The sequence below is a fragment of the Peromyscus leucopus genome, chromosome 19 (assembly GCF_004664715.2).
Source record: "Peromyscus leucopus breed LL Stock chromosome 19, UCI_PerLeu_2.1, whole genome shotgun sequence".
Taxonomy (NCBI): domain Eukaryota; kingdom Metazoa; phylum Chordata; class Mammalia; order Rodentia; family Cricetidae; genus Peromyscus; species Peromyscus leucopus.
This window is the reverse complement of record NC_051079.1, coordinates 32,995,981-33,509,147: the sequence shown is the minus strand read 5'-3', so window position 1 is coordinate 33,509,147 and position 513,167 is coordinate 32,995,981. Positions and strand designations below refer to the sequence as shown.

The following is a 513,167-nucleotide window of genomic DNA, read 5'->3' as shown; positions in this document are numbered from 1 at the left end:
TTAGTAAAGTGTGTGAGAGAACTATCTGGGTGGAGACCGGTTAATCTGCACCCGATAAGACTTGCATGAGAAAAGTGGTGGCTCATTTGTGAGTGTTTCAGTAGGGTCTTAGCATGATAGCCTAAGTGTGTGTTTGTGGCTAATAATTGCTTTCTGAGCTAGGTTATATAAAGGTACTAGATGCGAGCGATTTGGCGATTAATATCTGCTGCATGATGCAAGGATGTGGCATCGGCGAAGACCAGCGAGGTAGGATTGCTGGGACTCATACGCGCTCGCTGGAGACAACTTTGGTAAAAGTCTATAGATATGGTAAGTAGTCATCTAGATAATGATCTGAAAGTTTGCTCTCTCCTTGCTCTTTATTTCTCAGTGCTGTACCTTTCCGCATACTTATGATTTAGTGACTCTGCATGACTGCTAGCGTTACGTTGCCTAAAAAAAATCGTGTCCTTTCCTGTTTCTAAGCGTCACACACTCGCAAGTTTCCCCTCCTCTATCCTATCGCATTTTTATTCTGTAATCAATTGGCGAGTCTTTCATTTCCTCACTTAAGTGCACAGTTTCAATTTCTAATCTTTTCCATGAAGTATCCCCTAAACAAAGTTTGAAAATCGTACTGATTCCTGATCTTTCGTCCTACTCTCAAGTTTCTAGCCTATCTGATCTCTAGTATTTAGCTGACAATATCACCTGCATAACATACATGATTCATCTTCGCATATCAACTTATTCTGTGGAGTACTACTCTATAGACTAGAGCAACCATAAACACTTGATTGAGATTTCATCTTATCCCAATTCACTGAGGCCAGTTGCTAAGGAGTAGTTGTTGCATTGCCTGACTGCGCAAGCAATGATCGCAGCGAGAGAGTTAAACATCAGCTCAACGAGCGAGATTATGTATGGCACGATTAAAGTGACCCATATGCGTTATTAATTAACCCTATGGCTTTCTTACTTTAGTCACTGTAATTCAGATGGGCAATATCCTGCGGAGTATCTTACCCATGTCACTATGCGTTTAGCCAGCTCGTAATTTTCTCAAAAGCAAGTCTAGCTGATTGCTCAGAGAAGTGTAGATTGACGATCGATGGGAGAACAGCAAGAAAATTTGCACCTATTAGTTTTCTTATTGCTTGGAATTGGAGGCTTCCCGAGGTTGACGTAATTTTGTCATGGATCAGTAGTTTGAGTTATGCTACGAGTAGGAGCCTGTAGTTGTAGTATGTTGATAGAGTTTGTCAGTTCACTCAGCCGTTACTCAGATAATTTTGGCTACATTGCAACATTGCTGATTTGAAACGTGTTAGCTATGCATCTAGCTTCATTAGAGAATAGCTATCCGGACTCGTATATGTGCACTAAAATGGGTATAATATATGATTGTAATACGGAGAATCGGACATCCATGATTATTAAGGCTTGAGAAGTAGCAGAGGGGTACTGCATTTTGGAAACGTGAAAAACGTCCAAGTGAGAGTTGGGTGTGACAGTCCAAGTGTGAGAAGCTTGAGAGGTCCAAGCATCAGCTGTTATCTGACCCATATCTGGTAGCTACCCATGCAACAAGAGGACACAAGTGCATCATTGGCCTTGTTATTTTGACAGGGAAGATAACAGAGATAGTGTAAGAGTAGTTGGATATAGATTGGGAACTTACCACATAAGGCAAAAGGTTGGGGAGATTTGGTGCTTCGAGGTTTTGAGCCGGAGGAGAGAAGAAGAGAGAGAATCACATAGATGAAATCTCCGCTTAATTCCACTTTCTGTTCTATTATACACCTCAGCTCGTTTGAGAATGGAGCGTGCTCTCCACACGTACGGCACGACCAATACTGCAGTATTACAAATCAGTGTGAGTGATGTATACCATGCTACTTGCGTCCTCCTTTGCAAAATTTGCAGCAGACATGGCCCAGAACTCAATATGTGGTTATAAGAAGAGCAAATAGTATAATAGAACAAGATCAGTGGCAACCCCATGAGTTGAGAGTCACAGCATAATTACACTATCATTAGTGAGACATGTCGAGATCGCCATTTTAGCGGGAGGAATTGTACAACTCCAGAAATCGAATTCAGGTGTTATCTTTAGGAATGAATCATTAGTGCCTGAGGGTGGACCGCCCTTTTAATATATTGTTTAGTTTCGCGTTGGTATCAGGCTGTTACAATAGCCTCAAATATTGTGATCTTCTGTAATTGTTGCAGATAGCTCGAATTGGCATTCCAAATTATTGGAAAACTCATAAATTAAGGAAGCACCTAGCCACGAATCCTCACAAACTATGCATAAGCCTCATTCTTCGCTCAACTATCTGAAAACTACTCTCTCGTCACTTCTGGTCAACTTGAGAAGGCTATACTAAGTTCACCGATGCATGGTATCTCTCTGACGACTATGTGCTATTGTTGTGCAGATTTGTGAGGTGGATTCCTGCATACTTATGTGAGAAGATGAAGTCCTTACTTGAAGACGGGCAAGATGAGGAGATACTAGCATTCGGGAAGCTATGGTATTATTACGAGTGGAAGATGAAGTCATCGCAGATAAGGAAACCATTAAACTAGAGAATACCCTAGATCTGCCAATTCTTCTCTTTAAAGATCCAGTCGTTCCTCACCGTCCATGCCGAACCCAGAACCACCGCACGCTCAGGAGAGCTATCCTATGGTAACCCACCACGTCGCCATTCAACACACACACAATATGGGGAGTTGTGGAACACCCAGAAAGCTGTATCACAGCCATTGAACCTTTAGGAGGGCTCGTGGACACCGTACCGCAACTGAGAGGTTCTAATTAGTCTTGTCACTTCCCTGTCTCCTTCCATTGTCCCTCAGAGAACGGCTAATAGACCTTCGCGGAGAGACGAGCGTGGGAGAGGACTATAAGGAATAAGCAGTGCTGTTACTTAGCCCAACTGGATTGTCGCGCTTAGTGAATAGTCGTAGATGAGTCTAGATCCTCAAGACTCAGGCATCCGTCAATGTAAAGCACAAGAATGGCATGATAGCCATCTAATGAGACATAGTAGAGTAAATTCTGAAGATGGCAGGATTCTTGATCTCTCACAGCCCTAATAATTGCCAGGGCCAAGCCATAGGAGTAATATGGGGATTGCGCAAGTATTTATTGTATGTGTACGTAAACTTTGCATAGCAGGTGTCTCCTGAGTGTAGACTGAGTTACAGTGGAAATCATTGACTCTTCCGCTGTCATACCGCGGGAGAAGCCCATATCTCGACGATATGTGCCATCTGTAATACCACCAATCCACTCCCCTACAGTACGCCCAGTCAGCATTAAGGCAGGTGGTATTGTTAGAGTGGTTGTCACAGACCTCGAGAGCAAATAGAGTGGTGCGAGCAGAGAGAAGAAGTATCTGGCGTGCTTCGAGATAAAAAAAAAAAAAAAACAAAGAGAAAGAGTCTTTCTCTTGCTCATCAGCCATACTCCTGTGCGAAAGGAACACTTGACTTAATGAGCTGTGGTGAGTACTGAGATGCTATGACTCAACACTGAGGACTAGTGATCCTTATCCCGCCTGTGGACATAAGCTGACCTGGTGGAAAATAAGAAAGACAAACACAAGAGCGGAGAAAATCGTCCACTATCTCATATTTGATCTGCTCTCCCTCTATACTCCAAGAAGAAATTACTGACCAATGCGTCCATGAATACCTTCTGCATCGTTCTGATGCTCCATTTAGGAATGCCCAACTTATGTTACAAACATGTATCTTTTTACTATTCCCTGAGTGATTTACTCGTCAGCCATATATCTAGCGCTTATGACCTATTTTGCTCAAGCTTGAACTACCCTCTCTGTTGTTCATGTACTAGTGCATCCATCCTCAGTTGAGCATGGCTCAGTGGCTCCAGTAACCTCTTCGATATGTGCAAGACATAAGTATGACCTTGGATAATCTTTTGAAGTCCTACCACAACACTCCAATATTGAAGCGGTGGATGTGGCAAAAAGAATCGCGTAGATAAGAACATGATTTAATATTAATATCTAACATTCTGGATTGTATCTTCTTCATGAGTGGTGAGCTCAGGGAAAGCGTATAGAGACCACTACACAGAAGCCTTGCCCTGGCAAGAGCTTGAGTCACATGGCCCCCACTATTTACTGTAGGTTCACAGTGGTCGACATGGAGATATTGCAGAACCTGAGAAGTAAGTAAATACTAGGCTGCAAAGAATATGCAAGATCGAGCGCAGTGCCCAATGACCTAGACTACCCAAAAAGCGTCTCACAACCTAAGGTGGTGTCTAGTTCCTTCCTCCTCGAACCGTTTCAACATGTATAAGTATATCGCAAACTACTTTCTAGATCTACACACAGCAACCCACACAACAACAACAATCACACAAGTGAACAACACAAACACTACAATAAAAATATACTCACAGATATACAGTATACTTTCACTCGGCACACCACAAATTACCTCAACCAAAAGCCAATTAAACAATAACTGTATCTCACTGGAAATGGTATTTATTTACTTCCCTTCTCTAAACCTAATATATAATATTCTCTCTACTTTTCATACCTCTAACCTATATGTATATATATTCTCATTCATATTTCCTCTTTCCCATTACTTTCTCACTTCACTATTTAAATATAGATAAGCCTAGTCTTGGAATTAGTATAAATTTCATTTTCCTTAGCCAGCACCATATTTCTGCTGTCTGCGAACCACATAGAGAAGTGCACTTGTCTTCTCCTGCAGTTAACACTGGCATGCTGTCAATCATTGTAGTTGTTGCTATTGTCAGCTTTTTTACTGAACATAATAAACCCAGGGAAGAACAGTTCATAGGGAGAGCTCATGTAAATGAGAAAGCCAATGCCCAATGGTAAGAAACCCACTCACCTACTTAAAAAAAAATCCTTGCAGTACCCCAGAGGTCCTGACAATTGGTATGTATTTAAGCTAGATATTCAATTCTCAGACTTCTGCATGTATTTGGAAGAATTTACTTAAGTCATGTTTTTCAAAAAAATCATTAAATTTGCAACTCAGTGCCTCCCCCTCAAGCCAGATTGGAAAAAATGACTATTTACATTGGATACACTCCCGATTTCATCTGGGAAACTCCAATGCTTTGGAGTTAAGAATTTCAGAGCCATAAGGAACTTCAGAAATCATTTTAATTCAAACTTCTTAATTTACTGATCTTCCAAAGCCCAGATTACTCAGGGGACTTCTCCACAGTCACACAGCTGTTTGGTGGCAGGGCTGGCACCATCACCAATGGAATTTGACTGCTAATCTTTAGATCTATTTTTATTACAAAAGACATTTTAGTAGACTTAGGTTAAATGAAACTGAAAATATCAATTAGAATAGCAGTTATCGGATTACTAGTTTACTGACAGGAATATATTTGCTAAATTTTAAAATATTTAGATAAAATTCCAAGTGTTTAGATCAGAGATGGGCTTTAAGGGGTCCCTTGTAATGTAATATTATACTGTGTCTATTCCTCTCTGAGAAGGATACAGTTTTCATCCATTACTCAAGTTATTGGACCAGAAAAGACTGAAAATCAAAACTTGCAGCTTTCTTATGATTGGTTGGAAATAAAATCCAGAATCCACTGATTCAATGTTGGCTGATGCCTACTCACTGCCAGGAACTTTGTTAGAGGCTGTGGATACTGAGAGAAATGATTCAGCGTCCTTATAGGAGGGCTCTCCCATTTTCTGTCTGGGAAGGTTGGATATATTATGTAGCCAGTAGTTGATAAAGCAATAGGTTACATTATCTGATTTTCACTTCAGATTTTTGTTGGTCTAAAATCACTGTGTGATTCTATCATGACTGGGATAGAAACTGGAACCACTGTAGAACACACCTAGTTCTAGTCTTTAAGCCATAGGGACATACCTGGCATCATTTAGAAAGATCTCATCTCAAGTCTGCAAAAACTCAGCTGTGACTCCTACATAAGGGGCCATGTCTTACCCAGTTCTGGATGGTCACATCTGACAGAATATCACCAAGACGTGTATGTCTAAATCATTGTTCTATGGATTCTTTTGCCCCCCCCCCAATAATGTAGTTTAATCTGCCAAATACATCAGTTGAATTTGTGGAGCCTGTCTTGTCTGGGTGATGCACAGTAACCAGAGGTTTCCTGAAATGGTCAACAGGTAGGGGTAAAATAGGGTTAAAAATGGACAATGGCCCTGACCAAGTAGATTGGAAAGGGTAGAGCAGATCAAAGAGGAGATGCCTCTATTGGACAGAACTGGCCAGGCACAAACCTTGGACCCTTAGGGACACAAGCTCCTTGATAGCCCAGAAGAGTGAGTGCCCAGTCAACTCCCACAGCAGCTACCCTGCTAACACTAGCCCAGCCTGACCCCCAACATGCAATCTACTGGGTAAATGAAATCTCCTTGCCCCACTTCCAAGGCACCCCACTTCAACCAGAGTTCCAAATTCTAAAATCAGCAAAAACATTCAAATGGTTATGTACAGAATGCTGTCCTACATCTTTCTGTCTCAAAGATAACAGATTTCCTCCACAGCCTCCCCGCAATACCCCTGAACAATTTCTGTGCCAAGATGAAGAAGAGGGGTCCCAGACCAGTAGGGGCTCCTGGCCATGAGGGGCTTTTGCAGTGGTGTAAGGGTACAGGGTGGGCAAGACACTGAGGACTCCAGACTGCATGGCCCAGTTTCTAACATCTCCTCCCACAGGCCAGCTTACCTAGTCAGGGAAAACAACTGCGTTTGTTCTCCTGACAAAGTTGCGTCATCTTTGGCTGTCCTCTTCTTTCTTGCTGCCTCCTTCAGCATGGACGCTAGCCAATCAAGGCCAGCCTTGGCCTGCTCTGTCTTCCCAGCCGAATGCATGTTCATGTAGTACTCGTTTGCTTTCTTCTCATTCTCTCCTCTCCCTTGGCCCATCCAGGCCCAGTGGCGTAACCCTGGTTGTCTGTGCCACCCGACTGGGGTTCTCAGTACCAACGAGAATCCCCAAACCCTTTTGCCTTTGCTGGTAGTCATCATCATCTTCATCTTCACTTTTGGGGTCACCTGAAGTTCCATCTCCACCTTCTTATTGTTTGCCTGCTCCTCCTCCTCCTCCTCCTCCTCCTCCTCCTCCTCCTCCTCCTCCTCCTCCTCCTCCTCCTCCTCCTCCTCCTCCTCCTTCTTTGAGCCTGCCCCTGGACATCAGTCTCCTCAGGATTTGTATACTGCCTCACCTGGCCTTTGTGGTCTTTCTGTCTACCTCCTCTAGGCATCTCTGTTCCACCTTCCACCAGGCCTTGAACTCACAGATTCTATCTTAAGGTCTCCCATAAAAATCTGTTGACTTTTCCTTACAGACAATTGACTACTTTCTCTCTGGATGGACTACAGCAGATAATGACTTGAATATTTCACCAGAAGGGCTATTCAGTGAGCAAAAGAAAACTGCACATTTCATTTGTAACTATACCAAGAATAGCATTTTAAAAATCATATCTACAGTGCCAGGAGCTGTCAACTTGTTTGGGTGGCAAAGTATCCAAAATTGCTACTTTTAAGAAAGTAACAAAAATAACATCAAAACCTAAATACTTACAAAGCTCTTTACTGTTGCTAAGAAAAAAAACTACAATGAAGGAATAGGAGGATAGAAAATACAGGTTTCATAACCAGAGTTCACGAAATTGTAAGACATTTTCTCGGAAAAGTAACATCTTTCTTTGTCATTAAGGATAGAAAGTGTGTAGTATAGAAAGTCAAATCTCTTCCTAGCTTTTAGTGGAAGTACCTTCTCCAAGAGACTGTTAGACTTATAATGATGGGATTGTTAATTTTGAACAGAAACATCTTACTTGGAGATGCATCAGGCAAGATTTAAAGGAAAAAAAAAATCTTTGGATTGCTTAGCTCCATAGTATCTTAGGAAATCTCGATATGTTGGCCATTCTTGTGGTTTGGGGGTTTTGCACATGGGTAGGACTATTGATTGCTTTTCTCCCTGGGCAGCTTAAATAGCACCTTCACGTTCTAAGAGACAAAGCTGCAAAGTCAGTTCCAGCTCAATCCCTCCTTGTCCTGTGAAATGCGTAGAGCCTTCAGCAATAGGGTCTTAAGGTCAAGTTCTGGAGGTAGCCAAGAGCAACAGCAATAGCCCAGATTATTCTGGAAGTTTAACTCCTGGCAAATGACTAGAAATGAGCTTTCTCCTGCTTGAAATTGGGGTTTTTGTTAGATCGTCTATGTTTCTTATGAAATTTTCACCCCAAGTTGGTTTACTTCCCCAAGTTAGTTTACTTAAAAAATACCACGTGTGTGTGTGTGTGTGTGTGTGTGTGTGTGTGTGTGTGTGTGTATGTGTGTGTGTTATCCCCCACCTCTCTCTCTCACACACACACACACATACATATACATACATATATATCATATAAGGCATTCTTTAAGCAAACATAAAATGTTTTCTTGTGGCTTTTTCAAGCATCCTTAGTGATATTTATCCCTCCTTTCTTCCTCTCCCTCCTTACAGTTCAGCCTCCGCCTTCCCAGCTACCCAGCTAGCCCCCCCTTTCCCATCTCCCCCTTCATAGCATCTCTATCCTACTGTGTCCCTCTCTGGAGCTCATGCCCCATGGTCCCTTTTACTTTCCTTTTCCTGTGGCTACTCTAGGCCATATACTTACAGTTAAGGATTTAGAACTCGGATCCACAAATAAGAGAGAACATGTGGTATTTGTCTGAGTCTGGGCTAGCCAGACTGAGTATAATATTTTCTAGCTCTATTCATTCACCTGCAAGTTTTAAGATTTTCATTTTTTCTTACAGCTAAATATAATAAAAGAAAAGTGTGTATATATGCTCGAGTTTTGTCATCATTTATCAGCTGAAGGACATTTAGGTTGCTCCCGTTTCCCAAGTATTGTGGATGGAGCAGTGATGAACACATCTGAGCAAGCATCAGTGGAACTGGCCTTGAGTCCTTTGGGCACATGCTGGGGATTGCTATAGTGGGGTTGGGGGGTAGATACACTTTTAGCTTTTGTGGGTTTCTCCATACAGATTTCCAGAGTGGTTGCACCTGTTTGCAGTCCACCAACAGTGAATGAGGGATTCCCTTTTTCCACATCCTTGTTGTCAGTTGCTCTTGATTGTAACCATTCTGACTGGAGCAATATGAAATCACAAAGTAGTTTTCATTTGCACTTCCTCTATTGCTAAGGATGTTGAACATGGTAGCTTTTGTTTCCCCTTTTCTCCCTCTACCTTTCCACACCTTCATTCTTCAATCTTTGATTCTAATACCTTTCTAAGAACCATCTGCCCCTCCTTTTAGACTTGCTTCTTGTTTCTCTCCTTACTTTTGGACGCACAGCAGACCATTCACAGGTTTATATTAGGAAGATGAAGGGGGCTATTCTGGTATTGTGTTGCTATCTTCTTCACCTTGAGTGTTACATGGAGCACATTGGCCTTTGGCTACAACAAATGAATGATGACCATTTGTACTGTCTGATGTACTGCCTGAGGTTCTGATAGTACAGAGATCTGTGAAAAGCCTCATCTTAGAGTTAGAAAGACAGGAGTCATATTAGGCCATTGTCAATTGCCATGGGGTATCCCTGGATATGCTTATTCATCTTTGTCCTATTACCCATCATTTATCCAGTACGTCTTCCCTTTGCCAGCACCCTGGTCCAGTGTGCTCACAGAAATTTATAAGAATGACTTTGGGGAGAGCTATCAACATGGTTGAGTGGAAGAACCTGTTATAAATATAATGGGTTTGTCAACACTGTTGTAAAGGGAAGAACAGAGTGTGGGGGAGACCAGCAAATAGAGTAACACACCCTTCCTGGGTGGGCTGTGATGTGCTTTGAATTGGTAGTGATTTTTTTCCCCTAGCTTATGAAAGGTGCAGATGTAATTACCAGGAAGGGAATGCAGCTCCTGTTCAAGAGGCATAAATTCATATGCCTTTAGGGGCAGACGAGTCATTTAAATATGCAAAATGGAGGGTGTAGGTGGAATATTAAAAGGGCCTGTGGCAAATTGGAGAGAATGTGCCCGTTTAAAGCCACTCAAGCTCAAAATAATTTCCTAAAAGCTCTTCTGTCCAAATAAACAAAAATCTGCATGTAGAGTATGTTTTTACTTTCAACCTGTGATAGTGAGCATCCTAAACAGTGCATCTGAAGATCAGAAGCAGTCATAGATGGAATAGTCAGGGTGAAGGTATGAGGCAGCTGTCCCTAACGGTGGAAACGCTGGTAGAAAGGATTAAGGATTTTTGTGATTACATGTTGATGGGCCTTCTGAATTGGTAGAAGTAGTTTGAAGCTTATCTTGAGTTCTTCACTTAGGTGGAGTGACACAATAAAGTTTTTGTTGTTGTTGTTGTTGGGTAATTTATCCCCTTTGGAAAGTCAGAGTAGGTGTGATTCCAAGAGTTGGAGACACACAATGTACAAGTCCATGTGAGTTCAATGAAGTCTAAACCCAAGGTATCAATAAGAAAAGAGCATGACAAAAACAAAGTGTAGCAGGATCTTAAAAGTTCTTATTAATAAAATCAAACCTGAGCCAGGTATTGGGGTGAACACTGAAAGATCAGAGAAACAGAACAAGCCACAGCTAACCTCACCTGGCCAGTTCCTCAGGTGGTCCTGTTTCCTCAGACTGGAAGCCTCTGAGTCCTCATATCTGAATGGCTCTCAGCTGAACTGTTCTGCTCAAAACCTAAAAGCTTAACCAGCCAAATGCTTCTAGTTTCTGGTCCTCACGCCTTATATACCTTTCTGCTTTCTACCACCACTCCCTGGGATTAAAGGCTCGCTTTCTGGGATTAAAGGTGTCAGTCACCATGCTTGGCTGTATCCTTGAACAGATGGATTTCTGCCTCTGGAATGCTAGGATTAAAGGCGTGTGCTACCACTGCCTATCCTAAGTATTTAGTGGCTTTTCTGCTCTCTGACCCCAGATAGGTTTATTAGGGTACACAATATTTTGGGGAACACAATACCACCACAACAAAGGCTTTCTGATGTGGAATAAAACCATGTCACTGGAATTATTTCAGAGGATTATAGAAGAAATGTTTAATACCAGATGATGTTGACTGTGTCTGAGATTGGTATTGGAGAGCCTACTGATCCCTCCCCTCTCCTATTACCACAGCCTCAGAGTCAGCAGTATGGAGGAGCAAGCATGTGACCGAATGCTTCCTAAGCTGGTTTCTCTTTTACAGAAGACAAGTTCTGATTCAGAGTGAACTCGGCCATTTCCTCTTGGCTTTTACATCCACAGGGACCATATATGCTGTAAGCATATATTTTTATTCAAAGAGAAAAGAAAAACTAAAAAGAGAAGATACTTACATAGGTATAAATATTACTCAATATTAAAAACAAAACAAAACCAAAACTCCACTAATACATCTTACAACTAGCCAGAATCCGTTACATTGCTACCATGGCAACCCTCAAAGGACATGTTCACAACCGCCCCCCCCAACTCCCTCCCAAACCCATATACCTGACAGTCATCCTCCTTAGTGAGGCTGTCTCTCTTACACTCCACCCACCAAGTGTAGATCCAAAGCAAAGAGGCAGAAAATAACATCTTCTACCAATCTGCTTGTCATTTAGAAAAAGCTCACTGTATAAATGTCATGGAAACAAGCTGTTCTTACAGAAAGAAGAGAGGAAAGCCCTTGCCTCACTTGCTTCCCTTTCAATTTTAATCTTCCTAATCAAAGGGTAACGCAAAGCAAATGTTAAGTGTTTGAAAGCAAATATCTGTGAAGATTGGCCATGGTGTGGTTCAGCTGCATTCAACTAGCTAGTAGGTTCCAAGCAGCAGGATCAAGCTCTCCAGTGAAGACAATGGCCATCCAAGACATTACCCAGAGAATGGAATAACCCAAAGCTCTGGATAACAAGGCAGTGAGGATTTTTCTTTTAATCAGGACTGTGAATCCTTAATAAAGTACTGCTTTAAAGGCTACCACATTTCTGTCTAACACACATTCAAAGGCACATAATGTAGAGTTCAACATGATACTATTGATAAAACTGAGCAATACCCCGATGAAGCCCTGATCTCTGTTACAAATAAGAGGTCTATGTGTTCTTGGCTGAAGAACGTAGGGTGTTGTCAGAGAGTTCCATGGAAGCAATCTGAAAGCCAGAGATGCGAAGGCTTGTAGAGAAAGTGGCCTTTGAACTGAGCCCCAGAGAAGAAGCCATATTCTCACAACAGAATGAGAAGGGGAAGGGAGAGGCATTCCAGAGAATGAACTAAACTGTAACAGAGCTGGTGGTCAGCCACTGTAAACACTAGTAGAGTAGGAGGTCAGCCACTGAGGTAGAGTGGAAGAGAATGGCAGGCAGGAAATGAATCCAATGTTTAGACTACAAGAGGAAGAATGCATCAAGTATGCTGCTCCAGGGCAGCTGGCTGAGTGGTAGTAGAATATCCATCCCCTAAAGCATAGGGCATTGGGGTGGACAGCTCCCTCTGGGACAAAAACCTTTACAATTGTGTGCGGGTTTCTGGCAGGCAATTTGCAGCATGCATGGAAGGACAGTCTAGAATGATGGCTATGCAGTTCTAACAGGTGAACCTGATGCACCATGCAGGTAATTTCTAGCTAGTGCAGTCTCTGCCATGCAAATCAGGCCATCCAAATAAAAGTAATCCTGGTCACTCAAAGCACAGACTCTTGGGTCTTAGGCATTACACTTCTGTGGTATCAGATTCCATCATTCCAAGGCTACCAGTTTAGGAATTTAGGCACCACACTTATGAGAATTCCCCAGTGGGGAACCAACTCCATTTTCTGATCTCTTATTAATGGCCTTCTCTTATCATAAATGAAAGCAAGAATATTATGATATCCGTGAAAGGCAAATACCCATTTTGCAAATTCATGGAAATCTCTAAATAACATCAGCACTTCCCCCTTTGGTCTAAATAGACATTGAGATATCCCAGTAGTATATTTCACTAGCCAATATCTGTACTTCACAGGCTGTTGACTTGCTGGAGGATGTGAGTTAACAGGGAAGGGAAATCATGTAGCATGTATGCTTGGGTTGGCCTAGACAAATGTGCCTATCACAGAGGTTAGATGGGCCATGAAGAAACTAAATTACAGAGAGTAACTACAGAGCCTTTGGAAGAAAAACTTCCAGAAAGTGAGAAGTTATGCAAGATTAGTTCAACTCATCATAGCTGGTCTTAGGTCAGAGAAGTGTGAAGGATCAGAGACCACGGAGCTCTATCTGTAGAATGGAGGTAATTGCCAAAAGTTATGGCTTAATTACAACTCAAAAAAAAAATCCTACTAAGTGACTCCAGAGAGTCGGGCAGCATATAGTTTCTCACTTCCTATTTACTTCAAAAGAGCTAGATCCTGTGGTCAGGAGATCTTTTATAAAATTGCCGGAATTCTGTCTATCTAGCCCGAAGCCAGGAAGAGACTCGTGCATGAATGTGTAAGTCTTTGAAGGCTGAGAAAAGATTGCTGAAAGGGCATAGTTTAGGGCCAGGAGCTGTCCAGTGGAAGTGCTGTAAAACTAGAGAATGTGTGTCTATTACTTGGATATGCAAATTGATAAAGTACAACATTTTCAGCCATGTAAGGAATTTATGACAGATCTGCACATAGCTTGTCAGTCTCAATGTGTTCTGTGGCACACTTGTTCTGATGAGGCTGGGGCCTGGGCAGAATACGTTGTGATGCAAAGACACTGAACTAGGCAGAACAGAAAGATAATGTTGCAGCAGGCTAGGGAACGCATAAAGGTCTGAGCTGGGCAAATCAGAGGCTGCTGGAAAAGGAGACAATAGGAATGCTTTGACTAAGGGCACATGTAACAAAGGCAAAGACTGGTGCTTATTTGGTTGGTTATTGTTTGTAAGAGAAAAAGCAAAACTGACTAAATTTTCAATTATGAAAACTTAATATGCAAGAAACCACAGTCAGGCTTTAGAGTCAGTTGGATTTGATCCCGTGTGAGCCAATTATCAGGGAAGGGCTTTGAATGTAATTCGTCTTACTGGATGCATCTTCTAATTTGAAAAAAGAAGAGAACAATGTCTATATTTTAGGATTAGTTCTGGGAGGAAGAGATGCATTCTGTTCAACATAGTTCAAGATCCTTGAGAAGCATCAAATGCATGGTGGAGAAAATTAAAAATATTTCAAATAATAAAAACTACATTCTTTTGTGATACATGATGGTAGCCACTTAGAGAATAAAATTATGTAGTGCTTCCTGGACTGTGGCAGAATTAGTGAAATTTGAGTATGGACTCATATTTTATCTGTAATTCAATACCAGCATTGAATTACTTCTCATCTTAATGTTGTCTAAAAAGACATAAATAAAAGCCAGACATATGCGCTATACATTCATGGCTCTTTCAAATATAGGGTTAGGGCAAATTTATAAATTAAATATAATTTAAAGCTGTAAAATCAGGAAATTTGATTTATAAATGTGAAAGAAACATTCTAAATGATGGCAATATGATTATCAACAACATTAGATTTGGTAGTAAAATATTTTGTCTACATATTTGTGCCTATATTTATTCTTTCACTTTGGGCAAACTAACACATAGATGTCAATTGAGTTATATTCAAACCTTCATTATTCGTAATATTAAGAACCCCAACTAGTTGACTGACTCAGGGAAATAAACTCACACTAGGACGTGCTCTGCCAATGACAATAAATTGAATACTGTGTGTTATTTGTTTTTCTTGTTCCTGTAACAAAAATACCTGACAAAGCAGCTTTAAGGAGAGGAGGTTTGTTTTATTTTTGCTTAGAGTTTCAGATTGCCACAGTAGAGAAGATGATGCTGAACAATTTCTCCTCTGGTGGGAGGAATGTGAACTAGTGGTTTATTTACTTGGTGGCAGCCAGAATACCATGATAGACTGGTACAGGCTGAACTGTAACCTTCAAAGGCTGGTCCACTTCCACTATCCAGGCTCTACTTCCTCTCTAGGATCCACAGCTTTCAAAATGATGCCCCAAGCTGGGGACTGAGCTGTCAAAGCATGAGTGTCTGAGAGACATTTCAGATTATACAGTTACATTCCAACCCTACAGGCCTCCAATGCCCATAGTCTTCTCAGAATGCAAAATGCACTTAGCCCAGGTTTGAGAGTGCTCATAGTCTTTTGCATATTGAGTTTTCTTTATTTATGAGAATGTCATGGATATAATGAAGCATGTTCATAAACATTACCCGTTTCCCTCCCCCCACAACTCTTCAGTCCTAATGTTGTCCAAAAATCCAAACTGTCTTCTGAGATTCAAGGCAACTTCTTCTGTGCGAACCTCTATAACATAAAAAGAGAGCTACATGTTTCTGTATGCTATAGAACAGAATAAATAAACCCCTTCCATTCCAAAGGGAATAATGGGAGGGTAACAAGGAAAATGTGGACCAAAGTAAGACCGAAACCTGGTAAGACAAACGTTAAATCCTGTGTCTTTGTCCAGCATTTCAGAAACATCGTGACATGGTCTGTGTTCTAATGGACTTTGTCTTCCCTGCTTCTGAATGAAAAAAGAAATAAAAAAGGAAAAGAACATGGCTGCTCCTAGATGTGGTGGAGGAGGAAGTTTATTATCGATAAAAAGGAGAGCATAGCCAGAAACAAGGACATCTGTGAGAGTCAGGAGTGGACATGGCCAGACTGAGCTGGGCCATGTGGGGAGAGGGGAAGGGAAAGGCAGAGGGGAGAGAGGGGAGCCTGTGAGAAGGCCCAAAGGAGAGTAGATGAAAGGATCAGGAAATCAAAATGGTTGGGTTATACGGGGAAGAGCCTCTGGGGGAAGGGTGGGGTATGCTAGCCACACCCTGTAACAAACAGTGACCGAGGGATGCTGGGAGAACTTGGCGTTTTGATATGTATGTTAAGTAGGCACCTCAGCCTCTTGTCCCAGGGTTTGAGACTTAGCACCTCTATGGTGTGGCCTTTGTGGTACAGCTAGTCTCTCTTATGTGGTCTCCACAGGGTATCTTTGGCTTTCCTCAGAATTCATGCCGTGCCCCCTGGTGTTTCGAACATCTCCACCTTAGTTAGAGCTTCACCTGCACAACTTGCTGCTGTCATTCCGGTTGGGGTTTTTGTGTGGAATCCCACCCATCTCTACAGTGGCCTCCCAGGCTTTCCTCTGGAATCTGGGTTCAGGCTTCCATGACGCTGTCATTCTTGTGTTCTGCCTGCCTACAAAACATTTCATGTTCCTCTCACCATTTACCACATGGATGATACCACGCTTTGCTGCCAGTGTGAGATGTAGCCAGGACCACTTGGACCATGACCATGGAAGATCGAGTGCCTGGGCAACTAAACTTAGAAAAAGCAGTTCATTGTGTGGAGTTCTTTTCCATTGGAATATCTGGGACCATTTTCCTTGTTTAGGTTCCCTGCCTCCCCTCCCCAGCCCCTCACTCTTCTATCAGATAAAGTCTTTCAAAGGAGTTTGTATTTTCATATGCTGGGGCTTTTACAGGGAGGGTTCTCACTAGCAGGAAGCTTTCCTACTGTCTCGATGAAAATTCTGGTTTCTCTTTATTGACATGAATCTCTTTAATTATTACCTCTGCTTTGTCTACACTGTTGTGACTTTAAACGCACTCACATGCCATTCCATGCCAAACTGTGCATTTTTTTTCATTTTATTGTACTTATCGGTCTTCTTTTCTCTCTCCCTCTATCACTCCCTCACTCTACCCATTCCTTTGTCTCCACCTCTAAAGAGCTTTGAGAATAACATAGCCTGACAGTTATTCTTTCGTGGAGTTTCCAAATCCAATAAGTAAGTCAATCGTTTTGAATTCAGTCTCCTTTATATTTTGAGGACAGAAGCAAAATATAGCCAGATTCATTGCTAAAATGTAATGCGAATGGCCTCATGAGCACATTCTTTCCTGTTTGTGTTTGTTTGTGTCCTGGTCATCTAAACTTCCAACAGAATGCTCTTTCTAAGCCCTGCTTACAGAGTGTTTAGAAACGTCTCCAGCTCACATTCCAGCCTCTTCTACAATTCCTCCCACAAAACAGTCCATAGGCCCCAAACCTCGTGATCAGATCGTTCACACTAAACGTTTCAGGAATCAGTACCAATTTTCAGCATTAGCTGCTTTTGTCTGGTTACAACCACTGTACCCAAGATCCAAGAAAGCAAGATTTACATCTGCATGTGTTTCAGGGAGGTTTCAATTTGCAAAGCAGGGAAGGCAAAGGAGACTGTCTCCATCCTTAGAGTAGGAGCACAAGGCTGTGGCTTAGTGTTGTGGTAGCAGAGAGGAACAGAGAACCTGATTGGAGCAAAGCTTAGGTTGTGCCGTTCATAGACCCTCCCCCCAGCAACCCACTTCTACCAGCCAGGTTCCACTTCCTAAAGGCTCCCTAGTCTTTAAAATAGTGCTCCAGTCTGGGGGGCCAAGCATTGAAAACATGAGACTATGGAATATATTTTAGATTCAAACCATGACAAACTACTTTCAACATACTAAAACATAATGGATAGTTACAAAACTATTTTGTTCATTGAAGAGAAGGTTAAAATTGAAATGACTTTTAAATTTGTCTTTATAGTTCACCCAATCATGAGAAAGAATAAAATTCTTAATTGGTAATGTAGTATAATTACTAATTAATATATAGGAACAATAAAATTTGAAAAATTCTGCATTCAACAGAAGTAAATTATTTATATCTGATTATAAAAAATTGCTACCCTGCTTGTACTTTGGCTGGCCACATGACAGATAAATTCTACTTCTCTGTTCTAACTACTGCAAACCTTCTTTTATATATTTGCTAAGATGTTTGGACTTTTTGACAAGCACATAATTGCAAACTTAAATGCAAATGTGGTCCCTAAAATCATTTCACAGTTCTCATTTTAGGATTATTCTCCAGAAAATCTTATGTGATGAGTAGAAATTTCAGTCTACACAGCTATAATTTTGGTTAATTTGAGGTTCCACAATGTCTTAGTTTACTTTCTGTTGCTATAACATAACTCATAAAACTGGCAAAATTATAAAGAAAAGAGGTTTCTTCTGGCTGACAGTTCTTGAGGCAGTTGAAGATTGGGAGGCCATACTGGAATAGGGCCTTATACTATATTCCTATGGCAGAATAGTAGAACAAGTAGATCTCCTACAGAATGACAAACCATGAGGCGCTCACTTGCTTTATGAGCCTCTGGTCTTGTGAGAAAGTCATTGGCTCATCCTCATAACCATCTTAACTCCTGAAGTCTCCATTGCCTTTCAACACTAGTATGTTGGGAATAAAATACATTTCGGATGGGCAAACCATATTTAAACTATAGCACTGAGGATTTAACCAGAGTCCTGTTTTAGTTCAGAGACCCGTATATGTCTTGGATATTGTTTCTTGGGGTAATCATCCAGACTAGACCCTGTTGATGAGATGCCTCATTTTTAACTGTTGCTTTCCTGGGGTTCTCTGCATCCTAAGTTACAGCCTTAAGACCCTAGGCTTCCCAGCTCCCAGTAGTCTGTCAGTGTCTCTGTCACAGAGGAGATGTTGAGCTGCCTCTACATTAATCTGGCTTCAGAAGCTTTGCTTGGGTCTGGCACATAGATCATTGTGCTACTCCATTGCCAAAGCCTGGTGTGAAGAACACTGTGAGAGTGTGTCAGGCTATATCCTCAGACATAACATGCAAACATTTTGTCTGTTCCTAAAGTATGACAGATGTGACAAATCCTTAAAACTTGCCACTCCTCTGAAATCTTCTTAGGAATTGGGGACACAAATCCTTTTCTTCCCTCTCCACATGTCTCATGGGTTCCATCTTTTCCCTGAGTCTTACCACAAGAAGCAAGTCTCATTCTTAAGGGAATATAAATATCTAATGTTTTTTTTTTTTTTTAAATTTCTATCTAATTTTTCTCCCACAGATCTTATAAGGGGCTTTTTAAAAATCAGTTTAAGTAAATTGTAATAAGGAAAGGCATAAACATATTCTCATGTTTTTCTTTTTTGAATGTGTCAGGTGGTGACTATATTTCTTTTCAGCTCCAGACTCAACCATCTGAGTGGTAGGAAAAGGATGCTCTCTTAGGAGATATTGGCCAGAGACACTCCCAGAGGCCCCTAAACAATTCTTATCACTTTTCTTGGTTGCCCACCAAGGAATAATAAGACACTATTGCCGAAGACACAGGATACCTTGGGTAGAAGATACAGAGAAATCAAACTGGAACCGAGCAGGAAGCCTTTTCCCTGCTAGCCAGTTTTCATAGTGGCAGAAAATGTACTATGGATTTCCAGGAGAGAAAGGCACCAGTGGTATTACCCAGTTGTAAGCTATATGAACTACAATACCAACCTGTCAGGTAAGGCATCCTCACTGCAACAGTGGCATGAATGTTATGGAGACAACCGTGAACTTTCTGATTGGTTCTGAGCCCATAATCCACAAAGGCAAGTTTATGCCTGGCACTGTAAATTCAAATCAAAACTCAGGGCTGGGGAGAACTTAGGCTTCAGAGGGGAATTTACTACTGTTGTGTAGTGATATTATTTAGTAGCAAGTTGCCTTCTAAATACTTAGGCCTCTAGTCACAGACAAATGTGACTCTCAGTCATAATCACAGAAACTTTTCTGCACAATGAAGGGCAGCGAGTGCATATGTTAATGACTACTCAAGGAACTAAGAATAAGTGATAGTTGAGTGTCAGCCTGAAATAGTTTTATTTGAATAGTTTTTAAGTAATAAAATTGGGTAATAAGAAATAATTAAATAAACTTGTAGAGAGTATGGTAGTGGATATCTATAATCCCATAATGAAACATGAGGACCATGTCTAGCCTGCGCTAATAGTAAGGTCCTGTACCAAGAAACTAAGTGGCTATTCCCCACTTTCTCTTCTATCAGGTTCAGTATAACTGGATTTGTGTTGAGGTCTTTGATGCACTTGGACTTGAGTTTTGTTAATGGTGATAGATATGGATCTATTTGCATTCTTCTGCATGTGGATACCTAGTTATCCCAGCACCATTTGTTGAAGATGCTTTCTTTTCTCCATTGTATAATTTTGGCTTCTTTGTAAAAAAATCAAATGACCGTAGCTATGTGGATTTATGTCTGGTCTTCCATTTGATTCCATTGATCAATGTGTCTGTTTTAATGCAAATATCGTGATGTTTTTATTACTATAGCTCTTTAGTAGATCTTGAGATCAAGGATGGAAATACTTCTGGAAATTCTTTTATTGTATAGAACTGTTTTAGCGATCCTTTTTGTTTGTTTGTTTGTTTTTCCATGTGAAGTTGAGCATTGTTCTTTCAAGGTCTGTAAGGAATTATGTTGAAATTTTGAATGTATTGGCATAGGAAACAATTCCTTGAATAGAATCCCAGTAGCACAGTTACTAAGATTGACAATTAATAAATGGGACATCATGAAACTGAAAATCTTCTGTAAGGCAAAGGACACTGTCAATAGGACAAAACAGCAGCCTAAAGAATGGTAGCTAACCCCACATGTGACAGAGGGCTGACCTCTAAAATCTATAAAGAACTCAAGAAACTAGACATCAACAAAACAAATATCCAATTGAAAAGTGGGTACTGACCTAAACAGGGAGTTCTCAATAGAAGAATCTCAAATGGCAGAGAAACTCTTAATGAAATGTTCATCATTCTTAGCCATCAGGGAAATGCAAATCAAAACAACTCTGAGATTCCATCTTACACCTGTCATAATCATTAAGATCAGAAACACAAATGACAACTTATACTAGAAAGGATGTGGAGCAAGTGGAACATTCATTCCTTCATTGCTGGTGGGAGTGCCAACTTGGTCAGCCACTTTGGAAATCAGTGTGGTAGTTTCTCTGAAAACTGGGAATCAATCTACCACAAGACTCAGCTATACCACTCTTGAGCATATACCCAAAGGATTCTCAATCATACCACAAGGACACTTGCTCAACTATGTTCATAACAACTGTATTTGTAATAGCCAGAACCAGGAAACAACCTAAATGTCCCTCAGCTGAAGAATGGGTAAAGAAAATGGTACATTTACACAAAGGAGTATTAATCAACTGTTAAAAGAAATGACATCAGGAAATTTGAGTGCAAATGGATGGAACTAGAAAAAAAATCATCCCGAATGAGGTAATCCAGACTGAGAAAGACAAACATGGTACGTACTCACTCATAAGTGGATACTAGATGTAAAGTAAAGGATAACCATGCTACAGTCCACAGACCCAAAGAGGCTAGGTGACAAGGAGGACCCAAAGTCGATGCGTAGATCTCCTAGCAAAAAGGAAATAGAGGAGAACTCCTGGTTGGACTGGGGTCAGGTTGCCATGGGAACTTGAGAAAGTAGGTTGCGCAGAGGGGTAGAGTGCTGAGAGAGATGACTGGAAGGGGGCTCTTCAGAGTCCAGTAGAAGTCTGACATGGAAAACTCCCATGAGTCAACGAGGACGGCCCCAGCTAAGACTCCTGGCAGCAGTGGATGCATAGCCTGAACTGGCCATCCCATGATCAGACTGGTGACTGTCATCATCAGAGAGCTTTCCCCCAGTGACTGATAGAGGCAGATTCAGAGAGGATCAGGGCCAAACATTGGGCCAAACTCTGGGAGTCCTGCTGAGGAGAAGGAGGGGGGATTGTAAGAGTAGGGGGGGTGCTGTTAGGTACACTGCAGGAAACTCCACAGAAATGGCTAGCCTGCGGGCGGTGGTGGCGAAAGCCTTTAATCCCAGCACTCGGGAGGCAGAGCCAGGCGGATCTCTGTGAGTTCGAGGCCAGCCTGGGCTACCAAGTGAGCTCCAGGAAAGGCACAAAGCTACGTAGAGAAACCCTGTCTTGAAAAACCAAAAAAAAAAACCTTTAGAAGAAATGGCTAGCTTGGCTCATAGGAACTCACAGAGTCTGAACCAACAACCAGCCAGCCTGAATGGGACTCACCCAGGCCCTCTGCATCTATATGACAGTTGTGTTGCTTGGTCTATTTATGGGACTCCTGGCAATGGGAGCAGGTGCTGTCTCTGGAGCTTTGGCTGGCTCTTGGGAACCTGTTCCCCATGCTGGATTGCCTTGCCTAGCCCGAATACGGTGTGTGTGTGTGTGTGTGTGTGTGTGTGTGTGTGTTTGGTCTTAAGGCAGCTTGATATACCATACTTTGCTGATGCCCATGGAAGGCCTGCCCCTTTCTGAGTGAATAAGGAGGAGGGCTGAATTAAGGGAGGGGTACAGGGGAAGGGGGGAGGAAGTGTGAGGAGACAAGGGAGGGGAAGAGAGGAGAGGCTGCAGCCAGGATTAAAAAAAAGAAACTAGGAGGAAAGTATTAAATAATCTTATCTTGTTCATAAGCTTATATATATTTTAGGGCATGCAGAGTGGGAGTTCTCAGGAAACCGAATGCATTTATGGGAAAGGAAGTTATTCCCTATATTAAATATACTTTAGAAATAGATACTGAAAGCATCCTCATCTGTACAATAGAAATGTACTTATGCTACTGAAAGGATTAGATAAAACTTGTCTCTGACATAGTTAAAAAGAGCTGGGTCATGGAGAGAGACACAAAGGCCTTCCTAGGCTTGTGAAGTGCTGCTGGAGGCAGGTGAGCAGCAGTAGAAAAGTTCCTCTGTCCATCTTTCTGACTGGCTGCAGCTTGTGGCTACTGCCCCTTTGTGTTCAGGTTTGAACTGGACCAAAAATGTGAGCAGGCTTCTAACACATCTTCAGTCCTTCAGAATGGTTGGGTCATATCTCTGCTGCACACACTGTCATCTGGGGGGCATACACTTTGGGGCAGAAGAATGTATTATTGGAGAAAGGGCATTTTATGGGGGAGTACAAGTGGTCTTTAAAAGTCACCTGGGAAACGTGTGAAACTGTAATGGGTACTCAGTATTTCTGGGTAACGCTGACTTGACATCTTCAATAGCCGCACTAGACGGCATCCTTCACCAGTATATGCATTTGTTTTCTGCCTAGCCTAACAAACTGATAAAGACCATGACAAGAGGGTCCTCCAGCAGTGATGACAGTGGCGTGGAGAGCTGTCTACTGCACAGTCCTTGTTGCTGGATACTCCAGTCAATCCCCTCCCCATAGGACTTTGTCAGACAACCAGATGAATATTTTTTTTCTTAGTGGAATGACATGACAATTCAGATGGAACACAGGAGTGACAACAGTGTGTTGTTATATGCTGGGAGAAGCTGGAGCCCAAGACCCACAAGCATAGATTTGGAAGAGGAATTGAACCCTTTAGTCCTTCTCTCTTAGGTGACTTCTCCATCACTGCCCCATCTTCCACATTTCAGGCTCATACTTATGAACAGAATGGAGTCACAGAATTTGAGACACAAAGCATCCTAGTAGTATTCTGGTTCACATTATCAATAGTGAGAGGATGTTAAATGGATGCACCAATCCAGAGTCTAGAAATTTGCTTCAAAAATGAAGTAGACAGGTAAGCAGAGGGGGTGGGATTTATAATCTGCACTCCAAAGTGTTAGGAGCTACAAGAAGAAGGGCAGATAATGAGGATATTTAATGCTTGTGGCCTTATCCCAAATACAGTAATAAAAATAACTCCCACCATTGAGAGATCAAGACCAGGCTCTATAGAGCTCCACAGATATGTGTCTTCTGCTATCCATTCTATGGATGGGTAGGGGTTTAGAACTAAAGGATGAACATCATTCAAGTGCACTAGGAGGAAGCAGAGGTAAATCATGAATCCCAGTTAGAGTCTATTTTACCATGTCAGTTCTGAAGACTGGACAAAGTTTAAATAAAACAAAGAAAAGAAGGTTCCTATCAACTCTAACCAATAGCTTCTTTTTCAGTCCCCATGCACTGTTTATAAACATAATGGCTTAATTATTACAGGCACTTTGCTGAAGAGCCTCTTGGAAAACAGCTATAAAGAGGGGAGAAAATACAGGGAAAGGCACCTAAGATTTCCAAGTTGAATACCACTTATGCATCTGACCCACCTTCACTTCCTTTTTTTCTAGTGACTAGCATAGATACTGTGTGCATAAGGAAACAGGAGAACTTACTGAGGAGGACAGTGCCTGTAATTTAAAAAGATACACATACCCTGGCTATAGAGACAGGGGCAGAGTGTGGCCAGCCAAACAACCAACAGAATCAATTCTCACTGGGCATTCTGAAGGGCACATTGCAGACACAAGGATTCTTCCAATATTCAAAACTGTTTGAAAGAAGATTTGATAATGCTACATAAAGAGAAATTAAGGAAGCGTGATCATGACAGGTCTATCTTTAGAGTGGATGGATCTCTCCTCTTTTAAATTGTGATTGTTTTGCATTAAAAGAAAAGAGAGGAGAGATGTGTCTGTCAGTCTTCATACAGTTGTACAAAGGAATAGCAAAGGTGAGATTAATTTAAAGCCCTAAAGACTACCCTATGCAGAGGGGCTATGGCAAGGAGGAAGAAAATGAACATAATGCAACCTAAATTTATTCTTTCTCTCCTCTCTTCCTCAATAAAAGGAGCACTATATTATTTTTCCCTGTTCTCTTAGATTGCCAACTGATCAGTAAAGTGCTAATTAAACTTAATTATGTCGACTCTGATTTTAGTCACAACAGAGGTAGAAAACACAAGAATTAACTACATCAATTACAAGAATATATCCTCTTTTCAAAAATGTTCTCTTTTCTTTTCCATGTTTGTACCAAATATTTGCTATAGTCTTGCATGTGACCCAAAATATATAAAAAGACAGTATAGTTGCATCTACAAATGAGAAATCTTGATGAGGCAGGAGGTTGAGATTTGCTTAACTCAGCAGTATGCATCCATAAGCAGTTTAATATCATCTGTCCTTTGATATCAAAGGTTTTCCAGGTATTGGCATTGTCCAACATCTGTGTAAAATATATATGGCTTGGTTTTGGCTACTCTGGGTAGTTAGTAGATAAGCAGGTCTCCTGCAATCTCAAGCACCTGTACTTGGTCTTGGGCAATGGTTTATTTTTTGAAGTTATAGAGATTAGATGTGGAAGGTTTTTCTCTGAAACTATGCAAAGCAGACAAATATATCACTGCAGTTTTTTTTTTTCCAAAGAAGAAAATAATAATGCTCGCAGCTTGCATCACTGTACGTTTGACAGCAGAGGACAGGATGTGCAATCAGGAGGAGAGGGTGAGCTCCCAAACACTTTCCCGAACTAAATATTGTCCAGGATCAGACTAACGTAAGCAGGTTGTCTTTGGAGTGTCCAAAAGAGGCTGTAACTTGTCACAATGCATTGGCTCTCTCACTACATTTTTCCCCCTTGGGTTTGGGGAACAACATTAAGCGAGGCACTTCTATGTGGTCTGCTCAATCTGCTCATTCCAAACCTAGCTTCTGCTTATGGTGACTTTGCCCCGGCTTTGAACCCTTAACTTCCCAGTTCCTGTTCTCGCAAACTGCTTACAGCTCCTCTTGAAACAGTGTGGAAATCTATGAAATTTACTGTATGTCATTTACTTGTACCTCATGTGTTAGTGGAGTCCAAGAAAGGACCATATGTTAGGTGAGGTGTTGAGTTTGGCTCATATATATTTATTATTGTGATGGCAATCTACAAATTGATACATAGGTGGCTAGACATGTATACAGCAAACATCTAAGAGTATATAGCCTGGGGCTTTCATGGTAAATGAACTAGGAAATCACTAGTTTAGAGCTGAAATTCTGCAATATGAGTTCACAGTGATGTCCCTTGATATTTCCTTTGTGTATATTTGCTTATAAGATGGGAATAAAATAATTATTGAAAGTGTCTCTTCCCCTTGTTCGCATATGTCCTGATAAAACTGTCCAAGTTTCCACATCACTTGGAAGCAAAGTACACTAAAATATGCTGTGAAATGAAAACAGGGTAGGGCCAAATGGTTGTGATATTAATATTTCAGGAAGGAAAATCTTCTCAAATCAGGCGTAGAACACTTTAGTCTTTTCATTTCAGGATACATTTTGGAAATCAAAATTATCAACGTGGATCAGATAATAGTCAGTCACTTTCCCCTGAAAACAGTGTAAGAGGTAAAGTTATAGAAATGGGAAGAGACCAAACAAGTATGTGCAGAAATTAACTTTTTTATTATATATCATATAATGTAGTAGTAAAGTTTGTTTGAAGTGCATGAATAAAAAGTTAGTGAAATTACAGGAGGAACAATCTATATAGCAATAATTGGTGCATTCCCTGTGCATCTGAAAGAAAAAAAAAGAGTTTTCACTCATATTTTGGCCTAAAACTTAGTGTTCAGGTTCCCAAGATTCTGACATCAGAACCCGGATAACGCTGATTAGAACCATAGGGGCTTTACAATAAAAGCTAAAATATTGACCATATGATGGCAAAAAGTCTTATTTTGTGGTTAACTTATTCTCTTCTAGCTACTCTCTGATGAAGTTGGTGGCGCTGTGGAGGAGGACCTTCTCCTCCTGGACGAGGACCGGGAGCGCTCAGCATTATAGGTGACATGCTTGTCGTAGTTCTCCATCTGAGCCTCAATGAAGTCCCTCTGCTGCTGTCGGATGGTCTGGCTGATGAGCCCAGGGAGGGCATGAATGCTACCAATCAAAGTCTCTAATTTTGTTTCCAGGGTGACGATCCTTTTCTCAAAGTCTTCACTCCTTTCATTTAAGTCGGAAATCATGTCATACATGATATTCTGGGTCTGGAAAAGAAGATTGAGAAGACAGAAACAGAGAAGTAAGAGGCTTCATCACTCTTGCCTCAGAAGAAAACTGTCAACTCTTCCAGCTTCAACACTAGCCTCTTGCTGGTGACAGGTGTGTCCTCTAACTGAACAATTTAGGTTGCAAAGCAAGTTCCATGTATTCTTAATACAAAGGTGTAAATGAAGGATGACAGGAATTAGCTAGTTATGATTTAGAAAGTATGGTGTAGTTATTGCTTGTTAAATGCCCAATGATTTTAGGTGGCATAAACTTAGATAAAAATGTTTCATTTTATTATTTATGTGGTAATGATTCTTATACAAGTTAGCATATCAAATTCATTTCAACATGTGACATTACAACACGGCCAATTTTTATAATAATGGTAAGATTTAAAGAACAAAAAGATAACAGATGATAGTGAAATGTAAAAACATGATGGGAGAGTAGGAATAAAGTTTAGGATCAATTGATTTGAGCAGATAACTTAGTAATTTAAAGAAATCTATACTCACACATCTTTTGTTGTCTATGTTCCAAACCTCAGACCTCTTTTCATTGAATCCAACAAAAAGTTTCACAGATACAATGTCAAATAATATAAATCCTCAATAAGATTAATAGTTGTGGGGGATATTAAATTACAAGTCCATGGCTAGGACTAAAGCTCAGTGGCCAAGCACTTGCCTGACAAGCACAAAGCTCTGGGTGTGTCCTCAGTACACCACACAAGTAAACATTTACAGGTTGCCTTATTGGAATGGTGTACTTAGAGCTACATGGCCTGAAGTAGGAATGTGAAACGCTGTCTTGTACAGAACACTGAATTGATCAGAGGGAGTCACGAGTCTAGGTCTTAGTTATAGTTCCTGAAGTAGTTAAGAAACTTGCAGAACTGCAGGGCTGAGCAGCTCAGAGCTAGAGACAGAAGAGAGTGGCCAAGAGGGAAGGATAGAGATGCTATACTGAGCCTAGGACCACCTTTCCCAAGTCCAAGACTCCTTGTGTCACATCCTCCTCCTACTCCATTTCTTCCTGTATCTTTTCCAGCTTCACTGATGCTTAAAGATGATAAATGAACTGACTGAGAGAGTCATTCAGAATACAGGCATTTTGTTCTGGTTGAGCCATGGACACAGAGAGCACTAACTTCACTTTTACTACATTCTTGGGAAAAGTGAACAACATCCATTCATTCGAAAATACTGAACTCTTACGGCATGTATCATCCTGTGGTCAGAGTAAGTATGGCACTGCATAAATAGCTCAAATATATTTTACCTTGTATATACCTTTTGTGTAGTGCTGGAGAGTAAGCACATGAGCTCATGTGTGCTAGGTGGGGCAGATTTCAGTTTCCTGCTGTATTCTTAAAGTATACTCCTTTCCTCCATTCTAACTTAAAGGGGCCAGCTTTATTTTTTAATGTCCAATATTTTAAAGCATTTAACCTAGGAATGATGCAACACATAAATATTATTTCACTACCAAATATTATTTCACTACCTCAAGTGAAATCCACATTAGTGGAGGGTGTCTTTGTCCTGCATGCTTGTATGTATACTGCCCAGCTTCTGTGAATGATGTCTGCTTCCCTGAAGTGAGTCACTGAATACTTACCTTGAATATATATATCTAGTATGTGTTACTGATAATGCATACATTGAATATAATTTGGAAGTATTATTTAATAAGGCTAGGCCAAATGTCTAATTTTCACAGATTACACTTCAAGATTTGGCAAAAACATAATATGATTTGTCAAATATAAAACAGGATGTATGTGTTGCCTCTGCCAAAGCAATTGTGCTAAAAGGCAGAACACATACATACTTCTATTCTAGAGTCTCCTTTGGAACTAGTTGAACAGGATGTGATGTCTGTACAGCTGATAAATATTCATATTTTCAGAGTGGCTTTTACTTATGGAGGAACAATTAAAAAAGCAGATAAATCTTTTGGATATGACAAAGAACTAGAAAACTATGAACGTACTTGGTTAATAAAATGGAGAAAACCATAAAAAGTGAGTACACTTTCTTTTGAAACATAAATTTCATTTTAGAATATAATTTCTGAGATTAAAGAATAAGAAGAAGAATGATGAGTTCTACTTATCCCTGAGCCTCATAGTCACATCCAAGATGTATGTAGTTCTGTTCTTCCACAGATGAGGTATCATTTCATATTCCACTAAGAGGTCTTATGGTATTTCCAGTGCACTGTCCCCATGGAGTCTTTTAGCATTGGGGTTGGATAATGTACATGGGAAAAGAGCATATGAACTCAATACGAGGTTTAGAAAAAGAAGGCTTCTAAATTGGACCATCATTTTGGGGTGGTGTGGTAGCTGTGTTAAGTTTGTGGCAGCTTCTGAAGTGCTGCCCATCACGGTGCAGTGGTTAATTTCAATGGCTACAACCTTGAGGGCTGAGCCCCTCTGAATTACCTTGGCCAGATCCACTAGGGTATTCGCTTGATCATTTAGTTTCCTCTGTTCCATCTTCACACTTCTTAATCTAAAAGACAGAATCTGAAATCAGAAAGGCCCTCTTGTCTCTCTGGCCAGGTCACTGCTTTCAAAGGGCATGCACAAAATCCACAAGAGCAAATAACTGCATGGATAATGCCTTCAGTATTTGGGGGGTAAAGTCCACACTGGTTATGTGTCTGGTACAATGAGAAGCATGCTTCCCCAACACCGCAAAAAAGAAAGGAGAGCAAGAGATGAGATGTCCTCAGGACAACCATGTACCAGGTAAGTTGAATTCAGGAAGACTCATAAGGATTTAACCATATGAGAAAAAGCCAAAACATTCCTTAAAGCTCCAGTATCATGACAAATAGACATAGGAAGAAATATGCAAAGCAACTAGAATTTCATCATGTTGGAGCAATGAACACCTTCCTATGCCTACGTGACTAGATACAGGTATTAACCCTGTTTAGTCTGAAATGAATTGGGTTAGGTATTTGAACCTGATGAAAACACAGTGATAAGTGAGATTCTTGTTAACAAAAACCACTTTTATTCAACCAGCAGCAAGATAACTCAAAACATATAATTTTCTTACTCTATTTTGCTTGATTTTACCTTAAACTGACATTGAATTTGAATAGAGGCCAGACCACATCTTTGGGAGAATCTCTTTTAGTTTTAAATGTAGTTTTTTGAAAAAATATATCTAGTAGGTAGAATATCTATTTTTAAGATTAATTTTAGTTACTTTAAAATATCCTTGTATGTATTTGACGGTCACAAGGCCACTCTTAAAAAGTCATTTTTCTAAATAAAAACTCTTACTGTTTTCTTTTTAAACTTATTTATTGTAGAACCCCGGTAGATATTCCATGATTCTTATGTCCAGGAAATTAAGACTTTACAAGAGAAAGCTAGGTTACTGTTCTGTAAGCCAGACATTCAAAGCCTGACTAAAAAAGAAGAAAAAAGAAAAAAAAAAAAGAAAGAAATCAATAACTCTGAGCTATTTTGTGACGAAAGAAAAAAAATCCATGCTAATCTCACTTGGGCTTGATAATGAATCATTTACTGAGTATGGTTTCAATGAGTAAAAAGAGTATTTTATACTTTTTAATTTAAATAGTATATAACTACATAAGAGACATAAAAAATTCACAGGGCAAGATTTTACTGCCAGGGAGATTTTCCTAATGTCTTTACAGCACTTAGTGATTTCATCTTGCACCTAGGAGAGCCAGCATGTAGCTGGGTCTGCTCCACAGTGAAGATACAGCTTCTACCAGCTAGAGTCTAAATGGCGTCCACCTATACTACAGTCTCAAATCATCTAAAATGGTTCAGACTTATCAATTCATTGCTGCGTATTCATTAGAAACTCAGAACCAAGTTAAATGGCTCACGAAAGCTTATAACTCTTCAATTCTACCTTTGAAAACTCAATGGAAATCAAGCAAAAAGCACCTTGGCCGTCTATGGATCAGTGACGGGAAGTCTAGTAGGGAAAGCCGCAATGTTAGCTGGGGACTCAACTCTCACTGACCCAAAATTGACTTTGCTTCTTCAAGCATGGAATGAAGTGTTATATTAGGACTCTCCTGGAGTGCTGGAGGTATCATAAATGACTTTAAGTGACACCCAAATAAGACCTTAATACTAAAACATGCAGAAAGACAGCTTTTCCCTTTAACCACCATGAATGTCTGGATTATTGCAAGAAAAAAAGTGCCAGGCAGGTCCTATCTTATCTCTACCTCCTGACACCTGATTATAATATTTTTCCCCCACAGGAGATGGGTAGGATCTTGGCTCAGAGCTTTCTGGCCTATGGCTATAACTCAATACCAGGATTAAAATCACCAGATGATGGCACCTTTACTTTCTACTGTGAATGATGCCTTTTACGATGGGAACTTATGTCAAGTTTTCTTATAAAGTTTAATAATGCCTAAAGTTTGGGGCTCTGGACCTGATACCTCCAGCAATTTGTGAGCAACGAGAGAGTCTTGAACTTAGAAAACAGGAGGAGGGGAGAATGGTGGTTGTTAGGTAAAGTGGAAACTTTTTTCAAAAACACTGGAGTCCGGTGTCCTTCAGCTGGATTTCCAAGCTATGACTGACAGTAGAATTTTGCCCATGGTATTTATTACTAATCTAGAAAGCTAGATTGATTTATTAGTGATCTGACCCTGATTGGAACCCCATTAGCTCTTGGGACTTAAATGAGCTTGTCTTGCCCTCTGATCTGCCTGTGGGATGGGACTGCCTTCTGAGACTATCTGCGATGTTAGAAGAGCAGACATTGAAACCTTGCTCAAGCTGCAGCTGCCAGAATAAAAGGTAACATGCACATGGATAGTACACTTTTTTTCCCACAAAAGATTAAGAAACAGATGTTGATTTCTTCCTTGTGAACTTCACTTATCACAGGAAAATATCATGATTTTGGATCACATTTCCATAGCAGCAATCAGACTACCAAAATTCACAAATAAAGGATCTGCTGGGTGCATGCAGCCAGTAGAAAATTCTGCAAATGTTGAAAGGAACAGCTCACACAACTTACTTCCGAGCTCTATTTTCATTTTGTTGAAATAAAAAGACAAAACAAAAGAAAAGAAACTGTAAAGTATTCCGGAACAAAATAACATAATGTGGTGTTCAGTTGTGCACAGGGGGGCTCGATTCATCAGCTGGAAGACCCTGCAGGATCTTGACATTGATTGGCACTATTCAGTTCATCACCATCCTTTGTTGCTACTACACTCTGCCTACCTGAAAGCACTTGGCTTCCTCTTACACCAGAATTCAGAATGAAGAAGGTGCATAAAAGTCATGTTGGCCTCTTCATACTTGGTGTTCAGGGAAATAATAGGAAACACTTTGGCTTAGAATGACAGATATAATGGTTCTTTTGAAGGGAAAGCATATCTTTTCCATATCGGGGCTATTCAGAATCCCCTCTAATATAAATTATGCACATTAGCTTTCTTGGCTCTAGACAAGTTCGTGTTGATTGATGGCTCCATGGTTGAGACAGAAGAATGAAAAAGTTAAAGCTGCTATCAGAAAAAGGGTTGAAAGTTAGAGAGAGAGAATACTGCATGGCATTGAGCGACAATTCATAAAGACAAACGCGTTACCGAAAAGAGGGCACTGACCTAGAGAGTTTAGACTCATCAGAGGCTAGAGAGGTCGCTTGTTGGGAAAGAGGCCATAAAGTATGGAAAAGAGTAAGAGCTGAGCTAGAGGGGGCTGGTAGAAGAGGACAGAGCTGTTACAATTGCTCTCAGGGAGAATCAGAGAGTAGCAAAAGCCAGACAAGTTCCAGCCAATGACTTGTGAGTCTTTGTCCAACTAGGTCTACTTCCTGCAGCGCGGGCGGATGATGCTGTGCACCCCGGAGCAGTGGACAGTGAAGACCTGGCCCTGAGGAATCGAGCCCTGTGTGCTGTCTGTCATGACATCACTCTACAACTCCCCACAGAAGTTCACATGACAAGTGATTATGCACCAGTAGAAAAATCTAGCCAAACCCAGCCCTTGTAACCACGCTTATTCTGCTGCCATTGTTCATAAATGTTAAGTATTCTCCACAGCAGGGAACTCAGCAAACCCCAAACTAACTTTTAAAACAATTCTGAATATAATTGAATTGCGTCAAACTCATCTGCTTTAGATGCACACATTGCATTAAAAAGGGCAAGGAAAGGATGATAATGGGAAAAGTCTGATGGAAGCAGAAGAAGAATAAGGGGGACTTCTGGCACACGATCCAGAGCAGCCAGTGCAGAACTCCACAGAAGTTCCTCCCATGTGCCCTTCCAATCAGGCTGACATGCCCCGTAGGGCAAATTTGCCACTTACTTTTGGCCAGTTCATAAAATCAGCTTCCTTGTATAGAGAATTTTTTTAAAATAATGTTTTGTTACAAAAGAAACTTACGGTAATGCTAAAAGATTTTGCAATGAATAAATACCAGAATACTATCTCATATTAGTATGGATGTACTTATAACTCAAAGTACTTGACAAAACAGACTAAATAATAATCACCATACCCACAAAGTTACAGGACTGCATTACAGAAATCTATTGGTGCATGCTTTGGATTTTTTACTCAAGAGGCAAATCAAATATGACTGTATTTTCACTGATAGGCACACAAAATGAAGCATGATCACAACACATGTACATACTTACTCCTACTTCATCTTGCATACCCTTTACCTTTGGATGTGTCTTCTCATACCCAGAAGGGGAAGCTTTCTATCATACTCAAACAAAATAGACTACCAAAAACATTAACAGTACAAAAATGATCTGTCCATAGTTTGCCGTGATTGTTCATATTAATGTCGGGGTTACTGTGTTGACAGCTTAAGAAGGCAGACTTTTTCTAATGGGCTCTTTCCAAGTGAATCCTCTGAGAAAATGGCTGTCTAGATGGGCTTAGGGAACACAGGAAGAGTCCAGATATTTCTTGGGGCCTCACTCTCTAGTGCGGAGAATGAAAGGAATGCTGCCACCTGGGCTGGTGTTCCTGGGTTGACTCTGGGTCCCAAAAGTAACTGAACTTCAAGAAGCAGGCTTCTGCTTTGTGAGCCAGCTCTAACATAATTCTCCTCTTTGTTTTCCCCTGACTTTAAAAAGAATAATTTAAAAATTCTAGTCCTGTCATTTCCTTACAGGCTGGAGGGCAGTTGTGTATCTATCTAGTCAAGTCACAGAGGTAGAGGAGAAATACCATCCCCTTCTAAAGAAAGTACATGGGGGGCAATAAGGAGCACGAGTGAATAGCTGTGAGCAATAATGATAAACAATTCTACCACATGTGCAAAGATATCTCTATTTTAATTCCAGAGTTACTTGGGTTTTATTTGCACTAACAGAGGTCTCAATCCCATAGAAGTATGCACATGAGCATCATTATAGGCACACTATAGACTTACCAGGATACCTTAATATCCCAACCAAGCAGGGCAGAGGCTGAACCAGTGAAAAGTCAGAAAATGAAAGTCTATGGATTCCTCGTAGAAGGTTAGTGGTACCATGTTGCTTATGAATTAACTAAATATGTAAATAAAAATCCCAGACTCACAGCTTTCTTGTCTGTTGTACTGGTTGGGTCTGAGAAGGCCAATCATGTGGCACAGGCAAAGACCTAATATTTACCCACATTTCCATTGTTATCCTGGTATGTCTCACAAGGAAAACCACTTTCCTGAGCCACAAATGTGGCCACGAAGAAAGGGCTTTAAGAGCAAGTCTGTCTGGTGTCACAGTGGATACCCACATGTGAAGAAAATGTCAGCCTGGAAAGGTCTGTTTCTCAGTCATCACTGAATCTTATGAGGTACAGACAGTTAACTTAAAAGATAAGTAATTATATAACAAAGACATGCATCAACAGCTTATGTCAGTTAAATAAAAGTAACTTAAGAGAAAATTGAACTATGCCAACTCTATAATGATCACACAGCATATAGATAACCCCAAACTTTTTGATTAAGAAGTCACTGAATATTGCAGAATTAAGACAATTAAATATACTATGTTATATAAAGATATTTGCTAGCATGTAAAAATCCAGATGGATCATATAATGTCCCTCCCCACTTCTCCCAAGATTCTACCGTGGATTCAAGCTGAACATTTCAGGTCAAACTATAAAAATAAATGCATTAATTAAATATAATTCTAACAGAAATTATGGCCCCCAAAGACAAAGGTATTTTGATTATAGCACACATGCTTTCCAGCCATAAAAGGAACTAAGCCTTTCTCTGGGGTCCATTATTAGAATCTGAGATGTCTCCTGGGAGCAAACATGGCAGTGCCTTTTTCTTTTCCTCCCTCACCAAGGGAGGACCAGCGAGCACAAGAATCAAAAGCCAAGGCTAAGAAGAAAGAAGACAGAAACGAAAACAGGTACTTACTGATGAATAGCTTGCAAGAATTTCCGCTGATGCTTTCTTACTTTTGCGTGGTCGATCTTTTTCACTAGCTTTGTGTTTTTGTAGATTAACCACGTTTCCCTGAGTACATTGGCGGCTGCGTTTTTCACCTGTTTAGAAAACACAAGAAAAGCCGTCACTACACTCTAAAGCAAATTCCCCCACACTCATTCACAGTTGTGTTTTTCATCTCAAGAACCACAGTGAACTGGAGCTTTAGAAACTGCTACTCAAAAGACTATTTTCCTAGTATATCTTCGTTCATGCAAGAATTTAGGTCTGCCTGGGAACACAAGTGAAATATTAGGGAGCTACTACTGACCTCTTTCTGTATTACACTCTCCTTGCTCTAACAGGAAACTGCGTTTTTATTCAACACCTCATTTAAAGAAAATTCAGAGATGCTGAATTTTCCACTTATATGGCAACTCCTCTCCCCATCTTCTCTATTTCCCCAGAGAAGGGCAAAATGGCAAATACCAAGGTTAACTTTGTCTCTTGCAAGCTCACCCAGTCCCTCTGGCTGTGCCGTGCAGCCAGGGCATATTTCCGTGTGTGAGTTCACCCCATGCACACCAGCTCCCAGAATGACTGGTGTATTTGCTTGTTAACACACTTTCACTTGTAGGGATGTTATCAGGATTTCATGGGAAATTAAACAGGTTGCATTTCAAACAGATGGACAGATATAAAAGATGCAGTAACTGTACCTGATGAAGGCCGGTCATCTTATCTAATCACTTGCTTTCTGATTAAAATCTCCAGAGGCCTTAGGAACTGATGTCTAATTAAAATTCCCAGAGGCCCTGGGAACTGATAGAGACCAAGGCAGGGTATATCTCCTCTGCCTGGCTCTATGATGGGACCTGGAAAGACAGAGCTTCTCCAGTTAATTGACTAATTACTTATCCGAAGAAGTTTTCCCATTTCATACCCTGGAGTGAAAAAAGCCACAGCTGGTTGGGCACAGGGTAGAGGAAGACAACTCAGAATAGGCGCTGATGGAGAAAGAGTAGCATTTGAGCTGTAACTGAGAAATGGGTCTTGAGCCCTTGAGTCTAGAGTAACCAAGTCAGGTCCAGGGCCTGGTGAGCCTGTTGGCATTTTAGTTTCTCTAACATGAGTATGCTAGAGATGACGATGACTAAAGTCCTGTCATCTCATGTTTACAATAAGTAGACTATAACTCTGGTGGTAAGTTTATAGTTATAGCTTTCTACTTTTGCAAAGAAATGTCACCTTTCAGAATTGAACCCTTTTCTTCCTGAGGGAAACTGTACTGTTAAAACCAATTTTAAGAAAATGACTGGTTTCTTGCAGAAGAAGTGGTTTTGTGGGTGACCCTGCTGTTACGTACTTCCTCTGAACAGCTGTTACACTTTCCTAGGATGCTTCCTCAAACCAGTAGTTTTGAAAACAACAGGAAGAGATGGAGAGTATGGCAATGAGTCCAAGCGATACCCACCCACCTCGCCTCTCTCCAGGGAAGCTAAAAACACTGGAAGCCAAATCTCGGGTCTTTTCAAAGGCAAAGAAACTGGTGCAGTGTGAAAGATGGAGGTTTGAGCAGTCTGCTTGCTCAGAGCATGGTGTGGGAAGAGACTGGCTAGCAGTCCTCCAGCAGTCTGTGCTGGGGATCATTCTTATGAGAACAGGCGCTCCCAACCCTCTAAGTGGCTGTGGAAATCTGGACAACTGATGAGCAGCCCTGGTATATGACCTTCTGGCTTTACCTGTACAGGTGACAATAGAGGAAGTGGTGGTCAGACTAATTATGAAAGGTTAATTCGGGGGACATGTCTCCAGCTGGGCCATGATCCTAGCATTAAACAGAGCAACTGATTTGTATAGAGTTCTGCCCACAAAGTGAAAACCTCAAATTTCTTTTAAATTCTACAGACTTTTGAAAAGGGGGGCTTCTTGTTTCGTGGATGCATTTTAAATCATTACTTCCTTTTGGGATTGTAGTGGGGCAGGGAATCTCGAAATTCAGGGTAGAGCAGGTCGGTGATGCCCTGGAAGCCTTAGGCTCAGGATCTGTGTTCCCTAAGCAGTCATTGCAGCTGACAGGCTTAAATGAAATGAAACCCAGACATTCCCTTTAAAAAAAAATTCGAAACATGTGAATTGATTTTAAAATGCCTTCTCTCTCATTCCCTAGTGAAGTCTTTAAAACATATTACCGCTTTAACTGTTACTTTTCAGCATGAAAGCTACAAAACAATACGTGCCAGAATTAAACCACAGAACAAAAATCCAAATTCTGCCAGTGACTGAGTGAGATGTTTCCACGTGTGGGTCTTCTTGTCCTTGTTAGGGCTGAGAGAAACGGGACAGTAAGCAGACAGATTAGAAAGAACCTGGGGGAACTGGACCAAACTGATGCACAAACATCCTAGAACCCAGAGAACAGCCAGCGTGCATATTCCATGTCATCTAGGTAAGCAGCAAGCTGACTTGGGCAAAGCTCGTGTTAAACATGTCCATGGTGTTAAGTGGGCATCATGGGATACACAATTTGTACATAGACATGTGTACTCATCAACACACACACACACACACACACACACACACACACACACACACACACACACACAGAGGAAAGATCCTTGTAATTAAGAAGACTATCGAGATCTAGAGAACAACTCTAAACTATTTCCAAGAGGAAATCCAGCAGTTCTAGAGCTAACTAAGAGGCCCGGGAACATAGTTTGATGGAACAATGTTTGTCTAGCATCTAAGAGGTTCCATGCTAGATCCCTAGGACTGAAACTGTAGAAAATAGCAAAATAAGGGAAGGGAGGAGAATGATCTCCAGGACACATGTCTCCTCCCTACTGACTGCCCTGTGCCTCGTGCCAGCATATGCTGAACTAAAGGAAAATAGAAACGTTTTCTCTGTCCGACTCATTTCCGTATTTAATTGAAATCCTTCACTGGAAATTCTTTTGAAAGGCACGCTAATAATCAAGTATTTGGTAATTGCTCAAACCAAGGCTATAGGAGAGATGACAGTGGCGATAACACCAGTCCAGATGCCTTTGTTTGACTCCCCAAGGTGTCAAGGCTACCTGGTATCACATTGCTGCTCAAAGATAATTAGAAATAAAATATAACTAGTAAGATAAAATATTAAGTATGGTACTGAATTTATTATTTTTCTACAGTACTAGGCATCAAAAATAACTGGTGCCGGGGCTTTGAAAATCAGTAAAATGCTTACAGCAGATGAATGCGTAAATGAAACCTTGTATAAACTGATCTGATATAAAGAAGCTTTTAACAGTTTGTCATTACTAACAAGGGATTATTACTTATACTTTTCCTTGATTTCGGTAACTTTGAGTCTTCATTTTCAACTTTGATTTCATTTTTCTTCTTGTCTTTGTCTATGTGATGTACATATGACTGTGGCAGGCAGATGCCAACACTGGGAGTCTTCCTCAGTCTCTTCTCCATCTTGTGATATGAGACAGGGTCTCTCACTGAACCTGGAACTTGTGAGTAGCCTGCAGGCGCCTATGATTCTCCTGCCTCTGCCTCCTCAGCCCAAGAATTACAGGCACACAATGTGTGCCCAGATTTTTGCACAGGCCTGGGGGAAACAATCTAAGGTCCTCATGCTTACAATAATAAGTAAGCTTATTATTTACCAACTGAGGGGGTCTTCCTAGAAGCTTTTGTAAAAAGTTCATAAAGCAGTGGGTTTCCTTATATCATCTACATGCACACATGACCACACTTTACTTTCATTCACTCCCCTCCTGAAGGAAGTTCATGTGAAATGCAACCAGTGAGTCTTCTGCTGAGGTGAGGGTGGGTTGCCTGACTTCAGTCCTCACTCCCAGTTTTCACAACAGAAATCCATGATTTAGGGGGATGGTATGACTCCTTTCATGTTTTAATCCAATGAGCTGGGTAGCCCATGGAAAAGCTGTGTTTTGTAACTGTCTGTAGACTCTGTTAATGGAGATGTAGAAGACGAGGTGAGGCAACTGTGTGAATGTGTTATGATAGATCTTACTACAGGTTTGGAAACACCCTCAGTTCATGTTAACGTGTATTATTATTCTCCGTTGTACATTCACATAGCAAGTGTTAAAAATTAAAAATTCTGAGCAGGCAGCACGCTACAGCTGACCCTGTTGGAGTGTGTGTGTGTGTGGGTGCAGGTGAGCTGAGCCTGTGTACGTGAGAGCAGGAGAGCTGCCCCTGGCCCTTCCCTTATATGCCGTGGGACGGCAAGGGTAAGGGAAATATGCCCTGCGCCCCCTGACCCTTGTCACCTGCAGCAGGTGGGAGAGCAGACCTTAGGGCCATGAGAATGGTAGAGCTGGTCCTACCCCTCACCAAATGCAGCAATCAAGAGAGTTGGCCCTGCACCTCACCTGGATAAAACAGTAGAGCTGGCCCTGGTGGTGTGAGCTCTGGTGAGCTGGACCTGCTCTCACAAGAGCAGGAGAACTGCCCCACTCACTGCTGTCTGCTACATTGGGTAAGCTAGCTGGGGTAGTGCTGGAGAGCTTGCCTGGGTGGTGAAAACGAGGAAAAGCTGGCAGGCTGACCAACCTAGCTACCACACAGGCCCAGAATGAGGACTATAAGGTAGCTCATCTCAACACCGACCTCATCTGTGAACTGCTATAGCATGTGAAGGGGTTGGGCCTGCAGATCCCAAGCTACAGGCTCTCTATTGACACAAGGCAACAATAGGATATTCAAGAGGCGCTCCAGTGAGGACCCGGTATGGAGGGTGTAGCAGAAGTCAGTGACCTTGAACCAGGACAAAGACTCATTGCAATGAACAGTTACATGTAAAGATGTATGGACTAAACGGTAAACTGTGTGACTCACTGGGCCACACTACAGCTTCCATGTCAAGATGTTTTAGGTTTGTTTTTTGTTTGTTTGTTTTTACTTTTAAATTTTGCTTTGAGGGGGAGGTTGCAAGAGTGAAGGGATGGGGAGATAAATGAGATTGGGATGCATGATGTGAAATCCAGGAAGAATCAATAAAAAGTTAAAAAAAAAATTCTGAGCCAGGTGTGGTAGCTCATGCCTTTAAATCCTAGAACCTAGGAGGCAGAGGCAGGTGGATCTCTGTGAGTTTGAGGCCATCCTCATCTCCAGGACAGCTAGGGCTGTCTCAAAAAAAAAAAAAAAAAAAAAAAAAAAGATGGAGAGAGAGAAGGAAAAAATAAAATTCTGGTAGAATTCTCATAATTGCTTGTTTTACAAGTTTCTTTACAATACCAAGGCATTCTGGGGAACAAACTCTTTAGATTTCCTCTTGGTTTAGTCCTGAATCAGTAGTAATAGTAATCTAAGATGCAGAATGGCAAATAGTTTGACCCTGTAAGATGGACTATAGACTACAAATCTATTAAATAGCTGGGCCTGTCTTGTGTGTGTATGGTACATGCACATGTGGACACATATATAGAAGCCAGAGCAGGACATCTGTTATTTTTCTGTCTCACTCTGCACCTTTTAACCTGAAGACCCTACCGGAAGCTCACATGGCTGGCTAGAAGGCTCACTCTGGGGGTCCACCTTACCTGCTACCAATGTTGGGGTTTCAGGCACTCACAGACAAACTAGACTTTTTATTTGGTCACTGGGGATCCCAACTCAGGTCTTCATGCTTCCACAGCAAGGGCTCTCGGCCACTGAGCCATTACCCCAGTTTGCACCTGACTTTCTGTCACAGAACATCTTTAATCTGGGCACATATACCTCTAGGATAATTTTTAATTCTAAAAGAGCAAGTAAATTTTCCTAGAATGAACACTCTTGAAACTGGGACACAATGAATAGTGTGTTTTATTTGGTTAATATAGTCATACAGAGAAATGATTTTTTAGTAAAATCATTCCCCTTGATATTGGCACACGGTGAATACTTCCTCATCACTGTTGTTTGTCTCAATAAGACACATACTGGAAATCTTAAAAAATCTACATGTATTCCTGCGAGAATATTCTTTCAACACTCAAATTGATTTTTCTTTAGAGTCATGTTCAGATTTCAGAATGTTTATGACCATATCCCCTGCTAACCACTCGGGGAAAAATTCTCTCTTCTGGAGTGTGTGAGGGAATACTTGTATTTCTCTCTCAACACTTATAGTGCTCTTGAGTTTGGACTAAGATGAGTTTGTCCTTATTCACTCTTAGTTTCCCTCAGACATCGTTGAGGAGTTTGAAATTCTTACTTAAAATTTTAGATGGATTCCACTTAGAAATTCCATAAACAACCAACTTAAGAATGTTCCAAGAAAATGATAGTCATTAAGCTGATGACTTTGCATAACATCTTGAATAGATGAATATTGGAGGGCTGTGTTCACATACTGTTGTGCCACGTATCTGATTGAGGTAAGCATCCATTGCAAAGTAGTTCCACTTCTAAGAAATAGTAGTGAGATAACATTATTAAAGCCAATGGGTATCTTGTTGAATGTGACTTTTGAAACTTGGACAGCCTTTTAGTAAGGAAGTGTCTGAGAAGCCAACAAGACTCCCTCTGCAACATCATCTCCACTGTAGTGCTTATTTAATTCCTGAGCAAAGCATAATACTTAGGATAAAATAGCATGGGTTACAAACAACTTTATGGAAATCCTCCTTTAATATGGTAAAGCTTGTGACCCTAATACAAGCTCTGCCAAAACAGAACTGTATTTGCCAACCCTAGGAGATACACAGAGGAGCATGCTACAACTCCTGGATTGCATCCTACTAACAATACATGGAAATGCATTTCCATTTCTAGATCTCTGAAAAGAAATATAGCCCGAGGTACCCATCTAGCTCCTCAATCTTTTCTCCAATCTTCACTCAAGTTTTGAGAATGGAAATGGGAATTGAAAAAAAAAAAAAGAGGAAACTTGGGAGAAATAAAAGCCATTGGGGCAGAGGGGTGAGGAGATGGCTCAGTGGATAAAGGCACTTCCTGTGCAAGCCTGGCAAACTGAGTTTGAACTCAGGAGCCTATATAAAGTTGAGAGAAGAGAACTGACTCTACAGTGTTGTTCTCTGACTTCCACATACCTCCACAGACACACCATAGCACAGGCAGTACCCTCTATAATAATACATAAAAATATAACTCAAAGGGAATTTGGAAGTAGCAAAGTCAGGCTAAAAATAGCATATGCAATTGAGGGGCTTTGATCCCCTAGTAGACTCCTGAAGTACTGTTAGCTCTAGGGTCTGAAGTATGAGCAAGGCTACAGAAATTCATGTTCCCCCTTTATAATTAAGTCTATATAAATATGAATTTGTAATAAAGTGACTGCTATATTGGAGATACTAATCAAGGTTGCCTATTATCTTTAGACACAGGGTCCCACTAAGGTGGCCTGGCTGCCCCAGGCTGATCTTTTCCCTTTGAGACAATTTGAGACTGCAAGTATGCTTAGCTAAAAAGATCACTTTTGTACTTAGAACTAAATCAAGACTAAGGTAAATACTGAATGTTGGAACCTTGTCTGAAAAATTCTATTGATTCTTTTGTGGGCAGATTCACCAAATGACAATGCATTTCATTATCTCAACAACAGCTTGATGGAATTCTACTTTGGGAAGGGAAGACTGCTACACAATGGTACAAGATCCTTTTTAGGTATTTTTGACTTTGGTATTTTGATGTTTCAAGTGACTATTGAAAAAGCTAAAAGCATAGTCTAATAAAAATATTTTTCTTCTTTTCTAGCTTTCAACCTTGATGCTATGACGGTGAGCAGGCTGTCGAAGCTCTCTGTGTCATGGTTTCCTAACTGTATCAACTAGCCGTAACAAGGCTTCCCTCATGAGCTTGCTGAGGATGAAGGAAGTTCACACCTGGACATAGCCAAGGTGGGTGTTCTTTCAACACTGATTATTGCCTTGTTTACTTCTAATAATTGGTAGGTGATCTTCCATCTGGCTGCTATGTCATTTTTAATACATATGTGAGTCATAGAAAGGACATTTTATGTTTGTAACACCCATGTTTAGAACACAGACACACAGAAGCTCAGCACTATTTCCTCCAACCATCTTACCATAAAATTCCTATCTCCCACAGACAGTGTGTTCTTTTCTACCCAACCTAATACTGGTTACTGTGCTATAATGCTGAATATACTTACTTGTCTAGATTTTTGGGTCTACGTTTATGTAAATACAAAGATTATACAACAATTCCTAATTGAGCTGGTTAGGTAGTCCAGCTGCAAAACGGAAGGCATGGAACCAGTTCCAGGAGTGTTGCTATCTTCAATCTATGGCATCTCTGCTTCTGAAGTTTTAGTGAAAAACACATTTCCTGTCGTGCAAATAAGACAGTGATGTCCTCTTGCAGGATGGGAGGGTGTCTACTTACTCTTTTGGTCAGCTGAGTATCCATCATGAAATTGTGCACATGCTTTTCTGCTTTGGTAAGTTCTAGCTTTCTTGCCACTACGGCTACCACCAGGGCTGTGCAACCTGCACCCTAAAAGCAAAAAAAGAGGAGTACCCCAAGAATTAATTCATACTTTTTAATCCCAGTCACATTAGAGATTGTTTTATATCAAATGCATTTATTTTCCCAAGCTAAAACAAATGATACTTTCAGTATCTTCCATAAGCAACACACCACAGAGAGAAGTATGTGGTTAACGATCGTAAGTAATGTTCCTTTAAGGTGTAAAATCCCAGTTTACCTATTTTTAACACTAAAGCATAATAATGAATAAAACAAGATTTTACCACAAGGAATAAATAGCTAAAAACCAACTTCCTGAATTTTCAGACATAAATTTTCTTTAAAAACAGGAAATCTGTTATATACCTATAATTATATAAGCATATTAAACAAATTAACATAAGTCCATGGACTAGAAATGAAGATTGAAAAAAAAAAAACTAACAGTTCAGAATCTTTTCTGAGATGAGACCAGCAGGCTTTCAGGCAAGAGGGTGGCTACACAAGGAGACTGAGTGAGAGCAGCAGACTGCCATGGATGGAGACTCTGGCATCAGAGTGACAAGGTCACAAAAGACAGCAGTGATGCGAGCCTGGACCACACAGGACAAGATGTGCAGAAAGCCAGGAGATGCCTTCATTTGGAAAAGCGATGATGTTGCCTTTCAAATTGTAGACCATTTGGCTTATCTTGGACAAAACAGTGTAGGTGACACTGTGTGGTACCTCAAGAATTCTAGGCTTCTCTTTCTATGGTCAAGGTGCCTTCCACCTGAGTTGTGAACAGTGGGAGTGACATCTTCGCTGAAACAGATCAGGACCACATGCAAGGTTCCATGCTGCAGCTGTCTCATGGGCCTGAGACCCAGCCAACCTCCTTGTAAGGTAAGGCGTCATGGCAGTGGTCGTGAAGGGAGGCCATAACTCCTGACATGACCTCAGTCTGGAGAGGCAACAGAGCAATACGATGCCTACGCCAATCTCAATACACAAGTAATAAGGAGAAAAGGGCAAGGCACATTAAGGAATCCATGCAAGAGGCACATACACAGTAGGCTGACACAACACTGGTGGATCTTCCTGTACACTTGAACCTCAACTAGCTTCTAGTAACATTTCCTTGTTGTCGCCAAATGGTAGAGGGCTCCTAGGACAGACAGTTGAAGCCAGTCTCAAATTTGCACAAGGTAGTATACTTTTCCTCATTACCAACAGGCTTAAAAATCCCACATTAAAATGACAACTGGGTGAGTTCAAAATGTGCCAGTCATCATCTTAAATAGACAATACTGAAGAATAATGGTTATGTAACTTACTGCCCGCCATTGAGTTAAACACACACACACACACACACACACACACACACACACACACACACACACACACACACCTCACAGAGTTTTAAGAAAGCTTATAGTTTTATGTTGGGCCACATTCACAGCTAAAATTTATTTGAAAAAAACATTTAAAGATAGAACACAATGTTTAAAAGGCAAGTTACATAATGACTTCACTTTTATTTCTAAATGGACCACATTAGGAAAGAAAAATAAATAAATAAAAATAAACTGGAAAGAAGTCCATGTGTGAGAAGAGGTTATCTCAGGATATTTGGAGTTTCAGTGACTGGTTTTGCTTTTTTTTTTTTTCTACCATCATTCATAGGTCCCATCTGTGCAGCATCTAAACTTTCCATCAAGTCAGATCTCACACCATTCTCCAGAGTCTAGCACTGTGGGTCTCCCTGGCCCTCCTCATCCAGGCCTTCTCGCCAATCTACCAGATCAAGCCATGGTCTCAGATCCAGTGCCCTGGCCTCATCTTGCCTCCCATGCCTTTACCAGAAGCATTCTCTAGACTTCTTCCAGGACCCTCTCTACCTTTACCCCAAACCACAGACCCTACCCATGCCACATCCAACCTTTCCACCCAGTCAGATTCATCTTTACACCTATACCTAGGCTTGGATGAGAATGTACATCATGTACACTAGCCCAGTCCCCTCTGTCTATCTGATGGGATTCAACACTTGGCATTTCCAATCTCTAGGTCCCAATTTATTCACAAGTCCTCTCTGTGTCCCAACAACATATTAATATCATCCTTAAAACTAAAATATAACTCCACATGCCTAGATCTCTGTGTAAAACTACAAAATATGAAAGATCAAGCCAGTATCTTCTCTTTCAAACCTACTAGGTTGTCATGACAATTGCCTAGATGAACCCCAGGACACAGAATTTAAAAGAACAATCATAAACTTTCTCAAATAACCCAAGAAGTTTAAAGATAGTACAAAGAAACAAATCAATGAAATTAAGGAGAATAAACTAAATGCCTGAATGATGCCCAAGAAAACACAAACATAAGGGTGATGAGAATGATGAGGACAATCCAGGACCTGAGGACAGAATCCAATAAGGAGATAGAAACATTGAAGAGGACTCAACATGAAATGAAGATGGAACTGAAAACTCAATAACTAAATTAGAAAACTCAAAGGAAGTCTTATAAGTAGAGTGAACTAAGCAGAAGATAGACTATTAGGACTTGAAGATCAAATAGAGGATGTGGTCCAAATAAGCAAAGAATATAAAAAACTTAATAAAACACAGGAAAGGAACATACAGGATATGTAAGATACCATGACCAAAAAAAAAAAAAAAATCTTAGAATTATAGGCAGAGATGACAGATAAGAACCCCAAGTCAAAGACATAGACCAGCTCTTCAATAATATCTACACACCTAACCAAATTAAGGAAACACACGTTAATGTAGATACAAGAAGCACACAGAACACCAAATAGAAAAGACCAGAAAAGATAATCCCCATGGCACATCAAAGTTAAAACACTAAGTATAAGGAACAAAGAGTATGTTGATATCTGCAAGAGAAACAAAACAAAAAACAGAAGCCACATAAAGCAAAGCCCATCAGAATAACAGTTGATCTCTCAGCTGAAAATCTGAAGAGGCTGGGATAATGTATTCCAAGTCCTAAAAGACTATAAACCTACGACAACCACCCTAGACCAATAAAACCACCAAAATTATCTGCCATAATTGGAGGAGAGAAGAAAACTAAGATATAAATAGCCTAAAAATCTTTATATTCAACAAATCAAACCTAAAGAAAATACAAGAAGCAATATTTTGGGCTGAATAGAGGAATTATATAGTAGAAAGACAGTGGAAGAAGTATGAGGCCATAATTATGAAAACACGAAGTACCACTAAGAATACAAACAATAATACCAGAAATCAACAGCACAAAGACCACAAGTAACACACATTCAATACATCTTAATATCAATCGCCTCAACTCTCTATCAAAAGATACAAGCCCATTGAAGGGATCAAGGAACAAAATCCATCGATTTATTGTCTACAAGACACACATCTTGGCTTTAAAGAGAGGCACCTCCTTAGAGTAAAAGGATGGACAACAGTACTCCAATCAAATGGAACCATGAATCAGGTAGGTGTTGCTATCCTAATAGCTGACAAAACACTTCAAACAAAAACTAATCAGAAGAGATATAGAGGGACACTTCATTCTAACCAAGTGTCGAGTTAACCAAGAAAACATTACTATCTTAAACATAGATACACCAAACTTTGGTGCACCCTTTTCATTAGAAAAATGTATCACTGGATTTAAAGACACAGATTAATATCAACCCATTAACAGTAGGCAATTTCAATACCCACTTTATCCAACAGACAGGGAAACATCAGAACTAACTGACAGCATACATCAATACATCAACTCAACAATCAACCAGGTGAAAAGGAAGTCTATAGAAGGTGAGGAGATCCATGGGGGCTTCCTAGTGAGACCTTACTCAAGGTCAGAGAATCTGAGCTTGCTTTACCCAGCAGGGCTGCATAAAGGGATGATTTTGGCTATGGACATGTTTACCAGATGTTTGGAAGGGTCTACACTTGGCTGTACAGTGTGCTTTGATCTTGCAAGAGGGAGGTCTTTTGTCTCTCCCCTTGGCATATTATAAAAAGCCTTTTTGAATAAAGCTCTGGGCATGGCTTGGTACTGACCCAGGGCCCTCCTGAAGCTATCTTGTGTCTCTGTCTTTCTCTGTGTCATCTAGGTCTATCTTTCTACCTAATATTTCCTCTTTCCTTTCTCCTCTACACAAGAACCCTTTGATAGGTGGGGGCAAGTCAGAGCTGGTCTCCCACAGACTCTTACAAGAATGGGAAAGAATCTTTGCTAGCTAGAAATATGACAGAGGATTAATATCCAGAGTATATAAAGAACTTAAAAAACATAATAATAATAATAATAATAATAATAATAATAATAATAATACTCACTCAAAAAATGGTCTCAGGGCCTGAACAGAGAGTTCTCAAATGCAGAAAAAAATGGCTAAAATTGTAAATAAAAGCATCTTGGGAATTAGGAAAATGCAAGTCAAAACAACTTTGAGATTTTATCTTACCAAAAGTCAGAATGGTAAAAATCAACACATAAGTGACAACAACTGCTGGAGGGAAGTTGTGGAAGGCAACTCTCGTTCACTGTTGTTGGGATTCTAAACTTGTGCAGCCATTCTAGAAGTCAGTGTGGAGAATTCTCAAAAAAACAAAAAATAAGTCTACCATATGACCCAGCTATACCACTCCTTGGCATCTGCCCAAAGGATTCAACCTCCTACTCTGCACTCAGCCATGTTCACTGCTGCTCTATTCACAATAGCCAGGAAATGGAAACAGTCTAAATGTCCTTCAACCAATGACTGGATTATGAAAATACTGTATACACACACAACTGAATACTAGTCAGCTGTAAAGAAAAATGAAACCATCAACCTTGCAGGTGTATGGATGGATGGAACTAGAAAGATCCTATTTCATGTGGTAACTCAGATTCAGAAAGAAAAGCATCACATAGTCTCTCTCTCTCACTGGAAGCTCCTACTTAGTCTTTAGATGAGAGTACATATCTGTAATAACAGTGGAAAACAGAGAAAACTGAGTCTGCGCTGGCTAGTTTTATGTCAACTGGACACAAGCTAAAGTCACCTGAGAGGAGGAACCTCAAGAAAATGTCTCCATAAGCTCTAGTGAGGTTTGTAAGGCATTTTCTTAGTTAGTGATTGATGGGATAGCTCAGCCCATGATGGATGGTGCCAATCCTGGACTGGTGGTCCTGCGTTCTATAAGAAAGCAGATTGAGCAAGCCAGTAAGCAAACCACAACACCAGGCATGAGAAGCCCTCTTTTGAGTTGTTGGTTAGGTTGTCCATGAGACTTCCAAAATTTGTGGTATAGAGGCCCCTCCATGGCCTCTGCATCAGTTCCTGTCTCCAGGTTCCTGTCCTGTTTGAGTTTCTGTCTTGACTTTTTTCATTGATGAACAGTGGTATGGACATACAAGCCAAACAAACCCTTTCCCTCCCCAAGTTGCTTTGGTCATGGTGCTTCATCACAGCAACACAAACCCTACCTAAGACAGGGACCATTGCTGAGATAGGTGAGTGGGGAATCAAGGGAAAGGGGAATAAACTCGGTATAAGCAATCTGATTGGCAAACTGAGAAACAACAGGAGGCTCTAAGAGGGGGTTCTAATTAGGGAGGGAGAATGAAGATAAATACAGAGGGTAAAATAACAGGAAGGATGTCTGAAAAAGTCATAAGGGACCATGCTGTTAACTACCTAAAAAACAAAACAAATACAGTTTAAATGAAAATTTCTCATTTATCTATCTATCTATCTATCTATCTATCTATCTATCTATCTATCTATCTATCTATCTATCCACCCACCCATCCATCCATCCATCCATCTACCTACCTACCTACCTATTTATGTATCTATCTATGTATCTGTGTATTCATCCATCCATCCATCCATCCATCCATCCATCCATCCATCCATCCATCCATCCATCCATCCAAAGACCATCTATCAGAAATCACAACACTGGACATGAAAAGTCCTCTTTTGAGTTGTTAGTCAGGGCTGTTCAAGAGACTCCCAAAATATTACAGGCTATTTTTACTGCCCTTGGTGGCCTCTAGGGGTGGAAGTTAAGTCCTTGTTGCTGAAGAAACCAGAGGCCCCTGAGCTGGAACTCATCTCAATGTCTCTTCCCTGAGGACCAGTTTTCATGGTATCAGAAGCATGCACGTTTCCAAAGGAGGTAAGCAACCAACAGTCCTACCAGCTATGACACATATGAACTACAACAATGACCAGCATGGCATAATAACCTGAAGGTATGGTAGTGGCAATACCTTGGCAGTAACCCACAGCTCTCTAATTGGACTTAAAACACACTATACAAAAGGGAAATTGTGCATGTTTTCCCTAACTAGAAACTTAACCAACTACATAGGACTAGTAAAATTATGGATCTTAGAGGAGAACCTATAACTTTCTTTTAACTAAATAAGCATGTTCTTAACAGCAATCTAAACATTTGTTCTTATACCCACAGATAAGTGTATCCTCACCCCCCATCAAGGAAACTCCTCTTTGCAACAGATGAAGATCACTACAGTAAACCACAACCTATCAAAATACAGAGCTGTGGGGTTCAGTCCTAATGGACATATCTTCAAAACAACTCATGCATCTAAGCCAAAGGACATTATGGAAGAAGGGGCAGAAAGACAATAAGAGACAGAGGATCAAGGAGTTTGATATGAGACTGTATCTCCTGGTTCTGTCAGGAGCTACATCCATAAAGTATACAAACATGACCATCCAAACTTGAGCTGAATGAGGATATAACAAGAGGCATGCCAAAGTGGATATGGGAAAGGCAAGGCCTCAACCCTACAGAAAAAAATAGAGTCTGAGCAGGTTATATTTAGGAATATACACATATATACATATATGCATATAACAACAATTAATGAAAAAAGAGGCCATGAATTTAAAAGAGAGAAGGGGGGTATTTGGGAGGTTTCGGAGGAAGAAAAGGAAACAGAAATGATATATTATAATCTAAAAAATGAAAGAAAAAAGAAATCAGCAGCTTGTATGAACAATATACATTCTGCATAAATAATCAAACATTTAAAAAGTGAAATAAATTTGTGCTTTAAGAAAATACCAGTCTTACAATTAGATAGTTATAAAAGTCTTAGTAAATTCAATTTACAGATATTTTGTTATAAGTTTACAGAATGTTTTCATTTTTATTTGAATTAATAAGTATGACTTAGAAGTGAGTTGTGGAACCAAAGAATGAATGGGAGTGGGGGTGGGGCTCCCTGAAAATGAGCTATTGCAAGAAAAAGAGGAGGAAAATGAAATATAAGTCTGCTTATTCACCTTGTTATAGTCCAATAATTACAATCACAGAGATATGGCCCTGATGAGCAGATACTCTTTACATCAATTTACATTGTGTTTGATAATCCTCTTTTACCTAGTCATGTGAAGAAAGTGGCATCACCAGAAAGGGAGGGCTATAATCACAGAAAGACTCGGACATTATATAGTTAGTCCTCGGCTTTTAAGATCCATTGAAATCTGAGTTAAGTTACAATTCAGTTGTGGACCTTGATTAACTTTGATTCTATTTCATCCCCTTAACCCCACACCATGATATCTATGTCAGTATCACATGCAATCATTTCTGCATAATACATACATTATATTTCAAAATGAATGTCAATTCACTTCATCTTATTAGGTAAACTCTTAAAATATGAAGGCTCATCTATTGAGCACTATGGATAAGTATCAAATAAATCACGACTGTTTTTTTTTTAAATAACTGGTTTAACTGGATTTTTGTTTTGTTTTGTTTTTTGAGATAGGGTTTCTTTGTGTAGCCCTGACTGTCCTTGAACTAGCTCTGTGGACCAGGCCAGCCTTGAACTCACAGAAATCCACCTGGGTGCCACCACCACCCAGCTGATTTTTTTTATAATGCATATGCCATATGTTTGCTTCAAACTTCACTGAGGTCCTCAGCAAAAACAGTACACACTCTTAACCATTGAGCCTTGACTCCAGCCCAATTACTGGTGTAACTATGAAATCAATAGTTCTCAGCCTTGATCAGGAAGTAGATTCACTTAGAGATTTTTGTAAGAACCACACCATTGAGACATAGCATCTGCAATCTACTCAATCCTGCAGAGTATGATTCCCTGACAGTCTGTGCTTTAGATGAAGGAGGCTACGAACAAAATATAGCAAACTGCACTTAACCTTAAAAAGAATGAAAGCTCTTTAAGATATTTCACCTGTGAAGATATTAGAAACACAAAAGTCTGAGGTGTGATGGATGCCACAATACATTGTGCTCCGTGAAGGCAATTAAAGTGGTTTTAGCACTAGATCCTGATGAAAGAACGGTACAGACTCAGGGAAGGAACATCTGCACCTTTGCTGTTGGCTTTTAAACTTTAGCCACAAAGTCTAAACAACTCCATCTGACAATGATAGGCTGACGACTCTCTAGCCACCTGCCCCCACCTCTGCCCAGGCTAGTACTTGCTAGACCAACATAGGCACCTGCTGCTGATTTGCTCCCTCTTGTTCCTCGCTGGGGGCAGTCAGGGTTCTTTAATAAGCTGAGAACGTGAAAACTGAGGGGCTCCAAACTGCTACAGCCAGCCATGAGAGGGCAGTTGGCACAAGACAATGAAATTTTTTTCTCCCTGGGCAGGTGGCTACTGCTGAGATCCTTCTGGAAAGAAATCAAAATCCTAATAGGAGTGGAAAATCACTGGCATCAAGAGCCTTGGGAAGCAATTTTTCCTTGTGCTTATTCTGGGCTTTACTCTTCCTGTTGATGGCCCATTTCTTGATGAGTGCTCTCTCACTCACGGAAGACTGTGCTTTACAATGAGCACCTTGGGAACAAAGGAGAGAAGCAAGCGAATCCAATAATTTGTGTAATCTTTCAACTGTTACCTACACTTCTCATTCCATTATCCTAACTGTATGCTTGCAAACTGCACGCAAAGAGGCACTTAGAAACCCATTTGTTGAAGTCAAGTATGATGGTCATACCAGGAATCCTGGCACTTGGGGAGGCAGGAAGAACAGGAGTTCAAGGTCATCCTCAGCTACATAGTGAGTTGGAGGTAAAATAAATAAAATCAGAAATAAAGGAGGAAAAAAGGAAACTTTCTAGTTGAATACAAAGCTATTTCTCCTTATGTTTCAGGTTGTTTAATAAATAAAAGGCGGTGGGCACGCCTTAATCACATCGGAGGCAAGACAGGCGATCTTTCTGAGTTCGAGCAAGCCATGGTTCTACCATTAAGCTTCACAGAGAAACCCTGTCTCGAAAAACCAAAAAAAAAAAAAAAAAAAAATTAGGGAAATTATAAGCTTGAGACCCATCTAGGTTCTTAATATAAGAGGATTTAATATATATATCAAATTGTGTGTGTGTGTGTGTAGAATTATGTTTCAAAAAACTTTGATTGTTTAAATTTTGGAGTTATGCAAAACTGAACTGTTCCTGTCAGAAAGTTTTTGGAGTTGGGGGAGAACTCCGGCAGCAGGTGAGTGGCGGTAGTAACTGAGGGAATGGCACATTGCTCCTGTCTCCCCAGTGTCTATTTCAGGGCGATTCCGTTTCATAACGTAAGAATGGAAGTGTGGTTTGTACATTTCCTCCAGTGCCTTGTCACCACCACAACCCATGTCGAAACAGTTGGGACTAACATATGTTCCTCTCTGGAATGAAGATCCCTGCATGCCTTTAATACGATGAGTCATGGTCTTTTCACCAAAGTTAGGGAATAAATCTTGGCTTCTTTTCTCCCATTTTCATTTCTGTTTTTAATGAAAGAAAAAAAAAAACCCAAAGCAAATCACTAACTTGCCTTTCGGTCACCTAAAAACTAACCCGAAGACCGTGTGTTTCTGAACCCATGTATTAAAAATAAGGTGTAAGTTTTCCTTTCTTACATAATTTATCATCTTTTCATCTAACAAAGTAAATGCTAAATGGGGCAGAGTCAACTTGTGTAAGAAAAAGCAAGACATGAGAAGCAGTACTAATGATCCTAACCAGGAGCCAGATAAAACTGAACTGGGAGCTAGCATAAGTTCTAATTCATCCCCAACACATGGAGGGTGCTCACTGGTGACAGATGAGAGTGATAGATTCCATGCTCTGTCCTCAATTAGACCACAGAAGTAGCAGCTGTTCTGACATCTAGGATGCAAGAGAAGTTGAAGATGCCTACCTCCCCAAGACCATTCCTCAATTAATGCTCAAAAAATTCAACAGCATGACATTTTCATTTCAGGTCACCTAGTGATGATGGATCCTGTAAGCACTTCCAAGAACCATCTTGAAACACTACTTTGGGATGAAATTTTCTTAACTTACAGACACAGCCATAAAAAATGAAGCTCCTTTGATAGAGCACTGCAGAAAGATTTTAAATTATTGCTTATAAAAAGTCATCTCCCCAAAACCCAACTTAATAATGGGTCATTATTTTTATTTAACTTTTTATTAAGGATTTTTTAAATTCATTTTACATACTAATCACAGATCCCCTACTCCTCCCTCCTACCCCCTCTCCCGCCAAATCCACCCCCATTCCCTCCTCAAACAAGGCAAGGTCTCCCATGGGGAGTCCGCAGAGCCTGGTACATTCAGTAGAGGCAGGTCTAAGATGCTGTATGCTGGACTAGGCCCTCTGCATTATTTTTATTTTTAATTCCAAAATCCCTACTGCTATGGTGAATGGCCTGATAAAACCACTAATGGTCAAAGTATTTCAGGCTCAAATTATCCTTGTGTGGTTTGTATAATAGTTCATTAGAGTGCAAACAGCGTTTTAATAGCCAATTTAGAGCATTCAATGATAATCAAGATTTACCAAAAATATACTTCTTAAATGTCATGTTTAACCTAGAAATGAGTAGAACCACTCAAAGGTTAACTTATTTTATGTGTCTGAGTGTTCTGTTTGCATGTATGTTGGTGTACCATGTGCATGCCTGGTGCCTGTAGAGGTCAGAAGAAGTTATCAGATGCTCTGGAACTGGAGTTACAGATGGTTCTAAGGCACCATGTGAGTGCTGGGCATTGAACCCAACTCTTCTGTAAGAACATGGAGGTATCTTTTTAGCCCTTTCCTTTCCTTTTCATGTATCAGTTCTTCAGGAAGAATCTGGTAAACACATACTTGACATTGTCACCTGCCTTTGTATTTCTGAGGTGGACTGATTCAATCGTTAAACATAAATACATTTTACTGCCCTTGCCTGACACAAAGAATAATGCTCTCGTAATAAATATGTAAAACAATCAATTTTGGCAAATAAAAATCTCCAAATCACTCAGGTTTAATATTACAACCCATTAGAGTGTTACAAGACTTCCTCGGGTCATGAAAATAATTCCCTCCATCAAAAATGTCCTTCTCCTGATTTTCTTCAAATCAAGTTGGCATTGCCACCGGAGGTCAGATGCCCATTTCAAGTGTCCTCCGAAGGAAGGGTGTGTGCATGGGTGTGTGGGTTGGGAGGGCAGTGTTTTAGGCTGAGATAAAGCCCACAGGACTGGGAACCCATCTCTGTAATTTGCTAGGTCAACTCATGCTTGTAATCTTGGGCTGGAAAGAAGGAAGCAGTGCATCAAAGTGGCCATCAACACTGAGTCACTCTGCATTTAAAGCTCCTTATTGGAAAGAGTGCCAGGGTGAGCTCAGACACTTACAGAGTTAAGCGTGTGTCTGAAAACTAAAAGGTTGTAGGGTTAGAAAACTGAGATGGTGTTATGTGTTGGCAGGTCACAACAACTCCTTAGCTGGAAGAAATCAGCTGCTGCATTCCTTGTAAAAAAAATTCCTGTGATTTATCTGTGAGGTAATAATTCTAGGAAGAACTAGACTTCTGATTAGGGAATTGAGCAGGAATTTAGTTTTCCTATTGAAAAAGCCCAGAATTCTCCTTTTCTATATGCATAAAATGCACTGCTGCATGAATTTAAACATACACTATTGTTAATGGGCATTATGTGATTGTATTCAATGTGACCTGAAGCTAATTCATTGTTCTAGTTCAGAATGCCTTTGAACTGAGTTCAGAGGGTGCTCACCCAACTGACACCCAAGACAGCCAATCAATTTGATGCTCATGGAATTACCATCTAGTGTTCTGGAATTACTATTCAGTGTACCAGTGGAATTACTATCTAGTTCTCATGGAATTACTATCTAGTGTTCTCGTGGAATATACTATCTAGTTCTCATGGAATTACTATTTAGTGTTCTTGTGGAATATACTATCTAGTGCTCTGGAGTAAACGGCAAAATGGTACAGAGGCTCTTTTCTGGACTGACATTTCTTTTTGCTTCCCAAATAGTTTAAAAATATCAATTAGTGTGATCTTTTCAAATTGTTATGAACTGGGAAATCTTTGCATGGAATTGCTAGTGAGAAAGAAGAAATTCAAGTCACCTAGAGACCTTACTGTGTTTTTTTTTTTTTTTTTCTGTAGTCTAGGATTCAATAGATCTTTATTAAAGAACCACTTACAGCCCACACCTTTGAAAGGACAGATATTACCCTATATTTAAAGGCAATTATGCCTCAGAATTCATCCATCCATTGTCTAAAGGGCCAAATGGCAAAGAAGTATCATATTACAGAAGTAGGGAAGTAAAAGTTAATACAGAATGACCTATCTGGTAACAGTGAAAAGATACCCTTATCAACATGGTTCTTTTTGAAACAATCATATATTCATGAGTAAAAGAAAATACATAGCTTTCAAGGTGTGTTACATTCACCTGTATAGACAGAAACTGGGAGGAAGAATAAGTGCTAAGCAAAATGGTCAATTCTGTCGTAAAACTGGAGATAGAAACTAGCTAACAAAAACTTGAGGCACTAAAACCTGACCATGTATTTGCCTACCACCTTCAATGGAAAGTAGGAAACTAGTTAGAAATCATTCTATTGTTTATGAAAACATCCCAAACAGGAAATCTTCAGTTCCTCAGTGTTTCCTCAAATGGAGGAAGAGTAGAGAAATTATTCTTCTAAAGGGGAGAATCTGTAATTATAACCTTAATGTTTTTGTCTTTTAAAAAAAAGTGGTATAGCCGGGCGGTGGTGGCGCACGCCTTTAATCCCAGCACTTGGGAGGCAGAGGCAGGCGGATCTCTGTGAGTTCGAGGCCAGCCTGGGCTACCAAGTGAGTTCCAGGAAAGGCGCAAAGCTACATAGAGAAACCCTGTCTTGAAAAACCAAAAAAAAAAAAAAAAAAAAAAAAAAAAAAAAAAAAAGTGGTATGACTTCTGTTAAGCTATTTTATGCTTTAAACATAATATCTAGGGGGTGCTGAGAGGAAGAGAGAGGACATACACACAGAGAAAGATAGATAGATAGATAGATATAGAGATAGATATAGAGAGACAGATATAGAGATAGATACAGAGAGAGAGAGAGAGAGAGAGAGAGAGAGAGAGAGAATATGAATGTACTACAATGTGAATCAAACCGCAGACCTTCAGCATGTCAAGCAAGTACACTGTGACTGAGATAGAGTCCCCAATCCCAATGTTTAATTTCTTCCTGAAATCTAGCAGTATCCAAGCTCTCCCTATTTTAGGAATTCCATAATCACCTGTGTCTAATATTGTAAACTCAGCTGGATATTATAGGCAAGGCTCTGTGTCGTCAATTCACAATAAGCAATTCAGGTAAGGATAGGCTAATTTTTGATAATGCTATTTGATTTTCTATTAGAAATTTTATAGAAAATAATCTCTCCTCGTGGTTGAATAATATTATTTCTGCTCAGAGTAGTACAGAATAAGCTTAGTCTAATGTCCTTGACTCTAAAAATATATGACCCACAGCACAAATTCAGCTTTTTGAAAATTTCTAAATTATACCCTAATTTTGAGTTTTGACTAATATAAGGACTGAGGATGATGACATGCTCTAATTTATCAGTGCCAGTTAGCTTTGGGAAGAAAACGAGCAGGACTTTGGCAAGTCTTTGTAGGTGTTAGCATGTAGATCAACTCTACTTCAAAATGAAAACAAACTACATGAAGGTATAAATTCTATCAAAATGTCATAAGCGCAAGGGTAGGGAAACTGAGAGATAAAAAAGAACAAAAGGCATAGTACTCCAGAGGTAATATTCAAGATGATGCACAGATCACCCTGTGCTCTCCTTAGAGGATTGTAAATTGTATTTCTTAGTCACACTTTATTAAAGGCCAGAGCTGAGAAGGGGAGACAGGCAGACAGGAGATGCTCATGGGAAATCCGTCAACCCATATTTTACTTAAATATGTGCTATAAATAAATGTCCAAGGAATAGGAGAATAAACACTGAAATAGGAAGTCATTTTGGGCTAAGTCCGTGAGTTTTATTATACTTCCCCTAATGAAAAGAAAGCAAAGGCAAACAAAATTTGTCAAACATACTTCATCTTGAAGAAACTAGCCTTTCATAAAGTTACTTTCTTTTACAAATCTATAATCTCATTCAGACATTCTCCACATTACATCTAGTTTGCCTCCAAATATTGCTCTAAGTCCCTAAGGAGTTGATACAGGCTATAATCCACTCCTTAGACACTTACTCCGGAAGACTGCCCAGTAGCTTCACACTATAGAAATTTGCCTGTCCCCAAGGGAGAGTCACTACATTGTGCCAAAGCGCTTATAAGAAGGCTACTCAAAGATATGTGGATTTCTCTATGTATGTAAGTAAACACTCTTTAATCAGATCAATTAAACAGTTTGTTCTTATATGGGAGAGACAACGGATTCCCTGAGTTTAGGAATGGGCTGTTGTTATGCTGTGAGACTGCAGAGGAAGAATGAAGCCATGTGCATTTCATTACACAGGCCCTTCTTTCATCTACACAGATTAAAAGATGCTTAGACCTTCTTCTCCAAAACCAAGATCAATAGTGGAACCTAATCAAGGAAGCAGCTGAAGGAGGCAAACATGAGATTCTGTGCTGCCAGAGAAGACCTCGCAGGGGCCGCTCAGGAGACATTAGGGACAGAGCAATACTAAGAGAAGACAGATGCATCTCAAGGTGCCTGTGCCCAGGAAAGGTTAAAGTCAAATTTGTGTCTGCTACAAAGGTATATGCACCCCAAAGTCACGCCTCTTTTAATAACAAAATGGGTACCTCGCGCCAAAAAAGGAACACCAAGCAAGTTGTTTTTGAGAGGCATGGGGGAAAGATTGTAGTTATCAGTTCTGTCTTTATAAATAGCATCATTCATGTCCCTTGTGGGCTTGTTATGGGGCCTTCCAAAAATACAACTTTATATATTTTATTTCCCAAAGTTTTATGCTATATAATAAAATGCTATTATTTGAGGGAAATGGGAGATATTCTAGAATCAAACATTTAATGAGCCATACCAAGTATAATGAAAAAATTTGAAGTTCACTAAATTCACAAAACTGTGTTTTTATTTCACAAGGAATAATGTTAAATTACATCCCTAAATTATAATTCTCATAATTTGGGATTGATAGTCATCCTGATAGTGCTGTTGTTTTTAAAATTGGCATGGGAAGTTTCTTTATCTCTGTTCAGTTTTACCAAGGGCAGAAGCACGTCTCCATTCTCCTGATGCTCAGGTTCCCAGTCCTTTCAGCTAATTAAAGTCCATGGAGCCATCTTCCTAGGCAAATGCTTCAGGTGACTCCATTCTGGTAGACAGTACTCAAGGGACTTAAATAGGCCACCTGGTATTCTCTCCTGCTACCAGTGCATGGACAGTGTAGAGACGTTGAGTTGGTGTTCTCCCCTTTAGGGTACATGTCTGAGTTCTTAAGCCCCATGAACTCTCTGCTACCTTACTGGTTTTAAGTGGCCACCACACAATCTTCCACAAGGGATGTTGCATTGCTAAGAACAAACTGGCATCCAACTGCAGTCCCTGACTTGAGCTATTACCCCATATACTGGGTATAGGACTTTTCCTGCCACAATATATGTACAATAGGCTCAAGGGCAGAGCACAGTGACCACATTCAAAGGTTCATGGTCACTCTTACTTCACCTTAATCTGCAATCAAATATCAAGGCTGGGCAGCCAGTTCTTTCATGATCTGCCTACCTCTCCTGCCCCCATGAGTGCTTTTATTTAAAGCTTACTTAACCTTTCTTCTGGTCTCTGCTGGTCCTTTGGCTGGAGAAGCACTCTAGCCTAAGCTACCTTACTTAACGATGGAAGTGCCTTTCCAGTTTTTATATAATAGTGTGAATGGAGCGCAGCAGTTCAGGCTACACCACAGTGTAAGAGGGGCAAATAACGTGCCTGAGTTTGTTAGGCCTGCTGGGAAAAGATCCATCACTTACCATTACAGCAAACCTTCCTCCAGCGTCCTGCAATCCCTGGCTTCCTGTCTCCAACTCAGGAATGTCCATGTCCCCCCTTTACACCTGTCTACTTACCTTGTTCTAATAAACTACATTCTTTAACTTGTGGCTTTCAAACAGAATGCACCCCATTCCTGGCCATCTACCCAGAAGTCTCATTTCATCTTAAAAGTCAATTCTCCATAGGTTATTTCTCTGATACGGCCCTATTCTTATTCTCCAGTTTCCTAAACATTTACTTCTTTCTATATGTACTCAGGTGTAATTACCAATCATTTCCAAAACATAGGGTTTCTGCTGGAGGCCCCCAGGGGCAGCTTGTGTCTAGTTTTGCTGTATTCCCTGTACAGTTTCCAGACCTATGCCTTTCACCCAACCAACATTCACTAACAAAATAAATAACATTATATAATTGCTGTGAGATGGTCTTTCTGTGTGCTGGGAGGGAATATGTGTTGCTACCAGTGATTAATAAAGAAGCTGCTATGGCCTAAGACAAGGCAGAACAGGCCAGGCAGGTAATCCAAGCAGAGAGACAAGGAGAAGAAGGCAGAGTCAGAGGAGACGCTGAGTGCTGCCAGGGCTGGGGTTGGGGAATGGCAAGATGTAATGGAACACAGGTAACAACACGAAGCCACGTGGCAAAACATCGATTAATAGAAATGGGCTGAATTAAGTTGTAAGAGCTATTTAATGATAAGCCTGAGCCATAGATCAAACAGTTTATAATTAATATAAGCCTCTGTGTGTTTGTTTGGGACCGAATGTTGGCAGGACTAGACGCGACTAGACAGGACTGAGCGGGACAGAAACTTCCATTACATATGATGCAATAGAGGTCTTTAAGCTCCCAACATATTTCAAAACTGTTTTTTTTATGAGCAAATGAGTAACTCACAATCGTTTACACATACGGGACTGAGTGGTTTCTGTTTCTTCTAAAGCACAAATGATAGTGATGGAAGGGGAAAGACACTTACCATGATTCCAGTAAGCAAGCAGACTCCTTTCCCACAGTATGTGTTAGGTACCATGTCACCATAACCAATGGAGAGAAAAGTTATTGATATCAACCACATTGCTCCAAGGAAGTTGCTAGTAACATCCTGTTGATCATGGTACCTGAAAAACAGCAAACAAGGCCAATGTTTTATAATTAATCTCTAGGACAGGAGCTAAGGACAATTCAGTTAATTGGATGGCTTCACTGTATCTTCAATAAACTCTTACGTTCAGATGTGCTGAGATATTACAAATATAAATAATGTCAAGAAGTTGCCTCAACTTAAAAAGAGGATACCTCCAAAGAATCATTTACAGTAGGAAAACCAACATTCTCACTGCTGCAAGGTGGCATACATTTACCTTTGTGGACAGTCTCAGCACCTTGGGATTCCTAGCTGATGTGCCCAACTTTTGTGACAATGTGCCCTGTCCTGATCTCCTGCTCCCTGTGTAGTAAGAAGAGTCCTGCTGTGTCCTGTCCTGGGACTATGTTTACTGCCTTTGTTCTCATTGTCCTTCTCCATCAATTCAGGTTGAAGCATGTACACACCGTCCAGCACACATGCATATGGTAATCAGGCCTCCTTGATCATCAACCTCGGAAAAACATGCTGTGATTCATGTCTCTGTCGCTACTAGGCTGAGTAGCCCTCTTTGGTCTCTACAGCACTCAAACCTGAATGGTAGTCACCAACAGAGTTCTTTGCTTTGTACCCACCTCCCACTAAGAACCACCTGTCCTTCTTTCTCTTGGACACTAGTTGTGAGTCCTTTACTCTCCTCATTTCTTGCTGTGCCTTCTAATAAATAAAGAGAAGCCAAGGTCCTGTTTTTTTGCTACTTGTACTGAACTAAGAAGTGACAGGCTGCTGTGATCAGAAACCCAGCATAAGGAGGAGTGAGGACAACTACTGTATTGATTAAAAAAAAAAAGGGGGGGGATAAGGTAGTCACTTTGACTGAGCCATGCCCAAGGAGTAACCACTTTGTTCTAGCTATAGATGCTCATTCCCAAGATGTCCCAGGAAGTTAAAAGAGAGTCCAGGGGGTATTTCTAGCATTCCGAGGAGACCATTGGGTACATTTCCACTGATTCTCTTTGTGGTATAGTGTATACAGGAGGTATAAGAATATGGTTAGTATTGGGTTTAGCTATAACATGATCTAACCAGTTTCCATAGTCTTCTCTGTTTCAAAACATAATTAAGTCAGCTTTGGTTTATACCCCATTCATGATATCAGGGTACACTACTGCGTAGTTCCTGCCATGATTGCTTAGGGGCATGTATTACTGCACCCCTGGTGTGGGCTACACAGGAGGGATGAGAGGAGAAGCCCATTTCCTATTCAAATTTTATTTGTGAAATGAAACTTCTCCTTGACAAAGCATGATTTACTCAAGAGCACATATCTATAATCTCCCAAAGTCCATGTATAAAAACATTGTATTTATTTTGTTCTCAGTAGAGTCTCAGCAACCCACTCCCCATTTAACATGTAGTATTTTACAATTTAGATGATTACTCACTGAAATTACTTAACTCTCCTTACATTGACAGTTGTGCCCTAGACAGTTTCACTTTCTAGTCTCAGACACATGCTGAGTGAGTCTTCATTTTGAATGGCTTCCATACCACCACTGTAAGTAGCAGAAGACTGATCAGTTAGGCACATGGTTTTTCTTCCTTTGGCAGAACAACTGGCTGCAAAGAAGAGTTTGAGATTTGCTACTACAACTTGGGGTCTCTGGGAATGCCTTTCTCACTACTGCCTATGAGGAAAACTCAACTTCCATGTATCTGCTCTTCTTTTAGCACTTTTTATTCGGGTTTTCGAATTTGTGGAGTGGAAACCCGAAGCGCTCACTGGAAATGTCCAGCTCACTCTTCCTCAGTGTGTCAACCTTTGATCGATCATAAAGCATCTTAAATGTATAACAAATCTCCCCTTTCTTCATCCCTGTGTCAGATGCTGTGATTGACACGACTGCATTGTTAGTGGGTATTTGTAAATGCTATGCTCCTTATACTGTGTCGGAGACCATGAACCTATAGTGAAAAGCCTAATTGGAAGCAAGTATGTTTCTAGAAGTTGGGATTTTTTTAGCTTGGGATTTCATAAATTATTCTTTTTGATTATGAAATAAAACTGTCTGAAAACAGCTCAGAATTCAAAAAAAAATTCTCATACTAATGTTTATGTTACATTTATACAGGCTCAGTTGTGAATAGTCAAAGTGAGGTAATTAAGGACCAAATTAGACACTATTAGAATAATCACCTGATTTCTTTCCTAGCAACTCAAACCCAAATATTATATGAGACTCATCAACACAGTGACACTATCGCTTAGAACATCCCTAGGTTTTGGATCAATGCCAGAGTCACATTGCTGTGAATGATTAATGCATATAATTTAAGACTAAAAAGGTATGTAAACTGTTCTTATAGTAATTCACGTCACAGACTAGTCAGATAACTCATCTTTTTCACAAGAAAAACTGTCTGAGAAAGGCATGAGGAAACTGCTCACATTGTAGATGCAATCTCTGATCAATGGGAGTGCTAATTTAATAAAAGGTACACCAAGTAATAGTAACACTGGTGGGAGAAATGCCCCATCATGTCAAGCTTTTAAGGATATCAGGGGTTCCAGCAAAAGACACTTGCCCTGCTTTCTACACACCCGGCAATGCTGGCTTTGTAGAATTCTATAGCTTTACCACCTTAAAAGAGATCCCGCTTTTTAGTTTCTATGCCTTATTCATCTCTTCATTGACTGCCTACTGTGCCGAGCACTGTTTAACAGATATGACAGCTTGATGTTAGTCTGAGGATTTGTTCAAGTTCACAGGGGTTACCTTCACGAAGGGGGAGGCTGGCCCTGACCAGCACTCCGACTGCCTTTCAGCACTACATGGCCAAGGCTAGCACTTAATGCTTTCTCTTTCATCATTCTTCTTCTCCAAACTATGCACGGGTCAGTATGGTTCTTCCATTTGTCCTCTTCCTCCCAGCTTCCTAACAGCATTCAGCAAATACTCATATGGGTCACAAGATATGTAATATATAATGTGCTCATCTACCCTGCCTTTAGGATCAAAGTAATAAAGTTTTGAAGGCTAATACTGGGCCTTAGTCAATTCTACACTGCTGGCCAGTTCTGGGAAAAGCACAGAGGGGGACTGGTGCTCATTGACTTATGGGGCCATGTCAAATTTGATCTCAGTCTGGGTTTCCCTGGGCCATGTGCTAGGCTCTCATAGTCACTCACAGATTCAACAGAGAGGAATGATTCTTGCTCATTAGTCAACATAAGTTGTGTTTGTCATGTCATATCCCAAGGTCAACGCACAACTTATTTTGACAGCAGCAAAAATGATTCCACTGTGGATGTTAACAGCTGACAAACTATTTTCATCAGTGCTTCTCTATTAAGCATTTAATTAATATTAGAAGTGACAAAAATATTTCAATTCTGGTCTCAAATTTCAGAGCTTGGTTCTATAATGAAAAGCATTGCAGAGATGAAATGCATGTGATCAATATACCATCATTTCTCTCCTAAAACCACTTCTTTCCTGAAATAACATCGTAACTATGGCAACACAATTAAAAAGATGTAAACTTAGAGCAACCAAAGGAAAGTAAAGGAGGCACCAGAGAGGAGGAAGAAACTTTTTATGAATGAAAATGTGTCCTGTTTTAAACCGCAATGGAGCAATAGGTTATTACATTTTTTACTTGATCATAAAACAAACTTTTAAAAATCTGAAAAAAAGATGGAATAATGGGTAACAAGATATTGTCTATCCATCAAAAACAGACAAAGATTCTGGAGAGAGGGTGAAAAACTAAAGTGAACTACAGACTTGTCCTATTTTAATGTCCAAAGAGAATCTACAGAATAATCCCAGGGAAGGAGAAGAGGCAGAGCTCCGAGGCCTCTCTGAATGGAAGGGACAGTTAGACTCTAAGGAGGCTAAGGTATTAAAGGGCCAAAAACCAAAGAAGGGATATCCAGAGGGAGAGAGTCAAGAGCTCTGCAGAAACCTCCTTGATTCTCCCAGCCAGTGGTACAGTATCTTCATGGAAAACTATTTGATGCGGGGAAGGGAAGCCCTGTAATGACAGTGATGGAGAGCCATCAATCAAAGACAGACCGCAGGAAATGACAGGCTATTAAGTGGAGATAAAACTGTTAATTTAGACATGATAGACTTAAGCTTATGGGCATGCTACATTCCACAAAATTCCACTGTAACAAACTAAAGAATAACCCAATCAAAAAAAAAAAAAAAACCACAAAGAAATAAAAGACTGATTCCAAAGAGGGTAGAAATAGAGGGTGGGGAATAGGCAACAGATGAGATAAATCAAGCACACAGAGCTCTAAAGCCCATTTATCCAAGTAGATCCTCAATCACATTAAATATAAAGGGCCCAGCGATCTCCAGTTACACAGATATCAACCACGCAAGGAACGGGTAAGTTACAAAACTGATAACAGAAAGCCTGATAAGGGTTGATGGATCTACAGGTACCTGCTCTCCTTGTTCCTTCCCAACAACTAACAGGAGTGAGAAAGCTCATTCTTTAGGTGCAGATTGGAGAATCAGGGACTCAGGGTCCAGAGAGGGGCAGAAGAAATGCTTAGAGCTGGGAAAGATTGGGACTTCAGGTTTTTAAACGAATCGGTACCATCCATCTCTACCCCCTTCTCTCCCTATCCCTGACTCTAGTATGACAACTTGCTAATAGAAAGAAAGGAAGTTTTTAAAACTGAAAAATGAAATGGCTTCAAAGAAGAGATAATACATTCACACTAAGAAATTGAGGACTCCTTAATACAACATCAGCTTTCACCCTTTGCCAAGTCTTGTTCGATAAATATCCTTTCTCCTAAAACAGAGCTTCCAACTGTCTTCCAAATCCCTCTCTCCAATATAAATGAGTAACAGTTGGCACCCATTTTCTACTTTCTGAAGAAGTGCATATAAAATAGAGGAGATAGAGAAGAGGGGGACCACAGAAGGACCTTGAGACACTGAAGACAAAGGTGAGTGCCTTAGTTTTGTCAGCTACATCACAGATGACTCTAAGGGAATACTGTAGTGATACAATTCAGATTACAATATAATCACAGCCATACCATAATTCCAATGCAAACTGAAATAAATTGCCTAGAAAATAGAACACAAAGAGGGAAAACATACAAGAAACAAAACCAAAACCAAAAACCTTCTCAGGAGTGGAGATTTAGCATTCAGCAAAACCGCCTTTCCAATATAAGGTGTGAAGATGAGAAACTAGAAGCATTTGGCTGGTTAAGCATTTGACTGGTTAAGCGTTCAGGCTTTTAAGCAGCAGTTCAGCTGAGAGCCACTGGATGAGGACACAGAAGCTTCCAGTCTGAGGAAATAGGACCAGCTGAGGAATTGGCAAGGTGAGATAGCTGTGGCTTGTTCTGTCTCTCGGACCTTCCAGTATTCACCCCAATAACTGGCCTCGGGTTTGATTTTATTAATAAGAACTTTTAAGATTCATGCTACACCTATAACAAAGAGACTGGAGGGATGAAATAAAAATGCCCTATTATTTCTTCAACAGGAAAACTGGAAAGCAGACATTTTTCTAAAGGAAACATTTTAAGAGAATCTATAAACATAAACATAAACATAATAATAATAATAATAATAAACTAAGCCAAGGGATATCACTGTGAAATGCAAATAATAAGCAAAGGAAAAGATATGAAAGCTAAAAAAAAAAAATAGATCCAAACTTAACTATGTGTTGGAAAGGGCAATCTATATTTTTTGGTTTTGCAGTGGGAGAGATAGGGCATCCAGGAGGACAAGGAACTGAACAGGTATTTCTCAGGCCCACTCTGCTTGGCTTGCACACTGAGCAGACACAGAACCTATATACAGTTCTCTGTGTAGTGCTAACCTGGAATGGAGGTGACACCCTCAGGGGATGAGAGATGTCTATGACTCCATAAAGTTCCACAGTGAGCCGTGAGACTACCAGACAGCCCATTCGGTATAGATTAACTGGTGGCAAACCTGAATGTCAGTAAGTCTGATAGTCCATGTTTCCACTTGCAAATTCAGAGATACGAGAGAAACATACACAATGCTTCGATCACACACATGCAACTATGTGCAGGTAGTTTCTATTTACAGGAAAATCAGACCAAATGTATGACTCCACTAATCCAGACGTATAAGAATGGGAAGCAATCCAAGGAAGGAAGATATCTGTTCAGAGAAGAGAAGAGCTGAGAGCCAATGGTTCAGACAGGAAAGGGAACATGAATCATTTACTTTCCATCGCTCTGCGTCAGGGATACTCACCAGTTGTTGCATTAGAGTCTCCTGGGAACCATTAAGAAAATACTGTCCACTGCCCCTCTACTAATTAAACCCAACTCTCTAGAGGTGGCGCTATGACATAGGGAGGGATTGTCTTTTAAGTTTCCCAGGTGATTTTAGCGAGTTACATTGTTGCAAAGACGTTACATTTTTTTCTTTTCTTTTCTTCTTCAATGGGATTCCCATTCAATCAGATATTGAATATTTCTACGTACAAAGGCACTTTTAGAGGCACAGAGAACGCACAGAAACTGTGTTCACAAAACATGATTGTGGGTAGTAAGGGAATAGGAAATCTACAATAGATAGTGCAAAGACATACTGAGGGAAAATATATAGAAGAGATGGAAAGAAACAACAGGGTTGTGTAACACTGTAACGCGGATGCCGAGAATCAGTTTTAAATCAGGATTAAAACATAAACTCCAGCCAACGTAAAAATTTTACTGAAAACCTGATGGTGCTCTCAAGTATAAATGCTGTCATGATATGCAACAGGAAACAACTCTAGAAACAGTTCTCAGAAAGTTATTTCTGAGCAGAGACTGAACTGCCCTAACCCACGACTTTCTCAGGTCCTTCCTCTTATACCTCCTTTCTGAGCATCACTGTGTCCAAAACATAAGGTCTTAGGACCCTGAGGATCCCAGAGATATAAAGCAGCAAGAGCGGCAGAAAGACACAGTGCAAGGCTACTTAACTTTTGGCCCAGACCAGTACAAGTTTTCCAAAATTATGGAATTCTTTATTGATCTAAAGTGAGTTTTTATTACCTCAATTTTATTTTGTTCCTTTGTCTTTATACATTTGGAATTTTTTCCTCTTTTGATTTAGGGAAAATCTCTTTCTCTCTCTCTCTCTCTCTCTCTCTCTCTCTCTCTCTCTCTCTCTCATATATATATATATATATATATATATATATATATATATGTGTGTGTGTGTGTGTGTGTGTGTGTGTGTGTGTGTGTGTGTGTGTGTGTCTGTCTGTCTGTCTGTCTGTATTTCTCTGCCTCTCCAAAATCCATGAATCCATGATTTCTTCCCACCTTAGCCTATAGGAGTTTCATTCATACTTTGGATATAGAAGATTCAGTTTTGGGTAGACACCATCAGTGGATATGTTCTGAGCAAATAAGCTGAACCGAGCTTAAAATAAAGCTCAACGTTCCCAAAGGGAAGGAGAGGAATGGCAGAACATACACAGGTTTTCAAGACTGAATAGGACCCTTATGCTTCCCTGAAAAGATGACAAATACGTTTCATGGACTGAGTCTAGTATTCATTTATGATGGAAGAAGTGACATCAGCAATGTCTAGTGTCAATAAGTTAACAGTCTTAGATCTGATCTCTCTCTCTCTCTCTCTCTCTCTCTCTCTCTCTCTCTCACACACACACACACATACACACACAATTATAGCTATTTGACTATGTCAAAAAGCTTCAGGCACAAGATTGACAATACATTAACATCCTGTTAACAGAGAGAAGGCCTTCTCCTTCAGGTTTTCTATGCTTGAGATGGCTAGGGAAATCTGAACAGCTCTTGGAGAGAAGTTACCTCCCAGGTCATGGGAATGGGACTAATTTTAAATAAAACAAATTCTGATATTCTCCAATATATATTCTAGAATATTATTTAAATATTAAATGTATATTACAATTAAGTCAATAATGTATGTTCATATTTAAAATGGCTTTATTTCTAAGTAAATAAAATAAAAAAACCAGAAAGAGAAAAATTTACATGCACACACTCAACAGGTCATTCCAAGGTCAAGTGGGAACAGTTTGTAGGGTAGGTATGTCCCATGAATAGAGAATACTCCTGACCTTGACCTGGGACCAACCAAAACCAAAGGGACAAACAACAAACAAAAATCAAGAATCCCTAGGATATATTGAGGAACTAGCTGGGCTTCTAGTAAAGACATCAGAAAAATTTGTAGTAAGCTTCATATCAATAGACCTGAAGAGCCAAGTGTGGTAGCACAGGCCTGTAATCCCAGAGGAAGATAGAAGCCAAAGGACCATCTTCCAGGTCAGTAAAGAATTCCTAGTTTCTTGAGACCTTATCTCAAGAAACAACACACTGCCGGAGGGTGGGGTGTGGGATGCCACATGCTTTTAATCCCAGCACTCAGGAGGCAGAGGCAGGTGGATCTCTGTGAGTTCGAGGCTAGCCTGGGCAACAGAGTGAGTTCCAGGAAAGGCACAAAAAACAAACAAAACAAACAAAAAAGAAATAACACACAACAACAACAAAATATACCAGCACATCAGTGAAACAGGATAGTCTGGAATTTGGCACAAAGGCCTGTTTGGGACTGCACTCTCAGGACTCATGGGACTAGCAAATGCCAGAAGGACCTTTTAATTATGACAGGCTGACATTTCCCATCCAAGGTTTTCACTATTTCTGTTTCTTCCCTGATTTCCTAGCTGGACTTATTTTAACTCTCTGAGGCAGACCTCATTGATGTAACTGTGAGGTCCTCCAGGGTAAGTGAACTCTAGTATCGACACAGCAATGTTTGGCCAGGCTGAAAACTCCCCTTACCAGAAGTCAAGTTTACTAGAACACATAGCATAGTTCACATTTGTCATGGGCATAGTCCACACTTGCCATGTGGCAGCCTTTGTGCCTGGCAGAGAAGGTGCGTCTGTATTGTTTGGGGTGGGTACTAATTCTGGGAATTCCTACCAGGATATTCCAAAGGGTGACAGCAAGCTGGCAGTTTGCTCTACTTCTCAGAAGCCAAGGGTAGCCACTAGGTGGCAGTACCACATCAGTTTATTCTCACCTTCACTCTGGCATTTGCCTGGCTGGTGCTGGTGCCATGAAGCAATGTGATGTGTAGAAATGCCCTCTCCTGATGCCCCATTCCATCTCTATGACAAAGGAGTAAAACTCCTCTCCTGGACACTCTAAAAACAGGTGTCATCCACCATCGGAATCAGGGTAGAGGAAAGGGGACCTGGCCTCTCCACTCCTATACCAAGCAGCCCAGGGAGCTACCCAGAATCTGGGAGGCCTTTGAATGTGTGTTGGGGCAGGGGTGGGGTGGAATGAGATTTTCTGTCTGGATGCTGATTCATTATACCCCTGTCAAAGATAGATCTAGGGTTACAGCACTGCTCCACAATTCAGCCAGCGTGGATTCTCTAGATCAAAGATCAGACCCTAATAGCCCATCTATAAAAAGATAAAAATCCCCCTGGCTGTTTCAGACCAGGCCATGTTGGATACAAATCAGCATTTGAAGATGGAAAAGGCATCTGAGATAGGGCAAGGGAATTCATTGCATGCGAAGTACTGCCCAACTCTTAGCTGTGTCTGAACCAAGGCAAAGGAGTCTTGGTCTCTGAGCCTCACTTTCCCTCAGATGCAAGACTCTGACCTTTTGCCTCATCAAGTATTCCTGAGCATCAAGATGAAGACATGAAGTCCACATAGATGCTGTGTTCTATAGTGGCCAAGGCCTTTTTGAGAATGGGAAAGTAAACACAAAGACAAGACATCCCTTCCTGCAGCTACCCTCTCGGTCCCATAGTTGCCTCCATGGCTAATGCTACACTTCTATCTTCGTGTCAGTAGGGAGCAGGGGTCCCTTGTTCTGTCTGTATGGACAGTGAACCCTTGAGAAAGCTTTGACGGAGCTTCTGTCTAGGGCTCCCGGTCAACTGAAAAGAATGTACCATGATGACCCAACGCCACTTCCTCGGCAGGCCCACAGCTATGGGAGGCAGTCACCATGACACACTACTAAATTTTTTAATTTTCAAAATCCATCAAATAAAAACTACAATGTAGAACATACGATGATAAGATGCTCCGGCCTGCCTCCAGCCCTGCGCAGGTCTGAGCTGTGCTCCTAGCGAAGTAGAACATTCCTGAGCACTGTAGCTTTATTCCTTGGTGACAGAGTCAGAAAAACGAGGCACCAAACCCGAGTAGAGCAAGTTCTCAGGACACGCAGCTGAAGGGGACTCCAGCGAAGCTGATGAAAAGGACCACACATATTCTTAGGTCATTTTCAAGGTTTACCAGTTACATTTTCCCATTTTGACTCTAAGAACTAACTTCAGAATACCTACTAGCGTTGCAGCTTGGGCAGTTAAAACACAGCTTTGAACAGTTTTAGGGATTTGGAATGGTCATCAAAAAAAAAAAATGCTTCCTGGAGCTTCTCACCAGCAAGCAACAGGCAGACAGTGTATACCTGCTGAGTGAACCACACACCCATCTCACCGAGATCACTGGCAAGAGTCTCAGCCATCACTGCAGCCAGTAACCCCAAATGGATATTTAAATTCATTTTCACTTTACCCGGGTGAAATAAAGTTTTCCATAGAGAGCCATGAATTCGACTTGTCAGGTTGGTGAGAGAAAGCTTCCTACCCAGGAAATTCAGGACTCAATGCCAAGTGGTACAGCAAAAGAAGCTTCTGCCCCTCGTCTTGCAGGTGAGAGAGGGTAGCAAGGAGCAGTATTCCAAAAGTCAAGAAAACAAATGGATGTGATGGTTGGTCCTCAGTTGTATAATGCTTGCTGGATATCCTTCAATAGAAGCCTTTACTGATGTTTGCTCCCATTAAACTACACCGCACATGTGTGAATCTGCCAGCCACATGATGTTTCCTATTAAAATGAAAAGCTCGGGGTGATGACAACCCCTTGGCCAAGTGCAGCAGCTGGATCTAACTGCCGACTGCTTTCTGTGGTGATGGTGAAGGATTAGGTATATAGGCAAAAACCAAAGGGATCAACATCAATATTCCACCAAATCAGGCTAGGAGTCACTATGTGCACAGCTTGGTAACCACAGGGATAATTGACAGCCTTGAAATAAGTATCTGTGTGTGTTCTACATAGACATTCTCCAGGCAGCTCATAGAAAATACCTGACCTAGAAACATAAAAACTAGACTAAGTAAGAACTGCAGCACAGTTGCCCAGAAGGAGTCTTCACAAAATGAATGAAAAAGTTCCATACTGGGGTAGAGCTGGCCAATAGGGATTTTTCATTTCATTTTGATGAACTGTAAAATGAATTCAAAGAGCTGTATGGGATTACTCACTGCCCTGTTGGAGTAAGAGGATGAGGAGTTGAGTTGTGGCATGAGAGGCATGGACCATGAGCTATGACAACGCAGTAACCACAATCCATCCCCAAGAGTCCCTGAACCTCTTTTCTCTGCTAGAGGGAAATGGGAGTAAGAAAGATGACATAACCCAGATCCTCAGACGCATCAGCTACAGGGACATGAGACACAGTATGCGATGCTTCCCTCTCATCCAGTTGCTTACTTTTGGGATATGCTTCCTGCGTAAAGGAAATAAGTCAACCACTGAAAGAATTCACGAATTTTGACTGAGTGTTGCATATTGATTCATTCAGATGTGTGTCGATTCCCTTAGTACTTTAGTTGATACAGCAGGTGCTGGGGCAGAGAAGAAGCCAAGAATCCTCACTGACCAGTTCTGATGTCCACGAACTGTGAGGGATTGTCTTAGGTGCTACAGGAAGGCAATCAGCCCCCTTTCCTTTCCCCATCCTTCCTGCCATTTCCACCCTCTGGGATACAGCCAGTGTGTAAGGTGGGGTGCACAGAGGGATGGCTGTGGGTAGGGCCCCACTTTTCAGATCCTCTTAAATGCTAGAGTCTTCCCATTTTCAGGTATCCACACTCTGCTCATCTGACATTTTACTTAAAAAATAAAAATAAAACAAAAGCAGAAACAAGGTCTCCATTCATGTATTTATAATTTTCTATATTGCTCAATCATATGTATGTTGACAGAAAATGATACAAAAGCCAAAGAACAAGTATAGTGATGATCCCTTCATTATTTTTCATGTTCAATATATGTCAAAACTATTTCCGATACATGTTTCCATGGTGCAACACTCAACGTTTAAAGTAACGAACCAGGATGCAGCCCATTTCCTTTCCTTGTGTTTGATTTAAAAACATGTTCACTCTTTTAAGTCATGTATGTTTGTAATAATAATGTTAATAATCATAATGTTTGTTTGTAACATTTCCATACATTCTCTTGCTGATGTAAAGGCAGCTGAAGGCTTCATAAAAGTGCTGACTTCAAACAATGAAAAAAGATGTCAGAAATAACTGCCATATTTTTTTCTTAAATGGAAATAAAGTACATTATATGGAATTTTTGGGTTTTGGCTATTAAATGCTTGTTTGATTCACAGTATACTTATACGTAATTAATATACAGGCTGATTATTTTGAAATTATTAGACAAATATTTTTAATATATTGTTCAGGACATATCTCACACAATTTCTCTTTCTTGCTCTATGTGTATACGTATACACACAACATGTATACATATACATAGAGATATATGGAATTCAGAATTTTAATCTCCCATCATATATAATGTGTGAAGCATCTGAACTTAGCTTTCTGAGCACAAAGGACACTTTGGCCTTGACGTAGGGCTTCAAACAGAATCCAGCCTAGATGATGAAGACACACACTGCCTAAGTCACTGGGTAATGGCTCAATGTAATGGGTGGTACAAAGAGAACAATTAGTTCAGGAGGCTCTTGAGGATGGCTCAGAAGAGAGGTAGACTTTCTGAAGTTGTGTCTGCTTTCCTGACTCATTAGATGAGACATGAAGCACTGGAGACACAGTGTTCTAGTGTAGACACCAGAACAGGCAGGTCCACCCAGGGCTGTGCTGAGGCTTCAGGTAGGAACAGTGGCCAGATGTCTGTAGGTGCTGTCTCTCCTAAGTACCCCGGCACAGCACTCAGCTGGCTTCCCTTCATATCTTCCCATCTGTTCAGCTTGTGTCTCCAAATACCAAGCTGCCCCAAGATGGAGTTGTCTTTACCTGTGCATCATCCTTGAAATCAAGGAGCCATATGTTCCGACACATACACCTTCAAATGCTCCCAAATTGAGCCATTGTTCTTGGCATGGCTCCTGCTTGCCTCTTCCGTTTTAGTTCCTTGCATCCTGGGCTCCAGCTGAAGGACTTTCCATTCATGGGACACATGCTGCCCTCATTCCTAAGGGCACTCATGTGCTGTCCCTTTCTCTTACACCTTAACCCTTCCTTAGCTGAGCTTCTTTTCCTTCATATTCTACCTCCAAAGTCACTTCTTCTCAGCACTGTCAGCCCACCCCCTCCTGCTAAGAGTGGCCTGTAGACTGTCTGCCGTCAAGCCGCGTGGTACACAGAACCAGCCCCACGGCCTTTACGCCATCCCTCATCTAAAGGGTTGTCACTGTGTCTTGTGTTGTTCAAAGCCCTGTGCCCCGTGTTAGAAAGAATGAATGCTAACTGACATGACAGATGTTTAACACAGACTTATGATGAGTGAGGCAGTCCCCGTATCCATTTTCTTTTTCTAGAGATGAGATGACTGAGGCTGGAGCATAGAGCAGACATTTTAGTACTATACCAACAAGTCTCTCCTTTTCTTGGGGTCTCTGTATACTGTTCTCTCCCCTGTTGCCTGAACAGTCTTTCTAAGACAGCAGTTCTCAACATGTGGGTTGTGACCCCTTTGGGGTTGTCCAACGACCCTTTCATGGGGGTCACCGAAAGCCACCAGAAAATACAGATATTTGTATTACGATTCAGAACAGTAGCAAAATTACAGTTAGGAAGTAGTATCAATGAAAATAATTTTATGGCTAGGGGTCATCACAACAACTGTATTAAAGGTCGCAGCATAAGGAAAGTTGAGAACCACTGTTCTAAAACATGAGCTGAACTGTGTTACTTTGTCTGCTCACCTTGGGTGGGTCTATACTGCCTAGAAAGTAAGTTACTTCCATTAAAATAGTATCTAAGGCCACTAATAATTTGGTTCGAACTCACCTTTCTCAGCATTTCCCCAGTCATCAGCCACATGGCCAAGTCTGTCACTTTTGCTCCTTTGCTTCTAACTGTCCTTAGCTGACATTTCGATCTTCAATGCTCTTCCCATCTGAGAAGCATTCCCCATTCCCTTAGGCAGGAGTCCAGATGTGCTGCAGAGGCCTTGCGCTCAATTATAGCTTCCCTTTTTTATTGGACCACCTGCCTCTTCCACTAACCATTGAGCACCCATAAGGGGTGTCTCTTCAACCCCACTGATGGACTCAGTACTCAGTTCCCAGTAGAAGCCCAATACATTTTGCATAGTGGATTAGGAAGAGTCAAAATCCTATAAGCTTAATAAGTAAAGAGGTCTCAATTTGGAAATTAACTGCTTTAAATAGGAACATAGAAGCAGAATAAATCAAACATAACAGCTGTATTTCTGCTATGCAGCCAAATGGAGACTTATAACTTAGATTATTCTTGCCAACACACTCATCTGTAGCTTCCTGTTTTCCGTTGTCATTCGTCATGGAGAAATTAACAAATTTGAAGGAAACCTCTATTTTATATTAATTTCATTGCAATTAATTCTAACTCCATGGAACTAGTTGGAAACTATTATTAATGCATCTCCCCCATATAAAAGAACATGTCCCTCAGTCGTGACGAAATCTTTCAAGCACCTGTGGTCCTAGTACATCGTATTTTTATATTCTTCAGTTGGATTTTGACTGCAGAAGAAAATGTTCCTTATATAATGCTAATACAGCAGCATTTGATGACTCTAAAGGTATTGATGCATTATGACAATGAAAATCATGGGGCAAATGCTAGAAACAGCCTATAGAGAACTCTACACTGTAACAGAAGACAAACTATACAGGTGACACTTGTTATAAATAGGGATATTCTTAAAATCTAAAGGTCCTATTCATTACAGTGTCTGCAACACCAAGGGTCTCACAGGGCTGTTCAGAAAGTGAAGGCATTGTAGATATATACTTGCCTGATTTTTAATGGTGATTAACAAAAATAACCAATTTTAAACAAAACCAGAACTACCCGTAAAATGATGTTATAACTCAAAGAGACAAACTAGAGCAAACAAAAATCTCACACAACTAAAAATAAAATAAAAAAAAAATCCTTACTAGTACGTTGTCACTTTCCGTTTAGGGACAGATAGGAAATTAGGGTACACTAGGAAAGAAATCTCACATGCTTTCTCTCAGAAATTTTTTTTTCTTTCTGAATAGCCACTGTCCATTTCCTTATAATTAAGATTGATAAGTGGACATCAGAAGCTATCTAGTTCCATTTTATTTAATAACTAGGAAACTGAGACTTAGACATGTGAGCCAATTTCCTCAGAATGCGGGCTTATGGTCAGCCAAGGAGAGTTTGCACTCTGGCCGGCCTCTTCATGCTCCCATACGAGGTGAGGCTTTGTTTGCCATGTCAGTAAACCCAAGGCTCACAGACTGGCATCCAGGATTCAATACTGGCCACCCATGGATCTGTTTTATAGGCCTTCGCAGATTATTTCTACTATAAAAAATTTAAAGCTTCTAAAATCAGTGCCCTTCATTAAACTGCTTTCCTGAGAGCCCTTAAGGGCAGAAAAATAATTTTAGTAAAATCCATTTATTCATAGAAAATTAAATATTTTATGCAATGGATAATTTGAGATCCTTGTGTTCTTTTTCTTTTTTAACTCTTCCTTCTGATTTGGACTCAGGAAGCAAGATATTTCTTATGTAACCTTCATGAAGCAGCTCCTGATGATTCTGAAGTTCTTTCTTCATGAGAACAATGAACATTATGTGGCCAGATGCCGAAAATAACCTATAAGACTTCCACTGAAGCAGAAAAATTTTAAATCAACTGTTAGTGCTGTGTTAAATATCCCCATATTCTCAGCATTTGGGTAATCAACCATCCCCCTACCCAAAACGTCCTGCCCCCAATCCCTGGCATCTGAACTCCAAGGCAGAGCCAGATTTTTCCTTATCACTTTTCCCTCACTGCTCCACACCTGAACAGAATCCCTGACTATGTGTCCCCCTCATCCTTCCCCATGTGGTATTCTTAGTCCTGGTCAGGAAGAAATAAGTCATGTTGTCACAGATTCCCCACTCCCTTCTTGTCATATGTCTCTCTACTATCATTACTGTTCTAACTGGTACATATCTCTCATCTTTTGCTCTAGATTAGAAGTACCAAAGTCAGGTCTATAGTGTGGGGCTTCCACAGTTTGCCATTCTTAAGCCTTGGCAAGATGTGTCAGGCAAGCCGCTGAGAACAGCAGGTCATGGAGATGTACTAGATGAGGGCAGAGAGGAGACATGATCTGAGCACAGAAGCATGAGAATGTCTAATACTGAGGAAACTGAGTCCCCACCTGGTGAATGGATTTTCCACTGTTCAGCTGACAGGTAAACTCATGATAATTCAGTCCAAAATATCCGGTAACCATCTGTTCCAAAACATATTTTTTCCTGCCTATATTTTTTCTCTACAATTCAATATGTAAATGTTCCCTGTCTTAACTTGTGTGATCATAACAGAAGCTACTCTTCTTTTTTCTCCTACTGACATTGCCTGTACACACACACACACACACACACACACACACACACACACAGAGAGAGAGAGAGAGAGACAGAGACAGAGACAGAGAGACAGAGAGAGACAGAGACACAGAGACGCAGATACACATGGATACCTACACGCAGACTGAGTTACACAGAGAAAGAGACACACACAGAGATACACACAGAGTCACACACAGAGAGACAGATACACACACAGAGGGACAGAGAGAGAGATACACAGACACAAAGAGACTCACATGAAGAGATAGATACACAGTTAGTCAGACAGAGAGCAGACACCCACACTCATACACCCACATAGAGAGAGGCAGAAACACACAAAAACAGACACATATTTAGACAGACATATAGACATGACAGATACACACATTTACACATACACACAGAGACAGACAGATGCACAACACACACACACACACACACACACACACACACACACACACACACACACACACAGCACTCTTTGGCTGTAACACTGATGCCCTAGAGGGACACAGGCACCTACCTGAATGGCTCTGGATTATTTTCTAGTGAAGTCACTTTCTTACCGTTTTGTTTATCCCACAGCCAGGTTGTCACTAACTGCTGTTACCCTCATGCCAGCAGCTTCCTTCCCTTTGTAATTCGCAGCTATTTGAGAAATAGGACTCTGAGCTGCTCTACAATAGTGTCTAATGAAAGGCAGAAGGCACTCACTGAGACCGCCAATTATTTTTTTCTATGAATAAGGCAGATCAGCTTTAAGCACTAGTATTTCTGGCTATTCATTCACTGTCTTGATTCTTGCTTAGCTGAATTCTGGATGAACAAGCCGCTGGATAAAAGACGACTGGGTGTGAATTGAGGTGACACAAGGCCAGCTGCTTCTTTTATGAAGCCCTTGTTTTAGATATGTTCTTATATTGGTAACCTGTTACAGGGAGACACCTGTGTGTTCTCTGGGGCAACAAATCTGTGACTGCCTGCTGAGTTAAAAAAAAAAAAAAAACCAAAACAGAGCAGTGAAAACAGAATGATGTCACCACAAGAATGATTCCCCCTTTTTTTCTACATTAATACACAGTTTGAAAGGATAGGAGCTTTGTGTTGTCGCTGAGTTTTCCCAGAAACTAATGGGTATTATAGAGAGTAGGGAAAGGTAACAGGATTTTGTTGTTGTTGTTTAAATTTAATTTCTTCTGGCAGTTTCTTTTTTTCTCTCTAGCTTCTCTGTCTCCTGTCTGAGAACATAAAACACACACTGATACTAATGATATGAAATCTACTGAGACACATTTCATGGGATCTCATATGGTCAGCTTCCTTGAAAGTCTGTGCATTCTAGAGAAAAAAAATCTGCATTCTGCAACTTCTGATTACTGGGTTTGATATATGCATAGATGATGTTATTAAATTATCTATAATCTCGATCATTTTTATCTGCATGTTCCTTAAAATTAGAAATTCTATGCAACTCCAGTTATGAGGGTAAACATGTCCATTTTTGCTTGAATTTGTTCATTGTTTTCTTGTATGAGATCTTAGATTACACAAATTCATATACAAACAAATTTTGTCTGTTTATATCCTGGTAAGTTGCATTTTATATAATATAATTAACTTTTGGATTCTTAATAAAGTATTTGTTTTAAAAGGCTATTTGAAGTGATATTAATACAGTGAATCCATCACTTTTGGTTAATATTTACTTGTCTTATATTTTCCCAATATTTAATTTTCCACCAACTCAGGTTTGTGTGTGGGTGTGTATATGATATAGCTCTTGTAAATTTTCTATAGGTAGAACTTCAAAGATTAGTAGCATCATTCATTTGGATATCTAATTCCTGTGGGTTTTCATCTAACTTCTTTGAAAATTCTTATGGCTCTCTGGGTTTCATGTTCTGTGCTCTATTTGCTTGGGCATTAAACATCTAGTTTTCAATCAAATCTGTATTAGCTATCCTGAGTTTAAGACCTTTCACTTAAATTCTGATAGCTCTTTGTGATGGCTAACATTGATTGCCAACTTGATAGGCTCCAAAAGCATGCAGGAGTCAAACTTCTAGATTCTGCTTACTGAGGTAGGAAAACCCACCCATGGCTGGGATCCTGAAGTGAGTAAACACAAGAAAGTGTGTTGGGGGGGGGGCCTCCCTGCTTCCTGACAGTGGCTGCAATGTGACTGGCTGTCGCATGCCTTTCCCACAGCTCTGCCTTTCCTGCTGGGGTGGACTGTACCCCCAAGCTGTGAGTGAAACTAGCTTCTTTCATCAAGCTGCTTTTTCCAGGGATGTTGTCAAGGCAGAAAGAGAAGTCAGCAGCACGCTTCCTCCACCTTTGAACAATGCATGGTCCTTTAGAAGACCACAATCTACCCACATTGCACCTGTCCTGTTCTACAACACATTAGTTTATGTCTTTGACCCACTGACGTATTCATTCCTTCTGCTATCACAGTTTTGTCCACATCTCTTTATACGCCCCACACGGCTCCTTTGCCCTCACCATTTCCACGGACACCGCAGGTGTAAGAGCTCTCCCTGAGTTTTCATCTTCCTCTCTGAAGGAAGTTCTTACAAGGCCCGTTAGTGAGGGCTTGCTTCCTGTATAAATACTGTCACTTTTTCATTACCTAGTATTGTTGTTGGCTATTTTTTACTCTTTTGACCCTTTACTCTTTGGGGGGCCTGCCACCCAGCTGCCAAATAAATCACACATGGAGGGCCACTCTTATTTATAAATACCCGGCCTTAGCTTGGCTTGTTTCTAGCCAGCTTTTCTTAACTTTATCCCATCTATCTTTTGTCTGTGGACTTTTACCTTTCTTTATTTCTGTATCCCTTTCTTTACTTCGTACTCTGTGGCTTGCTGCGTAGCCAGGTGGCTGGCCCTGGAGTCCTCCTATTTCTCTTGCTCCTAGATCTTCTCCTCCCAGATTTCGCCACTTATTTATTATCTCTGTCTGCCAGCCCACCAATTCTTTCTCCTGCCTCACTATTGGCCCTGCAGCTCTTTAATAGACCATCCTGTGTTTTAGACAGGCAAGTAACACAGTTTCACAAAATTAAACAAATATAACATAAAAGAATGCAACACATCTTTGCATCATTAAACAAATGCTCCACAGCGTAAACAAATCTTAAAATAACATTCTACAACACAGTATCTTTAATTTGCTCTTGTTTTAAAATGAAACACGCAGGCATAGAATTCTAAGAGGCTATTACTGCCCTGGCTTTGTAAGATTTGCTACTGCACTGCGCTACTGCCTTTGGCATTGGTGTTTTCCTTTGAGTTTAAACTATTGAGATGCCCACCTAGATTAAAATAGATTTTTTTTTAACCCTGCTTGGGATTTAATGGACTTGCAGAATTAGATTTACAGCTCATTAATTTAAAAAGAAATCTCAAATCCCTGAGAGAGGCTAATTATCCCTGTCCAAACAGTCATTAGCTGCCTATAGTTCTTTTTCTAGGGGACTCACAACATTTTCCCCCTTCCACCTTGACATGTCCATGGACATTGCTCCAGTCTTGTTTATGCTGCCACTTCTATCAGAGACTGTTTAACAGCAGACTTCCTGGTGTTCCAGCTTTATAGTCTTTCCTCCCACTCTCTCACAATGTTCCCTTGAGCAACAGATGCAGATGTGATGGGTATGTGTTCATTGAGCGTGGGATTCCCATGATCTGTTGTCGGCACTGTATCCAGTTGTGGCTTTCTGTGATGGTTACCATTTGCTGTAATGAGAGGCCTGTCCAATGCAGAGTGGTCAGTTGTGAAACCACATACAAACAACTAACAAAACAGACTCAGCAGGTGGCTCTGTGTGTGTGTGTGTGTGTGTGTGTGTGTGTGTGTGTGTGTGCATACACATAAATGCATGAAGGTAACAATAATAACCAAAGAAAAAAGGTATCTGGGAGGGACTAGAAAGGGAAAAGTGATATAATTCTATTTCAATTAAAATAAATAAAATAAATTAAAATAAAAAAGAAGAAATCTTTAAGCCATATCCCATTTTTTCCTTCTGGAAATTATCTCATTTTATGTGTGTGGTTTTTTACTTTCCATCTCTTCTCAGAGATGTGTTCAGAGAAAAAGGAATATGTAACATTCAGCAAATATTTCTTTAGCTTCACCTTCCAGTTCATTGCTCTGAGATTCATCTCTGGTTCTTTTAATTTCTCTGCAGACTTTTTCAGCAGAAATCATCTTTACGCTTCTCATCTGATCTTTTTCCGATCAGTGACCACATAGAGCCCCCTCCCATTTAAATATGTGAAGTGTCAAGCCTGGTACTGAAACTCTTTGGTTATTTTTCCTACATTGTTCAACAGTGACTCGAATGTGTGTACTTTGGGGATTTTAGATGGCTGGAGGGGAAGAGAAGCTTATGTTTTATGTGGAGAAAGGGTCCCACTGGACTCCATCAAAGCATCCCTCCAGAAGGGTTTATGTTTGTTTCTGCCACAACATTTAAATGATGATTTCTAAATGTGGGGATGGGTAAATCCAAAAGCATATTGGAGGAGGCCTCCAGTTATATATCTCCAAGGTAGCCCACTCTCTACCCCTCCAGCCCCACCAAGTGCATGCTTTATTAAGACTGGGAGGGAGTATGTTTTTGTTTGATTCTCTTTTGTTGTAGTACATTTAACATTTGCCCTTTTTTTTTTTATTAAATTTCTAAAGATATACCCCTTTAAGTGTTTCCCAACTACAGTAAAGTTCCCTTAGGCCATAGTGAAATTAATTCAGTACCCTGGTGTTGCATAATATTTCTTTAAACGGTGTGAAGATGTGTCACTGTGACTGGTTTAATAAAGAGCTGGATGGCCAATAGTTAGACAGGAAGAAGTTAGGTGGGACTTCTGGGGATATCGAGGACTCAGGGAAGCAGTGCAGGGTTGCCAGGAGGAAGCAGCACGAGCAGTCTGGAGAGATGAGGTGATGAGCCATGCAACAGAACATAGATTAAAATAAATGGGTTAATTTAAGTTATAAGAACTGGTGGGACAAGCCTAGGCTAAGGCCAAACTTTCATAATTAATAAGAAGTCTCCATGTTACTTTTGTGAGCTGGCAGCCCAAAGAAAAATACGACCATACCCTGGCTATGCATGAAGATCATCCAGGGAATGGTGATGGTTTTTTTTTTTTTTTTATTTCTTTTCTTCTTTCTTTTCTCTTTCTTTCTTACCTCCTTTCCTCCCTCAACCTTTCACTCTTTCTTTTTCAGAAATAGCGTTTTCTCTGTAACTCAGGCTAACTGGAACTCTCTATTGTAGCTCAGGCTAGCTTGAACTGAAACTTCTCTTGTTACAGCCACACAAGTGTTGGAATTACAGGCACAAACCACTGCACTCAGCTGGGAAGCTTTTAAAGTCCTGATTACAGGACTACAACCCCAAACCAATTAAACTCCACCTCACTGGATTAGGATTTGGGCAAACATATTCTTCCAATCTGCTGGTGGCCTGATAAGTGGTAAGATTGAGAACCACCATCATAAGTGCATTTGCAACAAAATGCATCACAGCTCAACAGCACACAGAGTAGGGCAGCATGGATCTATAGTGGGAACTGAAAAATCTGCTCTTTAGAGGTTGGTATGACTATATGTCATGTTCCAATACAGATCACATTCTTTCTGTTATTTCTTTGAAAAAGTGGCACTAAAAGTATAAAGCCTCTAGGTTTTGAAAATTAGAAGTGGATATCAGGACAGCTCAGCAGAAGCTTGGGAGATGGTCAATGCCAATATTCCTACTGTCAGAGAAACATGCTTTTTTTTATTATTATTATTAAAGATACTTTGTAACTCAGGCCATTCGGATATCAAGCCTATTGTATTGCTGAATATCCAATCCTGGGTTTCTTAATATACTTCTGTCTTCTCTGAATATTATTGCAAAACATGCATTATAATGTCTAAGTTACCTTTATATCCACAATGTGTAGGGATTATACTCTGTTGACATAAACATGTTCTACAATGGCATCAGGAGATAGACCAAATGCATCCTTATCAACAAACCCAGGCTGTTAAATGCTTCTGTAGAAAGAGAACTTCAGCATCAGAGCTTTGCAGTTCCGCGCCCCCCCCCCCCATTTCATGGGCAACAAGAGTTTCCGGATGGAGAAATAAGAAAATGCACATGGGACGAAAGACAAAGAACTAAGACTTCCTTTTTGATCAAGTGCTAAGGTAAGATGGCTAGCAGTCTAGTGTGCTAGGCTAGGGGTACATCTGACACATGGTGATGTTGCCATTCCTCCCAGTAAATGGCAACAGAAGAAGGAGTCCTGAAAAAATATGTCTGTAATAGTTGGTGTAGTTGGTAAGGGCAAACTAGTCCCTAAGAATACTGGGGCATTTCCCCAGTGTTCTAAATAAATATTTTTAAGTGGGGAACAAGATTAGGGATTGTAACTGTTAATCCCTTTCCATGTCCTGTCCCCAACACATCAAAAGATGAAACCGAAATATGTTTTTCTGTTCCTGCCATGTCCCATCCCTGGAACTCTACACTTTCTCCTATCTTAATCCTCTCTTAATGCCACTGACTGAGCCAAAATTCCACCCAGACACATGGAATGACAGGTAGTGAGCCACACAGCAGAACATCTAACCCAGGCTGGTACGAACCGTCTCCTGGAAGCTCTCACCCTCTCTTGGTGTTGTGACTGTAGCTCTCTTATAGTGTAGACTGTAAATACAGTCTGTGTGTTCTACTGGAATCGATATATCACACCAGACCACAGCACTCAAATCTGCCAGAACACTGGCAGTCTGTTTTCTCTCTCCAAGGACATAAACAGCTACTCAGTTGCTTCAGTAAGACTAAGGAGATAAAGGTGAGAGGAAATACATGAACAGATTGGCTGAAGGAACAGGCTCAGAGCTTTTTTTTTTGTTTTTGTTTTTTCTTTTTTTGGTATAACTGGTCAAAACACTTAAATATCTTATTTTGCTCCTGGTCCTTCAGCATTGATAAGCTGCAAGAGAAATGTAACTGGAGAAAAGGAACAGTCACCAAGATGGAAATAAACCTAGGAGAGCCAAAGTTTCACAGACCCCACAGAAAGTCTAACACCGTCCAGTGTCAGTCACACCAACACACACCTGGTGGCTCCTCGATGCCCCCTCCCTCAGACTCATGACCAGTGCTCCTTCCCAGTGCCATGAAAGTCTCTCACCCCAAAGACACCCACAGAATTGCTAGTTCTTCAATGGCCTAGCTTCCATCTTCCATCTCCCTCTATTCTTCCTTTCTTAGTTCCCCTCTTTTTCCCTTACAACATTGTTCTCAATTCCTAGACGACCATTCTACAGTTTCAGGAAGGAAATCCATTTAAGTTTCGGAGCCAAAGTCACTGTGTTTTCAGTGCTTGTTTGATAAGTCTTATACACTCTTTATACACCCAATTTGATTGTTTTTGTATTTATTTTTCTCCTTGATGGCTTTCACTGGATAACAGATTTGTACTTAAACCTTTTTTTATTCTTATAATGTATTCATGCATGTTCTCTCTCTCTCTCTCTCTCTCTCTCTCTCTCTCTCTCTCTCTCTCTCTCTCTCTCCAGAGAAGTTTTAAAAAATCCAAATAACCAAACAACAAAATCCAAATATGGGTTGTCATATACACCACTACTGGTACATGACTATCAATAGGTAAATAGCACTAAGTAAACTACACATCCAATACTCCAGTATGGCTAACTATAACTCAAAGATTCAATATCACACCCTGCTAGTACTGAGTGGATTGGACATTGAAGATTGACCATCACTGAAGATGGTTGGACATTACAGATTATAGCATCTGCAGATTTGGGGAAAATGGAAGAAACCAAAATGTACTAGTCATTGTTCAGTTTCTTCCATGCTTACACGCCTTCATTTAGCAAAACAAAAAACCTAGGCCATGTTTTCCATTACCTGTTGATATTAGATACAATCCAAAAGATGGGGAAACACAGATTCATCCTAATAGAGACAAACCCTCAGGCCCATGTGCACTGAGGTGGAGTTTCAAATTAAGTAGCATAGGCCAAGTCAAGCCTTGCAATGCAGACTTCTTGAAGTTGATTTTTCTAAGGCCATAGCTATTTAAGGACATTACATACAAGTAAAGCCAAGACCGTCCAACTCAGAGAATTCTGTTTTCGTAATTTATAGTTGTTTAATGGTTCTATAAGAGGAAAGAAGAGAATCATTGAATATTTATTATTATACTATTTGCATATAAAAGAGTCCCAAATAGCACCAGTAAGACCATCTCAAAGGTGTTGAGAAAATCCTTACATCTACTATTCCAATGAAGTAACTAAAAGCCAAGAAATATTACAAAAGCCACCGTGCACAATGAACAGCATCATAACTACTTTGGTACTAAAGCCCAGAGCTGGCAAAGCCTGTTCTTAAGATCAGCATCTCAGTTTCAGTGGGAGAATGATGAGCTGCAGGGTAGCATTTCATATTTCAACTCTAATGAGATGACCTTGCCTGTTCCGTGAGAGGATAAAGTGTGAGATACAGCTTTGCAGAGCAAGGGCCAAAGGATGAAAACAAGCTTGCTGCACTGCTGACCAGCTCCAGGTTTCCAGAGCTAAGAACCCATGACAGTGGAAATCAGGGATTAGCCAGATCTGAGGGGGACCTTACACAGAGCTTAGCCACAACAAAGTCCAATGCTCTTGGCTTGCCACACTGATGCATCTGCCACACTGACAACAACCCCCCCAAAAAGGTCATTTCCCATGTAGAAAGAATGCTTAAATTTCACCATATTTAAATTAAGAATCCTCAAAATGATTGTGTGAACTACCTGAACATTTAAATAAGCTTTTACTCCTCAAAATGTGGAAGACAAAGATTAAACGAGAATCTAAAAAGTATAATTAAATTACAAGCATCTAAAATAACATGGATTTGGGGAGATAATTTTTAAGGTAAGAAATTCTGTTATACTTATACCAGTATCTTTGATCAAACCAGATTTTCTTATTTCAAAAATAAAGCTCTCTAGAGTTATATACACACCACTCGGTAGAGTACTATGTTGGAATTCAAAACTGAGCCTCTGGATCATGAGATTCTGCTACACAGTGTAATGAGTTCAGAAGTCATCACATGCAATCTCTCAGCAAGGAACAAATAAAGGATGTAAAACTGAAAATCAACAAGGACAAACCATGACCATAAAATGAGAGACAAACACATACTGAGAGGCACATGTGGCCTCAAGTGACTCCTACCCAGAAACCATCTCTAAAGTCAGTTTTAGGTACCAGCCCCCTTAGCCAAGCACGGACTGTACTTAATGAATTGTACTAATGGAAAGAGGAAGGAAAATCACCACCTCTAGCCCCCTCAATCTCACTTAAAAGGAGGCAGGGAAGACTGAGCGGCACTTCTGAAAATCATAGTCCAGGGACCAATCACAGAGCCAGAGAACACTTCTCTGCTTCACCAAATCAATAGGATTCCCACATAATGCCAAAGATCAAATTGAGAAGGGGAAACAAAGAAAAACACCCCAAACAAAAATCGATAGCCCAGAAAAATTCTTCTTCAGAGGTACAGGAAAAGAAAGAGATAGAGAAATACACATTGTAACAACACTAATCAAAAGAAGGACTAATTTCTGACATAGGAGACCTGAGAGCAAGGAGAGGAAAGCATCAGCTATCAAAGGAGGCATTGCATACTGATGAAAGGGTCAATAGTAGAACAAGGGGAACTGCAGTTGATGAAAAGGTCCATGTTCCATTAAAGGCATGAGGCCGTTAATGTGGAGAGGTTCACAAGAGAATGTCAAAATATGGGATGTGAAAACCAATGTCATTGCAAGGAAAAATGGACAAAGGCACCATACATTTGGAGACTCCATATACCTTTATTAATGGACAGGCCCAATGGGCCAAGAGTTGGTGAGGACATAGTTGAACTGAATAGTACCATCGATCAATGGCCTCTAATGGACTTTTATAGAATATTTTGTACTATGGGAGCAGCATAGACTTTTTTCTCAAACCCACACAGAGCATTCATCAGGAGAGACTACTTTTGGGGGGCTTTAAACACTCCTTAAGGCATTTAAGTATGGATATCAGACAATCTATCCTTTGGGGTTGCACTGGAATGAAAGCACAAGTCAAGACAGCCAGATGGTGCAACTTCTTGCTGATTAAACAACTTCAAAAAAAAAAAAAAAAAAAAACAAGCCTCAGAATAATTCTCGAGAGACACATGAAAATATTTCTGATAAATGAATATGTAAAAAGTTTATTGAAATGTGAAAAAAAAACCACTAAAAGCAGGGTTCAGAGGAAAAATTTTTAGGCCTGAATGTATATATTAGAACAGCAGAAAGTTCTAAAATCAGCTCTCAATGCTTCTGCTTTAGGAAACTATACAAAAGAGGCATAAGAGAAATTGAACATAACCAGAACAGAAGAAGCAACTTTAGAAATTAGAAATGAAATTGGAGAAAAACTAACAAAAGCTAATAGAGAAAGTCAAGAAAGCCCAAACTTAAACTTGGGCTGTTGAAAGGATCAGTTAAAAATTGATAAATCTCATACCAGGAAAATTAAACAAAAAGAGAGAAGAAAAAAGTCAGAAATACCAGAAGTAGAAAAAAAGCAATTAACCCACCAATATTAAAAAGTCTAATAAAGGAAAATTATAAACAACACTTTTACCACACATTTGATAAACTTGACGAATAGACCATTTTTCCAGAAACCACACACACACAAAACGATATTCCTAATGGGCCTACATCTAATGAATGGAATCCAGGGAGTCGCTGAAGGCCTTTTTGAACATTAAGTGTCATATTCAGATGAATACGCTGATGAGTCTCCCTAAGCTTAATGAATAAAGTCCAGGGATTCTCTGTAATGTCTTCTAGATAGTAGTCGGATCACCCTAACACCCGGAGCAAAAGACATTAAAAGGCAGTAAAACTATGGATGATATGTTTCATGAATATGGTTTCTAATCTCCCCTCAAAAGTGATATGAAGTGGGGGATGGGTAAAATGGAGAGAGGGCTTTAATTGGAAAGAGGTCAGTACAGAAAGAGGGAAAGAAGAGGGAAACGTAACACAAAGGATGTTTTTAAAAGCCTCAAGGAAATACATTATTTTATATTTACCTAAAATTGCATATAATACACACCTATACGTACATAGCGCGCGCGCGCGCGCGCACACACACACACACACACACACACACACACACACACACACACACACTGCTCCCCACAAGAGCCACAGATCATCTCACAGAAACCTCAGCTCAGTTGTGAAAAACGACCTTTTAAACTGTTGGTCTGGGGAGCCCACAAGACTAGCAAACAATGTAGCAATGTAGGCTATTGCTGTCATCTCTGGTTTCCTCCCAGAGGTTGAAGGTAAGACTTTATTGCTGAACATACCATTCACTTCAGACGCAGGTAGGTCCCAGAGGATCAGAGCTGGATCTCGACTCAAAGCCTTCTCCCCGAGGAAGTTGGCAAATCAGGGAAGCAATCAATAGCTATGAAGCTTAACAATCCCAACAGTGACCAGCCCTGAAAGATATTGCTCAACGTGCAACAGTGGTACCCATGTGTCGGTGGAAACCAATTCTAGTTGTACTTAAGGCCTGATCAGAAGGAGGGAAACCTTGTCTATCTGGTAGCCAATTACCATGGGCTAATGAGGTCATGAATCTTAAAGGAGAACCTGCTGCCACCACTTTGTAAAATCAGCATCATTCCTAACTGCTTCCTGAATACTCTTAGGCACAGATAAAGGCAGCTCTCAATTCTTGACAAAGAAGCTTCTCTTTGCAGCAGAGGGAGACCATTACAGAAAACCACAACTGGTCAACATGCAGGAAATAACTGATGGTGAGGTTTCTAGACCTGGTGGACCCAGCTGAGACACAACTCCTGCACCCGAGGCTCAGGAAAGATCGTGGAAGAGGGGGTGGAGAGATTTTAAGAGCTAAAGCATTGAGGAACCTGCTCTTTGGTTGGCTTTCCTAGAAATGACAGGGACACCACACTCCTGACATCGTAGTAATAGACTAAACAAGACCTGTACAGTGACCACACCAACAGCAATGTCAGCATGGAGAGTGTCAGAGGTACCCACCCATAGACAAAGAACTACAAACACCCAAGGAATGCTGGGAGACAGAGAATATTTTTCCCTAGGGATGAGCTCCCCAGTTGGCTATACAATGCCAAATGGTCAGCCCTGAAGTCATGTCAATACCAGCCACACTAGAAGGCATCAGCAGGTTGCACTTGTACATGTATTCATTTGTATATGTAATAAAAATAAATAACAAGAGGCCATGAATTTGAGAGGGACTAAGCGGGTCGGGGAGGGGAAGCTGGTAAGGAAGGGTTGAGGAGAAAGCAGCCAGTAGGAGTTGGGGAAGGAAGGAAAGGCAGTTATGTAATTATGTTTTAATTTAAATAAAATACTGGCAAGCTCAATTTAATGATGTATAAGTGGAATTTTTATCTATGCCTAAATTAAATTTATTTTCAGTATACAAAGTCAGTTTAATACTTGAAATCAATTATTGTAACTACTATTTTGCTAAGATTTGCCTAGTGTTTTTATCTTTAAAGCATTTATTACAGCTCCATATATTTTTAGAATGTATAATTGCATCATTCTAATAGTAACATCCTCACACAACCAAGAGTATGAAGGAGAAAGCCACAGTTTCCTAAGATTTATTTTGTATTATTGATATTGAACACAGATGAAGAGCTATCACCTTTTCATTGAATAAATAAGGCCCATAGAAAGAGAACCACAAGTGTAGAATAACCTTTGAAAGAAATGAGGAGTGTGATTTCACTGCCAAATTGAGACAGTGATTGCCCAAGAGTTTCCATTTATTGTATTGTTTTTATCTTTTCATTTAAAAATATTAATTTATTTTATGTGTATGGGTGTTTTGACTGCATGTGTGTCTATGCACCATAGGTATGCCTGGAGTTACAGGTGTTTGTGAGTTTCTACTTCAGTGCTGGGAATCAAACCCAGGTCCTCTGGAAGAGCAACCAGGGCTTTTAACCCTTGAACTATTTATTCAGATCAATCTTTTCATCTTTTAAAGTATCTCTGATCAATATGCATATTGCTCTTATCTAAAGGCAGATGCTCATAATGTGTTTCAATTTCATAAGAGATGGAGACACACAAGGAATTTGAAATAGCACCTTGACAGTAATGCTTGTAATTTATCTCTTCATGGATAAACAGCCAAATCATCTGTGATGGATTGACTCTGCTGTGATGTCAGGCTAAGAAGGCCAAAAGGTATCATTAAAATATTAAACAGAATAAGCCTTAGTGTCTAAAGGTCTATTCCTCATTTAATTCATCCAAGGCCTTGTTAATGAGCATTCCATATCAAATTTCAAAGATTTTCCAAGGAAGAAATTACTTTAACTCCTGAAGACCCCATTTACTGAAAGCTGCAAGAAAACGTCCCAGGAGAAATCAACACATAGACAGGCAGGGAATATCTTCTATCCTTTATCACTAACTGGAGCAAAACTTTCAGGGTGTAGCTGTTATAAACCCCAAATAACATGAACATAACTCAGAGTTGGATACAAGAACCGGAAGCAAGAAAAGAAATATTTGAGAGCCACTGGGACTTCCACTATCATGGGAACCCATCATGGTCAGTCCACAGAGTAATCCTGACACGGTCAACCTGCTCTCCTTCCCCCCGGCCTCATTTGATTCACATCTCTTCTCTTTTGCTTTTTCCTTCCTTGCAGTGTAGACACTTCCATTATACACACCTGTCTAATGTTTTTGGTCAATGATAATTAAAAATATTTGAAAGAGGGGCTGAAAGGATAGATCAGAGGTTAAGAGCAGTGACTGCTCTACCAAAGGACCAGGGTAACTCCATTTGTACCTCCAGTTCCAGGGGACCTGACACCCTTCTTTGGTCTCCTTTGGGTACTATACACAAATGGCTATACCCAAACACAGAAAATAGAAGATCAAAAATTTTTGAGAGAAATGGTCAGATTCTCAACATACTTGTTAAGGAGACAAGAGAGGACCTGGTGAGCTAGAGGTCAAGAAAATTCTGGGCTGTTTGATTTTAGAAGGAGAAAAGGTGTAAGATGAGGAGGGAATGAAACATGTGTGTAGTGGAGGCATAGGGGTGACTTCATGCACTGGCAGGTGGTAGGCTACCAGCACATCCCCACTGCTTGTTATAGAATAAGAATTATGTAGACATTTCTTGTCATATAATGTGCATGTCTCCTAGTCTTGAAATGGGAGGCTTTCCACTCCTTGGAATCTTCTTATACTTTGTCCCAGGGACAAAGGTATTTGATTCAATTAGAGAATCTGCCTTATGAACCAAGTGAGAGAATGGAGATGTCAAAATTAGAACCCCACTGAGCATGCCATGCTATGAGCGGAGATTCTCTCCCCCACCCATATAACTGCTCTGTACACAAATCAGAGGAGCTCTTTGTGGGTCCCTGTCTTTTTACAGCAGTTACAACTACAGCTTTGAAAATTCAGCATTGAACTTGGGTCACAGATGAGCAGCAATGCTCCACATAATCATATGCAGTATGGATCTTAAAAGCTCAGAATGAGCTGGAAAACCAGATGGGAAGCCTAAAACCACAGGTAAGACAAAGTGACACCTCTCTCTCTCTCTCTCTCTCTCTCTCTCTCTCTCTCTCTCTCTCTCTCTCTCTTTCTCTTTCTTTCCTTTTCCTTTCATTTTTTCTTTCTTTCTTTTCCTTCCTTCCTTCCTTCCTTCCTTCCTTCCTTCCTTCCTTCCTTCCTTCCTTCCTTCCTTCCTTTCTTTCTTTTCTCCCTTGGAGACAGGGTTTCTCTGTATAGTTCTGGCTGTCCTGGAACTCACTTTGTAGACCAGGCTGGCCTCGAACTCAAAGATCAGCCTCTTGGCTCCTGAATACTGGGATTAAAAATATGTGCCACCACACCAGTAGATAATACTATATTTCTAACTGATACATATACTCCAAAATAAAGGGGGGAGGTGCGGAACCTAATTGTAGTGCCAATATTAACTATGGACCCAAGCCAATAACACAACCAGAAAAAAATACAGACCATTATCTCTGCATCATGAAGACATGCATCCAGAGCACCCACAAAATACTGGAGACCCAATAAACAACATATAAAGAGAACCATGCCATGTGGCCAAATGGGACATCTACCAGGCATCCAAATTTGATTTTATGTCTGAAAAACAGGATCATTTCAACAGACACAGGAAATTACTTGACAAACTCCAATGCCAACACCCTTCATGATAAAGTACACAACAAACTATGAATATAAGGGTATGTACATACCCTGAAAAAGGCCTACAATGAAACCTCTTGGCATTCATTGCATGCTGAATGGGTGGAATGCATTCCTCCTAAGGTCCAAAGCAAGACAAGGGTGTTCATATTTGCCACTTCCAAGCAACACTGCATTTTACTATAGAAACTTGTCAAACAAACAAAAACGTCATCATAATAGAAAAGAAGAGGTTAATGTCTTTATTCTCAAACATGATTTTGTACATAAAGCAATCCTAATGTATCTGCTAAAATTTAGAATAAGTTCTGTACAGTGGCAGGATGCAAGACCAATATGAAGTATCAGCTGTACGATTGTGCTGAACATTCTGAAGATAAAATTAAGAAAACAGCTCCGTTTAAAATACCATCATCATTTTCTTTTACCAGCTGCTCTAGGGTTTTCATTACCAGGTTGAGGAGGAGCGGTAACAGCGGCCATTCTTGTTACCCTCCAGATCTTAAAGAAAAGTGCTCAGCCTTGCCCTTTCAGTGTGATGTTGGCTGTGTGTATGTGTTAACTCTAGCATTCACTCTATGGCAATGAGTTCCTTCTATTCCAAGTAAGTTCAAAGTTTTTTTCATGACAGAATATTGTATAGAATGATCAGCTACATCACCTGATCCTACATCATCTGATCCATCTACTCTACTTCTTGGTACACATCTAAAGGGGGAAAAGTCTACACATTAAAGAGACACCTGCGCAGCAAAGTTTACTGCTGCAGTACTCCTAATTACTAAGATGCCCATTGATGGATGCAAATGTAGGGAAAACAAGGTCTATTTGTAGCAAAACTGGTGGAAGAGATGGCATCATGTTAATTAATATAGATTGGACACGAAAGGTAAGTGTAACATGTCCTCACTCATTTGTTGTCTCTGTCAAAAGAATACTTGCATGTACAATATGGATGATGGCAGGCTAGCAAACACAGGGAAGGAAATGGAAGATGGGGAGCTGTATAATGAATAAAAAATAGAGTCAGCCAGAAGTAGTAAATTCTGGTGTTCTAATGCACAGTGTAACTGACTCTACCTTATAATAACATTATTTCTAAGACAGCCTGGGCTACATAGAAAAAAATAACAATAAGAGGTAGCTTGGTGGCAGATCACTTGCCTAACATAAGCAAGATCCAAGCTTTGATCCTTAGCAGTAGACAAGAGTATACAATGGAGTACTATTCAGGTATAAAAAAAAATTGATATTTTCAGGTAAATAGACGAAAACTAGAAAATATTACACTAAGTGAAGTAACCAGGACACAGAAAGATGAATGCTGCATGTTCTCTGTCATCTGTGGTTCCTGGCTCTGAATTTTCAGATGTGAATACATTACCTGGAGTAACCAGAGAATCCAGAAAAGTATAAAGGAACTATGGGAGAGAGAGCACTAGGGAGGAGAATAGCAGGATAGAGGTGATATGAAGGGCAGTGGAAAAAATGCAGGGGCGTGTTTAACTGGGAAGGAGGTCAGTACAAATGAAGAAAGAAGGAGAGGGGAAAAACACTATGGATGTTGGAAAGAGCAATAAGGAATAATCCTGTTTTTTTTTATTTACCTAAAGTCACACATAATATATATAAATAAATATAATATATGTGTATACAAATGAAGTTATGCTACTTGGGCTGACAATTGCCCCCCCCCCTGCCCAAATCCACAGACTAACAAAATCCCCAGCACCAGGTGTGAGAAACCATCTTTAACACTGTTGGTCAGGGTGGTTGTCCAAGAGACTCCAAAACAATATAGGCTATTGCTGTTGGCTTTGGTGGCCTCCCTTTGGTGAAGGTAAGGCCTTATTGTTGTAGATGTCACTTACTTCAGACACATGACCTGAAGGATTCCAGCTGGATCTGACCCTGTCATAGTATCAGACGATAATGTACAAGCCAACAAGGGAAGAAAGTGACCGATGATAGTTCTACCTATGAACCACAACAATGACCAGTATGTAAGATATACCTAAGGTTGCAATAGTTGGACTCATATCTTATAGCAACCAACAGCTATCGAATTGGCCTTAAATTCCCCTCAACAGGATGAGAATCATATCTGGTAAGTGTGGTACTGGAAAGTTACCCAACTTTTTCCAGGGAGTGGGTCATGGATCTCAGAGGAAATCATTCTACTGCCACATTACTAAACCAACGTAATTCCTAACTGCATTGTAAATAGTACCCTTACATTCACAGATAAGTGTATTTCTCACTGCATTGTAGAAACTCCTCTTTGTATCAGACCCTTAGAGAAAACCATGAGTCAAAATGCAGAGAGTAAGGGATTATGGGGTGCCCAGACACATCTACAACACAACTCCTGCACCTAAGGCTCAGGGACATTATGGAGGAGGGGACAGAGATTCCAAGAGCAGAGGACCAGGAAATCTGCTGTGAGATTGTATTAGAGAAAGACAGGAAAGCCTCACTCTTCACCTCAACAATATGGCTCCCTAAATAAGACCTCAAGAAGCACACCACCCAGACATGCTAACATGGGAGGGAGAAATCTCTTGGAGCTCTTCACCTAAACAAGAAACTACAAGCAACTAAGGAATGCTGAATTAGTCATTCCAAGAATGAGCCCCCTAATGAGTTATCCAATTCCAAATGGTGGGCCCCAAAGTCAAATACATACAAACAACACTAAACAGATTCAGCAGGTTGTTTTTATATATTTATGCATTTATACACATATTTAACATTTAAAATTAAAGAAAAAGAGGCTATGAATTTTAAAGGGAGTGAGAAGAGCACATGGAAGGGGTTGGAGGCAGAAAAGGGAAGGTGGAAATGGTATAATCATATTTTACTTTAGAACAATAAAAAGTGTATTAAAAATAAAATGCTAAATATTTTATAGATAGATAAAAGATCAGATCAAAGGCTCTAAACATAAAGCAGCAACAGCAGATAGCAATATAGCATTGTTAATTTTCCTCATTAGATCAGTATACAGTACATAGGTATAATAAAATATCACACTGCATGTTATAAATATGAACAACTACATGCTAATAAAAAGTTTAAATGCTTAATGTGGCAGGAATGCCAACAACACTGATTTATTTGATCATTACATATTGTAAATATGTATAAATTACCACATTGTACCCCACAAGTGTGCAAACTTAAGATACAAACAAAAAAGATCATAATAAATGTTTGAATAGGTTCATATACTAACCTTGATGTGCATAGTATATACAAAGTATATATGTACTGAAAAATCACATAGGGTACTGTAAATATGCACAGTTTCATGTGCCAACTATAAAAATAATATTTTCAGAGGGGCTGGAGAGATGGCTCAGAGGTTAAGAGCACTGACTGCTCTTCCACAGGTCCTGAGTTCAATTCCCAGGAACCACATGGTGGCTCACAACTATCTGTAATGAGATCTAGTACCTTCTTCTGGCCTGCAGTCATACATGCTGTATACATAGTAAATAAATAAATCTTTAAAAAAAAGAAAAAAATATTATGAGAGTCAGGTTATTGTGAGTAAATTGAAGAAGCTTAAACTATATACTTTGAAAACGACCAAAATGCTATTTAGAAAAATAAGGAAAATATTAAATGAAAAGATACACAATGCCTACTAATCAGTACCTTCAACTTTGTTAAAACAGAAATGCTACCCAAATGTCTTACAGATTTAATGCACCCCTAAAACATCCAGCTGCTCTTTGTAGAAGCAAACAAGTTAATCCTAAAGTTCATGGGAAATTGCTCAGTGCTGCCAACACACAGGCAGCACTCAGGGTAGCCAAAACAATCGTGACAAAATGAACAAGGCTGTGGACTGAAGTATTGCAATGTCAAAACTCGGTGTGAAGCAACAGAGAACGGGAGACAGCGGTGTGGCAGCGGCAGAAAGGCAACAGGGCAGGACTGGCCGGAGAGCTCAGCGGACTAATGTCCAGCAATGATGTGAAAGCAGCCCGTGGAGTGAGGAGCTGCTATAAAATAGTGCTTTGATAGTTCTCTGGCTGCTGGTGAAAGAATGAATTTGAATGCTTATTTCACGTTGTATATGAAAATTAACTCAATGTGGATGAAAGACCTAAAGTGAAGAACTAAAATATGAATTTTACAAAAAGCACAGGGATGATGGTGCATGAGACTGAATTTTGTGATGAATTTTTAGATCTGGCATCAACAGGACCAGCAACAGAAGAACAAATATATAAATTGGATTTCATAAAATTGAAATGCCCATTGGTCAAAGTACACTATGAAGAACAAGACGATGTAGAGGAAGGAAGAAAATATCTACGGATCAATCTGATTAGAGACATACGTCTAGAATATGTGATGCATTCTACATCACTACCAGGGACATAAACACTAGTGGGTGCCATTATTCTCTAGGAAGATACAAATAAAATCACAGTGAGATGCCACTTCATACCAAGTAGAATGTAAAGACAAAGAATTTGGTCACATTCAGAACAGCAAGCTGGGGAGAGACTGGAATATTAACACTGTGTGCAGCAATGGGATAGTACTTCGGAATGCTCCATCAACACAACACTATAACATAACAATTCTACTTCTGAAGGTATATACTCAAAAGACTGAAAGCATAGGTCTACACAAAAATATGTGCTTGCCTGATTATGACAGTAATATTCACAATAGCCATGAAGTGGAAACGACTTACATACTACAGACAAGGGGCTGAACAAAGTGTGGTACCCACACAGGAAGTACTAAAGCATGATATTGTATAGGTCAACCTTGAAATATCATTTCATAAATACGAAGACTGGGAAGACTTCCAGAGTCAGAAATAAGGTTAGTAGTTGATTGTGAGGAGGAAGGAGGAGATTAATGAGTGACAGGCAATGGATATGGAGTGATGCAAGTACTCTAATAAAACTGCCTGTAATGAGCGTTGCACACATCTGCATTTCTGTGACTTTACTGAAAAGCGTTGGATGGATGAACCAAATGGTATGTCAGTTATCTATCAGTCAGGCTATTCTAGCAAAGAACATGAATGGACTAAATGCATGGATCTAAATGGGGATTGGTCATCAGTAGGATCCAGTGTGTGAGACAGTGGGTACAGAATTTAGTCATACGGACGTGGAAGGCATTGTGAGCAAGTTTAAAAGCTGGAAAACTACACAAGAAGTAGGAGAGGTAGATGCATGAAGGTGGACTCTAGAGTGACAGGTTCCACTGGAGAAGAGGCCTTCAGAGTCCTGGGCTGAGCAACTAGGAGAAAGGGTCTGGCTAACGGGTCTGAACTGGGTGATCCTCTGTTCAGCAGGCTCTGTACCCTGTGCCCTACCGCAATGAAAAACTGAGTCAGTATTTCAGATTTCCTGAGGACAAAATCAGACTAAGTGTTCCAGCATCACCAAGACCTGTAACACAGTAGACGTAACACACAACATCAGACTTCTGTAGTGCTGTTTATAATGTTAAGTTTAGAAATCATTGATTATTTATAAAACTGTGATTTCAGGCTAAGATATTTTAATTAGTATAACTAATGTAAGCGTCTGAGACATTTGGCTTGTTTGTATTGTAAATGCTTCTTGTTGGGCCTTTGGAACACTTAAGAAAGGAAAGTGAATCCCTGAAGTATAACAGAACCTAACTATTGAAGGAAATTTAGTTCAGCAAGTCTGCAAATGAGACTATGTAAAATCTGAGTCTGGTAAGCCTGAGTTAACCAGCCATTAGTAAACAGATCGCAGTGCTACTTGCTTTCATTTTACTGTATTTATGAAGAATATATTGAGATTTATAGGTTCTACTTAACTTATTAAGGGAAAGTAGATTTTTAAATACTTAATGCTATATAACTTTATTGACATTCACAATTGAAATATACTCTTATATTCATGAAAAATGCCCCACTCAGACTTTCCTGAAAAAAAATCTTTACATAACTCTTTTAAATGACAAATTGATGCTTTTAAGTACAGAAAGCAAGACCAGAAGAATCTGTTTTGTTTACTGACTAAAGACTTTGAAGTATCTAAGTGCCAGGCAAACACACTAGTGGTGGAGATATGGCAGTAACTAGAAGACACCAAGTCCCTGCCCCATAGGCTTGCATACTGGTGGGGCATCCACAGTCATACATGTGCATTGTGTATTCGGCAGTTTTTCTAAGCCTATGTCTTTATATCACACATAGACATGAAGCGAAAAATAGCGATAGGACTTTGGGCACAGATCTGTAAGCCAGGGCAGCTGGGTTCAATTTCCACCCCCCGCATATAACAACTGTGTTATTTCTGTGAGTGACCTGGCTTTAGGTTTCGGGATTTTCATTTGTAAGATGAGGGTAATAACAGAGGTCTACAACGGAGTTACCACAAAGTGAAGACGATTAATAGCCGTAAAGCAATCAGAATAATGCCTAATACACAGAGAACATGACAGCTATTTTGGTATAGAAAATGTCAGATAATAATAAGTGCTATGAGGGACAATATAATATGTCAGGAGGTCCGGGAGTGGTACATGGAGGGAAAGAAGGAAGAATTTAAATGGTGTTCTCAGGACCTGTCTTCCTGATCCAAGAGCCAGGAGTCAGGAAGGATGGCCAGGACATAACTGAAGCCGGCATTGCAAGCAGAGGGAAATGCAAGGTCCTGAGGCTGGGACAGGCTTGACGATTGTGAGGAAAAAGGAGGGAGAATTACGGCCTTCGGCTTCATTCAAAGATGAATAGGAAGTAAGAGATGGTTTTGATTAGAAAAGCAACATGATTTTATTTATAATCTTTAAAGATATCTGGCCATTGAGTGGCTCAAGCATGACCATGAGAAGTCCAGACAGACAGCAATTACAGAACCATTTTTATGTCCCTTTCCCCTTGTGAATGAGAAACAGCGGCAACTTGGAGAAGAAAGGCAGCCAAGAGTAGTGGGATGGACTCAGTACAATTCTGTAGGAAGACCCAATGGAGGGTGTGCAGGAGGGAAAAGCTGAGAGCCCCATAAGCACGTTATATTTCCTCCAGCCCAGATCTGATGTTGGATACAGAGGTAAGTGTGGATAGACAGATTTAACCAAGGCTGGAGTTCTTTCATGTGGCTCTGATGGAGAGAAGGGGCCGAGAATGTGCATAGAGGAGGAATTATCACCACAGAGCATGGAAGCTGAGCGGGGAGGTCAATAGTCTGGAATGCCTCACTGGGGGAGACATAATTTTAAAAATAGTGTTTAGAATCTGGACACCTTGAGCTGGAGACTTCAGAGTCATGGGTCCAGTAACATCCATGTCGCCTGGGAGCCCACAGGAAATGCAGAGTCTTGGGCTCCATACTGGCTCTGAGCAGAAGCACCCCAGGAAACCTCACACCCAAAGCATGGTGAAGGTCTAGGTTTGGTCCAGAGTACTGGAGCCTCAGGCAGAACAGCAGGGAGCGCAAGGACCCGGAGGCCAGAGGGTAGCATGCTGTCTATGTGGGCACCGAAACCATCTGAAGTGATGACTGAGGGATGAGGAGATGCGTGGGAAACATCCAAGGTATGAGGCAGGTCCCTTGGGAGGCAAGCAGAGAATTAAAGCAGGGTACTTCTGTATACATTGCCAAAGGGCTGGGGTCTTTTAAGGCGAATGGCAAGAACACAACGGGTCTAGAAGCAGAACTTGCAGTCAGGAGGTAGGTGAGGTGTCTGAGTGAAGAAGAGCCACCCTCTGAGAAAGCGTCTGGAAAAGCAGCGTCCTCAGGGGAGGCCAGTGTGGGTTACAGAGTGTAATGCTAACACACCACCTGACCCACAGCTGCCAAGGACCCAAACACACTAGAAGGAGCAGGTTTTGTTTCTTACAGTCCTCTTCACAACTCAAATGTGCTTTGCAAATACTAGAACCTCTAGGCAGGAAATGCTTTGAAAGCATCCAGTTTGTTTAAATCACTTTCTCATACACATGAGTGATGCATCTATACAATTTAAAACACTCACAAGTTATTCAATGACAACAAATGCTTTGTATAAGGTCTTTAAAATATTTTTATTTAGGCAGGGTGGTGGTGCCTCCACATGCCTTTAATCCCGGGATGTGGGAGGCAGAGGTAGGCAGATCTTTGTGAGTTCAAGGTCAGCCTGGTCTACAGAGTGAGTTCCAGATTAGCCAAGGGTACACAGAGAAACCCTATCTGGAAAAACCTTGTTGCCATGAGTTCAGCAGCTTAGAGAGTTTAGATAAACTTTCATCTATCATGTTAAAAGTATCAAATTACTGAAAGCTAGGTGTGGTGGAGTGTTCTTGTAATCTCCACACTCAGAGAGCAGAAGGGAGAAAGTAGACCAGCTTGAGCTGTTACAGTGAGACCCTGTCTCAACAAAACATAACAACCAAAGAAAAAAATAATAACTGAGTCTTGAGAATGTCCATACAGAGCAGGTGTGATTACATAGCTACTTTACAGATAAGTTAACAGAGGCACAAAGAAGTCTGGCTAAGGTCTACAGAATCCCAAACAGGTGGGGAACATTTTCTGGATTCCAAGCTAGGCCATCACTCTGCAGTGCAACCAACGCTGTCTACCACTAACTGCTGTCTTCAACCCAATATTTAAAAGATACCTAAGAACAAATAGCAAACAAACACCCACCCTCCATCACTCAGAGACTCAGAGGGGTAAGAAACCTTAGGCAGCTTGGGTTGGCTCCAGAGGTACACAGACGTCAACCTCACGGTAGACAGAAGGAATCTGTCCTATATTTTTAAAAAGCCTTCAAGAAGCCCATGTCCTAACTATCCATCACAACTGCTTCTACCGTCAGCTGATTCCACCTGACAGGATTCCCTCCCTCACCGCCAAAAGCTTTGCTCCTGCAATCAATCCCCTGTTCCTTTTGCAGTGAGTCTTGTGAAGGCTGCCCTGCTGGGATCTGAAATTTGAAATCCATCCTGTTCCTGGACATGCCCCCTGTCTCTGTTTTCTTTCATGTTCTAGATGGTTCCTGTCCTGAATGAATCATCACATTCATTAGAATAAGTCTAAAAGGGACCAGCTTTAGTTTGTCTCCTAATCCCTTCTTGTCGTGGAAGATTAGTGGTATCAAAGGGTGTGTGGACGCAGCATCCTTAGCGGCAGGAACAGAAAATGCCCTTGTGGCGAGTCCTTGTGAACAAGTACCAAGGAGCTGTGCTGTTCATGGGTCTGGGTCTCAGTCTCAGGAAAGAGACTCCAGAAGTTCTGGCTAAGTGTGTATGAATGGCCTAAAATGACCACCAGGACTTACAGTTCACTTCTTCCTATGCCATTAGCTGGCTACCACATGAACATGTACAGTAATTACATTAACCCAGTAAGAACTCAGCAGCCCCTACACTGGGCCATTATTACATGTCTCATGGGCTGAGAACTGGCGTTTACCAAAAGAAAGCAATGGGGCTTGTGATCCACTCACATGGATTTGGCTTGTGCTTCTGTCATAGGCCAAAAGTATGTGCAAGGGCTTTAAATTTACATTTACAGTGCAGTACTCATTATAAACCTTGGAATTGCTGCAATTTTTTTTAAAGGTCCAGCCTGACTACTATAGACATAAGTAAACTGAATCTGACACATTCACCATCACAGGACACAGCTGCATGACACAGCCTGCTTTAAAATGCTGTTAATAGACCCCTCACTACTTCACCAGTACACTCCTCAACGTTTGATTAAAATTGATGAACACAGTATATGCTTCTGAGTCCCTAGAGTCTCCCTAGCTGGCCGTGAACAGAGTCTTCTAGCACATTAACAGAGAGGTAAGGTCTTTGAGGTCATTCAAGCTCTGGTCTGAGGCACAGCCTCTCAACCTAACTGCCAAGTAACTGAAGTGAGGGTTACCTTTACCCCCTCCCCCCCCCAGCTTCTAGCTCCGAAACTGATGTACTAGGATAATCTGCACATATCAGTCTTTGCTAAATTTTCATCCCCAAAGGAACATTTTTATCCATGTTTCCAATGACGCTATACTTCAGTGCCACAGATGCTATGGATCTCATGTCATCATCCATGTCTATATTTCACACATAAACTATAAACTTCGCCTACTGCTCCCTATGGGTCCATGTTTGTCCATTTGCATGTGACTCTGCCCCTCCCTGCTAAGGAGGCAGGAGATAATGACTTCCATTTTTAGGAGAAAGGGAGCATCAGGCACAGTAAGGCTGGTTTTTTGTTTGTTTGTTTGTTTGTTTTGTTTTTTTTTTTTTAAAGGAGCTGACTCATGTGTAGTTCATACACGTGCTAAATGTCCCTCTAGGCTCCACTTATGAGGACTTAGTCCCCACCAGCATTATTCAGAGATGGTGGGAACTTTGTCCAGGACCTAGTGAGAAGTGTTAAGTTATGAGGACTGTGCCCTTGAAGGTGACATTGGGACCCAGATCATTTTCTTCCTCTGTCTCTTTCTGCTTCCTTGCTGCCACGAGTTTAGCAGTTTCCTCCACGGTACCACTGCCCTCCAGAAACCAGGCCAACTGACTAGGGCCCGAAACCTCCAACCTGAGCCAAAAGAAACCCTTTGTCATTCACATCGTTAACCTGGATATTCTGCTACAGTAAAGGAAAGACGGATAAAACTCATTAGAACGATTACATTATTATATTATTATAATGCTGAACCATGCTATGTATGACTCAACTGTGCAAAACAGTGCACAGGGATCAACACAACATAACCACAGCACTAAGTTTTCTTCTTCTTAGAGCTTCTAAGTCATCATGGAACCACAAAGGCAAAAGAAATCTGAGCTAAGGACTGGCCTCCTTAGTCACTTCCCTCATTCACCAAGTTAGTAAGCCAGAGACTTTATGAGGTAGGTGGGTGGCTAGGTAGACAAGCAGATATACAGATGGCAGACAGACAGACAGGCATTTTGTACCTCATTTCTTAGGAAAAGGAAAGAGGCTCTTAGGAACCGCAAGCAGAATCTCCAGCTAAATACATCATAAAAAAATTGTATCATTTTTTAACTTATGAAACTGTAATGAAGAAAAAGCAAAATAAGCTTTAGCTTAGGAATGTTCAAGATTCAAAATCTTTTATGTGATACATTAATTTATTATTATGAGTGCTTTTATCTTGAGACAAGGTCTCACATTGTTTCCCAGACCTGTAATAGAACTTATTATTTAACCTAAGATTCTCCTGCCTCAGTTTCCCAAGTACTGGGCTTATATGTGTAAATCAATATACCCAACTCATTTGAATTATTTTTGTAAAAAGTGAGTATTTAGCATTGTCTATGAAACAAGCAATATATTTATTTACATTTCTTCTTATTTTTTATCTTCAGTGAAATTTTGGAATCACAGAGCCTATAGAGATGAAAGCTCAAGCAGGTAGATTCACTCCACAAACACAGCTGAAGAGGGCGTTACTTCTCTTTTCTACGTGTGAGTCCACGTTCCTTTATATTCTGTGACTTGATAATATCAAAACATTTGTTTTCCAGATATTTGTAGGGAAGAGAAACATCACTTTATAGACTTAATCTAGGTGGAGTCAATGCACAGAAGACCTGCTGTCAAAGAGTCTTGTCTCCCTCCTTAGGTGAAATGTATCAAAGCTGTGCCTCTAGAAGCTAATGGAAGTGGCCACTTGAGGATGATGAGGGAGGAGGTAGTCTGGACAGGACTGAAGCAAGTGCACTTGCTAGAGATAAAATAGAAGCGTCTCATGGAGTCACCAATGGCGTGTAAGCCTCAGGGGTAGAGAAGAGCAACAGGTGCTCAGAGCCTGTGACGGGTCACTCAGCGTTACTCCTCTATCAGCTTTCTCAAGGTCATATGGAGCAGAGCAACCCTGAAGTGGAGAAAGTCTCACCACTGCTGCCCCAAGTTCAGGTGTTCCTCCAAACATTTCTCAACAATGAATGTGTTACTGCTAGTTTTTCTTCTCAGATAACATGATCTGTGTTGCTAGCTGAGGCTCTCTCTACTGAAAAATCACACTCTGAGCAGGCAGGTATAAGGGTCATTGACTTGTGGGGAGGATGGCATGAAGAGAAGTCATCAACACATGCTCTTTTGTGTCTATCCCCCTTGTCTGTGGCAGTCATCTCTTTGGAGGGACATGGCAATCTCTTGCATATTAGGTCAAATCAAAAGGCAGAGGGCTTGCACATGTGCATTTACACAGAACAAGTTATGGGAGGTTTAATATTTGCTGAAGTCACAGTAAGTTTCCTTGTCACATAAAAGCATTAAAAAATAAACACCAATATAATCAATGTTCTAAAAAAATGATAGAATTAGTACAAACACTATCAAGGGAGTGTTTGGGGATGCGCTTTTTGGGGGGAAACCCAGACTTCTGTTTGCCACAACTCAGCCGTAGGTTAGCTTAATCTCTAACAACCATCAATTCTTCACGTGGGAGGCGGACACAGCTTTGCCCCAGCACTAACTCTGTGGATGCCTTCTGCATGGTCTCTTTTGAGTCTGGCTGCCCTGCCTCACTGTTTGTTCTTTGAAAATACTTTATTTCAAAGTTTCTAATCAAACATCTTCTTCTCTACAAAGTCTTGTAAGTTTTAAAATTATAATTAAATGAGCTTGGTGTTAGTGCATCTAGGTGCATGCATACTTCTCACTTACAATTTACTAAACTTACCCTCTTCCATTTAAATTCCTAGAGAGCAAAGAATATGCTACTCTTACACATCCCCAACATCACTCAGGAGTTTTCTATCTCATTTCCTGTCTTGGACTTGTGTAGAGGATCAATTCACATCCCCAATCCCACTGTGTGACTACCTTTAGAAACAGGTCTTAATGTAAGTCAAGACAACCCTAAATTGAGTGGAAGACAGTATGAAACTCTTCTTGATAGCCTTTTTCAGCCAACTTAGTAAAGGTATTATTTGGTTTGTACCTTTTTAATGGATAGAACACAGATATAGATCTATATTTCAATTTAATTAGATGTGACACTGCGATTAAGAAAGGACCTTAAAATTAGCAAACAGCATTAGCCACTGACTCTCATCTGCCTACTGTTGACTGATCACTGGCGTTGCTCCATGTGTTATAGTTGAGGACAGGCACAGAGGTGACAGAAGGGCCATCATCCCTGCACTCAAGCAGCTGAACTAGGATTAGTTAAACTGTAGTCCATTGTGACTTAGGAAATTGAGGAAACCAAAAAACAATGTAATTGGTTGTTTCAGAAGCTTCTGCATGGACAAGACAGTCATTGAATACCAGCCTCACACCAGCTCATGTGCTGAGTCCTGGAGACTTACATTCTCCTCTGTTCTTGATTTGTTTGCACACAGTAGGATTCATGCCTTTTAGCTTTTAAGATAGTGTCTGGACAACCAATAACAGCCACAACGTTCATAAAATCTTTGGACCCAAAGAATGACACAAGTGTCAATCATTTTTCTAGTAAAATACCAACTAGTATTAAGAAACTCTACTTTTTGAGACATTCACATGCCCTGGGCCAGTCACCTATGAGTTTATAGCAATGTTCTGTACACATAAAACAGCCTATGACTGCTCTCAGTGCAAATACCAGGAGATAACATGGTAAGGATTACCAATAGATGTTTAAAGGATGACATCCAATAAAGTTTGGACCTTTTCTTCATCTTGAATGCTTAGCTATTTACAGTCCTCAGCATTGTATGTGCATAGTCTCTTTTATTTTATAACGATGAGTAAGGGCCTTTGCCTCTTTAGGGCTCTATAACAATTTAACGGTGATTTCTAAACAACAGGCATGGATTTCTCACTCGGCTGGGAAGTCCCTGTTCAAAGTAGCAAGCAGATTCAGTTAGAATGAGCTGCTTTTGGCTTCACGGAAAAATGTCTTCTCTGTATCTTCACAAGGGCCAAAGGGAATGAGACAATTTCTTAAGTGTCTTTTTCAATGGTGCTAATCCTGTCAAAGAGAGTTTTTTCCTTCATGACCTAATCACCTCCAAAAGGCTCCATCTCCTAAAACATCACATTGGTGGTTGGTGGGTAGATGTCAGCAAATGGGTTTTAGGGACATACATGCTGTTATCTAACTTGTAGCAGTTGGGCATGTCACCACAAGCCCATTGATTTGTACACACCTGCCTTTGCAGTCCAAATTCTCCTCTAGATGGAGTCTCTTTCTCTCTAGAAGACTTGTATACACTTTCCTTGTGATTAAATGATCCAAGCTTTTGTCAAATATCAGTGAGTAATACTGATAATAAAAAGCTGGATAATATAGTGGTGGTTCAAAACTGTTTCCTTAAATAAAAGACCCCATTAAATTTAATTAATTTTTATTTGACTCAAAGTAGGCAAACTATAGACACATTCTATTTAAATGTAACTTAGTTATCTTTATATGATTTGACCCATTTTATTTAGTTTTTAGTGCTTTTTATGTGTATGCGTGTCTGCTGCATATACAAGCACCATATGCATGCAGTACCTGCACAGGTCAAAAGAGGGAGTCGAATCCCTTGAGACTGGAGTTATAGAGGGTTGTAAGGGATCCTGTGGGTGCTGAGAACCAAACTCAATTCTTCTGTAAGAGCAGCCAGTGCTCTTAACCATAGAGCCATCTCTCTAGCCCTTAAATGTTATTTATTTTAAGAACACTTAAGACATGCATTGGTGTGTTTTGGGGTTTATTTATTTTTATTTTTTTACATATTTATTCAAATATGGTACTGCATTCATGTTATACCTCAGAATTCCAGCAAAGATGATTCATTAATAACTGATCTCTCCTTGTCTCTTTTTTGTCTCTGTCTGTCTGTCTGTCTGTCTGTCTCTCTCTCTCTCTCTCTCTCTGTGTGTGTGTGTGTGTGTGTGTGTGTGTGTGTGTGTGTGTGTATGTATGTGTGTGCTTAGATCAAGGATATCCAAGGCTATTTACAGAACAGATTGACAATTAGTTAAGACAACTTCAGCCTATACTGGAAAAGCACAGAAATCTACAACATTTGAAATATCAAGAATTTTGAGAAAGAAGCACAGATGCAATTCCTCACCACATCCTGATCTATCTGAGTATGAAAGATGTGTCCATCAAAAATGAAGAAGAAGAAGAAGAAGAAGAAGAAGAAAAGAAGAAGAAGAAGAAGAAGAAGAAGAAGAAGAAAGGGAGACATTAGTCTTCCATAGCTTGAAAACTGCCAAGAAACAATGGTCTATAGGCAGGATCAGTTCAAATATACCGAACACATTCCTCTCTGGGGGATAACACGGAATGAAGAAGGAAGAGAATGGAACTGAAACGTGACTGTAAAATGAAGTTCTTATCAGTCAAGCTCGACATTAAAGTCCTGCATCTCTCATAAAACCTTTTGTGTGAGCACTTTCTTAATGCAAACATGCCATGATAACCATGGCACCGTCCCAGATGACTGAGATCGCTGTCAAACCACAGGCCTTCTTCCTTCCTGTTCCCAGGAATAAGTATGTTTGTGAAGAAGGTGGTAATGCTTAAGAAGCACAGCAAATAAACTTCACAAGAGGTTCCTACAGAGTCTTTTTAAATTTACAATAAAAAATAATTAAAATTTAGTTATATAATTTCCCCTTTACTCTTCCCTCACTACAACCTCTCCCCTAAGTACCCTAGTTACAAGCCCTCCCTTTTCCTCAACTCCCTCTCACATTAATGACTTATTTCTTTGATTTTTTTAATTATTACACATGTACACACCAGAGAGAGAGAGAGAGAAGAGAGAGAGAGAGAGAGAGATCTCCTGTTGAATCTGCTTGATGTATCTTGAGTATATATGATGTCAGGTTTTCCAATACAAAATTCACAGCCCTGCAGAGATTTTTGCAACAAAACCTAATGGGGACCATTGCAACCTCTTGCTAGTCAGTTTTGTCTATATTGAGAATCGTAGGCTTCACTTGGTAGATGAAAACTTGCAGTTGGAAGCCATATGGCAAAGGTGACTGTGTATTACAACTCCCTGTTATTTAATAACAACAACAACAAAAAAAAATGTTCCCCTTATCACTGCCTGAAGAACAGGTACAGAACGAGGTCTTCACACATGTGGAGGGGAGTCCACATGTCACTCAGAGTGACCATGCAAGACCAGGTGACTTTCCTAGTTAAAGTCATGCTCCAAATTTTCAATGACTGGAAGCATCATTTCCAAGACCTAGTCCTCACATTGTCCAGATTTTAGATTTCTCAACAATTCAGCAATTGTTATGAAAAGCCAAGGTCAGTGGAGTTACAACCTAGGAGGCTAGATTCCCCATGAGATCAGAGCAACTGTTTCATAGCAGGCTGTATTTTCTTCAGGGCTGGGGGTAGGGAGGAGGAGACAGAAGATGTAGATCTACCGAGCAAGAACAAGAAATGAATGAAGTGGGCACTAATCTCTTTTATGGTTTAGGAAACTGATTAACATCAGTATAAGCTACCCTATCTATCACTGTACTAATGTCAGTGTTTGACAATCACCAAACATTTATATTTAGCCCTAGAGATAATATTGTTGGCAGGGAAGGCTCTTACTTGATTTAAGATGCAGGAAAATAATAAGCCACCACCTAATCCCCGCCCCCCAAAGATATATAATACCACACTCTGCTTGCAACAAAATATAAACAGAAGAGGCCTCTACAGTTCAGGGGTCCATGAACTTGCACCATTATAGGCTGGCAAAGAAATATTCTAGATTTTGCAGACTCCATATGGTCTCTGCTACACATTCTTTTCTCCCTTCAATTTAAGCATGCAAAAACTATTCTTAGCCTGCGCACTTTTCAGAAGCAAATAGTAGCTGAGATCTGGCCCATGGGCTACATAGTTAGTCTTCCCCTCAATTAGCTAGCTCAACATACTGGAAATAAAACTTTCATTTCCTTGGTCTCTGCTATTTTTCCCTCAAAGTAAGAAATTACCCATAAGAAACAAATTAAGACAAAAACCAAACCTGATAAAAATCTCTTTTTAAAAGTAAAACCAGACTGAGAACTGTGTGTAAAAATTTCTATCTTTCAAAGCTCCCTGGACTTCTTAATGTGGTTAAAGATATTCTTGGATGAGGAAGTTACAGTTGGTAGTTTAAACCTCATGGTGGATTCTTTCCTCTAGAGAGGGTGGTGGGAATTCGAAAGCATTCCTTTTTAGGAGAGTAGACAAGTTCTTCTTATACTATATAGCCTAGGCTGGCCTTGAACTCTATATGTAGCCTAGCTTGGCCTCCTGTCTCAGCCTCCAGAGCACTGGAGTTATAGGCACAAGCCCCCCTACAACCAGCCTGAGATTCTCAGTTCTGTGGATATCAGGAGCAGAACTTCCCCTGTGTGTTCCTAACAAGATCGATCTCAGATTGCCTGTTACTGCTGCTGTACTCAGAGTTACACACACAGGAGGGGGGGGGGCGAGTACAGAGGACAACAGGGCAGTCATCTACAACAGGCAGCTCTAAAAAAATGAAAGAGAACTCTGACTCAGGGTCACTCACAGCCATCTGGGTATTTCTCTTTGCTTTGGGGCTCTGTCACTAAAGCCTCCTTAGAACAGGATCCCCTCTGTCTTCCCTCTGTAATTCAGCAATGACTCCAGCTGTACTGAGCTGAGAGCCCTTGAAGCAACAGCCAAGATAAAAGACAGGGGAACTCTGTCTGAAGTCTGTGTGCTCCAGCAGACGAAATAGAAATTCTTCGGACTGAACACAGGGCAGGACTTCAAACGGAGCTGTACCATGCCTGCCACATTGCTGTGAGGCCCCTCACTGACCAGCACAGAGGGAGGCTTCATATTCTCAAAACCAATGTGTCTGCAATCTTCACATATTCAACAACTGCTGTTTCCACCACTGCTTCACAGATGTTCGAAATTAGCACAGAACTCTTCATTAAGCCACATTAACGTACTAAATCAAGAAACTAATTACTTGCAAAGGAACCATTTTCTAGAAGATGATACCACTTTAACATATGCCTTTAACATAGATTCTCATTAGTGATTCTCGTCATAAGAACACTACAGAGTGTAATTTTGATACATTAAGTCCTTCCATCTAATAGACATGATTGGTACACATCTGTGCAGAAGCATTTGCCTACAGATCTTCACTGGAATACACTAGTTAGTCTTATTCTTGACCTGGTAGAGGACATGTACTTCTGTACATGATGAAGTCTGTTAAAGAGCTCCACGGGGGATCAAGATGGTACCAGGTAGGGTGTTTTCTTTTTGTTTGTTTGTTTTTTTCACCAAGGCGATTGATGGAGCTACAGCTTTTTACCTCTATCTGCCCAAGGTGAAAGACACAATTGGCACTCAAAAAACACCACCAAACTGAACTAATAGGACCTCTAGAAAGGTATTTTCTATGACATTTATTTACTGGGTGCAGGGTGCACACCCTGATGTATGTGTGGGAATCAGAGGACAACTTGTGTGTGGTGGTTATCTCCTTCCACTATGTAGCTCCTAAGGATAGAACTCTTGGTAGTAAGTACCATTATCACTAAGCCATCTCATGGGCCCCAGATGAAAGTTTTGAATACATACTGCTGGCTAGTGACTACAGTAATCTTCCTTGCTCTACAGACCACATGGGACATTTCCAACATGGCATCTTCATTCTCTTCCCTATCCAATCATCAGTTACCACATGCCTACCAAATACTTGCCCCATCAAAATAAACCAATGACCTCAGTAGGACTGTGAGATGAGGGATCTGGATGATACTAAAGTAGTGGGTAAGACGAGTAATAGAACCTGTCACAGGATATTACAAAAATGAGCGTCTTTAGAAGGGAATAGGAAACAGCAATGTGAATTCTCACTTCACGGAAACCTCTGAATTTTCTATAATTCATTTGTTTAATAGAGTCTCATTTTGTGGCTGAACAGCATGATATTGCTCTGTATAGCACATTTCTTTACCCTTTATCCACAGAAAAACATCATTTTATTCTATGCTGTATCTAGTGTGAACTGTGCAGGTGATAAGTCAGATACAATAGACAAATACCTCATGTTCTCTCTCCTACATGGAAGCTAAAAACACCAACCTGAATAGAGAATGGCAATTACCAAAGACTTAGCGGGGTTTAGGTAACCAGGGTGTGGGGAAATTGAACAAAATACAGAAAGAAGTACAAAAGTTGTGGTGTTTCATGACACAATAGGGTCACGATAATTCATAGTTATTTACTGCATACTTAATACCTAGGAGAGAGAACATGAGCACTCCATGCTCAAAGTAGTGATAAAGAGATGTAAACATTCATTAGCTTGATTGACAAGTACATATTATATAACTGTGCTGAAAATGCCACACTGAATCTCATAAATGTGTAATTATTCTATTAATCAAACTTTAGAAAAAATATTTATACAGAGAAATATAAATGCCTCAAATTGTTCTTTATGTTATATACATGTGCTATACATGTGCCCCATAATTGTGTATAATTAAAAAAATAACAATGAGAATACAGTAGGCATATAAGTATAACAACAGTAGTAAACATTGTCTACTCTCAGAAATACAGCATGTTAGAAATTCTAAGGACAGTGTCAGTATTGCTTTGTTTAAACACTACTCTGTTGAGGTAACAGTATCCTAACTGGATTCTATAGATAGGTAGCACAGCTTTGTTCAAACACAGAATGCTTATAACGACTAGTAAGTGTGACCACATGGATTATTGGAAACCAATTTTTAAAACTTTTTGAGATTATAAAATAATTACAACATTTACCCCCTTCTGTTTCCTCTCTACAGCCCCTTCCATGTACCCCCTTGATCTCATTAAAGAAAGTAGGTCATCAAATTTAACTTTTACCATGATCACTGACAGAAAAGATACTTTCTGCTAAACACAATGGCTCTGATACTTAGGCCTTGCTTTGTGACTTTCATATTAACATACTGTGACTGCTACATGACTTTTCAAATGAGGTTCTAAAGGTGTTATATAGACACCAAAAAGTCTGCAAAATTGCATCTTAAATTGCATCTTTTTTAGCCAGGCGGTGGTGGCACACACCTTTAATCCCAGCACTCGGGAGGCAGAGCCAGGCAGATCTCTGTGAGTTCAAGGCCAGCCTGTGCTACCAAGTGAGTTCCAGGAAAGGCGAAAAGCTACACAGAGAAACCCTGTCTCGAAAAACCAAAAAAAAAAAAAAAAAAATGCATCTTTTTGCTAGTTTATCAAGTATAATTTAGAAAACCAAAACAGCACATTTTGTTGAATGCACAAAGTTTTCAAAAGACAACTTCCAGAGAAGAGTCCCGAAAGCACAGGTACCAGGCAGCAATCACCCAAGCATCTTCCATCTATGCCAACATGGAATCGGTACTACCACATGTTCAAAGCATATGGTGCATCTCTCTGTATTATACTATGCTGATCTGTTGCTGATGCTCCAACTAGCCAAACAGTAGCCCACAGCTAGAGCATACCCCTTTTAAAGTCCTAAGCATAGGCTGTCAGAAACTCAGCAAGGCACACAATGAGGAGGAGGAGGAGGAGGAGCATAACTATTCACGATGTCTAGCTAGCTACATCTTGGAAGCACATTAGACATCTGGCCATTGGTCATGAAAGCAGAAGACAAATCAAAATGAATTATTGCTTCAAATGGAAAAGAAAACAATAACATTAAGTATCCGCCAAGGAAGACAAGTCAGGAGTGTTTTCCACCCTAAGTGATGGTGTGACATATTCTGGCTTCACGTCCCATAGCTGTCAACATCATCAATTCAATGGGAAGATCCTTAGTGGCACTGAAAGGAAATCTCCTCTGTTCCTTCCTCTCTTTTATAACATTAGAAAATATGGTTTCTAGAAAGACTTTAGAACAGGGAAAGGACAGCCTGGAGGAAAGAGAATTCAATAAGAGAGTGGGTGTCTTCAAGGAGTCCATCTGTGGGTGATAGACCTCTGAGTTTCTTTTCCTGTATTGTCTTAGAAGTGGAGGCAAGACTGATTCAGAAGAAGGTAATCTGCATGGCTTTGACATACTTACAAAGAAATGAGAAGAGAAGTTTAAAAATAAACCACAAAAACATGTATAAACCATGTTTCTGATAATTAACTAATAAGTAAACTCCATAAAGAACTCTTAAATTATACTAAAACAAAGGAACCTATTTAAAATCCAGTGAGAAAAATGAATAGCTATTTTCTCAAAGACTTACAAAGAGCTAATGTTCACTAAAGGGTATTCAAAATCACTACTCACTAGAGGGCTGCAAATTATATACATAATATCAAGCTACTTTTTACTTTTTAGGATGGCTATAATATTGTGTAAGTAAATGTATATAATTTATATATGTACTTTTCTTTATATACATATATTTATGTATGTGTGCTCATATACATGGCTGCCAATGCTATTTATCTATATCCAATATACAAATTAATATGAAAATATAACTATTTACACATAAAATATTGCCATTCATATGTATGTGCTAATGACTAACAATATTGTTAGGTATATCATGAATCTAGACTCCTCATACATTCTCATATATTGTTCACTGCTGCAGGAATATAAAATGATACACATTCAGATATATTTGCTGGGGTCAGAATGCATGTTTACATAGAGACTTTTGTACAAAAATTCACAGAACCCTACCCATAATACCCATACCAGGAAACCATCTAAATGTGCATCAGGTGATCAACAGTCGGATAAAATGTTCTTATAATAGAACACTGTTCACCAATAAAAAGGAGCAACTGTCAGACACACTGTAACAGAGATAAATATCATGTTTAGGCAAAGTAAAAGAAGCCAAATGCAAGAAATGATATGTCATATTTAGTGGATACCCACAGTCCATGGGTACTCAATGTCTCTTACATAAAATGTCATAGTATTTGCATAGCATCTATAGCAATCTGTAGGTTTTAAATTATCTCTAGGTTACTCTTAACATGTAGTACAACACAAATATATATATATATATATATATATATATATATAGTTATGTTATATTGATAAAGAAAAATAATGGGAAAAATTGTACCAACTTGATGCTGATACAGGTTTTATAAACGTTTGTGGCCCCTGGTGTGTTGAGAAACCTATAAATACAGGGTTTTCAACTATATTATCTGATCTGAATGCTTCAGAAAGGCAAATCTGTCTTCATAGGCTGTATTGTGGTGTGGCTGCACCAGGCCACAGCACTAAATCATCCAAATTGGTAGATTTTATTACACATAAATTATGCTTCATTAAAATTGTTTTTAAAATGAGTGCTGTGTAATACTCATTTTTATATACTTTAGCCAAAAATTATGCTGAAACTCTTGATAATTAAGTTCTATTTTTTTTTATTATTATTCTGTACTTTTCACTAAGCATTGAATAATAGCAGATCAAAGTAACTTTGATTTCAGCATCACACTAAATTTCCATATCTCATTACTGGGCTTTGTCCAGCGTTCTTGGGAATTTGGCAGCAATCAGAGTATTTATTATCCATGGGGGTTTTTGACACAGGGACCAAGAAGAGTTGCAACTGTCAGGGTGCAGAAGTTCAAGGACTGTGGCCTTCCTGGGATCCAAGAGGCATTCATGAACTAGATGTTGTCCTGCCAGGCTAGCAACTAGTAGAGAAGTAGATCGTGCCTCTCTTTATTTGAAAAGAGCTAAGCAGACTTCCTGACACCCAGTAGGTGCTTTATTACCTAACAGCAGCTATGGAATAGAACACAAAGGCCTCATTCTCTATCTCTTAACAGTGAATAACTTCATTAATGGATTAAGGTTATAAAAGTTGACTGTTAGCAATATGAGGCAGATTTGTCTAAACTTGGAGCATGCCCAAATGTGTAAATTTTATTGCATGGGAAGCAACTTTGTCTTAAAATTTTCCTCCTCTATTTTAATACAAGTTTACAGTAATACAGCATCAAATATCAAAGAATAAGATGCTCTGGTATGTGTATAGCTCTAAAATAGACACCACTTGGCATGGTCAAGGGCCTGGGTTTGATGCCTAGAACTTAAAAATAACAATAACAACAACAAGAAACCAAAACAGAAATAGAATACAAAAAAATCTATGGACAAATAATAAACACTGTTTACCCCCAATCCAACCTGGGGTCTAAGAAAGGTATTAAGTTTCATAAAAAACAAAGTGGTCCAGTGAAACTGAACTGCATGAGTTCCCTGACCAAACCTTCATGTATATACCTTGCACACACATTCTACTTGGATAGAACTTCAGGGATTTCCCAAATCTGGGAAGAAGACAGAGCTCATACTTCATAAGATCTGGACTTGAGCATGGATGTGATAGTGATAAGCTTGCTATGAACTATTATGTCAGGTGTCCACTGAGGTTGGATGCCTACGCTGTTCAACTTTGAGTTGTGGTGGCTTTAAGAACCTCTGAGACATTTTTCAACCCTTATTCTTGAGACGAGAACATCAAAGCTCCCTGCTCCAAATATTATTCTTGCTTGTTACCTTGAAGATAAACTCCTTCCCCCCAAATACATCTATATAGGGATGAGGAGAAAATGGAGCTTGAGGCCATGCTTTTCTTTTTAAAGACTTTAACGACCATTCTATTTGGGAAAATAACACTAGGCACTGAGGCTTTGCAAGTCACCAATGCATGCTGACAGCTTCTAAAGTGCAGACTTTTCTAACTCGAAGGGCCATTTTAAAGCTGTGACTCATTCATAAGTGTGAAAATGCTATAAGTGTATTGTATGAATCAGACCCTGGAAGTAAACAAAGTATTACATTACCATCAACCACATATTACAAATTCATTGATGAAAGGCTTGGTGTTGACTTAGCAACAGCTGGAAGTTGGAGAGGTGAAAAATAATATAATTATCCAGTACTCTGTAACAAACCTAAGTGCCAGAGCATATTTGCCTAGTATCAGAAGGCATAGTTAATGACACTTTTAAAATATATTAAAGAAATTCCATCAGAAGTGCCATGTTTCAAATTTAAGCAAAAGAGATAGAAACCAGGAAACCCTAAAGGCCAGGGCTTTAAAGACAGCAGTCCTCTGGGTGAGTCTCCTGAAAATATAAAATCTTGGCTGATGAATTGGGAAAATGAGCCAGCATGGTAAAATGTAGATCTCCATTATAGTCCCCTGCATATAATCCTATATTAAGAATAAAAACCATAATAGAACAGGTGAGACATCCATATTCCATTTATCCTTCCTCTTCCAAAAGTTGGAATATGTCACATGAGAGTGGAAAGTAAAAGTTCAAACTCGTTTGGAAAAAGCGAAGTGAAGACTACAATCCAAGCCATGTATACACACCAAATGCAGTTATCTCATGTTGAAACCTGTTGCTGAATATTTGTTTAACTATGCAAACACGTGCTGCATTTGTTTAATTACGTAAAGATATATTGCATTTGTTTACGTTGCAGGACATTTGTTTAACTATGTAAAGATGTGTTGCTGTTTTACCTTCCCTGCCTAAGACACCTGATTGGTCTAATAAAATGCTGAATGGCCAATAGCAAAGGAGGAGGTATAGACAGAACTTTCAGGCAGGGAGAGTAAGTAGGAGGAGGAATTTAGGCTCAAGGAAGAAAGAAAAGGAGATGGCAGGGAAATGTCAGGGGCCAGCTAGACAGATGCAGAGGAAAAGGGAAAGTAGAACATGCAGAAAGAAAGCAAGGTGAAAAAGCCCCAAGGCAAAATGTAAATGAATGGAAACACATTAAAAAGTTAAAAGAGCTAGGGAGACAAGCCTAAGTTAAGGCCGAGCATTCATAATTAATATTCAGTCTCCATGTCTTTATTTGGGAGCTGGTTGGCGACCCAAGGAAAATTCCAACTACAAATGGAACCTACCATTAGCATCATTTTAAATAATGCTCTCCAAAGGGTAAACAATGAATGATCTTGAATATACAGACTAAGGCAGTCAGGAAAGGGGATCAGTGTAACGCTGAACTGATGCACTAGATGCTATTAACAATTAACTTTTGGGGTTCTCATGAATAAGAGTATAAATGGACATGATTCAGAGCCCAAAACCAATAGACAGTGGAATCCCATATATCATCTATAAGTTAGGGATAAAAGGATGAAAGACTATCTAATTACAAAACACAATGCTCTTTTTCTTCAGGACATCCTACTGGTGTGTGTCCCTGGACCAGAGGTATTCTATTTGATAGGAGATTCCCTCAACAACGCATTCAATACACTGATGTCAGAAGACAGCTATTTGCATAAAACTTACACTGTGTGTCATTTTACTATGGAGTATTATTTGCCTGTAATATTCCACCAGACAATATATAAGAATAAAGTTTCAGGCATATTTGAGAAATCATCTCTGTGATTAAAAACAAAACTTTTGAAAATATATTGTAAATGACTATTAGTGAAACTATCACACACAGAGTAGAATATAAATATGTACTCGATTGGGGTAATATTAGAACATACTTATTAACATAATAAGCATATTGAAGTGGAAGTCTCTGGTTCTCATATTATCTTTGATCATTAGAAAAATAAATGCCATGTTAATTTTTATCTGTTAGGTTTTAGTGCTGGAACTTAGTCAACCAGTTTACAATGCTGGTCACAGTTCCAGAAGAAATTCACACCCAAGTTGACTTTTTGCTTCTTTAACTCTCCCACTTTCAAAATGAAACCATTTCAAAGTGATTTTCCAAAATATCTCCCTCTCAACTAACGTATATGAGTTTATTTATTTAAATGTGTTTATAGAAAAGACAATGAATAAATCAGAGTATGGGGTTATTTGGCCATTGATATCCTAACTACATGGCCCTTTCCCCAGCAACAGAAACACTCCTGACTCCTCTGATTTATGACAGTAGCACAGTGTGACTTTTACTTGGAAACACTGGCACCAGAATCCCTAGCTCCATGTGCTCAGTATTTATTTGTCTTTGAGTATGTCTTCCCTTCAAGATTATTAAAGTTCCATCAAAAGAAGAAAAGAATATATTGAACACAGAAATATTTCACTTGACTCTTAAACTGCAGAAGGTTGTAATACCTCCCAGTCTCTAAAACATCAGTATTAATGAACTAACATACACCAAGAACGTGTCTCAGAAGATGCAGACAAGCCAGTATCACTTTCCCTCTTGGAATTCCTCATGCATATTTACACGCTAGTTGTTCTTCAGACCTTGATGGCGATGACAACAGCAATAAAAGCAAGGCAATGACAAGGGGGTCTCCCCAGTGTGACACAGCACCAGCCCCCGTACGGAGCTTGTCAAGTTACGATAAACTCTCAGGAACAGCATCTCTTGACACACGCTAACCTGGCCATGAAGGAGGCTATTTCTACAAAACTAAAGAAATCTGAGGAGGTGCAGACGGGGACTGGGTACTCCCCAAAGTCCAGGGACTTAAGCTTGGGTGTTCCAGTTTCTTCTGCTTCTCAAGTTCCCCTGAAGTTTCTCCCAACGTATCCTGATGAAATGTCCAGGTCTGAGCCATTTTGAATGTCAGATCATTTGCCAGGATGATGTCACACTTCTTGGCTTGCATCAGTAAAGATGTTCACTTGAACACAAAACTATACCCGAACCAGAGTGTGGTGATTACTCTCATTTAGCTGAAGGTAGAGGTTGACTAACCAATGAGGCAAACGAAATAATACTAGAGTTCTGACTTCTCTGCTTTTTACTTATCATTCACCCAAATAAATGAGTCAATAAATACCAGCATATATATGTATAGACATACATATACAAAGTATAAAGATATAAATTTTATAATTATAAATCACGTATTATATATACATACTATCTATACAATACACACATCCATAGTATATACATAGTACAATATATACATATACATTTACATTCACATACAAATAAATATTGAACACACAATACACCAGGAATGAAAAATAGATGCCTCCTATAGTTGCCTTCCCCATCAATAAAGAAGAACACTTACAAGAAACTGCTAGAAACTCTGTGCTTGGTAGGAGGACAGGGATCGACACAACTTTTCCAGAAAGCTGTCTGACTCTCTTCATCTTAAAATATTCTTAGAATTATTTTTAAAAGGGTTGTCTTAGTTTTAATTATGCTTCCATGTGTTTGTCTGTATGTGGATGAGTGCAGGTACCTGAAGAGGCCAAAAGAAGGCATCAGATGCTCCAGAGCTTGAGCTACAGTTGGTTGTGAGCCCCGTGACGTGGCTGCAGGAAACCAAACTTGGGTCTCCTGCAACAGCAATATACAGTACACTTAACAGCCACGGGCACATCTCCAGCCTCTAAATGTTCTTAAAATTCTTATAACTAATTAAAAGGAGAATTTCTATGTGGTGGTATTTTATTTGTGCTGAAATGTAATTTTATTTGCATGTTAATAAATACAGTTTGCCTGGAGATCAGAGGTCACATAATGAGCCATAAACAGTAGTCAGGCGGTGGTAGCCCACGCCCTTAATCTGATCACATGGCAGGCAGACTCTCTGTGTGGTCAAGGCCACAGCCAAGTGTGGTGACATGCACCTTTAATCCCAGTACCAACCATAGAGACCTGGAGGTCTGTATAGGCAGGCAATGATGAGAAAGTGATGTGGCTGGGCTTAGGCAGAACAGGAAGGTAATAAAAGCAGTTTAGGCTGGAAGAAGCTCTTTCTGGGGAAGCGACAGTGAGGTGGTAAGCTAAGGCTAACTGTGGCTATTAGCTATTTCTCTGATCTCTTCGGCTATTACCCCTGTGTTTGGCTCTGTGCTTCTTGTTTAATAAGACTGTTTAGAAATTGGTCTACATTTCTATTTGATACAAAATATCTTCCTTTAATGTAGACAGGATACTTAGATGGGCCAAAGATAAGACAGTGTGGTTCACTTAGACCAAAAGAATAAGGGAGTTCTGCTTCTGTGAAGCAGTATATACTTAGAGATGCAAAGGGAAATGGATGGGAAGGAGGGAAAGCAGAAAAAATGGAGGAAGTTAGAGAGGGAAGGAGTGAAGAAAGGAGGAAGGAAAGGACAAAGGAAGAAGGGGAAGAGAGAGACAGAGGCAAGCCAGCATCAAGGAGAAAAAGGCCGGCTTGTGCAGTAATATTTAAGATGGAAACTTTGTGAAGTAATTTCTGTATCTTTGCAGATTTTAAATTTTATTTTTTGAGCCATAGTGTAATTGTATAATTTTACTTTTCCCTTTCCTCCCTCCAAACTTGTCCATTCACCCCATCTTGCTCTCGTTCAAAATAGTGGCCTTTTCTTTCATTAATTGTTATCACATACATATATGTATATGTATACACATAAATATTCTTAAATACAGCCTGCTCGGTCTGTATAATACTACTTGTATGTGTTTTCCTAGAGATGGCCAGTGGTATTAGATAACCAATTGGTGTGATCTTCCCAGAGAAGGCTATTTCTCTGGCTCTCAGCATTCCTTAGTTGCCTATAGTTCCTTGTGTAGGGTTGAGGCCTCAGGGTTTTTCCCTGTGCACATCAGAATGTCTATTGTCCTTGTTCAGCTCTAATTTTGGAGAGCCGTGCTGGTGGATATTTTTTGGCTGTAGCTTATGACATTTGTAGGACACACAATCTTGGAGGAAGACCTACAACAGCCACTTTACTGAACCAGAATAATCCCTAACTACATTCTAAATGTTTGTCCTTATACCCACAGATGAATGTAGGCATCACCGTCATCAAGGAAACTTCCCTTTCCAACAGAGAGACCATTACAGAAAACCACAACCAATCAAGATGCAGAGTAGTGGAGCCCAGTCCCAACAGATACATATCTTTGCATCTAAAAGTCACAATCTGGAGATTTTCCAAAGCAAAATGGGAAATTTGCTGAAAAGAAAATTCAGCTGTGGAAACTCTATCAAAGTGTTGGGTAATGATTTTATGTCTTTTCACATTTGTGTAATTATAAAATGTTAAGCTAAATAATAACTACTGAAACCATTTAGCTTGCAAATGAAGAAATATGAGCAAGGAGCAGTAAGTAATGTGCCTAGCCTGGGGTCACCCACCCTCCAAATTGCAAGCTGTGACTCATTCTTGCGGTTGCAATCCTGAGCCTGGCATTTGTCTCCTTTCCCACAAAAACCAAAGATCTGTTGATTCGCTTCTGTTCCTCCTGCCTGTAGACTCCTTTTCATGGTGCAAGGGACACTTTCTCTTTCCCTTGCCTGTTGATGAAGAGAGGAATGGTTGTCATCTCACAGTTCAAGCTCAACAAAAACACATATCCTTTGGGCTGCTCTGCTGTCAGTGGGCACATCTTGCCCCAGAATTTCTATACTTAGGGTAAAGATGATGATATGAGCCATTTAAAAAAAAAAAGAAAACGCATGGCAGGTGAGCAATTTTGAGGTGACTTAAATTAGTCTTTGGAAACAATCATAGTAGAGACCACCCAAATTCATGCAAATATTAGTAAGGATGCTTTTACCCACCATAGTCACACTGCTAGGCAGAAATACTGGTTTAATCCTTAGAATCTGAATAGGTATGTGTACTAAGTTTTTAATAGTCATTCTTCAACTTGGTAGGTGCATCTGTTGCAGAAAATATCATAAGCCCACAAATACCATGATTGCTAGGTGACAAGCATTACCTTAAGCAGTTTACCTTTCTTTAAAAAGAGCATTTTGGGAACTAGAGAAGTGAGCTTTGTAGTAGAATGCTTGTTTAACTAATGCTGGTTTTGATTCCCAATATAGCAAAAATTAACCAAAAACAAAGGGAACACTTTAATCCCTCAAACGCTATACCTATACTCAGGTAGAGAAGTTCCAGAAAGATTTAGATGCATGATTTTAAAGCCTCGCCACAGACAAATTTGTAGAAAAGCAGATGAACTCACCCAGCATGCATGCTCCTTGTGGCTCCTTCTTTTAACCCTCTAAGAATGACTATAGATAACTTTAAGCAAATAAGAAAAAAAAAGTATAAATCCATAAAGATGAAATGAGTGAGTGGCAGGCAACACAGAAGTAAATATATCAGAAAGCTGATCTCATACTGACTCAAGAAAGCAGAACTCTAGATCAGAGTTTAAACAATAGCAGCTCTCAGGACACTGGGGAGCTGCCCCCATATGACTCCAGCATGGTCCACACTGGCCCACTGCAGGTAGGAACATGGCCAAGCTTTAAATGGAGAGATAGCCAAAGGCTACACAGAGACAGATACATAACCCTGTCTTCTGCTCTGGGAATGAGAGCTGCTCTTAGCCAGGCCTGTAGGAGTCTGGACTTCGGTAGTCAGGAGAGAGCAGAGCAGGGTTGTGAACTGGCTGAGTGAGTGGTTTCGAACACACCCTGACTAGAACGCCCCTGCTTTCACAGGAATTCCCACAAAGAAACCATCCATACTCTGGCTCCAATGATGAGCTCATGGGGTGGTCAGATTTTCAGAGGATATATGAAATGTGCCAGTCCCTCCTGTCAGCCAAATCTCCCCCCAGTGAAGGCCACAGTTGGCCAGTTCTAGACAGAAACCTAAAGCTTCCAACTGACTCTTTCACATGAGCTCCTCAGTATGAGCATGCAGCCAAGGACACCCAAGCATTTCAGGAAAGCTTCTAAAACAGCAGCCAAAAAAAGAAAATAATGTATCTTTGGGGACACAATCCAAATACAAAGAGAAAAGAATTCTACAAGCACCCTCAACATTGTCAGATAAATACAACCCTATACAACAGCACAAGAGAAGTGGGAGGCTATCAGACACAAATGAGCACACGGGGTCAAAAGGTGACACTGGAATTTAATGAATAGCAGGGAGGATGTTAATTCCAAAAGCAAAATCATGTTTACGTGTTTGTTTGCTTGCACCATAATGAGGATTGAATCCAGAGCCCAGCTCTGCTAGGCCAAGGCTCTACCATTGAGGTATGCCCCTAATCCCTAACAGAAAGCTTAAAAATAAAACCAAAGTTGTCTTCCAACATGGAAAGCATAGCATAGAGAGAAAATTAGACAAAATTAAAAAACTAACATATGGAGACCGGTATCCACACAACAAAATCCAGGAGCTTTAAGAAATCAGTTTCCTTTCTCAGCGTTGAAGAACAAGAATCCCGATGCTGAATGGTGATGTTCTTACAGCTTAGTGGCTATACATGAATCTATTGATATTTTAATAGGTTCTGTCTGCAGCCCCACAGTCCCATAGGGAACACCCCGCTGACCACTCAAGCCATGGCCAGGAGGTCCTTTGGGTCCAGTGGCCGGACTATGCCATGGCTGCTACTCGTAGCTTAATCTAAGTCTCTATCGTTCTATTTATCCACAAAGACTCAGAAGTCAGATTTGTGGTGGAAAACCTGTTAGGTCAGAGAAGCCGAGAAGCAATCAGCTGCCCTTGATTTTTGGCTGGAGACCCAGCAAGAGATGTCTCCTCACTTGTCCCAAAACCAAAAGGAAACGCCAGTCTCAAGCCCCCACCCTTTCCTCCCAGTGTGTCTTCTCTATCCAAATTACTGGCTTCTCTATGGCCAGTTCCAGTCAGTGAGTCGCTAGCTCCGCTCCCTGATTCAAGGTAAACTTTATTTAACAGTCTCAGACTGTCACAGTGCAACCAAATTCTCACAACAGAATGGGCCAAGAAAGTTCCCAGTATCATAGACTGAAACAGATTCATAACCTCGTACAGTTTAGAATGCCAATCCTGGAGGCTTTCAGAAAGGGGAAAAAAAAAGATTAAAATGAGAATGGAATCAGACTGAGGGACTCTGAACACAAAGGGAAATGAAATCCTTCACTCTTCTGAAGAATGACTTTCCAATCTGGAATATTTGTATCTAGCCACACTGTTCATTAACATCATCTGGGAATACAGACTGCCATGTTGTCAAGGTCATTCTCTCACATACTGCATTTTCTTAGAAATGATCACAAAATGTGATCACCCACAGTAAATAAATAAAAGCATAAGTAAAAAATAAGAGGTACTACACACACACATACACATAGACAGACAGACAGACAGACAGACAGACAGACACACACACACACACACACACACACACACACAGGAAAACCAAACAACAAAACCTCTCCAACATGATACAGCAAGAGAAAAAGGTTCTAAAAGCCACTGTTTCAAGGGGAAAATGTAGGAAAGCTCAATATATTTTAAGAGAAAGAAGGAGGCTTACAGAATGAGGTAAGGCTTAGAGATGATTCCATTGTAAGAAAAACAAAACTGAGCCAGAAGCCAAAAAAAAAAAAAAAATCTAAGCAAACAAACAAACAAACAAAAAACCAAAACAACAAAGGAAAGGAAAGGAAGTACTATTTATTCCAGAGAAAATAAAAAGAAAATCTATGAAGAGGAGGGAAGAGTTCTACAATGAGATTTACCCTGTCACAATATGGATGGTGAAGTTGTGAAATTTTGTTTCTATACAAGGGTAAGGTTTCTATACAAGAGTAAGGAACATTCCTATCTCTCATATGCTAATTTCACCTTGAATTTCCTACCAGAGTCCTATAACCATACTCACCACCCATTAAGTGGCTTTTTCTATAGGCCATTCATAAATGTATTTTGCTTAGTAAACAATGAAGTGAATATTGTTGATGATATAATTGATTGGTTCAGACTCTGGGAGCAGCCTCTGAATACAGACAGTGTGTGTGCACTCCTAAAACACCAGTGACTTGCAGACAAGAAACACATACTGTCTCTTTTTGTTCTTGAATGTTCAATGGAAACCAGCTTGTGCATCCATCAAGTCTCTAACAGGTAATCATGCACACAGTAGTACAAATTGGCACTATGGTTAACAAATAACTTTACTACTTTAGCAGGTCCCCTAAAGTTCAAACATGTTGTATCAAGACTTCCTGTTTCAATAATTATAAATACTTAAACCAGAAGTATCTCAGCAACGTTAACATTTCCCACACCGAGCCACAACAAAAAGTCCTGGACTCTGACTTTTGATAGACTACAAATATAACTCTCTGTTGAGAGCTGATCAAATCAGAAAGCAAAATATACAATGATCAATGCATTAGCTCTGTACAGGAACCTTCTGGAAAGCTTTGTTATTCTTATTTAAAAGACAGTAAAACATTTCAAAACTCAGGCACATCATGTTCTTTCTCTCACTTCTGAAGATACTACATGGCAAATTATTTTCTCAGGAAAAGAAACAAACTTACCTTTCACAAGCTCGGACAGTCCATGCGGCAATTATCCATAATGAGATACTAAAAACCAAGAGCACAGTTCCTGGGCAGATAGTCATTAAAGTCTTCATAACAAAACGCGTATTGAAGTTTATCTTATTAAGTGCCCCAATGCTTCTAGAGGAGGCATCGGTGAAAAGTTTGCTGTGTAAAAGCATGACTCTGGCAATCAGATAGAGTCTTAAGAACATTGGTATAGATAAAATAATATCCACATCAGCGGTGGTTGTGGAGGGGGCATAGGAGAAGGCAAGCCGGGCCGTCCATGTGAACGTGTAATTCCCAGGTATGGGATGAATAGCACACACCAGTATTTCCAAGCAGATGAAGAAAATACGCTCATAAGTCATGGCTATTCTCCAGTCATCTGCTCCATTGTCCACCATGAATAACTGAAAAAATAAAGTAGAAAAGCAGCTTCAGTATGGCATGAATGCTCCACAAGTGTTAGTGCAGAACTTAAAAAGACAACAGGTGATGCTTAGCAGCGGGGCAAGCTAAAGCTGACAGCTTGGACATTCTGCAAAACTTAGGACGAACCGCTTGCTGCAGAGGGACTCAGAGTATTTGGGAGTCCAGGTTACTGGATAATCATAAACTACATTTGCTTTGCAACAGATTGCTCTCCATTTGAAGAGACGGTGTTCCAACCCATGCATGATGCTATTTAGGGTGCCTCTGTAGTCACTTCAACCCTAGAATGCAGCGACACATAAGCAATCTTATGAGAAATCTTATTCTTGGCCTCAGGAAAAAAAAATCACAAGAAACCACAGATAAACGTGGCAGAAACATTTATTCCAGTTCCCTCACTATTGTTTTATATATTTTTTTAATTCTTCTTTAATAAAGACTACCTTTTCTTATGTTTATCTTCTCTTATACCACAATTAAGAAAAGAATACCTTGCTTCCCTGGCTGTTTATAAACAAGGACACCAGACCCTGGCTGTCCATGAGTACCCAAAAGCATTTGGAAATGTGTGTTCATTTTTCTGGCTGTCATGACTTGTGGGAGCTCCTGGCATTTGAGTCCAGGAATCCATGGGTGCCAATCCTGCTGTATGGTTGCAGACTAGGAAGACTCCTCTGCCCTGATGCCAACAGTGTTCCCCACCAAGAAAGGTGTCCTTCTCTTCCTTCTGCTAAGTAGTCAACTGAAGTAGGAGTAAAAGCAACCAACCAAAGGGAGCATATTTGCCTTCTCAGTGCGTGAGCTGCTGAGGGGGTGGGGGAAGATTCCACATGGCTTCGTCCTATGTCCTCTGTGTCCTCTTCTCCTCCATGGACATCCGGTAGGTCCCTGTTCTTGCTTAGCTATTCTGTATGTGGTCCTTCTCTCCTACAACCCAAACTGTTCCTTGCTTTGCTGTTACTTCACAAAAACACAGTATTGGAGGGGGAAAAAATGCTGCTTCTTTGTGATACTGGATTCAAGGAGATAGAAATCCATTAGATGTTTTTTTTTTTAATCAAAAATATGTCAGTATTTAGAGGGTCTACTTACTTTCTTTACCAACTTGCTTCTGAGTGACAGGCAGAGTGTAAAACTGAAACCTACCTCCAAAGGGGCTGAGAATCACACAACTCCAAAGGCTCTTTAAGAGACTTTAAAAAGGCCCTGTTTCTTCTCTGCACGCACTCTCACCCCCACACCCCTGTATTCTTGCCTCCTAGCTGTTCTCTCAAGCTCCATGTGTCTAATACAATGCCATACCCAACACCATTTTCCCTGGGACCCACATGCCTTCCCTCTTAGGGAAATATGCAAATAAGTTTGCATCATTCCAACTCACCCAAAAGAATACAAGGCACGAAAGAGAAGCAGGGCCAGCCGCAGGGCCAGCCGTCTATACTGGGTGGGGTTGGTTTTCCTCAGAGCTCCTTTAATTCCAGGGGGACCTCCCTGCCATCAGCCCCTCAGCCACCAGTGAGGCTGACTGAAGACAGCTTCATTACAGAAGACAGTCCTTACTCTTAACTTTCAAGTTCTTGTAAAGTAACTTGCAGACAAGCCAGTGGCCACCACAAATAAAGCTGGGTCCAGGACTGAGGCCTGCCCTCCCCAGGAAAACTACATGCATATGAGAGATCTGGCTATGAAACTGAACCCAAGAGGTCAGTGAAGGTAGCAGGTCAGACTTCTTCCAGAAGCTCAGAGAAATAAAGGCTTTCTGATTGGGCTGCAGGCCTAAGCCATAAAACAAACAAATGAAAAGTAAGTAACACAGGTACATTTCACTCTAGGAAACTTTATTTATTTATTTATTTACTTACTTACTTATTATTTATTTTGTGCCATGCCAAAAGCATAATAAAGTGAGCAAAACAAAAACAAACAACAAACTATGAGGTGGGGGGATGTTTGCATCTCTATCACAAAAGACTCTCTGAATATAGATGTTCCTTTAGAAATCAGAAATACAATAGAAAAATAAAGGCACAAATATAGGAATGGAAATAAAAGAAAAATGATTAAAAAACCCATTTTAAAGTAAATATGCCTAACCTTAATTGTAAAAGAAAAATCAAATAACTTTTTTTTTTTAAACTTAGATTCAAAAAAGTAGCCTGGTTAACTGGTAACACAGGCCTGTGTAACCATAGCTACTAAGGAGGCAGAAGCTTGAGTCAAAGCCAGCCTGAGTAACTCAGGGAGACCCTGTTTCAAATAATAATAAGAAGAAGAATGCCTGGGGATAGAGCTGAGTGGGAGAAGAGCACTTCTTTGGCATTCACAAGACCCTAGGTTTGATCCTCAGTGCCAGAAAGAAAAACAAAAGGTTGTAGACGTTTTTGTAACAGGCTGTACTTTTTAAGAGGGGAAGAAACAGCATTTGACAGTACTTGCAGGCATTGCAAATGAAGGCAACTGTGAATCCTGCCAGCTCCTGAGGAGGCCAGTTCATGAGGCCAGATCCTCCTTGGCCAAGCAATCCCATCTCTTTACATCAGCGCATCCTGCATGTGTGTTCAACGGCAAACACATGGCCATGTGTTTCAGCACTGCTTTTATATTTGCAAAAGGCTGGGATAATGTGAATAACTTAATACAGAAGTGGGTTAAAGAAATTCTGGACGTCCCCCAAACAGAATAATAAGTCCGGGGGAAAAAAGATCAAGAAAATTTATTTAAAACTATTAAATGGAATGATATTAAGTACTAACAATTTTTTTTTGGAACAATGTATCTGCTAGCATTTACACAGGTTTTTTTTTTTTGAATGGGGAAACACATATTTGTATTTCATGTCTATAATATTCTTCTGATAAAAGACTAGAAGTTAACACTAAGAACCATATAAGGAGGTAAACTAAGGTCCTGAGAACTGGAAAGAACAGAATGACAGATAATAAAATAAACTTAAATACTTTTAATTTGGGGAGCATGTGAACAATATTAATGATTAATAAAAATTAAGGAAAAATCATTTAAAACAAGAAAAAGGAAGATGAGAATGAAGAAGGCCATTAGACATTCAAATACTTTCTACCCGTCTCCATGTTCAATTCTAGAAAGTAATGGCTGCTGTTATGAGCGATGATATACAGAATCAAACACAGAAATTCAATTTATAGCTAAAATAACCTTACCAAGCAAAACCTTGAATGATTACATTTTATAACTATTGCCAACAGCATGAATAAAATAATAATAATATTTGTTAACGTTTAAACAAGTATTCAATGAGGTCCCTTCATGCAGGGAGATTTGGGCTCATCTTGTTTCCTGAATTCCAGCCTGAAACATGGGCCATGTTAGAGTTTATCCAAGCCCTTCTCACAGCTGGGAAGGATAAAAGAAGACCCATCTTCTGCTATGAGCAGTGGTGAGCCAAAAACACTCACATACTCCTTATTTCTGTCCCTCCCCACTACAGACATAGCCACTTCCATAGATGTCTTTGCAGTATGTACTACATTTTGTCTCTCCTACACTCCAAACATGATGCAATTAGTGTCTCCAGTCCTAAGCACAAGGTTGATAGAGGCCACAAAAGCATGCCTTTGGTTTAAAAAAGAAAAGAAAAAAGAACAAACCAGCTATGGCACCTTCCTTCTCTCTTTCAGGTGGGCCCTAGATCTTCAGCACCCATCTTGTGAGCCAAATCTCAAGATTCTGAGAGAACCACACCAATGACAGCCTGGACATTTGAGGCCACAGAGCCAGCGCCCACCATCAACCAGATTTTCTGTCATTTACGCAGCTGAAAACTAAGACCACATTTAACTTAGTATATTTTAAACTTCCGTGTAAACAGCTGTAAAAGGAAAAAGGCTATTTATTAAAAGAAATACTTTATGGAGGAAACAGTCAAGAATCAGTCAAAAGGAATGCATTTCAGATACCGAAATGTAAAATGTGAAAGCTGCTGAGTGTGGTGGAGCTGTTTGTGGGTGGATGGCTCCTGTTCATGACTTTCAAGTGTCAACCAACTGCTCTGAAATCTCTTCGTGTGAGTCATAGGAAACACGATTTGCAGTGCCAGAGAAGCTTGTACTTAATACATGCTGGACCACTTACTAGCTGAATGGTTTGGAGCAACATATTTAAGCTCTCTAAACTTAAACCTGCTCATTTGTAATATGAAATAAAAATAATGTCAACCTTACTTGGCTATGATGAGGCAACACCCACTCTGTCGAGGCTAATAAAAGTCAAACCACGAACCTACAAATAAGGTTAGTATTCCACGGACCCTCGAGAGAACTGGCTGTATGAACTAAATGAGAACTTGTGTTCTTCAAGTGGAAAATTTAACCATGGAGGAGAAGAGAAGTTGACTAGAAAACAGAGCAAACTCAGCCTTGAGAGGAAGTCCACCAGCTTCCCCTTGTGCCTGCTTCTGAAGGAATTCTCATCAACTGCTGAAACACGAGCTTCTGAGTGTCCTCCTCGCATCTAATCAAGTGCTTCAGCCACAGATAAAAGCTTAGGATCATCTACTTGATCCAGGGGTAATTGAGATTAACATGGTTTTGGAACCTGCTGACCTTCAGACCTACTGTAATTAAAATCAAATCTTGACCCCTTCCATGGGGCTTCTGGCGACTGTGCCCACTTTTGGGCACTGATGCATTGGGCACCCATAATTACACTCACCTTGCAGCAGCTCATGCCAGTTTATACATGTACAAAGAACTTGTGAGCTCTTCCCAAAAGATGAGATGCTCAAATTCCCTGCTGTTTTCTCTCAATAGAATGGAGACCACAGAAAACACTAGAGTCTGTGGCCTATGCATTCATGCTCCAGAATCTGAAGCCAGGCAGAGCTCAGTCTGAGTGTGACTGACCACCAATCCTCAACTCAATGACACTAGAGAATGACTCAACTTCTTCATCTTCAATTTTTTTTTTTTTTTTTTTTTTTTTTTTTTTTTTTTTTTTTTTTTTTTTTTTTTATCTTCAATTTTATGATGTTGGAAGGGAACAAGGAATCAATTGATGGGGAATAAACTATAAGCAAGGCTAAAAAGTGCAAAGCCACAATTAAATGTGAGAAAATTCATTTCATTCTAAAAGTTTAATGTATAATAATAAAAGGCTGTATGTTTCCATTTGAAGCATTCATAACTGCTACATAGCTAAAATATAATATCATCACCTTTGTTATTTTAAGCACTTAAAAGCTAGCTAAAAGGCAGTTGATAATTATTAGTACATTTGCCCTTTAAGAGCTTAATTAAAGGACAAGCAATTGAAAGGATTTGTCATGGTCACCCCATGAGTAAGTGAAAAGCCCAAAGCTAAAGTTCAGGTTCTCTAACATGCACATAATTTGACAGGAGCATCAGGAAACTCTGAAAAGGTGGAAGAAATCAAATATTTATAAAGCAAATGAATGTTTACCCCCTAATTTACATTATGATTTCTGCAATGTCACATATAACTCCCTGATGCTCTTGGAAAACCTCCTACTCTCTGGCAGAAACAAATATTGAAATAGACTTCCACATTATGGCCTGTGCCCTGTGGGAACAGAAACAGAGCACATCCTAATTCAGCCTTTCTCCAAGTTACAGCTTCTTCATCTGCAAAACTCTTTGTCTCTAACTTCAGTTGTACAGAACTTCATATTCTACACAATGTTTGAGATGGAATTTGAAAGATCTCACCTAGATAATATTGCTGTATGTTAGATAACTATGGATTCATGTCAAGTGGACAACTATTTAGACAGTGTTATATTTTTCCCCCACTTTAAGAGAAAGCTAAGGCTCAAAGGTTAAGGAACTAGTTAGGGTAATATGGATGAAGTACAGAGATGGACAAGAACCCAAATGATCTCTCTACAGAACCTATCTCTACAGTAAGGAGACTGCCGTTTGTCACAACTTAGTAGTTATAAAACAAATTTATAAAGAACAAGATGTAGGCAGCAATGGTACCAATTAACTTACATGTGTTTGCCCAGTTTGGTAGGGAATGCAACAACTGACTGGAGAAAGAGTTATTACTACATGTAAGTAAATCAGTTGTGTCAAGAAGTATTGACAGACAGACAGACAGACAGACACACACACACACACACACACACACACACACACACACACACACACATCCCACAGATCTCTGAAGCACCAGGCTTAAAACAATTAATGAAAGGCCACACGATTTAACACTCTTTAGTCTCCTAAGAACATCACTGTGTCCCAATGCAGTACAGCCTCATGTTCCAAACAGTGCTGACCTCAGTAAGACAATGAAACTTAGGTGAATGTTTCTGTGAAGTCAGTGATGTGTAGACCTATAATAACTGTGTCTAAATTTTAGAAATTTTTTTATCCATATTGTTAAAATACAAATGAGTATGAAATAATTAAATATGATCTTCAAACTATTCAAAGAAAACACTGTCTAGGCTCTCCTTCAGGAGGCCTTGTGGAACTATTTCCACAGAGATAAAATATTCTTCCCACTTAGGAGGCTAATAACAATTACACAGATTCAGGAAGCTCATGAAACTTGTTGGGCTCTGGCACCCCAAATGTTCCAAAATTCACAAGTGCCCCACCTCCAAGGCTACAAAAGGATATCTGGGGAGAAGAGACTCTTCCATGGACTTGATTGCAAGGGGTATAGGGAGATTCAAGACTTCAAATTTCATGAGCTGTCATTCATAATGTGGTGGATTTTTCCAGAGATGTAGTGGCCTTTAAGTGAGTCATGATCTTGAAAGTAACCCCAATAAACTCACTGGTTCACCAAGCTAGGTTTTGGTGGAACCGTTTCTTTGGTTTGCCAACAGTAGTCTATCTGGGTTGGGTAAAAGTTTATTGGCATCTCCCCAGGAAATTCATATAATGAGGATGTGTGAAAAATATTCTCACATAGACTGAGAAAGAGTGTTAAACAACATGCTGTAGTAAGATAGCAACAGAAATCAGAAGGAAGGGTTGTTGAGTAAGAAAATATGCTAGTAGACAAATACAAACTATAAATAATTATAATCACCAACAATCTGAAGTAATTTGGATGAGACTGAAAAGCAAGATATAAATAGGATACTGGACACTGATAATACAGATGGGAGAGGAAATGGAGACCAGAAGGTACCGTGGAGGTGTGTCGTCTTGATACAACGACAAGGACTCTGATGTATCTTAAACATTATTATCTATAAATAGTTGCTAAAAAGTAAGAATGATCACTAAAATGGAAGATATAAATTATGTAACCTCTAGACTATTACAGAGGGAAATGAATTTTGAAAGTCCTCCTGATACCCACAAGAACAAGAATAAACAGAAAAAAAAATTCAAAAAAAGTCTGAAATAGATACAAATATAACAGTACCATACAAAGCCAAATGAACTAAACTATAGCACCAACTTGCAGCTTGAAAGCAAATTCAGGGGCACATTTTAAATCTCTGGGACGAGCCCTGCATTAGCATGAAGAAAAGTGGCCAGATTATAGTGTTTACAGATACTGTCTCATGCAGAGAGCGTATAGAACATGCCATGGAACAACACACACAAATTCTTAATAACCATTGCGACTGCCGGCAGATGGTGGGTAACCAGACTTGGAATAAAATGGAAGGCTCTTTTAGTGTTGGTTGTAATCTTCTTCTTCTTTTTTGATAAATAAAACCTAAGAGGAGAAGAAGTGAAAAAAAACAAAACAAAACAAAACAAAAAAACACCCTCTACTGCCATGATGCAAAAAGCTCAAAGGCTAGAAGAGAGAAAACTTGCCAACTGTCAGGGAGTCCGGGCTCAGAGTCCCCTGCACAGTGGCTGGGCTTTTCTTCCCGTCTTTTTCATGTGCAACAAAAGGCACTGTTGGGGCTGAAGCCAGTGAAGAAGCTGTGGGGAAAGGAAGCCACCAGAATGGCTCTCAAGCCCAAGAGTTTGGGTTTGGGGAAACACATTCCAGAAGTGTCTGCTACAAGGAACAAAAGTCCAAGGGCAAGCCTAGTGACATTGCTGTAGCTCTTTTAAGTTTTCCTATGCTAAGCCCTCGAAATCAGAATACAGCCTTATGAAACATGTCGATCCCACTTCAGTAAGAGTTAAGGTTAAGTATAAATACACTCAACTGTAGCTGCTGTTTAATTTTCCAATCTTCCTAACCAAAAATATTCTATTTAGATTCCTGATGACCACAATGCTTGTTATACTAATACTTCCATGGTTAAGAAGAAAGGACAAAACAGACATTAAGTGGCAATTCTGTCAAAATTCAAAATGCTTGTAATTAAGCCCTAGCAACTGGGACCATCTCTGAGTACTCATGTGTTAGGACCAATCAAGACTAATATTTTTATTATGTTTTTCCAGTTTTTATACTTTGGATTCAAAATGAGCAAGAAATTCTTTTTAGTGTTCCATTCAAGAAGAAACAATCTGGGCTGGGGAGATGTTTCAGCTCTCAAGAGCAGTGGGTGCTCTTGCAGAGGACCAGGCTTTGGTCCCCAGCATCCACATTGTAGCTCCCAGCCATCTGTAACTCCAACTCCAGGGTATCTGCTGCCCTCTCTGGCCTCCACAGGTACCAGTCATACACGTGGTACACGGACATACATGTAGTCCAAACACCCATACACATAGAATCAGAAGAACAAAGTATGCAAAGTCACAGAAAGCTTGCCAGGATGATACTTGAGCTGTACATAATGACACAGAATAGTAATATACTTCAAATTCAAGGTAATGCTTGCACAAAAGGACAAAAATCTCAATGAATGTCATGGCTCAGTCTCTCCAAACACATAAAGGAGGCTCTAATAACATACAGCTGTACATGCTGTCAATAAACAATCTGGGCAAAGGAATGGGAGGCAGGAAATCACAAAGAACTGCATAGTACACAGAAAGGAAGTTGGGCCCACCATTTAGTTGAAGTCAGGTATGAAAGAAAAATCCATGGGCACTTTTGATCAGAATAACACATTTAACGTTATTATGGAGATTATTAGAGATTGTGTTTTTCCAAACTACCACTCACTTAACTAATATGGGAAGGTGGCTATAATAGATGAGAATGCAGAGGAAAAAGCAGTCACACATGAACAAGGGAGTTCAGATGGACGTCTAAGAGAGGAGTGCCATTGTGGCATGGGCTTCGATTCATCCAGATCTTATTTCGGTCATCAGCATTCTTTCCTGCCCTCTACTTCACTTTCATGGGTAATTGAGTATTGGCTCCCATCCCACCACTGTGGTCATCCCTGGAGACCGATGAAAAACACTAAACAAGACATATCTTATGGAACAATTAATTATAGATAAAGATTACTACAGTCTCCTTGAATCAACTGTGGTGAACTTTGAGTAACAATAAAATACCATTCGAAGGAAAGGATCTCCTTTATCTATATTAAAGTAAACCAAATGTTTGGACACCAGATTTTTAAAAAGCGGTAACTTTTTGGTTGTAACTGAAGTGGAAAAAATGGTACAGCTTTTTTCACACATTCCAGATAAAATTATATGGAGCCATTCCCTTAAAAATACAATCTCTGAAGTTTACAGATCTGAAGATATGAATCTGAGTCCCAGTTTTGCTACTCACTAGCTCAGTAAGAACTGAAATGAAGTCATGTGTATAATGTACTTGGCACAGGGCTGGTCCACAGAAAGTATATGAGTTATTCTCATACATATTACTAGACTTTCCCAAAGAACGGTCACAAAGCCTGGAGGTAACAAGTCCAGGATGATTTTCTGCATTCATCATGTTAGTAATTTTCTGTCCCTATGAGCTTTAGCCACAAAGGGTTAAGTGGCCCATATTCTTCTAGCATCTTTCCTCATCTGACATTTCAATCTCAGATCATCCCTATTGTCACACAGTCAAATTTTCAACACAGTTCCCCAAAGAATATTCACTTCCTTTCATCATTATCTTTGCCATCACATAAAAGACACGGAAGACTCTCAGAATACTACATAAAAGAGAAATCAGTAATAAAATGAAGGATCTGATGCCAAGATGGAGTCAGCGGCAACTTTCAAACAATGCCAGGATTGAGCAGAGCTAGGGAAACAAAGGATGGGCTCTATACTGAAGCTGAAGCCAGTTACGAAGTACATCCCAAACTATGAGAACAGCTGTCTGGACCCATCAGTGTTAGCACACTGTTGCGGGCTAATCAAGAACTTGGACCATGAACAGAGGTAACCCTGCCATCCTACCAAACCCAAACACTACTCAGCAAGCAAGGTCTTGTGCTGTCAGAAGGATGTGAATAACAGATGCAGACTGATTCCTTTCCCGCCTCCCAGTAGTTTAGTTCCATAAAAACACTGGATGGTCAGAATGACATGGTAGGGTCAACTTACAGGTCAAAGGGAATGCTTTAATCCCAGCCCTTGGGAGGCAGAGACAGGTGGATCTCTGAGTTCGAGGCCAGTCTGGTCTACAAAGCAAGTTCCAGGACAGCCAGGGCTACATAGAGAAACCCTGTCTTGAAAAACAAACAACAAAAAGGTGTGCAAAAGCCCTAGAAAAGGTAAAACAGATCACAGAGATTAATGCAGAGTACTAAGAACTCAGTTATTCAGAACCAGTAGCACCCATACACACTGCTCAGGGAAGAGGAAAAATAAAGTGTGTGAAATAACAGGACAAGACTTCAAAAGAAGGAGGTATCTGGTTAATGGGTGCTGAAAACGTCCACAGAGCACTTTGTAAAGACACAGACGCCCAATAGGACAGCCACATTAGGAGACATCATAGTCATCTAATTGGATAACATAAAAAAGGAGGCCCCAGGAGATGTCTCCATTTCCTGTTTCATGATCAGAACTACCAGAGCCTCAGCTCCCAAGGCCTGCTGAATGAAATAAACCACAGCACGTGGATAGATCCATTTCCACAGTTCCTTAAAACAAGTTGAACAAAATCTCTCTTTTTTTTTTTTCATATAGCTACAAAGAGCAGAAACACATAGCTATGATTTCAACCAATGACAGCTGACTCGAATCCTATTCATCTTAATCATTTAAATTCAAACTAAATACAAGTGGTTTATAAAGCTAAATTTCCTTAATGATCCCAAACATTATGACAGAAGAACACAAAAGCACAGAAAGAGCTTTTCGCTAAGGAAAGGCACATTTATTAAACTCCTCTTAGCACATTGGACTGCCATACCACCTCCTCGGAGATGGCTTGGTTCACACACATCCTCAACCAACCTTTGACGAATGGCAGAAAAGGAGCAAGGGTGGCTGGCTGCCTCTACTTCACAGATGAAGCCATAGGGACCATTTACATAGCTACCATTCACTGACATGGAGGGAAGATGGATGAAGCCATTTCATGGAAGCTGACTATACAGCACAGCCAGGGGAATGCCCATCAAGTTCACATGTGACACTTGTCCTCATAGGGCTGACAGCTGAGGGAGACAGAGTCTGACAGTTCCCATGGTAATAAGGACCTCCATTCGCTGAGCCTGGAGGTCACTGTTGTACCTCATATTTTTCATCACTCTTTCACCTTGTTACTCCCAGACACATCTGTCCTACAATCCAAACAGGGGCTCACAGCACCTCATCAACAGACACTTAGGAGAAACATGATTATGACTGTAATGGTTAATTATGGTAAAGGTAAAGAACGGTTTGTGTGACTGCTGTGTCCAGCACTAGACTTGTCTTAGGGTTTCCAATGCCGTGATGAAACACCGTGACACAAACAACCTGAGGAAGAAAAGGTTTATTTCACCCACACTTCCATATAACAGTGAGGGCAGGAACTCAAACAAGACAGGAACCTGGAGGCAGGAGCTGATGCAGAGGTCATGGAGGGGTGCTCCTTACAGGCTTGTTCCTATGACTTGCTCAGCCTGGTTCCTTATAGAATCCAGGACCACCTGGAACAAAGGTAGCCATACCCACAATGAGCTGGCCCTGTCATATCACTAATTAGGAAAATGTCTTACAGGCTTGCCACAACCCAATCTTACTGAGGCATTTACTGAATTGAAGTTCCCTCCTCTCTGATGATTCTAGCTTGTGCAAATCTACATAAAAACTAGCCAGGACTGGACTAAAAGCAACTTAATTTCTAAGTAGCTTTGGGGGCTAGGTCATATGTACTCCAGGATTATAGGTGAGAAACTGAAGCTGTGAGATGCTAATAGGTTTCCACAAATTGCTGGAGCAATGTTAGAGAAATGTGAGTTTGGATCATCTTTTATTTCACCTTGGGATTGCTTATCCCTGCATTAGGTGTTTGTCTGTCTGTCTGATTTTGGAGAGCAGCTAAATAATCAGGATGGTTAAGTTAGGCAGAAATGACTTCCTGAAAGATGTGATTCCCTATAATTTTTCAAGGATCAGCAGGATTTGAGGAAACAAAGGAAGAAAGGTGTTCTAGACTCCAAGGGCCTGAAACAGTATAAAGTCCTTTGAACCCCAAGCAGGTGCTGGAGAAGTAGTGGATTTGGTCGAGAAAAACAGGGATGGAGATGTTAATGGGTGTGCAGTGGCCAGGTCAGGCCAGGTCTGGAAAGGAAGGTCTGTGCTACACCGTGATGATGCTACAGTGAAACAATAAAGTCAGGGAGGCACTGTCAATTGTTACATCAGATCTGGGGAGGACCTTCCTGCAGCAGCAGGGAGGGTGGACCACCAGCAGGAAACATGGCAACGAAGGAGACTACAACACCAGAGAACCGAGGAGGAGGGCAGCAGCCAGGATGAACTCCCTTAAAGCTTTATACAGGCACTCCTTTGAGATGGGGCCAGACCGTGCTATTTATGTACAATTTTATTTTATTGTTTTTTAGAAAACACAGCAACTGTATTATCTGTACTTCCCTGGATACTGGTTTTTAAAAATACTTTGTATTGACAGTTCCATACACTTAGATAATGAACAATGTTTGTTTTCGCCCCTCGTCCTGCTGGAACTTTTGCACAAGCCCCCTCTCAATTTCACGTCTTGTTTTTGTGTGTGACCCACTGAGTCTAATTAGACTTTCTGGATGAGCGTGGGTGGGATGTAGCAAGGGCAACTGTCACTACACAACTAAAGAAGACAACACCCTTCCCCCCGACAGTCTTAAATTGTCAGTGGTCCCCCAAGGACCCCCCCTACACATGATGAAATGTTGAGGGGCCCAATCTTGTGCGTGTCTTGTGCAGACAACCACAGCTGCAGGGAGTTCATGAGTGGCCATGGCTATGTCATATTCAGAAGGCATCTCCGTGCTGCACTTGTCCCCATCCTCCGAGCCTCAGATCCTTTCCAGCCCCTCTTCCACAATGTTCCCTGAGCCTTAGAGGGACAGTGCCTAGTTAGCACCAACCCCTCAACATAGTCTCTGCACTTTGGCTCTGTTGTTACTTAAGATGAGGCTAAAAGAAAAAGTTTAAACAAAAATACTAAGCTACTATAAAATGCTATATGGATACTAAAGTATATAGTAAAATTTGGCATCTAATATAGAATGCCATATTTCTATATATCATATCTAACGCATTACATATCATATATAAACTATTGTACATATTATAAGTCATAATATATACTGAGTATTGGGATACAGGTAACTGAACAGCATATAATATAAATAGTACAAATATAAAATTTCTGTTGGATATAAATGCAGCAGAGGCTGTAGGAGAACCTGAGAGGTCAGAGTCTGATAACTGGAATGAATGTGCTGCACCTGTGTCCAGATCCCAGCCACAATGGCAAGGACAGTGCAGAGGAAGCAGCCACAGGACCCAGGGGTGTTACAGAGGGGACAGAGAAGATCCAGTGGGACAGGACAAAAAGCAAACTCTTCCCCGAGGCCCTAGGTAGTGAGTGTGGTGTCCTTCTCCAAGAGCAAATGTCAAAGGCTGCAAGGAAGCCTAGGGGAGAGACTAGCTTGGCTGGGACATGGAAAATGACCCCCTCCCCAAGGATTACCTGGGGGAGAAACTAGCTAGGCTGAGACATGGGAAATACCCCCTGAGGACTTTCAAGTGGAGAGACTAGCTTGGTGTGGACATGGGAAATACCCCCTGAGGACTTCCAATGAAGACTAGCTGGTGTGGAATGGAAATACCCCCTGAGGACTTCCAAGCAGAGAGACTAGCTTGGAGAGACTAGCTTGGCTGGGACATGGGAAATACCCCCTGAGGACATCCAAGGGGAGTGCCCAGCAGTCCACTGAGAGTGGAAGAGATTATTTCTGTGAAATATGCCTTTAATCAGTAGGAACAAAAGTCAGCAAGCAAACTAATAAAGTACGTGCTGGCAGATACACTGACCATAAGAAATTAAATAAAACACTCTTTACTACTTTCCACTTTATGATTAGAAACAGTCAGCTAAAAGAGGATCTAAATATGAGCCCATGAGTTTCCCTTCCCAAATGAGGCCAGCTACACCAACAGTGGCATGAACATTTTACCTAGCCACAGACACCAGGTTTGCCATGATTGACTTACACAATATCACAGATGGGATAAGACTAGAAATCCCAAGTTTCCAGAAGCTTCTTCGCACAGCCATTGCATCCCTACTTGGTGATATCAATTTGGTTCACGTGGCATCTCACCTCATGTCCAGAAAACATGAGAACTCAGGACATAGCAGAGCCCTTATCCTCAGAGATTTCCATTTCCCAGGTTGGGTATTCTTCAACCTCAACACACCATACCTTAGTATCAAAGACCTGAGCCAAAAGAACAACACAGCTTGGTGCAGAAGCCATTTGGCTCATTTCTCCTTGCTTTTGTTGACTGTTCCATTCTTTAACCTAGAGGTCAGTCAACTATTTCCTGTGAAGGCCTAGAGAGGAAGGATTTTTCTATTTTGCTTACCATATGGTTTCTGTTGCAATTATTAGATGCAGCTATCAAAACAAAAATGCAGGAATATCCCATTTCCCTTAAATGTGCAGGGCCATGTACACAATGAGACTTTAGTTTTTAAAACAGGTAGGCCAGATTTATTGGAGTGAAAGGACTATAGTTTGGTAACCTCCACACTGATTAATCAATATTTGCTCTCTTTGTCCCATATCCTTGCCTAACAGAACTTGGTTCATCTCCCTTGAATTGTATCCCATTATTGACCTCTGGTAGACTCCTCCAGAACTTGAGACTTTAGACTCTGCTTTAAAATGGAGAAGAGGCAAGATGAGAATCTCCTGAGCATGACAACATGCTGGGTACATGTCAATTCTTAACAAGCACAGTGTCACTAACTGTCTTATATAGTCCAATGAGGGACACAATTGTTTCCATTCCACGGATGAAGAAAACGAGTCTGAGGGTGACAAAACTTTCTTCTGATAACACAAGAGTGAACCCAAATCTCTGGGGACCCAGAGCAGGAGTCCTCACTCTGCTGCGTTCCTGAAGCACATGTGGCTGGCAACATGGAAGGTATATACTGGAATACTGGATCTTTCCTCCTACACAGCCCTCTAGGAGTTTCTACTCAGTGTTGCTCCTCACACCCTCCTAGATAGTAACAGGCCCAGAGAGTTGTTCTCTATCACTTCCAAACATTGGGTCTCACAAAAATTTTTTTTTTAACATTCAACATAAATGCAAGTACAAATGACAGATGCATGCCACCCTGATTGGAACATACTATGTTTGTGCCTTCTTTTCCACCCTGTAAGGATGGTAGCACACTCAAGAGTATTGGAGGCCACAGACCATCATCGTGTATCCTCAACAAGTCCCTGAAGGACCAGCAGCAGATGGGGAATCCGGACGTGGCTGGAAGTCTCAAAACACAACATGTGTTTCCCCAGAATATTCCCAAATGAAAACAAGCGGAGAGGCTGAAAGCAAGTGTGGCACGTGGATGGGCTGTGGAGAACCCGTGAGGCAGGGCTGCTCCTCAAATGACTCCTTAGGCAAACAGTCCGAAGATGACCGAAGATGATTTTCAAAGTGTGTGTGTGTGTGTGTGTGTGTGTGTGTGTGTGTGTGTGTGAGAGAGAGAGAGAGAGACAGAGACAGAGACAGAGACAGAGACAGAGACAGAGCACTAACTAGGGATTGATCCTAAAGCCTCACAATGTTAGGAAAGTATTCTACCACTGAACTGTACCCCTACTTTTTTTTTTTAACTTCTTATTTTAAGACATCTTAATTAAATTGTCAGGGCTGGCCTTGAACTCACTTGTAAGCCTGCAGGCTCAGAACTTCTGTCGTTCCCGCCTAGCCTCCTGAGTAAGGGATTACAGGTTTGTGCCACTCGACTCCACATGAAAGCTGCCGCTCCCTCTTTAATCGTTTTGGTAATGACGACTAGTTTTGTAGTACCCCATTGTTCTTAAGAAAATGGAGGAAAGTCACCAACTGCTTAGATTCCATTGGGAAAGGACAGACCATCATTCACACCAACAGAAAAGTGGGGCGGATTAGGACAAATCCATAGAAGCTTGCATTCAGCCTGGAATGCAGCCAGAGTGTATCCTCCATAGGTCTCTGGTCCCACCTTAGCAGCCTCTGGTCCTATTACTTACCATGCTGTTGAACTTTGTTTCTATAGCACAACAGATCACAGCTTGGGGCCTAAAGAGGAGCTTACTCTCTCCATTCACACACAGCATCTTGCTGTGGCCATCTGGGTTCCTACCATTGTACAGGGAAGGCTGCTTTCTGCAGAGCTCAGGCTAGCCCACTGGCTACTACTCAGTGTGGTCCTTGCAGGTGGTTCTAATATGGGTTCCAGGGACTAAGTCCAAAACGCAGGCCCTCCTCCCTTCTGTGTATACAACAGCAACAAGACACACTCAACAGATGAAATACTCATAAAAAGCTGTACTGACGAAATCTGCGTGCCCCATATCAGACTAAGTGAGACAGTGAACAGGACAGCCAGTGTGCTGGATCCTGTGTTTTCTGATGTTAGGAATACTCAAGGGACATATCCTAAGATGAGAGGCACAATGTGGTCAGAACTCAACAGCCGAAAAGAATAATCATTGTCCAAAGGGATAAAAGAGACTGTAAAACAGATATCCTGAAGGAAAAAAGGAAATGAATAAAGAAGAGGAAGGCTTTTAAAATGAGATAAATCCACAGGAATACGTGAATATCAAATCAGAGAATAATAGAAAGCTTTCATTCATGAATCTAATATTGTTGGTGCTTTTTCTTTTTCAAAAAATAAGCATATCAGAGATTTCTTTCTATCACTACTGCTTAAATCTTAGTAGTGTGCTCAAATACATATTCATTAAATACCTCCTTTGATATTGCTGAGAATAGTTAAGCACTTGACTAAAATACTAATGAGAAAAAATAATTCAAAATATTTTCACAGCATTAATAATCACAGTGTTACCAACAGGTGTAAGCTGTCAGCTCAAGTTTAAAGCAATAACATGCAGAAGATATGTGTATGAATATATGTATGTGTGCATATATGTATGTGTATATGTGAGTACATATGTATGCATGGGTATATATGCATTTTTCAGATGTTTTAACTCAAAAGACAACAATTTTTGCTCTGTAATATGAGAAATTGATCCAAGTATGGGATTCTTTTTCTATATGAAAAGTTACCTGTTGCAAACTTTTAAGTTATTGCAAAGCAATAATTCTAGTGTTAAAATCGTAAAGCTAGTTCCACATAGATTAAATTTTCCACTATGAGCTTTGCTTGAGTAGATATCTAGCAGTGCCAGATACTGAAAAGCGTTAAGATAACTATCACAAATCCCATGTCCATCAGTTTTATATGCATACAATCTCAAAAATAATAGGCTCTTGTAGCTTGCTTTCCTGTGGCTGTGATAAACACTGTAATCAAAAGCAACTAGGGGATGAAAGGCTTTATTTCAGCTTATACTTCCAGGTAACAGTCCATCACTGAGGGAAGTCAGGGCAGGAACTCAAGATGACAGAGCAATGCTCTTTACTGGCTTGTTCCCTGGCTCATGGTCAGTGAGCTTTCTCATACAGTCCTGTTTAGGAATAGCACTGCCCACAGTGGGCTGGGTCCTCCTATATCATTAGCAATCAAGAAAATGAGCCTCAGACATGGCCACAAACAAACCTGATTTAGGCAATTCTTCAACTGAAGTGCCCTCTCACCAAGTACGTCAAGTTGACCATTAAAAACTAACCAGCACATAGGCTAATAATTACAATAATTATTTTTCAGTGATTTCAATATTCTGTGACTACAAAACATAAATCCAATGCTTGGTCAAAAGTCCCCCTAACTAAAAAATCAATAACTTAAAATTTAGTATTCATGTAATATTTAACTTTCATAGCAATAGATAGAAATTTAATAAAATCATTGTTTTTCAAGGTTAAACCCATAATAAGCACACTTTCTTATAAGAGTTCTATATCCTTTTGACAAAACTAATTTGCAAATATTTATTAGGCATTGGGACATGAATGCCTCCTGACAGATGATGAATACCTGAGTAACTAAACAAAGCCCTCTGTCCATGTCCAAGTAGACAAATTATTTAGAAAGAATCTCATTTGGGCACAAGACAGCCATTACAGATGAACACATAATTAGGTCAAAATAATCAGAATATTCAAGAAGGCAAAGGAGAAGCTTCTGGTGCACAAATTGAACTGTGAGGACTTGTCTACATGTTGAAGTCCAAATTTCTCAAAGTTTAAGCTCCAATGTGTCCCGTGAATTAAAAATCAAAGTCCAAGACTAAACCAACAAAAATGCATTGCTCAAAACCCGAGTCCAGCATAAGAAACACTCAGTTGATTACTGTTTGAAGCGAATCCTGCTCCCTGGTTAAAAGTAAACCAACCGTTGAAGAGGGGACATTTTGAGGCATCATAGGTCATGTTTCACACACACACACAATCTCCCAATTCTTTCAGACCACTGGACTCCATGCACTCTTGTTACAGGTGGAGACACACTGTATAAAACTCCCACTAGACGTCAAGTCAGTACAGGAACGGGGGTGGACGGGGCACCACTCAATTTAAATAACCTGTGGACCCACAGCGATTCCAGACCCAGGTACTACCAATTGCTGAAGTTTACATGTTTGCCTCAGACTGTTTTCCACCTCTCTCCTTCCAGCAGGGGTTTAATGCCAGAATTTTCCATTATCCAAATTATTCCCTATGCTTACTTTTCAGCGTGCCTGCTTAACTCTTTTAAGTCACTAGGGTCCTAATTAGTGGTGAGGAAGATGGAGCCGGCTGTGAGGCCTGAAGGAGTTAACTCAGTGCAGAGAGAGCTCCAGGTGGAGGCCAAGCCAGAGGTGGGTCAGAACTGTTAGCCCCACTTGTTTATAGACAGGATACCCCAACCTCCAAAGGCCGGCTTGCTTTCTTCCTCAGAGGATTTCCCCCGCAGTCAGAATCTGCCTGAAATCCACTGAAACAGTTGAAGTCCTTATAATGTTCCTCACAGCCCCGTGGGGCAGGAACGCCATCATCCCCATTTCACAGACAAGGAAGCTCAACCCCAGAGAAATTCAGCAACTTGTCCAAGGTCACACAGCTAATTAGTGATAGAACCTGGAGGGAATCCAGACTGACTGGCTCCAGAGGCAGGACACAAAGCCAGGAGACTATGTCGCAAAAACAGTAAACAACCCAAAAGAGAGTCAGATGGTTCTGTTCAGCAGGCAGGTTTAATAAGAAAAATTTCAGAAATTATAGATTTTGGGGGGAGGGCTGGACTTATCTTCAAATAATGCTTTCACGTGATTTCTATGTAAACTTTAATTATTAAACAGGGATGTTTTTCTCCTAAACTGTCAAGTAATACTAAAAGCCAAGACTATGGAGGAATAAACAGTAGTTTCTAAGCTACAGAGAAGCAGTTCTCCCAGATTTACACAGCACAATACTCAAAAACTTTGCTGGTACTCTGGGCCTGGACACAGAACATGCCAAGCTGATGACTGAGGAAGTCATTTGTAAGTACTTCCAGCAATAAAAGGGGTGACAGAAAGTTTGGAGAGGCCAATTTTACAAACCATAACTGTTCGAAACGGCATGCTTTAACTGGATAACTGCTCTCTTGACAGGTGATCCTTGGGAGATCACCAGAGAAACCCTGAGTCAGTTTATCTTCAAGGGATTGGGAAAAACTTATTTTTTAAAAACGTGGTTTTTTTTGTTTTTGTTTTTTTTTAAGGATCCAAAAAGTAAGGTAAAGATTCCATTGATCACAGCCATGTGATGGGGAGAAACACAGCTATGGAGCGCACGTGCTGGCATAGAAATAGCAAGAAAAACAACACTTCAAAAGAACTTCTTTTATAGAGCTGCATGGCAGACACACACCCATCTACTCCATATGAGCCCAGTCTAACAGGAAAAGCCATTACCTCTGGGGTGGTGGTATTTGTAGCCCATTTTATATTTTCCTATGCTTTACAATTTTCCAACATGAGTAGTTATTAATTTTCTAGCCCCGGAGGGAAAAAAAAGGCAAAATTTTTTTAAGAGAAAAGGCATTAGATCATGAAACATATGCTAATGCTTAAAATTAGAAGCAAATCACCCCTGTGTCCTTGGATATTGTTAATAGGCTGGGCAGCCGTGACACTGCAGTTCACCTAAAATCCGTGGCTTTTCAGCAAGAGAACAGACAGATCCTCGCGATACTACTGTAGCAGAAGTAGAGACGTCGGCGTTGGTTAACAGTCAAAACACCCAGAGCTGTTGTTACCTAAAAGGCCGAACAAAACGTCACTGATGGCTAAGCATGTGGTTAAACAACAAAATGGGGCCTAATTCTAGGCCTTGGCTCTCTTCTGCTGTGGGCATGGTTTCTAAAGGCACACACTTAAAACTTTCTGTCAGCCCAAAACTAGGAAAAAGGAGGTACATGTATCAGGGGCAGGCATAGAATCTCACTAAGAACCACGGATCAGGACCCATTGCTTGCAACAGAACACAGCCCCAGTGTGGACACCGTAGCCAAGCAAACACCACACACAAGCCTTTCCAAACCTGAAGAAATGCGTGCCCCATGAACACCAGAATTCTGACTCAAACAATACTGACAAGCGGAGACATTGCCATGAAATCAACACGCTACTTAACAGCATCTGAAAATATAAAGCCAATCATTTCATCCAATAAATGATCTTCTAAGTGTCACTTGGCGACAGTTTCTGGGAAGCATGGCCATTTGAGACCAGTGATGGCTGATATAATGTGGTGCTTTTTTTTTGGTCATCCTGACTGGATCCATTGGGTCATTTCTGACCTCATTTACAGAAGAAATTCACCAAAATGGTGTGCATCCAGAAGAATGGGAATAGGGGCATTCAAAGCCTGATGAGGAATATTCGGAGAACAAAGCCAGGACTGGTTAACTGTGAGGACATTTAAAGGGACCCGAGCAATGTGTAAATGTGAAAGAATCAATTTATCCTACTACACTGGAAATTACAGTTCGCAGTACTTCAACTGCAAGGCAAGGTCAGCCATGACCTTCAACTTGCCAAATCTAAAAAGCTCTTCTGCTCTCCAATTAACGGACCTGAGCAATTCAATGTGCTGCAAAGTGCTTTTCTTCTAACACCCCCATCTCGCCCTCTTCCACCTCAAAGGCAGTGCCTTCTCTCTCTCTCCTTTTTCTAGTCCCTCCTTTACTCAACCTCCAGATGTCAGAAACGATCTGATCGCCTTGCAGCCTTCTCATTTCACTGTTCTTGCTCAGTGATTTCATCAATTCCTGTGAGCTTAAATAGTCTATGTTGATGATGCCTAAATTTAATTCCCAGTACAGATCTTTCTTCCAAACTTCAGATTCATATATATATATGAATAAAATCATATATATAAAATCATATATATAAAATCAGTATAGTTTCATCTATATTACATATCCTTCAACGTGAATCTTTTTTTTTTTCTTCCAGTACTGGGGTATGAACTCAAGGTTCTGTGGATGCCAGGCAAACAAACACTCTATTGCTGAGCTACATTACTGGTACAATCTTGTATTTTCGACACAGGGTATTGCTGCGTTACCCAGGCTGGGCTCTAACTCTGCATGTCATACAGGCAGGACTCAAACTTGTGGTCCTCCTGCCTCAGTACCTGAGGTCCCACAAGTGCGCCACGAGGTCTAGCAAATCTTCCTTTTTCCACACCATGAACTGGACTGCTCTAGATAGAGTTCCAGGAGTGATCTCTACATGCAGACCTGCCCTGGCCTCAGATCCATGAATCTGAGTCTATTCTTTCAGTACAGTTCTGGAATGATCTCACATCTCATCTCTACTACCATTGCCCAAGGCCAGTGAACATCATTTCCCTCTAGGGCATAGCTTGCCAAGACTGCTATGCAGTCTCCAGGTCAGTGTGATTCCCTTAGTGTAAAGTAAAATAACCCTTCTGGAACATTACGTTAGAACATGAGTCGTCTCTAGTTTAAACACTTCAATGACATGAGAATTGTACTGAAAACTTTTCCCACGGCCTTGTGAGGGTTCCACAGTAGGTCCCTGTATATTCTCAAACCTTGTTTGGTACCTTTCCCTTGCAACTTGGGCTACATTGATTTGCTTAGTACAGTAAACTCCACCTAGTTACTAGGACTTTGCATGGGCTGCTACCACAGACTCTGTTGATACTGGCTACTTAACTTTTCCTCTATGTCTAGTTTAAATACCACTTCCTTGGAGAATCCCACTCATCCTTCTGTCAGTACATAGCATCTTTGGTCCCCAGTTTTCCATCTCGGTCCTTTATATCCTCACCATGGTATTTGCTGGACTTCCAAGGACTTATTTTCTTTTTTCTATTTTCTCCCTTCCTCACTAGATCTTAGGTCCGGAAAATGAACCTTTCCATATTATTTACCATTGTATTTGGAAAGCTCCAAGTTTTATTACTGTTGTTTTAAGTTTTTTGTTGTTGTTGTTTGCTTTTATATTTTGAGGCAGGAGTTTTCTATGTATCCCTATCTGGTAACATCACTATCTGGTCCAGGCTGGTCTTGAATTTACCAGTAATGTTCTCGCCTGTGTACCCTGAGTGCTGGGGTAACAGATGTGTACCACCATGCTTGACAGGAAAACTTCAAAACATTGATCATGGACTGAATAAAATCGGACTTCACTTTACCATTAAGAAAATCCTCCGGAACCTCTTCCATATTTTTAAAACTGTTGCTTAATGATGGAATAGACAACCTTCCAGGAAGTGTGCTCACACAGGAACTGGCTAAATACTTTTATCAAGATGACATAAAGGACATTCTCATGCTGGGTACAATGCTGGACTAAAATGCTACTAAGGTCAGTCCCTTCTTGTTTTATCAACAGAATTCTTAAGGAAGTTTGGGTTGAGAAATATTTTTAAAGTAATGAATAACATATTATTCCCCGACAAGAAGAAATCCTTGCTAAAAGCATCCATATAAAGCACATTCCAACCAAACGTGATTTCGCTGGCATTAAATCAATGCAGGCCTCCTTAGTCTGCTCTGACAAGTGTGGTCTGGGACAACGGCAGCCTACAGTGTCCCTTCCTTCGAGCTCCACACAAAGTGGCTCCGAAAAGGGACAGATGGTCAGGCCCAGCCACTAGTGGTAAACCTGAAGCTGTTCTCTCCATTCATTTGTGATGCTGCTCTGTAAACACACCGGGATCACATTATTTAGTGTCACACCCATTAATAATGCAGAGATCTTTACACAGGCGGGCAGGTGGAGAAAACTCGTCCTGAGTGATTTTGTTACTGCAGTATACACCTAGTCAAAAGGATTCAGAGTGTCATTGCTGCGGACAGGGAGGCTGGGGGCAATTTAGAATCCGCCACTGAGCTGCTCATCACATGACAGAGCAAGGCGGCTTCCAGCCCAGCAACCGTGGAGCCAAATAGTCATCCTGTAGCTACATCTTCCATCTACTTTACAGATACAACAGAACCTAAGGCCAATCTAAGATAATTTCTAACTTTTTAGTCCTCTTCACGTTCCCTAACCTCATTCAAAAAATTTTAAAGTCAAACGATACAAATTTTCAAAGTACTCATCTCTGACCACATCTTTACACTGATTATACAGTTTCAAGGATACTAGGCAATATACTGCCTAGTGGATATGTCAAAGTAGTTGCAAATAAGCCTGTGAGGTCCTAAATATTTTTACCTATAGGTATTTTGTTCAAGAAGATAATAAACTTTTTAGTCCTTGAAAAGAAAAAAAAAACTAATAAAAGTCTCTCTTATAACATACAGGATTCAGCTTGTTGTGGAAGAATAATAACAACATTCAAGAAATCAGGGACAGAGGCACTGGTCTGTCTAAAGGGTTTTTTGGTGCCAAGGCTCAAACATGGGGTCTTGTCAATGCTGGGCACTGAGCTACACCTCTGGTCCTATCATTGAGTCAGCAATATTACTGCTAGAATAGATCATTCTCATGCATACACATATATATTAAATATGCAATATATAAGAACAATATAGATAAGTTATTATAATAAATCATTAGAACATATTACATACTATATACATAGTATATACTAATATATATGTATATATGTTGGAAAAAATTAGAAAACTCCAAATTATTCATCAGCACTCATCACAGGGCTGACAAAGCAATCCACAACACATCATAAAATAGGATATGATCCAGCTATTCAAGGAAAGAATGAGCCAGGTCACTAGGGACTGATGGGAAACACCTCCAAAGTGCATTAAGGAATAAAAGCAAGCTGTATATGTATATAGCTACTTCTAAATATTTGATTTTGAAATTCCAAAGGGATGCGAAAGACACTTAAAAGTGGTTGCCTCTGAGAAACAGACTAAGTGTCCAAAGAATGTAACTTTTTTGGCTTTTTCTAAAGTCTTCTGCTACTCATATTTGTTACTTTGTAAAAACAACAAGGACTACATGGGGTATTTTCTTCATGGTCTAGGAGGATCTGCATGCTCCCTGTAGAAGTGGGAAAGCCAATGTCTCTCCTCCTTTACAGGGAGAACACCAGGCCTATCAGCTAGTGAGAAGGCAAGCCTCCCCTCCCCAGAACCCTCCCCCCACTGCCCAGGAGACAGGCAGGTCACTAAGACCCCACCCTCAGCAAGCCCTCCTCCTCTGTGGGGCCGTGGTTCACAAGTAAAGAGAGATCTTAATTTCAATTTTTCCAGCTATAGAACTAGATAATTCATCTCTGAAAACCGAGATTGAAAGAGATGCAGAGAAATTCCATTATAAATGATCCAAAGAAAACTAAATGTTTCCCGAGTGCTACTTATCATGTAATTATATTACCAAAGGAAAAATCCTTTCCAATTTAAAGTACAGGGCCTGCCAGTCTTCTGAATTCCGTAAGAACCAGAAAGACCATGTAGCACTCCAAGGGGCTTCCTTTCTCACTTTACAATCTTGTTTTGGCAAATCTAAAAAATTCTAAACAACTCATTTTTATAATAAAGTTGATGCCATGAGAAAAAATGGTAGGGAGATAAAGTTGAAAAGAGTAAATGAACTCTGTATTTGAACTTTCTTACAGACTTTCATTTATATTTATTCTGTCAAAAAAAAAAAATCTCCAGCCCTACTGCAGGGTGAGGACAAAGAAATGGTTCCAGAAATCACGCCTCTGCTCTTAACCTTGAGGCACGAGGAAGCAGAAAGTTGTTCATTTGGTATCACAACAAGTTTCCAATTGAATAAATCACAACCCTTACAGTCATTTGGACTTGTCAAAAGATGGTGATTGCATAAGCATGTATTAAGGTTTGTTTATTTATATATTCACTTTATTCCTGCATTTCTTTTTCCTCTCTGGATTTGCTGATTGATGCAGAACGCAAAGCCAAATAGGCATCTGAAAAAGTCTAGTATCTCCTGAGCTAGAGACCTTCCCCCATTCTGTTGGATTCTATATAATCATTGCTGACAAATTTTTTTAAAAAGAAAATGAGGGTAATTTCATTTTTGGTTGTGAGGAGTGAAAGTAATTAGTGAAATGAACTATATAGGTAGCCTATGCATTGAGCTGTCTGTGGTACTGAAAAAATGACCCCAAAGCTGAATTGTACTGTGCTGTGTTCTTCTGATCTAAAGCCTCCCCATCACACTATTTTAATCCAAACACTTCTACCCATGAGTCACCTGAACCATTTTATGTTGCCACATCGTGTATAAACATTTTATCAAAGGTCACACTGAGTCTTGCTTTCCAAGGTTCTCCGTTGAAAATGTCAGGGCCTCCCCAGGCTTGATTAAGGGATTCTCATGGACAGAACGTCAGGACATCAGCTAAACCACTTTTCCTGAATACAGTGGAAAAACACATTAAGCACCAGAAACTCACCCTGGCTAGCTGTCACTATCTAATCACCATACTGATGTGCCAAAAGTAAAAAAATAAAACTGTCATTTTTTTTATGACATCTTACATTCAAGGGCATGCCCCGAATGGCAGCACACCCCCTCTATTTGCCTGCTGCCTTACCTCAGAGATAAATCAATATATTTGGTATTCTTTATAATAAACCTTGAAGTGTTCATTAGCCTAAAAAACTATACAAAAGAAATACACTTCCCATGGTGATACAAAAAAAAAAAAAAATATTAAAAGAAGGATACAACTACTAATTTTTTCATGATGATCATATAATATAATCACATACACTCAGTTTCTTTGAGCTTCAGGGCAAAGTATTATGTTCTTTGGATAAATGAGAAGCTTCCTCCTCTTTCTGGTTCTTCTTGACTTCTAGCTCAGAGTTTCCACATATATTCATTACTTTCCATGTTGTTAAAAAAAAAAAAAAACTTTAAGAACTTTTAAAAACATTTTACTTTTAAATTATGTGTCTGTGTCTGGGTATGTGCACATGAGTGTTAGTGCCAGAGGAGACCCGAGGCAGTGGATTCCCCTGGAGCTGAAGTTACGGGCAGTTGGATACCATCAGATGTGGGTGCTGGGCACCCAACTCAGTTGTCTGCAAGAGCAGTATGTGCTCTTACCTGCTGAGCCAGCTCTCTGGCCCACTTTATTCAATTTTGAGGAAGCATTGTATCTAAGAATAGTGGAAGAGAAAACCCTCTTGATAAAATAATGAGCTTTTCTAAAAGCTGTATCCAACATAACTTGGTATTATTACCTAAGCCTCTACTGTGTAGTAATCATAGTAAACATGGCAGGTTTAACAGCAGCACATAGATCATAAGTAAGCCCAACTTTAAATCTAGCATTTTGTGATGTTTGTGTCATGAATGGTAAATAAGCTTACTGCCTGTATTCTCCAGAGGGCCAATCTTTGTCCCAGCTTTCATCCCTTATGCTGTACTATCTATTCAACACAACTGAAACACACACATTAGTAAAGGAGGGCAATGCATCAAGCATAATATAATCTGTTAAAATATTTTATATTTATTTGTGTCTGTACATTTCTAGAGCTCTTACACTGTATCAAAATTCTAGGACACATAATTAATCTCAGGCAGATTCCCCTTATAATGGAGTTATGTAAAAAAACAAAAACAAAAACAAAAAACTCTATATATAATTCTTTAGACATTCATGTTTTTTAGAAGATCCTCTGTTCTTCAGGATAACACAAGCAGCTCCCCACCCACACCCCATGAACGTTTGTTTATTTAGCTGTGTGATTTCAGGTGGAAGAGCCCACACTAGGAAAGCTTAAGATTTATAAAAGCCATAATTGGCAAGGTCTCTCGTGCCAGCATGGGTTAAACAAAACCACTCTGTCCTCCATGCAAAGCATTCTAAGCCATTTAGTTCTTAAAAACCTAGAAGAAAACCTCAAAGTAGCATTTTAAGCTCAACCCCGTTCATACATCAAATATGTGTGTTTAGAAGGGAAACAGATCAATTCCTCTCCTTGTTTCAGGACTCTTGGCTAGCAGCAGCAAGGCTCAGCAGGAAGAATGCTAGAGGAAGCAGAGAGGCAACACCTGTTTTCAAGTTGGGCCTCTTACCTCCTGATCTATCGAGGCTACTCATTTCCTCTTGACTGTCCCTATCTGTAAACTAAGTCAATAATCCTTTGTTATTTTCCACTCTTCAAGTAAAAATGACTTTTTTCTGTGAGGTTGAGGCCAGCCTGGTCTACAGAGGGAGATCGAGGACAGGCACCAAAACAACACAGAGAAACCCTGTCTTGAAAAAAACCAAGGGAAAAAAAAAAAAGACTCGGGCTTAAAGCACCATGGAAGACATTTGGAAGAATCTCAAAATCCCACCATTGTGAAGACTGCACTGAAGACGATTCTACATACTGTCCTAACATTGAATTTCAGGCCCACATGCCTTAGTATATTGTTACTCACTCCAAATACTCCGTTTTTACCCTCATTCTCTAAACTCATCCCTTCAAAAAACACACTTGTCAAAGTTTTAACAAACAAGGAAGCAAAATGAAGTCATTTTCTTCCCTCCTCTCTTGGAGTTAGATTTCTCTTTATTCTGTCTGGACAGTCATTGAGATTGAATTCTTCAGCCCAGCATGGTGGCATACCTTTGTTCCCAGAACTACTGAGGTAGGGAGGTAGAAATAGTTGGATCTCTGTGAGTTCGAGGCCATCCTGTCTACAAAGTGAGTTCCAAGACAGCTAGGGCTACACGGAGAAACCCTGTCTACACAGAAAAAAATCCAAACCCAAACCAAACCAAACAAAGAGATTGATTTTGTCTATCCTTACTGTGTATTGAGTAATTACTAATTTGAAAATAATTTAAATTGACATTAAACTACCTGACAAATGCATACAATATTTTAATGTTCAAAGGGAGCCTAAATATGTAGGTTTCCTAGTCCTACCAATGACCAAGGATGGTTCAAAAATATTCTTATAAATTCCAAGCTTGAAAATATCAATCTGATTTTTGAATTCTCTAGTTACTTAAGGCCCCAAACTTTAATATGTGTTTGTGTGTTAACTATGGGCTAGAGAAAAACAACTGAGACTTTTTTTTTTTTTGAGTGGGTTCTATCAACAGCAGTCAGCTTGAACAGAGAGTAAAGCAAATATTTTCTTGTTGTAAGAGCTCATGAGGGCAGGGGTCTTAACCTTTAAGTGACATTTAAAATACAATGATTGCAGCTAATGATCAACTAAATTAGTTAGTTATATGCACTTTGTGAACTAAATACGCTGCTGTAAAGTGAGTTAGAGAAAAGGGATGGTGTTAGGCTAGTGATACCGTGAACTTATTTTCTTCTATTATAATTATAGGCAATACTGATATCCAAGGCCTCCCCTGGTGACTTACTCATTTAGAAAAGGTGTGTCAATGAAGAACACATATTGCCACACAGGTTCAGGACAGTGTGGATCTCTCCTTTAAAAACATGTGACTGGTGGAAGGGGATCGACCCAAAGAAGTTGGGGAAAATCTTAAGACGCTACCAAACGCGTCTGCGTGTTTATATGCTGTGTTGGTGTTTTGTATTTTTAACTTTCTGAGAGAGCAGGTCCTCCTGACATAACACTGCGTGTGTCTCCTCTAACCTCAAGCAAGGACATAGAGGCTGGCTTGGAAAAGGTCCCTGCTGCCCTGCTTTCCTTTCCCCTACACTGTCTGCAAGGCTTTGGGTCATTCAAAAAAAAAAAAAAAAAAAAAAAAAAAGTAGCCGGGAGTCTGTGTTACCTGTATTTCCCTGGCGTGATACACGATGATCAGACCAAGCAGGATGATCGTGGAGAGACTGATAAGGCATTTCAGAGCTAAGGAATACAGCGACGCCTGCAACACAGATGGAACACTTTAAGAGAGAAGCACTTTCAACCACCTTCCAGGCCATGAGAGTCAGTTCCGAGCACGTGGACCTGAACTCATGGTAGGGGACGCGGGTGCGGGGAGAGGGGGTAGGGGGCAATCTGTCTTGGCTCTGGGATGTACATTATTTGGCCTCAAAGCCAAGGGAGAGGAGCCAGGAGCAAGGAAAAACTCCGAGCTTGGCGGCAGGGTCTGCACCATCAAGGACTAAAACGAGGCACCTGGCTCGCTAAAGGCTAGAGAAGTTCCTCCGGAGTTTAAGCACTTCAGGTTTGCAGGTGCCTCCGAAACTTGAGCTCCAGAAGAGGAACACGCACGCTTTCTCTACCGACTCCAGGAGCCACATATTAACACGCCTGGATGCGGTGGACACTCGTAACCCTGAGAACTTTCCTCTCCTGCTTGCTCAGCTGACTATGGGGTGTGCGTCCTAGCTGCTTCTGCTGCTCCGGTAGGCACTCTGATGGTCCTGAGGACACTTGCGACCCCGCAGGCAAAAGGTTCCCGCCGGCGCCTATCCCAACCACTTGGCTCCCGCTCCGGGAGGGTACTTAGGGGCTGAAGCCCATACCTTGTCGTAGGCGCCCCACGACAGCTCGGTCTCGATGACCATGACCACGATGCCGAACATGCCGAAGATGAGCGCGTAGTCGCTGAGCCGCTTGCGCTTCTCAAACAGGGCGCGCCGGTGGCCCAGCTTGTAGCCGATGTTCTGGTTCTTCTTTTTGCTGGACTTGGTGCCGCTGCTGCTGCCATGCCCGCTGCCTCCGCCGCCGCCGCCGCCTCCGGTGCTGCCTCCGCCGCCGGTTCCGTAGAGCGCCAGGTTGTTGGAATTGTTGTGCTCCGGCTTAGACACCACGATCTCCGGGGCTGAGGAAGAGGCGGCGGCGGCAGCAGACGGGGAGGACGCGCCACCACCTCCTCCTACGACGGACGCGGGGGGCTGCAGGGGCTGAGCCTCGGAGTCCATCTCGTGCAGGTTCCGGCGGGACGAGCTCAAGTTGCTGAGCGGACGCATGACGCCCCCGTTGTACCTGCAGCTGCTCATGGCTATTTCGGTGAAGGGGTTGCTCTCGCGGCGCGCCTGGGGTTGGTGATGCTGGTGGTGCGCCGGGTGCGGGTGGTGGTGGTGGTGCGAGAGCGGGGGCCCGGAGCCCAGGCTGCCCAAGCTGCCTGTGGGGCTGGCGGCGGGCTGCAGGCTGTGGCACTGGTGGTACTGGGAGGCGGACGCGGGCTGCTGCGCGTACTGCTGCCGGAGCGCACTGGCATGGCTGGACGGCGTCAGCTCGCTCACATTGAGCTGGCTGCCCCGGCGCGACGAGCAGCAGCAGCAGCACGAAGAGCCCGACAGCGGCGAGGAGGTGCGGGTCCGGAAGGCGCCGCCGGGCGAGGAGGTGCGGAGCAGCAGGGACAGGTTATCCCCCGCCCCCGCCCCCGCCGCTGGGGCACCGGAGGAGGCGCAGCTGTTGCACCGGAGGCATGGGCTGCTGCCACCGCTGCCCGGCTGCTGGTGTGCGAGGTGCGGGTGGTGGTGAGGGTGCGGGAGGGGCGCGAAGGGCGCGCACGGCTTGTCCTGGCTCTGTTGCTGCTGCTGGCAATGCAGGTGTGAGGAGCGCGGCGGTGGCGGCGGCTGCTCTGGGAAGAAGCCGCGCTGGAACTGCAATGGGGTTTCCATGTCAGGGCTGTTAAAGCTGCAGGGAGACCAGGCGGTGGTGCACCCTGCGCAATGCGTTATGGTCGGGAGCGGGGACTCCTGCTGCTGGTGCGAGGAAGGGCCCATGCCGGCTCCGGTAGAATCCAGGCGGCGAGTCCGATTGGTTGGGCGCACCAAAACAATGGGCATGACATCACCTGCGGGGACCAAGACTGAGTTTGCGGCGCGCGCGGCTTAGGGGAGCATGTGTGTGAGAGAGGTTGGGAGGGGAACCTGCAGAATGAATATCCCGGGGGCGCAGGCCCGCTCCGGCCCGGGTGAGGACACTCGAGGGCAGGGGTTCCACCTGCGGATCGCGCGCATCCCGGACCATGGTTGGGAAGACTGAGCTTCCCCCACGCCTAGCGGCGGGCTGCAGAGGTGGGAGCGAGAGCGGTGCCTCTGGCTCTACTGTCAGGGCCCCCTGACTGGTGCGGGACACGCTAGCCCGAATGACCTGCCTGGGGCACTGCAGCCCTGGTCATGGGGCAGGCGCCAGCACGGTGCGAAACCCGAGCCACTCTCCCGCCCTCTCGCCTTGTAGGGCCGCAAGACAGCACCTGCCCGCCCCACTCCCCCTCCCCCGATCATCCTGCCGAGAGTGGGCTGCAGGCTGCCGGCCAAGGAACTGCGGGGGCAAGGCTTTGGGTAGTGGGGAAAGAAGTTTGGCGACTGCCTATGAGAATGTATCAGCGTTGGAAGCAAGCCAGCGCCGGATACTCGGCTTGGCCTCTGAGGGATCATATCCGACCCCTTGCAGGGATCTGTCCCTGCCGCCTAGCTCCCCGAGTCCCAGAATTGGGACTGGCAGCGCGGTCGCTCTTAGAGGAGAGCGTTGCGGCGCGGGTAGGGTTAACCTCGCGACGCCCGGGCAGGGGGAGGAGGGGGCGGGGCCGGAGGAGGGGATCCCCGGCGTCCGGGGAGGAGCCCGCTCGGGTTTCCCGGGTCCCCCTGGCGGGGGCGGAGGGCTTTCCCCACTAGCGCCCGCTCACATTTGCGCGTTCTCCGGAACATGAGGGGCTGGCGCCCCTGGCCGCCGGGTCCGGGGCTGGGGCGCTCAGGCGGTCCAGCAGCCTGAGTGGGTAGGGCCGAGGGCTACCTTGGTGGTGCAGACGAGCCTTGTTCCAGGGTCTGGGGGCAGCTCAGCCACCGCAGACCGCCAGCTTCTCCGGTTTCCCTCTTCCTCCAGACCTGCAGTACAGACACAAAGCAAAGGCGGGTCACTAATGCGCAGACGCCAAGCATCTTCCTTGTCATGGCCAGACTGCAGCGGCTGGGCGAGGGGCTTGGTGAAGGTTGACTGATGCCGGTAGCCATCTGACTGCCATGACCGTGGTGGTGATTCGACTGAATAATCGCTGCCCTCGGACAGAGCGTTTCACTCGACTTAGATACATTGATTAATTATACTCTAATAAACCAGTCGAACTGCACTTTGAATTTTGCCATGGTGTGTCCTTATTGAGCTATACACAAACAAAACGGTAGGAGGTTTTTTGAGGGCTCTTGATTAATATTCCATCATTAAGTCTAACATTTGTATTTCTTTGTGAATTGAAATTCCTATCTTCCTAAAGGAAAAAAAAAAAGATGAAATTGGCCAGTTAAATGTTTCAATTTAAAATTGTGATTTCAATAGTTTTTGTGATGGAGATTGCTAGCAGATTAGACCAACACATTAAAGCGAAAGCGGATCGCTCTCATTAGGTAATTGGAATTCTCAGCTGGATCCAATTTCTTGACATTCTACTCAGCAGCTGCCCTAAAGTTGCTTACCTGGTATCTGCTTGAAAGTGTGCGTGTTTGTGCTCAGTGCCATTGAGTGAATAATTTATTTCTGGATATTCTTTGCAAGTGTGTTAAGCAATTGAAAATATTCGTGCACACAAGCAAATAGATTAAGAAGAAAAAAGAAAAGGAAAAAGGAGAGAATTGCCGTTAGAGCCATAGTCCTTGACAGGAGATAATGAATACTCGGGGCTTGAATTTCTAAATGATCTTGGTTAAAAATTGTATGTTAGTGGCTAAAAATCAAAGGCATTATTCTTATTATCTATTGTGATTTTTTTATTTATATCTCAAGTGTGGGAAACAAATAGTGTTTAAAATGAAGAAATTTGTTGATCTTTTGAAGGCATCTGATAGTGCACAAATGCACACATGAGGCACATTACTACAGAAAATCATTCCAGTGAAAAAAGGGCGTGGTTGTGCATGCCTGAGACCCTACACTTGGGAGACAGAGGTAAGAGGGAAAAGAGTTCAAAGCCACCCTCACACAGTGGGTCCGAAGCCAGCCGGGGCTATAGGAGGTTACTGTCTTAAAAAACAAAGGACCCAGTACAGTGACGCATACAGAAATACATGGACTTTAAAATGAAAGCTTCCAAATTATTCACCCTTAAGTCTGGAAAAAATTTAACTCAAGCATAAAATCTATTAGTGTACCCAATATCTATTAGTGTACTTCGCAGCAAATTGTACAGGCTTCTTTTTCATTGCTCCTCGTAGATGACTGAGTGAAATGTTTGACTCATCTTTATCTCTAAATACTTCAAAGAAGTATATCAACAATTAATATGCTCATCACCTGCTCATAAATTTAGAAAAGATTTTAGAGATGTCTCCCCAAATATCACAATAGCTGCTTCTCATTTTAAATTATATATAAGGTTCTAGACTTACAAAAATGTAAGGAAAACAAAAGCTGCATCCCCTTGTGTTAAGCTTCAGCTGACTTTCTCAAATACCACAGTCAATGCTTCTCACGGGCTTCAGAAACAAAAGGGTGAACAATATTGAACCTTGTGCTCACACACACACACACACACACACACACACACTTCTTTCTCTCTGTGTGTATGAGTGTATACTTTGGGTTACTGAGACATGGGTCCTCACTTTTTTCAAAGAAGACGTACAAATGAAAGGAAATGGGATCTCAGGAACACCAAAACTCAGATTGACCTAAGTTCAGCATGGCCAACATAAGAGCTTATAAAATAATAACGTGAAAGTCACTATGACTAGAGAGATGGAGATCAGGCCAATGAGACACTCACTGTCCTTCCATTGGAGTAAGCTGAGCACAGCTAACACCTTGCTAACACATGCTGTGCCTGAGGCAGACTGGAAGCTCTTTCATGGTGAAAACCACGGGCTTAAAAGGCAGCCATTGTTTCATCTTTAGTCTGAAAGATGCTCGGGCACTACTGACAAATGCCATTACGTCATGACAGGTGCCAGATTAAGACATTCTTGTTATCAGTGTTGCTCTGGTAGATGATTTTCATAAGTTCACATGCAGATGTTTAAATTATAGTGACTCTGACTTTGTGGGAATGTGTTCCTATGTAGCAGTGGTTCTCAACCTGTGGGTCTCGACCTCCAAAGACCATTGGAAAACAGATATTTACATTAGGACTCATAGCAGTAGCGAAATAACAGTTATGAAGCAGAAACAAAAATAATTGTATGGTTGGTGGTCTTTCCAACATCTATTAAAGAGCTGCAGTATTAGGAAGGTTGAGAACCACTGCTACATAGGATTATAGGAGTAAACACAGCAAAGTGAAGCAATTAAAGCAAAAAGACAGTGCTTTTCATGTGGATGGTGTTTTGCACTTACACCTTCGAGTAAGTGGGAAAGGGAGATGATACTTCAAGCAATGATCTGTGGTTTCCATTGAGAAGCTTTCACACTTAGATTTCTCCCCCTTTCTTCCATTAAGACAAGCAAGTGCTGGAATTCCCCTAGATTAACACCAGAGGTCACAGTCACCCACAAAATGCACTTGCAATCTCATCAGTTAAACAGCATCTCCATTTTAGCATCCTTTCTTTTCCTTTTTTGGTTATAGTTCTTTTTTCTTAAGCCTTCTAAGAGTGGTTTTCCCATATTTGTTATATGTCAAGCTTGTGGACAGGCACACATCTAACATAACCAGCCCCTAAACACACAGTCATAGAATGGGTTTCCTGAGCCACAGATGCCTAGTTTTAAAAGTTTCAAGTAGGTTTTATGCCACTGTCTTATTTTATTCAAATCCCTGTTATGTTCCTTTTTTATTATTTTCTTCTGCATAGGAATTGTCTGTACTTTCTGCTTCGTTGTCCCTTAAAAGGCAGGACTCTCTTGACCTGGGGTTTGTTTCCAAAATGCAGTCAGAACAAAAGAATCTGTTTCCTACATTGCATGGTCAAGCAACTAGACCATTTTGAGAATGGGTTTTTGTTTTGTTTGCCTGGCTGAGTCAATCCTTTGATAGTACTGAACCTAACGGCTGTGATGAGATCCAGCCTCTCTGAGCTTATTTTCCTTAGCAATAGATCAAGGGGAATCAAGACAGCATCAGTTATTTTCTTAGTATAGTTGCAAGTTTCCTGAAAGACAACAATTCGAAGGTCCACCAAACAACATTATTTTAAATCATATATTCCCTAGTATCACAATTAATACATTATATTTGAGGCAAACATTAAAAAACATATGTATTTTGATGCATGTATACATACCTGCATCATGATGATAAAGTATTAAACCTGTATTAACCTATTTTTCCAAAGGCTAATAAATCATGTTGAGCCCCAGTCCTTAATTTAATTAACTTTTCTATTGATTTTTTTTATTCTCTTCATTGTCTTCTTCTGTTTCTCAACTTATTAACCTATCTACAAAAGTCCCAGAAATGCTAGCAAGACACAAAAGGTAAAATCATATTAATCTTGCTAGCACAATTTAACTCTGGTTAAATATTAAATGGATGAAAAGGCTGAACTTATTGAATAATAGTGGTTTTTAAGTCTGCGGATTTCATAAACACATATCCCTTTGCTATTAGAAGTGGAGAAAGGGGGGAGGGAGGGGGAGAGAGGTGGGTCACTGTTTGAAGCCCAGTGGATTGTGCAAAACTGTTTCTTATGTATTGTTTTATTTGTATCTTGCAAAAAGCCCAGGCAGAAAGCAGAGAAGGTTTTCTTGTTATCTCCATCTTGCAGGTAAGGAGAACACGGGAGATAGTGCCTGCCCTACCTTAGGTGACACTGGTGAGCGGCAAGGACAAGCCAGATCTCTGGACAGTCTTTTGGGTCTGTGTGGTGTGTCATTTGCACATCCTAGGGACCTTGCTCCACAGCAGAATCACACACGGGTTGCATCCGCTTACCCAAGAGTAGATAGTGGTGCCTCTGAGTGTTTTCTCCCTGACTTCTATTTCCTGTGATCTTTCTCCTCTCATTGGCTTCATTGGATCAACAGGATAATTTGAGAGAATTTAATATAAGTGTGGAGGAAATGGAAGTACTTTGTGCCTGCTGGTCCAAGATGCCCAATTAAAAATACATAGAGAGATACAGGAATAGAAGTGTGCTTTCCTTTTTTAAACAAACAACAACATGATTCTGAGATGTTCAGCTATACCCCATATTCTTTCACTGACTTTGCTACCAGCCAGGGCATTCCTTATTTGGGGCTACATCCAGCAAAAAGTAAATGATCAGCGAGACTATTTGCTGGAACTACTGAGGGCTATTTTGCCTGGTCTTCCACAGCTGCGGAGGAAAGAGCTCTTGGTCTTGCAACTCAGAGGACTTTTCCCATTGTCATTCTTGGACTCACCCTGTTTCATCCTTGCTTTGCTTCATGGCAGATTGGTGAAAATCAGAGAAAGGAGTCAGACTTTACATGACAGAGAGGCCCGTGTATCTCCCAGATGGGGTAGAGAGCCAGCAAAAGTGGAATCAAATATCATAATTTTAAAATAGCCCTAAATACTGAAGACACATTAAGTCTCCATCATTTTTTTTCTTGATCACAGCCCTGCTAATTAAGTAACCCTGTGCTATTCACTAATCCTGGATATGTCTGTTTTCTCTTTTCTTATTTCCCTGTCATGCTTCAAGCTTATACAAATACTCAGCTCCTCTTTCTTTATAATTTTCTCCCTTTCTGGAATTATTCACAAAACTCCATCCTTTAGTAATTGTTAGCACAAGGGAGAGTTGATGCCGCTCCAATGCTATGGTTAAAAAGGGAATGAACCATGGTTTGCGATGCTGAATTCAGTGTAATGATGTCACCAGGAGGAGAGTTCTGATGCTAACTAACACTTGTTCACGTCCAGACTCATTCGTCATCTGCAGAGCCAGATTTTTCTTTTAAAATGTTTTTTTATTTAATGCTGCTGCTGCTGTTTTATGGATGTAAAGGTGTGAATAAAAGAAAGAAATAAAAAGGGAAGGATGTGGTAGTTTGAATGTGATTGGCCCCCATAATCTCATAGGGAATGGCTTTGTTAGGAGGTTTGGCCTTGCTGGAGAAAGTGTGTCACTGTGGGGGCGGGCTTTGATATAGCCCAGGGAGTCAGTTGATTTCCCATTGTCTGCAAGATGTAGCATCTCAAGATGTAGCAACAAGTTTGCCTGAGTGCCACCACACTCCGGGTCGTGATGATAATGGACTGAATCTCTGAAACTGTAGGCAAACCACCCCAATTAAGTGTTTTCTTTATAAGAGTTGCCATGCTCGTGGTGTCTCTTCACCGCAGTAAAACCCTAAGACAGAAAAGACATGACCACTCCTAGGTACAGTAGCCCTCTAACCAATCTGACCTAGACAAATGTTCATTAAGGCACTTCTCCAGTGATTTGATATTAGGTCACACTGAGAAAACTACCCATCACACTTATGCAATAATAATCTTATATGTGAAAGAATTAAACAAATGAAAATAAAGAATTAAACAAATGAAAGGCAAAAGTGGTTACAGAGAACTTTGAAAGATACAACTATAAGCCGTCTTTTGGAGATACACGTTATAGAAATACAAGTAGGTTAAAGGTTCAAAGATAAGCTGTGTGACAATAAGATAAACAAAGCGGCTTTAGACTATTAATCCAAATGAAATTTCCATATTTTATATGTCTGCCAATTGTACAATGAAGTGTCCAGTTATTTAACAATGCCAAATTCACATGGGTGTAACGACAGATTCTAATAACATGAGGCAAGACTGACGTGACTGAAAAGACAACCAAATAATCCAACAGTGATAGGTATTTTGTTGTAGCAATGAGATATGTAACTAAGAGGAAGTCTTCAGGCCTCTAGGGCTGGAGTTACAGATGGTTGTGAGCCACCTGATCTGGGTCGTGGGAACAGAACTCAGGTCCTCTGGAAGAGCATCATGTACTCTTCCTGCTGAGCCATTTTTACAGTGCATGGTATTGAAATTATTGCTCTAGATTCAACTGGAGAGATAAGCATCCTCATTGTTGCTCTACCTTGACCCCTTCACTCCTCTACCCACTTCCTACCTTCAGAATATACTATGAGGTCCTAAGCTGACTCTGCAAAGATGACGTGTATTGTTTTGTTTGGATCACATAATGTTCATTTACAATAAGAGCTGTTTTTAATTTATTTCTATATGCACAGTTTTGATTCAATGTTTATCAGAGATGAAAAACATGGTATCTTGGCCACTAAATACACCTAAGAATTCTGTTAGATGGTACTCTATTATAAATAACCTCAATTTCCAGAATTTGACTAAACACTAAGAATAAACTAGAGCTCTTAGGAGTGTCAATTCATGTCAAGAAATCTGTGGTGGTTACTCATAAGCGAGCCTTGGCTTTCAGTAGTCCTAATTGATTTTCTGACTCGCTGCATATCAAAAGTGTAAAATAAAGCCAAGAAGATACACTTACTGAGTCTGGTAAAATAAATTAACAACAGGGATGTAATTGCTTAAGAAACTAACTGTAAACAATAATGCACATTACAATTTGTAGAACATCAGACTTCACAACACAATTGGAGTCTTTTATGCATTATTAAGCCCAAGCACCGCCACTGAACTCATGACTAAACTAATCTGTGTGTCAATGGCAATCCTTGGTGACCAAGAAAACCTTAAAATAGTGAGGTGAGGTTTGCCTATAATCCTACACTAGGGAATGGGTAAGGCAGGTGGATTCCTGTGACTCTTGGCCAGCAGAGACTACACTATGAAACCCTGTTCAGAAAGTCTCACTAACAAGGCTACCTATACATGAACTAAACAAAAAAAAAAAAAACAACAGACACGCTAATGTGGACCAGGGAAGCCTTTATTCTACCCAAAGTACTATGGACAACAAATGCTGAGAGCAGGAGAAAGTCTTTCCCAGAGAAGAGTACACCAACTGATTATCCAATGCCAAACAGTCAGCCTGGACAACAAACCTAAGCATCATTACACAGACTGAGCAGGTTGTGCTTCTGTGTTGTAAGAATATCTAAGTGTCAACAATTAATGAAAAAACAGCCCGTGAATTTGAAAAGAAGCAAAACGGAGTATATGGGAAGGCTTGGGAGGAGAAAAGGGAAGGAGGAAGTGATGCAATTATAATAAAAAAAGGAAACAAAACAAAAATTCAAAACAAAAAGAAAACCTCAAGATATATATATGCATACACACACACACTTTAAGAATTACCTTCACAATTTTAAAACCATAAATCCTGGGGTCATAGCCTTTATCACATCATTTTGATTTGCTATGAACCATTCTAAATTTCCCAGACTTTTTGGAAATTGTATTTGTTGAGGCTTTACTGTGGAGAATGATACTTAAGGGTCACGTGTACTGGTGAACTAAAATCTTTTTGGAAGAATCTGTCCTTTAAATTTCCAAACAACCCTCATGCCAGCCCCTGCGGGCACCTATGGCACACAGTGGTGAAGAGCGTAGATGAGCTCTGTGGTCCTTAGCATCCCCTCTTCCAGTGGAAGCTCGACTTGCTTTTCATGCTTCTTGCGGCACTGGGCCTAAGGTGGCACTTTCACATGATGTATGATCAAATGATTAAAAGCGCTGGTAAAATATAATTCTGGCCATATCATTTGAATGAACTATTATAAAACCTTTTTGGGTTCTTCTTCAATCTTCATTTTAATCAACAGTAGGTTCACATCATTATCAGCTAAAATTGAAAAGATTAAAAGTTCTTTAAACTTTCTTAATTTGGCTGTAAAACTAAAGCTAAGGATAGCAAACAGTAAACCATTACCATTATTATATTTTCACATAAATTGTTCTCATTAATGATACATTTTACAGAAATCATTAAAATTGTTTTCTATGGCATTTTATTTTTATAATTGTAGATGTTTTCTTTGCTAATAGGTCCAAGATGATGAGTTCATTTCCTGGGTTCTTTGATTGTGGAGTGAATAACTTTCTGAATCACAATAGTCTTTACATAAGCTGCAGTCATCTCAAGCCAGGAGTTGGTGGCAGTCTAGTTGTGATACACTAAGCAAGGTATCTGGTACTGAAAGTTTTAAATTACAGTTCCATTTCCAGGGTTCATCTCAATTCTCATTTTATGAGAACTTCTCACACCCTCTATTCCATCCTTTCTGATAGCCCCACCTTACCTTTCAGAACTGAGTGTAAGACACACATCCATCTTTCTATAGGAATTTAGCATCTATGTAAGTTTCCTCTTTGAAAGAATGCCTATCAACTTCTACATTAATCTGGATAAGTAGTTCTCAACCTCTGGGTCATGACACCTCAAACCATTGTGAAACATAGATATTTACACTGTGATTCATAACAGTAGCAAAAGTAAAGTTATGCAGCAGAAACAAAAATGATTTTATGGTTGAAGGTTACCACAACATGAGGAACTGTATTAAAGGTTCACAGCATTCAGAAGGTTGAGAATCAGTGGTTTGGATTATAGTTCATTTCCTAGAGATCAACTTTATTATATTACTATACATCAGTGTTGTTCTTTATTGTAAACATTTCCTTATGGTTAGTGAGCTGATATTTAGAGTAGAAAAATAGAGTCAACACAAGTCTCTATTGATGGTGAATGGATAAAGGAAATGTAGTATAGGCACACACACACACACACAAACACACACACACACACACACATCTGAAACTGGAAGACATGCTAAGTGAAATAAGCCTAACATAGGAAAAAGTACATCACTATTTACCTAATATGAGAAATCTTTAAAAGTCAAAGTCATAAAAATCAAAGAATAGAATCATGAGTATGAGGAACTAAGGTGTCAGAAAATGGGATGGTGTTGGTCAAAGAATCATTTATCCAGGATGAATAATTCCTGGGTGTCTAGTGTACAGCAAGGTGACTATAGTTAATACTAAAGTATTTACTCTTGAAACTTGCCAAAAGTGGATCTTTAATCTATTCCCCCCCTTCTCTCTCTCTCTCTCTCACACACACACACAAACACACATACACACACACACACACACACACACACACACTCAAATTGTAATTCTGATATAATAGATTTGCAAATTAGGTTGGCTAACTATTTCATATTTTATACATATATTAAATTGTATATACTTTAAATGAGTTTTCTTTCTAGAAATATATTTTTTCTATTTTTATTTGATCATTTTTATTGGAAAATAGTTGTTGCTTAAGAAACCAAATTAACCATGGGTATAGCACACTATATATATGGAAATTTTCTGATCACAGTGATTTGGTACATAAATGACCATACATGATGAAATATATTTTTAATTACTTCATTTATATTATATGTAGGGGTGTTTTATCTGCATATGTGGCTATATACCACATGTGTGCGGTGCCCATGGAGGCAAGAAAAGGACATCAAAGGACCTGGGACTAGATATACAGACTGTTGTGAGCCAGCATGTGGGTGCTGGGAATCAAACCTGAGTTCTCTAGAGGAGCCACCAATGTTCTTAACTTCTAAGCCATTTCTCTATATTATCTTTTACACAAATATAATGTTATTTTCTGGTCAAGTCACTGGTAGAGGCAGTTTAAATGGGACACAATTAAACAATGACAATCTGTTCAACTTTTGGTACATGACCTATTTGAATTTTTTCATAGTTGAAAGTGTTGAGAAATGGAATCGAGGCACTTTTTACAAAACCATGTTGACTTCCATTTTGTTTAATAGTATTATTTTTCATTGTGTAATGGAAATAATGTGGACTTTGGAATAGATAGTCCTGAATTTCAAAACCTGACTTGAGTCATTTATTGAGAGGCAAGATCTGTGAGATGCTATCCTGATTGCTGATTTCCCTCTTTGTTCACACATTCAATAGTAATATGGAACTTTGTATTTCAAACTCAGTCTTACCTATCAGACAGGTAATACATTGGATTGTGTGGGTTAGAGATACAGGCATGAGGGTTGTTGGTAACTCAGACATGTAGGAACAGGTGTTCTAAAAGGAATAAAATTCTTTTATTTTGAAAACAGCCTAGACTAGTGGAGGATTTTATAATTTGGAAGTGATTTGGGGACCAATAAGACATTAACACCTCTCAGATCCACCTGGCTATTGCCGAAGAAGCGTGTGTGTCCAATATTGACAGGTCCCCATATTTTAAAGAGGACAATGTTTTAGGAACTGAAACTTCATTATATGGCAAGGGTAGGAATGTTAGAAATCACCAGAAATGAAGCCTTAAACAGAGGACTGGGTTTTCTTAGTAGATAGGCCTCTCTCTTCACAAACACTGTACTGGATTATAGCAAGCCTTCAGTGAGAGTTGATTGGATGATGATGAGAAACAATACTTATTATTATTATTATTATTATTATTATTATTATTATTGAACATTTATAATGGTATCTTTTGTTAGGTCTGACAGAGTAGAAGAAATCACAGTGGAGGTGACTGTCTATTACTGGACCACGAATCTTAGGCACATAGCAACAGCAGAGACAGCCACGGAAACTGACCACAAAAGGCCCAAAGATCTTCACTATCCTTAAAACAAACAGGACTCTCCCTTATCTCCTGGAAATCATATTTTCTTCTTTCTAGAATTTCTCCCTTGGTTTTCTGGAACACTTCAGTTACTTCCTTCAGTTACTGCTAAGGAAAGTTGTGCTGAGAATCATGGGATTTCTATCCCCATAGTTCATGGGCTCCCCATCTTCAACTGTAAGGGACAGAGAGTTTGGGTTGCAACAGTCATCAGCAGAAACTAGAAATAAAGAAATGTCAGCTCCCATTCCCGCAGAGAAATTCCAAATTTGGGAATACTGGTGGATTCCCAAAGCTGCACCAGAACACTTTTCTTTGGCCATCTCATCAGTTATTTCCTCTCCTACAGGCTGATTCTCAGACCTAACCCTCACCCCCAAAGGCAGATACAGAATAGTAGAAAAAGCTACAAAGGAAAAACATTATTTAAATCCAGTTCCATCCATTTGCACAGAAAACTATTTAAACTTTCTTATCACATATGGAAGGCAAAGACAGCATCAACCTCTCTGGAATAGCATATGAACGACCACTTTTGGTACATACTAATGGTTACTAAAAGACCCGTTAGAACACAAGCTAGACATGAAATAAAAGATTCAAATTCTTTTATATGTGCATCAAGAATAATGTTTTTTCTTGTCCCTCAATGTGTGTGAATATGTAGGAGAGATCAATGGCAGCTTGGATCTATCTTATCATCTCTCCTTGTGTTTATTACTAATTCACAAAAGTCTGTTTAGTTTAAGCAGTTTTCAGTATTAGGATTAAGCTAGAAATAGCATTTGAATAATTTGTGCTCACTTACCAAATTGTCTCTGAAAAATAAAAAGGAAAGCATAACTTAAAATGTAGATGGGAAAGTGCAATCTTGGCTTAATGGACCTTAAAAAAAAGAAGACTCATAAAAGGTCCTGTGAAAGGTTCTCAAAGTGCATAGTTGGTTAATTTTGTTCAAGGAAATGACTTTAAAACTTTTGAGAGAAAATGAAAACATAGCCAGCTTCTGTAGCCAGAAAAGTCAACACATTTAATCTTTTATTCCCAGTGATTGGCTTCATCAAAGGCACAATTCAGAGACTTACACTTAATTTTTCTCTCTAATGAGTAAAGCCAAACTAAAGGCTAAAAGAAAAGGAAAAAAATCCCTTTACTATATAAACATACTTGTCTCAGAAAGAGAAGTCTAGATTGGCTGAAATTAAAATTCAACACAAAAGTGGTCTTTTTCCCAAGCTTGGATGAAAGTACTTTTGACTGTGGTCATTCACCAATTGCAGCTTTAAACTATTACAAGTCAGCTAGCAGCTAGACTTTTGGCTACATGTTTTAACTTTGTGAATTTGTTCAAAGGAGCCTTTGACTCTGTTCTAGAGCATTTCAAGTGAGAAACTTCTCCAGATTAATTCAGGAGAAGGTTAATTGTGTGTTCTTGATGCTTAAGTGGCTCATGCCCAGTTTTTCATGACCTGTTTTTATAAGTAGCTGCAAGTCACTTCATTATTGCAAGTAAATGTTCTGTAACTTCACTGGGTACTTTTCATATCATCACTTGAGTGTCTTCTGGATACCTCACATACTGCCCCTTAGAGTTGAGCCATCTTCTGAATTTTCTCTCTGTTTATGACCCCTGTTCACCTCTGGCATGGCACTCTTTCTCAACTATCATATCCTACACTCCAGTAAGTCCTGTAAATATCATTTCCAATGTTTCTCTTGAATCTCCATTCTGTTTTTCCTCTATCCCACCAACACCTTCTTATTCGATTCTTACTTTGACTCTTGCCTTTTCCTCAATGCATTCCCTTTGCAGAATGCAAGGCACTTATAAAAGCCATATTAAAAAAAATCACATCACATCACTCTGGGACTTAAAGTTTCCCATGGCTTCTTCTCCTAAAATAAATCTCCAAATTTCTACCTCCCGAGTCTAGGCCCTAGCCTCTTCATATAGCTCTCTAACACATACTCTGTAACCCTTCAATACAGTAATGTCTTAAAAACTCCAATTTTGTCTTAGTATTATAATCATTCATCGGGTGGTTTCCTTTTTGTGGAAAACATTTTCTCACATTCTTCAAATGGTTTTCTGCTTTCTCCCATGTACAGCGTGTAACTTTTTTAAGAACGCACTGTTAGAGGTCTGGTTAAAGCATCTCTCCAATTGCTCCATTAAGGTCTTCTGTACCACTGTCCCCTACTTTTTTGTTGTTGTTTGTTTGTTTTGAGTGTGTGTTTGGTGGTTTTCATGATAAAAAAAAAAAAAGAGCAATCACTTTCTGTGCTTCCTTGTTCTTTTCTCCCTATCTCTAGGATGTAGAATTCATGAATATTGGTATAGTGTCTCATCAATCCCGACTATTTAGACATAATAGATGTACAAAAACTTCAGAGTGAATGATTAAGCAGCTAGAGCTAATAGGTAATATTACAGCAAGATGGCTTATTGGGCATTCTTCATCTCCAGGGAATTATAGCTGGCATTCAAGTACATTATTCAATTCCTTTACAACTCAAAATTCATAACAAGGCTATTTAAATAACCAAGATATTTGGACATTTCTGCTTTCCTGAATAGATCACATATACCTGCTTGTGTTTATAATGATTCTCTACATTCTTCTTAAACCTATCTGAGGCTAAATGTACCTAGTTCCAGATTTTCTCTGTATGTTGAATGACTATTTCTTATATAAATATTCCTCAAAAAATCATTAAATGCTTTGAACAATATGGTAAAGAACTGTTTTTGTACATGTATTTCATCATCTTTCAGCCTTACCAATATCAATTAATTACAATTACAAATAATTGTCATTAGGGGATCAACTTTCATTTATTTCATCATTTAGTTTTTAAGAGAATAACTTGACAATAACATTAGGAATATGACCTGAATCAGGATAAACATTCAATTAGGTTTATTTCCTCAATTCTGAAAATGTTTTCTTTTCCTAATTTCACATGACTCTGGTTCATCAACCAACATCCATTTCTTGGAGTCCTTTCCCTTCTTCATTCTTATGGCCTCATGTTACCCTGGTAACAATCCACATTTCTACTCATTCTATTTTTTGCCTCCTTCTTTTCACCTCCAACTTGGGCAACATTTAATGCTCTGACATCTCTGATCATTTTTTTCCATGAATTCTTTGCTGTGGATAAAGCCTTTATTGAAAACTTTTGAAGACCACTCCCATATCTCTTTAGCTTTATCAGCACTAGGACCCCCCTGTTTGCTGTTTATGAAAGGGAGTGTTACCACCATGTTGCCCAGATTGGCCTTAAGCTCCTGTTCAACCTCACTAGTTCTTAAGACTATAGTGCCTGCATCAACACACCTAGATGTATTCTTGAGATTGTTGAGTCCAACAATGGCTTATAGAGTATGCACAATCTAGTGAATGTCATTCATTGATTCTTGGAACTGGAGGCCTAGCCAGACAGAAAGATAAGGAAAAAACTAAGAATTTCATAATTTAGAAGGTATTCGAGAGAGTTGTGAGACAACTAGCTGTCTTCACGTAAAAAAAAAAACCCAATTCCTTCATAAAGAAAAGAGGACTGTTAAATGGCCTTTAATTGTCCTCAAAACCAAAGACAAGCAGAGCCCAAGCTGGTAGTGAAGGCTGTTTCTTGCAGCCTTGGCATGAAGGCCCATTGATGGGAACAGATTAGAGTCTGGGGGGAATCAGACTCAGCTGAAGGGAAGGGACTGAGTCCACAGTAATGACACTGAACTGTAGAGAGTAAGAATTTGTCCACTGGTCCTGAGTGGAGTCTACAGGGAAACACATGAGTTTTAGTTCATCAAATTTTCACTGTATTCAAATATCATTGTTTAATAATAAAATTCACATCTTTGTCACTGGTTAAACTGTCTCATACTAGCTATGTATTTTTTTTTAACCTCTGAGAACATGTAGATTATAAAGATAAAATAAATCAAATGTACTGTATTAACACTTTACTTCAAAGTTCATAATGATGTCTCTACTTTTTTAAAGCTTATATGTGAGGAAAATTAGGATTGTTAAAAAATCCAATAGCTTAACATGCAGTTAAAGTTAAAAATATAATAGAGTTTTTATTTTAGGTTGAAACTTGTGACAACACATAGATAGCTAATAGTGGTGTGGATCACATTGCATATAGTGGATAAAAGTTGTCTAGCATCTCCAGTTAAAACCTGTTTACTTGGACAACGTAAGTAGTTTGCTATTGTATATGTGGGGTGTACTTGCACAAAAACTGTAATAACTAGTACTGTTTCATAAACTTTTAAGAGAATGAAAATTAGATTGTCAGTGTTACAGACTTCCAATACTAAATCAAAGATTCTAAATCGTGTTTGAGCAATAACTTTTAAGTAGCCCTTCTGTATAATAATGCTGTGTTACTGCCTTCTTTATATGTATAGGTATATCTTAAACATTTAAATTCTCTAAATATTGCTAGGCATTAGATGTTTGTAAATCTGTATACAATTTCTTAATTTTCAAAATAGTTTTACTCATGTTGGTTACATTGTTGTAAAGCCTCACAGCAAACTAGAGTTTGTTACTTGATAAGTGTGTTTTTGTAAAGTCTTATGACTAAACGATCTGCTAAGATTCTAGAGAAGTCCGGCTTCTGACAAAGGAACCTCAACAGCAGCCATGAGGTGTTAGGACATTACCCACAGGGCATGCACAATGCACTTTGGGTGTACCTGTCCTAAGAGCCCCCTGTGCTTTATCTTAGTTGCTTACACTTGAGCCTAAATGGCTTTTAGCACTCACCCACTGACATCTGTCACTTATCCCACAACGAGGGATCAGATCAAACCCAACAGAATCTTTCCCTAGCATCATGGAACAATGGAAAAGGACCTACCAGATGGTGAATCAATCGCTATTATCTTTAAAGAATATTTATTGTTCAGAGACGGAGGGGGGAAAGTTGTCACAACTGAAGCAAAGTCCTGTTGAGCACTGTAGTGCTTGCCTGTAATCCTAGCACTTAGGAAGCTGAACCAGGAGGATCATAAGTTTGACACTAGTTTAGGTTTCATGACGAGATCCTGTCTCAAACTGACAGGGTGAAGTTACTTGTGCTAGCCTTTCCACAAGTAACTAAAAATGCCAATAGGTTGTGAAAAATTGTTCTTACACATACCTGTGTTGCACTAATTAAGTGTGTTATTCTAGCTTTGGTTCCTACTTACACTCTGTTCACTATATCGTTACAGACATCCACTTATTCCACTTCAAGACTGAGGTATTAAAACAGCAAGTGGAGAATTATAACTGGCCTGGCAGAAATGAAAATACTCTAAAGAGACACTTGTTTCAATATTCTGATATTCAGATTGAGAAATACAACAGACCCCAAAGAAATGGGAATTTCCCCAGGAATCTCATGCTGGGCAAAGGAAAAGACCAATTCTGAGAAAGAGATTTCACACAGTTCAGACAACTTGTCAGAGCACATTATAGGAATGAGACTAAAGCCCAGATAATAATGGGACAATAGTAGGTGGGACCAAACCTTGACCAGGACCACTTAGATATATTTCAACTTAACCTCACTTCAAAACCCTAAAGATGGACTTGGGAGGGGGAGGTCACTGGCTCTCTTTGTCCCTCTTTTCAATATGGCCACATTAAATAAATCTCCATTTCTACTTTCCATTAAACAAAGAAGGAAATGATAAAATGATAATTAACCTATCACAGGTTGTAAGAAGACTAAATCAGAGGTAGTATATTATTTTCTAATTAAGGTGTCAAGTTGTAAGAACTTTAAATATGGCGAGAGATTTGGAAGTGGAAAGAAAAGAATCCATGTCATATTTAAGGAAAAGTTGAGTTCCTTACTGACAACCTGTCTACAAGACAGGAAGAATGACATCAATTAGGAATCTAAGCTGTTCACCTTAATAACTGTTATTAATATTAGGGTCTTTTTAAAAAATGGGAAGGAGAATGAGCCTTTGGAGAAAGCTCCTGTGCTTAGTAGTTCGTTCTGTAGAGTTGATGCAATTATATGTTGGGTCCTGAATGTACATGCATGACTTTTTTGTGCATGAAGAATCTTTATGTAGAAACAAATAACTTCTTGAATTTAAAGTTAATAAATTAGAGTATAAATTTTAAAATGTACTTTTCCCTAAACCCTTAAACGTAAAAGCATTTTGTATTCATAAATTTGAAAAATTACAAGAAATGTCAACAGTTGTTTGCAAAGGAATCTTTAGTTTTTCATAAACAGCAATTTTTTAAATAAATGTCATTACAGAAATAAAGAAATATATCCATTGATAACTGTGATTACAACATCGCCTGCATGGAAAATATTAGAAGCCAGCACCTATGACATCAAGCCCCCTTTCATATCCAAAGCAAGTCAAACAGACTTTGCTTATGCAAAACAGACTGCCCAGAAAAGCAAAGAGTGTCTGTGTTTGTCATTTCTATAAGAAACATCATTTTAAAAAGGAAATATTGGTTGATGATCACCTTCAACAGAAACAAAACCTGGCAGAATGAAGTACAAAGCATAAGCTCAACACAAACAAGCAAATGGATAAAGAGACCTCATCTATGCTCATCTCAATCTTTATCCACTTTGAGCTTTTTCAGTTCTTTCATTCTTATCTTCTTTCAGTGGCAGGTTTGCCAGATTTTCTTCCCAGGCTTCATCTTATTCCTCATCCCCCATTCTTCCCATCTTTCCTTTCCCCTCTCCATGCTCAGTTTAAAACAAACAGCAGCTACTCATTAAGGTGCCCTTTATATTCTTAGTCATATCAACATTACTTCTTTCAGATTATAAACCTTAGAAAACATGAATCACCATATTTTGCCAAATAAAAATGACTTTTATGGATACAAAAGCATCCACAAAGGTTAACCAGACCTGACTTCCTTTGGGTAAGATGAGGTGTTATGTAAGTGCAGCCTGGAGGAATGGAATTTCCCCAAGGAGGAATTAGATGAACTTACTGATGAGAATATTCTATCCCATTTTATATTTTGGGTAAATACTCAGGAAAATAGAAAACCTGAATATTCTGAGGGAAATATATAAAAGAATGGGTGTATGGAACCTGTGCATGTTTAACTCAATGTACCAAGACCATTAAAGCTAGCATTCCCTGCCAATGTAGGTTTCTCGGATGGTGTCCTCAGCACCCTACATTCATAGCAGGTCTGTGAGGAACAACTTAGGCAACTGCGGTGCAAAGGACTGTGGTGATCTAGAGGATTCTGAATTGTGAGGTGGCTGGGCAGGTCCCTAAGAGTCCAACAGGGTTTTGACTTTCTCAGATGCTTCAGTGAAAACCCAGAACGAACTGCGTACTCTCTATCACGCTAGTTAAGCGATTTTATAACCGATTGCCAGCTGTGCCTGCCAAATAACCTGTGATGATTAAATTTCTTGGCAGATTGAACCTAGAATAACCTAGGAGACCAGCCTCTGGGCATGAGGGATTATCTAGATTATGATAACTAAGGTGAACAGTAAGTACTCCATGGTTTGGGGTTATGGGCTAAATAAAAACAAGAAATGGAGCTGAGCTCCAGAATTGAGTCTGTATTTCCTGACTGTGGATGCTGTAGTGACCAGTGGTCTCAAGCCACCGTCATCATGACAGATTGTACCCCGGAACTGTGAGCCAAAGTTCACCTTCCTTCCTCAAGTGGCTTTGCCGGTTATTTGATGAGAGAAATGAGACAAGTGACCAAGATAACATCACCCCACACCTTTCCCTGTCAATCTTATGAACAAGCATTTCCAGAGTCTTCCTTAGTCTTTCTTTCTCTTGGCCTGTGTGCCTTGTAGGGTTTGGGCATAGTGGAAGAGACTTCTCTTCTGTCCAACAAATGGCTACCTCTTTATGCTACCCATGAGGTTAGACAGAGACAAATCAATATTCTACATGGCCATTCTTTCCCCATCACATTCTCAGTCTTTTCTGCTCAGTCCTACTCCTGATTATAAACATTGAGGATAGAGAGTGCTTTGTCCATTTAATCTACCTGGGATGTAAAGTTAAATTTTAGAATTCAGAGAATAAATAAATGAAATGAATCAGCAAAATCTTCTTTTCTTTTGTACTCCCCTAGTAGCTCAGACTTACCTCTTTCCTTGTGGAACTTTCTGCTTTTACTTTTCATGTCGTTGTTGTTTTCACTTACATTAAACAACCTCATCACAGTTTTAGCAACTTCAAGGGCAACATAAACTTAGTTCTTTTACAACCTCAGCGAGTTTTACAGTTGAGCAGTTGCTCAAATATATATATGTATGAATGTATGTATATATGTATGTATAGATGTGTGTGTGTGTGTGTGTGTGTGTGTGTGTGTGTGTGTGTGTGCTGAATTTACCAATGGATACTCGAAGACCATTCTGCATTAAAATGATCATTTTTTTTTTCAAGAAATCTAACCCTGTTCGTTATAGATCCATTTGTAATTTAAAACATATTAGGTCCAGTGAGATGGTTCACTGGGTAAAGGTGCTTGCAGCCAAACCTGATGATCTGAGTTCAATCTCTGGGACCCACAACATGTGGAAGAAGAGAACTGACTCCTGCAAATTGTCATGTACTTCCATACACATGCTGTAACATGCATATGCTCACACCCAAGTAAGTGTAAACAAGTTTAAACAAGTTAATAAACTCTGAACTGATCATGTTTATAGGAAGCAAACTTTCTCTACTCAGGTCTATTGATTTTTTGAGATAGGGTCTCCTATTTATCAGTCTGTCCTTGAATTTGCTACCGAACAAAGGATAACCTTGAATTCTTGATTCTCCTGCTTCTGTCTCTGAAGTGCTAAGAGTCGAAACATGTACCATCATTCTCAGCTACTTGGTCACTTTTTAAAGAGGAAAATCAATTATTTTTTTTTTTATGTAATCAGTAATTAAAAATACTCAAGTGCACTTGAAAGCAGTTGGTTCTCTTAAGTAGATTAAATCTATATAATTTACACTATAAATGTGCATAGCATATTCTGCTTAGAGCATGACATTGCATTTTATCACATTGCCCTGATACCATATATTTTATAACAGTCGACTCTACATTGTTGAGGTTTGTTTAGTGATATCTGTTAATATTAGTAAAATACCAATGACGCCATAGCCTTTACCCTGAGCCATACTGCCTTTTCTGCATGGAGAGGGGAAAACATAGCTCTCACACAGTGGCTCAGTTCTGTCACTGAGCATCCACTTTCTGGTGGCTTCCCAGGGGTCCCACTTCTAACTCATCTAATATTCCTTTTACATATCCAAACTGTGAACTCCTCTAGCTATTTATTGCTCTTAAATCTTTCCTTGATCAATTCATTACCTTTTCTTCCAAGCATATCTTTGGTTGTTCATGCCTCAAAATTTTGACTTGCTTGTGGTTTTGTGCCTTGAAGCAGGATTACTCCAAACATTGAAGCAGAGTCCTTAACTTCCCATTATCTTGACAGCACCTCAGCCAGTGATGCCACTAGGGCATAGAAGGCAGAGGGTGTCAGGAGACATAGTGTGGAAGCTAATTCATGATGCTAAACTGGGCTGTCTCTGTAAACAAGGATTGTCCATGGTCATTCTCCTCCCACTTTGCCAACTACCTAATGAACATTGAACACCAGTTACTAGTCTCCCAATTCAACTGAGATATAAAATTGAGTAAGGCAAGGTTTGGCATGGAGCTACAGTTTAAGGAGAAAAATCCAGCTCACAGGTAATTATCACATCTGGGAGTCAGGGGAGGATGTTTCTGCAGCAGTTGATGAACCTTTTGCAAAGTGGTTTTTGTACTGCACTCCAGTGGTTAACTGGGAACATGTCAAATGGATTGAGAGCAGTCTACTTCAGGAAAGGGTGACACTTTTGCAGAGGCTTGGTTGTGTGAGAAGAATAATATGAGGACTAAGCTACACATTAAACTGTCATTTGCAGTGGAGCATTTAATGGGAGAAGGAAATGAAGCAAAAAGAAGTTTGTATAGGATCACAACATCCATTCTAACACCTCTAAATACCAAGTTGTACATAGTAGAAAGGTCACAGAGTTCAGCTTTGAGAAATGGTAATGAACGTCTAAGTGATGATTGCTTGCAACCAGGAGTTCAAAACAGTCTGAGGCATAAATGGAAAAAAAGTATGAAATATTTCTTTAAAAGTGTGTGTGTGTGTGCATGTATGTGTGTTGTAAATGATAAGATCTGTTGGCAAAGAGCACCTTAAGACAAAATTCATCACAGCAACTGACTGATCTAGAGCATAGCTTTGACCCATCAACTACTCACTAGTTGGGGAGTATTCTAAATGTGACATTAGCATTGTACTCTTTTCAAACCCTCGAACACACCCAGCCCTTGGTAATCAAGATAACAGAACCAAAGGAGAAGAAGTGGCTTCCTCTTCTCTGCTGAAAACCTCTGTCAAGGATGATGGTCATGGGACACACAAGGCTGTGAGCTGCAGAGGGGCACTGGCCTGATATAGCAGCCTGAGGGCAGGACACAGCCTCCTCATCACTGTCCCCAGAAGCTCAAGAGAGAAGAGGTCATAGGCAACGGCTGAGAGCAAGAGCACCTGGAGGGAAAATGGAGATTTAAAATTCAGGAGGGTAATGGACTTGACAGAGACTGGGGGCAGGGCATCAGCATGGGTGTAGTGTGCCAGGATCATTCAAAGATGATATCCTTCGTATCCACAAAAAGGAGAGTCATAATGGAAATTTAAGCAATAGCAAGAACAGTAATTTAGCTAGTAATCTAGGGAAGGATATATAGATACGAAGATTGTGATGTTGTTGGAATCTTGTAAGTAAGGAATGGTGAGGGTAGGCAAGAACCGAGAGTAAGACAGCAGGAACAAAAATAAGAATTGTACAAGGCAGACACATACTTCTTTTGAGCCAGCTGAAGGAAATTTGATTAATGTCTGTAAGCACTTGCTATCCTAGGGCTGGCAGTGTGAGAGCAATGATCAGATGTTTTGGAAGGTGACCCTGGGCTTTCATTTGTGTTCCCCTGAATAATCTAGATGAGCTGAATTGTAGGGGATAGAGTTCCCCCGTAGAAATGGCTGTGTCAAACATCAGTAACACACAGGAGTAGTGGCCTCTTTCCTGCAAAGGAGGAATGCATCCATTGCCCTACGGCACGGAACAAACAGGCACTGTTAGTGGCTGTCACTCAAACTGAAGTTTTGCTGTCGAGATTGTTTTCTCCTTCATGGACAATGTTGCACTCATGCCTGCCTTTAGCAGTGGGAAATGAAAGTGATGAAGAGCAGGGGCAAGCCAGCCCACTACACTGAGGGGAAGCATCCTAGGATGATAGGAAGATGCAGGGGGCAGGGTCATAAAGACACCTTCAGAAGCATCTCAAGATGATGGGCAATATGCAGGGGACTGGATCCTAATTACATCTTCTCACTGCTTCATGACTTTATCAGTTTCTCAGCTACTTCAATACTCTACAAAGTCTACTCTGTAACCCATGGTTTATGTGCTGCTGTAAAATTTGTATTAGACACTGGAGTATGACAGATGAGAGCCATTAAAGGACCCACATAGCATGATCTAGAGTAGTCACATGAATGATTCAGCTGCATCTGGCATAACCTAGTGCTATAAATTGTGGTAATGATATCTCATAGGACTGGACTGCGGTTAGACCAAGGACTTACCAAAAGACCAAAAGACACCCACAAATTGGCTGTTGCTCTGACAGTGTTGTAGAGTAAAAGGTTCTAAATGTTCCTCCAGCCATCAGGATGAGCCTTGATAAAGTACTCCACATTAATTATTGTGACCAATGTCCTCAGAATCTATATCTACAGCTATATTAACTGCCAAATTGCCTCTTCAATTAGTGAGTGAATAAGAGTTGGAAACCAAGAAAGTAGCCTGGCTGAGTCAGGTAATCATATGTCCAAAGGGGAATTGAAATTATGAATATTGATGTTTGCCTTATCATTGTTATACTTTCCTCTAACTCTTTGATTTACTAAATTATAGTAGGTGAATAATCATTTGGTGGTAAACAGAAAAGACGTCGTACTAGCTTTAACAATTAACTTGATACAGTCTAGAAATGCCTGAGAAGAAAATCACAGTTGAGAGATCTCCCAGATCAGATTGGTCTGTAGTCATGATGGGGAACTGTCTAAACTGTTAATTGATGTAGAAGGGCTTAGCCCACTGTCGGCAGCACCATTGCCTGAGCAGGTGCTCCTGGCCTATGTGAGTCTGTGCTCCAGCAAGCAGAGTTACTCCATAGTTTCTGCTTCAGTTTCCTGCTTGAGTTTTTACCCTGACTCCTTCAATGATGTGCTATATCCTGTAAGATGAAATAGGCTTCTCCTTCCCCTAAGTAGCTTTTGGTTAGTTTTTTTTTTTTTTTCAGCAACAGAAAAGAAACTATAATAAATATCTTGGCCCACGTTCTATTTCATCTTTGGTCCTTAAGATGATTTAGAACTTAAAGCACAGAGGGAACTGCTTTGCATGACAGTGATGATGGGCTCAGCAGCAGAATCAGGAAATCACCCATTGGAGTCGACAAACTCAGTCTGATCTAGAGTGTACTGTAGGTTATATAGGTCCATGTCCTGTGAACATCCTGGTCTAAGCAGCAATGTTATCCCTGAGCATCTACAAGGCAGTTAAAATCAACTCAGGATATTATGATGCATTTGTAATTTTGTCTGTGCTTTCAACTGGTGCAATTATAGCACCAATGCTGATAGATGGAAAAATTACCCTGCCAGGGTGTTGCCCATGTTCCATCATAAGGTGACATGTACTTTGGTTCCAAAAAGCTGGAACACTCTGCTCCTACATAGGCCCATCTGAATAAGATCATATTTTAAACGTCTATTTCAGATAGGGCAGATTAAAATCAGCAATGCTTTTAATGCCCACTGAAAATCTGTTTCAATTGAATGTTCACAGTCTATTCTGCAGGGTTAAGTCCTGATATCATTTTGTCTATGTTTCAAAGTGTCAAAACTAAGCATTGTTTTCTTTTGTATTCAAAGAAAACGTGACATTTTATTGATAGTAAAGCACAATTTTTTCTCCATTGTGTGTGTGAGAGACAGGGAGAGATTGACTAATTGATTGATCGATTGATTGATTGGTGCTTGGCTGCTTTAGTCTGCCAGCCTTTTCAAAATTATGAAACATACTAGGTGGCAAAGCTAGGTGAACATGCTATATATGCCTTTCAACCATTAAAGAATACCTTCTCTCTGTACCAAATCAGAATCCACTGTTGCTAACAGAATTGTTTGACAAATTGCTGCATATGCCATTCATGTATATGGCTGTTACACAACAGATTCATATGGTAAATGGAAAAGCAAGAACAGGACCAAGGGCTTTGACTATACATCAGACTTTTCAAATGCTGTGATTTCTATTTAAGCAAAACCTCTTTTACCTAAGTCATTTATTGGGATGCCCACTGTAGTCAGACATCTATCCAGAGAGTGTATCCTACAGGATCCATAAAAATAATTATAACCATGGTATGACAAGGTTTGGTGTCTCATGGTTTTTCAGAAAAACTGTAGAGAAGCCCATTTTTTCTAGGTGTAACTACAGTTTAAGAGGACCATAACACAGGTATGCATGAGTCCCTGTCTGGAAGCCTCTGGTGGTTAATGTTGGTGCAGAATGTGGTCTAAGCACTTTTTTCTTTCCAGGCAAGTAGCTGTTTTACTTTCTATGATTGTTCTCATGTCCCTTAGATTGCAGCTCCCATTTTAATTCTCCTGAACCATTGTCCAAAAGGTTCTTTGTTTTTTCCTTTATCTAGGACAATTGTGACTTTGCTGTAAAAATTTACCTGTAATTTTAAAAACAGCTCAGAAACACACAGAAAAAATTATCTGTCCCTCCAAAATATTCTCCATTTTTTTTTTGCCCAGTGGGTTTTGATATCCATCCTTTCTTCTTCTCTCCCTCCATCTTTCTGTATACAAGTACATAATGCATGTGTGCTTGAGCACACACATACAGAGAGAGAGAGAGAGAGAAGACAGACAGACAGACAGACAGACAGACAGACACAGAGAGAGACCCAAATCTTCATGTTCAGAAAACTGAAAGTTTTTCCCATAATTTGTTTGAAGACAAAAATATGGTCTCCCTACTGTTGTGCAAACCAGATTCCTTTAATGGCAAAACTGGTCTAAATATGAGCTCCTTTGTCAGGGCTCACTAGACATACTAGATGTCAGCTTACTGTAACACTCCTAGGCTGACATGGACCTAAGAAGCAGAGGGCATCTTTTATTTTTCCTCTTTTGGAGATAATGTGTCATTTGGCCTAGGCTGGCCTTGAATTCACTATGTGGCTGAACATAGTATTAAACTACTGACTTTCCTGTTTCCACATCTCCAGGGCTCATATTACAGGTGTGTACCACCATTTCAGGTTTCTGGATATTTCATGTATAGCCTCTTCCTTATGGGCAGAGATAGAGTTAGGGATTCTAAAATATGAGACACTCATGAGCTCTCACTCTGGTTTGCTTCCTCTGAAGCAAGGCCAAATTCAACAGATGGTCCCAGGATGCCTATGTGTGTCACAGGGGTCCATTCAGTTAGATAAGCAACTTTCCCACCAGCCTTCCCTAGATAATCCTCTATGTTTTTTCCTAAGGGTCCAGGCCCTTGAGCTTCCTAGAGGCTGCTGCTTTGGAAGATGGTTTGTATCTATCTTTATCCTTCAAAGAGACTTTCTGAAACTGAACACTCTCATCGGGAGCATTTTCTAAAGAAGCATTAAAAGTTCTACCCCCTCGGTGTGTCTTTTACAGCACCCCTCTCTGAATCCCATACTTTTACAGTCTAGATGGGCTGGTAACTTGCCAGATCACCTCATCTAGCTCTTTCTGTTCTTTCAACTTGTATGTCTCTTTCATTTATTATACGCAACAAGGAGTCAGGCTGTTATTTCAACACTGTGAGTGTCACCCTGGCCCCTTTTTCTCTCCCTGTCTCTTTCTTCTGGCATTTTACTGTCAGTGTTAAGAAGAAGGAGTCAGGCTGTGTCTCCAATGCCTCATTCTCCCATCACAGCCTCATTGTTTATAACATCTGCAGTCCAGGTGCTAGGAGGCACCATTCTGGTTCCTTCAACTGTAAGTCGAGGACACCTTCCTTTGGTTTAGAATAACCAGTTCCCCCTTTGTTGGAGCCATCACCGGCATTGTCTTCAACACCCATATTGTCTATAAACAGTCTGTTCTGATGCTTAAATATGTTCTGAGGAAATTTATGTTCCCTCTAGCCACCCCTGCTTGCTTCTTGGTTATCACTATTAGAGCCATCAACATCTGTATTTTTTTTAAAGAACCATTCCAGGCAAATGAAACATTTGCTTATACTCACTAAAAGTCTCCCAGCTTCTTTCCAATGGCCAATTTTAAGACCATGCCTACATTTTATGTAGTGGATACCCACTTCCATGTATCACAATCTAAATTAGGCCCACTGCTACAAAAAACCAAAACCAAACCAAAACCAAACCAACCATACAACAACAACAACAACAACAACAAAAACCCCATATGCTTACTGACTTAAAACAGATCTATTTTATTTTATTAATTAATTATGTGGCATTTTCATGCATACATATAATAATGCATTCTGACTGATTACTCTCACCCCATCCTTTTTAAATCTTTATCTCCCTCTTACTGTGTCAACACCCCCACCCAGGTCCCTTTTCATGTTCATAGTGTGTGTGTGTGTGTGTGTGTGTGTGTGTGTGTGTGTGTGTGTGTGTGTTTCATTGAGTTAAAACAGAACTTTCTGTGTGACCATGGGTATGAAGATATCTAATAGAGTCTGGTGGGCTCGCCGGTGGCTACAGAGCTGAGGATAATGACTCCTCTTTCCCTGGGTTTTTCAGTAGCAGGAGCCTGAGTTTGCTGTGAAATCACCTTTGCAATGGCCATGCCCCACCCAGAAAACAGCATTACATTTCCCTCCTCCCTGGCTTTTCCCCTTTCTTTTAAGAGACTCTCTGAGCCTTGGAGGGGATGGATGGTCTAAATGCCCTGCTTAAGTTGTTCAGTAAACCTTTGTGGGTTAAAATTCCAATGTATCTTTAACTGCGGTAAAGTCCAACTGTTCCTTTTTGCTAGCTTTAACAGAAAATCTACATCCTTGTATTTCTTTTACCATGTAGAGACCATCCATATTCCTAGGCTCTGTCCCCTTTCCTCAATTTCCAAAACCAGTAACATTGTATCATATTTCCTTACTCTTTGTTTTACATATTGCAGGGAATGTGAAATTAATGTTCATTACATTAATGTATCTTACACTATAAATGATAAAATATGTACTTTAATTGTCAAGTTAAATTTTATAGTACTGTTATTATCAAAGATTTAATCTTATGTGGGTGAACTTTACCATACTAACTCAAGGTAAATGCAGTGTTTGGTAAGTAATATTACCAAAATGAAAGAAGACTCTTACTATTTCTAACTTGTTGGTGAGCCCATTCTGGTGCCAATGTTAAAATTTTATAGCTCCTTAATAGCAAAAATAAGTCCACATACCAGACACTATTTTACAGTTTCCTAACGAAGAGCCTTACCATTGACACCAGCTTTGTAGGTCTATGCTATCAGAGGAGCGATCCTGAATAGGCTATCTAACCTCACCAAACCTGTGGATCAAATGGGATAAAAGGAGCCTGTAGTTCCCAAGACTGGTTTATGAGGTTTTCAGCAGAATCATTGGTGCCCCTCAGAAGTTAAGAGGAGGCTAGAGTAACATCCCTCATTCCAGGAGAGCAGTTCTGTTCCTGAATGTTTCATACAGAATTCCATTGGGAAAAATATTTATTACTAAAAATAAATTCTTGTAACCAGACCTAAAATTCTATAGGAGCTGTACTTTACGTAAGCCTTATGGTCTCATATGGCATGTGGCAGATAAAGAGAGACTCAAATTAAGAAAGGCTCTCCCAGGCATATGATGGGCATCTCCCAGGCATATGATGGGCATCTCCCAGGTATGTGATGGACATTTCCCAGGCATGTGATGAGCTTCTTCCAGGCATGTAATGGACATCTCCCAGGCATGTGATGGGCATCTCCCAGGAATATGATGGGCATCTCCCAGGCATGTGATGGACATCTCCCAGGCATGTGATGGGCATCTCCCAGGCATATGATGGGCATCTCCCAGGCATGTGATGGGCATCTCCCAGGCATGTGATGAGCATCTCCCAGGCATGTGATAGGCATCTCCCAGGGATGCTGCTGTTTCTTACTGTTGTGTGAGTGAGCTACTTTGAAGACAGACTCTCAATGTGGTATCCTTGGTAAATATAAGGACTATGTCAAATGGTGTTCTTGAATCCCTCTGACTTTTACTTTAGATATCTCACAATTCCTACAAGCTTTCTTATCTTATATATCTGTTTGTTGGAGATAGCCCTACCTTGTAAGATTTGAATGTGCCAGTGAAATTACTTGAGAATTCGAAGAGTTCCTAAATGTATGTGGTCTGTTTTGACCATATAGTTGTATATATAAGCTTAATATGTATGTAAACAACTTTACTTAACCACAATGAAGCTATTATTTCATCAGTTAAAATACTTGATTAATGTACATCAAAAAACACAGATATTAGAATATTTCTGAGTTTTCAATATTGAGGGTGATAGCTTTTACAGTCTATATTTAAACTTACTTCATGAAAGGTTAAAATACGGTAAATTACTTTATTTAAGGCTAGCCACTGAAAAAGGAATGAAATAGGAATATGAATCAAAAATAATGAATCCCTGCTTCAGGAGACTTACAGCTACCTACAGTTCTAAAACAGCTCTTGATAATAGTCTCTAGTTTAAGTATACACATAGAATGTAAAGAAAATTTGAGGACTATTTCTGCTTCTCATGGATCATGCAGCATGAGGCTATTTATTTTCCCAGCATCTTCTGCTAAGTCTTCAACTCTTCTTCTTGTTATCAACAATATAAATGCTCAACCTACATTTGAACCCTAACTACTAGGTGTCAGCAATGGGTGGAAGTTTTGCTTGAATTCACCGACTTCATCAGTAATAGTAGTTTATAAAATGCAACACAACACAATACACCACAAACTAGACCACAAAAGAAGAAGAGAGTGTGGGGTCTTTAAGTCTTCTTGGCTCAAGGATAACCGGGAGCCTGAGTATGAGGATTCTAAGATAGCTGCTTTGGAGTGACTGCTCCCTTTCAATTGCATTGATACATCAGCCGGCCACTCGTGCTAAGCTGTGGAGGAGCAGGACAGCCATCACAACTTTTAGATTTTGCTAGAGAAACCTACCTCAGTTTCACACTCAAGTATGCTGACTTCTGTTCGTGTTTGGCTTCTATGGATTTAGCTCGCATGGTTTTGAAGATCACCAAAGGAACTTGAAAGTTCATACCATGTAGCAATTTATCCTTTTATAAGGAGCAATTCTGAATCTTATGCTTCAGAGCGTAATAAGCAAGAGAGTGTCACTGAGCAAGTGAGTAGGCCTGGGCTGTCTCTAAACACCTACACTTCAGACTGGCTATTATTGTTCTATACTTTTGCTGCCTCGTAAGAACTCTTCCATGGTAAAATTCATATTCTTGAAAAGAAAATCTGCTGCTGCTTCAGTGGCAAAAATGAAAGGAAAATAACATGGCAGAGACATGGTTCTTAGCTAGAAAGCAAAGATGTTTGAAGAATGAAAACTTATATTAGAAATGGCTAAATTACAGAGAAGTTTAAAAAAAAAGTGATCCATTTTCCCAGAAGCTCAGAGGAAAAAAGGGAAAGATGAATAGGTAAAGCACAGAATGCTTTGGGAGCAGTGAAACTATTCTCCACAATGCTGCATTGGTAGACAGCACATCATGTATTTGTCATAAGCCTGTATGAACTGGACAGCACAGAAAAGGATTTAGAATGCATACTAAGGCCTTCGCCTACTAATCATAGCCCAGTATTGGTTCATTAACTATAACAATGTTTCCACTTCACTGCAAGATGTTCATAGAGAAATGTTTGCAGAGCGAGGGAGGTTACAAAAGAACGATGAATTTTCTGCCTTTCCCCATACAATCCTAAAACTGCCTTACAAGGCAAGCACATTTTTAATAAGTAGAATTAGGAAGTATTCTCTGTGTGCACAGGCTGTTCACCAAGTGAGAAATGATATGTTCATCAGTGGTATCTTTACATGAAAAACAACTCACAATACAATGTAGCACAAAGACGAGTTTGGAGGGAGCCCAAAGCCTGTGCATACATTTTTACAAAGCAACTAGTAAGTTGTTACAGATAAATTAAACCAGTAAATTAAGAATTGCTTGAGAACGATGCCACCTGTGAGACTAAATGGAGGCCTTAGATGTATGTTTTCAGAGTTGCAGAGGAACTTTCATATGCTAAAGGAAGATATATTTGCAATTATGGTGTTAAGGGAAAAAATGATTTAGAATCTGGAAGACAGAAGGCAGAGCATCTCTCTGACAACTGTAGAGAGTCTAGCTCTTAGGGTCTGTGGGGCAGGAATTTACAAAGAGCACTTGCTGTGGCTTCACAGTCCCAGCTCAGGCCCAAGCAGCACCCTGCCAGTTGTGGTGGTGCACGCTGTAGGATTTGCTGAAGGAGGCAGAGGCAGGAGGATCTGAGTTCGGGCAGCCTGGAGGCTTGCAGAGGAGAAGCTGCGACAGGGTCCACGAACCGTTGTAGCAGACCGTGAGCTGCAGTGGCTGCTGCTCCAAGTTGCCAGCTGCTTTCATTGTGTTGTGTGCAATGCTAGCACCAGGACGAAGGATTTCCGCTGCTGTTCAGAAACATTGCCAGACCATCCTGTTACAAGAAAGCATTTGCAAAGGTCAGTTGGGAAGTTGCGAGGCAAGTGGCGGGAAGAAATTGCTGTGAAGATATTCTCTTCTAGGGAAAGACCGTTTGTGGTTCCAAGAGGCAGAGATTTATCAGGCTGTGATGTTACGCCCTGAAAACATCCTAGGATTTACAGCAGCAGGCAACAAAGACAATGGCACATGGACTCAGCTGTGGCTGGTGTCGGATTACCATGGGCGTGGATCCCTTTCTGAATACTTGAATAGATACACTGTTACAGTAGAAGGGATGATCACACTCGTTCTGTCCATGTGGAGTGGTGTTGCCCATCTTCACATGGAGATTGTTGGTACCAAGGGAAGCCAGCTATTGCTCACAGAGATTTGAAATCAAAGAATATTTGGGTGAAGAAGAATGGAACCTATTGTATTGCAAACTTGGGACTGGCTGTAATACACGATTCTGCCACAGATACAATTGATATTGCTCTAAATCAAAGAATGGTGTACACACACACACACACACACACACACACACACACACACACACACATTCTGCAGGGAACCATGACGATGCCTAATAGCAACTTTTTTTTTTCATTTTTCTTTATTAAGAAATTTTCTACTCACACTACATACCACCCACAGATCCCATCTCCTCCCTCCTCCCATCCCCCAGCCTTCCCTCCCAAGCCACCCCACATCCTCACATCCCCCAAATCAAGGTCTCCCATGGGGAGTCAGCAGAGCCTGGCACACTGAGCCTAGGCAGGTCCAAGCCCCCTCCCCACTGCCCCAAGGTTGCACAAGGCATCACACCATAGGCACTGAGCTCCTAAAAGCCTGTCCATGCACCAGGGACAGATCCCGATCCCCCTCCCTGGGTGCCCCCCAAACAGTTCAATCCAAACAACTGTCTTCCATATCCAGAGGGCCTAGTCCAATCCCATGGGGGCTCTACAGCCCTAGTCTACAGTTCATGGGCTTCCACTAGTGTGGTCATCTATGCATGTCTTCCCATCATGATCTTGACATCCCCCGCCTGCAGAATCCCTCCTCTCTCTCATTGATTGGATTCCCAGAGGTCAGCCTGGTGCCTGGCCATGGATCTCTGCCTCTGCCTCCATCGGTCACTGGACAAAGGCTGTATGATGGCGGTTATGGTATTCACTAGACTGGTCACCGGAGTAGACCAGTCCAGGCACCCTCTAGACCACTACCAGCACTCCCAGGTGGGGTCATCCTTGTGGATTCCTGAGAGCCTACCCGGCACCCTGCCTCTTCCTATTCTTATGATGTCCCCATCTATTATGGTATCTCCTTCCCTGCTTTCCCACTTTATCCCTGTTCCAGCTCGACCCTCCCATTTCCCTATGTTCTCATCCCCCACTCCTTGCCTTCTACCCCCTACACTCCCAGTCTGCTCATGTAGATCTCATCCACTTCTCCTTTGCTGGGCCATTCATGTGTCCCTCTTAGGGTCTTTCCCTGTTAGCTAGATTCTTTGAAGCTGTGGGTTGCAGTCTGGCCATCCCACCCTCACATCTAGTATCCACATTTGAGTGAGTATATACTATGTTTGTCCTTGTGAGTCTGGGTTACCTCACTCAGGATGATATTTTCTAGTTACATCAATTTGCCTACAAATTTCATGATATCATTGTTTTTTACTGCTGAATAGTACTCCATTGTGTATATGTGCCATATTTTCTTTATCCATTCTTCAGTTGGGGGGCATCTAAGTTGTTTCCAGGTTCTTGCTATTGTGAATAATGCTGATGTGAACAAAGTTGAGCATGTGTCCTTGTGGGAAGATTGAGAATTCCTTGAGTATATGACCAAGAGTGGTATAGCTGGGTCTTGAGGGAGGTTGATTCCCAATTTTCAAAGAAAGTGCCATATTGATTTCCAAAGTGGCTGTGCAAGTTTGCATTCCCACCAACAGTGGAGGAGTGTTCCCCTTGCTCCACATCCTCTCCAACATAAGCTGTCTTCAGTGTTTTTGATGTTAGCCATTCTGATGGGTGTAAGATGGTATCTCAGAGCTGTTTGGATTTGCATTTCCCTGATAACTAAGGATGTTGAGCAATTCCTTAAATGCCTAACAGCAACTTTGAAATCTCCAAAAAGATGATGGGATCCCACAATGATGGACTCAAATTTCACATGGATTCAAATTTCACATGGACTATGATAAAGATATTAAGCTGATTAACACCACCAAAAGATTGGCTTTGGACCACAAACTGCTCAGGACAATTTTGAGATGGTTAGATGAGATGATCCAGCCTCCCAGACTACTTGAGCAAGGACTTTCAACAAGTCCTGCATTTCCCCATTATGCAGAGACTGGACAACAAATGATACAGCTACATCTCCCAGAACTTGACAATTAACCCCAAATTTTTCTTTTCAGGATCCCCTAAAGATACCTTTGCCCCCAAAACAGGAAGTAATTTTAAGAATACGACACCCATATTCCCAAGAGGTGGGGTGGGTGGTTTTTGGTTATTCAATATGTTATGGATAATTGTCATTGTTTAGAATGACTGGTTACAAGTTGTTAATTGATAATGGTCAGGAAAAAAAGCTAAACAAGGAGATTAGATTCAGGGTTCTTGTTTGAAAAAAGGAAAAAAAGAAAAAGAAAAAAAAACGATATAGTTAAGAGGTAGATTATTGAATCTACCCTGAAAAGAAAAAAAAAAAGAAAATATAAAAATGATTAAAAAGGTAGATTATTGAATCTACTTTTATAAAGGAACTACTTGTTTTAAATATTTTACATTAGATTTGATTTTTCTTTATTGTATACAAATTTTGTATTGAACTTACCAAAATAAAATAAATAATGAATTTTCTTGTCTGAATTTGTCAAATGTTAATGGGCTAGATATTGTTAATGTTTATAATGGAATTTTTTGTCTGAATCTGTCAAATGTTAATGGACTAGACATTCTTCATGTAATTCTTGACTGTATATATTATATATACTTAATGTACTTATTAAATATAGTTTTTCTTACATTAGTTATAACCTTTTATTATTTTAGACAAAAAGGGGGAAATGTAATATATTGTGTCCCCCAATATATTGTGTACCATAATAAAGCTTGCCTGGGATCAGAGAACAGAACAGCCACTAGATTAGACATAGAGACCAGACCTATGCCTTTAATCCTAACATTCAGGAGACAGAGATCCAGATCCATCCAGATCTCTGTGAGTTCAAGGCCACACTGAAAACAGAGCCAGACATGGTGGCACACAACCTTTAATCCCAGGACTTGAGATCTCATGTCTTGCTTGGGAAAGACACATGCCTTTAATCCCAGGAAGTGATGGCAGGAAGCAGAAAAGTGTATAAGCCATGAGGACCAGGAACTAGAGACTATTAAGTTTTTAGGCTTTTTAGCAGCAGTTCAGCTGAGATCCATTTGGATGAGGACTCAGAGGCTTCCAGTTTGAGGAAACAGGATCGGCTGAGGTCTTAGCAAGGTGAGGTTGGCTTTGGCTTGTTGTGCTTCTCTGTTCTTTCAGTTTTCACCCTAATATCTGACTCTGGGTTTTGTTTTTTATTAATAAGTCTGTTTAGCAATTCATGTTACAGGGTCCTGTTGTTGAGTTGCTCAGAAGTACATCCCATCTTCACCTATGTCCACAAGTCATCTCTGTCCATAAGTCAGCATATTTTGTCCTCACTGTGGTAGTTTTTTGTTTGATTAGATTATAAGTGAAAGAATATGGAGTTGAGCTTATTTGACCATTTGAATGACTTTTGGTTGCTCTGTGCATTCAAATGACATACACCCATAGACCCAGGATTGTTGAGAATCTAAAGAATTCAGGGAAAATTTTCAGCTACAAATGCCTTCTTTGGAGAGAGGGGAAATCAAAGGGTTCTGGAGGCCATCCATCAGAGGATACTTAAGCACATTGGGAAAGTACGTTCCCTTTGTGAAGAGGAAGGTCCACTTTTCTTTGAAGGAAGTGACAACATTTGATGTGCCAGCAGAAGGAAAATGAAAGTTCTTTTAATTTTCAGAATACATGTTTTAAGGATGAAGCTAAATGTGTAAGAACAACTTAAGGAGAAGTCAAACAACCAAAGAAAACTATAATAGTAACTCCAGCAAGTAGTCCCCCTTTTTTTCCCTACAGAAATCAAAACAAGATTCTTGAGAGGCAGGACGGCTTATGAATATAATAGCAGTATAGCAGACGAGGACAGAAAGCATGTTTCTAGCCTAAGATGTAATAAACCAAGTGCTGTACAATTAATGACAACTGGTGTTTTCCAGTCCTATCATAGATCTTTCTCTGACTACATACGTTACCGGGAAAATTAGCCATCTACATAGCAATAACATTAAAGGCATCATTTTGAAAAGCACCACGTAAAATAAACACTGCCTTGAATACCGGGTGGTTGCTAGGAAACAGTGTCAAGTGCAATCCTTTCCAGTTGTGTCTGATTTTTCCATTTTATATCTTCCTCAATCATTAGGGCTTAACCCCTACAGGAATTTACATGAGCATAGCTCTCATGCTTCTGCAAATATAAATTTTCCAGGGGTTCCATTTAGTCCCTAGAAGGCCCTGGGCATCATCGCTAAGAATTTTGGGCAGGGTCAGTTGTTCTGGAAAAGGGCAACACTGGGGTTCTTGACCATATGGGGGTTTCTCCAGCACAGGGAAAGATGGAACTAGACTGAGACCATGTGGAAATTTATCTTCTCTTCTTTTTCAGCAGGATGAATCCAGGGAGAAAAGGCTTAAGGGTGAAGCCAAATCAAGTGATTTGAGTTATTTTAAGAAGAAGCAATTCATTGCACTAGTTGCCAAACCAAAAATGCCTGGACAGCCTGCTCAAAGAGCCAGCAGCAAGAGGAGAGGAGAGGTGCCAGAAACTCCAGCCAAGGAGCACAGAGGGAGCTAGGGCTGTTTCCCTCCTGTGAATTAGCATTTCAATGATGCTACTGGGGGCGGGGGACCAAGAAATCCAGAGGGGTTTCTCTCAATGAGTTCCTATGATGTCTCTCCCTTTCATTCTGCCTATTCAGTGGAGGTAACCACAAGGGGTGGAGTGAGGGTGGAGGTTGCCCATGATTCATTGATATAAATAGGAGTGAGTAAATGCAGAGAAACAATTCCTGGTGACTTCTGTAATCTTCCTTCACTCTGTAGTAATGGCTAGTAAGCACTGCATTGGTAGTGCCCAAAGCATTCCTGCATTCATAATCTTATGATGCCTCCTGTCACTCAGGGATGGTACGAATTTTCCCACTTACAGATGGGGAACTGAGAAGTTTTGAGCTTTCCCATCTATATCAACAGTAGCAGGAAGAGCAAGAACTTGAAAATCTGAGCCAAGAGCACTGAAGACGAGACAAAAGTTCCCCTGCTAACTGATGCAGAAAGACATCACTTATAACACCCATGAACTGTGCATCCATTAAAGATCCCTAGGCCTGGAAATCTAGATAAAATCAAGTCCAAGAGAAATGAATCTCCAGGCATAGAAAGGGAAGAGATTCCATAAAAATGATTTCCCAAGAGATGGGAGTGAGCCAAGAATGGTGAAAATAAACTTTGAAAAGGAGAATTTTAATGTCATTTAATTCAGTCCTCATATGTAGCCTGTTGCTAGGTGGGTTCATATTCATTATCATGGCTATTAGTGGACTGAGGTTTGTATTCTGCCAGTCAGTCATTGCTGATAGAATAACTTTAATTTCTAGCATTCAAAATGTACCTTCCTTAAGGACAAATGAAATATCAGATAAAGGGCTGCTTTATTCACATTTTCTCTGATACTTTGAGAACCAAAATATATATCTGGATTAAGTTATTTGGAATCAATGCCACTGTGATTTTAGGAAGAAACTTACCAATGCATAATATTAAAAAAAATGCACTGTGTCTGCTGCAGAGAATGCCAAGGTCATCTTAAATGTTAAAATGAGCTTCTTCCAGTCAGTCCCAGCGCATATGTTCAGACAACCAGACACCTCATGAGAAAGTGGCCCTGTTTCTAGGCCTTTGCTAGATAGAAACCTGTCAAGTGGTAGCAAAAGAAGAGAGTTGCTGATTGATGAATACACTCAAATACCATGATGTATTGTACCACAGATAGTGCCGTTCCTCATTTCCTGGTGCACACTTGCCTTCAGAGAAAGGAAAATGAGTTTTGCTTTAACAAGAGAACATTTTACAGGACCCAGGCAGCACAGTGGAAGAACACAGAATCCTGCTTCATACAGCCCACTCAGCCTCTGCACCCAGCGATACTTAATAAACAAGAGCCTGCAGTTTTATCTGCCCACACACACAGTGTCATCGAAAACTTACAACTTACATCCATATCTAACATATCGAGAGTTTCCCAGTGTTCTCTGAACACAGTCTAGTAAACGGATATTCAAAACAGTGTAAACTTTAAAGTATTTTACTGGGCTCCTGCGCAGATGTCCTTCACACTGTGCCTTTAAGAAGCTGAAAACATGTCCTTCGTGGTTAGGCATTCCTGAGTTAATTCTTAAGAGAATAGTTGTAGTTTATATCTGACTTCCCCTCCACTCCCCAAACACACTTTAATGCATTTGAAGTCATTGTTCCAATAGAGAAAACGAAGCTTGCTACTTCTGCACAGATGAACTGCTCTTCTAGAAGCAGCTTTGAAATGTGCAGCTCGATCCATTTTGTCACCGGGAGTGTTGTGGCTGGAGCCCTGCAGGTCTAGGTACTGTGACACTTCTGGGCCTTTTTCTCTTGTGCTTGGTTCACAGAGATGGATTTCCCTAGTGACAAAATTCTCACTAGGAGAACAGAACAAGAAGAGGGTAATATCAGCTGGCTGCTCCTTGTTGCCTTTCTCATTCATACATTGACAAGGTCACGATGGAGTATTGTATAGCTGGAGGGCTGTGCAGGGTAGCCATGCTCTTTAAGAATTAAATGGTGGAACTACCTTGACGTGCACTAAAGCAGTGAGTGATGAGTGCTAGAGTTGAAAGGGAGTAGATCCTGAAACTGGAGAAGAGAAATGAAAGTCTTTGCTACATTTGGATTGCATTTTCAAGACATTGATCTAATCTAAATATCTAAAGACAATATCTAAATACAATCTAAATATCTAAGACAGTATCTAAATGCTATTCCACCTCTGCCATTTCAAAATCCAACCCACCCCTCCAAGGTCCAGACAAGCACTCTGCCATCTAGAAAGGCATTCCTGGAGACATACCAGTGCCTGTCCCTGCTTTCTCTCCACTCTGAACTAGAAGTCACCCTGCACTTTGCTTGTGCTAGCACTAACATCCTTACGTGTATTATACTCATCTGTTATATGATGGACACATTCAGACAGCTCTCAGCAATCTACATTCTGACAGCCCTTGGCATGGCTCATATCATAGGTCCCAGAGGGTTTCTATGACAAATGAATCAATTTCTTCATCTGCCCTTCTCTGGCCTATGGTTTCACTTGCCTGCCCCTTCTTCAAAGGCACCATCCAAGCAACTGTTCCATCTGTCCTAGTAGTTAGAAAGATACATAAAGAAGCTTTACTTTCTACTCAATGACAATTAGACTCAGAGCATATAGCTCACATGTTTGCTTTTTCTAGAACTATATGTAACTCAGGAGAAAAACTCTACTCAGAACCTTACTATATATATATATATATATATACACTGCCACACACTACTCCCTATGAGCAAGAAAGAAGCTGTATGAGGCCCTGATGACTGACCTTAGTTTTATCAGGATACTTGAGTTTTAGTTTGACTGTTTGTCTCTGACATATACTGACTCAATCTTGTTTGCCTTAGATAAAGCGGCTTATAGAAAGTATTTTAAAAGTATTATGCAGATTCTCAAATGGCTATAAAGGAATGGGTATAATCACTGACATCCCCTATATGAAATATACTTGAAGATACTTCACTATTGGTAAGAATATAAATCATACTGTAAGATTAATTTATTTTTAACTCCTCCAAGCTTAAATAAAGTATTAGAGTAAAATATTCTAGTTTCTTTAATAATTTTGAGTCCTGAAGTAAATAAACAATTACTTTGGCAAGAAAGCTGTGATAATACACAAGTTTTCTACAAATTGTAATTATTAGCAAAATTTTATTAGAATAATGTAAATTAAGTTTTGTGATCAATACTTAAAACGGAAATAAAAATTTAGTCTTAACCTACCAACTCATCTATACATCACCTGTCCACATCAGTGTAAGCGTTTGTATGTGTGTATGTGTGCCTCAGTGATTTGCACAAATGTGCAATTCTTCACATCCCTCTAGCCTCAACTCTATGTTTATTATCATTACAATCCATTTACCCTGGTTCAGGCCAGCTTTATATATTCAGTGACAGAGTCTTAGTTTAAGCAGTGTGCTCTTCCTATTAGTCCATTTTTTTTTTTATATTGAAATGTGAGGCCTTTTATTGAAATGTACTTATTATACACACATATTGCCTAAATGTCAGAGGAGTTAATGGGGCTACTTTTGGAAGAAAACCAAAACAAAACAAAAACAACTCACACATGGAAGTATAGTGGGGAGAACTAGGGATGGAAAGTTAAAACAGGCATGGAGATGAGGAGATGGGGGAAGAGGAACGGGAGTGGGCTAACCAAACTCTTCAAGTTTGGCCTCATTGATGCCCGGCCTTAATTAAAGAGGCTGAGTCTGTCATGGCAGAAAATTGAGGCTGGGGGAAGTAGGAAGGGTAGAATGGATGTATTATATAGAATCAGAGAACTCGTATGCTGACTATTTTTCCAGAAAGACTCAGCATAACGTCCCTTTACCCAAGCACCTGGGAGTCCACAGGTGAAAGAGCTGTAACATCTCTGAGACCCACAGTGGTAGTTGCCTTCTTTAGGTCAAAGTTCAAAGCAATACAAGCTACTGTGCTGTTGGCCAACCATACCAGTAAGCATGAACAGTCTACAAGGGCAGAGGGTGGGTGGCATTTCACCATCATAGGTAAGGTTGATATCATCATCACAATGTAAAACAAGGCCAGTTCTCAGAGGTCTGCTGTCAGTAGAAGCACTATTATATAAAAAGTAACATTTGGGTTATCATTTGTTGAACAAGAATCCTCAAGCAGAATTCTCCTCTCAGGTGATGCTTTGATTCTTCACTGGGACATCAGAGCTAAGTCAGTTCACAGGCCCCAGCCCACGGACTGATGGGGAAGCTGGGAAAACTTGAGGGATTTCTTTTATCCTTCCTAAGTGCTGCCTAAGGCCAATTACAGGTTTCTCTTCATTTGGCAAAATATAATGCCCAGAATCTGTAAGGATGACTGGACATAGGATTTAATATCAGAGGAATGAAATATGATCACAGCTAGTGAGTACATGAGCGGATCTAATATTGGGAGATCTGAAATATGATCACAGATCCTTCATTAAAATGTAGATAGATGGAAGTTGGTCCAAAAATATACTTCTATCCCAAGCTCTTTTCCATTGTCTACTCACCAGTCCTATGGTTACTTTCCTGGTCCTTAAGTATGTAACTTTGTTCTCTATGTGACTAGCAGGTATCAGGACTCTTACTTTGTTTCCCCAGCCAGTGAAGTATGAATTAGTTTTAAATAACCAAATGTGTCTCTGTGAGTTCTAGGCCAGCCTGGTCTACAAAGCAAGTCCCAGGATAGCTAAGGCTGTTACACAGAGAAACCCTGTCTTGAAACACCATGTGCCTGCCCCTTCCCAATGTAAAAATGCCCCCATCATATTCATATCCATGGGGGATTTGACCCCTGGAAAACTGGTTACAGCCTTATGCCTATTGTGAAAGCTCATAAAAGTAACCAAGTGGCAGCCTTAATCACTGTTGCTGTGTTAAATGTATTATCCTTACTGGAGAGGGCATAATGACTCTGGTATTTGGCATGTAGTTGAAAGCTGGTGAATGGTAAGCAGTGGGTTTCTTAATCCTATTGGTAGAGAAAGCAGAAATAATGTGTTGACATTTGGTTAAGATACCAGTTCATATTCACTGTCTCACTCTGGGACCATGACATCTCTATTGGTCTGTCATATTCTATAGAGACTGGATCACATTGACATACTAGAGAATATTACATAGTTTTGTTGCACTGATAGCATTATGTGTTACTAGACCTGATGATGAGGAAATGACTAATTTAAAGTGAAAGTGAGAGAAAACATGTGTGCCACTGGACAAGCAATGAATTCCTTTGCCACTCACTGTCTCAGCTCAAAGTTTTTTTTTTATAACCTGTTTTGTAGAAATGAATGGAAGCATTTAAGCATCTCCCCTTTTCTGTATGATGCTAATATTTGCCAATAGAGGACACTAGAGAGACAATGTAGAAGGTAGGGGGAGGAGCTCTCCTGTTAGTACCATTGTGTTGCTTTTGATGCCTTTTTCTCCTGTACAACTTGCAGAAGTGTGCATGAATGTGTGTGTGTGTGTGTGTGTGTGTGTGTGTGTGTGTGTGTGTGTGTGTGTGTGCTTTGCCGTAGTTATGTCCCACCCACCTCCTACCTCACAGTTTTTTAAGCAGTCTGCAGCCTCAGATATGGTCTAGCAACTATCTTGAGTAGGCACTTCAGACCATAGACTTTATGTTGTCTTACTGGTGAGTCTAGGCTGTGGTGTAAGCCATGTGCTATTCTAACACAAATTCTACTACTCAGGACTAACCATACTGTGTGGAGTCTTGGCCCCAGCAGAGAGCTGTAGCCAGACGTTAGAGAGTCTGGAACCAGGCTGTGTGTTGTCTGTGTCAGAGACTATTTGCCATTTGAAAGAATAGCTCTTTGTATGCCATTCATCCTGTGGATAAAATGAAGCACATGATTTTGGACCACTGAGTCTATAATCAAAGTCAAAATCTATAGGATCAAAATTTCCATCATGAACTGGATTTTTAAAATATTCCCTCTATCAAAAGTGTGTATACACTAGGCAGCTATCTATGGTACTATAGAAACAAAATGCTGAAGGTGACATCTGCAGATGTCCAAAAGATCTGGAGAAAGTATCCAATGAGATGGCCTAGACTCCATGGCTTTTACCTCTACTGTGTGAACTTCTCTCTAAAAGCTGGCACATTTGGCTTCAAGAGGAGTTCTTTACAGTCAACTGATGAAATAGCATTTGCAGTGTTCACAGAAAGGCTGGTAAGGACATAGGCACTAGACTACACCTAAGAAGCACTATCGATAATTTTAGACTACACATAGGAAGTACTATGTGTAATTCTTTTCATGCATGGGGATGGGATTGTGAGTATGTGGGCACTAAACTACACATAGAAAGTACTATCTAGACTCATATACATGCATGGATCTAAATGGATAGTGATTAAGGGAAAAAAATCTCAGTGAGCAGAACTCTGATCAATATACGCGATTGTCTACTTTTTTATGTAAAAAAACGTGGTTTGAGTATTGTTATACATTATTTCTTGATTGTTGGCCAATGACTTGTCTAGTTGGTCAGAAGCTTATAATAGACTTTCTAAGAGAATGGAAATAAATTCTAGGAGAGAAATGGACATATTTGGACCCATGACAAGAACTAGTAAGGTTTTGTGTTTGGTCTTGGAACCCACCAGAGACTATTCCTTGTAGAAGGGGCATGTAACACCCAAGTGACCAGGATGAATTCTGATATAGATACCAAGCAGCATTTTTCTTAAAAACTACAATGCTGGCCCAGTGAATCCCTGAATGAAACAGTCATGACAAAGAGAACCATAGGCTGTACCAAGGGCTAACATGGGCTTTCTCTCACCAAGACTGATCTAGCTACTGTTACTGCCTATCAGTAGCAAAAACTAGTAACTGCCACGTCATTATGAACTCAGCCTGCTTTACTTTTCCAATCAGAGTGTAACGTGATTCTTTATTGTATGTAAAAACTTTACATTCTCTGCTTTCATGCTTCTCCAAGTGCCACAAACTTAGCTTTCCAAGAATTCCTAATCTATCACATGGAAATCCACAACATTACCTCAAGTTGAAAAAAAAATAGGATTAGCTGATAAAGAAGCACATACAGATAATACCAATACTCTGTAAATTGTTCCACGCAATAGAAACAGAAGGAACTTTACCAAACTCCTTCTATGAGTCTGCAATTACCCTGATTGCCAAGCCAAACAAAGATGCAACAAAGAAAGAGAACTACAGACCAATCTCCCTCATGAACATTGATGCAAAAATACTCAATAAAATATTGGCAAACAGACTCTAAGAACACAGCAAAACAATTATCCACCATGATCAAGTAGGCTTCATCCCAGAGATGCAAGGGTGGTTCAACATATGAAAGTCTGTCAATGTAATACACTATATAAACAAACTGAAAGAAAAAAAAATACATGATCATCTCACTAGATACTGAAAGGCCTTTGACAAAATCCAACACCCCTTCATGATAAAGGTCTTGGAGAGATCAGGAACACAGGGAACATACCTAAACATAACAAAGGCAATTTACAGAAAACTAACAGCCAACATCAAATTAAATGGAGAGAAACTCAAAGAGATTCCACTAAAATCAGGAACAAGACAAGGCTATCCGCTCTCCCCATACTTATTCAGTATAGTACTTGAAGTTCTAGCCAGAGCAATAAGACAACCTAAGGAGATCAAGGGGATACAAGTTGGAAAGGAAGAAGTCAAGCTTTCGATATTTGCTGATGACATGATAGTATACATAAGTGACCCCCAAAATTTGACCAAGGAATGCATACAGCTTATAAACACCTTCAGTAATGTCACAGGATACAAGATTAACTCAAAAAAATCAATAGCCCTCCTATATACAAATGACAAATGGGCTAAGAAAGAAATCAGAGAAACATCACCCTTTACAATAGCCACAAATGATATAAAATACCTTGGGGTAACTAACTAAGCAAGCGAAGGACCTGTATGAAAGGAACTTTAAGTCCCTGAAGAAAGAAATTGAAGATGTCAGAAAATGGAAAGATCTCCCATGCTCATGGATAGGTAGGATTAACATAGTAAAAATGGCAATCTTACCAAAAGCAATCTACAGATTCAATGCAATCCCCATCAAAATCCCAACACAATTCTTCATAGACCTGGAAATAACAATATTCAACTTCATACAGAAAAACAAAAAACCCAGGATAGCCAAAAAAATCCTGTACAATAAAACAACCTCTGGAGGCATCATGATCCCTGACTTCAAGCTCTACTATAGAGCTACAGTAATAAAAACAGCTTGGTACTGGCACAAAAACTGACATGGGGACCAATGACCAGAACTGAAGACCCTGACATTAATCCGCACATCTATGAACATATGATTTTCAACAAAGAAGCCAAAACTGTACAATGGAAAAAAGAAAGCATCTTAAAAAAATGGTGCTGGCATAACTGGATGTCAACATGTAGAAGACTGCAAATAGATCCATATCTGTCACTGTGCACAAAACTTAAGTCCAAGTGGATCAAAGACCTCAACATAAATTTGAGAAGCTTTTGTAGGGCAAAGGACACAGTCAATAAAACAAAATGACAGCCTACAGAATGGGAAAAGATCTTTACCAACCCCACATCTGAAAGAGGGCTGATATCCAGAATATATAAAGAACTCAAGAAATTAGACATCAAAATAAACAACAGTCCAATTAAAAAATGGGCTATAGAGCTAAACAGAGAATTCTCAACAGAAGAAGCTCAAATATATGAAAGACATTTAAGGAATTGCTCAACATCCTTAATCATCAGGGAAATGCAAATCAAAACAACTCTGAGATACCATCTTATACCCATCAGAATGGCTAACATCAAAAACACTGAAGACAGCTTATGTTGGAGAGGATGTGGAGCAAGGGGAACACTCCTCCCCTGTTGGTGGGAATGCAAGCTTGTACAGCCATTTTGGAAATCAATATGGCGCTTTCTTAGAAAATTGGGAATCAACCTCCCTCAAGACCCAGCTATACCACTCTTGGTCATATACCCAAGGAATGCTCAGTCTTACCATAAGGACACATGCTCAACTATGTTCATAGCAGCATTATTCATAATAGCCAGAACCTGGAAACAACCTAGATGCCTTTCAACTGAAGAAGGATAAATAAAATGTGGTACATACACACAAGGGAATACTACTCGGCAGGAGAAACAATGATATCATGAGGTTTGCAGGCAAACAGATGGAACTAGAAAATATCATCCTGAGTGAGGTAATCCAGACTCAGAAGGACAAACATGGTATGTACTCACTCATAAGTGGATACTATATATGTAAAGCAAAGGATAACCAGATTGCAACTCACAACTCCCGGGAGGCTACCTAGTAAAGAGGACCCTAAGAAAGACACAGGGATTCCCCAGTGACAGAGAAATGGATGAAATCTACATGAGCAACCTGGACATGGGCGGGGTGGGGGGTAATGGAGGGTAAGGGTCAGGGGAAAGCAAGCTTAGAAGAGTGGGAGGTCCCAGCTGGATCAGGAACAGAGTGGGAGAACAAGGAAAGAGACACCATGATAAATGAAGACCCCATGGGAATAGGAAGAAGCAGAGTGCTAGAGAGGTCCCCAGAAATCCACAAAGATACTTCCACTATAGACGACTGACAGTGGTCTAGAGAGTGCCTGACCTGACCTACTCTGGTGATTGGATGGCCAAATACCCTAACTGTCATGATAGAACTTTCATCCAGTGACTGGTGGAAGCAGATGCAGAGATCCATGGCCAAACCCCAGGTAGAGCTCCAGGATCCAACCAGAGAGAAAGAGGAGGGATTACATGAGCAAGAGATATCAAGACCATGATTGGAAAAAGCACAGGGACAGTCAAACTAGCAGAAACACTTGAACTGTGAACCAGTAGCTGAGGAGCCCCCATGGAACTGGACCAGGTCCTCTGGATAAGTGAGACAGTTGATGAGCTTGAACTGGTTAGGAGGCCCCCAGGCAGTGGAGCCGGGGAGATCTGTCCTTGGTACATGAGCTGGCTTTTTGGAACCTAGGGCCTATGCTGAGACATTTTGCTCAGCCTTGGTACAGGGAGGAGGGGACCGGACCTGCCTCAACTGAATCTATCAGGCTGGGCTGACTCCCCAGGGGAGACCTTGCCTTGGAGGAGGTGGGAATGGGGGGTGGGTTGGGGGTGAAGGCTGGGGGGTGGGAGGAGGCAGGACAGGAAAATCTGTGGCTGATATGTAAAATTAAATTAATTATAAAATAAAAGTATTTATAAAAAAAGAAGCAGATACACACACAAGGTGGGGGTTGGGCAGTACATGCCCAAATAATCATCTATTGGTCTTAGTATATACATCATTGTCCCAAAGAAGCTGGCCATACAGAAGGGTGGCCTGATCTGTCAAGGACTCAGCAGAGCAGCATTGAGAAGTGCTATAAAGTTGAGACAGGTACAGGTTGGGCTAGTAGGTGAGAGATGGAGCTCTGTTCTCAATAGTGGAATACGCATAGAAGGACATGTAAGGATTTACTAAAATTAAGGATAAAAACTCATGATTTGGGTTCCCAACACCAGTGGGCCAGTGAACAAAGAAAAGGAATGCTATGTTAGTGGGATGATTTTTCTTGGTCACCACTGGAGCAGAAATGTCACACAGAACAGACAGAGAATGTATATGGAGAAGCAAAGAGATGCAATGGGGTTTTGTTTCTTTCTTGTGTGGTGATAATGCTGAATGTATTATGGCAACTACAGTCCACGCACTGGAGTTCTTTCTGCCAAGGTTCACAACTAAGGTGTCAAATTTTAAATGTCAAGAATGCAAGACAGCATTTTGTGTCCGTCCTCACCCCCATCTGGTCTTTATAACGCTTTCCAGACCACCTCTGCAGTGGTGCTTTCTTCATAATCTCTTGCATGAGGTCAAACCAATTCTCCATTTTTATGGTGGTGTCATCCTACCTGTCTCTGTCTTATTTTACTGAGCTCCTTTGCAATCCTAGATAGATTATTCTCACGGCACCTCTTGACAAGGGTTGTAAAGGACCACCTTGACATTGTGATTATAAGATTTATTTCTTACAAGCATCAATATGGCAGCTTCACGCTCTTTCTTTCAGTGAAGCAGTGGCTCTCAGCTGGTAAGTTCAAATTCTTGTTTTCCCATGTAAGTTCTGACTCTCGCCACCTTTTAGAAAGCTATTTTCATTGATTTTTGTTCATAAGTCCCACAACAATATAAACTTGAGCTGTGTATTACCTTGCAAATTACAAGGTACCAAAGCCAAACAAACATGTTCCAGTCACAGCCATTTGGACCTTAGTGATGGTGAGATCTTAGGTTCTGATACTTAGGCTCATTTCTTTTTTTTTTTTTTTGGTTTTTCGAGACAGGGTTTCTCTGTGTAGTTTTGCGCCTTTCCTGGAGCTCACTTGGTAGCCCAGGCTGGCCTCGAACTCACAGAGATCCGCCTGGCTCTGCCTCCCGAGTGCTGGGATTAAAGGCGTGCGCCACCAACGCCCGGCAGCATTTCTTACTATTTTAAACATAGTATAATTAATACCTACCTGAAAACCTTCCTAAAAATGGGAAATACAGTCACAGCTACAAAGTACTTAGCAATGTCCAATAACCTAGTAGAAGAAAAAAATACATACTGTTTTACCCATAATCTATTCTTCAACGTATACCAAGACTGCCAGAAGAAGGCAGGTTTCCAAATCTCAATTTGCCTATTGGTCATGATGCCACTTTGAATTGTTTTTGGCAAACTAGTTTCACCACATTGCCCTAGCTCTAAATTTATTGGCTGTGTGCTTCACTAGGATTATCCTGTTTGCATATCCTTATCTGTGAAATCTCTTTGGGTCTTTTCCATCCCAAAGTATTCTCTATTATATTTGAATTTTCATAATGGCTTGTCTATACTATCACCTCCCAAAGGGAGCCAAATGTGGCCCTTATAATATAGAGCAACATAAAGTTAGGGAATTATTTTCTTATGGCAATTGTATTAATGGAATGACTCAGAGACACACTGTTCTAAGTTCAAGCTTGCCTGTAAATTGTCTGCAGTGACCTCATACTAGAATGTACCAAACCCTGGAGAATATGCCACTTCTGTCTTAATTGCCTCAGAACTCTGACAGACAAGAATGGAATTATAAGACCTGGCAAAGCTTCATTTCATTGTCTTTTCTTAAAGAAGTATGCAATATAAAATAAAGTGAAATTCTATTCACATCCTAATATTTCTTTTCTTTCCTTTCTTTTGCCATCAACCATTGTCATTTTTAATAATTAATTTCAAAGTAAAAATACACAGTGTCTTCAGTTTTCTTCTGTTACAACTACTTTCCTAGTTGTTTTAGTTCTCTTATAGAGAAGAACCTCCTGATGACCTGAAACCCCTGTTTCATATTTTGCTGACAGCAGCATCTACCATAGTAACTTGAATGTATTAGATTATAAGCAATCCTTTAAATGTACAGTTGCTGTTAGGTTTAGAAAAATATACACAACATCCTAATCCCCAGGGAATTTAATTCTTAGGTGAAGATATAGACCATTTAAAACGAACTTTCAGGAATTATGTAAGGTCAAACGCAATTCCAAATCCAACTGCATATAAAGGAGACACTGTGGAAGAAATCAGCTCTGTAGCTTAGAGAACACAACAACACCCTCATCCCTAGCTAACATAGTTCCAATGGTTACTTCTCAATTCCCAAGAAAACGGGGAAAACTCTTCTTTGACGTTTGACATTATGGACCAGGATATTGTTGGTAGCACTTAATGCTGAGTACTGGCAGTTTTGAATCTTAAGTAGGGGACAAATACTGGTTTAGCTCACAAGCGTATTTTTGAAAGTAACATTAGAGATTATGCATTGGAAATGTTTGTATTAACTAGTCACTTGTCAAAACTTAGTTGTTACTTTTCTTTAGCTGGATAAGCCAGTTTGGCGTTAACTCGGCATAAATTATTTTTTTTTATAACCCTTAGGCTAGAATTTACCAAGTGTGACTAGATCAGTTCTACTGTCTTCTTTAGATTTCTGCTGAATAACTTCTTAGCCAGAAGGGAAGCTAAGTCTTAGACTCCTGGCAGTCTGGCTGTTGCCTGGAGCCAATGTCAAGTTATATCAGCTTGGCAGGCTTTTGAAAGCTGACAATGAAGACAATTATCTTGAAAGTCAAATTCATTCAAGAAGCAAGAGCAAGAAGACAAGGAGGCATGGAGAACTGTCAAAATGTTTCTTGGAAAACAAGAACCAAAGCCTGATAAAGAGATCATAAAGTTCATCAAAAATAAAATGTTAGAATGGAAAAGAAGATATAAGAAAGGTAAGAAATGATTTAGCATGAGAAAGCAGGGAGATTAAGTACTGGCTAAGGCAGAAAACATGCTTGATTCCTAGATGACCTAGGGTCATGTTTTCCAGAGTAGAGTCCAGGAGACTAAAACCTCAGAGTACTTGTGATTCTCTAACGTGGACCTATGAATACATCATAAACAAGGGATGGTTGATCTCTAAGTAGAATAGAGCTAGATTTGCAAAGTCATAGAACCTCTTTGTGCTCCTGCAGAGACTTCAAGATTGTACAGAAGTGGCCAAGAATAAAGTCAAAGATTCAAAGAACTGAAGTTGGAAAAAAAAAATTGCAAGGACATTGTGGTAGGAGGCATAAACTGAGAACAGAGGTATCAAAAATTGTATTAGGTTATAGTGATGGGACTAGATGAGACAGCTGAGGCCACTGAGGACAGATTTTACATTGGACATCATAGTGACATGTGACCTTTCAAAATTTAACTGAACACTAGGAATGAAAAGCAGAGAGTGGGGAGAGAGTTCTGAAGAACCAAGTTTATACTTTTTCCTTAATTAAAAAAAAATCTGGAAATAGCAGTTTTTTAAATGAGCAAATTTTAATTCTATCTGGAACCAATGGGATAATCTCATCTCCTTTAGTTAGTGAATTGATTTAGGAATCAGCTCAAATCCGAGACCTAAACTAATTGGGCTACAGACAATCTTTAAGCCAAAACCACTGTTTCAGGGAAGATCATGTGACCTGAGTTTATCCAATTAGGACATGTATTCATGTGTAAGTTGGGGTCCTGTGTTACTGGTTACTGCTGAAACATACAGAGGGACAGGCTTAAGTAAAAGGAAGAAGTGTGTGCAGAGAACAAAGAAGGAATGGAGGAATGATGGAGGAAGGAAAGAAAAGAGGGAGGGAAGGAAACACACAAAGAATGAAAGATTAAGAGGGATGAACATTCTTGGTGATAGCATTAAGGCGTTGAATGAAATTGCATTCACTTGTTATCTGACATGAGCCCACAGGGAAAAATATAGTACATACCACTATTATTTCTCCTAAGTATACAGTTTAGGTATGTTTTTTAGATATTTTAAATAATACATTCAAATTATAGAATTTTGGAAAACATAATTTGAAAGAGAATAAAATTTGGCTCTCATCGTCTTAGTGCCCAAAAGTCCCTTCTGGATATATCTTGCTGTTTTATATATTTGATCTTGTGCAGTGGTACTACTGTTATTGTTGTACACATACCCTATCATTGCGTTGCATTAACCCATTCCACAGAGTTATTTATCATATTTGTGATAATATCACAGTTTGGGTCTCATCATTTTTAACAGCACACGTAATTTAGGAGTAAATTTTGCACCCTTAAATCCAGGGCTTGCTAGCAGGAAGATATGCTTGAAAAGCTCCCCAATCAGGTGGATCTGAGGATCGTTAGGAGTGAGCAGAGGCTGCTGACAGTGGCTGGCCCTGGTGAGCCAGCAGTCACTAGCATGCACGCCCAGAGGGTGGGAGGGCCAGGAGGATGTGTCAAGTTGCTGACTGACTGGCCCTCTGGAGTCACCGGAGTGAGACCTTTGAGGAAGCGAAGGCATAAAAAGCCTAGCCCTTAATTGGGAGTGCCTCTGTGTCTCTTGCCCAGAAGAGCCATTTCTGCACAGTAAGTGGCATCTTTAGTCCATAGGAAAGAACTTCCATTCTTTGCCAGTGTTTGCTGGCTTCCTTCCCTGAGTCCGTTGTGACAACTCCACAGTAAATGACAATAACAGTAGCAAGCCTCTGTAGAGCACTAACTCCATGCCAGGCCCTACATAAGCATTATACAGTGACATACATTAGGTGACATACATTTAACTCCACATTTTCATGGCAAGAATACATAGCATGTACTGTCTGATATAGTTTAATATCGCTCTTATTTTTCATAACAAGAAACAGAGGAAGGTATGTAGCTTGCTTGGTGCACATCTAAGGGTTTATGCTTTGAACACTGTTACACATCTAACCTGCTACACAGCACACAATTGAATATTTCCTATATTACTACAAATTCTTTATATTACTTTAACAGCTAACAAATGTTACACTCCTTATATAGATAGACCACCATTATGCAACACTAATTATGCCATTCTTTTAAAAAAATATATTCCCAACTTTATCCAGGGAAGCAGTTCAGTGAGTGTCTTGAACAGCCATCATCAGAGAAGTTTCCTCCTGAGGAAGATGGGAACAAACACAGAGACCCACAGCCAGACATTATGCAGAGAGTGGGAGACCTTGGAACATTCAGCCCTAAATGGGATATTTATCAAATCCCTCCCCTCAGAGCTCAAGGTATCCTGTAAAAGAGGAGGTAGAAATAGTGTAAGTGCCATAGGGAATGGAGGACACCAAAAAACCAAGACCCTCTAAATCAATATGGTAGATGCTCACATGAACACAGAGACTGAGGCAGCATGCACAGGGCCTGCACAGGTCTGCACCAGGTGGGGCCCTACAGCCAAAAGGAGAAGTGCACACATGTCCCCAACACTAACCCAGAAGCCATCTCCAATTGATAACCACTTACATATGAAAATTTAGTTTCCTTCAAGGGAGTCTCACTGGGGAACAACTATTCTTAAGGGTAGGTAGGCTCTATGCCCAGCAGTAGATGGCCAATAGAAAACAAACTCAATGGCATCTTTGGAGGTTCCTTGTCTCATAATGTCATCTCAGGGCTTCCCTTTGTTTTGTTTCATTTTTGCATTTTTTAAAAAAAATTATATTTTTTAATTTCAATTTAATTTTACTTATATATTTTCTTCTTTTTTTTATACTACAGGTCTTTTGTGTATGTATTATGGCTTCCAGCTTAGTGTTTTAATGGGATTCCTTTGTGTGCTAATGAGTGGGTTTCTGTTCCTTGTGTCTTCTCTTTGGTTCTTTTTCTTTTTTCTTTGTTGTTTGTTTGTTGTTTGTCAAGTTATGATGTGTTAGTTTTGTTTCCTCTTATATTAATTTAAATTTTATATTTATATTAATTATTTAATTTTATTATTATTCCTGAGACAGTTGTTTGTTTTCTAATGAGACAGAAAAGGGGTAGATCCATATAGGAGGAGAGGTGGGGAGGGCTGAGAGGAGCAGAGGGAAGCAGAACCATGATCAGGATATATTATGTGAGAAAAAATATTTTCAATAAAAAAGAAAAGTGTTTTTCTTTTTATTAAAAAATTTGTATACAATCTATTTTGATCATATTTGCTCTTCCCAGTTCCTCCCTACCTCTCCCCCACCTACCAAACTTATTTCCTCTATTCCTTTCTCAAAAAAAATCTACAAAGATGAAAAAATCAAAACAAACAAAAAGCCAATAAGAAAAAAAAATGCTAAAACAAAAGTTCACAAAATGACTATAGAATTCATTTTGTATTGACCAATTCTGTCTGGGCTGCCCTAGACTGTGGTTGGTATACCTAGTGATGCACTATTGGAGAAAACTGATCTTCCCCTTGCCAGTGTATATCAATTACAAATAGTTTCTTGGTTGAGGGGAAGCCTGTGTCTGCTTCCCCCTCTCAGTGTTGATATTCCTTCTGGCTTGAACCTGTGCAGGTCTTGTGTACGCTGCTACAGTCAGTGAGTTCGTAAGTATAGCACTGCTGTTGTATCTGGAAGACACTGTTTCCTTGTGCTATCCATCACCTCTGGTTCCTATAATCCTTCTGCCTCCTCTCCTGCATAGAGACTTGAGAGGGTGTGCTTTGACAAAGACATCCCACTTAGGACTAAATGCTTGAAAATCTCAATCTCTGCTTATTATCTACTTGTAGGTCTCTGTGTTAATTCCCATCTGCTGGAAGTAAAAGCTTCCCTAATGATGGAGAGCAAGGCACTGATTTATGGATATAGCAGATTGTCATTAGGAGTCATTTTATTGCTATGTTTTTTAGCAGCATAATAGTAGTAAATTTCCCCCTGGGCCCATGATCTACCTAGTCTCAGGTTCTCGGCCACTTTAGTGGTGGCAGGTATGTCAGATCATCTCATGGAGCAATCCGGAGGATTAAATAGGGAGAGGGATGGGAAAGAAGAGTAAAGGAGGGAATCCAGGGAGGGACAATTTAATAACCATATTGAAAACCACTACTGTAGAAGCTTTCTAAAAATATACATCCATGAAAGGAATCTAAATAAAATCACTATATTATGGGAGAGACAAGGCCCCAACTAGATATCTTATGCCACCATGTAAAACCTCCAGTGCCAGGGAACGGCTACATGTTGTAGAATTATTGGTCAAAGGGGTCTCAAGGAGCCTCTCAAACATCACAGGCTATTGGCAATGCTATTGGTTGCTCTCCAAAACCTAATGGCAAGGCCCTATTGTTGAAGACAACACTTGCTTTGGTCATTGAATATGGAGAAATGGAACTGGCACCTAACTAGAAGCTTCATGCCTACTGAGTAGCATTAGTGGTGCTGGGAGTACTTTGCACATTGCCAGGGAAAAGGGTGATCATCCACATTGTCCAGCTACAAACCCTGCCACCTATAACAATGATCTGCCTGCAAGATATACTGGTGTAATAGTGGCACAAATATTACAGGAGTAGCCAACCAATTTTGGATTAGATTTTAAAGTTTTTTGTTTTTTTGTTTGTTTTTTCGAGACAGGGTTTCTCTGTGTGGCTTTGCGTCTTTCCTGGAACTCACTCTCTAGCCCAGGCTGGCCTCAAATATACAGAGATGGGCCTGGCTCTGCCTCCCGAGTGCTGGTGTATGGGTAGTTTGTTTCCACGTATGTATGTGTACTGCTTGGATGCATGGTACCAGATGAGGACAGAAGGCAGTGTCAGATCTTCTGGAACTGGAGTTATAGTTGGTTGAGTCATCATGTGGATGCTGAGAATTGAACCTGTGCCTTTTGAAAGATCAGCCAATGCACTTGACAACTAAGCCATTTTTCTCTGCTCCAATTATCACATTGTTTACTTTTATAAATAATGCCGTGGTGGATATATTTGTATAGATTTATTTATATAGATTTATGAGTTTTATAAAGATATAGCCACAGAATTATGAAGCGTTATATAAGACTATTTTAAAACTCTTGAGAAATCTCTATTTCCCAGAAGCTTCATACCAAAATATATCCTCAGGAGAAATCTTTTTTAATGATTCCATCATTAGTTTTTTTTACTATAGTTCTCCATTGATTTGTTATGCATGCTAATATTCACTCATTCTTTTGGATTTTTTAAAATAGGTTAATAATATTTTGTAACAATTTAGAAAGTCAGATAAAACTACTTATTTGAATAATAAATCTAAGACCCAGAAACTTGATTCTTTATTTAACAATTATTTTGAAACACTAAAATAAATTAGTAAATCTATCAGTACAATTAAATAAATCTGAATTCTATACAGCTAGACAAATACTTCATTCTTCAAACTAGCTAAGGAGCAAATATTACTCACAGAGAGCTATTGAAATAAAGTGGTTGCAAAGCCTGCATGTAAACAGAATCATGCCTGAAATGCTTGTTTCAATCTCTCAGTTAAATGAAATCATGAAGATTATAGATGTGAGTGAATATAGAGTGTCATATTTTCTTGTCAAAATAGGAAGGAAGTGTTTCACAGACATCGAAAACAATTCCATTAACTCTCGTCCTTGAGCTTCTTGGTGTTTAGTTTAACTTCTGGCTGCCCTTTCTAGTTGATGACCTTAACAAAAGCCCTGAGAAGCTATAAATAGCATCATTCACTCTTCAGGTTCTTCTGCTTCCCCCTAAGAGTACTCATGGACTCCTGTAGTAATGCACTTGGGCCAGATGGCCTTCAGCCCAACTTCCTGTAAATATTCTATTTTTAATGATGATCATTAAAAAATACTAATTTTCTCTTTCCCAAGACCATTTCTACAGAGACCTCTTGGTACTTCACAAATACTAATTAAGCCTTAGGATTGTGACTTCTTTTTCCTGTCTCACTAAATGCCTAAGGGCTTCTAGTAAACCATTTTCTAAGAGTCAGCCGAAACAGCTGCAGAAGTAAGAGTTTAGACTCCTTTCTCCTACCTAGAAGGTCTTCAGGACACTGAGATGAACTCACACTTTTAACTATGCTGGCCCAAGGACCCTCCAAGAGAAAAATCCCAAGTTCCTTCTCCAAGGTGGTGATGACCTATTTGCAGCTCTAGAAAAACATCCCGATGCTTATAGCTATGTTTTTCAAACAGAAAACAGACCCATTAAGTAAGGGCTTGTGATCCTTAACCTACAAAGTGCTTGGGCATAGACCTCATCAGCTTTATCAAGTTAGGGGTGGGTAGAAAGAGGCATATTGACATAAAAGTACAAGCAACAAAGAGAAAAAGAGATAAATTGGATTTTACAAAATTTAATTGCTCTTGTACACTAAAGAACAATATTGGGAATTTTTAAAACATATCATCTCCACAAAGAGATAATTTTATTTTTTTCTTTCCAAATCACCCTGCATTTTATTTCCTTTGCTTAATGTTAGGAGTACTAGCTAGAATGCAATTAAAGAATAGACAGAATTGCGGTCAGATATTTTTTACTTGCTTATGATTTTCAGTGCATATGCTCAATCTTTTGACATTAAACATAATGTAGATGTAGGTTTTGTGGATGCCAGCTATTACATGGAGGAAGCTTCTCAGTTTACTGGTCTATCCTCCTTTCTTCCCTTCCTCCTTCTTCCCTCCCTCCCTTTTCGTTATATCAATATTATATGACAAGTGATTGATCTTCAAATGTTGGCCCACTGGCAACTCCAGAAGAAGCATACTTGGATAACATACTCTGTCACATAGTACTGTATTTAAGTTTCCCAGTATTTTGCCGAGGGCTTTTGTATCTACAGGTTATTGACCTAAACTTTTCTTTCTTTGTAATATTCTCATGTGATTTTAGTTTTGGGGTATGATTGGCTTTAAAGTTAGCTAGAAAGTATTTCTCTCTCTGTTCCCAAGAGACATTGTAAAGTTTTTTTTTTTTTTTTTAATGTCTCAAGCATTTAATAAACATGCCATCCTGAAGCCTAATTCTGTGTTTGCTAATTAAAATTGTAAGGGGCTGGAGAGAAAGATAAGTGGTTAAAAACACTGCATATTCTTGCAGATGGCCTGGGTTCCATTCCCAGTACCTACATGGCAGTTCATAACAATTTGTAACCCAGTCCCAAGGGATCCACTGCCCTTTTCTGGTCTTCACAAACAGCAGGCCTACACAAAGTACACACATAAATATCACTCAAATACCTATACATATGAAACCAACAACTTTTTTAAAATTGTAAGCAAAAAAGACTCTATGAGTGTGGAATTTTACTTTTTGGATGTATATTAACCAGAAACTCAATTTTCAGAATAGACATTAAGGTATCCAAGGCATTTATTTTGCTTATGTGAGCTTTGGCAGGTTTTTAAACTTTCCTCTAGAGAATTGGTTGATTTAACCTGAACTATCAAGTTTCTCTAATTTTATTGATTCTTTCTCCAAGAAAGCATGCTTGTGATTTTTTCTATCAATTTCTCTTCTAAATTTCTTTGATTTCATCTTTCCTGCTCATTTTTTTCAGCTGTTCATTTAAAGTTTCATTTGTTTCCCTTACCTTGTAAAAGTTAGGGGAAAAAATCACTAATTTGATCTTACCTTTCTTTTCTAACAAAAATATTTAATCCTATCAATTCCCTTCTTGCTGTATGGCCTGCTATGATGTATTTCTATTTTTACTCAATTCAGAATATTTGAAATTTCTTTTGTGATTTCTTCATTTATTGTGGGATACTTTTAAATATACTTCTTAATTTACAAATATTTGCCATTCTTTATAAAAATTGTTTTTAATGAGTTGTTGCATTTTATTGTTACAATATTTTATTGATTAAAAATAACTATTGGCTATGATCAAAAAACACTGATAACAGCTTATGTTGGAGAGGATGCAGAGCAAGGGGAACACTCCTCCACTGATGGTGGGAATGCAAACTTGTACAGCCATTTTGGAAATCAGTATGGCGATTTCTCAGAAAATTGGGAATCAATCTCCCTCAAGACCCAGCTATACCAATCTTGGGTATATACCCAAGGAATGCTCAATCATACCAAAAGGACACTTGCTCAATTATGCTCATAGCAGTATTATTTGTAATAGCCAGAACCTGGAAACAACCTAGATGCCCCTCAATCAAAGAATGGATAAAGAAAATGTGGCACATGTACACAATGGAATACTACTCAGCAGTAAAAAGCAATGACATCATGAAATTCACAGGCAAATGGAGAGGACTAGAAAATATCATCCTGAGTGAGGTAACCAAGACTTAGAAGGGCAAACATAGTATGTACTCACTCAAGTGGATACTAGCTGTAAAGCAAATGATAACCCAACTACAACCCACAGCTCCAGAGAAGCTAGCTAACAAGGAGGACCCTAAGAGGGACACATGGATTGCCGTGGGAAGGGGAAATAGATGATATCTCCTAAGTAAACTGGGGGTGGGAAGGCAATGGAGGTAGGGGATGGGGGATGAGAGCATAAGGGAACAGGATGGTTGAGCTGGAACAGGGACAGAGTGGGAGAGCAATGAAAGAGATACCATGATAGAGGGAGACATCATGGGGATAGGGAGAAACAGGGTGCTAGGGAAGTTCCCAGGAATCCACAAGGATGACCTCATCTTAGACTATTAGCAATAGTGAAGAGGGTGCCTAAACTGGCCTACTCCAGTAAATAGATTGGGAAATACCCTAACTGTCATCATAGAGCCTTCATCCAGTAACTGATGGAAGCAGATACAGAGATCCACAACCAAGCACCAGGCTGAGCTTCAGGAGTCCAGTTGATGAGAGAGAAGAGGGATTCTATGAGCAAGGGACATCAAGATCATGATGGGGAAACATACAGAGATGGCCAGCCAAACTAGTGGAAACTCATGAACTGTGGACCTATAGCTGAGGAACCCCATGGGATAGGACTACTCCCTCTGCATCGTAGACAGTTGTTTAGCTTCAACTGTTTAAGCGGCCCCATGGCAGTGGGATCAGGATCCATCCCTGGTGCATGAGTAGGCTTTTTAGAGCCCAGTGCCTATGGAGGGACATGTCACACCGCCTTGGTGCAGTGGGGAGGGGCTTGGACCTACCTCAAGTGAAGGTACCAGGCTCTGCTGACTCCCCATGGAGGCCTTGCCTTGAAGGAGGTGGGAATGGGAGATAGGTTGGGGGGAAAGGCTGGGGGACAGGAGGAGAGAGGAGAGGGAGATCTGTGGTTGGTATGTAAAATGAATAGAAAATTTCTTAATAAAAAAGGAAAAAAATTAGGTAAAAAATAACTATTCTGAACTTTTTGCAGTTTCCATTTAACCTTTTTTTTAATTAAAGTATTTTAATCATACTCTGCATAATACTGTTTGACTCCAGAAAACCATTTTTGATTTTTTTTTAAAAAAGTCTGTAGTTGTTTCTAACCCAGAATTAGGTTTGTTTGTGTATGTTTAATGTACACTTGAATGCATGTTCTACTTTTGTTTCACAAATGTTCTGTAAATTGGGGTCCTATTAAGATGGTGGAGAATGCCTCCCAAGTGTTTCAGATTTCTTTGTAATTTTTCTTCCTACTTCTCCTGAGAGACAGTTACAGTTGAAACAAATAACTATAATTTCATATTCTCTTCTTTACTTTAAAGCTGTTTTTCTTTCATGTATTTTGAAACACAAGTCTTAGGTACATCCACCTGAAACATTGCTGTGTCTTCCAAGAGAAATGACCCCTTCAACATTTAGTAGTATCTTTTATTCCTGGCATCATGTATGGTGTGAAATCCACTTTGACATTCACTTAGATGCTTACCTTTATTTCAATTACAGTGTTATTTATTTTCTTCCATATATATATGAATGAATAGGTTTATTTATAAAGTTAATTTCTTTTAGACAACATGAAGTTAGTTTTTTATATCAGATTACTAGTCTCTTAATAATTGTATTTAGAATGTTAATTAAATTATATATAAACTAAAAAACTTCCACATTTGTCTTTCTTTTGTTCCATACTGAATTGCCTTTTTCTTATTTTATACAGGTTACATTATTGAATATCATTTATGATTTAGTTGTATCTTCACAGCAGATTAAATGTATGTAGTGGTTTTATTTTTAGAACTTTTGCATTGATTTATGATTTGAAACACTTACTTTCTTCAATCTATCTGAACGCTAACAGTATGTTGTTCCATGTGAAGCACATATGATCCTGATGATAAGAACACTCCAAATTCTCTATTGATGCTACCTTTACTGTAGATAGTCACTTAGCTTATAAGACAAAAGTCAGCCCACTGTGTTCCACAGGCCAAATAAACCGTCACAGTTTGCAAACAGTGCAGGCCATTCAAGAAACCTTGGGAAACTGGGCATTTGAAACCCACTTTCCATATTTATAGAATATAGCTTCTAATTTCTGGGCAACACACAACTTTTATAATGACAAGAGATATTAAAGAGCTGAGGGTAGTCTGTATTTGTATCATGTCAAAAAAAAAAGAAGAAAGAAAAAAGGAACTGAGTAAAAAATGGCAAGTGGAGGACCCCAAATACCATTCCCATGCCATCATCCTCAGAGAACCTTCTCACAGATGGCTGAGATGCTGAGGGAGGCTGTGTCTCTCTTCTCTTCTGTCTCTGCAGTCTGACACTTAGGACAGCCCCTTGTGTGGCTGTCAATTATATTCCTGAGATCGAATTTCTCACCTTACACTCCAGTGCAGAGCAAATGAAACAAATCAATGCCACTTAGCTTGGCTACAGCAAGGGCCATCTCTTAGGGACTACATCAACTACATCTGTCTCGGCAGAGAAATAGTAACAAGCACAGTGTCAGTACTCAGGGCTATATTCTTGAGAGTGAGTCTATTAAGTTCTCCTCTCCCCAGGAGACACCACTCAACATGACCTGTGTCCTCTGCTCCTTTGGATGTGGCATCATGTGCAAGACTCCTTGAGAAAAGTGAAAAGAGTCTGATGGTTGTGCAAAGAAGGCATCAGAATAAGTGTGCAAGTGTTAGCTGAAGAAGGACGTCTACTGAGGCAGAAAATGGGACAGACTATCATAATTAGTTTCGCAGCTTTGCAAGCAGACTCTTGCTTGTATATAAAACATTGAAAAACCTTAGAATCAGAGAGCCTAAACCAAATTCAAGACATTTAGGGTTAGAAGGATAATAGTGATAAAAATGTATTTAAGTAATAAAGGCTGATGACAGAGATCAGAAAAATGAAGGCCGAAAGGAAGCTAATGCATGATGAATGAGTTGGTGCATTGGACTGGACACTTTCTCTAGTCATCAGCACTTTGTGCTTTCCTCTGATTTGGCTTTGATGGTGGTTAGCCAAGGTGCAGGAGGCTTGGTGAATGTCAGTGTATACACATGCATCCTGTGTGCAATTGGGTCTACAAAGGAGACAATTTTGGGAAGCATTAAGTAAGAAAAGCTAGGAGTGAAATCAGAAGGAAATAAAAGGATTTAAGGTGTTTTAACATAGTTGGAAGTTAGCATCCAACAAAAGACCTAACATTCTCCCATAAAGAAAAAATTATCACAAAATCTTCTAAAGGAAGACGAACCCACTGATTTATCACATTAAAAGGAAGTGCTTTGACTATAATCCTACTTGGAAACTTCTCCATCTAGAACCAAGTACTTGAATTAGTCAGAAGTTATAAATATTAAGAGGATATACAATTCTTTTTCCTCTTCAAGTGGAATATTGCTCCCCAAGGAAATTAAAATACCTTCATCATAAACACTAAGAAGATTCAAAAACAAAACAAAATAAGACTTCTATATTGCATTAAGCAAAAACACATTTTAAAAGTACTGCACTATAGGTCAACAAGAATTGTATTATAAATATATTTCAAAATTCAGGGATAACAATCAGCCACTACTTTTCTGTGGCATTGGTACTGCAATACTGAATTGATTTTTATCCCCTTTGAGATATAGCATCAGTAGCTTTGAACACACTCATGGTAATCAAAAGCTTTCTTTGTAACCACTGTAAAATATCACAATTTTGAGTTGGTTGCATGCTACGCTGATAGTAATTTTGATTACTTGGTTTATTCTTAAGTACAACGGCAAGAAATCTAAGACAATACAGATAGTTGGCATTTGTGATGATCCCTGTGTTTCTGAGAGAGGCACATGCTTCCTCGTGACAGTGAGACCAGCCTTGTCTTCCTTACTCCCTGCAGGGATAATATAATAAATTTCCTTTGTTTAAATATTTAGTGGAGCCTGGCAGAGAACCAAACACTAGCTAAGGGGGTAAAATCTATCAATGCTGGTTGCTCAGAAAGCATCTAATGTGATGGTTTAGCAGCTTGATTGGTACATCATGATACCCATATGCTTGACTAAACATCATTCTTGGTGTGTTTGTGAGGATGCATTTGAATACAATTAGATTTTAAATTAACTGGTTGAGTAGAGCTGATTTCCCTCCCTAGTGATGGTGGCCTCCTCCAGAAGACCTGATGAATGAAGGACCACAGAGGGAGCTTCTCCTGTCTGTCTGTTAAATGGAGACATTGCTTAGTCACAACTTTGGAATCAGGCTGAAACAATGGCTCTTCTCTTCCTGGATTTTACACCTGCCACTTTCCCGATTGCCCTACATCATCATGTCTCTTGGTTCCCTAGCTAGGTGAACAAAAATCTTGGTACTTCTTAAACTCCATTACCACCTAAATTAATTTCTTGTAATAAATATCTTTATAAACACATACAATTATGTGTTAGTCATGGGGATGTGTTCTGAAAAATGCACTATTGGTGATTTTATTATTGGTTTTACATCATAAAGTGAATAGGCCACAAATTGATAGTTTAGGAAGGAAGTTAATATTACTTTGTGACATGAACAAGAGGTATGGTAGGTACGGTAGGTATGACATACATGAGGCTATAGCCAGCATACCATGGAACATCGGTTTTATAATATCCCTTTTCTTTTTAATAAATAGAGGGATTATACACTAAAATGATGACGATAGGGCAGTAAAAACAACCAGTGAGATGACTTAGTGAGTAAAGGCACTTGCTACCAAGCCTGATGACCTGAGTTCAATACCTGGGTCCTCCACAGGGGAAGAAGAGAACTAACTCCTGTAAGCTGTCCTCTGGCCTTCATGTGAGTTCCATTGCATGCATGCACTCACATGATTATACACACACAAACACATATGCACACAAGTGCGCACACAAACAAGATGGTAAATACATGAAATATTAAGTTATGTATTATCAATATCAAGAATTATGTTTGATATGTCACTTTATATAATTGTATTTGCCATATTGTTATGTGATTGGCAGTGCAGTGATATTATACAAGCATCACCACAAACTTTTTAGTAATGCATTGCACTATAGTGTTACAATGTCAGTAGGTGATAGGAACATTCTAGTCTATTATAATCTTTTAAAAATGTTTTATTTTTAACTTATTTGTACTTATTTATGTGGGACACTATAAATTAATATATGTATATAGTGAATGTATCAGAGAAATTAACATTTCTCCGATCATCTTCTCAGACCACAGTCTTATATGTGAAATGTCATCAACTGAAATGTCACTATGCTACACAGGACTATAAACATTTCCTATTGTTGATATTTTGTCTTCTGGGTAGCCTTCCAAGTATAATATGCATAAACAGGTAAATTGTATAATAGAACCTTTTACAATGTCATTTTTTTAAGAGTTAACTTGAAGGAATTCACAACCACGTGGCAATGAATCTCTGCTGGGTCTTCAGGGAGGGGTTGTGTAGTAGATTGGGTTAACTGAAATGGGAAGACCCACCCTAAATGTGGACAGCATCTTCTCATGAGTTGGAATTTTAGACTGAACACAAAGGCAAATGTGAATGGCCCCAAAGTATCCATCTCCCTTTACTTCCCCACAGTTGTTGTAGCCTGTAGCTCCTGCCATGGTACCTTCCCTGCTGTGGTGGACTGTATCCCATGGAACCGTGAAATAAGATAAACACTTCTTTCCTCAAGTTGTCTTTGCTGTGTCTTTTGCTACAGCAACAAGGTAAGTAGCTAATAGAGTGAATAAGAGGTCAGTGTTTAATATAATAATTATAGAAAATATAGAATGAAAAAACACCAGCATTTAGTCTGGGGAAGGGGAGCTGACATATAACAGCCTTCCAAAAATGAGGTTCTTAGGAGAGAGTGAAGCAGTCACTGGAGACCATCCTCTATATCTAATCAGTTCCTGTTTTGCCTTCCTTCAAAGAACACGGGCGGGCAGAAAGGGCTACTCGGCAGTCAAAAGGAAAATAGCATTTACAAAAGGAGAAGAGGAAGAAGAAGTGCAAGGGCAATCTTTCAATGGAGCTTAAAGTATTTGCCTAGTTGGAGGTTGTATCCTCAGCCACAAGTCAGTTTTGCATGCACTTCCTCCTTAAATGCATCAAACAGCTAGTGGGAAGGAGTGTTCTCACCAAGCACTTGAAAGAGCAAACTCAGAGAGCCTTGCTTGTCTTTGAGTCAGCTCATTATGAACACAGGGACTGGCTGAGGGCCCTGTTGAAGTTTGTGTGGTATGCACTGCTGTGATGGTAGCCTCTTTGCTGGAGAGACACTCCCTATTTCCCAACTCCTCTAGAAAATGAGGGGTAAATAAATATATAGGCTATAAAATGCTTGGCCATTACATTATTTGCTCACTTAATATTTAATGGAGTTACTCTGAAAAGGGAGGATTTACCACATGAGATAAAATTTGAAGACTGTATTTAGGAAGAACAGAAAGGAAGGAAGGAAGGAAGGAAGGAGGAGAGAGAGAGAGAGAGAGAGAGAGAGAGAGAGAGAGAGAGAGAGAGAGAGAGAGAGAGAGAGAAAGAAAGAAAGAAAGAAAGAAAGAAAGAAAGAAAGAAAGAAAGAAAGAAAGAAAGAAAGAAAGAAAGAAAGAAAGAAAAAATAATTTGAGTTGTTTTGCTATAAGGGTGTGGCTTGGCTTTAAATTATGCAGAGCACCAAGGAAGACCCAGGTTAGAAATGAATCAAAAGAAGAGGTTTTTAAGGAGACAACCCAGAGGGGTAGAATGGAGAAATGGCTCTTCATCATAAATCAACTAAATCAATGCAATTGTATCACATATATTGCATACTCTTAAGTAAAGAAGAAAGTAAGTAACAACTTTCTTTGTTCTAACCACCTGAGGTACAAGTCTTTGTCACTTTTAAAAAGAATCCAGCAATATCATTTCAGGTAACTTCTCTGGACACTGAATTTCGCTCATGTTTCTTGAGACAAGATGGGTATCTATACTCCCTCCATCCCACCCCCCTATCCCCCACAGTTCAACCCATCAGCACCAAATTCAAAGCTGTTTTCTCTTTTCATCTTCTGACTCTTTTGCTCACCAAGAGCCAGATCAGACCAAAGGGAGTGAGAAAAAGTGTATGGTGGGTGGGCTGGGAAGGACCTGTCTAGACCTCGCTGTGCTGACTCCAAAGCTGAAGAAATTAAAATGGACTCTCCTTCCCATCCACTTTTATTATTTTTCATATGCCCTTTGGGGGCTCTCTTTTAAAGTGTTTTCATTAAACTTTAGATTCAGAGATGGTTTGTAGGATCATAAACATTTTAATGTTAACGGGAAAGTTGGGAATTATTTATGACAACTCCTCTTTTTATAACAATAATGATAAAACCCATAAATATCAGATAACTTTTTTTTCCAGGTCTCAGTTGCTTGTCACTCTGCAAGGAGGATTCGGGTTTCTTTCCACCATAGAATGCTTTCTACCTATCAATGTCAGGACTAAAATGACCTTCAAAACATTAAACATGCTCATTGTTTAGAAACACAAGTATTAGCTAGTATCTTAAGATCTTTTAAGGCCTTACAGATTTAAAACAACCGTATAAAGAGATTTCTACTACGACTGCAGTTTTGGGTGTAAGAAGCATAGCTGAGTGCATTCTCCCAAAGCATTTAGCTAGAAAGTTCCAAAAAAGGATGTGACTCCCAGTCTGGCTCAGAAATCCACGTTCTCATCTATTCTGCTTAATTGACTCTCTTGAAAAATGTTGCTAAGGCTTACAGATATTTTGGAAGTTGTAAGGCATTTTTGTGCTTCAACTGAAAATTGCTTTAATGAGCCAAAATATTAATTTGATAAATGGATATATTGGTGTAGTTCTTTCCTTTTTCAGAGTCTGAGGCAAGTTCCAACTTGAACTTTTTGGCACAAATGAGGAAGGGACCAAGCTAATGGAAGGAGACTGCTTTCTTATACAGATAAGTTGTAAAAATATTGCCACGAGAAAAAGCTGGATCAGTAAAACTGGTTAGGTGTAGGGATGAAATAAAATAGGAAATATAGATTGTCAGAAGAAATTTTCTGATGTCAAGAAGTTATATATCAAGACGCGGATATCTTTAGGTTTTGGGGGTTTTACCTTAAGCTAAAATTTCTTTTAGTAACAGGTCTTGTCAGCTCATGATTTAAATTTTAACACAATGATGCAGACTACACACTACCCAGCCTTCCTTTTTTTTTCCCAGACAAGATTTCTAGATTAGTCATGTTATTCGTAATTAGCCAAATCAATCAATCAGTGTCATGTGCTCAGCTTTCCCAGACTCTTGTGTAAAGGTAACTCCCCTGCCTAGTTGGCTTTAATGGGAAGCTGATTGGACTTAAGTTGCTTGTCATGTTGATATGACAGAGCTAAGCACGTCTGTGTCCATCCAAAGTTAATTTACTATCTAACGTAGTTAGGTTCATTAGTAAATAGAACCAGGACTAGATAAGAACTGTACTGCTGGCTCACCCTCATAACTAGCAATACATTGCAATGGAAACAACTTTCAGAGAAAACTTGTGGGTGCAGACATTTGTTAGGTGGTAGGTGAAAGAACAGTCTGTATTTTGTCTCCATAAATGTGCGAGTCCCTGGCCCTCTGCCTCGCTAGTGTCTTATCAGCTCTCTGGTTAGCACTTTGTACAGCGGATGCTATTCTGATGGTGCCCTCAGCCTTTCTCTCATTGAACTATGTCCCACTACTTAGGGATATATGGCATCGGGAACAGAACAAAACTGAGCTCTTCACCTAGATAAGTGCCTTGTTCAAGGGAGGATAGACCCAAAGTCCTTGTCTCAACATGAAAAGGCAAAGGGCTTGTACGATCCTCATGTCTAAATGAACGTCTAGAACTATACTTTTGATCAGAGAAAAGGCATTTTTATGCTGTCAATTAGTAATAATGTAATAATTTTCACAGAGCTCTCTGGACTGTAGACCCCTAAATAGGCCCTTCAACTGTTTAAAAAAAAACACACACACCTGAGAGAATGCTATTAATTTACACTACCGGTATTATATTTATCACAATTTACTGAAGTGTCTAACAATATATCACAAATTAGAAAACCACGTGATAAAAAGCAAACATGCAGGACACAGCAGTGGTTATACCATCTAGTCTTAGAAGTCAGCAATCTCACTGTCTCCGTTCCTTCTGTTCTCCAATCTCACCTGGTAAGGCTCAGAGAGGATTTGTGGCTTGCTTTGCTTCATGCAAACCTAATAAACACAAGTAGATCTGAGGACTGCCAGTTTTTCATTTGCAAACAAAAGCTACCTGTGTCTACTGGATCACTTAGCTATAAGAGGTGATGTCTGCATATAAGAGGAGGGGAAATGAAAGAAGAGAAAGATCTCAGAAAGGTACCTTGTTTCTAAGAGAAAGGGAAGCAAAGACTCCAAGATGTGGTGTTTTCTATTCTCCCAATTACATATTTATTCTAAAAATGTATATTTGTATTCTTATACATTCAAATGTTGGGATGTGTCTGAAGGACAAAATATTCAAGGTGTCTATTATTAAAGATCTTTCAAAGATAGGTTTATACAATGAATGTATACAAATACAAAAAAATTGTAGATACTGGTTAACTGCATGGTTTTAGGCTTCACTAAGAGAGATTAAAAATATGATAGGATCTGAAGGAGAACATTCTAGAAAAAGAAAATGACATACAGCCAATAGGCTGAGTTAGAGAACAAATATGCAGTCAAAAAAGTGAAGCCAAGATTCTGTTGTGAAGGTTAGAAAAAGGCAATAAGATTTAATTCCAAGCAGGGAACTGAAGTGGACTGATTTAATTTTCTGAAAGATCCCTCCAATGGGCAAATGGACAGATGATTATAGGACCAGAAAGGAGCCACTGGTGGGATATAGGAACTCAGGAAAAAGATGGTTGCGTACTGGCGCACAGGGATAGAAATGAAGGGACACCTTTTAGAGTTTTGGAGGTAGAACTGGAAAGTCTCCTTGTTGAATCACATGTGTGATGGGAGAGTAAGGAAGAAAGAAGGATGATGTTTAAGTAGTTTTCTATCTTCTTCCTCCTCTAAGACTTTAACAACTACTGAATCACTGAAGCGGCAGCCAACAGAGCCCTGATGTTTACCATCTTCTAAGTAAATTTGTATCTTCCTGTCTTCGAGATGCCCCAAATTTATGTCTCTACCACCTCTCACCAGCATGTTAAAAACACTTCAAACTATGTCCAATCTCAACTTCCTTTGGCCATTCTCCTGCTATGTGCTGGCTATTACTCAAGAATGAAAATCTTATCCTTGCACAACAGTTATTATCAGTCTACAAGACAACATCAAAGTTCTTTACAGCTTTATACAAGGACCTTCCTGATCTGTTTCCAGCACTTCTTCCAGGCTTTCTCATCTCTCATCGTGTGTTCTTACCTCTACCTCTCCACGTCCTTCACTGAGGCCATGGCAAGTCCTTGGCATTTCTCAGAACAAATCATGCTCTCTTTATATTCCTAGCTTTTTAAAAGAGTCCTTCTTAGTTCTTCATCCAAAATCATCTGCTTAGCAATGAATTGATCTTTCCCCATGCTGCCTTTTTCAGTCCAATTTTAGTTCTTCTTATATCCTGCGCATACTGTACTGAGGTATAGTCTTAACACATGATTTCACTGCACTTTTTTCACATAGACTTTTTCTCTATAAGATATACTAATTACAGAGAAGCAGTTGATTTTTTCTGTCTGTAGCCCATGAGTCTTTCTTAGTGACTGATACATATGGAATGATAAACATTAATTGAATAATTGAATAAACAATCTCTTTTTTTGTTTAGCAGACATTGAAAATCTGCATAGATATGGTAGACACTCTACATAATGTCACTAAATCCATCTTCTGTCAATCCTTACTTATCCATTAGTCGTAAGGTTTCTGCTGTTCTAGTTTTTAACAGCTAGTTAAATATATCACAATTAACCTAACCAGAAACTAGATGGGGTTTCTGGATTCATAGTATTACACTTTAAGGTTCATGAGAAATAAGGAAGTAATAAATAGAGAATCTAGGTGTAGAACACTCTGTGAGAAAATTATACAGGTCGAGTTGAGAGAGACAAGGCAAACAGTAAATTGGATGTTCAGATGCCACTTAGAGGAGATGACATTTAAATTGACATTTACATGATGAAGGAAGAAAGGAAAAAAATCAATGTTGGGGAAATTTTGGAAAGAGGACTCCAGACCGAAAGGCTAGCTTTGTCAAAGTCCCTAAGTGAGGGATGCATGCCAGGGTGATTATGGAGTAGAACAGCTATGAGGCTGGACAATTGTGGGCCCAGGAGAGACTGGGTAAGTGTGGGTACACATTTGAGGCCAGAACGGAAGCAGACAGTGCAGAAGGTAGAGTCTGGAGTTCAGATTCCAGGGCTTGGGAATGCAGTTGGAGGATGATAATCTGATTAGTGGCTACGTGTTAAAAAGGGCACCATGAAGAGACTGAAATACTGGAAAATAAATAGCAACAGTGAAACAGAGAGGGGTGAACATAGTACAATATCTTCTAGAAGCAGAGTGACATTGAGATGCAGAAGCCTGAGAGAAGTCTTACAATAGAGTGGTCACCATCCTACTGTGCAGACTAATATGCAGCTCCTACTTAGTGCTACCTGATCATCCTACTGGCCCAAGGTCACCTTCCTTAATTATATTAGAAAACTATTGACTTTCCCAGCCTGAAATACATTTTCCTATCATATTTCCAGAATCATATCAGCTCTTCTGGAGCCCAGAGAACTCAGGAAATAGCTTTTGACCTAGTAATCCATGTAGAGAAAGAATATCCTATGCTTATGTTATTGACATAAAATCTAGGGACAGGACTCATATGATTGTTGCCATGAAAGTCACTCCATCTTTCTAGAACTCGCCTGTTCTCACCACACTATCTTTCATTTCTCCCTCTCATCCATACCCAGCATGTCTATTTAAATTAACTCATTAGATAGCTACAGTCCTAGAACAGTCCACAGCAGTGAAAACTAGGAATGGGTATTTTAAAGAGAGAGGTAGAAACAATTCTTTAGATTTTAACTTGAGAAGAGAAAGGACTTTTCCTCTTCTTCCTATTAGTGAATTAGAATATTTCTCTGCAGTTCCCAAACCCATTGAGCATCAAAGTCTCTCCTTCCATATTGAGTTTATGGTAAATAAATAATGTATGTGCTAATGTGAAACACAGAAAGTCCAGAAAAAGAGGATGTGACCATAAAAGCAAGAAGTGTTTAGAATTTACTAGAACTACATCCAGTGTAGTCATTTTTCTTCGGTTATGATCCTCAAAGGAGCTTAACTCTGTGACTTGAGTTAGGGAGCTGTCTTTGGCATCCCCAGTTGTTACTTGGGTTTTCCACTTCCTTTCTAGAGCCTGTCCCCACAGAAGGGTCTTTATGCCACAGGTCTCTGACATTTCTCCAGTAGATCATCTATCTGTTTCTTTCTCATCAATTCTATACCAGTCAATAACTAACATCTTTCCAATGAGAAAGAGTCAGAGCAAACTGAAACAGTTTTCTCTCCTACACAGCTATGCCATGTTGCAAGCAATGCTTAAAAACAATCTACTTTTTAAAATGAGGGAGTAATCATGAGCTTTTATTGAGTTAACAGAAATTCAGTTGTATAAACTTATCAAATTACTTGAATTTTATTTTCAAAGCCAAGCATATTGATAGTTATGGGGTAGCAAGAACATACCATTCAATGTAATTGTGAACCCACTTTGTAGAGTTAACATTGTCAATCATTCTATGTCAGATGAATGAACAGATTTTGTTCAAGTTATTTTTAAAGTTCATTTCAGGAGATTAAGGGCTACAAGGATAAGCATAGGTGGTATTCTTAAAGGGCAGAGAAAAACCATTTTAACGAAAGGCTAAATCTAAGTGTTATATTAAAATATAGAATACACATACAAGCTAAAAAAATCTTACATCTTTCAGGATTTCTCTTTTTAAAAAAATAAAATATGTAGAGTGATAACATCTTTGAGAGCACTAACTTACACACAGACATAACTTCAGTTCAGCCACATGGCTCTATAAGTCAAGCTTTAGAGAAGAAATTGGAAGACATACTAGGGTGTATTCTGAGTGTATCGGTCTGATACCAGTTTTAAAGAAATGAAAACCATTTGTCATTTCAGATAAGCTGAAATCTATTTCCTACACTCTCATGAGCCATATAGGAATCAGTACATAGAAAGGATGGAGATAATGCTCCATGAAAAAAATTTTCCATTCATGTGCAACACATTTAAAGGTCTCCTATAATGCATTTACTTATTTAAAACACAAAAGAGCAGAAACAAACTGATGTTTTTTATCTCTCTATGCATTATATTGAAACTGACCCTCCTTTAAATAATATATCACAAAACATTGCAAACACTTTCATGATTTAATTTCATTTCCAGAAATGATTTCATAAGATAAAAGCATAGAATTTTGTCAGTGAGTCTCTAAATAAAAGGCATATAAGTTTATTGAATAAAAAATATTTCAGCTATCAACTTTCTTTTGCTGAATCCTTATCCCTTTCTAAATAATCATGTTGATGAATTACAGTTGGAACAAAGCTGTTGATTAAATAAAGGACCTTAAGTCATAATGCAAAAAGACTTATTAATTAACTGCATAATAAGGACTTGATAACTATTTAACAAGCATCTATCAACTTAATACAACAATGGAAATCGTTATGAAAAATAATCGTTAAATATTCACGTTCTGTAGAATGCCAATTGTACAAAACAATGTAGAAATGGAACAGTTATGATAAGAAAGGTAAAAATGAAAACAGAGATTTCTTCCGTTTAGAGTATCATTTCGAAGCACTCCCAATGAATGAGGGAACGATAAAGTGGTATTGCCAGTGCTTATTTCTGGGGACTTTAACTTAGCAATCCTAGTTTGTCTCCCTCTGCTCTGCTCTGCCCCATCGCAGCCAGAGTCTTGCTAAAAATTTCTGTCCCTGAACAACTTCTATTATCTCCCATGCATTCCCACAGGCATGCTTCTCTCCTGTGGGCTTGTAACTGCTAGCCTCTTCTTATTTAGGAATTAAAAACATAAGACAACTGCCCAGGTTCATTGCTTTAGCAAGTAGAATGGAATCTGAGATGTTCCTAGGGATTGGCTAAGAGAAAACAAATTACTTTCCTCTATGAACAAAGGAGTCAAAAGAAATGTGTCGACTTCTGTCAATGTACAGAAAGGCTGTTTCTGAAGGATGATGCTCAGACAGAAGCAGAGCTCCTAGGGATAAAAGCATTTCTAACCAGCCAAGGGGAGGCCAGTGCTTTCAAAAGAGATGTCAGTGACAGCAAAGCTGCTTGTTGAAGAAGTGGGATGGGTCAGGAAAATGTCAGCCAGGATGACAGCACAGGCCATCACTTCTATTTCCAAGTTTTAGATTTCTCTTGCATGGCCATTCTCATGTGTTAACCTCCCTCTCTCCCTCCCTCCCTTCCTTCTTCCTTCCTCTCCACCATGAAATCATCAACTTTTTCAAAATAAGTTTGTTCTGGCTATAAAAGTTTAGGAGGCAAATCTTAGGAAGCTTATGTGTATAAATGGTTAATTTTGAATATTTCTGTTCTTCTCTAATAATTAAAAAAATCATAAAATGGGTCTAGGTGTGGTGGGACATGACTGTGATTCCCTCAGGGGAAGCAGAGGTGAATGGATCATGAGTTCAAATCCAACCTTTACTATTTAAGGAGTTCAAGGTATATCTGGGCTATATAAGACCCACATTCAACAAGAACAACAAAATCCTCAAATAGGACCAAACTCAGGTCTCCATTGCCTTTTCCCTTCTTCATTAGGGCTTCTCTCTTATATGATAATATTAATGCTTAGAAAGAAAGCAGCAAGGCAATAACTACTGAGACACCCCCTTTAGTCTGTGAGGTGTTTCCTTCCTTACAAGCTCTAGCTCTTACTCATCATGGGTAGTAACATATCCAGGTTCCTACATCCTATGACACTACTGTATTGTATAGTCTTGATTTTTGTTGCATTCATATGGTAAGCCAACTTAGAAGCAGATAAGCATCAATAAAATAAATACAAATAGAAGCATTTTAACATATAAGAAAAAGAAAAACTGCTAACAGCACAAACAACTATTTTATAATATCTCTCTAGTAACATATAGCGAGAGTGTCAAAAGAAACAAAGGAGGAATCTATACTCTCTGTGAAGGAAAATGAAACAAATGGTTAAATACAGTGAAACTGTGAGAACATACAAACTAGGGGGGTGCAGCTGGAGATACAGCCCAGCTGTTAAGACACAGTCCCTCTTCCAGAGGACCTGAGGTCCTTTCTATCTCCTGGCAGCTTAGACCTACCTGGAAATCCCCAGGAGGGGATGTGAAACCCTCTTCTGGCCTCTGTTAGCATTGCAGTCACATGCACAGACACAGACACAGTTAAAAATTAAAATATTTTAAAAATGTAAAATATAAGAACTTGAGAGAAATATTGATTTTTTTAACCCATCTCATGCAGTTTCTTTAATATTAAGAATTTATGGAATATTGCCAAAGAGAAGACTAGATGAATTAGCTTTTCTAGAAAGAACTATCACCAATAATAATAAACATTTATTTAGTATTGCATTACCACATATCATTTTTCACATTTTCTTGAAACCTTAGAAAAACTCTTCATGGTAGACATTCCTTCACTCTCACTTCAGATATTATATTCCAATAAATGACATAGCTGTATTCAATCCAAGCTCTATTTAATAAGCCTTTTAATCTTTATTGTGTGGCCATTTACTCCTCACTGAAACATCCCCTCTTAGAGGGAGACATACAAAACTCAAAAGGCTTATGAAACGCATAGGAAAGTTCTAAGGCTCACAGGGTCAGTTGTGGAGAGGGGAGGAGACTCTTAGGTAGAGTGTCCTCCAAGTTGTGTGGGAAGCTCTGGAGCATGCAGCTCACATATGCTACTACCAGCTTTTTGGTTGTTGAAGTTGCTCGACAGCCACCCATGCTCCAGTTTGTAACCCGAGTAAGATAGACATGAGTGGAATTTGTGCCTTTGGCTTATGTCAATGCCCCCCCCTTTTTTTTTTACCATTGCTCACATCTCTTCAGGAACATCACAAAAATTTTCCGCAAAGTCGATGATTTTCCATTAGTACATATCAAAGTTAGGAAGTCAACTGTTCAGAAAAATTAAATATGCAATGAAAATGGCAAAAGGTAGAGCTGGCTGTCATGGCATCATAGCAAGTATTGGATAAAGACTTTGGGAAACGGGAGAGCAAATGTTATTTATAGGTGCTTTCAATTATTGTGAGAATGTAGACATCACAATTTTTAAGAAAGTCATTTAGTTTTATAGTAGTGTTTAAAAAGTATCTTGCCCATCAACTATATAAGCACCTTGTACACCAACTGGTCTCAATATATCCTCAGAAACAGTGTTAACTGGCTTAATTACTAAAATAGGAAAGTCACAATGTAGCCTACACCATTGATAAGCAATGAATGGTCTCTAGGCCTTTGGCAAGGAATATTAAACTTTTCTTTTTCAAGTAGTACTAGATTCAGACACAAGACTCAAAACAGTCAGAATAAAATGACTCTTGGTGTGGTGTAAAATAGACAAAGACATGGCTTATTTCACAGACTCTTGCCTGCATTTCTTCAGGGGCCATAGACTTCATTATACCATTGATAAAACCCAATTACTAGCCGTCTCCTGGATGCCATTTTCATCAAACTCACCGAGACGTGCCCTGTGCACTCTACCTTTTCATATTATCAGCTGACATTTCCATCCAAGTACTGGAAATGTCTATAATTTTGTTCTGACACATAAAAGCAGATCCAGCAGGCTTTCATTTCTATAGCTCTGGATTCACAGAACCTTTGAAAATGAGCTCAACATGAGGCAAGAGGTCTCTCTGTTCCTCCGTAAAATGGACATTCTCCATTCTCTTGAGACTATGTATGGCTGAGAACTCCAGCAGAAATTCTTATGGCAAATTCACAAAGAAGAAGCTCTGTCAGGTTCCCCAATCCTAAACTCAAACCTGCTGTGAGATGTTCTGTATGTTAAATGTGTTGCTCTGATTGGTTAATAAATAAAACACTGATTGACCAGTAGCCAGGTGTTGCTGGAGGGCTTCTCTCCAGGTTCCACCAAGCCCTGCAGTCCACAATCCACATACAAAATGATCACTCAGATGCTTATATTACTTATAAACTGTATGGCCGTGGCAGGCTTCTTGCTAACTGTTCTTATATCTTAAATTAACCCATTTCTATAAATCTATACCTTGCCATGTGGCTCATGGCTTACTGGCATCTTTACATGCTGCTTGTCCTGGCAGTGGCTGGCAGTGCCTCCCCCTCCTTCTTCCTGTTTCCCCAATTCTCCTCTCTCCTTGTCCTGCCTATACTTCCTGCCTGGTCACTGGCTATCAGTGTTTTATTTATATATAGAGATATCCACAGCACTTCCGCTTTTCTTTTTTTTTTAAAAGGAAGGTTTTAACTTTCAACATAGTAAAATTACATATAACAAAACAATTATCAAGCAAGAATTACAGTTACAATATTAAAGAAGATGTCCTATCTTATATTTGTGAGTTTAAGGTTTTATATCTAACTTATCTTTAATCACAACTGAGGAAATTACAACTATCTAGTCTTCAACCACATCAAAGACCTCAGAAGGATATAATATTACCTGAGAAATGGGAGAAGGATGTATGTAGCTTTCAGGAGTATTGCAGGGTAGACAGAGACTGCTGACAGCGTGGACAGTCACCTAATGTTCCTTTGTAAAGTTGGGGCATCTGTCTTCAGCTCACAGGGCTAGAGTATCTCTGTCATTTTTTTCAGTGTCCTGTAGAATATCTGGCAGTTTTCTTTGTGAAGCAGGAACCTGAAGGACCATCTTGTCAAGCAAAGTTCAGTGGTCATCCTTCCATGGGTCTTGCATGTCCAGTCAATCAAGCAGTCCAGGCAAGAACAGTTTCTTGCCTGAATGGCTATCTTTGCCAAGGTGAAGATAAACTCCATATGGAGTGTCTTCGATGCCCATCCTCCTCTCCAAAGTAAATCCAGTGTTGTCAGGAGCAGACATGTCTCATTATCCAGAACATCTAAATTTTTAAAACATTTTAAATGCCATATTCTGTATGTCTTTGACATGTTTGAAGACTACCTATCTATCTGAAATATATCTATGTATACCTAGAAGACCTAACTGACATGGCTATAAATATGATTATCATAGATGACTAATTATTAATCTATTTCTTAATTATCCATTACAATTTTAAATGAGTTACATAAACATAATACCTCAAACAAGAATAGAAATATATATACAGTATAACAAAATTAACTTGTTTGTATCAATAAACTAAAATCTATACCAATGTAAAACATTTTAAACTTTTTTCTTAAAATAAGTAAATCTATACCAATGTAAAACATTTTAAACTTGTTGTTCTTTAAAAGTAAGTTCATTAATCTACCCTTTTATCTTATCATCTCTATATCCTATATGTGGTGGTATTGTGTGCTCCAGAAACCAAAGCTACAAGAGAACTGTCTAAAAAAAAAAAAAAAAAAAAAAAAAAAAATTATCTGGGGTCAGAGACAGCACTAGATACAAAGGCTAGAAAATGGTGGCACTCACACCTTTAATCCTAGCATTCCAGAGATAGAAATCCCTCTGGATCTCTGTGAGTTCAAGGCCACAATAGAAATAGCCAAGCATGGTGACACACACCTTTAATCCCAGAAAGCCAGCCTTTAATCCCAGGGAGTGGTGGTAGAAAGCAGAAAGATATATAAGGCATGAGGACCAGAAACTAGAAGCATTTGGCTGGTTAAGCATTTGGCTGGTTAAGATTTTGGCTGGTTAAGCATTCAGGCTTTTGAGCAGTAATTCAGCTGAGACCCATTCCGGATGAGGACTCAGAGGCCTCCAGTCTGAGGAGACAAGACCAGCTGGGGATCCGGCGAGGTGAGATAGCTGTGGCTTGTTCTGTCTCTCTGATCTACCAGCATGGACCTCAATAACTTGCCTCAGGTTTGATTTTATTAATAAGAACTTTTAAGATTCCTGCTACACTATATATCTATTTCATATCCCCTTTTCTTTTTTAGAAAGAGATCACATTTATAATCAACCTGTTTTAAATAAAAATATTGGTTTCTCTCTGTCCCACACCAGCCAGGCAGGAAGTATAGGCAGGACGAGGAGAGAGAAGAATTCTGGGAAGTAGAAGGTTGAGCCAGGGAGATGCTACCAGCCACTGCCAAGACAAGTGAGATGTAAGATACCAGTAAGCCACAAGCCACGTGGCAACTTATAGACTAATAGAAATGGGTTAATTTAAGATATAAGAACAGCTAGCTAGAAGCCTGAGCCATTAGGCCAAACAGTTTAAATAATATAAGCATCTGTGTGCTATTTTATAAGTGGGCTGTCTGACTGCTGGTGCTTGGCAGGATCCGGTGAGAAAACTCCAGCTACACAATGTGGATGAGAGAAAAAGCACACTGACTTTTGGGATAGGAATCCACCATACCCTAACAGACTTGTTCAGAATGCTCCTTTTAATAAATGTTTATACCCAACATCCAAACTACCATTATTTCTTCTTTCTTTATAAGAGTATAGAGGGAAGAAGGCAGATTCACAGTCTCATTGGCTGAGTTCTGCTGTGGATGATTGATTGATAAATAAAACACTGATTGGCCAGTAGCCAGGCAAGAAGTATAGATGGGACTAGCAGAGAGGAGAATTGAGAGGACAGGAAGGCGGAGGAAGGAGACGCCAGCCTGCCGTTCAGGGAGCATCATGTAAAGGCAGCAGGTAAAGCCACAGAACACGTGGCGACATATAGACTAACAGAAATGGGCTGAGTATAAGAGTAAGAGCTAGACAATGGTAGGCCTGAGGTAATGGCCGAGCAGTTTAAATAATATAAGCATCTGTATGTTTATTTTATAAGTGGGCTACAGGACTGCTGGGTCTTGGTGAGACCTGGAGAGAAAAACTCTAGCTACAAATGGCACCCAACTAAACTTTGCTTGGTGAAATGGTCCTTCAGGTTCCTACTTCACAGAGGAAACTGCCAGACATTCTACAGGACACCGAGAGAAATGACTGAGAGACTCTAGGCCTGTGGGCTGAAGACAGATGCCCCAACTTTACAAAGGAACATTAGGTGACTGTCCAGGCTGCCAACTATCTCTATCTATCCTGCAAGAATCTCAAAAGTTGCTTGCATCCTTCTCCTGTTTCTCAGGTAATAGTATATCCTTCTGAGGTCTTTGATGTAGTTGAAGACTAGAATTATAATTTCCTCAGTTATGATAAAAGATAAGTTAGATATAAAACCTTAGATGCACAAATATAAGATAGATAGGATGTTTTCTTTAATTTTGGCAAATTTAAATGTACTAGATATTATAAATAGACTAGATATTATAACTATAATTCTTATAAGCTTGATAATTGTTTTGTTATATATAATTTTATTTTTTTTTTGTGAAAGTTAAAACCTTCATTTTTGAAAAGAAAAGAAAAGGGGAAGTGCTGTGGATATCGCTCTGTATAAATAAAATGCTGATTGGCCAGTAGCCAGGCAGGAAGTATAGGTGGGACAAGCAGAGAAGAGAATTCTGGGAACAGGAAGGCTGAGTCAGAGAGACATTGCCAGCCACCACCATGAATACCAACATGTAAGCTATGAGCCATGTGGTATAGCTTTATAGAAATGGGTTAATTTAGATAACAAGAAGCCTGCCATGGCCATATAGTTTATAAGTAATATAAGTCTCTGTGTGTTTACTTGGTTGAGTCTAAGAGTCTGCAGGACTGGTGAGTGAGAGAGATTTGTCCTGACCATGGGCCAGGCAAGACCAGGAAAACTCTAGATACAGAGTTCTTTCAGTTCTCCTAAACTAGGAGCAGAATTCTTCCTCTGTAATTTAAAAATACTTATAAAATTAACATACAAAGTAATGGATTTCATACATTATGTTATCGTACTTTGTTCTAACTTCTTGTCTCAACTGTTGCTCCTACCCCAGGGTGCCCTTCTGCATTCATGACACATGACACCATTCTCTTTTCTTCCTTCCCTTCCTTAGGACCTTTCCCTCCACTCTCACAATCTACTTTCCAGTTTCATGACATATAAATCATTCTGTGTTCATGCACATGTATTGTATATATTTACAGAGAGAATTATGTTATCTATTATATAAGCATATAATTACACATATATGTGAATACCTATTACACATATAAAATCAAACAATGACTTTGTCTCATCTGTTTTTCTGTATCTGGTTCTTTTCACTGAATATAAGTATTTCAGTTCTATTTGTTTTCCTACAGATGCCATAATTCATTTTTCTTTATAGCTGAACAAAGTCCCATTATTTGTATGCACACATATATAATCCATATCTATATTTTATATAGATATTCTATGTAAATGCATTCATCTGTTAATAAGCCCTAAGATTTCACAAGCATTATGATTACTATAGTAATGTGCATTAATATACAAGTATCTCAATGCTGTATTGACTTTAAGTCCTTTGGGTAGAAATCCAAGAATGGTATATCTGGGTCATATGCAAGTTTATTTGTAGTTTCAGGGAAATCTCCATGCTGATTTCCATAACAGTTATACAAGTTTATTTTCCCCAAGGACTTTATTTCATTATCTTTCTTTAGTGTGCTTTTTGATCAGATGATTTGCCTTTTTTCTTGTTCATTTATGCATTCCTTTATATATATTCTAGACATTGATACACGAACCCTCCATCTCATATGCAATTTCCTTCAAACTAAAACATTCTCTACTGGAGGGATGAGGGACGTTCACAAAGCTCAGGAAGCAGAGGGACATTAGAAGGCCCAGAATGCAGAAACTAACAAGATTCACACTACCCATCCCCAAAGCTATGGAAGCAATGGACAATGGCTGGGGAGAGGAGCATCCCTGACCAGCCTCACTTCCTGGAAGATACTGACTTATGGAGCTGTCTCTCAGTTGTTTAGCATGCTTTCAGAATATAGGTTTATGGGTTATCATTGGTTTTTCCATGGTGCAACTGCCTTTGAGACATATGCTTCTTTAACTAATGCCCATCCACAGTAGGTGCCATAAACTCATTGTTTCATTAATGTGATGTTGTTGGTCTGTTGGTTTTCAGCCTGAGGTGAGTAGATGCTTCACTTCTCCATTAAAAAAAAAAAAAGAGTCTCTTGCAGCATATTCGGTTGACAAAGGTTCTATCTCATTTTGCAGGCTCTCTCTTTACTCTAGAAATTGTTTTGCTTACTGTGTTTTTTTTATGTCAAGTAACCCAATTTGTCAAAGCCAGGGACAATTTCTTGTACTATCACAGTCCCTTTCAAAAAGCCCTTGCCTAATAAAGGTGAAAGGGTTTTGATCATGTTTTCCTTTAGTAATTTCAGTTAAGATCTTTGATCAAGGTTGAAGTGATCTTTGCCCAGGGTTAGAGGCATGAGTCTAGTTTCATTCTGCTACATATGGAACTCCAGTTTTCCCAGCAGCATTTGCTGAGGGGGTTGGTTGTCTTGTATCCATGATATGCTTTGGATATCTTTGTCAAAAGTTAGGTAGCTGTTACCATGTGTCAGTGTCCCTGGATCCTTTATTATATCCCATTGTTTTTATGCAGGTATCTCATCTTTTTTAGTTACTAAACCTGGCTGAGATTAGGTATGGCAATGACTCCAGCATTGGCCTTCCTGGTTTAGATCATTTTAACCATTTGGGTTTTTTTGTGCTTCCTTATAAACTTTAGGATTTTTAAATTATACTGCTATAAACAATTGGTATTTTGATGTGATTTGTGCTGAATATGTAAATGGCTTTCAGTACCATGGCCACTTTCACAGCATCAAGTTTGCTAATCAATGACATGGAGCAGCTTTTCACTTACTAGTATCTTCATTTTTTCTTTTTAGTATCTTAATATTTTCACTGTAGTGGTCCATAATTCTTTGTAAGTTTTATTTTTAGTTACTTCTTTAAGTTACTGTTAATGAGATTTTTATCCAAATTTCTTTCTCAGTGAGTTCACTTTTGTATATATATATATATATATTATATATATATATATATATATATATTATGTTGAATTTATATACTGCTATTTTGATGAAAGTATTTAGTCAGGTCTAAGAAGTTATTGGTGGCTCTTTGGACTCTGTCACGTATAGCATCATGTTGTCTGTCCACTGGGATAGTTTTACTTTTTCCTTTTCTAATTTTATCCCTTTTTATTTCACATTTTTCTCTTATTACATGAGCTATAACTTTAACACTATATAGAATAAGACTAGAGATAGTTGACACCATATCTCTTTCCAGACTTTTGAAAAAATGCTCTCCGTTTTTTTCCCACTTAATATGCGACAATAGGTTTGTGATATATATTCTTTATTATATTGTGGTATTTCCTTTTCAAATTTCTTGAGAAATTTTATTATGAAGAAATGTTGAGCTTTGTTATAGGCCTTGTCTGCAAGGATTAAGATGATCACGAGACTTCTGTCCCTAAGACTATTTATGTTTGCATAGTCTATTTCTAAATTTTGGGCCAACCCAGCATCTTTGGAATAAAACTACTTGATCCTAGTGCATTATCTCTTCAGTGTGTCCTTGCACTTCCTCTGTGAGAATTTTACGGAGAATTCTGTTGTCTGTGTACCTAAGGGTAACTGGTCTATAAATTTATTTTGCTATTGTGTCCTTGCCCAGTTGTAATATCAGAGTAATGCTTTGTTTTTGCCATTTCTATTTCATAGAAAAGGGGGAGGAACATTGGTGTTAACTCTCATTGAAGTTGTGCAGAATTCAACAATGGATTTATTTAGTCCTGAGATTTTCGTTGAGACATTTTTCATTACTATGTCAATGTTGTTGATTGTTAAGGGTCTGTTCAAGTTGTCTTTTATGCTTGATTTACATGGTGGTTTGAATAAGAATGATCCCCATAGGATCATATATTTGAATACTTGGAAGAACTGTTTGGAAAAGATTATAAGGTGTGGTTTCTTTGGCTTCCTTGAAAGAGATATATCACTGGAGGCAAGCTTTGAGGTTTCGAAAGTCCATTTTATTTCCAGTTAGTTCCCTCTGCTTTCAACTTTCAGATCGAGATGTAAGCTCTTAACTACTGCTCCAGCACCACACCTGCTTGCCTGCTGCCGTGTATGAAGGTTATGACTTCTAAGTCTCTGGAACCATGATCTCCAGATTAAAGTCTTTATTTTATAAATTGTCTTGGCTATGTTGTCTTAGCACAGAAATATAAAAGTAACTACTAATTTAATTTGGGTCATATATATATTGAGAGATTCATTCATTTCTTTTAGGTTTTCCAGTGTTTTGTAATATACAGTTAAAAAATATTTTCTAATGACTTTCTGGATTTCATTGGAAACTGTAGTAATCTCCTTTCAGTTTTAATTCTACTAGTTGGTTCTCTCTCTCTGTTGTTTTGGCTCTGTGTCTATCACTTCTGCTTATATTTTTTTCAAATAACAAACTGGTTTTTATATATTGTTCTTTTAGTTGCTATTTCATTAATTTTTGTTCTGATCTTTTATTTATTTCATTCTACAGCTCTTGGGTTTGGATTGTTCTTTTTTTATGAGACCTGGAGGTACATCATTATGGTTTTTTAGTGCAGTCACATAGCTATAAACTTTGCTCTGAGAAGTGCCTTAGCTGTGTCTCCGATTTCTCCCCTAGTTTTCTGAATCACAAATTTATCACTGAAGAGTGCATCATTCAGTCTCCAGACACCTGTGTGGTTTCTCTAGGTCCTGTTCCTATGAAGATTCAGCTTTGTTTCACTGGGATCTGATAAAATTCAAGAAATTATTGCTACATTTGTATATGGAAAAATTTCATTAGTAGCCTAGAACTACAACTGTATCTGTTGGATGGGTTATTCTGTAGAAATAGGTAAATACATTTGATCTACAGTGTAGTTTAACTAGGGCACATCCTAGCTGATTTTAGCTTGGTTGAAGAATCTGAAGTTGAAATCATTTGTTGTTATTGTATCAGTATCTATCTGAATGTTTTGTGTCCATTAGTTTTTGTTTTGTGAAATTTTGGTGCATATATATTTATCAATGTAATAACTTATTGATGAATTATTTCCTTTATTAAACTGTAGTAGCATTTGTCACTATTATCTATTTTGACCAGTTTCAAAGTCTAATTTATCAGCTATCAGAAGGGCTGCACCAATGAATTTTTCTCAAAACTACTGTAGAATGTGATGTGACATTGAACTATGTGTTTGCTTTTGAGAGAGAGAGAGAGAGAGAGAGAGAGAGAGAGAGAGAAGGAGATCATAAAGTTGGATGAGTAGGGAGGTAGAAAAGAGAAGTTGGGGAGTAGAAGAATATGAACAAAATATATTGTAGGAAAAAATTCTTTTTTCTAAGTTTATATTGTTTTTTTGTGAATTTCAGATCATGTACCCTGAGCCCACTTACCTCTGTGTCCCTCCATATCTACCCTCCACTCTTGCAACCTCTCCCCTAAAGAAAACAATAAATAAAAATGATAATAAAAAATAAAAATGAAAAAAAAAATCTTCCTGTGGAAGCTGCAGTGTGTCATGGTGTGTTACCCAATACACCCCTTTGCCCAAACAGCTTTGCTTGCAAATGTTCATTGCAGTGAGTCATCAGTCTGGGTCAAGGCCTCTGGCATCTGCAGCACTACCAATACTGGATCCTCACCAGGAATCCTCTCAGATAGCCTGTGGCTGCCCTGTGTCATGGAGATCCTGCAGCTGTGCTTCTGCGGCCGACCCCTTTACATGCTTCAGCAGTTCTTAGATGGGGTAGATGTTGGGGTGGGCCAACCCAAAGACTGAATCTGGGCCTGGTTGGTAGTTGAGTCAGTCAGCCTTCCTACTCTCCTGTTCCCACACCACCAGGGCCAGCTCTCCAGCTTTGCCCAGATGAGGGGAGATTCCAACTCTTCAGCCTGCAGCAGCTGGCAAGGTGTGGGACTGCTCTCCTGGGCTCACACCTTCAGGGTCAGCTTTTTGGCATTGCCCTGGTGAGGGGCAGGGTCAACTTACTCAAGTGCCAAAGCTGGCAGGGGCCAGGCCCAGCCTTCCCACTCTCAAGTCATCGGGACCAGCTATCTCATGTCCCTGCCACCAGGGCCAGCTCTACCATGCTGCCGTGTGAGTTTCAGGTCCATTTCCCCGAGTGCTGAAGCTGATGAGGGGCAGAGCCTGCTCTCCCACACTGCCCAGACAAGAGTCAGGACCAGCTATCTTGAGTGCCATAGTGAGTAAGGGGCGGGGCAAGCTCTGTGCAGCCCTCAGATATTATCCAGGCAGCATCCCAGATCAGGAACATCTGCATGGACTTTGATGGTAACATGGGCCACAGACATTAACCCAGAACCTGCTTCTGCAGGGCTGAGGATGCAAACATGACCCTTGGTGTCAGTATGGGCAGGGACATCTCCATGACCTTAGGTGCCAGTGCAGGGTACTCACATCAGGTTCTTCCTTACCACCCTCACATCTCCTGTTCTGCCTCTCTCCATAGTGCTCAAAACATTCTGCTTCTCTTTCTCGACCATCTCTCCACCATGTAATCACTCATTGTAGTGGCCGTGACCCTGCCCTAGCCGCTTGGCTGCAGACAGGGGCCTCTCTGGTATCTCGCATGCCAGGAATGCCACTATAAAGTGCTGGATGCTGAATTTGAACTTAAGTTGTTCTCCGAGGTGCCTCTCTATAAAGCATCAGGCCTCTTTTTTTGGCAGCAGAAAATCCTGCTTATCATTATTTCCTCTCTGGATTTTGTCTTCACCTGTTGACTCCAAGCTCCATGACAGCAGGAAACTGCATCTGCCATGTTTCCCAACTCCACGAAGAGGGCTTGGCCCAGGGTCAACACTGGTCACCACCATCACATTTTCAGTTCTACCACTCTCTGTAGAGTGCACTGCTCCATTTTTCCTACCTTTCCTGCTTGTCCTTCATGTATTTGTACTTTATAGCACTGATGGCCCTCACCAACGCCCAGGGCATGCAAGGCAGTGCTTGGTTGTCCTTCTGGCTCCATAGGGAATATTCTTAATTAGAAAAAAATCCCAAATCCTAAAAATTAGAGTAAGAGCATGGAAATAGTAAATGGGTGAGATAAGGCAAGATAGAGTGAGAGGAGAGAAACAGAGGTGAAGTATTTTAAGTAAACAAAAGAAAAAAGGAAGAGTAGAGGCAACTTATAGAGAAGATAAGAGCAAAAGGTTATAAAAAGTTACTAAGGAAAGAGAATATTTTAGCGGAATCTTTTTAGTTGTGTGTAAGTTACCTCTATAGCCATGGGTTAGAAGCTCTACCAACCTCACATCAAAAACCCCTGACAAAATGTTTCTGTTGAATACATAGGGACTTTCACTCTAAGTATTCCCTGAATAATAAAGTACAGCTGTGTACATAGCATACACATTGAGTGAGGTACTTTACGTGATTTCAAAACAATTTAAAATACAAAGCAATATGTCCACAGGGTATTGTATATAAGGGAATGGAACACTTCAAGGATGTTGGTATCTATAAGATCTTAGAACGTATAACCTGCAGATTCCAAAGGATCATAAACTATAAGCTAAATATAGCAAATGCAACAACAGGAACAGTGAATCTAGATGAAACTGAATGGGTTATTAGAGAAGTCAACATAAGAGAACACGTTGTACAAAAGGTACCAAGGCACTAAGCCATTCCTGTACTAATGAAGCTGGGAAACTACATGTCAGACTGTTTCTACCTGTGTATCATCTTTGTATATTTAGGTCCATTACATTTTTGCAAGGTGTCTACTTTGCATACTTCTTGGTGAAAAACAGAACAAAATGATTACCATTCAATATTTTGAAGGTTGAAATATGACTGATGATGATGATAGTGATAATGAGAAGGAGGAGGAAGAAGAAGAAAGAAAAAGGAGAATGAGAAGAAGAAACTATTATTTAAGGTTTTGTTTTTAATCTAATTTTAACTCAATCCTAACTTTAATATTGTAACTTCATCTGTCAAAACTTCATTTTAGAAGTCTAGGGGGAATGTTCAAGGTACCATGTTTAACTTCAAAGGATGAAGTCCTTTTCCTTATAAGAAAAGGCCCTCACTGCATAGGAATTGTAAGAATAAAATGCATCTATTTTATTGCCATCTCGATTTTGATTGCCTATACTTTATTTGTGTTTTATTTAGTGTAGAACTTTATCTCTATAGAATGGTGCTTCTGAGAAGTCCCTGCCAACTGGAAGGGGTGTGGCATACAAACCCTGTGCCTGGTTCCTTGGCATTGCAGATTTTATTGGAGCGATTGTGGGTTTCACCTGCTGTTTTGGTGTCATTGCCTAAGTGAATGCTCCTTTTCCAGATTTTTCCAGACTGAGCCATCCCCTTAATAGTTACTGTATGCTGTGGTGGTTTTGTGTTCCCCAAAATATCCTTCTACATCCTTCTACATCTGGCGCCCAACCCTGAACTTTGGCATTATACACAGACTGGATAATGAAGGATATAGTTACCTCTCCTAGAATTTGACAATTAACCTAAAATTTTTATTTCAGGATAAAGAAAACTTCGCCCATACCCAGCAGGAAGCAATTTTAACAATATGACGCCCACATTCCCAAAGAGGTGGTGTGGGGCGGGTGGTTTTTTGGTCTTTTTAATGGGTTTTGGGTCTGGGATAATTTTCAGTGTTTAGGGGGGTTGGTTACAAGTTATTGTCAAGGGTTAGGAAAAAGGCTAAGCAAAGGAGATTAGATTTAAGGTTCTTGTTTAAAAAAAAAAGAAAAGAAAGAAAGAAAAGAAAAAGACAATTACTAATTTTAAATACTTTACATTGGATTGGATTGTTTTATATTGTATACAAATTTGAAACTGATATTGTTAGAAAATGCTATATGTATATTTCTGATTGTATTTATACCATTCAGGCAAAAAAAAAAAAAAAAAGTCTGCATGGAACCATGAACACACCTAACAGCAACTTTGAAATCTTCAAAAGGACTATGGTAAAGCTATTAAGCTGATTAACACCACAGAAAGATCTGCTTTGGACTACAAACTGCTTAGGACAATTTTGAGATGGCTAGCTGAGATGATCCAGTTTGACAGACTACTTGAACAAGGACTTGAAACAAGCCCTGAACTTTCCTTTTATGCAGAGACTGGACAAATGATACAGGACTTGACAACACAAAAATTTTCAAGATTCCCTAAAGATATCTTCACCCCTAGAAAGCAAAAAGAAAAAGAGAATAAGATATGAGATAGATCATTGAATCTACTCTCAGAAAAAAGATAAAGAAATAATAGTATAAATAGGTAGATCATTGAATCTACACTGAAGAAAAAGGGGAAGATATAAAAATGACAAAAGGTAGACTACTGAATGTATTATGAAAAGAAAAAAGAGAATATGGATATGATAAGATAAAAAGGGAGATTATGGGATCTACTTTTAAAAAGGAACTACTTGTTTTAAATAAGATAAGTAATGAAAATTTTTTGGTCTGAGTTTATCAGATGTTACTGGACTGGACATTGTTAATATATATAATGGAGTTTTTATCTGAATCTGTCAAATGTTAATGGACTAGACAACATTAATGTTATTTTTGGCTGTATATATTGTATATACTTATTGGATTGTTTTTCTTGTATTAGTTATAAGCTTTCTTTAATTTTAGACAAAAAGAGAGGAAATGTGGTGGTATTGTGTTCCCCAAAATATCGTGTACCTTAATAAACTTATCTGGGGTCAGAGAACAGAAAAGCCACTAGTTAGGCAGTGATAGCACACGCCTTTAATCCTAGCATTCCAGAGACAGAAATCCCTCTGGATCTCTGTGAGTTCAAGGCCACATTGGAAACAGCCAAGCATGGTGACACACGCCTTTAATCCCAGAAAGCCAGCCTTTAATCCCAGAGAGTGGTGGTAGAAAGCAGAAAGATATATAAGGCGTGAGGACCAGAAACTAGCAGTATTTGGCTGGTTAAACATGTAGCTGGTTAAGCATTCAGGCTTTTAAGCAGCAGTTCAGCTGAGAGCCATTGGGATGAGGACACAGAAGCTTCCAGTCTGAGGAAACAGGACCAGCTGAGGAATTGGCAAGGTGAGATAGCTGTGGCTTGTTCTGTCTCTCTGATCTTCCAGTGTTCACCCCAATAACTGGCTCAGGTTTGATTTTATTAATAAGAACTTTTAAGAATCCTTCTACATCATGCTATCCCATTCTACTGAGCACTGTGCAATTTACAAGTTGATATGAACAAATAGATTTTCATATTATCATTGTTATAATAGAAATGAACCAGGAAAATTATATTGGGTAATATCCATCTGTTTTTTTAAGGCCAGGAATCCGCATGATAATGAGTTGTTTGAGTTTAATTTTAATGGCATGTTTTCTCCCCTGTAAATAATTTTGATACCATTCTCTGTTAAATAAGTCTAGAAAATTAAACCATTTTTACATTGGCTCACAGGATATAGCCTAGTTTATTGCAAAATCAATGTAATCCTTTAAACTCTACCTTGAACTAGGTATTTCTTCCCCATCTTTCTTTGCTCTTTGATTCCTAAGTATCTACCTATGATTGTCATCACTTCACAAGAATATATTTTATATGAAATAATATGTTTCCAATGTGGCAAAATTTCTCATTAGCTTTCTCATATCTAATTGAGATATGTTAAGAGATATTATGGGTACTGTGTAGTGGTAGAACCATCACTGAGGCTGATTAATTTTCTTACTATAAATTGGAGGATAACATCAGTGCTCTAGTTAGTATCATATACATTTGAATTCTTCTCCTAAATGTCTAATATTCATGTTCCCATCTGTTGTTGTCTTAGTGTTTTATTGCTCTGAAGAGATACCATGATCACAATAACGCTTATAAAGGAAAACATTTAATTGGGGCTGGGTTACATTTCAGAGGTTTGGTCCATTGTTATCATGGCAGGAAGCATGGTAGCATGCAGGTAGACATCTGGACTGTAGGCAGCAGGAAGAGAATGAGACACACTAGACCTGGCTTGAGATTCTGAGACCTCAAAGCCCACCCCCATTGTGATAATTTGAATGTGCTTGGTGCCCATAAACATATAGGGAGTGGGATTATTAAAAGGGGTGGCTTTGTTGGAGTAAGTGTGGCCTTGTTGGAGGAATGTGTCACTGTGGGGGTAGGCTTTGGGGTCTCTTTTGCTCAGGATAACGCCCAGTCAGTCGATTTCCTGTAGTCTTCTGAGCAAGATGTAGCCAACACCATGTCTGCCTGCATGCCACCATGCTCCATCCCAGGATAATAATGTACTAAATCTTTGAAACTGTAAGTGAGCCACCAACCACAATTAAATGTTTTCCTTTATAAGACTTGTGGTCATGGTGTCTCTTTACAGCAATAATAGCCCTAAGACATCCAGTATTACTTCCTCCAACAAGGCTACACCTCTCAATAGTGGCAGTCCCTATGAGACTATGGGGTCATTTTCATTCAATTGTCCATGCAAAAATCTAGGAGAAACAAAAGCCATTGCTCTATAAAGTAGCCTTGGATTGAAATCTAGACGAAACCAATCATTACTATTTGAGTAAGGTGGCCTTTGACTGAGAGCCTAACGTAGAACAAGATACATTATAGACAATGAAGGCTCAAGGCACATCCTTGCCACCTTACTTAAGTGTAAAGAGAGTCTGGATTACTTCTGAGATTAAAGTAGGATGGAGAAGAAAAGGCCATTGTCATAAGCAAAAGACATCAAGACAATTAAATCTGAATTCTGAAAATGACTGCACTGAGATGCACTAGTATTATGCCCTCCAGTTAATCTACAGAGAGGTGTCTATAATCAAGTCTAGAGATCCACCTAAAACAATCACTTTTCTTAACAAATTTAAAATTTTTTAAAGTATACTATCAAATAATAGCTAATCTTTAGATGAAGTATTATGTGCCAGACACTAGTGTTAGCATTTCTATGGAGTAAATAATTCACTTTTTCCTGTATATCATATCATTGATTATGAGAAGCATTAATGCATTATGCATTACTAAGAAAAAACCCACCATGAATTTTACTATAGCACATTACATATTATAAAGGGTTTCTGACTTTTAGAGATGTTAAAATTGTTTTCAATGTGTTTTTAGCATTCTTATATGCGAGGAACACTATTTACTATAATGTTATGATGGTGCTATGTCTTGCCTTTGATTTATAAGTGAGCAAACTGAATGATCATCACTCACCCAAAGTTAGAGAGAATAAATACATGGAAAAGTTAGAACTGTAGCCTAGGTGGTAAGGCTCTGAGCCTGTGGCCCACAGCCCTGTCTGTACTCCAGTCTGCATGGCAGTGAGACTGGCACCTTCAAAGGCAGACCTAGGGGACAGGTCTTCACACAGGAATGCCCTTTCCTCTCCTGAGCCTGATCATAATTAAATAACAAAGGCAGCACCGGAAGTTACCATTTCCATAGCAGGTAGGGTGCTGAGCACTTTAGAAAAGCCTAGTATTTGGTTTCAAATGATGTCTGAGCAGCCCACATTAGTCTGAATGCTCAAAAGTCCTGTTTTCTTCCCTGTTATAAGTAGCCTTCAGCATCTGACCCATGAGCTCCACATCGTGCAGATAAATGGTGGAGCCTGTACATCAGAAATAGTTTGTAAAAATTATCTTATTATTCTAACACTTACAAAGTCGGCAGACATGGGTCACATTCTCTCACCCCTAGTGGGCTTCCCTGTTGTAAATGCCAAAGACTATGCTTTCTAAGTAAGAAATGGTCATTGTGAGATCAGAAGGACTATCAAAACTAAATGAGAATAAGGTCAAATTTTTATAGTTACTGGAACCAAAAGGGTAAGGTCAGATGGCACAGGAATTCTGATAGCCCCTCTGTTCTGTCTCCACAGGTGGTCCCACTATAGAGTAGAAGACCAGGGGTTATCCTGGGATTAGCAGTGACAGAGAGAAGGTGACGGTCCAAAAGTATACTGCTATAGAGGAACTTACTGAGTGTGCGTGTCTGCTGGAATTTTCCATCCCCAAGATGAATTATTGCCGTTATGCACTCAGGCAAGGGAAGTCCCTGATGGAAGCCTTATTGGGAATGGTCTGCACAAAAGCAGGGAACAAAGGCGCCCTGACAGCTGGCTCCACCGTCACGTCTCCTCTTGAACACTGGCACATTGGACCTTTACACAGTCTCCTCCTCCTCCTCACTCAGCTTCCACTACGCCAGGGAAGGCGGCTGGCCTCATCTGTTCACATTTCCAGATTCTGAGCTCCTGCTGTTCAAGAGAGGAAGGGAAGGTCCTATCATCTTGCTTTGGTAACCACAGCATGACAGAGCCAGCCTAACCAGTGTCCATTCTTCGTCAAAGAGAAGATTTTGACCCAGGATGGAGATTTATCAAGGTTTAGAGTTGTGGAAATGGTTCATAAAATACACTTGGGAATCAGTGGAAGGACACCACAGTTATGTTATCTACATCCTTTCCTACATAGTTAACTGGTGAGAGGCATCACAGAAAACTGTCCATCTCTCTCTTACAAACCAGACAACATTCATCCTTCTAATCATGCTTCATGAACAACTCATAAAGATATACTGCTGTATTGAAGAGTATCAACAGTCCCAAGCATAGCTTCACCAGGGGCACGCAGGCTCTACACGTGTTTAAATTAAACTCTCATATTTGTAAGTAGCACACATTATGTACAGCCTAGACTTTCCTTTTCTTTGGGTCACTTAAATTCTCCTGCAGTTGTAAATAAAATCTTACTCAGGAGTAGAAACACTCTTAAAAGCTTTCCAAAGGCATCCTCCAAAATGTTTTCAGCATATTTCAAGACGTGACTATATCTAATGCTCTTTAGCATTTCTAAAGAAAGAAATCAAGTCATTGCATTTCTTACACCACTCTAGCAAATCCACAGTTCAGGGAAATATTTGTCTGTGTTTATCCCCAGGTGCCGTTTCAAAATCCTATCCTCAGACACAGCTTGTGTGTGTGTGTGTATACTCATGTGTGTGAAAGTCAGAAGTTAAACTTGATTGTCTTTCTTCAACCATTGCTACTTTTTTTTTAATTGACACAGGGTCTCTCACTGGCTTGGAGCTTGCCAAGAAGGCTAGCCTAGTTAGCCAGCAAGGCCTAGGCATCTATCTTCACATTCCCTGTGCTATCTCACCTGTCTTTCTGTGGTTGCTTGGTGGTGGTGGTGGTGGTGGTGGTGGTGTGTGGCAGTGTGTGTGTGTGTTTATAGAATTTAGTTCTTGGACTTGAGAGACAGGCACTTCACTGCAAGCCTCAGACACACTGTTATATGATCTCTACACACACTATTTGAGGATTTTCCTAGCTGGGTGTGGTGGCTCACACTTGTAATCTCATCACATTGGAGGCTGAGGCAAAAGGATCACCCCGAGTTTGACATCAGGATGAGCTCGAGAGCCCATGTTTCAGTTATGCCTTCTCTAAAGTGATGTTCTCAGGGGGTGTTTCACCCAGGCATATGAACATTGCTCTCTCGGGCAGTACTTAACAGCATTCATGTTTCTTCATGGCATCTCTGATTCCTTTGGTGGTATCTATTCTGAGACAAACCCCAACAAGCATCCATGAAAAAGGTAAACTCCTGAAGTTTTTTCTACTGATTAGACACAGGTTGTTCTGTGTGCTACAAAGATGTTTCTCTAAAGGTATCTGGCGTGTCTAGACAGGGTTCTTCCTGCTATAATTTGATGTGGAATAGTGTTTTAACTAGGCAAAAAAAAAAATGTGTTACATCTGTTTATGCTGCAGAATATTACTATAACTGTGTAAAGGTGTGTTACCTTTGTTTATGTTGCATTTGTTTAAGGATGTAAGGATGTGTGTTTAATTATGTAAAGATGTGTTGCACCTGTTTCATCTTGTCTGCATAAGGCACCTGATTGGTCTAAGAATGAGCTGAATGGCCAATAGCTAGGAAGAGAAAGAATAGGTGGGGCTGATAGGCAGAGTGAATAAATAGGGGAAGAGCTCTAGGCTCGAGGGGGAAGGAAGAATGAGAGACAGAGAAGAGGAAGAGGTACACACCAGCCAGCCAGACGCTGAGAAGCAGCGAAAGATATACAGAAGTAAACAAAGTAACAAGCCTGGAGGCAAAGGGTAGATAAAGAGAAACAGGTTAACGTTAAGTGAAAAGAGCTACCCAGAATCCTGCCTAAGTTAGGATGAGCATTCGAAACTAATAAGTCTCTATGTCATGAATTAGGAGCTGGTTGGTGGCCCAAAAGAAAAAGCCTGGTACAGTAACTGTTGTTCATTATGTCATTTTCAATCCAACATTATTTTTATAACCATTATCACAAAATAACAGTATTTTTTCTCTTTATAAGGTCCAGTAATGTGTGTATTCAGTTACAACAGTCATGACAAATACTAGTACTGAAACACAGCTGAAATCTCAGTTAGCAGGATATATTTACTGAGAAATAGATAAAGTTCAAATTCTGCTGTGAGATCTTCAGTCCACATAGACGTTTCATCTTTCAAAGTCTGTCTCTGAGTGGACACTGTACACCTGTCACTCGGCTCACCTGCAGAGAGCAAATATAGCTCTATGTTGCCTTTTTGTCTTCCGGAGATAAGCCCACATGACATTTTTACAAAAATCATAATTTACAGAGGGAAATGATCAACAAAGATAAAGTCACAACCAAGCAAAGGGATACAGTAATGCTGGAAGCCAGCGTGGATGGAAAATAAATGGAGTTAAACAAGAAAGAGCTGCCTGGAGGACGATGGCCATGTCAGTGGCCGCGAGACTCTGATTTACAGCTAGAGGAATTTAGTGAAGGTGAATTTACGGATGAAAGGATGAGTTTCCAGAATGATGAGAGTAAACATTGCATTGAAGGAGCTCTCAGAGCAATTTTATGGCACAAGAGATTTTCAGTCGACCCATGTTCAGAAAACAGAGTGGCCCTGTGGAGGCTCTGAAAAGATGCTTGCTTCATATATTAAAGCATAGTGAGAAGGGCACCAACTATCAGACTACCGTAATACACTTTTTAGAAGTAAATAAAGCACAGATTCTAAATGTTTATAGTAGTTTAAATTACAAAATGCTAAATAAACATTTTTACTGTATTTTATTTCTTAAATTTTTATGTTTGATTTGAAGACATAAATAAGCAAACCTTTTTAAAGGTCATGGGGAAACTACAATACCCTCAGCAAAAATTATAATTTTCTCACTTCCTAAAATATATAAGCATATTCTATATGTATATATACCTGTATATAGATCCATCCATCCACACACACACACCACACACACAGAGGGGGGCTGAGTTTAAATCAAGACAACACAGGCTAACAAACAAAAAGCCCAGTGCTAGGAATGGGTTACTGCAGTTGCTGGCCAGTGAGGTAGCATGGACCCCCAATTATTACAGGTTATTGCCAATGCTCTTGGTTACCTTAAATATTGACCATGGAGAGCTCAAGCTGGTACTGACTTGGAAGCTTTATCCTTACTGGTTACTTTTCATAATGCTGGAAGTTGCTATGCATGCATGGTCCTAGAGGAGAAAAGTTAACTATCAGTCCTACCTAGCTATGAACTCTGAAAGCTATAATAACCACCAGCCTGCAAGGCATGCTCACTGGAGCAGTCGTGTCATGAATGTCTTGGGAGCAACCAACCACTTTCTGGCTGGAGTTAAGGACCACTCTACAAGATGGAACCCATAGCTGCCACTCATATGGGGGAAAAACACCCAAGACAGTCAGGCTCTAGGCCCTAGAAGAGAATACACTACTATTATTAATCTGCTAAGTGAGCACAATATTAAACTGATTCCCAATGACTTATCATTATGCCCAATAATTAGTGCATCTCTCAACCCTCATCAGAGAAGCTTCTTTTGTAGTAGGTAGTGATTAATACAGAGGCTCACAACTGGTCAAGGTGCAGAGAGTAAGAGACTGTGGAGTTCTCAGCCCTAAATGGGACAGCAATATCACATGTTCTCCTTCGAGGAGGTCATTGCGGAAAGGGGGGGCACAAAACTAAGTGGGTAGGTAAGAAAGGGGTAGATCAGGGAGGAGTTAGGGGCAGAATGTTATCATAATACATTGCAGGAATTTTTTCAAGGAACAAATAAAAATGAAAAAAAGAGGAAATAATGATGTTCTTACTACATAGTATGATGACTTTTTAGGTTTCCATGGTCATTGTTATTGTCCTGTACTACGTCATAAAGTAAAGGCAGATTGCATTGTATTCTGTTTTAATTTATAGTCCTTTGTGATTAAAGTAGGGAGTGACTTACATGAGAAACACTGCACCCTCCCTCGCCCTATATTCATTCCAAACCTAAAGCATTTAGTTTAGTTCAAGCTTATCTAATCAATTACTAAAGAAACCTGGGTCTCATGAGTCTACTTTGTAACTAAACTGTGCTTCTCTGCACCTCCTCCACAACCACCAAGCACTTCCTTTCACACAAACAGACACAATACACACACACACACACACACACACACACACACACACACACACACACACACACTGCTACAGGGATGTAGGCATCAGCAGCACATTTTCTAAGGAAAACAAGATAAAAGCTACATGTAAGCAAATGAAGATCACCATGGTCTGTCATGGAATGGTCTGCCTGTGCATGCTCTGAGTAAGGTCAGGCTACTGAAAAATGTTAGGTGAGATCACTCTTTCACACAGCCATTTGATACCTAAATTGAAAGTGGATCTAAAATTTACTTTCCACCTTGACCTTGCATTCAAAAAGTCTTCAGAAAGTATTAAACACATTCCTTTGTGTTATATTTCAGTTTTCAGTATTGATCACATCAGGGTGCTGCCAATAATGGAACAAAGGCACAAGATCTAATTAATTAAAGTTCCTAGTGCCTTGTTGAAAGTTTGTAATGTAATGGATTTCTGGAGTGTTTGTGGGCCGACAGAGCCCAGGGTCTAAGCTGAGTGTATGGGCACAGACATTCCATTGCTGCTTGGGCCAGACCACTCTTGTCCTACTCACTAGAGAGTGACCAATCCCACCATTTCCATGGGGAAAAAGTCATATAAACTACATTCTAACCAGCGTTACTTTCTTGAAGCTTCTCAGTGAACACTCTTCTAATTTATCACTTTAGATTATGATTTTAGAAAGTACTTAATCAGACAACAAACTTGCTGAGGCTTATGAATGGAGGAGGTAACATTTGATAGTTAAAAGTCAATCAGCTTTGGAAATATCCTCGGATTGATGAGTATCATAAATACTTAACTGGCCTTCAAATAAATGCAAACTAAGACTCGATATGATAAGATATTAAGTTATTTACTTTTATGATATTTATTTAACTTGGTATAATAATGAATTATAAGCCTTTTGTAAGTCAATTATGTTCATAGACTCCCCCCCAAATATTATTATAATAGACATGTATATGCATGAAAAATGCCATTGGCACTACATTTTATTTTTGAAGCTTCAAAAATACAATAATTTCCCCTAATTAAAAGCTTACCATGTTCTTGCTTCTCTGTACAACCTGAAAGAAACAGTGTCTTCCAGACACAGCAGGACTGATACCTGTGAACTCACAGAGACTGGGCAGCATGCAGAGGACCTGCACAGGTCTAAGGCAGATGGGTTCCCAGAACCAAGAGGAGGAAGTGAACACAAGCTCCCATCCCAAACCAAGAAGCTATCTCCAACTGACAACTGATTACAAATGAAAATTTAACTTTCACCAATGGAGTCTCACTGGGTATATAATCTGTACTTCAGGGTAGGACCCATGCTGAGCAATAGATGGCCACCACAAAATGAACTCAATGGTATTTTTGGAGATTTTATGTCTCATATTGTTTTGGTTGGGCATTTAAAAAATCTTTTTGTTTGAGTATTATGACTTCTGATTTTGTGTTTTTATGGGTTTTGCCTTTGTGCGTGTCTCTCTGTGTGTATGTTTTTTGGGCTTTTTCTGTTCTTTTTTTTTAATTTTTTTATTCTTTTAAAAAATTTTTGCCTGTTTTTTCTAAAGAGAGAGAAAGAAGGTGTGGTGTTGGATGGGTAGGGAGGTGGTGGGGATCTTCGAGCATATAACCATGAAATGTTGGTGAAATTGTGGTCAGAATATATTTTCAATGAAAAGAAATTTCTAGAAAAAGAAACACATACAATCAAAGCCACTTATTAGGCAAGTCTCATGAATACAAATAAAATGAAATGCAAAGAAGTACTTCTCAGCCTCTTTAGTGTTAAGTATATCTTTATCTCAAGGAAATACTCAAGACTTTACAGAGGTTATTTACCAGGACCCCTCACCCCAGCCCCTATGAAGGCAGAACATAAGGGACAATTTGTAAACAAACATCAAATTCATGATACTATGATGGAACATGAAGATGTCCACTCTGGTCTTCCAATCATTGCTACTATAGAAAGTCATATTCCTTAGGGGTTTGATGCCTATGAATTCAACAAACTTCCAGGATGCATCCCCCGGCAGGCTTAGTAGAAGCAGGAGCCAAAGGCACCTGCAGGTGTCAGGAGTAAAGTGCTGCATTTGTGAATAAGGTGCCCCGATTTGTGAGTAAAGTGTCGAAATTTGTGAATAAGGTGCCCACATTTGTGAGTAAGGTGCCCACATTTGTTCCCGATGGTTCTCCAATTTGCTACCAACCCTCAAAAAGTTGTTTAGCCTTCTTAGACCCCTCTTACTCCATCTGTGACATGTGGGCTTGACAGAGAATTCTAGCAAATTTGCATTTTTGTTTTAACCGTTTTTAAGAAAGAGTACTGTAGTTTGTCAAGAAAATTGCTTACAATGTCATTTTGAAGTCAGGTAAATCATTCTAGAGCAAACAAATGAGCAGACCATCAGATCTGGTCTAAGTAAAAAGATGGCTTCGGTCTGGCTGCAGCATGCTGTGTGGGAAATGGGAAAATACACCTTTGATATAGTCCTCGTGAAAATTTTGGCAATTCATCCTCCTCCTTGGAACTTAGGTTTCTTTCTTTGTTCACAGGGAAGTAATGCGCCCAGAAGTATTTGGTGAAGTATAAAATATTACACAACTGTGCGGTGTTTTATTATGTGCCTAAAAGGACATCATGCCCATCAACACTACTGTTTGCAGTCACATCACTTCTGAGTCTCAGCAGATACCCAATTTCTCCACTCCCCTCCACATGCCACAGACACCACCTCCACAGCCTCAGCCTCAGCCGCAGCGCAGCAGCAGCAAGTCTAAGTAAGGCAGACTATTTTCCTGTTTTTACAAATGAATACTGGTTTCAGTTATCTTGGATACCTTAATCTTCTTTCATTGTTTGAAAGATTTAAATACTTTTCTGGGTATCTGCTTTGGTCTGATGAATTTGTTCACAAATGGCTGAGCAATTTAATTGACACTTTGATTTAAACAGCCAAGGCTTTATGAACCCACCATGTCTTCGATTTTTACTGAGTAATTTGATAGTCATTAACATGTTTTTTATTTATTTCACAGAATAGCTAGACCTGTGTAGTTACCATGGAGTTACAGAAATCACTCAAGAGTTTGAGGAAGGCCTAAATAGAAGCACCGTTTCAAATGATAAGCATAAAACTAAGAAAACAACTTCTGGTTATGACTTTAGAGTCCCACAGCCAGAGAACCAAGCTCAATGAGTAAAGCTTCAAATGACACCATTAGTTGAAGACCTAACTACAAAGCCCGGAGGCTGTAAGTCCTGGCTGCTTCAGACACTTCAGCGAGGAAACACAGCTGGCTTGCTATTTGAAAAGGTGTTCTCCCACCCTCCCCCTTTCTCTCTCTTTCAGCCAAAAAAAATCTTTCTGGTGGATTACCACCAAAACTTCAACTTCTGTGAGTCCTAGTTCTCGATTTCTTTTCTCCTGTGATAGAAGAATAGTGCAGTCTACCATCTCTTCTGGTTTTGAGGAAATCTGGGAATTCAGAGGCAGCACCAACAACAGGGAGAGTGAGCTGCTCATTTGAAATTGCCTTCGTCTCTGGGCTGGAGGGTCAAGCCATTCCGCAGCATTCTTCCTGCCTCTGTGATCAGGTGGCCAACTGGTGAGGGCAGGTTTGCCAGGGGTTTACAGGACCCGCTCCACCTCTACTTCCATTATAGTTACCACCAGGGAACCTCTTCTTCAGGGATCTGCAGTGGTTGATGATAGGAATTTAACTATCTTCATAGCAATATAGCTCTCTGTATAAAAGCTGGTTCGCCTCATGTTCTCCACTACTCAAAGCAAAGCCAGCTTTTGTAGCTTGTAACATCAACTAAACATACTTGTTAGTCGGCTTACTACATGGCTGAGTTGAGATCAAATGCCCTTGTAAGTTTTGTTTACCTTTTATTTTCTCTTTCAGAATTTAAAATACCTTTTCTCTAATTCATATTCAGTTGACTTAGATTTAGAAGCCAATCGTCTGGCATACGATATGCTATGTACCAAGAAATGTTTAGTTTTATATTTTCTGACACCCTTCACTGAATTGGAAGTTCCAGGAGGGCAGAGACAGTGTGTTCACTGCTGTATCCCCTGGTAGTTAAGTAGCTCAAGTTTTGATGCAAACAAAATGACATTCTTTAAAGAGCAGAAAAATGAGTGTTTCTCAAACAAGACACGTTGAGACTCATTTTTTGCCAGTTTTCGAAAGGCTGCTGTTTCTCCCGGGATTAGCTGAAACAGAGGAAAGCCCATGACGAACAGCATTTTCAAAAGTTGATAATCGACCCTCCTTATGTAGCATTCTCCCTAAGGAATCCAGCTGGTAATGTTGTCTTCCTTTCTTTCCCCACATTCACCAAATACATTTACATACGAACCAACCTTTTCTCCCCTTTGACCTCTTCCCTCCCCCTTTCCTTCCTCCCTTCCTCCCTCACCTTCCTGCCATCTGCTCTGAAGTCTCTTTTCTTCTTCACACATATACGTTCAATAATTTTAGAATACCATAGGGTCTGGTGATCTGCTTATTTGGAATCTTACAAGAGATCACTGCTTTGGTGTAATAACTTGGCATACATTTATATTTTTATTGACATGATAATCTTTCTTATTATATCCAAGATGTTTTGGCTATCCTTGAACACTTAGCCTACTATATGAATCATTTACAATAATTCTTACTTTTTTCAAGAGGAGTCCATTGAAATGCTGAGTGAAATTATTAAATTATGCAATACTTTTAGAATGACTGATATTTTTGTGACAACAAAGTCGACGTTGATGCTTACTTTTTAATTTGAAGTCAATTATGTTTTTAATACTGCATATTTTCCTTATATCTTTATATGTTTGTTATATGGTTTGTTTCTCTTTAGATCAGTCTAAATATAAACACACATGCATACTTTTTCACTCCCAAATAATATTTGATGATTAAAGTGCATGCAAATTACATCAAAACCTTTTTCTGCTTTCACAGGAACCTAAGTGCACTGCTGCAATCTAAAATATTCCAAAACTGGTTCAAGTATTTAAGAGAAGTTATATAATAAGTTTTAATCCAATGGGTTAATTCTTTGGATTTTGCTACATTGTATAAAAGTTATTAATTCATATTTTTATCCATTCATTTAAGTAATTACCTTGTTCAGTATATAAGCTCTCAATTAAGCATTTGAGGTTATAGTTTTAATTATATTACCAGTGAATAATTTTTATTATTTTCAAATGTTTGAGTTATTTAATTCAATTTCTGTATATTTTTTTAAGAATTTCATACTTGAGTACTATATTAATAGCATTTCCTTCTTTCTCCTCCAGTTCTTCCTGTGTCCAACCTGTTCTTTCTCAAATTCATTACCCCTTCTTCTTTAATTTTATGTGTGTGTGTATGCACATACATACATATACACATACACAACCTACAGAGTCCACTTAGTGTTGCTTGTAAGCACATGTGTTTATGGCTGACTACTTGAGAATGGACAACCCCTCAGGGAGTTTGTTCCTGGAGGAAACTCACTCTCCTCACTCCCAGCAGCCATTAATTGCCTGTAATTCTTCTAAGGGTTAGACCTTGTAAAATTTCCTTCATCTACATTATTTTTGCCTAATTATACTAGCTAAAAATTCTCTAAAATGTCATTGAATAATAGTACTGATAAGCAGATATTTCCATATCATTATTACCGTTTGGAGTTTTTGAAAGTAGTTTTCTTTTTTGAAACCTAATATTAATAGATACACTTACATAACCAAATTTATCACATTTAAGCAATTTCCATCTCTTATCATTTTGTAAGAACTTATTTGGACAGCTGATGAGTTTTCTCAACTTACAATATAATTAAATAATTATACACATTTTTTGGTGAAATAAATTTTAATGATTTACTTGAACAATGTTTGCATTTCTAAGATTGCCTACTCATAGGTTATTATTCTTTATAATACATGGCTCTTTTACATTAGGCATTTCATCTATAAAGTGACCATGAATTTTTAAAATTTTTTTAATTTCCATGAATATTTAAAAAGAAAAGTAAGCTTTCCTGGACTTTTGGTATAGAAGTTAGGAAGTTTTCACCAATAAATTAGGAAGATTTTGATTCTTTCATCTACTCCATATTTATATATAATGCATGTGTCTTAGTTAGGGTTTGTATTGCTGTGAAAAGACACCATGACCATGGCAACTCTTATAGGAAAACATTTCATTGGCACTGGCTTATAGTTCAAAGATTTAATTCATTGTTACAGTGGGAAGCATGGAGGCATGCAGGCAGACATGGTCCTGGAGAGGTAGCTGAGAGTTCTACATCTGGATCAGCATGCAGCAGGAAGAGAGAGAAAGAGAGATGAGCATTTGAAACCTCAAATCCAGCCCCCAGTGACTCTCTTCCTTCAACAAGGCCACGTCTCCTAATAGTGCCACTTCCTATGAGCCTATGGGGGCCATTTTCATTCAAACCGCTCCAGCATGAATTACTATTTTAAATGTTTAAGTAGAATTTAGCTATACAGTCATCTCAGTCAAATGTTTTGACAGCATTGGACTCCAATTACCTTCCTAATTATCTCTTATGCATATTACCATCTGGTGTTTAAAGCTGGAGGGTAGTTCAAAGCTTAACATCTATGGCCTCAAATAAAGATCTCCTAAGGATTTCTCAGAACACAGAGATAAAATGAAAAAAAAGGGTAAAGTTCAAAGATCCTGAAGACAAACATCAGAGTTACTCAATTAGCCAACACTGCAAAGAACCTTCCTCAGCATGTGGCCGTGGGTAGCCATAAGAAGCAGCAGGACAAAGAATAAGCCAAATGATTAGACAAGACAGAACCTTTATCATGTTGCCTTCTGTAGGAAATACAGAAAGAGTGGCAATGGCACCCTCCCCGATTTTTTGATCCCCCAAATGGTTATGACTCCACTAGTGTTCGTTTTAAAATAACACCAAGAAGTAGAGTTAGCCTTCCTTTTGCAGAGGTGGACAACCCACACAGGGGTTAAGCCTTAAATACTTCCCTCTAAATTTTCTAAAAGAAACTCCCTTCTGGCCTTAATTCCCTCACCCTCCTTTGTTGGATTTTTTTCCTTTTCCTTTTTTTTTTTGTTGTTGTTATGGAAGAGTCACTACTCAAAACTGAGCCCAAGATCAGCATATTAAGCCCATGCTTTACCACTAAACTATATCCTGGCCTATCTTGGAAGATTTTTAATAAGGTTGCTAAAAACACATCCCTTAATGTCAGTCATGTCCTACATCACTGGGTTTATAATCTAATCTGTGCTTTTCTAGCTGAACTGTCTTCCCAATTCTCCTTCCAGGCATGAGTAGCTTTCCATTAGGCTCTTATTGTTATTTTGAGTCACCAGAATCTCCCCCCAAAGAGCCAACTAGCTCAGCAGTGGCCTCTTCCCAAAATGATTCAATCATTTCTGATGCAGTCTTCAAACATTCCCCTATCACCATCAACATAAAAATGAAATCTGCTGTTGTTTCAGAAAATGAAGCGTATTAAGCATGCTGTGCCACCAGGAGATGAGATGGAAAGCAGTAACTAGGTAATAAGGACATTATTGTCAAGCCCAAAAATAATTTAAGTCACAACAAAGATTGTCAGGAACAGGGCTCTTACTTGGTGTTCTCTGTCTCAGTGCAGACAGGGAAACAGGCATATGCTTTGTGGGCAAAGGCCATTGCACTCTGAGCTGTGTGGCATGGAGCTGACTGTTCTTGCTGGTAAGCCTTGGGTTGGAGGATTTACATTCTAAACTGACACTCATAGCTACATCCACCCTCTGTGGGAGCACCTGAGCAATTAGATTTCAGGCTTGAATTGTAGTACAACAAAGACCAATAATGACATTTTAATATCTTTCATTCCTAAAAGAAGAGAGTTAGTAGTAGTCCTTGTAGAAATGACACATATTTTCTAGAAAGCAAACAAACAGAACATACTGTGAAGTTTTTTCAAAAGCAATTAATTTTTTGAGAAGGCAGTAAAGTTCCTTGCTTATAAAATTATGCTATATAACTGTAAATGTAGTGACTGTGATCATTTTGCCTTTTTGAATGTAAACTACATTTCTTGCACTTGGAATATATGCCACAGAGACTTACTATGTGAAAATACTCATTATGGTCCTCATATACCCCAGTCTCCCTTGCACTTAAGGCCATGTGACTCAATTTGATAAATAGACTATGAGCTCATTTAAGCTACATTGGCTGAAGATTAGAATATGTCTTCTATCCATCTCTTCCTGTGCTGGTACACCTTAAAGACCATAGGGTGATAGTGCAGCACTGAAAGACTAAAGTCTCTGTTTCCCTTGAAGGAAGTGAGTCCCCTGATCACCCCACAGTAAAACACTATCAGACCAACCACTAGATTTGGGCTTTACAGGTTATAGTTAATGGCAAGTTGTGTTCACAAATTTAATAATACAATGCATGCACCAGGGCATTAGCACAGAAAGTAACCTTTTCCTTCTCTTTTCCCCTTTCAGACATATTGGAATTTGGGGGGAGGGCAGTGCTGAAAAGTGGCAAACCTCCCATGACCCACTCCAATGAGTCTATCCCCCAAATAAGCATTTGAACATGTCTACACATCCAAGGATACTCATTGCAACACTGTTCAACACTATAGACAATACTTACTGGGGAATAGTGCTTTTTCCTGGGAGATTTGATGACTAAAAGGTAATATATTTTATAAAGACATTAAAATGAGCTACAGTAATATGCAAAATATGATAAACCTTAGCAAAGTATTCTTATGAAAAAGTAACTTCTAAAATATGTGTAGAACAACAAAGTTCTTTATAAATTTAAACAAGAATGTGTATGTTTATGTTAATGTACATATAATTACATATGAATATGCACAAAAGATACAGATGAATGAAACAGGTTGATGATAAGCATACAATTCAGAATGATAATTGAATCTCATTTAAAAGAGCTCGACATAGGATAAATAGCAAATGGGTAAATATCGATCATTTCTTTTAAGTACCTTAGCTTTTACTTTCGTTTCTGGGTTTATGAACGGGCAATTACTTTTAGGTAAATGAATGGGTAGGCAGAGAGATAAGTAGAAAGGTAGGTAGACAGACAGATGATAGATACATACATACATATATATACATAATATATACTACATACACAGATAAATAAATAGATATAAAACAAAAAATTAATACATGAACTGAATACTGAATGGTAATTAATTCAGTTCTGGGCCTGAAGTTTAATACGAAAAATGGTAGGGAACATTAACAGATCTTAAAAACAACAAAAACCTGGAGAGAAACATTAAACATTGTTGTTCTCCTTTGTAACTACTTTTGTTTACATAGCCACTATTTGATGCCATTAGTAGCTTTTGGAACAGCAACTACAAACAATGTAAAAAGAAGATGAATGGTAAGTCATGCCAATTCAAGAGTAACTACTATAGCACTACAACCCAAAAAGAGAATCATACCTATACAGTTACAAGGATTCACATAAAACTGACTCAAAACCATTCAATTTTAGGGAGCCTCAAATGCACCCTGTCCTTCACATCAAATCTCCAACACTACCTCCACACACTATACTAACTAGTTTTCAAGCAAGAATTACAGTTACAATATCTAGTCTATTTGTATTTGGCAAAATTGAAGAAAATATTCTAACATCTATTCTATATTTGTGAGTCTAAAGTTTCATATCTAATTTATCTTTTATCATAACCAGGGAAAATTATAATGATAACTATCTAATCTTCAACTCCCTCAGAGACCCAAGAAGGAAGTTAATATTACCTAGTAAAACAGGAAGTGCAAACAAGTGACTTCCAAACAACGTGAATTATGACAGAAACAGCCAGTTGCCTGGACAATCACCCGAGGTTTCTCTGCAACATTGGGGTATCATCTTTGGCCTACGGGCTTAGCATATTTGACAGACTCATCTGTGATGCAGGATTTTCTAAAGAGCCTTCCTACCTTGTCTTGGCAAGGATCAGCAGTCCTTTGTTTTGTGTCCTGCTTGTCCATTTTGGACAGCATACTGTCAGCAGTTGATGCGAGGGCACTTTCTTGCCCAGTGGCTAACTGTTGTCACAATGAAAGTAAACTCCATGTGGAGGTTCCTCAATGCCCATATCTTCTCTGAAGTAGATTGGTACTGCCAGGAACAGACATGTCTCATAGTCATAAAAAAAGAAAAAATATCTGTGTTATTAAAGCATCTTACATGCCATATTCTGTAGATTTCTGAAGTGTTTGAAGATGATCTATTTAAAATATATCTCTGCTTGACCTTGAATACATACCTAATATGACTACAAGTTCAATTGTAATGACTAACTACTAACTTTCATTTCTTTATATCCTAATAGTTGGTGATGACAACTTTCAAGGATTAGCAAATTGCATAGTAAGATTGTTTAGATGTGCATTCAGTGATGTTTCAAACTAGCTAACCCACACACTATAGATTTAAATCTATAAGAGGGAGATAGTTTAAAGTGTGGTGAACTGTGCTTATAATCCCAGGGCTTGAGAGGTTGAAGCACATGGCTGTGAGTCTGAGTTCAGCCCAGGCACCATGTTGCCTCCACAAAGAACGGCGGTAACAAGAACAAAACACTTTAGCCTCTGTTCTAGTTTGCTTTCCTTCAATTGCTCTGATAAACACCCCATACAAAAGCCACTTAGGGAAGAAAGAGTTTTTGTCCACCTTACATGTTCAGTTAATCATCAATGGATGTCAGGGGAGCAGAAGTGTGGAGGAGCGCTGCTTACTGACTTGCTCCCCATGGCTTGGTCAGTCTGCTTTATGTATAACCCAAGACCACATGCTCAGGGTAGGTGCCAACCACAGAGGGCTGGGCCCTCCCACATCAATCATTAATCAGGAAAATGCCCCAGAGGCACACCCACATTTGAATCTGATAGAGGCAATTTCTCAATTGAGGTTCCCTCTTCCCAGATGACTCTTTTTGTGTCAAGTAGGCAAAGACTACACAGCACAGCCTTACTCCCATCCTTATACATAAATATGATCATCTAGAAATGTAGAAAAATGTGTGTGCATAGTAATAGACATACACATGAATTTAGAGTTTATGATAGACATTAAACAATGGGCATGACTTCTATTAAAGACTCAATGCTCATTTATATAATATTTTGGGTTTCCACAGTAATTATTTTGTTCTATTTGACATTTATAATGAAGGTAATAAATTTCTTCTTCTGTTTTCAGGCTAGAGTTCCATTAAAACATTTACTAAAATTAGGGAATTTTTAAATGATGCAAGCTTAATTGCATTAATTATCCTTTTCACCCTCAACTGTTTTATAGTGAAACTAAATAATGGAAGCAATAATGAAGCAAAGGACATGTTGCATTTGCATATTTTATAAACATGCTCTGGAGAGCATCTGTGCTACTTTGCTTGGAGTGGTAGTTAGGTTAATCATATGTTTATGAAAAAGAGAACCCAGTTTGCATGGGTCAGGGAAGGGCTAAGCAGGGTGACTTTGAAATCATGTTCTGGGTACCCTCCTTGCTCTTATATGGGAGATGAGAAAACCAAGGTTTTCAAAGGATATCCCTGTGGAGAGAAAAGATACCTGTGAAGATGTTAAAGCAGCCCCTGAAATAAGGCAAAAAAAGCTTAGTTTGCTGACTGTCTGAAGAGATAATTGTGGAAAATCCTTTCTAAGAGTCAGTTAATGAACTATCTGGGAGATTTTTCTTCACGAAATCAAGATAGTCTTGTAAAAGAGTGAAAAATCGCATTGCCCTTGACCATACACTGCTTTCTAACCCAACCCAGGGAAGCATGCTTCTCATCATGCTGACAGACTGTATGCCATCCCTCAGGGTATGCAGAAGCCAACACTGGCCCTCCTCACCTCCTTCTTCCACATACCACTCTCACAGCTACACACATGACCAAAACTGTAGGACTTTGGCCATTTCAGGGAAATAATAGCTTAGTACACTTTTGGAGCTATATTCCCCACACAGTGTATTACTGTGTGAGCAATTCTTGAGCAAAATGTACCCTAATGTATTTGGAATCTTTTTTGTTTGCTATCACACTTCAAGTTCAATATAATGTGTTAATAGATAGAAAATCTGTAGGGATTAATAAAAATGGCTTCTGCTCAAAGTGGAACATACTATATAAAATTCTAAAGATTTAGAAATTAAATGGAAGCAGCGAGTGCTTGTCTCTTATCAATCTGTGCCTCTGAGAAGACTTTCTATCACTTATGTAGACAAGGCCAAGGTCAGTCAATTTCCCATCGATTGGAAATGCTAGTGTTATATTGTTTGACGATAAGAGAGAGAAGTAACGTGACTAGGAAAAGAATTGTCATCTAAGAGAGTCAGGAGAGAAATGAGAAAATAAGCCAGAGTAGAATTCAGAACAGAACTCCCTAGAATGGTTTTCCATTCTTAACAAAGTACAAGAGACATGGCCTCTGTGAAATAAAAGTAGACTATAATAAACAGTTGATGAAAAAAATCCAACCACATGCAGCAAGAATAGGTTTCTCCAAATCCAAAACTTCTATCCAAGTTTCAATATATACCGTGGGCTTCTGTGATGAGAATTTAGTTCTGGGAAGTCAGTGAACCATAGGAAAGATTCAAGAGATTTTAACAGAATAGAGAAGAATGGGACAAAATTAAAATATACACAAGCAAATGGGTGATGCAGAGGACAGAGAGCAGAGTAGAAATGTGGAAACATGTAGTTTTCTGAAAAATGAGAAGTATCAACATAAACATGACTAAAGATATACTCAATATTTATTGAGCAAATTAAGTCTTTTGGAGTCTCATTGTGTCCAACCATGATTGATTCAAACACTCCTGCTGGCAAATTAAAAAAAAAATAAAATAAAAGAGAGAAGGCTATTATATTTGAAATTTAATAGAAGAAAATACATATACATATATATTTAACTTACACATATTTCCTATATTTATATTTATATTTATATAAAAGAAGTGGTTCTTACAAAACATCAAAGATAGAATTGACTGGTTCTGTAGTTTCTCAGCACACTATGAAACTGCCATCAGAAGAAAGGGCCACATGCCAATTTTTAAACTTCCATGATTTCTGTTTTCATGAATCAAGGCAAAAATATGTCCTATGTCACCAGAGCTCCACTCCTTCCCCAACAGGAGCCTGAAGAGTTCCCTTTCCCTTTAGGGCCCTCCATTCAGGATTCTTATCTTCCATGAAGCAAAGAGTTTCAGGATGAGTCAATATGAAGCAAAGCTGAATGTTTGAAACATAGAAACAAAGGTGCTAATGAAGGGAAAGGGGTAGAGACAGAGACAGAGAGACAAAGAGACAGACAGAGAAAGACATAGAGAAAGAGAGGAAGGGATGGAGGGAAAGGAGGAAGGAGGGAAGGGGAGACAGAGATGGAGAAACAGAGATAGAGACAGAGAGGGAGGGAGGAAGGCGAGAGACAGAGACAGAGAGACAGGAAGGGAGGGAGGGAGAGTGGTATAGGATGTCATTCTGTACGCTGTGAATATGTTTTGCTCTCATTGGTTGATAAATAATGCTGTGTGGCCAATGGTGAGGCAGAATAAGGTTGGGTGGTACATTCAAACTGAAGACAGAGATGAAGGATGGAGTGAGAGGAGAAGCTGAGAGCCACCACCAGGAGAAGCAAGGTGTGAGAGAACAGGTAATGCTATGAAGCCACCTGGCAAAACATAGATTAATAGAAATGTGATGAATTAAGTTATAAGAGCTAGTTAATAATGAGCCTGAGCCATAGGCCACAGAGTTTGTAATTAATATAAGCCTCTCTGTGTTTACTTGGGACCACGTGGCCACAGAACCAGTGGGACACAGGAAAACTTCCAGCGACAGGAGAGGAACAGAGAGGGAAAATAAGATGGTTGTGGGCTTTGCAAGCGAGCATGGCACTTAGGTACAATGGGTATATATAGGATACTGATGACACTCAAATTACATCGCTAAAAGTTACTAAGAACTCTCCCCCCTTTATTTTCAAACACTGCTCAAAGAATGTAGTTTGTAACAATGCTAAAAGCTAAAGCTATTTCTTCCTGAACAAAGGTGTGAGCTGGATTTCTGAGGCGCTTTGCGTGGGTTTAGGAAAGAGGGGGCAATGACCAAGGTTATAAAGATTTTAACCCTAACTAAGTGCTGCATATTTACCACCTTTGGCATTTTTGTTCAAGACGTTGGTAGACTATCACAGAGATCACAGAGTGCCTCACTAAGTAACTGGCTGTATCAGCAGTGCTGGAAGCTCCTGAGCCCCTGCCACAGAAGAGTTAAGCCATATCTTCAGAGGATGGGTCACTCTTTTTCCTCAAGTTTTCCCTCCCTTGTCTCCATAATATTTCCATCTTTCTGTCCTGTCTCACTTAGACCCATGAATGATCAGAGTATTTAGTGGTTGTGTATGAATATACATGAGAACTCCAGCTGACAAGATAGCATGATCAAGGATTCAAATTGTTTGCTATTTACTAAGAAGGGACTGTTGTACATAGTAAACTCAGTTTTAAAGGGCAAGAACTTAAATTATTATTATTATTATTATTATTATTATTATTACTATTATTTTGCATTTAGTGAACAAACAATTGAAAGTAAACATCACTTTGAAAATTGGTAATAAGCATTTTCTCCCTTTAAAATCATCTTGTTGCTTTATGGTCCATGCTGTTAATCAACCATAGAAGTATTTCTTGATGAGTTTTTGTGAAGACTCTGAATCTTTCTGCACACAGTGTTCTGAGCCATCATTACAAATTGATCTGAATTGGCCTTCACAATTGCACCATCTGACACTGCAAAGGAGAATAACAACACTTTTTAACCTAAGAAGACTGCTCAGTGGACATTCTTTAAAAGTTCAAAGAGTGAGTCTATTTGAGAGGCCAGTCAAGACAATTTGGGAAACTTTTGGTTAATACTGATTTATTGTGAAGTATTAATTATGTGAATATAGGATTCTCACTCATAAAGGGTTTTCTAAAACATGAAGTCTCAAGACTGCAGGACATATGGAAATACTGGACAGTCATATGCAAAATTTAAGAGATTATTGATGGAGGTAAGTAGCTGTTTAGTTTAATCAATTTAAGGTTATTTTTAGAATTCAGAAATAGGATCAAAATTCGGCAAGTTATTACTATACATTTGAGTCTAAATCACTATTACAAGATTTATAAAGCTAAATGCATGATCTGTGGATCATGCATATATAATAAACACTTTTATTTACATTTCAGAATGAATTACTAAGTCTCCACTCACTAGAGCCCTGAACTTTTTAAAGCGGATCCTATGTGCCATGCCCCGCTTTGACTCAAAACCAAAAAGAATACTCTAACCATAGATTTTTGGATTCCCCAACAGTAGAGTATAATGATACTAAGATGACTATAATTTTATATAGTTATTTGTCATTAGAATATAGTATGCATTATGGAACTTTAAAAAATAAAAATCGTATACTATATATTTTTATAAATGACATGGAAAAGGTACATATTAAGAGCATACCCTATGTTTTCAACACACTTAATGATTGAACCAGAATAAACATTTCTATCTCCTAAAGCATTTATTATTTGTTTGAGGTAAAAGCAATCCACATATTTCTTCCCATCTCTTGTAAAATCTGTAGTCCATAATTAATATTTATAGTCACCCTACAATGATAGGACACCAGAGCTGGTTTCTCTTATCTAACAGCAGTTACTATTCACTAATGAACTTTTAGCTATCTCTCTCTTTGTTTTCCTCATGCTCCCAGTCTCTGAAAACTGCCATTTTGTTCTTAACCCCTATGAAGGAAAGCAGTTTTTATATATTCCATATGCATAAGCACATGCTGTTTCTGTCTTCCTATGATTGACTTATTTGACTTCACATAAGACCTTCAGTTCCATCAATATTGCTGTAAGTGGCAGGATTTCATTATTCTGAATGACTAAATAGTATCCTATTATATGTGAGTACTGCATTTTGTTCATCCATTCATAAGTTGATGGACAATTAAGATATTTCCATTTCCTGGCCATTGAGACTAGTGTTGCAATAGAGGCATGCACACATAATTTTTTGTATAAATAATCTAGTACTGGGTTTGCTGAAGGATGCAGTACTTCCAATTTTCATTTTTGAAGGATCTCTGTACTCTTTTCCATCATAGCTATAAAAACTGAAATCCTACCAATTGTATAGAGGTTCTCTTTTCTTTATATCCTTATCAGCACTTAATAGCTTGAAAACAAAACAAACAACAAACAAAAATAACCATGCTAACTAGAATAAGATGGTGCTACATGGTCATTTTGTTTAACATTTTCTAATGATAAGTGATGCCTTCCCCTCCCAGTTCATTATGTTCCTGTAGAGAGTTTTGATTTTATGTCTTCTTAGAGATGTCTATTTAACGAATGGCCAGTTTTTCATCAGATGCTTTTTCCAACTGAATTGCTGACTTTTGACTTTTGCCAGTGCTGACTTATAATATATATATATATATATATATATACATCTCTATATATTAACATCTAGAATATATATATATATATATATATATATATTCTCAATGTTAATTCCTAATCAGATATATAAACTTTAAAAGGTATATTTTAACAGAATTTAATACCTTGAACACAATATATTTAAACTATTTTTACAACGTCAGATTTTCCAATTTTCTTGGCTCTGTCTACCTGTAATAGCCTACAGAAAAACAAGGCATTTCTTGGGACAATAGATTAGATGTAGAAGAAGGAATGGCTAAGGCATCTGATATTGCCTGTCTCTAGAGGACTTGCCTGTCCTAATTGCACAAAAATTCAGCCAACTAGCTCACCCTAATTTTTTTTTCTTAATTGGCTGTCACAGATTTTAAACTGTGGCTGTAAAACTTAATTTACATTTAGTTAAAAAATGTTATAAGTCTTTTAAAAGTCTAAAAACTGTGTTCACAGTGGTTGCTATCAAGCACTCCTGGGCCTTAGGTGTTTAGTACATTTAAAAGACACAACTCAAGAAAGTAGAAATCTCAAAGTTGGGTGGAAGGGCATTAGAGACTGGGGAGGGCAGTTATGAGAGAAGTTGGGTGGGTGAAGTGTATTCAAGGACAGTATTAAACTCTCAAAGAATAAAACAGTGCTTAAGGAAGACACAACTCATTGCCAGTATATGTAAAAAAAAATAAAAAAGCCATCTTTTTACTGTAAGTAAACTCTCGGTTCTATTGTGTGTTCCAGCATGTTTTTACTTTATAGTCTATCTGCCATGGTTGGTCAACATGACTATGTGCTTAGCACTCAATCCAAACCCAGAGAGAAATTTCTTAGGACTTTTCCAGCTTGGAAGACATATCTACTGTAGGCTCAAGTCCATTCCCACAATGCTGGCCTTTCAGTATCTTCCCTATTCTTTCCTACCCGCTCTAAAACAAGTACTTGTTTCATTTAGTCTCATTTTCTACTTTAAAGATCCTACTGCTTCCCTTCTCATTAACACCATAATTTAGTTAGAGTTTTTTATAATAATCAAATATAAATAGAATGTAAATTTTGTTTTGCTTAAAATATGTATTTATAAATACATATAAATAAATACATATAATGTACACATATGCATTCATATATAGACATATATAGGACCTAGTTGCTATTATATCCTTACTTCCTAAACAATCGAAAATCGAACTTGAGGAAAAACCTTTTATAAAGTTAAAACATTGAGTAGAACTTTAAACCCTTGCAATATAAACACAAGAGCACAGAGAATAGTTAGTATCATTTAGGAAAGAGTCCACAGCTATACTTGTGGTGATACAATGTCTCTATCCAAATGCCATATTTAGTTGAGAGTACTAGGATAGCTAATCTTGGTTGTCAACTGACTACATCAAGAATCAACAAAACCTGAAACAACTGGGCACACCTGTAAAGAATTCTCTTGATTGGATCATTTAAGGTGAGGAGATCTAAATTTTGGCAACAACTTCTAGTGGCAGCCCACATGAAAGGCCATAGAAGGTATAAACTGGTTTTTGCCTGCTTGTCCCACTCTTGCTGGCAAGTTCATCTATCCTGATGTTGAGGCATTGCTTCACTGGTGTTAGAACCTACGTCTGCAGGATTCCAACGTAGACTGAAGAACAGCTAAGATATCCGGACTCTTGTACTGAACAACTACTGGATAATTGACCTTTCTAATGGAAGAAAGCTGTTGTTAGACAAGCTGGACCACACAGCCTGTAAGCCACTCTAATAAATCCCTTTCTAATACATACTATCAGCTCCATTCTTCTAATGAACCCTTACTGAATACAAGTACCTGAACGACAGAAGCAAAGAAGGAAATGCAAAAAGATCACAAAGATTTTATGTGATGCCAAGAGAGGAAAACAGGGGTTCCATAGATGCAAACATTTTCCAGAAATGAACATTGTAGAATCAATTAGTATCTTATGGAAAGTGTTTTCAGCTGGAACTTGGAAAAAGTATAAACTCCTTTATTTTTAGAACAAATAGAAGTTAATCAATGTTACCTTAACTTAGGAAAATCAAATTCTTCTTTAGTATTACTTTTAAAACAATTCTTCCTGTTGCTTTTATATCTGGGACACTACATAATGTGTCACAAAACAGACAGTTTATTGCCATTTATTGTCTTTAGAAGTAAAAAAAATCTTAACAATTGCAGAAAAAAAAACGTAAATGACAAATTTTATTGGATCAAAAAGAAAGCAACAGTATGAAGGTTAATTGATAAGAATCCAGAAAGCATTTTTATGAAAGTCTTCTATGTGATTGGCAACTTTTTGCATTTTTTGAACTTGTGACAGAATAATGATGTATCATTTCAAGACCTTAAGTAGTCACTCTTCAAGTAAGGGGTTAATCAAGAAAGCTCCATTTCCATATTAGAAAGGGTGCAATACTAATGAAATTATTGCTATTTCAATTTCATGCACCAGTCTACTATTTAGTATGTGTTCTCATTAAAAAATGTCAGCTATTTCCAATTATTGATAGTTACTGCACTTTTTCCATAAGCAAAATACATCACAATTTATTTCACATAATTACAAAGATAATTTAAGGCTTTACATTTTAAGCTGACTGCTCTTTAAATTTGTTTAGTTAAGAACATCATTTAAATTTGAAATGAAGTCACTAAACTTAGTTTCATTTTGTTAAATTGACAAATATAATTTTCAATATTTTCTGTTGTGTTCCACATGGTAATAAATTTTACATATATTTATTTTGCTTATGCTATCTAAAATAACTTTGAAAGTAATTGAGACATTTATCATTTTATATTGAGGCTTATATTAAGATGAGGCTCTGCACTTCCTTATTTTTCATTGAAACTGAACTTGATTTAATAAATTGAAAGAGTCTCCATTACAACTAGACTTTTCTAATGACTGGAGAGATGGCTAAGGTGTTAAAATCATGTACTGCACCTGCAGAGGAGCCACATTTAGTTCTTAGCACCCACAGCAGGAGGCCCACAACCTCCTGTAACTTTAGTTTCGGGACACCCACATCTCTGGTTTCCATGGGCACCTACACTCACATATACATACATGCTCACATACACATATAATTAATAGATGAATCTTTAAAAAAAAAAAAAGACTAGATTTCTCTTGTTACAACAATACAGTATGGCTATGAATCCCTAAAACATTAAATCTCCTGTTTAGTTAGTTAAATGAAAATGTTTGTCTTTGGTTTGCTTGTTTATATTTTCAATCCTTACCTAATTGATAAGTCCCAATGAGAATACCAAGGCTTGGAATTTCATCCTTAGTATCAACAGTAGCAGTTGGCATACAGTAGGGACCCAAATGTTTACTGAATAAATGAATCACCAAGTATCTATCTCCAAGGCCTAAGATTCATATGGATGCATGTATACCTAGCTAGTCTAGGTCTTATGTTTATATGATAATCTTCCATATTTTGAATGCTTATTTCCATTAAAGGCAGAAAAGGGGTATATGGAGATTTTCAAAAACACCTAAGAATGAAAGAAATAATATTACATGATTTTATTCTGGTTCCAAACCTCTGGACCCACTGAAGTGTACTACTAAAAGGATTAATGGTACTCATTGTAATTACCCAATTAAATTAAAATTTTCTGTCAAGTGCAAGGCATTGTTATAGGTATGTTTTCAAGAGGATGAATAGATGAATAGAAAGATGAATAGATATAGACTCTCCTCACCCCCATAAAGAGTTCATAGTCATCTGAGATGATAGCTGAAGAGGTAACTATTGATACTACTATGGTGGAGGCCAGCATAGCCCACGTGAATGAGTGTCATGGTACAGGTTATTGTAGAGGTGTGGATAAAGGAGACAATCATTTCTGAGGACAAGGGCATAAAGGGACACTTTATGAATAAAAAGGGACTGAAACTAAAACTTGGCAGAGAACATTGGTTGTGGAGGGAGTAGTTGAAATGTGAGTAAAGTTGATAGGAAGACATTCATATTTATTACTCAAACTTTCACTTAATAACTTCTTGACTATTTAAAGCACTACAAATCAAAGAAGTTGCATAACATTTACATTGCAGAGCTGAACAGTGTAAACTAATAGAAAAAAAATGGATGATAAAATTTTTCAGATTAAGCCAGGCGGTGGTGGCACACACCTTTAATCCCAGCACTCGGGAGGCAGAGCCAGGTGGATCTCTGTGAGTTTGAGGCCATCCTGGGCTACGGAGTGAGTTCCAGGAATGGTGCAAGGTTACACAGAGAAACCCTGTCTCGAAAAACCAAAGGAGCCCCCCCCCAAAAAAAAAATTTCAGATTAAAACTTGTAAGTGAATTAAAACAGTGTTTGGGGCTTGAACGTCAGAAAAACAAATAAGTTAAAGAGAAAACAATCCAGCAATGTGTAAAAATTAAATGCTTGCATTGATTTTCTATATCAATCTTCCTACCTAAGAATGGTTCTTCAAAACTAATTATTAACAATGGAAATAACACAATGAAATAGCTGTAATTGCAATAAAACTCAGCTTTACTTCCTTTATGTCAAAACATCTATTTTTAAGGAAATATATTTGTATATTCATCTACCTGATTAAACAGCAAAGATTCCCTGTTCTTCCTGGGCGCCTCTGATGTTAGTGCACTGTTTCATCTAGGGAGATCTTCATGTACTTTAGCCCCAGATTATACTTGAAAACTTAATTTGTCACCAGCCTCCATCCCCGTTCAATTTTTTAGTTTTGCAACAGTACAAACTTAAAAACTTATTTTACACTTTCTGCAGATGACTGTATATCTGAGTTGTACATGCACATTAATGTCTTATTTTACCCCTTGCTTAGGTGTTTATGTGGTTGTCTGTAAGAATTTAGGTTCAAAAGCAATTTTTAGCAGAATCTCATGTTGCTTCATTTAATATCTCTTTTTGCTGTTTTACCAAACCTAATTAATTCTTCTTGATTCATCCCTTTAAAGAAAATGCTTCAGAGTTTTCTCTTCACCATTGGCATTCTTAAAGTTTACCTTTTGTGTTTTGGCTCATTAGCTAAATATTTTTTTACAGATCTGTTTACTTTTATTTTATATGTATGAGTGTTTTTGCCTGCATGTATACTTGTGTACGATGTGCATGTAGTACCCACAGAAGCAAGAAGAGGGCAGTGGACTCCTCTGGAACTGGAGTTAGAGACAGTTGTGAGCCTCTGTCTGGGTGCTGGGAACCAAACCTAGGTTATCGGCGAGAGCAGCAGGTGCTCGTAACCACTGAGTTATCTGTCCAGGCTAAATATTAATAAATATTTCCTTGTGTCTAACATCATTTTATGGACAGTGACTACAGCAGTCAAGAATGTCCTCTTAATAAATCTACTGATTTTACAACCAGTGTTGTATTTCATAGTATATATGATTTCTGTGATTATTTCTTCTAGCCACTTTTTCTTTTAACTAGGGTTAGGATGCATAAATGACAAATACACAGCACATTCTCAACCCGTCTTCCATGCAACAGAAATTCTCTGTTGCTTTTAATACCTTCGGTTATCCAAACCGGAGAGCCCTGGCTTGCTACTTATCATCTGTGTCTAATCTGCCATTACACTAAATAATGATATCTTCAAATATCCACCATCACATTTTAATTACAAAGACACCATTTATCTTCCCAAAATGGCTCGCTTTTTATAGATATTACATTTTCTCTGCAATGGCAATTAGCTTCCTTACCATGTCTTTGGTTCCTCAAATGCAGAAAATGTTAGGTATCAGGACCATTTGTTGGACTTGGCTACACATCCCTCATCATCAGAGCTTTACACCCTTTGTCAGCCCTTGCATTTTTGTGTTCTTGAGTTGCTTTGCTGTTTAACTCTATGGCAATATTTGCACTATTTGTTGTTGTTGTTTACTTATTGGGAGAGGGTCTTGCATGCACCACAGTATATGTGTAGAAGTCAGAGAACAAATTCTCAGAGTTGGTCCAACCCTTCTAAGATGTAAGTTCCAGTGCTCAAACTCAGGGAGCCAGGTTTGAAGGCCTGGGCCCTCACTCATCTGATGAGGGACCTCTTCTGGCTTCAATTCTATTTAAGCTAATTAAAGAGATTTATTGAAAGTACACACATGTGTTCAGTCGATTATTTGTATCCAACTACTTTCTTTCCATGCACTGTCAAACTAATTCAGTGGTAATTTTCTCAGACAATGATAACTTTTACTTAGAATATGGATTTCCAGCCATACGTATGGTACATACCCTTGATGAAATACTGTTACTGAAGGTCAGGAGAACCAGGGAGCTGGGTTTTCTGTTTCGCCTGAGCTGCTTACTAGGCTAGCATAGTTTAGCTTCCCATCCACTCTTCCACACTCCCCTTCTGTCATTCTCAGCCTGGGACTCTGAAAGTCACAGCTCTTTTCCAGCTGAAACCCAGAGGTTCTGCCAACCAGGGCCTCTAAGAGGGAAGAGAAGGCGAGTGGAGAGGGAAGCGATGCTTTCCTTCTAGCCTGCTTCTGTTTGGTTTTCTGTTCTTAGCTTGCTTGCTTGGCTTCATCAGTATGACTCTTGGCTCTTCAAATAGTGCAAATGACTACAATTTGGACTTTTTCTTCCATTCCCAAACTATCCCCATTGTGCTCCCTCACAGACCCCAGCTATGGCCTCTGGTTCTGCCCCACCAAAGGCTTGTGCTCCAAGTCCCTGTGGTATCTCTATGGCATGGCTGAGGCTGAAATGATTCAGCAACACCCAATTCTCTGAGGTTTGAACCCTGCCTATTTGAGCACCCCATCTATGTTGCCAGCTTTTAAGAAGCCCAGTCTCTTCCCTTTTAGCTCCTAGTTCTGCAGGTAATTAGTAAAAATTTTGTGTTTGCTTTTTCAGGTTTCTGGGTCCTGAATGCCAGTTGTTTGTATTAACTCTCTCCTGCTATGACACTTGCTGTGGTTTCTACTCCAAACTGGATGCTGAATAATATGAAATAAAAGAATAATTTTTCTAATAATAGCTATCTTTGAGTGGCCCTTGGTATCCTGTTAAACTGATGCCACTAATTTTGTTAGGGTCCTAGAGAAGTCCCACAAAAGACAACCATCCACATATTGAATCAGCAAGAGTATGTATTATCTGAAGAGTTCCAGCATGCTGGGGCCGCACATCTGACACAAAGGCAAAATGGTGACTCCTTTTATATGCAGCTAAAGGAATTCTAAGGCAGTTAGGTCATTCTTTCTATGATTGGCTTACACGAGTGGCAATCATATTTGTACATTCCTGATTGGTTAGGGCTAGCAGGCATTGGCTATGGCTATAGGTTTTCCATTTGGGGGCAAGTCTGGGCAAGCGCCAGGTGCTGTCTTTATTTGGTTATTGCCTTGAGATACTGTGGGGGCTGGCTCAGGCCTGTTACATGCAGTTTGCTCATCCTTGCTACTGGGAGCGCGGGTGATTGATTGACTCATGACTTCCTTACAAACTGTCCAATTTCAAGAGGCAGGAACTGAAGCCTACTTCTTAACTGAGTTATTAGTTGCCTGTCATGGTATTTATTTGCCTGGCCTTCTCACATTTTACTGTGTGTAAAAATTATAATTTTTTTTATTTTACTAAAATGTTTAAAATATGATAAAAGAAAAATGAGTGTAAGCCTTTCTTTTGTCTCCCAATTTCAAAGTGGTTAGTTCTGGATATATTTGACAGTAAATGAAAATATTTCCATGAGACTTCCCCCCAAACATGTGTTTTGGTAGCAGCAAAGATCATAATCCACATTAAAGTCTTCAGAAGTCTTTCCTGTCTGGTGGACTAATTAATCATATGATACTTTTCTATCCAGGTCTACAAAACTGCCTACTAATGTCAAACAATGGAGGCTACCAACCAGAGTTGAATTGTGTATTTATGTTAAATCAATATGAATTATATTCATTTAAAAATATATAGCAAAAGAGAACAAATTAAATGATAGGACATTTGTTGGGTTTATGTTTAACTTTTGTAGGAAACTGAAGAATGATACTGATGGTCAATAGTCAGCAAGACGGAAGGCATGGGAGCAGAAGGCCGTTCTGCACGGATTCTGAGCTCCGCTATCTTGCTGCCCTCAGTGACTAGATGTTAAATTCAAATATGTCCTCTCTGTGACACAGCTACAATCACCACTTTTGTAACACAAGCTCCAGCTGAACCGACAATACAACATACAAAGAATCTTTGCTTTTTTCCATTGTGGATTTTCCAGGAAATACCAGATTAATACCTATTTTTAAGTCAAGACCAAAAGTCTGGCTTCTATTACTTTTGTCTCACTCAGAACTCACAATCATAGGAAGATGGGTAAGAAGGCACTTCTCCTTAGGGTAATCACAAAGTTACCTAAAGAAACTTACACATTATTGCCTATATTCCAAATGTACCAAGAAATGATTAGAATCACACCTAGTTGGCCAAAACAATGACCTTACCACGCTGGTGGAGTGGCTGGCCATTCTCTGTAGGTGTGCTAAATAGTTAAGATGGTATCAGTGCAGCCTAGTTACAACAATGGCTTGTGGGCTGAGCATGTGAAGATAAACATCTGTTTGTTGCATATAAAAATAACAGTGACATATCCCAAGAGAGGACTGAAGAACTCTACCCTCTCACGTGTTTCTCCCAGATTTCTCCTTTCTCACCATGAGCTGTTTTTGTTACTGTCCAGACCAAATCAAGAAACAATGTTTTAGTGGAAGAGTCATTTCTTCAATGTCCTAAAAGAAATACCCAAAAGGCTATCTTTCTAAAAATTATTCTTTGAAAGTTTACCTCAAGTTCCTCATCATGACACATTTTTAGTCATGGATTTCTTGTTGCTTAGCACCGTCTTCTAGTAAGACCTGAAGGTTAAGTGTCTAGTTGTGCATGGTGGCACATACCTTTAACCCCAGCACATGGGAGATGAAGGGGATGGATCACTGAGTTTGCCACTAGCCCAAGCAACATAAGTTCTAGGGCAGCCTGGGCTGCACAGCAAGATCCTGTCACACACACACACACACACACACACACACACACACACACACACACACACTCTGCAATACAAATGTACTGAACTTTTATCTTGCTATGTTTTAGAGCCATTTGGGATGATATTCTACAGATACACTTCATAGGGGTCTAACAGTGTCTAACCAAGAGCACTTTACCTATGTCCTTGGGTTTTCTTTGGTCTCTATCCAACTTTTAGTTCCTTGTTTAATTGGTCATAGAAATAAAAAGAGACCTTGCAAACTGCTTTAGTGTTTTGCCTTGTTTATGTTTTTACTGTAGAGATAAATGTTCATCTGGTAGCCACACAGTAAACTCTATAAATGGAAGAAATGAGTCAACACCTCAAATACAATACACAAACATGAATATGACCTTGGTTTTGACCTCAGTGAAGCTTAGAGCATCATCTCAACTTCAGGGGAGAAAACTGGGGCTAAAGAAATATATGGATCACAGGCTGGATAAACACAAAATTTAAGACAAAATGTGTTTCCTGACAGTTAATCCCATCAAAACACTGTCTCTCATCAGCATATAAATATTTAAATTAAATATTAAAATTAAAATTCAAATATGAGCACAAGAGTCAAAGAGGAGTCAAGAAAGAAATTCAATTATTGATCATGGTGTGTGTGTGTGTGTCTGTGTGTTCTGTGTGTGTCTGTGTGTGTGTGTGTGTCTGTGTGTGTCTGTGTGTGTGTGTGTGTGTGTGTGTGTGTGTCTGTGTGTGTGTGTGTGTGTTGATAGTTAGAAACATGAGAGAAACAAGCAGTTACTCATTAGGAAAAGATGTATCAAGTGAGTAAGGAGGAAAAGATTGAAATCACACACAGGGAGGAGAATCCAGTTTGCAGTCAATTCAGCCAATCCAATTTTAACATTGTTTACATTAAAAAATATCCACATTAGACTTGAGTTCAAGCATTCCCTGCTGCTGGTACTCACCACTATTGCCTACAGACCACTCCATTGCTTGGACGCCCCTTTTCCCTTGTTGGAGTCCATCCTCTTGTAATTCTCTCTGCAAGAATCTGTAAGAAGAAAAATCCATTAGTATTTGTCCAAACTTTGTAAATTTTATCATTGCTCTTAAATGATTATTCGCTGTGGTACAGAGACACAGGTTGAGTTATTATTTTTCAGAATTTAGGAACATATCCTATTACCTTCTAATAATATGCATGTTCAATGTAGAAAACCTATAGCCCCTTAATTGTCACATTCTAGGGAATCTTTAGAATGAATCCCTGTTAAATTATCTTCTACCTTTAACCAACAGTCGCTCTACACACAATTTTGAATTCTTGTCTCGCACAAAGAGATGTGGCTGAGAGTGAGAGTGAGGGCTGAAAGTTGGGCCACTGGCCACTCAGCCAACTTGTGGAATTAAAGGACGATTGTCAGAGGGTATTGTTTTCAATTTTATACCAAAGTGCTAGACAGAAGAGAGAAGGCACTGTGTGTATTCAGCGTTCAGTTTTTTTTTTTTTGTTTTTTTTTCTTATTTCTCCTATTTACCATCTGGATCACCGTCTGGTTCAAATCAGCTGAGCACCCACGGTTGTCAGCAATTACAGAGCCCAGTGCTAACATCCATGATCTTCTGCAACATCCCAACCCAAATGTCAACACACATGCAATCTTCTCTCCAGGACCAAAGAAGAAAAAAGCAAGAGCTGTGGTCTTTATATTTCAAAAATTTTAAAGTCCAAACTTAAAATTATTTTTTCTAATGTTGATCTGATGAGAAAGATTAAAAATATATATACTCGTTGAAGAAAAATTTTCACTAAATTAAAAATATTTTAAAACCATAAAGTAAAGAATCTCTTTTGAGTTCATCAGACTAGATGCAACATATTTTAATAAAGCAAGTGAGCTTATATCAGATTTGGGGGGGGGTGGTATAAGGAAAGGCTGCATTTGTCCCAAGGATAGTTTGGATAACAGACCAGAAATTGCTATAAATTTTAGGTGGTAGAGACCTAGAAATTACATATTTTCTAATGCTATTGTGAGTATTAAGAATTCTTGGTTGAGGAAGGCAGGGATGTTCAAGGACAAAATCACATGTTCTAATAGAAGGCTGCAAAAAGTGCTTCTGAGAATATTTACCAAGCTAGCCCCCAACTGATATGAAGGCCACATGTGACTTTTAGCTGATGATGAGGAAAACATATCAGTTCTTACCATCCTGTTTCTTTATAGGGGGAAGGGTTCTAGAGGTAAGAAACACAGAAATATGCTGTGAAAATGTTAATGTGCAGAGGAATGACTCACTGTGACGGGAGGCTTGACTTAGGGTCTTGGGTTTGCAACTGACTCCCAGATTTCACCTTAGCAATGAGACTGGACTGATTTGCAAAGCATGGAAGGAAGAATGGTCTCCCTGCCGTAGGCAAGTATGTTCACCCATAACCATGCTGAGAGCTCTGCTACTGTGCATAAGGAATTGCCTCATAGGAGAGAAAAGTAACTCTACCTTAATATTCTTTATTTGGTAATCAATTGCTTTCTCCCAAGTGAGTATAACGTTCATTTTCCACTTCAAAATCACTTTAAGAATTTTGGACTTACGACTTTTTACCTTCAGTATCATGGTGATACTGAAGGTAAAAAGGGACAATCTTAAGTCTCAGTTCCTGGTTATAGATGACAAATGTATATTCCGATAGAAATAAAAGCCGTAAGCTACCTCCCTGCCTTTCTATCTTGTTGAAGCAAGTCTTGTTGAAGATGGAAATACTTCTTTACCTCTATCCCAGTGACACGCTTGGCAGAGCAAAGCCTTTATGTCAGTCATGCGCATACTCCTCCCCAAGCCCCAGCTCTTGGTTATGTGGCAGTGATAAGTAAATGCTCCTCTGATCTTGGTTCCAAATGAGTAATGTGTACTGTATTATACACTTGGAACCAAATCCACCATCTGTTTCTTTTTACCAAAACCATGTGGCTGTCACATGAAAGGCAGCTATTTGCCGGCATTGCTGAATTATTACTCTTTTTGATTAACATTGAGGATGCTTTGAAAATTTTCCCTCAGAGAAAGTCTGTATTGTTCTCCGTTGTTTTGTTTGGTTTTGAGGTGTTGGAGAATTGAAAACTGCTCCGATTGGAGTGTCACAATAGCCAAGTTATATATGCTGACTCTTGTGCCATTAATCCATTTTCATTATCTCAGTCTATTAAAGCAGTCAACTCAGCATGTGGCAGAGCTAGAAAGGGCATAGTGGTGGACTGAGGAGGAAGCTATGGGGGTTGAGAGCATCCTCCCTGTTCTCCAGTCACCAGAACTATCTGTCCCTTACCTCCACGACTTCCTTTTTTTCTGCTGTCAACTTCCTGCACCAATCTCACTTGAAATTCCTAAGCTTCTCTAACACCAAGAACACAACATCTTTCCAGTTGGAGCAGAATCTAGCTTCATTACCAGGTTATCATTATTTGTTTGTTTTAAAAAATAATAATATTATCTGAAGCAGGGTGGTTCACAAGGCAAATATATCAACTACTTTTATAAATAAAACTTTAGGGGGACATAACCACATTCATCCTTTATCCTGGGTGTCTGTGGCTACATTCCTGTTGTAATGGCTGATTTGAGTAACTGCAAAAGACTCTGTATGTCATATAAAACTTAAAGTGTTTAGTAATTATCCTTTTTAGGATGTGTTTATTAGACTGCAGTCAATGCTCCTTACACTATATGTTTGGAGCTTTCTTTCTTTTATTTTCTGTGTGACCTTTCCACTGTTCTGCTTTCTCATCTGTAAATTGAGGATAGAAATAGAACTGGTCTCAGGGAGTTCTTCTAAGGATGACGTGAGGAAATGCAATTGAAGCACTTAGCATTGAGTCTGGGCAAACACTCAATAGACAGCGATGTTAGAGCATGACATCTTATTTGACGCTGGTGGCATTAACTCTTATGACGCAGCTCAGGACAGAGGACATGTGGAGCTCCATTCATATGTGTCACTACTTGTGGTATTTTAAGCAAGTTATTCTTCTCTGATTTTTCTCTCCATAATGGGAATAATGAAAGCTATTGTAGAGACCAAAAAAATCGTTAAGGTGTTTATGAAGACCACCAACAAGTAAACATGGAAAATACCAAGTTCAAGATCAGAGCAGCAGCTTCCCAATTTCTAGAGGTAAAAAGAAATAAAACCCTCTTGATATTTTAAAGTAAAGGGATTTTTAAAACAGAATTGTGTACTTAGGAAAATAATCAGCTAAATGTGAGATTAAATAATGACCTTTGGGGAATGAAATTGACTAAATTACAAAATACCACAAAACCTTCCATAAATTGTCAACCTTTCTTGGCATGTGCTGAATAAGAAAACTGGAAGTAAACCATGATCAGGAGAGCATTATGATATCTGGGGGGATCCTGAGTGGTGAATTTCGGGGTGGGGTGTTCACTCATCTGGGATTCCCTCATTAAATCAAGAACCAATTGGATAAATTGAACAAAATGTAAAGTCAACTTCTACAACAAGCCTTGGCAAGAAATTTGATTAACCAAGGGAAAAGTCCATCGATTTCAGGATATTTGCAAAGGAGATCTAAAACCAATCAAAATTGTTTTCAAAGCAAGTGCACAGTAGGACAAGAAGCCAGTGGGATTTAAGAGAATAGTGACACTTGGGGAGCAAGGAGAGGTAGAGAAAATAGTGAAGCAGATACAGCAGGAAGCCAAACTGGCAATGATCCCCAGAACAGGGAAGTGTTAAACAGCATGGTCAGGAACTCTATAGCAAGTGCAGATAAGGTTCCAAAAGATAAGGGTGACAGAGATCTTAGAGTGGCTTAGGCAAGAGCAGGCACTGAGAAGCAAAGAGACTGGCAATGATTATGAGAGACCATGAAAAGGTGTTGAGAGATCATGTACATCCTCTCGCAAGTGAAAAGCCAATAAAGAAAGCAACATTCCATCCAGACAGACATGTACTAGGAGGAGCACTCAGAGTGGCATTGTGCTGAGAGTTGATATTGAACACTTGTGAACATACAGGGGATATTTTCCTTTGTGGGAGTTTGAGTCCAGCTTCCAACAAGATGACCTGGGAGCTTAGAAAGGGTTAAGATAGTTGAACTTCCCTCCTAAGAGATGATTCCATTGGCTAAAGGAGGCTCTGAAGATCAGGTTTTACTGTGGTTGTTTATCTGAATTTATTTTTTATTTAACGTTCAACATAGCAGGGATCTCTATTCTCACACATCTCCATCCACTTGCTCCCATTCCCAGCTTGTAGCATTTGAAGAAGTTAAGTTTCTAAAACCATCCCACGCCATTCAGATGCACAGCCAAAGCCAAAGCCACTGCTATAGAAAAATGGGTGGGTTGGTCCACATAGTTCAGAGCCATATACTTGTCATGACCTTTGCTACCATCTTAGTACATGCAGGAAAGAACAGAAGATGTTGGCATGGGCAACGGAGGGTAGTTGAAATTTAAGAATATTAATGAACAGTAGCTTCTATTCACTCTGTGAAATAAAAGCTCAAATCATCACTAAGAATAAATGGAAGGTGGTTTAAGTAAAGGTCTAGAATCTTGACTGACTAACACAGTGAGTGCTACAAGCTGGAGTGGACATTGATATATTGTCAATCAACTTAGATGGCTCAGATGATGTTGGGAACCTAGAAATTGTAGCAGCACTGATTTGGGTGTATTTTTGGTTTTGTTGGCATATAAGAGAAACATATAGATTTTATCTGACCCAGAAAATTGTGGATTTGTTCCTTTTTGTGACCTAATCCTGGAGTCTATGTTATGATATTAGTAATACCAACCTGCACAGATCCGTTCAGCAGCATAAAAGACATAGAACCCAGCCTCCTGGCTTCCCATTGTGATATGAAGTTATGATTTGTACTTCCTACAGGGCAGACTCTTCTGGGCTTTTCGTGTAGATTTAAGTCACTTGTGATTGAGATGGGCTTTTAGTTCACTGAATTTGCTATCACTTTGAGTCTCTGTGATAAACATCCCCATTTTGCTCCCATGTACCTTTTATTCTGTAAAGGGCTGGGGCTAGGGCAAATTTAGCAGATTGGGTATAGTGGAGAGATGAAGATCATTTTCAAAAAAGAGCTCTTGTCTTTACAAAAACTACCCTCAAGGAGTGCACGCAGGCAGATTTAATGTGCCACAAAGTCATTCTGGGACAGACACAGGGTGTTAGGACGTTTCTGATTCCCTGTCTTTCAAGGACAAGAAAAACTTATAATGATTTTAGAACAGAGAGTGGAGGACGATACCCCCAAGCAAGACATGTGATGAAAATAATTAGGAAGCTGCCAGCCAGCAAGTCTCCACAGAGAATTTAGAGGCTTCCCTGTAACGATCATATCATATAATAGGTTTGGTTAGCCAACAGTGCATGACAGAAGAAAACACACAGACTATGAGCAGAATAGCCGAGTGTTCTGGTCTTCCCTCCACGAATGAGGAGGCTGGGTCCCAGGGGTCAGTAAGACCCTGCCTGAGGCTGTACATGCTTCTTTTCTTTTCTTTTTTTATTTTTGAGATTATACTATAATTACAGCATTTTCTCCCTTCCCTTTCCTCCTTCTAAACATGTTCTCTTCCTTGCTCCCTTTCCATTTCACAGCCTCTTTATTCATTAATGGTCAGTCCTGTATAGGCTAGAGAGCAGTTCTCATAAAAGGGACCCACAGTCCAGACTTTAACAGAGTAGACACACCAGTGACCACAAGGGTCCCCCCTCAGCTCCTCTCAAGGAAAGAGTAGCTCTCATCAACTATAGAGATATCATCCATTGTAAATATCCATGATGTCCATTTGAACAAAAGGAAGGACAGAATGAGGAATGAAGTTAAAAATCACACTATGAGTGAGCTGGATGAGTTCCATGTATGGGATTCTAAAAGTGAGAAATCTACAAAAGAAAAGAAATAAATGGATGTCAGTCAATGGAAAAGCATTTGTTAAGCCTATGCAAGGCCCTGGATTTACTCCCTAAGAAAAGGAAGGAAAGAAAGTGATCCACACCATGGAGCCATTATGCTAGGTTGGGGAGCTATTGCAATGGTCTGGACAGCCTAAAGGAGGTGATTATGAGAAGTAAAGGGATATATAAGAAAAATGCAAAGGAATGATGAATGGCTTGAGATGGCAATAAGAAGAAGAACTAAGAAAAGAAACAAAGTTAAACTGAGGAATACAATGCAACTTTGAACTCTGAGATACTGCAAGTTGACAGTGTCATAGACAGATGACATGCATTTGAGAGTCACTGTTGGGCTGGCGGGGGGTTAGGGGATGGTTCAGTCAATAAAGTGCTTCCCTGGTAAGCATGAAGACCCAACTCAGCCTCAGAATTCACAGGAAAAAATGCTGGGCATGCTGGTGTGCACTTGTAAACACAGCAGTAGGGAGGCACTGGGCAGTGAGCCTTGCCTCCTCAATGATGCCCAGCTCAGTGAGAAGCTGTTTCAAAAAGCAAGATGGATGGCTCCTGAGGTTGTCCTGTAACCACATGTATGTACATACAAGCACCTACACACACACACACACACACACACACACACACACACACACACACACACACGAACTACTGTTGGAGAACTATGGTTCTAAGCATGAAATGTAGATGTATCTTAACACAGAGATGGAAATACAGGGGAGACTGCAGGCCAAGAGCTGATCCTAGGAGGAGAATGTCATACCTTGAGAAATGGAAGTTCGTGTTCTTGGAACTCAAGAGTTGATACCACAGAAGCAGAGACAGCTGGGGTTGGAAGGTCAGAAAACATATTTAGGATGTTCCCATTTTGGAATGAATCCGGTTGAACAGCATTGTTTCATTTGAATTATACTATAATTACAATTTTTTTTTTTTTAAATGTTTTTTTTTATTACATTTATATAGGCAGTTTTATAAAAAAAAAAAAAAAACAAAGAACAAAAAAATAAAAAAATACAAATAAGAATAATAAAAAAAAAAAAAAAAAGAAAAAAAAAAAAAAAAAAAAAAAAGACTATAATCCAAGAGGAACAAAGCATGAAGTCAGGTAACTATGATTATCAAAGTGATATCAAGGCTTTTAAATGTCAGACTGATTGGAGCTGTGGAGAAGTTACTGGAAGTAGCCATGTTGTGCATTTCATCACTTTAAACACCCACTTTCTTAATTTGAACAGAATGAGTTTATTTCACACATGGCCCAATCTGATTGTAATCAGATGCAGATGTCTTTAAAAAGGAGTCACTGACATAATTTTGAAAGAACTATCAGAGTTAATATTTATGGTTTCTCATGTACCACTGAAAGCATGTAGGGTGTTGGCATCTGAAATGGAGTTTAAACGTTTGAAAAACAGTACTGTTGCTGTACAAGAGACTATACTACCCTTAGGTGAAATTCAGTATGTATTCACTCCATTTAAATTTTACTAACCTCCACTGGCAAATTTGTGGATTTTCTTCTCAGAACATGCACTGAAAGCACTCTATGCTAGTCTCTGCTAACTGAATATTATTTCATTTACATTTGCTCTCATCTCCACACTGCTCCTTATCCCACCCATAGTGACGAAAGCTCATTTTATAAATTCAAACATTTCTGTAGGTTATTTAATATCGTATAATAGGCAATTAGAACACAACCTAATGCATTTTAAGCATCATAGGAATAATACAAAAATAAACAAATAAATAAACTTGTAGCATACAAATGACTGCAGCTGATAAATAAAACAGATTATTTAACAACAATTTAGGGTTAGTTCCAGTCTACTGTTAAACAGCATAGCAAATCTAAAAATGTCAGTATTGTTCTTAAGCATGGGATTTAAGTTGATTTGTAGATAATTTTTATAATGTTCAAAGTTGGAACATTAAGCTGACATATGTATCCTTTTATTTCTTGGTGTCACACAGCAAACAGAGTTAGTTATTGTAATTGTGCACAAAAATAGACTGTAATTGACCACACAAAGGCATGACCCACTGAATTAAAAGTAACGAATGCTGAAAAATTGTCTCAATGTTTTTGGTTTAATGTGTTCTTGCAGCTATCATTCGGCTAGCTGGGTGGATGCTGTATCTTTAGTTCTCTTCATTAGGCAAGCATTTGGGATACTGTCTGCAAACTGAGTCTTTGATGCTAGAATGGCTGCATGTGACCTTATCTCCTACTGAGTTTTGGAAATTATATTAATAAGGATATGGGACACTATGCTGCAGTAATAAATTGACCCCAAATCTCAGTAGATTAATGCCACAAATATGTTTTCCTCACTCTGTCTAAAATTAGCCTGCCTGGAGTGTTGCTTCACAAAGTCACTGAGGATTTTGGAGCTTCTGTCGTAACACAGCAATATCACTCAAAAATAAAAGCAAACACCAGTCACTACCGAATATGTTATGAATATATCAGGAATCCAGACTGAAAGGCTCTCACTGTCGTCACTTGCACTGCAGTGTGTTTGGCAAGGGAATCTAGGAGCCCCAGGAAGAGGAAAATGCAGGTGACCAGCTAGTACCACATCTTTGTCAGGATTACTCTCCCTAGGAGATAGAAAGCAGAAGCTGAAAAACTTCTCAATTGTCAAGGTAGGAAAGGCATTTGAGTCTGGACAAAAACACTCAGCTTTTCTGGCTCTACATTTGCAAACTTAAAAACTGTATGTGAGTTTATGGGGAGAAGAACATCAGGACCCTTAGATACTATCCTGTCCCGTAAAGTTGGTTTGAGATTGTGAGCTTCACTATGTTCTGTGAATGAGAGCAAGAGAGGGCTCACATTAAAACATATCTAGGCATTAAATGCAAACAAACAAGCAAACAAACAAAAGAAAACAACCCTTCAGTTTTTCCTCCTTTCTCTGCTCACAGTTCTGAAGCACCCAGCACCCACAAAATAGCCTTAAATGGCAAGGAAAGAGGCAATAGTCTTCTATCCTTTAAAACTAGAATTCTTCTATTAAAAAATGATTCCAAATTTGGGAGCCAGTAAGAGTCCTTTGAAAATAAACATGAGAAGAGAATGTCGTCTTTTTTCTTGTTGGATGTATAGCATCTGATGTTTGTTTTTAAGGCTAGCCATACATTACTGTGGCGCTTGTAAACTCAGGATCCTTCTGTATTTTGAGGTCGAAGCTGGACATCATAAGACACCAAGAAAATGAGATGACACTATAGAAGTCTCAGGAAGAAGGAAGAGGTGCTTCCTTTTTCTCTTGGTTTGGCTTCTCCCCCAGTCACTATGCCTGCTGCCTTTATATGGGTATAAGAACAATGTTGTATTGAGACACACTGGAGAAAGGAGCTACCTAGAAAACTGTTTTAATTTAGGAGCTTATGAAATATTTGACACTCTTTCTTTCTTCAAGGCTTTATTAGCCTGGCCATTAATTGACTCTCATGATATGAAAGAAACCCAATGTCTATTGAAATCAATTACATCATGCAAATGATTTTCTTTGTAAAATGAATTATATGAGGATCATAAAGGTCATGGATACTAGAGGGAAATATAATTGGTTAATTACAGTTAAAAAGTTATACACCTTGATCTAAATTGAGAGTGATTCCTTAACTATAGCCCTTCAAGATCAGAAGCAAAGGTAAAAATTGAAGCCCTATACTTGGTCTTAGTAACTTGGTAATAACATATGTTACATGCATACCAAGGGGTATGATGGTGGAGGGAGGAAGATCAGAAGTTCAAGGCCAGCCTAGGCTACAGCTACAAGAAACTGACTCTTTAGAAGATCTATAAATACTCCTTCCACCTTAAGAAACTAGAAAAATAAGCAAACAAAACAGAACGAAGGTGACAATAAGGATTAGAGCAGCAGAAAATGAAATAAAAATAACAATATATCAATAAATACTGAGTATATCTATAAATCAGAGATGGGCTCTTTGAAAATATCAACAAAAATCAATGATTTTTTTGGTAGAATGACAAAATGGGAAGGGGGAAGTAGATTCAGGTTACTAAAGAAGAGTGAAAGCAGGCTGTTGCTACCCATCTAGCAAGAATTGGAAAGAATCCAGGGAATAATATGAAAAACTGTGCACCAACAAAGAAGATAACTTAGTTCAAAATGGATAAATTGAGTGATAAGATTTCCAAATATTCTCAGGGAAAAAAAGAAAATATTAATAAGTCAACAGTAAATATAAAGGCTGAGTTAGTAATTTTAAAACTTTCTTCAGTGAAAATGCAGGTGCATTTGACCCAATGATGAATTCTACTAAAAGTTCAAAAAGGATTAATTCCAATCCTTAGCAAATCCTTTAAAATATATAAAATGGTAAGTGATGCATGGATCCTTTACTAAAATAGACCACATATTGGGACATAAAGCATCTCCACAAATACAGAAAATTGAAATAATTTCCATTCCTAATCTAACTATAAGGGAATAAAACTAGATAACAACAATAGAAGTCATAGAAAATACACACAGGCATGGAGATTAAAGAGCACACTACTAAATAATGAATGAAAGAAATTTTAAAAAAAATTAAAATTTCCTAAAGTTGAATGAAGAGGAAAACACAACATATAGAAATGTATGAAAGCAGTCTTAAAAGGGAAGTTCATATTAGCTCTAAGTTTCTACATGAAAAAAATCAAAGAGAATGCAATTAAGCAACTTCACGATGAACCCTAAAGCCTTGGAAGAAAAAGGAACAACACCCTAAAGCAGTGGACAGGGAGAAATGAGCAAGATCAGAGCAGAAACTGATGAAATAGAAATTAAAACCAGATGTTGAGAATCACTGAAAGAAGTTAGTTTTATGAAACGATTAGCACGGTTGACAAATCCTTATCCAAATTAAGCAAAGGAAAGAGAAATCCCCAATTTACAAAATTAGAGATGCAAGAAGAGATATTACAATGAAATCTAGAGGATAAGGATGTAGCATGAATCTTCAAAGGTCTTATTAATAAAAACAAACCTGGAGCCATGTATTGGGGTGAACGCTGAATGATCAGAGAAGCAGAACAAGCCACATCCAACCTCATCTCGCCAAATCCTCAGCTGATCTTGTTTCCTCAGACTGAAAGCCTCTGAGTTCTCATCTGAATGGATCTCAGCTGAACTACTGCTAAAAGCTAAAAGCTTTAAAAGGCTCTAGTTTCTGGTCCTCACAACTTATATACCTTTCTGCTTCCTGCCATCACTTCCTGGGATTAAAGGCATGTGTCACCATACCTGGCTGTTTCCAGTGTGGCTTTGAACTCACAGAGATCTGAATGGATCTCTTCTTCTGGAATGCTAGGATTAAAGGTGTGTGTGCCACCATTTTCTGGCCTCTATGTCTATCTAGTGGCTGTTCTGTTCTCTGACCCCAGATAAGTTTATTAGGATGCACAATATACTGGGGGACACAATATCACCACATAAGGACATACCTCAAAGGCCTTTATTCCAGGGACTGGGGAGACAACTGGGTGATTAAGAGCAGAAAAACAATAAAAGCCTCCAGTTCAATACAGTATTGGAGCCTTAGCTAGAGTAACGAGACAGGAGGAAGAGACGAAGGAGGTGCAAGCGGAAGGGAAGAAGTCAAATCATTGTCATTTGCAGAGAAGATTCTATACCAGGAGTTCTCAACCTGTAGGTCTCCACCCCTCTGGGGGCGTTGAACAACCCTTTACAGGGGACACATATTGGATACCTCAAATATCAGATATTACATTGTGATTCAATATTACACTTATGAAAAAGCAATGAAAATTTTTGTGGTTGGGGAATTTAGTAGAGGTTCACAGCATTAAGAAGATTGAGAACCACTGCTTTAGAGGATAAAAACATTTGAATAGCGTAAAAAAGTATGAAGAATAAAATACCTTAGATCAGTGGTTCTCAACCTTTCTAATGCTGCAATCGTTTAAGACAGTTCCTCATTTGGTGGCGACCCCCAACCATAAAGTTATTTTTGTTGCTCAGTCTGCTTTCTTATAGAACCCAGGACCACCAGGCCAGGAATACCACCACCCACAATGGGCTGCCTCCCCCAATCAATCACTAATTAAGAAAATGCCCTACAGCCAGGTCTTATGGAAGCATTTTCTCAAGTGAGGTTCTCTCCTTTCAGATGGCTCTAGCTTGAGTCAAGTTGACCGGAAACTAGCCAACACACCACTCGTGGGTGTATATTCAAAGGGCTCTATTTGCTCACCTATGTTCATTGTTGCTGCATTCACAACAGCCAGGAAATGGAAAGAGCCAGATATCCATCAATAGATAAATGGAGAGTGAAAATGTGATTCATGTATACAATAGAATATCATTCAGTTGTAAACAGAAATGAAATCATGAAATTTGCAGGTAAATGAATGGAGCTGAAAATAATCATTCTGAGTGAGATAACCCAGGCATGGAAAGGCAAATGCAGATTGTTTTCTTTCCATATGTGGATTCTAGCTTTGAATTTTTAGATAAGTATATTTAAATTGGAGTACCATTGAAGCCAGGGAACTACTAAGGAGTATTTGGTTGGGCACTTTAAGGAAGGGAGGTTAGAACCCAGGTGTCATGAAAAGGCTAAAGGCATAAGAAGGATTAAATGGGGTGGGAGATGGGGAGACAGTGTAGCTGAGGGGGTATGGAGAGAAATAACTGACAATAAGACTTTCAAAACACCACATGGAAACCTACTCCTGTAGACACTTCTTAAGATAGATGGGGGAGGATCTGATTAAAACACATTTTATGAATGTCTGAAATCCTCAAGAAATAAAAAGTCATGGGATAAAATACTTATCAACTCATTGTATGATGCAATATATATCTTTGGGAGTGCTTGGCTAGTGAGGTCTCCTAAACCCAAATATTACAAATTATTGTCAATGCTCTTGTTATACTCCAGAATTTGATGGTAAGATCTTATTTTTGAAGTCACCACATAACATGAATCACCTGAGAACATGGAAAAATTCAAGCTAATACTCATCTGGAAGCTTCATCCCTACTGACTAGCTTTTCATAGTGCTAGAAGTTGCTATGCAAGGTACCTTGGAAATAGATTAAAGTCTTAGCCAGCTGTGAATCCTGTGAGTGACAAAATATGCTCACTAGTGCTATAATGATATGAATATTAATATAACAAACTACTTTTAGATTAGATTTAAGACCTACTTAATAAGGTAAAGACTTGGCATGCCTGGCACTATTAATGGAGCCAAGAACCCATGGATGGCTAGGTAGGTAATAGGACCCAGGAGAGAACCTACTACTACTCTGCTAAATGAACATAGTATTAAACTGTCCCAGTTTTTCCTATATATCCATGCTGTAATACATCTCTCAGTCCTCATCAGAGAAACTTCTTTTTGCACTAGAAAGTTATTTATGCAGAGACTCACACTGACCAACTTGTAGAGAACAAGAGATTGGGGAGTGTTCAGCCTTAAGCAGAACATCTCTATCCTATCTCCAACTCCCCAGAGTTGATATTATTGCATAAAAAGAAAGAGAAAGACTGCAGGATTCAGAATTAGTGGATGACTGCAGTAAAATCTCCTTTTCCCAACACTGCAAGGCAGTGGTACACATGAGCTCACTATGACTATGACTGCATGCACAATACCCATGTACGGTCAAGCCAGACAAAGTGCCAGACGGTTAGGAAGGAGACTCCTCAAGTGCCACCTGTGGCTGTGGAGCTAGTGGCAATTGATGGCTGCTAGGAGAGGGACAGTCAGTTTTCTTCAGGGATGTGGCCCCTGTGAGGCTACCCATGCTCTAGCAGAAGGACCCACAGTCATGCACCTACTGGCAATACTAGGTGAGGTCAGAAGTCTTTTAAGACAAAAACACATAAAACTGAAAAGGAATGATGGGGCTTGGGCAATAGGGAAGGAATTTGAGAGGGGGGAATGGGGGGTGGGTTTGATTGAGACACATTGTATCAATATATGAAATTCTCAAACAAAAAATTATGGGATAATATACTTATCAACTCATTGTATGTTGCTGTATACATAACAATATAAGAGACTTAATGAGCAATGAAAGCAACAGAACAGTATACAAATATGGTTTTAAGAATCTTAATCAAAATACTAACAAAGTGAATCTAGCAACTTACATACATGATACGACACAAGACAAGGTAGGAAGTCAATTAATGCAAAATACTCTATTAACAGTCTGTAGGATGAAAACTTCATATGATCATCACAATAGAAGCAAACATGAAATTTGACAATACTGAAATGGCATTCATAATAAAATTTTTAATAAACTTGGAATAGAAGTAAACTTGATGATATTAAAAACATCTACCAAAATACCAAAAATCCATAGCTAAACCCTACCAATCAGTGATAAAAAACAAAAATGAATGCTATCTTCCTCATAAAATGGAAACAAAACATTAACTGTTCCCATAACTACTATTCAATAGTCCCAGAGATTCTAGCCCTTGTTAGCAGACAAGAAAATGGCATGCCGTATCAAAAAGGAAAAATGAAAACTATATCTCTTTGCATACACTGTAATTCCGTACAAAGAAAATTCTGAGATCTATAAGAAAAACAATACTTGAATAAAAGTTCAGCTCTGTTCTAAACTAGAGCAAATACACAAAATATGGGAGATCTGAAAATGAAGAAAATTCTGTTTACATTAGTACAAAAATAATAAAATAGGGATATATTTAACAAAAGATGTTCCAGGCATGGCCCCCATAAAACTACAAAGCACTGGAGGCTAGGGAGATTATTGGGGGTGGGTGTAGAGCACTTGTTACTCTTACACAGGACCTGGGTTTGATTCCCAGCACATACATGGCGGCTCACAACCATTGGTAACTCCAGTTCCAGGGGATCTAATGCAGTCTTCTGACCTGCCAAAAGCAGGCATGCACGTGGAGCACATACATACATCCAGGCAAAAAACTCATACACATAAAATAAAATAAATCTGAAAAAAGGTATAAAACTTTGGTAAAAGAGAGTGAAGAAAAGCTAAATGAATGGAAGGTTTACACCATGGATCAGAAAATGTATTACTGTTACATGAGCTATATTCTTCAAATTGGTATGTAAGTTCAAGCCTATTAAAACTCTAGCTCTTTTGATAACCTGATCTTAAAATTCATATGTCAAATACAGGAACTCAGAAGAGACAAAACATTTTTCAAAAATAAGATCCAATTTGGAAGATTCATACTTTTCCTCCAAAACTTTGTACATAGATAAAGAGTAATTAGAACAGATTTATAGCTCATTGAAATATAATTGAGTATCAAAAATGAGCCATTCCATTTATATTCAGCACATTTTTTACAAGGATGCCAGGGCAGCTGAATAAAGATTGAAGAGCCTTGATGACAAATAGTGCTAGGACAATCAAGCATCCATGTGCAGATAAAGTGAAATAAAATAGACAATAGATCTATCACATCACATACAATTATTTGAAAGCATATCAGAGATGAAATGTAAGAAGTAAAATCCTTAAACTCTTGGAATATAAAGTAGGGGTCAATCTGAGTCACCATGGTTAGATAATGGATTCATAGATAGACTAAAAGTGCATGTAACAAAAAAAACCCAAAAGACTGGCTAAGTTAGCCTTTCCACATCAAAGATGAAGGCCTTTTGTGTTGCAAATAGCAACAAAAAAGGAAAAGCTAATACACTGAGGAAAATCTCTTCAAAAGAAAATCTAATAAGATACTTGTGTTCAGAAACTATAAAAACCACTTATAGTGCAATTATGAAAATACAAATAATCTCATTAAAAAGAGGCAAGTTATTTATACATTTTTCCAAAAATAATGTACACTAGTAACTATTAAGTTTTGAAAAGATGTTCAATATGATTAATGAACAGAGAAATGTAAATCAAACTTGCAATGAAAGACTTTATTTACTACATTTAAAAAAAAGACAATGTTAAAGGTTGGTAAAAATGTAGTGTTGAATTCTCATATGTTGCTGGTAGCAAGTAAATGGATACAGCCACTTGTGAATCACTTAGCACTTCCTCAAATGGTAAGACTCAGACATTCTGCATTTGAGAATCAAGTGAGAAAATAGGAAAATATGCTCATTCACACAAAAAAGGACCATGAATCCCTCTAACTAATATTACCATGAGCTAAACATGTAAAGACTTCAAATAGCCTTCAACAAATGTATGGAGAGGTAAAATGTGGCAGATGCACACAATGCAACAATATTTGGCCACAAGAGGGAATAAATAAAATGTAAGTACAAGCTATAAAGTAAACAAAATTTCAAAATATTTTGAGTGAAAAGAAACAAATTCAAAGGCCACATAGGGTCTGCTCAGTTATCCAAAATATCCAGGAGAGAACTACATAGAAACATCAAGTAAGTTAATGCTCACTGAACAAAAGGAGAAACAGAGAAAGCAACTGACTTCTAAAAAATTAATAATAATTAAAAAGCTGGTTTTCTTTCTTTTTGTGGAAGGGGATTAAAATGATATAAAATTATATTGTGGTGATGGTGCTAAAACACTATGGATATATTAAAATTTTAATTATGTATTCTAATTTTAAGACTGTGTAAATATTATATTTCAATAGAGCTGAAAATTTTTAAGATAATAAATGCCCATGCATGCTGTACTCATCCCTAAAGCAATGTCCTCTCTCATTTCTGTGCCTCTAGAGCTTTCATTACAGGATGGGACAGAGCTGCAACACAAAGGCCAGCTGCTGAAGAGGGAATTGGGTTTTCAACATTCAAGGGCTGATGTAGCTTTGATGCAATAAGCAGATTTTCTTTCCCAAATGATAAAACAAACATAAAAATCAATGAGGACAGCACTCATTTTTGCAAATTTCCTTACTATTCCTTTGGTGTTATGACATCTCAACTTTGGTTTATGCATCTATCTGTCTATCTATCTATCTATCTATCTATCTATCTATCTATCTATCTATCTATCTACATACATACAAGACCAAGTAGAGAAATCTGAACAATCCTAACTGAAAGTTCACCTTGGTATTCTAGAACTCAGCTATCTTCCTGAAAATGTGGACTCGAAGTGGGAAACAGGTGAGGTGGGGAACCCTGGATCCAGAGAAAATAGTTACAGGTATGGAGTGTCAATTTCCACTATCTAGCTTATTTTCTTCACAACTTGTTTCTATGTGCTGAAAGACAATTCATGTTTATTAAATCCAAAGCACAGTTCCTTCTTCCAGGGAATCTGGGCCTACATACTGTGCCGAAACAAGCATAAAATGTGCGGAAATGTGTTTAGTTACATAGAAGAGACATGTGGAGCTGGATGAAGGGAGAAGGATCTAAAATATGATTTCTGGATAAAAGAGAGATCACCCAGTTACATATAAGAAGTCATACTCAGAAAAACAAAAATTTGTATCTTCTCTTGAAGGTATAAAGTAAAAATTTTAAATTCAATTAAGAAGTAAAAGGACCTGAAAGTAGAAAAGTATGATTAAGCAAGAAGAGGGACTCAGGAAGATTGCAGAGACACTGGAAGGCAGTATTGGGGAGGGTGGATATCAACAACACACAATATATCCATTATTTAAAGTGTCACAGTGAAATCCATGAATTTGCACAGCTAATATACACAAATAACCGTTAAGAATCTGAATTTGAAATAAAAAAATTTGTATCACCAGTATTTCATCACTCATGCTGTTATTTGCTCGATTCGGTTCTGTATTTATTTCTGTAATTTCTGCAGGAAAGTTCTGTCTCGGTGGGCAGTTAGTTAATGGAAAATCAGGTGGCATTGAGCAGAACTGGGCAGAAAAGGAGACTCTCTGACAGATGAGATTGCCCTAAGCAGCAGCAAGGCAGGAGCAAAGATTAGTACAACTTATGGCAGTGACATTTTAGAGTATTTTGCTATCTTGCATAAAGAAATCATTAATGGCATATATCCACTATGAGAAAGATGTGGGGCTATTTACCTTATTTACATTTTAATCTCATGATACAAATACTGACATGAAGATTATTCCCGGGCTAATATAACCTGCACAAATGTTCTAAAAACCCAGTCCTCTCAGGAACTTCTAAACTAAAACACTTTTCTTTTTCTTTTTTTAACTGGGAAAATATTTCTGTTTTATTGCATGCAACTGGTAAGTTGTGAAAGCCCAAATGATAAAAATTTTTATCATTGAAATTCTTGCTTCAGAATATGTCAACATAAAAGTTACTTGCAGAACTTTCAGTAAAAGCCCCTGCCAGCATAAACATTCACTAAATATGTTTAATTGACTGATAATGCTTGAAATGTCTAAAATATATATACATTCATCTATTTATTTTACATCCTGGCCCCAGCCTCCCCGCTCCAACCCTCCCCCCTCAATCCTTCTCCCCCAGCCCCCCTCCACCTCCAATCCCCTTTTCTTCAGACTCCATCCAGGAAAGGGCAGGTCTCCTATGAGAATCAATAAAACATGGCATATCAAGCTGTAGTAAGACTAAGCACCTCCCCATGTGTTAAGGCTGGGCAAGACAACCCAATATGAGGGGTAGGGTCCCAAAAGCCAGTAAAAGAGTTGGAGATAGCCCTTGTGCCCACTGTTAGGAGTCCCATAAGAGGACCAAGCTACACAACTATAACATGTATGCGGAGTGTCTATGTCAGTCTCATGAAGGCTCCCTGGTTGTCCATTCAGTCCCTGTGAGCTCAAGTTAGTTGGATTGTGAACCTTCCCATGGTGTCCTTGACCCATCTAGTTCCCATACTCCTTTCTTCTCCTCCTCCACAGTATTCTTGAACTCATCCTAATGTTTGGGTATGGGTCTGTGCATCTGCCTCCATCAGTGCTGGATGATGCCTCTCTGATGACAATTGGGCCAGGCACCAATCTGGTCACAGGAGATGGCCAGTTCAGGCTATTTATCCACTATTGCTAGGAGTCTAAGCTGGGGTCCTCCCCATGGACTACTAAAACACTTTTCAAGGGAGACATCTCAAAATCATTTGGTCTCATTTTTCTATTTCTAATGACCCTGGACCATCTGTGATCTAGTTATGCTATGAGAGCTTCCTTGAAGAAACAGGAGAGAAATAGTATTTCCATTGTGTGAAGCTTTCCTAAGAATAACAACAACAAAAGCCAATATATTCATTCGTAACTGGACACTGAGTAATCTTAACAACTTGGAAACATGGGTTGGCACCCTCGGATTTATTCTATGCCACTACAATGTGTTCTTTGGGGATAAAACAAGAGATGGCTTCTAATGCGGCACTGAAGTATTGCAAGCAGCCAACAAATTTAATCCAAGTGATGTGTGTAACACCTCAAGGATGCGGACATGGAATGTAACTGTAATTTATTAATGTGAGTATAATAGGATTTGTCAAACAAGAACTATCAACAAATAAATTTTGAGGGAAGCAAGGCATGGTACCTCATGCCTATCATCCCCATATGTGGAGGCTAAGGGAGGGAAAAAAATGTAAGTCTAAGACCAGCCTGGCTACAAAGTGAAATCTTGTCTCAAAAACACAAAAACAGGACATAGTTAAATGATAGATAGATGATAGATAGATAGATAGATAGATAGATAGATAGATAGATAGATGAAGAACTAGCACAATCAAGCAGAATAATGCCCTCAAAGTGCACATCTAGGCTATGTAGACAGAAAGACTTTGATGCACATCTGGGCTATGTAGACAGAAACACTGATTTATTTGGCTAGTAATCTCTTCAAGAACCTTGCTAATAGGCTATAAATGTCCTAGCTACTCAACTCTACAAATTCTGCAATTCATAGATAAGAGTCTGAGATGCTAAAAGTTAGTTTCTGAGCTGTGCTGAATGACTCAAAGGTCAAGTCTGGGGACCTGTGTTGACAGCCTTTCCAGTGAAATACAGTGAATCCTTGTCTAACACTTTTGAATCCACAGAGCTCATTGGTCAAAGTGACTCCCTAAACTCAGAGAAGATGGTCTTTATATCCCATTGCCTACCACCACCCCAACACACACACTCCTGGTCAACAGCTTATACAGTTGAATTACCTTATAGATCTCCAGTCAAGAGCCTTGTGTTCTGACCCTAGAACAGGCTCAGAACCTAACACAGACTATCCTGAGCCCCTTCCCTATTTCGTTTGCAGAAAATCAAGACAATTGTAACAGCATTTTCATCATTAATCAAATTTCTTCACATGCACCTTATATCTAGTTGCAAGCAGACTTCTTTTGAGTGGCTGTTGTCAAAAACTAGAGTTAGAGGTAGGCATCAGGGTAAAGTTAATGTGTCTTTAATTTTCAAGGCTTACATTCTCCCTTTTAATGGCAGACATTTTGAAGCATAAATATGCCAGTGAATGGGTGGAAGAACGGACATCTGAGACATGGAGGTTAACCTTCCCCAATAGGTTTCTCAACCCCTCCTCACCCTTCACTTAAGCCTCAATGGTTATGAAACTTTAGACCCCTATCTATCACTAAAAACTAAGTCCAATTTATCAATAACCTCTGTAAAATAGTGGATAATAACACTTTATAAGTATTTACAGAGTGGCAGATCATCTGGTAGATTCATTAAACCCCTGGCTTAGATATGCTCCTACTCAGAATGTCAAGAACCATTACTATAAATACGTGTGAAGCAATTCAGCTTCTCTGTAATCTCCACAAAGACCATGCTCTTCATTTCATAATCTCAAAATTACTCTAATCCTCTACTAGAGCCTATAACTTTAAGCCTATAACTATAACTTCAGTTCCACACATGCAGAAAGAGCTGCAAAGAATCCCATCTTCTGGGTCAGCTTTCTGTAATCAGTGTCCATCAAAACCATGACAAGCATGACTATTCCACACTGTCCTTGGCCCACTGTTTTCTCTTATTTTATGTAAATTACTATTAGATGCTTCAAAAAAGTAAATGATTGAAGATATCTAGTAACATCTGTACAAACCCATGTATATACAACCCAGAAGTAACAAATATTAACATTTGAAAAAAACATGTTAAGCTCTCTGTAGTCTAGATTCACAGCACAGAAGATTCTTCATAGATGAACTATATTAGACATTATTTTTTTCAAGTCCATGTCCATCTTTTTAAAATTTTATGTAAATAATACACTAGTTTTTATGTTTACAAATGTAAGTAAGTAATACATCATGTTTGACTCTAAAACTTGCTTATTTCATGGAGCCTGACTTTAGGAGCTATAACAACACTGAAACATATTGTTATAAACATAACCAAACATATCATGGTTTGGTTGCTACTGGTATATTGAAGTTGCTTTTAACTAGTTATTATATATGAAGATATATAAGAATCTAGCAGCATAAATCATGATCCAACCCTTGCAGTGTATTGGTCATAGTTGGTTGTTGCCTTAGGTTGTGTCCAAGCTTTGACATACTGGTGTCCACAGGCAAAGCACGGGAGCCTCAGGATGATCCCTTCATGTATCTTCCCAGAGTGGAGCAGAATTCTACAGCGTCTGATGATGAGGTGGTGGCAATTCACAGTGCATCTGGACCTACTCTGGTCACAACAAGAGGCTTCAGAAAACAACTATACTTCTTAAGCACTCCCAACTTCAGATTTTGGATATAACTGGGTCTGGGTCACTCTCTAGTGCAAAGACAGTGGTTACACCAAAGAATGGACTCACAGGAAACCTGAACGTACGGCACCATCTAGTGCTAAAACGGTAGAAGTGACGACACATGCCAACATCTAGACTATAATGACTGATACATACCTAACCCTTGCAGAGATGTCTCTAACAAGCGTCAAGAGCTCCTCAGAAGCTGGGACCTCACTATATGTTTAAGATAATGCTCCTCAGATAGATGTAGTTAGGAAAAGTCTGGGAGATTTAAAGCATGTGTTTTAAGGAAACTCAACAGACTTCAAAGAAACACAGAGCAAGGTTCCAGGATTTTAACAAATACATTCAAAGGAGATGAATATGGTTCTCAAAATCAAACAGAAATCCCTGAAAGGTACAGTACACAACACCAAGGAAGGCAATTACAGCCGGACAGCACAAAGAGAAGGATGAACTAAGAAGTGAGAAGGCGGGTTCTTTGGAAGGACATACCAGAGAAGACACACAGATGAGGGGGGCTTCTGGAAATGTTGGGATGACACTGAGAGAGAGGGTGTTTGGGACACTAAAGTTCAAGACAGACTTGACAGTGACACAGGAGGGACAACTGTTAGTCAGCTTACGGTCTCAGTTACTATGACAGAAACCTCACAACATCAACTTGTGATAAGAGTTTACTGTGCTTTACAGTTGTGGAGGTACCAGTCTGTGGCTGATTGGCCCCGTAGATTTCCAGTCTGTGCTAAGGCAATCTATTAACAGAATGTGAGGGAGAACGAAGCTCCCCACTTGACGGCCAGGAATAACAGTGGAGACAAAATCCTGAATGTTGTTATGCTGTAGATGTGGTCTATAAGTCAGTCGCATCTTTTTTTTTTATGGAGGGTGAAGGTAAAGCCACTGCATTTGAACATTAAGTGAGAGCAATACAGAATGATACAAAATGAGAAATCAAAAGTTTACAATATTTTTTAAGTGGCAAGGAGTGCAAGGTGAGATGTTATTTGACTAGCATATTCCCCTTTTTACCTTTATAGTCCTGTTCAATGGCTACACATTCAAAACAGCTTGTTAAAAACATGAGGAGTAACCATGAAGGAAGAATCTATGATAGCTAAATGAAAACAACTAAAAAGAGTAGCTAAAAAGAGAGACTGACTAGCAACTAAGAGAGACTTTAAAAGGAGGGTAAGATGTCACAATAAAACTAGAAATCAAGTTAAATATGACTATAATAAGACCATAGTTATCTTGATTTATCAAAAGCCCAAATTGTCTCCTTAAACAGCAAAGGCTGGATGAATGCATAAGTCAAACATGACCCATATACATTGCTTACAGGAGACTTCAGTTTACGCCTAAGAATACATATAAGCTGAAAGAGAAGGGATGAAATAAGATGCTCCATGCAAATGCAATCTAAAACAAAAGAGAAATGGGATGGTGGTTTGAAAAAGATTGGCTCCCACAGGCTCATATATTTGCATGCTTGGTTCATAGTTGGCGAAGTGTTGGGGAGCATTAGGAGTAGATGTGACCTTGTGGGAGGAGGTAGCTCCCTCTCATGAGGATAATGGACTAACCCTCTAAAAAAAAGCTCCCAATTAAATTCTTTATTTTAAAAGAATTGCCATGGTCATGGTGTCTCTTCACAGCAATAGAACAGTAATTAAGAAAAGTAACCATACTTACACAAGATAAAATAAACTTTCAAATACACAGCAAAAGAGATCAATTTTTGCAAGAGAATATGAGAATTTTATCATACATATGACATATTATGGTGATATTTTATTTGTACTGAAATGTGATTTTATTTCTATGTTAATAAATAAAGTTGCCTGGGGGTCAGAGCTAAGAGCAAGCCATAGCAGAAGCTGGGTGGTGGTGGTATATGCCTCTAATCCCAGCACTTGGGAGGCAGAGCTAGACAGATCTCTGTGTGTTCAAGGGTACAGTCAGCATGGAGACACAGGCCTTTAATCTCAATACCAACCACAGAAGACCTGGAGGTCTGTATAGATGGGCAGTGACGAGGAGGTCATGTGGTTGGGTTTACAACCAATGAGAAGGCAGAATAGAAAGTCAATAAAAAGATCAAACACACAGGAAGTAGCTCTCTTCCTGAGGAGGACAGCAGCAGCAGTGAAGGGTAAGTTTTTAGCTCTTAGCTATCGCTCTGACCTCTTGGGCTTTCATCTCTGCATTGGCTCTGTGTTTCTTATTTAACAAGATGGTTACAACTACAACATATAGTGTGGAAGGAGAAATAAAACAAGAGAAGCTTGAGAAAATCTAAAGTGAGACTTTATTGCTGAGATCTACATGTATCTAAAAGTAGACACAGTTGGTTACTAAGGTAACAGAATTCATGTATAATGAAAGTAGATTGGACCTTCTGACTGTCTCAGGACCCTAGGCAGGTATGGAGGCTCTTTCGGGTTTCTGTTTTCTAACTGTACATAGTAATATGTATGTAAAAGCACTATGGGAGAAGGAAGACATATTCAGCAAGCAACATAGTAGTCATCCAATAGATGAGAGACAACATTTCTTTCCTGGGCTAAAGAGCCCTTGGCAAGTTCCTTTCATCACTATACTGGCATTAGTTAACTGGCTACATTAAATGGTATGTCACTTTTCACATTAGCTTACCAAAGACCATGACTATTATCTTCACGTACTCTCTAGGGAGAAGCAAGCTCCCAAACTATGACCAGTCCTAGGATAAAGATGAATGTATGAAAAGTAACAGAAGTTTACACACACACACACACACACACACACACACACACACACACACACACACACACGCGACTGAAGAATGGCTTAGTTTAAGAACACATTAATTCTCCAAAGACCTGAGTTTGGTGCTCACCATTCATATGCACCTCCTTTAAAAAAATGCTTCAAATGGCCAGTGGAGGTGGCACATACCTTTAATCCCAGCACTCAGGAGGCAGAGGCAGGTGGATCCCTGTGCATTCGAGAACAACCTGGTATGCAGATCAAATTCCGGGACAGCCAGGGCTACCCAGAGAAACCCTATCTCGAAAAAACAAACAAACAAATAGCTTCAAATGACAGCTTGGATAAAGGCATGGCAATAACTAAAAAGTGAGCTTACAAATAAATTCTATAGCTCTAGTTAGGCTTTGAAGTACCTGCAGCTTCAGCTTAACTAAAGCCTTGAGAGAGAATTCAATCCCAAATCACATAGACAAACCCATGCCAACTGCTGACCCTCAACAACAGTAAGTTAATAAATGCATCTTGTTATCAAGTGCTGAGTTTTGAGCCAATTTGTTACGTAGCAGGGAAGGACTAATGCAGTTAATAAAATCTATATTCCACTAGATTATTTCTTGCAGGAATCTCAACAAATCTATAGAAACTAATATATTTGCATATATTGTTGTGCAGGCATTTCCTCTGAACTGAAACATTTTCTCTAAGAGAAGAGGGAGGCTTCTTCAGATGAGGAGAGTAAATGAAATGACGTGGCACCTGGAACAGAGACTCACCAATAACGTGAGGAACCGGACAAGACAGTTGCGAATCTGCGGTCAGCATGAGCGATGGGGGACACCCTGTGTCATAAACAACACAAAAGCAAAGATGCAGAGTACTTCATTCTCCACTGTTGACACTTGGTACCCTGAATCTTACACCCTTCCACTAGGCTACAACCCTAACCCTGCTTTCTAAACTAAACCTAGAACGTCATATATTTGAAGAATTCCAATCCATCTTACAAATAGTTGATAAACTTAGATACTCAACCTTACAAAGGGTAAGTATTAAGGCCTGGGGAAAGTAGGTTCAATGCACATAATTTCTTTTTCCTTGTTATTTATTTATTTATTTATTTATTTATTTATTTATAAGATGAGCATACAAAGTAAGAGGTTTTTATTATGGTGTCTTCTTACATACGTGTTATTGTGCTATTGTGCTTTTTTTTTTTTTTCATTTGTTCCGACCTTCTCCACTGCCCTCATTTGTACCCCTCCTCTCTGCCATCTGGTTCCAGTTTGTCCCAACTTCTGCTTTCTTGCTACATGTATCCCATTATCATCTCTCAACTTCCTGCCATCCTTAAGTTCTCTTCCTCTTTGCTCATGATCTCTTTTCAAGGTTTATGAACTACACACACACACACACACACACACACACACACACACACGCACGCACGCACGCACGCACGCACACACATGCAATATATATACACCCAAACATAAAAATTTAAATCTGTGTTCCTCACGTGTGAAAATATCAATGCTTATAATTTTCTTTGACACGAGTGAATAAGAGAATATTTCTGAATGAACAAGTAATAAGAAAATAAAATAGAAAAATATTAGGATCAGAAATAGTGTTTGGGTTCTGTCAGCAATCATTGTCAACCACTCCAGGGGTCCCTTCAGGGGTTACCTGGTTGCCACAGCTTGAGGAGAATGGGAATAGCGTCTTATGGTTAGAAGTCACAGGTGACATAAAAATCCTTCATTGTCAAAGACAGCCCTTCAAACAAAACCTGTACGCAGTTCAAAATGTCAATAGTGCTCAGTGCAAAAGAAAAGAAAAAGAAAAAAGAAAAAACCCTACTTGCCTATAATAGCAAAGAAAGCAATGCAGAAATTATCAGGCAGAAACAAGAAGGAAGACAATTACATACAATAATTCTCTCCAATAAAAAAATATATACGGAATTACCATATTATCCTAAGAAAAAATAGTAAGGCAATTACCTTGGAAACTTCCTCTGCTTTTGGGTGATATAACTTGTGATTCATTTCAGAACTGATAGAGGACATTAAGGATATCCAGCTCCTCCATTTGTCACAGTAACTCTGGAGAAATGGCAAATTACATAGCAATCCAGCTAAAGAGCAATTGCCACTATTTTTATGGGCTGTTGTTAGTTTGCAAAAGATATGAAATATTTCATAGATTTAATTTCATTTTTGGTCATTTATTACCTGCAAAATGGTGCAAAATATCTCTTTTCCTGCTGCAAAATATGTGTCCTTGAATATGTCTATGTATTATGTGTCCCTTCAGCAATTACATTTGAATATCAGAAATTATTTCACCTACAGGTCTGTAACTATTTTTTCAGTGCCTCCTTATAGAAACAGTTTCTCCTAGCTTTTATAAAGGTATACCAACAACATGTCTACCCTTAAAAAGATGTAGACCTCCCCCATTCAGATTTTTAAATGTGACATATTTGATTTGAACATCCAATGGACACAAATGTATTCAAATACTTATATGCACATTATTTTAAAGAGAAGAGAAAAGGTCATTATGTGTAGAAAATACTGTAGAGAAGAAAACTATAAAAGTAGATATTAGGAGAAAGGGACCTTGAACTTTGGAATAAAATTCACACTGCATTTAAGTGGCAGGTTATAGGAGGAGCTTTATGAGCTAGAAGAATCCTGGGTGTAGGAATTCCTCTTAATCCTAGCCTAAAGAAATAACTATAGTCAATACTACAATATTAGTTATTCTAGCCTCAGAAAAACTATAGCTGAAACCTCATACTTCTTCCAAAGATTCCCAATGGATAAAATATACAGGCAAAAGGGCCAAGGGCTCATCAACTAAATGGTGTTGGAGGTTAAATGTGAAGCAGTGTCAGAGGGAACTGGGGTTGAAATTATTTCCTGAAGTGAGGATTCAAACAAGGCTCCCAAGGCTTTTTTGGCAGCTTTGATTTCACAAACACTAAGGTCTCCAATGGTAAGTTTCCACTGCCTGCTTTGATTTGGATTGAGAATTCAATTTGTTTAATTAGAATCTAGCAGCTGTCAGGGCATTTGCAATCATCCCAAGAATGGGATACTAATAGTGTATTTCAATCTATAACCCAAGTAAGCAGGCCCTTTTGGAATTAATCAGAAATTAAATTTCATGAAATACTGGTCCATTGTGAAGCAAACTGTGTAAGGGCATGCCAGGCAGAGGTTTTTCACCACACCTAGGCAGACACAGCATTGGCAACTGTAGCTGGCATAATCTGAAATCTACATCAGAGTACATGGGACACAGAAGGTATTCTTCCAATCTTCTGAGGAAGGGCATCTTCCATTTCAGATAAAGGTCAATGTAGAAGTGAACTGAGAGACACCAGGGGACAATAGACAGGGCCGTTTCTGTGAGCAACCCTAAGCCATGACTAAGTCTGAACTCAACAGGACGTTGACCCATCAGTGACAGTTCTGTCTGTGTCACTGTTTAAGCAAAAATCAAAGTGATTGCGAAAGGCATTTCTTAAGAAATGTTTCCAGTGCAATCTAAACAGAGTATGCAATTGAGGGAAAATGAAGAATAATTGAATAAAAAATATTCTATGACATTTTGAGCACTCATCAGTCTGCAAGGTGACTTCTCAATATTTGAAAGCAATGAAAATAAAAAAAGATTGAAAATCTCTGTTCTGAGGAATGGAATGTTTTTAGTGGAAATTTTTAAGTCCTTATTTTGAATTCATGGCATATTAAATGCCAATCACTGAAACTTGAGATGCTGTAACTCTAGATTCTGGTAAGTACAGAGCCTAAGGAGCTTCATAGAAAATAGTATGTGTGTGTGTGTGTGTGTGTGTGTGTGTGTGTGTGTGTGTGTGTGTGTGTGTGTGTGTGTTTCATACATATAACGTATTTGCATGTGTATGTTCAATTTTCTGATTCTACTTGAAGGTCCTAGATACATTCTGACACAATCTCATTAAGTGATTAAATGTATTGTTAATTGTCACACTGTTCACAATAGGAAAAATTGGATATGATCCAATGACAATAAATAGAAAAAATATTTAAACAAATAATACCATAAGCTGGAATAGTCATATAAACACCTATGAAAACAAGTGAAATAAAGTTGCTTGTCTCAACATGGGAAAGTCTTACTGTATAGTGAAATGAAATAAATAAGGAGAAAAGAGCATCTAGCTTTGTAGTATCTTATACACTCTTACATATAACATGTCTGAACATATGTATAAGTCTTCCAACTGTCTCTTCTAAGCCGAAAGTCTCCATAATACAGTATAATATTACAAACACTATATTTCCCAAAATCTATAGAACAGGTCCATTTTATGAATATCTTATAAATATCTCTGTGGATCTACAAGGAGGACAAAGAAGTAGAAATCTATTATTTCTGCTTCACAAAATCTTTATGCTGTATGGGCTTTGATAAGTTGCTATAGTTTCTGAAAAAATTTAGAAATAAAATGTTCATCAGGCAGCAGTGGCATGTGCCTTTAATCCCAGCACTTGGGAGACAGAGACAGGCTGATCTCTATGAGTTCGAGGCCAGCCTGGTCTGATCTCTGTGAGTTCGAGGCCAGCCTGGTCTGTAGAGCAAGATCTAGGACAGGCACCAAAACTACACAGGAAACCCTGTCTCAAAAAAACCAAAAAAAAAAAAAAAAGAAAAAAAGAAAAGAAAGAAATGAAATGTGTTAGTGAGGCATGAGAGATTGGGATTGTTGATGATGGAAGCTAAATAGGTAATATCAGAAGTGTTAGAATTCTAAAAATATCAACTACTAGATATAGGAACACATTAATGTATTATGGACTTTACATCATGCCTATAGCTGCTGAGGCCAAGCAGCATGGGGCACAGTCAGACTTTCTGAGAGAAGGTCCTGAGAGTCCATTGTGTGAAACTATGAAGGTGATGCCTATGTTATGGGCTTGGAGAGCCCAGAGACATCTTCCAAGGACTGCTACATATAGGGAATGAAACTGGCCTGAGAGAGATGGATGATGAAGGTAGCAAAGCTGGAGAGGCAGAGCTATTTAAAGTCTTTAAAAGCAAAGAGTGAGAGTAGACAGGATTTGGTGCTTGCTATGCTAGTTCTTGGTCCTGCCTTGGTCCAATCTTTTCTCACTATGCCCTATTCACCCCTTTGGAATAGGAATGCATTTTCTGTATCATTGATTATTGAAAATGTCATCTGTTTTTGTTTTCCAGGGGTTATGGATCAGAGATTGCCTTGAGTCTTAGAAGAAACTTCGGTGTTGGAGAATATTATTATAAGGTGTATTACTTTTGTTTATGCTCTGGAACATGTGTTTAATGATGGTAAGTTGTGTGTGACTAAATAAAATTCACCTGTACTTAGGAGGCGGAGTCACCAATTAGCTGATAGGAAGTGGTGGTAGGGAGGAGCCAGGTGGAGAAGGGTTTTAAGTAGGGGCAAGGAGAAGCAGGTGGGCTTTTTGGAGGACTCGAACAAGGAGAGGAGGTGAGCTACTTGCTATTCAGCCTCTCTGAGGAGCAGAATTCTACATTAACCTTTGAATCTTGAGCTCTTTAGAGGGACAGAGGTTTAGTTAAGTTCCCTTTGTAGCTTTGAAAGAGTCAGATTCTCTCGGGCTACCTAATGGCTGCTGGTGGCTTCTGAGTTGGCAGTTGTTGATTTGGACAGCCATGGTTTAAAAGGCAGCAACAATTAAAAAGATGACAACACTGTGAACATTTGAACAGTGTTAGAGTCTATGAGGACCTTTGAATTGGACTAAGTGCACTTTGCATCATGAGATGGCCATAAGCCCTATAGGGGCCAGGAGCAGAATGTGGCCATGCCAGTTTCATGAGGTGTGACATATAGGCATGTTCGGATAAGGTAAATTTATTCTAAAAAGTTCTGATCTGCTACAGAACATAGATGAATGAGGCTTAGTGCTCTCTACCCGAATTATACCAGTTGTTGTCACACAGGAAGAAAAAAGTGATGTGGTCATCAACACTCCTTTTATGTCTTAATTTTCTTCAATAAACCAGTACAAGTATTAATGTGAATAAAGTGATTCCTGGTGAGTATTTTAAGATGAGTTAGTCAATGAAAACGTTATCAGGTAGATAAATGATTTGACTTCCTCTAAAGTGTTAACATGTAAGTTAATTGAATGATAGTTAATTATTGCCAAAAAGTAAGGCTTTGCAGTAGCATTGTAAAGGTCAACTCAGCTGTTGTTTGGTAATTATTTAAAAAGTAATTAATTATATATTCTGAGTTTGTTCCAAGCAAGTGACAATATAATATACTAGTCAGGGGGAAATAATTATCTTCCTGTTGACAATAGCAGGAAAGGATGCATACAGCCAATCAGAGATACTTAAGTTGTTTATTAAGCTGATAGTTAATAAGGGGGCCTATACTATAGCCCCATTTCACACTAATCAAAATTAGAGTCTTTTCTAAAGTTTATCAGTTCTTATACTGTGTGACACATTAATATATCAAAAGAACACCCACAAGTTGAGATCTTACTAACTCCTCTATTTCAGGTCACCTGTCCCCAGGAGAGGAAAAGGAAAACACCCACCCATTTTTTATTCAACCATTCTTTCCATGCTAGGGAGGTGAACTTGAAACCAAGTGGGACCATACTGTAAGCAAAAGGGGAGAGTGCATTAAAGAGGAACACACAGAATAGCATCTGATATTCGTCCTATCTCCTACTAAGGCTTAAGAGAAAAATCGGGACCAGATGTAACTCCCTGACAAGGTTCAGTCCCTTCTCTCTCTTGCTTGTCTGCAATCCTTTGCTGTCAGAAAGTCTTTGCCTGTAAGGGAAATTCAGTATTCCTTTTATACTCCTCTCCTCTCTCCTATTCTGTCTCACACCCTTCCATATTGGCTTAGAATTTTGTATGAATGAAATAGAGTTCCCACTCTTACTATGAGGATAGTTTCACACCCAATGGAAGGCCCAAGTGCTAATGAGAAGTTCCCTTTCAACATTAAGGTAGGAGGTGTTTTGGGTTTGCTCTCTGTGTGTGGGGGTGTGGGGGTTACTTTTCTATTGCTGTGAAGACACACCATGAACAAGGCATCTTATGAAAGAGAGTATTTTATTGGGGAATTGCTTAGTTTCAGAGAGTGAGACAGAGGCCTTGACCAGCAGGGAAGGGAGCTTAGCAATAGGCTGGCATGCATAGCACTGGAGCAATAACTAAAAGCTTACATCCCATCCACAGCTGTGCAGCAGAGAGACTGGGCCTGGTGTGGGCTTTTGACCTCAAAACACACCTCTTCCAACAAGGCCACACCTTCTAATCCCTCCCAGCAGTTCCACCAACTGGGGACCAAGCAAATATAAAAGCCTACAGGAGCCATCCTCATTCAAACCACCACAGCAGATGGTGTGTGTGTGTAAATCTTCCTAGAGACTAAGAAGAGATGATGGTGACACAGAAGGCTAGAATATTTAGGTCTACTGACTATTAAACCATCAAATTAGAAAAAAAATGGCAGAATTACTTTCAAGTATGTGAATAATGACTAGTTTTTGTTACATACACCACAGCAAACCAGGAACATCATTGTGGCAAATGGTTGAAACTAAGACCAAGTATTTATGTATTTTCTATTGCTCAGGAGGAATGCTAGCCTGAGGAGCAAACATGATTAATCAAGGATAGAGTTAGCTAAGTCACTGGAAGGAATTTCAGTTCAGTGAAGATTTACTATTTAGGGATCAAAAATTAGTGCCATCTAAGCAAAAATAGTTCAGATCATTTTGGAAAAGATGACCAAGGACAGGAGACTTGCATCATTAAAATAAAACATGCTACTAGCATGAAGAACTACAGAAATAGATTATTGAGAATGAATAGAGAATTTTGACTCACAGACATGTGGAAAGTATGTATGTATACATGTATAACTATACTTCCTAAATTACATATATAACATATATACATATATACATATAATCATACATGAATACATAGTTTTTAAAAATTGGAGAAAACTCAAAATTCTAGTAATACCTGATTAAAATTCAAGGGAATAGAAAAACAAGGTCATATTACTTAGCTGCAAAAGGTAAAATAATTACCATTTGCAACAACATAAAAAAAATTTCAAAATTTACTAAGGTAAAAAGCCCAAACAAGTATATATTGTATAAATCTGTAGTATAAGATTCTGGAGGGTGCAAATTCTTTTAAATTGGCCAATGGTTTCTTGGGTTTTATATGAGATAAAGTAGGTGTTGGAATTAAATGTTATATTGATAGTGATGATGGTTTTTCAGAGGACTGCATAAATTATAATTAACTCTTACTTATTTTCAATACATTTGCTTGTTATGCTTTAGTTACACTTCAATAAGAAAGAAGAGCTTCAAAACACAATATAATAGAAGTAATAGTAACTGCTATTAGTGTTCTGGCAAGCCTGGATGAATCATAAAGGACAAGTGGAAACTGTTAGTCTTGAGTAAGAGGTTATGAGATCATCAATGTTCTGCCCTCATGAATGGATAGATGGTATGATCATGGGAGAGGGTCCTTTATCACTGGAACAGTATTTATAAAAAGAAGTTCAGCCTCCCCTCTCTGTTGTATTTTTGATCCTTCTACCTCACCTGACTTCTATTTTCTCTCTCCCTCTCCCTTCCTGCTTATGTTCTTCTCCTTCCTCTTTCTTCGGGGATGTGCAGATATAAGAAGCCTCCTGACAAATGGCAGCTACCAGTTGCTGGGACCTCACCACATACTAGGTCTGCTAGGAGCATAATTTTAAATTCCTGTGTTGTTGAGACAAATGTCATAGAGTAGATAGCTCACATAATTAAAATTTGTTTAAAGAGGAAAGCAAGGAGGCCCAAGATCAAGTTACTAATAGATCGCATATCAATGAGGACTTGTTCTTGGTTTGAAGATGGCAATCCATCATCAAGCTGTTTGTTCATATCTCAGAGGACACACACAGAGAGAAAGAGATTGTAGACTCCCATGTTTCCTCTTTGCATGCATGAGTGCTCCACTCTCATGACCTTTTTACCCTACAAAGGTCATCATGTCATCACAATTGGTATTTGAATTTCAGCATCTGAAAGTTAGAGAGAGCATTCACTCCACAGAAACATCAAAAAGTGATTCAAAGACTTCCCAGGAGGCTTTGGGTCTTCTTCACATTACATTTGCATTGCAGAGGAAAGTATCCTAAGAAAGGAGATCCCAAAGTCATTTCTCCCTTTCACAGTTGCCTAAATAAAAGGGAAGCCCTGTCACCCTAATGGAAGAGTTGACATAATCTTATCAGCAGACACAACACTGTTGTAGTCATCTTTGGAAAACTACAATCGCCTGGGAATATGATTTGATCCATGAAATATTGCCAGACTGTGCAAAAGCCACCTGGATTTGATGGTGTCTAATAGGTGATATCTACATCTGCTCCATTGTGTGTGTTTCCTAGCTGTTCTTGGTAGTTATTCGGTCATCTGAGAAAACAAATAGTTGGACTCCTCAGCCACAGTGCAGGTACAAAAGACAGAAGAAACAGAATTCATTCAGGGCATTGCAAAAGTATTTAAGCAGTGAGGGGTTTAAGAAAGTTTAAGAAAGGAGGGCATTGGTTTTTGTCTTTGGTTGTTGTTGTTTGTGGTGGTAATATGTGTGTGTGTGCTCACACACGCATGTATGCATGTGAGGCAATAGACAGTGCATTTATCATGTAAATTAGTAAAGTTAAAAATAAAGTAAAAAAAGTAGAACTTGGTGAACTAGAGAGGTTTTTTGGAGTTATTTACAGGAATATGTGTTCCAGTCTTCTAGTTTTGTTGTAAAGCTGAGATTAACATTTATCTTGCAGTCTCTCTGAACTAAACTAGGGATATGATCAGTAGTTAAGTGTCTACTCTCACCTTCAGGCTGAATCCTATGATCCTCAGGAGACACTTACTGCAAGCAGTCTTACTGTATGACTACCCTTGGGCTTCTTCACTCTTGGAAGATTCTGGAATACAGATTACCATAAGTTTACTTTGAATCCCTTTAAATTGAAGATTCAAATTTATACAAGTTTAACACATAAGTAAAATCCTTCCAGAGGAGCTATTGGACCTCAGACACACCGGAGAAGGAGGCTTGGGAACTCTGAGTTCTTATTGTGACTGCCAGCAGCCGCTGCCTGCCTGCCTTGTAAACCCTCGTGTAGAAGTTAAATAGAAGCTAGATAGACAGTTTGCAACTGGAAGAATATGTGGGAAAGTGTCCTAGGAAGACACAGCAAGCTTCCTTATTAACCACTTTACCACTATTCATAGGAGAAAGCTCCTGGAAGTAGACATGTTTAAGACGGCACCTTTATTTTGTGATGTAGAGAGATTAGCCCATCCAGTCCCTTCTGTCCCTGGAGTCAGGTTTAGTATGCTGTAGTCTTGGATGGTAGCTGTAAATGTTAGGTATTTAATATATGGACAAATTCCCACCAGAAGTGGTAGACCCAGAATTGCTGCTGGCTGGAGAGAACCTAGAGGGAAGAGGTAGGATGTACTTACTCTTACTCCAACCACTGAAGGTCTTTCGTCTATGGACACAGTTCTTTCTCTCAAGAGAGTTTCTCTAGGAAGAAGTTTGACTGTCATAGCAACAACTGGTGAGAATGTCCACAGATCTCTTCCAGAGACAAATTGCAATCTTTGACTTTTAAGCCCCTTCTGTGTGTGGGTTCCTGAGCCTGGAGCCTCTGGAGAGCCTGCATAAAATCAAAGCATTTCTAGCAATCTAGGGGAACTTCTATATGTCTAATCCCCATCATTCTGACAACTGGTCAATTAAGAATTAACTATAACAAAACTAGTTGACTGTATGTGTGATCCAAAGCCACATATGAGACAGAAGTTACCACTGGGTTTTCTTTCTCATTATGGGATGGCAGTGAGAAGATGGGGCCCATGCCTCTGTGTGTGTCTGCCTTTCCTATTTGTTTAGAGACATTTCCTAAGTTACTCAGGTAATGAGTCTCTCTTTTCCTTTCTGGCTTTCTTGGAAAGGGAACTGATCCACAAATCCAGGTCTATTTAGGGTTTAAGGAAAGTCCCTGTCTCCCGCTCTGGATACCAATGACATCACCACCAGACCACCTAGTTCTAAGATGAAACTGCAAAGATAAGTCTAAACTATTTATGGTCCTGACAAAAATAAATGGTTATAATCCAGTTAGAGCATCCATTAGGTCCTCTAAATGCTACCTGGCCCTGATACTTCTTAACTTAATTTGTGGATCACCCTGGTCCTGGTGATGCACACTAAGAACAGACTTCCTGAGCGAGAGTGTTTTTGGCTCCACTCACACATCTAAATATATCTTACTGCAAGTGGGACTTATTATTATGTTACATCTCCCTGTAGAGCAATGTGCTCATGTACCTTGTATACTTTTGGATTCCTTCTTGTATAATGTTGCACAACTCATTGGAAATTAGCAAACTACTTAGTATGAGTATCAGCTTCATTCTCGAAGTTTAAAAAAATCCAAGCAATCCCTACCTTGAGTAATAAAAAGGTCTTCATGTGGCTTTAATGCTCTGTCATGAGTAATGTGAAGCATACTGAATAGGAAGCAGAAAGTAAACATGAAGGCTTCGGTAACATGCTGGCAGGAAAATGATGCTTCATCTTATAATAATTTCATTAATAAAAACAATATCAATATTTACCTGTGCTAAATGCTTGTTAATGTACTTCATAGGCCTCTTCACCTCCATCTTTCACAAAGATTATCCCTTAGCTGTGCTAAATTTCATGTATGAGAGAACACACGTCCTGTCTCCACATATTACCAAGAATATCAGGATGCCCAGAGAAGGCAAGAGGAAATAAAACTCCTAATGCCCACAGATAATGGAATCCACACAAAATGGATGCACAAGAGTCCTCCTGAGAGCAAAATATGACTACTGCCACATGGAGGAAAAGTACAAAGAGAGCTATAACCAAAGACATCTCAGAAATACATTTAAAGAAACTTTGTGACAATCCAAAGTAGAAATATCACATTTAAATGTAAATCAAGGAAGTAGAGGTGGTTAACCTAAGAAACATTTAACAAGCAACCGAACTTAGTAACTTCTAGGGATCCAAAAAATGCTTATATGTAGACTTACATATGTAGATTTACATGTTCTACTTGGAGGACAATGGTATTTCTCACTAAAAATAAAAAAAAACTGACAGTTTTAGCATTTCTTGAAACAGGTACTTGCTGTATAGCATAAAAGTCAGACTTCTGAGCCTAGAGCATAGGTAACAAAATCAGTCCAGATCTCGGATTTTCAGCCTACTGAGTGTCCTCTAGAGCCACCCACACTAAACGGCACACATCTCCATCTTAGACAGAGCCCCACGTGGCTCCAGTGTTGAAATTCTTAAGGGGAATATTTTATGTCGAAGGCTAAAAGCCAAATTTTTACGGCAAGTTCAAGCTTCTATGTGGGCCCACGTTTCTCTGCTCATTCAGGAACACCAGTGGACCAGGGTTTTCCCATTGCTTTTCTTCTCACTCGGCAGTGGATCCCACTATTATCTCAACTCCCACAACTAAGAGATCTGGCTCATTCGAGATCCCAGCAGCAAACAGATGGCACACTTGATTAGGGAGAAGGGGAAGGATTTAGCTAAAAGAGGCTATTTACAACAAAGAGCCAAGATATGAGGGTCCTTCGGGTGTTAGCCTAACCCTAGACTAGAGCAAAGGAGGCGCTTTCTCTCTTCTTACACACTGAACTGAGAGAAAGTTATGAGTGCTGCGTAGAGTAGGGCTATGTATGGAGTCATCCTGATGGAAGCAATGATCATTGGCTGAAGAATAAACAGAGCCATTAACTTCCAAAGGAAAGAAATAAATGTCAATCAATAAGGTGAGTGCTCACACTTACTTCATTTCTACTGGTAATTTTCTGAGGAAGGTTGGGAAATTTTATACATGGGATTTTTGTATTTTTGCACACCTGTAAGCAGAGGCAAAACTGCCTTTGTCTCTACTTTCAAGGATGCTAGTATAGCAAGCTATTTTAGAAGGCAGGGGATCTGCCTGAGCCACCCCCACATGTGTTGACTTCCATCTTTCCATTGGGTTTCCTAAGCTAAATGCTTCTCTAGTGTAGCTATCATTGGAGACTTTTCACAGTGTCCTGTGAACATCTGAACTTGAGAACAGTCCCAAGAAAAGCTCATGCTATTTTAGCTGTTTCTTTCACTGGGGTATATTTTTTCCTGTCTCCAAACACAGATGCTATACTTTCTGTAGTATCCTTGATACTACAGACTCATTGACTGTAAGGAAGGTAAATTCTTCAGAGCTTCATAGTTCTTGATAGGACTCCCTGATGGCAAAAGTAACTTGAAGTCAAAGAGCAGAAATTCTACTGATTAATCTATAGAGCTCATCTTAGAGTGAGAACAGGATGCTAGAGAGGAGGACATCTGAAAAGGGACACGTGTAGTCTATATCCCATATCATCAGAACAACACTGAACATCAGTGTGTGCTTACAGGCCTGGTTAAATGTATTTTGAACATTCACTCAAACATGTTCCTACCTACTGACTGTCCCTGATAACTCAGGACATGTAAGGTTTTCAATTTCAGCAAACAATATTACCATCCATCTGGCTACAAATCTGTTTTGTTCATGATTCCTGTTTTCTCTCTTCTAAATACTACCTTGTCCATCTCAATACATGTCTAGCTATCCTTATTCAAGCCAGTACCATCTCTTTGTGGATGACTTTATCGGCCTTCTAGTATGTTGGTCACACCCTATCTCCTTCAAGACTCAGTCTGCACTTTGACCACATCGCCTGCCTTGTTTTTTTCATACCACACTGTCCCTCCATCAAGACCTACTATCTGCTCCAAATGCAATGTGCTTTCGTGCCCTTTTGGTTTGGACAATTTCTGTTCATCTTTCTAATCTTTAATCAAACATTCTTCCTCAGAGCTACCTTCTTTATCCTACCAAGCCAGTACTTGCCTTTCTTCCCCCATAAGACTGTGCCCTCTCTGATGGTAAAAGCCATTTTGAAAAACTTATCATCTCAGTACTTTTTTTCCTTCATCTTTACCACATTTTCTATTAAACTTTCCTTTTATTTGTTCTTTGTGTCTTTCACATCATGTATCTCAGTTCCATTCATTCCCTATCCCTTTGTATCTGCCCTCTGCCCTTGCAAACCAACCCCCAACAAAAACAAAATAAAATAAAATTTAAGAGATAAAAATAATTTTAAAAAGGAAAAAATCTCATCTGATTAAAAAAATTTATCAGAGTGCTCCTAATAATGGAATGATATTTTCCCAAGCCCTAAAACATGACCTAAATATGAATGACACTTTTCATAGAGCAATTTGAGTCTGAACTTTTGTGGCAGAAACTCAGTGATAACTAGAACCATTATAACATGACTATGTTAAAGCATTTATTCTAGTGGTTCTCAACCTTCCTAATGCTGCGACCTCTTAATACATTTCCTCATGTTGGGGTGACTCCCCAGCCATAAAATTATTTTATTGCTACTTCATAACTGTAATTTTGCTACTGTTATGAATCATAAATATCTGATATGCAGGATATCTGATATCTGATCCCCAAATGGGTCAAGATCCACAGGTTGAGAACTGCTGATTTATTCTCAGGCAAAACATCTGAGCTTTGACTTTTCAGTTTCAATACCTTTTTAATACTTAAGAAAGAGTACACAAAATAAAATTACTATATCAATTAGTAAAAATAATAATTATCTTTAAACTTTAAGAACAGAAACAGATTAATTTCTTCATTTTTTTAAATCTATGAAGGTAAAACGCATACTGCATGAATACAAAAACCATTATTTCCTTTCCTATTTTAACTGAGAAACATGGCAAAGAATATTCCCCATAGTTCCATGTGGTGGGATTATAGCATAGGGGAATCTCTCCAATTTCCAACTCACACACCGGGATGGGGCATCGATGGTTCATGTTCCAGACTTCCAGCTCTGAGCTGGTACCAGTGGCAGCTGAGTCAGTGACTCTGGGAAGTCTTTCCTCCCACTGGAGTAGTGAAAATATTTCCTTAAGCTTTTATTTGGATGAGAGAGTGCCCACATTACATCAAATGTTCATTATGTCTTCATTTGTAATAACAGAAACTGTTAGGGATAGGATGGCAAGACCAGATGGGAAGCTCCCATGTCACAGTGACTTTCTCAACTCTTCTGGTCACTGTGTGTATCACACAGGCAGATGAGGGGGGCAGGGATGCAATGGGATGCAGCTGAAAACACAATCAAGTGAGAGAGTCTGTGGGCCCAGAGAGTGTTTCTGCCCTGCTACCATTTCATCTCTCTTTAACTCAATTTCTAGAGAAAAAAAATTTTAAACCCCAAGAATGATAAGATTAACTCCAAGATCATTTTGGCCTCTGTGATCCCTACCACCAAGACAGAGCCAAACAAGTCCTTTCCTTAACCATACTAAAGTCTAATTCACTTTAAAGTTTCTCAGCAATTTGGTTTTTTTTTTTTTGTTTGTTTGTTTTTTTTAAATATAATGAGTATAGCTTACAGCACAGAATGAAAAGTTTTCACTGAGAGGAGCCTCGTTTTCTTTGTTTTCATAGATGGCTCCGTGATCTACCTGACCTGGAACACCCAGGCACTGACCCTGCTGTAGTGTCAACTGAACTGTGTGTCACAGGCTAGGGTGGATGGATCTCATTTTCTAGCTCTCAGTTTAAAATGGCCATCCACAGAATCCCCGGCAAGTGGGCTGGAGGGTTTCCAAGATGGCAAGGATCAGTTCAGGGGAGGAGGGACGTGACAAGGGCACTTGTCTTCCTTTTGTCATTTAAGCCTTTTGTGTTCTCTGGATAAAGAGGACATACATCCTTATTAACACAAAATCACTCTGACTAGTTTTATCTTGAAGACAAAAGAATGGAAATAAAGTTTTACTAGCTTATGAGATACTGGATAGTTACACATAATAATAATGATAATGAATTTCCATTATTTCAAAATGTCGATTTCCCTTGTTTCCAAATATTTTTCAGATTCATTTTATGATGAAATAAAATAATTTTAAGTCTGAGGAAAAAATAAATTCTAACTTGAAATGCTCATCAATCCCCATCGATGTATAAAGGGTGAGTTATTCACATAAAATGATATTTTATTGGCTTCTTTTATTATTAATCTACAAATTTTACTCAAATTTAGAAGATAAATTGTCAAGTATGTTTATATAGCTGACGCCTATGTACTTTAAGCAAATGACTCACTGAATCTAGAAGTTTGGCTTTTCTAGACATTATCTGGACTGCCAAGCATCTCTGAGGTGAGTGCTCAGTTGAAGAGTATGAACTCAGTCTGCGGAAGGCAATAAACAACAACAACAACAACAACAACAACAACAACACACACACACACATACATACACACACACATTCACACACACACACACACACACACACACACCTTGGTAAATCCTAGAGGACATTGCCAGGTCCTCACTGTGGGAAGATGCTTTGCACCTTAAATAAATATCATACTATATGCAAGTATAACTCCAGTTCTTTTCATATCAAAATGTTAGTCTCAGTAGCCCTTTACAATTTTGAAAATCATGGAGGATGCCATGAAACATTTTGTTTTATAAACCACTTTTATTACTTACCATGTAGGAGCCTGAAACCTTTAAATATACACTTATTAATTTACTATAGAAAAAAAACATCTTATATAAAGACAAATATCAAACTTGTATGAGAAATAATTGCTCTGGGGCTTAGGGTAGAGCTCTGTGGTAGAGAACTTGCCAAGCCTGGATAAAGCCTGGGGTTTAATCTCTAGAACTGCAAAAGAAAGAAAGCTGGGGGTGGGGTTGGGGGTGGGGAAAGTGCTTTGTAACGTTTTTTTTAAAAAAGGTGAGAAAAATGCCAGAAATTCACATCTTAAACAAATCCCATAGCCGGCTAAATAAGAACATAACTTTGGGCTGGTGAGATTGTTCAGTGGTTAAAGGCACTTCCCTAAAGCCTGATAATCAGAGTTTGATCCCTGGGACCCATGTGATGAAAGAAACAGACTCCTGAAAGTTCACCTCTGACCCCAGTGTATGCTGTAGTGCACATGCCCACACAAACACACTATATAAATGCTTGAGAGAGAGAGAGAGAGAGAGAGAGAGAGAGAGAGAGAGAGAGAGAGAGTGTGTGTGAGAGAGAGAGAGAGAGAGAGAGAGAGAGAGAGAGAGAGAGAGAACAGTGGTGGCGGCACACATCTTTAATCCCAGCACTCGGAGGCAGAGGCAGGTGAATCTCTAAGTTCGAGGCCAGCCTGGTCTATAGAGTAAGTTCTAGGATAGCCAGGGATACACAGAGAAATCTTGCCTTTGAAAACAAAACAAAACAAAACCAGAAAGAAAGAAAAGAAAAAAAGTAACTTTGTTTTCTGTTTTCAATTTGCTAAGAATTTCGCCTTGAGATATATTTTTAAAACCTCCCAGGTACTATATTTGAAAAGCAAGAGAATGTAATTATCATTTTATTCAATTGTGAGTGTCCCATGTAAATATCTGCACGAATGATATAAAACAAACTTACAGAGTATAGTCACATTTCAAAAACAAGGAGTACAGGCTCTGGTTTCTGAAAAGCAATGCACATGAATATTCATGACTGTGCAAGTGTGGTGACAAAGCATGCTTAAGGCCACGAAAGTCAAGTGCAGGGTTATATTCCCTCTGTTTGTTGAGTTATATAGTATAAACGATAGACACACGTTGACTGTATCAGTGCAATGCCTGCCTAACCTCTGTAGTAACCTCCATGGGGTGTTTTATAAAAAGTGACATGTGAATTACGGATGTATGTTTCTTTCTTGTAGCATATGTGTTTAGATGTCAGGGGTTATTGCTCTGATTTACATTTTTTAAGTGGTGGTGGCGCAGATGCCAGACTAATTACAGAATTCTCCACAGTAACACACTGTGTTGGAAGACATAAGAAAATTCATAAACTTCTGGTGGATCTCCATTGCTCTCCTGATACCCGTTGGACTCTGTAACTTCTACAACCCACTCTGCCACCCCAAACCACCGACCCCATCATTCTCTCCTTGGCCAACCATCCACTGTAACATCAGCAGCCCCTGTACAAGCATGATCTACACCATTTGGAAGAACAGCAGCCCCTTTTGGCACCAGCACCATCTACACCAGTTGGAAGAACAGTCTCCATTAGCACAAGCAGAACCACACCAGTAGGAAGAACAGACTCCACCGGCACAAGCAAAGCCCACACAAGCCAGAAGAACTGGAGTATATGCTGCATTTAGGCACCCAAACCCCGACAAACCTCAGCTGAGGCAACCCTATTGGGCTTGAGGCAGCCAACCACCAGAACCGTTGGCCATTCAGGCCAAAAGACAATAAAGGAAACAGAAAAAAAAAAAAAAAAAAAAAAAAAAAAAAAAGGAAGAAAAGACCCATCGAACAAAGACAACACAAGAATCAACACCTGTACCTATAACTATTCCCAACCTAGATGGGTAAATGGCAGTGTAAGACTACATACAACAACTTAAATGGAAATACGGCACCACCAGAACCCAGTGGTCCTACAACAGCAAGACCTGAACATCCCAATGCAGATGAAGCAGAAGAAAATGACCTTAAAAATAGCTCCATGAACATTATAGATGCCCTTAAAGAGGAAATGAAAATTTCTCTTAAAGAAATAAAGGAAAAGACAAACAAAAATAGGAACAAATCAACAACTCCCTTAAAGAAAGCAAGGAAAAAAGCCATCAAACAGGTGAAGGAAACAGTTCAAGACTTGATAATTGAAATAGAGGCAATAAAGAAAACACAAACCAAGGGAATTCTGGAAATGGAAAAATCTGGGTAAGTGAATAGGAACTACAGATGCAAGCATCATCAAGAGAATACAAGAAATGGAAGAGAGACTCTCACGCATTGAATATACAATATTGGAAATAGATTCATTGGTTAAAAGAGTTAAATCCAAAAAATTCTTAATACAAAACATCCAGGAAATCTGAGACATCATGTAAAGACCAAATCTAAGAATAAAGAGAATAGAAAAAGGAGAGGAATTCCTGGTCAAAGTCACAGAAAATATATTCAACAAAATCATAGAAGAAAACATTTCCAACCTAAAGAAGGACATACCTATGAAGGCCCAAGAAGCTTACAAAACACCAAATAGACTGGACCAAAATAAGTCCCCTCTCCCCATAATTATCAAAACACTGAACATACAGAATAAAGAAAGGATATTAAGAGCTGTAAGGAAAAAAGTCAAGTAACATATAAAGGCAGACCAATCAGAATTACACCAAACTTCTCAATGGAGACTCTGAAAGTCAGAAGGTCCTGGACAAACATTTTGCAGACACTAAGCAACAACAGATACCAGTCCAGACTACTATAGTGAGCAAAACTTTCAATCACCATAGACTTAGAAAACAAGATATTCCATGACAAAACCAGAATTAAATAATACCTGTCCACAAATTCAGCCCTTCATAAAGTACTAGAAGGAAAACTCCAACCCAAAGAATTTAGCTGCATTTACAAAAACACAGGTAACAGATAATCTCACAAGAGCAAAACCCAAAGAAGAGAAACATACACACACTACCACCACCACTAAAACCAAAAAATAACTGGAATTAACAATTGCTTGTCATTAATATCTCTTAATACCAGTGGACTCAATTGCCTAGAAAAAGACACAGACTAACAGAATGGATATAAAAACAAGATCTATCTTTCTGTTGCATACAAGAAACATACCTCAAATTCAAACACAGGCATTACTTCAGAGTAAAAGGTTGGGAAAAGATTTTCCAAGCAAGTGGATGCAACAAGCAAGCTATCCTAATATCTATCAAAATAAACTTCAAACTAAAATTAATCAAAGAAATGGAGAAGGACATTCATATTCATTACAGGAAAAATCCATCAAGATGAAATCTCAATTCTGAACATTCTTGCTCCAAATACAAGAGCACACACATTTGTAAAAGAATCATTGCTAAAGCTTAAATCGCACATCAAACCCTACACATTAGCAGTGCGAGACTTCAACACCCTACTCTCTCCAATGGACAGATGTGCCAGACAGAAACTTAGCAGAAAAATAAGGGAACTAACAGATATTATTAATCAAATGGACTAAACAGATATCTACAAAACATTTCACCCAAACACAAACGAAAATACCTTCTTCTCAGCACCTCATGGAACCTTCTCTAAAATTGACCACATACTCAGTCACAAAGCAAAGCTCAACAGATAGAAAAGAAAATTGGAATAACCTCCTGTATTTCATTGGATCACCATAGTTTAAAGTTAGATTTCAACAACACCACAAACTACAGAAAGCTTACAAACTCACAGGAACTGAACAACTCTCAACTGAACCATTTCTAGGTCAAGAAAGAAATGAAAGACTTCCTAGAATTCAATGAAAATGAATGCACAACATACCCAAACTTATGAGACACAATGAAAGCAGTGCTAAGTGGAAAGTTCACAGCACTAAGTGCCTACATAAAGAATTTGGAGAAATCTCTCACAAGTGACTTAACAGCACACCTGAAAGCTCTAGAACAAAAAGAAACAAACTCACCCAGAAGGAGTAGATGGCAGAAAATAGTCAAACTCAGGGCTGAAATCAATAAAAGAGAAAAAAAGAGAACAATACAAAGAATCAATGAAACAAAGAGTTGTTTCTTTGAGAAAAATCAATAAGATACATAAACCCTTATCCAAACTAACCAAAAAGCACAGAGAGAATATCCAAATTAACAAAACCAGAGCTGAAAATGGGGATATAATAATAGACACTGAGGAAATCCAGAGGATTATTAAGTCATAATTAAAAAACTTGTACTCCAAAAAAATTGGAAAATCTAAAAGAAATGTACAATGTTCTTGATAGGAGTCACATACCAAAATTAAATCAAGACCAGATAAACAATTTAAACAGACCTATTACCCATAAGGAAATAGAAGCAGTCATTAAAAGTCTCCTCACCAAAAAAGCTGAGGGCCAGATGGTTTCAGTACAGAATTCTACCAGAATTTCAAAGAAGAATTATGCCAATCTCCTCAAATTGTTCCACACAATAGAAACAGAAGAAACATTGACAACTTCTTTTTATGAGGCTACAGTTACCTTGATACCCAAAGCACACAAAGATGTAACAAAGAAAGAATTACAGACCAATCTCCCTCATGAACATTGATGCAAAAATACTCAATAAAATACTTGCAAACCAAATCCAAGAACACATAAAAATAATCATCCACCATGACCAATTAGGCTTCATCCCAGAGATGCAGAGATGGTTCAACACATGAAAATCTATCAATGTAATCCACAATACAAACAAACTGAAAGAAAAAAAAAAACACATGATCATCTCATTAGATACTGAAAAAGCCTTTGACAAAATCCAACACCCCTTCATGATAAAGGTCTTGGAGAGATCAGGGATACAAGGAACATACCTAAACATAATAAAAGCAATATACAGCAAGCCGACAGTCACTCTCAAATTAAATGGAGAGAAACTCAAAGTGATTCCATTAAAATCAGGAACAAGACAAAGCTGTCCACTCTTTCCATATCTATTCAATATAGTACTTGAAGTTCTAGCTAGAGCAATAAGACAACTAAAGGAGATCAAGGGGACACAAATTGGAAAGAAAGAAGTCAAATTTTCACTATTTGCAGATGATATGATAGTATACATAAGTGACCCAAAAGTACCAGGGAACTCCTACAGCTGATAAACACCTTCAGTAATGTGTCTGAATACAAAAATAACTCAAAAAAAATCAGTAGCCCTCCTATATACAAATGATAAACAGGCTGAGAAAGAAATCAGAGAAGCCATACCCTTTACAATAGCCACAAATAATATAAAATATCTTGGGGTAACTCTAACCAAACAAGTGAAAGACCTGTATGACAAGAACTTTAAGTCTTTAAAGAAAGAGATTGGAGAAGATATCAGAAAATGGAAAGATCTCCCATGCTCTTGGATAGATAGGATTAACATAGTAAAAATATCAGTCTTACCAAAAGCAATATACAGGTTCAATGAAATCCCCATTAAAATCCCAACACAATTCTTCACATACCTGGAAAGAACAATACTCAACTTCATATGGAAAAACAAAAAACCTAGGATAGCCAAAACAATCTTATACATTAATGGAACTTCCAGAGGTATCACCATCCCTGACTTGAAGCTCTACTATAGAATTACAATAATAAAAACAGCTTGATATTGGCATAAAACCAGACATGTGGATCAATGGAATTGAATTGAAGACCCTGATGGAGCTGGAGAGTGTCTTGTTGACCATATCCTTTGCCTCACTCAGTTTCAGGAGGTCCCATTTATTAATTGTTGCTGTCAGTGTCTGTGATACTAGTGTTATATTTAACAAGTGGTCTCTTGTGCCAATGCTACTTCCCACTTTCTCATCTATCAGGTTCAGTGTAACTTGATTTATGTTGAGGTCATTGATCCACTTGGACTTGAGTTTTGTGCATGGTGACAGATATGGATCTATTTGCATTATTCTATATGTCAAAATCTAGTTATGCCAGCACAATTTGTTGAAGTTGCTTCTTCTATTGTATAATTTTGCCTTCTTTGTCAAAAAACAGGTGTTCATAGGTATGTGGATTTATGTCAGGGTGCTGTGGATATCACTCTGTATAAACAAAGTGCTGATTGGCCTGTAGGTAGGCAAGAAGTATAGGTGGGACAAATAGAGAAGAGAATTCTGGGAACAGGAAGGCTGAGTCAGGAGGCGCTGCCAGCCATTGCCATGAGTACCAGGATGTAAGATACTGGTAAGCCAGGAACTATGTGGCAAGGTATATATTTATTGAAATGGGTTAAATTAAGATGTAAGAACTAGATAGATAGAAGCCTGAGCCATTAGGCCAAACAGTTTAAATAATATAAGAGTCTGTGTGTTTATTTTATAAGCGGGCTGTGGGACTGCCAGGACTTGGCAGGAACAAGTATTGTATGAGCCATGGGGATCATGATGAGGAAACCACACAGACAGCTGACCTGAGCTCATAGGATCTCATGGACTTTGGACCAACAGTTAGGAAGCCTCTATGGACCATCCTATGTGTGTGACAGTTGTGTAGTTTGGTCTCTTTGTAAGGCTCCTAGCAGTGAGATCAGGACTTGTCCCTGGTGCTTAACTGGCTTTTGGGAACCTGTTCCCCCTTCTGGATTATCTTGCCCAGCCTTGATGCAAGGGGAAGAGCTCCTGCCTCAACTTGATGTGCCATGCTTTGCTCAAGCCCATGGAAGGATTGCCCCTCTCTGAATGGAGAAGGAGGAAGAGTGGAAGGGGAGGGGCGTAGATGGGAAGAGGAGAGGGATTTGGAGGAAAGGAGGGAGCAGAACTGTGATCACTATGTAAAATGAGTGAAAAAGATGTTATTTTTACAAGAAAAAAGGAATGTCAGGTTTAATAGCAAAAACATGCAAGGAAATTAGCCAATTAATCAAAAATCCAGTTATATTGGTCAAAAGATCTTTTAATAGACATCTAAAACATGTAATATAAATGGCCAACAAATATATGAAAAATTATCATTGATCATTATTTATTTAATCAAAAAATATATGTAAATATCTTAACACATTTAAAATCATTTTATGTGAAAAATTAACAAGTATTGGCCAGGATATTAGAAAATGGAACTCTAATACCTTTAAACAGAAATGTAAATTAATATAGCCATTATGGGAAAGAGTATGGGAATTTCCAATAAAACCAAATCTATGTGAAAAATAAGAGAATTCATAAATCCCCCAAAAGAGATTTTATTTCAAATTTTATTGTCATCAAGTCATTTATTCATATGAGAAAATATCAAGAAAAATTAGGTAAGCGGAGAATGTGGTGGTTTAAAGGAGAAAGTCACCCATAGGCTCACAGAGTTCAATATTAGGTCCCCTGTTGGTGGAGATTTGGGGAAGGTTTTGAAAGCTTTGAAAGATAAGGCCTTGTTGGATGAAGCATGCCACCAGGGGTGGGCTTTAAGAGTTTATAATATTGTCCCAGCTCCAGTACGTGTTTGAAAATGTGATCAATCAATGACAAACCAGACCAATACTTGAGCCAAACATATACATCATACTGAGACATGAATAATCTTCCAGATAGAAAGTACATTGTTCATTTCCTTTCCTCTGAGAATTTATGTGAGAAATGTTGAAATGGTCAGATGAGACCAAAAGTCATATAAACAACTCCTCCAACAAATCAGTATTCACCAAAGGAAATCTGAAAAATTTCAACTTTTAACTCATGTTCCTTTTTCAACTTTGGCTTAGCCTCAGATATTCCCAAGCTCTATGGCGAGAGAATCTGTTCTACTACATACACAGCATATATAAACATCTGTATGTCTTGAAGTTTCTCACTCATGTTTAAGAGAAGCACAGTTCTAAATGAAAGGTGATGACATGAACATATCAAGTTAATAATAACATTGTTGGCTAGTTATGGAAGAAGGAGGAGAACAAGAAGAGGAGGAGGAGGAAGAGGAAGAACATTTCTAACCTCAGAGCTCTGATTTCCACACTTTTGGTTATTTAATCCACAATCACCACCCAATTAAAAATGAGCATATACAATCTCAAAACCTCAAGGAAACCTTTTCTGACTTTGCACAGAACTATGCAGAGGAATTGTAAAGTGCAGAATCAGATGAATCCTCCGTACAATCAAAACTGTCAAATCACTCCTGGCCTCAAGCACTGTGCTGAGTGCTGGAGACACAATGACAGGAAATGAAATGCTCCTGTACACATACAATAACATTTTAATTTAAAGGGAAAAGTCTTAACGAAAATAAGCATGTACCCTGCCTCTCTAGGTTCTCTATTGTAGTTTGTAGAGGAGAGTACATAAATACATATATGTATACATACATACATACATATCATATGTATACTGTATATGTATACTGTATATGTACACACACACACACACACACACATATATATATATATATATGAGAAGGGGCTCTGTGAGGTTGAACCACATTAAGGAATCAAGACTCCTGGCTATAACCCTGCTTTATCTTATTTTTCTGCCCACATTATTTATCAATTTTTATGTTTTAAACCAATAATAGGCAATTTTATGGGTTAAATTGCCCTGAAAGGCTTGGTATGGAAATTATTAAATTCAGAATCATACCCTCTTTCCATTCTAATTTCACAGAGCAACACCACACACGTCTTCAAGCTATCTCTCTGATCATTTATCTCCACAGCCCTAGATCCTATTCAGCATCTATCAGTTCATTGGTGGTAGGCAGGGGTAAATGGAGACAAGAATAAATTCTGCAGTAAAACGTGAGAATCAAGCACCCTTGGTCACTTCTGTACACCAACTCACTTCTACATTTCTCTCCCCATTTATTGTCACAAATGGTGATAAATTAACCTCATGGATCAAATATTTTTCTTAACTCTGGGATTAATGACCAATTTTTAAATGCTTTTTGTTTCCCCATTAGTCTAGTTCATGCAGTTTTGTTTTATTTTTGTCTTCTATATTAGATGGTTTGTTGAGTGGGTGTTAATTATTACCTCTCCACTCACATCTGAAAAGCAAAACTCAGTGGTTGCTTGACAAGGCTTTATGTGGAGGAATCTTGCTACTTTTGTGTTAGAAAAGTCTTCATACAGTTGTACAAGTTTTCTATTAGGTTTGCCAGAAATCCCGGGAAATTATTTCCTACCCCTCAAATTTCACCCACAGTGAAAAAGAACTGCAGTGGAGTGGATGGGTAGCCATTCAGCTATGACTGAATGTAATACCTCTATCTGGTTCTCTCCCTCATATATGCCCAGTACAGCTCATCACCTACATATGATGCAATATTATCTATAGAAAACCCTATGCCATTTATTTCTGCATTAGAATAGGGGTAGTATTGAATGAGAGAACAAAACTGCTGCTGTGAGAGGCTTCCAGTCAGTTCTCTTGCTTCCAGCCATACCTTCTACTCCCAGCCTCTACTCTATTACCAGAGGCAGCCAGGACTGCCAATTCATGGGCATCATTAAGATATTCTACACAACTAAGGCTGTTTCTTGTGGGTTTTCCATAATAGACTTAATAACTAGCTCTCTCAAGAGCACAAATTCTTCTTATTTCTAGTAATAACTAGCTCTCTCAAGAGCACAAATTCTTCTTATTTCTAAAGTGTATATTGAAGCCTCAATCACCATCTCTTGACCTCTGAAATCCCTTCTACATGCATTCATTCCAGAGCAGTTTCAAAAAGTAATTTGGAAGATAAAAAAAAAAAAAAAAAATGTGCACTAGAGGCACAAGAAGATGCTCTCTCTGTCTTTAAAAGGCTCAGGTCCATTCTCTTCTCATTATTCTAAGACAGAGGTAATAAAGCACATAAGTATGTACAACGATAATAAAATACTATTCTACTTTTTCTCATTTCTTTGATCTTGGCTTTCTAGAGTGCTATGGAGAATAGGACAATTATGGCTGAAATGCAAGGGAAAAACCTGCCTTGGCTGAGTCTACCAGGCGGGCTAACTCCCCAGGTGAGATCTTGCCTTGGAGGAGGTGGGAACAGGGAGTGGACTGGGGGAAGGGCTGGGGGTGGAAGAGGGAGGATGGGGGAATCCTTGGCTAATATGTGAAATTAAGTTAATTATAAAATAATTTTTTTAAAGGCTCTTTAGGGGAAACTATATAAAAGTCAAGTTTTCAATTGTAGAAAGAGAATAGGTATTTTTTTTTAATCAAAAATGGTTCCTTCTATAGGCTGCCTCATCACTTAAGTGATGATGTCCTTCATTTTCAGCCTTTTATTCTCATGAAATCCCATTTACTGACTGTTGGTCTTAATACCTGCACTATTGGGCTTTGTCCAGGAATTCCATTCCTGTGCCAATGATTTCAAGAGTATTCTGTGTTTTCTCCTCTGTCAGATGCAGGGTTTCAGATCTTATGTTGAGATCTTTGTTCCATTGGGAGTTGAGTTTTGTACAGGGTGAGAAATAAGGATGTAGTTTCATTCTTCTACATTTAGCTATCCTGTTTAACCAGAACCATTTATTGAAGATACTATCTTTTCTCTAGGTGTGTCCTGTGGGCCTTTTTGTCAAAATTCAAATGACTATTAAGAGTGTGTGGGCTTATATATAGGTCGTCAACTCCATTCCATTGATAAATGTTTCTGTTTTTAGGCCAGTAACATGCTGCTTCTATTATTATGACTCTGTAGTATAACTTGCAGTCTGGTTGGTGACACCCCAGCAAAATGTTTTTATTGTTGAGGATAATTTTGGATAGCCTGGATCTTTTATAGTTCCATATAAAATATAAAATATACTTTTAATTTCTGTAAAGATTGCACTGAAATTTCGATGGAGATTATGTTCATTTGTAGATTGCTCTTAGTAGAATGTCCATTTTTACAATATCAATTGTGGTGGTATTGTGTTCCCCAAAATATTGTGCACTCTAATAAACTTATCTGGGGTCAGAGAAAAGAACAGTCACAATTTTAAACATAGATGTTAGGTAATGGTATCTCACGCCTTTAATCCTAGCATTCCAAAGGCAGAGATCCTCTGGATCTCTGTGAGTTCAAGGTCACACTGGAAACAGCCAGGCATGGTGATTCACACCTTTAATCCCAGGAAGGATGGCTGGAAGCAGAAAGGTATTTAAGGCATGAGGACCAGGAACTAGGCTGGTTAAGCTTTTAGACTTTTGAGCAACCGTTCAGCTGAGATTGATTCTGGACTGAGAGGCTTCCAGTCTGAGGAAACAGGATCAGCTGAGGAACTGGCGAGGTGAAGTGGCTGTGACTTGTTCTGCTTCTCTGATCTTCCAGCATTCACCCCAATACCTGGCTTCAGGTTGTATTTTATTAATAAGACCATTTAAGATTCATGTTACAATTAATCTTGCCAATTCATGAGCATAAGAGATATTTTCATCTTCTGGTATCTTCCTTGACTTCTATTTTCAGTGTCTTAAAGTTTTCATTGTACAAGTCTTTCACATCCTTGGTTAGATTTATTCCATGTTATCTTAGAAATCATATTTCAGTAGATGGCCACTTAGCCAAAAGTATGTTCATGGACAGTAACAAAGTGGACTTGATGGAGATGGGGGAGGAGACAAAACTGAGTGTGTAAGGTATGGAAATGGGGAACTGGAAGAAGGGGGGAAGGTCTGATCCTGATCCAACTACACTGAATAAAATTCTCAAAGCACTAATAAAAATATAAACAAAAAAAATACCTCCCAAAACATTAAAGACCAATAAGGGAATAGAGCATATGGTTTCTCTTGCAAGCTGTGGATTTTAAATTTGTAGGATAGTGTAATTCTCCTGGAGAAAGAGAAGTTGAGAAAAGAACTCAGGGTGAAGCCCACAAAGGCTCTAAGTAGTGTAGGAAATGGGGCTGATAAGAGAATTACATAAACTCAGCAACAAGGATCCATGCTGCAAATTATCAGGTCATATAGAAACCTTAGTGTATCCTCCTCATGAACTGTATCTAGAAAGTACAGGACAAATTTAAGTTTTAGAGTTGGGCAAACCAGAGAGGAATGGAAAGACTGGAAGAGCCAGAGACAAGGAAGTTAGCTGTGAAAGAGTGTCTTCTAAATATGACATCCACAGAATCTCAACAATAATTAAACAAGACCCAAATAATGTCAATACCACTTGACATGCCTACACAGAAAGGAATATTCTGACCACGCCCCAAACACCAGATGAAAAGATTAATAACTGCTAAGAGAGGGAGAATTAACCTTCTTCAGGGATGTAGAATAAAATGGAAATAGAATTTAGCCAGATTTTCTTGCATTCCTCAAGCTAACAGCCTGGAAGCAGGTCGCCATACTGGCCATGATGACTGACTCTGATGAGGATACCCTAACTGGTTACCCAATGCCAAGTGGTCAGCCCTAAAAACACATACACACAAAGAACCCCAAATGGACTCAGCAGGCTGTATTTACATATGTATTCCTATGTCTTTGCATGTGTACAACAAAAATAATTAAAGAAAATAGAGACTATGAATTAGAGGGCTATACGGGAGCGGCTGGAGGGAGGACACAAAGAGGGGAGTGATGTAAGACCTTCATTAAAATGGCCATTTTAGTAATCCTACCTAGGACACTGTAAATGGTTTACATTTACTTTTGAATTTTAATATTTTCTTTTCAATACTATTAAGTTTCAAAATAGTAAGCATGCACACACTAAGTGCATACATGTGGGAAAGCACACACAAGGGTAAGATACTGAAGCAGAATAGGTGCTAAGTGTGGAGAGTCAAGAACCAGAAGTAGAAGGAAACAGGACAAGGGAGGGTAACAGGGCATGTATGAGCCAAAAGAATAATAGCACATATGCATGAAAATATCATAATAATAGTAATAATGATTATTAATAATCATGACTAGGGCACTTACCTAGCATTAAACCCCTAATATCATGGAAAGAAAAGAGAAAAGAAAAGAAAGGCAAAGCTGAAACACACATATAGGGCACTCACAGGAAAAACCCTGTGAGGAAACAGAAGAAGAAATCCACATTCAGATGGAGTAATATATCCATAGCCATTGAGCACCAAAGGCTACTGGAAACCCACTTGGAACTAAGGAGAACACCCTGTCTTCACGGACTAAACTGTACCTCCACAAATCGATATGTTGAAGTAATACACCTAATATGGCTGTATCTGGAGATAAGGCTTTAAAGATGCTACTTAAATGAAAGTAGGATATTAAAGCAGTCCTTAGCCCAACATTATTGCTGTTCATAGGAGGAAATTTTTGACAGACACATTCAGAGAAAGGACATCATGAAGACAGGATGGCTACCTATGAAGTACAGAGAACAGCCTCAGATGAAATCCTTTGTTAGATTTCCAGTCTCCAGAGTTTTCTGAACCTAAGTTTATCCTTTGTATGACACTTCATTATGGAAACTCTAGAAAAGTGGTCTGCAGTCTTCAGAGGGAATATGACTCTGCTCACACCTTGACTCTGGCCCTTGTAGCCTCTAGAATCAGGAGAGATTGTTTCATCACTTATTTTGTAATACTCTATTATTAGAGGCCTGGGAAATGAATACAATCCCTTTTATTTTCTGTGATAGGAGCCTTAAAATAAGTGTCCTGAACTATAATTAGTAAGTCACAAAACCATATTTGGATTATTCAGTTCATATGTCAAATAGGTAGTTTTAATCTGTTTAAGCACTATCTGAATTGCTACTTGTAGTCTAACTCATTAGTGGATGTAGTTACACATTTCAGCATGTATTTGGAGCAGCATTTTCTCTAGCTGCTTTCCATTGCTCTTTTCACCATGATACCCATTGGAATGGATTTTAAGTATGTTATTTAAAAGGTACTCATACAAAATGGAACCTTATACTTTGACACCAGCTGAGATTCCAAGACACAGGAAGGGTGTCATCTCTCTCTTTGAAGATAAAGGATAGCTTACTTCAGCAAGAATTTTCGAGAAGATACCTTCAACTTGGGGTTTTACTTGTCAGCTCCTACTGTAACATCTTTTAGTGAAGGTAAAGAAAGTTGATTGTTGGCACCAGATCCCTAAAAGTAACATATTCTAGTACCATAATATTGTGACGGCACGTACAAGTTAGAGGAAAAACTCTAGGAACTCGATGTTTTCGTTCAGGAACTCGACGTTTTCGTTCATCTGATGTCTCAGTTATTCATTTAACATTAGCATTTCCTCCCTGAAAGCTCAGTGTGTCTTGGATATTATTCCAGTCCTACAGACACAAGCATGCTCAAAAAGAAAATCATCTTCACCTTCTCAAGCTGGTGAAGAAGAAGGAAAAATTAGACAAACATTTTTAATAATAAAATATGCAAGTCCAAGAAGAAGACTAAATTCTGGGGGGAAAAAAACATAAAATGTATATGTTGGAGTGATTTGCCAATTTTATATAAAGTAGTCAAGAAAGAAAAGCCCACTGAGTTGCAGAGATCAGGAAAGAAAGAAAGAAAAAAAGAAAGAAAGGAAGGAAGAAAGAAGGAAGGAAGGAAGGAAGGAAGAGAGAGAGAGGGAGAGAGAAAGAAAGAAAGAATGAATGAATGAATGAGAAAAGAAAAGAAAAAAAGAAAAAAAAAGAAAAGAAACAATAGCGAGCCAGGTGAGGCAGAATGTTTCCCAGAGACCAGAGGGAAGGCCCTGGGAGGAGTGAGAGGCATGGCTGAGCTCTTCCCGGGAGCAGCTGCTCTAGGGTTAATGGAAATAACAGTTTCTACTGTGATCATCTTGTGCTCCAAAGCCAAGCACAATGTCCTTTATTTGTAACACCCACAGTAAATATCAGAGGACAGATCATAATTTGTGAGACCTTAATCTGCTTATAATAACAATTTCCAAAGGTACACACATTGCCCACAGCAAACTGCAGCTCTGTAAATGCCTGGGTCCTTTGTCCTGTGCCATGTCGGAGGAAAGCAATTGGTATTCAGAAATTACTGTTGACATAAGGGAGGAACTTGCTCCAGGAACAATTGCAGGTCCCTTTTCTTTTATTTCCATGTTCAGAAAGTTTTTGAAATCCCCTTGGTAATTTTGATCATTGATCATACTGGATACAAAACTGTCTTTTTTCTGCAAGCATCCTGACTGATCAATGTGGTAGAATCTGATGAAAGGCATGCCCATGATAGGAGTCCTGTGGGCTAGAACAAGTGGAAGGCATTTGTGATGAACTGGTTATTGAAATGTGGACTTTTCTGTGCAAGAGAATGGAGAAGGGAAGCATCAGTGAGACTCAGGAGCAGAGTGCACAGCTGAGACCCTGTATCATAATTCTGATTAATGAACAAAGCCAAACACATCAAGAGTAGGCAGTACACACAGAGGCCCTGAAGCACGCAGCTTCTTTCAAAAAGAAGGAATGAACGAAGGGTCTAGGAGAGATTCAGCCAAGTGGTGTAAATCTGTAAGCATATCCAGAAGATTTGAGCCAAAAACAGACTGAGAATGAAGGCTGAATATAAGAAAGAACTTTTAGTTTGATTGGACAAAAAGCATTAAGAGGGGCTGGTGAGGTGGGTCAGTGGTTAACTTGCTTTCTAAGTACGAGGACCAGAGTTCAGATCCTAAGCAGCCACATAAATGCCAGGTGCAATTCCAGCCTCAGAAGGCAGAGACAGGATTCCTAGAGCAAGCTGGCCATTAAGACTAGCTATGTCAGTCTATTGATTGAGAGATCCTGCCTCTCAGTCAATAAGGTGAAAGAGCTGAGCCAGTGAGGATGGTTCCCCACATCAACCTCAGGCCTATAGGTGCACTCATATACATGCAAATGCACTCACATGTGGATGTGAACCCCTACACATGCAAATATGCATACACACATATACATACACATGAATGCCATGAAAATAGGGGGAAGGCTCTAAGAAATGGGTCTCATCCAGCATTATAACTCAGAGAGGAGGGTTTTTTGTTTGTTTTGTTTTGCTGTTTTTTTTTTTTTTAACCAAGGATGTGCTATTTGCTTCAAGTAAATGCAAACTTCCAAGCACAGATGGAAAAAACTCAATAGCAGCAAATGTGATTTCAAAGTCTGTCAACAATCATTTGGAAAATTACAGTGAATTAAAGACACAACAGATCTACAGACAAAGAAGACATTAAATCCACAAGAACGGTGCCTAGCCAGCCCTTGTAGTATATACTCTTACAATCCAAGCCACTCAGTACATTAAGACAGTTCAAGTTCAAAGCCCACTAAAGATACAGAATAACTTCAAAGCCACCCCCAAGCAACAGAGCAAGAGGTGTTTTCTCAAAATAAAAAGGCAAATTGAGGCTGGGGGTGTAGCTCAGTGGAACAGGACTTGCCTGTCTTATGAGCAGCCCCAGGTTCAATCTTCAGGGGCCTCCCCCACAGAGAAGAGATGCATGCTTCACATATAACATGTATTTCCTGTCAAGTTGCTTTTTCCATTTCTGCTCCTACCTTACATTGTCACTTGCACTGTCCTTTGAGGCAAATAAGCTGGCTCTAGACTGAACAGGTGTGTCTTCCCGGGACAGCCCTCAGTCCTTGCAGAAAATGCTGTAACCCCCGTGTCTGCAACCTCTCACCACAAAGATTTCCACCTATGGGCTTTCCATTTTCTACTGTGAAAATTACTCTCCTCCAGTGCTCCTGACTGAGTATGCACTGCCAATAACTTTTCAACTCTGGGGTAAAATTCTTTTGGTATTTCTGTAGGCTAGGGGGCTTCTTCTCCTCGGTTTCTCCCTCTCTTTATGTCTTATTCCCCCTCTCTCATTTCATGTTTTTAAATTTTTTGTCTACTAAGAAACAGGATACTTCATATTCCTGTTCCTTTCTTTTTTTTAAGTTTATATATGTGGCATGTGTGTGTGTGTGTGTGTGTGTGTGTGTGTGTGGTGTATGTATGTGCATGTGTGTTCTGTGTGTATGTAAAGGCACAGGATGACATTGGGTGTCTTTCTCAGTTATTCTTTACCTTATTTATACTGAAGCAAGATCTCTCACATGAAACCAGACCTCACCAATTTGGTTAGTTTACCTTGCCACCTTGTTCTTCAGATTCCCTGGATCTGCCTCCTGCTCATTCCAGGACTACAGACAGGCCACTATGACCACCAAGCATTTTAGGTAGGTGCTGGGAATCAGAATTCCAGTCCTAATGCTTATGTGGCAAGTGTTTTATCTAGTAAGGCATCTCTTCTCTTCTTATTGAGGATAATAAGTTCCAGATTTGGGCTTTAGCAGCAGAGAGAGTATCTTCCTTTCTGAGTATTACAAATAAGCATCCTCCCAACAGGACTATCACTAAAAAGGAGAAGCTCATGGCAATAATTTTGCAGGATCTTCAAATAGCAGCAACTTTATATTTAAAATGTACGCAGAATCTGTGGGCTCAGGTAAGATGCAATACTTCTATGAATGGATAGATTAATGGGCAGAAAGGGAATAAATCATAGTTTATTTTCCATCAGTGTGTAAAGATTCTTCTTCCTGCCAGGTTCAGGAGACATCAATTCATGTTCATTATTGTCATATACATCATGTCTGGCTATTTCATATTGCCTCCTTGAGCAAAAGGTAGCAGTGCTATTACTACCCACAATGCACAGCTCTTTAGAACCTGTTTGTATTTGTATTTATTAATACCTGTTTGTAGTTAAAAAGGCTTTTCTTTTTTGCCCCTTCAGTTCTCCATGTCCACTTATTGAATGTTGGTTACATTATTGCTTCTGGAACCAATCATAATACAGTCTTCCAATGACTCACAATTCATTAATATGCTTTATACTCATAAATGGAAATTTTACTCACACAATACAAAAAAAATGGAAATTTGTTTTCTACACATGTTAAATACACTGTTAAGAATTATATGATATAAAATTAAAAACCACATCTTCCAACTCCACATCTTCCTTAAACTCTTTAGAACATAACCCTGGCATTTCTACAGTATAATTTTCAGGGTTAATGTATACTCATTAACTTCCACATGCTGCTGACATTGAGGAGAATTAAAGGAATATTCCTATAATGGCAAGTAATGTCCCGCTGTCTTCTTGTCCACTTTAAAAGTGTTATATTGTCACATCAACTGGAGGCAAGAGAAGAAAGCTGTCAGCTGGAATGGCCCACTAGAACATCACATAATGATCTAGAAAGATCTGAGGAGAGATAAGCAGAGACACTCACAGGAGTAGCCCAACATTTGGCAGTGGGCTGCTGGTAGAGGAAGTGTAGCACCTTCCTGGTGCTAGCATCAGGCACTCATGGACACCAGGAAGCTGCTACACTCATCAGGCACTCATGGACAAAAGCTTCCATCCTCCTTCTAAACCCCAGCTTCCAAAGACTAGAGATGCTCCTGCAGTCACAGACTGTAGTGCAAGAAACAGTCCACAGGTTCATGCCTATGGCTCAAGCTGAAGAGAAAGTGGTAGAACTATCCAGAATGATCATGTAGAAACCACTGTGGTAGCATGATCTTCCACACCACCAACAAAAGAAATGTTGCCTGTGTAGATGCAGTGATCCTCTTTCTAGGCTACCATTCTGAAAGGAGGACCCAGAGACTTGAGTCCAGCTGTGGTGCTCCAGGATGTTCTCCAGGTGTAAATGACATCATTCCTCAGACTATGTGTCAGCCTATCACATAGAATGGAAAGTATCAAACACTCAGGATGGGAGAAAGTGAGCGTGGCACACACATACACATGCACACATCCTAGCTTATCCTCAAAACACCTTGGCAAAGGGGCACTATCAGTCACTAACAAGTCTAGCCATCACATGTAGATTTAGAAATCTTTAAGAAACGTCACATCCCAGTTCAGGGCCTGAGGCAGAGGTCTGACTTGCTTGGGTCTAAGAGCAATTTGCCTCCCTAGATAAAGCAGCTTCTACTGTTAGGCATGTCATGCCAAGACCATGCAGCACGTACTTGCATATAAAATATCATTTCCATTTACATAATGGAATGAAATGTCAGTATTTCTTGACATGCCACAAAATGATAAGGTATTCAATTATCTGAATAAACATGAAAACTAATTATTTATTCTACTTCCTAATTACTGATAATAATGAAGGTATTAGGCAGCAGTCACCCACTTCCCCTCACCAACTGTCACTGACCAGGGTCTGAAAGGATAAAGTGGACTCCTTCTCTGAAACAACGCAATGGCCTCAACCTTCTCAGAACAGCACAAGCACTGGTCCTCAATCAATGCTTTCTTAACAAATGATACAAATTCCCATAACATGCCTGGCTCTGAAAGTTCACTCAGCTCATTGAAACTCCACAGGGCAATGATGCAGCAGGAGGTTATTGCATTGTGAACATAAGGAACTAGGCCTCTACACCTACATGAACCTGGAATAAGACGCCCAGCCCTGGCCCATCGATGAGGCAAACAGACAGGCAGCCATAATCACTCCACTGTCATCCTATTAATCACAGCAATACTAGAATAAAACAGGAGACAACCAAGATTACATCGGCAGCCCTGAGCTACCTTCCTCCACCACTGTCAGGAGGAGGAAATGATTCCTCACATTGAAGCCTGGAGCTCATTTACACATGAAAAATGAACTTAAGTTTCATTTAATGAAACCTCAGAAAACAAGTACATTTCCATAATGTTTAGTTAGGTGTTTGCATTTAAGAAAAATATCAAGAGCTTCCTGACTAAATGATAAAGATCACAATGTTTCCCCCCACAAAGTTCATTTTAAAAGTGCTACAGTTGACCTTTCCTGGCATAGTTTTTTTTTTTTTTTCATGCTCTTTACTTCGTAAATAAACAATTTGGAGTACGTGCTTCATTTTGCTTATAGTGACTAGCCATCTCTCAATGGCAGTCCACTGATAGCCAGAATCTCAAGTATTTGTATTTGTATCAGAAATATTTGTACCTGAAAATTTGTATCAGACTCCAAGAGGTAGTAAGTCCGCTTTGGTCTTCCTCAGTCAGTACAGCCATAATTTAGAGCAACAGTTCTCAACCTGTGGGTTGCAAGCCTTTTGGGGTCAAACTACCCTTTCACAGGGGTCACATATCAGATATCCTGCATATCAGATATTTATAATATGATTCATAACAGCAGCAAAATTGCAGTTTTCAAGAAGCATCAAAATTAATGTTATGGTTGGAGGCCACCACTACATGAGGAACTGTATTGCAAGGTTGCAGCATGAGGAAGGTTGAGAACCACTGACCTAGACCAGTAAGGTCACTATGCTAGGGATGAGGGCTTTTTGGACTTCAAGGATATCTTAGTCTAGTTCCCAAAGCCAGAGCAAGACAAGGACTTACGGAGAGCTTCTTGGAACATGGGGATTTGAATGGAATCTTAAGGAACAGGGAGGATGTACCTATACAAAGAGGAAGAGTTAGAATGCTCAGAGAACATTGGTAAGAACTCCACAGGAATGGACAGGGCCTGGGATATGAGCAGCCACTCTGCATTAGATGGTATGAAGAACAATATTTGTTAAAAATAGTATTGCCCAAGTTTAGTGATGGTAAACCAGAAAGCCAGTTCAGAAAGCACAAAGGACTTATTTTATCAAAAGGAGAATGTTTTCAAAATAAGAAACCAAAAATTTTCCTTGATTTCTCAAAATTTTTCCATGATACATTAGTTTCACATCAATTTGCTCATGTGACCATGCCATCCTTATACAGAACATTGTATAATGAAGCATAAGGCAGTGGGAACCATGTTCTGCAAGTTCAATCATTGAGGACCATCATTGACTACTACAAGAAATCAATGAATTGCTTTCACTAAACCTGGAAAATAACTGAGGCCAACCTTAGGCTAGCCATTATGGCTTTCAGTACTTCACACTGAAAGCATGTATCAGTGGTTATAGGGGCTTTGGTGGCTTGTCATGACTACCCAATAAGTGGGTGTTGCTGTCCTCATCTTCTCTATGAAGAAGCAGAGGCATTGTGGCTCAGAGCTGGAAGGGCCAGAGTCCATGGCCAATAGCATCAGCCCATCTGCCGAGTGCTGCCTCTGTCAATATTCTGTTTGAGGTAAGAGGATATTGTCTGTAGCCTAGAGAACACAGTTTTGTCTTTGTTTGACAGACCATGAGTAAGTAGACAAGAGTGTTGGTTAATTTTATATATCAACTTGACTGGATAATTTTATACATCAACTTCACTAGATGCCAAATGAGCATGATTTGGGTATGTGCATATAAAGTTGTTTCCAGATGAGGTTAGCATGGGAATTGGTAGTGGATTTCGTGGACTTCACAGTAGTCCTTCCCAGCACAAGTACATCTCATCTAACCTTTTAAGGGCTTCAGTAAAATGGAAGATGGAAGAAGAAGAATAAAATGACTTTTAATCTTAATCAGTGGCTGATCTAGGATAATTCATCTCATCTCCCACAGCTTTAGTAATGGAATTTACCAGCTACCCTCTGACTATGACATTGTCAGACTCATACTGCATATACTGTTGACTTTCCTAGGGCTCCAGGTAGCAGATGACCAATCTGAGGATACTTCAGTTTCCATAGCCATACACACACGCATACACATACACATATACACACACATGCATACACACACACACACACACACACACACATGCATGTGCTCGTGCGCGCATGTGTGCGCACGCACATATACATATTTGTATTCATTTACAATGTCCCTGATACGATCTGGATCACTTATCTCATAAATCAATGTTTCTGGCATGGTATGTATATGTGTGTGTGTTTGTGTGTGTGTTTGTGTGTGTGTGTGTGTGTGTGTGTGTGTGTAAGTGTGTGTAAGTATGCATGTTCCCAGGGGTGTGTTGAAATGACTGTAGTACTTTAGGGAAACAGTGGGGAGTAAATTCCCAGTGGACAATACAGCACAGTGGCTCTTAGAAACTGTGAGCCGCGAAGTCTCCCTTTTCACCAAGGAAGGAGGCACTATAGCAATAACCTTCTCTTTATAGCTCTCCAGTTCTATAGCTCTCCAATAGGCAAGCTAATGGCTACTAGTGCAGGTCAACTCTACATGACACAAACCCTCAGCCCCAGCCAGGGACCTCTCCACTATGAGGATGTGTCTGTAGTGTCCTCTAGCCTTTGTGGTTTACACGCTTTGTGGCTCTGGGCAAGCCAACTAACCTCCCAGAACTTCTCTCTTCTGCACTGAGAGCAGCAGTATCTACCTGTAGAGTTAACTGAGATAAAGTAGCTCAAAGTTGAGGCACAGGCTTTGCACAACAAGGGGGCTTAAAGATTAATTATGTTAGTATTCTGTTCTGCATTAGGTCATCCAGTTGTTTCTACAAAGTTCTCCCCATTCTAGAGACTCTCGCTCCTTTCAAAAGAGAACAAAAAATCTTATTTCAGTCAGTTCCTTGGCCCATCTCTTTCTCTTATGCTGAGGTCTATACATATACCACAGACTGTGGCTCAAGTACCTCATTGTTCTCTAGACATTCTATAGGTAGACTGTCTGTCATCACTTCGTGCCTTCCATCTTAGTGAAGAAGAAGAAAAATGTTGAAGAGCCTTGTGTTGACCACTCACAAGTTGCCCCTCATACACAATTCTGTGATTAACTATGCTAGGACATCCATGGTACTTACCAAGGAAAGGAAGGCTATGAGACTCATCGGCTTGCGAGAGTGGTCAGAGGAGGTTAGATGAGAGGACAGTGACATATGGGCTGCCTTCCTCAATCCCACCCAGTAGATGGACAGAAATACCAGGTTTGGAAATGTCCTGATGAACCCAAGGGCTGCAATTTTCTTGCTATTTTTCAGCAAGTTTTGACAATGAGCTTAGTCACATCCTGATCTCTGTAAGAATTAAGCCTGAAATTGAATTCCCTTCCTGGCTGCATGGGCTTATGCTTTCTATTCCAATTGTTTTTTTGTGGCTGACTGTCATTCTGAAGACTAAAGAGCCTCCTTGTTTTCACCTAGTGTAAAAGCAAAAAGACCCACGAGCTGTCTGCCCCTCTTCCTGCGTGACTAACAGAAGCAGCGCTGGCTGTCTCTGCACTACTACTGAGACAGAGCCCATACACTAATCCCACTGTTGATATAGATAAGTAACTGTCTAAGTAAGCAAAACAAGAGACTGTGACCCCTTCCCCTCAAAACCTAGGAATAAATGATTCGTGATAGCATAAATAAATGACAGGGTTCAAAACAATGTCTTCTATAATTTGCTAGAAAACAAAAAAAATTGCTGAAGGATATGTAAAATTTTTATAGAATCAAGAAACATGGGGGTTGAGGGGAACATACCTACAGGTGCGAAAGAATTGACATTGTCTTAAGTTTAAAAAAATCTCCAAAACAAACTAATAATAACTGGTGATATTTTCATGAAAAAAAATGGATACTGGTAGACTGCTCATTAAAGCCTTTGCTACAGCTGGTCTCTATAGTATGGGTTCTCCATAACTTCTTTATTACATTAATTCAGTGTGTGTGTGTGTGTGTGTGTGTGTGTGTGTGTGTGTGTGTGTGTGTTTACACACACCAGTGTATAGATGTCAGAGGCTATCTCTCCTTCCACCATGTCAGGGATTCGAACCTGAGTCGGGGGTTGAACTCAGGTCATCAGTGTTGTTACTCTTCTATAAAGGAATTACACTATCCCCATGATTAAGAACGATTTTCTCAAATCTTCACAGAAGGCTTTCAGCAGCTAACATAGAGCAGAGGGTATTGCTCTATTGCCACCATAATGTGTAAAATCATAATCATAGTCTGGGATACAATGAGAGCATTCTGCAGATATCAAATAGCTGATATTTAATCATATACTTACATTTAAAAGGAACAAGATTATTGACAAAAGCTGAAAAGGGTTCACATTTTTGTAGAACTTTGTTGCCCACCGCTTGCTTCTCAGGAGTGCATTTAAATAAATTTAACTGTATAAAGTAATTACTAGGTTCAATGAATCTAATGAGAGCCTGACATCTTAGTCAATTGATTCAAAGCCAAGTGATTTCCAGAATGAAGGAGAATTAGAATTCTGCACATGTTGTCCTAGAAATTATACTGTTTGACAGGAATGCAGAAATGTGTCTAATTATTTTTATGCTATATACATTCTAATAATTATCACTGCAATGGGAAAATAAAATACAGAATTCACTAATACTTTCCTATGAATGTGCACATCAAACTAAGGGTTTGCACCAAGCATTCAATCCCATGCTGCATTATAGAATCCACTCCTTGCCTTCATTGGTTGTCACATCATGATCTGCTTTGGTTTCTTCTACCCACCTAGATCACCTGCTCCCTGAGGACCTAGGAGCACAAGACTAGGGCATGAGTATGCAGTCAGTAAATGTTGCATGGGAAGTGATTGATTAAAAACTGCTAACACTGGGTGTGTTAGTCAAAGACAACTAGGTTATTAATACATAACCCGCTTCCCAACTTCTACAACAACCTGCAAAATTATTCCATTTTATTCACGGCCCATGACAGGAGCCATAGTTTTGGTTGTTTTATTTTCTCAGATCTTCTTCTAGAATGTTTAATAGTTGGCAGCACAAACTAGGCAGTAGATAAACATTTGATAAACAAACAGATAAATTCTTGCAGTGCAGTTCAGGATAACGAGAAAGAGTCTGCCTCAATTTAACTTTCTACAGGCAAAGCCACCCTTCTGCACACTCACTACTAATCTCAATACTTAATAGAAAGGCAAGATGAACAAAAATACTTAAGGAGGCTTCGTAAGGAGACTCTGAAGCAGTGACTGACTACAGCCTGCAATTATTTCTGCCGTGGTGGTCACTAACAGCTGCCCATGGCACTGCATGGAACTGGAATATGCTGTTCTGCCATGTGAACTGTTTTGAGCTCAAAAAAGAGGTGATCCCAGAGATACAGAAAAGAGGGCCTCTCAAAACTTACCATATCTGACAAAAAGCAGAAACTCCTAAGAATGACGTCTGCTCTGGCTCTCCTCTCCCAGGGGTGTTTTATGAAGGGAAGCAGGTACCAAGAGTGACCTCCACAAGGAAACCTTTCTAGGGCAATTCCATTAGTCTCCCCCATATATTTCCCTCTCCACAATTTATCCCTCTATGAGCTTCAAAGCCTTTCCTTTGTCTTGTCCCATTCCCCTCCCACCCCCCATTTATTGCTCTGTTCAAAATGAAATAGAACTCTCCAGCCACCGTAGGGAATCTTCACTATGTTTCTATTAAAGTCCCTGTAGTATGAGAAACAAACCATCGCACAAAACTCACATGCGATTTCAACCCCTCTGTCTTAGCTGAGCCTATTTAGGAGGGCCTTGGCAGATAAACCTAAGGATGTAGCTAGAAAACGGCTTTCCCTTCCAACACTGGCTCAGACATTTTCTTCCCTACATTAACTGTACTCATACAAAGTATGTGGCAATTTTCACCTGGCTATAGAAGGCTGACACCTGACCTCATTGATCACCTCCTTCGTGTGAAAAATTATATTAAAGACTCTACACAGCTTGCCGTTCGGAGTAAGCAAACCCAGCCTTAAAGAATAGCAAGAGTGATTCTGACCAGATATGAAAAACAGTGCCAAATAGACTAGATTCTCAAAACCCTAAAGTGACTAAACAGTCCTTTTCAGAGATTTTTTTTTAAGGGAATGACATAAAACGTTTTCAGGCTTTAAAACCCAAAGCAGACTCCTGAATGATTTCTGAGGCTCCCGTCTGCTCCCTGAACCGTGACTCACTATCTCTCCTTAAGTGCATTCCCTTGTCAGTATTTGAAGTCAACATGAAGCAGTTCAGACACTGGCTACTTGATTAAATTAATTTCTGCTGTCCAAGCTTTGGATATAAAAAAAAAATCACCCAGTGGGAGGAATTATTTTTCTCTGAACTGAGATGATGGAAAAAGATTCCATTACTAAACTCAGAATAACATGTTTTGAACAAATATGCCTTGCTCCCCTGTGTATAACGAATGTCATTTATCTTTTCAGAAATTATTTTAATTTAGTCTGGAAAATAAAACATAATATAAAATTGATATTTTCTGATCCCTGCCTATCTATTTGCATTTTCTACTTCTAATTAGCTTTGTAATATAAAAAATATTTAAAACATATAGCCTTTTGACATCAAAGTTTGATTTAATGTATATACTTACTGGACTGTCCCCCAAAAAAATATATTTTAGGAATAATCAGTATAAATGATTGGTAAAAAACAAATCAAGTTGGGTTGATGAGTTTTTGCTAGAGTTTGGGTGATCCAGGAGCCTTGTAAAAAGTAAATGTGTCCAGCATCTGTAATCCCAGCACTCCTACAGTTAGATGGGAGGTGGAGACAAGAACATCATCAGGAAGTGCATGGGCCTGCTAGTCTAGAGTTAGCCACCACAGTGGAAACAAGAGCGAATGACCTCAACAAGACAGGAAGAAAGAATCGACTCCTAAAAGTTGTCCTGTGGCCTCCAATGCGTGGGGGATGGCTCATCAGTAAAGTACCTGTGGCTCCATACTTGGATCCTTAATGTGAAGGCCAGGAGTGACTTATCACATCTGTAACTCCAGTGTTTGGGGGACAGAGACAGGCAGACTCTGGAGTTCATTGGCCAGCCCGTCTAGTCAATCAGAAAACTCCAAGTTCAGTCGGAGACTCTGTCTCAAGACAGAGTGGAGAGCAATCCAAAAAAGGTACCTGACCTTGATCTCCAGCCTCTGCTTGCACACATACACATACACACACACACACACACACACACACACACACACACACACACACACACACACACACACACACACGTACACACACACACATACACCAGAACTTTGGACTTAGGTGTCATTAGGAAAAGCAGAAATCTATTTATGCAGCTGCCAGCTGGTTTTGATATTAGACAAAATTTGAAAAGCATTGTGACAGCTCCTTCATTCCTCCCCAACTACTGAACTACAGGCCGTTATATTTGATCTATTTGTTACACGTGTTAAACATACATTTCATAGAAAGTACTATACACATAAATAGAAAACTGTCTAGAAATGATTCACAACAACAATAAAGTTTTTCACGTAATTGATCACACTTATGTGGTCCCTAGCATCATGAGAATGAGTGGATCATTTCACCTCAACTGCTAAATTATTGTAAATTATTATAACTTATAATAAAGTTAAATATAAAAAGTTATTATAAATCATAATAAAGCTAAATATAATTGTTTTCCTAAAGCATCCATTGTTCTAAAAGAATATTTCATTTGGCCTAGAAAGATATTTTTTTCTCCCTCTAAAGGGAAACTGTATTTGATCTTCAGAGAGAGCTCCAGGCTGCCAGTCTCTCAGTATTTACTCCTAATTTGCTGGGTCAAATGAGAGGAAATCACTTTTTGTGAATGTAAAACCCATTCACCCAGAAGAGTCCCTTGGCAAGCACATTTCTAAACCACTCTACTCCTTGACCTACAAAGATTGTTATCACTGGGAAATGGATGAAACAGTAAAGCAGTGTATATGGATGTGTGTGTGTGTGTGTGTGTGTGTGTGTGTGTGTGTGTGTGTGTGTGTGTGTGTGTTTGTAAGAAGGCAGTTGTTTCTGCTGATCATAAATCTGGCACCAAATTTGCCCTGACCATGGACTTTCTAGCCTCTAAAAGTATGAGCAATAATTTCCTCTTGCTTATATGGTGTCCACCATAGAATATTTTGTTATAGGAACCTAAACCACCAAAACAATCATGTACTAAAAGAACTAAGCATTGGCACCAGGTTGGGTTGACTTCTCTCCATTACCCACACCACCAAATGGTAGATAAGGCCCCCCATGGCCCCTCGTGCTATGGTAGGTGGAAGAGCCACTCCTGAGGTCACTAGAGCAAGAGAGCTGACCCTGCCTCTCACCAGCAACAACATTAAGGCAAAGTGGCCCCTACCCCTTGACTAGATAACGCAGTAGTAGATCTGGCCCTGATGGTGTAGGTATGGGTGAGCCAACCCTGAGGACATGAGAGCAGGAGAATCAGCCCTGCCCCTTGCCATTTACTACATATGGTAAGGTAGGCAGGGCAATGCTGGAAATCTTAATGTGATGTTGAGGACGAAGGAGAGCTGGTGGGCTGACAAACCCAGCAACCACCCAAACCCAGACCCAGAACTATGAACTGGCTCATCCCATCATCTATGATCATCTATGATCTGCTGGAGTGGGTCAAAGAGCTGGTCCTACAGATACAAAGTTACAAGATCTCCATGACACAGGACAACAACAGGTTAGTTATCCAAGAAGAGCCCCAATGAGGGCCCCCAGTATTGATTATGTAGCAAAAACCAGAGACTTCAAACCAGACTAATGACTCAATGCAATGAACATTTGCAAGTAACAAAATATGGACTCAAGGACTGTGTGACTCACTGTGTCACACTATAGCTTCCACAGTGAGATTTTTCTTTCCCTTTTTCTCCTTTCTTTTAAATTTTATCTTGTTTTATCCTGGGGGAGGGGCAGATTGCAAGGGTAAAAGGAGGATGGAAAAGGATGGGGAGATGAGTGGGATCAAGATGCATGATGTGAAATCCGCAAAGAATAAAAAGTTAAATTAAAAAAAAAGAATTTTCAAATAAACTGTGAATGGCAGAAACCATTTTTGCCCTTTAATTTTTTTTGGATTTTTGTTTTGTTTTGTTTTGTTTGAGGCATGGTTTCTCTGTGTAATAGTGCTGACTGTCTTAGAACTCCCTCTGTAGACCAGGCTGGCCTCAAACTCACAGAGGTTCACTTTCCTGTGCCTCCCAAGTACAAGTGCTGAGATTAAAGGCATGCGCCACCACTGCTTGGCTTTTAAAAAGTTATGTATTTAATCAGTATGGGTGTTTTGTCTGCATGTATGTCTGTATACCACATGTGTGCAATGCCTATAGATGGACTGAAGTTATAGACCGTTTGTGAACCACAAGGGGCAGGGAGTCAGACGTGGTCCTGGGGGAGAACAGCCAGTGCTCTTAGCAGCTGAGTCATCCCTCTAGCCCCAGAAACCAAATTTTGTGCCTGGATACTCAGTGCCAAAACTTTCAACTTGCCAAAATATGAGGTTTTCCCACTCCCACAGAAAAATGTGGAGAAGTAGTTTAGGAGTAATAAATATTAGAAAAACCATAAACGTTTTAAAGAAATATAAAATATCTCCAAATAACTACAATAAGAACTGGTAACATAGGTAAAAATGAACAATTCTCTTTCAGCCAACTTGGTACAAGGAAGTACATATTGCCAGTAAAAATGGTTGCAGATTGAGGACTTACCACAGTCCAACATTAGATATTCCTGAATTTTCGTCAGGGCTAACCTTAATTTCTGAAATTTCATGAACATAATTTAAAAGAAAAAGAAAGCAAATATGATAATCCATTAACAAAAAAATCATGCTGGTATTTTGACAGCAAAATAATATGAAATATTTTTATTTTTAAAAACAAACTATGCGGCGTGGTGCGCATGCTTTAATACATCGGAGCAGAGCAGGGATTTCTGTGATTGAGCAGCTGGACAAGAGTCAAAAGCAAAAGCAAGAAACTTCGAAAAAAAAAAAAAAAAAAAAAAAAAAAACTATAAGATAATTTGATTAGATGAATGAAACATTACACAAACATCATTTTAAATGAGAACATAATAAATCTAGTTAAGACTATTAAGATTAACAAATTTATAAGAATGCTTGAAACATGCTGTTCAATGCAAAATATTTTCAACTTTTCAAAGTCTTTGACGTCTCTTAAGCTTTTCACAAATTGAATATTTGTAACTTATATGTCTTTGGTTGATCATTTTACCAATTCAATCTTGGTTGTCTTACAGAGGATTTGAACTGATTGCTGAAGGATGCTCACAGCCAATGAGACTGGCAGGGGAGACACTGTATCCAATACAATGGTTCCACCTAATGAACCCCTCACTAAGTTGAAAATATTGTAAATGAAAAAGACATTTTATTCATCTAATGTAGTGAGCATCATAATTTGGCACCACACTGCACTACCAAGAACTGGCAGTTTTTCCTCATCATTGAGTGGCTGCCTGGCCTACCACTGATTACTCTGCCCAGCTTCAATGATATAATTACAGAATAACTCTAACTTGGAGAAAAAATAAAAATTAAAAATTCAATGTACAGTTTCTTCATCCTATCATAAAGTGGAAAACTCTTCAGTGTCATAAGTTGGAGACAATCTATATTTTAGTTATGTATGTTGGAACGTCAACAGCTCAATAAACAAAGAATCCCCCATAGGACAAGGCAACAAAGCCTCAGTGGGGTATGAGAAGACAAAGACTCACTACGTGCTGCCATTTGAAATTTGATGATCTCTGCTCTAAAGTGAGAAATTATTTGAGACTTTCCTGCACTATTGACAGAACTCTCCAGGATCACAGTTGATGTATTGGCTGCTATAATTTAACATGATCACTACTGAATCAGAGGAGAAGACAGAGTATGAGACAATGGGGAAGTCATTTAGTCTCTGTGGCTCTTGACACGCTTTGTCAATTCTTCTGCATTAAAACAGAACTATCCCTCCCCTGAACATACTGTCCACTGACTAAACCCTAAAATGGTGTGTCTTTCTCCTCTGTCATTCTTTCCCTCCTCTCCTTTCCCTACACTGTGTTTTATTAAGATCTGAGTAGCAGCACAAGTGACATTCTTAGAGAAGTGTCCCCAACCCCATTTCTGAGACAGATGCCCTTCACATGTGCTCACAGATGTAGTTTTTATCACTGCTGTACATTGGTCTCATCATGTAGATATCTGCTCTCTGGGTGGAGAGGCTCTGAGGTCTATAACTTTGCTCTACTATTTCACGACCAGATATCAGGATGTGGAAAAGTGCCCTATACTTTGTACTTTGAAAACTCTACGTGAATGGTGACACGTATGTATGTATGTGTAGGATAAGACCCACATGAGGCCTACTATAAATCTATGTAAATCATGGCCTATGTGTACAAGTAAAAATAATATTTATGAAACCAATCACCATCATGTCAATTTACCTGAACCTCCTAATTTTCAAATTCAATGCCTACTTCCACAATTTAAAAAGCAATTGAATATGTACAAAGCTGCCAGGCAAATCACGTTTTAAAAAGGTACACTGTCAAATAACATTCAACTTGGAATGTATATACATACTCAGCTTCAGTATCCAACTATGAGATTAAAATAATAGTGAAGACATTTACTTAAGTACTTACTGTAAATAGATACATATGCATATGCTAAATGTGCAATAAGATACAAATATTTTGAAAAAAGCACACACATGCATATATATATGTATATGTATATATAACTTTGTATCATTCTGCACTTACGTTCCTGTTTATCAAATATTTGATTATTTATTACTCTTAGTATTCAGCCTAGATCAGTGAAGGTCCCTTTCTGTATCTTTTAACATCTCCATATCATTATGGAACACTTATTTCTAAAAGTACTTTTGTGTTAACTAACTTACCTGCCCCCGACCCAGATTTTGACATTTATACAAGCCTGGTCTCTTCATATAAAGAGCCAAGATCTGAGATCTAGTTCTTTATTGTCTTTTGGGACTCATTACTTCTGGATCCTTTGAGCTCCTTGGTCTAAGCACAAAGATACAGTCATATATATATATATATATATATATATATATATATATATATATAAAATCAATGTATCAATGTTTGAGTGAGTGTATTTATTCATAGTGGTACATTCAAAGAGAGGATACTTCCTCTCCTTGTTCATATTTTATTTCTCTCCTCCTCTTTGATGAAACACTGGTTTCCCAGAACAATATATTTACTTCTTTGATAAATCCAATAATACACAAACTACAGAAACAGTGTAACTATATGACCTACAACAAGATACATAAACTAATATCTCTTTAGAATTATTTTTGGTTTTAGATGGTATTTCACTAGTGGAATAAAAATCAGAGAACTTTATATAAAATTATTTGGACTATTTTTCTCCTTTGTAGTTTAGATCATAAATCTGACATATATTTAGGGTCACTTGACTTTATGTGTGGACCCACACTTTCTTTTATCTTTTTTTGAGAACTTAATAAGTGAGCTCTGTATCTACATCACTCCTACTCCTTCCCTCTCCTGATATAACTCACCCAATGTTCCCCCACTCTTACATCCATGATGTCTTAATTATTATTTATACACATATATGCACACATGTTTATATAACATGCTGAGTCCATTTTGCTTGAAAGTGAAAAATGTGGGAGCCCATCCCTGGAAGACACTGGTTTCTCCTCACTTAGTATCCACTGACCAACTGTAGCTCTTCCCTCAGGAGTGGGGCCAAGTGGAATTGCTCCTGTTCACTTTGGTATGAAAACTGGTATTGTCATTGTTGATTATCTTTGAGCAACTATATTGCTGAGAATTCATGGAAGCTGTCAGAAGACACTAACAGAAGGCTTCCTGGGCATCTGGCTCCTACAATCTTGATGCCATCCTCTTGTGACTTTTTTTTCCTGAGCCTTAGGTATAGGGATTGTGTTTGTGATATATCAGTTGGAATTGGGCACCTGGCAGTCACGTATCCTCTGCATTTTGACCAGGTGTGGCTTTCCATAATAGTATCCTTTTTTGTCAAAACATAATCTCTTTCATAAGGGGTAAGAGCTATAATTAGTTTGTGGGGAGAGATTATATTGATATAGGAAAATGGCAGCAGTAGTTTCTTTTCTCTGGTCTATGATCTCTTGAGCCACTGATAGCTGAATAGGATCATAGTACCAGGTATGAATGTCCTCCTTTTGAGAAAGTCTTAAGTCCAATTAGGCAACTATTGGTTACTGCCAAGATGAAAATGTAACTATTACACTATTGGAGATATCTTGATGGTTTAGTCATTTTTGTGGTTCATAGACTTTTCATAGGTAGGACTGCTGATTGTTCCTCTTCTTTAGAGCCTTGCATGGCATCTTCAAATACTATGAGAACTATGAGAATAGGCTTCCAAGTCAGTTCCAGCTTGATTCCTTCCTCCAAGTCCTATGTCTGAAGGGTGTCTTTTGGACTTCCCTGACCAATGACACAATATTGTTGTGGAATATTATTTTAAGATGTGTTATATTTGTTTGTGCTGTGCAACATTTGTTTAATGATGCAAAGACGTGTTGCATTCTTTTTTGTTGCATTAGTTTAACTCTATGAAGTTGTGTTACTTTGCCTGTCTAAAATACCTGATTGGTCTAATAAAGAGCTGAATGGCCAATAGCAAGTCAGGAGAAATGATAGGCAGGGCTGGCAGACAGAATAAAAGAGGAGAAGAAATCTGGGAAGAGAGATCTAGGAACAGGATAAGGAGAGGACTCTAGGGGTCAGCCACCAAGGTATACAGCAAGGCATGGAGTAAGAAGTAAAGAAAAAGGGCTGGAGCAATGGCTCAGTGGTTGAGAGCACTGGCTGCTCTTCCTGAGGTTCTGAGTTCAATTCCCAGCAACCACATGGTGGCTCACAAACATCTGTAATGAGATCTGGTGCCCTCTTCTGGCCTGCAGGCATGCATGTAGGCAGAACACTATACGTAATAAATAAATAATTTTTTAAAAAAAAGAAGTAAAGAAAAGGAGACAGAAATAGAGAAAGGTAAAAGCCCAGAGGCAAAAGGTAGATGGGATAATTTAAGAAAAGTTAGCAAGAAACAAGCCAAGCTAAGGCCAGGCATTTACAAGTAGGAATAAGCCTCTGTGAGTATTTATTTGGGAGCTAGGAGGTAGCCCCCAAAAGAGTAAAAGAGTAGAAGCAACCAACAACACAATACATTGCCTATGCCTTATATTGGGGTGTTTGCTAGATAGTCTATGGCTTTTGGCAGGTGCATTATCACTCAACATGGTATAACTTCACATATACATACATATATAGAGAGATGTATATTTATAACATATATACAAGTTGCTATATATGTAAATACATATACAGTATCTTTTAGTAAACATAAAATAATATGATTCCCTGTGGTTTTTTCAAACAATCTTAGTGTTATTTCTCTCGTCTGTCCCTTTTTCTCTGTTTGCTCACTCTACACTCTCCCCAATTAAAGCCCCTACCATTTTCCCAGTTTGCCTTTTGTAGCATCTGTGTCCAGCTGTTCCCTCTCTAGATCTTCTTCTCTTTCCTGCCCTCGGTCCATTTTTACTTTCCTAGTTTCTCTTATTACCATAGATTAATATCTAAAAACTCGTATCTAAAACTTCAGAGCTAGAATAGACAAATAAGATAGAACATGTGGCATTTGTCTGTCTGGGCCTGAATTACCTCTCTCAATATGATATTTTCTACTTCCATCCATTTCGCGTGGAATCCTTTTTTCATGATTTCATTTTTCTCTATAACTGAATATTACTCCATTGTGCATATGAATCACATTTCCATTATTCATTTATCAGCTGAAGGAAATTTAGGTTGTTTCCCTTTCCTAACTATTGTGACTAGAGCAGCAATGAATCTGGCTGAACCGTTATTTGTGAAGTAGGTTGTCAAGCACTCTGAAAATGTGCAGTGTGGTACTTAAGCTGTGTGGTGGTTTGACAGAAAATGACCCCAAAGGAAGTGGCACAATTAGGAAGTGTGGCCTTGTTGAAGGAAGTGTGTCACTCTGGGGGTGAGCTTTGAGGACTTTTTCTCAAGCTTCCTTCAGTGTGACAGTCAGTTGACTTCCTTTAGCCTTCTGAGATGTAGGAGCACCACCACATCTGCCTGTATGCTGTCATGCTCCCCGTCATGATCATACTGGACTGAACCTCTAAAACTGTAAGCAAGCCCCCTCAATGAAATGCCTTCTTTATAAGAGTTGCTGTGGGCATGGAGTCTCTTCACAGCAATGGAAACTGCAACTAAGATGAGCCGAGTCATGTTAGATTATCTTCAGCTTTTTGAGAATGCCCCACATTCATTCCCTGAGTGGCTGCACCAGGTTGTGATGTCACCAACATTGTAAATGAAGAGTCTCCATCCTCCCACCCTCCCAAGCATTTGTTGTCTTTTCCTCAACCTTAGCTATTCTGACTGAAATCTCAAAGGAGTTTTAACTTGCATTTTCCTAATTCCTAAGGATGTTGAATACCCATATAGATATCTCTTAGCCATTTTTACTTCTTGTGAGATTTATGTCTTTTTTCAAAGAAAAAAATGGAAAGCATAGCTCTAAAGTCAAATCCAGAATACAATTACACTCAGAAATGTGTCATTCTCTCATATTCTATTTTATTCGCTGCTTAGAGATCATGAGTTTTGTTCACTTCTTATCACAGTGTTGAAAATGATAAGAATATTTAAAGTAAGAATAAGATAAGATGATAAATTATAACTTAAGAACTAATACACAGGGCATCTCCTATTCCTATAAATATAAAATGACTATACTGTGATGTTTACATCTTAATGAATAAATGTTTAATTACTTTTATATTATTTTTAACTTTCAGGATCACAGTCTGGAAATTGCCTCACAGTCACTGTTGAGCCTGGGGAAGAAACTGGACTTTAAGTTTTAGGTCCCTCCTCTACAAAGTGAATGGTGAAGTAGGCCTGGGGTGGTAATAACCCTTTCCAGTTCTAATAATTCTTGATTTTTTTTACAATGCTATGAACTACAACCAGTAATGCCTATTTTTTAGTAATTTTGAAAGATTTTTATTCAAATGGCTTACTTGAGATACTTAGGATATGTTAATAATAAACTCTCTAGATATGCATGGGATGGATGCCAGAAATTTGCACTTTTAAACTAGTAACCAACACACTGTGCTGCACTTGATCCATAGACACTCAGAGAGAAACCTTGACCTCCATTGGCACATTAGATAGACCTTAATACTGGTGGGACTTCCTGGTCTCCTGCATGATACAGATTAGGAATTCAACATGTTTTTCATCTAAACAGAATACAACACACATTAAATTTGATGGTTCCTTACTTTTAATATACAGGCAATCCCTTGTAGAAATTGCTTCAGAAAATGTTTTGTAAACATTACTTCAAGTCACTTACATTTTAATATAAATTAAATTAATATAATTAGCATTATAGTTTTATATAGTAAAAATATATAATTTGCTAATAGTAGACGAATTCAATGTCCCAATTCTCCCACTTTATCAGTGAAGTGACAAACTTTGTTCATAAATGTAATATTGGCATTCAGAGTGGGGTCATCTCTTCTTGACTTTTGTGTTCATTCTGACACTACAGGAGTTTCACATCATGCACCCCAGTTCTGTCCATCTCCAGGTCCCCTCCCCCCATATCCTCCCCTCATCCCTGCCATGCCCCTCCCCCACATAAGGAAACAAATCAAAGTATGCAAGCAAGCGAACAAAATCAAAATCAAAATCAAACCAACACCACTTCAACAGAAAAATCTCTACTTCTCCAACACTTCTTCAATCGTCCTGGTGGAAGTAGAGGCATCAGTCTGCCATATAGCATATTTCTTTGTCCCATCCATTTTACTGGCAAGTGTTTACTGTATTTTTTGAGTCACTGGTCTGGTTCAAGACCTCTGGTTTCTGGTACACCATCATCACCCGGAGCCTCACCAGAACTACTCTGGGATCTCCTGTGCCTGCCATGAGTCTTGGAGATCTTGCAGGTATCATTCCACAGGACCAGTTCCTTCATCAGCTCCAGCAGGTCCTACATGGGGTAGATGCTAGCTAGGGTGGGTCAATTCAAGGCCCAGCTGTGGTACTAGACATGGCCAAACTGGTCAGTCAGGCCCCCTGGGGCTACTCACCTCAGGCGAGGGGGTGGAGTCAGCTCCCCTACATGCATAACCACAGGGTTGGTTCATCCTGGCCTGTGGTGAGGGGTAGGGGCTATCTGTCTCTCCAGCATGCAGGGGCCAGCTATCTTGCTGCAGTGTTCAGTGGGAGGCAATGCCAGCTTTCTCAGGGCTGGCAAAGGTTATAGTCAGTTTAGCATGGCCCTCCGATTTCATCTCACATGGTTCCTAAGGCTGCTGAGGTGACACAGGCCACAGACATCCAAAAAGACTCCAGCTGTAGCTGGACCATGGACGTAGACATGGCACCCAGCAGCAGCTTGGGCCCAGTTGACCTCCTGGCTCTGGGTAGAGGGACTAGCCCCTCAGATAGGAATGGTTGCAGCCCTAACCTTGGGCCTCTATGTGACCTTTGGTAGCAATGCAGGACCCAGACTTCAGCCCAGACGCCAGCCACGGTAGAACCATGAACCAGGACATGGTTCTCTACAGTGACTAGGTCTGGATGCTACCACTGCCCCACCAGCAGTGTGGTCCTGAGACACCAACACGGCCCTCAATCCCGGGTGTCTGCATGTCCCTTGATGATATCAGGTGTATCAGACATCAGCACAGACCCTGGCTGCAGTAGGGCCATGGACCCTGACATAGCCCTCAGCTGCAGCTCTGGCCTAGATGTCACCATGACACTGAGTAGCAGTGCAGACCACTCAGATCTGGATACATCCTGGCCCTCGGACACCAACCTGGACTCAGGTGACTTACCTGACTCTGGGCATCCACATGGTATTGGGTGGCAACAGGAGCCACTTATGTCAATCAGGACCCTGGCTGTGTAGCCAGAAGTTTCTTCTGTCCCCCCTAGCCCTGCAGTCTGGACGATCTCTCCCACCCATGGTCCCATAGCTGCTTATAAAATAATCATTCAGAGGCTTACTATTAATTACAAACTGTATGGCTTATGGCTTAAGCTTCTTGCTAGCTAGATCTTATAACTCAACCCAACCCATGTCTAGTAATCTATGTATCACCACGTGTTCCATGGCTTTACCTGTGTCCCGTGACATGTTGCTCCTTAGATGGCAGGCTGGCATCTTTCCAACTCTGCCCTTTTCTCCCTGTATTGCTGCTTGGATTTCCTGCCTGCCTCTAAGCTGCCTTGCTATTGATCAAATCTGCTTTATTTATTAGCCAATGGGAGCAACACATACATTCAGAGCATACAGAAAAACATCCCATAGCATGACTGCTATAAGGCCAAGCTTTATCCCATTTTTAATTGATGTCTTAGTCCATATTATATTGCTGTGAAGAGACACCATGAACGTGGCAACTTTTACAAAAGAAAGTGTTTAACTGGAGCTTGCTTACAGTTTTCAGAGGTTTAGTCCATTATCATCATGGCGAGGAACATGGCAGGACACAGGCAGACATGGTACTAGAGAGGTAGTTGAGAGTACTAGATCTAGATCCACAGGAAGCAGGAAGAGAGAGACACTGGGACTGGCTTAGGCTTTTGAAACCTCAAAGCCCACCCCAGTGACACACTTCCTCCAACAAGGCCACACTTATTCCAACGAGGTCACACCTCCTAATCCCTCTCAAGTAGTTCACTCCCTAATGATCAAGCATTCAAATCTATGAGTCTATGGGGTCATTCTTATTTAAACTACCACATTTGGGTTATTTGGATTTCTGATATCAAGTCTCTTGAGTTCTTTTTATATTTTGGATATTAGACCTCTATTGGATGTGGAGTTGGTAAAAATGTTTTCCACAGAGACATTTGCCGAAACATGTTCATTGAGGCTTTATTCATAATATCCAGAAATTGGAAACAACTTAGATGTTCCTCAACAGAACGGATAAAGAAAATGTGGTACATTTATACAATGGACTATTACTCAGCTCTTTAAAAAAATAACATCATGAAATTTGCAGGCATGTGCTCACTTCAGCAGCACATGGAATGATACAGAGAAGATTAGCATGGCCCCTTTATGGAAACCTAGTGCAAGGAAATTTGTAGGCAAATGATAGAACTAGAAAAAAATCATCCTGAGTGAGGTAGCCCAGACACTGAAAGATAAATATGGTATGTATTTATTTATATGTGGATATTAACCATTAAATAAATGATAATCAAGCTGCAACCAGTAGACCCAAGGAGGTTTGGCATAGAGGAAGGGTCTAGGGGGAACACCTGGATCTCTCTGTAAGGGGTAAATAGAATAAATTTTATGAGTATACTGGAGTCAGAGGTAGGGGAGCTGAGAATAGGAAGATCAGGTGGGAATGGGAGGAGAGATAGGATTGAAGAAGAGATTGAGGGAAGAGACAGCTAAAACTGAAGGACATTTGAAGACTGTATGGAAACCAAGTGGAGTGAAAACTTCTTATAATAAATGAATGTGATCCTAATGAAGTTTCCAAATAACGAGGGAGACAGAACTCCAACTAGCTGTCTCTTGTCACTAATCAAAGCTTCCAATTCCAGAACTGGGTTTCATTCAATTGAGTTGTTGTCCAAACATCCTGTGGAAATCCCAAAATTCCCAAGCTATTACCAAGAAAACAGGTTGCAATCTACAAATTGACAGCAAGGCCCATTGCTGAAAATAACACCCATACAACTAACTGAAAATGGAGAGGTTGAGCTGGTGCTTACATAGAACCTTCAGCCCCATATTCTAGTATCTTTGATTTTGAAAGGTACTCTGTGGCTACCAAAAGAAAAAAGTCAACACCCCCAGTCACAAAACTTTTGATCTATAATCTTTCCTGCCTGCAAAATATGATAGGTCAAAGCCTTATGAGAGTAACCAAGCAATGTCTGAATTGACTTAAAGCCCACTCCATGAGATGGAACCTTACCTGACACTACTTGGGTGACTAAAAACCAGAGACTAGATAGCCCAGAGACCAAGATAAATAAAATAACTGCTAGTCTAAAAAAAAGTAAAGTAACATTATAAAAGACTCCTAATGATATTCTGCCATGCTGTATTCAGATCAGTGCTTTATTCAGCCATCATCAGATTGGAACAAATACAGAGAACCACAGCCAGATGTTATACAGAGAGAAAGAGACCTTGGAACGCAGAGCTCTAAATGAGATGCCTCCATCATACCCCTCCCCTCAGAGTTCAGGGAACCCCAAAGAAGAGGAGGCAAAATGAATGAGGGAGAAGGAGGGGATGGAGGAACCCAGAAGACCAAGGTCCCCTAAAACAACTGAGCAAAGGTCATGTGAGCTCACAGAGACGGAAGCAGCAACCACAGGGCCAACATGGGTCTGCACCAGGTTCGCTGCAGCTATACTATAGCTTTCAGTTTAGTACTTCTATAGAAGCCCTGAATATGTGAATGAGTGGGTCTCTGATTCTTGTGCCTTCTCTAGGATCTCTTATTTTTCTGTTGCCTTGTCTTGTCCAATTTGGATATGATGGCTTTTGTTTTGTCTTATCTCTTAGAAAACTGTTCTTTTCTAATGAGAGACAGAAAGGGAGTGGATCCAGATGAGAAGGAACTAGGAGGGATAGATAAAAGGGAAATTATATTCAGATTGTATTGTATGAGAAAAGAATTTATGTTTAATAGAAGGAATAAAAATAAAGGAAAAAGGAAAACAATTTTTCATACTATTGGGATAGGTATGCTTGTTTAGTTGGACACAAGGAAATAAACCTTGGCTGAGTATCTGAGAATGTATGACAGAGCATCATCAGGTCTGTTCATGTTTAACTGTTGGTGACCATTGTCAACACTGGCAGGATGGTCATGAAGGTGTGGAGGGAAGTACTCAGCAATGTGGACAACAGAAAGTGGATAAGAGCTGCGAGCAGTTCAGGTCTTCCAGTTCCACTGTGGCACAGATTCAAGGCATGCACCAGTGACAGTAGCAGATCACCAACAAGAGGACAGAGCCAGTCTCTGGATGTGACTACTAAATTAATAGACACAGCAGAACACGTTGCTGTAATCCCCCTGAACTCACTTGCAAGCAGATGGTTTATCTGAGCCAACCAAAGCAATGGATCTACTTCTTATCTTGTGAAAACTAATCTTGGACCTTGAGTTAATTTTCATATCATCTAGAAGTCAAGTCTTTCTTAAAGACTTGCTTCTAAAATAATGCCTATCAAGTATAACTAATAAATGAGGGTTGCCATTAACCTGGATTCTAAATAATACTATCAGATGTGGGTGAAAGATGGTGCCTCCACGGAATGAGGAATAGCTCATTACTATGCCAATTGGTTAAGCTTTTCACTGTATAGAAAATGCTAGAAGTCCATACATATATGTAATTTCCAGATGTTAGAAAATTAAGCCAGGATCCAGTGTGCCTTGATCTAAGTTGGCTTATAATTTTCTGCTTTACCTTTTAACCTCTAAATAATGGTATCCCATGAAAAAAAAATAAGTTGCTGTCTTTAAAATGTGTGCTAAGCATCTGGTCTAATTTAAGATTACAAGTTTGGAAAAAGGCCATCGTGGTGATGATTAAGCTTCATGATCAAGTTTGTGGAACCAAAGAACTTACAGATTGATACCTTGAAACCCATCCTGTTGGACTGCTGATTTTGGCTTTGTACCACTACTCCATAATAATCTCACCACTGGAGACTATGGATCCTACGGGACTGATCAAGTTATGGTAAAGGGTCTACAAACACATATGTGCTTGTTCTATAGGCCAGATATGTGATAAAGACTCAAATACAGTGTGGAAGTACTTGCTAGAGGAAAGGCAGTATGTAAATGTGCATTTAAGTGTTCTGAACAACTGGACAACTCCATGCAGCATTCAAAGGATACAACAGCCGTGTGTGTGTGTGTGTGTGTGTGTGTGTGTGTGTGTGTGTGTGTGTGTGTGATTTAAAATGCAGGTGGGAACTGGTAGGAGCATATGATATCTCTATAGGGAAGTGGAATGTGTGGGGGTAGAACCCTATCCTAGCAAACAAGAGCTAGAGAGGTAGGAAGATCAAGCCTGCTAAACCAAACAGGGAAAGAAGGCAAAACACAGAGAAGAAATTAAGTTGACATGAAAGTGACTAAGAGCACAGCTTCCTGTATATTCAGAACTAAATCCACTCTGCCATTGGCTCAGAGATCTGGCCTGTCATCTTATTAAACAGGATCTCCTGTGATAGAATTTGAAATTCAACTCAGCGGCCAAATCTGCCTCAGGATTCAAAGTACTGAGCCCCTGTTTTAAATCCAAGTTACCTTCTTCTTTGACACTTATCAAGACACTTGAGTGTTAAATGACATACTGTGTGTAAAGCAGTTAGCACAACTCTTGGCAGATCGTCACATAATCCTGGCAGTGAGGCTTAATGAGGTCGGCACAGTGCCTGGAACCTCACAAATGGTCAGCAAAATGACAGCTATTATTACTGATCATGGATCTGGCATCGTCCACTTCCTCTTTCTTCCTGAGATCCACTGAGGTTTTGGGTCTAAGCCCACCTGATACACAGGAGATAAAATGGGAAGATGTATCTAAGCAGTTAGAGGAAAGAATTCGCCCTATGTTCTGTACTCCATGCCCCAGAGAGGGCTGGGGAAGGCTTCACAAATAGCAGGTGTAAAGTAATATGGACGCTCTAAAGCAAAAGGAAAGAACACGCCAGCAGCCATAAGGAGGAGCACTGGATGGAGAAAAGGCAATTTAAAGGTACAGAAAGATCAGTATTTTTATAACGTTGGATGGTACTAGAAGCGATAGACTGTTCCCCACTGCATGGTCATCTAGAAGCAATCAATATAGATGTCCCTCGGTCTCTAAGAAAATGGATTATATTATGAGGGCTCTGATTCACAGAGCAAAGTGAGGAAATGGGCAGTAGATCTTAGATTTCAATCTCATAACTGTCAAAATGGATTTTTATAAACAGCTTGTGTGGCTTGAGGTGTTTCTTCAAAATTCACTTACAGAGCAGCTCGTTCTCCAGCCCAGCCAAATTGGAAGGCGCTACTATACTTAACCTTTGAGGAATCACATTAGTTGTTCTTTGTCTTTTCTCACAGCTCACAAAGTCTGGAAGTAATTCCCCCCGCCCCTCAATTCTAAGCAATTTCTGTGCATTTGGTCTCACAGGATGTCAGGGAAATCCAGGGGCCTAGATGCCAGCCAGAACATATTTTTAAAATGGGAAGGCTACTTCCTTCTACCCACCTTCATAGATAATTTTGTAATCATGTAAGATAAATTGGTCAGCTTGGGTTCATCCCAATTAAGTTCAGAATGATATTCCAAATGACTCAAGTCTGGCAGGCATGTTTCTATACACAGTTTGTTATAAATCAAAGTCCTACAGCATGGAAATCCAGCTTAAAGAGGAAGTCCAGGCAAAGGCTTACAGAAGAGCAGTGGACCCACACAGCTATACATTTGCCAGGGTGCAGGGAAAGGATGCTACATAGTCAAATCAGAAAACTCTCTTCAGAGAAAAATAACAAGATCACACACCAAGATTCAAAACAAAATACAACCAAAGTAAACAGAGAGCCACAGAGACACATATTTTTTCCTAAGTGGCAGGGCAACTGGCAAGCAGATTATTTAGCTAAAACAAGAACAGGCTTTAGCCTCGTCTACCAGTTGAAATTGCTTACTTGACCCTGCAGAACCTCAGGATCTTACTTGCAAAATACAGTGGAAATATCTGTAATGTGGGACATCATTTAGGTTGCAAGAGACAAGAAGACATCTTAAATTAGTTTAAGGGGAGAGGAATTTGTTAGCTCACGAGACATGGTTCAAATATGTGGATCCAGGGCTTTAATCCCTGAGGGAAATCTTGTTTCTATTTAATCCATATTCAGTTCACTATATTAACCTCATTCTCACCTACTGTAAACAACTTGGCTATTCTAAGTAGTTCCAAATTTATACCTATCTAGTATTAAGACTCTAAAGGCAAAGGAATCTTTTCTCAACATTAATTTTAGGAAAGTGCTCCAGAGCTCTAGAAGAGACTAATATAGAATATGCAATTTCTCCAACGAACCACTGGACACAAGGTGAGGGCTGTTATTTCAACTGACCATCAAAGGATAATGGGCAGAGGCAGCAGCAGGCTACAATGAGGATTGGCTCTCCTGTGACCATGTGATTAGGGCAGAGATTCCTCGAAAGCTAACCTATTTTGGGGGAATGGTGGTACTGGTATCCAGATGAAAGCAGAAAAATGGACTGAGCAGAGAAAACCATAGGTCTGAACAGTATCTCCCTCGTGGTAGTGACATAAGGATTCCCATAATAAAAGGCAAATGTTTAGCAAGCCAGAAAGTCATAGAAATGCCCCTTGCTTCATGTACATATCATATGAATATATTTAAAGAAAAAAAAAAAACATAAAGATGGGGCAAGAGAGATTCCTCAGCAGTTAAGAGCTCTCCCAGAGAACCTAAGTTCAGTTCCTAGCACCCACATCAGGTAGCTTACAATAGCCTATGACTTGGGTTCCAGGAAATCTGATGCCTCTGGCCTCCAGGTACCTGTACTCACAGGCACATACCCCAACCCCATATGTACACATACTCAATTACAATTAAAACAAATATTTAGTATAATATAAAGAGAAAGTATATCATGAAATAAGTCATGTGCGTGTGTGAATGTGTGTGTGTGTGTGCGTGTGCTGTGTGTGTGTGTGTGTGTGTTTAATTTCTCCCACACTTGACTATAGCAAAGGCTTTAAGTTTTCAATCTACTTTGAGATATCAGGTCTAAAATGTCACAATACTTGTTCAGGTTTGACTAAGAAAACAGTTCCTTCAAAGGAAAGGTTGAAAAACAATATGATAATTTCCAGACTTCTCCACAGAAGAAATTTAATAAAGGGAGACTCAAATATGCAGTAATGATTACGGATGAAGTATTTCTTATAAATCCTATAAACCTAAGAAGATTTTATCCAGTCCTCCAATTTGAGATAATTATTCATGTCTGTTCACTACAGAGGAACAAAAGCACTTCTAGGCTATAAACACGCTAAGCTAATGCATTTCTTGGATATTTTGGCTTGTTTATGTCATTTTAAGTATGCCAAAAAAGATACCTTAACAGAATACAAATATCATGATTTTCTTTACTTTATCTTTATAATTTTTGATCACTGTAAAACTCTCCTTGGAGATTTTGTCGCAACTTTTTCTTGAGACACAACCCAAAAGATAATATTCACTTAACTCCAGCCTTATGAAGAAAAAACTGTAAATCATCCTTTAAATGAATAAATATATAAAGAGAAGAATTTTAAACAAAGTAATATATTCAGATCACTAATTTGTACTTGAAGTACATTAATATGGAGTCAGAAAGTTATAGAAGTTCATTTCAATCTTCATCTTCTCCCCACTGCCCAGGATTGTGGTTTAATCTACAATGTATCCCAATAAATAAAGATTTAAAATAAAAACCAGAAATACTATTGCCTTGGTTTCCCGACTGAAGAAATTTTCTGACACAATTTCAAAAGGGAAAATATACAAAGAGAATAAGTAATTTCTCTAAACAAAGCAAACAGTTGAATTTCATAAGCACCCACTTCCAGAATTGGCAGTTCGGAATTCGGAGAAGAGTTCTACACACCTACATACGGGTCCTCCTGAGTTTCCATCACAACTACTGAACAAGGTGCAAATGTGATCACAACAGGGCTTACTAAAGCGCAATTTTGGAGTATAGAAAACCTAGACTCTGTAAGCTGAACAGCTCCTGGACTGTCCTCTGGGCTGACAGAGTCAAATACCAGGAAACTGAAATACAGTTGCCACACTGAACCTGGGATGGACATTTTAGGAATAGATCTCAAACAGGACTGGAAGCCCACAAGAACACTACTCTAAACCCACCCGAAGCTTCAAAATGAGTCTGCAAAGTTTCAACCTCATACACTGGTAGTTGATAAACAATAACACAATTGTTTATTTTAATTTATTTATTTAAAAATTTTTCATTTTACATACCAACCAGTGTTCCCCCTCCCTCCCCTTCTCCCACTTCTCTCCCCACTCCCACCAGCCCACTTCCATCCACTCCTCACAGGGGGTGAAGCTCCCTTGGGTATTCAACACAGGCTGGTATACCAAGTTGGAGCTGGACCAAGCCCCTCCCCGCAGCATAAAGGCTGAGTAAGGCATAACACCACAGGGCATGGGCTCTAAAAACCTAGTTCATCATCTTGAGTGAGGTAGTCCATACCCAGAAAGACAAACATGGTATGTACTCACTCACTCATAAATGAATATTAGACATAAAGTAAAGGATAAACAGGCTACAATCCAAAACTCCAGAGAAGCTAAGTAAAGAGGTGGACTCTAAGAGGGGCATGTGTAGATTGCCCCAGGAAGGGGATAGGGTTTAGACCTCCTGGGTAAACTGGGAGTGGGGAGTAGAAGGGAGAGGATTGGGTGGGTGGAAACATGAGGGTTTGAGATGGGTGAGTTAGGGGAGGGACAGAGAGGGAGAGCAATGAAAGATATATCTTGACAGAGTGAGCCATTATGGGGTTAGGGAGAAATCTGGTGCTAGGGAAATCCCCAGGAACCCACAAGGATGTCCCCAGCTAAGACTCATAGTAATGGTAGAGAGGGTGCTTGAACTAGCCTTTCCTTGTACTCAGATTGGTGACTACCCTAATTGTCATCATAGAACCTACATCCAGTGACTGTTGGAAGCAGATGCAGAGACTCACAGTCAAGCACTTGGCCAAGCACCTGGAGTTCAGAGGAGAGGGAGGAGGGATTATAGGAGCAAGAGTCGGGTAGAGTGGATCAAGATCATGATGGGAAAAACCACAAAGTCAGCTCATGAAGTCTGGACTGACAGCTGGGGAGCCTGCATGGGACTGCACTAAGCCCTCTGAATGAGGGTGACAGTTGTGTGGGTTGATCTGTTTGTGGGTACCTTGGCAATGGGACCAGGATTTATCCTGGGAATACAACTGTTTTTAAAAGAAAAAAATCAGCAAAATTCAAAACTTATAAACCTTATTATGGTACTACCCGTCCTAACAGTGGCTTCACTTTAATTTCTGTTACCCAGGACCAACCATAATCCAAAAATATCAGGTGAAAAATTCCAAAAGAAACAATTTATAAAGTGCATAAAGTTAGTGAAATTGAAATTGCATGCTGTTGAGAACAGGATGGAATTGGGCCACCCTTCTCCATCCCCTGGAGGGCATTCATTTTCCCTCAGTCTCAGTGTATCCGTGGTATCTATATGCTCCATGATCATTTAGTGGCTAGTTGTCTTTGTTATGAGACTGATGTCATGATATCACACTCCTGTGCTCAAGTTACCTTGATTTTATTTCATGGTGGTTTCAGAGTGCAATAATAAAAAGGCTGGCAATTCCAAATGCTGAATAGCACCTATTGACTGCTTCCCCCAGGTGAAATAATGGAAGTTCTCAGACAAATAATGAAAGGCAAGCATATTATTCTGAGAATGTTATGATTTAAGGTAAGGACAAATCTACCCATAAAATTGTGATGTTGGAAAAAGGTCTGGGTCCATTTTATTATGGTACATCAAACTGCAAATGTTGCGGGCAGAGAGCATAAGTCCTTAGTTAAAATGTGAAAGATACTATTTTGTGGGTGGGAATGTAAACAAAAAACAAGGTCTGGTGAGCAGAAACACAGTGCTCCCAAAGTATTGGGCCCATACCAAGGCTACAGCTAGCAAGAGACCCCAGAAACGACTGACACCAAGCTATTTGCCCCAAGTGAGGGCTGAATAAACAAAGTCAGAAATAAATTTGGATTGAGAAATCATAAAGTTCAGGCAGAGTCTAATGAATAAGCCACAACCACACTTCCGCACATCTGAAAACCCCGATTAGGAGAAATAATAACATCCGGTCAAGTCTTAGAGTGCGTGATCAACTCAACTAGTCTGAAGATATATAATAAAACCTACACTTGTAAAAAGGCAAAGAGGCTGTAGGGCAGGAAAGTGGAAGGGCAGTTTAATTCGGGGACGCCATGACATCAGGGCAGGGCATACGAAAAAGTGTACACAGTGTACAGATGAGAGGACCAGACAACTCTCACAGGTAGGAAGAAAAATTAGCTAAGTAATACAAAGAATAAATCAAACAGTATTAAAAACACAAGTAAAAATAAATTTAGATAAAATGATGAGTCAACCTACGGCAGACAAAAGAGCAAAGGTAGTCTTACCAACAAAAGCCTCCGAACAACAGGACATCCACATGCAAAATCAAAGACACATGTTATCTTTCATAAAAATGAATGGAGCATACTATGCCTAAATGTAGAAAAGAGATATCAAATTTGTAAAACAGCAGAAAATCTACACAATTTTAGGTTTGATAACTTTTCAAATAAACAAGGGGAACATTCTCTTTAGCAGATAAGATTAGAAAGAATCCAATCATTAAATTGAAATTGCTTTTTCTATAAATGGTAATGTTAAGAGAATTAAACTGTAAGACACATGCTGAGAGGAAATATTATATTTGCAAAACACTCATATGGCAAAGGTCTTATGTCCAAAATACACAAACAACTCAAAATTCAAATGTTTGAAAAAAACATTTTTCATGGGGAAAAGATGTGAAACCTCATCTAAGAAGACATACAGATTACACACAAATCTATAAAATAGCACACATCATTCGGGAATTGAATACTAATGTAAGAATGAGGACCAGACTGCTCGGAAGGTAAAATACTTGCCTTCTAAGCCTAGTCTCCACAATTCAATCCCTGGTGGCTCTCAGTGGAAGGAGAGGACCAACTTGCCAAAACTGTCCTGTGACTTTTTCATGAACTCCTGGTTTGTGCACAGACACACACACATACAACACACACACACACACACACACACACACACACAATGTACAAACCATTAAAACAATGAGCTGTCATCACATACCTAAAGGCTAGAGTGAAAAACTCAAGCCACTGTTGGTATGACTATGAAATGACGTACCTACATTGGGAGAGAGTTTGGTCCATGTTGGTTTGTTTCTAAAATGCTGGTAACTGAACTTTAGTGAACGCTGGGTCCCCACTCCACTACTGAATTATATCCCACCACACCTCTTTTCTTTTCTACCTTTTATTTAGAAATAGGTTTTCACCAAGATGCCCAGGATGCCTTGCAATCACTCTATAAGCCAGGCAGGCCCGGAACCTAAGACCCTCCTGCTTCAGGTTCCCTGGAGGCTGGGATTAGAGGCCTGCACCACCAGGCCCAACTTGGCAGGTTTCCCCAAAGCTAAACATCATCTTACGGTATGACCAGCACTCATACTCCCAGGAGCTTGCCCAACGAATTTGAAGCTGTCTGCTCACAAAGGCTTTTCCCTGTGTGTTCAGAGTAGTGTTCCTCCTATTTCCCCAAACAAGCCAGTGACCAAGATACTCTTCAAAGCAAATAGAGAGCTCTACTGTGGTAGATACAGACAATTCAGCAATCAAAAGGGATGTGTTGTCAAGCCATGAAAATACAGAGAGGATTTTTACAATCATTTTGCTAAGTAAAAGAACAAAACCTGCAAAGCCTGTGTGTTGATTCTAGCTTTCAAAATGGAGAAGGGTAAATGGTTCCAGAGGTCTGAAATAGGGAGAGAGGTATGATTACGTTTTGCCCTGTCCCCTTCTAATAATTCAATGTTTTAAGGTCTCATTTAGTTATTTGAGCCAGTTGAGGCAAATGTACTAGACAAGGGTCCAAAGTTCATTATTTTGTATATAGGTATCCAATTGTCCCAGCACCAATTGTTGAAAAAAAATCTCACTTCCTCATTGTGTAGTCTCAGCAGCCTTTTCAAAAATAACTTAACCCTGTGTAGAAGAGTTTATTTCTGACTACCCATTCCATTAAAATGTGTTTTTTTTTTCTATTTCTGCAAAACAGGTGTTTGGTATTTTGATAGGTATCATACCAAACCTGCAATTTCTGTGCATGAGATTGATATTTTGATTAATATTGATTCTAACCCATGAATGTAGTGATATTTTCTTTGTGAACCACAATAAAGCTTATCTGAGGATCAGAGGAAAAAGCCAGTCACTATAGTAAATATAGAGGTCAGGCAGTGGTAGCACACATCTTTAATTCTAGCATTCAGGAGGCAGAGAGCCATCTGGATCTCTGTGAGTTCAAGGCCACACTGGAAACAGAGCCAGGCATGGTGACACATGCCTTTAATCCCATAGAGGTCTGGAGGTCTGTACAGACAGACAGGAAGTGATGTAGCTAGGCAGAGAGAGGAAGTGAGATGGCAGAACAGAAAGGCATATAGGCACGGGGATACAGGAAGTTGGTCTCTTTGGAGGCTGGGGGTTGGTAAGGTGAGGTTGGCTATGGTTTGTCCTATTCCTCTGATCTCTAGGTTTTCAACCCAATATCTGGCTCTGCGTCTTTTAGTAATAAGACTGTTTAGCAAGTCGTCTTACACATGAACACTATATGAGTTTCTACTTCAGACTTCTGTCATTGTGACCTATAACCTCACCACCTACTAACTCCTCTGCATGCTTTGGATGCCCCTGTAATCCTGGCTGCTTTTAGTGGTCTGTTTAGAATGTTTATCCTTTGTGTCTGGTAGTACAACTGATTTTTCTGAGTGTGTTGACTGGGTCCTGCTACTCTGTGGACTTATTCGTCCTAATAGGCTTGGTATGTTGAATCTTGTAGGTTTTCTCTGTACAAGATGATTTCTTTTGTGGAAAAAAAAAGTTTTTTCATTTCTTTCTTCCCAACTGAGGTTCATTTCTTTCTTTTTCTTGACTATTCTGGCTAGAACTGTAAAGTGGCAAAAGTGAACTTCGAGCCTTTTCCTGAGAGGAAATGCTTTCAGTTTGTGCCACTGAGTATGATGTGCAGGTGAGTGTCTTTATTTAATTAAAATACAATTACATCCTTTCCCCCTCCCTCTCCTCCTTCCTACCCATCCCATGTCTGACTCCTCCTCCAAAACCCACTGCCTCCTTTCCTTCAATCATTGTTATCACACACGCAACAATAAGCAGAAAATGAACAAATAAATACAGCCAGCTGAGTCTGCAAGTGTATTCCTAAGGCGGACCACTTGGTATTGGATAACCAATAAGGGAACTCATACCCAGGGGAGGCTAATTTCCCTCTCTTGTAGTTGTTAATTGCCTGACAGCTCTTCATCCCTTCATCTACAGTGAGGAGTCAACTGTTGCTGTAATTGTTCTGGTCTGTAATTGTTTTAGACAGCCATGTTGTTGAGATTTTATGGGTGTAGCTTCCCTCTCATACACAGCTAGAAGGTAACAACCTCACAGCAGACTTCTTGGTCCTCTAGATCTTACAGTCTTCCCACCTTCTTTTCCAAGAGATACTTCCTGAGTTTTAGGGGCAGGAGTTGTGTTGGAGGTGTATCCATTGGGGCTGGACACCCTTCAGTCAGCTGTTCTCAGCATTTCAACAAATAGTCTCCTGCTGCTGCAAAAAGAAAATTCTTTGGTGAGGGAAGAGAGCTGTGAGCATCAAGAAAGGTATTTAGAACACTTTCTTGACTATACAGGTTTAGCAAAGTAGAATAGGTAGCTCTTACTCTAAGGCCCATGGACTCACTAGCTATCCATAGTTGACTAGGTTTGAAGTCCACGGCATGATTCCCTCCTGCTAAGCAGACCCAGAGGCCAATTAGACAGCTGCTGTTACTACCAAGATATGCATGCCACTATTCCACCTTTAAGGATAGCTTGTCATTCTGGTCATTGCTATGACTCATGGGCAGTATATAACTGGATATGGCTATTAATTATTTCCCCCCTTAGCACCCTGGATATCATCTTTCAGTACTATGAAAGCTAGTCTTCAGGGGAGCTCTCTGGTCAGTCACAACTCAAAGCTCTTGAATATGTCCGAACTGTATGTTGTCTTCAACAATAAGGGCTCACTTTAATCTTCTTGGAGGCAAGCTAGAGCAAAAGACTATACTGTTTGAGGAATCTCATGGACTCCTCTGACTAAAAACTCCGAAGGATATTGCACATGCATGGTACTTGGGTTTTTACTAAATAGTCTATGGCTCTTGGGAGAAGTATTATTACTCAATGGTGTGTGTGTGTGTGTGTGTGTGTGTGTGTGTGTGTGTGTGTGAGATGTAATTTTAGGTATATATAAAATGATTCCTTATGTCATTTTCAAGCATAATCAGTGTTTTTAATTCTTCCCTCCCTCTCCTTCTATATTGTTCCCCCTCTTCTCTCCTTAATTAAAACCCCCTCTCCATTTCCCCATTTTCTCCCTCATTTCACCTGTATCCTGTTTTGGTAGTACCAAAGTTTGAACCTGGGGCCTTGTGCATGGTAGGTAAGTGTTCAATCACTGAGATATATCCCTGGCCCTGAATTTCCACTTTTTTAATATTTTTCTTATGAAAAGATTCTGGATTTTGTCAAATCTTTTTCAACTGAGGTGTCAATAATACAAATAACACATGCTAATAAATTTCTCAAAAGATATAAAATGTGAAAAGATACTGAAATACTCAAAAGTTTTGCAAAGAAATGGATATTCCAGATAGAGTACTATACCTTTAAAGAAAATAAAAATGAAATTTAACTGTCTCCCCAGATATTCCACAAGCTACAAAGGCTCATTGGTAAATTCTATCAAACATATGACACCTTATATGAGTACCTGACTCATTTTATATAGTTATGGCTACATCAACAACATGAATCAGAACATGAATATGCAGTATTGTCCTGATAGTTAAGTGCATAGCCTTGAATGGGGCTCTCTTTGTGTGTTAACATTGGCTCTCGTGTTTTCAGGTTTTTATTCCACAAATTTGGTAGAGTGCTTTTACTTGGATCCTGACACTCGCTTGAGATACCAGCTGGAGAAAAAGACAAGCATGTAGATTATTTCCTCCCTTGGACTGCAGGAGAGATGGTTCCAGTGGCTGAGATATCACCTCCTCCTACTCTCCACCAATGGCAGGAAAGGGGATTCCATTACAATTCCTCTTCTGTTCACAACACAGGTAAATTGTAAGTGTGAAACTCAAGAGAAGAGGATGATGCCAGCCAGAAGTTCAGGGATGTGCCACAGATGACAGAAAATGGACATGGGTAATCAAAGTTCAGATGAATTTCCAGTTATTCATTGATATTCTCTTTCTCTCTTTACTTCATTTTATTTACTACTTTCTGTTGTAGAGCTGAGAGCTATGGAAAGAAATATTTAGGAACTGCTTCAGTAGATAATATTTAAGAATCTCTCAACCAAATATTTGCCGAGGGCCTGCTCTGTGCCAGAAATTAAGATCTTCATAGAGTCTAAGGATTCAAGTGCATTTAGAAAGAAACACTTTTCCTGGGTAATCTGGATATTTCCCATTACTGTTTATATCTAATAAATTTGACAGGTGGGAGTCAGAGAATAAAGAAATGGCTAAAATTCAGTCAGTTAGGAAAGCAGGCATTTGGGCCTGTGCCCGCGGCACCTTCAAGGCCATGCGGTTTCTACTCTGCTCCGCTACTGCAACAAGAAATGCTTCACCTTGGTCCTCACCGTGTTTGATAGCTCACCAGCTAAATCCATTCATATTTTATCATGATTAACAATGCTGAATGAGAGTCACATCTAGCCTGTACTTTCAATTCTTTTAACTTTCATTCTTTGCGGATTTCACAGCAGGCATTCTGATCCCCTTGCAGCCTCCCTCTGCCCTTGCAACCTCCCTGCCAAAACAAAAGAAAATTTAAAAGATCTTGTGTGGAACAATTTAAAGAGTATTGGTAGTAACTCTTCTTTGACAATCTGGTAGAATTCTGCGTTGAAACCATCTGGGCTTTTTTTTTGGGGGGGGGGGGGGGGAGACTTTTAATGACTTTTTCTATTTCCTTAGGGGTTACTGGTCTATTTAAATAGTTTATCTGGTCTTGATTTAACTTAGGTATGTAGTACCTATCCAGAAAAATGTCCATTTCTTTTAGATTTTCCAGTTTTGTGGAGTAGAGGTTTTGGAAGTATGACCTAATGATTCTCTGGATTTCCTCATTGTTAGTTGTTATATCTCCCTTTTCATTTCTGACTTCGTTAATTTGGATGCTCTCTCTCTCTGCCTTTTGATTAGTCTGGATAAGGGCTTGTCTATCTTGTTGATTTTCTCAAAGAACCAACTCTTGTTTCATCGATTCTTTGTATTGTTCTCTTTGTTTCTATTTTATTGATTTCAGCTCTCAATTTCATTATTTCCTGGCATCTATTCCTCCTGGGTGACTTTGCTTCTTTTTGTTCTAAAGCTTTCAGGTGTGCTGTTAAGTCACTACTGTGAGATTTCTCCAACTTGCCTTGGAGGAGTTGGGAATGGAGGGTGGGTTGGGGGGAAAGGCTGGGGTGGGAGGAGGGAGGACAGGGGAATCTGTAGTTGATATGTAAAATGAATAGAAAAATCTCTTGATAAAAAATTTTTTTAAAGAAAAACCAAAGACAAAGCATAACAAACAAACAAAAAGAAGAAGAAGAAGAAGAAGAAGAAGAAGAAGAAGAAGAAGAAGAAGAAGAAGAAGAAGAAGAAGAACTCGGACTGAGGTGGCTGCCAGACCATAGGCATCTGCAGAGCCTTCTGTTGTTAACAGGAACCATGAACATCTCCCCAGATGCCAGGCCACTGCAGGGCCATGGATCCAGATATGGCCCTAGGCAGAGGCCCAGCCTGGGACACCTTCATGGCCCCAGGTGGCAGCACAGGCCCCCTCAAATCAGTATATCACCAGCAGCTGCATAGTCCTCAGATACTGGCATTGTCTCAGGTGACTGACCCCATCCCAGTCATCCATACAACCCTCAATGGTAACAGGAGCCATGGACATCAACACAGCCCCTGGCTATGGTAGGGCTATGGACCCAGACATGGCCCCCTGTAGCAACCCTGGCCCAGATGATATATGGCCCCAGGTGACAGTGCTGGACACTCAAATCAGCTCAGCCTCAGAAGCAGCACAGTTCTTGGACACCAACATGGTCACAAGAATGCAGCCTAGACCCTGGGCATCTGTGTGGCCTATGGTGGCAACATGGGCCAAAGACATCAACATAGACCCTGTCTATGGCAGGACCATGGACCCAGACATGGTCCTCAACAGCAGCCTGAGACCAGATATCACCATGGTCCCTGGTGGCAGCTCAAAGCCACTCAGATCCTCATGGGTCCTGTGGCTGCTCAGTCCTCAGATACCAACATGGCCCCAGGTAGCTAGCCCGTTTATTTTTGAACTAATTTTGGACTCAAAGTTTTTATTAGAATATATTTAAATTTCTACTAGATTTTCTGAATTAGAATGCTAAAAATCTTAAATATCTTTTCCCCAATGGACATATTGGAAATAAGTCAGTAGAAACTTTCACCTTGACTTTCCTCAGGGAGTTGATTGAGGAGTGGTTGTCTCGGCAAACATTTTTGCACTGGCTGCTTAATGGAGGATGGTGTTGGTGCTGTTGTTTGATGTTTCTGTGTTTGTCTGATGCTGGGCATTCTGGAGAGAGTGGACATACTTTATTTATAAAAGCCAGGTCTCAACCCCACAAGAAGAACTTCCAACTGAATTTCTTATGGCAGCTCACAAAGTAAAAAGCCATATTTTTTTTTAGATGGCATATTCTTTCTTCTATTAATTCTAGCAGATACCCCTGTCTGCTCAGGATGTCCTAGTCTCTGTAAACATGAGGAATCAGGTCCAGATTCTGGATTGGAAATCACAATGCCCCAGAAATATGGCCTAGTTCTTCATTTCCTGTCTCACTTTCTGCCAATAATCCCTTCCTCTACCCATATTTGCTCTAGCCACGTTAAGAAGTATACATACACCACACTGTCCGACCTCTGTGTCTTCAGGCACTCTTCTGGGTATCACTTGTAAGAAACTTGAGAAGCCTGCAAACTACCTTTGATCCTATGGAAAGAAATCTATCCTTTTATCCAGTTTCAGGGAATGTCTATCACATTTTCCATCCTCTACCCACCATGTGTCTTCATTGGGGTTCAACCATAGCAGCAGCAGCAGCCCTCAATGCCACCCAATCTTCTAGGATTCCAGGCACCTCACTCCATGACAACATAGGCCAGGCACCAAACAAGCACTGGCTTCACAAATTATTGAACACAGAGAGGAAATGGACCCCCAAAGCAGAGCACCACTGGATACTGTGTCAACCAGACAGGAATAAGCAACCCCTGTTCTCGATTTACTGTCTAGAGCATCACTCTGGAGTCACATGTACTCTGTGTTCTAATGTACCTTAAAGCACCAATGTGATTCTCAATGTTGGCTCCCTAATTTAGAGTGGCACCCTCAGGGTATTTTCATTACTTTTGAAATCCCTTTTAATCATTTTTAATACCCACCAGAAGCTTGAAATTGAAACGTTCTAACTAGACTGTACTGATTTTCCTGAGCATACTCAGACAGGGTCTTCTCCTCAGGTCTACACTGTGACTGAACTGGTCATCTTCAAATGCTGTTTTTATAAATCAATAACATAGATTCATTAAATCAATAACATGGATTCTGTAATATGCTCCAAGAATAAAAGTCAAGAGCATTTTAATACTATATTTAAAACAAATCAATTCGTCTGACTAAAGAAAGAATCCCCTGACGTCTGTTTCAACTGCACACAATGGCCAGACCTTCAGAAAAGGACCACACCTTCACGACCATGTGACCTGTGCCTTGGCCAGGCATCCTTGTTGTTGGAGCCCTTCCCACACACCTTTCCTTCCACCTCAGAATGACTCCCTCCTGCCCTGGCTTTATATAAACATGGACTCTTATGCAAAACACTATCTGCATTAGGCTTCTGGCAGTCTGGGGAGGTGGGATATCCTCATTTCTCTCCAATTCCTGAGCATTGTGAATGAAAACCAGTTACAATGATCGTTCCAATAGGCAGAAGGGAAGGAGGGAGTCCATATATCACCTGATGGAAATATCCAAAAGCAGAGAGAAGAGCTAGAACACCTCAGGATCCAGGAAGGTGTCCTTCATCTTCAGGTCCTGCCACATGAACACCCCAGTGTCATGAGTGCCGCATACAGTAAATGCCACTTGATGGCTCTACAAAGTAAGGTTCTATGTAGTAACTTTGGCTGCCTGCACCCAGCTGTATTTGTTACACTGAGGCATTGCTCCACATGTGGGAGGGGCTCTGGGGTCTAGCAAAATTCTCAAACAGCATCTGAGCTCAGGCAGATGCTCTGGCACTGATTCTGCCTCTGTGCCATGCGCTACTTCTGATTACTGACAGCCTCATGCCTGGAGAAGAGGATGCCTTGGTCTCCAAATTGTACCAAACTGGCTAAGTGGTAGCTCCATCTGCAGAGTATATTTCACATGAGAAATGGCCATTTAGGTTAATGACACAAATTGTACAATCTGTCATACAAAAAAAAAAATCAGATTGGTTCCCAGCAGTATGATCTTATATTTATTCCCAGGTTCAATTTGCCAAGAAAATGGCTTATTACTATATAAATATATTAATATAAAATTATTGATGTACTTTGAAAACCATATTTATAGTAAAATGTTATTGTGCAATAAAATTTGAGTTTGCAGATAAAGAGGAATTAGAAATTTTTGAACAAATTATGAGCCTCATTCAACCTCTAGGGCAACAGGCAAAGTTATACACAGATAGAGAAGCTTAAATTTGTCAAAGATGGTTTGCTTCTGTGTCTTTTAGAATATTCTTTCCGTGCTAAAATTAATTTTCCATCCCATTGTGTTGTTACTTCTGCCTCAGGGTAGCCACACACAGATGTAAGAAATTCCTGAGCGATGACACCTTTAAGCAAAGACAGCTTTAAGAGATTCATGCTCAATAAAAACCAGCCAGAATGGTCATATTTCTGCTTGCACATCTTTGTTTATCACTGATTGTCTTCACAAGAGCTGGGCAATGAAACCAGCCTCGTTCTCCATCAATAGAAGAATGGATAATGGAAGTGTGATACGTGTACAGAATGGAATTTTATTCAGCTATAAAGAGAAATGAAATTATGAAATTTTTAAGGAAATTGATGGACTGGAAAATGTTATATTGGACAAATTAATCCAGGCTCAGGAAACTCAAACCTTGTATTTTCTCTCTCATATGTAGATCTTAGTCTCTAATTCCTGCATATGAGTATCCAGGTGGGACTAAACGCGTGCAAAAGCCAGGAAACTAGAAAGGTAACTTCATGATGGGAAAGAGAGGCTTTAAGGGGGGAGTGGGAGGAGAAAAGGACCAAATAGAAAAGGAGAAAACTGGAGCTCAAAGAACATAATAGAGAAAGGGACGGGAAGATGTAGAAAGAAGGAAGAGGGGAGAATCTGCCAAAATAAAATATGCATGAAAATCCTGTATGGAAATTTATTATGCTGTGATCTAACATAAAAGTAAATATAAAATCTGTAAAAAAGTTGAAAAATGCCATGAGTATTTTACTGATATAGACAGCATATTTACTAATATACTAACATATACATATCAGTTTTCAGATCAAGAAATACATATATACCACACACATATACATAAAAAGAATTAAAATGGAGTTCTTCTTTAATTGGACAACAATGCTTCTACTAGACACCCACAGGCTCATAAATAAAAACACTAGTGCTAGGATGGCTTCTTTCTTTTGGAGCTGTTGGCTAGTGAGGTCCCACAGACCCACAAACTTTATATACTATTGTCAGTGCTATTTGTTACACTTCAGAACTTAATAATAAGATTAGCCTCTAATCTTACTGCTGTAGACATTTCATAATTGAATTATAGAGCAGGATGAAATTAAAATGGTGTGGACCTATAAGCTTCAACTCTACTGGATAGAACAGTGCTAGGCAGGATCCCAAAGAAGGAAAAGGAATCATCAGTCTTTCCTGGTTTTGAACGCTGAGAGCTACAATAATGACTGGCCTGGAAAAACATACCCAATGGGGCAATAATGGCAACATCATGGGAGTAACCAACCACTTTCTGATTGGATTTAAGTCCTGCTCTACAGAGTGAACTCCATAGCTGTTACCATTATTGAGCCAAAAACCTATGGGGAGACAGATCATAGGCCCTCTGGGAGAACCTACTACTATTAGTCTACTAAATGCACATAGTATTAAACTAACCCCTAATGACTCCTCATTATACCCACAGATTAAGGCATCTCTCAGCCCTCATCAGGGAAACTTCTATTTGCAATAGATGGTCATTAACAAAGAGACCCAAAACTAGCTAAGGTACAGAGAACAAGAAATTACAGAATGCTCAGCCCTAATGAGCATATACACTGCACCCCCCCCTTCCCCAGGTCTCAGGGGTCATTGCAGAAGACAGGGCAGAAAGAGTGTAAAAGCTGGAGGCGGTGGATGACTGTAGGGAAACTGTCTTCTGGACACACAGCAGGGCAGCTGCACATATAAAGTCACTGGGGTTGTGATAAAATGCACAATATCCATGCCAGTTCAAACCAGATCAAACTCTAGTATGGAGAATGGAATTAGGTACAAAGTCACAGTCCTAGCCAAAGAGCCATTGGCATTATTAGATGATCAAAACACATTGTAAGAAACTATCAAAAACTAACAAAATGTTTTTCTTAATTTATCAGAATTTTGAGATTTTTATTGTTGTTTTTGCTTATCTAAAATCTTTGAAATCTATTTCATTGGCTATGAGATAAAATTATTAACATAATGATGAGATTTGTAGGGACTTACAGATTTGGGGAATACACACATTTCTTCCATCTATAATCTCTATGGTTTTTCTTTTAGGTTTCTTTCAGACAGGGTCATGTTGTGTTGCCCATGTGGACTCAAGTGATGCTCCTACTTCACTGCCTGAGGACCTGGGACTACAGCATGTTCACTGCACCTGACTCAGATCCTTTAAGCTATCAGTCATTGAACACACATTTTTATACATCCCCTGGTGCCTAGGCCAAGTTACCCACAGGCCTGAGACATCACAGGGACCAGAAGTAAGAAGACAAGGGAGGAGGGGCCTGCCTTTTGCCATTTTTGACTTAGCAGTATGCACACCAGTAACTTTTGTAAGAAATACAGTTGAAGAATTTCAATTTGTTTTCAAAGTTAATGCAATTTTGCATTTTTGAACAAACTCCATTGGATCTCATTTGATTTTCAGAGACTGTCTCCTTCTGAGAAGACTTAAAAGGGACCAGCTTTCTTCTTTCCATCATTAAATTGTCACCATGTTACTTTTAATGTTGAGTGTCCTCAGGCTTTTCTGAGAGTGTTCGCTTCTCTGGACATCTGAACAACTTCTGTTCATTTTCTGGTACACAGAGCAATCCTGTCAGTAAGCTCATTCTTCAAAGGAAGCACACCCCATCAACAGGGGCAGGGCAGTGTGAGAGAGTGGAAAACACGGCCAGTGCCATAGTCCCTAAAACTATCCTTCCAAAATTCACACAGGCTGCTCCTCAACACATCTGAATGCAGCAAGGTCTGCTTTGGGCAGTAACCCACCCATCCTTCCCAGGGCTTTTCATGGCATCCTGCTTACTGTTTCAATGGCAAAAGGTAAGAAATGCTATTTTGTTGTTAATTTTAAGCAATTTTAATTTATTCTTTGACACCCCCCCAAGTCCCTCCCAACTTTATGCCTTCTTGTTTTTATAAACCTCTGAATCTAATTTGCACTGTCCATAGGGACGTGAGTGTGGGGCAAGCCATCAGAGAACGGCCAACCTAACAGGGACTCTTCCCTTCCAAAACACCGTCTTTCCCTCACCTAGCAGCCACCAACTGTCATTATCTCTTCACCTCATGCTGGAATGTTTACCTGCTTAATCTTGTCCAATAACTATAGCTGCTGAGATTTTGTGAGTACAATGATCACATGATGACCAGAAGAGACCATTTTATCTAAGTCATCCCCTACCTCTGGCTCTTGCAATCTTTCTGATCCTCTTTGTGACATTCCCTGAGGCTTGGGGGTAGGTTGTATAGTACAGATGTCTCAATTATGGTTAAGCATTCCACAGACATTTGTTCTCTGCACTTTGGCCAGTTGTGTTTCTCTGTATTAACTATCACCCACTGCATAAAGAACCTTACCTAATGAGGACTGGAAGCTGCACTAATCTATGGACATGGAGATAAGTATCTGGAAGGCAATTTCATACTGTGTCCATTTAACAAAATAATAAAAGCAGATTGACCACGAAGGCCTATGAACTCCCCAATATGAACTCCCAGGCATGTTTCCTCTGATGGAATCAGCCTTAAATCCGATCAGAAAGTAGTGGTCACTCCCATAGTCTTCATCAATATTGAACCATGGTCATATCTTGCCAGGCTAGTCATCACTGTAGCTCACAGCATCCATAGATGGTTAAGACTGTTGATACCTCATCTTCTACATCAACCTACATGGCATCTACCAGTATTATGAAAGCTAACCAGCAGGGAAGAAACTTCCAGGTCACTTAGCACTTCATTTCTCCAAGCCCTACCTGTAGAAGGCAGAAAGGGCACCATTAGAGGCCAGGGAGAAAGTTTTAAAGCAGAATAGTGGAACACAGGTGATATCAAATCAGAAAGGGAAATAATTGGGGTGGGGTTTAATGAGGGAGGGGAACAGGAAGGTGGGGAAGCAGAGGTGAAACAGAGAAAATTAATATTAAGTACATATAAAAAGCTATATGGAAAGTTACTATTTTATAAACTTTCGTGTGTGTGTGTGTGTGTGTGTGTGTGTGTGTGTGTGTGTGTGTGTGTGTGAATACATAGAAGGAGTGTAAGAGGACTTATTCTACAAGGGGACAATACTCCTTCCAGAAGCCAGAGATTGCCAAATGAAAAGCCCAGTGTCCAATGCAGGACGCCTTCCTTGTACTTGTTGGTTGGGCGTCCCAGAGGAGCCCTCAAACAATGCAAACTCATGACATTGCTCTTCGATGCCTGCCAGAACATGATGGTAAGACCTTACTGATTCTGTTGTTTTTTAGTAGCAATTTATAGTACCAGTCTTCTTGTGGAAGCTTTTATTTTAGCTACTTCCCTATCTCTTTCCTTGATGAACACACTGCAGATCCTTTAAATTTCATGAGATTTCTCTACTGATGAAATTTTAAATAACATGATGAGAGAGGTGCTGTGGTAAAGCTAATCATAGTAAGGGCAATCAACACACACGCCTGCTTAAAGCTGTGGAGATTTTACCAACTTTGGTTAATCAGATTAATATTAATATTGCTTCCTTATAGCCTCATAAAATAATGGCAAAAATGATTTACTAAGAATTATTTTTGAAAAAAAATGTAGCCAAGAAAGTTCTAAATTTGACAGAAAAGCATTTATGCAATTATTTTATGTATTTAAAATATTCACATGGTTTTATGTAGCTGAAACTGGCTTCAAATTTGATATGTAGTCAACGATGGCCTCAAGCTCCTGATACACCTCCCTCCACCTATCAAGGGCTAGGATTACAGGTGTGTACCACCATATGGTTTACGTGGTGCTCGGTATTGAACCCAGGGCTTCATGTACGCTAGACAAGCACCATAACAACTGAACTACATGCTTATCTCTGATTTTATTTATATTTTTACCACATTTATTTATTATTTATTTGTGTGTGTGCACATATGAATATATATATATGTGTGTGTGTGTGTGTGCGTGCACACACACACATACACATATGAGGAGAAGGGCAAAGCAAGGGTTCTATATGCAGTGTCATTTAGGTCTGTGGGACTATGAATGATAAGTTCTTCAATGCACATTGAACTGGGGTTCTGAATCTATTACTACCATAGTTATCACAGCAATTATACTAACAGGGAGCCAATCCTATCAGCTATCATACCAACCTGCCTGGCAAAGTGGGCCCACTAGTACAAGTGTGTGCCAGCAGAAGAGAGAGGCCTGGGCTGTTAATTAGGGCCACCCATCATGGAGGCTGTATCAAGCATCACATGGACCACTTTAAAATTGAATATGAGGTCTGGAGGACAGTTAGAGTCAAACTGACCTAATAAAAAGGGTATGAAAGCTTGCAGACCATGTAGAGCCCTTACATTTTCTGGCAAATACATATTTATCCTATGTTTTATAAGCTCAGAGTTGAGTTTCTGCCCAACATGGTTAATTAAAATGGATGAAATCTTTTATATTAGAAATTTATTAAATAGGTGTCCTTTGTGGGTTACTGACCTATTTCACTGAGATGAAATATAACTACTGTAGAAAATTTAATTTGTTAGATTATTTGGTAAAGAGAAATTTTTTTCATTTATAAAACTAAATTTGTAGTATGTCTCATTAATAGGGAGTTAAATACCTTACCCTTCCTACAGTAATTAACCATGACCTCTGAAACTTTGTTATATTATTCACTTACTCAAATATACCTACAGTCTCCTTTGAACAGTATCTTTTTGTTAGAATATATCGCAATAATACTCTGTTCAATTCTCACAACAAATCATAGGGCAATGTTGCTGTCTGGGAGGTACTTACCAGTAAGCTTCAATTACTAGTACCTGCTTCACAAAACAATTACAGAATATAAGGTCTCCTTTAATGTGGTTGATTTCGATGTCAACTTATCACAAATTAGAATAACTTGAGTATGGAGCCTCCCTTGAAGAAGTACCTGATTGCCTTGATTGATGTGGAAAGGCCCACCCAGATTGTGGGTAGCACCTTGCAGCAACCCAGATTTTTAAAAAAAGCATGGCAGAAGGAAGATTATTTCGACTTGTTGTTAGTTGGCCTTCTGTTGTAGAATATTATTTTAAGGTGTGTTACTTTTGTTTATGATGCATTTGTTTAACTCTGTGAAACTGTATTACTATGCCTGTCTAAAATACCTGATGATCTAATAAAGAACTGAACAGCCAATAGTGAAGCAGGAGAAAGGGTAGGCAGTGCTGGCAGGCAGAGAGAGTATATAGAGGAAGAAATCTGGGAGAAGAGAAAAAGAAATAGCCAGAGAAGGAGGAGGACTCCAAGGGCCAGCCACCCAGATACACAGCAAGCCATGGAGTAAGAAGATTTGCAGAAATAAGATAATAGGAAAAGCCCAGAGCCAAAAGGTAGATGGGATAATTTAAAGTTAATAAGAGCTGGTTAGAAACAAGCCAAGCTAAGGCCAGGCTTTCATAAGTAAGAATAAGCCTCCATGTGTGATTTATTTGGGAGCTGGGTGGTGGACCCCCCCCCCAAAAGAGCCAAAACAAACAACAGCCTTCCCTCTTTCTTGCCACTGAATTGGTTTACACTATTGCTGTTGCTGCTGCTGCTGATGATGATGATGATGATGATGATGATGATGGAAATGATTCCTACACTGATGTCAGATGCAGCTTTCACCCAATTCTAGAGACCGGTGGCTCTCTGAAAACCTTTCAGTATTCTGGCACCTGATTGGCACAGTTGAATCACTAAGCCTTAAGCATGGAGTAACTACTGTGTTCTCAGATCTCATGTGTGACTCTGCTATTCTTACTGTTTTAAAGCTGACCATAGTATGATCAATGATCTTCAGAGGTCAAATTTTAAAAACTGTGAATGAAATGTTTAGAATATCCAGTAATATTAGGAGAGACGTCCAAATCAACAGATGAACAGATGGTACCATAGAAACACAAGACACACAAGAAAAGCAAGATGGCATGACTCCGCCAAATGATCAAGATTCCTCAGCTACTGAACTCAAAGATCATTAAATACATAAAATTCCAGAAGAAAATTACAAATGTTTCCTAGTAAAATGATCAATGACTTCAAATATGATGCAGACAGGCTATGGATTCAACCCAAGATGTGAAGAAAAATGTCAGTATCATACAGGAGAAAGTTTAAAGCAGATGAGAAAATCAGCAATATGAATAAAAAGGAAACTTAGAGGAAAAATAAGCAAGGAAATCAACATTCTGACAATAAAAATAAAAATGTTGAAAATGAATAAATAAATGAATCAAATAAAACAACATATTGGAAAATATCACCAATAGACTTGACCAAGCAAGGGAAAGAATACCAGGGATGGAGGACAAGGATGAAGAAATACTACATTCAAACATCAGAAAAAGAAAGAAGAACTGGAGATGGCTACCATGGTAATGCACTTGTCTTGCAAGCATGGGGAGCTAAGTTTAATCCTCAGTATCCAAGGGAAAATGCAAAGCACTTGGAATATTAAATCTTGGGACACACAGACAAGTGGAATTCTGGGCTCATTGACAGCCAGTCCAGCCTCAACAGTGAGCCCCAGGCCAATGAGAGACTCTGCCTCAAAAGAGGTAGATGGCATTCCTGAGGATGACACCCAAGGTTGCCCTTGGCCTCCACATACATATGCTCACATGAACACACATGTCCCCACACACCTGTATATCCACATACATGTGCAAAATTATAAAAGGAAAAGGAAAACTAGCATGACCACACATCAAGAACTCTAGAAAGTATTTCCAAACCTAGAAACAGATACAGACAGAAACACACACACACACATACACACGCACACACACATGCACGCACACGCACACCAAAAATAAACAAACAAAAAAGAAACAACAAAATAAAAACAAAGCAAAACAATAAAACCTATATGGAATCCCAAATAGACACGACCAGAGAATAATCTCTCCAAAACATATTACAACTAGAAGGTCAAAAGCACAAAGCGTATTAAAATTTGTAGGATGACTGTGGCTTATAATAAATTTCAGTTTTACTTAATTATTGAAAAACAATAGCCAAATGAATGGAAACACATGAACTATGAACCAAAGGTTGAGGGGCCCCCAGCTGGATCAGGCCCTCTGAATAGGTGAGACAGTTGATTGGCTTGATCAATTTGGGAGGCAACTAGGCAGTGGGACCAAGTCTGTGCTCATTGCATGAGTTGGCTGTTTGAAACCTGGAGCTTATGCAGGGACACTTGGCTCAGTCTGGGAGGAAGGGACTGGACCTGCCTGGACTGAGTCTACCAGGTTGATCGCAGTCCGGGGGGGGGGGGAGACTTGTCCTGGAGGAGGTGGGAATGGGGGGTAGGCTGGGGGTAAGAGGAGGGGTAGGAGAGGGGAGAATGGGGAACCCATGGCTGATATGTAGAACTGAATGGTATTGTAAAATAATATATATATTTAAATAATATATATAAATAAAAAAATAAAGTGTAACCACAAAAATAAATAAATAAATAAATAAATAAATAAATAAATAAAATGTTATAGATAAAAAAATTGTAAAGGGAAATATCCTAGATCACACACAAAGGCAAACACATAATATCAGACCCCTCTCATTGGCTACTCTTAAAGTCAGGAAACATATTTTAATCCATGAAAGTAAGCACTTGCCAACAAAGAAATTTTTTCACTGATAGAAAAAATAAGGACTTTTCAAAGACAAGCATGAACTAAGGCAGTTCATGACCACCAAGGCAGAACTGCAGAAGACATTCAAAGGGGCACAGTATACACAGAGGAGGAAGAAAGACAATCTCAATCACAACACAAAAATAAAACTCATGATAATGAGATGAATAAAGGAAGTATCCCATTATGTCCCAAACAGTAAACCAGCAGTCCTTGAAAACTAATGAAGGACTGTTATCATAGAACCCTCATCCAGTGGCTGAGGGAACCAGATGCAGATATCCATGGCAGGTCCCAGGTGGAGCTCCAGGAGTCCAATCAATGAGAGAGAGGAGGGATCCTATGAGCAAGGGATATCGAGACCATGAATGATAAAAGTACAGAGACAACTAGCCAAACTAGTGGAAACTCATGAACTGTGGACCAATAGCTGAGGAGCCCCCATGGTACTGGACTAGACCCTCTAGATAAGCGAGACAGTTTTTTAGCTTGAATTTTATAGGTGCCCCCCAGGCAGTGAGATCAGGACCCATCCCTGGTCCATGAGCTGGCTTTTTGGAGCCTAGTGCCTATACTGAGACACTTTGCTCAGCCTTGGTGCAGGGAGGAGAGGCTTGGACCTGCCTCAACTGAATGTATCAGGCCATGCTGACTCCCTATGGGAGACCTAGCGGTGGAGGAGGTAGGAATGGGGGGTGGGTTGGGAGGGAAGGATGGGGGGTGGGAGGAGGGAGGACAGGGGAATCTGTGATTGGTATGTAAAATGAATAGAAAATCTCTTACTAAGAAAGAAAGAAAAAAGGAAAAGAAGAAAGAAAGGAAGGAAGGAAGGAAGAAAACTAACAGAGGAGAAATCCCAAATAAGCATTTACATAACTACAAACTACACTAAATGGGAACAAACTAGAAGCTGGAGAAGAAAATAAGGATGCCCACATTCTCCATTTTCACTCAATGGAGAGCTTGAAGTCTTGGCTAGAACCATAAGACAAGAGAAAGAAAGGAAAAAAAGATACAGTTAGGAAGGAAAAAGGAAGACGGCCCTTATTTGCAGATGGTATATTCTAAGCTTAAAAGACCCTAAAGACTAACAGAAAACTCATATCTCATTAACACTTTCAGCAAAGTGTTAGGATCCAAAATCAACATGCAAAAGTCAGTAGTCTTCCTCCTATATACCAACAACAGCCTTGCTGAGAAAGAAACCAGTAAAAAAAAAAAAAATTAAATAAACCTACCATATACAGTGGATTTTTTTTTTAATGAAGGAAAAGAAGAACGAAGAAACTAGGAAAGTATGAAATATAAATCTAACCAAAGGAGCAAATCACTTCTACAGAAAAATTTAAAACACTGAAGACAGTAACTCTAGGGAGACAATGTCAAGAAATTGGCAGTTTTAGTATTACGTTATTTGCACTATTACTTAACATAATCTGCAGATTCGATGCAATTCCTTGTAAATTCTAATGAGTTTCCCCACAGAACTCTAAAAATACTCTATTCTAAAATTCACACAGATGCAGAAACGTCTCCAAAAAGCCAAAGAAACCCCAGGCAGAAAAGGCAATGCTGGAAGCCTCACAAGACCTGACTTCAAATTATACGGCAAAGCCATAGTGACTCATCAATATGGTACCAGCACAAAAGTCAACACAAAATTAAATGTGATAGGAGACCTAGAAATAAAATTACAAAGCTACAGATGCTTAATCTTTGACCAATTTGTCAGAAACACACATTAGGAAAAGGCAGTCTCCTCAATAAATGGTCCTGGCAAAACTAGATATCCACTTATAAAGAACGAAATATAACTATCTCTCATGCTGAACAATGATCAATTCAAAATTATTCAAACACTTTAATGGAACATCTAAAACTAAAAAAAAAAAAAAATCCAGAGAAAACGTAAAAAAACTTTAAGATCTAACCACAGACAAGGACATCTGAAAATGCTTTTGACCGTACAGGAAAAATTGCCAGTCACGGACAAATGGGATTATATAAAATTAAAAAGATTCTTCACTGAAAATGGTCAATAATGAGCAGAATGGAAAGACAGTCTAAAGAATAGAAGAGAAATATTTGCCAAGTATACTTCCCACAAGGGATTCATATCTAGAATCTACAAAGAACTCTAAAAATTAAACACCAAAGATCATCAAATTAAAAAAAAAAAGCAGCTCTCAAAGAAAGAAATGCAATTGATTAATAAGTACTTGAAGAAGTGTTCAATACCTTAGCCATCAGAGAAATGCAAATTAAAACTACTCTGAGATTCCATCTCTCCCAGGGCAGAATGACTATATCCAGAGGAGTTAGGAGGGTGGACTTGATCAAAACTCAACATAGAAAACACTCCAAGAATTAATCAGATATTTTTTAAAGAAAGTAAATGAAATCACAACGAATGCTAGCAGGCTATGGGGGAGGTGGGGAGAACACTTATCACACCTGGTAACAATATGAACTTGTGCATCCCCTGCAGAAACTAATATGGTGATTTTTCAAGACACCAAAAAAAGAGCTCTCACTGAGTCTATCTCAATCCTAGGTATGTACCTGAAGGATGCTAAGTCAGTACATTACAGAGACACCTGAACAGTCATGTTGATACCACATTATTCACAATAGCCAAGGAATCAGCCAAGACATCAACAGATGAAAAGATAAAGAAAATGTGGTCTCTATGGAATTTTATTCACCTGTGAAGACAAATAAATAATGGAATTTTCAGGAAAGTAAATGAAACCAGAAGTCACATTAAGTGAAACAAGCCAGACTCAGAAAACATTGTGTAGCTTCTACAATATGCAGAAAAGGATTTAAGTGTGTATGTGTGTGTGTGTGTGTGTGTGTGTGTGTGTGTGTGTGTGTGTAGGACATGAAAGTATAAAGTGGGCTATATAATGGAAGAGGTCTGAAGGGAGGGATGACGGCAGAAGTTAGTAGAATATATTTGGAATGAAAGCAGAAAGAAGGATTATTTGAGAAAAGAGACCAGAAAAAGAGGGGAAGGGGGCAAGAAATGGTAGTGTGTGGTGGGCAATTAAGAATGAACTATTGCTGGGTGGTGGTGGCGCATGCCTTTAATCCCAGCACTTGGGAGGCAGAGCCAGGCAGATCTTTGTGAGTTTGAGGCCAGCCTGGTCTACAGAGCGAGATCCAGGAAAGACACAAAGCTACACAGAGAAACCCTATCTCAAAATAAATAAATAAATAAATAAATAAATAAATAAATAAATAACAAAAACAAAAACAAAAAAACAACAAAAATAGAATGAACTATAATGATATATATGCATTAAAATGACAGTGAAATACATCACTTTGTATATGTAAAAAAAATAAATTCTATCTACATTATACATAGACCTCTGATTAGATAGCTGGAAATGGATACACATATGATACCAAATATACGTTCATGAATATACAGATTACTTTATTTAATACCTTATATATTCAACCCACAATATTTCCATTATTTCAAAATAGTCTAGATACATTTATTTCCACCAACTGGGAGTTTATACTCAAGGTAAATCTGAAGGTACCCTTACCTTCAGCTTAAATTGAAAGCTATGATAAATATTCAAAAGCAGAGTGTTTAAGAATGTAAGAAGAATCTGTACCACTTAACTTTCTACATGAGTAAAGGTTGTGTCAAAAGAAGTTTCATCAGCTCAACTAACTCTCATGCTACAGAGGTAAAACCAGGATGAGCCCAGAGACCTACATTTTATCAAGCACCAAGGTGATCTTTATCAAAGGAGAAGCCCAAGCATCAAGCATGCCAAGGTTATCTACAAAGCAATGTTGCTCTGGCTCCAGAAACTCCAGGTATCTAGCTCCTGTGGCAGGTTCTAATGTAGATGACACTACCTACTTTTGTATTGATGTATCTTCATTTATCAGATTTCTTATGATTGGATTCCCTTGTGCTTTATCTTGCGGAGGAAGGGAGGATGTATTGCTCTGTCAACACTGATGTTTGTGGTTGTTTATATGTTGTCTTTATAGAATAATAAGTTGCTCTTCAGCCTATACATCAGTGTCTCTGTGTTCAGTTAATGGGAGACTGTCTACCTGTACTTTATATCTATTTTCAGAGAGGCATGTGAGGTCTAAATGCTGGTCTCTTAGCCAGGAGTCTGTGGCTCCTTTTTCCACTTCCCATGTATCTGTGTTTATTGTCTTCTTGATATTATTTTCCTTTTTAAAACAGAATCAGCATCTTGACTTTCTCTAATGAAATTAGAGACTCTCAAATTCCTCCAAAATCTGAACATGGCCATTGACTTTGGAGCTGTCCTTTTCAACTCAGCATTTGGGTTTAAGTTAAAACCAAACAGCACTGAAAGCTCAGATCTGCTGGTCTTTGCCATGGGGTCACAGACCCAAACACAGCTGAGAACTAAGTCATTGTCAGCAAATGAAATGCTGAAATGCTAAGTGACAGAGAAAACATCTGTATGAGAGAAAAAGTGAAGGAGCTCTTTCTGGAGTGATTGCTTGATTCCTAATACGGCTGCTTCCACCTGTGGCCTCTGTGCTGAACTAACTAACCACCTCCTTTTTTGAGGCAGATGGACTTCCATGTCTTTCCTTCAAAGGAAACATCTAACATAAAGCAATGTATCTATAGCTCTGCATGCAAAGCATGCCTTCTACCACCAAGTAATAGAAGGTAGGTCCACTACCACTTGGTCTGGTGGGTATCCATATACACAAAGAATATAGATTTGGACTTGGTGATTACTGAGTGTTAGCCAAACCTTCATGAGTATTTAATAAGCTGAGACCAATCACTGTCACTATCAAACAGTGACAGGACATCCTTAGAATGTTGCTTCTGTGTTTTCTATGGGAAAGAAGCAAAGGTTTGAAGGTCTCTGCAAATCATCCTATTTTGTTCCATATCATAAATGCTTTCTGTGTTTGCATTTAGAAATATCACTATGATAGTGAAGTGAAGAGGAAAGTGAGGCCACAGAAAACTGACACACAGGTTTCCCATCATCAGTTACCTTAGTCCTTCATAGGGGAAGTCATCTGAGTCACAGGAAAAGCAATGGCCTGACAATAGACATTGTCACTGCAAAGTCCTCCTCACCTACTCTAAAAGTTGAGACTACCTTTGTTGCCTGGATACATGAGAGAATTTAAAGCAATGGACAGGTCATCCAGGCAGAAACTAAACAGAGAAATAATATCTGGAACTAGCAGATATTATAACTCAAATGGACCTAAAAGGTATCTACAGAACATTTCACCCAAACACAGAAGAATATATCTTCTTCTCAGCACCTCGTGGCACCTTCTCCAAAACTGACCATACACTGGTTCACAAAGCAAGCCTCAACAAATACAAGGAAATTGAAATAACCCCTTGTATCTTATCTGACTACTATGGATTAAAGCTAGATTTCAACAACAACAGAAACAACAGAAAGCCTACAAACTCATGGAAACTGAACAACTCCCTACTGAATGACTACTGGCCAAGGCAGAAATAAAGAAAGAAATGAAAGACTTCCTAGAATTCAATGAAAATAAATACACAAGATACCCAAACTTATGAGACACAATGAAAGTAGTGTAAAAGGAAAGTTCATAGTACTAAGTACCTACATAAGTGGAGAGATCTCATACTAGTGACTTAACAGAACACTTGAAAGCTCTAGAACAAGAAGAATCAAACACACCAAAGAGGAGTAGATGGCAGGAAATAATCAAACTCCAGGCTGAAATAAATAAAATAGAAACAAAGAGAACAATACAAAGAATCAACAAAATAAAATTTGGTGAGAAAATCAACAAGATCCAAAGAATCATTAGGTCATACTTCAAAAATCTGTGCTCCTTCAAACTTTGTCCTTGCTCCTAACTATGAGGTAATAAAAAACAAAGATGGTCCTTGAAAGAACCTGCATCACACCATTGGGCTTTCAACACTCAAAACTGAGCTAAATAAACACCATTTTGTTCTTAAGTAGCCTACCTCAGGAGATTCATTACAGCATCTAAAACTGATTCATGTACCACATTTGTTCAAAAGCCACAGTTTCTAAATAAGTTCCATATTTTCATTGTGCTGTGTTAGCCTACCATCATGTGAGATAATCTTCAAGTGAGTAGAAGCAGATGTATCATACATTTAAAACTTCTTGCTTGCATGGAATTATTAATATACTCTCAGAAAAATGTTGTCCATGAGTTGTTTCCAAATAAAGGATTTCAGTTATATCAGTTAAGAAAAAAAAATCTGTGCTCCACAAAATTGGAAAATCTAAAAGAAATGGACAATTTTCTCAATAGATACCACTAACCAAATTTAAATAAAGAGCAGATAAACAATATAAGTAGACCTATAACACCCAAGGAAGTACAAGCAGTCATTAAAAAATCTCCCAACCAAAAAAGCCCAGGGCCAGATGGTTTTTTGTTTATTTGTTGTTTGTTTTATTGATTCTTTGGGAATTTTATACCATATACCTCAATCCTGCTCATCTCCCAGTCCCTCCATATCTGTGCCTCATTCTTGTAGTGTCCCAGTCCCAAAGGAAAGCTAAAAAAGAATAATAAAAATAAATTTTAAAAAGGTAAAACACTTTGCTCCTTCATCTTTCCTGCCTTTCCACTGCTTCTGCACTCATCTCAGTGGCACGGGGAGCTGCTGTGGATCATGCAGTAGACCCTTTTGTCCAAACAGCTTTACTTGCAAATGCTCATTGTGGAATGAGTTATTGGTCTGATTCAAGGGTCTTGGTTTTGTTTGTAGTACACCATCAAAACTGGACCCCTACCAACATTCCTCTCTGATATCCTGTTATTGCCCCACAGCATGGAGATCCTGTGGCTATGGTTCTACAGGACCAGGCCCTTTAAACACTCCAACAGACCCTGGATGCAGGAGGGCCATAGACTCAGACATGGTCCCTAGCAAAAGCTCAGGACCAGTCAACAACATGGTCACCGGTGGCAGTGCAGGCCACCCAGATTGTCATGGTTCCAGCCACAGCGCTTCCGTTGGTCACCACCATGGCCACAGGCAATGACCTAGAACCTAGACATCTGTGTGACCCTTGGTGGTGGCACAGGCCATGGATAGCATCACAGACCCCAGTTGCTGTAAGACCAGAGACCCAGACATGGTCCTCAGAAGGCCTGGATACTGCTGTAGCTCTGGGTCCAGATGATTTTAATGCAGAATTATACCATACTTTCAAAGGAGAGCTAATATTAATACTCTTGAAATTATTTCATAAAATATAAACAAAAGGAACATTGCCCAATTTATTTTATGAGGCCACAGTCACCCTGATACTCAAACCACACAAAGACCTGACAAAGAAAGAGAATTATAGACCAATTTTCCTCATGAACATTGATGTGAAAATATTTGATAAAATGCTCACAAACTGAATCCAAGAACACATCAAAAAGATTATCCACCATGGTCAAGTGGACTTTATCCAAGAGATATAGGGATGGTTCAACATATGAAAATCTGTCAGTGTAAGCCATCATATAAACAAACTGAAAGAAAAACCCACGTGGTCTTCTCATTAGATGCTGAAAAAGCCTTTGACAAAACCCAATACCCCTTCAAAATAAAAATCTTGGAGAGATCAGGGATACAAGGGATATAACAAAGGCAATATATAACAAACCCATAGCCAACATCAAACTAAATGGAGAGAAACTTAAAGCAATTCCACTAAAATCAGAGGTGAGACAAGGCTGTCCACTCCTTCTATAGCTATTCAAAAGAGAGTACTTGAAGTTCTAGCTAGAGAAATAAGAGGAATAAAGGAGATTGAGGAGATGCAAATTGGAAAGGAAGAAGTCAAAGTATCACTATTTACAGATGATATGGTAGTATACATACGTGACTCTAAAAACTCTACCAGGGAACTCCTACAGCTGATAAACACCTTCAGTCTAGTGGCTGGATACAAAATTAACAACAACAACAAAAAAATCAGTAGCCCCCTATATACAAACAATAAATGGAGAAAGAAATCAAGAGAACAATACCCTTTGCAATAGCCACAAATAATATAAAATATCTTGGGGTAACTCTAACTAAGCAAGTGAAAGACCTGAATGATAAGAACTTCAAGTCTTTGAAGAAGGAAAACGAAGATATCAATAGAAGGGAAGCTCTCCCATGCTCTTGGATAGGTAGGATTAACATAGTAAAAATGGCAGTCTTACCAAAAGCAATCTACAGATTCAATGCAAGATTCCAACACAATTCTTTACAGACCTCAAAAGAACAATAGTCAACTTCATATGGGGAAAAAAAAACAAGATAGCTAAAACAATCCTGTATAATAAAAGAACTTTCGGCGGTATCATCATCTCTGATTTTAAGCTCTACTATCAGGCTATAGTAATAAAACCCACATGGTATTGGCATAAAACCATTCGGGTTGATCAAAGGAATTGAGTCAAAGAACCAGATGTAAATCCACACACCTATGGACACTTGATTTTTGACAAAAAACAAAGTCAAAATTATACAATGGAAAAAAGAAAGCATCTTCAAAAAATGGTGCTGGTTTAACTGGATGTCAACACGTAGAAGAAATAGATCCATATCTATCACGGTCCACAAAACTCAAGTCCAAGTGGATCAAAGACCTCAAGATAAATCCAAATACACTGAACCTAATAGAAGAGAAAGTGAGGAATATTCTTAAATGCTTTGATACAGGATACAACTTCCTGAACAGAATACAAATAGCACAGGCACTAAGATCAACAATTAATACATGGGACCTCATGAAACCAAAAAGCTTCTAAAAGGCAAAGGACACCATCAATAGGACAAAATGAAAGCCCACAGAATGGGAAAAGATCTTCACTGACTTCACATTTGACAGAGGGTTAGTATTCAAAATGTATAAAGAACTCAAGAAACTAAATATCTATTAACTAAATAATCTAATTAGAAAATGCAGTACAGATCTAAACAGAATTCTCAACAGAGGAATTTAAAATGGCTGAGAAACACTTAAAGAAATGTTCAACATTCTTAGTCATCAGGGAAATGGAAGTCAAAATGATTAGATTTCATTAACATCTGTCAGAATGGCTAAGATCAGTAACACAAGTAACAGCTCATGCTGGCAAGATCGTGGCACAAAGGGTATACTCCTCTACTGCTGGTGGGAGTACAAACTTGTACAGCCACTTTGGAAATCAAAATGATGGTTGCTTAGAGAATTGGAAATTGATCTACCTCAAGATCCAGCTACACCACCCCTTGGCATACACCCAAAAGATGCTCCATCCTATCACAAGGACACTTGCTCACCTATGTTCATAGCAGCTTTATTCATAATTGCCAGAAACTGGAAACAACCTAGATATCCCTCAACTGAGGAATGGATAAAGAAAAGGTGGTACATTTGCACAGTAGAGTATTACTAAGCTCTTAAAACAATGACATGAAATTTGCTGCTAAATGGATAGAACTACAAAAGATCATCCTGAGTGAAGTAACCCAGACCCAGAAAGACAAGCATGGTATGTACTCACTTATAAGTGGATATTAACTTTAAAGTAAAAGATAGCCATGCTAAAATTCACAGACCCAGAAAAGCTAAGTAACAAGGAGAGCTCAAGGGCGCGGGGAAAGCATGAATTTCACTGTGAAGGAGAAACAGAATAAATATTGCCGATGAATGGGAAAGGGGTCTGGATGGGAGTGTGATGGGGATGAGAGCGGAGGGATGGGGGGGATGGAAGCAGAGAGTACTGGGAGAGACAGTTAGACTGGAGAGTCATTTCCAGAATGAGCAAGAAACCTAGTGCAATGGAAACTCCCAGGAATCTCCATGGGTGACCCCAGCTAAGACTCTGAGCAATGAAGTATACAGAGCCTGAACCCATCGTCTCCTGTAACCAGGCAAGACTTTCCAGTGGAAGGATTGGGACACCAACCTAGTGATGAAACCTTTGACCTAAAATTTGTCCTGCCTACAAGACAGGCTTGGAGAAAGGTGGTACAGAGGTTGTGGGGGTGGCCAACCAATGACTGGTCCTGCTTGAGACCCATGCTGTGAGAGTGACCCACCCCTGACATTGCCTGGAGGGCCAGGACCCAGAGGCAGGATAGCTCAGAGACCTAGGATAAAACCAAACATGACTGGCAAAAAAAAAAAAAAAAATCAATGAAATGATTCCTAATGATATTCTGCTGTACTCATAGGTTGGTGCCTATTCCAATCGTCATCAGAGAGACTCCATCTGACATCTGATGGAAACAGATGCAGAGACCCACAGCCAAACACTAGAAGGAGCTCAGGGAATCTTGTGGAAGAGGGGGAGGAAGGACTGTATGAACGAGAGGGATCTGGGGCACCACACAATCAAGAATCAACTGACCTGGGCTCATAAGGGCTCAAAGAGACTGAACTGACAACCAGGGAATCAGCATGGGTCCGACGCCTTCTGCATATATGTTACAGTTGTGTAGCTTGGTCTTCTTGAGGGGCTCCTAACAGTGGAAGCAGGAGCTGTCTCTGTTGCTGGCTTTTGGGACCCTTTCCTCTTACCAGATTGTTTCATCCAGTCTTAGCAGGAGAGCAGGTACCTAGTCTCACTAAAACTTGATATGTCATGTGCCTTAATTAGAGTTTCTACTGTTGTGAAGAGACACCCTGACCATGGCAACTCTTATAAAGGACAACATTTAATTGTGGTGGCTTGCTCACAGTTCAGACATTCAGTCTGTTATCATCATGGCAGGACACGGCAGCATGCAGGCAGACATGGTGCTGGAAAGCTAGCATTCTATGTCTTGATCTGCAGACAACAGGACATGGTCTCAGAAACTGCGTAGTATCTTGAGCATAAGTAAGATCTCAAAGCTAGCCTTCACAGTGACTTACTTTTTCCAAGAAGACCACACCTACTCCAACAAGGCCTCACCTCCTAAGAGTGCCACTCCCTTTGGGGGCCATTTTCATTCAACCACCATGGCTGGTTGGCCTGGTTGATATCCAGGGAAGCCTGCCCTTTTCTGAAGAGAAAAGGAAGAAGAAGAGTGGACAGGCCGGGGGAGGGCCTGGGAGGAGAGGAAGGAAGGGGTACTGGTGTCAGGAATGTAAAAACAAAAAAAAAATAAACAAGTAAACATAAAGCAAAAACAACTGTGTTTCTGATAAGCTAGTGTAAATGAAAGTTCAAGAAAAATTAGGCACTGAAGAAGGAATCTTCCTGTATGTTAAGTAGATTCTTAATTCTTTTTTTATTACATTTGCTATTGTCAGGTTAGGTTTTTATTGACAAATGTGATAATCACAGAAAGCCGCTGACAATTACAAAGCAGCGAGCTTTGTGAGATAACTAGACATGGCACAGTGTTTACGTATAAGTCATTTTCCTCATCACAAAAAGAAAAGAAAAGCCTGCCTGGGGAAGGTTCATGATTGTGCAATCCCACAGGACAGATGCTCAGGAAGGAAGGACATGTGAGTACCCAGCTTCTCCCAAGGCTGAGGATGCCCCATCCCACACAAGGAAGCGGTCAACGAAAAGAGCTTGGAGCAGAGGTGGAAAGCAGCTGTTGGAACTGGTCGTGCAAACACCTGGGGAGAATGCTGTCTGGAGTGCTAGCAGAAGGGGCAAGGCCAGTCAAGGGTCACGTTGCATTTATGTTAGAATTCACCCTTGAGCTTACAGCCAAAGAAAGGCTGGGAACCCACACTAAGGTGTTCTCCCAGCCAAAGAATATGCTTGGTAAGCATCCCTCAGGATGCCCTAGCAAACCCCAAAAATAATCGAGTGAACAAAACAAAAGTCATCCCTCATCTTCTGGTTTCCCTCACAGTTTTCCTCTTTTCCGGTTCTCCTAGTGGAAACTTCATCTCCTCACAGATGCCCATCTACTTTTGGACTTTGATTATGATGCCTGGATTCCTAGTGAGCCACTCAGACACAGAGGTAGCCAGAGTTCACTTTTTTGGAGTCAAAGTTCATCAAGAAGAAATTAATAACATCATGCATATCACCTTATGCCAGGGGGTCTCAACCTTCTTAATGCTGCAACCATTTAATATAGCTGTGGTGACCAACCATAAAATTACTTCATTGCTACTTCAGAACTGTAATTTTGCTATTGTTGTGAATCACAATGTAAATATCTGGTATGCAGGATAGCTGATATGTAACCCACCAAATGGTTCTAGACCCACAGCTTGAGAACCATTGCCTTATGCTCTGCTCTCTAGAGAGAAGGGATTGTTGACAGACTACATTTTTTGCTTGCTTTTATTAATAATTACATCAAGAAAAAAATGAAAATTTTGTCTAAGCAGTAAGCCACGTTGTGCTGATTCTCATTTTCACTTTAAGGTAAAGGTGACAAAGAAAATGTTCATTTTCACATCACCATTCAAAACATTTGCTGTGTTGTGACAGATGACAAAGTCAAAGAATGCACTTGTACTTTAGCCAAAACGTTCTGTAACAAATCTCCCAAAACTATGTGAATTAAAGCAGTGACTGGGGCTCAGGGAATCTGACCTCCGGGCCTAGAGGAGCCTGTCTACAGTTCTGCTCCTGGGACCACTGACTGTAGCTTTGAACAGATTCAAGAAGGCCTCTCTAGCACATGATGGCTGCCTACGGTTCCATGTATGGCTCTTCACAAGGCACACTTGAACCCCACCACACTATGGCTTCAGGATCCGCAGACCTTCGTGTGGAGAATGAATTCGCAGTCTCCATGTCACTTAATGCCTTCATGTTGTTGAAATAAAGTCGCAACCACAGTGTGACTAAAGGGGACCAGTCCAGATCTTAACTCTCCAGCAAAGGACAGGAACGTCATCTGGGAGACACCAGTGGCTGCTGTGTTCGGATACCATCTGCCACAAAGGTTCCTAAATTTATACAAAATTCCAAACCTTCAGTGTTGGTTCACAAGCATCTCTTTCATCAAGCTCCCCCAGTGATTCCAACATGTGGATATGTTTGTGAACCTCATAATTTCCAGGGAAGAGACTAAGAGAAGAGCTTTCTGTAGCAACACCTCAGCTACATGCCTCATCCATCACCTCAAAGCATGCACAATGGCATGGCTTAAAACACTCCGGGTCTGAAGTTTTAGGCTAAATGCTCACACTCAAGCATCACAAAGTTTCTATCAGATTCATGTTTCGTAAGCCTCGTGGGGAGGTCAACTTTTCAGTCTATCAGAAACCTGTGGTTCTTGGGACTATGAGGATTTCAGTGCTGAAGCCAGGATGGTGAGGGTCAAACTGGAGCAGGTGGCTTCTCCTCCCTCTGCTGGACTGGCCATGGGCTAGGAAGTTGAAATGCCACTTCATCATCACTGCAGATCCCTCCTCAAGCACCATCTAGCCAGGGCTGTGAAACAAGGTCCATTGACCTACAGCATCAGCATCAGCTTCAAGCTTTTTAGAAATGAAAAGTGGCAGAGGGGGGGGGGGGTGTCCTGAACCTTGGTACAAGTCTCCAAAAATGATGCTCTGGAATCTGGTTTTGAAAAGCCTGACATCAAGCATGCCTGCCATACCATCCCTCATAGGCCAAAATCAGGTTTCTGTTTGGCAACAGAGAGATAAAATGGGTAACAGGCAGAGTCAATCAATGCTAATTTGGGCCAGAGACGTTTTGACAAAGAGCAGCCAGCGGCTCAGACACATACATGCTGATCATTATTTTGGCCTTCATTTTTGTTAGCCATTTACCTCAGAGGCTGTAGGAAAAGATTTAGATCCACAGTAGAAACTGGAGTGTGGACAGAGAAAGAGCTGAGCCCAACTATCTTCAGGGAGTAGGGCCCATATTCCAGAATATATCAAAACTGTCCATGCTTGTTCAGCACACACTCAAGCCTTATCTGTGCCTAGATGCTTAATTAATATCCTAGTGTTTTAACTGCCTTAAAATAAAAACAGTTATTATAAAGGTTAATGTAAATTTTAATATATTTTTAAAAGACAAAAAAGAAACCCAAAGTAACTATTTAAAGAATTGGCCTGTTTATTATTAGATGTAAACTAATGAATCCATATAAGTCTAATCTAAACATGAAAGAAAATGCTAATATAAAATGTTTCTTGATTATATAATGGGATGAATTAAAAGCAAAACAAAGGCACTTCATTTGGGGGTTTTTAATAATAGCTTTATTGAGTCTTTGAGAATTTCATACACTGTACTTTTCTTTTAGATAGCATCTAACTATGTAGCTAGCCTCCATTCTTAGATGTTCCTACAGGGGCCTCCTCAATGCTGGGATTACAGAGCTGCTTGTTTTTGTCAACTCAACACAAACTGGAGACACACAGGAAGAGAGACCATCAATTGAAAAATTATGTCCATCTGGCTTGTGGGCACATCCATGGCCCATTGTCTTGATTGATGATTAATATGCAAGGACCCAGCTCACTGTGGGCTGTGCCATCCCTATGCAGGTGGGCCTGGGTTGCATAAGAAAACAGGCTATGTAAGCCATGGGGAGCAAGGTAGAAAGCAGCATTCATCTGGGGTCTCTGCTTTAGTTCCTGTCTGCAGATTTCTTCCTTAAGTTCCTGCCCTGACTCCCCTGATGACAGATTATGATGTAGAAGTATAAGTCAAAAAAAAAACCTTTCCTCCCCTAAGTGTTTTTGGCCATGATATGTTTTGTTTTTGTTGTTGTTTTTGGTTGGTTTTTTGCTTGTTTTTGCCTCAGCAACTGAAAGCAAACAAAGACAACCACCATTTCTGGCTAAAGGTATTCCTTAAAACACCCTCATATACTGTAATTCAGACATTTTATTTATTACCATTGATCCCCTTGCTTTTTGTACAAAAATTTTAGTATGGTTTCTTCACCAGTCAACTAGCATGTAACTTAATCCTGGCATGCCGAAGCAATCAGAAATGAAAAGGCTCCTTCTCAAAACCCACCTCTGATAAACTATGGCTCTTTTCACAAACTTCTCACTTAAAACAGTAATTTTCTAAAAGGCCGGTTAATCAGGCCTGTCCCTCCATGAAAGAATACAGTCAACTGGCTACAGCCGACTCCCCAGCTGCTGAGTGGGTACCTCTGGCCTGCTGAAGTGAGCTCGGCTTCAGTGGCGCTGCCGGCCTGGTAGAAGATGATGAGGTAATGGAATTTTTCCCCACCACCTGCCCCTCCACACACATGGATTCTGCAGGCACCAAGAAACTTCATTGCACCATCTTCCACAAAGCTGGAAATCTAACCGTAGATCTGAGACACACAAACTCACTTTCCTGTTACAGTCTCATGATAGAAGTGTGAGGTTTACTTTCATCAGCTAAAATTTAAACCACTAAAGAACTCACATTCCTTATGCAAATAACCAACAGCCAAGCTTAATCAGTGATATAGTCTATATGAGGAGACTGATACATATTTCATAAATAACCAACTGAAGAATGTACAAATAGGCCATACAAGAAGGGAAAGTGATTGCTGTCCTCCTCTCCTCCTGACTGGACAAGCTTTACCATACTGAGTGTCTGCCAATTTGACATGAGCATGGAAACTATCATGCCCTCCCATGGGCTTTGCCCTCTAGCCAGGAAGGTAGTTGTGCACACCCTCCTAGAATGGACACATTGTCAGTGTGAAGTCCACAGGGAACAAAGGTCCAAGGAGGAAAATTAAACTTAGCCATCAACTCTATCACGTGACATAAGGATCTTAAAAAAAAAAAAAAAAAAATCCCACAAGGATTGCACTCCAGACACCCTTGAATGGAAACTATGTGCAAAGAGGGCTGAAAATGCAGACCATGGCACTGTGCTGCAAGAAATACCTTTGCTCAGTAAAGTTAAATTTCATTCATAAAACATGAAGAGCAACCTACCTATGTCAGAACATTATAAATATTAATGAAGCAATTCAAAGTGAGCATGACTTACACACTGTAAATTCACTTGTAAATACAAGGGACCATCATGATGACCATGTTCACACAAATCTCCCAGCAGGTGAGATGCTGGTGTCATGAGTTGGGGACTTGCGACACAGTGACTCCTTGAATGGTATGTTGTAATTGTCTGTTTGTCCCTTAACTGGACTTCAAAGACCTTGTGGAGAAGGACTCAGCCATATTTATCACTGTATCTTTGCTTATCCAGGCATCTATTACTGTTTCTGTAAAGTTGAATGAATAAATTCTGAACCCTCACTACTCCTCAGACTCCCGGCTAACAGTGGAATACCACGCGGCACAGTGTGTAAAACAGAACAGCAAACACCCATGTGCTTGGGAATAATTCCCCATCTGCCCAAACTGGCTGCTACCCGACTCCTAGAGCTCTTGCTTCACAAGAGAAGAGCTCAGATTCTCAGGAGAAAAAATTCCTTGAAGTTGGTCATCAAAGACACCCTGACAGATAAATGTCTTGAAAGTGGCTCAGACCTGAACACTGTGGTATTCTTCTCACATGCCAGGTACCACAATCTAACTTTCATATCACCACAGTTAAAAATCATATCTGTACTCCACTGGAAGCTTTGTTATTTTCCACACTTTATGTGACCTAATCAGGCTAGATGTGGAACCAGACTGGAAATGCCAGTTGATCACCAGTATACAATCTTAAGCAAGATGGCACTCAGTTCTCTGCAAAAAGAATACATGGGCCTGTGTCATCAGTGACAGTAACATGACCTCGAGTAGCTCAGTCTTCTGCCCACCTCTCTCCCTTCAGTTCTTTCTTTTTCCATTATGGTTGCCCACATTTCATATGCTTAGCATTTTGCTAGGCAGTGGTGAGTAAAAGGCCTGCCAATCATGTAAGGAAAAAAGTGAGGAATCATTGCAAGTTTTACTAGGAATTAGATGTTACCAAGTTGATAGGATGTGGCAACATGGGAGGGTGCGTCAGGCCAGAATTTAGATGAGCAGAGTCAGCCCCTCAGTGCTAGCATGGAGAGGAGATGGTACCTATAAAGCAATAGAAATCCATATGCAATCAAATGCTTCATAATAGGCATACCAGAGAGGGGCTGAAATATCTCCTGTGGGAAGGCCTCAGCAACCATTCCCTAAAGATGTCACGAAAACACCACACATTTAAGCTACTGTGGTGCTTCAGGTGATAAGAACTTTGGCAGTTGGCCCTCAGCTAGTTATCTAAGTCTATCACAGATGCCTGCAGTACAGTGGCCTTTAAATGAAGTCCTGAGGCTCAATCGTGACTAAGCACATTGGATCCATTGACAGGCCGGTAGTCTCTTGGCCCTGTATTTTCCTGATTATCATACTTTCCTTCATCCATGGGCTCTACTATATTTTGAGATGTGTCCTTGTTTCCACCTTAGCACTTTTCTTTGTTTAACACTCAGGGCTCTTCTGGCTCTTCTATCGATTCGCTGTGTAGTCCCCATCAATTCTGGTTGATTTGAATAGCTCTGGGCACTCCCATGCTAAGCCTGAGATCCGCAGCAGCCCACATCCTGCTAATGAGTTGTCTTCACCATTGGTCTAGCTTTGGCCTACAAACTATCCATCCTCAGCATTCAGACAAGAGCAAGGCAGGAACCTAGAGCATTCCCCTCCCTACTCCAAATGTTTATATAGCCTTTTTTTTTTTTTGGCCAACTATTCAGTAAATATTTATTGATAAACAGTTCTCCTATATACTTTGCTAGAGGAAAAAAATCAAAGTAGAATTTCTCTGTGTAAAGGATTTCACACTCTCATAATGACAACTATGTACAGAAGACCTTGAATTCCCACAGTAATGTCTCTTGTCCTACATTGTTCCTGGTCCTTTTATGAAACCCAATGTCTCCCCCTCCCCCCGACTTTTGTATTTCCATTTTTAAATTAATATGTCCAAAATGTGGTTTCCCCTCTGAATACGAGTCTTCTATGTTCTACTTCTTTCCTGTATATGCAGTCCGTAACCTTGGAGTTACAATACCAAAAAGAAAAGGAAAACTCCAAGAATTGTCTCTGATTCCTTTTTTGTCTTTATCAACCCAAATATCTAGTCACATGAACTCTGAGATCTGAAAACTACATCCACTTCTCTTCAAGTCTATTTTTATCACCCTGAGTCACTATCAGGTTACCTAGAGCCAAAGAGCCCTCTGCAATGTGAAAGATGTTTTCTTCCATCCGTGCCCAGCACCAAGACACACGCTGGCAGGAGGAGATGGGCTAGAGCTCAGTGACTTGACCCTTCCTCGGGCTGAGTACCTTGTGTAGCAAGTAAGTTGCAGAAACTCAAAATCCTGTCACTGTTTTCTCTCCTTCACTATGGCAGGGGCCTGCCCACAGTCCTTGTCACTGCCCATTCTCTGCAACAATGAACCTACCGTGGTCCTCTACAATGTTCAAATGGCTGTTTCACTTCATGTCTCACAACTCATCCATTATTCCCCCTGTGTTTCATAGCATTGCATGATGGCCCTAGTTCATTCCTGTGACCTACCGGCTACCTCAGATCTGACTGCCTGTCTCTTCCTTAGAGACGCCCAGCTCCTTTGCACTAACTGGAGCTCTGCTCATCTGCCTTCAATGCCTTCCTACCTTTCTTTAGCCCAGGGTGTGCATACTGAGTTGATCTCAGTACCTGGCTCATCTTGTACTTTCATTATTTTCCATGCATGGCCTGCCATACTTTGTTAATGACAACTTACTTTTAATGATACAATAAGCACACCTGCCCACCTCCCAGCCAAAACTCAGCTCAGATTGTACCACTGACTTGTCTGTGATCTACCAGAAGGTTCCCTGGCTTCTCCCATCTAAGCAGCCATCATCACAGATTTTGTGGTCACGGTTCTTTTGGTTTCCTGTGTCATTTTGACTTTGTATATTCTTAAATAGTTAGACTTTTTTTTTAAATCACAGTTGTTTTGAATGTAGTTTTCAAAATCATGCTGTATGTGATCTTCCCACTCAGTTTCTCAGTTAAGATTATATCATTAAGAATCAATAATGTTATTAGTCATCTTTTAATTTTGTATATATTTGTAGTGATGTGTTTATGTGGGGGGGTGGCTATGGGTGTGGAGGGGTGTGTATATATACACGTAGAGGCCACAGGTTGACTTCAGTGTCTTCCTCACTCACTCTCCACCATATTTCTGAAGACAGTCTTTTCACTAGCCAATTCAACTTAACTGGTTGGCCAGAGAACTCCTGGAAATCTTTCCTGTTTCCTCAGTTTTAGGATTACAGGTATGCATGGCCATGTTCAGCATTTTTACAGGGGCGCTAGATTCAAACTCAAGTCCTGGTGCTAGCAAGGCAGTCACTTACTCTCCCCAGCACCCTATGTGCTTTTGATGGCTGTATGATATTCCCTCATGTGGCAACACTATGCTACTCTATCCACTTCCTAGCAACAAGTTGTAAAGTTCCTTCCATGTTTTCGTTTACTGGAAACCAGACTGTAGTGTATATGTGCATGCATGTCTCTCACTGAAAATGTTCCCATTTGCTCAGAGTTGGATCATAGATGTGGCAAGTGATGGAAATACTATATGGTACCCTACTGGCTTCCAAAGTTGTGTGTCCCTGCAGCACGGTATGAAGATCTTTTGGAGCCACACATTCTTTTCAGTGTTTCAATACTTTTGATCTGGGGCCAAGCAAATGCATATAAAAGGAACTTCAGTGTAGCCTTGACTTTGACTTGCATGCTTGTTACAGGTAGCTGCTTGTGCTTATTGGCTGATTTGTATTCTAGATTCCTAAAGGTTTCTCTTGCCATTCTCCAGAGGGGAGTAACTTGTAGTTTGGATTTTGTTGCTCGTGTTTTTTTTTTTTTTTTCCTGAGAAAGGGTCTTATGGATCCCAGGCTGGCCTGACCATGAATTCATGACGCTCCTGCCTTTATCTCTCCGGTGCCGTGATTACAGGACTTAGAGGATCAAAACCTGGGCTCCCTGTGTGCTAGGAAAACCCTCTACCAGCTGGGCTGCAACCCAGCCCACACCACAGAACTAATTTTTGTGCGTTGCCCTGTTCTCTTTTCTTCATTGGTCTCTCACTATCTGGAGCCATCGAGCTTGTTCACCAACTGTGATGTGTCCCTCAACTAGAACCAAAGATCTCGACTCCCTTGTGTGCTCTTCTGCCTCCAATGGCTAGAACGGCATCTAGCACAACAGTGAACACATGGGCATGGGGGACCGAGTCATGTGATGTACTAAGACCGCACAAGAGCATTGTTCTAGGACCAGATACGCTGAGTTTTGACCTCAGTTTCTCCATTTACTCTGACCATGCTCAAAAGACTTAGCATGTCTATCTGTCCCGAGTTGCTTCGTCTGTAAAAAGAAGTGCTTTATGTGATGTCCTGGGAGCTTTAACATTTGAGTCAACATGCATAAAGCTTTTAGAGTAAAACAGATGTAACTAATGCTCGATAAATGCAGTTCTTTGAAAGGGTAAGCATTACCATTACCTTTCCCTGGCTTGAGCATAAAGGGCTCAAACTAGCTTGGGTCTCAAGAGTACACTATTTCCCCTCAAGTTTAGCATCCACCTAGTCTTGCAAGTTCTGGTTCCCACATCTAGGAGAAGGAGGTTGAAAAACAGAGATGTACTTTATCGTCCAGGAAATCATCCTGTCAGTGTGGTGCTGAAGAAGCTGAAATGGGTAGGTGTCCCAGTTTTTAATAAGTGAGTGTCTCACAAGCCATCCCCCATACTCCCAACATCACATCACTCACAAATCACAACACTCTTCCCACCCTCTTTTTGTTTCTACTCACATTTTCAAAGAGATGATGGGTAAGTGAGGAACACACAAACAAGACAAGGAAGGAGAGGAACAGAGAAATAAAGCAAGGGGGGTGGATGGAAGCGCAGAAGGAGGGGGAATACTTCAGGTCAGCCTTGGCATTGACCTTCTAATGTAAACAGTAAAATGCTGAAATTAGAGCCCAAGGAAATCCCGTCCAAACCCCTACAGGGGAATGCATTCACTAGGGGATGTGGGAAGGCTAGGAAAAGCAGTGTGAGAAAAGACTTTGAGGATGACCAGAGGCCTGAGTCAGGCAGGAAAGGCAAACCTCTCAGTCTTAACTAGGGGATGCTGGCCCCGTTAAAACTGTAGTCCCCAGTCAATGTCACCTTAGTTCTGGGCTTACCTCAGTCTGTAACCAGGAATCCCGCTCCATTTGAAGCATCCCTTGCCTCAAAGTGGTAAGCTTGGCCTTGGTTAAACACGCCAGGGGGCCCTGCCCCAGTGCATTTCCACTGAGATTCCCGGCCGATTCCTCAGGAGGAACTGTTTCCATTTGAGATGGACCAGGGATCCTGGCCAGGACCAGCTGCCTCTCAGAGCCAAATTCCGTGACAGCTCCCAGAGAGGATGCCAAGGGGCTGCAGGGAGGCCCTGGGGGTGGGCAGCAAGCCGGGGGCGCGGCTGGGACCAGCCAGGCCCCGGCTGCCCACTCGGAAAGGTCCAAGTCCACACCTTTGGGGACCGGCTTCTGCCTGCTTGTCCCCACTCCAGCACGACAATGCTGAAATTGCGCGGGCGCCCCAAGATGCCCCGCCGCCACTGGGGGACTTCCTCCTTCCCGCGTCCTTGGCGGGCGGGAGAGCACTGATGGGCGGGGGACCCCGACCGATCAGGGTTGTCGCCGACCTTGAGGCTACCGTGGGGTGTGCATGCGCCAAAAATAAAGCGCGGGCGCGCGTATGCGCGTACACACACACACACACACACACACACACACACACACACACACACACATCACACCGGCATGCATGCATGCGAAGCCTCCGCACTTCACTCCCAGGAACGCTACTGTCCTTAAACAGCATAAAGCACAGGAAAGGGAACCTTGTACTGAAGACATCATGCTCAAGACCAAATTTGGAATGATTATTTTTTTTTTTTAAGGTTTGGATTAAAGCTTCTCAGAAAATAAAAGGACCCAGGACAGATTCCATGCTCTGCGTTTGGGGGCTGAAGAAATTGCACGTGTGATCATCGCCGCCGAGGGTGGGAGGAAGCACTGATACGGTTTTTTTTTTTTTTTCCTACTCTGGGTTAACTGCATGTGCCGGCGCCTCGGGGGTTAAGGCCGCGCAGCCCGCCTGCAGGCTTTCCCAAGCAGGGAGCGGGCGCCGGCGGGGGCGCGCTGGGGAGAGCCGGGGATCTCCCGCCCGCTGGGCTCCTGGGGCGCTTCCCGCCCTGCGCTATTTATAGCTCGCCTTTCAGCTGCTGCAGAGAGCTCACCCGCCAGGGCGTGTGGAGCTGAGGGAGCCTTCCAGAAGCACGGGATTTTCATAAATTCTCTGAATGGCAAAGATGTCTCTGGGTGTCACTGTTCAGTCCGGCTACCATATGTATTTCAAGTTGGAATATTCTCTCTCTCTCTCTCTCTCTCTCTCTCTCTCTCTCTCTCTCTCTCTCTCTCTCTCTCTCTCTCTCTCACACACACACACACACACACACACACACAACAACACACACACACACACACACAGAGGCCTGGGATCTGAGAGCGTTTGCAGCAACTTATGAATGCAACTAGGCAGCTTGTTATTGTGAGCTGTGGGATGTGGGAGCTCCCTTTGTTATCAAATGCTTGATTTAAAAAAAAAAAAAAAAGAAAGAAAAGAGAAAAAAGACAGTCTTGCATTGGTTTAAAGGCCCATTTTATATTTTCTGCAACACTCAACCTATCTGCAAGTTGGCTTACATAATCATGTGTCCGATAAAAGGTATGCAGCGAATTCAAGAGCACTGGGGAAAAAAATCATACCCTGTCCCTGACAGCCTGCTGTCTGAGGACCTTGAACCTGTCTGTGAACCTGTGAACCTAGCTGGGTGGTGTCTGTGGCAAACCAGAACACCAGAAGGTGCAATTCTGGTGCCACATGTGGATTCTCAGCCCCAGAAGACCAAGAAGGTAGAGGGTGGGGGGAATTATTCTGCCCGATTTCTTATGCTCAGTATAAAATAAAGCCGACTGCCAGTCTAGAAGATTCTAAACTGACACTATTCCCTTTCTGCAGTAATTCCTTCCTGAAAATACCAAGTCTCTGTGATATGGAAAGCCCTTGGGGCCCCCTGGAAACTGCAGGAGGTCAGGAAATGGCATCTGCCCTCAGGTTGAAAAGGATGAAGGAGCCTGAGGGACCACCAAAGAGGCCACAGACTCCAGGTGGTCCTGGGGAGGGTAGTATTAAGCCCCCTCCCTCAGCACCTCCTGGTCCTCTTCGTTCCAATCTGCAGGTTTTTCTTTCAGAAATGAGGTCGGCGTAGCAAAAGCTTATTATTTACTTAACTGCTTTTAACCAAAATGATCCTAAACTGTAGGTTCCAATTCATTCAACTTAATTAAATTAGGGGCTAGGTATAACTCTCTTGGGGTGCAGTTCCTTGTGGGAGGGTTTCAGCCTGTATCCATTCCCCCACCCTAGAGAAGAGAGAATAGAGCACCCTCCCTCTGCTCTGGGGCTATCAGTCAGCTTCCAGTATGCACCTGGGAGAGGCTACAGAAAGACTCTGCTGCTCACTTGTTTCCTGGCTGCTTATACGGAGGTGTCAGTTTGCTTTACCATCCATGCTTCGGTCCTCATTTGTCATGTGTGAATAACAGTAATAGTACATACTTCATGGAGTTTTTAGGAGATTAAGTGTGGACATCTGCATGAACTGCTTGGGTCAGTGGCTAAAAGCTCAATAAACAGGAAATATTATGGCTGCCCAAATGTGAGTGGGAATTGATTTGATGAATTTGGGCAAAGAGCCTTTTCCATAAAATCTATTTTACCTATGCAGATCCACACTATAAATTAGTTTTTTCACCATGCTGCAGCAGATTCCCCAAAGGCATCTAGGTATAAAGGAGGCCCCTAGTCATTAAGCTGCATTCTTTCTTCTGCAGAAAGAAAACAGCTTTTCCTAAGGCCTTTAAAAAGTCATTCTGCTAACCCACACACAACACTGACACCCGGTATAGAGAATCCCCTACTTGCAGTGGTCCAAAGCTGTCCTGGGGATAACACTGTGTGATGTGGACACCTCTTTAATCCTGAGACATTTTAATCCTATGACATTTTTTCCAAAGTGCTATGGAGGAGAAGCATTTATTTCTATTTAATTAAAGACACAAAGCTCAATGTAGGTCCCTATGACCTCTTACTTTAAAAACTTAAAAAAATAGGAACAAGGTCCTACTATGAGGAGTACTGCTCTCCTCATCTCTGTCTTCCCTTCTTTCGAAGAGAATCCCTAGTTTTCAGTCTGTAGCCAGGCATAGTTATGCAGTCATTCTCTAAGGGGCTATACAACAAAGTGTCAAGTGGGTGATTCCAAGAAGCCTCCTTGCATACACGCCTGGCTGTTTGCATACGCCTGGCTGTGGACATTCTGTACCATAGCAGAGAAGAGGTGTTTGGACTAATCACAACACATCCTACATGCAAATGAAGGTTTGTGTTTTCACCAATCACAGCCTTGGCTCTAACAGCAGCCACAACAATTTCTCTACCAGGTGACCATGGGGCATGTTCCATAGAAATACTTTCATGAGGCTTCGAATAGCAAAGTTTCTGGTACAAATGGATGGAAACACCCATGGCTGAGGCTAATACTTTCTGGAGGCGGGTCAACTTTGATGGCTGTTTACTATTCTCAGTACATCCATGAAATGTTCAAAGTGGCCAGTATTAGCACAACAGTAGCCCAGTTGGTTCTTCTTTTGACAGTCCTTTTGCTCAAAGAAGTCAAGGCAGCAGATGAGAGAGCCCAACAACTGCTAGGTAAGAAATCACATTGTCCATTCCCCCAAACCTCTGCTTGTTTATTGGAAGACAAACATCAAAAAAAGAACACTTGCAATGAAAACTTAAAGAACTTAGCAATAACACCAAGGATGATTTTTAACATATTTTGGTGTTTGGTTTAGTTGCTGATTTCCTTTTGAGACAGGGTATCACGATGTAGCCTGGCTGACCTGGAACTATGTAGACTAGGCTAGCTTCAAACTCAGAGTAACAGTGGTTCACACTTACCCAGTGCCCTGGGGAAAGGTGGGCCTGCTTATCTTTCACTTCAGTAGAAGTCAAGCAGCTACCACCCAGTACTAGAAAAGTCAGAATGGAGTCAGGTGATGTAGCCTGGGTACCCTTCACAGAGCAGCTAGCTCTCTTTGGTATTAGTAAATGGTGGCCAGTCTGTAGTAACACATACAGCCTGTCTTCAGTGTTTCCAACTTCTTAAAGTGTTTGTTCTATGACAGAAGGTGGTAACTTCTCCTCCAGGTCAACAGTATCACCAAAGATGAAGGCTTATAGACAGTTAAGGATCGATGTGGTCTGCTTTGTCCTAACCAAGGTGTGCTTGCTTGCATTTACATCAAATCTATGTAAGTCACAGATGAATCTGAACTAATTGAAGACTGTGTGTTTACGTGCATGTTGGTGAACCAGATTAGGTGGCTTTGTGGGCTGGGTAGAAAAGTGTGAAATCTCTAGTGCTGAGCACTGAGAACAATAGGCTGCACTCTCATGAGTTGAAGCTATTCCTACAAACAGAATTTCTTCCATGCAGCCTCAGTTCTTCTCTTCGGGTGTCTCATTTGATTTGAACCATTTAGGATAATCTCCCTTACTAAAAGTCAACTGCTTCTAGACTTGATTACATTTACAAAAATTACAAAATGCATTTACCCAGTGTCCAGATTAACATTTGATTGAATGACTGGGGAATAAAACCCAAGCCACTCTGACTCATAATGCTGATGATTATGACCACCTGTGATAAAAGGCTCTGACAAAAGAATTTAAGGGTGAAAGGAGGGGTTTGTTTTCAGTCAAAGTGCAGGCTATTGGCAGGAGGAGCTTGAAGCAGCTGGACCCAATGTTTCTGAAGTCAGGAAGAAGACAGCAAAGAGGGCTGGTCCTCAACTCACTTTCTGTTTTATATACCTTTCAGGATCCCAGCCCAGGGAATGGTGCCACCCACAGTGGGTGAGGCTTCCCACTTCAATGTACTTAGTCAAGTTATCCTCCCTGCAGCATGCCCAGTAGCCTACCTCTCAGGTGATACTAGAGCTCATCAGGTTGACAGCTGAGTTTAACATCACACATACCATCTTTCCTTCTTGACTAACCGCCCTGATGTTCCACAGCCTAGCAACACACAGGACTCTAAGATGGAAGTTTAACTAGTGCCCACAATTGTGGAAGGTCAAATCCCTAAGATAAATTACTTACCCAGTTTCACCCCTGATGCTTTTGCTTTTACAACCATCACCAACAAATAGAGCACACACACATATCCCTCTTTCTCTCCTTTCTACCTTTCTGCCTAGAACAAAGTGTGATCACTAAAGGAACCAATTAAGATGTGAAGATGTGAGCTCTTCAACCAATGACTTAGGAGTAGTGGATATAGTCCTTCCACTAAAGCTAAGAGGCTCAAAATGTTCCCAATAGTTGACAGGAGAGTCTTTTACTCTAACCAGATGAAAATCATGGGTAGACAAAAGGAGCATGTCATTTGGCATTAACAGCCCTAGTTCTAGAGGGTCACACACTGGGACTTCAAAATCCAGAGTCTTATGGCTCTAAGTATTTTTTTAAGTGACCTCTTATAAGGTTTATCAGAGGGATTTTTTTTTTTCATTTTTTAACCTTTTATTTTATTTTACAATACCATTCAGTTCTACATATCAGCCATGGGTTCCCCTGTTCTCCCCCCTCCCACCTCCTCCCCTTACCCCAGCCCACCCCCTATTCCCACCTCCTCCAGGGCAAAGCCTCCTCCGAGGACTGAGATCAACCTGGTAGACTCAGTCCAGGCAGGTCCAGTCCCCTCCTCCCAGACTGAGCCAAACGTCCCTGCATAAGCTCCAGGTTTCAAACAGCCAACTCATGCAATGAGCACAGGATTTGGTCCCACTGCCTAGTTGCCTCCCAAACAGATCAAGCCAATCAACTGTCTCACCTATTCAGAGGGCCTGATCCAGCTGGGGGCCCCTCAGCCTTTGGTTCATAGTTCATGTGTTTCCATTCGTTTGGCTATTTTTTTTTCAATAATTGATTAAAACCGAAATTTATTATAAGCCACAGTCATCCTAGGGACCTACATGCTATATATATATATAGCCTCCATGGTTCTAAGGGTTGTGGTCTGATTGATCTGTATTTTATATCTAGAATCCACTTATGAGTGAGTACATACCATGACTGTCTTTCTGGGTTTGGGTTACCTCACTCAGGATGATTTTTTCTAGTTCCATCCATTTGCCTGCAAATTTCATGCTTTCATTGTTTTTCTATGCTGAGTAGTACTCCATTGTGTATATGTACCACATTTTTTTCATCCATTCTTCTGTTGACGGGCATCTAGGTTGTTTCCAGGTTCTGGCTATTACAAATAGTGCTGCTATGAACATAGCTGAGCATGTATCTTTATGGTATGAATCAGCATTCCCTGGGTATATGCCCAAGAGTGGGATGGCTGGGTCTTGAGGTAGTTCGATTCCTAATTTTCTGAGAAACCGCCATATTGATTTCCACACTGGTTGTACAAGTTTACATTCCCACCAACAGTGGAGGAGTGTTCCCTTTGCTCCACATCCTTTCCAACATTGACTGTCATTGGTGTTTTTGATCGTAGCCATTCTAACAGGTGTAAGGTGATATCTCAGAGTCATTTTGATTTGCATTTCTCTGATGATTAAGGATTTTGAGCATTTCTTTAAATGTCTTTCAGCCATTGTGATTCTTGTTTTGTGAATTCTCTGTTTAGCTCTTTAGCCCATTTTTTAATTGGACTGTTCAGTATTTTGATGTCTAGTTTCTTGAGTTCTTTATATACTGTGGAGATCAATCCTCTGTCAGATATGGGGTTGGTGAAGATCTTTTCCCATTCTGTTGGCTGTCCTTTTGTCTTATTGACTGTGTCTTTTGCCCTGCAAAAGCTTCTCAATTTTGAGAGGTCCCATTTATTAATTGTTGTGCTCGGAGTCTGTGCTGTTGGTGTTTTATTTAGGAAATGGTCTCCGGTGCCAATGCGTTCAAGAGTGCTTCCTACTTTCTTTTCTATTAAGTTTAGTGTAACTGGATTTATGTTCAGGTCTTTGATTCACTTGGACTTGAGTTTTGTGCGTGGTGACAGATATGGATCTATTTGTAATCTTTTACATATTGAGATCCAGTTATGCCAGCACCATTTGTTGAAGATACTTTCTTTTCCCCATTGTATAGTTTTGGCTCCTTTGTCAAAAACCAGGTGTTCATATGTGCATGGATTAATGTCAGGGTCTTCAATTCGATTCCATTGGTCCATGTGTCAGTTTTTATACCAGTACCAAGCTGTTTTTATTACTATAGCTCTATAGTAGAGTTTGAGGTCAGGGATAGTGATGCCTCCAAAAGTTGCTTTATCGTATAGGATTCTTTTAGCTATCCTGGGTCTTTTGTTTTTCCATATGAAGTTGAGTATTTTTCTTTCCAAGTCTGTGAAGAATTGTGTTGGGATTTTGATGGGGATTGCATTGAATCTGTAGATTGCTTTTGGTAAGATTGCCATTTTTACTATGTTAATCCTACCTATCCATGAGCATGGGAGATCCTTCCATTTTCTGATATCTTCAATTTCTTTCTTTAGAGATTTAAAGTTCTTATCAAAAAGGTCCTTCACTTGTTTAGTTAGTGTTATCCCAAGGTATTTTATATTATTTGTGGCTATTGTAAAGGGTGATGTTTCTCTGACTTCTTTCTCAGCCCTTTTATCATTTGTGTATAGGAGGGCTACTGATTTTTTTGAGTTGATCTTGTATCCTGACACTTTACTGAAGGAGTTTATCAGCTGTAGGAGTTCCCTGGTAGAGTTTTTGGGGTCACTTGTGTATACTATCATATCATCTGCAAATAGTGAAAGTTTGACTTCTTCCTTGTCAATTTGTATCCCTTTGATCTCCTTTTGTTGTCTTATTGCTCTAGCTAGAACTTCTAGTACTATATTGAATAAATATGGGGAGAGTGGACAGCCTTGTCTTGTTCCTGAATTTAGTGGTATCGCTTTGAGTTTCTCTCCATTTAATTTGATGTTTGCTGTTGGCTTGCTATAAATTGCCTTTATTGTATTTAGAAATGTTCCTTGTATTCCTGATCTTTCTAAGACCTTTATCATGAAGGGGTGTTAGATTTTGTCAAAGGCTTTTTCAGCATTGAGAAATTTTCTACTCACCCTACATACCACCCATAGATTTAAGAACTAGAGGATTACACTTACAAGCTGTCAAAGTTGGAGGCTTAGGGCTCTATGTCCTTAAGGCAGAGGCTTCTAGCCCTGGGCTTACAATGTCAATATGCTGCATCTAGTTACACCTCTTGAGCCTTGAGTGTCAAGACTCTTCGCTCCTCATCATTTGAAAAGTCTTTCTGTTTTAGCAACAGGGCTTGGAGGTCCCTACCCTCAGCGCTTTATAAGCCCTCAACTTCTGCAGTCTCTCTTCTGTACCATCTCTTGTCTTCTCAGTCTCCCATTGTCCTATGTTGTCTTAGCTTCTGGAAGACAATCTGTGCCCCACCACTCTTTGGAGTTGTTGAATAATCTCCTAGTGTTATAACTCAGAGCACTGGATATCAAGACCTTTAGGTTTATAGCTCTGGAACTCAGCAGCCAGCTCCTCACTGTGACTGCCACTGGGGCTACATGCCCAGGATTATGTCATCATTTCATGTAACAAGTTCATTTGCTCTGCTCATGATGAAGACTGCAAGTAGGCAAAAGTCATTTCATAAAAGTCTATAATGGGTCCCAATGTGATAATATGAAGGAGTCAGAACATAGGAAAGAAGGCCTCCATGCAATTCACAAGATTGAAAATCAGCCTAGTTATATAGCTAGAAAGGGTCATGAAACACTTTAAAATTCTTTACATTTACTTTTATGTGTATATATGTGTGTGTACATATGTGCATATACAGATATATATATATATATGTACATGCCACGGCATGTGTGTGGAGGCCAGAAGACAACTTGTGAAAATTTGTTTTCTTTTTCCATTATATAGGCTCTGAGATCAAACCCAGGTCATCAGCCTGGTGGCCATGTCTTTACCCACTATGCCATCTTGGCAGCCTTCATCACACCCTGAGCAGATACATTATGCTTGAAAATGTGCTTACATGCTAAAGAAAGAAAACAACATTAGTAAAGTCAGCTATAGTTAAAAAAATAAAGTCTTTAAAGAAAGAGAAAAGTAATATAAAGAATAAGCCATGTAAGGGTGGGAAATGCACAGGGCATCTGGATCCTATATAATGCTTTGTTAATTATAAATTTTCTAAATGCTAATGAATTTAAAAAAAAAACAGCAGCTGTGGAGAGATACTAGATTGTGGAGGAAAAAAACTACTGAATTAAACTAGCCTATGTATTTTAAGAATGTCTTAACTTTGGAGTGGAAGTCAGAAAATGTGTTGCTTTGGGGAAGAGGTTATGCCTTTGTTTCCACAATGGGGGGACGCTATGGATTTCTTCAAAACTAATAAAGACCAGATTTGATTGGGGAGATTGCCTGAAAATCTTGGCTGCAGACATGAAGGAAGAAACCAAGAAAACTACAAGACAGGTGACATATAAACTGATGTTTTGACATGGAACAGCTCTGAGACAGAGTCCTCATGACTTATTATTACATGCCAACCTCTCATATGACATGAATGGTAATTTATATTACAGTTTGCTTATGTAATCCAAATGGACCTATAAAGTTGACAGATACCTTTTACATGTAAAGACACAAAGCAAAGAATCATCTTTAGCTGATTTATGTATACCACACATTCCATATTTGTGCTAATGCAGATATATATATGTTACCTTTAAAAGTTTGTGTGTTTTCAGAACAAAAAGATCAGACACCAATGAAGACAAAGAGCCTATATGATTCAGCCTCTCAGAATGTCTCTGTTGCATCTAGAATAACTCCAAAGTAGCTAGCTGAGATAGTTCAGCCTCATAGACTATTCTAGCTACGAGTTCAGATAAGCCCTGCACTTTCCCATCACATCAAGATTGGATAACAGCTAGGTCTCCCAGGACTTGACCATTATTTCAATTTTTCAGGGTCCCCTAAAGATGCTGTCACCTCCAGACAATAGGAAGTAAGAACACTATACCCACATTCCCAAGAGTAGTGTGGATGGTTTTTGGTCATTCAATGGGTTATGGATATTTTCTATTGTTTATGGGAGTTGGTTGCAAGTTGTTACTGGTCATGGTCAAAGAAAAAACTAAGCAAAGGAGGTTAGATTCAGGGGTCTCTTTCTGAAAAGAAAATAGAGGAATGATAGGGTAAAAGGGCAGATTACTGAATCTATTTTTAAATTAAAAAGCAACTATTAATCCCAAATATTTTACATTGGTATAGATTTTTGTATGTTGATACAAATTTAAGGTTATTTTTGTTAGAACATACTGTATACATGTCTGTACTCTTGTTTAAGGTATTGTACCTATGTAGCTCATTAAAAAATGTAATGTGAAGTTCAGGTTCTTGAAACCTATTATTATAAACTATTTAGGATAATTAAGAAATACAGGTTAGTCTATAACAATCAAACTTATATTCATATTAGGTATGTTTTCAAGGTCAAACATATATTTTACATAGATAGATGGTCTTCAAACACTTCAGAGATCTACAGAATATGGCATTTAAGATATTTTAATAACATAAAACTTTTCATGACAGTGAGATACATCTGCTCCTGGCAGCACCAATCTACTTCAGAAAAGATGATGAGCATCAAAGAACCTCCATATGGAGTTTGCTTTTATTTGTGGCGAAGTTAGCCATTTGGCAGGAAACTGCCCTTGCCTCGACTGCTGACAGTATGTCATCCAAACTGAACAAGCAGAACACAAAAGAAGGCAACCACTGAACTTTGCCAAGACAAGGTAGGACAGTCCTTCAAAATTCCTGCTTCACAGAAAAGTCTGTCAAATATTCCAGGCCTGTAGGCTGAAGATGGATGCCCCAACATTGTAGAGGAAACTCGGGTGATGGTCCAGGCAGCCAGATGTCTCTGTCATTTCTGCAGTTTTGGAAGCTGTTTGCTCTGTACTTCCTATTTACTAAGGTAATATTTTGTGCTTCTCAGGTCTCTAATGGGGTAGAAGACTAGATAGTTATACTATTTTCTTTGTTACCAGATTCCGAAAAGGAACTTACAAAAGAGATGTAAGGTTTACAAGGTTGAGAGACATAAAAGCTTAAATTGTTTATCTAAGAAAATGTTTTAAGGTATAAAAAGTTATTTTTAGGTTGGTAATAAAAATTATGATAAAAAGTGGTTTAGTATAAAACTTGGGGCTCACCAGGCATCAGTGCCACACGTCTTTAATCCCAGCATTCAGGAGATAGAACCAGGCTGATCTCTGTGAGTTCGAGGCCAGCCTAGTCTAGAGACTGAGATCCAGGACAGGTACCAAAACTACACAGAGAAACCCTGTCTCAAAAAAAACAAAACAAAACAAAACAAAACAAAAAAACTTTTGGGCTCATCAAGATAGGATAGAAAATAAAGTAATTTGTCCAAATCTGCCAACTACAAATGGACTGGATATTATAAATATAATTCTTAATTACATTTAAGAATAAATGCTCTTAAATTTAAGAATTAAATTCTCTGTAATTTAAGAATAAATGTTCTTATTGCAGATAGTTTTACTATATTAGAGTTAAATCCGTTCCTTTTTATTTAGACAAAAATGATGAAATGTTGCTGGATATTTGTACACTATGTAAAGATGTATCACTTTGATTGGTTTAATAAAAAGCTGAACAGCAAATAGCTTGGCAGGAGTGGTTAGGCAGGACTTCTGGACAGAGAGATAAACTTAGAGGATAAACCAGGCACTCAAGAGATGCCAGCAAGACACTGAGGAAGTTGGATGTACTGAATGGAGTAGAGGTAAAGAGCCATTTATGTGGCAAATGTAAATCAATAAAAATAGGTTAATTTCATTATTAGAGCTAGTTAAGAACAAGCCTAAGCTAGGCCAAGCTTTCATAATTAATAAGAAGTCTCCATGTCATTACTTGGTGGTGTGGTGGTCCAAAAGTAAATCCAACAAGAAATACCTGCTACAAAGGATAACTTACAATTCAAAAAAATAAATGTAAAAAAAAATTCATCAACAACAGCATTAGATAAAAAAAAAAAAAAAAAACAAAAAGAAAAGAAAAGAGGTCAGAGTCAGAGCTAAAATCTTACTCTGCAGTGCTACTTCCGAAAGAGAGCTACTTCTGTGTCTGTCTTAAATAGTCTTCTGTTCTGCTTTCATTTGTAACCCAAACACATGACTGCCTAGTCACTGCTGTATTGCCTGAGGTCTAAAGCATATTCTCATGCTGCTGTATCTCTGAAAACAAAAATTACTAGCCTTCAACCACACGCTCTTGCTATGGCTCTAATAGCTCTGACCAAGAACTTATAAACATACAAAAAATCACATTTCAGTACAAATAAAATACCACCATAGGCACCCTGACAGGCAGGCAGATAGGGAAAGAGACCACAGATAAGCAAGATGGAAAATTTGTGGCTGAGCTCACTGTACAAGGCCTGTCTTGGATATATCTCAACTTAAATTGTAGACCATTCCTCTTTTTTGATTTAAGATGATTAATCCAAAATCCAAAATCATTTATACTATCCAAGCCCTTCCAGGGTTTGGGTTTGTTGTGGGGAGCTGTCTCTTTGTGTGGATGTTCCTGTGTGCTTCTTGGGTTTTAATGATGCATGCTGCCTTTCTTCTTGTCTTTTAATTCCATCATTGGTGAAGAAAATGACCTTCAAGACTCCTAGATGAGAACTTAAGCACAGCCTCTCTTCTGTCAATCACGAAGGGGATTTTTTTGTTGTTTTGTTTTTAAATTAATTGTACTTCATGTGTGCAAGCGCTTTGCCTGGATGTATGTCTATGCGCTACTTGTGTGCCTGATGCCAATGGAGGCCAGAAGACAGGACTCGATCCCTTGGAACTGGAGTTACAAATAGTTGTGAGACACCATGTGGGTACTGGGAAGAATAGCCAGTGTTCTTAACTGCTGGATCTTAGGGAGATAATCTCCTTCTCCTGTCATAATGTAGGGGCTGATCCTACAAAGTTATGAGCAGGCAGTAGCGGAGAGTCCCCTGTAGCATCCATCCTTCAGGGAAATCATTTTAGGCTTGTCACAGTTAAAGTAAAATTTTCTGACAGTGCTACAGAATAAAGCAGTAGAGGCTAGAGGAAGGATTCCCGATGATGTTGTAGATTTAAGAAGCCAGCAGTGAAGGTTACTTCGTTCTTTGCTGCGGGAATGTAGGATCCTCAAGGGATCCATGCAGCGTTCAAAGCAGCTCGGCCAACAAAGTCCGGCCTGCTGATGGTCAAGAGAGGGGCTGTTCAGCTGACAACTCCCTGCACAGGGCAGCCAGGCATGCAGGACGGGACTGCTAGCTTCTTTAACAGTCCTTCACAGGACCAATAGGATGGCTCTTAACAGTTAGCTGTGTTCATTCAGGGGAACAGTAAACATTAAAAGCTCCCTACAACAGAGACATTAACATTAACATCCTTAGCAGTGCTTAACTGTTATCCAAACGCCCACAGGGAGATTTGGGTCATTGATTCCAAAAAGGAATTTGGGGTCCAGTGTGGGAAGAGTTAGTATTCTCTCAGTATTATAATAGCTCAGGAAACTTTGCCTTAGAAAGAATGAAAATCCCCAAAGCAAGCCAAATTGCCAGACTCAAGTAGAATAGAAATCCTATCATATAGTTCAAATAGCTATTTTGATAAGTGAACTTAGAATCCTTGAGTATTTAGGACCTAAAATCAGACACAGTTATCCAAATACCTACATGCAGGAAGTGGTTTAATAATGTACACAATCTTCAGTAATAGCACAGTGTTTCAATGCCTATCAGGTCTGACTAAATGCTTAATGGGAAAGGAAGTACCCCTGGGAGGACACAGTTGAGGGCCAGGAGGCAATAGTACTCCTCCTGAGAATATTCTAGGACCCAACTAAGAAGAAGACCTCACTGCCAGTGTATATGGTCTTCTGTATATCTGCCAGTGGACTTCAGAAGTCATATGCACCTGTAACTCACATATGCCCTTCATTTTCCCCCATCACAACCAGGGCTGTACCCCCATGCATACAGCAAGGTAGGGTTTGTCCATGTTGTTATAAAGGGCCACAGAAATTTCATTTTAAAGACTGTTACTCTGAGTGAGTACACTGCATATTTTCCTTATACATCAACCCTCACTAGGTTGATTCCATATCCTAGTCATTTTGTACAGTGACACAGTGAAGATACCTCTTCTGCACATTGATGCCACTTTCTTTGGGTATAAACCCAGGACTGGATTTTACTCCATAGTTCTTTGGACTATCATGTCTGAATCAGATAGTTACTATGTATTATCCCTGAGAGAGGCGATACATTATACTATTCAGAGAGTTCATGCTTGAGCCTTAATGCTATGACTGAATAAGAATTTAGAGTTAGGAAGGGCAAATATATAAGATAGTGCAAAGAATAAACTGGATATTTGATGATCGTGTTAATGGTCTGTCATGGATATTAACAGTAAACAAGAACATTTTGTCATCTTTTACTTCTACATGTCTAGTGACTCACGTTGTTTCCTCAAGGCAGACACATTTAGTTTGAGGGAAAGATTTCTAAATCTTTCCTCCTCTACTGATTTAAACCCTAAGCAAATCAACCCCAGTTCCAGACAGTTCTGCTTGAGTTGTAGATCAGGGGTGTCTTAACAACTCCCCCCAAACAATATAGGCTGTTGCCAAAGTCCTTGGTTGCCTTCCAGAACATGAAAGTAACCATGATTATTCATGAACAACAACATTATAACTCACTGTCTTTAAAAACAATGATTGTTCTTCTCATGTGTATTCAAAATCCAAAACTGGTTGAAAAAGTAACACCATATTATTTCAACTTAGCACACTCCCTAACAGAGGTGGCAGGAATCCTCTGTTTTGTGTATTAAAGATTAGTTAAATTTTATGTGAATGAAATCATATAGTGAGCTTGTTTTGGAAGGGGTCTCTTTCTGCACAATCAGAGTAATTATTCTGGGGTGTATTATATTATTACATATATCAATACTTTACCACTTTTTACTACTCAGGAAAACTCTTCTAGATGGATATGACATGGGATGCTTATTTGTTTATTAATCTGTTGATGGGTATTTCAGTTGTTTTCAGATTTTTAGATTGCAATAAAACTTATATGAATATTCATATTCACGTTTTTGGATGCACATTGGCCTTCAGGCTCCTTTGTAAGTACTCAAGAAGGCAACAGTGAGGTCTGTGTTAGGTGTATGTATGGTGGCTTAGGAAACTTGCCATTGGTTTTCCAAAGTGACTTTACCATTTTATATTTCCACCAGGAGTATGTGAATATTGTGGCTGCTTCCCATTCTCACTCTCAGTTTGTACACTCAGTCTAATTTTAGACCCACAGCTCTGCAGGGGCATGTTACCATCGTTCCAATGTGCATCTCCCTAATAACTACTGTGTTAAACCTGTGGAGGCTTGTGTGTCACTTATTTTCTTTGGTGAAATGACTATTCCAATGTCTTTACATTTTGTTCTGTTCTTATGTTGTTAAGTGTGGCTTTTAGAAGCAGAGAGCTAGGAGGCCAGGAGATCCAAAAAAAAAGACTGCTGGCAATGGTCGAGAGACGCAGGAACTGACTATCTGTGTGGGATCAGACATGATAGTTGTGATAAAATCCAAGACTGAGAATCTGATCAGACATCACGCTGGTGGAGCATGAGTAATTAGTAAAAAAAGGGTATATGAGTGAGAATGTTGAAGCAAGGTGGATAAAGCACAGGACAAATAACCAAAGAATGAAACAGATCTATGAACCAAAGCTGAGCCCCAACTGATCAGCCCCTGAATGGTGAACAGTCATTGGCTTGATCTGTTTGGAGCAGCTGTGTTGTGCGTCCTGGTCGTTGCATGATTGCTGTTTGAATCCTGACTTATGCAGGACACTTGGCTCAGTCTGGAGGGGAATGACCTGCCTGACTGAGTCTACCAGGTCGACCGTCCTCGGGAGACTTGCTCTGGAGGAGGGGAATGGGGGTGGGCTGGGGGGAAGGGGCGAGGAGGAGAACAGGGGAATCTGTGACTATTATGTTCAACTGAATGGTGTTGTAAAATAAAAAAAAAAAAAGAATTATGTATATATCCCATATGAGTCCTTTTTCAAAATTGCAAGCAGTCCCTTCTAGTCTGGTTTGTCTCCCCTCCAGCCACATTAAGGTTAAATTGACTTTTGTGAATGTATATGTACAATGTATGGCATGACACTTTAATATGCAGTGAAATGATTAAATTAAGCTAATTAATGTATCTAGCACCTAATTACATACTTTGCTTTCTTTGTGGTAAGAACATTTAGGCTTTCTCTCTTAGCAGACATCCTTCGGCACAGTTCCATGCTGTTCAATGGATCTCTAGAACTCACCTGACCTGCCTAAGTAAAGCTTTGTGTGCTTCAACCACTGTATCCTTAACCACGATAACCCCATCACCCCTCCTGAAGCCAAGGCTCCTTTGTTCAGCTTTCACATGACGACGAATTTACACAGTACTGACCTTACTTAGCACATTCGGTAATTTGGCTACATTGCTGTAAATGGCCACAGACCTTCAGTGTAAAGACCTTCACTCTGAATGAATATGTAGGGCCTTTTCCTTACCCATCAATTCACACTGTCTTTGATAAATTCCATATCCTGGTCAATTTGAACATTCCAAAAGTGAAGTTACCTCTTTTTGCATGATGATTTCACTTTTGGGATATAAACCCAGGAATAGGAATATTGTATAATATAGAAATGCAATTTTTAATTTTTCAAAGACATCATCAAACTGTTCTCAATAATGGCTGCACAAATTAATGTCCCCTCAAGCATGCTTCAGGAGTTCATTGTTCAACGCATCTTACCCAATGCCTACTTTTCAATCTTTATTGTACAGAGGTATTTTAGTTTGATGACATCTTAGTTGCCTATTTTTGCTCTTGTTGTCTGTAATTTACAGCAATAACCTTTAGTATTTAGATTGTGGGTTATGACCACTTTCTTCTTTAAAGCTTTTAAATTGTTTATGAGTCATCCACATTTCATGAAGACACAATCATTTTATAATAAAACACAATAACACTTTATGAAGTGCTGTGTGGATTAGTCAGGGTTTTCTGAAAGAGCAAGCCTAAAGGATGGATATATATGGGATTTATCAGATTGGCTTACAGTACATATTCTGAGGAATTCAACAATGGCTGTCTCATACTGGAGAAACTGAAAATCTATTAGTTGTTCAGTTCATGAGGCTGGATGTCTCAGTAGTCCCAATATGGAGATGAAAACTTAAGAGTGTTCCTGGAGAGTTGTTCTTCTGGTTACATTAGAGCCCCAAGAAATTTCTAGTATCGGTAAAGAAATGTCTCAGCACCAGGGTAGATGAACTTTCCAGTGAGAGAGAGAGCAAGCAGGCAAAAAGCAAAGCTTTCTTCCTCCATATCTTTTTAAGTGGGCTGCTACCAGAAGGTGTGGACCATATTTAGGGCAGGTCTTTCTGCTTTGAATAATCTGATCAAGAACGCCCAGTAACTTGGGTTTAGTTGATTCCAGTTGCAGTCAAGTTGACCAAAATTAGCTGTCACACTACAGCTGCCTGTAGTGTGACATTTTTCCTAGAGGACATGGGACAATTTGAGACTCTCAGAGTATTTGTCTGTGTTGGGGGCAGGGCTTTATTTTGTGCTATAAATTGTTTCATTAAACTGACTAATTTGACAGCAAAGGGAGGAAAAGAAGTCTATAGTGAAAAATAAAGACCTTTTCTTATTAAATTATTTAATGTTCACAGATACAGGTTTTCTCAGTTTATAGCTTGTAATGAATGGATACACAATATTAATTCTTAGTGAAATTGGCGAGTTTACTACTGTACATAAAAACACTTAAGCAAAAATTATACTGGCTACCTCTTGTCCTCTTTACCCACTCACTCACCAAACCAGCTTTATCACCTTTCACAGATTCACTTAACATTCTGGTCATTCATCCATCATCTTTCTAGCCATCTATTAAATAACGACATGTGAATGCAATGTTCCATATGAACAATAAAAGAAAATATCACATCAGTTCTGGAGTCTCAGGGAGAATAAATCATTAGCTATAATAGATACACAGTCAAAAAAGCAATACACGGGCCTGGCTCAGTGGGTAGAGTACTTGCTGTGAAAATATAAGGAACTGAATTTGGATGCCCAGATTTCAAATGAAAAGCCAGGTAATCCCATTTATGAGGAGGTAAAGGCTGCAGGATTTGAGGGTCTTCCTGTCTAGACAGTCTAGCCAATGGGGGAATATCAAGTTCAGGGGAAGACTCTGCCTCAAAAAAATAGGCGAAGAGAAATTGAGGAAGACATGCAGATTTGACCCTTGTCCTCCACATGTATACACATGGCAGTGTACACCCTTACAACTTGCATGCACAGGAACGTGTACAAACACAGAGAGAGACAGACAGACAGACAGACAGAGACAGAGAGAGAGAGACAGAGAGAGACTTCATAAAATAGAGACCAATCTGCTTAAATAGTTCTATAAAGTTGGCTTCCCCTACATCATTAAATAAATGAAAAGGCTTGTTGGGAGAAGAAATCTGAAGAACTTTAAAAATAAGAAAAAACAAAACAGGGCAGTCAGAGCAACTGCTCTCTCTCTCTCTCTCTCTCTCTCTCTCTCTCTCTCTCTCTCTCTCTCTCTCTCAGTGACCCCTGCTGAAAACACTGTTTATGCATGCCCTGTAACTCAGCAGGGAACCAAGTCTTCCCCAAAAGTGAGAACCTGTATAGTTGTCCCAAACTCATGGCAATGGCACCTTACTGAACAGAAAATTAATGACAGATAGTTTATAACTGATTAACTCTTGGAGGGGCTACCAGACCCATCTCTTCTAGTCAGCCTTCATTGTGTATTCAGGAGCCAGATTGGCTAGCTTTCATTTTGTATTGTATTCAGGGAAGGAAACACACACACACACACACACACACACACACACACACACAACCCACCACCACCACCACCATTTTCCTGGCTGCATGGGTGAAATAATTTAAAAGCCAATATGTTAGTCTGGCAGCTTGTCTAACAACCATAAGGCTCTCTTGAGACCAATAATAAAAGTAGCTTTCTCATGATTGTATAAATTACTCATTCACTTCTTAACATCAGGTGAATGCTTATATTTATATGAAAAGAGTACTCAGTGTAGCCATTCCTAAAGTCACCTCTCATTATGTGGTCACACTTTCATCAGGAAAAGCGGGTACACCTTAGCTGCTTCCTGTAGGATGAATGCTTTTAAACTCACATGAGATCTACTCTGTCTGCACATCAATGATTAAAACAGCAGAGGCAGGTAACTGCTCAGTGGAATCAAGAACAATCTCAAAGGTAAGAAAGCATATTGTGACTGTCCCTTCCCATACATTCAAAGACCTGGAATCCAATGTCTCTGCTGGTTCAGGGGAAATCTATAGAGATGAGAAGAAATGGAGGTTTCCATAATACTAAATACAATCAGTGAGTTAAGACTCCAAAATGTTTTCAGCCATCTCAGGTCTTACCAGTAATCTTTCCACTGTCTGTCACCACCCACAGGTATTTATGTCCCACGTAGATTCCATGTTCCTGTCACAGTCACTTTCTGATGAGTATGTTTAAATCCCTTCTCTCCATACCTCTGTAACATTCAGTTGACTAAATCTCACTAGGTTAAGTCCAACTCTCCAGACACATCTGTTACTGCCAGTCCTTTTCATATCAGCCATCACCAGCTGAGCGCAGTAGTATTTTATTGTGATTTTCATTTGCATTTATCTGATGAATAATGATGTCCAACATTTCCCCATATGTTTTTAGCCATTTGGAATTTTTTTTTTTGGGGGGGGGTCAAGTTTGAGTTCTCAGTACATTCAAAATAAATGGTTTTGGAGCTAGGGAGATGGATCCGTTGGTAGATAAGATGCTTACTGAGTAAGAATGAGACCCCGAGTTTGAATCCTTAGCACCCACACAAAAGCTTGTTATAGCAGTGCATATCAGTAAACCTAGTGGGGAGGTATAGAGACAGGCAAAACTCTGGAGTTTTCTGATCAGCTGGCTCAGGGACCCTGGGTCAAAAACTAAATGGGAAGTGACTGAGGAAGATGCCCAACATCAAACACACACACACACACACACACACACACACACACACACACACAACACACACACTGCACAGACACAAAATCGTGCAAAATGTCTTCATTTGTTGACAGTTCTTATTGTTTTAAAATATTGTTCTTGATGGTGTTCATGTATTGTGTATCTCTCCTCCCAGTAAACCAAATCCTTTCACATCCCTTTGAATCCATCTGTGTGCTGCTGCCACAGCAGAAAACCCAAGCCTGGGTAATTTATAAAAAACCATTTATTTTCTCACAGCACTGGAGACTGGTGAGAATTGTCCCATTGTCTGGTGAGGCCTTAGCTATTTCTAAGACAGCTCATCAGAAGGAGGTTTTCTGAGGGAAAAGGGTGCAGTCTGTAAAGCTTTTATAAGGGCTTTTACCCCATTCACAAGGGCATACATAGCCTTTGAGACCTAACCACTCCTCCAAGCCTGCCCACTCCTGCAAACGATCACGTTGACAATGTCTGAATTATGAAGAGGACATATTTAAGCCACAGCAAACAGACTTCTTAGTGGTGCTCATGCTGCAGAGTCATTTGTTCATTTTTGGTTGGGTTTTTATGTCCTCTTAGACTTTTTAAAGATTTATTTTATTATGTATTAAGGCAAGTGTGAGTGTCTGTGTTACGTGTCTGTATGGGTATATATATTATATATATTTATTATATTTATATATATATATGCATGTGTAGATGCCCATTGTGATCAGAGGAAGGCACTGGATCCCTGGAGCTCGAATTAAAGGGAATTATGAGCTGCCTGACATGGGTGCTAGGAACCAAACTTATATCCTCTGAAACAGAGGTGAGTGCTCTTAATCACCGAGTCATTCTCCATCATCTCCATCCCTGGTAAAATAATATAATTATTATTATTTTGCTAAAGCAATTTATTTACCTTTGTCATTCACAGATCATTAACTCAGAAGACTCTTGTCTTAGAGTTGCTATTGCTGTGGTGAAATGCACTGACCAAAAGCAACTTGGGAGGAAAGGTTGGCTTACTCTTACACACGCTATTCCCCATGGAAGGAAGTCAGGACAGGAACTCAAACAGGGCAGGAACCTGGAGGCAGGAGCTGATGCAGAGGCCAAGAGAGGATGCAGCTGTAATGACTTGCTTTCGATGTCTTTCTCAGCCTGATTTCTCATAGAACCCAGGACTACCAGCTTGGGGATGGCACCACCCACAATAGGTTGGCCCCTCCCCCTTCAATCACTAGTTAAGAAAAATGCCCTACTGGCCTGCCTACAGACCTATCTTATGGGAACATTTTCTTCTTAAGGTTCCTTCCTCTCAGATGACTTAACTTATGTCAAGTTGACATAAAACTAGTCAGCACAGCCCTATTGCTGAAGACAATAAATACCTGGGTCATAAGACACTGGGAAATCAAGCTGGAACTAAGATAGAGTCTTCCTCCCTGCTGACTAGCATTCATTGTTCCAGAAGTGCTCTGCAGGATATGTGGAGAAAAAAGCCATCAGTTTAACCCAGCTGTGAAGCTTGAGTGCCGTAAAAACCAACCTGCCAGACTAGTGCTGCTCTCAGCCGGGGCCAGAGAAGTACTTCTGTGCAGTGGGCTATGGTTACTGCAGATATTCATAACCAGTGGTGGGGCTGAAACTAAATGACGGTTGAAAGTTCATCCCTAAACAGGACATCATCTACATGGTCCTCAAAGGCCCAGGGAACAGCACAGAAGAGGGGCAAAAGCCTATAAGTGATTGGGGAATGGGAAGGGATGCTAAGGAACACTGTCTTCTGAATATGGTGTGGCCGATGCACTCATGAACTCACAGCAGCTACAATTACCTGCACAAGACCTTCACACACAAAAACATACATCCAAAAACGTTATAAAAGAGTAGGGGACTATTTGGGAAGAACAGAGATTAGTAGTGATGGGAAGAAGATAGGGTAATGAGGATGAACATGATCCCAATATATTGTTGATACACATAAAACTGTCAAAAATAAAAATGAATAATGAGAACAGAAGAGAGAAGTAGTCATGCACCGCCTCTCTCTCCTGTATGAATGTGGCCAAAGGAGTGAAAATCATGACCATTTTTCTCTTTCTTGTCCTCCAGTACACAAGAGCTCCGTTAACCCTAGATATTAAAGTGACTTGCTTATGTAATTCCCATGGCATAGAGAAGTGTAGGTAGTGATGGAGAAAACACGGAATGGTCAGTGGCAGGCACACAGCAAAAGCTAGTCACCTGATGAAATGGTGCAATGGATAAAAAGTTCATGTCCTAACACAAAGCACACTTATTTCCTTTACTTTATCTATTGATGCAAAGTAATGCTAATGTGATGATGTAGAAGCATGCCTGCCTGGGGTACTAGGACATCCAGACTTAGTAGTTATGGGCACAGGGTGCACAAAAGTTAAGTGAGTTGCTAGGGATAATAGTGAGAGTAGCTGCTGTCTTGCCCCCCTTTGCTTTTTGAATTCATGTATTTTGGCCATGAAGATGCCCGCCACACATTAGCTGTTTATATACAGCGAGAATCTCATTCTGCAGGTCAGAGAGCACCCCAGCCCTTCAGAGGCACCATGAATGAGTTTGCCCAAGGTACCCTAGCACTATATTAAAGCAGTCTCAGTAGGATGGCCAGTGAGTCTCAGGAGGCTGAAGGCATTGGTTTACCTTGTTGTGCAATGGATTCCCTGCTCAGAGCCATGTTAAGTTGGACAGTACTATGGTGTAAATGTCTGTGCCCTCACCAAAATTCATGTGGAAATTTAATTCCCAGTGCATCAGGATTAGAAAGTGAGGCCTTCAGAGGTCAAGAGGGACTGTACTGGAGTAACAACTTAGAAAAGAGGCTTCCCATAGCACTCCTGGTTTCCTCCTTGTATGGTCTTCTACTATGTGAGGATACAGGACTCCAGGTACCACCTTAGAAGCCTTCACCAGGCGGGCAGTGGTGGTGCATGCCTTTAATCCCAGCACTCGGGGGACAGAGGCAGGCAGATCTCTGTGAGTTTGAGGCCACCCTGGGCTATAGAGTGAGTTCCAGGACAGGCTCCAAAGCTACACAGAGAAACCCTGTCTCAAAAAAGAAAAAAAAAGAAGAAGTAAATTAATTTTTTTTCTTTTTTTCTTTAATTTTATTTTACAATACCATTCAGTTCTACATATCAGCCACAGATTCCCTTGTTCTCCCCACTCCTGCCCCCCTCCCCCTCTCCCCAGCCAACCCCTCATTCCCACCTCCTCCAGGGCAAAGCCTCCCCCGAGGACTGAGATCGACCTGGTAGACTCAGTCCAGGCAGGTCCAGTCCCCTCCTCCCAGACTGAGCCAAGCATCCCTGCATAAGCCCCAGGATTCAAACAGCCAACTCATGCACTGAGCACAGGACCCGGTACCACTGCCTGGATGCCTCCCAAACTGATCAAGCCAATCAACTGTCTCACCTATTCAGAGGGCCTGATCCAGCTGGGGGCCCCTCAGCCTTTGGTTCATAGTTCATGTGTTTCCATTCGTTTGGCTATTTGTCCCTATGCTTTATCCAACCTTGGTTTCAACAATTCTCGCTCATATAAACCCTCCTCTTTCTCACTAATTAGACTCCCGGCGCTCCACCCGGGGCCTAGCCATGGATCTCTGCATCCAGATCCGTCAGTCGTTGGATGGGGTTTCTGGCACGACTATTAGGGTGTTTGGCCATCCCATCACCAGAGTAGGTCAGTTCCGGCTGTCTCTCGACCACTGCCAGCAGAATTTTTTTCTATTTAATTTCTCAGTCACAAATATTTTGTTATAGCACCACAGAATAAGATAGAATATGGCAATGAATAAAGAGGGAATTCAGTTTGTTCGCACAAGGGAGTGCCATTGGAAACATGGTAGGCAAGGAAGGAAAGTCCCTTATGAATCATGTATGGTCCCCATAAAAACAATAGCATGAACAGAGCACTGTGGGAGAAGTAAAATCTAATTAACCTGTGATTAGCTTGGCTCTCTGTAATAGTACCACACACAGAGCAGGCAGTGGCCTCTGCAAAATGGTCATGCATTCTATATTACAGTAGCCAGATCAACCTAGATAAAGAGATAGGCACTAATTAAATAAGAGAGAGACAGAGACAGAGTTTATCAGGTAACATAGTACTTCAGCCAAGCTGAAGGCCTGAGTTAGAGCCATGTGACCCCCATGGTGGAAGGAGAGAACAAAGTGTTTAGTTGTCCTCTGACCTCCACATTTACACCGTGGCATGCACAGTGCGCATGTGTGTATCCCACACACAGGCATTCGAAAGAAAGAAAGAAAGAAAGAAAGAAAGAAAGAAAGAAAGAAAGAAAGAAAGAAAGAAAGAAAGAAAGAAAGAAAGAGAGAGGGAGGGAGGGAGGGAGGGAGGGAGGGAGGGAGGGAGGGAGGGGGGAGGGAGGGAGGAAGGAAGGTCGGTCAAAAAAGTGAAGAGAAGACCATGTTGTTGAGCCTACACATAGCCTCCACCCTAAATGCTGTAGGCACTTTGTGTTCTGATCTTAAGTTTCTAGGGCAGTGGGGGAAAGGGACTGGATGCAGGAATAAGTTCTTCTACTTCCTTGCAGTCCTGTCAGTAGGCACCCCTCCCATATGGATGCCTCTTGGCACACACTTAGAGTGGACACAAATGTCTTCATGTTCTATGTCCATTCTCAGAGAAACATCCACATCTCTTTGCCCAGAACACTCCTAACATGAGCAAAAGAGAATGTGTTAGCCTCTGTCTATTAGTCAGTGCAGCCTGGGACTTAGATCTTCATCTCTCTTTGACTGGACAAGTAGATACACCATCCTGTGTTCGTCTTTCATCCCTGATAATTCTCTGCAGTACACCCAGTGAGATGATAGTGTTGTGATAGTTGCCCTGGCTAATAAGTGAATATGCCAGGAACAGGTCCATGCTTGGCTCTCATCCTTTAAGTGCCCTAGGAACAGTCACAATGTCTTGGGTATGTGTTGAGGAGAAGAGGTGAAGCTTGAAGAGATCAGACCCAATACCAGGTCTTCCATCTCTTCTTTATAAATTGGAGAGGGTCAAAGAAGAGCTATGGGAAACCATGTGACTCTGTCATGACTGAACACTCAGAATATCTATTGACTGTGAGATTGGAAAGGCACATTCTAGAAAATTTGCTGTAAGCTTTTATCTACAACAAAAAATGGACTCAGCAGCCTTCACTTACATATTTGTGCATACACATGCATACATATAAGCATATGTAGATGACGATAATAATCAAAGAAAAGAAACTATGCCTTTGAGAGCGGGGGGCATGAGAAAGATTGAAGAGAAGGTACCTGAGAGGGTCTAGAGGGAGGGAGGGAGGGAAAGAGGAATAGTAACATAGCTCTATTTTAATTAAAGATATATATTTAAAAAGACATTTAAAAAGTGCCTTCTTACCTAAGCTCAAATGAACTTTAGGTAATCATTTACAATAATATCAACTCGTCCTTATTACACACAGCTTACTGATCCCACCCCAATAATCTAGAGGATAAAACTTAAAAGAATGAAAATGCTGCCCATTTCTGGGTCTTGTCACTGTGATTCTGACAAACTGTGTTTCCTTATTACGATGCATTTATCCTGCAATAGTGTACTCTATATTTTGCTTCAGAAATTTGCCTTAGACATAAGAAAATTGAGTTCCCAACTGCTTCACCTCTTTGAAATTATACAGTTCTGCTGCTGTAAATAACCAGCATTTTGTTGCTATCAACAGGAATCTACAAGGGATTGAGTCTAAATGGTCACCTGCAAAGAGGGATGTCAGAGGGATTTCTGCAAGGTGAGAAATGAGCTAGGTGACCCAGCTTGCCCAGATGACAAGACACAAAGGCCCACATCCATCATAACCTGCTCTTTCATCTTTATGTCATTGACTCAAACAGCAGGACCCAAACTAGCAGCTCTGAGCTGTTAAAGTAATGCAAAACATGAAATCCAGTTAAGATGCAACAATAATTGGGACCAGAAGGAGTGGGGTTAAGACCAAGGGTCTTTTTGTCTATTAACATGTTTTTAGAAGTGGAAGAAAGAGCAAGAGTGACACTTGGTGGCCATTACAAGACAACACAAAGGACTGAGCTATAGGAAGTACTCTTCCCCCATCAACCTTTTGAGGATTAGAAGAGAAGTGTATTGTTCATTAAAAAAATAAATAAACAAAACCAAACAAGGCCTGTGTTTGCAGCAATAGTCTCTAGTACCCCCATTGCTCTCTGATTAGTACCTTAAGATATGTGACACAATATGGCAAATGTTCTGAGTGAGCATAAGGTAGTAAAATCAAAGGGCGTTTCAGAAGAAATGAAGTCACTGAAATGCTAATTCATATAACCACTTAGTTGGGCCAAATTTTATGATGAGCAAGCACTGTGAGGGTTATTCTGAGTTGTCCACTTTGCTAAAACCCAAGTGGCTGGCGACACCTGTGAGGGATTTTCTTGACTGAATCATTTGTAGTGGTAAGGACTCATCTTAAATCCAGATATTTTGAGGTTGGAAGATCCACCTCACATCCAGGCTATGCCTTTTGGTGGCAGCCTATATAAAGGACATGGAAGAAGGAAGCATTTACTTGTTGACTGCTTGTCTCTTTCGCTGGTAAATACAACCTTGCACTGATATTAAAGACTACTTCTTTGGGACTCCAATGTATACTGAAGACCACCTGAGACATCCAGCCTCATGGACTGAACAACTACTGGACTCTGGAACTTTCTGTTAATAGACATTCATTGTTGGATGGGCTGGAGCACAGCCTGCAAGCCTCTCTAATAAATTGTGTGTGTGTGTGTGTGTGTGTGTGTGTGTGTGTGTGTGTGTGTGTACATATATAGATATAGTTGTATATATTCATTCTATCAGTTCTGTTCCTCTAGAGAACCCTGACTAGTGTGGCACCATCTCTAAATACAGTCATGCCCCACCAATGCACAGAACCTCGTCATGTTTCCTTGCAAGGAAATGTTCCCAATCTTCGTTTAAATCAAAATTCCTTCTATAAAGATATCTTAGCACAACCCAGTTAATTTCCAGCCATGAGTATCTTCTTAGTCATATTTTAACCAGTAAATATCCAAACAAGGAGAGAGCCCATGCAAAGCAGTTACTGAATGAATGTACCCATGGGCAGATGAAAAGGTACAAACAAGAAGAAATCAGAATGATTTATAAAAACGCTTAAAGCAGGTATTTTTTCTACAGCATGAGTCGTCAGGTACAGCAACAGGTAGGTAGGTTATCTGTGGCTAAGGTATTGTGTAGACAGGCCCTGGCATTGACTTTAAGCCTTGTCAACATAGTGGGTTCATCCAAAAAAAAAAAAGTTTTAATATGCCTTATGAAGGCACCACCAGGTAATTAATAAAAAATGTCTCAAGTATGCAATTTATCTGAAGGTCACAGCTAACTCTAACATGACTCTGTAGTTGACCACTGCTGTGTCATAATGGTTTTTTCAAATGTCCAGATCTCCTCAAACTCTTTTTCACCAACAACTCCAAAGGACTTTTAATTAGATTGTATTTCTTGATTGACAGTTACTATATAATACATCAAAGTTAGCCATTAAAAAATTCATCAGCTCAATGTCTCAGCCTGAATAAGAATGAGCCCATAGGCTCATATATTTGAATGCTTGGTTCCCAGTTAATGAACTGTTTAGGAAGGATTAAGAGGTGTGGCCTTGTTGGAGGAGGTATGTCACTGGGGGTGGGATTTGAGGTTTAAAAATCCCACACCAGTCCCAATTTCACTCTTTCTCTTCCTCCTGCCTGTGGATCAGGATGTAAGCTCTTAGCTACAACTCTGGCATCGTGCTTTTGCTTGTCTACCGCCATGCTCTTCACCATGATGATCATGGGGTAACCTTCTGAAACTATAAGCAAGTCCCCAGTGAAATGCTCTAGTTTATAAGCTGCTTTGGACATGGTATCTTTTCACAACAAAAGAAGAGTAAGCTGAGGCAGAAATTGGTACCAGAGTGCGCTGTATTGCTGTGACTGCCCTGACTATGCAACTTGTTGGTAGAATGAGGGTTAGGGGACTTTGGATTAGGAAGGCAGCTGAATAATTTAAATTGGTCTTTTTTCTTCTGTCTTTTTGTTTTGTTTTGTTTTGTTTTGTTTTGGAGACAGGGTTTCTCTGTGTAGTTTTGGTGCCTGTCCTGGATCTCGGCTCTGTAGATCAGAGATTCTCCTGGCTCTGCCTCCTGAGTGCTGGGATTAAAGGTGTGCACCACTGCTGCCCAGCTTTAAATTGGTCTTAATGGGCCATCCTAACAGGAACTTGGAAGGCAATAGTGCTGAGAGCAATATGGACCATGGAGGTCCAGCTCAAGAGGCTTCAGAGGGGAAGAACATTAAAACGTGGCTTAGACTATTCTTGTGATATTTTGGCAAAGAATGTAGCTGCATTTTTGCCTTTGTCCTAGGAATCTGTCTGAGGCTAAATGAGTGCTCGCTTCGGCAGCACATATACTGAGGCTAAATGAAAGCATTTTGAACTAACATTCTTGGAAGAGGATATTTCAAGACAACCTAGTATTGACTATGTTGCATGGTTATTAGTGACCACTCTTATATAGATCTATAATGAAAAGGAGTAAACAGGACTAAACAAAATACAAAATTCACTGTTTGGGGATCAGAAATTCACCAGAGAATGTAGTGTTGGAGCCAAGTCCTGTGCTCAACAAGATGAGAAGTTCAAAGAAATGCCTGATGCTAAATGGAATAAAGAAAGGGATGTGCTCAGGACCCCATACAACTAATCCTGAAATCTGTAAAAGGAAAAAGCCTGAGGATTTGTACACACACACACAATGTCTGACTTAATACAAGACATCTGGGTATTCAAGGATGCTTTGGCATTCTGTTTTAACATGCTAGTTCGATTTAAGTAGGTCGAGGAAACCTCACCTCCCACACACGCAGTTGCAAAAGGAAGTCACATTCTAATTACCCCTTCAGACATCTATAAATGTACATACTTGATACTTCACAGATACTGTATTAAAATTCAACAAGTGATAGCTTTTGAAAGTGTGGCTCTGATAAGGCATCTGAACCCATATCACAGAACATTTTCTTCACTGATTATAAACGTGGTAAGTGTGGAGATTCCTATGAAAGTTGATGTTCTATACTGCACTAATGAAAGTATGGTATCTTGGTGGGAAAAGGTAGGTTTCACAGTGTAAGCTGTATCAGCCAGAACACACACAGCCTGACTTCTTTTTATTTTTAATAGTTTCTTTATTTCTTGAGATTATAATATAATTACTTCATTTTCCCCTCTTTAAATCCTCCCATTTATGCCTCCTTGCTCTATTTCAAATTCATGGCTTCTTTTCTCATTAATGTCATATGCGTGCATGTGTATATATTCCTACATATATAAATAAAACTTGGTCCATATGTATAATGTAACTTGTGCATGTGTATGTGTGTATTATATATATATATATATATATATATATATATATATATATATATGAATGTTTTCAAGGCTGAACATTTGGTATTGGATAACTAGTTAGTATACTCATCCCTAGGAAAGACTGTTTTTCCCACTCTGCCTTCCTTAGTTGTCAGTAGCTCTTTATTTAGGGTTGAGGCCTTGTGAGACTTACCTTATCCATACTAGCATGTACACTGGCACCATCCTTATTCAGGTCATGTTTCTAAATATTTTTGAGGGCTCACAGACATAAAAACCTGAAGAATACTGAATTCTTGCCTTGTCCTGTCTGTCTGACTAATAGCTTTATAAAACTATCCAAGTGGTGTATGAATTTGCTTTGATGAATGATATAGGCATAAATACATGAATTTTACAGAGTGTTAGGAAGTACAGATTGAACTTAAATAACTCTATAACTGCAAAGCTTCCAATGGCCCATAGAGAGAACTCTTCAGTCTGTTATTTCAAACAGAGTAACACCCAAGAACCAAAGAACAGAATGAAAATACACGAGCTCTGATACAGAAAAGATGTTTTTGAAAGGCTGTTCTAGACTTCAGTACAAAACTCCTAGCTCTCCAGACTCTTAACTCCTGTGCCTGAATGACAAGTATCTCTTGTTCATTCTCTAACACTCTTTAGAGAGATAGATAATTCCAGGTAAAATAACCAGGAAAATCTAATTTTAAAACATTTTAACTAAAAGGTTGCTTTTCAGTATCAGTATCGTGTAAGACAATACTTGGCTTTTAACAAGATGTATAATTTTTTTTTTGTCTAATTTGTTTAGCTTCACTTTAACCTTCTTTGACATCTACCTCTGTTGATTTCAATGGCAGTGTTTGAAGTAGCACAACTCTGAGGTTTATTTAAAGGAAGGCACCTCCATAAGATGCCTTGTGCCAGAGGAATTATAAATACACCATGGCCATGGCAAGTTAAGTCTAGTGCCTTAGGTTAACAAGCACTTGTAACAAGCTTTATGGAAGTATCCCAGCTCTGCCTTCAGGATGTTTAGTGTTTAGGCAGGATTAGGGAATGTTGGAGCAAACCAACAGAATCAGGGTAGCTTAGAAATGGGAATGTAGTTGGATATCTGGGTATAAAGTGTGAGCCATCCAAAAGGGCAGGGTAAGGACTAATTAATGTCATTCATTAAAATAATAAGTTAGTGACAAACTAAATAATGTAAATTGGGTTACTTTTCTCCAGCTAGCCCAGTAGCAGTCCAGAACCATCTTATTTTTACTCACATTACAGTACACAGGATGGCATTGGCCAGTGCCTAGTCTACTAATGCTTCCATGTGACATAGTTTATTAGATGTGTCTTTCAAAAACACAGGGCACTACTCTGATCTGAAAACTCTATTGGGCTATCTCTAAACAGGCTGGGACATAACAGTTTACTTATAATAAGGAATTCGTTTCTGAGGTTCCCTCTTAGGATAATAACTTTTAAGAAATGTAATAGGGCAGCAGCAAGTAAAGTTGATTGTAAAACAAAACAGGAGACAAATCATCCCCAAATAACCAGGTCCTTCTGTAATGATTCTTACTGATACTGCAAGTCCCTGGTTAGGTAAAATAGCAGTGATAGAGGCATTTGTTACTCTTTTAGAATTATGTTAACTATTTACTATTTATAATTATAAGAAACAAGATGAGAGAGGTCAAGTGACCTCCCAAGATTGAGAAAGCTGGTAACTAAGAGCACCAGGACTTAATTCGTCTACATGGATTCTAGAAGAACCATCATCAGTGAGACCCAGTGACATGTGTGTGCATGTATGTATATCTATTTCATATGAACTATAAGAATGACATGCTCACGAATGAATTGAGTAACACTGAAAAGACATGCAATGATCTCAGTTGGGCCTTGTATAGTTCTGTGTGAAACTTCTTCAATTTACATGTTGTAGTTAGGAAAGTTGTCATATTCCTATAATTCCATCACTTGAGAGGCAGAAGCAGGTGGAAAACCGTATGTTCAAGGCCAGCCTGAGCTACCAAATAAATTGCAGATCCTCCTGGGATATAGAGTGGGACCCTATTTTGAACCAACAGGAACAAAATTAAAAATCTAGCGTCCATGTTCTGACAAGATTCCAAATGTTGTATTTAGTTTTACACTAGCAGCATATACAAAACAAACGAGCCATGTTTTAAGTCCATTCATAATTTCACACCAGCCCAGTTTGACCAGAAATATTTAAACTATTCAGCTGCCACATTTAAAAAATAACTTTGGGTGCAAAATCCAGAATAACAACCAGCATTTTGGGCATGAAGAAGTGTATTTGACAGTTCAGATTTTAATTCTGTTTGTAAAGTAAATTGCTTTTCAAAGAAATCCACAGATGATATGCTCAATACATGCTTGAATTCTGAAGTTTTAGAATGTAGTGTTGTATTTTTCTATTACTTTGTCTAATACATTTTCATGTAGAAGAAATCAATAAGATTTAGCTTTCTCAAGGCATGTGTTATTGCTGCATTGCTCACAGTTACACCCAATGGCTCAAAATTGATGATTTAAAAATGCCCTAATGCTTCCTTAACATCACAGGACAGCAGAGTCTACTGGAAGCATCAGGCCTGCATCTGAGGTTATTCAAATGCTGATGGAACATCTGGACAGATTTTTAGATAGGGAAAGACCGACTGGCAAAAGACTAAGTTAAATAATATAATATACATTCTATATCCCTAAGTTAAATAATATAATATACATTCTATATCCAAAAGTCGATAGCAGCCACAAAGCCTCTCTCTTATTTTTTTTTTTAATATATTCTAGCAAGGTAGACCTAGCCAAAGTTACAAACAAACAAAGATTTTAGATATGCCTCTATGGCACCTCTATTAGTTAATTTCCTTGCTGCTATGACAAAAAGCAACTTAAGGGGCAAAGGGTTTATTTTGGTCCACAGTTCTGTGTTGCAGCCCATCACGCCAGGGAAGTCATGGCAGCAAGAACCTGAGAGAGCTACTCATACTGTATTCCCAGTCAAGAGGCAAATAGTAAGAAATGCTATGCTCAGTACATTTTCTCTTTAAAACTAAAACAGAAAGAACAATTTTATTTCAAAAGTCACATTTTATAAATTTGCTTTTATCATTCGCCCTTGATTTCTGATTATAACCACCAGTACTGAATGAAGCGTTTATCTAATTATTCTTTATCAGTAAAACATTGAGAGTCATATGTTGGGGTAAGAATGATCAGAGAAGCTGTGAGAAGCCACCAGTGACCTCCTATCTCTCTTCTGTCCTCCATCTAAAAGGGTTGAGATCCTCTCTCAGCCCCACCTTACTTCTTCCTGTCTCCTGTCTGCTCATAGTCTTCCAAACCTCTATGGTTAATTTTGGTCAGCTAGTGGCTAGCTCTACCCTTCGACTCAAAGCAAACTTTATCGTCAAAATGAAATCAAAATATCACACAACTGAACATGTGCTTGGTATATGCTTTCTGTGAAATTCACCCTGGAAAGCACAGTACACGACTTTAGACTATCTATGATCTACAATGTTTCCTCTTCCTACCTGTGTGGACATGAGAAAGTCACCAGTGCTCTTCAGTGAAGCATGAATTCTTACTGCCGGCAGTTGCTATTAGAATTATGAAAAATAATGCAAGGGAAGTACTCAGTACCAGAATGGGAACATAGAGAATGCTCAATATCAATGTATTACTAGTCCACAGAGAAAGCTGATATATCAATTTATGCATTTAAAAGAAGAGTCATTGAAATCACAACTTCCTGGTTGCTTGTCTTTGAAAAGTTTCCTAGTATTTCTGACCCCAATGTTCAATCTTTAAATTAGAAATGAAAAAAAAATAGCAGATAATGTCCAAGATAATGTCCAAATTAGAATAGCCTTATAGTAGGAACCCAATAGGGATCCCTTTCCAATAAGACATGGGAGTGAGGGCTGGAGAAATGACTCAGAAGTCAAGAGTGTATACTGCTCTCTCAGAGAACTGAGTTCCATTCCCAGAGCTCATATTGGGTCACTCACAATTACCTGTACATCCAGCCCCAGGAGATCTGATACCCTCTTTTGGATTCTGTGGGCACCTGAAATCACAAAGCACACATAAATACATAAACACACACACACACACATACACACACACACACACACACACACACACACAAACACACTTAAAACAAATATTCAAATAAAAGAAAAACAAAAAGACAATGAAAAGCAAAAGAAGTTTGACTGCCCACCTCTGGAGGGCCTGTGTTCATGTACTCTTGAAAGAACCCAGCAAAAGAAGAGGACCAGGAGCTGGGTTGAGGCAAAGGAGGTACTGAAGGGTAGAGACGTAAATGTAGCTTATAAGAGAGAATGAGAAAAAATACACGAGAGTTCAAGTATGGGCAGTTTAGCAACCAGGGCCTGAGTCAGCTTCCCCAGCACGAACTTCTGTAGAGTAGCCTACAGAGCGCAGAAGGAACCAAACTGTTTCTTTGAATGGAATTCAGTTTCTTTTAAAACAACATATCAAGAGCCACCTATATCTATATAAGAAGGGCACACATCTGTCAGCTCTTTCCTTAGGGGAGTAATTCTAGGACCACCACAGATTTCCTATCCACAGATTCTCAAGTTTCTAAGATGAGGTGGTGAAGTACTTGCCCACAACCTACACCTACCATTCTCTGTATTTTACAGCATCTCTGAAATTACTTACAAGGTCTACTACAATGTAAATGCTATATTAGTAGTTGCTGATGGAATATTCCAGGAATAATGATTAGAAAAAAAATTCTACATGGCCAGTCAGATGTAAGATATGTTTCTGAGTATTTTCCACTGAGAGTTAAATTCCATTTGTTTTTAATTAGCAGACATTGAAAGTTAATGTCTTACATTTATTAAAAGTTACATTACTTGACTTCTCTTTCACGAGAAAAGGCACAGGAGAGGGATGAGGGAGAGCAAATGACTATTCAGTGATCATGCATACAGTAATGGCGGCATCCTCTCAGAGAACTCAAAAAAACAGAAGCTCTTTTCTTTTTATCACCAATGAGAAGATAGAGGTGAACCGCTAAGTTTTGATATCTTAAGGATTTTATCCTTTGATGTTTCATCTTTGTTTTTTTATCAGAAGTGAAGGATCTATTTTGTTTGATTAGATTTTTTTTTTCTTATTTTGAAAGTAATTCCACATATAGCACATAGACGTGGTCATTAAGTTGACTGCTGAAATATTGCTATTTCATTCTATAATGCAATTTCTTTGGTGTGGGCTTTATGTGGACATTTCATACAAGAGTAAAGACCTTAATGATAGGCTGCATTACAGCTTAACAAGATTGTCACTGAGAATCAATCCAAAACAGTCTGCAGTCTCTGACAACCAGTCAAGCAGCTCACGACTGAGAAAATTCCCCAGCTAATTTGCCACTTGAGAACTCAGTGGTTATGAGCTTCCCATAACTTATCCCCAGGATCCTATTCAACACACTGTCACCAAAAATTCCATAGAATGGCTAGTGTGCAGGTATCTTCCCTGTCCTTTTTTGAGTACCAGCTTCTTGCACAAAAAGGAAAAAAAAAATCACTATTCCTGATTTTGCCTATTATTCCAGTGACAGAGCTGACAGACAACAGACAGAAAAGGCCAGCATCTGACTGCCTGCTTGCATCCCTCAGAAAGTCCTCCTAATGCTGTGAGGGAGGACATACTGCGGCCATCCTGGTGGATCCATAGAGGAGAGGATAAAGGGGAAACATGTCCCCTGTTTACCTGATCCACTTGAATCTTCTCCCCAAGCTCAAGTATCATAGAGCCAAAAGTGCAATTTAGTCATAAAAAAGTTTTTAGAAGGTGCGATGCAGAATATTAAATATCCCCAGTAAGTCAAATGAGTCCAGAGAATAATAAACTTCCGAGGGTCTCCTGAGGATGACGTGTCAAAAAACGACTAGGAAGCAGGAATCCACTGCAATATAAGTAGGATAGACTAGTGTCCACTGTCTGGGCACCCTTGAGCCCCGTGATCTGGACTAACATCTACAGGTATCTGGATTTGCTTCAACTCCATTTCCTGGTAGTAGGGACAACAGGGAAGGGGAAAAGAAAACAATTGTACGGAAGGATAGGCAGTTTGATGGATATGCAGTAAACTTTGTATTCACAACATGAAAACAGAACTGGCCTGAGAACGGCAGCATACCACACCAGATCTAGTTGATTCTGACAGCAGAATAGTCTCTCCAGTCATTTCCTTAATACATAAGTTTTCTGGGATGCTGTATGAGAAATCCAACCAGATAGTAAGCATTAACTAGCACCTTGGAGATATACATAGCATCTAGACAGACATCCTCACCTAAAAATGGAAGAACTGCCATGAGAGCATTAGGAAACCTCAAGGTTCACATTGCATCCGAGACAAAGGTGGAGTTTGAAGCAGGTTCTTGATTTCTTACTCATGATACTATTCTGTGCATGAGTCAGGAGACAGTGAACTATTGTGTTCCTAAGACACAAGCACAGTTATTCTGTCCATGAGGTTACCCCAGAGATTCTCTATAGAGAAGTCCTTAAATCCAGACTGGGAAGTGCTTGTCTTCATGGCATATTATTCTCCTAAATGTTCCTACTTTCCTTATAAAGTTGCATCATAAAAACCTGTGCCATGGTTCCAATTTTTCCTGGGTTCTCAAGCTTAATTTTCTATGTAAGTATTGGCAGCAGGCTATTGACACACATGAGCAAGATGCAAGGAATGTGCTTCCAGTACAGTGCCTGTATACACAAATGTGTGTGTGTGTGTGTGTGTGTGTGTGTGTGTGTGTGTGTGTGTGTGTGTACATGCAAATGCAAGACACTTTGTTGAAAGTAAACACATAAAGAAGCACCTAGGTCATCTCTGGCTCACGTCTCTCTGGCTTAGTAGTAACGTTCATACTAAAAGGGAAGTTCCAAAGTAAGAAAGTTTATTTTTAATAGTAATCATTTTCCTTCATCTTTTGAAAACAGCTATGTAAGCTATGGTATGAGAGATCTTAAACCAGTTTACTTTGGAATGGAGCCATAAAAGGATGGGCTAAAGAGATGGTTCAGTGATTTAAAGTGGATGCTGGTCTTGCAGAGGACTAGAGTTCAGTTCAGATCTCAGAGCACATATGCTGAATGTCTTAAACTGTCACAGCCTGTAACTCCAGCTCCAGTTCACAGTATCTTCAGACCTCCCTGAGAAAACCCACATATGGGTATGTGTGCACACATACACACACACACACACACACACACACACACACACACACACACACACACACACACACTGAAAAAATAAATTGTAAAGGAAGGAGAGATGTAGGGGGAAAGCTGCTGACTACATATTGTCTTACTAAATGGATTCTCTATGTGTGGTTATAGTATTTAAATCCCCCACCCCTGTTTGTCACTCTTGTTTATTTTTGAAGTTTTACTACAAAAAAAAAATTGAATTTGAACTAGTTTACCTATTGAACTACTTCTAAATGTTTAATTGTTTATTAAACAATTTTAAAGCTTTATTTTATCTTCTCCTTTCAAGTCTCCAGATTCTATGAAGTAAAGTTCCTTTTTTTTCTTGTTCTTGGGGATATATTTTCTCACAAGTCAACAGAGCTGTCTGGTATGGTGACGAAAAGTCGAATTTTTTCTTTACTGCTGCCACATTGATCATGTTTCTAATTCTGGCTCCCTGAGCACAGAGTAAATTAATCCTGCTCTTGGGATTGTTGACTTGACAGGTTGGAAGAAAATACAAAAGCAGATTCCAGAGAATGTGTGCCTTACTGAAGTGGTGACTGATGACCATTTACCAACTTCCGAATCAACTACTCTTTGGCAAATTAATAGAATCAACTGTAACTCCAACACTGTATTGCCCAGATTTCAAGAACTACTTCCCATGCCCTGCACCATGCATTTTTAAATAATCATACTTCAGAATATTTTTAGATTTTTTTTTAAGCACAAAGATTGATGTCTGGGAAGGATAGTAACTCGAGCTATGCCTGTGTAGTCTGGTTAAGGAGGAGAGTTGATACAAGAATGCACACACCATTGTAAAGAAAGAAAGAAGAGCTTCAGAAGTTCATAGAGGCAGTGAAAGAACAGGTAACGTGCTGAGTAAAAAGTGTTATGCTGAGTGGAAACTAAGTTCAACTTACCTCCAGACACTTGGCTTCCCAGATGAGACAAGAGAAGCAAATCCTCTTGCTCAGGGTAAGTAAGGCAGGATACCCTGGAGAGAAGAGCCTGGCTGACTAACCAGGACAAGCCTGAAACCCTCAGAAGCCTCAAATGTAGTTGCTGGTTTCAGTAAGACTCCTCTGGCAGTGTGGTCAGCAGAAGTAAAGAGTCTTTTTGCTATTCAGTGAGTACAGCTTGGAGGGCAGGGAGTGGACGCCATCTTCAAGAGGAATTTACTGCTTCACATGGTCCTTCCCTGTGGACCTGAGAACAGGAAACAATACAACCGCAAGTCAGGGAGGGTAGAGACAGCAGGGAAGATGTGGAAAGCAGAAAGGCTGTTTTGATTTTATCTTATCTTTAAAATGCATGTTTAATTGATTACCTTTCTTGAATTTGTGAAATTTCACTTCTGAAGTATTTTTCTCTTCTATTTTAATTTGTTATGGTGGCATGCGCTTTTCTATCTCCTCTTCATTCCTCTGCTTACTCTTCCTTTCATTTGCTTAAACTTGTTTCTCTTCTATTTGCCCCAAACTCTTTCTTTTATCCTGTTCACTTAATGTTTACACATTTACCAAAAATAATACTTAATTTCATAGTATATCCTGTACTGATTTTTGTCTTTTCTATTTTATGATCATTGTTAATAAACTAGTGGGCTTTAAACAACTACATATATGCATATATATATATATATATATATATATATATATATCTTATATGGTTTCATGTAATTGGTGTCACAGCAGCTTGTATGACATTGGGGATTGAACCTTGGGGAGCAGGCTACTCAATACAAAAAATGCTCAAAAAACCGGAAGACATCAAAGCAAACGGATGCCCAAATGACAGCACTAGGAACATGAGGAATAGTTGTAAGAATGATAAGTGGTAGCGCCCATTACCGGTGCTGGTTACCGCCTGGAGAGGTCACAAGCCACAGCCACGACTGATTACCCAGTATCAGAGCTTTATTAGGAAGAAGAGGGGTGAGGGCAGAAGAAACAGGCTTGGGGAAGATGCATGTGTGGAGAGCAGAGAGAAAGATGGTGGCAGGGAGAGAACAGAACAGAGAGAGAGGGTGGGGTTTGCATCAGGCTTTTTCAGGGTTCCCATGAACACGCACAAGTGGGCTTACAGAGCTATACCCTGTATGCGCTGATTGTGTGACCATGCCACATGCACATAGTCACCAGCACACACTGATGACGTAAGACACAAGACCCTTTGCTTAACTCCTGAACTGCGCATGTGCAGTCATGCTGCTGGAGTGAGGGCAGAATTCTAACAATAGTGAGTGAATATGAACTCCCCAAAAGATCATCAACTACTGAGTTCAAAGATACTAAAACAGGAGAAATACCAGATAAATGTTTTTTAAATTGGCTAGTAGCAATGGTGAATAAAACAAATAAGATACAAATAGATGATTCAACCCAGGATATGAAAAGGAAAGTAAATAACAGCTAAGAAAAACTCAGCAAAATAAAAATTTTACAAGTCAGAAATATGGATGATAAAGAAAGGAAACTGTATTTTGAAAGAAAAATGAAAATGTTCAAAATTAAAAATTCAATTAATAAAAATACCTACAGAGCCGGGTGGCAGTGGTACACACCTTTAATCCCAGTACTCTAGAGGCAGAGCCAGGAAGATCTCTGTGAGTTCGAGGCCAGTCTGGTCTGCAGAGCAAGATCCAAGACAGGCACCAAAACTACACAGAGGAACTCTGTCTCAAAAAAAAAAAATCTATGGAAAACATTATCAAAAGACTCAAGTTGAGGAAAGAATAGCAAAAACATTGGAAAAGGTCAAAGAAATAGTGTATTTAAAGTTTCATAAAGAAAAATATTCAAGCATGGGAGTGGATACAAACAAGAGACCAAGTTTAATAATCCATGGGATGAATAAAATGAATGAATGTAAGTTCCCATTGTCTTAATCCTGCTGGCAATTGGTATTATTGAGTATCAGATATTGTATTAAAAATACTGTTGGTTGTTCATTGTTGTTTTAAGTAATATGACATTCTCACCCTTTACACTTAATAACACTGATGAAATAGATCTCAGCCTTATAAAGACATACATTTAATATACAATTTCTTGTTTGTTAACCAAGCAGTGATGGCCAGTTTTAAAGCAGATGGTGCCTTAAACTATATAGAACAAAGGAAATGTGCCTTTAGGGGACCAGCAAAGAAGAACACAGGCATTTTATCTTTTCATGTAGTTGTCAATTTGAAGTATGTTTGGCTACAATAAAGATGATTCCTATCGCTGCTAATAAAGCAAATGGGGTTTTCTTTACCTCACATAGTCAGCAGTTTAGAGGAGTGTGGTTGCTGTCATTGATTTGAATGCTCAGGAAGTTTGTGAGAGACTAAGAATCTTGTATTGTGCTATTCATCCAATAGGTGGAAGACTATTTCTCTTGCAGACCAGACGTAATACCCATTTTCAATGCAAGAAATAGATGGTGACACTGTAGGGGCAGGTTTCAGACAGCACTGATTCTACAATGTCTCATTGCTTCAACTGAACTATGTGTCCCCTGCACAAGACCAGGAGACTAGAAAAGTTAGTGTGCTGGGTAGTTTTTATCCAACCAACACAAGCTAGAGTCTTCTGGGAAGAGGGTACTTCAATTAAAGAAAAAAAGCTCTGTCAAATTAGTTTGTAGGCAAAGCAACCCTGTGGAGCATCTTCTTGGTTATTGGTGTGGAAGGGACCAGCCAACTCCAGCCAGCACCATACCTGGGCAGGTGGCCCTGGGATTGCCTAAGAAAGTAGACTGAGAAAACCATGAAAGCAAGCCAGTAAGCAGCATTCCCCTGGGGTCTCTGCTTCAGTTCCTGCCACTAGTTTCCTGCCTTGAGTTCCTTCCCTCATTTCCCTCTTTGGGGGACTGTAAATTGTCAGATGAAATAAACCAATTCGTCTCCAAGTTGCTTTTGGTCATGGTGTTTTATCACAGCAATAGAAGACAAACTAAGGCAGTCAGTATTTAGATGAAATTATCACTTAATAAATTTTCTGTCAGTGTAGAAAACAATGCCTGAGATAACAATCCTAAAGGAGAACAGATGGTTTGATTTCACAGTTTCACAGCCTCCATCTATGTTCTCTTGACTCCATTATTTTTTGAGCACCATAAAGCAGAACATCATAGAAGGTTGTGGGAAACAAAGCTGCTTCTATCATAACATCCAAAATCAAAGCAGAGAGAGGAAGTACCCAGGACAAAATAGACCTGCAAGGTCACAAAACCCATGTTTACTCCCTCCAACTAGGCCCTACCACCTATAATAGCCTATTTAGCCACAAGGCCATCAATAGATTATCCCATTTTAGAGTCCTTATGAGTCAATTATGTCCTAAGGTCCTACCTCTAAACATGGTTACACTGGAGAACAGAATCAACACAAGAGCTTTTGTAGGGTATTTCAGAACTAAATCATAATTATTTACTCCAACTAGAATTAGGTAAAACTTAAATTGCAAGAGAAGAAAAGATAGAACTATTATTTTGAAGTGTTTTTTCACTAGCTATTGTAAGGATTACTACTTAAAAAAACAGTCTTAATCAGAGTAAGATAGTTATACTAACTTGGAAGAAATGCATTGCACTGGTACAAAATTTTAGAGATATACTTTTTGGAAATGTGTGGAATGAAAGAGGGATTCAGAGTCAGTGTCAGAAGGCAAGATTCCAGATTCAGCACTGGCTTTAACTAGCTATCAGAACTTAACTCTGTCATCATAGGGTCCCAAATGTTGCTTCATTCCTTTAGTCATGCCTATTGTGTGCTGCATTTTCTAATTCTTCATGTGCCAGTTAACTGAGATTTATACCTCAGTTGCTATAAATGAGTCTCTGGAAGAAAGGGAAAAAGAAACAAACAACCCTTTGAGTTCTAGCACACCTTTATAAAGATTATAGACTTTGTTTGGTTGTTTAATTAGCCAATTAGACTAATCTCAAGCCCACAGTTCCTTTGTTGTTGCTTTCTGTTTACAGTGGCCATTGACTGAAATTTCACTTCAGTTCCCTTAGTTAAAACTAAAGAGACCATCAAGTTTTCCAATAAACCTGGACAATTATTCTGCATTCATCTATCCACCTGAACTCTGGGCAAAGCAAAATGTGAGCAGAAGATAGAAGAAACTTGGCAAAAGGCTCTTTAAAAGTTTTATTGTAGTTTTCCAAAATGTATTAGAAAAGTGCCTTTGCATCTCCAAATTAAGCCTTGAAATCCAAGGGACAAAGTAACAGTAGAACCTGAACAAGTTCATATAAGCAGTTTCAAGCTTAAATATCATTTCAGTTAGTAATATATAAGCAGTACACTTCCTTACCAAGTCTTTCTTGCAAGCTATACAAGGCCTTCCAAGCCAGTCTGAAGAATTCTTTATTCTTCAATGGGTCACTCAGAATAGGTGACAGACCACTATAGTACCTTGTGATGGCCAGCCAAACTCTCAAAGCAGGGTTTTCAAGGTCCCTCATTTTGCATTCAAGGTCTACCTTGAAATAGAATAAAAATATCCTAACAGGGAGGCTGGAGAGATGGCTCAGTGGTTAAGAGCACTGGCTGTTCTTCCATAGGACCTGGCTTCAATTCCCAGCAACCACATGGTGACTTACAACTGTCTGTAACTACAATTCTAAGAGACCTGGCACCCTTACACAGGCAAAACACCAATGCATAATCAATCAATCAATCAATCAATAAAAATCTCACCCATCTCCAGTGATCATCAAGTCTGGAGCTTGGCAAGTGTTATGGCTGGAGAGAGGGCTCAAAGGTCCTGAGTTCAATTCCCAGCAACTACATGGTGACTCACAACCATCTATAATGAGATCTAGTGCCCTCTTCTGGTGTGCAGGCCTACATGTAGGAAGAACACTATATACATGATAAGTAAATACATCTTTTAAAAAAAGTTTAAACATATTCTAACAACTAAAGATTTAGCTCTGTACTGCAGTCTTCTCCATGTTATTTGTGAGCTATCAATACATGTTATTAAGCTGAAAAGAGTTATGTAGCATGAATCTTAAAAGTTCTTATTAATAAAATCAAACCCGAGGCCAGTTATTGGGGTCAATGCTGGTAGATCAGAGAGACAGAACAAGCCACAGCTATCTCACCTTGCCAGTTCCTCAGCTGGTCCTGTTTCCTCAGACTGGAAGCTTCTGTGTCCTCATCCCAATGGCTCTCAGCTGAACTGCTGCTGGAAAGCCTGAAGCTTAACCAGCCACATGCTTAATCAGCCAAATGCTGCTAGTTTCTGGTCCTCACGCCTTATATATCTTTCTGCTTTCTACCACCACTCTCTGGGATTAAAGGCTGGCTTTCTGGGATTAAAGGCATGTGTCACCTGCTTGGCTTTTTCCAATGTGGTCTTGAACTCACAGAGATCCAGAGGGATTTCTGTCTCTGGAATGCTAGGATTAAAGGCGTGTGCTATCACTGCCTAACTAGTGGCTTTTCTGTTCTCTGACCCCAGATAAGTTTATTAAGGTACACGATATTTTGGGGAACACAATACCACCACAGAGTTAGGCTTTGGGACACACTGTAGGATGAGGACTTCTACTAAGGGTTCCAGAGGTCAGGCACCTCAGAGTTGACAAGGGCTACTGATGGTGCTAATGATATCTTGCTTATAATTATCTCAGGAGTTGGGAGTACTGTGCTTAGACCTTCCATATATTTTTTAAATTGATTTAAGAGGTCTGGAGATGTGGTTCTGCAATTAAGAGCACTTACTGCTTTTGCAGATGTCCCAGGTTTGGTACCCAGCACCCACATCAAGCAACTCAGAATGGCCTGTAACTTAAGTTCCAGGGGCTACCATGCCCTCTTCTAACCTCTAGGAGCCTGTAGGTACAGGGTGGACATGTAGACAAACAGACACACAGTCACACATATACATAAATAAAAATAACTGAAAAGGAAAACAGGATTTTAGGTTTATATCATGGTGACCAGAGAAGCAGCCCTTATGTACAAGCTATAATGTATTAGACATCAAAACTTCTCTATATCCAGTAAACCTTATCCTCAGATGCTTTCTTTAAAAGAATTGATTGGCAACTTTTACTTAGATAAAATCTGAATAAAATCTAAAATTCTTAGAAAGTACATTATGACAAGATTGTAAACATTTATTTAAGATGTAATTATCATGTACTTCCTATGTGCAACATTGTTCCTAGCAAGGGACATATGACAGTGGGTGTGACAAATAATTCCGCGGTCTTACCTGCCTCATATTTTAGTGAAGAGAAAAATATAAGCACAGATTTGACCATTGCTAAGGAGTTAGTATACTATAATGACTTCATGGTATGCGCATGAATTTATACTGTATTAATTACATAAATTAATGGGTTTCACTGTTACATTTCTATACATATGCAAATATGATGCTTTGATTGTTTCTGCCCTCTTTCATGTGCTTTCTCACCCTCCCCTTTCTCCATTTCCCCCCTGGATCTTTACATTTGTTTTCTATATTCGGATCATTTTTCAGTGATTGTTTCCATATATGGTCATATTAATTTTCTTTGTCCAATTAATCTTACATAAACTTCTGACCCACCGTTCCAAAGCTCCATGCACCATTTTCTACAAATGACATGATTTTATTTTCCTTTATTCCTAAGTAAAACTCCAGTTCTTAAATCTATTCATCTATTGGTCGGCAAAGAAACTGATTCCCTGTTTGGGATTTTGTGAATAATGTCACAGTAAAAGTGGATATGGAGCTATCTTTTATTTTATTCTAACTTGATTTCTTTTAAAATATTTATTTTTACTCATCTTTTGAAAATTTCACACTTTTACAATAAATATTGATAATGTCTATCACAGCTGCCCCACAACTCCTCTAAAAGTTTCCCCCAGCTCAGACATCTCTAGTTCAACTTCAATCTGTGGATGCCAATAGTACCTCTGCTAAGGGTGGGCCTTCATGAGCCCCTCCTCCATCCATATTGACATTTTGACTGGCTTGATCTTGTACAAGTCTTATGCAGGCAACCATAGCTGTTATGAGTTCGTGTGTGAAATGATCTTGCATGTCCAGAAGATACTGCTTTGCAGCAGTTTTCTCCAACCTCTGGTTCAGCTAATCTTTCTGCTGCCTATTAGGCACGGATCCCTGAGCCTTAGGCATCTGTAATATAGATGCCCCAGTATTGACTGAACATTCTACAGACACTTATTCTCTGCACTTTGGCTAGTTGTATGTCTTTGTATTGACTATAATTCACTTCAAAAGGAAACTTTTTCTAATGAGAGTTAAGATTTTCATTAGTCTATTGATATAAGGATACATATTTAGAAGATAGTTGATACTATGTCAATTTTCTAACTTCATTTTGCTTAGATATATGCACAGAAATGCTATCACTTTCAGTTTGGGCAGGAACCTCCACACTTTTTTTCAAAATGGTTGCACTAATTTGCATTCTAGTCAATAATGATTAAGGGATAATTTTTTCCCACATTCTTCTTAGCATTCATTGTTTTTATTACTATTTTTGATAGTGGCCATTTGGACTTTGAGTTGGAATTATTTCAATAATTTTGAATTAATTGAATTCATTAAAAATTAAATATATTTCAATATGATTTTGATTTGCATTTCCTTAATGGAAAGATTGATCATTTTTTCATATTTACAGTCATTTGTGCTTCCTATTTGGGAAGTTTCTGCTCAGATCACTGGCCCATTAATGGTTTCAATTCCTGTTCTTTGGTTGTTCATGCTGTAAAGTTCTGTGCATGTATCCAGTGTCAGATGATTATCTGCTGGAATGCTCAGCAAAGACTTTTCTAATGAAGTGTTCAGATTTAGAGTGTCTAGTGGCAGGTCTGTCTGAGGAATGAGCTGAATGCTCCAAGCACAAGGGACAATGGGAGTGTAAATACCCAAAGAAATGGAAAGGATGTCAGTGAAGTGAAAGGTGTGGTGACCACAGGGCAGAACACTTGAAGATGAGGGTTTTGCTTGGTTGGTTGTTTCTGAGACAAGGTTTCTCTGTGTAGCTCTGGCTGTCCTGGAACTCACTCTGTAGACCAGGATTTTTTCGAACTCTCAGAGATCCACCTGCCTTTACCTCCTGAGTGCTGGGATTAAAGGCGTCCACCTCCACGCCAAACAAATGTGCATTTTGATAATTAAGAAGGTAAGATGTGAAGAGGATTACAGCATTTTCATAGTCCTCTGGCAATTTTGTAGGAAGTGTCGCCACAGTAACCTGATTCTCACAGAGTGCAACTGTTTACCACTGCTTAAAACTTTAGCATTTTACATGTCTGTAAATTATATTTAAATATGTTCATATTTAAAATTATATTTAGCTGATTATAGGATGATGGAAGAAATAATCCTGAGGCTGTAGTTTTAGTTCTTTCTAGCATTAACCAATAATCTATATAATTTATCATTCACTCATCCTATGCATTTATTTTTCTATGGATCATAAATGTATCAGTATCTTACATCATTTTTGAGCCAGATTTTTTAACACAATAAGTAAAAGTTTGATATACTTTACCTAAGAATACTGTTTAACTTTCTGAAATTACCTTTGAGGTAGGGAGGCAGCTCAGAGCTGTTAATACAGTGCTGTGAACCTCAGAAGGACCACCAGATACCTTGGAGGAGGAAGAATCGAGAGACTGATAGAGGCTTGCTCTTGTGGTCTGAACTGAGAATAAACTTTTCACCCTCCTGGTTAGTGAGACTCTGATTGTTTGCAGCTCTGGTTATAGCTAAATTTTGATATGAAGCTAGTCACGTGAGAAGGGAGAATCTTTAAGGGCAAATCCATCAGAACATGGAAACCTCAAAAGGAAAAATCTAAAGTTTTTGTGAATTTTGGGTGGTGATAAATGAGGCTCTTGCTTCCCTTCTTTAGTCTTACATGTAATATGTATCTAAATAAATCAATATAATAAAATATAAACTACATTTATAAAGATAACACACAAACACATTTCCTGAAATTCAAAGAGACTTAAATTAAAACCTTATACAAGAAGGAAAAACTAGGACTTGGGAAAATATACAATAAAAATGTCCTTATCGACTGAGAAAGAGGTGGGCTGTAGTGCATTTGGCAGAGTGCTTGCCACCCAAGCGTGAAGACTGGGATTTGACTCCCGACTCTTGTAATCCCAGGATGAGGAAGACAGAAGACCAGAGACTCAAGATCATACTTGGCTACACAATGAACCTGAGTTCATCTTGGGATCCATGAGAACTAGTTAAAAAAAAAGATTGAAAGAAACATTAAAGATCAATTTTATTAAATGTACTTAGAAAATGTTTGAATAAGCAAATTCTCAGTGTGTCTTTCTGTTCTTGGTTTTCAGAAATACGGTTAGTAAAGGAAATGTAGACATCTCAGTTTTCTTACAAATCACTAGGAAATTCTATTTTATAAATAGAATCTTGTCAGATTCAAAGCACATTACCATCCCAAAACTTGTTTACCTTTTGAGTTGAATCCAATATAATCAAGCAACTGTTCTTCATGTTTTTTTTTCTTCTTACTAAGCATACAACCAATCATTTCCCCCCCGTTCTGCTGCTTTAAATTCTCACAGGAACATTTTCTGACAATAGAGTCATTGCAGCCAAAGAGAAATGAGTATTCATACTTCCCACATCTGAGCCATTACATGTTTGCCAATAAATTAAATGTTTTTATCTTTAAGAGCATCCATACCCCCAAACACCTATAACATGACTTACAAATGAGAAATACTTGTTCAGATCTAGCTCCCATACATTACATGTCAAAGTTAAAATAAGCAATTGCAAATTACCGAGACAGGATAAAGATATTCTGTCATTTTGGTACGTGGAGTGTGGAAAGTGTGAAAGGAAAACAGCTCATATATCAACAGTATTGCGCTTGTATGGTTATTGAGTTTCCCTAAGCAGGAGTCCCCAAGTGATTACTCAGTTCTGAAGGTCAAGACTTATTACATAAAGTATCCATCAAAGCCAAGATGATAAAGGATAAGCAGTTTCTGTGTGATTAATAGGTATAAGAGCACAAAACAAAGGAGATTAAGGAAGCCAATGGGTGTTATTGATAGAGTAAACCCCAACTCAAAGAAGCAAAATACTCATTGCAGCCAGAAAACCATTAAGCTGCTTAGGAAACTACTGATGGGCCCCAGGTGAAGCCCTGGCAGGAACTTGCATAATTAGAAGCCTCCTTTGTTGAGTAGAATGAAAAATATTTGTGTGGTATTTTTTTTTTTTTGGCCTCTTAAAAAGGATAAAACTAAGATAAATCTTATAATCAAAGGATTGGTTCTTATTACACCTAGAAAATCTCCTGAGTTCTGATGAAAAATTATATGGAAACTGTACAGTTTGAGTATAAAAGGAAATGAGTGGGGGAAAAAACCCACAAACCTAAGACCCTGGACATCCTTCTCTCTGCTGGTTGATTCTGCCCCTGAACACTAATTGTGTGTGTGTGAATTTGCCTGACTGTCTCCAAGCAGACAGATTTAACAACAAAAATACCTAGCAACCAGTAATTCTTGACTTCTATGCAAACAGCAGGTTATGAATTTAATTGTGTATGAGTGTCTTGCCCGCATGTATGTCTGCATCACCTGCATGCCTGGTGCTGGAAGAAGCCAGAAGAGGATGTATGATCCCCTGAACCTGGAATTACTGTTTTGAGCTGCCTTGTGGGTTCAGGGAATCAAACCTAGGTCCTCTGAAAGAGCATCTCGCACTCTTGACCACTGAACAATCTCTCTAGCTCCTAAACAACAGGTTTTTAGTAGGCTTAAAATCCATTCATTGTTTATTGTGATAGTTTGAATAAGAATGATCCCTATAGGTTCATATATTTGATTTCGTGGTTATCAGGGAGTGGCACTATTTGAAAGGAATAGCAAGTATGGTCTTCTTGGAGAAAGGGTATCTGGGGGTGGGCTTTGAGGTTTCAAAAGCACAAACTAGGTTCAGTGTCTCTCTCTTCTGTCTGGGGATCTGGATATAAACTCTCAGCTACCATTCCTGCCTCCATGCTGCCATGCTCCCTGTCATGATGATAATGGACTAAACCTCTGAAACTTTAAGCAAGCTCCAATGAAATGTTTTCTTTTAAATGAGTTGCCGTAGCCATGGTGTCTCTTCCCAGCAATAGAACACTAAGACATTTATCTAAGACTCAGATTATCCAAGTTACTTGTAGTTCACCTGGCAAATTGGGTTTGATTTTCTTGTTATGACCATTGTCTTTCTCAATAAAAATATGTATCCTAAAAACATGTTTGAATTACAGAATTTTTTAACATCAAATATTTGAGTAGTTTTGTTATGTGATTCAGAAAACTTAGATTTGAGAATATAGGAGTTGCCACTCTCTCACAGTCAATTATAGCCACAGATGGAGCTGGAACATGGCTCTCTGAACTTGAAGTCCTTTCTTTTCCTAAAGTCTATTTTTCCTAATAAAAGTTAGCTTTCAGTTGTTTTTCAGTAAGAAATTTGGGTCAGACTTACCATTTTTAAAGGTAGACTTACCTATTATCCAAACGCTGTCAGCATATGAAGTAGAAAGGAAAATACACACAGAGGCCAAAGAGTGAACTTCAAGCTACATTGTACACACAAAAAACATTGTGGCTTGGGGCTACCCCACAACCACTCTGTGGGAAATATTAGCACTCCAAAGTTCTTTACGGGAATGACTGCTCCACTACTATCCTAATTTGCCTCTCTGTTGCTGTGATAAAATGTTGACCACAAACAACCTAGGGAAAGAAATGGTTTATTTAGTTCCCAGTTCCCAGTTATTTATCAAGAGAAACTGAGGCAGGAGCTCATGGCAGGAACTGAAACAGAGACTGTATAGGAAGGCTGCTTCCTGGCTTGCTCACCATGGCTTGCTCACCTACCTTTTTTATATAGCCCAGACCTATCTTCCCAGGGACAGCACTGTCTACAGTGGGCAGGATCTTCTCACATCAATCATCATTCAGGAAATCTCCCCAGAAACATTCCCCCAGGCTAATCCGTAGCAGTCAAGTGCTCAGTTAAGAGGCCTTCTTCCCAAGTTTGCCTAGGTTTATATCAAAACTTATCTAAGCTTATGTCCAAAACTAACTATGATACCTACTGAATACTACATACTATGAGATTCTATTTAATGACAATTTATCTATAGTGAGTCTTGAGTAATTAAAATGTGACATATTAATATGAATTTGGGGAACTTTCTAAGCTAAAGAATAGGCACATGACTACTCTAAGCCAGGTGACAATTTTCATTTCCTAGGCTATCTTCCCCTGCAATTTAAATTTTCAATAAAGTGATCACACACACATACATACACACACACACACACACACACACATACACACACACAAACCTTTACTCCTAACCCTAACTCAGTAAACAAGAAGGTGTCAGCATAAAGCATAACTCTTCCTTTGACGATAGTAAGAGATTATTTTTACTCAATAGATAGTAAGAGAATACATTACTCAAATATTAGTAACTGTGACCCCAAGAAAATGGATTCAGGTTGTGCCAAATACTATCTAAAATGTGAAAATGGTTCTTCCACTCTGTCAACACTAAAACTGAGCTCTCATCTCAAAGCGGATAAGAGGCAGTGTGTTCTGGAACCAAATATAAGCAAGCATCCACAGCCTGAGAATAGTGACTTAGGTTACACCAAATTCCAGGTTCCAACATGAAAACAGTTGGTGAAGTTTTCATAGTAATAGAACAAAGAAAATAACAAATCAATGCTCTCCTCCCAGCACATTGATGGAAGCATTAAGAAGATGGTTACAACAGAGCGGAGAAACCTCAGCTATAGGCCTCAGACGCTGGCTGATGACTCTTAGTCCTTTGTTTGGTCAAAACTGTGTTTTGTTAAGTTAGTATACCCCAAGTGGTTTTGATCTCTTGGTCACAGATGTTAAGAATTACATAGGGGACCCCAGGAATGACTTGTTATTTAGGGGGCAGAAGGTTGGTTGCTCAAGATAACTTGTAATTCGGTTTTGGGCCTGCAATGTCCCACCCTCTCCAAGTCATTGAAATTCTAATCAGTTAACCAGTCTTTGCAGACACATCTTATGTACATTTAATATAATATAATGTATATAATAGTATAATATAATGCATATAATATATTAACACAAATATATATCTTAGTTATGGTTTCTATTGCTATGAAAGGACACCATGACCACAGCAACTCTTATAAAGGAAAACATTTAATGGGCTGGCTTGTAGTTTCAGAGGTTTTGTCCAATATCATCATGGTAGGACATGATGGCATGCAGACAGACACAATTCTAGAGAAGTTGAGAGTACTACTTCTTGATACAAAGACAACAGGAAGTAAACTATCACACTGGGCATAGCTTGAGCATAGGAGACCTTAAAGCCCACCCCCACAGAGACACACTTCCTCCAAAAAGGCCATGCCTACTCCAACAAAGCCACACCTTCTAATAATGCTACTTCCTATGAGCTTATGGGGGCCAATTATATTCAAACTATTACAATATATAAACATGAATTTTAAAATATATATATATAATTGGATGGCAAAAGCTGGCATGAGAAAAGCTTTTAGGATCAGTGGTAAACCATGAACAGGAGAATGTAAGATAAAGAGTATTGAAGCACCAATAATTTTAAACATATCCCTTTCATTTAATATGGGTATAAAATTAGACTGAAATACATTTGCATAAAGTTAAATATAAAATTCAAATCAATTATGTAAATTATAGTTAAGAAACTCCCCCAAATGCCTAGTATAAAAAAGTATTTTGTAACAGGGGCTCTTTTAAAATTTCAGATTTTAAGTAGTTCTTAACCATTGTCCAGACTCTGACTCTGACAATGTCTGACTCTGTTTGTCCCTCCCCTCCCTCATGCCTTCTGTCTTTTCCTTCCCAGTTCTCTCTCTCTCTCTCCAAAGCCCTGGACCAGTAGGATTGGCAGAGCCAGACTTACACCATGCATGTGTTCTTCTCAGCTTGAAGGACTCCCACAGTGTGATCAAGGCTGTGATGCATATGTGTATCTCCCGGCTCCGGCTCCCCAGCTGTCTCCTTTTCCCATCAGAGAGTTATTGTCTAAACAGGGAAGATGTACATTTAGCTTAGCAATCCCCTTGATTGGGTCATACTGAGAACATATTCCTATCCTTGTTCATTGGAGGGATGGGTAAGTGCACTTGATAATCCCAGAGTCAGAACTCAAGTAGCAAAATAGCTTAAAAGTAAAATGAAAGACTATAAAAAGTATCATTTTTATTTAGTTTAGGCAAGGATTTCTCAGAAATTCACAGTACATGAGTAGAACAAAAAAGATTAATAAATTGAGTATCATCAAAATGAAACCCTTTTGCTCTTCAAAAGAAACTTATAAAAATAAAAATACAAGGCATAGGCTGATAGAATAAAATCTTTGCAAAGAATAAGAGGGATGTATCTAGAAACACACACAGGTTCTGACCGAAATAAAACTCCAGTAAATGGAAGAAAGCCTTAAATAAACATTTCAGCAAAGGAGATGTGCTGGCATATGAAAAAAAAATGCAACTGGGGAAATGTAAATTAAAAATTCTATGAAAAATATCTCTGTCAACGTGAGCACAAGAAAGGAATCATGATAAGCCATTGTAATTTAGTATTCTAGTTAGGATTCAGGGACACCGCAAGGAGATTTGGGGAAAAGCAAGAAAATCTTTTAAAAGTATGGGCTTAGAAATGATTTATCAATACTCAATCATTAGTAACAACAAATGTACCAGATTAATATAAGATTGTAATAGCAGATTTAGAGCAAAAGCTGTGACTTCTAGAATCATAATAAGATAAAGAGATGAATAGATATGAAAAAGAAAAGGAGGTGTACTCAGCGTGGCCACATTGGAAAGAGTGCCTAAAGGAGAGGTCTAGCTTCTTTTGGTTGATGGGATGAAACACTCTGACCAAAAGCAAATGTATCTGGATTCCACTTCCAGGCCACAATCCATCACTGAGAGAAGTCAGAGCAGGAACTCAAGCAAGAACCTGAGGCAGTAATTGTGTAGGAACAGTGCTTTCTCACTGGCTCATAATTAGTTAGCTTCCTTACGTAACTCAGGACCACCTGCCTGGTGACGGTACCACTCACAGTGGACTGGCCCTCCCTATCAATTCATAGTCAAGACATACCCACAGGCCAATCTGCTGTAGGCAATTGGATCATGGCTTAAGAAAAAGTGGCTCAGAGAAGCCGCATTGTACTTTCAGCAGCAAACAAACATTTTAAAAAGAAAAAGTGAGAGCTCAACACAAGGTACGTGGGAGCGGAAAGACACCAGGAAATCCCTCTCTTCTCAGTACAAAACCACAGGGCTGCATGACCTCACTCCAAAGATCCCTGCTGAGTCAGCGGCTTGGCACATGCCTGGACCCTCTCACTCATGGGAAAACGGGAGCAAATTCCATGACACTATATATTCTGCAATCTGGCCTTTGCAATGCGGCTGGGCTGTGGGAAAGGAATTTCAAGATGTGCAGTATTCAAGTCAGGTAGAAACATGATTCAAGCCAGAATCTTTAGGGGAAGAGAGTCCTAGGTTCAACACAGCTCATGGGACACCAGAAAAGGCTTCCCTGGGTAGGGATAAGCATTTCCGAGATGACACAGGAAGACCCACCCAGAGGCGTGATCGGCATCTTCAGTCTGATCTGTGAAGCACTGATAGGAACAAACCTGTTAGGAGACTTCAAGAAATCACTCAGAGTCAAGAACAGTCTAGTGGGTAGCCATTCCAGCTTTGGTCTGGAAGTTCCAAACCCCATTGAGGTTTCGGTAACTATCACGCCTACAAGGTGGGGCCAAGAGAGGGCCCCCGCTGTCTTGTTTCCTGGACCCTGGACGCTAGAGGTAGACCGAGGAGAGTTCTCTAGAGGACACCGCCAGAGTGCGCTGCATCTTTCCCAGAACCTGCAACCTACCTATCCCTTCATTTGTAAGTTATGCCACTAAATAAATCTCCCTTTTAACTATGTGGCGTGGCCCCAATAATTTCACCAATAGAACAGAATTCACAATCAGACCCCTAAAGGACCACCCACAGTTAGAACACCCATCTGTGATATCATCTCATGAAAGCTCACTTAGAACAGGTGTCTGGGACCCTGGGAAAGAAAACTGAGAATGTTATAGACTGTATTCACTCCTCCTTCGTTGACTATTTAATGTCAGTTTCGCAGGCCAGATCTGTCCTGTTCTGTCCTTGTCCTCTTTCTTTTCATTTCTCTCCTCTCATCTTCTTTCCCTGTTCTTCACTTTCATCATTTTCCTTCTCAAAGGCATCAGATTGGCTGGACTGAGATGTGGGCCCTCTGTGTCTCAGCCTCCAGAAACTGTTTCAGGTTGTCCAACTACTTCTTACCGTCCTCTACCTTCACCCAAATTGTCTTATCGCCTCCCTCCTGTCCCTACTATCCCCCCCCCCCCACGTTTTCTGCTTCTATTTTGTCTCTATCAATCCAATACCAAGTCTGGTTTTACTCTTCTTCCATTCCTTTCCAGTCATACCTGCAGTAACAAACAGATTAGCACATGTATTATTGTTATTCTTATGGGACTCTATGAAAAAGAGTCATGAGTATAGCTTAATAATTAACATAACAGAAAATATTTTTCAATAAAATAACAGTAGAAAAAAAATTCAAAATTTAGTGAAAGGAGTGTTCATCATGGTACAGGAGGCATTTAAAATACCAAACTGATATGACCAAAAAAGAACCTTCACATGTTATATGAAGAAGGTCACTTCATACTAAAGGGAACAATTTATCCAGAGAATATTACAATTTTATTCATAAATGTACTGAACAGAGGTGTACCCAGTTTCATAAAACAAATACTAAAAGATGTAAAGAGAACCTAAGATGATAATAATGAAAGATTTCAACTCCTCACTTGATCTACAAGTCATCCAAACAAAAGGAAAATAGAGAAATTCATGAGGTAGATGGTATCTTAAGTCAAATAATACCTATTTATAAAACAATCCATTCAAATAAACATTCTTCTTTGCAACTCATGGAAGTATATCTAAAAGTAGGGCACAAAGCAAGTCTTAAAGTACAAGGAAATTAGTATCTGTTTGTATGTGTTATCTGATTACAATAGAAGAATGCTAGAAATATATACTATATACTACATAGAGCATATATTTATATGTTATATATTATATAGCATATATTTATATAGTATATATTTCTATATACATGGAGGTTGCAGAACATACTATTGGATGGTGAATGGGCCATTGAAGAAACCAAGATGAAAATAAAAATATTGCTAGAGTCAAATAAAAATGAAAACACAAACAAATACCTAGAAGATACAACAGAACCTGTCCTCGTAGGGAATTTCATAGCTCCAACTTCCTCCAATAAAAAGTCAGAGAGGTCTCAACTAAATAACAATACATCCTGGAGCCTCCCAAACAAGAAAAAGCCAAACCTCAAAGTGGTAGACTTTAATTTAATAATTTAAATCATTAAAATTTGTGTAGAAATTAATAAAATAGAAGTGAAATAAAGTATTTCTTCTTTAAAAAAATACTGATGAATCCTTAGCCAAACTAACCAAAAACAAATAGAGAGATATTTTAAATTTTAAAAATTAGAGGAGAAAAGGAACAAATTATAACACATATCAATTAAAGGTAGGAAATATTTGAAAGTTATACTCTACTAAGTTGGAAAATATAAATGAAATAGAGCCTATAGCTACACCAACTTGTACATTCTGAATTTTGTCTAAAGGAACTGGACATGTTCCCCCTACCAAAATGCAACCAGGAGACTATAAACACCTAAACAAATCTCAGTAATTCAAACACAACAAAACCTGCACTGAAAAGTGTCCAGGCCCAAATGGGCTCACTGTAAGTTCTAGAAGACCTTCAAAGAAGAGCACCAAGAGTTCTCAAGCCATTTCACAAAACAGAAAGGGAAGCCATGCTGACAAAGTCTTGACACAGTGCAGTGTTACTCTGAAAGCCAGACTGGATAAAGATGATATTAAAAATGGAGTTAATCACAAATCTCCCTGATGAACATAGCTGCAAATGTCCCCAATAAAAATATCTGTAAATCATATTCAATAATATATCCCAAAAGATCATTTACCATGATCAGCTTGGCTTTGTTCCAGAGATGCAGGGATGGTGAAATATACAGATATCAATATGTATACATACACCACATGCATGTGAAAAAGGTCATTCACTATTGGAAATTTTCCAAGAAACAGACTTTTCAATTGTGACTCATGTTTACAACTCTGAAATCAGTTAAACATTCTACAAATTCAATCCCAGCTCCCATAAGCTCAGATGACCTATCAAGTGCCTTCTACCATGATATCATGTAATAAACATTTTAACATTTTCCCATGTACTATAAATAAGAAAACCAAAAGCACTGCTGTATAATTACAAATCATAGAAGAGCTTTCAGCTTACAACTAATAAATGAGAAAAGAAAGTTTATGCTTAAGCCAGAACTGTGAAACTTTATCTGTATGTGGCATTCTCACTTTGCTGCAACAGGTGAACACTCCTAAAACATTACACAGCTCCCATTTAGTAAATCAGATTCATGCAATTGTGGGGTTTCTTTCTAACTCTACTACAACTATAATGCTTCAGATTTTCACTTTCAAGGTTGAAACTATTCAAAGACGCCAGTATATAAAACCAGATGGTGTATGTGATGAAACCAACAACTTTCATTTGACTCTTATTTGACATAATTTATCTGATACTTCAAGAAAAACTATTGAATCAGGGTATCTCAAAGGAGACCTGAATTCCTTTGAGAATTTCTTTACTATTAAATAATTTGACAAATACAATTATCAAGTCAAAAAAGCAGGAATACTATATAACTATATGCATCACATTTTGGCCATGCTATGTTTTGTTATGTTAGATAATTTACACATCAAATGGACAAGAGTAGAAATCTGAATCCTGTATCTATCCAGACTTGATATATTCATCATCTTGTATTCCCAAAACAAAAAAAAACAAAAACAAACAAACAAACAAAAAAAAAAAACAAAAAGGGTAGCTGTCCTGGTTAGGGTTTCTATTGTTGTGAAGAGACACCATGACCACAGCAACTCTTATAAAGAAAACATGTACTTGGGGTGGCTCACTTACAGTTTCAGAGGTTTAGTCCATTATCATCTTGACAGGGAACATGGGGACATGCAGGCAGATGTAGTACTGGAATAGCAGCCGAGAGTACTACATCTTATGGGCCACAGGAAGTCACCTCACACTGACTGAAGCTGGAACAAAAGAGACCTCAAAGCCCATACCAACAGTGACAACACTTCCTCCAACAAGACCACACCTACTCCAATAAGGCCACACCTTCTAATAGTGCCACTTCCTATGAGACTATGGGGGCCAACTACATTCAAACTACCACAGTAGCAAACAACTAAATTCCCTTTGTGTCAGGAACCATGTGACACCAGAAGTATATAAAAATAGAAAATGTATCCAAGATGATCATTTTGGTTTTGCTCTTCTCTTTCTTTGCCACCAAAGTAACACTGACAACAAGAGGAAGTATACAGCTTTCTTCACATTTTATGTCATGGCTTGGGCTATGGTATAGCTTGAAGCTAGAATTTTATTTGTTTCTAGATTTATCATTAAACCACCCATCTTCTGTTGACTTCTCTAATATATTAATATCGGATTTCATATAAATAAAGGATGTGTTTTCTAAGCTTTCAAGTACAATTAACCTTCCGGGTAACACTATGGTGTTTTTTGAGTAATACTGAAAATATTACCCTATGTTTTCTAGATTCCTAATCCTGATTTTAAAATTGTACAATGTAGGAGAGAAAATGAACCTGTGTCAGGTTATTATAAGGTCTGCATAAAAACAGCAATGACTGGCAGGGCGTATAATGCAATAGTCTGAGGTGAGGACTCCAGAAGTCTTTGGATGACCTACAGTGATAGTCTTTGTTCAGCTCCAGTCTGCTCCCAGGACTCCCAAATAGTCTGTTTTGGTACAAAGATGTATTTTACATGAAAATTTCTCTCTAAGTACACTGTACATGCGACTAAAGCAGGTCACTGGCCAGATTCAGTGTAAAGCTTGCTGGTTTGGAGTCCATATTTGTAAAGTCTACTTCAGGAAATAAGTTCAATTATACAAGAGAGAGAAAAACATCTCTTTGGAGGACTGAACAGAATGCACTTTTAAAGGGTCAGAATGAAGGCTGTGGACTTCTGAGGGTAGCAGTTGAATGTTCTTCCTTTCAGTTAGGTCATTAAAAGCAGAAAATACATCAATGTTTCATGATCATTATAGGTAGCTTAGCCTGGAGGCAGAAGACTTGACAGGACAGGCTCTGGAGACTGGCTTGGACGGTGGTGGGAAAGTCCTGCACTTGTGTTAGCATTTAACCTTGGAATAATGAGAACATATTTGAAAAACAGGTCAAAAAAGCTATGGCATATAAACGAAATACATTTAAAAGCTTTATGAGCAAATGTCACACTGTGGTCTACCACATCAAATGATGATAGAGTGTCTTCTGCCTTTTATATTCATGGAAGAAAGCGGGGGAAAAAAGATCACCTACTGATACTCAGAAGTTGGTCTGGTACCACAACCAGACAATGTTATTTCTGTCACTAATTAACAATCTTTTGGAATACCAACATCAAACAAGTTTATCCTGAAACTACTGGTAAACTGAAGTAACTCTCAACCACTATATAACTTCTAGACAGAGACAAAAATCAAGGTCACTGTTCTCCCTCTTAAGTATCAAACACCAAGCCTTCTCTTAGATAAAAATATTGATTGCTATTTTTTCACTAATTTTGCTTTCATCCTATTCTCCCCTTTTTATAGATAAATATTTATTGGGACACTAAGTTGCAGAATTTTTAATGGTTTCTCTAGACCCCTCTGAACCAGAGCTCTCATTTTGTATTTTTTTTCAAAAAATATATTTATTTTTAATTTTGTGTATGGGTGTTTTGTCTGTACATATGTCTGTGCATCATGTGGGTGACTATTACCCAAGGACAGAAGAGGGCATCAGATCTCCTGGAAATGGAGTTATAGATGGTTTTGAGCCACCATATGGGTGATGAGAATCCAGCCCAGATTCTCTGGAAGACCAGTTAGTGCTATTAACTACTGAGTCATCTCTCCAACTTCTTGTAAGATGCTTTTGAACACTTCTGCTGCAATGAGAATTATTTTTTTTAATAGAAGGAGGGGTTCATTTGACTTATGGTTATAGTGGGATATGAATCTGTCATGCCTGGGAAGCATGGAGCAGCAAGCTGAGAGAGCTCACATCTTGACCATGAGCACGAAGCATAGAGCATCCTAGGAACAACACAAGGCTTTTAAATCTCTAACACTGCCCCCAGGGATATACTTTCTCTAGCAAGACCACACCTCTGAAACATACTCAAATAATGCCACAAGAGTATGCGAGCTAACTCATGTATTACTCTCCGGTGCATTTATGTTGGTCTTAGTTGAAGAGCATCTGGACATGGGAACAAAGAGCCGCATCAGACACTACATCAACATCCCATCCAGAGCAAATGGTCATGACTTTGAAAGTGGCTGAAATGATTCTGCCCAACTTGAACACAATTTTCTTGCCAGGTATAGTCAGTAGCATTTCATTCTACCTCTCCTCCTTTTGTGCTGCTCAGTGAGGCTATTTTTCTGTCTGAGGAATTCAGAGGAGTCATAGACTGTTTTGAGATCCATTATTCAGATAGCAGATAACCAATGTTTACACATTTACTTTGCTGTGACCTTACTCCAAAATCCAACCAAACTAAACTAACAAAAAAAAAAAAAAAAAAAAAAAACAATGAAGTACAAACATCCCTCTAAAAAGATAAAATTTAAAGTTAAAATAGGATTGTAGAAAAAACAGCCTTCAAGGAAGGCAGTGTGTGATGCTGAGTGCCTGCATTTGCTTTCAATTGTATAACAGACAAGCAATTAAATTCTAAAATGCTATTAAGCATGGCATTTAACAGGAAATTATATGGTGTTTTCCATGGCTTCACAAGACAACCAATGGAGTCATGTTTAGAACAGGATGTTATCTGGCAGATTTGTAAACACCAGGGAATAGTTACATTTATTTAGGACAAACAAGCATCAAGACAGGGAACTACAATGTCTACATACTTTGCCTGGTGTTAATTTTGGTATCAATAGCAAAAGAACTGTTGTTAAACATTTATTTGGATATTAAAACAAAAAATATAAAGACAAAGGCAAAAACAAAGATCTATAAAACTCTTGTTCAGATACGAAAGATAACTAATACATAGGCACAGGAAAATCCAAACAAAACAGAGAAATACCAAATAAAATGCCCATTCTTCCATCTTGCTTACAGTGTAACAACCACTGCCAATAGTTTATTAAGCCTTATTAACAATTTGTAAATATTTTAGTGAGAAGACACTATGTATGTATTAGACTCACTTTAACACTGTAAAGTAATCCTATATGCTGATCACAGTGAAAATAAAATTCCCCTCCATTGATGACTGGAATATACAATGGTGACAACCACAGCAATGTAAAACTGACATACAGTTCCTCCATGACTTAGCAGCCACACTCAGGGTATTTATCCCAAAGAAGTGGAAACTTTAATACCCAAAAATCTAGATGTGGTGGTGTGCAGCAGCTTTATCTGTCATAGCAAAAACTGAAAATGTTGCAACTCTTTGAGTGAATACTTATATAAATTTTGTATATCCACCCAATAGAACAATATTCAACAATGAAAAGAAACCAACTGTATGTGCAGCAACCTGAACAGTTGTTAAAGGAATTGTACTTCTTGAGTTGGGGATGTCTCAAAAAAATCACATATTTATTATCCCATTTATATAACATTCTCAAAAATGACAAAAATTATGATTTGAGAATATATTTTTATAGCTGTCATGGTGAGTGGGGGCACAAATGGATAGCACTGAAATGATCAGACCATTTTGTATCTTGATTTTGGTGATAGCTACATAAATCTACATATGGGATGAGCTATACACATGCACACATACACACACACACAGAGAGGCATGCACACAGGCATGCACACATGCATATAATCACAAAAGAACTTCTATCAACTATAAAAAGTGATTAAAATAAAGTAGCAGACATGTAGAATGACTGACTCTAGAGACAACGTATGATATAAAGATGATAGTTTGTTAAAGCTGTACTCCTAAAGTTCTATTAAAATAGACGTTAGCGTCTACTCTCATACACAAATTAGTAACAACTGAGATGATGGGTAGACTAATTTGTTCCACTACAGGAGCCATTTTATAATTTATATGTACCTCGTAGCATCAAGTTATACACCTCAAATATACACAGTACAATGTATTTTAATAAAAGAGAGAAAACTGATTGAACAAGATGAAAAAGGTATTTTGAATGGCCACTCATCTGATAAAAACATTATGTACCTCAATACATGATTTCCCCCCCCACAAAAAACAAAACATTGTAACCCTCCTTTACAAACTGACTCCTATCACAGAGCCTTAACCACATAAAACAGTTTTTAAGTATTGCAGGAGGCCGTGAGAGTATACAGCAGGTGACAACTAGTGTGCACTAGGTCACCCATCAGATGAATAACTACCTGAGGGGGAGCCCCACTTGGCAAAGCCATAAGGTCACTGACTGTGAATGACAAGTTGTTCCTGTCTGCTGGGGATATCTTTCTGTATGCTGTGAATGTGTGTTGCTCTGATTTGGTTGATAAATAAAATGCTAACTGGCCAACAGCCAGGCAGGAAGCATAGTATAGGCAGGATAAGCAGAGATGAAAATTCTGGGAATAGGAAGGCTGAGTCAGGAGTCACCAGCCAGACACAGAGGAAGCAAGATGTGAAGGCAGAACTAAGAAAAGGTACCAAGCCATGTGGCTGAACATAAATAAAAATTATGGGTTAATTTAAGTGTAAGAGCTAGTCAATAGTTAGCCTGAGCTAATGGCCAAGCAGTTTTAATTAATATAAGCCTCTATGTGTTTACTTGGGTCCAAGCAACTGCAGGGCTCTGGGAGCCGGGCAGAGCCAGGAAAACTTCAGCTACACCTGTCTGTAACTTTCTCATGTGCCACCACTTACCTCCTTAAACAGAAGAGTTGTGGGGTTCTTTCCAAAATCCATTGGTAGTGTGTTTTACATCTTTGGGCACACATACTGCTGTGGATGGTCAGGAAGATGGTCTCTGCTTAAGCTGTATAATTCTGATGAATAGAAATAATACCAGAATACTCTTCTTAACTGACACAGGAAAGTAACAGTATTCTCAGTCACAAAGACAGCTAATTTTAAACTTCAGAATAATTCAAAAGTAGACTAAGCTGCCCCTACAGAAAATACGCAAAAACTAGTTTCCAGGTATTTATTGCTAAATCAAGGTCAGGTTGTTTACACTGAGAAATAACTCCCTGCAGTAATTCTCTTTCTGCATGTACCCCAAACACTCAAGTTTCAGCCAACCATTTACTTTCTGTCTGGGAACTCTCACCAACTTAGAGCTTTGTGCATGGCCAAGTGTTACTTACTGGCCTTTCAGCACAGCCTTCCTAGCCTGAGAGAAACTGGGTGACTTTTCATGCGTTATGAGAATGGAGTCAGACCCTGAAAATGTAACATATAGTTGTCCAGAGTTTGGCTCTGAGAGGAGCAGTGGTGTAGAAAGAGGGGCTGTGCAGAATAATGTGAAGGGACTGTGAAAAGAGCTGGGCAGAGGTGAGTGTGTGTGTGTGTGTGTGTGTGTGTGTGTGTGTGTGTGTGTGTGTGCCAGCGCGCGCGTGCGCGCGCTGTGTAAGAGATGTAGCTGTGTGGAGACAGAGAGAATCAGAACCAAAGATTTAGAATAGAGAGATTTAGGAGAGAGTGAGTAACTGAGAGAGTGAATGAGTAAAGAGTGAATGAATGATGCAGTGTAGTGTGTGAAGGAATGAAACAGAGTAGAGAAATATATAGCTATATGTAAAGAGATGTAGCTATGTGGAGACAGAGGGATTTTCAGAGAAAGAGATTTTCTGAGATGAAATAAAAGAGAAAGTTACCATCAGAAAGCATGTATGTTTCCTTATTTTACCCATCAGACAGAAAAAGTCCAGTTCTCGCTGCCTTTGTGGATTTTTTTACATACCCTGGAGGTGGCCTTGGAGTAGGCTCTCCAAAGGCTACCAATAAAGTATGGTCAGTCTGCCCTCAGTTTTCCTCTCTTGGCTATCTTTTTATATTTATTTAGAGTTGGCCACCAGGGGAAAAATGAAGAGTGTCAGGCTACTCCAACAATGGCACCATATAATTTGAATAGACCCTACAGTGAAGTGCTCTAGTTGAGCATGTAAATTCTTTGGTAAAACAAACCCTTGCCATGGTTTGTGCCTATAATTAAAGCATTGCATGCATCACATCTGTTCCAAGTATCGAACAGCCAAGAATCATCAGCAAGGGAATTTCCCACCTCAGCCCATCCAAGGTAACATGAAATAAATGCCTTCTCAGCATTAGAACTCTAATCAAATGCTGCCCTCACCAATATGAAATGTGGGGATTTGACCAGAACCCAAGTCAACTATAAATAAAATCAAGGAAATCTGCACAGCTCATCTTTTGGTTACAAGATGGTCTAGATGTTTCCAACTTTGTTTGCATAAAAGAAAAATATTTGAACCTATAAAACTACGTACAAAAGGCTAAAGAAACATTTATGTAAGGATTCAGAGTAATAGTAATGAGTGAAATTATCAATTATAAGAAATACTTATTTTAGAAAGCATGTGTCTTTGAAGGATACAAAAAGCTTTTGTTCATATAGAGAAATCATGAGAGGTTGAGGGGCAGAGTCAAAACTCAGCAGAGCAAGCTACAAAGATACTGAATTGAGGTAAAAGGAGATTAAGGCATTGCAGAAAAACTGTGTTTTGCTAAATGTAGCAGGTATGTATGATAAATGAGTCTAGAGACTAAATCTTCTAATTCTTTATCTGCTAGCTCACTGTGATCATGTTCCTGTAAAAACATTTAGTGGGGAAGCATTTATTTTGGCACAGGGGTTTCATAAGTACTGGCTTATCACATTAGGGTGAGTGTGACAGATAACCAGAAAGCAGAGAGAGACTATACTCTCACTCACAGCTGTTTTCCTTCTCCTCCTTTACGCATCTGAGCATCAGAACATTTCCAAAGAGAGTCCATTTGGTACACTCTCTCAAACACACCTGTAGGAACACTTCACTCATCTTCTAGTTACCTCTCAACCCAATCAAGTTGATGGTTATGACTAACCATCACACTGTGCATTTGTGATTTGTATGAATGTAATGAAAACAAGCTCCCTGACATTTCCATTACATAAGTTACTGCAAGCAATTTAACTTTAAAGGTAAGAAATGTTAAAATTCCACAGTTTTGCAAGCAGAGGAAGCTGCAGTGACTAGACATCTGGAGGAAGAGACTGTTTCAGACAGGAACTGAATGATGTAGCTAGTGGTTAAGAACATGGAGCTGTCCCAAGCAGAAGCCACACTGACAGGTGATTGAGGAGCCAACAGCTTTTTGTGGCCATGCAAAGGAGACAAAATTGTAAAACATATGTATGAGTTCTCCTCAATATTTGTTGAATCCAAAGCTGTGCTAGGCAGGGGGGCAAAAGAGTGCTTAAGGCAAACATACTTGCCTGGAATAGAAGCCTTTTGAAGTTAATGTGCCCAGCAGGAGTGAATATTTGCCATGGATGGGCTCCTCTGTAGGATGAACATGCTAATCTTGGATGACACAGAAGCTTATGATTAGAATTAGACCTTGTTGGAGTTGTATGGGACCAGAATAAGGAAATTTGGTAGGGAACTCAAACACATTGCTTATTTCCACTTAGCATATTTGTCCAATTCAATAGCTCCATGTAGTAGGAGAAACTTTCCAAAGAGGGAAAAAAAAAAACACCATAGCCTCATGACAAGGGGAAATTACATAGGCTGGGTCTTACCTAAAATGTAGCTGGGGGTGGACCCAGATTCAGTCTTTGGTTAAATCAAGGGAATCATCTCTACATTCCATTTTCCTGGCAGAAGAAGAAAGAATCTTCTCTTAGGGAAAATGGCAACATCTGGAGTTCCCAACAACTTCTAAAACAAAGTCTTACATTCAATTACAAGTTACCAGGAAGGCTGAGACACAGAACCCATGTGACAAACATCAAGAGAAAAAAAAAGACAAAAGAAAACTAGATGATGACCCAGATTTTGGAAGTTGGTCACTCAAATGGACAGTCAGAACTGAAATATAAAATATTGAAATTTAGGACTCAATAGGTAGGCTTAGCAGCATGCTAGATCTAGTAAAAAGGGGATTAATGAGCTAGAAAACAATGTAAGCATATTCATATTGAACAATAGAAATAAAAGAAAATGGAAGAAACTAAACAACCACCTTCTGAAATAACAGCTATATTCAACTTTGAAATAATGTTTTTTTAAAGCAACCCCCTTCATGCTATAACAGAAAAAACAAGGCACTTATAAATAAATCACAGAAGAAGTATGCAAGAGCTTTATGGAAAGAAATTCACCAAAAGATACATAGAAGGATACCAACAAAGGCTAAGTTCTTTCAAACCTACTGGTAAGAAGATATTAATGTACATAAATCACACTTAGTTAAACTATACACATAAAATTTTCTATTAAAATCTCAATAAAACACTGAAAATCTTTATTCAACTTAAAAAAAAAAAAAAAAAAAAAAAAAAAAAAAAAAAAAAAAAAAAAAAAAAAATCTCAATAAAACCTGAAATTTTATTTTATGAACAAAAACATCCTTTGGGGGTTGGCGAGATGGCTCAGTCAGTGGTCTGTTCTTCCTGAGGATTGGGGTTTGGTCCCAGCACCCACATAGAGACTCACAACCTTCTGGATCCCAGTTCCAGCAGTTCCACTGCCCTCTTCTGACCTCTGATGGAACTGAATGCACATGGAACAAAGACACACATGGAAGCAAAATACCCACACAATACAATAACATCAACAAATCTACAATAAACAAACAAACAAACAAAAGACACTCCCCCAAAAAAAACCCAGCCTTTAAAACAAGGAAAGATAGAGAATTTAATGAGGGGACCAACAGGAAAATGGGCTTCTACTCAACATTTATAAGTCTCATGTATGCATTTGTGTATTTATGTATGTGTATACAAATAGGTACATATACACATACAGATAGATATCCATAATTTATTGTGCTTATGAATAAGTAAAACTTTTGGTAGACAAGAAAGTATGACTACAAAAGAAAAAATGGAAATCACAATTCAAAATACATTCAGAGGGAATCCTGCAAGAAAGGTTAGAAGAGGTTCCAAAAGATATCTACCCCTAGAGTTGGTGATTTGAAAGGAACAAGATGGAGCCAGCAGCAAGTATGGAGCACTCAGCAGGCTTGCCTCAGTGGGAGCATTCAGGGTGGAAGCCTCTCACATTTCTCCTTTCTTCCTACTGCACTAAGCGACAAGTGCTTGCCAACAGTCAGCACAAGTCCTGTGAAAGCTGATGCTGGAGAGGGTCTTTGTCTCTCTGGGGCAAAGAATATCCAGAAAGACTGACAAATATCAGGTAATAATGAAAAGGGGATGAAGAACTGCATGGTGCCTTATGTCATCAGAGGATTTTAGTAACATAAGTAGGTAGAAGTCAATTAGAAAACTTTATTAGCAAAATCAGTTAGGAAATTTAATAAGAAAATGAGCCTGTTCAAACCAGAAATGGCCATAATTTAATTGTAACTAAATATTGTAAGCAACTAGCAGTGTCTTTGAAGAGAGAGAACAGTATGTTGATAGACAAAAGATGACAACTGTATGGCAAGTTTTTGTCAAATCAGTTTTAAAAATTGTATCATCTAAAAGGGGTCTTCTGTGGAATTTGAAAAGTTGGTTCAAAAAAATCAAAAGGAATTATAAATGAGCTAGAGTTATAGAGCAAGTTCTGAAAACATTAAAAACAAATTGGCACTTTATTCCAAACATAAGGTATGCTGAAAAGGGAATAATGATATAGCATTATGATTCTAATGCCAAACTAAACAATTAAGTTACTGATTTTTAATAAAAGCCATAATTTTTATACAAAATTTGAACATATAACACATGCAAAAGTTACCATTTTAAACCATTTGGGGGAGAAGTATAATTAAGGTCTTTTACTGAAATAAATGCATTTGTTTAAATGAATTCTTAATTTTTAGATTTCTTTGATTCATAGTAACCTTCTGCTGCTACAAACATTTATGCAAAGATTTTCACTGCAGCCTGGTTTGTAGTATTAAAGATTGGAAACAAAACATCCATCCGGTAGATAATTTTATATCAGCTATGTCTTAAAAAGCACAAACATCATGCAGTTGTTACACAAAAATAATGTGTTTACATGTAGCAAATCATCAATTGTATAGAACAGTTTAAAAGAACCTAGCAGTGGATATCTTTTGAGAGGGAAATATTTTCTTCTGGAGAACAGAAATAATAATAAACAAATGGAGATTTATCCAAAATAGCCTGTGGAATTTGCTGTAAGCAGTATTCATGGAGTACTTGCATATTTTAAAAATGCAAGTACGTATTATAGTATGAATATGTATTTAAGTGCAACACTATAATTATACATTTGCATAGACATAAATCAGACAGAAGAGGAGAAATATATGTTCCTGTGCTATATTTTTCCTGGGAGTTACTCTACCATTCTTGGCAAGTAATAGTTCATTGTCCCATTTAATTGTGTTGAATGGCCTTTCACTGAGAAGTATGGCTTATGTACCTCAGCCAGTCAGCCTACCCATCTATCTGCTCACAGAAATACAGCCATATCTGAGTTTCTAGTCCAACCACATAATGATTTTGTTGGGTCTTCAGAGGAAGAGAAGCCATCTATTTCCTCTGGACTGGGTTGGCTGACAATGGGTGGTTCAGGAATATTCTGCCCTGTATTTACAAGGAAAGTCAGTACATGAATGAAGCCGATACCCAAGTAAAGACAGGCACAGCAAAGGAGAAGCTGAACACTAAAGGTGCTGCTTAAGCCACTGAGTCACGTGCTAAATTCTGTAGAGGGCTTGTATTTCCCATACAAATTAGGCTGACTTTAGTTGTTGTTGTTGTTGTTGTTTTCTCCCCTTTTGCAAACAGAAGTCTATTTGTCAGATTTTGACTACAGAAATTTCCTGTAATGAACATATATTTATCTAATGTTACAAATGTATTGCTACTGAAAGTAAGTGCAAAAAAATAAAACTTGGGGTGGTTTCCTACCTCCGACCTGACAAATGCCATGATTCTAAGGTGCTCTCCTCACACGCCATGCTGGAGCCTGAGGCAGAAGGAAAAGGTCAGCACTGCTGAGTCTCTCTTTAATGATAGAGTTCGTTGTTGTTTGCAGCGCCGCTGACTGCATCCTGGGTCTTGCTCTTGACAGGCTAGCATTCTACAACTGAGCCACACCACCACCCCTGCTGTTTGGTGTTATAGCCACGATTCCAGTCCTAACCTGTCCTCAGGTTCGGTACTGTCCATGGTGATCCTAATTACCCAGGGATGGACACTAACATCCACCCCTGATGATTTTCACGAACCCTGAAAAGGATCACGAATTTATTCCCCATTCTGAGACGACGGAAAGCTAACCCCTGCTGTCTGACTCTCCTCTCTAGACTGTTGCTGTTAGCAGAAGAGCCCCTGCCAAAGCCACACTTTCTCAAGGCAAGCCACAGAGTACACCCTGGTACAAAACAATAGCACACGGAGCCATCCTAGCCTCAGAGCTCCCCATGGAGATCAGCTGAGGTTTCACCATAGCTCAGCCCCTGCCTGCGTCTGTTCCACCTGCATCTGTTTCCACACATTTTCCTTCTGAAAGTATTCCCCATGGCTGTCCTCAGGCACTTCTCTGACACCATGCCTACCTTCCAAAGAAACAAAAGACAATTTCAATCTAATTTCCCAGAACCCTAGCAAACACCCTTTCCTTCCTCCCACAGCTGCCTTCCTCACCCTAATACTAAGTTCATCCATGAATCTATATTTGGTGCCCTGCTCCCTTGCTTCTAAGTATTTCACATATCTCTGTAGCTCTTTTGATTCTTGCCATCTTCAAGACAAGGCTCACTTCCTCCACAAATGTCTTTCCTAATCGTTCATGCCCTTAAGGCCTATATTCCTAACCAATTCATCTTCTGCTTAAATATAGATTGAAGGAATCAATGAGCCTTCTTTTCCCTGCAAGAATTTTGCCTGAATCTCTTTTCTGAATTTCCTGACTACAGCTGCAACAAGACTTGACCTAGTTTAACATCAGACAGCCATTGCGGCCCCCACAGCCAGCAACCCCCCTGTTTAACCTATACTACTCCCCCCCCCCCCCCCCCCCGCATTCTAGGACGCCCACCCACTAAGAACAGGCTGAGTTCCCTGGGTGACCAGGTTGGAAATAAACCCTAACACACACAAGAAGAGCTCCGTAAGATTTTCTGACATTGAAATGCATTGTTTTAATCTAATAGTGTAACACTGAAAAAAAATAGTATTTTAGAGAACAGAGAATAAGGTTCAAAAAAAGAAATAAGAAAAACAATTATGTTTCAAAAGTCCTAAGAGAAACAACAAACATTTAGCTGCTACCAACCCTTCGAGGTCTTGTAATACATTTCAGTTCTGGCATTAACTTGTCATATTTCCAGGAAGGGTCACAAGTGATGACTGATAAATTCTACAAATAAATAAAATATGTTTTCTGAAAATAAATGGAAAGTTTTTTGTTTTTTTTTTTTTTACACTGACTTTATATTCTGTTAGTTTGCTGAAAGTGTTGATCATTTCTGTAGCTGGAAGTTTTCCTGTGTCCCGCCTGGCCCCTGGGTCATATGATAGGCTTGCTTTTAGGTTTTGAGACTTTTCCACACTGATTTCCCTGGTGGTTGTACCAGTTTTCAACCCCAGGACAGTGAATGAAAGTGTCTTTTCATCACATCCATGCCACTGCTTGTGGCTGGCTGTCCTGGTGATCCCAGCCATTCGGACTGGTAAGTTGAAATCTCAAAATGCTTTGAATTTGCATTTCCCAGATGGCTAAGGATGTTGGACACTTTAAAGATATTTCTTGCTCATTTAAATTTTTAAATTTTATTTTATTACTTTCAATTATGGGAATGCTCATGTGAGTTCGGTGCCTACAGAGACTCCCGGAAGGGGTGTTGGATCATCTGGAGCTGGAGTGACAGGGCAAGTGCCAGGAACCAAACTCGGGTCCCTTGAAACAGGAGGGTATGCTCTTTACCACGGAGCCCTCTCTGCAGCCCCTTCTCATTCTTTCCTATTTGGTCTTTCGAGAACTCTCCGCTCGTAGATGAAGTTCCTTTATCAATTAAGTCATTGGTTTTCTTTATTCTTTGTGTTCTGAGTTCTTTGTTTATTTTGGATATCAATCCTCTTTAGGATGTGTCGAGGCCTAAGATTCTCTCCCTGTCTGTTGGCTTCCTTTTCAAGCAGTCAATTGTTTCCTCTGGTGTATAGAAGCTTCTTAGTTCTCTGAGTTTCCACTTGTCAATTGTTGGCCTTAACTCCTGCGCAAATGGGAAAGTCCTTTCCTCTACCTGTATCTTATAGGGCACTGCCTATGTTTTTCACCTAACTGTTTCAGTGCTTCAGGTTTCACATTGAGGTCTTTGGTCTATTTGGAGTTGACTTTGATGCAGATTGACAGGTATGGGTCTAACTTCATCTTCTACATGTGAATACTCAATTTTCCCAGCACTACCTATTGAATATGCTGTCTTTTCTCCAGTGTGTATTTTTGGCACCTTTGCCAAATATCACGTGGCTGTAGTTATATTCACTCATGTTTGTGTACTCTTCTGTTTTGTTCCAGCATCTACATGTTGGTTTTTGCACCAGTACCATGCTGGTTTTATTACTATAGTTCTAATATATCTTTGAAGTCTGGTAAGGTAATCCCTCCAGAATTACTCTTTTTGTTCAGGATTGCTTAGGCTATTCAGGGTCTTTTGTGGCTCCACATGAATTTTGGGAGTATTTTTTCCGTTTTCTGTGAAGGATATCATGGGAGTTTGGGTTGAGATTGCATTTAATGTGTTAATTGCTTTTGGTAAGATGGTCATTTTTACAATGTTAATTCTACCAATCAATAAGTATGGTTAGTTTTTTGACCTTACAGTGTCTTCTTTAATCTCTAAAGTTTTCATTGTGCAGGTCTCTCCTTGGGTATGTTTAGATATATTTGTCTGAGACTATTGTGAATGGAAGTATTTCTATGGTCACTTTCTCATCACACTTGTTATTAGTGTATGGAAAAGCTACTTTTTTTTACATTGGTTTTGTATTCTGTTAGTTTGCTGAAAGTGTTGATCATTTCTGTAGCTGGAAGTTTTCCTGGCCTGTGGTTAGAACAAATCTCTCATCCACAGTTCCAATGCCTTTTAAAAAATAACCACACTGCTTGACCATTAGCCCAGGCTTATTACTGACTAGCTCTTACACTTAAATCAACCCATAATTCTTATCTATGTTTGGCCACATGGCTTGGTACCTTTTCTCAGTTCTGCCTTATCATCTTGCTTCCTCTGTGTCTGGTTGGCGACTCCTGACTCTGCTCTTCCTCCTCCCAGCATTCCTTTAGTCTGCCCACCCTATCTATACTTCCTGCCTGGCTACTGGCCAATCAGCATTTTATTAAACCAGTGTATAAAAGGATTATCCCACAGTACATTTCTAGAAGTTTTCTGATGAATTTTTGGGATCTCTTTTTTTCTAAAATCATATCTTCCTCTAAGATATGGTTACTTTGACTTCTTTATCTATCTCTTTCCATTTAATTTCCTTTTCTTGTCTTATTGCTCTAGCAAGGGCTTCAAGAACTGTATTGAAAAGGTTTGGAAAAGTGGACAACCTTGTCTCATTCCTTATTTTAGTGGATGAGGCAGGAAAAGGAGTTCTAGAGATGGTGATAGTAGTTCAGAGGTGCTATTAAGGGAGAAATATGAAAATGGGAAGGGGGTCTTAACTTCACAGGGGGAGGGAGTAGTTTAGAGTTGGAGGTAAGGTAATGTAGAGTGAGGAAGAAGAGAGAACATAAGTTTAATTTAAAATATATATAATAAAAGTTTCTAATTAAGAAATTAACACACAAGTGCATATAGTTTAAATATACTTATGCCTTGTGGGGGTAATAATGCTCCCCATCATAGCTATAGATTATCTAACAAAAAATTCTAGTGCCAAGTTTGACAACTTCCATTTGAATTGCTCTTTAGAAAATTCCAAGAAACTTCCACAAACAATATAGGCTATTTACATTATCTTTGTCTCCCAGAATTGACACAACATACCTTGGAGACAGGACTCAGAGAAATCCAACTGGAACTGCCCTGGAAACTTACTTCCTTGGGATTAGCACAACGATAGAACATAAATATTCTCTCCTCCCTCATCTCCTGGTCTGTCCAGTTCCAATGGATAATTATCCCTGACTCTACCTGATCCTTAGCTATATTAGGTTAGAGAACATACCTACTCCCAGATCAACAATCATGTGAGCTTTTTAAAGCCCACTGGAAAGAAACAGAGAATCAGTAGACATAACTAATCAGAAGCATATACCCAAAGATGCTTTTGAAGTCTAGCCCAGCTATCACCTAAAAGCAGCAGAACACACAGAAAAACCATGGTTCCTACAGAAAGATCCATAGAGAGAAGACTCAATCCAGTGACTCTCAGCCCTGGAAATCTAGTTTCAAACTGGATCTTCTGTTCTGTTATGACTGGTCTCTTGTAACAACACTGTATTTTACTGTTGTAGTTTTCTAGCGGTTCTATTTGCTGAGCCTAGGTCCTCTTTATAGTTTTTCTTCTTTGGAGTAATCAACAGCAATTTGTATATGTAAAGTAATGTTCCTCAGTTGCTCCAATAGAAATTTTGATTGACCATTTTGAACTCACAGATTAATTGGGAGTAAATTGATATTTATATTATTTTGTCCTATCAAAGAATATAGAACATCTGTATTTTACTTTCTTCATAGAATGTTTCAAAGTTCTGCATCAAAGTCTTGATGCATTTAGTTGTCTTTTGATTATTTATTTGTTTGAGTTCTTTAGATATTCTAGATATAAGTCCTTTATAAGATATGTAAAGACAATGCTTTCTCCCAGTGTGGCTTACTGCTTCACTTTCTTCCTTTTCCATTATTATTATTAGATTTTTATTGTTGTTAAACTTTAAGTTAGTATACAATATTTGTGACATTTGAATATATATTCCATAGTAACATAGATCTTCAAAGTAGTGTGTGTGTGTGTGTGTGTGTGTGTGTGTGTGTGTGTGTTGCTTTATTTCTATTTACCCTTCTCCCACACTGCTCATCCCCCTATTCTACCTCTTGTGGTCCAGTTCCACTAGCAAGTATTTCACACTGCTGTGTACATGCCATTCACATTCATTCCTCTCTTGTTTCTCATTCCTGAATCCTTGTAAACCTCCTCCATCTTAAGGTCACACTTTTACTTTTCATGTCCTATACATACACCAATATGATCACATGTACATATACATTTATGGCTATATTATGCATGAGATAAAGTATTCAATATTTGTCTTTTTTGAGTCTAGATTATGTCACACTGCATTACAATCTATGGTTCCACCCTGTTTCCTGCGAGTGACATTACTTCATTCTCAGTTTCTTACAATGTGTTTTAATCACAGTCATCCCTCCAAGGTCCACCCGCCTTTCCTACCCATCCAACTTTGTGTCTGTTTTGTTTTTTCCAGCCATGAAGTCCAGTACGTGCAGCCCATGTATTCTTGGATGTGTGGCTTTTCAGTTTGCAAAGACTGTGGACAATTTTAACAACTATGCTCACCGTGCACAGTGGCCTATATTTTTCTTTATTTGTTGTGTCTTTTTCTGGTTTGGATTTCTGGATAGTGATGATTACATAGAATGTGTTTGGTAGTGTTCCTTCCCTTTTCATTTTATGTAGAAGAGTTTGGGGGAATGCTGACATTAGCTCCTCCTTGGAGACTTGCCGAATTTGGCAATGTTAGCCATTCCTGCTCTTTTCTTGGCTTCCCACTCATTTTGTGCTGTTGACCTCTTGAAATTATTATATCCCCTTGACTTAATCATATGAGTCTAAGAATGTGTCCATTTTCTCTAAATTTTTCATTTTGTGGATATAACCATGGTTTGTTTCATTTTTTAGGTATCCTTCTGTCCCTATGCACTTTTCAGCTGCTCTGTCATCCATTTGTGAATTTCTGATGTTGTCCTTCTTTCCTTCTTTGGAATAGATTCATCTCTCTCTATCCCGACTGACCTTCAGGGAGTCACATACTCAGATCTCCCTTATCCTGACTGTCCTTTACTATATCGCACAGAGGCCCTCTCTCTTATCCTGACTGACCTTCACAGGTCACATAGAGGCAGCTTCCAATGTGCCATCTCACACTGAAAACACATTGTCATTTTAATAGTATTTTTGACAGCAGAATGTTTTAGTTTTGATTAAGTCTATTTTCCACTTATTTCATAATGTTCTGTGTCCTGTGTGAGAAGATTTTTTCTAAGCTAAGGACACAAACACTTTTCTTCTGGAAGCTTTAGAGTTTGGCTTTTAGACTTATGTAGATGACCAATCTCAATTCTTTTTATGAATTGTGTAAGAGTTTGTTTTTTCTTCTGAATATCCAAATCCTAGTATCTGGTTATTAAATCTCCATTTTTTGAAAAAAGACTACATTCTTTGTGCCATTGCAATGTTTTGGTACCTGTGATAAAACAAAGACTTTCAGTGTATGTGTGACTGTGAATGGTTCATTCTCTTTTAATACTCAATTTACCTTCCAAGTATTAGAGGAAATTTGGGTAATTTTTCAACCCATGACTATTAATAATGCTGTGATAAACTTCCTAATACATCTCTTTGATGAATACGCGTGTGTTTTGTGTGTGTGTATGTTCTATTAGATACTCAACTGTACAAATATATCATAAGGAATGCCTACTTTCAATTTTAGTCCTGGGGGCTAAATCTGGAACCTTGAACTTGTTAGTCAAGCTGTCTACCACTGAGACTGATCTCCAAACACTAGAAGATAGAATTTACTGTTGAATTATTCACTGCTTAACTTTATTCATTTTCTCTGTACAAATGCATGCGTATTTAAATATATTCCAGATGTATTGATAATTAGCTATGCTACCCAAACATCATGTTTGAACACTATTAAAGCTCAAAACACAAATTTCTATAATTTGGTAGATTTTCACTGAGAAAATTAAGCATCATTAGTGGATTGGTAGGTGGAGGATAAGTGTAATTTTTAAATATACAAATCTCCTATCTTCTGATCTACTAGTTAAACATGAAAGTGCTCTTGCGCTCTTGCTCAGTCTCCACATAGATTGAGCCTACTCAGTATGCCAGATCACATTCCCATCTGCTCTCACCTGTTCCCCAGCCTTCAATCCATTGAGATATATAGTTCCCTAATACACAAACCTTCACACTTTGAATTCAAAAACATTTTCTCCAAATCAATAGTCTTTAATAGAAAAAAATACAAAATAAAAGTCTTTCCTTTGTGACACGGTGCATTAATCTATAATGATAGATCTTCTCCATCCGTGGCTCTTCTAGGATAGAGGTCACAACTGATCCTTATTCTGGTATGACTAGAAGCATCAAACAATGAACACATTCTAAAACATACAGTGCATGACTGTTGCAAGCTTCCCTCTACTTGCTTTCTAAGCTTCAGTGGACGCCAGATTTCAATTAGTACTCTAAGTGCAATCTAGGTGCCATGAGCTGTAATGACTAATTCAAAATTTTGAGAATTTGTAGCGTAACAAGGAGCTTTGTAGATTCATGAGTATTCAGATTTTTCTTTTCAGTCTATATGTCTTTAGACAATTTTTTCTCTCTCCGTGGATTTGCTATATCTATACTATTTATGTGAGGAGAATATCAAACTTTGATATGACTGAATATGGAGCAGATGGGTAAGTCCCACACTAGGATATTAAATCATTTCTCTATTTTACATCTCTACCCACAATCTTAATGTGAAAAATTGAACTTACCTCCATCACCTCAAAATACACTCTTTTCAGTGGATTCTGTTCATTAAATAGCAGCATCATTTGCCTTCTTGCTCTGGTACACTATTAGACCTACAAAGGCCACACTGATTAAATAAAACTAAGTATCCCTTGCCTTGAAGTTATCATTTACTAGTAGCTACTCAACTTGGCATAGGACATCATATCTACTTCCTTCATTCAGGCTTGGATTTAGCCTGGCTTAAGCATGTGAATGCTTTTGAATGCTGTCTCAACTTCAGCTTCGTTTTGGTTCCTATGTGCAGCTGCCATGCTGTGTCTAGAAAGTAGTTTTCTTGTAGGCATCTGTAGTGGGTAGCTAGTTAATCCAGCTTTGACCTAGAAGTGAGGCTTCCATTAACTGTCACAGCTAACTATGACCTGGCCCTGGGGCAGGGCTGAGACAGAAGCCCTTAAGACCCCAGATCCATATGTGCAGGCTCTCTTGGTTCCTGGTGATCCTGGATGCTGGATGGTAGACCAAGAAGAGTTCTCCAGAGAACACCACTGGACTGCACCTCACCTCTCCTGGATCCTGTAATCAATATTTACACCCCAAAATAAACCTCCTTTTTAACTACATGGATTTGCCTTAATAAATCTCCCATTAGGCATCTACTACATCTAGCTCTTATGTTATTTCTTCCCCCTATCAAAAATAGTACCTGAGCCTTGGGAGGATGGAGTGTGACATAGATGTCCATTAGTTCAAGCATTCCATGTAGTTTCTTTTTCTCTACACCTTGATAAGTTAGTTGAAGGAATCTATGTCTTAATATCCATCTACTTGGGGGGGGGCTTCTCTGATGAGGTTTGAGAAATGTACTTATCTATTGGTACAATGGTATGTCATTAGGAGTTGGTTTATGTCCATTCAGCTCCCCTAGAGCCTATGGCCTATCTAGCCACAGATTCTTGGCTAAGATAATGGTGCCATGAATGAGTTTCATCTTGTGGAATAGACCTTAAATCCAATCAGAAAGTGGCTGGTTAGTCCCATGATATTGATGTCACTGCTGTACAGGTGAGTATATCTTGCCAGTCAGGTCATTGTTGTAGTTCACAGGGTTCAAGTATGGATATGATGAATGATTAATTTTTTTCCCTCTTGTAGCATGCATAGCACCCTCTAGCATTATGAAAGCAAGCCAATAAGAATGAAACATCCAGATCAGTACTAGTTTGATTTCTTCAGGTTCTATGACTCAAGCATACAATGTCTTCAGCAATAGGGTCTTACTGTCAAGTTCTGGAAGGTAAATTCAGATCAAGCTCTTTCTAAGAAACCACACAATGAAAGAGCAAAGGTCACCACATAAAATGACCAACGGGGCTTTGATTCAATAATGGACTGAAAACTAAATGATGCTCTTATTCCTCCTAACAAATTTTTAAAGTATTACATGAAATAATCTATTTGTTAGCAAATTAAACATCACAGAACAGAATTCAGTAATAAGACACAAGAATTAAACAGGTGAGGGGACAATATTCTCAGTTTTTGGCATCCATTAAACTGTTGATTTGATGTGTATTGCATTGAATCTGTAGATTATTTTTGGTAAATGGCCATCTTCACAATATTCATTCAGCAAATTCCTGAGAGTGGAGGTCTTCCCATCTCCTGCTATTTTCAACTTTTTACTTCAATATCTTAAAAGCTTTTTATTATTATATAAGTCTATCACATCTTTTATTTCAAGATACTTGTTTTTTTAAGACTATTGAGAATGGGACTGTCCTTCTGATTTCTTTCTCCATGTTTGTCATTTGTGTATAGAAAGGCTATGAATTTTTGTGTGTTGACTTTGTATTCTTCTACTCTACTGACTGTATCACCTGAATGAGTTTTCTAGTGGGGTTTTTACAGGAGATATAGATAGATAGATAGATAGATAGATAGATAGATAGATAGATAGATAGATAGATAGATGATAGATAGATAGATAGATAGATAGATAGATAGATAGATAGATAGATATGGATGGATAGATAGATATCATCTATAAAAAGGACAGTTTGACTTCTTCTCTTCCTATTTGTTTTTCATTTATCTCCCTCACTTCTCTTACTGCTTTAGCTAAGATTTCAAGCACTATATTTATTGAACAGGAATGGAGAGAGTGAACATCTTCCTAATTTTAGTGGAGATTCTTTTAGTTTCTCTCCATTTAGGGTGATGTTGGCTGTGGTTTGTTGTACATTGCCTTTATTATATTGTGATATGTCCTCCATATCTCTGGATTCTCCAAGACATTTGTTATGAAGAGATTATTGGATTTTGCCAAAGGCAATTCCTACATCTAATGACATGATCACATAGTTTCTATCCTTGAGTCTATGTGATGAACTACATATTTTACTTATGTATGTTAAACTATTCGAATATCTCTGAGTGAAGATAGCTTAATCATTTAGATAATATTTTTCATGTGTTCTTGAATTCATTCTCCAAGCATTTTATTGTATTTTTCATCTATGTTCACAATCTGCATTATGCAATGCTTCATAGGAAACTTGAACATAATTTAAAATTTCATTTTAAAACACACACTCTGAACAGAAATAATTGTGAACAATCAGAGAACTGCTGGAGTTATCACCATCTCTGATTTTAAGCTGTACTGCAGAGCCATAGTAATTTAAGCAGCATGACTCTGACATAAAAACACACTTGATCAGTGGAATAGAATTGAAGACCCACATATAAGTCCACACATCCACCACCACCTGATTTTATACAAAGAGGACAAAAATACACACTGGAAAAAGTAATTTTCAAAAAAGAGTATTACAGGACCCTAAACATTGGCAGGTCCCACACCTTAGCACAACTGAAGCCATGATGGAGGTATCATCCAGGCCTTGGAACCCAGCATATAGACAGCAACACTTACCAAAATGAGAACAAAGACCCAACCTTTGCAACCCAATGTGGTTCTGCTTTTAGCTAACTGCTCTTGATAACTGAAGTGTGTCAATGCAGAATGTTGTTTTTGTGCTTAAAAGCTCACCATGAGAAAGGCTTGGGACTACACTGAGATCCTGAATACCCTGTGTAGTCACCAGCCAGTTAATAAGGACTTTCTATTGGCTTGAACCAGTGTCCAAGTGGTCTTTCCTGGTGGCTACCTCACAACAGTAGTACTGATAAAAAAACTGAGTAGTTACACCTAGAAGAATAAAACTGAATCCTCATTCTCTACCCTTTAAATAACTCAATTTCAAATGGATCAAGGACCTCAACATAATACCTGATGACCTCAATCTGACAGAGCAGAAAGTAGGGAAAATAATATAATATAGGTGTATAAAAGGACTTTCAGAACAATATTCTGACTATATAGGCACTAAGACCAACAGTTGATAAGTAGGACCATGTGAAACTAAGAAATGTCTGCACAGCAAATGACACTGCCATCCAGATGAAAAGGCAGAGAACAGGAAGGGAAACATCTTTATCAGCTGTATACTCAATAGAGTTAATATCTAGAACACACAAAGGAAACAAAAGCACTACACATCAAGAAAAAGAACCCAATTTAAAAATGGGCAAAGAGTTCTCAAAAGAATAAATGAATATTTTTGAGAAACATTTTTCAAAATGTTCAACATCTTATCTATCAGATAAATGCAAATTAAAACTACTTTGAGATTTCATCTTACTCATGTCAGAACGACCAAGATTAAAAAAAAAAAAAAAAAAAAAGCAACACCACATAATCATTGCATAGAAGAACATGGTGGAATTTAACTGGTACTCAGTTACAATTTTCACCCCTACTGGCTAACATTCATAGTGCTGAAAGGAGCTATACACGCTAAGAGAGGAGAAAGCAATCGTCAGTCTCACCCATCCTGTAAGCTATAATAATGACCTGCTTACAAAATATGCCCATTGCTATCATAACGGCACAAATGATAGAGGAGTAAATAGCCTCTGTTTGACTGGATATAAGAGCCTACTCCATGAGATGGAATCTACAACTTATACTGTTAATGAAACCAAGAACATGAAACTAGATAGGTCATAGGCCCTAGTGGAAAACCTACTACTATTGTTCTGATAAATTGGTATAGAAATACAATGACTCCTAATGATATATTGCTATCACATAGCTGAGTGCATTATTCAACCCACCTCAGAGAACCTTCTTCTTTCAGTAGATGGCAATTAACACAGAGACTCACAACTGGACAACATGCAGAGAGTGCGAGACTTTTGCATGATCAGCACTAAATGAAATATTTGTATCATACCTCTCCCCTCAAGACTATGGGGAATTTATGAGGAAGTAGAACCAGAAAGATTTTATAAGCCAGATATGGTATACAATGCCAGAAAATTATGTTTTCCAGACACAACAAAGCAGATGCAAATATGAACTCACAGAGACTGTGAAAGTATGCACAAGTCCTACACAAATCCAAGATACACTGATGGAGAAGTGAACAAAGTCACTAGTTTTCTCTTCAATGGAGTGACACTGAGTACTCAACTATATTCTAAGATACACCTCAATCTCAGACATAGTTGGTCAACACAAATTGAACTATGTTTTTAGTAGCCTTTTTTTCTTTTTCTTCTGTTTATTAAGGGAGAAAATGGACATGAAGTTGAAAGCAGGCAGGCTCTGAGGGAGTTGGGTATAAGAAAGAATATGGTAAAAAAAGTATTGTAAGAAATTTCGAAAGAACAAAATATTTTTTTATAACTGACAACCAAGGCTGGCACAGATGTGTGGAAAGAGGAAATTTTATTTACTGCTGGTAGTAGTACAAACTGGTACAACCAAAATGGAAACCAGTGTGGAGGTTCTTCAAAAACGTGGAACTCAACCTACCACATGATCCAGTTATACCACTCTTTAGTCTGTATCCAAAGGATCTAAATCCTACTTCATAGTCACATGCTCTTTCAAGTTCATTGTTACCCTATTCATAGTAGCCATAACATTAGGGAATGATCTAAGTGTCCATAAACTTATGAATGGACAATGAAATGTGGTACATTTACACAATGGAATATTATTCAGCTGCTAAGAAAAAAAGAAATTTTGAAATATTCAGTTAAATAGATGGAGCTAGAAACAATCATTATGAGTAAGGTAACTCACACACAGAAAAATAAATGTTGTTATGTTTGGGCTCATTTGTGGATGTTGGCTGTAAATCTTTGAGTATATGTGTTTCACTTGTGATGTGATAGAAACAGAAAGCTGACAAGTAAAGCATTTGCAAGAGCCAGAGGCAGTGGATAATTATGGAAATTGTCTTCTGGACACAGCAGGACAGCTGCAGATGTGAGCTCACAGCATGCACAAACCCTGTGCAAGCCCACGCCGGGCAAAACCCCAGCATGGAGAGAGGAGATGGGCCCACAATCTCACCCCTAACCTTGGATCTATCGCTAACCTGGTGGAAGAGGGGGAGACCGTCTTCTCCAAGAGTGGAACACCTGGTTAAGTCAATCACACGCCAATGGAAGATCATGCCATACATCCAAGAATATCTCAGCACCATAAATTGGTCTTGAAGGGTTTTGAAAAAGAACAGGACATAAAGTTGGGTAGACAGAGGAGGGCAGTGGATCAGAGGAGAGTTCTGGGAGGGAAGGTAAATACCATCAAAACATATATGAAACTCTCAAAAAACAAGCAAACCACCACAAAGTATTTTAAGAGATTCAAATTCTTACCTCTCAATGGAGTTTGTAAAATGGGTAGCAGACTCCTTGGCCTTTTGTAAATCTCTGCATTACAGTTGCTATGGGGGGTCTCCTCCATCTTACCTGGTCCCCATTGTTCCCAATCTATTCAAATAGGCTAATCTATCATCTTGGTATCCTTTTCCCTTCTACCATAGAAGAAGCTGCAAAGAGATGTGGTCTCTTGGCACTAAGCTGTATGTGAAAGAGGGTTGACACAAGGCAGGTGAGTCTGTTTTTCTTACTCTCTTCAATATATTTGATCTCAAGTGTTTTGTTTCAAGGCTGTCCTGAATCATGTCCACTTGGCTCCCCGGGTCCCCAGAGGTATACACATCCATGAATAAATGCTATGGCAATGGTTCTGTGAAAGAGTGGTGGCTGAACCCTCCTCTTCTGCCACTTTGCCTATGGCATCCTTTTCATTTGACAGTCTCTTAAAGTATAAAGCACACAGTGAGCAGATGGCCTGCTATTCCTTATTTTCTTGAGAGAAGAGAACGTAGATATTTATACAAAGACTTGTACTCAAATGTTCATACAGCCTTATCTGTAATACTCCCCAAACTTAAAATAGCCTACATTCTCTAGTGAATAAACAAATTGGCATGTATATTTGCAATGCAAACGTACTCTGCAATAAAAATAACTCAGCAATAATCTATAGTGCCATGGAGCTGATTGATGGTTACCTGGAGTTGAGTGCTGAGGATGGAATAAAAAAGAGGTAGTATTTTTAAAGACCAGGAAGAAATCTCTGATGAATTTATTTATTTTTCTAGTTAAAATGCATATGTATGTCAAACTTTGACAGATTACTATTTTAAATATGTGCAATTGTAAACTGCATCAGTTAAACTTTAAATTAAAAATAAAGGAGCATGTCTTTCTTTGACTATCCACAGTCATATAGAAAGGCATAATAAATTTCAGGCAGTTTAACACTAAAGTTATCAGATGCTAACTAAAGCATGCCTTGACAATACAAAGATCAAATAGTACTATGTTCATTGCTGCATGGATATAAAGGCAAATCAATATCAGCTTTACAGCACTTTATTCTCTTATCTAAAACATCTAGAGGTGGACAAGGCAGGCTCTACAGCAATTTTAGGAGGTTGGCAGCAATTCAGGCTGCTGTAGCCTTGGTTCCTTCCACCATGCATTTAGGAAGCATCTCAAGAATCAGCCATTAAGAGCACTGGCTGCTCTTCCAGAGGGCTTGGGATCAGTTCCTACAATGCACATGATTGTTGACAACCATCAGTAATTCCACTTCCAGGATATCTGATACCTTCTCCAAACCTCTCTACAGGTACCATTCATGCACATGGTACACACATATATGTATTCATGCAAAATACTAATACATAAATACATCCAACTTTTTTAAAATCAGCCACCATCAAGTCATTCCAGCAGCAGAAAAGAGAAAAGGTGTAATGAACATGATTCTCTGTTTAAGGACATCTATCAGAACTCACCTATGGCACTTTCAAAGCTATCTACTTGACCTAAAGTGAATTGCAGGATCACACCTTCTTCAGTAACCACTTTGAGAATTGTAGTTTTTAGGTTGTCACAAGGCCAGCTAAATGTCTAAGGTAAAATATATAAGGAAGTGTGATAAAATGTATACCAAGAGCAACTGGCAAGTTCAAGTTTAGACTGTAAAACATTTCGGACCTGAGAAAATGAGCACTTGAACTTTGAACACAAAGACAACATCCATGACTGACTCCTGCACTGTTACAGGATATCTGATCACACTGTGAACCCCAAGTTTGCAATTGCATTAATTAAATAAAATCAGCCATGGGTCAGGAGGCTGAGTTAGCAACTAGTTGACAGAAATTAATCATAGAGAGTCAGAGGGTGTCTGGAAGACAATAAAGAGATGCCCAAGTAGTAGCAGAAAGGGACTTTGTGTGGCATGGTTTTTGTTGTTTCAGTGGAGTGGAAGGACACTTTTTATTGGAGATTCTAGCAAAAAGAGAAGGCCAGCTATTGCTATTCTACCTCTCTGAGCAAGTAGGTTTTCACCCCAACCTCTGACTCCCAAGTCTTATTGATAAATAGAATGATAGAGATTTAATTAAAAGCTATATTTGGTGGCAGCAACAGAGCCTGTGCCTGAAAGAGTGAAATTCCCACCAGGCTGCAGCCTGAGTGGCCAGGCCACTGCCAGAGAAACAGGCCAGTAACTGCAGATTTGCATTTGATGGGTAAAACAGCAGTAGATTAAAGTGCAGCCTCTGTGCTGATGGAAAAACAACACTTCACTCTTCATCTTTAGTATTCAGAAGTAAAAATGAGGAAGAGGTAATTTGTCGCACAGTAAAAAGGGTATTGAATTTTTGCTTTTCTGTGTGTATATATGAGTGTATGTTTGAGTGTGCATGTGTGTGTGTGCATGCATGCAGATGTGGGCAGGTACACAGCCATGTGTATGCTTGTGGAGGCTAGAAGGAAATATTGGATGTCTTCCTCTATTGCTCTCTACTTATTTTTTGCAGCAGGGTCTCTCACTGAACCTGGAGTGCACCAATTTGGCTACATTAACTGGCTGGTTATTCCTATAGATCCTTTTGTCTCTGCCTCCTCAGCAACAGCATTACAAGTGGATGTGCCACGAGGCCATGCTTTCACGTGGTGGGTGAGAGTCTGAACTCAGGTCTTCAGGGATGCATGGCAAACACTTTGCTGAGTCATCTCCCTAGCTCTGTTTTTCAAGAATAACTTCAGCTTATTATTATCCTTTGTGGATGCCTCACGGCATTTAGAACTTGAATACAAGGAAGTAAATAATTCATTATGCTCTGTAAGGACTGCCATATGATGATTAACTGATTGAGTGGCTCTTAATGCTAAACATGACTCATAAGTCATGCCTGTTCTTCTTGCTGCATAAATCAGAGATGCTTATAAGACAGTACTAAGCTTTATCCACTGAACTGCAAACCGAACATATGCTTTTCTAGAAGGAAGTCTTCCTATACTTCAGTAGGACCCCTTTGACATCTCATTCTTCTTTCCACCTATAATAAAAGACAAAACTTCTGCCCAGATAAGCACCCTCAAAGAATTATAATTTTACATTCAGAAAAATATGTTACTAACTTTCTTTTCATTCATTCTCAACTATGCTTCTTTTGAGGGAGCATGAGGTGTGATCATGTGACTATGGGGGTGATAGTTGCTGCATTATGGGGAAAGGAGCCTATTTCTAGGGGAGCAGAGATCTGAAGATTGTGAGGACCTGGGGTCCTTAAACTGTTCAAGCTTCTAAACTTCCTAGATAAGAATAGTAAGGAGAGTGTGCAAATTTTCCTTCTCCATGACTTGATCCTTCATAGACAGCACTACTTGTTTATGAATTTGATGAAGCAATGAGTGTCTGTAAGGAATGACCAGGGCCTCTCACAAGATGAAAAGGGCCTAGGTTACTTGGTTCTTTTATTTAATTTCTTCTGTTTCCAAGACCCTAGGATGTTAAAAAGTGGAGTGGGATTTCTTGAATGATAGAATACATAGTTCAGAGGGACACTCCAGGAAGATATTTTAACGGCTGAAAAACTATATGAAATAATCTTCAGTCTTAGAGGCTCTGGAAATTGCCTTCATAACATATTGCCAGTAGCAAAACAGTTACTAAAGAAAAGGAATGATAGTTCACTGAGAACAGGGAGCAGTCACAACATTCAAGCTAGAACAGTACCCCTGTGCACACTCAAACTAGCTTCTTTTTAAAGAAACTCTACCCTGCGGGTGCAGCAGAGAAGACATGGGCAGAAGGAGTGGTTCTCTAGCTGGCAGGGGTCCTTGCTTGTGGCTTTACCTTGGATAGAGTAGAATGGATGCTGTTCCTTTTCACCTCTAGCTCTATACAGCAGAAGCTTTACCCAGGCCAAGTCTTTCTTCTCTCCCTTTGTAGGGATGTTCTTCCGCCTGTGCATAGCAGACCTGGAACCCTAAAGCCCGGACCATCCCATCCCAGCTCACTTGAAAGATAAACTTCCCTGTAGGGAGGGCCAGGGGGAGAAGAAGAGACACTGCCTTACCTGCCCCAGTACTTTAATAAATTGGGATGTCACTCCAGAAAAGCAGAGGTCTAGACTCAGTTTGCCTTGGGGAATCTAGGGGTTTCCCAGGGGGAGTAGAAAACTATAAAAATAAAAGCCTTTGCAACTTGGCATCTCTGTCAGGTGTAACTGATTTTCCAAGAAGACAAAGAATAGTTTGCTGAAGGGAATTGTCTGAAGCAACAGAGATCTTCATAAAGAACAATTATGGTAGCTGCCTGATATAAGAAATTGCAGCAACTAGTTTAAAACAGAACCAAGAAAAAAACCAAGAGCCCTTTTCAACTGCTATTCAATTGGCTTATATGCCCAGTCCATGAGATGGAACCCATATCTGACATGCTTGGGTGATCAAGAACCTGAGACTAGATGGACATACAGGAAAGCTAAGTACTACTGTTCTACTAAAGAAATGTAGTAATAAAATGACTCCTAATGATGTTCTGCTATACTCATAGATCAGTGTCTTGCTCAGCCATCATCAGAGAAGCTTCCTCTTGCAGCAGATGGAAACAAAAACAAGACCCAAAACTGGACAATGTGCAGAGAGTGAGACCTTGTAACACTCAATCCTAAACAGTATGTCTCCATCAAATCCCCACCTCAGAGCTGGGTAACTTTGTAGAAGAGGGGATAAAAAGGGTGTAAGAGTCAGTAGGGATGAAAGACACCAAGGAAACAAGGTCTTCTAGATACAGCAGGGCTGATGTACTTATGAGCTCACAGAGACTGTGGCAGCATGCACAGGGCCTGCACAGATCTAAATCAAATAGGTCTCAGCATCAAGAGGAAAAGTGAACACAAGCACCCATCCCCAGACAGAAGCTATCTTCAATTGACAACTGCTGATGAAGCCCAAAATTGGTTTTCTCCAATGGAGTCTCACTGGTATGCAAACTATACTTAAGGGTAGGACCAGCAGTAGATGTCCAACACAAAATCAATTAAATGGTATTTTTTGAGGTTATTTGTCTCAGTACTTTTTCTGGATTATTATTATTATTATTATTATTATTATTATTATTATTATTATTATTTTACCTCAGAGATCTTTTGCCTATATTTTATGGTGATTTTGTGTTTTTATGGGATTTCGGTATAAGCAAATGTGTGTGTCTCTGCATCTGTATTTCTTGTGCTTTATCTTTGGCTCTTTTTCTTTTTCTTTTTGTTTGCTTATTTTGTATTATTTTGTATTATTAACTGGCTACATATCTGACTAGGAAAAAAAAATTACTGACCTGAATACCTGAATGAAGACAAGAACTGTAACAGAGAAAGGGGAATGGAATTTAGTCTTCAGACTTGAAAGAATGGCCAGGTGAATATTGGAATGGATAGGTCAACAAAGAGAAGGTGAGACTAAGAATGATTACAGATCTCTGAAGGTAGGTTAATTTGCCTACTATACTTTCTTTTTAGGGATAGAAAATATTTACTAAACATAGAACTGGGTTGATTAGTTTTGCCAACTTGGCACTAGCTAGGGTCACATCTGAGAAGAGGGGAAACTCAACTAAGAAAATATCCCTACCAGACTGGCCTGTAGGCAAGCTCCTGGAGCATTTTCTTGATTGATAGTTGATGTAGAATGACCCAGACAACTGTGAGCAGTGCCATCCCTGGGCAGGTGGGCCTGCAGCATATGAGAAACCAAACTAAGCAAGTCAGGGGAGCAAGTCAGTAAGCAGCACTCCTCCATAGCTTTTCAATTCCTGCCTCTAGGTTCCTGCCTTCAATTCCTTCCTTGACTTTTTTGATGATGTGAAAGGACCAGGGCCAGTTGTTTTGTTTTTTTTTTTTCCCTAGGGGCTAGTTTCCTAAGACCCCTGCCCTGTATTACCACACCATCCTATGTTGACTCATGTCTGGCTTCAACCAGACCCTCAGGAAGTGCGTCCAGTCTCGTAGCCAATCAGGGTCCTACCCAGCCACAAGCAGGAACTGTTTGCTATTTTTAGTCAGACAGAACCCTGACACAGCAGACAGACCCCTGACACCAAAACCACAGTTGCTGCCCAGATGTCATGAGCTAATTGTAAAATGATTGCTGTATCAGTAAGGATCTATACCCAATCACTTCAAAGTACACTTAATTATAGCCAGAATTCCCCTAAGCAGGCTTCAAAGGGCCTGCCTTACCTTCCCCTGGGGTCAAAGCCATTTTGGTGGGTCCCAGCATGCTAGTTTTTCTTAAGAATAAAGCTGTTTTCTGCAATTGTATATCAGGTATCTTCTGTTCATTTAGAGTGATCTTGACTCTACAGTGGAGTGTAACATGAAAGTGAAAGCCTTTTCCTCTCTGAGTTTCTTTTGGTCATGGTGTCTTATCACAGCAACAGAAACTAGAAGTTAAGAACATACTGGGTTTTACATGCTTCTTGGAACTTACAGTGAAAATGGACTAACAGAAGATTCAAGATTTCAGGTTTGGTGGTTGTCAGGGTACATGAATGAAAGGCATATAACTCCTGAAAGGCATATGACTGGCTCACATAAGAATGTTTATACGAAATGAAAAAAACTCAGATTTGCATCTTAAGTAACTAAAGACAAAAACACAGGGCAATTCATTTAGGTGAAAATGGTGTGCTCTGTCTTGTCCCCGTTGAGTGTGAAAAGAAGTACTCTGGTGGACTTGGATCTAGGGCTTTCTTTTTGTACAAGAAGGGGCCAGGCAGAGACTGGAACTTCTGCTCCAACTGTGCCATTGCTTGGCTTCACTCTAAATAAGTCATTATTGCTCTCTGAGCCTCCTTTACCTCATATGAAAATGAAAGGCGATGAAGACATGCCTCTCCTCTTCCGCTTCTGTTAGGCTGTGTGATTCCACTGCTCAAAGTTTGCCTTCTATCACTCCATGCCCTCAGTGATGGGACACTTTATCTAGCCTCTGTGTATTAAGTTCTCCAAATCCAAACTATGCTTCCCTGAAATACCAATCTCTTCCTTATCTAACATCATTTACAGTAATTTCACACATGGAAATCCCCATTGGAATTGGCCTAAACAGATGGATTCATGAGCTTATAGTAACAAAAATATGCCTGTGTTTTTCATATGTTATATGGTGTTATTTCCAGTTCTTTTCCCTTTCTCTATGCAATGTAGCTCTGTGCTTCAGCTTATTTCTTAGCCCTAATTCCATCCTAATAGCAGTCTCTGTATTTCCCTTCATTGTACCAATCAATTGCAGTAATTAGCAATTAGAAGGGAATATGGTATAAACATCCTAGAATCACATAAAAACAATGCCTGGGATTCATGTAAATTAAACTTATATGTGTGGTCCAGAAAAATATGTTCAAGTGTGGGTGGTCTGAATTAATACAAATGAAAAGGGTGCAGGGAAACTACCTAGGACCAATTAGAACATCTCCACAGTGTACAGATGGGAGTGATTCTATTCAAGCTCCTCTAATGCTACCCAGTAGAAGATGTAATAGCGTACACAGAAGAAATAATCTTGTAAATGAAAATAGGTTTCTCAAAATGTTGTATGCCTATCAGTCTGCCAGTCACTTCCTCCTCCCATACAGCCCTTCCTCATTCACAAAAGGAGGTATGACTCCTCTTGCATGCATTTTTATGATCTGCTTTAGATTCTAGACTCAGTTTTTACTGTTCATCACAAAAAATCTTCCATTTTTTTATAGTACTGTCTAGCTTTACCACTGCTTAACCAACATTTATTAGATTAAATATAGGTAATACATTTTAGGTAATTGATAAATACATCCTTTCCCCCTCTAATGATTAATACCAAGCAGAAATCCTGTTTCGTTTATATGGTGAAATACCAGAAACAAAGAGACAATAAATCAGATCTTTGTTACAGTATTTCTCAGCACTTAAAATATATTTTAACAGCCTATTACTTCTCATTGGTTTTTATGGTTCTGTTAGAGACTTTAGGCTTCCTCTTTATCAGAAGCACTGAACTAATGGAAACAGGATCCAAATGCAAATAAATTATCCACCAACTATCTTAGGAATGACTGAATACTGTCCTTTCTAAGAAAGGGGAAAGAAAAATAAGTGTTGGTTACTAAGCATCCCTGATTTGGGTTGAATGGCCTATGAAACTCAATTCTGAATGAAATGGATACTTTTGAAAGAAAGAATGAAGGCTTGGGAAGAGAGAATACCTGTGTAGGCAAAAAAAAAAAAAAAAAATGGTAATAACGCCAAGGAAAGGTTTTGACAACTCTGTGATGATTAGTTTTGAGTATTCCTTTGGCTGTACATGGATGGGTGATGAGGCAGTTCTCTAGGTGTGTCTAGGAGAACGTTTTGGAAGAAGATGAGACCAAACATAGCTTAAGGAGAACAGAATTTTAGGATGAGTTCATACTAAGACTTCATTGTTAGTAGGAATGGCCCTCTACTCTGTCAAGACATAAAAGATAGCAAGAACCCTGCCTTGAATAAGCAGGGACTTAAGAGTCTGTGATATAAGCTACTCCTAGATATAGAACATCTACACTGGTGACCACTCACCAGATACTTGTTAGAGCCAAGGAAGTCAGGGACTTTATGTCTGACGCTTTGAATAGTTTTGCTAAGCAGTCTCCTAAGCACTCATGAAGGCCCTGTAAGGAATGCTGTGTTAGTACTCCCAAGGTTTTATAGCCAATGAGGCCTAGAGCTGGAAGTTAGGTGTACACATTATGTTACTGAAAGTCCACAGTCTTCTGACACCACACTAGAATAGGTAATTTTCCCCTTTTATTGAAAGTACATCTGTGGTGGTTTGAATGTAATTGACCACCATAATTGCATAGGGAGTGGCACTATTGGGAGGTGTGGCTTTGTTGGAGGAAGTGTGTCACTGTGGGCAGGCTTTGAGGTTTCATATGCTCAGGATACCACCCAGTGTTTCAGGTGACTTCTCGTCGCCTGCAGGATGTAGGACTGTCAGTCACTCCAGCACGATATCTGCCTGCACACCGTCATACTCCCTACCATGATGATAATGGACTGAACCTCTGAAATTGTAAGTGAGCCACCCCAATTAAATGTTTTCTTTATGAGAGTTGCTATGGTCATGTCGTCTCTTAAGAGCAACAAAATCCTAAGACAACATTTTTCTCACACAATACGTCCTGACTATGGTTTTCCCTCCCTCTAATCCTCCCCGTTCCTCCTCATCCTTCTCCGCCTTCTGGATCCACCTGATGTCTGTCTCTCATTAGAAAACAAACAGGCTTTTAAGGGACAATAATATAAAAAATAATAATAACAGTGGAATTAGGAAAAAACAAACAAACATATGGAAAAGATGTCTTCATTGTTACTTTTCTCTACTTAAAATGGATACAATTTTAAGTGTTATATAATATAAAGACTGGATCTAGTTTTATAGGTTTTAAAATATTTATAGTGGCAATATATTAACAATAAAAATATGGCATAAACGAAAACATTGTCTTAAGTAATATCCTCTATCTTAACAGAGTCATTGTATTAATTATGTTTTTATTGTTGTGATGAACAACATGACTCTAAGAAACTTGAGGAGAACAGGGCTTATTCCATCTTATACTTCCATGTGATAGTCTATCCGAACATGGTGAAAGAATGGAATCATGTGAAGAGACTTCTGAGTGCTTGTGAGAAAACAAGACAAGGGTCTTGTGACACCAGTTTCTGCAAAACATGGAATTGTTCTTGGAATGTGTTTTCATGCTCTTGCCAGGTATAGCAGATAGGAGTGAATTTACTTCAGAATACCCATCATTGCTTGCTGTGTTAATCAATTACATGTTTATATGCCTCTATTGAAAAACATGTTTTTGCCACATGCAGTTTGTCATTGTGGTTGTATACAGTTTGAACTCAAGGGACCTTTTTTAAACTCTCTGAGTATAAAATGTCTGAGGCTTTGAATAAAGTTGGCTGTTGAATGAGACTTTGGTCCACTTCATTTACTGGCTCCACTCTCCCAGGTCTCACCACCTCTAGAGAAGAAAGCAACAGTCCACCATTGAGAGAAAGTCATCCTTGGAAACTCAGGGTAGGAACCTGGAGACAGGAACTGGAGCAGAGACCACAGAGGGGAGCTTCTCACTGGCTTGCTCCTCATAGCTTGCTCTGCCTGCTATCCCATACAACCCAAGACCCCTTGTCCAGGGGTACCACAAACCCCTGTAGGCTGAGCCCACTCACATCACTCATAAATCAAGAAAACACATTGCTGATATGTCTACAGAAAATCCGATGGAGGTGTTTTCTCAGTTGAGGTTCCTCATCCCAGATAACTCTAGTTTATGTCAAGTTGTTATAAAAAAAATATAGTAAGTATGTGACGTATGGTCTGAATAAAATGATGGTGCAACGTATATCTAAGTGCTTGCTTTGTACTTATGTATGTTTGAGCTACACAATACAAATTGTATAATTTCAGTGACTGCACAAGTTAAAGGCTAATTCACATATTTGTATTTAAAACTATATTCAACAGTATAAACATAATGGTAGAATTCATACTAATAATTTAAAATTTAAATGTAGTTGCTAAGAGCAGCATTGCACTTTATATCCTGTACTTCACAAAGGATAAAGTGGCTTATGGGTCTCTTTTGCAGTTTTAATTCTTTAATGTCCTAAAACAAATGCTATATCCTTTAGTTATAAGACTAAAATAAAGTTTATCCCCAAGACAAGAGTTATCATTGACTAAGGTGGGACTTATAACCCTACTAATCTCTCCATGTTGAAGAATGACTGCAAACAGCTTCGTAATTTGGGCTTAAGACCCATTTAACAAGAGGGAAATCATGCCTGGTCCTGGGAGCCTAGCCAGCCTCCCAGGATTAGTAAAGTCACAGATATTGGAGAGAGCAGACAATCACTACTTTACTAATCCCCAACTACATTCTAAACATTTGTCCTTATGTCCACAGATAAGTGTAGTTCTCATCCCTCACTAAGAAAGTTTCTCTTTGCAACAGAAGGAGGCCATTACAGAAAGCCACAGCCAATCAAAATGCAGAGCTATGGAACTCAGTCTCAATGAGTCTCAACATCTACAAAACAAACTATAGGTAACTAAGGAATGCTGAGAGTTGAAGGAATAGTCTTTCCCAGGGAAGAGCACACCAACTGGTTATCCACCACCAAATAGTCAGCCCTGAAACTGCCATATCCATACACAAATATGTACAAAATAACAACTGATGAAGAGAGAAGCCATGGATTTAACAGAGAGCAAGGAGGGCATGTGGGAGGGTTTGGAGGAAGGAAAGGGAGGGAGAAATGATGTAATTATAATCTCAAAAATTAAAGGAAATGACTTTTTAAAAAAGAATGCCTTCTAGAGCAGCCTTCTGGCATCCATCTAATTGAAGGAATTGGTAATTACTAGGAGCAACCACAGATATAATTGTGTGACAATAACAATTGAAGAAAATGAATAAAAAAAATTTAAAGTCTTCTACTTATGTTTTGTGTTGTATGCAGGAAATTGAAACCTCTGTATTTGTGTATTTAAAAATACAAATATTACAGATTTTACATGTTGCTTATGACTATTAACAAAATTCAAAATAATATAATGAACTACATATCTCCTATCTTGCCCTGGCTAATTATTCCCAGAAACCAAATGTTACAGGTATTTTCATCCATTGTCTTTTCCCATGAAAATACCAAGATATATTATTGTTTAAAATTTGATAACCTTACCTTTTATAAAAGTGGGATCAAACAATATATGTTTACTATAGTTTTCTTGGCAAGTACAAAATGAAACAAAGCCTTAAGGCAATTGAATGAGGAACATATAAATATTAATATTTCTGTAACTTCATTACAAAGGTCTCTCAGTGGTTTCTGTCTGGGAAATAAACACTCTCAATATAACACATCAAGTATTTGCAAATTGAATCCTCAGCCACCATCTGTGATGGCAGAAAGCTGAGGTCCAAAGAACACATAAGCCAATATTGAATCATCAAATCTATGTGAGTGCTGCCCAGGAATATAAGCTCAAGGGTAAACACTTCTGTAGTTGGTTGGTTTTTTTACTCTTAGCTCTTTTGGAGGACACACCACCCAGCTCCCAAGTAAACCACACATGGAGGGTTATTATTTATAAATGCCCTACCTTCGCTTGACTTGTTGCTAGCCAGCTTTTCTTAACTTTATATTATCCCATCTACCTTTTGCTTCTGGGCTTTTCTTTTTCTCTTACTTCTGTATATCTTACTTTCACTCTTACTTTATAACTGGCTGTGTGGCTGGATGGCTGGCCCCCTAGCCTCCTCCTCTTCTTGTTCTCTAGTTCTTTCTTCTTTCTTCCCAGATTTCTCCTTCTATTAATTCTTTCTGCCTGGCAGCCCCACCTATCCTTTCTCCTGCCTCACTATTGGCTCTTCAACTCTTTATTGGACCATCAGGTGTTTTAGGCAGGCAAAGTAACACAGCTTCACAGAGTTAAACAAATATTGTACAACACCCCACTCCACCAAGGTCTGTTTATGGTCCATCCAACTGGGCTCTGGCTTGATGGCCATGGATAACAGTAGGTGCTGTGCAGTGATTGATGACTGGATTCTGGCCAGGCCTCTGTCCTACCTGCTGCTGGCACCATCTGACTGTGTATTTCAAAACCAGCTCTCCTGTCCCCCTTTACTCAATGGCACTCAGAGTCCACTGATCAAAACACAGATTGATACTGAAGAAATGCACCCATTTGTCCCGAGTTCATTATTTGCTTTTAGAAGACTGTGCAAAGGCCAATGCCTAGGCTCCTTTCCTGGGCACTCAATTTAATTGGTCTGCAGTGAGGGCCCAGTGGTTTGGGTGCAATTGTCAAAGTTGTAAATTCCTGATTTTGAGGACTGTTTAGTGACACATTTCTAAGTAATAGATTCTGCACTTTCTCAGCCCAGAATTCAGAATGCTGTACCTATTCTTCCTTGGTATATGTAGTCAATTATCATATATATATATATATGATATCATATATAATATATGTTATATATAATCAGTATAATCAGTTATCCAACTTAAGCATCCAGCCTTAAGATCCAGCGGAAGATAGTGTACAGCTCAGCTCTAGTGATTCTTCCAAATGCTCCAAAAGTCTCATGTTTTATTATCCTATTCTCACACATTCCTTTCGCAGAATGGACTATATTTCCCAGCCTTCCTTTTAAAAAAGATTTATTTTTACTTTATGGGTATGGATGTTTTGCCACATGTATGCCTGTGCACCATATGTCTGCAGTGCCCTTGGAGGCCATTGAACCCCTTGAAGAGGACATTGAATCCCCTGGAACTGGAATTACAGACAGCTGTGAGGTGACATGCAGGTGCTGGGAGTCTAACCCAGGTCCCCGAAAGAGCAGCTCTTAACCACTGAGCCATCTCTCGGTCTCCCTTGCAGTCTTTCTTTAATTGAGTAGGCACTAATAGTAGCCATGTGTCCTTGATTTCCTCATTTTATCAGGTAAAGTCTTCATGTGCATACCAGTCCATAACTAAAGGGCAAAGCTCCCAAGATGGCCCGTTTCTTACATCACTGATTTCCCCATCTCTCCTGCATCAACCCCACCATATGAAGATCGGATTATGTTTCCCACCTTTAAAAATGACAAATGTTCCTTGAAAGTCTGGAGAAAATTTACAAGAGAATTTTATATTTCCTTACTTTTAAGTGAATCTTTGTACCACCAGCAATCAAATGTGAAAACTCCCATCACCTCTAAAGAAGTTCTGCTTGGCATCTGGTGTCACCTGGGATCTCCCCATCTTCCCATGCCTGGCATCCTTGAGGCACTTCCACTCAGTGGTCAGACAGTCCAGAACCTTCTGCAATGTAAACTCCCAACCAGTACTCACACAGAGCACCAGAAGATGAAAGAGAGGTGTGGTGATATTTGTTCTCCAATATATTGTACACCCTAATAAACTTGTTTGGAGTCAGAGAACAGACCAGCCCCTAGACAGAAATAGAGGCCAGAAAATGGTGACACACACCTTTAATCCTAGCATTCCGAAGGCAGAGATCCATCTGGATCTCTGTGAGTTCAAGGCTACACTGCAAACAGCCAGGCATGGTGACACACACCTTTAATCCGAGGAAGTGGTGGCAGGAAGCAGAAAGGTATATAAGGCTTGAGGACCAGGAACTAGAACCTGGTTAAGCTTTTAGGCTTTTGAGCAGCAGTTCAGCTGAGATCTATTCTGGATGAGGACTCAGAGGCTTCCAGTTTGAGGAAATGGGATCAGCTGAGGAAATGGCAAGGTGAGGAAGCTGTGGCTTCTTCCGCTTCTCTGATCTTCCAGCTTTAACCCAATACCTGGTCCCAGGTTTGCTTTTATTAATAAGACCTTTTAAAATCCGTATTACAGAGAGGCTCTGATTCATAGTGCACAGCAGGTACCATTCATCCCAGCTCCTTCTCCTCCCTATTTACCCAGCAGCACACTCCCTCCCTTTACCCAGCCCCTTTTCACTATCATTTTTCCTTAACTATTTCTATTTGTCATGACTTGAGAGAGACAATTTCGGCATCCAGCTAATTAATTTCAAATCAATTCCATTTAATTTCGCCTATGCCAACGAATTATCTCTCTCTGGATTTGCAATCTAACCCTCAAACTCAGTCTTGCTCTTGAAAAAAAAAAAAACAAAAACAAATCAGCACTTCTTGTTTCCTGGCTTAATTTTTAGAACCCTTGGTGAGAGGGTTTTCTCAAAAGAAACAAATTGATTTCTCCACATTTCCATTTCAGTCAGGGGCACTGGCTGTTGATGGATACACACTTAATTCACCAAAGCACTTCTTTGTGGGTAAACATTGTCAACGGCCTGCCAGTCCCAACCTTGAGCTTTTCTGCTTTAGCTAGAGCTTCCTGTCACTTTCCTAAATGTTTTATTTCAGCCTGAGCAGAGCTTTAAGCATGACAGTTTGAAAGGTTACTGTAGAGATTCTTGAGAATGTCAGCCTGTCACACCCTTCCGCCCCCACCACACATACTGGTTATTCAGCCTGAAGTCATCTGCTGTCAGTTTTTGGGGGAATAGACTATCTTACAGACAGAACAAGTCAGAGGGATATCCTGCTACCATAGGGGATCTTGCTGACCAAGGTGACTATAGGTCACACCAAAGGTCACCCAACAGCAAAAATATGAGTGGAACTGCAAGACAGAGGTACAGCTATCTTGACTTCAGCGACATCCTTCTTTTTCTGAGATTATTGGCTCAACATTCAGGCTAAAATGAGCCCCACCAGGTAGTAACTCTGCAAACTTGTCACAGCCTTGTATTTAATTTGCTTTGATTTAAATTCCAAAAAGGGCTTAATTAGAACCATGGAACTTTACCTGGTGTAGTTCTCAGGGCAAGGAATTGTACTTCACCACATGCCTCTGAATGTGTGTCCAGCAGGAACTGATTTCTCCAAATGCAGAAGGCGGACAGATGTTCCATATAAAATGCTAGGGGGCCAAGGCTCTCTGCTCCCCAGGCTCCTTATTAGAGAGAGTTAATCAATCTACGTTTCAATCAACAGGTATAAAATGAACATTTGCCCTATGTCTATCATCATGGTTGGGAAGAATCAAAGCTTTGAATTGGATTTGAATCAGAAGCAGCCAGGGGCATCTTTATTCCAGTTCCAGCAGCTGCAGGGGAAAGGAGAAAATAGAAAAGATTTCTCTCCTCAGTGTTTCATGGAGTCTAAATAGACACTGGGGAAGAAGGGAGGGAAGGTGGGAGGCGGGGACCAGGAAGGTAGGCCATGTATGTATATGGCAGCCATGCTTCACCCAGTTTATATGATTCTTCTACGACATTTTTTTTTTTTTTTTAGTTAAATTTGAGCTCTACACAATGCACAGTCTGAAATCTGAGAAGAGCTTTGGCATTGTTATATAAAGGAAGATCTCCCGTTTTCCTCCAGTCTCAACCCTGGTAGTAGCCCCAGTTCTTGTGCTCCGGTAAATGAAGAATTGAGATAGAAAACAGCAACAGATCGAGCAGTCAGTAGTTAATTAGAGCAAGTGAGCATACACTTAGGAGGAGTGGGCCACTGGACACAGCCAACAGCCTCAAGCCTGGCAGGCCAGGGCTTATGGCCTCTCTTGTTCCTCTGTCCCTCACTTCAGAGTGAGCCCTTCTCGGAAAAGGGATGCAGTTTTCTCAGAAGCCCATTTTAAGTTATAAATCGATATGGAAGGTTGAAGAATATGAATCAGGGTCGATTTACCCACAAATTTAAAAAGTTTACTAGGGGAAAGGTAACAATCCTCTATACATGCTCCCCAGGGGAGGGCATCTTGAAGTCCTTTTGATCTGACCTAGCTAGCTAGCACCAAGTACTACCACCAATTGTACTTGCATCTTGTTTTGGGGTCCCTGGGGAGCCTATCTGGAGTCAACTACTGCCACCGTCTTTATATCTTGACCACCAGACGACCACTACCATTATCAATATCAATATGAAACTTTAATAATAAGTGCCTTTAATTCCTGCATTGAATGTCAGGAAAACGTCCAGAGAAATTCACCAGTTTACAAGAGGAGGCAAATTAAATGTGATCTAAAACCCCCGATCAGCCTGTTCCTCAGTTAATATGATTTGGGATTTAGCTCGCTCATCTAAAATACTCCCTTAGCCTTCTCCATCCTTATCAGAGCACAGAAAGGCAATTTAAAGCACAGCACTGAATACACAAGATGATCTCAGCCCTGGAGGATCACTCCCTCTGCAAGCCTCAAGATCCCCCAGCTGGCTTCTCCTCTGTGCTAAATGCAAAAATGACAATTTCACTTGATAGCTCTCTTCTCCATTGGAAGGCATTATTACATTTGTTTATTTTCTGTGTGTGCACACAAATATGTTTGGAGAGCCTGTACCTGTCACTGTGTGCCTATGGAGGACAGCAGACAATTTGCAGGAGTTCTTTCCCTCAGCTCTGTGGGACCCAGGGATCACACTCAGATTACCTGGCTTGGTAGCAAGCACCTTTACCCATTGAGCCTTCTTGCCAGCCCAGATCTACAACTTTTAATTCCACAGATGTCTGTTCCGTGTCATGAAAGACACAGATGGTCAGGGGATATTCCCATGTGTCAAAAAGCTCTCAAGGAAAACTTAGAGTCTGATGATGAGACACTAATTACAGGTTTAATGCTGGGGCCCTAAGCAAAATTCACACAAGATGATGTTATCTACTGAGACTGAAGGAGTTGGAGAGAAATGGAAGCTGAGCTGAGTCTTAGCTGACTTGTTTGGTTTCATGGTTTCTATATTTTTTCCAGGGAAGTCTGCGGACTCTTCCCCCTTTATCAACTTTTTCCATAAAGATACCCCCGCAAAAGACTGCTGGCAATGGTCGCGAGACGGCAGGAACTGACCTACTCTGGTGATGGGATGGCCAGACACCCTGATAGTTGTGCCATAAACCCCATCCAAGGACTGAGGAATCTGAATGCAGACATCCACAGCTGGGCCCCTGGTGGAGCACTGGGAGTCTAATTAGTGAGAAAGAAGAGGGTTTATATGAGCGAGAATTGTTGAAGCCAAGGTTGGATAAAGCACCGGGACAAATAACCAAATGAATGGAAGCACAGGATCTGTGAACCAAAGGCTGAGGGGCCCCCAACTAGATCAGGCCCCCTGAATGCGTGAGACAGTCATTTGGCTTGATCTGTTTAGGAGGCAGCTGTGCATTGGTGCCGGGTCCTGGGCTCGTTGCATGAGTTGGCTGTTTGAATCCTGGGACTTATGCAGGGACACTTGGCTCGGTCTGGGAGCGGGGGAATGGACCTGCCTGGACTGAGTCTACCAGGTCGACCCCGGTCCTCGGGGAGACCTTGATCTGGAGGAGTGGGAATGGGGGTGGGATGGGGGGAGGGGGGCAAGAGGGGGAGAACAGGGGAATCTGTGGCTATTATGTTGAACTGAATGGTGTTGTAAAATAAAAAAAAAATAAAAAAAATAAAAAAAATGACTTTCCTGCTTAAGAACTTATAATATAGGCCTGAAAGTAGGGCATAGAATGAGGTCTGGGAGAGCCTTGCACGAAAGCTTCGAATTAGCATGTGAGAAGAAAAAAAAAAAACAGTTGGCAAAGTTAAAGACTAATCCCACCTTCTTGACCAAACCTGGCTAGATCCACCCACAAGTGGGCATGGAGGCACTGTGGAGGCTGTCAAGGTGACCTAATTGCAATACTGAAAATACACTTCTGGGTGGAAACTTATGATGCTAATGAGGAAGACCAGGCAGCAGAGTAGTCTACACTGTGCAAATGACCCCCAAAGCCTGCTCTGAGAGATATAAAAGGCAAAGTCTTCGTGTGGGGTTTGCTGCCCCAGACAGCTCCCGTTCCTTGGAAATGTGCTATCTACTAATAAACTGTGTGTCTCTGCTCAGTTCCTTGCTCAGGAATACAGGAACTAGGACCTAGCTGATGGTGACCTCTAACATCTTCTGCTAGTATGAAGCCAGTCAATCACCATTCTTGTGCTCTGTCTGGAGTATTGCCGTTTGAAGACTAAAATTGTCCTGGGCTGTCTCTAGTCCCCTTTAAGGGACAGATCTGTCCTTTCTTCATCCCTTGATGTCCTTTGTCAGGGTTCTGAGTCCCTGTCTACCCAAGTGACCGCACTTACTGGGCCTTCCATGCTGCAGTGTCAGTATCATAACTGAGACCTTGCATGCTGTTGCCTGTGACTCAGATGGGAGTCACTGAAACAGATCACCCAGTAGGGACTTGCCTCCTCCATTTCTTGCTACAGTTTCTCCACACTGTGTTCTTTGGAGAGTCTCAAGTCTTCAAGATGCCTGTCACCTCTGGACCTAGCAAAACTCAAAATTGAGTCAGGATCCTAGGACCTAGATGATCTTAGCCATGGGTTATAACCAGCCGATATTCTTAGAAACACCCAAGATCCCCTGAGTTCACCAGATTGGGGGTACAAGGATGCTTATTCTTGCTACTATTCTCTGCTTGTTTGATCCCTAAGCCCCAAGTCCTGTTAGAAAAATCTGTTCTTCATAAAAATCCTCTTTTCCCCAGTGTTGAGCTAGCTGGGGACCTTAGCTTTTCTCTGCAGGGACTCTGCTGTCAGTGTTCTCAATTGCATCTGATACCCATGAACATGGGTGTGGTCTTCTCAAAGGAGACTCATACTACACTGTCATCTTTACAATAGCCAGAAACAGGATTTGGGTGACATCTGAAGTTCTCTTCAAAGGATTGCTAAGGCTTGCAAATGAGATCACAGGCCCATTCCTGAGGAGGGCCTGGCAGCATTACAGTTGGTAAGGTGAAACTAGATCACATGGACACAGGAAGATGGAATACCTTCACTATAAACAAATATAAAGTCTTATCTGTGAGATTCCCAGCATATATTTCGGATAGGAGTAAGGTCCTTGGTGCAAAAACTCAGCTCTCACCTCAAAGAAAATAAAATATAGCTTATTCTGGGGGAATATGAGGGACCATAGCCCAGAAACCAGATTCATATTACTCCAATTTCCATGTTTCAATGTACTATTATAGGATGTTAAATCAGACACAGAGGAGGGAAAAAGAACTGCTTTCAAATGGACTAAAAATCTTGTCTGCAACGTTTTAACCCTCCATACTCATAAAGTTGAGTCATTTGGCTTTGCAGAATCTGTAACAGGCATGGCATCTCCTTTCTCCACACCCTTGGAAATTTCAGTATACCAGGCCCTACTGTAGATCATACACACATGGGCCTTAAACCTAGTTTAAGTATCCAGACATGACTGAGGTGCTGAGATGCTCCAAAAGAGTAGGCTAGAACAGAAGAGAAGAGGGGCCCCACTTGCCTGACATTGCTAATTCACTTAACATGACCTCTTGTGCTTCCATACATGGACTGCAGACCATTTTGCTGCCAATTCAGTTTCAGCTCTGTTGAGTTCTTCTAGATGCATGCTTTCTGGTAGTTTCTCATTTATTTTGACATAACAAGTTGAATGCATTGCAGAGATAAAAAACAAAGAAAATGTATGTGTGTTGAGACCTCAGAAAATATGAGGGACCGAGGATTGGCTCTTAAGGGTGCATGTTACTCTTGCAGATGACCTGGGTTCAGTTCCCAGCACACACGTGGGGCAGCTCACAACTGCCTATAACCTTAGATCTAGGGGATTCAATGCCCTCTTTGGTGGACTCTACACACACACACACACACACACACACACACACACACACACACACAAATAAATAAATAAATAAATATCTTAAATATGAGAGTTTGATGTCTCTTTACTTTGTGGAGCTTCCTTGAAAACCCCAGGACCCTTCTTTGCAACCTAACACTTCCTTCTGTGTCTAGCAGAGTTAGAACCAACCCTGTTGCTTGGCCTATATAGCTTAAGTATGAGAGTCTCGTAATTCAGTAAATCTTGCTGATTCTTTTCTAAACTTAACAAGCTCATGGGCCTGAACTTTGGTGATTTATACACTGACAACTTATTAAATGTTCTCCAGCATTTCTGTTCTCTCAACCAGAGCTCTCTGCAGACTCTTTCCTATGCAAATTTAATTGGCTGTTAAACTTAAAGGAACAAGCATAAAGTGGTAGAAAGGTCATTTGATGAAGGCCAGGTTCCTTCAAGATGTTCCTGAAAAAAGAAACCACACATACTTAAATTATCTTTGCCTTTCTCCACACTCATCAAATTAGGAAAGAGCTTTCTGTATTAGCAAAACTACTACCAAAGTCCTGGGTGATCGTCGGTGTGAAGACAGGGGCAGTTTGGGAGAGAACATTCTGTTTGGTTTTCCATAGATAGATGGAAAGTTTCCCATCACCACAGTGCAAGAGGAAGACTGCTTTGGCCAAATTCTGAAAGCTGTTTTTCCGACATCTTTTATCTGTCTATATACCATAAAGCTGATGTCTTCATTCACGTTTATAAAACAAACTCACTGAGTGTGCGGGTTGTACAGTGTTGGCCTCCATCAGAGCCAGCACAACCCCGTGACCCCAGCTTTGCTCATGTGTGTCTGTGTGTTTATCCTTTCTTCCCTTGTAGCCCCCGTCAGGTTTCCAGGACCACGCAATACAGGACTTGTGACAATACAGCAATTGTGACTATTATTTTTCAGAAAACTGAAAAGCTAAAGAGAGGGTGGAAAGTAAAATAAATTTCTTTCACCAATAAAATGAACTCTTTCATTCACCCAACCTTTGAAGATCATCTCCTAAAATGAAAGGAAGCCCTGCTCAAGGGAGCTGGAGAGATGGCTCAGTGGTTAAGAGCACTTGCTGCTCTTACAGAGGACCTGAGTCCAGCTCCAAGCATCCACCTGGTGGTGTACAGGCATCTGTAACCCCAGTTCCAGACCATCTAATGTCCTCTTCTGGCTTTCATGGACATCAGGCATGCACAGGCGCACATTCATACATGTAGGAAAACACTCCTATGCATAAAATAAAAAGAAATAATCTTTAAAGGAAACTCTGGCCAAAGTTAATTGTGTCTGTCTATTCCACTTTTATTTTGGTTTAGTGTGGAAAGAACTAACATAAAAGAGACAGGGAGAAAGGAAACTCAAAGCAACTTTTCATTTCAAAACAACTAAAAATGAGATCAGTGTGGTGGTGTATGCACACCTGTAATCTTAGTACTTGAGGCTAAAGTAGAAGGATACTAAGCTTCAGGTTAGCCTGGGCTATATAGCAAGACCCAAATTTACCTTTAAAAAAAAACCTGAAGGCTGGAGATGGCTCAGTGGGCAAGAGAAGTTGCTGTTTTTGCAGAAAACTGAGGTTCCAGTCCCAGAACTGATATGGTGGCTCATAACCATCCATAGGCATGCATGTGGTATACATACATACATTCATATAAAACACTCACACATATGAAATAAAATAAATCATTCTAAATAAAAGTTGTAAACACAGAAGTGAGAGAATTACCCTAGGCCAATCACTTGAGACCTCAATATACCAAATAAACTTGATATTCAACTTGAG

General features: G+C 39.5%; 1 protein-coding gene, 1 long non-coding RNA gene and 1 pseudogene across 3 annotated transcripts; all 3 read right to left on the bottom strand.

Moving 5' to 3' along the window:
- Nucleotides 1–6,597: 6,597 nt before the first annotated feature.
- Nucleotides 6,598–7,367, bottom strand: LOC114710060 (annotated as a pseudogene).
- An 18,779-nt stretch (nucleotides 7,368–26,146) lies between these two features.
- Nucleotides 26,147–158,418, bottom strand: Kcnn2 (potassium calcium-activated channel subfamily N member 2). 2 transcript variants are annotated; one of them, XM_028894137.2, is made up of 9 exons: nucleotides 157,050–158,418; nucleotides 156,350–156,445; nucleotides 126,294–126,712; nucleotides 60,959–61,100; nucleotides 43,560–43,670; nucleotides 35,175–35,302; nucleotides 31,803–31,811; nucleotides 29,207–29,276; nucleotides 26,147–26,753 (listed from the first exon to the last, which is right to left on the bottom strand). In XM_028894137.2, exons 1-9 carry the CDS (start codon nucleotides 158,319–158,321, stop codon nucleotides 26,466–26,468), a joined length of 2,535 nt encoding a protein of 844 aa, XP_028749970.2. In that variant the 5' UTR covers nucleotides 158,322–158,418; the 3' UTR covers nucleotides 26,147–26,465. The 2 variants fall into 2 exon arrangements, with proteins under 2 accessions (XP_028749970.2, XP_037053029.1); XM_037197134.1 differs by lacking the exon at nucleotides 31,803–31,811.
- A 623-nt stretch (nucleotides 158,419–159,041) lies between these two features.
- LOC119086262 lies at nucleotides 159,042–410,119 on the bottom strand. The gene is made up of 3 exons (XR_005089504.1): nucleotides 409,161–410,119; nucleotides 280,776–280,861; nucleotides 159,042–159,362 (listed from the first exon to the last, which is right to left on the bottom strand). It is a non-coding gene; the product is annotated as an uncharacterized LOC119086262 (long non-coding RNA).
- Between the last annotated feature and the right edge of the window lie 103,048 nt (nucleotides 410,120–513,167).

Coding starts and splice junctions, on each gene's coding strand:
- Kcnn2 (XM_028894137.2), bottom strand. CDS start 158,321: ATGCCCATTGTTTTGGTGCGCCCAACCAATCGGACTCGCCGCCTGGAT. Junction 126,713..156,349: donor ATCACGCCAGGGAAATACAG/GTAACACAGACT, acceptor TTATTTTTTCAG/TTATTCATGGTGGACAATGG. Junction 35,303..43,559: donor ATACTCAGCTGACCAAAAGA/GTAAGTAGACAC, acceptor TTTTCTAAACAG/GTGAAAAACGCAGCCGCCAA.